This window comes from Lithobates pipiens, unplaced genomic scaffold (assembly GCF_037356315.1).
Source record: "Lithobates pipiens isolate NorthernLeopardFrog02 unplaced genomic scaffold, aLitPip1_a1.2 Scaffold_30, whole genome shotgun sequence".
Taxonomy (NCBI): domain Eukaryota; kingdom Metazoa; phylum Chordata; class Amphibia; order Anura; family Ranidae; genus Lithobates; species Lithobates pipiens.
The window spans coordinates 74,779,130-75,355,845 of record NW_027507791.1 but is presented as its reverse complement, the minus strand read 5'-3'; the positions used below and the strand labels follow the sequence as shown (position 1 = coordinate 75,355,845).

The 576,716-nt window shown below is 42.5% G+C and overlaps 5 protein-coding genes and 1 long non-coding RNA gene across 13 annotated transcripts in view; 4 read left to right on the top strand and 2 right to left on the bottom strand.

The window, feature by feature from the left end:
• Positions 1 to 149,286: 149,286 nt before the first annotated feature.
• Positions 149,287 to 366,091, bottom strand: KIAA0586 (KIAA0586 ortholog). Of its 2 annotated transcripts, XM_077464465.1 has the most exons (32): positions 365,422 to 366,091; positions 359,297 to 359,358; positions 356,921 to 357,002; positions 355,482 to 355,551; positions 348,933 to 349,104; positions 344,425 to 344,661; positions 339,455 to 339,599; positions 338,122 to 338,250; positions 336,220 to 336,340; positions 327,480 to 327,603; positions 326,093 to 326,131; positions 322,019 to 322,239; positions 319,945 to 320,017; positions 316,229 to 316,486; positions 303,297 to 303,474; positions 300,674 to 300,865; positions 293,757 to 293,944; positions 288,617 to 288,733; positions 278,929 to 279,006; positions 278,630 to 278,808; positions 277,365 to 277,450; positions 274,587 to 274,711; positions 269,512 to 269,746; positions 268,765 to 268,978; positions 267,387 to 267,628; positions 265,378 to 265,454; positions 253,583 to 253,717; positions 253,130 to 253,313; positions 248,477 to 248,610; positions 244,254 to 244,341; positions 188,792 to 188,866; positions 149,287 to 150,911 (listed from the first exon to the last, which is right to left on the bottom strand). In XM_077464465.1, the coding sequence occupies exons 1-32, from the start codon at positions 365,933 to 365,935 to the stop codon at positions 150,793 to 150,795; spliced, it is 4,893 nt and encodes a 1,630-aa protein (XP_077320591.1). In that variant the 5' UTR covers positions 365,936 to 366,091; the 3' UTR covers positions 149,287 to 150,792. The 2 variants fall into 2 exon arrangements, with proteins under 2 accessions (XP_077320591.1, XP_077320592.1); XM_077464466.1 differs by lacking the exon at positions 188,792 to 188,866.
• A 701-nt stretch (positions 366,092 to 366,792) lies between these two features.
• On the top strand, positions 366,793 to 376,868 carry TIMM9 (translocase of inner mitochondrial membrane 9). Of its 3 annotated transcripts, none has more exons than XM_077464462.1 (4): positions 366,793 to 366,933; positions 372,122 to 372,186; positions 373,817 to 373,912; positions 376,425 to 376,868. In XM_077464462.1, exons 2-4 carry the CDS (start codon positions 372,148 to 372,150, stop codon positions 376,557 to 376,559), a joined length of 270 nt encoding a protein of 89 aa, XP_077320588.1. In that variant the 5' UTR covers positions 366,793 to 366,933; positions 372,122 to 372,147; the 3' UTR covers positions 376,560 to 376,868. The 3 variants fall into 3 exon arrangements, with proteins under 3 accessions (XP_077320588.1, XP_077320589.1, XP_077320590.1); XM_077464463.1 differs by having other exon boundaries at positions 366,835 to 366,949; XM_077464464.1 differs by having other exon boundaries at positions 366,879 to 367,000.
• Positions 376,869 to 392,264: 15,396 nt separating this feature from the next.
• Positions 392,265 to 422,631, top strand: ACTR10 (actin related protein 10). Its single transcript, XM_077464461.1, has 13 exons — positions 392,265 to 392,398; positions 394,590 to 394,662; positions 399,356 to 399,438; positions 402,214 to 402,322; positions 404,580 to 404,687; positions 407,505 to 407,572; positions 411,395 to 411,474; positions 413,505 to 413,540; positions 413,763 to 413,842; positions 414,222 to 414,295; positions 417,829 to 417,910; positions 419,613 to 419,814; positions 420,806 to 422,631. The coding sequence occupies exons 1-13, from the start codon at positions 392,322 to 392,324 to the stop codon at positions 420,985 to 420,987; spliced, it is 1,254 nt and encodes a 417-aa protein (XP_077320587.1). The 5' UTR covers positions 392,265 to 392,321; the 3' UTR covers positions 420,988 to 422,631.
• A 23,654-nt stretch (positions 422,632 to 446,285) lies between these two features.
• Positions 446,286 to 476,057, top strand: PSMA3 (proteasome 20S subunit alpha 3). The gene is made up of 11 exons (XM_077464460.1): positions 446,286 to 446,443; positions 454,650 to 454,732; positions 456,255 to 456,378; positions 458,208 to 458,309; positions 458,395 to 458,468; positions 459,431 to 459,503; positions 460,474 to 460,539; positions 461,662 to 461,708; positions 466,252 to 466,319; positions 475,751 to 475,815; positions 475,901 to 476,057. The coding sequence occupies exons 1-11, from the start codon at positions 446,423 to 446,425 to the stop codon at positions 475,943 to 475,945; spliced, it is 768 nt and encodes a 255-aa protein (XP_077320586.1). The 5' UTR covers positions 446,286 to 446,422; the 3' UTR covers positions 475,946 to 476,057.
• Positions 476,058 to 532,256: 56,199 nt separating this feature from the next.
• On the bottom strand, positions 532,257 to 543,096 carry LOC143942988 (uncharacterized). 2 transcript variants are annotated; one of them, XR_013264866.1, is made up of 2 exons: positions 542,934 to 543,096; positions 532,257 to 532,959 (listed from the first exon to the last, which is right to left on the bottom strand). It is a non-coding gene; the product is annotated as an uncharacterized LOC143942988 (long non-coding RNA). The 2 variants fall into 2 exon arrangements; XR_013264867.1 differs by having other exon boundaries at positions 542,621 to 543,082.
• A 205-nt stretch (positions 543,097 to 543,301) lies between these two features.
• ARID4A (AT-rich interaction domain 4A) overlaps positions 543,302 to 576,716 on the top strand; it is a 129,297-nt gene continuing 95,882 nt past the window's right edge. For 3 of the 4 annotated variants that reach the window (XM_077464458.1, XM_077464459.1, XM_077464455.1), the window contains exons 1-10: positions 543,302 to 543,588; positions 546,724 to 546,780; positions 550,999 to 551,109; positions 555,901 to 555,966; positions 557,706 to 557,796; positions 559,370 to 559,449; positions 560,266 to 560,360; positions 565,003 to 565,132; positions 573,542 to 573,621; positions 575,972 to 576,045. In XM_077464458.1, the coding sequence (XP_077320584.1) occupies positions 546,775 to 546,780; positions 550,999 to 551,109; positions 555,901 to 555,966; positions 557,706 to 557,796; positions 559,370 to 559,449; positions 560,266 to 560,360; positions 565,003 to 565,132; positions 573,542 to 573,621; positions 575,972 to 576,045 (733 nt within the window). In that variant the 5' untranslated portion in view covers positions 543,302 to 543,588; positions 546,724 to 546,774. Of the gene's footprint in view, positions 543,589 to 543,616; positions 543,764 to 546,723; positions 546,781 to 550,998; positions 551,110 to 555,900; positions 555,967 to 557,705; positions 557,797 to 559,369; positions 559,450 to 560,265; positions 560,361 to 565,002; positions 565,133 to 573,541; positions 573,622 to 575,971; positions 576,046 to 576,716 lie in introns of those variants that run through there. The other variant, XM_077464456.1, reaches the window with a different exon arrangement.

Here is a 576,716-nt window from a genome sequence, read left to right as displayed (position 1 = left end):
TTAGTATGTCGGAACAGCATACAGACATGCGGTTTTCCCGATAGGAATTAGTTCCATCGTAAATATTTAAAACATATTCTATTTCTAGATCCATCAGAATTTTTGTAAAAAAAAAAAAAAAAGTCAGATGAGGCCTACACACGATCGGAATATACGATGAAAAGCTTCCGTCAGACTTTTTCTGTCGGACATTCCGCACGTGTATACGCGGCATAAAGGACTTTTTAAAATGATGTACATTTTTAAATTATAGAATCTTTCAGCATTTAGCATACATTTTGTTATTTTACTGTTTGCCAGGGTTCTAAAAGCATTGTGGGCTACCCTTATAGGAAAAAGTTGAAATATGTGCAACATGCCAAGGCAAATGGTGGTTGTCGCTAGCGCGGAAAGGAGAGCAACATGTTACTGCTCCATCTAATGAGGGGGCAACTGCTTTTCGTGTCCACTAGATGTAAACAAGCTTTTAGCTTTTAGTCTTTGCAGTGCAGTGGCAGCCCCACACCAAGGAAGGATCATTTCCACCAGAGATAGGCTTTACAATTATATTATTCACTTTTAGTAGCTGATTTATTCACCTACTGAGAATGCAGCTCATTCATCTTTCAAACCTTGCTTATATTCTAGTTTAAGTTGGTGCCATGATCACTGCTCCAGGTTTCATATCTCCCATGCACCCATGCATGCAGGGACTAGAGTTGTGTCTCCCTACATTGTGTGCATCAATGGTAACACACAGCCTCATAATCTAAAATGGCAAAGCACTCCACTCCCCCCCCCCCTCCATTTTTCAAGCTAAAGGCTGACTCCAGACTGCACTGTTAAAGTTGGAGTAAACTCCCATACATGAATTTTACCTATAGGTAAGCCTATAATAAGGCTTACCCATAAGTACTGTAAATATCTACTGTGCGTGCAGCCAGTGACATCAGAGTCCTATGCCGTAAACGGCAGCTCATGCACGAAGTGACGTCATCGCTATTTTGGCCACTCATACAACCGGAGTCTGCGAACCCGGAAGAAAGAGGGGTGAAAATGGAAGCTCTGCCAGTGGTGACAGCTTGCTGCTGAAAAAGGCTTTGTTCTAAGGTAAGTTTCACATAATGTGCTAGTATGCGATACTTGCACATTATAACTTTGCCTTGTTAAAAAAAAAGTAAAAAAAAAAAGAAATAAAAAAAACGCTGGTGGTTTACTACCAATTTAACTAGGGTTGTACCGATACTAGTATCGGTATCGCTGCCGGTACTGAGCATTTTCCTGAGTACTTGTACTCAGGCAAAAGCTCCGATGCTTAATCCGATACCTGGACAGTCAGGAGTGATTAGCGGGGCACTGAGGAGGAGTTACAATCACCGATCTCACTGTATAGATTTGAAAGCCGCTTCTCCTCCTCTCCCTCCTGCGACTTTCAGCTGCTTTATTGAAATCTATACAGAGAGATCGGTGATTGTAACTCCTCCCCAGCGCCGCACTGATCACCTCTGACTGTCCCCCATATCCTCCTCCAGTCCCCCTCCGTGCTCCTCGGCCCCCCTCTGTCCTCAATCTGTCAGGATGGGGAGCGGAGGAAGGAGCTGGTAAATATGTCATTTACCATCTCCTTCCTTTTCTGAATGCACAGAGTCAGTGATCACTGGCTCTGTTCATTCATAACTGTCAATGGGCATTGTAAACTATGTTTATGATGCTTCCGTTTATGAATGGAGAGGAGCCACTATCTCCTGTCCATTCATCTTCAGTGCAGTTGAGGGCTGCAGAGAAAGGGACTGGGGAATCTCTGTCCTCAGTCCCTCTCCCTGTCCCAAAGGGGAGATGTCAGGGGTTTGTTAAGACCCCTGATATCTCACCAAAGCCACCCCCCAACAGGACTAATTAAAGAAAGAAAAAAAAAAGAATTGTAATAAATATTGAAAAGGTTAAATTGTAAAAAACAAAAAAATAATAAAATAAAAAACACAGACACTGTGCATTCCCCCTGCAAAAAAAAGCATTGTTAAAAATAATAAAATAAATTAATTGTAAAAAATAACATTGTAAAAAATAAAAAAAATAAAAACTACTGGCCCAGTCCATGCTTCATATAAGTTCCACTGTCACATGGCATAAAAAAGTATTGGTAATCGGTATCGGCGAGTACTTGAAATAAATTATCGGTACTTGTACTCAGTTCTAAAAAGTGGTATCGGGACAACCCTAAATGTAACCCTTTCCTGGTTAGACCAGAAGTTCAGGGAAGCAGCAATGAGAGAGAAGGACCCAGGAACATTAAAAACTCTAAACTGCAAGTGCTGGGATAAGAATTTTAACAAATAAATTACTAGGGAATGTTTATTTTATTGTGCTTAGTGTAAAAGCTAAAAATGCTGAGGGTGTAATCTTACTTTAATGAGTTCTGAGTTTTTTGTAGTCTCTATATTCATATGCCACACTTGAAGTACAGAGACTGCCCTGACAGAGCCTCAGTCTAATAATACATTAAGTGTAAGTGAATCTGGCTGTTTCTGGGGAATTTTTCCATTAATTATGGAAACATATGGATTTCTGACCTTTGTATATGCCTTTTCACTTATAGCTTTAGTATTTCGGCCAACACGCTAATCACATTTGAAGTTGACGTTGGCACATATCTGCTTCTCAAAAGTCTGAAACGAAAGTAACTTTATCCCTTCAGAACTCCATTTTATTCAGGCATTTTGCTGAGTACTGAGAAGAATATGTTCTTACATTTCCTGTCACCATTCTGTTAGAATGAGGGGGAGTGTGTTGAAATAATTCATAAATTCAGCCTTAACCAAACCAACATGAAAATTCATTCTATCTATAGAAAAAATTTAGCCTTGTGTTTGTTCTGTGTACAAAATACATTGAATGTTCTCAGATCGTTATGTGAACTAGAAATACTTTCTTCTCATCTGCTGGATGCAACTCTTCTCCGAAAACTGCTACTTCCTTTTGTTCAAAAACACTTTGAATGATAATAAATTAATTGGGACCCTTTTACACTTTGACATCAAGATGAGTTGTAGTAATGCCGCATACACATGTAGCAGACTATCCGGTGGACTTAGTCTGGCGGACTGTCCAGTGGACTTTCCAAACGAGCTACCTGCCCACACACGGTACTTTTGCGGCGGACTAGGTACAGCGGACTGAGTCCGCCAGACTATCCGCCGTACTTGAAATGAATGGACTTGCCCACACATGCGGAGGAAAGTACGCTAATTTTCAGAACGGCTGTAGGTAGCCGGGGCCAGCGAAGGAGGTGTCACTGGCCCCGTCACCTGGTATGAACTTAAAGGAGAATCCCTACGCCATAAAATCCACGTGGGGGTCCCCCCCTAGGTCCATATCAGACCCTTATCCGAGCACGCTACCCGGCCGGCCAGGAAAGCCTGAGCCGTACCACCCACCCATACCCACCCCAAAGCACCTTGTCCCCATGTTGATGAGGACAAGGGCCTCTTCCCTACAACCCTGGCCGTTGGTTGTCGGGGTCTGCGGGCGGGGGTTTATCGGAATCCGTGTACCCCTACCCATTCACCATAGGATGCTGAGACTGTGACATCATAATGGGCAGGGACATCATCCGGTGATGTCCCTATATAACTCCCCGCACGCCGCGTGTCCTGTCATAGTGACCGGAGACAGCGACGAGGCAACATTTCCAGAAGAGAAGAAGAGAAGAACAGAAGATGGTGACAGCGACAGAAGACCGGGCCACCGCTTGTAAAAGAGCTAGAAGAAGGCGCGGTGGCCCGACAAGATCCCCGAAGAGGGGGACAAGACCCCCGAAGTCGGAAGAAGAGGGCAACGGCGAAGAAGAAAGCCGGGCTCCTCCGCTAGTAAAAGAGCTAGAAGAAGATAGCGGAGGAGTCCGGCGAGAAGACCCCCGAAGACGGAAGACCCCCGGAGCTGTGCAATAAACTATTTTAACCCTTGTGTGTTGTTTTTTTTATTTTACTTTTTTTCACAGGTGAATGGGTAGAGGTACATTGTACCCCATACTCATTCACATAGGGTGGGGGGCCTGGATCCAGGGGCCCCCTTATTAAAGGGGGCTCACGGATTCTGATAAGCCCCCCCGCCCGCAGACCCCGACAACCAACGGCCAGGGTTGTCAGGAAGAGGCCCTTGTCCTCATCAACATGAGGACAAGGTGCTTTGGGGTGGGGCGGCCGCGCGGCCTCCCCTTCCCCAAGGGACCCCCCATTTTGAGGGCATGCGGCCTGGTACGGCTCAGGAGAGGGGGGCCACTCGCTCGTCCCCACCCCCTTTCCTGGCTGGCTGGGTAGCGTGCTCGGATAAGGGTCTGATATGGACCTGGGGGGGGGACCCCATGCCGATTTTACGGCGTAGGGATTCCCCTTTAAGTCCATACCAGGTGATGGGGCCAGTGACGCCTCCTTCGTTGGCCCCGGCTACCTGAGGCCGCGCTCAAAATGAGCAGACTTTTCTCCGGGGCGGGAAAAGTCTGTTCATTTCAAAAGTATGGCGGACTGGCACACACACAGCCATACTGTCTGCCGAAATGCAAGGCCGGTGGACAGATTGGTGTGCAAAACGACTTTCTTAGTCCACCGGACTTTTGGGTAAAAAAAGTCCGCCGGAGCCTACACATGGGTGGATTGTCCGGCAGGCTCAAGTCAACTTTTCCACCGGATTGTTTGATCGTGTGTATGCGGCATAACATGTACAGTCTGTTGTGGTTTCATTCATTTTGAATGTCATCCAACGCACTAGACAATGCGGCTCTGATGTATAGTAGCTCACAAAAGTGAGTACACCCCTCGCATTTTTGAAAATATTTTATTATATCTTTTCATGTGATAATACTGAAGAAATTATGCCCTGTACACACGGTCAGACATTCCGACGACAAAATCCGTCAGATTTTTTTACACAGATTTTGGCCCAAACTTGTCTTGCATACACACGGTCACACAAAGTTGTCAGAAAATCTGATCATTCAGAACGAGGTGACGGAGAACACGTACAATGGGACTATAAAGAGGCCAGTAGCCAATAGCTTTTGTCTCGTAATCTATTCTGAGCATGCCTGGCACTTTGTGCGTCGGAATTGTCTACGGAATTTAAACGATCGGATTTTGTTGTCGGAAAATTTTAGATCCTGAGCTCAAACTTTGTGTGTCGGAAATTCCGACGGAAAAAGTCAGATGGAGCCCACACGCGATCGGAATTTCCGACAACATAGTACGATCGCACATTTTCCGTCGCAAAGTCCGACCGTGTGTACAAGGCATAACACTTTTGCTATAATGTAAAGTAGTGAGTCGACAGCTTGAATAACAGTGTAAGTTTGCTGTTCCCTCAAAATAACTCAACACACAGCCATTAATGTCTAAACCGCTGGCAACAAAAGTGAGTACACTCCTAAGTGAAAATTAAGCCCAAAATTTCAATATTTTGTGTGGCCACTGGTGGATGTTGGAGACCTTGCGCTCCTCCACCTTCCATTTAAGGATGCCCCACACAGATGCTCAATAGGGTTTAGGTCTGGAGACAGGCTTGGCCAGTTCATCACCTTTACCCTCAGCGTCTTTAGCAAGGCAGTGGTCATCTTGGAGGTGTGTTTGGGGTCGTAATCATGTTGGAATACTGCCCTGCTGCCCATCGCAATGCATGGTAACACACTACCATGCCATGTGGCACACTGCTTGGAAAAACAGCTGCAAACATTAAAGTGGTTGTAAACCCTGTTAAACCATGTCATCGGCGCATGTGCACTGAACAAATGGCACGATCGTGCTGTTTCTAAGGGGCTTGTGGCGTGACTGGCCGCTCCCGGTCGCATGCACGGGAGTGACATCACACGACTCCGGCCAGTCACAGACTGGCCAGAGTCCACGGCCCCAGATAGAAGAGGGGTGAAGATGGATGCGGCCACCAACGGGGACATTGCGGACTTCATTTGCAGGTAAGTGGCACATAATGGGCTAGTATGCGATGCATACTAGCCTATTATGCTTTTACTTTGCAGGGGAAAAAAGAGGAAGTAAAACCCATGAGGGATACGTCCTCTGTAATGCATGACAAAACATGTGTTAACACAACGTACCAAAACCGTAATGTGTGGGACTGGATTTACACCATTTACGCGGAAGCGCAATAAACACGCTAGAATCAATGTGCATTTTTTAATGCATTGCATTGATGTGCATATTTTTTTTTTGTAAGTGCACAGCTGGAGAAAAAGTACAAAATGTTTCATTCCTTACACATTATAGCACATTATGCTGAGTTTAAATGCAGCATGTTCTAGTTTGACTCAGCACACACCAGCATAGCATATTATTGTGAACTTGCATTTCAGCTTATCATTGTGTTGGGTCTGCACTGAGCAATGCACCTAATGTGAATAGGCCCTTAAAGTGGTGGCAAACTCTGTTAAACCACTTGTACCTACCAGTAAGCATATTATAAGGCTAACCTGTAGGTACTATATGTAGCGGTGGCGCCATGCGTTTTTCAAAGTTAAGGTTATGCCTAAACTGTGGTTTGGTTTGGGTACAATTGTCTAAATTTGGACTTCAGCATCAGTCTGACTGCACTGTGAGATGTTCAGCCAGGCCACAGACTATGGCCACCCAATTTTGATGTCTCAGGGCTGGCTAGCCCGAGGCAAGGAAACTAGAGAAGGATTCTGAGGTGGTTGGGTGCCGTCTCCGGTTTGGGAGAGGCCCAGTAACTTCAAGCATTCCAGGGGAATACTCTTCAGAAGAAGACCACGTACGGGTTGGTTTCTTAGTAAGAGCCTGAAAGGGCTGAAGTACCCAAAAGAATCCGGTCTTGTGGATATCGCCAAGCTGGCTGAAAGACCCAGCTATCCTACGAGTGTTCTTTAAGTTTAGTTTCCCTACGTGTTCTATAACAACATCTGTGGCAGAGACATTATCTTGTATGTTCTACAACAACATCTGTGGCAGAGACTTGTTCCTGAGTAAGCACCTTGTTGGCTGCTAGGCTTTGTGAGAGAAGGACTGTCCAACTGGAGTGAACATCAAGTTCTTCCAAATCTTGACTTTGACATTAAGAGTACCCAAACTTCTTTTCCAACCCTCTGATCCTAATTTAAGAGACTGTTCATTGTCTATGTTTTGCAAATAAAATCCATTCAAGTGGATCTGTTGTCAGTCTCTCGAGTTACTGGGCCATCTACCACGGGACACCCCTAGACGTGAATCGAGTGGAGCAGAAGGTAACGGTAAGCCCAAATCTAACCAGGAGCTCCTTAGGGGGTAGTGCTACATATAAATATCACCTAAACTTGCACAGTTTAGGAGATATTCAGAGTGCATGCAGCCGATGAAATCACCATCGTGCATGCACTCTGAAGGTCCAGCTTACAGTGCTGGACCTTCAGAGCCCATACTGGAAACTAAAGCTCCCTTGAGCAGTCGTGGGAGTGACGTCATCGTTCTCCCAGCCACTCATGTAGCTAGAGGATGCTAACCTGGAAGGAAGACCGGTGGAAGATGTCAAGCCCTCTCACCGATAACATCACAGCCCTGGCAGCTTCATTCTAAGGTAAGTGTCTCATAATGTGCTAGTATGCGGCGCATACTAGTACATTATGACATTGCCTTGAAGGGAATCTTTTCCCATTGCCTTGCAGGGAACCTGTAGTTGCACAGTCTATTTGACTTTAGTAAATCAACCCCATTGAGTCTTTTATCATTATTTTTAGTGCCTGTTTGCATATTTCTTCCTCCCTTTTCTGACGTCATCCTGAATTATCGGCCATTGTTCTATAAAGGTTTCCTCTGCAGTGCTTGGCTTGCAATCACATGAGAAAATTTATGTTGGAGATAGACACCTCAGCAAAGTGCTCTGAAGATCGTGCCATGGTCAGTGTGCTGTGAATGTAGGATAAACTGCGCACTCGCTGGTGATGTCAGGGGCCAAAATAACTGAGAAAGCCCATGAACGGCGAGGCTTTTCATGATTCAAAAGGTATTCACAAGGTCTGTGTCTGGAAATGTCCCGTAGAAGGAATCCTGCTGCTGGTGCATGTCTGCGAGCACCGCTGCGCGTGCGCAAGTTTTGGCGCCAGTTGACCTATTTAAACAGGGCTTGTAAACAGAGCCAGTGCTGTCTTCTCTGCAGCTTCCCATGATCCATGCTACCTGTAACCTGCTTTGAGATCTGTTCCCGTGTTTGCCTATTCCTGCCTGCTGCCTGTACACAACCCCGGCTTGTCCCTGACTTTGATCCTGCCTCCTCTTCTTGTTACTACGCTGTCCTGTTGCCAACCAAGCTTGTACTCCAACCTGTCTTTGCTGTTGCACCGGCCCTGGCTTCTCAAGCCTGTGTGTGCCTTTGCCTGTCTGTGCTCCACATCCCTCAGGACTGATCTGCCAAGCACTACCGCTAACTTGCGGGTGTGTGGTATCCTGAAATCCGCTGACCCAGCTCCACAACTACCTGCTGTTCTGACATCTCATCTCACCAGTCCTCATCCCTGTGGCATCAGGAATTCCGGAGCAGCTCTTCTGACTACCAACCTGCCAGGCACTCATACCATTCTGCACTCTCAGGCTCACTGTCTGCTCTATCAGGGGCCACGAGTCAGATACGTAAGGGAGGCCTTCCTCTGCATTACCGCGCTCATCCACAAGGTACGTGACAATGTGACAATCTGTGTACAATTATGATGAATATGGGGCAAATGCATAATGTGAGTTTAATTTCACTTTAAATATCAGAATCTGTCCCTTGCACAGCTACACCTGGACTGGGAGAGGGAGGAACAGCAATCTAAGCAAATCAGAGTTCTATTGACATTGTTTTGCTGTCAGAAAGAGTAGAGGGACGACTTCAATGTGTGCTGATGCTCCTTAAAGGATAAGTTCACCTTATACCATGTTTAAATAATGCACTCCCAGAAGAGAAGTATGGCCAAGGAAGCTTTGGTCATACTTCTCTTTTAAAGGATGAGTTCACCTTTGTATAAATAAATAAATAAATAAAATGGATTAAATGTACATCTTTTTGCAGGTAAAAAAATATGCATTTATTATTTTTGTTATTAGGAGCCCATAAAGCAGGGGTTCTCAACCTGGGGGTCGAATGACGACTTGCCAGGGGTCGCCAAATCCTGGGCTGTTCCTGAAGCCCGCGCCACTCTCCCAGCCTTTTCACGCCTGCCCTGTCTCTGGAGCCTGTGAATGCCCAGCTGGGATGTTCCTAGAGCCCACGGCCACCCACTCAGCCTCTTCGCAGCCACCCATTCAGTTCAGGGCATCGGTGGGGGAGGCAGAGACTAGAGGTCAGCTGACTGGTGAGGAACATCTCCTGATTTCTGCATTGGTGTCACTGCTGCAAGACACCACACAGCTGGAGATACATGGAAGCCGGAGATAAAGTGAGTAACACTACCTGTGATTAGAGTTGCCATTAAAAGTCCCCACTACAGTTCTCAGATCAGAAGATGACCTTGATCAAGAGCACCTAAGTTATTTGATCAGAACTCCCCACCAGCACTGCCACTCATCCCAACTCCCCACCAGCACTGCCACTCATCCTAACTCCCCACCAGCACTGCCACTCATCCTAACTCCCCACCAGCACCGCCACTCATCCCAAATCCCCACCAGCACTGCCACTCATCCCATTCCGCCCACCAGCGCTGCCACTCATCCCATTCCGCCCACCAGTGCTGCCACTCATCCCATTCCGCCCACCAGCGCTGCCACTCATCCCAGTCCCCCTACTCAGCACCAAGGAACAAAAATTGAGAATACATGGAAAGGAGAGGAAAAGAGGTGAAGGAACAAAGAAAAAGGGAGAAAAAGAATAAGAGAAAGAGCAAGAAAAATGGCTAGAGAGAGCGATTGGGGGTGGGGGGGAGGGGGCAAGAAATTAGGATAGAGAGATAAAAGGGAAAGAAAGGAGAACAAAGAGAGAGATTGGTACATCCTAAAATGTACCATAATAGGTTTTAATACCGTATGAGTGGAAGGGACTTGGGGAGCACTAAATGTCCGTGGGTTAGGGGCGTAAATTACTTATCTTGCCTTGGGTGCTGTCAACCCATGCTAAGAAAATTATTTTAGTGTTAGGGGTCCCCACAGCTTGGGAAATTTTATCAAGTGGTCAAGGCATTAGAAGGGTTGAGAACCACTGCTGTAAAGCATTGCACCCACGATCAGCAGATCACAAGTGATAATTCAGGCTTTTGCAGACTGTCATTGTAGCTATCTGCCCATATCTCATACAGGCAGGTAGTTACTGAATGACAGGAAGCATCAAAGAACTACCTAGTGTGTTCATCGGCACCCTGGTAGTTCCCCCATTCACAGTACTCTGTGAATGAATGATGCAGCCAGGTGGGCTGAGCATTTTTTTAAATTGTGACAGCGGGTACGGGGAGAAGATCCTCGGCCCGCTGTCACAAAAGAAGCTAGCAGGGAAATGCTGCAAGAATGGGAACATGTTACATGTTCCACCCTAAAAATGGGTGGAACATGTAACATTTTTCCAAAGGGGAACTTATCCTTTAAGGTGTATGTAAACCCTAATAATAAATATCTCTTTTGGTCTGTTAAAAATACCATTGAAAGCATTTGGATATATCTACTTGACAAGTGCAAAAAATACCTGTTGATCTTGCAAAAAATCTACTTCTGGTGCTCACTGTCTGTGCTGACTGTTATCAGTTAACATTGTTCTCCGTTATCTCTGGGGACTCCAGAACCACACCCCTCTACTTTACGGACAATAGGAGAATGGTGTGTAGCCATAGGCCTACCTTGTTTCTGATATTCACATACAAAAGAATGAGTGTTGTCATCCCAAACTGGAACTGTGCTACTGGAAGAATCACCAGGTGAGAATAAATAAAAAAAGGATGAAAAAAGAAAATGAATGCAGCCACCTCATCTAAGGACTGCTAAGCTGCAATATACTGTATGTGACAGCAATGTTTAAATCAAGATTGCCTAAACAGGATTAAAAGTCTTTTGGCAAGGTAAGTGTACGTATAGGTGCTCCAACTGCTGATTTAGCTGTTTGCTTAGAACTCAGCTTTAATAATAAGTTAAAAAATGAATACTGCAGTGACACTTTTAATTTTTTTTTCCACACGTTTATGAAAATTCATATTCTGCTTTTTGTGAGTAGGACTCGGAGTAATACATTTAGAGAAAATTCAGTGTTAAAAATGTTCTAGTACATCTGCCAAAAATATATTATGCGGTAATTAAATATTTAACTACACATCATCATTGAGAATGAACGTGCGCATTTGTTCTTTCTCCATGAAGCCTACAGCCAGAATTTTTTTTTTTTCATAAACTATTTAGGCAGTACTATGCTACCAGTGTTAGGAAGACATAGATATATAATAACTCTTAATTTTGAAAAGAACAATGGATTTTTAGGTTCATCTTAGGCCTTGGTCAAAGATTAAGAGAACACGATAGTTAATAAGTTTGCATTATTTTCATTTTAACCCTCCAGCCTATTAAACTCTGCATTTCCTTGAAATGACATGCAAATTGCTAAAAATGATCAGCTACAGACTAATCTGTTGCTCATGAGTTTGATGCTAAAATCAGGAAATGGAACCCATAAAGACTTCCCTCCTCCCTAAACCCCCCAACCCCCCCACACACCAACTCCAAGAACGTTTATTAAGACCAGATGTGGAACGCTGGAGATTCTGAGCAACAATATACTTCACTATCGTCCGGATCCTTTGACTACACTGATCTTGGCAATTCACTTGGACGCTATGTCCAAAATCAACAGTTCTCAACTATGAGACGGTCCAACCTGTCAAGTCCTGAGGCTCTCAGATGTTGAAGAGAAAAACAGTGTGAGGTTAAGTTGCCCCTGCCGCGTCAAAAGTGACAGCTCTTGCTTTGGCCCCAACACTCATTCAACCTCTCTTGGTTTTAGGTGGGCATTTATTCTCTAAACACGTAGTATTCATTATTTTTACATGATTTCTCATTTTCTTTTCCAATATTTTTATTCAGAAATTTTTTAACAAGTACAAGATCAACATTTACCATTGTAGTACAAAGTAATAGTACAGTTAACAAATCGGTTATGAGTAGGTTACATCCGAAATTACCTAATATTTGTGTGAGGTCTTGTGTATTACTGTCCCTATTCTAGGTAAATATAGTATAGTCAGACCTAAACCAAAAAAATAAAATAAAACCAAAACAATACAAAACAAATCCCCCTCTAGGTGGTGCACAGGAGTGCTCCAACATATAGCACTGGAAACCTCATCCCCTGTCAGCACCCCTAGGCGGAATCTACTATTGGGTTAACTTCCAAGTGAATCTAGGGGCCATAATCGGTCCATGGGCCCTTAGGGGCCAATTCAAATTGAAAGAAAAGAGAGAAAGGAAAGGAATGAGAGAAAGAAGAGTGGAGGATAGTGGAGGGGGTGCACACTGGCCCTGGAGAATAGTACTGCCGAGCCACTCCCATTTCATTATGTAGCCGAGAGGTAGTTAAATCCAGGGGTCCCATATTTTGTCAAATAAAGCTATCTTATTGTTTAAAATTGCTGAGAGGCATTCATTCACCATTATCCATGATAGTTTCGATTTTAGCATGTGAAAAGGGATCGTTGGTGATTTCCAAGATTTGGCTATCAATATTCTTGCTGCTACAAATATGAAGGCAATGAGTCTCTTCATATGGTTTGATGCCCCCTCCACTGGGCATCCCAACAGTGCCTGCAGGGGGGACTTAGTGAGATTCACTTGATTCAGTGAATATATGAAATTATATGTTCATATCCAGAACCTTGGCACTTTTGGGCATGTCCACCATGTGTGGGGAAAAGGTTAGCATGGGGACAAGGGGCTTTGGGGTGGGGGCGCCCCCCTGCCCCAAAGCACACACCCCCATGTTGAGGACATATGGCCTGGTATGGTCCGGGGGGCACTCGCTCACCCCCCCTATCCTGACCTGCTGCCTATGTGCTCGGATAAGGATTTGGTATGGATTTTGGTGGGGGGAATCCCACGCCATTTTTTTTTTGGTGTGGGGGTCCAAGGGGGGAAGCCCATGCCAATTTTTTTTCATTTAGTGAGGGTTCCCCTTAATCCTCAGCACACAAGTCACTCCGCAAATCGGATCATCATGATCCGACTTCTGGTGCAACTTCTATTCAAATCAATGGGCTCCCAGAGAGAAGAGAATGATGAAATTGCGTTTTGAAAACAGCAATCCGACGTCCAGAACAACTTTTTTGAACGTCCTGTGTGCATGGGGCCTTAAATTCACTGGGCAGAGTAACTGAATTGAGGTAATTTGGTTTTAAAAGCGTGGCTGAAGCACGTGGGAATCAAAGAAGCCATTGCCTGTCCTTGATGTTTGATATTCTTTACCTCAATTGGCAAGATTTATGTTCTCCTAGGGTAAAAGGATCTGGTTGGTTTAAGGAGATTCTCTAAGCACTCATTTACCAGGCCCTGTTAAAAGAGCCCTTTTCGGGTGCTTTCCCTGTATCCCTCCTGTGGCCTCAAAGTACCACCTTGGACTTGTGGGGCACTTGTTTTAATGGGGGTACCTTTTGGATCCTTGCGGTTTTATGTTTTGAGGGTTGTATATTTGATGCTTATCATTTATGTGTTGTAGTGCTTGATCTCCAAAATGAACACATTTAAAAGGCAAAACTTTTGAGAGTGTCAGGGCTGGACTCTCAGCCCTTCCTTTTCTGTGCTCAGTTTGCTCAGCTGTCGGTTAATTGCCAGTAATCATCATTTCACAGTGGCTCACCTGTTGATCATCTCCTGCTCATCAGTCAAGCCCACAGCCAGCCCCTTCTGGCTATTTAAACTGCCTGGTTCATTTCTTCAATGCCTTCGCCTTGGTCAACATATCTAGAGACTGTCTGCTGTGTTCCTGTTGAAGACTTGCCTGGCTGATGTCCCTTCTGGTTCCTGATACTGTCTGCTGCCTCTGACTACGCTGATCTCTGGCTTCCTGATTTCATGGCTTGTTCTGACTACCCGATTTGGCTGCCGAACCCTGGCTATGTTTTGACTACGTTTACCAGTTGTACCATTTTTACCATTTTATTAAAAGGTGTGATTTTTACTGCATTTTCTTTCTTGGTCTGTTTCATAGTTCCTGACAGAGAGATGACTACACCAAACATTCTTGTTGATGCAATTTAAAGTATCAGATCAAGGAATTACACCAACCATATTTGCATGATTTTAATATCAGATTTAGTAGTCTGACATGGTTTTATTATGAAAATATGTGAATAAACTTTTCATCTACATTTATTGTTTTTGTGGTTGTCACCTGAAACATCCCACTTTCTGATTACTTTTTCTATGTATTGCAATCAGTGGTACGATTGGGCTGTGTCTCCTGGGGTATGCAATTCCTGCAACAAGAATTGTCAGCCATTGAAAAGGTCGGTGTCCAAAAGCCATTACCAGCATTTTCCCAGAAAAGCTAATGCCCCGTACACACGAGAGGGATTAAGTCTGACAGACCTCCAAAGGAGTTCCGACGGAGTTCCGACGGAGTTCTGGCGGACTTTTCGACCGAACGGACTTGACCACACACCATCACACCAAACTCCGACGGAGTCGAACGTGATGACGTACGACTGGATTCGACGTAGGAAGTTCATAGACAGTAGCCAATAGCTGCCCTAGCGTCGGTTTTAGTCCGTCGGAGTAGCACACACACGAGCGGATTTTTCAAAGGGGACCGGGTCCGGCGGAGGGTCCGGCGGAGTTCCGTCGGGAAAATTTAAAGCATGCTTCATTTCTAAAGTCCGTCAGACTTTAGCTTCGCTAAAGTCCGTTGCAGCCCACACACGATCGGATAGAGTCCGTCGGAGTTTGGATGTCGAAAAGTCCGCTCGTGTGTACGGGGCATAAGAGTAATAACTGGCAAAGCATCATTACAAGATTAGAACTTACCAAGGTTTTATTATCTTTTTCCTCCCACTTTGAGAAAGGCCTGAGCTATGGGGATGGAACCACCATCTGGGCATTGTTAATTATTTCTGACTTCTCATTTTTTTTGTTTCCAGAACATCTTAGGAAAGTGAGGCATGTGCACAACAAAAAAATTTGTTTCGTATTGTTTCTTTACGTTTCCGTCGATTTATAACGATTCGTAAATTTCGTAAGACACGAGTTTTTATATTCGGACTCGTTCGTATTTTCGTAACAGTTATATTTACTTTGATACTAAATGATTCATAATTTTGTTAGATAATAAATTTTGTTTATTCGGTACACTACTTAATTTAGTAATTGTAATGCCGCGTACACACAACCAGACTTATGTCCGACAGACTTTCGAAGGAGTTCGGCCGGAGTTCTGACAGAGTTCTGACGGACTTTCCGAATGAGCGGACTTGGCCACACACAATCACACCAAACTCCGACGGATTCGAACGTGATGACGTACGACTGGACTCGAATAAGGAAGTTCATAGCCAGTAGCCAATAGCTGCCCTAGCGTCGGTTTTAGTCCGTCGGAATAGCATACACACGAGCGAATTTTTCGGTAGGAACTGGGTCCGGCAGAGTTCTGGCGGAAAAATTTGAAGCATGTTCCATTTCTAAAGTCTGTCAGACTTTTGCGAATCAAAAGTCCGTTGCAGCCCACACACGATCGAATAGTCTGCCGGAATCATTCCGTCAGACTTTGGATGTTGAAAAGTCCGCTCGTGTGTACGGGGCTTTACTTTTGTGAGATTTTCGTTGATTCGTACTTTCTTGGGAAATAAAGAATAATAATCCTATGCTTGTTTTTCTAATAAGTCCTGTACTTACTCCAGTCCACTCCCTCAGTCACGAGACCTGATATTTTCATTGATACGAAATGATTACACTGTCCATTCAAAAGAACGTTTCGAGAACACGAACAAACGCAATTACGAACAAACAAACAAACGTGAAAGTGATTTCCCAACAGAATAAAGCATGGAGACATGGATGGATGGGTGAGTTTGCTTTGAATAATAAAAATGAATTCAATAGCGTTTTTGGTTTGTAGTGCTCAGATGCAGTGTAGTTCCGCTTTAACATAGAAATAGTTTTATTATAATCACTGACAGCCCCATTTCCTGTCCATCTGTTCATATTGCAGTCCACCAATACTTGCATATTATTTATATTAGTATATATAAAAGACATTGGCCCAAATGTTCATGGCCTACAGTGATTGTACATGCCACAATTTTTGTATACCGAAGCTCAGGGCTTCTACCCATTGTCTTAATTTTTACGGTTTTTTTTTGTAGGTTTCTCGCCCCCCCATGGGGGTCACTCCCCCCACGCTTTTGTAACAGAAGGAGAGTTCTATGCTCATCAGGCAGTGGATGCCTCAGAACCTCATTCATCTTTGAATCTAGACAGTAGCACACTTTTCATGCATTAATGCCATTTGTGGTTTTCTACTAAGAGTAGCACAATGTGTCAGATTAATTCACATCACCCTTAGACCCATTTAAGATGGCCTGTTTGATAGCTCCATGTTAGTCTATAGGCTGCTGAATGTAAACCAGCTTGCACCAGTTTACATTCGGTTACCTCCGAGTCTGTTCAGGTCCGAAAAAGCATAGAAAAAAGGTCTTCATCCTATCAATTTTTTCTGGACCTAAATGTGACAGAACCAAAGTAATCCCATGTTGGATCTATGGGCAGCTGGGTGTAAACAGACTTGGTTCCATCTACATTCAGCTGCCCATAGATCTAATACAGGTCCAGGGATCCCTCCTAGTGTTCAGTAGGCTGCTAAGTAAATTTGGTTTGTAACCAGTGGAGCGGGGGTTGATTATCTAGGGCTGCTCAATGTTTTACGGGTTGCTGCTCTGTTACTTCCTCCTGTCTTCTAGAGGATTCTAGAGTTATAGTGGAGGGAAAACAGTGCACGCAGCTTAAATATTTAAGGGACTCTGGCCAATCCCTGGGGAAGAGTGTCCAGTCAGTTGAGAGAGAGCCCATAAATAATTTGAGGCCTGAACAGAAGAGTGCAGTGTTCCTGGGTTCAGTTCTGCCAGTCCTGTTGGGGGAGAACCCTGTGCAGGGGCTCTGCCCCTGGTGCAGGTTTCAAGAGGAAGCCATCAGGAAGATACTGAGGTCTCAGCTAGGCTTAGCTGGAGGGCCTATTTGCAAGTTTGAGTCCAGGAATCAAGTCAGGTCTGGAGAAACTCACTGGAGAGAGCCAGGAGGCAGTTGGGGTGGGAAAGAGTTTAGCTATCCTGTGGTGGTGTGAGTTTACATCTCCCTCGCAGCCTGTTGGATATCGGCAGGAGGCAACCGATGATCCTGTGTATGTGAGTACACAACCTTAGTGCTGAAGACTAGGGACTGATTATAGCCTTTAACCTCCAGAAGGGGTACTAGTCACTGTCAGCATAGAGATCCTGTGGGACATTCTTTGTTTTTATTTTGTTTTTGTACAGCTACAGCCAGAATTTAAGTCCTCAAGTTGATCAGTTCTGCAGTTTTTGAGGTATCCCATGCTCCCTCTCCCTATCCAAGTTCATCGTTCCCAATAAAATTCTGTGTGCCTGGCTGTGAGTGGGGGGGGAAAGGGGTAAATATAATTAAATTCACCAGTGGTTCCTTAGAGGGTGCGCTACACATGAGTCCAGTCTTAGTCTGTAGTGTTCAATATTGCATTATCCCACCCTCTGTAGCTATAACAGCTTCAGCTCTTCTGGGAAGGCTGTCCACAATGTTTAGGAGTGTGTCTATGGGAATGTTTGACTAATCTTCCAGAAGCGCATTTGTGAGGTCAGGCATTGATGTTGAACGAGAAGGCCTGGCTTGCAGTCTCTGCACTAATTCATCCCAAAGTTGTTCTATTGGGTTGAGGTCAGGACTTTTTTTCAGGCCAGTCAACTTCCTCCACCCCAAACTCGCTCATCCATGTCTTTATGAACCTTTCTTTGTGCACTGGTGCACAGTTATGTTGGAACTAGAAGGGGCCTTCCCCAAACTGTTACCACAAAGTTGGGAGCATGTAGTTGTCCAAAATGTCTTAGTATGCTGATGCCTTAAGAGTTCCCTTCACTGGAACTAAGGGGCCAAGCCCAGCTCCTGAAAAAACAACCCCACACTATAACCCCCCCCCCCCCCTCCACCAAATGATTTGGGCCAGTGCACAAAGCAAGGTCCTTAAAGACATGGGTGAGCGAGTTGACTGGCCTGCACAAAGTCTGGACCTCAAAGTGATAGAATGTCTTTGGCATGAATTAGAGCGGAGGCTGCATGCCAGGCCTTCTCGTCCAACATCAGTGCCTGACCTCACAAATGTGCTTCTGGAAGAATGGTCAAACATTGCCATAGACACATTCCTAACCCTTGTGGACAGCCTTCCCAGAGGAGTGGAAGCTGTTATAGCTGGAAAGGGTGGGCCAACTCAATATTGAACCCTACTGACTAAGACTGGGATGACATTAAAATTCATGTGTGTGTAAAGGCAGGCATCTCAATACTTTTGTCAATATAGTGTATGTTTCTATGGAGATCTGAGGTTGTGTGCTGACAACCTGCTCTCTGTTCCTTCTCAGCACACTAACCAATCTGTCACTGACAGATCTCGATCAAAGCTTCTGATCAGGAGCCAGCAGAATGGACCCCCTAAACATATGACTGTGGGAGCCAATCACAGCGGTCACATGATACAGAGCCACCCACTTAAAAGGCTATCGGGATGGGTTAAACTTCTATTAACCACTTAACAACTGCCCCATAGCCGAATAACGGCTACAGGACGGTTGCTTAACTCTGAGAGGCCGTTATAAAATGTCCTCCCAGAATTCCGCTCTCGCGCGCCCCCTGGGCCGCGCACACGAGAGCATCCGTGACCATGGATCACGGTAAACGGCCGCTCATCACAGCCATTTACCACATGATCGCTCCGTCAAATAACATAGTTATAGCTTGTAAACAAACCAGCGTCATGTTATGACGCCGGTTCCTCCCTCCCCTCTCTGTACCGATCGGTACAGCGGAGGGGGAAGAGATCGGTGTCAGCAGCGCTGTGGGCTGCATCTGCAGTGCCCACAGTGCTGCTCACCGAAAATTAACCCCTCAATTCCCTGCCAATACCCTGCAATACCCTGCCAATACTCTGCAATACCTACCAATACTCTGCAATACTCGTCAATACTCTGCAATACCCACCAATACTCTGCAATACCCTGCCAATACTCTGCAATACCCGTCAATACTCTGCAATACTCTGCAATACCCACCAATACTCTGCAATATCCGCCAATACTCTGCAATGCCCGCCAATACTCTGCAATGCCCGCCAATACTCTGCAATACCCTGCCAATACTCTGCAATACCCTGCCATAAATTGCCATACCCAGCCATACTCAGAGATACCCAGCCATACTCGGAGATACCCTGCAATACCCAGCAATACTCTGCAATACCCAGCCTTACTCGGTGATACCATGCAATACCCAGCCATACTCGGTGATACCCTGAAATACTCTGCAATACCTACCCAGCCATACTCGGTGATACCCTGCAATACCCAGCCATACTCTGCAATACCCAGCCTTACTCGGTGATACCATGCAATACCCAGCCATACTCGGTGATACCCTGAAATACCCAGCCATAGTCGGTGATATCATGCAATACCTAGCCAGCCGTCATATGATGTCCTTGACTTTGTGTGGGATATCTGAATGATGGGTGTAGCTACAGGCATCATTCAGATATCAGCTTTTTCAGCCGGCGATTTTCTACACCATAAGAACAATCATAGCAGCTGTTCCGCTGCTTGATCCTTCTTATAGGAGGTGAGAGGGGACATCCCCTCCCCTTCCCCCGCCCTCCGATGCTTCTTCCGACTCGCCAATACGATCAAAGCCAGAATCTTTTTTTTTTTATTTCAGGCTTCCCAGCCTAGAGGTGAGATGCGGGGTCTTATTGACCCCATATCTCACTGTAAAGAGGACCTGTCATGCCATATTCCTATTACAAGGGATGTTTACATTCCTTGTAATAGGAATAAAAGTGATCAAAAAATTTATTTTTAGGGAAAAAAATGTCAAACTAAAATAAATAAAGTAAAATGAACAATAATTTTTGAATTTTTTTTTAAAGCGCCCCTGTCCCCATGTGCTTGCATGCAGAAGCGGACACATACGTAAGTCCCGCCCACATATGAAAACGGTGTTCAAACCACACATGTGAGGTATCACTGCGAATGTTAGAGTGAGAGCAATAATTCTAGCCCTAGATCTCCTCTGTAACTCAAAACATTTTACCAGTAAAAAAATGTAAAGCGTTGCCTATGGGGATTTTTAAGTAGCGACGTTTGGCGCCATTCCACGAGCGTATGCAGTTTTGAAGAGTGACATATTAGGTATCTATTTACTTGGCGGAACTTCATCTTTCACATTATGTAAAAACATTGGGCTAACTTTACTGTTTTTTTTTTTAAGCACAACACAGTTTTTTTTTTTTTTTTTTTAAGCGTTTGAAAAATTTCTGCGCAAATACAGTGTGAGATAAAAAGTTGCAATGACCACCATTGTATTCTCCAGGGTCTTTGCTAAAAAAACATATATAATGTTTTGGGGTTCTATGTAATTTTCTAGCAAATAAATTATGATTTTTACATGTAGGAGAGAAATGTCAGAATTGTCCTGGGTGCTCCAGAACGCCTGACGGTGCTCCCTGCATGTTGGGCCTCTGTATGTGGCTAGGCTGTGTAAATGTCTCACACATGTAGTATCGCCGTACTCGGGAGTAATAGCAGAATGTGTTTTGGGGTGTAATTTGTGGTATGCATATGCTGTGTGTGAGAAATAAACTGATATTATGACAATTTTGTGAAAGGAAAAAAAAAAAAAAGAAAGAAAAACTTGATTTTGCAAAGAATTGAAAAAATGACAATTTCAAAAAACTCATCATGCCTCTTACTAAATACCTTGGCATGTCTTCTTTCCAAAAAGGGGTCATTTGGGGGGGTATTTGTACTTTTATGGCATGTTAGGGTCTAAAGAATTGAAATAGGCCGTCAGTCCTTCAGGTTTGATCAATTTTCAGATATTGGCACCATAGCTTGTGGACTCTATAACTTTCTATAACGACCAAATAATATCCACCAATTTGTACTTATTTTTACCAAAGATATTCAGTAGTATAAATTTTGGCCAAAATTTATGAAGAAAAATTACTAATCTGCTAAATTTTATATTTTAACAGAAACGAAGAAAAATTCATTACCGTATATACTCGAGTATAAGCCGAGATTTTCAGCCTCTTTTTTGAGGCTGAAAGTGCCCCCCTCGGCTTATACTCGAGTCATCGCTGTCTGCCCGCTCGATCAGCGTGTCGAGCAGACAGACAGCGGCCATTCTATCATTCAAAAGCCGCGCCTCCGGCTCCGCCTTCGCCTGTGATAGGCGGAACACTGAATTTCCCAGCAGCCTGTGTTCCGCCTATCACGGACATCGTATCATCCTCGTACTACGGACGAGGATGATACGATGTCCGTGATAGGCGGAACACAGGCTGCTGGGAAATTCAGTGTTCCGCCTATCACAGGCGAAGGCGGAGGCTTTTGAATTTTACAATGGCCGCCGAGGCGCCGACGAAGAGGGCACGGGACGGAGGCAAGGCAAGGCACGGCGCGGGACGGGACGGGACGGAGGCAAGGCAAGGCACGACACGGGACGGAGGCAAGGCACGGCGGCAAGGCACGGCACGGGACGGAGGCAAGGAGGCAAGGCACAGGACGGAGGCTCGGGACAAAGGCTCGGGACACAGGTAGGCTGGACACACACACACACACACACACACACACACACACACACACACACACACACACACACACACACACATGGATGGATGGATGGAGACACACACACACAGGGATGGATGGATGGATGGAGACACACACACACAGGGATGGATGGATGGATGGAGACACACACACACAGGGATGGATGGATGGATGGATGGATGGAGACACACACACACAGGGATGGATGGATGGATGGATGGATGGACACACACACACACAGGGATGGATGGACGGACACACAGGGATGGACGGACACACAGGGATGGACGGACACACAGGGATGGACGGACACACACACAGGGATGGACAGGCATGTCTCACCCTCGGCTTATACACGAGTCAATAAGTTTGCCAGTTTTTTTGGGGGTAAATTGGGGGCCTCGGCTTATATTCGGGTCGGCCTATACTCGAGTATATACGGTATATTACAGAATTTTCGGTCTTTTTTCTTTTATAGCACAAAAAATTAAAAACCCAGCGGTGATTAAATACCACCAAAGAAAGCTCCATTTGTGTGAAAAAAAGGACAAAAATTTCATATGAGTACAGTGTTGTATAACTGAGTAATTGTCATTCAAAATGTGAGAGCACCGAAAGTTGAAAATTGGTCTGGTTATTAAGGGTGTTTAAGTGCCCAGTGGTCAAGTGGTTAAATAAAGCTTAGCACTCAATTTTTCAAGTCCGCTTTCTTTTTACCAAAAGATAAGTTTCATTTCACTCACAAGCAACCACAAGTCCTAGTAAAGCCCCATACACACTATCCGTTTTTCTGCTGAGTTTTTCCTTCAGGTTTACCAAAACCATGTAGTGCAAGGGCCTGCCTGATTGCATACAAATTGAAAGTCCTAAGGTTTGACCTCATATTATATGGTTTTGGTAAATCTGAAGGAAAAACTGATAGTGTGTATGGGGCTTAAGACCCATATTTACTGTAAAATAAAATTGGGAAGTGCACCGATCGCCATGGCAACCAGAACCTACTATAGAGTAAAGAGACAGAGGCTAGTTAAAATGGATGAGGAATAGTTAACGTCTTCATAGATCCGGTATTTAGCAATCCTTTGAAACCATTGAAAAAAAAAGAACATAAATATTCTCTGTGTTGTCGCTATCAAAATGATATTGATATTTTTCTTTTTAATCTAGCCACGCAGTAAACCCATATTATAGATTCCTTACACCTTGAACATTTCTGCCTTTCAACACTGCAGTGTCTTTGTTGTTCTCTCCTTCTTCATCATACCTCCAGTGTTATTTAGTCTGAGCTCTGTACTAAATTGGGAGATTTAACAATTTGATGTGCAATTTTCATTTCACACACATTAAAAGGATGCTACTGACTTTCATATGTTAGATATTGGAACTAACTTAGTTTAAAGGCTAACTCCATCTTTTGCAAAAAAAATAAATAATAACATACTAATAAATTAATAAATGCAACCATAATGGTTAAAGCGTTGCGAAACTGGATCTGAGCCCCAAAAAGTAAAAATGCTATTTAATTCATTTTTTAATAGTCAAAGCAATCCATCCATATCTTCATGCTTTATTTTGTTGAGAAATCACTTTGAACCCCCCCCCCCCCATTTCTAGCCGCAGCCAAAGGCTGGTTCACCCCACAAAAATGCACTGCGGATGCATTTTTATTTGCAATTCACACCACAAAAAAATCACTCTGGATGCATTTCTGCATTTGCATTTTTTATGTGTTTTTAATGCGTTCCAATGTGCTTTTTCCTCTCTTTTTTTTTTTTCTTTCCAAGGTTGCCTGATTTTTATTTTTTTTGTTTGTTTGTTTTTTTAGCTGTAATGTTAAATGTTTGGATGTGTTTAGGTGTGTTCCAGTGAATTTTTGATGCATTTTGTCATGCTCCAATACAGTTCAGTGCAGAAAAAATGCACTAGAACGCACTGCACTGGTGCAAACTATGCAATTTGAACCCATATAGCTTACTGTCCATGCATTTCTGATGCATAGAAAAAAAACATTTTTTTTCTATGCACTGCGTCACTTCAACTGACAATTGCGTGGTTGTGGCTCCCAAACAAAATTGACATCCTTATTTTCCCACAAAAGAGCTTTCTTTTGGTGGTATTTGATCTCCTCTACGGTTTTTTGCGCTATAAACAAAAAAAAAGAGCAACAATTTTGAAATAAAAGCAATATTTTTTTACTTTTTGCCATAATAAATACCCCCCAAAATATATATTAAAAAAATATTTTTTTCCTCAGTTTAGGCCAATATGTATTCTTCTACATATTTTTAGTTAAAAAAAAAAATCACAATAAAAAATTACTAGAAATGGCGGCGATCTATGATTTTTATCGGGACTGCAACATTATGGCGGACACATCGGACAATTTTGACACATTTTTGGGACCATTGTCATTTTTACAGCGATCAGTGCTATAAAATTGCATTGATTACAGTAAAAATGTCACTGGTAGTGAAGGGGTTAACCACTGGGGGGCAGTAAAGGGATTAAGTGTGTCCTATTGTATGTTCTAACTGAAGGGGGGTTGGGGACTGTGCAGGAGAGATGACAGATCGCTGTTTATACTGTGTATGAACAGACAATCTGTCAGTTCTCCCCTCAGAGAACCAGAAACTGTGATTGTGACCGCCAGGCACTCGCACCGGCTCCTAGTGGCCATCTATGGTACCGACATACCATGACGGCGATTCGCACAGCCGAGCCATGTGGCCGCAGTATAACTGCGTCGGCTGGTCAGCATGCGGTTAAATTAACAGGTTTACTTCTGCTATAAAGTGCTATTAAAGTCTTGTTTTTTTGTTTAATAATAACAAACCTGTTATACTTACCTCCTCTGTACAATACATTTTGCACATAGAATGCATTAAGAGAAATAAAATTTTTAAAAAACTTCTGCATTTATAACCATTTGGAAAAAGATTTAAGCCATATGAAGTTAAGTTCCTCCACCCCAAACTCCCTCATCTATCTCTTTATGGACCTCGTTTTGTGCACTGGTTCAAATCATTTAATGGATGGGGGGGTTATGGTGTGGGGTTGCCTTTCAGGGGTTGGGCTTGGCCCCTTAGTTTCAGTGAAGAGAACTCCTAAGGCGTCAGCATACCAAGACGTTTTGGACAATTTCATGCTCCCAACTTTGTTTGAACAGTTTGGGGATGGCCCCTTCTTGTTCCAACATGACTGCGCACGCACCAGTGTACAAAGCAAGGTCCAAAAAGACATGGGTAAGCAAGTTTGGGGTGGAGGGACTTGACTGACCTGTAGAGAGTCCTGACCTCAACCTGATAGAACATCTTTTGGATGAATTAGATTGCAGACTGCAAGCCAGGCCTTCTCTCCAACATCAGTGCCCAACCTCACAAAAATGCTTCTGGAAGAATGGTCAAACATTTCCATACACACACTCCTAAACCTTGTGGACAGCCTTCCCAGAACAACTGAAGTTGTTATAGCTGCAAAAGGGCGGGCCAATTCAATATTGAACCCTACGGTGTTACATGTGCATGTAAAGGCAGGCGTCCCAACTTTTGACAATATAGTATATGTATTTTTTGCCCATAGTTACATCTAAATTGGAACTAAACCCTCCTGTCCATTACAGCCAAGGAAGCTACCATATTACCCTCTGTTTGATCTGCAGGTGCCATGGAGCTGCACATATGATCATGTTATATTATTATATTTTTCACGCCTGTGATTATAATAGACCAACTAGAAATGGATAATATATCATTACAGAGATATGTTGCACGTGTACACGCTTTCTCCTGATGAGTGACATCAAGTCACGAAACGCGTTGAGCTAACAGATGTCGTGTTCAAATCGCATACTTCATCCTACCACGTCATTGTAGATTCTGTTCATGCATTATGTATTTGACTATATTCTAATCATGTGCTATCCAATTTTGGGCTTTTCTATATATGTCATGTGTCATTAATTTTCTGTATTATGTATTGCTTTATGAAATAATGTTTTTAATTTAATATCTTACTCCATGCAGGTATTTAATTATATGTGTAGTATATCAATTTTCTATCGAATATGAACTACCCTGTTTCCTCAAAAATAAGACCTAGCGTGATTGTCGGTGATGGCTGCAATATAAGCCCTACCCCCCAAATAAGCCCTAGTTAAAGTCCTTGTAGGTCTTATTTTCAGGGTAGGGCTTATTTCTGGGGAAACAGGGTAGGGCATATTTGGGGGGTAAGGCTTACATTGCAGCCATCACCGACAATCACGCTATGTCTTATTTTCGGGGAAACAGGGTATGAGAAAAATGTCCTACTCCTTTACATATATTATAGATATGTTAATTATAATGCCACACAACACTTTACCCTCTGTGTACTTTATTTAAAGTCCAGCTTCCTTGTTCTCTTTTGTATAATGCACATATGATTAGTTATGGCGCCAGCTGTTTGATTGTTGGTCAGTTTGGTTGAGAGCACAAGCAAATGTGACAGTTATTATTTACGGTATGGTGGGAATATAACTGTTTTGGGTAACAGATAAATCGTTGGGTTTAGTTCCACTTTAAGTAATTGCCTGTAAGTTACATTATTGTGTTAATTCAGCTTACACGGATTCAGAAAAAAATGTACAAAGAGGTAATGAATTCTTGTGCAATCACCAGTGCCAATTAAAATAGATGCCTGAAAATTGAGTTAAAGCGCTGGGCGGATTGGGAAATGCTGCAAGCTGGTCACTTAAGCCGGGGCATGGGATTTCCGGGGTGTTCCATAAGAGAATAGAGTATTCTTGCCATGTTTGGTTTGGAAAACCTCAAACGACTGCAGAATGAAATGAAACGATTATATTTCATAACAATAGAGTTTTCCTGTATACAATGAAAACTGACAAAACGACAACTATGCCATGATGTTGAATGAGCAAAGCTTTAAAGAGACCCTGTCACCAACTTAAAAAATTGTAAGTAAAAGCACAGAAAAATCTAATATTTTAAATGCTTACTGGCAGTGTTTTTCCTTTTCATACATATTTTATGTATTTTCAATGAGCCTTTGAATTTGCTTGAAGATGTAACTCCAGGGGAGTCAGTTTACCAGCACAGCCCCTCCGTTGCACATTATAGTCTTCTCCTCTTCTGGGAGTGACTAAGTACTGTCCATGCTGGCCTAGCTCCTTCATCCCTCCCTTCACCTTACTGCATAACTTTTTATGTAGATGCCGCAGGAGGAGTAATAGGGAATTCTATACAGTGTCACTGGAGTGACAGCTCTGAATCTGCTGTTGACATCACATTCAAGATGGTGGTACCCAGCATTGGTCTCAGGACCTTCGGATGTCTACACAAGAGAGGCTTTTACAAGTAAATAACATGCCTAAAATACGTTAAAGGCACATGTAATCTTATGGTAAGATTTTTGTTGAAATAATTGGTCTGGTGACAGGATCTCTTAACCATTTTAGTACCATCATAAGTTTTTAAAGAATGAAGTGCCGGATGTTTTTTTCTGCAGCAACCTTTATGAACGTCACTGCAGAAATAACCATTGGGCAACCAGTTTGCCCATCAAATACTGTTTACATACACAGTGTACAGAGATGATCTGAGTGGCTCTGTACCATATGATCGCGGTGATAGCCAATCACAGCAATCAAATAAGGAAACGTATCACACTTACTGACCCTGAGGAGCCAAAATCTTTTAGCCTCGCACATAATCTATTGCTAACCATAGATTGATCAATCTAAGGCTGTTCTGTTTTAAGAAGAGTTGATCTAATGATCAATTTGGACTATTGGTATATTTTCATTCAATTGGTGCCTGCAGGCAGTTGGCCGCAGCGCTGATCAGTGTATTTTGACAGCGGAGGAGTTCCGCTGTCAGAATAAACTGAAAACAGACTGGTAATGAACGTGCATTACAGGCTGGTAATGGATGTTTAATCAATTTAAGGTTTCCATAGCTTCCATCCCCCAGCATAATCCTTTATAATGCTATAAAAGTAATTTAAAGAAGTTATTCTTGCTGTGAATTGCCTGACATGCAAAAATATAAACAGGAAAGATGTTCTACTACAATAAGTGATAGCATGAAAGCCTATGAATACCGTTAGGCTGCATGAAGAGGAACATTTACTTTTTAAAGCTGAACTCCAAGCACGGAGCTGAATACATAAATGAAATATATAACAAAGAAGGGACAGAAGAGCTGAAATGTATCTGTTTCAGATAAGTAACACTAAAACCGGCCATTGACAGAGCGATTTTCTTTCCTGCCACTTGAAAATTGCTTGATTCTCCCATCAACACAGACAATATTGATGGGGGGGAATCCCTCCTGTAGAGCCATTGTGCTCCTGCCGGGAGTGATTACAGTGATTACTGCTAGCGGCAATAATTGCATGTAAAATCAGACAGGTTGGTTGTACCCAAGTTGTTCGATCGATCATACATGGTTCAAATCTCAGGCACTCCCTGCCGAACCAGCCGGGACCCGAATCATCCAAGGCCCGGCTTTACAGATCTAGCACAGCCTGTAACTGGACAAATAACAAGAAAATCAAAATCAGCACACTGTTGATCTTACCTTTCCGTCATTCTACTTTGTTCTCCTGTTAACACATGCCTTGTTAGTACATGGGCACTGCAGCACACCTGATTGGCTCTTTGTGTTGCTTCTTCCTCTTCTAATCTGAGCTCTGCTGTACAGGGACTGCAAGCCAGGTCAAATCCAAGTACTTACACTGCTTGCATTTAAAAAGATATATTTATTGATGTATTAATGAATCCAGAGCCGCATTAATGTGTGTATTTTTTATGTGTCTAGAGTCGAAGTAAAACAGTAAAATTGTTTCATGTATTTCCTTATTGAAAAGAATGTGTTTACACTGCAGACCATTCCACCAATAAATGGGTCGCTATTTATTTTAAGAGAAAACACAATTTCATTTCAAAGTGATTTCCCAGAGCTGCCTGTGGATTTCTGAGTTGGAAAGCAGAGATACATGTGATTCCTGGAATTTTAATTCAATTTCTATCCCCGTGTTCACATTGCAAGTTTTCTTCACTGCACAGACTTGCACAGGCTCATTGTCATAGATGATTACGGTAATCCCAGATGCCCAGAGCAAATTAAAAGCATACCAGATATCCCTAAGGTGAACGCATGCTGTGCAGTCTCACCAAACAGAGATAGCATGTTAAGTGGTTTATAATTTATTAATTGTGCGACCAGGTTATGAATATGGAAATGTCTTTACAAATTAAAAAAAAAAAAGCTTTTTCATTGTAAGAAACAAAGAATGCAGACACAACAGGTCTAAAGAGCATCGAAGAAAACCAAATAATAAAAATAACAAAACATACCATTGTGGACTAACTGTATTTATTTATTTTACTGATTTAAATAGCACTGAAATGCTATGCAGTGGTTTACAGAATACAAGGAACCATTCACATCAGATTCTACCACAAATGGACATTGACACACACAAACTAGGGCCAATTTTACAGGAAAGGTAATTAACCGGTGTATTTAGGATTCCGGAAGGACAGCCAAGCATGAAAACCACACAAACACAGCAAGAACATACAAAGTACAGGAAAATGGGGAGAATATGAACTTGAACCCAAGCCCTGCCATGGGCACAATGTATTGTTCTATATATTGTTGTTTATACACAGCCGGGGCTGATGCATTAAAACCGGGGAGCAGAAAATCGGCTTAAAATGAGAGTGGTTCCGCATAATGACCAATTAGAGGTTACACTTTATTGCAGGGATATGCAATTAGCGGACCTCCAGCTATTGCAGAACTACAAGTCCCATGAGGCATAGCAAGACTCTGACAGCCATAAGCATGACACCCAGAGGCAGAGGCATGATGGGACTTGTAGTTTTGCAACAGCTGGAGGTCCGTTAATTGCATATCCCTGCTTTATTGTATAATTTTGTGTCTATTCTCTGTTTGGTACTAGTGATTAGCTGAATGTGCATGGGTTTGGTTCTTCTGCAGTCCTCACCAGCTTACCATACGCTGACAGGTTCCTCCCACGGTTCCTGGTGTAGACGCCTCCAAAAGGCCCTCAGCACCACGTGCCCAAACTTCAAACTGAATTGTGTGTTGAAGTCATGAAGAGTAATGTTTTCAATTTGGTTTCTTTTAATGTATTTTCATGTATTTTCTGTTTACTATCCAATTCTATTGTTGTCTCTATATATATATATATATATATATATATATTTGTAGATACACTAATTGCGCCTGCTCCTGAGGAAGTGGAATCCCACAAAAAGTGCTGAGCACGATAGGATACAATTTTTCTGTTACAGTTATGCACATAGATTTGTGTTGTATAATAATTTTTGCCCATCATGAACATACATTGCAACACTCCTCATGACTCTTCACGTCATCAGCTTTCAACTCTATTTCCCCACAATAGCGTGGTACGGTTCTTTTGTATTTTTTCTTAATATTTCTTTATTGAAAGTTTTCATCATTACAGATCAAATTACATTCACATTAGAGAATATAGCAAATATATCAGTATTAAAATAATACAAAAATGCCATCATTTCCAGAACATCACATAAGGTCAAGCCGCAGGAAATTCTGAAATTTTCTTTCTTCTTTTTCTTTCACATATCATTTATACAACATAACAAGCATTATATACATCTACAAATGATAACAACAGACACACAAACAAACAAAAAAAAACCACAAATAAATAAATCAAGACACTAATCCGATATTCACACGATGTAATAAGCTATATACCTGTGTCTATGAAGAAAGTTGCTACTACAGGTGGATTAATTCACACCTTTCTTATGTACCCACTGATACCATATGGCCATCCATCCTCATTTTCCTTCTGAATCCATACTTACTATTGTCAACCAAAATTGGCCACCCTACAAAGGAACAACAAAGGCCAACCCTGAGGCCAACATCCACGGTTTCCACAGTTTATTTTGCCCCTATTACAGTAGATTTGTTATTCCTTCAGAAGGTTATCAATTACTTGAAGACACCATTCCTCAAATGAGTATATACTCGGAGACATCCATTTTAAAGCAATTAACTTACATGTTATAAACAATAATCTAATAACTGATGTTAAAAATCTCAATGGGAAAAAGCTCCTCATCGACATTACCTAATAAGCACATCTTAGGATCCAATATGAGTATAAAAAAACTCATCAATTGTGAACATATGTATTGGATCAGCTGGAGATTTTTGGCAACTTGGACAATCTGGAATATCAAGCCTTCCCCACTTAAATAGCTTTACCGGTGTTCTATATACCTTATTTATTAGGAAAAATTGAGACAAACATTATGCAGGTGATAATGAAACTAAAATTCCAAAATTGCTTGCCAGACATCATCTGAAATATCCCCTAGGTCTATCTCCCACCCTCTTCTACCGGGGCTGACACAATTATCTTGATATGGCCTCATAAGTTGGCCGTATAAAGATGACATTTTTTTTCTCGCCATTGCTAATGAAGTTAAGAGTGGTATTGATCTTATTACTATCTTTTCCCCTTTAAACTGAGACTGTACCGCATGCCGTAATTTTAGATGTATAAAAAATTATGATGAGGCAATTGATAAGATTCTTACAGATCCTGAAAGGAGCGTAGAACGTTATGTGAATAAAGCTGGGCTATATATTGAAACCCCTGGGAACACCAACGCTCACATCCCTCCAATTCAATTAGTTCTTTATCATGCCTATTCCCCCAAAGTGGTGAATACTCCGAAGCCCATTCAAATTTCATTATACTCCTCATTTCCTGTCAGACCAGTGCCAATGTTGGACATTTACAGGTATAAGCAAAAGCTCCAGATTCCAGCTGAACCAGAAGATCGTAAGAATTATTACCTAACAATAGGGCCTGTATAAGATCTTCCCAATTCACAACTTCCCAACCAACAAAATGGTGAAGTTGGGAGGCTATGAAATATAGTCTCGGCTGGGGTACCGCCAATGCGCCCCCATCCCTAGCTCGCTGGAGAATTGATAGCTTAATCCTAGGGTTTTTTCCTTTCCATAGTAGTCTTCCAAATAATGATTTTTTTTTTAACCATTTAAGAGGTATCCATATCGGTGAATTATGAAGGACGTATAATATTTGAGGGGCCCAAATCATTTTTTATAAGGTTTGCTCGGCCCACCACCGATAACGGCAACTTAATCCACGCAGTGCTCTTAAATTGGAATTTAGTGAGAATAGGAGATAAATTACATGTTAGATAATCTTTTAACCTAGAATGTATCCATATTCCCAAATATTTAAACGATGAAACAATTTTGATTTGCTGAGCCTCTCTTAATATGAACAAACTGGGATTATCTAAAGGAAATATAACAGATTCATCCTAATTGATAACATATCCAGAGAACGAACCAAAATTTTGTATAAGCGACATGAATTCTCCGTATCCCCAAGAAATAACAAAGTGTCATCTGCATACAATTAGATTTTTTCATTCCATGTTCCTCTAATAAATCCACAAATAGATTTCAATTGTCGGACAGCTTCAGCCAATGGTTCAAGGGCAAGTGCAAATATCAGAGGAGACAGAGGGCACCCCTGTCTAGTACCTCTATATAATGAAAAAAATTCTGAAGCCAAACCATTTATGTGCATACAGGCCCTTGGGGCAGAATACAACAGCTTAACGCAACATATAAACCTATCCCAAAGGCCAAACAAACCCAATACCTCCCACAGGTATTGCATTCGTCCGAAAATCCAAATGAATTACGATCGAATCTGTCATTGAAGGCTTATGGTGTCTGTCGGAATGTTTAAAGAAGATTCGACGGAGCAGCAAAACTCACTTATGATGCTGCAATCATACATTCCCGGTCGAATATTTCGACTACAAGCTATAGTAGGATTCTAATGTTGTACATCTTCTATGGGTTTTTTAAAGCTATTTGCATTGCTCACAGGTCATGTTAGCATTAGCATTAATAAAAAAAAATAAAAAAATGTGTAGGGGGTCCCCCGAAATTCCATAATAGGCCATTAGGGTCTGGTATGGATATTAAGGGGAACCCCGTGACAACAAGAATAAAAAAAATGTCGTGGGGCCCCCTCAAAATCAATACCAGGCCCTTCAGGTCTGGCATGGATTTTAAGGGGAACCCCGCGCCCCAAAAAAATGGTGTGGGGCCCCCCTCAAAATCCATACCAGACCCTTATCCGAGCACGCAACCTGGCAGGCCACAGGAAAAGAGGAGGGACGAGAGAGCGCCCCCCCCTCCTGAACCATACCAGGCCACATGCCCTCAACATTGGGAGGGTGCTTTGAGGTAGCCCCTCAAAGCACCTTGTCCCCATGTTGATGAGGACAAAGGCCTCATCCCCACAACCCTGGCCGGTGGTTGTGGGGGTCTGCGGGCGGGGTGCTTATCAGAATCTGGAAGCCCCCTTTAACAAGGGGATCCCCAGATCCCGGCCTCCCCCCCTGTGTGAAATGGTAAAGGGGGTACAAAAGTACCCCTACCATTTCACAAAAAAAGTGACAAAGTGTTAAAAATTACAGGAGACGGTCTTTGAGAATTCCTTTATTAAAGTCTTCTTTCATCTTCTTTCTTCCTTCTTCTTTTCTTCATCCTTCGGTTTCTTTCTCCATCTTCTTCTTCCTCCGATCCTCTTGTTCTTGGTCTGGTGTTCTCGTCCGGCATCTTCCTCCACGGCGTCTCTTCTTCGTTCACGGGCCGCTCCGCGCAATGGGAGGCTCCCGCTGTGTGACGCTTCTCTTCTTCTGACAGTTCTTTTATAATGGAGGGCGGGGCCACCTGGTGACTCTGCCCCCCCTCTGATGCATTGAACCGTCAAAGAACATGGGCACTGGGCACTACCATTTGGCAGGGAACAGCACTTTTAAAAAGGCTTAAAGGGCAGCATTAAAAATGTACAACTCCATTAACCACTTAAGGACTGTCCACTTTCAGATAAATGTGTTCACTTTTATCGGTGGCAGAAGAGGGCCCCCCCTCCCGCCACACTCTGGTGCACTCCGCCACTTACCGGAGCCACCTGCAATGGCGGAGGCGATGGGATCCTGTCCCCTCTGTGGTATGGAGCTGACTGAGGGGAAGATGGCCCCCACCCAGCTCCATACCATTGCAGGGCAGAAGTGACATTAAAACATCACTTTCACCCATAGCTCTTAAGGGACTTTTTTTTTTTTATTATTGCATTTTAGAGTCTTTTTAACCCCAGATCTCATATTTAAGAGGTCCTGTCATGCTTTTCTTCTATTACAGGGGATGTTTATATTCTTTGTAATAGGAATACAAGTGACACAATTATTATTATTTTTTAAAGAACAGTGTAAAAATAAAAAATAGTAACACGCCCCATCCCGCCGAGCTTGCATGCAGAAGTAAACACATACATGAAAATGGTGTTCAAATTACACATGTGAGGTATATAATTCCTCCTCTGTATCTCAAAACATGCAACCTGTAGAATTTTTCAAACCTCGCATATGGAGATTTTTAAGGGTAAAAGTTTGTTGCTGTTCCACGAGCGGGTGCAATTTTGAAGCGTAACATGTTGGGTATCAATTTACTTGGTGTAACTTGGTTTTCTTATTTTTTTATTCAAAAAAGTGTATTTTTTCCCCAAAAAAATGCACTTGTAAGACGCTGCGCAAATACGGTGTGACAGAAAGTATTGCAACGACCGTCATTTAATTCTCTAAGGTGTTAGAAAAAAATATATATAATGTTTGGAGGTTCTAAGTAATTTTCTAGCAAAAAAAAAATATTTTCTCGCCAGTCCAAGTTTTATGTGAAGCAGAGGCAAAAATATCTTTGTTGGGTCAACAAGTGGTTTATGTGCGATGATTCTCTGTCCTGGAACCAAATTCTTTCGAAGAGGTCATTTCTTTTTAATGTAATGCAACTTTCTTGCACGGCTGTACTATTTGGATATGTAACAACAGTACTTGGTATATCCGAGCTGCATTGCAAACTGCAAAGCCACCACTTTTAGATCTCCACAGTTATTCCAGTTGTATCTGGTGTACTTGATATGCTCCAACAACAGTTTTATGTTTCTTTCATGTGTGTAGCATAGCCAACAGGTATTGCAAATTGCAAAAACATACGATTTTTATAACATGGCACATGATAGGCCAAATTACAGGTTATTTTCACGATTAACTGTCAAATTTGTATAAGATAGACCAAAAAGTGTTTGGGAAGCAAATTCTTTGTTTTCTAGTGTAAGTGGCTGCTTCATCATATTTATAAACAAAGTGGCCAGGGATTCTCTTCAACATCTATACCAGACCCTTATCCAGGGGTCTGGTGTGCACCTCAAAATTGCATTTCTTATTTTAAATAGTCTGTTTATAGTAAAAATTTTGGGTTAAAAAATATTTGTGGGTTTAACCAATCATATATTGTATTCTCAGGGCTGTATTAACGTAGGGGCTATTGGAGCTGCAGCTCCAGGCCCCTACCTTAATATAGGCCCAGCCACCCAAAAAGGACATGGAAAGCAATGGGCCAACTGGAAGAGATCTCCCCTGACGGGCCCTGTATTCCACATGCACCGCCTGGGCAGGGTGGTGGGATTGATAATGGGCACTGCATGAGCAGTCCTAACAGAAGCCTGGGGCACGCCAATGCAGGGCTCTTACAGTAGTCTGGGGCTTCCATAGTGTTGGGCCTGCGCAGCTGCACTCTTTCAGCTCAGAGTGCACGCCGATCCACGGCCCTTACAGAAACTTGGCAAATCAAATGCCAGGCTTCCCTAGTGTTATGCCTGTGCGGCGGCGCACTTTTGAGTTTGGGCACATGCCAGCACAGGCTCTTGGAAAGCAGAAGGGTGCCCAGTAAAAGGTCCAGTAAAAGGTCCACCAAAATCCTCAGCACCAAGTACATGATGCTCTTAATCTGCCCCTGTGTATTCTAATGCTTCATGGTGTGCGTAATCAGGGACATAGCATTGGTGTGTGCTTTGTATCCAAATTTTTTGCTACAATCACTCTTTTCAATCTCCGAAATTGTGGAGGTATTTGATTGCCCTGTATATTAGAGCTGCGCGATAAATCATTAAGAATCAAAATTTCAATCTTCCCAATCTTCAAAACAGCATGTCACGATTCTTTCTAACAAGTGCAGAGAGTTCTCACAGCTGGGAAAACAAAATCCAGGCAGCCTGGCAAGTTTTATCACAATACAAATAAGTAAAAAGAAAGTATATTTTTGTTCTTTTATCAAAGGAAAGAACTCCGGTGTAAATGAAGGAAGTTTAACCATTTAAAGACCAAGCCTTTTCTGACATTTGTTGCTTACAAGTAAAAATCATTATTTTCTGCTAGAAAATTACTTGGAACAACCAAACATGATATATATATATATATATATATATATATATATATATATATATATATATATATATATATATTTTTTTTTTTTTAGCACAGACCCTAGAGAATAAAATGGGGGTTGTTGCAATATTTTATGTCACACCATATTTGCGCAGCGGTTTTTCAAACGCAATAAAAAAAATACACTTTAATTAAATGAAAAAAAAACTAAACAGTAAAGTTAGCCCAATTTTTTTTGTATAATGTGAAAGAAGATGTTAGACCACGAGAATCGTGGTCTTTATTCTAAGCAAAAAAAATCATGATTCTCATTTTAGCCAGCTCTACTGTATATTAGTGCATTGTAAACTACGGGGGTAGAAATATATTGCACGTAAATAAAATTATTTGCTAGTACCTATAATAGCTCAAAATACAATCTCATGATTCACTTGCCCTCATGGAAAGCCAGGATTCAGAGAAATAAATCAAAATCTGTCATGATACATTATTTACTTTTTTGTAAAACATTTCCTTTACAAAAAAAATCTCTCCTCTGTCTTTGTGATTTTAGTGGGGTACGCTGGACCTCACAGTGCGAAATCTTATTTAGAGGCCGGCAATGTCAAATCTTTCTGTTTGTATAACTGCAATATATATTCAAGCAAACAAAAAGTTCTGAAGCATAGATCATAAGTCTAGCACTGTATGTACACGTGAACAGCCACACTAGCTGTCATTGTTGCTGGAACAGTTCCCCTATTATGTGTTAGGCTAATTCTGTACAAATAAACCTTATTCCTGCTCACTCAATGGCAGCATTTACTGCAAGATAACAAGTGATTCATTGCTGGAATAAACAAAGCAGAGGCAAGAGCTCATTCTGATTTTTATTCATCAATCTTTAAGGGGTCCCTTTTGCCTCTATAGAGTGGAAGGGCCTCCCAATTTCAATTTAATAGACTCTGTTGGAAAAAGCTGCCCATAGATTTTAGAGGTTGGTCAGACGTACAGATAGAACCGGGTTAACACAGAGGTAGGAGATTTACCCATCTTGGGTGCTGTGGTAGGGGGGCAGGAGCCTCTGTGCCATACCAGACTATCTTGTTGTCATCATAATCAGCTAGCCCTGCTCTCGAATATTAGCTCTGTGCATTCCTGAAACACAGAGGGCAGGGGGTTGGCTGTCAAAATGACAGCAGAGCTCCACCGATCACATCCGGAAAGCCATGTCGAAGCTGTAAAAAATAGCGTGACAGCCCAGTCCGACTCTTCATTTTTTTACGAATGAATGCCACAATTTTAGCCTTCATTTAAAAGTTAGTATTCGGCGCAAACTGTAAAAAATAATAATAATAATAAACGTGACCCTTATTAAATTTTTTAACCTTATCGCCCCCTTCTCTTCTTAGCTTTAAGAAAATCTTTGTACCAGAAACATAAATGTGGTGCCTTTATAAAAGGGGCAAATTACAGAACAATAGTTTTGTAGTTGAGTTTCGAGGTGCCACAGGTCTAAACAGGCCCCACATGTGTGCATGAAAAAAGTCTTGTCCCAATGTACTGCAGGAGCATCTTTTTTTAGTTCCACAATAAAAAGCAGTACTTCAGTCATGTGACTCATGTGCCATGCAGATCTCCTCTTGTGTACCCCACAGCAGAGTTTTTCCCACTGACCTGCATGCCACTACAGGACCCAATATAATCCCTAAGCACTGCAGGGAACATATGAGATTAACACTTCCGGTAGTGTTGTTTTTTCAGTGGATTTACAGCAGAGGATTTCTTGTGAACTGAGTTGGCGTTTGGCAGCGCAGGTGGTGGGAAAAGTATAAATTGCTATTCAGCTTCCAACTTCAGCTTGTTCAGTTATGCCCCATGCACACGATCAGAAATTCCATCAGAAAAAACTTGGATGGTTTTTCTGACGGAATTCTGCTCAAGCTTGCCTTGCATACACACGGTCACACAAAAGTTCTCTGAACTTTCGACCGTCAAGAACGCGGTAATGTACAACACTATGACGAGCTGAGAAAATGAAGTTCAATGCTTCCGAGCATGCATCAAATTGTTTCCAAACATGCATAGGAATTTTGCGCACCAGAATTGCTACAGATGATCAGAATTTCCGATCTGAACTTTTTCCGTTGGAAAAATAGAAAACCTGCTTTCAATCTTTAGTTGGCGGAAAGTCTGATGGAGCATACACACGGTCGGAATTTCCGACCAAAAGCTCTCATCTGACTTCTGCTGGCGGGATTTCCGATCGTGTGTAAGAAGCTTTAGGCATTGGCCAAAAAAACACCTGGAAGCTGATTGGATTCTATGCAGAGCTGCACCAAATTTTGCACTCTCCAGTTTTAGAAGAATCAACCCCAATGCAGAGCTCATGTAGGGCAAGGAGACTGTCTGTACAAAGTGATCCCCTGCCATTCCATCCTCTGTCGCTAACAGTACTAAAATCCATAGTTTTTGCTGATGTTTGACTCTGGGGGTCATGTGACAATGTTCGGGCCTAGCATCCAGCAGCTAGACATGAACACCATCATGTGGGAGGAGGTCACATTCTTCCCCATTCACAGAAGTACCCAGGGTTTTTGGAAGAAGTGGTGGGTGAGCACTGGCAAGATGAGTATTAGTGATGGGGTCCTTCCCAAATTCAAATTGATATACAAGAGTAGGGCAAGCCCTAAGAAAATCCCCAAGACCTGGCAACCATGGCTTGATGTATTGAAGGATTTCTGGGGGGAAGTCCGTTCCTCACAGCTTTCCCAGTAGGCCCACTACTAATCTACTCTAATATTACTTTTCGGCAAGATGCCAAAATTGATATTCACAGATTGCCTTATATGAAACATTCAATGCATGGGGGGGATCCTAGACCTCTGCTGTCTTTATGGGGTCGCATGTGTTGCAGGTTTGAGTGAGTGTGTGTTACTGGGGTATGCGTGAGTGTGAGTATGAATGCGTGAGTGTGTGTTACTGGGGTATTTCTGTTTCTTATGGACTGTTAATATTGATCCACTCTTCCTACTGTGTGAATGGTTCTGTTATGCCGCGTACACACGACCGGACTTTTTGACGGACTAGGTCCGACGGTCTTCCCGACTGACTTTCGGCGGAGTTCCAACGGACTATTAATCGGCCTGGATAACACGTGTGCTGACATTTTCTCAGGAAATGAAGTCAATTCTTTGGACATCCAGCTTGTGTCTCTAGTGACTGTGACTGGAGCGGTTAACTACGGTATCTTCTGGAGGACCAAAGCAATGTAACAGTTTAGAGGGGCTAAGCACTCAATAAGTGCAACTCAAATCTTTGAGGGCATTTTCAAATTGCTTCATTCCCATGAAGGTGTTGGGGTTTCCAAATATATCAGGTAAGACTGGAGCATCCATCTACATAATTTTTTTTTTTTAAATAACAAACATGTCATACCTCCACTGTGCAGTTCATTTTGCACAGAGTGGCCCTGATACTCGACCTCTGAGGTTCCCCGGCTAGTAGCTCCTCACCACATCGTATAAACCCCTAGGAGAAGCGCTCTTCCAGGGGGTTACCTTGCGGGTGTGCTCCTGAGTCCAGCATTTGCATCCATAGACGCAAAATGCTGGACTCGGCCCCATCACCCGACACCTGCATCATTGGATTTGATTGACAGCAGTGGGAGCCAATGGCTGCTATCAATCTATCCAATCAAGAGCTGAGACAACAGGCAGAGGGGAAGAGCACGTCTCCGGCCTGGGAATTACAAGACTCAGGTGAGTAAAACAGTGGGCTGGGGGACCGGTCAGTGACCTTCACCTTAATGCATTAATGGACTTTAGAATGCATTAAGGTGAAAAAACATGAGGGTTTACAACCCCTTTAACAATTAGTGCCAGATGCTCCCACTGATTAATTTAGGGGTATGAGGCAGCAAGTCTTCTAGAGAACAAGTATACAGCCAATTAAATCAGAACTCTGGACATGCATTGCATGGTGCCTGTTTATATCAACGTGCTGCGTTAAAATGATGCGGGTATTTTTTATCACAGCACATTACAATGAGCTCCAATGCGCTGCAGACCATATAATTAGCATAACTAGTTAAAAAAAAGGAGAAAAAGGAGCAAGCACTGAATAAGTTATTGTAATGGATTGCAGCACATGTTCCCTATGTTATGTAGCGTTGCCACCTTTTCTTCAAGTCAAACCCGACCACCTTAGCAATGCACAGTGATTTTGTTTTTATCCATATATTTTGCTAATAAATAACATTTCTAATCATATGTTAACCACTTTCAGACCGGACCATTTTGCTGGTCAATGACCAGAGGTCTTGTTACAATTTGGCACTGCGCTGCTTTAACTGGTAATTGCGCGGTCATGCAATGTTGTACCCAAACAAAATTTGCGTCCTTTTTTTCCCACAAATAGAGCTTTCTTTTAAAGGTATTTGACTGACTCTGCGATTTTTATTTTTTGCGATATAAACGTAAAAAGACCGCAAATTTTGAAAAAAAATATATTTTCTACTTTTTGTTATTAGAAAAATCCAATAAACTCAATTTTAGTCATACATTTAGGCCAAAATGTATTCAGCCACATGTCTTTGGTAAAAAAAAAAAGTCAATAACTGTATATTTATTAGTTTGCGCAAAAGTTGTCACATCTACAAACTAAGGTACGTTTTCTGGAATTTACGCAGCTTTTAGTTTATGACTGCCTATCTCATTTCTTGAGGTGCTAAAATGGCAGGGCAGTACAAAACCCCCCCCAAATGACCCCATTTTGGAAGGTAGACACCCTAAGGAAATTGATAAGAGACATGTTGAGCCCATTGAATATTTTATTTTTTTGCCTCAAGCGATTGAATAATGACAAAAAAAAATATTTTTTTTTTTTTACACAAAGTTGTCACTAAATGATATATTGCTCACACATGCCATGGTTATATGTGGAATTGTACCCCAAAATACATTCTGCTGCTTCTCCTGAGTACGGGGATACCACATGTGGTCGACTTTTTGGAAGCCTAGCCGCGTACGGGGCCCCGAAAACCAAGCACCGCCTTCAGGATTTCTAAGGGCATACATTTGTAATTTCACTCCTCACTACCTATTACAGTTTTGAAGGCCATAAAATGCCAAGATGGCACAAAACACCCACAAATGACCCCATTTTAGAAAGTAGACACCCCAAGCTATTTGCTGAGAGGCATGTTAAGTCCATGGAATATTTTATATTTTGCCACAAGTTGCGGGAAAATTACAAACTTTTATTTATTTTTATTTTTTTTCACAAAGTTGTCACTAAATGATATATTGCTTACACATGCTATGGGCATATGTGAAATGACACCCCAAAATAAATTCTGCTGCTTCTCCTGAGTACAGGGATACCACATATGTGGGACTTTTTGGGAGCCTAGCCGCGTATGGGGCCCCGAAAACCAAGCACCGCCTTCAGGCTTTCTAAGGGCGTAAATTTTTGACTTCACTCCTCACTACCTATTACAGTTTTGAAGGCCATAAAATGTCAAGATGGCACAAAACCCCCACAAATGACCCCATTTTAGAAAGTAGACACCCCAAGCTATTTGCTGAGAGGCATGTTGAGTCCATGGAATATTTTATATTTTGCCATAAGTTGCGGGAATATTACAAACTTTTTTTTTTTTTTTTTTTCACAAAGTTGTCACTAAATGTTATATTGCTCACACATGCCATGGGCATATGTGAAATGACACCCCAAAATAAATTCTGCTACTTCTCCTGAGTACGGGGATACCACATGTGTGGGATTTTTTGGGAGCCTAGCCGCGTACGGGGCCCCGAAACCAAGCACTGCCTTCAGGATTTCTAAGGGTGTAAATTTTTGATTTTACTCCTCACTACCTATCGCAGTTTTGAAGGCCATAAAATGCCAAGATGGCACAAACCCCCCCCAAATGACCCCATTTTGGAAAGTAGACACCCCTAAATTTAGGGGTACACTAGTGAGACTCACAGGTAAAAAAGCACCTAGGCTGTCAGCGACTGTATCAAAACGCTACAAAAAAAACTGTTAGTGATCGCAGGGATCAGGCCTGACTCTGCGAACGCTGCAGTTATGTGTTTTGTGTTTTGTAAGTGACAGTGATCGATCGATACTGCACTTGGGTGGGCTGGGCTGGGCTTGGCGGAGGGGCTAAATGCAGGTGCTAGCAGGTATCTGGGCTGATCCCGCTAACAATGCTTTTTGGGAAACCTAAACTGCTGGCGACGCTAATATAGATCTGATCAGATACTATATTACTAAGGGAGGTGTATGCTTTGTGCGTGGGTGTTAGCGGTACTGGCACTAACCTGACGCTGCCTGGGGCGACGCAGACCTTATCTGACCCTCAAACTTATATCACCCGCCGGGTGATCAGGGGGTTAAACCTTTATTAGGTAATAAATGGCGGGTGCCCTGAAACTATAAAAAATAACTAACCAACCAGCGTCACCTGTAACAGTTATATGGTGATCACTGGTGAAAGGGTTAACTAGGGGGCAATCAGGGGGCTTTATGCGGTAGTATATGGGGGTCCCTGGCGCTATAAAAAGCTGCGGCGAACCTAAATACCTACCTGCCTAACTAGCGTCACCTGTGACACTAATACAGCGATCAGAAAAACGATCGCTTATTAGGCTGGGTTCACACTGGAGCGATGCGGGAATGCCACGAATCCGCGGCGGGTTCCCGCATCACACTACCCTATGCGAACTGCTGGGAGTGTCAGTGAAATGTTAATGACACCCCCAGATCAGTTCGCATATCGCAGTGTGATCTGCAAACTCGGACAGGAATCGGATCGCATGGTGTGAACACCCATGCGATCCGATTCTGCTGCGGACCAAAAAAAGGGTCCCGTACTATCTGTATGGCTGAACTCGAATCGCACAGAGATCGGATGTGATTTGCACTGCAGTGCGGTGCGAATCACACCCGTTCATATAAACCGCTGCAATGTGAACCCAGCCTTAGTGACACTGGCGACGGGGGGTGATCACGGGGTTAAACCTTTATTGGGGGGGTTAGGGGGGTACCCTAGAACTAAAGGGGGCTAACCCTAACTGCCCTAACAGTTATTACAGTCACAAATGACACCAATGCAAAAAAAAAAATAATGCAATTGGTGTCACTGTGACTGGGGGTGCAGGGGTGATTGGGGGGGTGATCCGGGGGTGAAGGGGGGGTGAGAGTGTGCCTGGCATGTTCTACTGTATTGTGTAGTGTTGGTGCAACTCACCGATCCTCTCTCCTCGGTGCCGGAACGAAAAATACCGACACGGAGGAGAGATTACATCACTTCCTCTGCCTGTGTTTACATTACAGGAGAGGAAGTGATGTCACGCTGCACTTCCATTCGTCAGGAGCGATCGCGAGGGGGTGGCCATGAACGAATGGCCGCCCCCTCATCCCGGATCGCTCCCGAACGGATTCCGACCGCCGCTGGCACCGTATCAGATTTTCTGCTGATTTTTTCCTTCAGATTTACCAAAACCATATAATATGAGGTCAAACCTTAGGAGTTTCAATTTGTATGCAGTCAGGCAGGCCCTTGCACTACATGGTTTTGGTAAATCTGAAGACAAAAATCAGCAGAAAATCTGATAGTGTGTATGGGGCTTTACAGACACTCTCAGCTTAGACAACTGCAGCCAGCAACCCTGCTGGAAAGCCATAGTCCAGTCTGAATAATGTGTCTGGGTTTCAGGCAGTCTGAAACCCGAACACATGATTCCAAACCTGAACTGTCCAGGTGAATCCCAGACAGGTGGCAACCCTAACGTTATGCCTTGCCGTGCAGTGTGGTGTGGTATGATGAAGCAGTCCTTACATGGCCTGCCAGCTCTATGATAATCCCCTAGATTGGTCACACATATACTACTGCTCTTTACAACTACAGAGGAGCCAGTGCTTTCAAGAACTGATAAAGTCTAACATGTGACCCCCTCAGGGTTCATTACTGTCACTTCGCTGTTCGTTGTTTTTATTAATGGTTAGATTAGATCTGTTTATAGAATAGCAATTAGCATAGGCTGACTGCCGCTATTGAAAACCTCCTTGTGCATTAGGCACACATGAATAATAGCAAAGATCAAGCTGAATTCTGTACACATGACTGCCCGTTTATCCGGGCACCCGGCCTAAACACTGAGCAATGGATCTGTTCACGGAAAGTTCATTATACTGAAATCCCCTCCAAAGTAATGCTCAGAAAACGATACTGCTTTCTAGTTGTTCTGCTGCTCGTTTTATTGTGAGCCATCAATGGCATTACAGGGGCAGCCATTACTATATATGTTTCCATGCCCCCGTAGGGGTTGCTGAATGTAGTGGTTCAGCTGTCCCCCTGCCCAGCCAGACATCCATCTCTCAATCACTCAGAGACATAGAACAATCCATAAAAACATTTTTTTATTATTAAGGGGATTAAACTAGGATGGGAAATTAGTAATTATGGGGTGCCCAGGAATATCCAGTACAAACTTGCTTGGGACTCCTATATACACTCTAGTATATACACCTCAATCTTCTCGCCAGCACAAAAACCTGCTGAACACCGTTCCTCTTCCAGCACTTCACTTGCTGCAGATTGTTACTCCACCAGCACTTCCCTTGCTGCAGACTGTTCCTCCTCAAGACTAGCTAGCCCCACATGGGTAGGCCTAAAACTGCTTCAGCCAGGCCTCAATGAACTGCTTTTTGCGGGCAGGGACCTCGGGTCCCTGTGGTGCAGAAATAGTTCAGGTGCTAACTATCTTCTATTCGGCTACCACTTCCAAATAGCTCTCTTCAGGTACTGCCAGCCAGCCTGGCTGCAATGACCTCTCTCTGAGGCCCTTATTACAGTCCTCGCTTCTGGTTCTGCACCCATCTCAACTGCAATCTCCCAGTTCTCTCAGGCATGCCTCCCCAGTCCTCCCGACTGTGCTCACTCACCAGCCCTACTGGCTGCGACCAGTAGTCCTCCTTGGAGTCTCTTAGAAGTGCTCTCTCCCACTGTCCTCTACTTGCTCTCTCAGTGTCTCTCCTTCCAGGATCTCGTCACTCCTCCTGGATGCACCCAAGCCCCAGTTCCGAGTCAACCACCCGGACTGGGGAGCTCCCCGTGGGCCCCGATAGCCTCCACACTCTCTCACTCCAGCTCTTCCACCCAACAGCTCCTCCCCAGCTGGGCTGACCCCAGGTATTTAAGGAAGCCTGCCCCCTGCCAATCCAAGTTGGGGATCGGTCAAGGCTCCTTAAGATACCTTAGGCAGCCACACTTCCCTTCCCCTCCTCTCCTTCTAGCACTTTCTAGAAGGAAAGGGGAGGTGACAGTGAAGTGATGCAGCATATGAATCACCATCTACTGCCCTGATCCACTCCCAGCCCGAAATGAAAACAAACAGACCTAGCCCCCAGCTAGGCCTGCCTAAATTTAGCTGCTCTGCCAACAAAAACTGTCACTCTAGCACCTGCCAAACTAGAGGGTGCTACATATAGATGTATAGTTAACATCACAGAACTCTCTATTACTCCATGTTGGTTTGATTTTAAAACAGAATTTGCTAACACTGGGCACAGTTCTTCCCACTGATACCAATGATGGGGTACTGTTCACTCACTGGCACCAATGATGGGTCATTATTTCTCCCACTGATACCAACAATAGGGCACTATTCCTCCCACCAATACTAATGAGAGTGCACTAGTCCTCCAGTTGATACCAATAATGGGACACTGTTTCTCCCACTGATGCCAACATGGAGGCACTATTTCTCCCATTAATACCAACAATGGTGTACTTTTCCTCACACTGTTCTAATGCTGGGTACTGTTATTCCCACTGATACCAATCATGGGGTACTGTTCTCTCACTGGCACCAATGACGGGTCACTATTTCTTCCACTGACACCAACAATGGGGCACTATTCCTCCAGTTGATACCAACAATGGTGTACTTTCCCCCCCACTGTTGCTAACGCTGGGCATTGTTCTTCCCACTTATAGAAATGATAGAGTACTGTTCTCTGTTACTGTTCTCTCTTATAGTGATTGACGTTTCAAATCCAATTTTGATTTGCCTTCTAACAACAATGGGCAATGTTCCTCCCACTGATACTAATGATGGAGAACCGTTCCTCTCACTGCCACCAATGATGGACCACTATTGCTCCCACTGATGACAATAATAATAATATAATAATAATAATAAACTTTATTTTATATAGAACCTTTGAAGCACTTTACAAAGAAAACAAAGGACTACACAGGATAACATAAAGGAAAAAATGAGACAAAGTGAAAGTTTGTCTAAAGAAAAATCTTTTTAGATTTAATTTGAAAGAGTTTAGAGAAGATGAATCTGATGCTCTTAGGAAGTGAATTCCAGAGTTTTGGAGCATAGCAGGAGATGGCTCTGTCTCCCATCGAGTCTAGGTGAGTAGAGGCGGACACACAAAAGACCAGAATTTGACGAGCGGAGGTTACGAGGGTGGGGAGTAAGTTTATAAAAGTTTATAGAGATAATGGGGTGCCAAGCCATGATGAGCTATATAGGAGACCAAGAGGATCTTAGTCTATGTGAAACCTGACAGGTAGAGAGTGCAAGGACTCAGGATAGGGGCAATATGATCACATGTACCAGACCTAGTCAGGATTCTGGCTGCAGAATTTTGAACATGTTGAAGTTGATTAATAGTGGATTTAGGTACACCAGCGAGTAGAGCATTGCAGTAGTCAAGTCCGGAGAACGCAAATATATGGATTAGCTTTTCAGCTACATTGTATGATAACACAGGACGCAGCCGAGCAATGTTTCTCAAGTGGAAAAAAGATGTTCTGCCAAAATTTTGTACATGTACAGTGGTGTGAAAAAGTGTTTGCCCCCTTCCTCATTTCCTGTTCCTTTGCATGTTTGTCACACTTAAGTGTTTAGGAACATCAAACCAATTTAAACAATAGTCAAGGACAACACAAGTAAACACAAAATGCAATTTGTAAATGAAGGTGTTTATTATTAAAGGTGAAAAAAAATCCAAACCATCATGGCCCTGTGTGAAAAAGTGATTGCCCCCTAAACCTAATAACTGGTTGGGCCACCCTTAGCAGCAACAACTGCAACCAAGCGTTTGCGATAACGTGCAATGAGGCTTTTACAGCGTCCTGGAGGAATTTTGGCCCACTCATCTTTGCAGAATTGTCCTAATTCAGTTACATTAGAGGGTTTTCGAGCATGAACGGCCTTTTTAAGGTCATACCACAACATCTCAATAGGATTCAGGTCAGGACTTTGGCTAGGCCACTCCAAAGTCTTCATTTTGTATTTCTTCAGCCATTCAGTGGTGGACTTGCTGGTGTGTTTAGGATCATTGTCCTGCTGCAGAACCCAAGTTCGTTTCAGCTTGAGTACATGAACAGATGGTCGGACATTCTCCTTCAGGATCTCTTGGTAGACAGCAGAATTCATAGTTCCTTTTATCACGGCAAGTCTTCCAGGTCCTGAAGCAGCAAAACAGCCCCAGACCATCACACTACCACCACCATATTTTACTGTTGGTATAATGTTCTTTTTATGAAATGCAGTGTTCCTTCTACGCCAGATATACTTGAACACACACCTTCCAAAGAGTTCCACTTTTGTCTCATCGGTCCACAGAATGTTGTCCCAAAAGTCTTGGGGATCATCAAGATGTGTTGTGAAGAAATTGAGACGAGATTTGATGTTCTTTTTGCTCAGCAGTGGTTTTCTCCTTGGAACTCTGCCATGCAGGCCATTTTTGCCCAGTCTTTTCCTGATGGTGGAGGCATGAACGCTGACCTTAACTGAGGCAAGTGAGGCCTGCAGTTCCTTGGACGTTGTTGTGGGGTCTTTTGTGACCTCTTGGATGAGTCGTCGCTGCGCTCCTGGGGTAATTTTGGGCGGCCGGCCACTCCTGGGAAGGTTCACCACTGTTCCATGTCTTCGCCATTTGTGGATAATGGCTCTCACTGTGGTTCGCTGGATTCCCAAAGCTTTGGAAATGGCTTTATAACCCTTTCCAGACTGATAGATCTCAATTACTTTCTTTCTCAATTGTTCCTGAATTTCTTTGGGTCTCGGCATGATGTGTAGCTTTTAAGGATCTTCTGGTGGACCTTACTGTGTCAAACAGCTCCTATTTAAGTGATGCCTTGATTGTGAACAGGTGTGGCAATAATCAGGCCTGGGTGTGGCTAGAGAAATTGAACTCAGGTGTGGACAACCACAGTTATAGTATGTTTTAACAAGGGGGGCAATCACTTTTTCACACAGGGCCATGATGGTTTGGATTTTTTTTCACCTTTAATAATAAACACCTTCATTTACAAATTGCATTTTGTGTTTACTTGTGTTGTTCTTGACTATTGTTTAAATTGGTTTGATGTTCCGAAACACTTAAGTGTGACAAACATGCAAAGGAACAGGAAATGAGGAAGGGGGCAAACACTTTTTCACACCACTGTAGATCAAACGTTAAATTAGCATTAAATATCCCCCTCCCAGATTTTTTAATTTAGACTGAAGCTCGAGTACAGTGTCATCTATAGATAAGCTATTAGGACTGGTCTTACCAATGATAGGGTACTATTCCTCCAATTGAAACAAGTATGGATTGTGATTCCTCCTCCCAATACTGAGGCATTTTTTATTCCAACTCACCACCAAACCAGGAGGATTGTTTATTTCTACTGGTCACAGTCCGGCCCATCTAACATCTGAAGGAGATCACCTGGCCTTTTGTTTAGAAAGCCTAAAGATCCCTGCATTCAAAGTTCTAGTTTGGTACTTGGCAGCCCATTGAAAAAAAAAATGGGCTACCTTATATCAATGCACATTATGGTGTGACACAATACACATTAAGGTTCCAAAAATATATGAATCCAAGCTTAACAAAATTAAAGTGTGTAAAAGGGCTTGCTCAAGCTGAATTGTAAGTTTTACATTCTTCTAAAGCTTTTTCTGTTCTGCTGGTAGCTAATGATTAAGTAGACAGTATTACTTTTTAATATGTTTGTTGTTCTAAAACAAATTGAATTTCAGTTTTGATCTGACAGATCTGAATGACTGAACATGTCCCCATTTAAAATTTGGCTTTAAATCTGTAACCTTTAGTCAGTCAAATTAAATTTTCAACAGAATGGATGTCAGTATAGTAAATATCTTCTATTTTCGTTATAAGCCTTTAGTTAGAGTTTCTGGTCTCTTAAAAGTTTACATGACGGCAGGAGTCGGTGAACATCTCTCTTGTTTCATTGAGGGACTGCCTGCATGTATGTAATTAGGACCTTGTATACTGTTAGGATAACAAATTGTTTTCACTAATAAAACATCTGGCACTTGTTACCGGGAATTACAAAAGAGTTTTCCAGCCTTGTAAGTTTGTTTTTATGGACATCGAAACTTAATGTTACAATCTGATGGTCCTCTTAAAAGAAGACCTAAGTAGAAACTGATGGAAATGTATAAACTGTAAATGCCAAGACTCAAGAGCGTGGCGTCCCCAATAATAAGCTGTGATTATATACTTTGTGTTGATAGTTTTATATGTTGCTTAAGAAAGGATAAATAAGCCTTGTGGAACTTGCATGATGTCCCCAGTCAACTTTTGCGACAGCCTTTAAGCTGACCATACACATATAACATATTTCCATTTATCCTACATCCTAAACTAAAATAATCTACAGCTGGCCACAGATGATCCGATTTTCTTTTCTGCAACCAGCTGCTGGCAATAATTGCATGAAAAATTTGAAAAAGGCTGGCTGTACCCAAGTTGAGCGATTGATCAACTTGGGTACAATCAGCCTAAAAAGTAGATAAATAAAGTGTTGCGCTATCATAGGTTTAAACACTATATAACATCTATAGAAAGTGCTCAAACGTGCATAAAGTCCAAGATTCAATCAATCCAATATAGGTGGTGAAAAGAAGTGGTAGATCTCGTAGCCCAGGATCAGAGATGAAATGAATCACACTCCTTCCACTGCAGGGGGCAACCACCACCAAATAGATACGATATACTCTTACCAGAAGGCCAGGACCTCCTTGACAGGAAGGTCAAACTGGCTTTGGGGATTCCCCTTATTAGACATACTCCAGCAGTGATTGTAGAAAAAATGGATGGTACCATCTCGAGTATGATCCACAATAGAAGTCACGGACTCCCAAATATGTGATGTAAATAAATAAAACACTATATAGAGTAAAACTCTTAAAAAATAGTATTTATTTAAAAAGAATGACACTCACATAATTAGTCGAGAAATGGGCATATATCCATAAACATCCAGTCTGGAAAATGTCTTCCACGTAGCGTGATGATGTAGACAAGTGGCTCCGGCCTACGCGTTTCATCACCATAGGACTTCTCCCATACATGGTTCGAATGCTACACAGTGGGGATGGATGAATTTCCTGCTGTGGCTATTGTTTTTTGATAGCCAGCCCTGCCAATCTACAAAATATCTGAACAGTGCCTGCATCTGTTTGGATGCAGCTACTTTTCAGCTATTTCAGCTGGCAATTCTGTAGCCAGCGCCTTCAGTTTTCAATGGTGGTATGTTGGGCAGGAGGCAGTTGACAGGGCTTCTCATTCTTCAGATTTGGACAGTTCCTCAGGAATCAGTTGAAATATGAATAGTACATACTGTAGAAAAGTCAATCGGCGCAAACAGATACTGTAATCACAATAGGAAAATGCTAGCTGGACACTAAAAGGTTTTCACACAGCCCTGTAACATATATATATATATATATATATATATATATATATATATATATATATATATATATATATATATATATATATATATAAGAAAGTATTGCAGTGCATTTAGAAATATGAACAGTGTATGGCCAGTTTTAGAATGACTGCATCATGCTAATAAATCCAGACAATGTGGCAGGGGATTGCCATGGAAGACCCTTTTGTTGCAACTATTTTTTGGCTAATGGAAGAGTGTACTTTTTTTTTTAATAGCGTAGACAAAGTTCTTGTTTTGTATTATTGTATACTTTCTGTGTCCTGTTCAGGAGATTTGCCCTCACTTCCTGTCCCAGAGAAACAACAGGAAGTGAGTTTGAAGCAAGATTAAATCTCTATATTGTATCACTGTAAAGGGTACCCATATAGGAAGATTTACTCTCACCTCTGGTTATGGTAGCAACTTTAGCATTTGGGCACAATAGGACGCATAGATGGAGTAAAACTAACCAGGGGGAACAATGATGGTATAAAACATGTGACAGGGTTTCTTATCTTTTCCTATTACACAAACACTTTTTAAAGTAAACTTGCCATACCGGTATACAAAATCAACAGTATGAGTGTATAACACACCAGCATGCTCCTGTATATATCTTGAGATACTGTAATTGTCTGAGTGTCTTTGGAGCATCAAAAGTCAATAAGCACAACTTCAGCGTAGGTCAAGGGCCTCCCACCATCACTTCCACATCTTGTTATTGAACAATATGGCTGAAAAGACTGATAATGAAAAACTAAATTCAAATACCAAAGTTGAAGTTTGAGTTTAAGCAGCTGTCTAATCATTTATGGTTCTGCCAGGTTTACTTTAATGTCAGTGACTTCTCTACCTGAGAATCAACAATGATAAATGTTCATAGTGGTGATAATTGTGGAAGCAGTAGGCATGCAATGCTCTCGTGTGCCATTGGTGTTATAGAGTACAAACAATTGCATCCAAAGTACATCTGATGGCAATGGCATAACTTTCCCCACCATTAGCTTACATTGGCTCCATAGCCAGAGGAGCAGCAGATGAGCAATCTCCATCAAAAGTTAAATTGCACATTTTGTACTCCCCAAACTCGCTCATCCATGTCTTTATGGACCTTGCTTTGTGCACTGATCCAAATCATTTTGGGCGACACAGTGGTGTAGAGGGCGGCACAGTGGTGTAGTCAGGGCGGCACAGTGGTGTAGTGGTTAGCACTCTTGTCTAGCAGTAAGAAGGGTCGCTGGTTTGAATCCCAACCACAACACTACCTGCCTGGAGTTTGCATGTTCTCCCTGTGCCTGCGTGGGTTTCCTCCAGGTACTCCGGTTTCCTCCCACACTCCAAAGACATGCAGGTAGGTTAATTGGCTTCTGTCCAAAAATTGGCCCTAGTATATGAATGGGGACCTTGGATTGTGGCTCCTTGAGGGTAGGGACTGTGTACGACGTACAGGGATAGGGACAATTGTAGACACTTACTCAGGTTGAACTGGATGGACTGGTGTCTTTATTCAACCTTACTAACTATGTAACTATTTGGTGGAGGGGGGATTATGGTATTGGGTTGTTTTTCAGGGGTTGGGCTTAGTTCCAGTGAAGGGAACTCTTAAGGCGTCAGCATACCAAGACATTTTGGACAATTTCATGTTCCCAACTTTGTGGGAACAGTTTGGGGATGGCCCCTTCCTGCTCCAACATGACTGCACACCAGTGCGCAAAGCAAGGTCCATAAAGACATAGATGAGCAATATTTTTGGTTGGAGGAAATTGACTGGCCTGCACAGAGTCCTGACCTCAACCTTATTGAACACCTTTGGGATGAATTAGAGTGGGGACTATGAGCCAGGCCTTCTTGTCCAACATCAGTGTCTGACCTCACAAATGCCCTTCTGGAAGAATGGTCAAACATTCCCATAGAAACACTTCTAAACCTTCTAGACAGCCTTCCCAGAAGAGTTGAAGCTGTTATGGCTGCAAAGGGTGGGCCAACTCAATATTAAACCATACCGATATATACTGGGATGCCATTAAAGGGGTTTGTAAACCCTTGTGTTTTTTCACCTTGTGAAATGTGAAAAACCTTCTGACACTGACCAGCCCCCCTGTTTTACTCACCTGAGCCCGTTCGTTCCCACAGCGGAGACGCGCTCTACCTCCCTGCTGGCTGTCTTGTTTCTTGATTGAATAGATTGATAGCAGCCCAACCAGTGGCTCCCGCTGCTGTCAATCAAATCCAATGACGCGGGTGTGTTTAATATTAAGACACTTACCTGTCCAGGAATCCAGCGCTGTCCGTACCTCAGCCAATTTTTCCATCAGCTCTCAGGTGCTGCCGCCGCCATTGCCTGTAACAGAAACCGGCGGTGAAGCCTTGCGGCTTCAACGTCGGTTCCCTACTGCGCATGCGCAAAGTGGGGGAGAAGGAAGATAAGCTGAGCTTTCCCTTTTGGGTGGAGCTCTGCTTTAATTTCAGCTAACATTTTTTAAGCAGTTAAAATGGTATATTTCCTTTTGGGATAAAAGTATTAACCAAATAAATAAAATCTTACTATTTTGAGCACCTCTATTAGTGGTAAATGGTTTGTCTCAAACTTCTAATTGCCACTTTTGTTGGAAAGCTTGGTCTTTTAGAAAGTTGAAAAATAACAAAATTACTGGCCAAGTCGTTATTTGAAAATAAAGCAAATCAAGCTTAAAAAAGAAAACCAAAGAGGCCACCATCATTTGTAAGATGCCACACATTCAATTTTGCTTTTGGGGTTTAGATACGCTTTAACCACTCCAGCCCCGGAAGAATTTACCCACTTCCTGACCAGGCCATTTTTTTTTGCGATACGGCACTGCGTCGCTTTAACTGACAATAGCGTGGTTGTGCGACGTTGTACCCAAACTAAATTGATGCCCTTTAGTCCCACAAATAGACCTTTCTTGTGGTGATATTTGATCACCTATGTGGTTTTTATTTTTTTCGGTGCAAAAAAAAAGCGTAAATTTTGGGAAAAAAACAATATTTTTTTACTTTTTGCTATAATAAATATCCCCCCAAAAATGTAAAAAACTGAATTTCTTCCTCAGTTTAGGCCAATGTGTATTCCTCTACATATTTTTATTAAAAAAAAAATCCAATTAGTGTATATTGATTGGTTTTCGCAAAAGTTATCGCATACAAAATAGGGGATAGATTTATGGCATTTTTATTCTTTTACATTTTTTTTACTAGTAATGGTGGTGATCTATGATTTTTTGCAGGACTGCGACATTGCGGTAAACAGAGCGGACACTTTTGACACTTTTTTGGGACCAGTTACATTTATACAGCGATCACTGCTATTAAAAACGCACCGATTACTGTATAAATGACACTGGCAGGGAAGGGGTTAACACCAGGGGTGATCAAAGTTTTAAATGTTCCTTAGGGAGGTGTTTCTAACTGTGGGGGGAGTGGACTGACCGGGAGTAGAGGGAGATCGCTGTTCCTGATCACTACGAACAGACAATCTCACTCTACTCCCCTGACAGAACGGGGATCTGTTTGTTTAAATTGACAGATCCCCGTTCTGGCTGTCTGTGGAGCAATCTCGGGTTGCCGGCGGACATCAAGTCCGCCGGACCTCCTGATTGGTTCCCCCAGGTTGCGGATGGGCACGTGCAGACCCACAGATTGCCGTGTATGCGCCCGACATACAATGATGGCGATTTGCGCAGGAGAGCCAACCTGTACTGCAGTGGCTGGTTGGGAAGTGGTTAAACTTGGTGAATCATTTCCATAACTTGTAGTCAGTGCAAAAAATAAAACTTCAAGCCTTAATGTTAGAATTAGCCCTTCCATAATCCGCACTTCTCTGCAATATCATGTCTACAGTGCGTGTTTCTGGATTTTTGAATGCCTATCTCATTAAATGTAAACGGCAAATAAAATTAAATGGAATTGCTTATTTATATAACTAAAACCATGCAGGAGAATGTTATAAATAAATACATCTTGGAGACATACATCCCAGACATACATCGACATCCCAGACAATGAGAATGTCTACTTTTTCCCTTTTCAATACAAACCACATCTGATGAATACAGTATATGGTACTGTTACAGAGAGGGGTGGACGTGAGTGGGATGTAATTGTACATCTGGCTGCTATCAGTATTGTAGATAGGCATCTATTCCTCTATATCTGCATGGCTTAATGCATAGGAAGTATATTATTAAAAATAGATCTAATTAAAGCCACAATTTTTTTCCAGGGGATAAATGCTTGCAGGACACTGTTAGAATAATATGCATATAGTGGAACTAATAAAATGGTCTATTTATTATCATAAAACAAGTAACAGTCACACAGAAGTCAATACTACCCTTGGCTTGTAAGGACCAGGGGCACTTCTAGGATACTAAATGACCTGGGACGCCACAAATAAAATCATAGCATTGCAAAAGATCATAGCAGATTTCTATGCACAGGTTGGATTTTGTTGCAGATCAGAAAGGGTTAAGATTACCTAAGGAAGGCTAGTGTTAAGGTTAGAGGGAGGGTGAGTGTGGTTCAGGGTAAAGAAACCTATTGCTAAAAATATCAGCACTAATTTACTGATATTACAGAATAGGTGGACGAGGCCTGCTTCTTGTGTCTTTTTCCTGCTGCATGCTCCTAGAATTGAGCCTTTAGTGTTCTGGTCCCAGACCAGGAAATCAACATAAATAAAAGGAAACTTTGCAATGCCAATGCTTCCATCACACCTTATATACAGTATGTGCCTTTTCAATTAAACTGTATGGAACATACGTGTGTACGTGTGCACAGCCCATTGCTTTATGGTGTGCACTCTAAAGCTCAAACACACATGCCTTTCTCCGCAGACTCAGCTGCACTGGACAGTGAATGAACGGGAAGTGGCTTTCTGTGCATTCCCAAACTGAAGCATAGTAGACATTGTAGCATCCGAGGGAAGAGAAGACAAGCCATCGGTACTGCAGGGGGGGGGGGGGTAACATGGAGGGAAACCCAGGCAGTAGGGGATGCCGGCACCACACAGAGTGATTCAGGTGTGTCCAGGCACACCTGGCACCCCCCTGCCCACGCCTATGGTATGATACTAAAGGGCGATACACACAGGCTGAATATCGGGCGGCATTGGCCAGTTCATTAGAAACCAGCCAACATTCGGTTCATATGTACAGCAGCCTGTCCAACCAAAGCCAACCATTTGGCCTGCTTCTGTCGAAGGGGCATGACCAAAAAAGGTCTGCCAATTGGCACCCAATGTGCAGTCTAGCCCCATAGACATCTATGGGGCTATCTCACAACACTGGAGAACTTCTGTTTCAGGCAAGTGTACATCTGGGACACGCAAGAGGGGTACTTTTGTTAAGTGTGGCTAGGAAAAAAGAACAAATGTAACTTCTTTAAAAGTAAGCTTATCCTTTAATTGACTCCTACAAGGGGGTATTTGGTATATACTTCTTGACATGTCCTGTTTTTTCTAAGGACACATATATCTAAAGTTGAGAAACACTGGCCCAATCGCCTTCTAATTATGGTGTTCAGATTGGTCACATTATGCAGTCAAGTAGTTGTCTGAAAGAAATGAAGTTGCTCATGTTAAGCATTTTATTAGAAGTAGGGTGGGCTTGCATGAGCTCCAAGAACTTATCTTTTCCCTTGTACACGCGGTCGGACATTCCGACGGAAAATGTCCGATCGGACCGTGTTGTCAGATAATCCGACCTTGTGTGGGCTCCATCGGACTGTTTCCGTCTGAATATCCGACCGACAAAGTTTTAGAGCTGGGCTATAAAGTTTTCCGACAACATGATCCGATCGGACTTTGTCCGATCATGTGTAGAGAATTCCGATCGGACAAAGTGCCACGCATGCTCAGATCAAATTACGAGACCAAAGCTATTGGCTACTAGCCTGAATGTAGTCCCGTCGTAACGAAATAACGTCATCAGGTTATGAAGGATTGGATTTTCCGTCAACTTTGTCCGACCGTGTGTATGCAACACCAGTTTTGGACAAAATCCGTTGGACAAAATCTGACAGATTTTGTTGTCGGAATGTCCGACCATGTTTACAAGGGCTTTCAGGTTGAACAAAAAGCATCCCATAAAAGATCATTCATACTTACCTGCCTTGCTGATGATGACTCCAGTCTTGACTATTCTTCTTTTTTTTTTTCTATCAGAAAAGTTTTTATTTGAAATTACAATGCTACAAGCCACAAACAATCACGTGATGTTACAGTATAACAGATCAATCAGTATTCCACAAACATGTTACAGTGGTCTTGAAAATACTATTGTCTACTAGAAAACAAACATTACCAGTGGCCATGTAACATATATAACAGAAAAAGAGCAAAAAAAAAAAACGGGGGAAACATCAGAACATTCAGGACATATGTCTTATGTGACGAAAAGTATAAGGACTACTCCCTAAGCTTCAAATATTTACTACGTATTACGGTAGCAGAAAACCTCGCTCATTACTATCTGCATTATTATTTGGTTGTAGTAGATCTATTTTTTTTTTTTTTGACCCAGTATTTTATTATAGCAGAGGCTTAACTCTGTAAGCCCTTTTACACACGGTCAGAGATTCCGACAGAATGTGTCCTATCGGACCGTTTTGTCTGAATATCCGACGGACCGACTTTTCCAACTTGCCGGTAAAATTTTCCGACAAAATGCTTCGATCGGACATACTCCGATCATGTGTAGCCTACTCCGATGGACAAAGTGCCACGCATGCTCAGATCAAATTCCTAGACCAAAGCTATTGGCTACTAGCCTGAACATAGTCCCGTCTTAACAAAATAACGTCATCGCGTTATGTACAATCGGATTTTCCGACAACTTAGTCCGACGGTGTGTATGCAACATCACTCCCGGACCTCTTCCGGAATGAATCCGTCGGAATTACTCCGACGGATTTGGTTGTCGGAATCTCCGACCGTGTGTACAAGGGCTAATAGTCTATCTGCAATTAGCTTGTTTGGTGCTAATCCCGGAATATCCAACCATTCCTGCCACAATGTGTAAAATGTACGGGGCACCTTTCTGTGTTGGTAGGTCAGCTTTTCCTTTATTAACATCTTGTTCACTTGATCTATCCACTTTTGTCTGGTGGGTACTCTGGGTGTAATCCATAATTGCGCTATCAATTCCCGGGCAAAATAGAGTAGACGGATTATTGCGGTGTGGGCAGCAGGGGTCAGCGCCTCCTCATCCAGAGCACCCAGCAGGCACACTACTGGTGTTTTTGGAATAACAACAGTAAATACCTGGGAAACGACCTCAAATATCCCATTCCAGTACCGAACAAGTTTCGAGCACTTCCAAAACATGTGCAGGAAGGAGGTCTCCGTGATCCCTCATACCCTCAGGGCACAGGGGTGTCTCTCGGAGTCCCCAATTATGCAGGGGACTCCGAGGAGTCCTACAGGAGTTCTGTATACTCTGTAATGTAATAAATAGAGGTCTGAGAGTTTTTGGGAGGCCGACACTGAGACCAAGGGAGCAGAGGCTAGGCAAAGATTCAACGTCTCTCCCTCTATCAGTCCCAGATCCCCCTCCCATTTCCGCCTGCATGGCAATTTGGCTGCATCTTAAAGTGCGTTAAGAATAAAACCGTATCCTCTAGAAATCATACCCTTTTTTTCGCATTCCATTAGAATCAATTGCACAATGGCATGATCAGTCAGTTGGAGCGGTGTCATTCTGGATTGCAATTGTAAAGCGTGCCTCAGTTGTAGGTACTTAAAAAAGTCATTATGTGGAATCTCGAACTCTGCCTTTAACTCCATGAAGGATTTGAGAACCTGTCCACTGTACAATTGTGATAGGAATTAAATGCCTTTCATATTCCAAGTGTTGAACCCCTTAAGCTTAAATAATTCACTATAGTGTGCATTTTTCCATATGTGAGTAAGAGCAAGAAAACCCCTCACCCCTAATAGACGTTTGGTATGTGACCAAAGTCTGTTCAGTAGGATTATGGTCAGGGTACTCCTGTCTAAGTGTGTATATCCTGCCTCCAGGTTAGATAATGCAGTAGAGTTATCTGTAGATATACTCAGTATTTTACATATAGGGTCCAGAGGGTCTTCTACTCCCCAGCCCCCCAGCTGTTGTAGCTGTGAGGCGAGGAAATATGTCCTAGCGTGTGGAACCGCTAATCCTCCTTCTTCTTTTTTGTATCGCAGGGTAGTTAGGCTAAGTCTTAGTCTTGCTGTTTTTTTACACCATATTAATTCCCTGAACTGGGGAGTCTATTTTATCGAACCAACGTTTGGGGATCCATATTGGGGAATTATGGCAAATGTAGAGAAGTTGCGGCGCCCATATCATTTTTATGAGATTAGCCCTTCCTACTACAGACAGTGGTAGTCTACACCAGGCATTACATTTTTCTCTAAATTTGGTTAGTAGGGGGATAAGGTTAAGGGAAATATATTGAGAGACATCCGGGGACACCTGTACACCCAAATAGCGAAAAGAGGACACTATTTGAATCATGGCAGCGCAGTCAGGTAGTGGTGCCGTCAGTGGATCTAAGGGCAGAAGGACCGATTTGTTCCAGTTTATCAAGAAGTCGGATAGTGTGCCAAATATTTGAATTAGGTTCATAGTTGCAGTCAGCGATGCTTGAGTGTCACCTAGGTATAATAGGGTGTCGTCAGCATATAATGACACCATATCTGTAGCCATGGGTCTTCTAAATCCTACAATCCCCGGCTAGTCTTGACTTTTCTTAATAACCTACATGAAAATCCAAATAAAAACTTGAAACTTTTTTTATAACGTAAAAAAAAAAGTGGCCTATCTTACAAAGAATTAAGCACAACAATCAATCCATACCTATCTACCTAAGGCCATTCCATTCATCCAAGCTAACAATTTTACATAGTTACATAGTAGGTGAGGTTGAAAAAAGACACATGTCCATCAAGTCCAACCTATGTGTGATTGATATGATTATATTTCAGTATTACATTGTATGTATGTTGCGGTCGTTCAGGTGCTTATCTAATAGTTTGAAACTATCAATGTCCCCCGCTGAGATCACCTCCTGTGGAAGTAAATTCCACATCCTTGATACTCTTACTGTAAAGAACCCTCTACGTAGTTTAAGGTTAAACCTCTTTTCTTCTAATTTTAATGAGTGGCCACAAGTTTTGTTAAACTCCCTTTTGCGAAAAAGGTTTATGCTTATTGTGGGGTCACCAGTATGGTATTTGTATATGGAAATCATATCCCCTCTCAAGCGTCTCTTCTCCAGAGAGAATAAGTTCAGTGCTCGCAACCTTTCCTGATAACTAATATCCTCCAGACCCTTTATTAGCTTTGTTGCCCTTCTTTGTACTCGCTCCATTTCCAATACATCCTTCCTGAGGACTGGTGCCCAGAACTGGACAGCATACTCTAGGTGCGGCCCGACCAGAGTCTTGTAGAGTGGGAGAATTATCGCTTTATCTCTGGAGTTGATCCCCTTTTTAATGCATGCCAATATTCCGTTTGCTTTGTAAGCAGCAGCTTGGCATTGCACTTTCACATGCTATCCATTACAATTTATACTATTCTTTCACTGATGGCAGGTCCTCAATGATATTTCTTTTGCTGAACTATACCCTAATTCACACTTTGACTGTAACTGTAAGTGTAGTTGATCATTGTGCTTTGATTTTCGTTTTTGTCTTTGTTCTTTATACCTACCCTTGTGTTGGATACATAGGCACAATTCTCTAATTCTCTTATTTCCAAATATATGTTGGATTTATAATATGCACACTCTAATCCACATGCTGTGGTTAGATACTGTTTGGCACCCCATCTTGCCTTAGTAGTCCTGCTTTGAAGACTTAATCCTATGTTGTGCTGCAAGCTAGCTCATATTATAAAGTGCTGAGTGGTAATGTCAGCACTATGGAACACAAAGGCAAGCGGACAACTTGCCCCGTTTACGTCTTCCCTGTCTACCAGACATAATATTGTTTACATTATTAACAAACACAATACTGCATTTCAAATTGTGTCTCAGGAAGCTGAAAATTTGCTGAGATATTTTTTTTCTGATAATCCTCCTTGTTTTAAAAAACTAATCCTTGAAGCCCACAAGAAAAAAAAAAATGGTGAGCTTAAGATTGTACTTTATTTTTTCAAGCTATAACAAATCTCTTTAATAGTGAGAAATATATTTTTTGTGTTGCCGGCTGAAAGGACATAATCTGCAAAGTAATCTATTAAAATTAATTTGTAAAGTTTATTCTTATGATCTGTACTTTAGGGTAAATCCTCTGCAGTTTCATATTGATATGTGACAGCTACTGGTGACGCAAGTAGGAGATTATGCAATGAATAAACTTTATTTAGACATGGCTTTAGTGTTTCTAACAAATATATGTGTAGCGCTGGCTCCTGACGAACAGGCGCTATGTGTTTTTTCAAAGTTAATTTTCCTGAAACCACAGTTGGGTTTTGGGGCAAATTTTCTAAATTTCTGGTTTCAGTACCAGTCCAGCTGGGTTGCACTGGGTTCTCCTTGATCGCAGGTGTCGCTATCACCGCCGGCAGGTGTAAGAATGCAGTTTAGCTGGGTGTATTAAATGCCACTGTTCTCTTGGAACAAGCCCTGTGGGAGTGTTCTCCTGCTGTGCATTCTGGGAGGTGGTATTTAAGGTGCTGACATCATGTGCTTCGGAGTTCCGGAGATTATTTTCTGCCCGTTCAGTTCAGGTGGTCCTCCTGACCCAGCGCCATGGCCCTCCTGGCCTGGGGTGCGGAACCATGCAATTTGAGTCTTTGAGCTGGCTAGCCCGAAGCCAAGTAACTGCAGGGACAGGCCTGAATGGATTTTGGGGCCTATTGATCCGAAGGTGGTCCAGTGCCGTCTCATCTGAAGGGAGAGGCCCAGAAACTGGAGAAACCCCAGGGGTGGACTCTTCAGGAGAAGGCCGTGCGCAAGGCTGGCTTTTCTGAAGGAGCTTGGAGGCTTCGCTGAAGGACACAATCTGGATCTACACTCATACTGTATCGCCGTATCGGCTGAGAGATACTGGTACCGTATGATGTCCCTCAGTAAATCACAAGTCTGTGGCAGAGACTTTGTCAAATATCCTACGCTCAAGTCTGTGACAGAGACTTTACTTAACACCCTACCAGTTGCTAGGCCTAGTGAGAGGAGGTCTATTCGGGGGTTGTAAAATCCAGTTGTGAAACAGTTGCTATTCTCTGGATTCTTCTATAAGAGACTTTCCATTTTTGCAGTCTAAAGTACCTGAACTTACTCCTAACCCTCTACCCTAAACTGAGAGACTCTGTTTCTGTTTCAAATAAAGAACCCAAAAGAAGATTCAGTGTCAGTTTCCACATTTCTTTGGGCCATCTACCACAGGAATCCCTAGACGGAGAAGCAGACAAGAAGGTAATGGTAAGCCCAATAAAACCAGCAGCTCCTTTGGGGGTCAGTGCTACATATGAATATTTAAGAAAATAAATCGTACATTCTATAACACTCAGCATGCTCCCTCTCCAACCACAGATCAAGTCCAAATGCAATATTCCCCACGCACACCTTCAAGAAACCGACATTTTTCAGTAGTGCTGGGTGCTGCAATGACCACAGGCTGGAAACCGTAGAATATCAAAGTGAAGGAATGTCTTCAGCACACCAAGGATTCCTCAAAAGGGTCCAAAGCTTTACTTCCATGGTCACATAATAAACATAAAGCAATATTTCAGAGCCATGCAGGGCCCCTTCGTCAGGCCTGGCGAAGGGGCCCTGCGGGTCTCCGAAACGTTGCTGTAGATTTATTATGTGACCACAGAAATAAAACTTTGGACCCTTTCAAGAAATCCTTGGTGTGCTGATGACATTCCTTCACTTCCCTCTCCAACCACTGTGCCTATAACTCAGACAGGTGCAAAGCTGAGATGTTTTGTAGTAGGGGTGGGTGCAGCCTGATTGGTAACTGAGAGACTAGATCACCATCACCTTGCTGTTGATTCACAGTGGATGACAATTTGCAGATCTATAGCTGCTATTTGTTCCAATAGCAGCTTTCAAATCCACCCAAATGCCTGCACAGACAATTAAAAGTAAAGGGGGCCTAATGTGCAACTAGTCTCTCAGTTCCCCATCAAGCTTCAACCACCCAGTGACACAAATAATTTCCCAAATATGGGCTTTGCAATATATGGGTAATGATGACATCACCGTTAACCTCAACCCCTTTGTTTACATTTAGCTTTCAGCCACTGAATCTCCCAGACCAATAAATAGATAGAGCTGGGGATAGAGCTCTGTGCTGTAAGCTATCATATGACAGCTTCCCAGTGCAGATGGATCCTACTCTGAGTGCTGGCATACCTCTGTACCTCTGCACACCAGCACAAAGCTATTCTTAAATACCATAATGAATAACAAGTAGCTGTTTGCCAATGAGTCACACCTTTCCAGTTAGAGTAGGAAATGACACAAGGGCAATTATATATTGCTCTGTGTCTAGAATTCAAAGGCAGCTGTGATCACCAAAAAAATGCCAATAGGCTAAAGGAAACCAAGGTTTCGGTGAAGCCCAACCAGCTAATCAAGTGTTATAATTTCAAAGCAATAAAGTACTTTTAAGTTCCTATTTTTTTTCTTCTCCAGATAAGGAACCGTTTTTCACAAATTCATTTTTTTAAATGTACTCCAATTGTATCCAGATCAGGATCCAGATAAAGAAGTTGTGGCTTCCATACCATTTTTAATAAGTTGGCTCTGCCCACCACAGAGAGTGGTAGCTTGCGCCAGGTCATACATTTCACTTTTAAATTTACTCCAAGTAGTTTGGTTTAGGGAAATGTACTCTGCAATAGAATTTGAGATTTATACACCCAAGTATTGAAATTCAGAGACTATTTTGATGTGCCATAAGGAGCTGGAGATCAGAGTCGGGCAGGAGTCTACAGGACTCTACTAGGAGGAGAACTGATTTATGACAATTTAAAAACAGAACAGAGAAACCAATATATTCATAATAATAATAATTAAAATACTAATCATAGTTACTAATATTATGATGGCATTAATAAGGGAAGAATTTGTGTATGAAGAAATCAGCAGAGGGTCATTCACATACATTACTATCTTCGTCATGTCCCTTTCTTTTAGGCTACTATATGATGGAGTGCCTGACCATTATAACTAAAAACTCAATGGCAAGATTATATAGTAAGAGCTATAACAGGTATCACTTGCCTCTCTACAGAGCAAAGTAGGGTGAGTGTGACTGTGTAGAGGAGCAGCACATAGAAGTCTATATAGTCTATAATGTATTGGTTAGTACATTAATGTCCAAAGATGTGGTAAAGTGCTCTGTGCTACTTTAGGCCACATCAACACCGGTGCTAACAATGCTGTAAACTGGTATGCTCCACAATAAGATTGTTTCAACCAAAACCCGTGGTGCTCAATGTACACACCAAACTCCCTGGATGTATTTGACTCCTTGTATTACCAAGTGTGTAAGGTTCACACAGTTCAGCCCTTTATTCAGTCCTCCACCCAGCCAGTTGTAACGTCCTCAATTGCTCTTTAACTTCACCAATTGTTTTCCATCAAATTAACTGGTGAAAGAGAGGGAGGGGAGCCTCACATAGTGTAAATACCATTTATTTGATTAAAAGACAAAGAATATTGCACATATCGCACAGTAAACATAAGTACCCACCTATCAGAACCAGGAAGCGCCACTTCCAATATGGCAGCCACACACTCTAGGTAGCAGATATGGCGTCACCTGGAAGTCCAACCCAATGCGTTTCATCATCAATCAGAGGGATACTTGGGAGCAGATACTCCTCCCGAGGATGTCACTGATTGACAAAACAAAGTATATAAACTTGAGGAATGAGGTGGTGCAGGCCCCAAGCCAGTTAATCATCTAGCAACCTTTATAGATAATTGAGGAAAGTCAGGTATTATTTGCAAGGGTCAATGCAATTCAGAATGAATAAAGGGGGAAACTAACAGTATAAAGGGTAAGGCTCATCTGTTAACCTGTTTGACAGGTGTGTTTAGGGGTCTCATGCCTTACTAAATTTATGGATCCAATCAGACATGGCCTTAGGCATATCGAAGAAGTAGGTGTCTCCAATTGTAAATCACCTATGCATTTGCATGATGTAACATAGAATACTGCTGCCTAAATTGTCTGTAATAACTTTTTAATCTTGGGAAATCTATCCCTTTGTTTTTGTACTTTGCTTTTGTACTTCTTGAGAAAAACCTGAGTCAGCATATGTCTGGATCCATTTAATAAGATAACTTTTAAGCTCCATTGCACTGTGTAATATATCTGTTTCTGCCTGCAGTTCAGAAGCTGAAGTATAGAGATCAAGGGGTGGCGAGGGGGAATAGGGCAGGTAGGAGCCCCATGCATCCGTTTCTACAGCAAAGAAGGATCAACTCTGTAGCATCATTACCATATCTGCATTCAGAAATTGACACTTTTCTGATGCTGTTATACCACAGTCCCTTTTCTAAATCTTCAGATTTTGAGACATTTGCTTCTGTTTTGGGGGAGGGGGGGGGGGGCTGATAATCCATTTGCAGTGGGATGATAATGTCACCAATAACGCTGACTCTTCATTCCAATGTGGAAGTCCCCTCAGGTCTTGCTAAAAGAAATAAAATTTCCTGCCCTATTCCCTGTACCTGGGTAACAAGGCCAGATAAGGAAGCCTTGTCTAGTTAAACTGACTTCATGTAAAGTGGGTTCTGAGTCCCTGTCACCCATATCTGCAAGCGTAGAGTGGGCTGTGAGAGGTGTAGTGGAATATTCATGGTACCCAGTTGTTGTATTTGGCTCAAGGGCACCTTCCTCCTATTGTGCAGAATGGAAAGCTGGCTGCAGGGAAGGCTGGAGTGCCCATGGCTCCAAGGGAAGGTTAGAGTGCCCAGTTACAAAGGGGTGTTCCAGTTCTGCAGTGTTCTGACTTAAAAAACCTCTCCAGACGTGCATCTACCTCCTTGGTTTTAAGCAAAGGGATTCCTGGCACACCATCAACATCAAGGGATCACTACCTGTCTTAGGAAGGGGCCCCCTGAAGCCCCATAATGTTTCTGGGTTTGATGGTGGCAAATTAAAGATTCACTTGATACCAATGGTATTCCAGTGATCTTATTGCTGGAGGTGAAATCCATCAATTCACTGCAACACCCACCAATGGTCTTCGGCTGTGAGGAGCACACTGAAGTAAATTTGTTTTTACTCCTTGGCTCTGTCGCTCTGGGGTTTGCTGCCATGAGGTGTTGCAACACAGTCTTACAGCCCATGTTCTGTTGCCCCACCACCCATTTTCGCACTTGCTCATAAGAGTTTGGTGGAAGAAAAAAGAGCACTGCCAAGTGTTCGGACAGCCAGGTGGGGTATATGAAAGTTTGGTGGAGAGGCTTAGACAGGAGATGTGCAGACTGTTCAGCGGGAGCTTCAGAATTTGTCATCTCACATGTGGCAGCAGGCCACACTCATGGCATTTTATATTTTAAAAAGTAATAAAAAGCTGCCAGATTTTGTAAAAAAAATACAGAAAAAAAATCTAAGAAAAATAAATGTATCTTGTTATCTCCAAATCTTTCAGATTGGCGGGGCTTACTTGCTATATGACTAATTCTGTAACAATAAATCAACAGTTGGATCTCATTATGGCGACACGTGTCACTGCGTGCTGGGCCCTAATTAAATGTCTGTGCTGATCGGCAGCAGTAACAGGGCCTTTTGTTTGCTGTGGTATTGTTTTCTAGTGAATTGTACAAAGAGCTCTTTACAGGAAATCAGCCCCAGAACACTACAGGCAGCTACTGCACTCCCTGACATTAGCACCCATTTAGCACAGTAAAAAGGAAAGTGCTTCTGAGTGGGCAGACAGACATACAGCATTGATCTATCAAGCTGTAAAAACCTTGCAAGGATTAGAAAGCACTTTGGCTGTTTAGTTTTTAATCAATGTATTTTGTTTTAATAGTTGCTGGCATTAATCATTATATTAAAAAGAATTCCATCTACTATCTAATATTATACAATGTTTTAACTAATGTGAGAAATACAACATTATCACCACTGACAGGTAAAGTGAATAACATTGATTATCTCTTTTCAATAGCACCTGAAAGTGGGTGGGATATATTATGGGATTTGGGATTTATTAAGCAGCAAGTGAAAAAAAGTTCTGGCAGGAACAACAAATATTTTTTTGCAGTTATCAAATATCTGTAAAAAAAACTCCTTCAATGGTATATTTATCAGACAAAAATGAACCAAATAAGAGAAGTTAAAGCAGAGCTCCACCCAAATCGCAGACCTCCACTTGTTTGCACCCTCCCTGCCTCCACTTCCACATTTTGCACTTTTTTGGGGGGAGCCAGTACCTGAGTTTGACAGGTACCCACTCCCACTTCTGGGTAAGATCGCCTCGATGATCTCTGAGTATTTCTGGCCTCTCCTTCTTCCCCCTGCTGCTTTCTGAGACCCACACAGGTCCCAGAAGATGGCAGGACCATTCAGAAAGAACAGCATGACTTGCGCATGCACAGTAAGAAACTGGCTGTGAAGCCTTAGGGCTTCACTGCTGGTTTCCTTTAGTGAAGATGCCGGCGCCTGCATCTGAAGCCGATTCACAAATCGGCTCGGGGTGCCAACATTGCTGGATCCCTGGGCAGGTAAGTGTCCTTATATTAAAAGTCAGCAGCTACAGTATTTGTAGCTGCTGACTTTTAATTTTTATTACCCAGACTGGAGCTCCTCTTTAACTGTTAGTGTTTATATACCCTTTAAGAACCTAAGAAAGTAGACTAAGGGAAATGTTACTGGTCAATATTGGACAACTTTGAATCTCTGTCTTGCCAGGACACAGTTGTTCAGGGTCATTGACATAGTTTACTATATATTGAAGCCAAAATGCTTTGATAGCTTCTGAATAAGAGCCAGGAAGTTAGCATTTTCATAAGTAGGTCACTGATTGCCATATTTCTGTCGTGACAGGTTAACATTTAAAAGACATTTCTCAATTTTCTGTTACTGAACAAACTGGAGTGGAAAATCCTGTGAGTTTAATTACCTCTGTTTAAATCTCTGACCCCATAATAACAGCATTGAGTAAGAAGCCAATCTATAAACACTAAGAAAATACATTAAAATTTGCCACACCCAAAGCAAATTTCATATTACTTTGTATTAATAATCCAAACATTGACAGACACAACAGAAACGTATTACACCATCTAGTGAGTGACCTTTTTTATGTCTAAACTCTCTTTTCTTGGAGACAGATACCTGTTAAACTAGGATATGTAATTACAAACTCAACATTAAAGCCTTGTATACAGCTGCTCAGTTGGTGGCACTTACCCACTTGTGTGTCAGACACTCGGGTGACATATTAAAAGTTTGATTAGACCCTTAATTCTTATCTTCCCTGTCCCCAATCCATTGAGAAATTTGTTGAGTCAGAACTCGTAGTTCAGAACAACTCTGCATGGGATTGAATAGTGTGTGTAAATGCTCAAACCTGGCAGAGGAAATATTGGCACACAGTTTACGACTAGGAGACACAGCTCATGCCTCATTGGATCAGAGTAGGGAAGTACAAGACTGGTGGGGGGAATAAGGCCAATTCAAGTGTCAAGAGTCAATTAAAGTTTAGCTGCACTAAAGTGTGATAAGGGGTCCATATAGTAAACTTGGTGTTGAGTTATTCACTTTACGGTCAACGCTGAGGACAAGGGGGCACTCTTTACGTCTAGAGGAAAAGAGATTTCATCTCCAAATATGGAAAGGTTTCTTCACAGTAAGAGCTGTGAAAATGTGGAATAGACTCCCTCCAGAGGTGGTTGTGGACATTTCAGTAAATTGCTTTAAGAAAGGCCTGGGTTCTTCCCTAAATGTACATAATAACTGGGTACTAACATTTATAGGTAAAGTTGATCCAGGGAATATCCGATTGCCTCTCTGGGATCAGGAAGGAATTTTTTCCCCTGCTGTAGCAAATTGGATCATTCTTTTCTGTTTTTTTTTTTTCTTCCTCTGAATCAACTGTGGGTTTAGGATTGGGTATATGGGACGTAAGATATATATATATATATATATATATATATAATATATATATATATATATATATATATACATATATATATATATATATATATATATATTTTTTTTTTTTTTTTTATGGTTGAACTAGATAGACTTGTGTCTTTTTTCAACCTAACTATGTAACTATGTGATGTGAGGTAAGATGGACTTGTATCCACTTTAAACAGAAAATCATGTAAAAGGTAATAAAAAATATACAGCTTCTCCTTCTCATGGTTGCTTGTTTGTTTGAATAGCCTCACTTCATTTTTCCTTGCTTTGGAAAATCACAGTAACTATAACACTCGGGTGGTCAGTACAAGTCCCTTGTGAGTGATAGACAATCCTCATACTCTTACTGCTGATGTAGCAGAGTGCTCCTCTACTAGCCATGCTCAGAGGAAGACATTGACTTCTTTTACTTCTCTCACCACAGTCCTCTGAGCTCCTGGACATGCCCAAGGGACATACGTTTCCCTGTTTCCCTTCTTCAGGTGCTCAGAGAGACCATACCTGATGGGGCAGAGGTGGAAGAACATGTGGTCTGCAGCTAGGTGTAGAGTGCTCCATCATAAGTCCCAGTGTGCAGGCAGTTAGGCTGGAGCCCCAACAGCAATAGCTTTTACACAATACCCAGCCAGTGGGGAAAAGACTTGAACTGTGTTTCTAGAGGTGTACTGCTTCCCTGCTTGTCCAGCTGCATGCCTGTGTTAACAGCTTTGAGAGACCTCCAGCTGCATGTCTGTGTTACCAGCCCTGAGACTCTACAGTTGCTTGTCTGTGTAACCAGCCCTCAGGAGACTCCTCCACATGCTGTCCTGTGTTACCAGCCCTGAGAATCCTCCAGCTGCTTGCATGTGTCGCCAGCCCTGAGACTCCTGCAACTGCTTGCCTGTGTTACCAGCCCTGAGACTCCTCCAGCTGCTCGCCTCTGTTACCATCCCTGAGACTCTCCAGCTGCTTGCCTCTGTTACCAGCCCTGAGACTCCTCCAACTGATTGCCTGTGTTGCCAGCCCAGAGACTCTCCAGCTGCTTGCCTGTTGTGTTACCGGCCCTGAGACTCCTCTACCTACACCTGCTGTGTTACCAGCCCTGAGATCCCTCCAGCCATTCGCCTGTGTTGCCAGATTTAGCCTAGTCTGTACTGTGAGGAATGCTATCTGTGAGGATAAGTGCAAGAAGCTGTTTGTGTAATGTTTACTGGAGAAGCGCTTTTTCTCTAGTATCTGTTACTTTACTTTTTTAGTGATTATGCTGTTGTGCCACCTAGTACCCTGACTGAGCCACAGAGACATTATTTTGAGGAGCTTCTGTATACTGTACACAGCTTCATAATCTTTTTTTATCATTGTTCTGCATGGTTTGCATACTCTTTGCCATTCTGGTCCTTCTTGCATTATTAATCCTACACTGCACCTTTTTAGTAAACTCCAAGTTACAGTTTCCCTCGGTCTGATTATTTGGTCGGTTACGCACCCTATTTCACTGACATTTCATGTACTTCAATGGAAAGCCTAAAAGCAACCCATTCACATTTTATGTTGCAATAATATTATTATTATACAGGATTTATATAGTTCCGATAGTTTGCCTAGCACTTTACCACATTAGGGCAAACAATACAGTTACAATGAAATATGGAGTAAGCCCTGCTTTTTAACATGCACCATGGCAATGCATGAAATAATCGTGTTTACATTCACTTTTAATGGCATCCCAAGGCATATAAAAAAAAAAGGAGATTTGCGCCTTAGTGGACAATAGTACACAGATGTAAATGCACTGTGCTTTGTAAGTAATTGGATTGCCAAATTAAGTGCAGGTGTATATTTTCATGCGTTGAGGTTTGTTGATTGCACAATCAAAGTGAAAGGTGTAAACATGTCCTAATGTATATAGAAATGTGTGCATTGGCCCTTAGACTGTGGGGCAGCCATAAAGAGTTTTAAAAACTTTTTTTAAATGACTCCCTTTTCCAAGGTTAAGCATAACTCTGTTGCTCGCGATTGATCTGATGTGCAGCAACAGGGGATAAGATGCCAGCAGTGTTGCAGTGCACAACGCTTGCTGTGATGCGCCAACCTGGCAAGTGGCAACATGTTGTCACTGCATGCTATTATGCAGAAATATGGTGACAGGTGTAGAAATGCAGTAAAGAGATGGGAGTTCATAGAGATATTCCATCCAAATATTGTTTTTTCTTGACGCCAATTTCAATAGGATAATGGTTATAAAAGAATGTGTGACACTTTCTCTCTTGCTATGCTTTGGTATAGTGGTCACCATTTCAAAAATGTTGCTCATAGAGTGCCTTATAACCAAAAGTCAGTCCCAATAAAAAGAAGTACTGTTATTTAAGGTTTATTAAACAATTTTGTAAATGCATGATTTGCATAATTATGTTCAGTGATAGCACTTAGTAGTACTTCAAATAGTCGGCTGTGTAGTGCAGCTCTCTGTAAGGTACGTAGTTAAAACACAAGTGTATTTACAGGATGTTTCTAGAGCATCCCTGCTGCTCCGGAGGAAAGGATTAAGGCTACTGCTGAATTCAAATATATTGCTTTAATTAACCAGATAAACAAATTTACATAATTTATATACAAACCTTCTGTCTGCAGTTTGGACCACACATGTAATGATATGCAAATTGGTAACAATTAGCGGCAGGAAATACCATTTGTCAGTAATAGGAACAAAATAGAAAAGCATGACCTTGAACTGCTGAATCCTTGGAAATGAATAAAAGTTATTCCAACAGAGAGATAAAACTAGCTTCTAACCAAACACATAAGTGTCTTTTTTGAGCGCCTGACCAGTCCATTTTTTTCGATAAAGCACTGCATCAATTTAACTGAAAATTGCGCAGTTATGTGACGCTGTACCCAAATAGAATCTGTGTTTTTTCTCCCCACAAATAAAGCTTTCTTTTGGTGGTATTTGATCATCTCTGCGTTTTTTATTTTTTGAGCTATAAACAAAAAAAGACCGAAAATTTTGAAAAAAAAAAAAAAACAATATTTTTTACTTTCTGCAATAATACATATCCCCCAAATTTTTTTTAGAATTTCTTCATCAATTCAGGCCAATATGTATTCTGTTACATATTTTTGGTTTACAAAAATCCCAATAAGCATATATTGATTGGGTTGCGCAAAAGTTATAGCGTCTACAAACTGCAGGATAGATTTAGCGACTTTTATTAATTTTTTACTGGTAATGGCGGCAAGCTGCAATTTTTGGCGGGACTGCGACATTGCGGTGGACACATCTTACACTAATGCCCCTTACATATGTCCGGATTGTCCTGCGGATCAGAGTCCGTCAGACAATCCGCCCGTGTGTGGGCTCCGGCTGACTTTTTTTCCCCAAAAGTCCGGCGGACTTGGAAAGAAATTTTGACTCAAAATTTTGACTCAACAATCCGGCCTTCTGTGTGCTAGTCCGCCAGACTTTTGAAATTAACGGGCTTACCCACATACGGAGAAAAGTCTGCTCATTTTGAATGTGGCTCCAGGTAGACAGGACTAGCGCAGGAGGTCAATGTCGCCGCCTCCATCGGCGAGATTGACACCTCGCTGGCCCCATCACCTGGTATGGACTTAAAAGGGAAGCCCTACAGCAAAAAAACGGCGTGGGGGTCCCCCCAAAGTCCATATCAGACCCTTATCCAAGCACGCAGCCCGGCCGGTCAGGAAAGAGGGTGGGGGCGAGTGAGCGCCCCCCCCAAGCAGTACCAGGCCATGTGCCCTCAACATGGGGGGTGCTTGTCTCCATGCACTTTGTCTCCATGTTGATGAGAACAAGGGACTCTTCCCGACAACCCTGGCCATTGGTTGTCGGGGTCTGCGGGCGGGGGGCTTATTGGAATCCGGGAGCCCCCTTTAACAAGGAGTCCCCCAGATACCACCCCCCCACCCTATGTGAATGAATATGGGGTACAATGTACCCCTACCCATTCACCTGATGAAAAAAGTATAAATAAAATAATTTATTGCACAGCTCCAGTGGTCTTCTGTCTTGGGGGTCTGCTCGCTGGACTCCTCCGCTATCTTCTGCTAGCTCTTTTACTAGAGGAAGAGACCGGCTGTTGTCGCCGCCATCCGGGGGTCTTCTTCCGACTTCGGGAGTCCTGTCCCCCTCTTCGGTTCTTCTTGCCGGGCCTCCGCTTCCTTCTTCCAGCTCTTTTACTAGGGGTGGCCCAGTCTTCTGTTGCGGCCTTCTCTTCTCTTCTTATTCTTTTTCTCATCTTCCTTAAGATGTTGACTCAACGCTGTTGCTGGCCACAATGACAGGGACACGTTGTGCGGCGACTTATATAGGGACAAGGGCCGGGGTCACTGGATGATGTCACATGGTGACCCCGCCCCCTTATGAAGAAAACCGCGGACGGCAGCGGCGGTAGTGACAACGGCTGGGCTTGGATAAGTGTCTGACATGGACTTTGGGGGGACCCCCACGCCATTTTTTCGGCATAGGGCTTCCCCTTTAAGGTGTCAATCTCGCCGATGGAGGCGGCGACATTGACCTCCTGCGCTAGTCCCATCTGCCTGGAGCCGCGTTCAAAATGAACAGACTTTTCTCTATGTGTGGGCAAGTCCGTTCATTTCAAAAGTCCGGCCATAGTCCGGTCGTGTGTAGGCAGGTCCGCTCGTTTGGAAAGTCCAGCGGTTTGTCCGCCAGAATAACTCCACCGCATAGTCCGATCGTGTGTATGCGGCATAAGCGACACTTTTTGGGGACCAGTGACACGAATACAGTGATCAGTGTTAAAAAATGCACTGATCCCTGTAAAAATGACACTGGGAGGGAAGTGGTTAACACTAGGGGGCGATCAAGGGGTTAAATGTGTTCCCTGGAAGGTGTTTCTAACTGTGGGGGGAGTGGATTCACTGAAGGAAAAGAAAGATTGTGATCCAGCTTAGCTGAAACACAATCTTTCACTTATCCTCTCTGACAGATCAGCGGTGTGCTTTGTTTACATCGGCATACCGCTGCTCTGTCACTCCTGTGAATAATCGGCAGGTTGTGGTGGCCATCGTAGCTGCCAGACCCGCTGATTGGCTCCCGGTGATTGGACACAGCGGGAGCAATGCGCCCCCTAAACCGCATGGATGAAATCACATACAGGTATGGCATTTTGCAGAACCTAGGCCACCCTGCCATAGTAAATATATGTGGGCGGTCCAGAAGCAATTAAGAGAAGTAGGGCCAAAGCTTTCTTGCACTTAGTTTTGTTCTTTTGTAACCCAGAGTCAGTTAAAAGCAGGCTAAAGCCTCCTGTCAGCTGATGTCACAGAACCATTCCAGACAATTTTGTCGGGATCAACCCACCTGCCTGATTAGGTAAAAACAAAAAGAAAGAGAGGAAATCGCCACTACATAATTGTAGCATTTATTAAAGCATATATATGAAATAAAAAAAACAATAAGTATGCACGCACATTTACAAGATATTAACCACTTCAGCCCTGGAAGGTTTTACCCCCTTCCTGACCAGAGCACTTTTTACAATTTGGCACTGTGCTGCTTTAACTGGTAATTGAACAGTCATGCAGTGCTGTATCCAAACAAAATTTGTGTTATTTTTTTCCCACAAATAGAGCTTTCTTTTGGTGGTATTTGATCACCTCTGCAGGTTTTTATTTTTTGCAATATAAACGAAAAAAGACAAAATTTTCTACTTTTTGCTATAAAGAAAATACAATAAACTAAATTTTAGTCATACATTTAGGCCAAAAAGCATTAAACCACATGTCTCGGGTAAAATAAATTCAATACGCGTACATTTATTGGTTTGCGCAAAAATTATAATGTCTACAAATTAGGGTTAATTTTCTGGAATTTACTCAGCTTTTAGTTTATCTCATTTCTTGAGGTGCTAAAATGGCAGGGGAGTAGACACCCCAAAGAATTTGCTGAGAGACTTGTTGAGCACATTGAACATTTTATTTTTTTGTCACAAGTTATTGAAAAATGACAAAAAAAAAATGTACACAAAGTTGTCACTGAAATTATATATTGCTCAAACATGCCATGGGCATATGTGAAATTACACCCCAAAATACATTCTGCAGCTTCTCCTGGGTATGGGGATATCACAAGTGTGGGACTTTTTGGCAGTCTAGCCACGTAAAGGACCCGGAAAACCAGGCACTGCCTTCAGGCTTTCTAAGGGCGTACATTTTTGATTTTACTTCTCCCTACCTATCACAGTTTCAGAGGCTATGAAATGCCCAGATAGCACAAAACCCAAATTACCCCATTTTGGAAAGTAGACACCCCAAGGTATTTGCTGAGAGGCATGCTGAGTCCATGGAATATTTTATATTTTGCCACAAGTTTCGGTAAAATTACAATAATTATGTCCTACATCGATGGAGCCGCTGATTTACGTATCGTGAGAGCAAACGCTGTTGCTGTCAAGATAAACAGTGCTGGAGCTGAATGGCGTATCTGAAAAGAAAAACATAGTTAACAATAAAACACAGTAAAGCAAATAAAAGAATTACATACCCGAAAAGCAAACATGATAAAACATAGTAAAAATAAAATATTGCAGTTAAGCATAAAATATATACATACAGTAAAAAAGAGCAGAACAATAGAGAGAGAATAATAGAGAGGGAATAGAGAGAGAAAATAATTTTTGGCCTATTTTTTTTTTTACTTTTTTTTTAATTTTACACTTTTATTTGTAACTGTAATTGTTACAGTTCCAGGTTCGGGTCTCTCAAAATGTGACAGCATCTTTGGAGACCCTTTGAAAGTGTGCCCTAGACTGTGCCATGCTGTACTCTACACTAATACTGTGTGGTAGCGTTCAAAACATTCACTGATGAAAAAGACCAGCTTGGCCAGGACAGGAGGGACAATAATAGCGGGTTTCAGGCCTATATCTGCGTTTCCTACAGACACGACATTTACTTTGGGGTGATCGTTGGGTAGGGGTACCAGGGAGGACATACGAGAAATGTCTTTCATGCAGCTGGCTCACTGCACTTGCATTGGGAAGGTGGGGCATATCACCGTCTGGAAACAGAAGGGCTGTGACAATCTCTTCCTGGAATTTAAGTAAGGATCCAGTTTGTCCTGATGCTTTGTATAGCACATAAGCATTCAGACACTTCTTGTACCAGCATATGGCCTTAAAGCAATTAAGTACAGCGCCATCAACTGGTTGTTGAGGTCCACCCCTCTCATATTAAGGTTGTATTCATGGAAACAGAGGGGTTTCTCCACAACACTAGTCGCTGTTTGAATTTGGACAGTCGTATCTGTGTGAAGGGAGGACAGAACGAAAACATTCCGATTATCAATCCACTTCTCTACGAGCAAATTATTACTTCTCAAGCAGGCTCTCTCCCCTAGTCTAAGTCGCGGCTCTACAAGCCGCTGAGATAAGCCCCGGCAATTAGATCACGTGTTGCCACATGCACCAATTCCATGATAAAACAAGTGACTAAAAAGTGGTACACTTGTGTAATAATTGTCCATGTTTCCGAATAAGGGTGACGCCAAGTCCCAAACAATCTTGCCAGCGCTCCCTATATAGTCTGGGCAGTTCTCGGGTTCCACGTTACTATCTTTTCCCTCGTAAACCATAAAACTATATGTATAGTCTTTTGCCCTGTCACAGAGCTTATACATCTTGACCCCATATCTGGCATGCTTGCTGGGAAGATACTGTTTGAAAGACAAGCGGGCAGAAAACTTAATCAGGGACTCATCAATGCAGACAACTTGATCGGGAGTAAACAAGGCTGCAAACTGTTAGTTGAAGTGGTTTACGAATTTTGTGGAGCCGATTGTATTCAGGGTCACCCCAAGGATGGGTCAGCCCGAGGATGACAGACCTCATTGTCACTAAAATGCATGAACCGCAAGATCTGCTTGTATCTGTCAGGGCTGGACTCAGCCCTTCCTTCTCTAAACTGGCCGCTCAGCTGTGGGCTAATTGCCACCTCCTATGACTCCACAGGGACTCACCTGTTGATGATATCCTGCTTACTTAAGCCGTCCATCCCAGATGATCTCTGCCTTCGCCTGGGTCACATCTCTAGAGACGCTCTCCTGTGTTCCTGTTAACCACTACAATACAGGGCACTTTCACCCCCTTCCTTCCCAGCCCAATTTTCAGCTTTCAGCGCTCTAGCGCTTTCAGTGACAATTGCGCGGTCATGCTACACTGTACCCAAATGAAATTGTTATCATTTTGTTCGCACAAATAGAGCTTTATTTTGGTGCTATTTATTCACGACTCCGTTTTTTTTTTTTTGCGATATAAGCGCAAAAATAGCGGAAATTTGGAAAAAAAACAATATTTTCTTTTTTCTATTTGAAAAGAAATCCAATAAAATCAAATTTTGTCATAAATTTAAGCCAAAATGTATTCTGCTACATGTTTTTGGTAAAAAAAATTCCGTTAAGTGTATAATAATTGGTTTGTGTGATCACGGACATATGTACGCAAATGATCATGTACATATGTGTGCAGGTGATCACGTACATATGTGTGCAGATAATCATTGGGACATGTGATTTTAGTGGGACATATGTGGGGGACATGTTTTTATTATTAGGGACATGTGTTTTTATTATTTGGGGACATGTATGTTTTGGGGACATGTGTGTTTTGGGGACATATGTGGGGACTGTGTTTGTACTGTGTGGTGTGTTGTGTGTTTACACTACACTGATGATCAGTGAGTAAAAAGCTGTAAAAAGCAGCCCATACTCACTGATCATCAGCCGGCTGCAGCGTTCTGCTCTCCTCTCCTCAGCGGTGACTTCCGTGTGAGGAGAGGAGAGCCGATTGCCTAGCAACCGGCTGTTTGTTTACATCACATGACGGCCGTGATTGGACACGGCCGTCATGTGATCAGGAGGGCCAATCACAGAGCCCTCCTGCCGATCTGAGATGTGCCGTGTCCGGGTGACACGAGCACATCGGGATCGCGCCGCTGCGCGAGCGCGCGCGCGATCCCGCTACTCCTGAAGGACGTTCCTGAACGGCCTATCAGGAGTAGACGGCTCCCACCCGGCCGTATATATGCATTGGCCAGGTGGGAAGTGGTTAAAGACTTGCTTGGCTGGTGTTCCTTCTGGCTACAGATCCGGCTTGCTGTTCTACTTGTCTATCCGTTCCATTCCTGAACTCTGGCTATGTTTTCACACTGTTTACTCTGTTTACCTTTTTTTTATTATTATTAAACAAGTGTGATTTAACTGTACTACTATCTTTTTCTGATTCATGGTTTCTGACAGTATCTAGCCCTGGCCATGGATGCAGAGAACACAGGCATATGATGAATTGCGTCAGTGGACCAATATGATCGCAACTCACTTTTTTTAATTATGCTCATGAGGAGGGATAGGCCCAGAAAGGTCTTAAGTTCGGAAACCGTAGTAGGTTTCTAATCTCTTGCAAGGATCAAATGGGGATTAGCGGCGATGAATTGACCAGCATACAAATTTCTTTGATCCACAATAGATCTATAGAGATCTTCTGTGAAAAACAGTAACAAAAAATTGAGTGACGTAAAATCAACTATTTTCACCTGAATTCTGGGTTGGACAATGAATGGGGAAGTACGGGTGCTGCAGAAGCGGTGGGTTCCCAATTAGGATTGGCAAATGCAGCAGGAAGGGCACTATGGGCTCGACGGGCCTGTGTTTGCCTTCTTGGTAGACTCACCACGTGTTAAGTGCTGGTTTGACTACGACCAGAGTGTACTAGACCGCTGGTGCTCGCCAGTTCACCAGAAGGATGAGCAGCACTAGTACTGGCTCTCTTCTCCATATAAGAGTCCTGCAGTTCTTGCACCTCAACAACAGAAGAAGAACGGGGTCGGGTATGCCTGACCTTTGCAGGGACCACTACTCCGTCGCCAGAGTTATCTGTCAGGGTACCACTGCTGTCTACTGGTTTTCTGAGCCTGAATCTGACAGATGGATGACTTCGTCTTCACTCTCATCTGTCATGCTCAGAAATGTGTAGGCCTCTTAACTAGTGTACCTCTGATTGGACATTTTGGCCCCTAAATTTACTGGTACAACTAGTGTGACTCACAGGCAAAAAGAGCACCTGATTGTCAGAGCCTGCTTCAATGGCTACCAAAAACCTACTGTTAGCGATCACAGGGATCAGGCCTGTCTCTGCAAACACTAAAGTTATGTGTTTTGTAAGTGATTTCTTCACTTGAAAGAGATTTCCTCTAACTTCCCGCTGTGGCTATGGGACAAGAAGTGAAGGGAAATCTTCACAATGGGCCACAGATAACAAAAAAAGCTGACAGGGTTTATAACCCTCCTTTTTACTTTATCCAAAATAAGAAAAAAAGTTTTGCATTTAGTTCTGCTTCATTTCATCTATCACCTCCTTCCTGTGACCTTGTCTTTTTTTTTTTTATGGTTAGATCAGGAAGGCAATTTTAGTACATTAGTGAATCTTTTTGATTTAAACTGCTTTTTAGCCAAATGTGTAAAAGCTTCACACCAAATCTGGTAAACCACTGTCAGAAAGTGCAGATGTTAACAGAGCTTAGCGTGTGTCCAAGTGTGCTGTAAAAAGTCCTGCTTGCTGCAAAGTGGAAGTAAACCCATCTGTAAAAAACTTTTTCATTTCCGGCACGTGCCAGAAATGTAACACTCCAATTGGTTGTGCTCTCAGCCAAACTGCCAAACCATCCAATGGCCGGTGTCATAACTGATCACATGTGCAGCATCATAGCAGTTCTAGATTAAACAGAGGGAAAGAAGGCAGTTTCCTTGGCTGAAAAGGATAGGAGGATTTACTTACACTTTAATGTGGTTTCCAGGAAAAAATAAGCATTACATAGAGCTTAAAGCCCAAATTCCCTATCTGAAAACTTTCAAGAATCAGCGGTCCAGTAGTGAACAAAACAAAAACTGCACTCACTGCAGTACTGGCTGAAAACAAGTCACAGGAGTGCAAAACGAATTGCACTCCTGTAACCCATAGGAGAAGCCCAGCCAAGCGAGCCCAGGCTGGACTTCTCCTTTTAATAGGGATCAGGTGAGGACGGGTCTCATAATTTTGAATAGAATAAATGCAGCTCTTCTCTGGTATGCCTGGTTCACATTCTGGCTATGCATTCAAATAATTATGTCCTCTCCAGTGCTGCTCATTCCAGACATGCAAATTTCTGATCCAGTGCCAGTCCTCTTCCAGGTTGAGTGTCCCTTGGGATGCATCATCACACCAGCTTGAGCTCACTCCTAAATGGTGTGGTGTTACACATATTTACTGACTGCTTTCACCAGAAAGGAAGACAAAGGACCCATGACGTCACTGAACCAGTATAAGGACTGAAGGGAAAAAGTTATGTATACTGTATTTGGACAAAAATACTGGCATGGAGGTGCTTCGGAGAGGGGGGGGGGGGGGGCAGGGGTTGTGGGGCACAAAAATGCTTTAAAAGTAACACCTGTAAAATGCACCTAAAATGCACAAAGTGCCTACAACACAACTTAGACTACTAAAAGTTTTTTTCTGTGTGGCTGTGGGAGAATAAAAATGTTCCCTTATTTCCTGTCTTCAAAAACCATTGTCACAGTACATTATGTGAGAAAAAATAACCAAAAAGTCCTAAATGGTATTGAAACTTGAGTTCTTATCTTTTCCCAATCTTTTTAAAACTATTGAACAAAAATTTTAATTTAAGTTTAAATTAACCTTTTAGTTATCGTTGGTGCCAGACTGGAAATAAAATTCTGCTCTGGCATATGCCTTATAACAATGTCAGATGGAGGTCAGATGTGTCTCTTATGACCATAATCATTTTTTAAAGATAGATTTGTGCACTATTATTGTTACTACTATTTTTTTGGCTTCTTGCTTTTGCTTTGGCCCAAATTTTAGGGTTTGGGGGTCTGAAGCATTGTTAAATCCCAACATCCAGCAATATTTTTATGATACAACATTATGTCTTCCAAAACCATTGTCATAGGACAGTAAGTGAGGGAAAATAACTATAAAGTCCTAAATGGCATTAAAACACAACTTCCCTTATCTTTCCCCATCTTCAAGACTAGAGAACAAGACAGATAGCAGGAAGAAATCTATTCAAAAGGGACACAGACAAAAACAAAATAAATCATTTTCTACAGTGCAAGAAAGAGTTGAATGTTTGTTTTAATTGCTGTCCTCCTCTTCCTGGCCCAGTGAGGGTCACACGCATTATTTCTTGTATGAACTTCACAAGGAAGTGAGGGAAAATTACCCCAATGGGGTCAGAGACAGGATGTAACCAAAAATGTAACTCTATAACACTGACTTAAAAAAAGAAAAGAAAACCAAACTTCCACTCAACACCTACCCAAATGTAAATGTATTACACAATATAACAAATTAATTAGCCTTAACGTGACATTAACGGTTCAGATTTAAAAAAATAAAATAAAAAAATAACAAACATCTCCTACTTGTCTGCTCTGTGCAATGGTTTTGAACAGAGCAGCGGGGCTTCTTCTAGGGTCCCCCGCTGTGCTCCTGGCTCCTTCCCCTTGACTAGTGCCCCCAGAGCAAGCAGATTGCAATTGAGGAACTTCATCTTTCAGCATGACAATGACCCAAAGCATACATCCAAATCAACAAAAGAATGGCTTCACCAGAAGAAGATTAAAGTGGTTGTAAACCCTTACAAACCACTTTGACCTACTGGTAAGCCTAGATTAAGGCTTACCTGTAGGTCCAAGAAATATCTCCTAAACCTACACGGTTTAGGAGATATTTGCCGAAAGACAGACACCGCTGTCTAGGGCGCATGCGCTGTAGACAGCAGCACGCAGGCGCACTGAGCGCACCTCAGTTAACGGCAATATGCTGCGAGTGGCGGCTTCCGTGCGCATGCACGGGAGTGACGTCATCGCGGCTCAGACGAATGACAGCGCCGGAGCAGCGAGACCCACCAAGAAGATGGAGGCTCCAGACTACAGGGGACCGCGGTGACTTTGCTGGCTCCTGTGTCAGGTAAGTGACACATAATGGACTACTATGCGATGCATAGTAGTCTATTATGCTTTACCTTTGCAGGGAATCAAAGAGGAAGTAAACCCATCAGGGTTTACTTCCTCTTTAAAGTTTTGGAATGGCACAGCCAGAGCCCAGACCTGAATCCAATTGAAAATCTGTGAGGTGATCTGAAGAGGGCTGTGCACAGGAGATGCCCTCGCAATCTGACAGCAAATATTGGCAAGTCAAGATGTGCCATGTGGATAGACTTATGAAAGCATATTATTTTATTTTTTTATTTTTACTTCCCTCCAACTAAAAGATTTCAGTTTGTTGTTCAACTGAGTTGTATAGTTCATAGTTCACATTAAAGGTGGAAAAAATTCAGGTTTTTTTTGCATGCTATTCTCCATATCAAAAATGAAGAGTTTAATAAAAGTCCAAACATTTTCATATGACATAATAAAAATTTGGAAGCGATATTGTATTTTTTTGTACGAAAACTGTACTGATTAAATTAAATCGTACGATCTGGTATTGTACAAGAAAAAATGTTGTGCTTGTCCCATCTGATATTATCACATGACCTGTTGGGATCAGCCCTTGAGAGCTGTGTACTAACAATCAGATTATCGTACAATCACTTTGAAAGCGGTATTTTTCATACAATTTTCTGATCATGTGTATGGATCTTAAGGCTGTACCAATGTTTTATTACAATTTTTGGTAGGCATATGGATGACAATGTTCAAAGCCTGTATGTCACAGAAAAAGACATAAAGCACTTAATTTTTATTTAGTCATGGAAGGCTATTGATTCAGACAGACCTCTTATGTATGAAACTGGATACTGAACAGATCAATAACAAGGGATTCGAGAAGACATAATGAGAAGGAGTAGCCTAATAGTAATGCTAGAGGCTTTGATGTGAATGGGTGCAGCTTAAATCTTATAATCACTTGCTGACCTCTGGCAGGTATCCTATTAAAAAAATTAGTCTGAAAAAGGAACAGCTGGGATATATGCATAACTATAGGATTCTTGGGAATATGGAAATGCACGGCTCCTACATCTAATGAGAGTACCCTGAATATGTCTGTGTTTCTAAACATCACTTGAGGTCAAGAGTCCCTCCAGTGTGCTAATGAACTAGGGGAGTGTGAAAAGACAGCATCCATCTTCTCTGGATATGGGTACACAGGGAGTTACTAAGCCTAAGGCAAGTGACGATGCATAAAATGTCTAAAGGTAAACTGTATTGTAAATGTTAGCTGTCTTCTGACACTCATTTTTTAATGAAGGTCAAAATGCAAAGTACTTTGACATTTAAGGTGGCCCTAAAGCCTAAAAGTAAACTTTAGAGTCCCAAGGTTGACCCATTACATTACCAAAAGTTTAAAACCCATCTCCAGTTTTCAGTGCCCCCTTCCAACTTGTAATTTTAACAAAGCTTTTTCTCTTATGCCGCGTACACACGGGCGGACTGTATGGCGTACTTAGTCAGTCGAAACACATTTCAGCGGACAATCTGCTCGTGTGTGGGCTTCAGTGGACTTTTTCAGCGTGCAGTCTGGCGTACTAAGTATTTCGGATTTTTCGAAATTCTGTCCGTCGTACTTTGGTTTCAGCGGACAATCCGCTCGTCAGTAGGCTAGTTCGACGGACTAAGAATGGCGCATGCCCAGAAAGGATTTACACGGCGGAAGGGTGCTTTGCTGTGTATTGGACTTCCTATTTCTAGTCCCGTCGTACGTGCTGTACACGTCATCGCGCAAGCTTTCGACGGACTGTTTGGGTATCCGTGTGTGGTCAAGTCCGTTCAGTCGAAAGTATGACGGACTGTCCGTCGGATTGTACTGCCGCGTACACACGAGCGGACTGTATGGCGTACTTAGTCCGTCATACAATCCGACGGACAGTCCGTCATACTGAACGGACTTGACCACACACGGATACCCAAACAGTCCGTCGAAAGCTTGCGCGATGATGTGTACAGCACGTACGACGGGACTAGAAATAGGAAGTCCAATACACAGCAAAGCACCCTTCCGCCGTGTAAATCCTTTCTGGGCATGCGCCATTCTTAGTCCGTCGAACTAGCCTACTGACGAGCGGATTGTCCGCTGAAACCAAAGTACGACGGACAGAATTTCGAAAAATCTGAAATACTTAGTACGCCAGACTGCACGCTGAAAAAGTCCGCTGAAGCCCACACACAAGCGGACTGTCCGCTGAAATGTGTTTCGACGGACTAAGTACGCCATACAGTCCGCCCGTGTGTACGCGGCATTACTTTTACTGACAGACACAGCTCTTCTATCTGTGACCATGGGGTTTTATAGTGCCACCTACAGGAACAGGACATTAGGCCGAAAAGAACATCATTCCTGGGTGGAGGGGGTCTGCTCCGCTGACCTTGTAGGGGCCCTGCTTGTAATTCAGGGTCTGGGAGGCTGAATTACAGCCATTATGTGGCTTCAGGCAACTGGCAGCCATTTTCCTGGAGCCACGGCAGCCATTTTTGGTGGGTTCAGTGGTCATTTTCCCTGGGCTCCAGCGGGAATTTTTGGGCAGACTGGTGGAGCGGCCAATTTTGAGTAGACCTTTCCCTAGACATTCATGGGAGCCAGGCTAAGGGATCAATTTTATCATAGCCACGCAGCGGTGGTCATTTTTCATTCCTCCTATGGCTCATCCCTGTGCTGGGGCAGTTCCCTGGAATCTGCATGGAAGGCACCATCCTTTAGGCGGCAATCCACAGAACTAATTTGGCACTCTGGTCAGTGGTGGTGAGTCCTTACTGGGGTACTCTCAGCGGTAGTCCGCCTAGGGGTGTCCCACCCTGCCCAACAGGGGATCTTTTCTTGGAGGTGCTTTGCCTGCTAGGATTGCCAGTATATAGTCTCTCAGGGTCTTCTATTCCCCTGAATGCACTGACAGAAGTCCTGGAGTAATTTGGATGGACTGACAGAAGTCCTGGAGTAATTTGTTTCCCAGGTGGGAGTAGTGTTCAGGCACAAGGCTAGCAAGACGCATTATCGCTTTCTCTGAGGTTTCTGAGCCTAAGTCAGGCTCTGCTGCTGTGAGCCCTGAAGACGCAATCCTCGATTCCTCAGACAGAGAGGATGAGTCTTCTGCCTCTGTTACCACACATGAAAAGGCGCTGGCAATTGCACTAATTACTTCTGTGCAAGAGACGCCTAAAATCGAGGACCGACGAGATGTCCCCTTTGTTGCACACAATCTGGCTTGGTCTTCTATGGTATTTACTTACCCTGCATTTATTTACAAAGACTGAACACACCAAAGCTGCCTTTATTGTTCCAAAGCCTTTGAGGAGGCCTTTCTGAAGAAGTGGACCTCTCCTCCTGTGGTGGATCCTCCCATCTCTAAGTTGAACAGAGCAACATGATACCGGTGGAGGAGTCTCCCACGTTTAAGGATCCTGCGGTCCGTAAGGCTGAATAGATCACCCGCACTGTTTACCATTGCCATGTTTGCGTTGTGGCCTGTGTTGGTCTCAGACACTTACTGAAAAGGCCAAGGCAAGGTCTGAATACAGACAGGCATCCCTGGTGTATTTGGAACTGGCGGACCAGTTGGTCCAGGGTCTGAAAAATGTATGTCCCACTTTTCAAGCTCTCTGTCTCAGCAACAGTATTTTTAGGTGGGCACTGTGGCTTAAATGTTGGCCAGACATCTAAAAAGGCCCTGGTACTTTACTCCCACTACAATGCCATCACGCATGAACATCTTGCATTTATACTGATGCAGGAAGCCTACCTGCTGAGTCTCTTTGATTTTATTTATGGCCATTTATTTTCTGCACCTGGCTACCCACTAGCTAGAATGGTTACTATTTGCCATTTTAAAGAATGACCCATGCTTTCCTTTGCTTGTTACACCCTTTATCTAAAATGTAAGTGCCCTACCATATCTCCTAACCTTTTAAGATGGGAATGAGGGACATCTATCAGCAAAAGTATGCAGGAATAGGACACACACCCTCGCCACACCCCCCTTAAAGGAGAATTGTACAAAAAAACAAGATTGGTTAAACCCACAAGTGCTTTTTTTTTACCACTAGACATTTAGAAATCAGATGAAAGGTTTAGCACTGGAAAACACTTTTTGATAGATAAAAAGTGCATTTTATATACATCTATATAGATCAGACCAAAATGAGGGACAAATAAGGAGGAATGAGGGACAGAGGGACATTACTTGAAATCAGGGACAGTCCCTCGAAATCAGGGACAGTTGGGAGCTATGCACTACTATTTCTCATACAAGGATCATGTTAAGGAAAAAAATATTGTCATGCTTCACTGAATGAATTCCCAGCGTGTGACCAAAACTAATTCAATTTGATTTAGTCTGAAAATTTGGAACTTCCTGAAATCTGAAACCAGGGTTTAAATTGCTGATAGATGTGCAAATGGTTTTTATGTTTGTATTTCAATTTTTTTGCCAACTTTATCCAAAGTGTAATGCATGAGCTGCAACAACTAATCTTCTCCAATAAAAAGTTAACCTTATAGAGGACCCATTACAAAACTGGGCAATCCCAACTGTGCATATTTTGAAAATATACAGTAGATAGGCACAGATTACTTTCCAGAAATTGTAGAGCCAAAACATTTTTTGGCTGACATAGAGAAGGGTTAAAGCTCCTGCATCTTTTTTTTTTTTTTTTGCTGTCCGTGCACTATTGAGGAAATTCCTTTCACTCCCCATCCTAGAAATGCAACAGGAAGTTAGAGGAAACTTCCCAAATTGAAGGGAAATCTTCTATTAGACAATTGTCCCAGGAACAGGTTCCCTCACTGGAAAATTTACCTTTACCTCCTGTTCTGTGGACAGCTCTGAAACTTTGGATTTCCTCTCGGTTTCTCTCAGTGACAATCATGACAAGTACAAAGAGCCCTGAAGGAGGAAACTTGATGATGGTATGACTTTATGTCGAATACATTCGATCATTCTTCATGCTTGGTGTAGCGTTCCTAACTTCCCAAACACTTTCATAATGTTTGAAGCATCTTTGTAGGCTTTATTCAAGTTTAAGTGGCCTATACAGAAATATTGCAGTACATCAATGCATTTGTACAGAAATAAATGCTACACTGAATTCAGGTCCTCCTGTGCAATCAAAGGCCTTAAGTTAGTCTTCAGAGCACACCCACTGATATGCCAATATCCAATGGATCATTCAAATAGCAGAAAAAATTATTGGGCAGAATACGTGTTTACAGACGTGACCTGGCTCGAACAGCCATAAAATTGTCAATGGCAGTTTTAAAAAACTTTTTTTTTAGCATTTTGACTTTCACGGTACCTCCTTTTCTGAGCAAGGGTCCACTCTTAAAAACAGTCTGCAATCAATACTGGCCATTAGTATGACACATGCCATACTACTAGTTGGCCACAGGCAGTTTGGAGACATCCTGTGTTCTTCGTTGCCAAACACTGAGCAACTGAAAAGGCAAGCTTCCACTGTAATCCTGCTCCTATTTGGCCAACAGATTTTGCTGAAATAATGCAGGCAGAATTGCCCCTATATTGTCACAATGACCCATTCATTGCCCGGATACTCTCACTCTTGCGCATTATTGCCCACATATTGTGATGGTTGCTCATATTGTGATTATAACATGTTTGTTGCCTGTGTATCACAATGCTTGACTGGCTGTATATATTTGTATCTTATGTATTGTTAGATTTGGCAATTTTTGCCATTGTATTGTCAAGTTCACTGTCTGTCTTCTTTTTCTGACAATTAGTATAATTATTATTTAATGTCATGCTCTTTTAGCCAAGATTAACAAGGTGCCTCCTATAATATACCTGTCTCTCCTTTCCAGTTCCTCTCCATAGCTCTACCCCACCGGGTACAGTCCTTGAAGTTTCTCTAATGATCCCAGACTTATTAATACTCGTTCAGAGGTCTCCGAATTGCCCATTAGGCTTTTGGCATCCAACTCATGACTCTCCTTTAGTCGTTCCAGAAAAAGGACTGCTGCAGCTGCACTTACTGCATTCTATACACTTCCACTGGGACAGTGCTGACTTCACCTGCATAGATTTGGAGTAATTGGCTCCCATGCCTGCACTAGGCTCCTCTCAACCATGTATATATATATATGTACAGAGCTTTTTTTCTCAGAGAATAGGTGCAGGAACTCCCCCCTTGTCTCCACACCCTACCCTCCTCTGAGCCCCATCCCTTGGTTCCACCCCCTACCCACCTCCCAGTACTGCCCAAATATCATTTTGTGGTGCTAAATAATTTGTTTAGAATTTTTCATGTCTAATAACAAGAAAAGCAGTGAAATAGATCCCTTGGAGCCAGCAACAATAGACCTCACCCCAGCAACAATAGATCCATCACGCAACAATAGACTCCCCCAGCAACAATGGTCCCCACTCCAGCAACAATATTTCCCCCACACAACATTAGACCCCCTCACACAGCAACAATGGACCACCCACAACAAAATAACAAACCCAGCAGCAAAAAATCCACCCCAGCAACATTAGACCCCCAGTAGCAACAACAGATCTCACAGCAGCCATCATCAATAGACCCTCCAGCATACAGCAACAATAGACTTCTCCCTCAATAGTAGATTCCTACCAGCAACATAACATCCCCCAGCAACAATGGATCCCCTACCAGCAACACTAGACCCTCACACAAAATCAGATCCCCACCAGTGACAATAGATCCCCCAGCATCAATAGACCCTCCTGCATACCCCACACCCCTTGATATTACATACATTTAATGATGGAGGTGCCAGAACTGAGTCCCCCCCCCCCCCCCATTCCCACTTAAAAAAAGACCTGTGTGTGTGTGTGTGTGTGTGTGTGTGTGTGTGTCACAGAAAGGCTTTGTTTAAAAGAGACCTTATACCCAATACATTATTCACCATTACCGCACACTATTTTGGGACAAAGCCACCTAATAGCAGACTGGATAACTACATCTGTATAAAATTTATAGTACAGATCTTCGAAACAAATGAAACAAAATGACATAAATGGACAGTATATTAATGCCCAGATAGCAAAACTGGGATCTTGAATAAAGTGCAACTCAAAAAAATATGAAAGTCCAGATAGCAAGTCTGAAATCATAATAAAAAGTCCAACGTGATGAAAAAGTGCAGAAAATTGCTGATCACACAATTCTTCGGTGCTTCAGTGATCTCACCACCACCTATGTACAAAATGCACACTCACCCAAGGAAATAGCGGCCATTACACCAGCATAAAGGCCTATAACATGTAACTTAAACAGGATCCATTGAAGCATAGGGACTCTCCAGACTTCTCCTTTATAAGCCTCCAACTCTAAGTAAATAAAGCTCGACAGGAGACAGAAAAGGATCCAATAGTGTAGTACTTTAATGTATAGATATTGAGCATACAGCAAGACAAAGACAATGAAAAGGAATAATCTTACATCTAAAAGCCAATGTTGACCCAGAATTGAACAGTGGCGTGACGTCAGCACCAAATTCTCTAGCCGACGCATTTCATCCAATAGGGCTTTATCAAGGAGTCTTATCAAGTTCTTCCCTAGGGCTCCCCCTTCACAAGCAGATATGAAGATATCAAGGAAGGAAATCCTTTCAGAATCACAGGTGAATCTAAGGTTAATGTTCTTGTTATTTGCATTTAATTCAGAAAAGTTCAGTAGTTTATCAATAGTCCCAATCCATATGACCCGGATATTGTTGATGTACCTCAGCCATAGTCGCACGTGACTGAGGTACATCGGCGAACAGTAGATAAGACTCTCCTCCCACCACCCGAGGTGAAGCCAGCCATACGCGAGGGCCCAGAGTTCCCCTTATCAGCTGGTAGTTCACTCCAGGAAACTGGAAACAGCTGTGGTTCAAGGCAAAATCAAGTAATTCTAAAATAAATTCATTTTGTGATCCCATAGATGGATATTTTGCCTCCAGGAAATGGGCCATGACCAAACCCCATTGATTAAGGATAGAGGTGTAGAGGGACTCAACGTCAATGCTGAGGAGTATGGCACCCCTCTGCACCTCTACCTGTGCTATCTTGGACAAAACATCCCTTGTATCTTAGACAAAGGATGGCAATTCCCTTAAAGAGGTTGTATGCCCTGACACAAAAAAAAACAAACCTGTAGGGCAAAGGCATAATGAGCATACTAGCTCATTATGAAATACTTACCTTAGAACGAAGCGCCCACACCGCCTCCCGGTCACCCCTGAGGGAGCTGACATGTTCCCTCTTTCTTCCACATGCGCGTGGGAGTCCTCCATTCTGGCACGGATCGGCAGCATCCACTGTACTTTCAGAGCATATGCGCCCCTGACGCCAGCGGCTGAATGCAAGGTGAATATCTCCTGAACCGTACTAGAAGGTAAACCTTATTATAAACCTTATTACAGGCTTACCTGTAGGTAAAAATTTGCAAGCGGGGTATACAACCGCTTTAATCAGGGCATTCAAAAATGTACCTGTTCGTTCAAGGGGGCCCTTTATGGCTGATATTATGGGCATCCCAGGTGGGCTGGTTAGACCTTTATGGACCTTGGATTCTTGTGATTTCAGTAACCATTGCTACCATTGACTCTTGGCACCTATTACGGGCCTGCATAGTTATGGACTGAATGACACCTCCTGGCTTCACTTCAAACTGCGGACACTGTTCCATATGTCCACAAGCCATTTTTTCCTATTTTTGAGTTGCTGATGTGCCTCCATATTGCTACAACTGACACCTTCCTATCAGTCCCTTGTTATGAATGGATTAATGTCTGTGAGCCTGAGTTGTTTTTTATTTTACTTTATTGACAACGTTGTCATGAATGTTTTTATTGGCATGGTGAAGGTTTTGATATGCTTCTTAATTGTCATATGAATTGCTGAATTAAAATTTTTGGTTTTGTACATGCTGCGGTGTGTTTCTATGTAGAGCCCAGTTTTTTTTTGTAATTCCTTTATTGAATGCAAGAAGAAAAAAAAACAGGCGCATGGACAACAGTAATATAACAGACATAGTTCCAAAACATAAACCTCCTAATATCCTAATAGCGCCTGGGTGGGAGATATAGAGACCATCCCAGACTTAGGCTTAAACATAACCTGAAAGCATTCCCGGACAGGGGGCTAAATTCCCCTCTACGACCTCTGACACCAATAGGCAATATGAACCCACCCAGGTGAGCTGTAATCATCGCATGGCCATGCAGTACAGTGAGATGCACAAATTTTTTGTTATTTTATAAAGAAAGGGAAGAGGAGGGAGATGGGCGATGGGCCGGGCCCCAGGCGGGCAGAGCTTACACTAATAAAAACTAGTCATTTCCGGAGAGGCCCACAACCCACCTCGTCCTACATAGATTAGCCGGCAAAATCTAACTGTGAAGGAAAAAGGACTGAATAGGTGGAGAAATAGAGGGGAAGGGGTTGTTGAAAAAAGGGGACTACAAGGGTGGACAAGTGGAAGGGGGGTCAGAGAGAAAGGGAGAGGGACCAGAACAGAGAGACAGAACAAGTATAGGAAACAATAGGAGACTTCAGGCAGGCTGAAGCAAAGGAACCTGACACAAAAGAAAAAAGGAGCCCAGTTTTTTAACTTGAGCCCTTTCTTTGAGCTCCAGTCATACTTTTTTTGCATTTTCACTCTCACAGTGACACAGATAGCAGGGTGCAGCAGCACAGATCACCGACACGACACCGGCCTCTACGCCAGGTGGTCCCTTCAGTGCTCCCCAGTCCAAACAGCACCGACAGTCCTGTTCCTGGCTTGCCTTGCTCTGGATCTGCAGACCCGCACACAAGGTTCCAGCTACTCCGCTTGGCTTCCTTGCCCCATGACATTATACAACATGCTCAGGCACCGCCTCTGCCAGACCTGCCCCCTTCCAGCACTGCCCGAACATGAGGGCCACAGCAATATTTTTTACTGACAACTTGTTTCTGTCACTGCCATTTCATTGGCAGGAGAAAAGTGCTCGTTTTTTATTGGCTGCCAGTAAAAATACTGATGGTTGGCAACTCTTGCTGACACTTTCTTCTGTTGGAATCCTGTTCCATACCTGCACTTCCTCTGCCAGCATCCTGGCCCTCACCAACCCTTTCTTCTGTGTTTGACAGCATGGTGCCTCAGACAGACCCGCTGCTCTATCACCATTCTGTCCCTCGCTAACACATTCTTCCACCATTTACTAACATCCTATCTTTGAAGAAAGAAAGGGTTGTAGGTCCGGCGCTGTTCCAGGCTTAATTATTGGATGGCAACGTGTTATACCCTCTGCAGGGTTCACCACTTTAGGGAAGGAAATTTAATATCTACTAAAATTAATATTCATATACAATGTTTAGTGTGTAGGTGTATACCTCATATCCACTTTATGTATTGCACCCTCAGATGATGTCTTAAGCCCCGTACACACGAGCGGACTTTTCAACCTCCAAAGTCCGACGGACTGATTCCGTCAGACAATTCGATCGTGTGTGGGCTGCAACAGACTTTTGATTCACCAAAGTCTGACGGACTTTAGAATATGGAACATGCTTCAAATTTTTCCGACGGAACTCCGCCGGACCCGGTCCCTTCGAAAAATTTGCTCGTGTGTATGTTATTCCGACGGACTAAAACCGACGCTAGGGCAGCTATTGGCTACTGGCTATGAACTTCCTTATTCAAGTCCAGTCGTACGTCATCACGTTCTAATCCGTCGGAGTTTAGTATGATTGTGTGTGGCCAGGTCCGCTCAGCCGAAAAGTCCGTCAGAACTCTGTCGGAACTCCGGCAGAACTCCGGCACAACTCCTTCGGAAGTCTGTCGGACATAAGTCCTCTCGTGTGTACGGGGCTTTAGATGACGAAACGCATCGGGTGGAGCTACCTACCGCATCACACTCTTCCTGCGATTTATTACAAAAAGCCTGTTTTGTCTTCACAAATGTGAGTGTTTTTACTATTAAATATCCTTTAACGTTATTACACTATGCGAGTTTCCGTTATTATTTATTATATACACAGAGTTTTGATGAACACCCTGCTCCTGTCTATCATACCCTACCTCCTATGACTGTGCAAGCGCCATATTGAGGGAAGCATTGGTGACCTATCCGAAGCAGAGATCTGCCACAGTCATTTTAAAGCTCATTGTGACTTATGAGGCCTTTTCAAGTCCACACGTTCTGGTAAGCCTCATTCCAATGGGTGGCGGTACTGGTAAGAATCTCCCTTTGGGCACTATAGAGTGTGGACACTTGACTATGTGGAACTAGTCATTTCGTCACATGGACTTCTTTTTCAGTATTTATATGAACGACAGTTCGTTAATATTTCTCTTATGATTTTCTATCAGTATCACTTTTTCAGAGGTCTTCATCACGCACTTTGCACTTATTGTGATTTTTGCACTTTATTGTGATTTTGTCACTAAATTGTCATATGTTAAAGCACATTTACATATTAATTTACGTTTAGATAGAAGCTTTACCTATTAATCGTCAGCGCAACATTTTTCTTTTTCACTGTATATTTAAACTGTTATATCTTCTGGTGATGTTTGCTGCTTTTCATAATTGAGGTTTTGTAGCCACAGCGCAGTATTCCTTTTGTTTTTCCAACATAAGTGTGCAAACCGCAGTAACTCGCTGCAGCCAATCAGACTTACACTGCTCAATGAACATCGATTTTGCTTTTTCTGTGTTTTTCGTTTTTCTGAATACACATAAACTTGTCTTCTGCAGTCATGTCAGTTTCCTGAGGCATTGGAGCGCCTAATCGTTTTTCTCCCAGCCTGCAGCTTTCTGGTTGTATGAGTTTACAACAGGTACACTTTAATGTGTTAAACATCTGTGCCAAAACTATGCTTAGAAAAACTAAGTGAGAACAGATGCGGAATGTCGCTTGAATTTTACTTTAAAACATTTCTAATAAGATAAGATAAAAAAAAGCTACAGTATACATGAGAACTTCACACTCCCAATGAAACATTGAACTATTAGAAGCAAATCTACATAAATATAGTGTTATAATTGAACTTATATTTAAACATCCTTGTGGAAAAGTTATTTATGACCCATAAAGTCGCCTTAACAACATAACATTGCACAGCATCACCTCCTGTCAATACAGAGAAAGGTTCTCGCATTGGAGAAATTAGTCAAATAAATTGTTTTGGGTTTTTTCACACACCTGTGAGGTAATTTGAGTACAGGCCTGACTAAGAACTAGAGAGCTTTGTGTTGGAGAAGATGGTGTTTTTAATAAACTAAGAATATCATCTGTCATGGCAGCACTTTACAGACAATATTACCACAAATAATGGGGTTCATTTGTCAATGTACTAATAATATATGTTCCAGGTGTCCCTCTAGGGCCCACGGGCTGCTGCTACTACCTATTGTAAACTGTTCTTCCGTTGGTTGAGGCAGTGCTTGTGGGTTTGTCTAACATAACTTAAACATTCTTTATTCCAGTGGTTCTCAACCTTTTTAAGACCAGGGTCTGGTAACTTCTTCCAAAACCTTCCATGCTCCAACAGTAAAGAATACATTTTATACTTGCACAATAAAAGTATGGGAATGCAAAACATGTATTGAAATGCTGCAATGCTCTGGAAAGGGCTGGGTGTTGCTTTGGGTGGCAGGAGAGGCGGGGGTTGTCGAATGGGTTATGGAACTCTGTAGAAGACTTGGTGGCCCTGTAGGGGACGAGGTTTCTACAGGGGGCTGGGGGTACTGTGGGAGATTGGGGGACATTGTGGGACATTGTTGGAAGTTGGGGGCACTATGGAGGGATGGAGGCTCTGCAGAAGGCTGGGGACTGCTGTGGGAGGCTGGGGTGCACTGAGGGAGCTGGGAGACACTATGGGGGGATTTGCTATAACTGGAGCACTCAGAATCTGGTGCAGCTGAGCATGTTAGCCAATTAGTTTCGAACTTCAACTTGTTCAATTAAGGTTTAACAATAAAACCTGGAAGCTGATTGGTTTCTGTGCAAAGTTGCATCAGAGTTTGCACTTTCCAGTTTTAGTAAATCTCCCCCTATGGGAGGTTAAGGGATCTGCACCTGGCTGGAAACTTGGGAGAGGGAAGAACTGTTCTATACTATTATACAATGTCCTTAGTAGGTGTTTGGAGTATATAGATTTATTTACATACGTAGCAAAGTCCCGGGGCCCCTGAGGCCTAGTGGTGACCTCAAAAGACAAAAAAGTCAAAGACAGCTGAAATCCTTCTGTGTAGAGTGGGTTGCAGGGCATGGTGGGTGTAATGCAAGATGAAATGGTGGGCGCCAGACACTTTTAGAATGCAAAGAGATTTACTGTCTCTTGAACAGAACTGGGGAAGAGAGGGTTAGGGCCAGGACACCCTTAAGTCGATGCAATGATAATTAGCAGGCTCCGAGACTTCTATAGAAACACAGCTATACAGGTGAAGGCCTCCAGCTGGACACCACTTCTTTATAGGTAGGACCACTGTCTCCTTCTCCTGGATAGGCCTCAGGCAGCCTAGTAGCCAGGTGTCCCAAGGATAGGCCTCAGGCTTCCAGCCTAGCAGCCCAAGCAGCATAACACACATCCACCCAGACAGCCGTCCAGGTGGCACAGAACCCCGATCACCTGACTCCACCCAAATAGGCTCTCCCAGCAGGCCAAGGGACCAAAGACATCCCTGTCCATTGGCTGAGACACCCCATCCACTCATGTCTGAGCCTGCAAAACCCGTCTTATCTAATGTAACTAGCACAGTGCCACCTAGTGACAGAAGAGAAAGGGTGCAACAAGTCCAGAGTTAGAGAGGAATCAATTGATCTCCTAAAAATTTACCAAAGTAACTATCGCCAGGCAACTAAATTTGATAGCAACCCTGCCTTAACATCAGGGTGCTACACATCTATATATATATATATATATATATATATATATATATATATATAGATGTATGTGTGTGTGTGTGTGTATGTGTATATATATATATATATATATATATATATATATATATATATATATATATATATATATATATATATATATATATATATATATATATATATACAGTGGTGTGAAAAAGTGTTTGCCCCCTTCCTCATTTACTGTTCCTTTGCATGTTTGTCACACTTAAGTGTTTCGGAACATCAAACCAATTTAAACAATAGTCAAGGACAACACAAGTAAACACAAAATGCAATTTGTAAATGAAGGTGTTTATTATTAAAGGTGAAAAAAAATCCAAACCATCATGGCCCTGTGTGAAAAAGTGATTGCCCCCCTTGTTAAAACATACTATAACTGTGGTTGTCCACACCTGAGTTCAATTTCTCTAGCCACACCCAGGCCTGATTATTGCCACACCTGTTCACAATCAAGGCATCACTTAAATAGGAGCTGCTTGAGACAGTAAGGTCCACCAGAAGATCCTTAAAAGCTACACATCATGCCGAGACCCAAAGAAATTCAGGAACAATTGAGAAAGAAAGTAATTGAGATCTATCAGTCTGGAAAGGGTTATAAAGCCATTTCCAAAGCTTTGGGAATCCAGCGAACCACAGTGAGAGCGATTATCCACAAATGGCGAAGACATGGAACAGTGGTGAACCTCCCCAGGAGTGGCCGGCCGCCCAAAATTACCCCAAGAGCGCAGCGACGACTCATCCAAGAGGTCACAAAAGACCCCACAACAACGTCCAAGGAACTGCAGGCCTCACTTGCCTCAGTTAAGGTCAGCGTTCATGCCTCCACCATCAGGAAAAGACTGGGCAAAAATGGCCTGCATGGCAGAGTTCCAAGGAGAAAACCACTGCTGAGCAAAAAGAACATCAAAGCTCGTCTCAATTTCTCCACAACACATCTTGATGATCCCCAAGACTTTTGGGACAACATTCTGTGGACCGATGAGACAAAAGTGGAACTCTTTGGAAGGTGTGTGTCCAAGTATATCTGGCGTAGAAGGAACACTGCATTTCATAAAAAGAACATTATACCAACAGTAAAATATGGTGGTGGTAGTGTGATGGTCTGGGGCTGTTTTGCTGCTTCAGGACCTGGAAGACTTGCCGTGATAAAAGGAACTATGAATTCTGCTGTCTACCAAGAGATCCTGAAGGAGAATGTCCGACCATCTGTTCGTGTACTCAAGCTGAAACGAACTTGGGTTCTGCAGCAGGACAATGATCCTAAACACACCAGCAAGTCCACCACCGAATGGCTGAAGAAAAACAAAATGAAGACTTTGGAGTGGCCTAGCCAAAGTCCTGACCTGAATCCTATTGAGATGTTGTGGTATGACCTTAAAAAGGCCGTTCATGCTCGAAAACCCTCTAATGTAACTGAATTAGGACAATTCTGCAAAGATGAGTGGGCCAAAATTCCTCCAGGACGCTGTAAAAGCCTCATTGCATGTTATCGCAAACGCTTGGTTGCAGTTGTTGCTGCTAAGGGTGGCCCAACCAGTTATTAGGTTTAGGGGGCAATCACTTTTTCACACAGGGCCATGATGGTTTGGATTTTTTTTCACCTTTAATAATAAACACCTTCATTTACAAATTGCATTTTGTGTTTACTTGTGTTGTCCTTGACTATTGTTTAAATTGGTTTTATGTTCCGAAACACTTAAGTGTGACAAACATGCAAAGGAACAGGAAATGAGGAAGGGGGCAAACACTTTTTTCACACCACTGTATAATATTAGCATGCACATCCCAATGCTTGCCTCTTTGGCTTAAGAAGTCCACACTTTGTGGTCGTCTCCCGCCAACGAACCTTGCAGAGGACTGACTTGTTCTCTGTAGTGGACTCCCAGCGGCTATTGGCCACTAAGCTCTCCTGAGATTTGGGAAGTTAAGTTGGACCCAGGAAGGCTATATATACACAGTGGATATAAAAAGTCTACACACCCCTGTTAAAATGTCAGGTTTCTGTGATGTAAAAAAAAAAAAGTGGGACAAAGATAAATCATTTCAGAACTTTTTCCACCTTTAATGTGACCTATAAACTGCACAACTCAGTTGAACAACAAATGGAAATCTTTTAGGTGGAGGGAAGTAAAAATAAGAAACTAAAATAATGTAGTTGCATAAATATGCACACCCTTTAACTCAAGGGTGCCCAACCAGTGGCCCGGGGGCCACATGTGGTCCACGAACTCCTGTTTTGGTGGATCACGGGTTGCCGACCCTCTGCCAATAGAGGAAGCAAGTGGCTATGGGGGCAGCAGAGCTGCATAAGCTGTTGCTTCCTGTATAGCACCGACTTCTGTCACAGGTGGAGTGATACCAAATGCACTGTGCCAGGGACAGCAACAGCCGATAATACTAGAATGGAAGCCTGTTATTAAAGGCAAGTATAGTATTAAAATCACAATGTATATATATGGACATGCCATAGACTTCTGTTATTATCTGCAAGTTTGGTGCACTTTCAGAAAGTGCACTACACCTGCAGGATATACTAGAAGTCTATGGCAAAGTGCAGCTAACCTGCAGGAAAGCCATAGTTGTACTGTGCTGCACCCACGGTGTGGGTAAACCACAGCACATCAGTGTGAAATTGGCCTTAGGCCCCTTTCACATGATCAGTCCAACCCAATCGGACCCTCCATTCACCAGAAGATGTATCTGTCCCCTTCCGTCTGGGCAGATCGCTGTGGGCCATGTCCGTGTTTGCTCTGCATATGCAGTGTGGGCCTATCATCCTCTCACTCTGCTCATTGTGGCCCGCAACTGGTTGCCAAGTCACTTAAGTGGCCCTTGCTCTTCAGAAGGTTTGACTGCTTTAACTAATACTTTGTTGAACCACCTTTTGATTTTATTACAGCACTCAGTCTTGGTCTCAGTCTTTTTGGGTTGGAGTCTATCAGCATGGCACATCTTGACTTGGCAATATTTGCCCACTGTTCTTTGCAAAAACACTCCAAATCTGTCGGATTGCGAGGGCATCTCCTGTATACAGCTTTCTTCAGATTACCCAACAGATTTTCAATCAGATTCAGGTCTGGGCTCTGGCTGGGCCATTCCAAAACTTTAATCTTCTACTGGTGAAGCCATTCCTTTGTTGATTTGGATGTATGCTTTTGGTCGTTCTCATGCTGAAAGATTACATTTTTCTTGATGTTCAGCTTTCGAGCAGAAGCCTGAAGGTTTTGTGCCAATATTGACTGGTATTTGGAACTGTTCATAATTCCCACTACCTTGACTAAGGCCCCTGTTCCAGTGAAGCATGATGCTGCCACCACCATGCTTCACTGTGGGTATGGTGTTCTTTTGGTGATGTGCAGTGTTGTTTTTGCACCAAATATATCTTTTGGAATTATAGCCAAAAAGGTCAACATTGGCTTCATCAGATCATAACACATTTTCTCACATGCTTTTGGGAGACTTCATATGTGTCTTTGCAAAATATAGCCAGGCTTAGATATTTTTCTTTGTAAGAAAGGGCTTTCCTCTGGCCACTCTATCCCATAGCCCAGACATATGAAGAATACAGGAGATTGTTGGCACATGTACCACACAGCCAGTACTTGTCAGATATTCCTGCAGCTCCTAATGTTGCTGTAGGCCTCTTGGCAGCCTCCCTGACCAGTTTTCCCACTTGATGATGACTATCTTCACTGTGTTCCATGGTATATCTGATGGCTTGGATATTCTTTTGATACCTTTTAATAATGAGATCCTTCTGATGCTTGGGAAGCTCTCTGTGGACCATGGATTTTGCTGTAGGATGCGACTAAGAAAATGTCAAGAAAGACCTACTAGAACAGCTGAACTTTATTAGGGGTTAATCAGAGGCATTTTAAATGATGGCAGGTGTGTACTGACTCCTATTTAATGTGAGTTTGAATGTTATTGCTAAAAGATTTCAGTTTGTTTGTCAACTGAGTGTGATAGTATTGGCGCGCGCTCCCGCTGCATGTCTGGGGAGCGTGCGTGTGGGTCCTGTGGACTTGATGTCTGCCGACCACCCACGATCGCAGTACAGAGAGGCAGAACGGGGATCTGCCTATGTAAACGAGGTGGATCCCCGTTCTGACAGGGGACAATACTGAGATCTGCTGTTCCTAGTGATCAGGAACAGCAATCTCTGTGTTGTCCCAGTAAGCCAATCCCCCACACAGTTAGAACACACCCAGGGAACACAGTTAACCTTTTAATCGCCTCCTAGTGTTAACCCCTTCCTGGTCAGTTTTTATTTATACATTGATCAGTGCATTTTTTTAGCACTGATCACTGTATTGGTGTCACTGGTCCCCAAAAAGTGTCACTTAGGGTCAGATTTGTCTGCTGCAATGTCGCAGTCCTGCTAAAAATTGCAGACCGCCACCATTACCAGTAAAAACAATAAAAAGTCCCTAAATTTATCCCCTATTTTGTAGAAGCTTTTTTTGCACAAACCAGTCAATATACGCTTACTGGGATTTTTTTTTACAAAAAAAATGTAGCAGAATACATGTTAGCCTAAACTGATGAAGAAATTCTACTTTTTACTTTTTGGGGGGGAGTTTTATAGCAGAAAGTAAAAAAAATATTTTTTTTGTTTATTGCACAAAAAATAAAAACCGCAGAGGTGATCATATACCAAAAGAAAGCTCTATTTGTGGGGTAAAAATTACATCAATTTTGTTTTCTGTACAGTGTCGCCTGCCTGCACAATTGTCAGTTAAAGTGATGCAGTGCCGTATCACAAAAAATGGCCTGGTCATCAAGGGGGTAGATCATTCCAGGCCTGAAGTGGTTAAAAGTGGATAAAGTTCTGAAATGATTTATCTTTGTCTCATTTTTTTACATCACAGAAACCTGGCATTTTAACAGGGGTGTGTAGACTTTTTATATCCACTGTATAGCCCCTGCTGGCTCATTATGGCAGGCCCTGTAGTGTGGGGAGTATAGGGAGAGGTACAGACTGGTTAGGGAGGGGTATGGTTAGTGCAGGGGGAGGTTCTGGGGAAAATGGATCAGTTTAGGGTTGGTCCTATTAGCCCTGGAAACTCCCTGGTTTGGGGAAAGACCTTTCTGCCTGCATATGCAGTTGTGCATCCATGGTCGAGTCACCAGAAAAAAGACATTACTACTCAAAAGCCACAAAGTATTCCACTTATAATATGCCAAACATCACAGAGACAAGCCTCAAACCTTCTGGCACAAAGTCATTTGGAGTGATGAGACCAAAATTGCACTTTTTGGTCACAACCATAAACGCTACATTTGGAGAGACGTCAACAAGGCCTATGATGAAAGGTGCACCATTCCAACTGTGAAACATGGAGGTGGATCGCTGATGTTTTGGGGATGTGTGAGCTACAAAGACACAAGAAATTTGGTTAAAATTGATGGCAAGATGAATGCAGTATTTTATCAAAAAATACTGGAAGAACATTTGCATTCATTGGCCAGCAAGCTGCGCCTGGGACGTACTTGGACATTCCAACATGACAATGATCCAAAACACAAGCCAAGTCGACCTGTCATTGGCTACAGCAGAATAAAGTGAAGGTTCTGGAGTGGCCATCTTAGTCTCCTGACCTCAATTTCATTGAGCCACTCTGGGGAGATGTCAAACGTGCAGTTCATGCAAGACAGCCCAAGAGTTTAAAGGAACTGGAGGCTTTTTGCCAAGAGGAATGGGCAGCTTTACCATCTGAGAAGATAAAGAGCCTCATCCACAAATACCACAAAAGACTTTGTGTCATTGATGTTAAAGGGGGCAATACACAATATTAAGAACTGGGGTATGTAAACTTTTGATCAAGGTAATTTGCGAATTTTCCATTATGATTTACAAAGAGTAAACACAGTTGATTGATAATAAATGCCTTCAGCCAAACACTAACCATGAATGAAATAAATGTTTTTGTGCTATTATTCATATTCTCTGAAAAATGGCCAAGAAATCATACATTTTGTCAGGGTATGTAAACTTATGAGCACAACTGTATACTCCTTTTCATTTGAGCCTTCACATGTTCATACTTTATTGTCGGACTTTCATTCCAAATTGTTGAGTTCCCATGTTGTTTATGTTGTTAGATTCCTAAATATAATGTGTGTTTGGCAGGGCAGCTAATATGCAAATTGCTTAGGCCCCTAAAGTCCTGTTGACATCTGAGCCACCCTTCCGCATCCTGTTTTTTGCGTGTTTTTGTAGCACATTTTGGAGAGGCACAATTCATTTGAATAGGCTTCCCTCCTCTTCATAAATCTGCCAAAGTAGCTCATGTACCAAATTTTGATACTGAGTAAAGCACATTTTGTGGAAAACAAGCAACAAAAGACGCGTTTGAAGATGAAGAAGATGCTAATAATGGCACCACAAACACGGCATGCGTTTTAGTGCGCTTTTCTTGCATTTGCTAGAACGCAAATTTCTGCCTCCGTTTATGCCATGCCCAGGTGTGAACAGGGCCTAAATAAGACACACAGAATAACTGGCTGTCTATATCCCTTCAAAATTTACCTACTGTCTAAGCTCTCAAAATGTTGTACTTTCTGTTACAAATTACCAATAGATAGTACCTGAACTAGTTTACCATTTTTAAATAAAGCAGTAGTCCAGGCTCCCGTAATGACCAAAAAAAAATAAAAAATCTGCACAAGCTGTTGTGTGCTATAATCCTATGTAATCAATGGGGTGATTTACTGACAATGTACTTAGTTGCAGATCTTGCTAAACTCTAGTTAGTACAATTGCTCAAATTGCCCAATCAGACAGATATATACTAATTGCTTGTTGGTAACCACGATTTAGTGCTAATTTTCAGTTAAATGCTCTTTAGAAAATGATGTTCTCTATTTCCAGTTCTATGCCTCTGTTTTTGCCTCAGGGCATCAAAAAAGTAACGTTGTTGGTATTAAATAGGCTAAAATCCATATTTAAAGAAAGAAATTTACATGAACAGTCTGTGAAAATCTACTTCTAGCATTTATCATATTAAAATAGACAATGTTAAAGCACTAAAATATTTCAAATTTAAAAAAAAAGTAAATAAAATGCACGCTATTCCATTTTAACAACCAGCATGGCCACTTACTGTGAATTGTGATATATGGTATTAATTACCAGAGTGAATTAGCCTTTCACCTTGCAGACTAGAGTTTAACTGCTTTCTTATGAGTCTGTGGTCTCCTTTCCTGCAAGTAATTTTCAGCATTCGAGGTATCTCAGTGGTATCTGGACGCAGCTCTGGCCCATAGGGTATGACTGTGCCCAGGGGAGCCAACTGGTAGCTCAGGGCGTAAATAAACAGAGTCTGATACACAGGAATTCCTTACACAAACCTTATTTTCTTGATGTGCTTGAGTCTTTTAACACAGGAAATTGTTATAAGGAGGGAAGACCCTGAAGGAAGAGTTTGGAGGTCTGAGGGTTAATCCTAGGAATAAAGGCCTTAAAATGAAAACAACTGTTAGTTTAAAAATTGTTGTTATACTTTAGAACACAGATGAATTCATAGAAATCTTTTGGAATGATTAATGATAAAAATATATAAATACTGAAACTTATAAGGATATGGTTGTGATTTTGAAATGTGAATTCTGTTTGTATTTGTACTACTCATTATAGCATGAAGGTAGTGGCAATGGGGCAAATGAATGATGTGAATATATAATATATATGTGCAGCGCTGTATTGATTGACAGTACTATATAAGTATCTGTAATAAATAAATTAAATGTCTGTAGGACCACTCTTAACCACAGGCCTGGAATTGCGGTATTAACACTATCTCATTGGTACAGAATATATCCAACATTGTGTGGTCACCTGTAATGTATTTAGAACTAGAGCTTGTCCCTAATAATGTGATCATTGATTTGATTACAATAGCCAGGGAATATGTGACATTGTATCTGCCTGAACCCTTAAAAATGCCACCTCGCAATGGGAGCCCATTGAGACAGGGCTGGAGGTGTGGTGCAGTTCCATCTTTTAATTAACCTTCATTGCCTTGACCCTTCTTAACAAGCTAGTGCCACCTACTCATTGCTAGGGTTGTTAAAATGCTATGGTGGCAACTTTCAGTGAGTTGGGTTTATAGCCAACCACAATTGTGTTGTGCCTCTGTCATATCAGAAATTCTGAATGATGCGGGCGGCATCAGTATAGATTAAGAAAGTAATTAAATTATGTGCCATTTATATACAAGAGTTGCCTACATTTACATTTACAGAGCCAATACATGCCAACCAAGCAGTATACCTTTTGCCCAAATGTTATCTGGTCCACCTACTTTTTAGTGAAGATCTGCATTTCAGTGGCTAGAAGGTTGGAAGAGACATTTTGGTACAAATGTTTGGCCTAAAGTGTCCACTTATCATCTTAAATTATCTTTCATTTATAATACCTCATAACACCTACTGAACACCTAGTCCAGTAGGTATTCTAGTGAATTGGGCTGAGCTGGTCAGTCCGGACACTCCAATTGTTTAGCAACAGGCTCTTACTGGAGGGTCCCAAGGCATTTGCTAGACCATCTGGGAGAGAAATAATTACATTGACTCTTCTTCTTTAGTCAATTCTTCCAGAGAAGCTTCATTATTAGATGTTCATATTCCCTAGAAGAGCATGGCTTCCAACCTGCAGTTTGTAATACCCTTCATTCTTACAGTTTCACTTTAGTGCCTAACAAACCACACTTGCTTACCTGTGCCCACCATCACAAATACTAGTAAAGAGGGGTGCCACCACTATGAGGCCAATAAGGGTCCACTGGGACGACAGCCATGCAGACCAATATGATGCAGTGTGCGGCGTATGGTCTGAGCACTGACAGGCTGACCTCCCACCCTTCAACCTCTGCAGCAATATTGGCAGCACTCATACTTCTATTCCCAAAAGACCACCTCTGGATATGATGCTGAGCACATGCACTCAACATCTTTGGTCGACCATGGCGAGGCCTGTTCTGATTGGAACCTGTCCTGTTAATCTGCTGTATGATCTTGGCTACCGTGCTGCAGCTCAGTTTCAGGGTCTTGGCAATTTTCTTATAGCCTAGGCCATCTTTATGTAGAGCAACAATTCTTTTTTTCAGATGCCCAGTGAGTTCTTTGTCATGGGGTGCCATGTTGTACTTACAGTGACCAATATGAGAAAGTGAGAGAAATAACACCAAATTTAACACATCTGCTCCCCATTCACACCTGGGACCTTGTAACACTAAGGAGTCACATGACACCGGGGAGGGAAAATGGCTAATTAGGCCCAATTTAGACATTTTCACTTAGGGTGTACTCACTTTTTTCATTTCCAGCGGTTTAGACATTAATGGCTGTGTGTTGAGTTGTTTTGGGGGAACAGAAAATTTACACTATTATACAAGCTGTACACTCACTACTTTACATTGTCACAAAGTGTAATTTCTTCAGTATTGTCACATGAAAAACATTCTCAGAACATTCACATGTCGTTCAAAGTAGTCCAACAAATTTGCATTAAGCATTTGATTTTGAAATAAATGGACTTTACCAGACAAAAACCACATACACCATTAGAAAATTGCACATTCGAGGAATATTTTTCATCCTGATCCTTCAATTTTTCTTGTCACAGTGGTCAACATTCAACGTCTATTTGACCCCACTAACGATTGAAATATGAACGAACGGTCTTACAGCGAAGGATTTTGAACTAAATTCTATTAGTGTATCCACAGCTTTAAGCTTTGAGTCAGCCTTGTTCTAATAATAATTTCATATTCTGATTTTACATGTATGTAGATTTTAACAAACGGTTTAACACTTTCATTTTTAGAATACGGAATTTCAAATCATACTTTCCCTCTAAAGACCAGCCTGCAAAACGTTCTCATTTTGTGTACATTTATTTCTAATGTACTCTAGTAAATATTTTACTTATTTACTAGTTTACTACTATCTAGAGTTTACTGATAACCCCAAGTAAAGTGCTATGTTTGACATTCATTTCCTATCAACTATTTTTGTTTCCCATCTAAAATGGGAACAAAGCAATGTGAGTTTACATTACAAGCATTGTGGAATGTACAAGAAGCAGATGAAAGGGCCTGGTCCTGCCTGCCAGCAACTGTCAGAGATGTTTATTTCTGAAAGATGCTGCTGCTTCTTACAGTAAGCAGCACAGAGGACACGGCACTAACTGATGCAGAATAGCTGCCATTTGTTGCAGATCACAGATCCCCTGAATGGGAGCAAATGGATCTGATGGATTGCAGGGGAACTTCACAAATGTGATATACTAGGATGAACAAAAGCAATAGAGGTCACAGCAACCAAAACTAAGCTGCCTCTGAGTTAGACATGAGAGTCAATATTTGGCTGGGTCAATTTGTTGTCTCTTAAGGTGACCCTATCACCACAGGGTCACTTTTAGCCAAGAGGTCACCTCTAGAGATTACGGTATATACTTTTTACGTCAGCCTGAAAATTTGAAAAGGCTCCACCACTGCAAATATTCTATACTAGGTTTGTAAGATTTTTGCTACCCCTCTGGCCACCGGTTTCTCCTGTTGCCTCATACCTCACTACAGCAGTCGGCGAGGAAAGCAAGAATCTGACTTGTCCAACGGGAGTGAAGAAACAGCATCTTTTAAATACACAGGCTGCTGGAAAGGTAAGAATATTCATGCTTCTTTTACAGATGACTTCTTAGGTAAAAGTGACCCAGTGGTGACAGGGTAATTTTAAAGAGACTCTATCTTGAGGAAAGTATGGAGGAATACCATTGCTAACCTTCCCTTTAAGAATGTTTGTTCCGCCATCTTGTTTGAAAATGGGAATTGTAAATATAACTTCTCGCTGTCCATTGGCAGTTCTCTTGCAGAAACTGTGGTGTAACCCAAAAACCTGTCTTGGGGTCTCTCACATGGTTCCTCACCTGGCAATTGGAGGGTATAAAAGTTTGGTTTTTAGTAGTATTTTATAAATGTACTAAAGCCTTTTGCTCAACCACAAAAAGAGTATGACCTACCTAGGCAACAATCTTATAGATAGTTGCAGTTGCATCAAGCTCACTTATCCATACTTAAGCTGGAAGAGCCTAAACTAATTTGCAGAATAACTCAAAAGGGAATGATTTATCGTATTTACAATAGCTTCATGTCATTTTCTCGGGATACAACTAGCTTGTACTATAGGACAGGGTGGGATGCTGATATTGTGGTACTAGATGGAGATAGGTGGGAAGCAGCACTGAGCTACAATTCCATATCTCTGGTTTCCCTATCCTCATCACAAACGTTTCCTCAATTATTTTTTCTACATTGGGTTAATAGAACCCCATCCAAATGTATTTCAATAGGAAAGAAGGGAATCGCCACTGTGCCCTAAATGTAACAGTGATAGTTGAGATTTCATTCATATGATCTGGCACTGTCCACAATTGAATAGATATTGTACTGACATTCTTGATACTAAATCCATGGTTATTCAAGGTAACATCCCTCAAGATCTTTATAATGTTTCCTAGGCACATTAGACAGAGATCTACCAACCAGCAGTGCTTATAGCAGCACTGAGACTTCTCTATATAGACAGAAAGTTAATAGCTTGTCCGGGCTGGGCTCAGCCCTTCCTTCTCAGAGCTCCTATCTCTCCACAGTTACTCAGCTGTTGATGATATCCTGCTCGTCAGTCCTGACTACTTTAGCCGTTCAGCCCAGTGGATCTCTGCCTTCACCTTGGTCAACATCACAGAAACTATCTCCTGCAATCCTGTTCAAGACTTGGTTTGCTTACATCCCTTCTGGCTCCAGATCCTGCTTGCTGTTCCACTACATTGTTCCCTGACTTCTGGCTTGGTGGACTTTCCGTTCCGGTTACTGAACTTTGGCTATGTTTTGACTATGTTTGTTCATTTTACTTTTATTATTAAAAAAAGTGTGATTTACTTACTGTACTTCTGTCTTGGCCTGATTTCATTGGTTTCTGACATTGCTAGACATTGAATGTCCTCCAATCCTCCTAAGAAATAAATTTGTATTGACCAAGTCAATTTGACCTTAATGCCAGAGAAATGTTCATAATTCAAGCCATACATTTTTGCAAATTTGTCAGAGTTGGCTAGCTACACTGGGCCTGGCTCCCCCATAACTAATTATGGATAGATAACTGCATGTATGAGCTGAGGCAGTACTAAGGAGATAGAGCCTGTGTAAATACGTACACTGGTCAGTGGGTTTTGATAGATGGCTCTTTACAACATAGACCAGATTATTGAGGTCAATTGAATGTAGAAATGTGTATTTGGCACCTGGCAAAATGTTTGTTCAAAGTTGTGTTGTATATATAGTATTCATAAAATTTGTATACTTACCTCTCTAATTGTAATGCTGAACTGTTTTATAGACATGTACAAATTGTGTACACTTTATTCCTTTAAAAAAAAGTACCAGATAAAAAAAAAAGTCAGCTCCCTGGCCATCATACCGATTCTTTGGCTTTTAAGCTTTCTTACCTGGAACAAATATAGAGGTAAGGAGATTTACAGCCAGGCAACTAGCATTTGAAAAGTGGGCTAGCAAAGGCAGCCATACTTTTCATATGAGAGTCTTTTTAAAACTAGACTCCAGGTAAATGGCTAACTACACCGTTTAAATATATATATATATAGGGGATATTTTATCTTCCTGAGGATTTGAATTTCTGTTCAGCCAGTCCTTAAATTTACACAGCATGGCTAGGCAACATGGACAGTTTGCTGACCCGACGTTTCTCTTTTACAGCTAAAGGCCTAGTTCAAATTTTGGAAAAAATATTAAATGCACCCACATTGATAAAAGAAAAAAATGTGCATTGGAGCATGCAGAGCTTTGAAACCATGTTGGAAACTGGCCAAATTCCAGTTTGTGTATTCCGCTGTCTGTTCAACAGAAGTCGGTCTAACAAACGGTCATGCTAGAATACTCGCATTCAATCAGCACTTGCAGCCAATAGCTGCAGCGTTGATCTGGGTATTCTGATGGAGTAGGGGATCTCTGCTGTCAGAATACAATAGAACATCCCCGCATCATCATGCTTTGTGTTAATGCAGGAATCTGTCAGGTTTTTTTTCATTAAACCCATCATTTGAATAAAAAAAAAAACAGAACATTTATACCCAGTTTTACCCTAGCCCCAGGTCCCTAAAGAGGTACGAACCTACTGTTGTGGAGCTGGAGAAAGCAATCAATAGTCTACATATGGGGGTGTTGTAAACTCACTTGTTCTCCATTGGGATCTACAAATCTTCTGTATGTGGATCCTATGAACGTATTACGCAGTGATGTGAATAGAGCCATGCACAGCCACACCAAATACAAAGGAATGTGAATCAGACATCGGATGAACCTGCAGCTCTTGTGATTCACACACCTTCAGTTTAAAATAGAAATGAAAGGCAAAACATTTGTGTATAGATATAATATAAACTGTATAAATACCAGTTTTCCCTTTTTTATAAGGGATCACATTCCCTCTGTCCACAGCTGCATAAGAGCTGGGGGAGTAGAAGCAGCAGCACACAGAGCTTCCCAGTGAATGGCTGTGATGCAGGGGCCTGACAGGATAAGTCTGATCATAGCAAGAGAGCAGTCTGAGTTCCCAGTGTTGCACCCTCTAGTGTGTGCTAGAAGTAGTATAGGTTTTGCTAGAGTAGGTACATTTTAGTTATCTCAGAGCTAAGCTGAGATGTTGAATCTGTGTCAGGGTTCAGTGAGTCAGGGCTGGATGACTTGTTGCTGAAGTTTTGCTAAAGTCAAGTGGGCATGCCATAACCTCCCATCCCTATCCAAGTTATTAACCCTCAATAAACAACAAAAAAGTCAAGGACTGTTCTCTGACTCTGAAGTACCTGTGAAAATTCGATGTGCCTGGCTGTGCATAAGTTGGGGATCCAGTTCATCAGCAGTCCCTACAGGGGGTGTGCTATATCAGCACAGCTAGAGAACTGACCACGATGTGATCACCTACTTAGCGTGGTCAGTTTTTATTAGAAAAGCAGAGGGACTAGCAGGAACACCAGGGATTTCACATAAAGGAAGCAATACAAAAAGAACAGGATACTTTCTCTTACAAGGTACATGGTATAGCAGGCACATATCAGGAATATGAAATGTTGGGATAACAAATGCTTTAAGTGATGATTGTGTATATGGCTTACAGTAAATATACTCTCACTTTGTTGCAATTATACCAACAGTATTTTTTTTTTAAAAAGCATTTAGTTCCTTTTTAATAAATACTTAAGAATGTGATGTTTAAAAAAAATAAAAAAAAATCTTTACCTTGATTAGTAGGTGTCACTTTTCAGTACGAGAGTCACCTTATATATTTTCAAGTTTCTGCAGGCCAAAAAAAAAAATTATATATCAACAAATGATTTTTTTTTTTAACCACTTCAATACAGGGCACTTTCGCCCCCTTCCTTCCCAGCCCAATTTTCAGCTTTCAGCGCTCTAGCGCTTTCAGTGACAATTGCGCGGTCATGCTACACTGTACCCAAATGAAATTTTTATCATTTTGTTCGCACAAATAGAGCTTTATTTTGGTGGTATTTATTCACGACTCCGTTTTTTTTTTTTTTGCGATATAAGCGCAAAAAGCAGAAATTTGGAAAAAAAAACAATATTTTCTTTTTTCTACTTCAATAAAAATCCAATAAAATCAAATTTTGTCATAAATTTAAGCCAAAATGTATTCTGCTACATGTTTTTGGTAAAAAAAAATCCGTTAAGTGTATAATAATTGGTTTGTGTGATCACGGACATATGTACGCAAATGATCATGTACATATGTGTGCAGGTGATCACGTACATATGTGTGCAGATAATCATTGGGACATGTGATTTTAGTGGGACATATGTGGGGGACATGTTTTTATTATTAGGGACATGTGTTTTTATTATTTGGGGAAATGTATGTTTTGGGGACATGTGTGGGGACATTGTGTTTATACTGTGTGATGTGTTTACTGTGTGGTGTGTTTACTGTGTACACTAGACTGGTGATCAGTGAGTAAAAAGCTGTAAAAAGCAGCTCATACTCACTGATCAGCAGCCGGCTGCAGCGATCTGCTCTCCTCTCCACAGCTTCACACTTCTGTGTGAGGAGAGGAGGAGCCGATTGCCTAGCAACCGGCTGTTTGTTTACATCACATGACGGCCGTGATTGGACACGGCCGTCATGTGATCAGGAGGGCCAATCACAGAGCCCTCCTGCCGATCTGAGATGCGCCGTGTCCGGGTGACACGGGCGCATCGGGATCGCGCCGCTGCGCGGGCGCGCGCGCGCGCGATCCCGCTACTCCTGAATGACGTTCCTGAACGTCCTATCAGGAGTAGGCGGCTCCCACCCGGCCGTATATGTGCATTGGCCGGGTGGGAAGTGGTTAAGTAAGCATATGGTTTCAACTAGAGCAACAGAGGAAAAAAAATTCCAGTAAAATTCAGAAGAATTTTAGAAGAAATTCCAAATAAACACAAGCCCATCAGAATTCCCCTTTACATAAGGGTCCCCATCAAAGTCCCCCTAACAAAGTCCCTATCAGTATCCCCCTTACATCAGGGTTTCCATCAGAGTCCCCTCTTACATCAGAGGGCTGGATAAAATCTTGGGCTGGATTTGTCCCGCAGGTCGTAGTTTACAGATCCTTGGCCAACAAGGACAACAAGGACAACAACAGAACAACAAGTCATACCCAAAGCACAACCCTTTACAATTGGTGTCATCTTCTTCCTTTATACTGTCTGTCCAGATCTGGACACTTGTAGGTAAATCCAGCAGCAAAACTAAGTAGGAAAGGAGAGCGACTGCTGAGATGAGTCAGAAGACTTTCTCCCGAGTCGCTTTAAGATTCAAATGCAGGGCGTAAACCTGTATACAGTCATTTGTATTCCACAGATTTTACAGGCAGCCTTTATTAGTCTGCAGATTTTACAGACTGTCCACAGTCTGGATGGGTAGAAACGATGGCATGCCTGGTTGACACACAGAGATGTGCTATACCAAGGAAATATTTGCTTTGTGTTTTTCATTTTTATACCCTTTCTAATAATTTATGTATTCTCACCCAGTATCTTTCTACAGCTCCCACATATGTATATACCTCTCAATTATTGTGCCGCATGCTGAATTACAAGCACATAGAGAGATTGGCGCAGTGTGTCCATTGCATGCGGAGTGGCTTTAATGATAACATTACATGATCAGTGAGGCTTGCAGAACCAATTCTTCATTGTCAGAAGCTGATGGAATACAGCACAGTGTGTAACCACTAAATTGTCACAGACTTTTGATTCTGGCATTTTTCCTTAGCTTATCACACAAGTTGACAGTTTGTGAGTAGGGATGAGCCGAACACCCCCCGGTTCGGTTCGCACCAGAACTTGCGAACGACCCCCGCGTTCGGTACGAACGTTAGAACCCCATTGAAGTCTATGGGACTCGAACGTTCGAATTGGAAAGTGCTCATTTTAACGGCTAATATGCAAGATAGTGTCCTAAAAAGGGTTTGGCGACCTGCCTCCTGCCTCAGGGGACATGGGTCACTGCAAAAAAAAGTTTTAAAAACTACCGTTTTGGCGGGAGCACTGATTTTAATGACGATTAAAGTGAAAAAAAAAAAGTGAAATATTCCTTTAAATGTGGTGCCTGCGGGGTGTCTGTAGTATGCCTGTGAAGTGCCACGTGTTTCCCGTGTTTAGAACAGTCCCTGCACAAAATGACATTAAACGGAAATAACACCATTTAAAACTGCTTGCGGTTTTAATGTTATATCTGGTTCCTGCAATATGGTTGAAAATCATTGAGAAAAATGGCATGGGTAGCCCCCCCTGCCCATTACCAGCCTATTTGGGTCTTGTACGCATATTAAGGGGAACCCCGTACCCATATTAAAAAAAGGAAATGCGTGTGGCCCCCAGGCCCTATATACTCAGAACAGCAGTATACAGGCGGTGCAAACAAGACAGGGACTGTGTAGGTTTGTTGTGTTAAGTTGAATCTGTTTGTCATTTTCAACCGGTACATTTTTAAAGTGTAGCTCCAGTCAAAAAAACTATCTTTAAGCTTTTTGGAAAACATAGTGAAGGGTTATCACCCCTGTATAATTTGTTTTGTCGTCCATCTTTTTTCATCTCACTTGCTGCTGTCTCCTTGCGTTTGCAAGTAGGAGATGTTTGTAAGTTGGATGTTTGAAAGTAGGGGCCTGCCCTATATTATAGCGGTATGTACTGGGTACAGAGCACGCAGACAGCACGCACTCCTAACACTACTGACTGCAAGCTCTATTATTAACCACTTGTTAGCCCAATGTTTGCATAAAGTGAAAGATGAAGTTATGCTGAGTAAATAGATATCAAACATGTCACTCTTCAAAATTGCACATGCCCGTGGAATGGCGCCAAACGTCGCTACTTAAAAAATCCCCATAGGCGACACTTTAAATATTTTTTTACTGGTTACATGTTTTGAGTTGCAGAGGAGGTCTAGGACTAGAATTATTGCTCTCACTCTAACATTCTCGGCGATACCTCACATGTGTGGCACATGCGAGCACATGGGGACATGGGCGCTTTAATTTTTATTTTATTTTTTTATTGTTCATTTTACTTTATTTATTTTAGTTTGACATTTTTTTTCCCAAAAATATATTTTTGATCACTTTTATTCCTATTACAAGAAATGTAAACATCCCTTGTAATAGGAATATGGGGTGACAGGTCCTCTTTACAGTGAAATCTGGGGGGTCAAATGGCGCCAAACGTCGCTACTTAAAAAATCCCCATAGGCGACGCTTTAAATATTTTTTTACTGGTTACATGTTTTGAGTTGCAGAGGAGGTCTAGGACTAGAATTATTGCTCTCACTCTAACATTCTCGGCGATACCTCACATGTGTGGCACATGCGAGCACATGGGGACATGGGCGCTTTAATTTTTATTTTATTTTTTTATTGTTCATTTTACTTTATTTATTTTAGTTTGACATTTTTTTTCCCAAAAATATATTTTTGATCACTTTTATTCCTATTACAAGAAATGTAAACATCCCTTGTAATAGGAATATGGGGTGACAGGTCCTCTTTACAGTGAAATCTGGGGGGTCAATATGACCCCACATCTCACCTCTAGGCTGGGAAGCCTGAAATAAAAAATAAAAAAAAGATTCTGGCTTTGATCGTACTGGCGAGTTGGTAAAAGCACCGGAGGGCGGTGAGGGGTGGGGGGCGTCTATGGCTGGGTATTTCAGGGTATCACCGAGTATGGCTGGGTATCTCTGAGTATGGCTGGGTATGGCAATTTATGGCAGGGTATTACAGAGTATTGGCGGGGTATTGGCGGGGTACTACAGAGTAATAGCAGGGTACTGCACTGCAGAGTAATGGCAGGGTACTGCACTGCAGAGTAATGGCGGGGTACTGCACTGCAGAGTAATGGCGGGGTCCTGCACTGCAGAGTAATGGCAGGGTACTGCACTGCAGAGTAATGGCAGGGTACTGCACTGCAGAGTAATGGCGGGGTACTGCACTGCAGAGTAATGGCGGGGTACTGCAGAGTAATGGCGGGGTACTGCACTGCAGAGTAATGGCAGGGTACTGCACTGCAGAGTAATGGCGGGGTACTGCACTGCAGAGTAATGGCGGGGTACTACAGAGTAATGGCAGGGTACTGCACTGCAGAGTAATGGCGGGGTACTACAGAGTAATGGCAGGGTACTGCACTGCAGAGTAATGGCAGGGTACTGCACTGCAGAGTAATGGCGGGGTACTGCACTGCAGAGTAATGGCGGGGTACTGCAGAGTAATGGCGGGGTACTGCAGAGTAATGGCAGGGTACTGCAGAGTATGCACTGGTATTGCAGAGTATTGGCAGGGAATTGAGGGGTTAAATTCGGTGAGCAGCGATGTGGGCACTGCAGATGCAGCCCACATCGCTGCTGACACCGATCTCTTTCCCCTCCGCTGTACCGATCGGTACAGAAAGGGGAGGTAGGAACAGGCGTCATAACATGACGCCGGTTTGTTTCCAAGTGATCACTCCGTCATTTGACGGAGCAATCACGTGGTAAACGGCCGCTATGAGCGGCCGTTTACCGTGATGCGCCGGGTCCTATGGACCCGGCGGTCACGGATGCTCCCGAGTGCGCACACCTCGGGGCACGCGAGAGCAGAATTCTGGGAGGCCGTTAATTAACGGCCTCTCTGAGTTAAACAACCGCCCTGAAGCCGTTAATCGGCAATGGGCAGTTGTTAAGTGGTTAAAGCTAGATCACTAGCTATATAGGTGAGGTGAATATAGTGGTGTATACTGCAGTCAGGGCACAGACAACAACCACTACACAGCAGCAAGATAGGAAATCAGCCAAAAACGATTGGTGTGTACTGTGTTGAAGGTACACAGAACACCCACTGCTTCAGATGCAAAGTAACACACTACAGGAGGCCGCCTTAAAGGCGGCCTTATATAGTGTGGGGCGTGCACTACACAGCCTGAGCTATGATTGGCCACAGGCAGGATGCCTGTGGCCAATCATGGCTCTCCTCGCTGCCGGCGCTGCGATTGGCCAAGCATGCGGGGTCACAGTGCATGCTTGGCCAATCATCGGGCAGCAATGCACTGCGCCAACGCAGTGCATTGTGGTCCGCGCGCGCGTCACTCGAATTTTGACGCGAACGGCCAAAACGTTCGGAATTCGCCGAACGGCCGAACGGCCAATGTTCGAGTCGAACGTGTGTTCGACTCGAACACGAAGCTCATCCCTATTTGTGAGGCTTTTATTTTCAATATATCATGAAGCCTGGCAGATTTATAATGGAATTCAGCCTAAAAAAGGATGCATTTTACTATAGAAGGTTAAAAGAAAATATAAGTCATTGCATAATGATAGTCAATGACACACCTATTTTAACTGTATCATCAATGATCTAATGTGTAACTCCATGTTTAGGAAAGTTTTTGTTGTTAAATCTTCCTATACATATCATCCTATATTTTAAATACACTGCAGCTTACTATGATACAATTATTTTCATTATTTTGTTCTCTCATAGATTTCCCAGCCTTTTATTCTTTTTACTTCTTATGCCGCGTACACACGATCGGACTATCCGGCAGACTAGGTGCGGCAGACAAACCACCGGACTATAGCGGGAGTCCGCCGGACTTTTGAAATTAACGGACTTGCCCACACACGGAGGAAAGTCCGATCATTTTGAATGTTGCTCCAGGTATACGGGACTAGCGAAGTTGACATCTCGGCGGCAAAATTGACACCTCGCTAGCCCCGACACCTGGTAGGGGAAGCCTTACTTCGAAAAAAAACGGCATTGGGGTCTCCCCCAATGCCCATATCAGACCCTTATCCGAGCCTGCAGCCCGGCCGGTCAGGAAAGGGGGTGGGGTGACGAGCGAGCGCCCCCCCTCCTGAGCCGTACCAGGCCGCGTGCCCTCAACATGGGGGGGTGCTTTGGGTAAGGGGGCAGGGCCTCCCCTTACCCAAAGCACCCCCCATGTTGAGGGCACACGGCCTGGTACAGCTCAGGAGGAGGGCCACTCGCTCGTCCCTACCCCCTTTCCTGACCGGCCGGGCTGCGTGCTCGGATAAGGGTCTGATATGGGCTTTGGGGGGACCCCCACACTGTTTTTTTGGCATAGGGCTTCCCCTTTAAGTCCATACCAGGTGACGGGGCTGGCGAGGTGTCAATCCTTCGCTAGTCCTGTCTACCTGGAGCCGTGTTCAAAATGAACGGACTTTCTCCGTGTTTGGGCAAGTCCGTTCATTTCAAAAGTCCAGCAGGCTAGCTCACAGACGGCCGGATTGTCCGCTGGACTGCCGAGTCCAGCGGACAATTTTGAGTCAAAACTTCTTTCTAAGTCCACCGGAGCCCACAAACGGGCGGATTGTCCGCCGGATAGTCTGATCGTGTGTACGCGGCATTACAAAGCGTAGTCTTTGTTCCACTTCACATGTTCCTTTCATCTTTCTTTTGCCCTGTCCTAAGTAGAAGTGTACCTAGCCCAAATGTTTGCTACTAGGTCATAATCAGCTTGAGCTCTAGCTTTTATACTTCTGCTTTTGTGTTTTGCATTTTCCTTAACCTCAGTATTATCGTTTGCTTCTGTCTGCTGTTGGGTGTACCTGGCAATAGTGTGAGAATGTACAGAAATCTGAGAGGCCAGTGGTGCATGCTGGAAAAGGTTTTAAATATTCAGCGTTAATTTCTGGAAGCCCCATTGCCTCCTGGGCTGCTACCAGGGGAGGAGGCTGTGTGTGTAAAAGGCCAGTGCCTCCCAGGCCAGCAGCTGGGGAGGGCTTTTGCTAGAAGAGAGACCTTGGGCTAAGGCCTAAGAATCTCTGGCTACCTGAATTTTAGCATCGGGGTTGAACTGCTGAACAGTGTCCTGGAACTTGGAATAAACTACTGCTAGAGAACATTTCAGGGAAATCTGGAGGCTCAACCAAGAGGACATGTGTGTTGACCTAAAGCTGAACTCCAGGCATGATCTTTATTGCACGCTTACATTGATCCAGCTTGGACTACTGTAAGTAAGCATATCTTGGACCTGATGGACCAGTGTAGAAGGTGACAATTCCTGTAGTAATTGCGATTTTCCAGGCCCTATGCCAAGTGGGTTTTCCTTCAGCACACTGACCACAGGAGGTCCCTTGCTTGGCACTGCCTTCTTTCACAGAACACCTTGTATTTATTTCAATGAATACAAGCCATTCTCTGATTGGATGAAGTGAAATTACTCACTCGGCACTGCCACCTTCTATCAATGGTGGCAGTACAGAGTTAGTAATCCCTGGAAGATCACCGTCATCATTGTGGTTGCACTGATTACTACAATGATAGCTTCCCCAGCATTCCCTTAGATATAAGGAATGTCTATTATATTGTGCAAAGCGCAACCAATGTAGGTATGTAATAATGATCATACCTGGAGATGGAACTTCAAAACTGCTATACAGTCTAAAGAGTACAGAGTGCTGGTTTCAGGTTAAAGGCTGTTTTTCTGTATAGACTAAGTACAGGTCTGAAGTGTGTATATTTTGGTTGCCTTTCAGATATTCTGCATCCTAGCCCCTCTCTCCCTGAGTTTATGGTACCCAATATCTCAATGTGTTAAACTTCTTAGTGCCCAAGGACGATGTCAGAGTGTGATGAAATGTGTCGGGTGGAGCGACATGCTGACGTCACTGCGCTTCATGTGATCCCAGAAGGACAGGAGTGCTTGGTATAGCCAGCCGGCTTTTTCCCTTTTTTGCTTAATACAAGCGTTCTTGATGTAAGTACAATATATTTTTTAAGTTTCATTAAAGTTGATGGTTTTACACTATGGCGAGCATTATTTCTTTTTAGGGGACCTCTATGAGCATACTATTCTGAGGGAGAATTTTGTGCCTACGAGCTCTGTGGAATGTTCCGCATAAGTCATTAATAGGAGTGTTGCTGTGCCTGTGCTTTGAAAAATCCATATTCAGTGGGAGCTGTTATCTGTCTATCCCCCTTGTTGGATAAAACCCCCGGGTTGGGTATTAGCCACAAGCGATTAAGACCTCCCGTAACAGGAGGTCCGTTTGAGATGGTAAGTGTGCATTTCTTGCCGTGAAGATTGCACTTCATTTGTGGTGTTGGATGCTAATCTCACTAAATTAAATTCATTTTGGACTCTTCATTTTATATAAAAATAAAGGTAGTGATGCACTGTCAATTAAGCAATAGAGTGATTCCTGTGTATAAAGTGCAATTCTGTGTCTCAATAATGGACACCCATGTATCCTCACTGGGATAGGTCTTGGTAATCGTAACAAACAATGATTTGATGCTTCAGTTGCTAATAACCTTACTATAATATAATATACAAACAATATAATGAAAAACAGGTATTATCCCAAACGTGAATATCAATTGATCAACCCAAAATGATAGCTTGTGTGATAGATAGCTTTAAAATTAATATATTTAAAGTGATTCCAGTGCATAAACAAATAATAAGTCCATGTGTCTCAAGGATGGACATCAAGTAATCCACACATCAAAGGAAATAACCATGACAGTATATACATTTCTTATATCGACGTCCTTAATAAATTCTGGATCGCTAGGCATGATCTATCCCTTCATCATTGTTTGCATTGGTGGTTTAACACTAACTCGTGATTATCCAATAAGGACAGTTATTCGATATTGGGATATTTATCTTCACCTTTGGGATTTATTTAATTCTATTTTTTAATTAAGTTTATCACAATTTATGTTTGTGTCTGAGAGCATCTCAACTTACAATTTGTTTATTTTCATACTGTGTATATCCAGGGCCAGATTAAGAACATCATGGGCCTGGTGCTGAGGATTTTGGTGGGGCCTTTTATAAACAATAAATGAATAAAAATGCTAACTATTTTTTGTGATAACAAATTAAATTAAAGAGAGAGAGGGAGGATGAGAGAGAGAGAGAGAGAGAGAGAGAGAGAAAGGGGGTGAAAGAGGGGTAAGGGAGGGAGGATGTGAGAGAAAGGGGGGGGTGAGAGAGAGAGGATGGGAATGACATCAACGCAGCCTGGCCAAGGCAAGTGACCGAAGGCACAGAACCCAGAAGGAAGACCGGGTGAAGATGGAACTTCCCGGGGCCCCGCCGGTTGATCACAGCACAGCACTGGAGGGCTCAGTCTGACAATTTAAGTGTACCCTAATGTGCTAATATGCTGTGCATACTTGTACATTATGGCATAACCTACCCCAGGGCCTCTAAAAAGTCGTAATGTTAGAAAAGTTTACTACCGCTTTAATATCACGAGCCTCTCATGGGGCCCCCTACTGACCCTGTGGCCCTTGGGCAGTGCCTAAGTACATAGTTGTCAACATTTCAAAAATATTTTCAGGGACGCTTTTCTTTACAAGTGCTATATTTATAGTAGCTGACATCCCCCGTGTTCCTCTATACATCACAATAGTAATTACAAAATGAAATAAGTACTAATAATGGAGCAGAACAAATATGAGGGCTGTGAGGTTTCCTTTAGTTGAACTGACAAAAGTGCCCATTCTAGAGCTGGTAACATTGAGGATATTCAGTATAATTTTAAAGAACAGTTTTTGTGGGTAAGAGGCATAGGGGAGGAGTATGGATGGTATACAAGTGGGAAGTATGTGCAGGTGAGGGAGAAGAATGTGGAGGGTCTAACAGTGGGCACTATGTACACAAGAGGAGTGCAGAGGGTATGGCAGAAGGCACTTTGTACAGGAGAGGAGTGTGAAGGGTATGACAGTGGGCAGTATGCACAGCAGAGGAGTATAGAGGGTATGACATTGGGCACTATGTATAAGAGAAGAGTGTGGAGGATATGACAGTGAACAATATGTACAGGAGTGTGGAGGGCATGACAGTGGGCACTATGTACAGGAGAGAAGTGTGGAGAGTAGGACAGTAAGCAGTAATTACAGGAGAAGTTTGTGGAGGGAGGGTATGATGTGGGCACTATGTATAGGAGAGGAGTATGGAGGGTATGACAGTGAGTAGTATGTACAGGAGAGGAGTGTGGAGAGTATGACAGTGGGCGCTATGTATAGGAGAGAAGTGTTGGAGGTATGACAGTGGGCACTATGTATAGGAGAGAAGTATGGAGGGTATGACAGTGAGTAGTATGTACAGGAGAGGAGTGCAGAGGGTATGACAGTGGGTAGTATGTACAGGAGAGGAGTGCGGAGGGTATGACAGTGGGTGCTATGCATAGGAGAGAAGTGTTGGAGGTATGACAGTGGGCACTATGTATAGGAGAGGAGTATGGAGGGTATGACAGTGAGTAGTATGTATAGGAGAGGAGTATGGAGGGTATGACAGTGGGCAATATGTACAGGAGAGAAGTGTATGACAGTGGGCACTATTTACAAGAGAGGAGGAGTGTGTAGGATATGACAGCGGGCGTTATGTATAGGAGAGGAGTGTGTAGGATATGACAGTGAGCAGTATGTACAGGAGAGAAGTGTGGAGAGTATGACAGCGGGCACTATGTACAGGAGAGACGTGTAGAGAGTATGACAGCGGGCACTATGTATAGGAGAGAAGTGTAGAGAGTATGACAGCGGGCACTATGTATAGGAGAGAAGTGTGGAGAGTATGACAGTGGGCACTATGTATAGGAGAGGAGGATGAAGTAATCTGGGAAGGAAAAATGTAAAGGTTTGTGGAAGGATGTTTAGGGACTGCGTAGTGGTTAAGTGGGCCAGACATGGATTGAAATTACACCAATTAAGCAGAGACCAGCCATAGTCGATCTATGTATGGGCTAGCTGGTTTTACACAAGTCAACCTATTAACCAACTTGAGTACAACCAGCCTGTCAGGTTTTCCCCAAAACAATCAGTGCTGCCAGCTATAGTTAGCAACACTAATCATTGTATTGACTGGCAGAACACAATAACACTGCGGGAGTGATTGCCCCATTCACAGGTCAGCAGGTGAGAGGGTTTGTGGGGACAGGCTGGGGAGAGATGCTAGTCAGTCCCTGGGTAGGCTCTGGTTAGTATCAGTCAGATACACACAGGTTCCATATGCCACGATTGTTAGAGCGAGAACAATAATTCTAGCACTAGACCTCCTCTGTAACTCTAAACATGTAACCTGTAAAAAATGTAAAGCAAAATCGTGCTAACTTTAGTGTTTTTTTTTATGAATGAAACAGTTTCTTTCCAAAAAAAAGTTTGAAAAATTGCTGCGCAAATATCGTATAAAGTTGCAAAGACCACCATTTTATTCCATAGGGTGTCTGCTAAAACAATATATAATGTTTGAGGGTTCTGAGTAATTTTCTAGCATAAAAAAAATGATGATTTTTACATGTAGGAGAGAAGTCTCAGAATGGGCCTGGGTGGCAAGGGGTTAATTATCATAAGCTATCTACAAATAATTATTATAAGCACTGTGAGTTCATCCTCTCAGTCTGCTGCAGAGTGTTCCAGCTTGTATTTATACTGTCGCTCTGTATGTAGCTTCTGACAGGCTGCGCAAGGAGCCCTGTATCTCCGGAACCATAGATGATAGCAGCCCCATATTTGAACCAGTGCTGGAGTGGGTCTTTAGCTACCTACCCCCCAAAGGTGGGGTCTCTGTGACTCCTGATCGCCGAGCTACAATTCTCGAAGTCGATCTTTTTTTTTTTTTTTGGCAAATGGGCCTATCTTGAGAAAGGGGCCTGGAGCTGCAGCTCCAATAGCCCCTATGTTAATCCGGCCCTGTGTATATCTCACAGCAGAGTATACAGGTATAGCGCAGTTTCTTTTAATTTCAAACTTCTTAAAGTGACTGATGAAAACAATTTGTTCCACACCGCAAAGAGTCAGGAATTCCGCCTAGGTTTGAAACATTAGCCCAGCAAGCCAACCTGGGGATCCTCCTTATTCTACCCAATGGGTAAGTAACTTGATTAAGTTTAAAGTAGAAGTAAACTCCCCTATCGTTTTCAGCCAAGGAAGCTGCCATCTTTGCCTCTGTTTAATCTTCAACTGCTATGGTGCTGCACATGTGATTCGTTATGACACCAGCCATTGGATGGTTTGATAGTTTGGCTGAGAGCACAGCCAATGTGCATTCCCGGCATGCCTTTCTTTTTAACTGTTTAAATCCATGGGTTTACTTCCACTTTGATATTTGGTATTGGTTGTGCAGTAGTAGAGGTTTATGACAACTGAAGTCAAAATGAACATGAGGATGGGAGGATTTGAACTTTATTGCAAGTACACTTGTGCTACATATTAATTTTGTGAATTATAATCTTTGTTAAGTCTGGGGATAGATTATTGCAGTTCCTTATATTTTTGTGGCTGCTGAGAATGGAAATGAAATTTAAATTTCAGGTAGATTTAGAACTCTACTCCTGACCTGCATGAAGGTAGCAGGGATAATTCCATTGTCTCATTAGCAGATAAATAGGATATTTACCATGTCTTGGCTGATAGGAGATGAAGGAATGTCCTGCAATTAAATATGTTAGCTATAATGTATTTGGGTGGTTTGTATGTTATAGAAAGTTTCATTGTGGCCATTTAGATTTATTCTTACCAGTTTGAGATTCTATGCACCTTAATGTGTAGTTGAATATTGGACTAGTCATATAGCGGTGCAGTTTGCATTATTCTAGTTACAGGATTCACTTAGATAAAACAAATTTGAAGAAATTCCATCTTTAATATTTTATAAAAGTGTGATATTTCCCTGAACGAACAATCTGTGGATTTATGCAGATATGCCTACATTGCCGTCAATGTTTTTAAGTAGTCCCGACGCGACGCGACGTCATCTTATACGACGAAACGTGTCGGGACTCTGCTGCAACCTTGTTTTATCTTGTTAAGCGCACAAACCACTTTATACATGTGAGTTTTGTACTTTTATTTTTTATCTATTTCTATAAAAACGGAATTACGCTATGTTTGGTCCCTGCTTCTTTTTCTTATGTTCCTAAACCGTTTTTTGGATATATCTGGTTGGAGTTAAAACACCTTGTAACCCGTGACAAGATCATCCATACTTGGGGTCTCCCTTGGAGAACTGCCGCTGTGAGGACTTGCATACAATTGCAAAGGCTTGTATGATCCCCCAAATGTAAATTAGTGAGGATCCAACATCTCTGGTAAGCCTCCAATTTGTTTGGTGATGGGAACTGTACATGACTAATATATGAATCTTAGAAAGGAGGTGCAATTTTTTCACGTTTTTGGATCATACCAAGATATCACACACTAAAGACTTTGTGTTTTGGGACTTTGCCCTTCCATTTGGCTAATTTTATAATTTTTTTCTTTTTACTTGGATACTCTTTGTGTCACTTATATATATAATTTATGTAAAAAATTTACATATTCTGAGCACTATTCTACAGTGTCTAACATTTACATGAAAGATTTATGAGTTCTATCGATTGATGTTATGAGAAGCGCTACACTTTTTTACAATACCTTGCTGTTGGCAAATGTTGTTGAATTTTCATAACAGTGTGCAGTTCTGGTTCTAAAGGGGCATGAACACCGCCTGTCCTAAAGTGGAACTCAACCGGGATGGTGGCCTGGCAGCATTTTCCATAATGTGCAAGTTAACAGGTGCAAGCTCCCTGCCACCAGTATGTCACAGATGCTGTCATTGCCTCCTCTTCTGCTGGGTCTGGCATCTTTCTGCTTTGCCAATTGAGCAGATGAGGTTAAAATGTACCTGTCATTAAATAACAATATAGGTTTCTATAACTGTCATCTCCTTTTGAGGATGTTTGTTCCCTGGCTGTCTTGCTAATCCAGTGGCTTTGTTTTCTGAGTCTCTGGCTATTACTAGTATAGAGATAAAGAATACTGGCACTCAGTTTGTAGTGTTTTTTCTATATCTGTGGCTTAAAGGCAGATACCGCCAATTGGCATTTTCTGATGGAGGTCAGTATTGGTATCTTCTATTCTGGTGTACAGTAAAACCTTGGTTTGAGAGCGTTTTGCCAGACAAGCAACATTTTAAAATACATTTTGACTTGATATACAAGCAATGTCTTGATATACAACTGAGTATAAAAGAGAAGACAGGTACCTCTAAGTGTAGAAATATGGTTACATTTAATGAAGGTACAACATTAAGGAACTCACATGGTTAATGATTAAAGCAAACACATCCAAGTATTCAGGCATCCAAGGTAAAGCTGGCCTCATAGACCATCCTCCGTACCGCCATTGGCGTCATCCTTTCCATGCTGCGCTTCACGAGCGGTTCAAGCCTCACTTTCAGATCGCTCTACTGCAGGGGAGTCTTCCCGGTCACGATTGCAGACTGACAGCAGTGAAATCCGGCAGTGCGGGGGATGGGCTATGTGGACAGCTTTACCCCGAAGGCCTGCATACTTAGATGCGCCTGTTTTATTTAACCTTTCATGACTAAGCCTATTTTTGACATTTGGTGTTTACAAGTTAAAATACATATTTTTTGCTAGAAAATTACTTGGAACCCCCAAACATTACATATATTTTTTAAGCAGAGACTCTAGAGAATAAAACGGCGATTGTTGCAATATTTTATGTCACACGGTATTTGCGCAACGGTGTTTTAAATGCAACTTTTTGGGAAAAGGGACACTTTCATGAATTAAAAAAAAAAACAAACAGTAAAATTAGCCCAATTTTTTGGCATAATGTGAAAGATAATGTTACGCCGAGTAAATAGATACCAAACATGTCACACTTTATAATTGTACGAACTCGTGGAATAACGACAAACTACGGTACCTAAAAATCTCAATAGGTGGCGCTTTAAAAAAAAAATTACGGTTACCAGGTTAGAGTTACAGAGTGCTAGAATTATTGCTCTCGCTCTGAAGATCGCAGCGATACCTCACATGTGTGATTTGAACACCTATTACATATGCGGGCGCGACTTCCGTATGTGTTTTCTTTGCTGCGCAAGCTCACGGCGATGGGGGGGGGGGGGGGAATTAAAAAAAAAAAATTTGTTATTTATTTGAAAATTCATTAATTGTTTAAAAAAAAAAAATTTTGATCACTTTTATTACTGTCACAAAGAATGTAAACATCCCTTGTGACAGTAATAGGTGGTGACAGGTTCTCTTTATGGAGGGATCGGGGGTCTAAAAGACCCCCGATCCCTCCTTTACACTTCAAAGTATTCAGATCGCCATTTTCGGCGACTCTGAATACTGTATATATTTTTAAATCCGGCGCCATTGGCAGCCGAGTAAACGGGAAGTGATGTCATGACGCCGCTTCCCTGTTTACAATTAGGAGACTGGAATGAAGCTGCTTACGGCTTCATTCCAGTCCCTCCCTAGCCGCCAGAAGTGGTGGATCGTGCATCGGTGCTCCCGATTGAACGGGAGCCCCGGTAAGAGCGGCGGGAGGGGGGCATGACAACAGTTGGTTGTTATGGCTGGAAAGCCAATCGCCCGCTCTGAAAAACGGTACCGGGATAATGCCTGCAGGTGCGGGCTTCATCCTGGTATAACCGCCGGAAGCCGAGTACGCACATCTGCGTACGCTCGGCGGCAAGGGGTTATCAACCACGTGAGTTGCTAAATGTTGCACCTTCATTAAATGTAACCATATTGCCCCACTTGGAGGCACCTCTCTTCTCTTTTATACTCTCTAACTCATGCTGGATTTTGTTTCTAATCCCCTTGTGGATGGACATTTTATGGTTACACAACCTATCACATTGCTTTAATCTTTTTATATGGACTATGAATCATTTGAGTTTCCATTATTTCTTATGGGGAAATTCACTTTGATATACAAGTGCTTTGGATTACTTACAAGCATGCTTCCGGAACAAATTATGCTTGCAATCCAAGGTTTTACTGTACTTTAATGATCTAAGTGTGGGTTCACCGAAAAGCAGCAATATCCCCACCTAACCTGTACTTTTATATGAGCAGCTGAGTACCGCTCGTGTCAAAAAGCATGCCATGATATATTTAGTTATAGACGTGTTGGAATGGGCCATAAATCAGCATGATACACTTTCAATAATTAATAAAAAAACCACCCCCTCTGTCCACCATACTCAGCATAAATGGCTTGCAGGTGTAGACTTTAGTACTAAACACACAACCCTAGGCAGCTCCTCCAGTTTTTACTTTCCTACTAAAAACATGGATAAGGCTTGTAATGTGAGCCATGTCTGACCACAATTAATCATATGCAATGAGAGACAGCAGAAAAAAAATAGGTCCCCTAACACATAATATCAGTTCTGTGTTTTCTTGGCCTATTCAGCATGATGTCTGAAAATGACAAACTGCCACTTAGCTCTTTTGTGCCTGACCCAGAAAAAGAAGATCCCAAAAAACAATGCCAAACAAAGCGTAAAACCTAGGTCAATGAATAAATCTTCCCTATAAGTACTATTTGAATGTATACTATGTTTTCAGAGGTTTCAGGATTCATTGTCATCCTCAACCCCCCCCCCCCCCCTCCCAAAAAAAAAAAAAATCACTAAAGGTATCTTTTCCTGCTGGTTTTTAGCCATTGGTTCATGTTATCATTGTTCTTTGTCTTCTCCAACAGTTTGCAATTTTTAGTACTTAGCGATACAAAGAATGGCACTAATGTAGTGACCTGAGCGTCATTCTCTTCATTAAAGTACCGTGAGCTCAGGCCAGCTAGCTAATGCTCCCCTAAGAGTCATGTCATTGACAGCCAAGGCTTATAGGAAGCACGGTGAACCATGTATGGGTATGGGATCATAGAGGGGACTTTGGTGGTGGATGGTGCTAGAGAGGAGGCATGTATTGCAGTTGTCAAATCCGTTTGAAAGGGAACCTGTTAACATGATTTTTTTGATGTTTTATTCATATATTGTTTTTAGGAATTTCTTTGGTTTGTTTTTGGATTTTTGATCACTCGATCTCATCTAACATATTTTGTCGTTTTCCAAACCATTGTATTAAGTTGTTTTAGGTCACCAGTGGCTGTCTGGCGTGCTGTGAATGGCTTGTTTGCCGCACAACCTGTCATAACAGGAAACGACATTATGTGCACTTAGTTTGTGAGGGTGTCCTGCTGTAATTGGTAGACTGTCTCCTTCCCTGTGCTCTCCCGCACGGCCATTCAACAGTGGCTGCTGGATCGGTGTTGGTGGGCGACAGGTTGAAGGAGATTTATGAGGCTTGTTTTGTTTGTGATTTATTTTTATTTTTTTTATTTATGTGTTATATGACATGTTAGTATGGGAAGGCAAGGAGCATAGGCTCTCATTAGTGTAGTGGAGTGTATTTTTTATTTTTTTTGTTAAATGTTCAATTGCTTAATTGCCAAACCATACTCACGTGTATCATGCATACTTATATTTAATGCAATGTATGTGTATATGAGGTCTGACTTTAGCGCAAAACACATTACCTTTTATGTTCCTGTCATACCTGTGATGTGATTTTAATGCTTCACTAAAGATATCAAGGAGTGCAGCAATATTATGGATTTTGCATGTTTCTGAATCTCACAGACGAGCTGTGCAGCACCCTGGGTTCCAGTGCACAACATGGGAGAGTCGGTCACTCACTTAGAGCGGTATTTCTTTGGCTAAACTGTTAAGATGATAGTTTGGGTGTTGCCACTGCTTATTTTATTTTTGACAGTGCAGGCTCTAGGGTCACGGAACAAAAACAAGCCTGCAACTATTGAAGTCTGATATGTAGACTTGTTTCTGGGCAATGGCTCACTGATTAGTGAGCATAGTGGCTCCACCGGCATCAATAGCAAATTTAAGCATGGTAGGAGTAGAGAGGTGAGGACAAGATGGGGGTAGTAGGAGGGTAAGTGAGGGCAGGGTGGGGGAGAGGAGTAGGGGGGTGAGGACAAGATGGGGGGAGTAGGAGGATAAGCGCGGGCAGGGTAGGGGGGGAGTAGGGGGGTAAGGACAATATGGGTAGAGTAGGAAGGTAAGTGAGGGCATGGTGGGGGGAGTAGGGGTGTAAGTGAGGACAAGATGGGGTGGAGTAGGAGGGTAAGTGTGGGCAGGGTGGGGGGGGGGAGTAGGGGGTAAGTGAGGGCAGGGTGGAGGGGAGTTGGGGGGTAAGGACAAGATGGGTAGAGTAGGAAGGTAAGTGAGGGCATGGTGGGGGGGGAGTAGGGGTGTAAGTGAGGACAAGATGGGGGGGAGTAGGAGGGTAATTGAGGGCAAGGTGGGTGGGGGAGGAGTAGAGAGGTGAGGACAAGATGGGGGGGAGTAGGAGGATAAGTGCGGGCAGGGTGGGGGGAGGAGTAGGGGGGTAAGTGAGGGCAGGGTGGGGGAGGAGTAGGGGGGTAAGTGAGGGCAGGGTGGGGGGGAGTAGGGGGGTAAGTGAGGGCAGGGTGGGGGGGAGTAGGGGGGTAAGTGAGGGCAGGGTGGGGGGGAGTAGGGGGGTAAGAACACGATGGGTAGAGTAGGAAGGTAATTGAGGGCATGGTGGGTGGGGGAGTAGGGGGGTGAGGGCAGGGTGGGGGGGACACGGCACAAATGTACCCACAGACACTGCACACTCTTCTTTACTATTTGTCACAAGACCCCCATGTTGCCCTCTCTGAAGATGGACATTTCCCCTGGTCCCTCTCCAGTACAGGAGGACAATATAAGTCACAGCTGAGTGTACACCAGTCACTTACCCAGCACTCAGTGGAGAGTCTCCCTCCCTGTGTCTGGCACTGCTCAGGGTACACAGCAGCAGGTGGAGGAGCATTTTAAAAATGGCACGCAAGAAGCCTGGAGTAAGTGCAAAGCCTGTCACCCATAGCAACGGTCCTCCGACCGCCCCTTACAGCATATTGGGAATGCCCTCATTTTCAAACTCCAAATGTGACAGTGGCTGGGCAGGTGGGGTGGAGGAAGGGTACTGCTCCACCCACATCCTGTGAATTCTAGGACTGGAGGTAATGTAATGTGCTGCTGAGTGAGTGAGTAAAGTGGTACCTGCCAGTACACCCAGCGCTGCACAGGACATGCGGCCAGGTCAGTCCGGGCCTGGTGACAGCCCGCTGGAGGGGAGGAGGAAGCGGGAAGGGGAATTCTGCAGACAGCTGAATCCCCACTATTTAACAACCGATAATTGCCGACATTCTTTTCATTACATTTCAGCTGTTAACAGGGAAGTCCCGCTGACAGCTGGAAAAAACGGAGCCAGAAGTATTGGTTTCAGGTATCGGTGCATTTCCTTGAGTAACAATACCAATAAAAATGCTTAGTACCAGCAGCGATACCGGTATTGGTGCAAACCTAGTTAGTACAGTCTTCAGAGGTACGTGCTGTTTCCAGATGTAGGTCCAGATTTGTTTATTTCCATGAGGAAACTGTAAGCGCATACTGTATGTATGTAAGTATCCCTAATGCAGAAGTACGAGAAGGATATTATTTTAAATCTATGCTAGGAGTAGCGATCACTTGCATTACAGATGACTCAAATGGTTGTCTATACTGTAAGCCAGGGTTTCTCCACTCCAGTCCTCAAGGCGCCTGAACAGGTCATGTTTTCAGAATTTCTGTCAGATAAAACGGCTGTGGTAATTACTAGAATAAAAAAATAGTGTAGCGCTTCAATACTAAGTGTAATCAACACAAATTCTGTGAAGATAATAATAGCAAAACAGAGATCACACAGAGCCCCAGTTGAAGACACATATGTCGAAACGCGTCGGGCGAGCTGTTGGCACCCCACATTGCTTTTAGTTTATTTTGCTTTTTATGTGATCACTAAGTCAATTTATTATCTTTTTGACTTTAATAAATCAACTTTTTATATTGTTTGACCCGCACCATGTGGAGCCTTTTTTTCTTTTTTCTCCTTTTTATTGCTTTGGTGTAAAATTTTACAAACACCCCCCTCCCCATTCGGGGGAGGCAGGAGTATTGGTACAAAGAGCTGCGTCTGGGCCGGACCACCTGAACCTTGAGGCTTTCATTTGAAAGGATCCACCTTCGAGCCTACAGCCGTCAGGAGTTTCTCCACCAGCCCAACTGACCTCTCTCCTTACAGTCTTTGGTCCCAGAGTGTGACCCCAAGCCTTCTAGACTCAACCGTCATATGACTGTGTGAGTCCAACCGTTCCGGTAAGAAGTATTTATTCACTTTTCATTTTGATGCTTACAATCAAGTTTACCCGCATGAACTCATTCGTCTAGTACATCATTGTCCTTCCAGGTGACGGATTGGTCACTTCTACGCCATCAACACAGCTGAATGATTGGTTTATGTTGGACTTTGATTTCTAGGCATTTGGTTCTGTGTGATCTCTGTTTTGCTATTATTATCTTCACAGAATTTGTGTTGATTACACTTAGTATTGAAGCGCTACACTATTTTTTTATTCTATCTGCTGAACTTTGTTTGTTTTTGGTGTTGGCTGCTGTTGTGGCCGTTGTGGCCATTTTTTATAAATTATAGCGCAGTGTTTTCCCCTTTTTATATTTTTCTATGTGGTAATTACTAAGTCAGTGAAACTGATCAAATCCCCTGTGCAAATTAATAGAGTGCCTGAAAACATGACCTGTTGGGGAGCCTTGAGGACTGGAGTTTAAAAACACTGCTGTAAACTACACAAGTAGGATGAAGTAGCGACTGATCTTACATGATCACACAACACCCCAAATGTGTGTAGGTAATGGCTACTAATGTAGCTCATGAGGAGTTTTTGTCCATGTAATGATCAATTGCTATTTTTCGTGACTAAAAACGAAATATTTTGGTAATTAAAAAAAAAAAAAAAAAAAAATCTGTTCAATGGATGGTACATACATTTAATAGAAGTTGTACGATAGTTCCATCAAAAAGCACTGTATCAATGGAGGTTGCACACCTTTCAGACATCCGCTTACCCTCCATTCATAGGGTGCTTTTCATTGAGGGAAGCGGGTGTAAACGAGCTGGCATAGTCGGCCATTTAGTACCAGAAGATTACTGCTGCAGGGGTGTGGGTGAAAGGGCAGAAGCGAGAAACTTTCAACTATGATAATTGACAAAAGAGACACATCCCTGATTTTTTATTTAACTATAGTTAGGCTTCAGGCAATTTTACTAGCATGATTATTTTCCATCAAAATTGCTGTGTGTTCTTACTTTTTAGGCATAGGAAGCACAAATATGGAAACAATGACTTGTAATCGTGATGTAATAGGAATGATTCAGTGTTTTTTTTTTTTAGCAGTCTTGTATAATAGGTCCCTAGTTTATGATAATCTCCTGAAACCATTCCCCAGCAACTCCTAAAGCATGTCCTGCCATCTTCCACCATCTCTTAGCCCTTGTACACACGATCGGAGATTCCGACGGAATGTGTCCGATCGGAGCGTTTTGTCGGATATTCCGACTGTGTGTGGTCTGCATCGGACTGTTTCCGTCGGACCAACTTTTCCAACTTGCCGGAAATATATTCCAACAAAATGCTCCGATCGGACATACTCCGATCATGTGTAGAGAATTCCGATCGGACAAAGTGCCACGCATGCTCAGATCAAATTCCTACATCAAAACTATTGGCTACTAACCTGAACGTAGTCCCATCGTAACGAAATTACGTCATCACGTTCTGAAAGATCGGATTTTCCGACAACTTTGTCAGACCGTGTGTATGCAACAGTTTCGGACAAGATCCGGCGGACAAAATCCGACAGATTTGGTTGTCGGAATCTCCGACCGTGTGTACAAGGGCTTAGTCCAGTGGTTTTCAACTCCTGTCCTCAGGACCCACTAACAGGCCAGATTTTAAGTATTACCTTGGGGAGATGTCAACTAGAATACTGCAATCACTGAGAAGCAAACGATCTCACCTGTGATGTATTTAACTTATCTTGCAAACCTGGCCTGTTAGTGGGTCCTGAGGACTCTGACCATCTCCTGTTGCATGTCTCCAGTGTCCTGACAGTTTTCTGTAGCATTCCATTCACAGAATATTATGTACGACCCTTTAATGATTTCAGTGGCCGCACTTGAGGGCTCCTATTCAAGAAAGCTGTCCGCCACTGAGTGAGGTCAACAACCCCACTTTCCTGTGTCTCAAGACTGGCTTAGCAAAATAACACATCTTTTGGCAGTTAATACAGCCTATGTAAATATATTTCAATTGTGTATTTCGTCACTGAATTGCAGCTTAAAATCTGTTTACCAAAAGAGATTCCTACTGTAATGGAGTAGGAATGGCTGTGTGCTTTGAGGCAAGTTCTTGGTCAAGATGGTGCATTGACAGCCAGTACAACAAAACAATTACGGTAGAGATGAACACAGGCGCTTCCTGTATTAATAGTATGTTTGGTCCACAGATATCGTAGTTTGTGACTTGGCTTTAGAGACCTCGACATCAAATTAAAAAAATACAGGAACAAGAACAGAAAATAAGTATTTAAATGCTTATTTGCAGCTTTTTTTTTTTTTCTTGCAGTGTGCCTTTACACTTGGGATTTCCACCACTCCAGAATGAGTCACTCCCTAACACAGCCACAATCCTGTTGACCCCTAATAAAGCCCTCTCCTTTTCTGGGAAAGTCTATTTACTATCTGTTGGCCCATCTTCTCCTAAACTCCCTACATACAGTACCTTTGAAAAAGTCCCCCTTGAAATTTTCCACATTTTGTCTTGTTACAACCAAAACATAAATGTATTTTATTGGCATTTTATGTGATAGACCAACACAAAGTGGCACATACAGTGGTGTGAAAAAGTGTTTGCCCCCTTCCTCATTTCCTGTTCCTTTGCATGTTTGTCACACTTAAGTGTTTCGGAACATCAAACCAATTTAAACAATAGTCAAGGACAACACAAGTAAACACAAAATGCAATTTGTAAATGAAGGTGTTTATTATTAAAGGTGAAAAAAAATCCAAACCATCATGGCCCTGTGTGAAAAAGTGATTGCCCCCTAAACCTAATAACTGGTTGGGCCACCCTTAGCAGCAACAACTGCAACCAAGCGTTTGCGATAACGTGCAATGAGGCTTTTACAGCGTCCTGGAGGAATTTTGGCCCACTCATCTTTGCAGAATTGTCCTAATTCAGTTACATTAGAGGGTTTTCGAGCATGAACGGCCTTTTTAAGGTCATACCACAACATCTCAATAGGATTCAGGTCAGGACTTTGGCTAGGCACCTCCAAAGTCTTCATTTTGTTTTTCTTCAGCCATTCGGTGGTGGACTTGCTGGTGTGTTTAGGATCATTGTCCTGCTGCAGAACCCAAGTTCGTTTCAGCTTGAGTACACGAACAGATGGTCGGACATTCTCCTTCAGGATCTCTTGGTAGACAGCAGAATTCATAGTTCCTTTTATCACGGCAAGTCTTCCAGGTCCTGAAGCAGCAAAACAGCCCCAGACCATCACACTACCACCACCATATTTTACTGTTGGTATAATGTTCTTTTTATGAAATGCAGTGTTCCTTCTATGCCAGATATACTTGGACACACACCTTCCAAAGAGTTCCACTTTTGTCTCATCGGTCCACAGAATGTTGTCCCAAAAGTCTTGGGGATCATCAAGATGTGTTGTGGAGAAATTGAGACGAGCTTTGATGTTCTTTTTGCTCAGCAGTGGTTTTCTCCTTGGAACTCTGCCATGCAGGCCATTTTTGCCCAGTCTTTTCCTGATGGTGGAGGCATGAACGCTGACCTTAACTGAGGCAAGTGAGGCCTGCAGTTCCTTGGACGTTGTTGTGGGGTCTTTTGTGACCTCTTGGATGAGTCGTCGCTGCGCTCTTGGGGTAATTTTGGGCGGCCGGCCACTCCTGGGAAGGTTCACCACTGTTCCATGTCTTCGCCATTTGTGGATAATGGCTCTCACTGTGGTTCGCTGGATTCCCAAAGCTTTGGAAATGGCTTTATAACCCTTTCCAGACTGATAGATCTCAATTACTTTCTTTCTCAATTGTTCCTGAATTTCTTTGGGTCTCGGCATGATGTGCAGCTTTTAAGGATCTTCTGGTGGACCTTACTGTGTCAAGCAGCTCCTATTTAAGTGATGCCTTGATTGTGAACAGGTGCGGCAATAATCAGGCCTGGGTGTGGCTAGAGAAATTGAACTCAGGTGTGGACAACCACAGTTATAGTATGTTTTAACAAGGGGGGCAATCACTTTTTCACACAGGGCCATGATGGTTTGGATTTTTTTTCACCTTTAATAATAAACACCTTCATTTACAAATTGCATTTTGTGTTTACTTGTGTTGTCCTTGACTATTGTTTAAATTGATTTGATGTTCCGAAACACTTAAGTGTGACAAACATGCAAAGGAACAGGAAATGAGGAAGGGGGCAAACACTTTTTCACACCACTGTAATTGTGAAGTGGAAGCAAAATGATAAATGGCTCACAAATATATAAAAAAAATATATCTGAAAAGTGTGGCGTGCATTTGTACACAGCCTCCCTGTGTCAATACTTTGTAGAACCACCTTTCCCTGCAATTACAGCTGCAAGACTTTTTGGGGATGTCTCTACCAGCTTTGCACATCTAGAGAGTGACATTTTTGCCCATTCTCCTTTGCAAAATAGCTCAAGCTCAGTCAGATTGGATGGAGAGAGTCTGAACAGCAATTTTCAAGTCTTGCCATGGATTCTGCATTGGATTTAGGTCTGGACTTTGACTGGGCTATTCTAACACATGAATATGGTTTGATCTAAACCATTCCATTGTAGCTCTGACTACATGTTTAGGGTCGTTGTCCTGCTGGAAGGTGAACCTATGCCCCATTATCAAGTCTTTTGCAGACTCCAACAGGTTTTCTTCAAAGATTGCCCTATATTTGGCTCCATCCATCTTCCCATCAAATCTGACCAGCTTCCCTGTCCCCGCTGAAGAAAAGCATTTTCACATCATGTTACTAGACATGTGCATTCGTTTTCGTCCGAACGCATTTTCGTACGAATTTCAAGTATTTTCGTTTTGACAAACGATAACGAAAGCACAGAATCCGAAAAATGAAAGATCCGACATAAATAAATGCTTTATTTTCGTTTTCGTTGTTACAACAGTTCGATATAGAATAGGAGATTCGACGTGACTCTGAAAATAACAGTCTGTGTCTATAGAACCTGTGGTCGAATGTGCCTAACCTTACCTCTATTAGTCCAAGATTATATAGAGAAAATATTCGACAGAGAAAAAAGATTTGACAGAGAGAAAAGATTCTGCAAGATACTGTCCTAAAAAGTGTTTAGGAACCGGGTCCTGCCCCAGGGGACATGTATCAATGCAAAAAAAAAGTTTTAAAAACTACCGTTTTTTCGGGAGCAGTGATTTTAATAATGATTAAAGTGAAACAATAAAAGTAAATTAAATTAAGTGTAATATTCCTTTAAATTTCGTAGGGGGGGGGGGGGTGTCTATAGTATGCCTGTGAAGGGGCGCATGTTTCTGGTGCTTAGAACTGTCCCTGCACAAAGTGTCATTTATGCAGGAAAAAAAGTCCTTTAAAATCGCTCGCAGCCATTATGAATTGTCGGCTCCGTAATACAGAGAACACTCATTGACAGTCATTGATAAAAATAAATAAATAAATAATAATAAAAAAAGCGTGGGGGTCCCCCAAATTCAATTACCAGGCCCTTCAGGTCTGGTATGGATATTAACCCCGCGTCAAATAAAAAAAAAAAAAAAATTGACGTGGGGTCCCCCTAAAAATCCATACCAGACCCTTTATCCGAGCACGCAACCTGGCAGGCCTCAGGAAAAGAGGGGGGGGACGAGAGAGCGCCCCCCCTCCCTCCTGAACCGTACCAGGCCACATGCCCTCAACATTGGGAGGATGCTTTGGGGGTCTGTGACCCCTGAAAGCACCTTGTCCCCATGTTGATGTGGAGAAGGGCCTCATCCCCACAACCCTGGCCGGTGGTTGTGGGGGTCTGCGGGCGGGGGGCTTATCAGAATCTGGAAGCCCCCTTTAACAAGGGGACCCCTAGATCCCAGCCCCCCCTGTTTGAAATGGTAAGGGGGTACAAAAGTACCCCTACCATTTCACAAAGAGAGTGTAAAAAATAGTTAAATAAGACAAACACACTTTTGAAAAATTCCTTTATTAAAAAATAAATAAATAAATAAAGATTCCAGCGGTGGTAATCCACTTTTGCTATCCAGCGAAGGACTATCATCTCTCCGGGGTCCAGCGATGGCTGATCTGAATCAGCGCAGCGAAGTCATCCATCTTCTGTCTCCACGGAGGAGACACTGCGGGGATCCCGGCGGCCTGACGTTTGTTATATGCGGAGGGCGGGGCCACCCGTCACCTGACCCCACTCCCTCTGACGCAAGGGGAAACCCAGGCTTCCCTGTGACGAACGGGTGACCCCGCCCCCCTCTGATGTAACACAAGCAGGTTTCCGTTACAGAGCTTGATGTTCAAAGCGTGGGATATTTTATTATAACCTAACTGCTTTAAACTTCTCCACAACTTTATCCCTGAATTGTCTGGTGCGTTCCTTGGCTTTCAGGATGCAATTTGCTCACTAAAGGTTCTCTAACACACACAGGTGGACTCTATTTACTAATTACGTGACTTCTGAAGGCAATTAGTTCCATTAGATTTTAGTTAGGGGTATTAAAGTAAAGGGGGCTGAATATGATGCCCCACTTTTCAGATATTTAATTGTATAAAAAAAAAAATTGTAAAAAAAAAATTTCCTTCCACTGTACAGTTATGTGCCACTTTCTGTTGGTCTTTCAAATAAAATCTCAATAAAATACATTTACATTATTGGTTGTAACAAGACAAAATGTGGAAAATTTCAAGGGGTGTGAATACTTTTTCAAGGTACTGTAACCTTGCCAGGGAAAGCTTTAAGGGGAATAGTTTATTTGGCAAGTTTGCATGCATCAAAGATGGTGGTGCCTATAAGTGAGATCAGTCCTTTTGGATTTGGACACAAGGAGGCTTTTATGTGTACAGTGCTGTGAAAAAGTATTTGCTCCTTCCTGATTTTTTATTTTTTTTGCATATTTCTCACACTTAAATGATTCAGATCAACAAACAAATTTTAATATTACACAAAGATAACCTGAGTAAATCCAAGATGCAGTTTTTAAATTATTATGAAAACATATTATGAAAACATATATAAAATGTATGTGAAAAAGTAATTGCCCCCTCCCATGTTGAATCCTGAATGAACTGTGATTAACCACAATTGTTTGGAAAGCTGAATTAAATAATACTTGCCACACCCAGGCCTAATTACTGCCAGACCTGTTGAATCAAGAAATCACAAATAGAAACTGTCTGACAAAGTGAAGCACACTAAAGGCTCGTATGACCGACACGATTCGATTGTTGGCAAAGCGAGCATCTGATTTGTCAAATGGGCATGTGCCAGGATCTTGTCTTGCATAATAACAGTAAACAATTGTCCTGCCACAAACACAAACGTAATGACGTACTACGAGGAATTTCGAGCGTCACCCTTTGGGCCCCTTCTGCTAATTTTGTGTTTGGGGAGCATTGATTCCGAACATGTGTGTTTGTACTTTCGACTTTTGTGTGATGGATTTGTGTGCTGACCATACGAAAATCAGACAACAGACCCTTGTCCGCCGAAGATTTACTAGCTTGCCTTCCAACATTTGTTGGCCGAAAGTTGGACAACAATTCTCAAAAGGAGCGTACTAACAATAATATTTTAGGACAACAGTCTCAATAGACAATCTCCTGCCAACAATTGCATCATGAGTACGAGGCTTTAGAGATCACACGGGGAGAGCCAATATACACAAATGGAGACAACTTGGAACAGTGGTGAACCTTCCCAGGAGTGGCCGGCCGACAAAAATTACTCCAAGAGCATATCGACGACTCATCCAGGAGGTCATAAAAGAACCCAGAACATCTAAAGAACTGCAGGCCTCACTTGCTTCAGGTAAGTTCAGTGTTCACAATTCAACAATAAGAAAGACTGGGTAAAAATGGCATCCATGGGAGAGTTGCAAGGCCAAAACCACTGCTGACCAAAAAGAACAAAGGCTCATCATACATTTACCAAAAAACATCTTGATTATGCCCAAGACTTTTAGGCAAATATTCTGTGGACTGATCAGACAAAATTGTACTTTTTAGAAGGTGTGTGTCCCGTTACATCTGGCATAAAACTAAATATAGCATTTAATAACAAGAACATCATACCAACAGTCAGACATGGTGGTTGTAGCGTGATGGTCTGGGGCTGCTTTGGAGCTTCAGGACCTGGGTGACTTACCATAATTGATGGAACCATGAATTCTGAGCTCTACCAGAAAATCCTAAAGGAGAATGTCCGGCCAGCAGTTTGTGACCTCAAGCTCAAGTGCACTTGGGTTATGCAGCAGGACTATGATCCAAAACACAACAGCAAGTCCACTTCCAAATAGTTCAAACAAAGCAAAATTTAGGTTTTGGAGTGGCCTAGTCAAAGCCTGGACTTAAATCCAATTGAGATGCTATATCATAAACTTACAAAGGCCGTTCATGCTGGAAAACCCAATGTGGCCAATTTAAAACAATTTTGCAAAGAAGAGTGGGCCAAAATAGCTTCACAGCAATGTGAAAGACTCATTGCCAGTTATCGCAAACGCTTGATTGCAGTTGTTGCCGCCAAGGGTGGCACAACCAGTTATTAGGTTTAGGGGGCAATTACTTTTTCACATAAACCCAGGAAGGTTTGGACAGCTTTTTTGCCCTAATAAATGAAACCATAATTTAAAAACTGGTTATATTTGTGTAATAATATTTTTTTTTGATGATCCGAGTCATTTAAGTGTGACAAATATGCAAAAAATAAAAAATCAGAAAGGGGGCAAATACTTTTTCACAGCATTGTATATACCATGCACAAAATGTGTTAAATACACAATTAAACTTATAGGAAGATTGGTGTTGAAATAAACCATCTGGTGACAGTGTCTCTTTAAACTGGCTGTCGATATCTAAATAATATACAACTTGGCCATAGAAATTCGCTGACAAGTCCAAGGCAGGTGGCTGTCCGTGCAGGAGGTGATGTAATCACTATAGGAAGTAGGAAAATGTATTTTTCTTTCATATTACAGAAATGAATGTTTAGTCTATAAAATCTGTTTTGCTGCTTTGAGTTTCAAACTCTATTTCTAATTTCAACCATTACAAATGATTGAACACACATGTGGAAAAGGAGCGTGTTTAAATAGTTTTTCTTTTAATAAAATATGGATACTAATAGATGATGTGACAAGTGCCTTCTACTGCGGGTCATTGCTCTGGTCCAGTCAGTGAACCACATTGTCAAATTGCTTTCAAAATGTGAAAGCCAAAGTACATAAATGTTAAGTGTGAAATTGGGGCCAGGAATATTATTTTCATTATTCATTCTTGTATGAGCTTGAAACGACCATGAGTATTAGAAAATATTTTTCAAGCACTCAGGAGTGAGCAATGATTCTCTTGAAGTTTGGGCCAAAGTCTTGTTTGAAGAAAGGTTTAAAAGAAAGAAAAAAAGCAAACGGCCTCTCCTTTTATGGCTATAGCACCACTCCTGCAGAGCATGCTGGCGCTTCATCAATAAATTATTGATAGCAAAATAAATGGCAAATAGTGTTAAAATCATGTTAAAATCATATTAAAAATGTAATACTGGCCTGATACAGGTGCATGCACGGATATGCTTACCTTGCTTCCATTAATACATTATGAGGTTGATTTACTAAAGGCAAATAGACTGTGCACTTGTATATGTGATGTCGTTGCGTTGTGTGTGGTATACAAATGTGTATCAACTCAATATACAAAATCAAATATCATGTGTTGAAAAAAAGTCCAAATATATCAAATCTATATAACAAAATGTGACATCGAACGAATAAGTGAACAAATAAACAATCTGATAAAGTCCAACATGCACCACTGTGCAATAAAGCTAGATAAAACCAATATATTCCGGTAGTGAGAGTGATAAAACAAGATACAAATTCGAATGGAACAGTCAGTGAAATAATGTTCCACAAAATAGTGAATCCCTCCACCGTGAGCAATCAATTGGTGCCCAGCTAACCTTCTAATAGTGGCACCTCTGTATGCACAAGCCTCTCCCCTTACTGCCGTAAGGTATACGGCATAGAAGGAATTATAGGTGATCTTAAAACGTCCTTTTGACCAGCTCCAGTGAACTTAAACGATCATGGTCTCAGTATGTGGGGTTTAGATAAAAAAGAAAAAAAGACAGCCCTTAGCGTTATCCCATATGAGTTAGTTTGTGGTGACACGCATAAATTAACTCACTTATTATATATAATAGCTGGCATCAATCCACGAGCACCAATCTCGTATCCTTCTGCCCAGATTTTGTAGTTAGATGTTCAGGTCTCTCTGTTAATATCCTCAGTATGCAAGGGGAATTTTAGGTACAAAGAAAAGAAATGCCCATAGTGTAATCCAGTATAACAAGGTTTATTAAACACAGAGTAAAAGCAAACACTCACGTTTAAAAGCAGTAAAATAGCTTGTCTTAAAATAGAATTGAATGGCCAGCGGCAATTTTCGCAAAGACCGCTATTGAAATAAGTGACAGTGGCCATTTTGCCCTGGTCTCTTATAGAGAAGCATGGGGCGGTATTAGCATAGTGGAGTGTAATCCTATAACCTCACACCACATAAGAGGAAGGTTTGCAAAAAATCCACTAGGTTCAACACCCATAATATACAAACCAATGGGTGGACTCTAATCATTCGAAATAAAAATGTATGTATTAAAAAAAGAAATGTGTGAAACATCATTAAACAACTGTTTATGATTAATTTTAAACATAAAATCTACAATAATAAATTAAAATATTTTGCAGAAGGGAATATGGAATTCCTTTGTGCAATTGAATTAAATGGCCAGCGGCCATTTTCCCGAAGACCGCTATTGAAATAAATGACGGTCATTTCGCCTTAGTCTCCTATAGAGAAGCATTGGGCGGCCATTTTAGTTCGTTTTTTGCATGTATTAGCATAGTGGACATGGAAATACAGCAAACGGACTGGCAAAAAATGTCACACAAGGGTGATAATTGGAACACAGTCCACTATAGTCCGGACAAATAAAAATAGAGCCAGCTATTTTTGAAAAAAAAAAAAATCTAATGATGTGGATGGAATGCTGGGAGGATCCCCTAAAATAATTTTAAACTGAATTTCAAATGTGATGAATATTCCAAAATTGGGAGAACAGCACGGAAAAAATACTGGAGCCTTAGGTATACCAGAAACGATTTTAAATATAACCTATCAGACTAAAATGAAGAATAGACTACATTAAAAAAACTAAATAATATGAATCAGATGATCATACCGAATATAAGACCCATAAAGATGTTACGAATAAGTAGGGGAGACAAGGATGGGAAATATTCTAATAATTACATCCTGCTGAAAGGGGAGGGTAGGGAGATATTATACATACGAATAGGCAACAAAAAAATCACTGATGAAACAGTTTAAATCTAATTCGATGTTAAGTCCATTAGGTGCAAAAGTGTCCATCTAAAAGATCCATTTAGATTCAAGTTGGCTGAGGATTCTCACCTTGGAACCCCCTTGCCAAGGTCTAGTGTAAGGTACAATACCCTAAAATTTTAAATGGATGGGATTTTTCTTGTGGCATTTGGCAAAGTGTTTTGACACACTGTGTTTGTCATAACTGTTTAAAATATTTTGTACGTGTTCTTTTAAGCGTATTCTCAGCAATCTTTTTGTGCGGCCAATGTACTGAAGGCTGAAACTACACTCCAGGGCATACACAGCTCCTTCAGTATTACACCCTATAAAATCTTTTATATCATAGGTGGTGCCATTTCTGGCGGATTGAAATTGTAATTTTTTTTTTGATTAGGACGTTTTTGTTCGAGTGCATGCATAACACCTTTTACAAGGATAGAAGCCTTTTGCCCGTGAAGAATGTAAAACTCTTCTTTGGGGGATCAATCACACTTTTGACAAATTGGTCATGTAAAGTGGGGGCTCTTCTCTCTATAAACCTAGGTTTTTTTGGCAATAAATCTTCAAGGAGTTTATCGGACTTCAAGATGTGCCAATGACGTTGTATGATTTTTTTTTTTCTTGTGTTGGATATTGTAGTCCACTATTATAGGTACAAGATCTGGTTAACACTTACCTCAATTTTCTTTATCTTTAATCAGATCTCCCCTATGCATGTGTGTAACACCTGTGATCTGCTCCTTGATTAATTCCTTATCGTATCCTTTTTGTATGAATCCGTCACTGATCATATTAGCCTGTGTGAGGAAGTCTCCTACTTGAGTGCAATTACGTCTAAGTTGCATAATCTGTCCTTTTGGAATATTGAACAGCCAATTTAATTTTTGAAGTGAGTTTTAGTGACAAACTTGTCATTAATTCTGGATATTTCAAAGTCTAGAAAGGATATACTTTTTTTGTCAATTTTCCAAGATAGTTTAATATTTCCATTGTTATTATTAAGCACATTGAAGAAGTTATGTAGCCGATCATGATCCCCTTTCCATAACACAAACACATCATTGATAAATCTTCTATTAAAAATAAGTTCAACAGGTGGATTACTGAAAACTTTTTCTTCTTCCCATTGGGACATGAATAATCCTGCTACTCTAGGGGCAAACTTGGCTCCCATAGCCACCCCTAATTTTTTGTTGGTAGTATTGGTGACAGTACCAAAAATAGCTGCGTTTAAGACAGAAATCAAGGCCTTTGACATACATAAGGGATTTGTAAATTTCCTAAGCCCCCATTTTGTGGCTTCACATGCTTGTTAATGGAGAATAATGGTGTAAAGAGACAAAACGTCTGCTGTTGCCATTGGCAAGGGTCCAGTATCCATTCTTTCTTCTAGTAGCTGAAGCATTTGTTTGGTGTCTTTAAGATACGCTCTAGTCTTCTGTACTGCTGGTTGGAGATATTGATCTATGTATTGGCCCAATCTGACCATTATAGAATTGATACCATTCACAAGAGGTCTCAAAGGGGGGTCTATTTTAGCTTTATGAATCTTGGGCATGCATAAATTATTGGGATCCTGCATGCTTCAGGTATCAAGTATTTTGCTTCTTTTTTTTTATTCAAAATACGTTTCTTTTACTTTTCCTGTTCTAATTCTTTTCTCCATTTAAATCTAGGATTACTTGATAAAGCACAATACGTGTCTGCATCACCCAACAATTTGAGCATGCCTTTATGATACTGTTCCACTGATTGAACAACTATACCCCCACCTTTGTCCGATGGTCTAATGACAAGGTTTTTTCTTTTCACAAATTTTTTTATGCCAATATTAATGGATCTGGTTTCTTCTCTTGATTACTTCTTGATTTCTTCCATTACCAAAGTTCTGAAAACTTCAATATGTTTATTGTTGTTGGGTTTCGGGTTGAAAATCAATTTATTTCTTAGGTTGTTATGCACCACATCTTCTTCATCCTGTTGAAGTCTGACATTTATTGGATTACCTAATAGGTACTTTTTAATGTTCAATTTTCTCACATATTTCTGGACTCCAATATAGTATAGGACTCCAAGTCTGAAACTTGTCTAAGATTTTTTTTACTGGGGCATATTTTAAGCATTTATCGAGTACTAATAATTCATCCTATGTCAATGGTACATCTGCAAGGTTGAAAATTCCCTCTCCTACAATTCTCTTTTGCACCCGTTTTCTCTTCCCTGTTCTGCATCCTCTTTTCTTATTGGACTTCTTCTCCTTTCTCTTTTGTCCATTCTTCTTGGAGGGTGATATTCTGTCCCTCTCTCTAAAAACATCTGTTATGACCTAGCTCAGTATAGTTACCCTGAGCAACTGTGCACTTGCTGCAGTACTTAGTAAATGAGGTGAAGCTTCATTTTTCAAAGAATACCCAACCACATGCAAGGGGAAAACAAACCTGCATTTTTGCTTGCACATGATTGGATGATGGAGGTCAGCAAAACTTCGCCTTATTTACTAAACTCTAGAGCAGCTATACTTGCAGAGTGTACAGTCTATTTGCCTTTAGTGACTCAATCCCAATACATGGCCAATAGTGTGTGAACAAATGGCCATCTCATCTATATTAAGTTGTTGGACATCCCATTTATATCGAGTTGCTACCTCTTGTGAATATAACACAAGTCTCTCTTTTGCTTATAGCGCAAAAAATAAAAAATGCAGAAGTGATCAAATATCACCAAAAGAAATCTCCATTTGTGGGAAAAAAAGTACATACATTTTGTTTGGGTATAGCATTTGCACGACTGCGCAATTATCAGTTAAATCGGCGCAGTGCCGTATCGCAAAAAAATGGCCAGGTCATTGAGCAGCCAAATCTTCTGGGCCTGAAGTGGATAATGTTCTATATGGCTTGATACAATATGTGGAGTTTGAAAATTGCTATACAAACATATTTAAAGGGACACTAGCACAAATGCATCAAACAACTTTTGAATATAATTAGCTAGAGCTAGGGGTGCAACGGATTAAAAACCTCATGGATCAGGTCATTTTTCAGATCAGCAAATTTTTTTATAAAAGACGAGACAAATCTTGTTACACCCACTGTAGTTTTAGATTTCACAGTTATTTTCAACCCAAAACAGAGCTTATATGCTTAAATACAGTATTTGTAAATCCGACGGACCTTACATGGTTGCTAATGTGACAAAACACCTCTGATTTTCATATTTAACTAAATGTGAAAATCAGAGGTATTCTGTCACATTAGCAACCATGTCAGGTCAGCAGGTTTGTTGCTGCTTTTAAAATTTAACATCTAAACAGTCCGTCGGATTTACAAATACTGTATTTAAGCATGTAAGCTCCGTTTTGTGTTGAAAATAACTTTGAAATCTAAAACTCCGGTGGGTGTAACAAGATTTCTGCTTGCCCCCTTCTCACTCTATCATTACTGTGCAGGAGTTTTGGGTGTAGCAAGATGGCGGCAACGAAACGTCACTCCCTGATGTCCCTGACGTCACTCGCGTGGTGTGCCGATCCGAACAGGTTGACCTATTCGGATCACGGATCGGTGGCGATCCGTTGCAACCCTAGCTAGAGCTGCACGATTCTGGCTAAAATGAGAATCACAATTTTTTTTGCTTAGAATAAAGATCATGATTCTCTCACGATTCTCACAGTGTAACATTTTCTTTCACATTATACAAAAAAAAACTGGGCTAACAATGTTTCGTTTTTTTTTTAAATCATTAAAGTGTATTTTTTTTTAAAATTGCGTTTGAAAAACCGCTGGGCAAATACGGTGAGACATAAAATATTGCAAGAACCACCATTTTATTCTCTATGGTCTCTGCTAAAAAAAAAAAAAAAAAAAAAAAAAAAAAAAAAATATATATATATATATATATATATATATATATATATATATATATATATATATATATATATATATATATATATATATATATATATATATATATATATATATATATATATATATATATATATATATATATATATACACACACACACACACACACACACATCATGTTTGGGTGTTCAAAGTAATTTTTTAGCAGATAATGATTTTTGCTTGTAACAAATGTCAGAAAAGATTTGGTCTTTAACCACTTAAGCCCCAGACCAATTTGCAGCCAAAGGACCAAGCCCCTTTTTGCAAATCGGCACTGCATCATTTAACTGACAATTGCACGATCGACTTTCTTTTGGTGGTATTTGATCACCCCTGCGGTTTTTATTTTTTGCGCTATAAACAAAAATAGAGCGACAAATTTGAAAAAAATGCAATTTTTTTTACTTTTTGCTATAATAAATATCCCCAAAATATATTAAAAAAACATTTTTTTTCCTCAGTTTAGGCCAATACGTATTCTTCTACATATTTTTGGTAAAAAATTTGCGATTATTGATTGGTTTGCGCAAATGTTATAGCGTTTACAAAATAGGGGATAGTTTTATGGCATTTTTATAAATATTTTTTTTTTACTAGTAATGGCGGTGATCAGCGATTTTTATTGCGACTGCGACATTATGGCGGGCACATCGGACATTTTTGACACATTTTTGTGACCATTGTCATTTATACAGCAATCAGTGCTATTTAAATGCACTGATTCCTGTGTAAATGACACTGGCAGTGAAGGAGTTAACCACTAGGGGGCAGTGTAGGTGTTATGTATGACGTTATGTATTTTTTTTATTGTGGGGGGCGTGGCCTGGCATGTGACGTCACTGATCTTCTTTCCCTATAAAAGGGAACAGACGATCGGTGACAGCCACAGTAGGAAGCAGAGGGAGAGGTTTGTTTACACAGACCTCTCCTCGTTCTTCAGCTCTGTGACCCGATCGCGGGACACCAGTGGCGATCGGGTCCATGGGTCCCACGGCAACGGTCACGGAGCTCAGGACCGCGTCGGGAGCGCGCCGCCAGATGGGCACTTAAAGAGCAATGTACAGGTATGTGCTTGTGCCCAGCCATGCCATTCTGCCGACGTACATTGGCGTGAGGCGGTCCCCTTAAGTGGTTAAATTGTTAAACTTCCTTCATTTACATGCTGGAGTTCTTTCCTTTGATAAAAGAATGCAAAGATACTTTGTTTCTACTTATTCTTGTGTTGTGATTAAACTTGGCAGGCTGCCTGGAATATTTTTTTTCCAGCTGTGAGAACTCTCTGCACTCGTTAGAAATAATCGTGACATGCTGTGTTGAAGATCAGGAAGGGAAAAAGATTGCGATAACTATTAATCGCGCAGCTCTACCATTAGCCAGTTTTACAGTTTGAGAAACAATAGAATGAGGATTTGGCTCAGTCGGGGAAGGTAAAGGAAGTTGATTTGTTTATTTTGAAGCATGTGCATCAAATATTGTAGTAACTGGATTTGATGTTTGTTTAGATGGTCATATAGGAGGCTTTAGTTGTACTTTAACAGTACCACGCCTGAAATCAATTATTCAGCAAGGAGCACATGGAAGGGCAATGCATGCAAAACAAAGCCAAATACATTTTCGGCTCAACTTACCGACCAGCCTGCTAACCAACCAAATTGTCCTGTCTAACAGTATGCGTTAAAAACAGGGCAGGGCCAGCCTACAATGGGTCCCACTGGGTACATTGCACCCAGGCAGCACTTTGAGAGGGGTGGCAATTAGACGCTCAAGACTTTTTTCCAGCAGTTTTGTGTGTGCTCCAGGAATGTACTGGACTGTGGGGTAGGGTGACAACTGCCCCATAAAAAGGCCGCCCTGCTGCACTCAACACGTTTACTCATATTTGCCGGGCCTAACAGTCTAACACTGACACCTGCACACACAAGAGACACCTGAACACACAAGAGCTCAGGTGTGTGTGCTGCCGAGGGTGGGGTACCCACAGGAGACAGAGAGCCATGAAAGATCCCTTCCCCACCGGCTTCACTAGTAGACTATGTTCGGGCGTAGTTTGCGTGCCTTGCATTTCTATTGGGTAAAACTGGAGGGATTGCAGCCAGCCTCATGCCCTGCCTGCCTCCTTCTGCTCTTGTGCATGCATGAGGCTAGGCACTGAAGACTGTAGAGGGCAGCATTTCCTTCTTGGACCCAGGCAGCACAATGTTTTGGGCCAGCCCTGAAACAATGGTTTAGTTTGCACACATTTGAAAATGCATGAGTAAGCTACAGAGCCCCGTCAACGCACCCCAGTATCTGCAGTCCTAACTCTAAATATTGAGAGCATCTACAGTGGAAGTACATGCATTTTTAATGGATATGCAGAGGGCAATCCAGTTGGTTAGCAGGCTGTTCAGTAAGTTGAGTCAGGAATTACTTTGTTTTTTTAGGATGTATTTCCCTTCCAAGTGCTCCTTGCTGCAAAGGCCAGGTTATAGGTGAGGGCAGTGGCCATCTTTTTGTACTGTTCAAATAGTATTTTAAGGAGGTTGGTGTTGGCAATGGTACGCCCCATCTCGCCCCCCCCTCCCCCACTTTTCTTAGGAATCATTTGCAATAACTAGGCCTATTCTGAAAGAAAACTTGTGCTGAGACATGTTGGCCACCATTAGTAGACTCTCATTCTGTTAACATTAGTTGTCCAAATGCCATGCTGATCTAGTGACTTCAATTATTTATGTCAATGAGCTGAAACAGATCAAAGATGCAGATCAGAGTTTCTGAATATAATTTACCTTCAATAATGTCAAAGAGAACCAGGCAGCCAACATGTTCTGATGTAGGTCATCAATGATGGCCTCCAAATGTCTCTTAGTACAGGTTTTGTTTTTGTTTGTGTTCCAGTTAGGTCAAGGCTGGTGGTGGACTGAGAAGGGAGTAGATTTGGCTGCAGATGGATCTTTGTATAAATTTGCAAAATCACTTTGGCCAAATTGACATGTTAATGTAAAGAGCTGAGGTGTCTTTCCTCTATTTGAATCAGTCTAGCGCAGAGGTAGGGAACCTTGGCTCTCCAGCTGTTTTGAAACTGCAACTCCCATGAGACATTGCAAGACCCTAGCATGGCTGCTAGAGGCAGAGGCATGATGGGATTCGTAGTTTCAAAACAGCTGGAGAGCCAAGGTTCCCTACCCCTGGTCTAGCGGGTCATAAGTATGGGCATCAGACGTTTGTATGCAAATCTTGACTTTTCCTGTAAATGATGAGCCTTACACCTCCACTACTGAGATTCTCTAGGAACTAAAGGGGCCATTTATGGACCAGTATGAAGGCTCAGCAAACAGCTTCAAGCTCAATTTTTTCCGGAAAAGTTAACATCGACATATCTTCAGCTGCTTTAACTGTATCTACTGATGATTTTCACATGAAGGTACCCACCTAAGTTTGCACTTTTTTTTTCATCAAATGTGCGAATCGCATTCATTTCCTCAGTATGAATCGCCCAGCTTGTGACATTTTTATGTTAAGCTGTTGAACAGTACTAATACTCAGATGCAAAAGAGTAGATTTCTATATTTTAATGTACATCTGTATAAATCCAATATTTCAAAATATAAATCTTATTTACACATCATAAAAACAAATGCATTTTGCTGGTGTAAACATGAAAAATAAATCATGGTCATCTGTTTCCATACATTCATAAGGCATTTATTCAAGTCTAACAGGTCCCATCTAGTAGAATATATTGTTACCTTTCAAGTTCTTTATATCTGCTTAAACCAAGTGCAACAAGTTGTTGAAAACCTAAAGTGTGATGAACAGCTAAAACTTTATTTTAATTTTAATTTTTGTATTCATCTGATTTAAAGTGTACCTAAAGCCAAACATTGTCTATAGAGTATGGAATGATAAAAATCATTTTTTTTTTCCCTGTGTACATTGGGGAGGTTCGAGAAATAGGAAATCTCTCTAAAGTGGAGAAAATATCTTGGATTTCCCATTACCTTCTGTCACGGTGATATTAGTCACCAGGGCAGATAGAAATTCTCCCCATGGGCACAGAAGCAGACAAAATGTAAATAAAAAAGTTTTGGATTTAGAAAAAAAAAAATTGGCATTAAAAATAATTTACAAAAAAAAAAAACAGATTTCAAGAGATGCCTTGTACCTGTGTTAATTAAGGTAAACTCTGACCTATTACAGTGTCAGGTCTCCTGAACCAGGCTTCCATGACAAAGGGCTTGAGAGATATGTTGCACAACACTTTATTCATAGCTGTCTCTGCAGGGCTCCATTATAGGAGAACAGTAGTGTATACTCATATATGAAATGTTGGAAAACATTTCACACATTGAAAATGTACTGGAAAGTTCTACTTTCATGAGACCGAATACACAGCTGCCAAAAAGGGCAACAAGCTTGAACGGGTTCATGGAGCCTCATAGCGAAAGACTCTGAAGGGGTATATAAACCAAAAAAAAACAAAAAAAACAGAAAAGATGTGGTGGTCGCATTTGTTTTCTTTTTGCAGGGATTATTTTTCTTTATATTACCCTGGTGATCCTGCCAGTAACACAATTTTTGTCCTAGGATGACAACTCTCATTCACCTTGTTATATACGGTGTAGCAGCGTTGTCACCCTAGATTGCTGTTAGGATTTGGGCTATGAACATCTCTTCTCCTTGTCTCCATTGCATAAGGAGAATAAGGAGAAGGCATTCTGAAGTTCACAAAAAGCTTGAAAAACTGATAACATTTCAAAAAATTTCAGATCGACACACAAGTTAAAACCAATCAGACTTAAATAACGCTCATTGTTCCAACTGTACCATATCTTTTTGGGCCCAATGTCAATGGGCAGTTAAGGAACCACTGAGAAGATGGTTCCATTTCTCTTAAGAGTCGCTCCCTATATGGCCCAGATTCACTCTCATTTGCTAGTAGGGCATCTCTCTGGTTAAAGAGGGGTTGACTCCAGTGAGTAGGTGATTTGTGGATCTATCGTTGGCTGACTGTTGAGCTTTAACCATAGATTTGGCTTTGCATCCAGTATCTTATTCATGTTTCAGAAACTATCGGAGTCAGAAGAATCAGATTTGGCAAAAGATGTTTTGACTTCCTCGTCAGCTTCACCCATAGTAGGCAGGGTCACCGGGATGTTTTTAGTAGTCCTGGATGCTTCTCCTGGAGGAAAACAAGAAGCAGAAAGTAATGAAAAGAAAACATAATTTGCTCTGTGGAAATATGCCAGAACAACACACTTGATGACCTGAACACAGCCAGTGAGGGCCTGGGAAGGTCAAAGGTCAGAGGACGGCTGGCCCAGAGTATACGAGGCATGAACTGTAAAGGGTTTAATCATCGGTAAAGATAGGGCTTGGGTACACATTGGAATACCTATGTCTGGCCATTACATTTACCAAGAGCAGAAAGCAAAGAGATTTTTACGCCCCAATTAAAAGCAATTTTATGGCGCATCTTCACTTCACTTTACAGATGTACACAGACCTCTTATTGTCTGAAAGATACCAACCAGTGCTACATTCACACTTTAATCTGATAACATCATACCAGAATTAATGACCTCTGCATGCTACATAGGTTTCCCGATTATGTTTTTATTGCTATTATTAGGTTAACCACTTCAGTACCGGAGGGATTTACCCCCTTAATCACCAGGCCATTTATTGCGATAGAGCGCTGTGTTACTTTAACTGATAAATGCGCCATCGTGCGACACTGTGTCCAAATAAAATGTATGTCCTTTTTTTTCCCACAAATAGAGCTTTCTTTTGGTGCTATTTGATCACCTCTGCGGTTTTTATTTTTGTGCCATAAAAAAAAAAAAAAAAAAAAAGACTGCTAATTTTGAATGAATAATATATATATATATATATATATATATATATATATATATATATATATATATATATATATATATATATATTTTTTTTACTTTCTGCTATAATATATATCCAAAACACACAAATTTCTACATGTTTTTGGTTAAAAAAATCCCAATAAGCGTATATTGATTGGTTTACGCAAAAGTTATCATGTCTACAAGCTGCGTGATAGATTTATGAACTTTTATTTACGGTTTTATTTTTTACTAGTAATGAAGGTGATCAGTGATTTTTAGCCGAACTGCGACATTGTGGCAGACAAATCTGACCCTGAGTGAGACTTTTTGGGGACAAGCGACACTATTAAAGTGATCAGTGCTAAAAAAAAAAAAAAAAAAAAAAAAGCACTGATTACTTTATAAATGACACTGGCAGGGAAGGGGGTTAACATCAGGGGCGATCAAAGGGTTAAATGTGTTCCCTGCTGGTGATTTATTACTGTATGGGGGAAGTGTTGATGGAAACAATAAGAGATCACTGTTCCTAATCACTAGGAACAGCAGATTTCCATGTTGTCCCATCAGAACGGGGACCTGCCTTGTTTACATATGCAGATCCCCATTCTGTCTCTCTGTGAAGGGATCACGGGTGGCTGACGGACATCAGGTCCACTGGGCATGCACATCGGCTGCTCTTCCTCCATGCAACTGGCGCACGTGTGCCCATCTAATCTATTGCATTAAAGGGCGTAAAGGTACATAGTTTCACACCATAGAGCCGCCCTGCCGCAGTATATATGTGGTGGGCAGTCTTTAGGTGGTTAATGTTACCCATGTCCAGCTGCTGTCTAAATTTTCTTGGGTTAAAGGAAAAGCAAACATTTTTTGCGAGCACTTTTAAAATATCATTGCAGTGTTAAGTTTTTCACATTTGTAAATGCTTACGCCTCCACGTTTGCGTTATTTTATATACAATATAAAACATTTGAAATTAACCACTAGAGGGAGCACTGTTTGACACCCTTTAAATTATCCCTCATTCTTCAAGATGAACTATACTCCAGAACCTGTGCCCAATAAAAGGCAGGTGGAGGCAAATGACAGTCACTAGTATCGCGTGCGTTCTCCCTGATCTTTCCCCAATGGGGACTTACCATGTCTTGTTCTGCACTGTTTCTGTGTGCACACATGTGGGTATGGGGGGAGGGGGGATCTCGGTAGAGATACAATGCTTTCAGAAACCCCAGCAAGAAGAACAGTGATCAGCACAGTAGTAACATTACAAGAGCTCACGCCTACCCTCATAAGACTACCAGTCGAGCAGCAATGCATTAGTTCTCACACGCTATGAGGCAGCAGTCACAGGAGTGCCTAGGCACACCAACATAACTAGCAGTGCACGGCTATTGTTCAGGGGAAAATCAAAACAAAAGGGTACATTATTCAGGGTCCTGCTTAAACAAAACTAAAAACTGTGCAGATATTCAATATAACACAGCAAATCTTCACTTTTGAGTTCAGGTCAACTTTAATAACTGTTGAGATATGATATCATCCACATAAACAGTGCATGGTTTTCCGTGAGTCAGCTGCATCCACAATAAAGTACTGCAAAGTGGCAGTATGTAATGAGTAAATAATTTGCCACCATAAATATTATAATCAGTGCCAGAGAAAAATGACCTTTACTACCCAAGGAGAAGTAAGCAAACTGTTCTCCCAAAAGCCATGTCTATTTTGCAAGTAAAAAAATCATTGTTAGGCTATGCGTAAGGCCCCTTTCACACTGACGTTCAGTTCAGGCCCGCCTGTCAGTTTTTCAGGCGGACCTGAACGGGTGCTCCATAGAGCTCTATGGAGCGTCGGATGTCAGCGGTGACATGTCCGCTGACATCCGATCCGAAAAAGTGTAACGGAGGAAAAAGCTATTTTTCCATCCGTCTGCGGATCGGATCGGGTGACGACGGGCACTGCGGTCCATCATCATCCGATCTCCCATAGGGGAGAGCGGCGCTGTGACAGGTCTGTCCCTGCGCAGGGTGCAGAGACGGACCTGATCGACGGAGTGATCCCCGCTGAGCATACGGATATCCACGGGGCGGATCAGAACTGATCCGCCCCGTGTGAAAGGACCCCAAGAGTCCACGGCTTACTATGAATGCACCAATGGTGCGTTGCCGCAAGAGGAAATCCATGCCATCTGAGCATTTACCAAGACGCCTCAGAGCGCCAACCCGCACCTGCGCAGAAGACTTAATGGAAAAAGGCAGGAAAATGCCCAGGACGTGCACAGGAAGTGACATCAACCTGATGGAAAAAGGCGGGAAAATGCCCAGGTGGCACACAGGAAGTGACCTCAAACTTCCCTATATAAGCCCAGCCCAGACACTGCCAAACTGCTGGATTATCTTCAGTCCCCCCTTGTTCCTGTGCTAGTGTGTGATCTGGCTGAACCTGTTGTGACCTGGAAACCTGTTTGACTACTCTTGATAGCTGCTTGCCTTTGACCTCGGATTTGTACCTTAACCATTCTACTTCTTTGCCCCTTTTGTACTCAGCTACCAGATTGGAAACGACCCCGGCTTGGATGTCGACCATTCTTCTTCTGATTAACCCTTTTATTCTTCGTTGCCCAACTGGACTTGACATCGGCTCGGATCCCGGACTAAGGTTTGCACGGTGCTCTGCCACTTGGTGTCCCCACCAAGTCTCTGTCTCCATCTCCAGAGGCTTTAAGGACCCAAGGTGCAAGGAAGGCCTCCCCACTATTTTGGTCTCACATCAGGTACGTGGTCCTCGTCTCACTATATTCATACATACATGCTGCCAATCAGCCACCAACTATTGGGTCTGAAAATGTATGTAGAACTATATTTACTCATTACATACTTTTGAAGTAGCTGAGCCCCGTCTTGTGCACATTGACCTTGATGCTTTGTGAAGTTTTTGGCCTGCTCTACTGATTGCAATTTCTTCCCCTGTGGACACCCCATGCAGGAAACAAATTCACAACATGGGTGAAATGGAGAGTGGAAATATGGATGCTCCTCTGCGTTCAGCACCCTGTGAACCCAAACTTAGTGCACAAAACATGTCATAAACAACAAGGAACCCTCCCCTAGAGTTTTGCCATCCTCATTCCAGAACGGTCACAGAATTTAGGAAAGACTACAATATGACAAATACACAAGATTCTCATTTCAATAAAGCTGAAATCTAGGCAAATTTGTGTACTTTATTAAATACCTACCTGATTTTACTGGTGTTTTTCAATCATTTATTTAAAATGACTGATGTGAATAAACAATGTATATTTAAGGCGCTGCGTAAATTGATGGCGCTATACAAGTACCTGAAATAAATAAAAATGCAACCGAGAGATGACCTCATTGCTGCTTCTTCACAAGTCCAATCAGCGGCTGGGTTCAGGGAGGTGACATGTGTGGCTTAAATGCAGCAAAAAAAAAGTAATGTCACTGGGCTGGTTGTGATGTATGGTAGGACTGTGTACAGTTGGCCATGCACCAATCTGTTTTTTGTTCAGCCAGCAGGGTGAATAATAAAAAAAACTGAACCGATTCCCCCATCCACAAATCGAGGTGGATGGGGAAATCCTCCCACCTGGCCTATTGTGTTCTGACAGCAGGGAGTCCCCCTCTGTCAGAATACACAGATAAGCTATGAGCCATTGGTTGTAGCTGCTGATCGAGCAGGGCAGTTGAACAGAAGATGACTGGTAGATCAACTTCTATTCAACTGCAGTGGATGTAGATATATATATCTATATAAACACACATACACATACACATACACACACACACACACACACACACACACACCAGTATCTCACAAAAGTGAGTACACCCCTCACGTTTGTAAATATTTTATTCTACCTTTTCATGTGACAACACTGAGGAAATTACACTTTGTTACAATGTAAAGTAGCGAGTGTACAGTTTGTATAACAGTGTAAATTTGCTGTCCCCTCAAAATAACTCAAAACACAGCCATTAATGTCTAAACCACTGGCAACGAAAGTGAGTACACCTCTAAATGAAAAATGTCCAAATTGGGCCCAAAGTGTCAATATTCTGTGTGGCCACTCAATACTTTACATAGTAGTAAACTGTCATTTCTTCAGTGTTGTCACATGAAAAGATAGAATAAAATATTTACAAAAATGTGAGGGGTGTACTCACTTTTGTAAGATACTGCATATATAATTTTTTTTATGGTGTGTACTCACCGGCCGCTTTATTTGGTACACCTGTTCAATTGCTTGGTAACACAAATTGCTAGCCGCCAATCACATGGCAGCATCTAGACGTTGTGAAGACAACTTGCTGAGGTTCGTACCGTGCATCAGAATGGGGAAGAAAGGGGATTTAAGTGACTTTGAACATGGCATACTTGTTAGTGCCAGATAGGTTGGTCTGCGTATTTCAAAAACTGCTGATTTACTGGGATTTTCACACACAACCATCTCTAGGGTTTACACAGAATGGTCTGAAAAAGAGAAAATATCCAAGGGCGGGAGTTGTGTGGACAAAAATGCCTTGTTGATGTCAGAGGAGAATGGACAGACTGGTTTTGAGATGATAGAAAGGCAACAGTAACTCAAATAACCCCTCATTACAACCAAGGTATGCAGAATGCCATTTCTGAATGCACAACACATCGAACCTTGAAGCAGATGGGACTACAGCAGCAGGTACCACTCATGCCAGCTAAGAACGGTAAACTGAGGCTACAATTCGCACAGGCTCACCAAAATTGGACAATAGTAGATTGGAAAAAAATCGTTGCCTGGTCTGACTGGTCTTGATTTCAGCAGCAACATTCAGATGGTAGGGTCAGAATTTGGCATAAACAAAATGAAAGCATGGATCCATTCACCCTTTTGAACAAAAAAAAAAAAAGGACAGTAAAGTTAGCCCAATTTTTTTTTTAAATTGTGAAAGATAATGTTACGTCGAGTAAATCGTTACCCAACATGTCATGCTTCAAAATTGCGCCGCTTCTGGAATGGCAACAAACCTTTACCCTTAAAAATCTCCATAGACGACGTTTAAAAAAAATCTACAGGTTGCAGGTTTTGTGAGGATGTCTAGGGCTAGAATTATTGCTCTACCGATCGTGGCGATACCTCACATGTGTGCTTTGAACACCGTTTTCATATGCTGGCACTACTCACGTACGCGTTCGCTTCTGAATGCGAGCGCGGTGTGACGGAACCCTTTTAAAGATTCTTATTTTTTTCTCTTATTGATTTTACCTTTTATTTTTACACTGTTCTTTAAAAAAAGCGTCACTTTCATTCCTATTACAAGGAATGTAAACATCCCTTGTAATAGAAAAAAGCATGACAGGACCTCTTAAATATGAGATCTGGGGTCAAAAAGACCTCAGATCTCATATTTACACTAAAATGCATAAAGTAATTATACTACAAATAGTGCCGTTTTACCCCTGATGGCCTAGGCGGCACAGTGTGAAAGGGCTCTTAGGTCTAGAGACTGGCGAGGCAACTCCATGACCCTAATGTGCTTCTGCTTGAGTCACTCCTTTGTTGCCTTGGCAGTATGTTTTGGGTCATCACACTGGAAGACCCATCCATGACCCATCTTTAGTGTTCTGGCTGAGAAAGAAGGTTCTCATCCAAGATTTTACAATACATGGCCCCTCAATGTGGCAATGTGAGCTTGTACATTTAGCAGAGAAACAGCCCCAAAGCATAATGTATGTTTATTGTTGGTTGGTAGGGGTTCAAATACTTATTTTAATCACTGAACTGCAACTCAATTTATAACAGTTGTATTGTGTGTTTTTTTGGGATTTTTAGTTGATACTGTCTCTATCATTTAAAATACACCTATAACAATTATAGACCCTTCATTTCTTTGTACGTGGGCAAAACTTACAAAATCTGCAAGGGATCAAATACATATTTCCCCCCCACTTTATATGTTTGCCTGGAATTCAGTTTTAGTTATAATGATTCTATGTTCCATAATATTGTTATTTTCGTAAATGAGAGCTGGAAATGAAGCCGCGTACACAGAATTGGAAATCCTGCCAGAAAAAGTCAGATGAAAGCTTTTGATCAGAAATTCTGACCGTATGTATGCTCCATCGGACTTTTGCCAGCAGAGTTTCCGTCAGCAAAAGATTGAGAGCAGGTTCTCTATTTTTTCGACGGAAAAAGTTCAGATCGGAAATTCCGACACGCAAAATTCCTACGCATGCTCGGAAACAATTCAACGCATGCTCGGAAGCATTGAACTTAATTTTCTCGGCTTGTCATAATATTGTACGTCACTGCGTTCTTGACGGAGAAGGGAACTTTTGTGTGACCGTGTGTGTGCAAGCCAAGCTTGAGCGGAATTCTGGCAGAAAAACCCTCCAAGATTTTTCCGACGAAAACTCTGATCGTGTTTATGTGGCATTAGTCACATGGTGTTATCCAATAACATACCAATTTATAGATGAGCAAATGGAGCCTATAAAGTGCAATATAAAATCTGAGTGAGATTTATTTATTTTTTTAAAGTACTTTAATGACTTTCTATCCTGAATGCTCTGTTATCTTACTTTCTATAAACCTCTTTTATGCTGAAACACACATCTCTAAATTTCTTTTGCATTGCAGATGGGAAGGAACAATAAAAGCACCACAGAGACCCAAGCCTATATAAACCATGCACAACCAATTTACAGCACTAACCCCACTGTTTGCTGTACAGAGAATGTGGATTTAGCAAACTGTCCATGCGGTGACCTTCACTGCCCTTTGTTATACTCATGTTACAACAATAGGCACATCATTTAACACAAGAGATATTTCTGTGTGCCAAATAAATAACATAAACCATTAGGTCTGATTGGTCCATCACTGACTTTATTTGTCGAATATTAGCAAAACAGATTACCACTTACGATTAGATAAGTTAAGCTTTAATAGGGTGACGCCTTATTTTTAATTAAAACAAAGCACTATCTTTAGGGTACATATGATCACCTAATTTCTTCAAATTTATCTACATAATAAACACATGCATTTATTATGGACACAATATAATCCTCCCCGTCTCTCCAGTTCTATAATCCTCAAGTGACACTGTACATTGGTGCTTTGTTAAAGGGTATGTCGGGGAATTACCTAAATTCACCCCAAACCTCTCACCCTAGACGTCCAAGCATTTTCCACTTTTCGTGTAGAGAGAAATCAATAGTATTATCCCCGTTACACCATCACCAGGCTTGTAAAACTCTTGCAGAGACAGCTACTGCAAGGTCAGTTCCTACTAATGTATAACCCTTCTCTCCCTCGAACTTTATCTTCCAAGAGCTTGGAGTGGACAGGCTCTTGGAAGACAACACTGGTTGGGGGTTCCAGTTCAGCAAATCAAGAAATCAGGTGTACACTGGATTTCTGGGCCATTATCTGGTATTTTTCTGTACTTGCAGCTTTTTTTGTTTTAGCCCACGTACACACGGTCGGAGATTTCCACAACCAAATCCGTCGGATTTTGTCCGTCAGATTTAGTCTGACGGATTGTGTCCGAAACTGTTGCATACACACGGTCGGACTAAGTTGTCGAAAAATCCTATCTTTCAGAACGTGATGATGTAATTTCGTTACGATGGGACTAGATTCAGGCTAGTAGCCAATAGCTTTGATGTAGGAATTTGATCTGAGCATGCGTGGCACTTGGTCCGATCAAAATTCTCTACACATGATCGGATTACATCCAACCGGCCCAGTTGGTCGGGAAATATTTCCAACATGTTGGAAAATTGGGTCCGACGGAGATTCGGATGGAATCAGTCCGATGCATACCACACACAGTCGGATTATCTGACCACACGGTCTGATAAGACGCATTCCGACGGATTCTCCGACCGTGTGTACGCGGCATAAGGGATAGAGAACATGTTGGTGCATATAATGGAATGACGTACTAAATATACTATATATTTTAATATTTTAATATTTTTAAATATCTCACAAGCTCATTTGTTCTTGATCAGTGATTCAACGTATAAAACTCACTGGAACAACTTAAGACTGGAGAAACTAGCTATTTTAGCAGAAAAGGCCAGCTCTAATAACTGACAGATTTCCCAAAGGATACATTTTTGAGTGCAGTTTTAGTTATTCTTTTCTGAAAAGAGAGAATCTATAGTTAGGAAATGCATAGATTTATCTATCAGACACACAAGGCAATCTGTTCAATGAACTTTCTTTTGCCAGTGTCAAATCTGCCAGCCAGATACAAACAGATCTCTCACCAAGAACAAGCAGCAAGAAATGTGTGCTGTTTCTAATCATCATACCAGTGGGCCCCTGTGTGATTTCTATCCCCCAATTATTAGTCTACTGGAGTGCACACACAGGTTCTGGATATATGATGAGTTGAGCTTATTGGATAGCCTTGCAGACCCTTTAGAGAATCCAGCAAGGAGCATTACCTGTCTTAAGTTCTCTACTACAATCATGGACTCTGTAGTAGGTCAAGGATTCTTCTTATAGATGAAGTATGGGCTCTGCAAAAAAAAAAAAAAAAACACAAACCTTATACTCACCTAGGTGGATGCAGCATCGATCTGATGCTTCATCTGTCCCCCCGCCACCTATGCAGTGAGAAATGAGCGAGCAAACACTGCAATTGCTCAGTTCTCCCCCTTCACTCTGAGCAGAGAGTTGGGACACTCAGTCAGTCTGCTCTGCCACTCCAACGCTTACTGGAGCGCTGGACCGTGAATGGGAGGGAGGGGCCTACTCAGGCTTTCATTGGCTCACTGAGAGGCTGAGCCCGGTGCCCATCCAGGCTTCTGGTTGGATACTGGCCATATGGTCTGGGTCTTTTCACTCTGTGATGTCACTCTGTGATGTCAGTCGACAGCTGTTGGCTGAAAACAGGTCACAGGAGAACAAACTGCACTTACTGTATGTGATCCATAGGAGAAGTAAAGTCAAAAAAGCCAAAAAAAGCAAAATCCTAAATGGAGAACACCCTAATTGCTTGACAGGGGGTAAAAGATGTTCAGATTTGTTCCATAGTATGTTAATATTGTGCTGTGTATGGCTCACCACATGTCTTATCACACAATCCTAAATGTATATGTTCTTAGTGCTCAATGGATAGATGGACGTTATCTGAAAATATCCAACACAACAGACTCTTTCCAAGGATAATTTAGCTTATGGTGTCTGCCAAGGTTCTGATCGTCAGTCCTAACGAAAGAGTAAAGTTAAAGGATACGTGCACCTTTTAAAAAAAAAAAATAAATGCTAATTTTTTTTGCAGGTAAAAAATATTTGTATTTATTATTTTTCTTCTAAACAGCCTGCAGAGCATTGCAACGATGATTAGCAGATCACGGGTGCAATGTCCAGCTCCTGCAGACTCTCAGGACAGGTGTCTGCTCGTACCTGAGGCTGGGTTCACACCTATGCGAATTGGATGCAGATTTCTCTATGGAGCCGGTTCACATATCTCCGTTGCGGCTCCAGAGTGGCTTGCACAGGAATGCTGTGTGTCTTTGGTTTATTTTCAGCACTGAATTCAGGCAAAAATGTTGCCCTGAAACCAAGAACAGGGACGCACCAGATCCCTGATGCGAGCCGCATCCGTCGGAGGTGTGAACCCAGCCTCTTACTGCCAGGCAGTTAGCTGAAGGCAGCAAGATCAATGGACTGCAAGGATGCTCACCCGCAATGGCTGATGGTACTTGCAGGCATTCATTCACAGAAAATTAATTATGTGGCCATGTAGGCAGAGCCCTTGCCGCCTCCTACGCAGAATAATGAAGAGTCAATGTCTGAGCAGTGCTCAGCCATTCATAGGCAGCTTTATATTCTGTGAAGTCAGAGAGCATGATGTAATCAGCCTGCCCCCTCCAAGGAGAGAGTGTCAACAATGGGTGGAATGCCTGGGCCATGACATCACCCATAAGGTTACTATGGGGGCAACCTGTGCCACCTGTTCTTCCTCTCCCCTGAAGCCAGCTGCTGGAAGCCAATCATGTGGCCAGATCAGAGCATCCTAAGAAAAGGTAAGTATAAGCATCTTCCTTCTACAGGGCAGTTAGAATAGGAGTTAGAAGGTAGGTGGGAGCAGTTTTAAGCTTAGCTAGTTCTAGGCTGAACTTACACTTTAAACAGTGATTCTTACTAAACCCAGTAATATGAAAATAGTTCATCTGCCTACCCACAGCTTATAAATCTTTTTACATTAAAATACTGCCACTATATACCTTTTTAGATGATCTTTATACCATGGTTGCATGATAAACCGCACAGTTTCTCCAGTGCTGAGAGTTCAGGTAGGAGGAGATTTTCACTATAGCCTGTATACACTACATGTGTGATGTCAATATCATGTGACCTGGCTAGCTCTGAGAACAAGGAAACGTTCTCTCCAGCATAAAAGACACAACTGAGCATGTGCAGGTTGGCTACCCTGCCTGTGTGTTAGCTGGCCTTTCCCAGATAGACAGTGCAGGAGGGGGAGGATCTGTGCATACAGGATCAAACAGAATTTTACACAATGCAGATGATTAAACCCTTAAGATCCACAGTGAGTATAACAAGCCTGCTATTCTGCATATACAGACTGATTTTACTGTTGTGGGTTTAGTAACACTAAGCTCAGCAGCTATAGAGTATTGCCAGAATATGTGTATCACAAGAGTGCAGTGTTCGATACTTTGAGTAACTGCAGCAAGTGAAGTTATTTGTTCTGGCTCAGTGGCTCTGTGTATGCAAGTCAAAAACAGCCAAGCAACTAGTATTCTCAGGAGGTCAGCAACTGCAATCTATGTCTACTGCCTTTAACAAATCTTTTGCTGTGGTAAACGAACGTTATCCTGTTTAAAGTATGCCCTGTTCATCCACCTTACCAACTGTTCAGTGTCTGCTGCTACTCTGTCAATCCCTTCATTGGCTTCCACTCAACCAACAAAATAAATTCAAAATACTAATAACTTACAAAGCCTCTCTGCCCCCAACTACATCACTACCCTGGTCTCAAAATACCAACCTAATAGTTCTCTTTGTTCCTTCCAAGGCCTACTGCTCTCTAGATCCCTTGTTACCTCCTCCCATACTTGTCTCCATGATTTTTCTCGAGCCTCTCCTATCCCCAGGAACTCCCTACCCCAATCTCTCCAACTGTCTCCTACTCTGTTTGCTTTTAGATGATTCCTGAAATTTTAAAGTGTGTGGCCAGCCCCTGTAGACAGAAGTCAATTAAATGACTTCTATCAAAGGGACATGCTGGAAAACTTTATTAGATCAGCGGCTGAAGCCACTGATCGGTGTATTCTGACAGTTCTAGGCCCTGCTATTAGAAAACAATGTCCTGGCAGGGGGGATTGTTCCAGACACATTGTGTGGATTAAGAAATCTGTTCTAATCTTGGACAGCTTAAAGTGAAGCTCCACCCAAAAGGGGAAGCTCTGCTTGTCTGCCTTCTCCCCACCATATTTGGCACCTTTGGGGGGGGGGAGGGGGAGAGGGAACTTGGTATTGACAGGTACCCATTCTCACTTCTGGCCGAGTTTACCGCAAAGAAGTTCGGCCCCCTCCTTGTTCCCCCTTGCAGCCAGCCCACAGTGTGCAGTGTGATTCGCGCATGCCCTGCAGGAAAGCAGCTGTGTAGTCGCAAGGCTTCACTGCCAGGTTCTCTTAGCCAAGGTGGCAGGAGAGAGGAGAGCTAATTCAAGAATCGGCTTGGGTGAAGACACCGCTGGATGCCTGGACAGGCAAGTGCCCTAATAGTAAAACTCAGCAGCTACAGAATTGGTAACTCCTGACTTTTAATTTTTGGAGGGGGGGGGGGGGGGGGCAGAACTCTGCTTTGACAATTATGCTGCTACATTGCCACCATGTCACACTGGCTTCTGATGGAAACACACGTTGTGCTGGCATGGTCCACTGTTGTCACCATTAGAAAACCTGACCTGAGGAATGTCATGCAGCCACCCCTGGAGTATATGTAGACATGAAGTAGCTGCAAATTGGATGCAGGAGATCGGCAGCATTGCGTTACAAGGATGTAAAAAAGTAAATACAAGTCTTTTGGTTTAAAAAAAATGTCAATTGTTCACGATATACAGTGATTTAGCAAACTAAAATGTCATTGAGTTAGGGGTTTCATCTCCCTACTTTATGGCTGCAATTGCATTTTAAAATCAGCACCAGCTGCTACTAGCGAATGCTTTTAACACATAATTAGGTCACCTGATACTCCATATAAAATGAAAGAGGCATGGCTAATTTAACTAAAGCAACAAAGAATCAGTTACTGTAGATCTCCTTTTTCGAGTTAACAACTACAGCAATCAGCATCCATTGTCAGCGGACTGCTTGAGGTACACGTTCTTCCCCATACACTGACCAAGCAGCCACTTAGTTCTGGAGGTGACGATGACAATTTGCAGAGGACTGTGTCCTTAAATGTCTGGCTAAGATCACTGGCAATGGCTCCAATGCCAGACGCTGGCTGCTTCTCACCCACTGCACTGTTAGCGGAGGTGGGGAGGGGGACAATCCGACGGCCTTTCTTTCCTCCATCTACATTCATATTCGGTTGATGTTGCCAAGAAACACGAGACGATTCTGGATTGTGAACCGTTTCCTGCATTGTGTTTATAATTACAGCTGGTGTGCACACTACAGAGGTTCTAATAAAAAGAAAAAAAAAAACTTTTATAGCAGCTTTAAAGCTTTTGTTTTCTTGTGAAAAGGAAAAGTGCTTCTCCACATGAAGAACAAACCGATGCATGGAACTCCGCCGCACCGAGCCATGGATAGTCTGGCTACCATATAAGGAAAAGGCAACACGTTGTTGCATAGTTTACCGGCTCGTACACACTGTCCTGATCACACCTTGTCTACTAAATCTCAGAACTTTGCCTGGTATTTTTACTCGCTTGTGCCATGCTACAGATCTGTTATTTATGGTTACCGGTAACGGGTTATAGAACGTTCACACATATGGGCTTATTTAAAGTGAAGAAGAACTGGACTCCTAAAAACATGAGCTGCCAACAGAATTTCAAAGTGTCTAAAGTCATTTTTATTTTAGGTTTTGGATATAGTCCGGAGGTTAGAATCTTTGTCAGGTTTTATTAAAAAAACATATATATTACACCGCGCTGTGTTTGATAGTGTAATAAACAAAGCAGCTAGCACAGCTGGAGACAAACAGCAAAAAAATACCAAAAAAAGAAAAAATTTAGCACTTATATACACTAAGGCCGCGTACACACGGGCGGATTGTCCGCCCAACTAAGTTCGTCAGACAATCCGACAGACAGTCCGTTCAACTTTTGAATGAACGGACTTGACCACACACGATGAACAGACAGTCCGCTGAAAACGTGCGCGATGACGTGTACAGCACGTACGACGGGACTAGAAAAACGACGTCCAATACACTGCAATGCAACCTTCGGCCGTGTAAACCCTTTCTGAGCATGCGCCATACTTAGTTTACGAAAATTCCGAAAGACAAAGTCCGTCGGACTGTCCGCTGAAAAAGTCCGCTGAAGCCCACACACGAGCGGATTGTCCGCTGAAACACGGTTCAGCGGACTAAGTTGGACAGACAATCCGCCCGTGTGTACGCGGCCTAAGTGAAAAATAACAGTAAGTGAGTAATATCAGTTAAACGTGACCAAATAAACCACACAATATCACATAGGTAATGTCCACCAAGTGAAAAAAATATAATTAAATGTGACAAGAAAAGAGTTGAATCAAAAAAAGTCCTTGCGTCAATAAGTAATCCCAAAAGCATTGGTAAAAGAGATGACATCAAGATAAAAACGTAATAGAAGAATATTATTGTGAAAAGAACCGCCACCAGTTTGACTGAAGGCTTACCGGAGTCAATGGACTTAAGGGAGCTTATACCATCTACGTCAACTGAGCTTGCGGTGATGTACACCATATATGGGAAACCATCAGCGATCCAGATCACCATGGTCACGGTTCCAAGCCTTTACGATAATAATCAGCAACAAATTCACATCAAACATATGGATGAGGCTCAGATGGAGGGAAGGAAGGACATAGGAAGTCCTTTTGCTCACACGATGAAAACAAAAATCAAAAAGAAAGGTTCCACATAGTGTGAAAATTTTTAAAACGTAATTTATTAAAAAAGAGGCCAAGTAGAACACTCATGTTTTTGAAGCATATAAAAAGCTCATAGGAGGACTTTTTTGATTCACCTCTTTTCTTGTCACTTTAATTATATTTTTGATGGACATTACCTATGTGATATTGTGTGGTTCATTTGGTCACATTTAACCCCGATATTTCTCACTTACTGTTATTTTTCACTTAGTATATATAAGCACTGCATTTTTTCTTTTTTTGGTATTTTTTGCTGTTTGGCAGGTTTTATTGCTGTCAGTGTCCCCACTGGGGAGATTCTGTTGATCCTGGTGCATAAGGAACAACTAAGGATGGCCATATTAAGTCAATGATGTCTCCGGCATCATGGACCCAATAGGTACGGACGGGGGCCAGGGAATTCCACAGAAAAAATGGATTGGGCTTGCGGGCTGCCATTATGCAATAGTTTCCCGCAAGTACGGGGGTAACCTTGGCTCATCTCTACTGGTAACCTTGGTCAAGAACTGAAGAGAATTCCTCCCAATGGGATGAAAAAGGATTGAGAGAGATAATCAAATATTGTCCAAATACAAGTGTCATTTGTATTCTCAGATCTGGAAGAAATACAGATCCAGCCATGTGGCACTTACTTGGCTGGCTAGCAGGAGTCCCTGCATGTGCTGCCAGTGATACTGCAAATACAGCATCACCTCAGAAGTTCCTGGACCCTGCTTGTCTAAGCCTGCCACCGCCATGGATACTATGCCAAACACAGTATTCCCAGCATCCCTCCAGATGTGAAATCTGGGGGGGTTGCAGGCCACCCCAGCATGCCCCTAGATCCAGCCATGTGGCACTTGGCCGGTGCTTGCTAGTGGGAGGCCCTGCGTGTGCAGCTGCTGATACTGAAAACACAGCATCCCTTCAGATGTTCCTGGGCCCTGCTTGCCTATGCCGACCACTGCAGCGGGTGCTATGCCAAACATGGCATAGCCAGCATCCCTCCAGATGTGAACATTCATAGCCGCAAGTTTACAATTTTGGTGTCGGGCAACATGCATAGCCCTCTTGGGCCACATGCGGCACACGGGTTGGACACATCTGCTTTAAAGTGTCACTTGAGTTGCAACTTTGAGTCTGCTGGGCCTGCCGACATCACATTCAAGATGGCTCTCGGAGGCCTTTTGGATATCCACACATGGGAGGCTTACAAAGGTAAATAAAATGCCTAAAATATGAACAAAATATTATGGGAAGATTTTTGTTGAAATGAATGGTCTGGTGATGGGGTCTCTTTAAAATAAAAACCACATTTGGTATATCCCTCTTTTGTCTGTAATACTGGTAGACTTCCCAATTAATTATTCAGCAGTCACATACAGCTTACTGCACCTGCAGACCTGAACGTGCCACTCTAATAGCATATCCAAATCTTTGAGCTAGTTATTAAAATTTTCATCTCCTCTAGTCTAGTTTCCTTCATTTCCAGCCTGCCAGTGACGCTATGCAGACTCAGCAGAGGTCCGAAGATTAAATTGCTCGGCATTGCCGTTGGCGTCACACAGACCACTTAACATTACAATAACTGTAATTTCTGATAATCTCTCCGTAGCTCTGTTCTGAAAATAAGTGGCTAAATTGTGTAATGGGCAATGCAGGGGGGCTTGCTCGTATTGGAGGAAGTAAAAATCAGCAGCTTCTTTTCACTGCAGGTGATGTTCCCTCAACAACACCTTTTACAGACTGTCATTAGCAGTACCAAAATGATCCTAGAGTGGGCGAAGTTTAGAAAATACCCAGCTAGAAATCCATTCCTAATGTTAAATTCATAAACTGATTAGAAGTTATCAGAAAACTAGTATTCTATTATAGTGTGCAAGACATAGGTATGAGAACTATAGATTATGATAACGGTAGGGCAGTGTTTCACAAGTCCAATCCTCAAGGCACCCCAACAGGTCATGTTTTCAGGAATTCCCTCAGATGAAACTGAAATCACCGGTGCAAAATAATGGAAGGTCTGAAAACATGACCTGTTGAGGCACGTTGATGGCTGGCGTTGTGAAACAATGCTGTAGAGCACGAGTGAAGGCATTTTGTTTGCATTGACCTCAGGGTCCTCATATGGCTTACAGATCAATAAATAAAAGGGCATGAGTCAATGGAATATTCTGTTTTGTTGCTTGTTCAGGGTACTTTGAGTGACTTGTAAAGGATTTATAGTTCATCCTTCAAACTACTAATAGGTAAGCCTTTCCTGTCTTGACTAAAGATGATTTGATTAGATTCACAAACAGCACTAGAGCCTGTCCATCCTGAGTGGCACCCCCACTGAGTCCGGGTAAACAATAGGTTGTTATGCTGCAATGAACACACACAATCAATAAACAAAGCTTTATTTTTCTAGGTGAGCAGTCAGGCCAGAGGATGTCAATATGGACAAGGCATAAAAAGTGTAGTCAGTTCTGAGCATGTAAATAAGACATGGGGTGGGTTTTCAGACCTACCCAACATCACAGGGAGCTATTTCCATATTCTACACCAGTGGTGTCGAAACTGTGGCCCGAGAGCCAGATGCGGCCATTTGCTTGCATTTATGTGGCCCTTGGGGAACTATTTTCTTCGACTGATACAAACAATAGGAAAGGATTCCCCCTCTGATACTAATGAAGGGGCAGACTTCCTCCCAATGACACCAACGATGGGTCACAATTCCTCCCACTGACACCAACGATGGGGCATGGTTTATTCCCACCGACGTCGGGACCTTTTCTACTCCCAATGACCACAATCTGGTCCCCCTTAAGTCTAAAGGACAGTAAACTGGCCCTTTGTATAGAAAGTTTGGAGACCCCTGCTCTCCATCCATCATAAGAAGACAAGACCTTGGTTCTACAGTTTGTTTTCTTTACAAATGTCCCTGATTTCGAGGGATTGTGTCGGGTCCCCTTGAGGCGAGGTGACAGATGCACACCGTAGGGATCAGGAGTGCACTGCAAGGTTGTGGACCCTAAGGCTGACTGCTGCGGACGGTGACAGATCCCACCGAGGTTAGAGCGTAAGATTCCCTGGGGCGCGGAGTCCAAGAGCCAGCAGGTGTTCACCAGAGCCTCTAGTGGTTAGGATGGACTTGGCTGCAACTGGCTCCAGGTCGCGACCCCCAGGGTCCCCCAGCTCGCAACCAAAGTAAGCAACAGGAGGACAGGGATAGTGAGGGATAAAGCCAAGGTCGGGGCCACAAGCAGACAGGAATAGTCAGGGACACGCCAATAGGTCAGGATCACAGGCAAACAGGGATAGTCAAGGACACACCAAAGTCGGTAACAGAACAACAGAAGAGCACACGGCAGGTAACAGGAAGCTAATACACAATGGTTGATCAGCAGGGTTGGCCTGCAGTGCACAGGTTAATATAGAGTTCTCTGATAGGAGCTAGGGTGGAGTCATGCCAGAGGATGGATTACAAAAGCAGTCAGGTGAGGGTCGGCTGGTCTCTAGAGATGAACACATGGAAACAGGTGTAAACAGGTAAGCAGACAAACTATTGCATAACCATGACAGACTGTCTCCGATTTGGAAAAATGGCCTTCATTCCTCCTCATTTGTCCCTCATTTTGGTCTGATTTATATATTGTATATAAAATGTACTATTTTTCTTAAAGTGTTTCCCAGTGCTAAACCTTTCATCCAATTTCTAAATTGCTGCATTAGTGAATGCCAAAGGCCAATATAAAGGAATAGTAGTGGTAAAAAGCACTTGTGGTTTACCCAATCCTTTTATTTTATTTAATACAATTCTTCTTTAAGGGGGGTGTGATAGGGCGTGTGTCCTATGCCTGCATACTTTTGCTATTAGGTGTCCCTCATTCCCATTTCAGGAAGTTGGGAGGCATGCAAGTATATAATTTGGTGAACTGTGAGTGCTTTCATTGCTGCCAATTTTGCCTTGATAACATGGCCTCTTACATACTAGCGGCTAACAACAGGCATAATAATCTTCAGAGTCTATCCTATAAGTCTGCAGGATCTCTGTCCCCCTATCTGGATGGTGCTGATCACATGCACTCTCCCAAGAATTAGTTTTTTTCTAGCAATACACACAAAACTGAGCATGTGCAGCTGGTCCCTAACCTCTTTCCTATCAGTAGATGGTTCTGGGAATGTGGAAGAAGGGGAGGAACAGAGAAGACGGGATCAAACCCCTTATGAGTATAACAAGCATGCTTTACTGCATATCCAGACTGATTTTATGGTTGTGTGTTTCGGAACACTTTAATATGTGCAGTCTGGAGGAAAGAAGAGGAAGGGGAGAAACTCCTGAAAATTTTAACTGCTTGCCGACCAGCCGCCATCATTATACTGCAGCAGGTCGGCAGGTTTTCCGCAAGCCGTCATTGCTATATATGTTGGCTGCATTGCGGGGATGCCGATGCTCATGGCAGGCGCTTTGCGATGACCGCCGGCCACGAGAGGCAGAACAGGGATGTGTGTGTGTGTGGGTCTAAACACACAAATACCTAATAGCTAGGAACCACGATCTGTCATCCCCCTCTAGTCAGTCCCCTCCCCCAACAGTTAGAACACAGTCAGGGAACACAGTTAACCCCTTGATTGCCCCCTAGTGTTAACCCCTTCCATGCCAGTGACATTTATACAGTAATCAGTGCATTTTTATAGCACTGATCGCTGTATAATGGTCAATCGTCCCAAAAATGTGTCAAAAGTGTCCACCATGTTGCAGCTACAATAAAAATCGCAGATCGCTGCCATTACTAGTATAAAAAAAAAAAAAAAAAAATAATAATAATAATAAAAATGACATAAATCTATCCCCTGTTTTGTAGACACTATAACTTTAGAGCAAACCAATCAATATACGCTTATTGCAATTTTTATTACCAAAAATATGTAGAAGAATACATATCGGCCTAAACTGAGAAAAAAATCGTTTTTCTTTATATATTTTTGGGGGATATTTTTTTTTTGCAAAAAGTACAAAAGATTGTTTTTTTTCAAAATGTTCAAAAAATAAAAACCGTGGAGATGATCAAATACCACCAAAAGAAAGCTCTATTTGTGGGGAAAAAAAAGCATCAATTTTGTTTGGGTACAGCATCGCATGACCGCGCAATTGTCAATTAAAGCAACGCAGTGCCGTATCGCAAAAAATGCTCTGGTCGTTGAGCAGCTAAATCTTCCAGGGCTGAAGTGGTTAAACACATTATGTGTGTGAATAACAGAATAAGCCATGTTCAAGAACACAGGGACATGACCTCAAACTAGCAGGAAGAAAGTTCAAGTGCAATCTTAGAAAATATTATTTTACTGAAAGAGTAGTTAATGCTTGAACTTCCTGCAGAGGTAGCGAGTCCGTCAACACTACGTTGATTCTAACATGTCTGGAGCAAACATAGATCTATACTCACAAAATAAAAAAAATGGGGCAGACTTAATGGATCACTTGGTCTTTTTTTGGTGCCGTTACTATTCTATGTTTCTTTGACATACTTGTATTACAGACAAACCCCTTATTTTCCTTGTGTTCTGGCTCTTTTACAGCATTTGCCTAGATACGGTTTTATATGAAACTTGGTTTTTATACATGGAGTAGAGAAATGCAGAGCAAGAATTATGTCTGTAGCCTGAAAACTCCAATTTCCAGTTAAATTCCATATTCCATGTCTTGTCTAGCTTCTGACTGATCACACCAGGAAAAATGGCTGCCAATGCAGGTGTATAGATACACTATATTGCCAAAAGTATTGGGACGTCTGCCTTTACAAGCACATGAACTTGAATGGCATCCCAGTCTTCGTCCATAGGGTTCAATATTGAGTTGTCCCAACTTTTGCAGCTAGAACAGCTTCAACTCTTCTGGAAAGGCTGTCCACAAGGTTTAGGGGTGTGTCTATGGGAATGATTGACCATTCTTCCAGAAGCTCATTTGTGAGGTGAGGTCCGCTCTTATTCATCCCAAAGCTGTTCCATTGGGTTGAGCTCAGGACTTCAGTTAAGTTCCTCCAGCCAAAAACTTGCTCATCCATGTCTTTATGGACCTTGCTTTGTGCAGTCGTCCAAATTATATGGTGGAGGGAGGATTATGGTGTGGGATGATTTTTCAGGGGTTGGGCTTGGCCCCTTAGTTCCAGTGAAGGGAACTCTTATGCCACGTACACACGATCAGACTATCCAGCGGACTTAGTCTGGTGGACAAACCACCGTAAAGTCCGCCAGATTGTCCGAACGAGCGGACCTGCCCACACACGGGACTTTTCCGGCGGACATAGACTATCCGCCATACTTTTGAAATCAATGGACTTGCCCACACACACGGAGGAAAGTCTGTTCATTTTGAGCGCGGCTCCAGGTAGCCGGGAGCAGCGAATGAAGTGTCGCTGGCCCCGTCACCTGGTATGGACTTAAAGGGGAAACCCTACGCCAAAAAAACGGTGTGGGGATCCCCCCTAGGTCCATATCAGGCCCTTATCCGAGCATGCGACCCGGCCGGTCAGGAAAGGTGGTGAGGACGAGCGAGCGAGCGCCCCCCCCCCCCCTCCTGAGCCGTACCAGGTCCTCAACATGGGGGGCCGTGCCGTGTGGCCCCCCCACCCCAAAGCACCTTGTCCCCATGTTGATTAGGACAAGGGCCTCTTCCCGACAATCCTGGCCATTAGCTGTCGGGGTCTGCAGGCGGGGGGCTTATTGGAATCCGTGAGCCCCCTTTAATAAGGGGGCCCCTGGATTCCGGCCCCCCCACCCTATGTGGAGGAGTATGGGGTACAATGTACCCATACCCATTCACCTGTGGAAAAAATGTAAATAAAACACAACACACAAGGGTTAAAAATATTTTATTGCACAGCTCCGGGGGTCTTCTTCCATCTTCAGGGGTGTTCTCGCCCGGCTTTCTTCTTCGTCGCCCTCTTCTTCTGACTTCGGGGGTGTTGTTCCCCTCTTCGGTTCTTCTTGCCGGGCCTCCGCGCCTTCTTCTAGCTCTTTTACAAGCGGTGGCCCAGTCTTCTATAGCCGCTGTCTTCGTCGCCGCCTTCTGTTTTTCTCTTCTTGAGCTGTTGACTCGTCACCGTCTCTGGCCACAATGACAGGGGTGCGGCGACTTATATAGGGACATTGCCGGGTGATGTCCCTGCCCATTATGATGTCACAGTCCCACCGGATTGTTTGATCGTGTGTACGCGGCATTAAGGCATCAGCATGCCAAGACATTTTGGACAATATCATGCTCCCAACTTTGTGGGAACAATTTGGGGATGGCCCCTTCCTGTTCCAACATGACTGCAAACCAGTGCACAAAGCAAGGTCCATAAAGACATATATGAGGGAGTTTGGGGTGGAGGAACTTGACTGGCCTGCATCTCAACCCGATAGAACACCTTTGGGGTGAATTAGAGCGGTGACGGCAAGCTAGGCCTTCTCATCCAACAGTGCCTGACCTCACAAATGCACTTCTGGAAGAATGGTCAAACATTCCCAAAGACACACTCCTAAACCTTGTGGACAGTCTTCCCTAGAGGAGTTGAAGCTTTTATAGTTTCAAGGGGTGGGCCAACTCAATTTTGAACCCTACGGACTAAGACTGGGATTCCATTAAAGTTCATGTGTGTGTAAAGGCAGGCATCCAAATACTTTTGACTTGTAGTGTAGGTCTTGAAAAGGATAGTCAGTCACTGAATGACACACACACACACACACACACGTAGCTCTGCTCACATAAAAACACAATTGAATACATTTAGAAGTGAATTTGCTAGTAACTCATGGAGAGCTGCCGCCAGCCTATGATGTCATGGTTTCAACAGCTGCTTCTAGGTTTCTTAGATCACGAAAATCTAATTCTTGAGGGGTTTTGAGGCCTTCTGCACCAAGTGTTTGAAGTCAGGGTGCTGAAAGCCTTTTCAGGCAAAATACTCCCAAACCAAGCGAATCTAATCCTACATGGACTGCCTTATCTTCTACATGCCAAGGGGGTGTAGGGGGAGAGTGTTAGGCCATCCAGTAGCCTGTGTCGGCAGTTACGTTCTCTGGATGAAATATTGATTTCAGTTTCAGCGATTACTTTTGAAAACATATGAAATAGTAAATAATTGCATTAAATGCAGGACTGATAATGCATTAGCATGTTTCAGTGATGGGAGACATGGTTTGGATTTTATGCGCTTGGTGTAGTTGTACATAATGAAAAGTAAACTCCAACAAATGCTTGTATACGGTCTGTTCCCTGGGTCAGTAAATGGCAAAAAAGGTTTGAGCTTGTACAGTAGCAGTGTGAACAGCAAGCTTTGACAAAGCATTTGCAGAGCTTTCAGCAAACTTAGTTGAACCTTTTAAAGTACCATTTAACTCCAGTTTGTAAATGATGAACAGATCCCAATGGGAGGAGTGCTGTTGTCCACTTTAACCTCAGCACTTCTAGAAGCTTATTGAAAGCCCGCTGAAGCCTGCTAGCAGCTTGCTTAAAGCGGTGATAAACTAATAAAAAATAAATTTAAAAAAAACACACAACAAACTGATCCCCGTGGAGGCTCATGTCATAATGTGCCAGTATTCTTACAGTCAGCTGTCAGCGGGGAATCCCGCTGACAGCTAATGACTCATCGGGTGTTAACTGGTTAAGGTTGAAGGAGGCTGCCTGGTCCTTAACCACTTCCCACCCGGCCAATGCACATATACGGCCGGATGGGAGCCGTCTACTTCTGATAGGACGTTCAGGAACGTCCTTCAGAAGGTGCGGGATCGCGCGTGCCCACGCAGCGGCGCGATCCCGATGTGCTCGTGTCACCCGGACACGGCGCATCTCAGATCGGCAGAAGGGCTGTGTGATTGGCCCTCCTGATCACATGACGGCTGTGTCCAATCACGGCCATCATGTGATGTAATCAAACAGCTGGTTGCTAGGCAATCGGCCCCTCTTCTCCTCACACAGAAGTCATCGCTGAGGAGAGGAGAGCAGATCGCTGCAGCCGGCTGATGATCAGTGAGTATGAGCTGTTTTTTACAGCTTTTTTTTTTTTTTACTGATTACCAGTCTAGTGTAAACACATAACACACCACACAGTATAAACACAGTCCCCACAAAACACATGTCCCTAATAATAAAAACATGTCCCCCACATATGTCCCACTAAAATCACATGTCCCAATGATTATCTGCACACATATGTACGTGATCACCTGCACACATATGTACATGATCATTTGCGTACATATGTCCGTGATCACACAAACCAATTATTATACACTTAACAGAATTTTTTTTACCAAAAACATGTAGCAGAATACATTTTGGCTTAAATTTATGACAAAATTTGATTTTATTGGATTTCTTTTAAAATAGAAAAAAGAAAATATTGTTTTTTTTCGAGCTTATATCGCAAAAAAAAAAAAAAAAAAAAAAACGGAGTCGTGAATAAATACCACCAAAATAAAGCTCTATTTGTGCGAACAAAATGATAAAAATTTTATTTGGGTACAGTGTAGCATGACCGCGCAATTGTCACTGAAAGCGCTAGAGCGATGAAAGCTGAAAATTGGGCTGGGAAGGAAGGGGGCGAAAGTGCCCTGTATTGTAGTGGTTAAATATCACACGCCACAACCACTACTTATTTACCGCATACATTTTTTTTTTCCTTTTGTGAATTGATTGAAACACCTGTTTTATACAGTATTTACCGAGCATTTTTGCTTTATGTTGTAAATATCACATAAAGCAATAGTGAATTGACATTTTCGGGATCACATGCGGCATTTGGGAAAACACCTGATAGCCCAGTGACCTGTATATATCACAGCCAATGACAAACTGGCAGTTCAATATTCCTATTGTTTTACTGTGATAAATGCTCTGGTTGATAAGAGACAGGGGCCATTTAGATGGAAGAATTAAAAAAAAAATACATAAAGTTTTACACTTTAAAGTTCATCTTGTAAAAGTACTATAATGTGTATAATATTTGCGTCCTGCAATCCTCTGTGCAGCAGTACTAGGAGAGGGAGAGCCAATCAACTTTACTTCATTCATACTGGTTAACACTGGAGGTCAGGGATCTGGCTTTGCGGTCTGGCAGGGGTACTCTGATCAACACTGGCTGACCAGAATCAAAAAATATTGGCAAATAAGTTAATTAGCATACAGTATATGTATTTTAACTGCATAATTATTGATTATTCGAGTTTAGATTTTAAAGGAGTAACATCACTGCATTGATCTAACACACTGAACCATATGAGTCAGCCTTCCACGCCTCTACTTTGGCTTTTCAACCTTTGCAAATATTTTCTTTTTAATCCATTATGTTTTCTCAGCGGATTTCAGGATTCGGATTCCTTTAGTCCTTTTTTTTTTTTTAACAGTAGATAAAATTGGAGCAGGGGTGAAAGTATTAAACACACCCAAATAATCTATCCGGTGTAATGAACTAGAGCTACAGCATTCACTCTGGTCTATCATAGAAGAGAATGCCCAGCTGATTACAAACACAGGGACTCAGATTGATTGCTAGATTTGTTCAGATATCCTGAGCATCTTGAGGTCAATGCAGGCAAGAATAGGAAGCATAGATAGACAGCACAGGTGTGCTTCTCAGGGGGAACCATGATTGCTCAAAAGATATCCAACATGGAGGCTAGCCATTGCTCACCAAAGATCAGCCATCCAATGCAATCTTGCATAGGCTGGTTTGGAGGGCCATGTCTTAGGAAAGGACTTCTCAAGCTAAAGCCCCGTACACACGAGAGGACTTATGTCCGACAGACTTCCGAAGGAGTCCTGCCGGAGTTCTGCTGGAGTTCCGACAGAGTTCTGACGGACTTTTCGACTGAGCGGACTTGGCCACACACAATCACACCAAACTCCGACGGATTCGAACGTGATGACGTACGACTGGACTCGAATAAGGAAGTTCATAGCCAGTAGCCAATAGCTGCCCTAGCGTCGGTTTTAGTCCATCGGAATAGCATACACACGAGCAAATTTTTCGAAGGGACCGGGTCCGGCGGAGTTCCGTCGGAAAAATTTGAAGCATGTTCCATTTCTAAAGTCCGTCAGACTTTTGCGAATCAAAAGTCCGTTGCAGCCCACACACGATCGAATAGTCTGACGGAATCAGTCCGTCGGACTTTGGATGTTGAAAAGTCCGCTCGTGTGTACGCGGCATAAGAGGAACAAAAGGAACCCTTCCTAACCCCAGGAGTAGAAGTCCCACTGGCAGAGGTGCAAGCCATTTTTTCTGGAATAGACTAGGCTGATGCACCGATAGGCAAGTGGGCTGTCACCAGTTTAGGTCCAATGGCGACATGGACAAGAACATTCATGTACATGAGATCCAAACTTCCACACCAACCCCCATCATAGTAGCTATTGTATGCATAACAGCTTTGTTTCTGTACAAAAGAAAATACATTGCCTGTGCAGTGGCAGTTTTTGCTTCTATTTTGTTATGGGGTTAAATGGATCAGGAAAGATTTCCTTACAGCTTACATTACCACCCTGTAGGTAAGAGCTCCTATTAACACACCCAACAGATAACATATGTTACTCACAAACCCACAGGTAATCTCAGTCTTTGCTTTAGAATTGCAATAATGCGATTTTAAAATAACAAGGTGCTTAATGTAAATAGCTAGCAACCGCTTTTAATTCGCTACCTGGCGCTTCCAAATCGATACATAAGGGAGGCAAAAAACAGCCACCGCAAGTAAACTAACAATGAACTTCTGGAATTTGCTTCCTTTTGGTCTATTAAATATACCATAGAAAGTGTTTTGCTATACCGGTCAATCCTGCCAAGAAATCTAGCAGGATGATAACTTCCTGTGTTCTCTGCTGACCATTATGTCATCATAGTTACCAGTACTCACTGGACTACAGGTCACCTCCCCCTATCCTATGAAAAAGAGGAGAGGGAGGTGTTCTATAGTCCTAAAATGCATCCTGTCCCAGGAGTGACAATGTGGCTTAGATACATACAGTACAGTGATTGAACTTTGGCTTCCTCGGCCAGGAAGTGCGTTACTGGCAGGATTACCAGGTGAAAATAAAAGGAGGCCGTATCCTCAAAACGTTTGCCAGCGTGCAGTCACCTAAAGGTACCTGCCTATAACCCAGGGTCTATGAATACCAAGCCTGTATCATGTACTATATGATTAAAGGGGTAGTAAACTGCAGTTAAAAGGTAAAAAAAATTAAATAAATTCCCCTGCAAGGCAATGTTGTAATGTGCTAGTATGCATCACATATTATGTGAGACTTAGCTTAAAACAAAGCCCTCCTGCGCCTTGCTGTAAAACAATGAGAGGGCTTCCATCTTCACCCGATCTTCCTTCCGGGTTTGCGGCCCTCGGGGGCGCAATAACATGACTCCTGTGCTTTATGGCTTGGGCTCTGAAGGTCCGGCACGGTATGCCAGACCTTTAGAGCGCATGCGTTGGCGACGTCACCGGCTGCATGCACTCTGAATATCTCATAAACTGTGAAAGTTTTGGAGATATTCACAGTACCCCTAGGTAATCCTTATTGTAGGCTTACCTGTAGGTAAAAGTGGTAAAACTGAGTTTACTACTACTTTAACAGAAAATCACAACAAAAAAGAAAACTAATACTACCAACAGTAGTCAGAAAGTTAATTCCATTTACATCTGAATTTGATTGTCCGTCTTCTTTTCTCTTTATTTTCACCAAGTGAACAAAAAAAAAAAAAGAAAAAGAAAAGAAAACGAATACAGCCTACAGTCCGAGAGCTCACTCCTTTCGCATCTGAAATTGAGTGCATGTCTTTAAATGGTGGTAAAAGGATGCATAAGTATCTTAACAAAGGTAAATAATAGATTTTGACAACTAGTTGTGCAAATAGACCATTTATTGACTCAGGCCACCTATTACTTCATAGCCAAGGTAATATCAACATATTTAGACAGAGCCATCCATGGCACCAATGTAAGCAATGGCACCTGAACCCCCCCCCCCCCCCCCCCCCATACCATGGTTAGTAGCGATTTGTTGTTAGTACACAGTGAGGGAAATAATTATTTGATCCCCTGCACATTTTGTAAGTTTGCCCACTTACAAAGAAATGAAGGGTCTATCATTTTTTTTTATCATGGGTGTATTTTAAATGATAGAGACAGAATATCAACCAAAAATACAGAATAAACACATAAAACAAATGCTATAAATTACGTTTAAGTTCAGTGAGTAAAATAAGTATTTGATCCCCGAGTAAAATAAGTATTTGATCCCCAAGCAAAACATGACTTGGTACTTGTTTTTAAGCAGCTGTCTGTTCCAGTTGCAGGGAGCCGGTGGTAGGGGTTCTGTGATGCGCGTTTCAGCACATTACGCAGTTCCCGTTTTTTTTTTTTTTTTAAACTCTGTTTTATTTGAAGCATACAAAGTGATGCTTCATTCATTTCACTGCTGCAGCAGTGGCGGATCCGGGGGGGCAACTGCCCCCTCCGAAAATATGGCCAGCGGATGACAGCGCGGCCGGTTCCGCGGGTGCCAGCTCGTCCGGTTCCGTGGGTGACTGCGCTGAGTGGATGGGTGAGAGGGGGGTAGCTGGCCAATCAGGAAGCCAGCGGGCAGGGGAGCAGGGAGATGACATCTCTCACTGCCCTGCATCCCTCCAGTTCCGCCCCACTGTGCGGGAAGCTGTGTTACATCATCTCTCTGCTGCCTATCTTCACTCTGGGACTCAACAAAAGAACACCTTAGCAGAAAAGTGACACAGTAGGTGACAATCCGCAATGTGTGGCAGGCTACGTGGCAAGTGACAATCCGCAATGTGTGGCAGGTGACGTGGCAAGTGACAATCCGCAATGTGTGGCAGGCTATGTGGCAATCGGCATCTGGTGGCAGGTGACGTGGCAAGTGGCAATCCGCAATGTGTGGGAGGCGACGTGGCAATTGACAATCCGCAATGTGTGGCAGGCTATGTGGCAATCCGCATCTGGTGGCAGGTGACGTGGCAAGTGGCAAGTGGCAATCCGCAATGTGTGGGAGGCGACGTGGCAATTGACAATCCGCAATGTGTGGCAGGCTATGTGGCAATCCGCATCTGGTGGCAGGTGGCAATCCACAATGTGTGGGAGGCGAGGTGGCAAGTGACAATCCGCAATGTGTGGCAGGCTACGTGGCAAGTGGCAATCCGCAATGTATGGCAGGCGACGTGGCAAGTGACAATCCGCATTTGGTGACAAGTGACGTGGCAATCCGCAATGTGTGGCAGGTGACGTGGCAAGTAACAATCCGCATTTGGTGACAAGTGACGTGGCAAATGACAATCCGCATTTGGTGGCAGGCGACATGGCGAAAGACACCCTCAGGGCTCCCATTGATTCTGCATTATGGTGAGTTGAACCATTTAATTTTATATTACAATGTATTAATAGAAATAATGCGCTTCAATCATCCTGACACCATAACAGCCATGGTGCCGTAATGACTGAAGTGCCAATACCAGCCATTTCCCATATAAATTGCCCCCAAAAAAACATATTTTATAGAAGTGCCCCTCCCGAGACTAGACTCTGGATCCGCCCCTGTGCTGCAGTGATATGCAAACCTGTCCTGTGCGCCACAATAAAATGCGCAGCTCTGCAGTGTGACGTGGAAACAAAAGCGGACAAACGCCATTTACCAAACTAAGTTCTTTGAAGGCCACAGGTAGATGTGAACAGTTAAAATTGTGGACTATGACAGCAGTAATTAAATATGAGATTAAAATATTTTTTTTTTTTTTTTTATAAAGGTGGACTTTGTTGTATAACAGATCTCAACTACTGTAAGTGCCATGCAGCACCTGAGCCCACTGTGTATTTTACACTTTCAGCACAATCTGGCCAAGGTATTCTAGTTTATCACCATCCAGAGAGATGGAAGGTAACTGAGAACAGTTATTGTTGGCAGAATAACAGAAAGCTGAAATGAGACAGGAAATGTAATGAAGAACACAGGTGTTAGGGTAAATTACACCTTAAACCAGGCAGAATAATGAGGCATGCCAGTGGTGTAAATGCTCCAGTAATGGAAAGCAAACACAGAATTTTCACACTCTACAAGAATAACATCTTGAAACTATATTTATATAAAAAGGACAATTATTACAAGGCTTCAGTTCTTAAAGTGTTACTAAACCCATAACAGTAAAATTAGTTTTCATATGCAGTAAAGCAGTGGCAGTCCATACACTGTGGGCGCACGGGCACCGCCACCCCATCCATGAGCCCGGCCCCTTTCAGGACGCCAGATGCATGGATTCCTATGGTGGGGGTGGGAGGGGGTGGTATATTTTGAAGCACCTGATTAGAGCCAGATGCTCTAATAGGCTTCAAAATAGGGTGGGCTTGGGGTGCATAAAGTGCACCCTGATCCCACCCAATTGTGTGACCATAGCGAATTATTTTCACACTAACCTCCCCGCCTATCAGGAGACAGGACATGAGACCTGCTTCCTGTTTGGCCAAAGAACCAGGCCACCCTATATACATATACATTTTTATTTTTTATAATTTATATATATATATATATATATATATATATATATATATATATATATATATATATATATATATATATATATATACATATATACATATATACACACATATATATATACATATACATACATACACACACACACACAGTATCTCACAAAAGTGAGTACACTCCTCGCATTTTTATCATTTTTTTAATTATATCTTTTCATGTGACAAGATTGAAGAAATGACACTTTGCTACAATGTAAAGTAGTGAGTGTACAGCTTGTATAACAGTGTACATTTTCTGTCCCCTCAAAATAACTCAACACACAGCCATTACTGTCTAAACCACTGCCAACAAAAGTGGAGTACACCCCTAAGTGAAAATGTCCAAATTGTGCCCAATTAGCCATTTTCCCTCCCCGTGTCATGTGACTCAGTATTACAAGGTCTCAGGTGTGAATGGAGAGCAGTTTTGTTAAATTTGGTGTTATCACTCTCACTCTCTCATACTGGTCACTGGAAGTTCAACGTGGCACCTCATGGCCAAGAACTCACTGAGGATCTAAAAAATAAAAAAAATCAAAAAAAAAGAATTGTTGCTCTACATAAAAGATGGCTTAAGCTATGAGAAGTTTGCCAAGACCCAGAAACCGAGCTGCAGCACGGTGGAAAAGACCAAACAGCGGTTTAAAAGGACAGGTTCCACTCAGTACAGGCCTCGCCATGGTTGACCAAAGAAGTTGAGTGCATGTGCTCAGCATCATATCCCGAGGTTGTTTTTGGGAAATAGATGTATGAGTGCTGCTAACATTGCTGCAGAGGTTGAAGGGGTGGGGGTCAGCCTGTCAGTGCTCAGACCATACACCGCACACTGCATCAAATTTGTCTGCTTGGCTGTTCATCCAGAAGGAAGCCTCTTCTAAAGATGATGCACAAGAAAGCCCGCAAACAGTTTGCTGAAAACAAGCAGACTAAGGACATGGATTACTGGAACCATTTCTGGTAGTCTGATGAGACCAAGATACACCTATTTAGTTCAGATGGTGTCAAGCATGTGTGGCCTCAACCAGGAGAGGAGTACAAAGACAAGTGTGTCTTGCGTCAAGCATGGTAGTGGGAGCGTCATGGTCTGGGGCTACATGAGTGCTGCCAGTGTCCTGTCAAGAAAGGTCCCCCCGTTGCATAGTGTCCGCCCTGTACAGGCGCAGATCTTTCACAGTACAGAGGACAAATGAGAGGCTGAAAGTCTCCAAACATGAACAGCTGTTCACGGCGCCTGCGCAATTAAGACTGCATTGTGCCACACACTCCCTATACTCGTGAAACTCTGCAAGGGGTGGATGCATACAGAAAAGGCTACATGATGGAAAGAGCTCATACGATGGGGGTGGATTTCTCAAAGGGACGGATCTTTGCAGGGCGCGTTTACACAACTGGGTTTTTTTTTCGCCTTCCTCTGGATCAATTGTGGGCATAAAATTGGGTATTTGGATTGTACGATTATTTTTTATTTTATTTATTTGTTTTTAAGGTTGAACTGGATGGACTTGTGTCTTTTTTCAACTTGACTAACTATGTAACTATGCAACTGAAGGGTTGGTTTTGACGTGTCATTTATTCATAAAACCACCCCGAAAACCAGCCCCAACTTATCAGCTCTGCCCATCATTGTAAAATACGGCCTCTACTGTATGCATCCACCCCTACACCCGCCCCTTGCAGAGTTGCACAAGCACGGGTAGTGCGTGGCACAATGTAGTCTTACATGCGCGGACGCTGTGTACAGCTGATGAACAGCTATTCATGTTCGGAGACTTTCAAAGTCTCCTTTGTCCTCCATACTGTGCAAGCACTGCGTCTGCATAGTACAGGGCGGACACTATCCGATGGGGGGCCTTTCTCGGCAGAACACCGACACTGGGGAGCTACAGTTCATTGAGGGAACAATGAATGCCAAAATGTTCTGTGACATACTGAAGCAGAGCATGATCCCCACCTTTGGAGACTGGGCCGCAGGGCAGTATTCCAACATAACAACCCCAAACACACCTCCAAGACGACCACTGCCTTGCTAAAGAAGCTGAGGGTAAAGGTGATGGACTGGCCAAGCATGTCTCCAGACTTAAACCCTATTGAGCATCTGTGGGGCATCCTCAAACAGAAGGTGGAGGAGCGCAAGGTCTCTAACATCCACCAGCTCTGTGATGTCATCATGGAGGAGTGGAAAAGGACTTCAATGGCAACCTGTAAAGCTCTAGTGAACTTCATGCCCAAGAGGGTTAAAGGCAGTGCTGGAAAATAATTGGTGGCCACACAAAATATTGACACTTTGGTCCCAATTTGGACATTTTGTTGCCAGCGATTTAGACATTAAGGGCTGTGTGTTGAGTTATTTTGAGGGGACAGCAAATTTACACCGTTATATACAAGCTGTACACTCACTACTTTACATTGTAGCCAAGTGTCATTTCTTCAGTGCTATCACATGAAAAGATACAATAAAATATTTACAAAAATGTGAGGGACGTACTCAATTTTGTGAGATAGTGTGTGTGTGTGTAAGTTAGATAGATAGATAATATTATATATATATATATATAATATTATCTATTATATATAATATCTCTCTCTCTCTCTCTATATATATATATATATATATATATATATATATATATATATATATATATATAAACTTTTGTAGTTTCTAAGTAGTTTTCCGGTAAAGAAAATATTCTTTTTAGAAGTAGGAGTGGAATGTCAAAATTGACTTGGACTGGAAGTGGTTAAAGTGGTTGTAAACCCTTACAAACCACTTTGACCTACAGGTAAGCCTAGATTAAGGCTTACCTGTAGGTCCAAGAAATATCTCCTAAACCTATAAGGTTTAGGAGATATTTGCCCCAAGACAGCCACCGCCGTCTACGGCGCATGCGCAGGCACACTGAGCGCAGTATCGTCAATGACGAAGATGTGTCGGCTCCCGTGCGCATGCGCAGGAGTGACGTCATCGCGGCTTCGTCGAATGACAGCGGCGGAGCTGCGAGACCCCACCGAGAAGATGGATGCGCCGGACTACAGGGGACAGCGCTGACTTCACTGGCTCCTGTGTCAGGTAAGTGACACATAATGGACTACTATGCGATGCATAGTAGTCCATTATGCTTTGCCTTTGCACGGAATGAAAGAGGAAGTAAACTCATCAGGGTTTACTTCCTCTTTAAGATATGTCAAAAGAAGGGGAATTCACTAATAATAATAATAATAATAATAATACAGATATCCTAATCTTCCTATGGACAAAGAACCCACACTGCTTCACCACCTGTAACTCTTTGTTACTGAACCCAATAAGAAAGTGTACCGATTGGGTACATGCAAGTCTCTAGCTGAGTGTTCTACTTCTACCGGGTGCTTGTTGCATACAGTTACACCTCCTCTTTAAATACTTGTCGGCAGCATCCTGATTAACATGTAAAAGACAGAGACAACACCAGCAGTAGGTATTCTGCTCTGACAATGTGATGTGCAAAGCTGCAGAGCGGGTAATTACACCGTAATAGCAATGTTGCCCGAGGCCTAGTAGATTCACATCTCAAATACAGGATGCTGAAAGGAAATTGCTTCTAAATGACAACCACTATAAAACCAGATCTCAGTAAAGAAATAAAAAGCTTTTAATAAAAAAAAAAAACAGGAATCTCTTTGGCCCCAACAATCTAGGAGAATTACCCCTTATTGAGGACTCTTGTAGAACAATCATAATAATAGCACATCACTCAACACACTCTTGTAAAACTCTAATCTCCATCATGCCACACCTCTTTGGGGGGGGGGGGGGGTGGTATTTTTTTTTTCCAAGAAAAACCACACAAGTTCCACAAAGGGATGTTTAATATTGAGGCAAAATTGTTTATTCCAATGCTTGTGATCAGCTGAAAGGCAATCTATTGTGTTTTAATGTTGTTGTTTTGTTATAGCAACCCTTGCCTGAGTTTTTTTTTTTTTTTCTTTTTAGAAATGTTTGCATTTGGGCTTGGTTCACACCTCTGCATTCGGCGCGGCCCGCATTTGTATGGGTACAGCTGCCCCTTCACTTGATTGGGCTGCTGTACCTGCAGGAAAAAGGTTTCTGCGCCTTTTTAAAACTACAGTCGCTGGAAAATATTAAGAAGTTCATCTTTCAACATGACCATGACCCAAAGCATTCATCTAAATCAACAAAGAAATGGCTTTACCAGAAAAAGATTCAAGTTTCTGAAAGGGCCGACCAGAGCCCAGACCCAAATCTGATTGAAAATCTGTGGGGTGATCGGAAGAGGGCTGTGCACAGGAGATGCCCTCGCAATCTGACAGATTTGGAGTGTTTTTGCAAAGAAGAGTAGGCAAATATTGCCAAGTCAAGATGTGCCATGCTGATAGACTCTTACCCAAAAGACTTGGGTCTTTTTAATTTCGAAAAAGGTGCTTCAACAAAGTATTTGTTTAACCACTTCATCCCCGGAAGAATTTACCCCCTTCCTGACCAGAGCACTTTTTGTGGTACAGCACTGTGTCGCTTTAACTGACAATTGTGCAGCATTGCACCCAAACAAATTTGACATCCTTTTTTTCCCCACAAATAGAGCTTTCTTTTGGTGGTATTTGATCACCTTTGCGCTTTTTGTATTTTTGCGCTATAAACAAAAAAAGAGCGACAATTTAAAAATAAAAAGCAATATTTTTTACTTTTTGCTATAGTAAAAATCCCCCAAAAACATATTAAAAAACCTAATTTCTATCTAATTTTAGGTCGATATGTATTTTTTTTTTTTTTTTACCAAAAATATGTAGAAGAACGCAATAAGCTTATATTGATTGGTTTGCGCAAAAGTTATAGCGTCTACAAAATAAGGGATAGATTTATGTCATTTTTATTATAATTTTTTTTTATTAGTAATGGCTGCGATCTGCGATTTTTATCATGACTGCAACATTGCAGCGGACACATCGGACACTTTTGACACCATTTTGGGACCAGTGACATTAATACAGCGATCAGTGCTATAAAAATGCACTGATTACTGTGTAAATGACACTGGCAGGGAAAGGGTTAAACACTAGGGGGCGATCAAGGGGTTACGTGTGTCCTAGGGAGTGATTCTAACTGGGGGGGGGGGGCTCACTACAAAATGATAGGGAGCAGTGATCCCTGTCATGTTGCTAGGCAGAACAGAGAAATGCCTTGTTTACACCCCTTCCGTTCTGCTGCTCCGTGCCACGATTGCGGGCCCCTGGAGGACATCCAGTTCGTGGGCACGCTCGTGGAATAGGCGGCACACTCGCCCACAATGCCGTGTCTTGAAGGGGACATACAGGTATGCCCATTTGCGCAGCCGTGCCATTGTGCCGACATACATTGTCGTGCGCTGGGCGGCAAGTGGTTAAGGTGTGCACACTTATGCAACCAAATTTTTTTTTACTTTCCTCCACCTAAAAGATTTCAGTTTGTTGTTCAACGGAGTTGTACAGTTTACAGGTCACACTAAAAGGTGGAAAAAGTTCTGAAGGGATTTATCATTGTCTCTTTTTTTTACATCACAGAAACCTGACATATTAACAGGGGTGTGTAGAGTTTTTATATCCACTGTATGAGCATTTAGCTACAGAAACATTACACATTATTCTTATTTGTGTAAATGCAGCTAGACTGAATACACCTAGACGCAGCTTAATGTCCAGGTGTGACTTTAGCTATAGCAAAGTCATGTTTCATGTTTTTAGAAATGAGCTCCAAATTATTATTACAGAGCACAAATGGCAAACACAAGGCCAGTGGGCTGCATTCGAGCCACCGGGCCATATCATGTAGCCCTTGCAGTTTTCAGCCGGCGACAAAGTCGGCTCTTACCCCCTGCTTCCCACTGTCAGTGTAAGCACAGAAGCTTTCTGTGTTTCCAGTGGCAGATTTGATCTCGGCGGCTTCCGGATGTATTCTAACAGATCCTCATAGGCACTCATGGAGGGGACAGAGCTCCTGAATTAGACAGAACGATCAGGCAAGGCAGAGCCGCCTGCACAGGGAAGGTAGCCGCCTGCACAGGGAAGGTAGCCGCCTGCACAGGGAAGGTAGCCGCCTGCACAGGGAAGGTAGCCGCCTGCACAGGGAAGGTAGCCGCCTGCACAGGGAAGGTAGCCGCCTGCACAGGGAAGGTAGCCGCCTGCACAGGGAAGGTAGCCGTCTGCACAGGGAAGGTAGCCGTCTGCACAGGGAAGGTAGCCGTCTGCACAGGGAAGGTAGCCGTCTGCACAGGGAAGGTAGCCGTCTGCACAGGGAAGGTAGCCGTCTGCACAGGGAAGGTAGCCGTCTGCACAGGGAAGGTAGCCGTCTGCACAGGGAAGGTAGCCGTCTGCACAGGGAAGGTAGCCGTCTGCACAGGGAAGGTAGCCGTCTGCACAGGGAAGGTAGCCGTCTGCACAGGGAAGGTAGCCGTCTGCACAGGGAAGGTAGCCGTCTGCACAGGGAAGGTAGCCGTCTGCACAGGGAGGTTCCCGTCTGCACAGGGAGGTTCCCGTCTGCACAGGGAGGTTCCCGTCTGCACAGGGAGGTTCCCGTCTGCACAGGGAGGGTCTACAACTGGGCTAGATAGGAAAGAGATATGCAAGGAAGTTTGGGGGGGGGGGGGTGAGGGCTGTGGAGGTATGAGGGAGATTTGTGCAGAGGTCAGAGCTCAGGACGACGATGGGTGGAAAGGAGATGTTGCACACTGTATAAAGCACACCCCTAAACCCTGAACTCTGTACATAGCTTACTCCTCAACTCTGCACTCTGTACGTAGCATACCCCTGGTATACAGGATCTGTGCCAACAGTTAGTGCAGCGCCTCACAAAATGGGAGGACTTACATTACAATACAAAGGCTCTGATAATTAGATCTGGACGTAAGTGTTTTGAAGCCCGTGTGCCGCCTTAAAAACAGTTGTCATCGCAAAAAGTGCCCCCACTGGAAGATTTCCCCTCTATTGGACTTTCAATGGCAACTCCCTAATGGGGAGACAGACAGCAATAAAAAACAGACAGGGGTTTAACCCCATACCATGAAATCCAAATCAATAAAAAGGGTTTAACTACACTTTAATTTGCATTTAAAGTGAACATGAACTCAAAAGGAGAAGATGTCTAAAAATGTCTCAAAACACTGTGCCAAAGCTGTACCCTGGAAACGTTTACTTTTTTGGGGAAATTCCACCTAAAATATAGCAGTGATCTTCCTGGTATGTGAATATACCTAGGCATTCTGTGGCTTTATCATCATACCAGTTATCCGCAGTGTGAGATCCAAGGCACTGCTGCCTCTAACTGCTAGTCTCAGAGGATTAGGCGTTCGATATGATGTTATATCACTGCTGTGCTGATCACTGTTCTTGCTGGAGGCTCTAATGCAAGGTTGTAAAGCCCTGAAACTACCAAGATGACCACTTCCATGCAGGAACACAGTCATAGAAAGTCAGTAACAGGGAAAATATCAGCTACTATTTTTTATTAGTATTGCAAAAAAACAGGAATGGAGAGTAGAGGTAAACCTGTAAGTACAAGTAAGTGCTATAAAGAAATACCTGAAAATTTGGAAGAGAGGTAAACACTGGGCTCAACAAGAGTTCTGTCTGCATCCTCATGTGTTCCTTGTATGACTGTTAAAAATACAAAGAAAATATTTTTGTAACAACTGATAGATCATATGAAAATCAATAATTGTTCATATACACATGTTCATATAGCCGTTTAATAATAAGTCCAGGATCTCTGATGGCAGCAGCAGGTTGATATATTCATGGACACGCTTGCACTTTGTTGTTTTTCAGGATCATGTACACAATGGGGGTTATTTACGAAAGGCAAATGCACTTTGCACTGAAAATGCACTTGCAAGTGCAGTCGCTCTAAGGGGGTAGATCTGAAATGAGTGGAAGCTGCTGATTTTATCATCCAATCATGTGAATTTTCCTTGCATATCCCCCTCGGATCTATAGTGACTGCACTTCTAACCGCCGGACTTTGCAGAGGAGGTCCGCCGGACTTTCCGAACGAGCGGACCTGCCCACACACGACCGGACTTTGCCGGCGGAGTAGGACAGCCGGACTTTTGAAATGAACGGACTTGCCCACACGGAGAAAAGTCAGTTCATTTTGAACGCAGCTCCAGGTAGACGGGACTAGCGCAGGAGGTCAATGGTCCTGGCCCCTTCACCTGGTATTAAAGGGGAAGCCCTATGCCGAAAAAACAGCATGGGGCCCCCTCCAAAGTCCATATCAGTCCCTTATTCGAGCACACAGCCTGGCCAGTCAGGAAAGGGGGTGGGGACGATCAAGTGCCCCCCTCTCCTGAGCCGCACCGGGCCGCGTGTCCTCACCATGGGGGGGTGCTTTGGGGAAGGGGGGGCCCTGCAGCCACTCCACCCCAAAGCACCTTGTCCCCATGTTGATGAGGACAAGGGCCTCTTCCCGACAACCCTGGCCGTTGGTTGTCAGGGTCTACAGGCAGGGGGCTTATCGGAATCCAGATCCCGGCCCCCACCCTATGTGAATGAGTATTGGGGTACCCATTCACCTGGTAAAAAAAGTGTAAAGAAAAAAAAACACAACACATTAAAAAAATGTATTGCACAGCACCGGTGGTCTTCCGTCCTGGGGGGTCTTCTCGCCGGACTCCTCTGCTATCTTCTGATAGCTCTTTTACTAGCGGAGGAGCCCGGCTTTCTTCTTCTTCGTCGCCGCCGCCCGGGGGTCTTCTTCCGACTTCGGAGGTCTTGTCCCCCTCATCGGTTCTTCTTGCCAGGCCTCCACAATCTTCTTATAACTCTTTTACTAGCGGTGGCCCGGTCTTCTGTCGCCGCCGCCGCCGCCTCTTCTTCCGACTTCGGGGGTCTTGTCCCCCTTTTCGGTTCTTCTTGCCGGGCCTCCGCTTTCTTCTTCCAGCTCTTTTACTAGCGGTGGCCCGGTCTTCTGTCGCCTTCTCTTCTCCTCTTCTTCTTCCTTGAGATGTTGAATCAACACTCTCTCTGGCCGCAATGACAGGGACGCGTTGTGCGGCGCCTTATATAGGGACAAGGGGCGGCAGTCCGGCGGACAATTTTGAGTCAAAACTTCTTTCCATTCCGCCGGACTTTTGGAAAGAAAAAGTCAGCCAGAGCCCACACACAGGCAGATTGTCCGGCAGACTCTGGTCCGCTGGACCAAGTCCGCCGGATAGTCTGATCGTGTGTACGCGGCATAACTGTCAGCCTTGCAATGTATCAAGGGACTTGTAGTTTCACAACAGCTGGAGGGCCCGCCGGTTTGAGAGCCCTGCACTAGAGGGAGCGATGTTTGATTCCACCTAAAATTATCCTCCTCCCTTCAAGATGAAGAACTCTCTTGAAGTTGTGCCTAATAAAGAGTCTCTCTCTGCAGGTGATCGTTCCCATATACTGACCTTGTTCTGTACTGTCTCTTTGTGGAAGTGGCATACAGCTTTGCTTCCTCAAGTCAGAACCTCCAGCAAAGAGAACAGTGAGCAATACAGTAGTGACATTTCTAGATCTTGCTCCCAATCTAATGAGACTAGCAGTCAAAGGCAACAAAGCCTTACATCTCACACTGCAGATATGCAGTTACAATAATGTGGACACAGGAGTGCCTAGGCACCCTCCAACATGCCAGGAAGTGCACTGTATATTTTCTGGAGGAATTTGAGATGAAATAAATTTTACACAGTACTGCTAAGGCACAAAAAACTTTTAATTACTGTATTTTTCTGCATATAAACACGCACAGGAGTATAACACACACCTTAATTTTAAAGAGGGAAGTTTCAGGGAACTTTGAAGCAAAACAAGGGTCAGTGCCCATCAATGCAGCCTCATCAGAACCCATCTGCAGCCTTACGAGTGCCCATCAATGCAGCCTCATCATTGCAGCCTGATCAGTGCCCATCTGCAGCCTCGCCATTGCCCATCACTGCAGCCTACTCAGTGCCCCCATCTGCAGCCTCACCAGTGCCCGATTACACAGAGCCGGGATCTTCTCCGCACTTCTCTTCTGTACTCGGCGCTCTCAGTCACTCTCACAGTCCTGCTTCCTTACCCAGCCCTTATGATAGGCCAAACACCGGTCCAATGGCAGGGGACATGTGACACCTATGCTAGAAGCCATGCCAGGAGGTGGGACTGTGAGGGGCTGTGAGCGCCGAGTACACAGGAGCTCTCTGCTCTGTAATCTGGAGGTGCTCGCCCCCTCCTTCCACTTCGAGGCAGGCAGGTATCGGCGTATAACACGCACCCATGATTGCCCCCTATTTTCAGGGGGAAAAGTGTGTGTTATATGCCGATAAGTACGGTATTCCCTATGACATACCACATCTTAATTTTTTGAACTCAGGTCCACTTTAAAAATGAAAAACGCCTCACTTGATTTAGAGTTAGGACTGCAGATGATATTGTGGTGCTGTGAAGTGGCTCTGCAGCTTACCAATGTATTTGCAAATGTGTGCAAACTAAACTGTTTTTAACCTATACTGTTAAGCCCCATACACGCTATCAGTTTTTCTGCTGAGTTTTTCCTTCAGATTTACCAAAACCATATAATATGAGGTAAAACCTTAGGAATTTTAATTTGTATGCAATCGGGCAGGCCCTTTAACTACATGGTTTTGGTAAACCTGATGGAAAAACTCAGCAGAAAAACTGATAGTGTGTAAGGGGCATTAGACAGGATAATTTGGTTGGTTAGCAGGCTGGTCGTAAGTTGAGCTGGGAATTTTCTTTGGTTTTGTTTGCAACAAGGAGCACATGGAAAGGTGACGTATGTCAAAGGCCAGTTAAAGGTGTGGGCAGTGGCCATTTGTTTGTGCTGTTGGAGTATTGGTGTGGGGATGCATGGGACACCTTTGCTCCCATTGTGCTATATACTGGGTGTACAGTACGCCCCTGTGCCTTTAAGGAGGGGTGGGCTCCCTCCAGGCTTACCTACCCTCTGCCAATCCATTATAATGAATGCGCTTCCACTGTGGAAGCTCTCAAAATTTAGAGTTAGGACTGCTGATAATACTGGAGTGCCGTGAAGTGGCTCTGCAGCTTACGTATGTATTTGCATATGTGTGCAAACTAAACCAGTTTTAACCCATACTGTTAGACAGGATAATTTGGTTGGTTGCAGGTTGGTCATTAAGCCGAGCAGGGAATTTTTCTTTGGTTTTGTTTTAGTCGCCTGATTTTACCACCAAGATCAATAGCACAACTATCAGCCCCTCTACTCATGGGAGGGTGCTAGGTGTAATCCTATACTCTGACTTTTCCTTTAGGCCTACATCCAATTACTGACCAAATCTTTCTGCCTTAAAGTGGAAGTAAACTCCCCTATCGTTTTCAGCCAAGGAAGGTGCCATCTTTGCCTCCGTTTAATCTTCAACTGCTATGGAGTTGCACATGTGATTCGTTATGACACCAGCCATTGGATGGGTTGATAGTTTGGCTGAGAGCACAGCCAATGTGCAGTTAGCATTCCCAGCATGCCTTTTTTTTTTTTTTAACTGTTGAAATCGATGGGTTTACTTCCACTTTAACACTTTCAAAAGTCAAACCTTCTTAATCAACGATACCACAAAGCTACGAATTCCTTCTCTTCTCTTGCCTTGACTATTGCAGCTCCTTTCTGGATGGGCTAAAGTTACAGCTAGATTCACCTACCTTACTAAGCGATCATTGTCCATCACCTGTCAATTCTTCCACTGGCTTCTGCTTTCCCATTGTATACAATTTAAAAATACTAACAACCTCATCTCAAAGCATCACCCAAACCATATTGTTCGCTCCTCCCACGACTTCCTGCTCTCTAGCTCTCGTCACCTCCTCCCATGTTCGCCTTCAGGACTTCTCCACAGCCTCTCCCTTCCTCTGGAACTTGCTACCCCAATCTGCTCAGCTATTCCATACTCTTTAGGCGATCCTTGAAAATGGATCTCTTCAGGAAGTCTTTCCTTTCTCCACCTAAAACTGTACTTCTACCTTCTCCAATGAACTATTAATTTTTGTACCACTTTTCCTTACCTCTTGTAAGCTTTCATGAGCAGGATCCACCACTCTCTTGAACGGAGTTGTATTGTAACCGTCTTCATTTATTTTGTAAAAGTGCAATGCAAACTGTTTGTGCTATATAAATCTTGTATAGTAATAATTATATAACTACTATAAAATATCACATATTCTATAAGCAAATATTTTTATTGCCTTCCATGACAGTGGTTTTATTTATTAACATAACTATAGTCTGTGAGGAAGAGCATACATTATGGGGGTAGGGTTTAAAGGACATGATAAAGGATGGGAACCAGTGAGGAGTAGTGTTATCCTGGGTTACAAGGGAAGAGGTAAAGACGTAAAAATGCTGGCGTGTACTAAAAATAGGCAGCTACTTAATGTGACAGATAATGCGCTGCCAACATCTTCCTCCCACTGGGTCCATTTCAAATCTGGCAAACACCCCTGTTTTATTTACTCTAATGTGAGGTTTGAAGTCTCCCACTAGGAAATCATTCCAAAAGTGTGAGATACCCACAAAAGACTGCAAAGAGCTGAATATATCTGCTTTATGACAGACACTGACAGTAGGAGAGATTAACACCTCTTGCAGAAGTAAGGGTCTGCTCTGTACTATACAGAGAACGTGGCTGACTAACAGACACCAAGATGGCGCACTAAGCACTAATGTTGCTGTAATGTGTATGGAGTGGTGAGAATCTTCAGCACGCTGGTAACTGTAAAGTAGCAACAGATGTCCCAATTAGGTGGATCCCTATCAATGAGCTTTACATTACCTAGATGAAGCCAGCCATACACATAATACGGATTATACTGTCTCCTCTGGATTTACCAAATCTATGCAATGTGCAGGTTTAATTGAAACATCTATTCAATTTCTATATAACCAAGCCCCTCTAATACAAAACAGTTTTTGGTATTGCACAGTACAGGTATGACCCAAATGTAAACCCAAACTCCAATCCAGTGCCGCAAACAGTTTTCCCTGGATCAACATTATGAGTTGCCATGGTGCAGGTAGCCTGGCCACCAGTACCATAACAACCAATGACGTTTTAGGACCAGGCTACAGGTATCATTCTTTGCTATAGTGGAATAAAAAACTGTAAGCCCCTGTACACACGGTCGGACATTCTGCCAACCAAATCCGTTGGATTTTATCCGACGGATTGTGTCCGAAACTGTTGCATACACACGGTCGGGCCAAGTTGTCGGAAAATCCGATCTTTCAGAATGTGATGACGTTATTTCGTTACGACGGGACTACATTCAGGCTAGTAGCCAATAGGTTTGGTGTAGGAATTTTTCGTTTCAATATATTTTATTTTGCATCAAGAAAATGAAACAGAATCATTGTAGATATGACAAAAGTATATCAGAAGGTAATACAAATATGCAAACAGTTGTAGTCCTGAAATTACCAAGCGGGTTGACAGTCAAACAAAACAATATAAAATGATCAAGGAACCAACACAAAGTAAGGATTACAGGGAGTACAAACTTATGCACCCAGGTGAGTCAATAGCCTCTAATAGACCCGAACTATCTTATACATCTGTTCAAAATCCCAGCTAACAAAGATGCCAAGGAAAGAGGGAGGATCCTCCACCATCCCATAAGGGCTCTTGCTGAGGCCAGGGACCCCTATCCTCTTGCCAAAACTAAAGTCAGAGAGAACGAGGATTATGCTCATCAGAGATAATAATCTAAGTAAACCAAAATAGGTAATAAAAACATATTGCTTGACTAAAATGCAAGAAATAACCAGAGATGAATGTAACAACATCCCGGACGGGCGTCGGAGCCCAAAGTAACTAGTTGAGTGCATGCAACCCAGTTTCCCGGGAGTCGAAAACAACAGACTGTAGCCTATATTGTAGTGCAAGGGCAGGCCCTGAATTAGGCTTGACTGACCCTGCTCTACAATGGAGCACCTACTACAGACTGTCCTTCTTTTCAATTTTTCGCCTTTTATATGACGCGAAGAGAGGAAAAAAGGAGAGAGGAAAGAAAAGGATGAGATAGGTAAATGAAATCTTCTAGCAGGAGTCGACTGGGGGGGTAACAAAACCGTAGTCGGGACCCAAATCCGTGTGGATTTACGTGGACAGAGCAATGCCCACGAAGCACGCCCAGGGCTCCCAAGTGGCCCTGAATTTGTCTGAGCGGTCCAGGAGTACGCTTGCCATCTTTTCCTGGAGCATGATCCAGGAAATTTTTCTTTTGGCCATTACAGTGGAAATAGAGGGTTGCTTCCAGGCTTTGGCAAGAGTAAGCTTAGCTCCCAGTAAGATAAAGGTGATGAGGCGTTGCGTACTCCTGGAGGCTCCCTCTACAGGGAAATTAAGGAGCGCCACTAGAGGAGACATCTGAACAGGGATGGCGGAAAATTTGGAAATCCAGGTAAAAATCCTATACCAGAACTGCCGTATTCTAGGGCAAGTCCACCAAGTGTGTAACATGTCACCCCTTAGGCCGCAGTTGGTGTAGGAATTTGATCTGTGCATGCGTGGCACTTTGTCCGATCGGAATTCTCTACACATGATCGGAGTATGTCCGATCGGACCAGTTTGTTGGAAAATATTTCCAACAAGTTGGAAAATTGGGTCCGACGGATATTCCGACGGAATCAGTCCGATGTATACCACACACAGTCGGATTATCCGACAACAAGGTCCGATAGGACACATTCCGACGGATTCTCCGACCGTGTGCACAAGGGCTTAGAGCAAATGGTAGTGCAACTGTGAAGATACCGATAATGAATACTCATATGTGGTACATACCGTATATACTCGAGTATAAGCCGAGATTTTCAGCCTCTTTTTTGAGGCTGAAAGTGCCCCCCTCGGCTTATACTCGAGTCATCGCTGTCTGCCCGCTCGATCAGCGTGTCGAGCAGACAGACAGCGGCCATTCTATAATTCAAAAGCCGCGCCTCCGGCTCCGCCTTCGCCTGTGATAGGCGGAACACTGAATTTCCCAGCAGCCTGTGTTCCGCCTATCACGGACATCGTATCATCCTCGTACTACGGACGAGGATGATACGATGTCCGTGATAGGCGGAACACAGGCTGCTGGGAAATTCAGTGTTCCGCCTATCACAGGCGAAGGCGGCGGCGCAGCTTTTGAATTTTACAATGGCCGCCGAGGCGCCGACGAAGAGGGCACGGGACGGAGGCAAGGCAAGGCACGGCACGGGACGGGACGGGACGGGACGGAGGCAAGGCACGGCGGCAAGGCACGGCACGGGACGGAGGCAAGGAGGCAAGGCACGGGACGGAGGCTCGGGACAAAGGCTCGGGACACAGGTAGGCTGGACACACACACACACACACACACACACACACACACACACACACATGGATGGAGACACACACACACACAGGGATGGATGGATACACACACACACAGGGATGGATGGATGGATGGAGACACACACACACAGGGATGGATGGATGGATGGACACACACACACACAGGGATGGATGGACGGACACACAGGGATGGACGGACACACAGGGATGGACGGACACACAGGGATGGACGGACACACAGGGATGGATGGGCATGTCTCACCCTCGGCTTATACACGAGTCAATAAGTTTGCCAGTTTTTTTGGGGGTAAATTGGGGGCCTCGGCTTATATTCGGGTCGGCCTATACTCGAGTATATACGGTAGTCAATAAGTCCATATAAGATCAGGAATTTGTGATTAATGACAGCAGCTGTCCTCAGAGAGCCAACTCTGTGATTGGGATGATAAAAGGGGAAAACACAGGAAGCACCACCTGAGTGTAGTATTAAAATCACAGGCTTAGCGACCGGCTTCTGTTGAACTGACCCATGTGTTCTGCCAAGGGGGCAGTCCCTCTGAAAGAACAGAACTCAGTGGGAAGATCACTGTACTAATGTTGAAATAGTTGGCACAGCGAGATCCGCGGTTTATCAAAACCCGATAGTGTGTACTAAGCTTTAGTGTCCATATCACATTGAAGTGTAACTAAGTCAAAATCTAGAACACCCATACTAATTCCACAATACAAACTGTTCGCCCACATTTTGACAGGAAAAAAAAAGTTGAAACCTCATATTATTCAGCTGCCTATCTGACACTGATGGAGCTTTAATTATGTACACAGATTACACCACTCACACCTAATGTCCTCATTAAATGGTTTATACTCCTATAAATGTCCAACGTCCTCATTATAGCTTCACCTTTATTAGTGTGCTGTGTAGGTCAGCCACAGGACAATAGCATTTGTCAAGTGACTTAATTTTGGGCCTGTTCCCATGTGTTATGTGTCATAACCTTAATGGCTGCAACATTCTGATAATTCTGTGTGATATTTCAAGAATTATATACTGAACCAGTGACTGCATGGACAAATCAGTAACCAAATTCAAGACTCACGTGTGCCTATAATAGCACATGGCCATGGATAAGTACTGTAGTGCCCCCTTGTGGCAGGATGTGAAGCCAATTCCTGCACCGAGGCCTACAGTCTATTTTTAGTGATGGTGAGTTTGAGATCCTAGTAACTATCCCACTTTTAAGTTCCTCGCCCATCTCAGTCTTCAGTCTATGTAGGAAAACACTCGTTCACCTATTTCTAGGCCTAGTCTGCAGTGTGTGCTGCCAAAACAATCGGAGCACATGCGCCAATGGGGCACAGGTTGCTGGCCACATACACCCAGGGAAACCTTTCTACCTCTGCCAAGCAGGCAGAGCCTCCTCCACTAGGATACCACTCATTCCTGACCAGAAATGGTTTCATCTTTTACTTTCCCAAGTATAGGCCATTTTGCATCAAGGGCATGGGCAAAAAAAAAAAAAACAGTTACCATTTTTTTTAAGGCATTTCTTGAACTTGGCAATAACACATGAAAGTCCAAACCTGTACACTCACCAGCCACTTTAGTAGGTACACCTTGCTAGCACTGGGTTGGACCCCCTTTTGCCTCAGAACTGCCTTAATTCTTCATGGCATAGATTCAACATGGTATTGGAAGCATTCCTCAGAGATTATGGTCCATATCGGACATGACTGCGTCACGCAGTTGCTGCAGATTTGTCGAATCTCCTGTTCCGCCCAATCCTAAGGTGCTCTATTGGATTGAGATCTGGTGACTGTGGAGCCCATTGGAGTACAGTGAACTCATTGTCATGTTCAAGAAACCAGTTTGAGATGATTTGAGCTTTATGGCATGGCGCATTATCCTGCTGGAAGTATCCATCAGAAGATGGATACATTGTAATCACAAAGGGATGGACATGGTCAGCTACAATAGGTTGTGGCATTTAAACGATGCTCAATTGGTACTAAGGGGCCCAAAAAGTGTGCAAAGAAAATATCCCCCATAACATTACATCACCACCACTAGCCTGAACCGTTGATACAAGGCAGCATGGATCCATGCTTTCAGGCTGTTAACGCCAAATTCTGACCCTACCATCTAAATGTCGCAGCTGAAAAAAATCGAGACTCATAAGACCAGGCAACGTTCTTGCAATCTTCTATTGTCCAATTTTGGTGAGCCTGTGCTAATTCTAGCCTTTGTTTCCTGTTCTTAGCCGACAGGAGTAGCTTCAAGGTTCGATGTGTTGTGCATTCAGAGATGGTGTTCCGCATACGCGTGTCTGCCCATTCTCCTAGTTAAAGGGGATGAGTTGACAATCGGTTTTGACCAGTGTAAAAAAAAAAAAAAAAACACAAAGGGCAAGGATGGAAATTTTTGCTGAATCGGGAATGAACATGTTTCTAATCATCAAATTAGCTCCTGGCCAAGAAAAATCTAAAGTGGTCATATGCACATTTCAAAATGAATCCTACACACAAAAATCTTTGTGCAAAAATCAGGACATTGATATGGTAGACAAAAATCTAAGGTTGTCTGAAATGATTGGAATCCATGAAGGCACCAATCAATGGTTGGACGAGCAATTTTTATGTTTTCTCTTGCAAAGTTCTACGGGTGTAAATTTTGGTACTGCCGATCAGCGGGCACTGATGTTCTTCTAACAAATTCTAGAGCAGTGATGGCGAACCTTGGCACCCCAGATATTTTGGAACTACATTTCCCATGATGCTCCACTATACTGCAAAGTGCAGAAGCATCATGGGAAATGTAGTTCCAAAACATCTGGGGTGCCAAAGTTCGCAATCACTGTTCTAGAGCCTAGGGCTGCCTAAAATTCAATGTCATAATACAATATAGCAAGTTATTTTTCATTAGCCTTGGTGAAAGGCAAGGCCCATGACACAGAATGTATTAGCCGTCATGGCAATGAAGGCCCAGAGGTGTGACAGTCCTCATGCTAACAGGTATGTATATATTATTTGTTATAAATTGACGGGGCAGTTCAAGTTCTAAGTTAGTATTTCTCGGGTAATAGTTTCAAGCTGTACGGCACAGCTGTATGGACCCAGACACACATGCTATCGCAGTAATGCTTTGATAGCAGGGGGCCCTTGAGTGTCAGGATATAGAAAAGGCAGCAGTTGCTGGCTGTGAAAACAGTCTGATGCAAACCAGATGGGGGACTGACTTGATGGGCAACACAAAGGAAAACAATTGGCTCATTCACCAAAGTCAGACCACTACCCTAGAGAATAACCAGAAGACAATAAGACAGGCACGACTGATGCAAACAAGCAACGGCCATGTGGCAAAGCTGGAAAATAAATGGATTTCTCCCCACACCAGGGCTATAAATGATCTCTCCTTGATTGCTGCTCATTACAGAGTTTTATTTCAGGTATTGCAGGGGATGTGTGTACACAGCCATATTTAAAAGACAGATAATCAGGAAAAGGCTGGAGTTTCCTTGCTTGTCAGACATGTTTATGGCATCAATAAATTACACCAAAACGATGTATGCAGACTGGACATAACTTTGTGCTGAAAGTTCTAGTGGCACTACCTTTCCAAATCGTAGATGCAGACATCTGGCACATGAAGTTAAAGCAGACCTTCCAAGGAAAACCAAAAGATCTGCTTTTTAGGTAGCCCCCTGCTTCCAAACATCAATGGCTTTAAAAAGCCATTGATCAAAAAACCGCTTACTGGATGTTTTTTTGCTGAATTACTTGCATGATTCTGTAACTCTCGAATCATGTATCATCATTTGCCATTTTTATTCTATGAAATGCTGTTATTTTTTTTAACCTTTTTGCATCTCTGTGCTGCTGGTCGTTTTTGGCCTTTCAGCCACTTCCTGTCTACATGTAGCCACTCCAGCATCAGGTGCATGCAGTTATTCTGGACTGGCTTACTGATAATGACTAAGGTAGACCATACTTGTGCAATGTGAGTCTGCACTGCTGAAGGGCGCATGTGGCAGAGCAACAATAAAGGAGGACTATTGGAAGTCAGTCATCACTCCATTGTAGGGATGTCAAACCGATTTTTCCTCCATTTAAGTAAATGAAAATGCAAGAGTCACTTAGAAGAAAGTATGCATTTGAAAGCAAGCTGCATTTGCCCAACTACAAAAGTCCAAACATTGATATTGAAGATAAAAGGTTTAAAGTATAACTTTTGTGGCGATGCCAGAAATTACACATATATTGGAGGAAGGTAGAGGACACCCTTGGTAGCGTGTTCCAAGTTGATCTTCATACCAATCCCAAACTTTGTCTATTGAGCATAGTGGATGATCTTCTGGTAGAAGAAGTTACTAAACAAGCTTTAACAAAAGCTCTATTCCAAGCTCGTATTCTGATTCTTAGGCCGCGTACACACGGGCGGATTGTCTGCCCAACTAAGTTCATCAGACAATCCGACAGACAGTCCGTTCAACTTTTGAATGAACGGACTTGACCACACACGATGAACAGACAGTCCGCTGTAAACTTGCGCGATGACGTGTACAGCACGTACGGCGGGACTAGAAAAACGACGTCCAATACACTGCAATGCAACCTTCGGCCGTGTAAATCCTTTCTGAGCATGCGCCATACTTAGTCCGTCCAACTTGCCTACACACGAGCGGACTGTCCGCTGAAACCAAGTTTGAACGGACAAAACCAAGTTTGGACGGACAAAATTACGGAAATTCCGAAAGACAAAGTCCGTCAGACTGTCCGCTGAAAAAGTCCGCTGAAGCCCACACACGAGCGGATTGTCCGCTGAAACACGGTTCAGCGGACTAAGTTGGGCAGACAATCCGCCCGTGTGTACGCGGCCTTAGACTCTAGAAGTCGATGGACCCTACCTCCTGGACGGAAAGAATAACTAAAATCAAAACTTTTTTTCAGTTTTGGATGGAGCGGAGAGGGATTAGAACACCTGTCAGGTATTATTGCTGTCTGTTACCCCATTAAGGAGATTCACCCTCTCTATCTGTCCTGTTTACCATTATCATTGAAAGTGAACGTAAAAGAAAATCCCATATTTTGGGTTGTCCCCAGAAAAGTAATAGAAGGGAAATCTTCCAATAGGGACACTACTTCTGGGGACCTGGGGTTCCCCAGGGAATTCCCTTCATTTGCAGAGATTTCATCTTACTTCCTGCTTGGCTTTGGGACAGCAAGTGAAGGGAAAACTCCACAATGGAAATCGGATGGCGAAAAAATAAAAAATAAAAAAATCTGACAGGGGTTATTAACCCTGCCTTGCTCTATTCAAAATGGGGAAAAAAAAAAAAAAAAAAAAAAAAGGTTTTCCCTATAGTTCTACTTTAAAATGGTGGTAAACCGGCAATGCCATAATGTGCTAGTATGCAGTATGTGAAACTTCCCTTTAAACAAACCCCTCCAGCAAAGCGTAGTCACCGCTGAAGGTGCTTCCATCTTTACCCGGTCTTCCTACTTCTTGGTTCTAGGACTCCAGCTGTTCGAATGGCCGGAGCCACCATGACGTCACTCCTGTGCACGCATGCGAGAACCGCCGTTCATAGAAAAAGGACTCTCAAGGAACAGCACGGTATACCATTCCTTCAGAGCACATGCACTGGTGATGTCACCGACTGCATCAAAAGTAAACATCTCCTAAACGGTGCAAGCTTAGGAGATATTTACTGTACCTATAGGTAAGCCTTACTATAGGCTTACTTATAGGTAAAAATAATGCATGGGTTTTTACTCTCCCACATTAATTCACTAAGCTATAATGATTACTTGCTTGCAGCAATACCATCTAATGGGATTTGGAACTCTGCCACAGCCATCCTAAAGCTATATATTGTCCAATTATCACCCAGGCACCAGGCATCTAAAGCTGGCCATGGATGGATAGAAATGTAATTCCCCATCCACCTAATTTGTGTTCATGGAGAAATCTTAACAAATAACAGTGTATGGCCAGCGTTGGGAATGGTTGATGACAAAATCGGTCACTAGCTACTCCTAATGGGCCTAACTTAACATAGCCAAAAGAAACCACACCATCTTAAATTCACCAATAAAATACAATCCTGCCCTGAAAAAACTGGATGTTGCTGAATGTCTGAATATGACTGGTTGCTCTGTGCAACCTGTGATGGATATATAGGAGTCAACATTTATGCCTTATTTCTAAAGGTTCAGGCTCTTGGGCTGTCTTCTGAATCCGACAATCATGTTTTGGTAAAGTGCAGGATAGATGTTCAGACCTTACTGGCTACATGGCAGGTCAGTGACATACTAGGTAGAAAAGCCAGAATAAAGATAACGGCCAAGAAAAGCCATTTAATCGTATATGAGACAATACTCAACAACCAGTATTTAAAAGTGTATGAAAGTTTTTACTGTTCCATAGTAGTTCTATTTGCCTATCACCACGACCAGCCAAATCTGTAGCAGATCCAGCCACTCACAGGTTAGAAGAAAAGGTGTCAAGCAGCTGCTTGTTTATGGCGGGCTAGCATTACCTAGTCATGAGTTCTAAGCCCTTGTACACACGGTCGGAGAATCTGTCGGAATGAGTCTTATCGGACCGTGTCGTCAGATAATCCGACTGTGTGGTATGCATCGGACTGATTCCATCCGAATCTCCGTCCGACCCAATTTTCCAACATGTTGGAAATATTTCCCGACCAACTGGGCCGGACGGACCTAATCCAATCATGTGTAGAGCATTTTCATCGGACCAAGTGCCACACATGCTCAGATCAAATTCCTACATCAAAGCTATTGGCTACTAGCCTGAATGTAGTCCCATCGTAACGAAATTACATCATCACGTTCTGAAAGATCAAATTTTTCGCCAACTTGGCCCGACCGTGTGTATGCAACAGTTTCGGACACAATCCGTTGGACTAAATCCGACAGATTTGGTTGGCAAAATCTCCGACCGTGTGTACGTGGGCTAATACAGAAGACATTCAAGTGGCTAACAGCCGACTTTAAGCTCAATTTCACAAAACTTAACACCAGGATAAGGATCTTTATTTTAAAAAGCGATAGTCACAATCAGCCAATATGTCCAATAGGATTTAGAAATTACAGTCACATGGCTACAATAGGGATCCTTATTTTTTGTACTGAAGCTTCTTAATGTAATCTAACGATACTATAAGCAAATTAAGCAAACTATTGGAACAAGGACTGAACATTCTAATAGAAGCCTCCAGGGTAATTATAAAAGGGGCTTACTTCTATTTTAAAAGGCAGGAACAAAGCCAGGTGTATTTGCAACATGTCACCATATAGTAAATAATTCAGTGTACTTAGAGAGGATGCTGCTTTGCAAAATTCCAAACATTACTTTGATGCAGCCAGTAAATGCAATACAAATTGGATCCAGTACAAGCACTTTAGAGGGATGCAGTGTAAAACAAACAAACACGTTGTAATTTGTGCAGTGTCACCTTTCATACTGGGATTCACACTTACCTAAAAAATACTGACCTCACTTCCACCATTTGACTAGCAAGTGAGAAACCGCACTTCCTGGAAAAACGTAAAATTTACAAGCTATACAATTCACAACTCACAAGCTTGTGATTCTGCTCAGCAGAGAACCTGTCACATACATGGCAAGGTATGAAGCCCTGTCTGGACAGCATAGAACTGCTACAGCTTTACATTATCACCTCTCTTTACCCTTCTATACTGCATGAAGTTGTCATTGTTCGGACAGAGCAAACAAATGTCCTAACCAATACGACACATGGATGGAAAATCTGACTGCATTTGTCTGTATCTGCAGCCACTCTACAATTAATTCTATTGTCCCTGAGTGTTTCACTTGTTAAGTATAGGTGGAAAATGTGAGATTGCCATTTCTGACCATATCACAATATGGCTTGGTCATATGCCTAATGCTCCTAGTCAGGTCAGAGGTCCTGATCACATGCATGGTCAACTTTAGATCTTGTTCTGGTCCACAGAACATTATATTCATAGTGCAGATGATAGACAGCAAAATAAATGAACATAAAATGCTACCAAAACTGAGTAGTCACCGGTTTAACTCACACTGCCTAAAGCAAGGCATGTTATTGTAATGTTCTCATTCATTAACACAAAAGCAAGTGCAGCTCATCCCTTAAAGGATGAGTCCACCCAAACATGATATTTAACGTGATATATACATATTTTTTTTAAATGACAACCATCTTATACTTACCTGCTATGTGTAATATTTTGCAAAGAGCAGCTTTGGTCCACCTCCTCTTGGGTCCCTTGCTGGTGTTTTGTCGAATACTGTCCCCCGTCGGATAGTGTCCACCCTGTACTGCACTTGCATAGTACGGAGGACAAGGAGACACCGAAGGTCTCCGAGGATGAACAGCGCCTGCGCACTGAGTGGAGGTTCAAGCCCCACCATCCAAGTGGACATAGTGGTAGAATAAAAAATTGCTGAGCAAAGCGAGGCCTTGCCCGAAGAGTGGTGAGCGAAGCAAGCCCACGAGGGGACCGCTTACTAAGTGCATACTGTATGTCCACTTGCATGTGGGGCTTGAACCTGGACTTGAGGCAGACGGTACTATTAACTGCGCAGGCGCCGTTCACCTTTGGAGACTTTTGGCGTCTGCTTGTCCTCTGTGCTGCACCTGCGCAGTACGGGGCTGACACTATTTGATGGGGGGACAGTTCTCGGCAGAACACCAGCGCTCCTGGCTCCCTTTCTTCCTCTTGTTACCGAGTGGCCTTTGTGTGTCCATAAGACATACAGAATGTGGCTTGGCCCTACTCTTTCTCCCCCTTACTAGCTGTGATTGATAACAGTGGGAGCCAATGGATCCAGTGACTGTCTCTCAGCCAATGAGGAGGCAGAGACCTGGGAAAGCAGTCGCTTTGGTATGTATTTTTCTACATATTGTTTGTTTAAAAAAATATTGGATTGGTTTGCGCAAAAGTTATAGCGTCTACAAAATAGGGGATAGATTTACTGCATTGTTATTATTTTTATTACTAGTAATGGTGGCGATCTGCGATTTTTACCATGATTGTGACATTGCGGGGGACACATCGTCCACTTTTGACACTATTTTAGGACCATTTAGATTTATACAGCGATCAGGGATATAAAAGGCACCGATTACTGCATAAATGTCACTGGCAGGTAAGGGGTTAACACTAGGGGGTGATCAAGGGGTTAAATGTATTACCTAGAGAGTGATTCTAACTGTAGGGGGAGGGGACAAGACCAATCAGTGTTCCTCTGTACTGGGAACACACGATCGGCCTCCTCTCCCCTGACAGGACGTTTACACACACACAGATCCACGTCCTGACTCTGTTACCGGCAATTGCGGGTGCCCAGCGGACACTGTGGCCACTGGGCACGTGCACTGGCTCCTGAGTGATGCGGCGGGCGCACACCCCCCTAGACGGTCGGGAAACCCAGGACGATGGGAGATCTCTCCTGCGGACGTTATTTGGCTATGGGCAGGGTAGGAAGCGGTTAAAAGAAGGAATACTACACTGTGGTAAACATGGCCCTGTGCCAACTTTTTTGAGACATGTTGCTGTTATCAATTTCAAAATGACCACATTTTTATCTTAAAGTGGTACATTTTCTCAGTTTAAACATTTGATAGGTTCTCTATTTTGAAAAGCACCCCAACGTTTTTGGAATTGGGTTTGTATTCTTAGCTTCTATTGCTCTCAACCTTCTCCAAATACCCTTTTTTTTGCTGCTGTAATCCAATTTCCTGATAGAAAGTGGCTACATTCCTTCTTCATGGTCCCACTGTATGTAGGAATACAGCCATCCTCAGCTACTCTCTCCTGAAATGGACTACTAGAGTCTATGGGATTTGTAGTGTGCATAGAGCAGTGCATAACACTGTAACTAGCGTGCACTGCTCATTCCAAACAAACAGAAGTGAGAGAGAATAAGGACATTGCTTAGTGTCATTTAAGAGTTTTAATGGTTTGAGCAAGTCCATGGCATTATACATGTTTTGGGTACTTAACACTGATATCTGTGCCATAAATCCTGACTTCTGTCTCACTAGGAGTTGCAGAGTTGCCGTTGCTCTTATTACACGTTCCAGAATATCAAATAAATTAAAACTCAAGCAGGGAAAGTAAAAAGCACTTAATGGCCTCAAAATCTGATAAGGTAACATGCATTATAGGGTACAAGTCAAACACCTGAAACAAGAATACAGACCTGGAAAATAAAACCTATATCAGATTTCCTTTTCTATATTCTTATTTGGGGTCAGCAGCTCTGGGTACCAATGCCAAAGAACTAGCATGACAACCAGGCAAATGGGAAGTCAGCAATGGCTGCCTCTATGTTTATCTTCACATGCAAAACCAGTATGATGCACATTCTGTAGATGTACATTTACTTTACTCTGTGCATCAATAAAACAGTCTGTCCCCATACGTGCGCTGTTTCAGCGGACTTGTAGCAACCAACCAGGATAGCAGGAGAGCGAAGGTATGGATCTGCTTGGTTGTTAGAAGCTGATAGATCTAAAACGGTCTGAAGGACCAGTTCCAAGTTTGTCATAACAATGGAATGGATGACCCAATAACTTTTACAAGAGGCAGTAGGAAAAGAGGACTCTTACTTTTTGAGGAGTTTCTAAGCAGATAGGAAATTTCGAAATAAGGAAAACCCCTTCAAAAGGAAGTCAACGAAGCCGGGAGTCATCAACAAACTTGGTCCAAGAAATAGATCTTGTCTACTTTGGATAACGTTTTATTTGACTCTACTGGCCATCACTCCTTCACTTAAGGGCCATGACCAAAAAAGGTCTGCTGATCGGCATTCAATCAGCAATCTCAGCCAATGGCTGAGAGCGCTGACTGGTGTATTCTGGAAGGAGGCTGTCCCCCCGTCAGTACACAATAGCTCAGTGGGAGGGAAATCAATGTACTAATATCAGATTGTTAGTATAGCAACTCCATCCGAGCCCTTCAGTTTTTTTTTCATTCAACCCAATGGGCTGAACGAAAAATAACTACGGTAATAGTGTGTACCAGGCTTTAGACTTGGAAATGTCCATCCCAGGTGGCAGAATTAGCCTGCGTGTGGCCTAATCTAGTAGAGCAGACAATACTACTAGGTGGAACTGCAAACTGAATTACTGCCCCTGCTTTAAATGTTATTGTTTAGTCTCTGGAATGTAATTGTACTGAAAAAGAAAACGAATAATCTAATCAGCAAGTGTATGTGTGAGGTGTTCTAGCCATAATGCCTGGATAGTAATGTTTAGCCAGGAAATGAGGACCAGCTGACACAAAGCTGGGTGATCTCAACTTATCAGACTGTGTCACAACCATCACATACTAGTCACATTGGCACAATGAAGGTATTGATAAAATCTTCTGCTGCGTCAGTTTGGGAATGTCTGGGGTGTTAAGCAATGTGTATTTGCAGCTTAAACAGATTATTAACAAAAATATATTCATTTGCAGACTTTTCCCCAGATCAGTGGTTGTAGTTATTATAATACAATATTTTCATATATAACAGGCATAACCAAGGAAAGCCTATCCTGGCCCTAAATAATTAAACTTTGACCTTCTCTACTGGCTCATCCCTACACAGTTATTAACTTTTTGTAATCACTTGCTCCTCTGTTTTAGATTGTAGACAGGTTTGCTTGTTAAATCTCCACGTTGTGCTTCCAATTTAATAGTGCAGTTATTCTACTTTACTGCTCCAAGTCAGTGACCCAATAAACCAAGCAAGCCATTGTCAATAGACCTTTACCAAAAGTAAAAGATGACATAGGCTAGATACACACACACACACACACACACACACAGCCCTTGTACACACCACCGGAGATTCAGACGGAAAATGTGTCCGATTGGAGCGTTTTGTCGGATATTCCGACTGTGTGTGGTCTGCATCGGACTGATTCCGTCGGAATATCCGTCGGACCAAATTTTCCAACTTGCTGGAAATATTTTACGAAAAAATTCTCCGATCGGACATACTCCGATCATGTGTAGAGAATTCCGATCGGACAAACTGCCACACCTGCTCAGATCAAATTCCTACATCAAAGCTATTGGCTACTAGAAATTACGTCATCACGTTCTGAAAGATCGGATTTTCCGACAAATTTGTCCGACCGTGTGTATGCAACAGTTTCGGACAAGATCCGTCGGATTTGGTTGTCGGAATCTCCGATCGTGTGTACAAGGGCATAGATGTCTTGTTCAGTCTGAGGGCTGCACAAAAGAAAATCAATAAATTCCTCCACCAGTTTGGGTGAGGGAATTTGCACCGTGGGCTGTTGATTTCAGCAGCTGCAGCACACGCGGTTATCTGAATACCCGAACAATGACTAATCAGATAAGATGCAGTCACTGTTTGGCCAATAATTTTCCACCCAGCTCTGTCCATTTTTAAATCAAATTTGTCGAGCCAGATGGTGCTGTGAGGGCCACCCATAGCTCAAAGTTTAGTCTAATCAGACAAAATTGGAGCTGTATACGGCTAGCTTTATTCTGCAAATAAAAATGTCACAATGGTTGTTCAGCACAGATTCTGATTGATTCTGCGCTGATGAGGTAGCACTGATAGGCTGAACTGGTGGGCAGTGATGAGGTGGCACTTATGGGCACTAATAGGAGGTAATGATGGGCATTGATGGGTGGCACTGATCGACAGCATTGATGGGCACTGATAGCCAGCACTGACTGGCATCGCTAATGGGCACTGGTTGGAGGCACTTGTGGGCAGTCTGCTGCCACTGGTGGGCACTGATTGGTGACTGGTTGGCACTATACAGATCATCCGTGCCCTGATTACATGTGTAGATGTCCCCTGCATGGAGATGCCGCTGATTGGCTCTCCTTGCCACACACTCTGTCAGTGTGAGACGAGGAGCGCCGATTACCGGCATCTCCGTGTTTACATGTGACCGGCTGTGATTGAACACAGCCAATCACATGGTTAAAGAGCCGTGGATGTGGCTCTTTACAAAGATCGGGGTCACGCCATGTCCTAGCAACACGGTGCGGCCTCGATTGCCGCGCTGCACGCCTGTTCTGGGACGCTGCCATATGGCGTCCCAGAACAAAAGCCGTTCTGCCCCGCCATCATTTGACGGTGGTCGGGCAGCAACTAGTTAAAGGGTAACTCCACTGTCGTGAGGGAAAAAAATAGCAAATAAAAATATAGCATATACAATTGCGGCACTAGTCGTATTGTAATTCAATGTTACTAACCACTTTAACACAGGGCACTTATACACCTTCCTGACCAGACCAATTTTCAGCTTTCAGCGCTGTCGCATTTTGAATGACAATTGCGCGGTCATACAACACTGTACCCAAACTAAATTTTTATCATTTTGTTCCCACAAATAGAGATTTCTTTTGGTGGTATTTGATCACCTCTGGGAGTTTTATTTTCTGCTAAATAAATAATATAAAAAAAAAAGACAAACATTTGAAAACATTTTTTTGAGGTGGCAGATAGGCAGCACAGATGGGCACTGATGTACAGTGATTGATGGTACAGATGGATGTCAATCAGTGCCAAACAATAATGCCTGCTAATCAGTGATGCCCATTGTGGGCACTGATTGGCATCCATTGTGGGTACTGATTGGCATCGCTGGTGGTCTATGGTGGCATACCTGGTGGTGGCATCCCTGGTAGGTCTTTTTTTTCCTCAACAAAAGTGGAGTTACGCTTTAAAAAAATAAAATAAATGATACACACACTGAATACAGAATAATAATTTTTTGTGATTACCTAAATTTTATGTTCACATATAGGCAAATTGGATGCGTTTTAAAACGCATCCAATTTGCATGACATGTGAAAGCGACCATCTCTCAATGGAGCCAGTTCACATATGTACGGTGGTGGCCGCAGTGCAGTTTCAAAAAGGGTCCTGTGCATTTTTGGATCCGGTTCAGGTGCAAATTCATCTGAACAGGGGAACAGAAACGCCTGCCTTTACATGAACTTTAATGGCATCCCAGCTTAGTCTGCAGAGTTCAATTTTGAGTGGGCCCACCCTTTGCAGCTATAACAGCTTCAAATCTTCTGTGAAGGCTACGAGGTTTAGGAGTGTGTCTATGTGAATATTTGACCATTCTTTCAGAAAAGCATTTGTGAGGTCAGGCACTGATGTTGGAGAAGGCCTGGCTCACAGTCTCCGCTCAAATTCATCCCAATGGGGTTCTATTGGGTTGAGGTCAGGACTCTGTGCAGGCCATGCCAGTTTATCCACCCCAAACTCTCTCATCCATGTCTGTATGGGCCTTGCTTTGTGCACTGTCATGTTGGAACAGGAAGGGGTCATCCTCAAACTGTTCCCACAAAGTTGGGAACATGAAATTGTCCAAAATGTCTTGGTATTTTGATGCCTTAAGAGTTCCCTTCACTTGAACTAAGGGGCCAAGCCGAACCCCTGAAAGACAACTCCACATCATAATCCCTCCTCCACCAAATGATTTGGACCTGCGCACAGAGCAAGGTTGATAAAAACATGGATGAGCATATTTGGAGTAGAGGAACTTGACTGGCCTGCACAGAGTCCTGACCTTAACCCAACAGAACACCTTTGGTATGAATTAGAGTGGAGACTGCAAGCCAGGCCTTCTTGTCCACATCAGTGCCTGACCTCACAAATGCGCTTCTGGAAGAAAGGTCAAACATTCCCAAAGACACACTCCTAAACCTTGTGGACAGCCTTCCCGGGAGAGTTGAAGCTGTTATAGCTGCAAAGGGTGGGCCAAGTCAATACTGAACCCTACGGACTAAAAATGGGATGCCATTAAATTTTGATGTGTGTGTAAAGGCAGGCATCGCAATACTTTTCATAATATAGTGTATGTGAACCTGGCCTTAACCACTTTCAGACCGGACCATTTTGCTGGTCAAAGACCAGACCACTTGTTGTGATTCGGCACTGCGTCGCTTTAACTGACAATTGCGCAGTCGTGCCACGTGGCTCCCAAACAAAATTGACGACCTTTTTGTCCCACAAATAGAGCTTTCTTTTGGTGGTATTTGATCTCCCCTGCGGTTTTTATTTTTTGCGCTATAAACAAAAATAGAGCGACAATTTTGAAAAAAAAAAACGCATTATTTTTTACTTTTTGTTATAATAAATATCCCCCAAAAATATATAAAAAAAAACATTTTTATTCTTCTACATATTTTTGGTAAAAAAAAAAATCGCAATAAGCGATTATTGATTGGTTTGCGCAAAAGTTATAGCGTTTACAAAATAGGGATAGTTTTCTAGCATTTTTATTAATAATTTTTTATTATTATTTTTTTTACTAGTAATGGCGGCGATCAGCGATTTTTATTGTGACTGCGACATTGTGGGGGACCCATCGGACATTTTTGACACATTTTTGGGACCATTGTCATTTATACAGTAATCACTGCTATATAAATGCAGTGATTCCTGTGTAAATTACACTGGCAGTGAAAGGGTTAACCAGTGGGTGGCAGTGTAGGGGTTAATTGTTCCTAGGGGTGTGTTACTAACTGTGGGGGGGTTGGGCTTTCATTTAGTGAACACTGATCTCTGCTCCAATCACATGGAGCAGAGATCAGCGTCACTAGTTGCTAGGCAGAATGGAGAAATTCTGTTTACACGGCATTTCCTCCATTCAGCCGTCCCGTGAGATGATCGCGGGTATGCCCGCGGCGATAGAGTCCGCGGGTCCCGCGACCGGACTCACGGGGGTCCCGACCAGCTCGGGAGCGTGCCGCCGCCGGCGGTGCGCTCCCGATGGCAGGGCAGCATTGAAGATTGGACGTACATGTACACCAATATGCCTGCCCGTGCCATTCTGTCGACGTACATCGTTGTGCGCTGGTCGGGAAGTGGTTAAAGTGGATGTAAACCCACTCTCATCCTTTCTAAACTACTGCAATATTGGTTATCTAGAAGGATATACACGCCTCCTACATGTATACTTATCTGTCAAATGTTTCCCTCTGTCTGCTATGAGACCCGAAAAACTGCAGATTTTGTGGGTGGGTCTGTTTTCCAGGGCTCAGTGGGTGGAGTCGTGATGTCAGGCTCCCCGCCCACCTCTACACTCCCCTTATCAACATGCATTTTCTCCTGTGTATTTCTTACATTGAACTTCTGCTATGATCACTAACATCCAGTCAAAACCCAGAAAAGTCCCCACATGACTTCAGCATGCCAAATCATGCTGAGGTGTGGAACAGCCAATCCTTGCAGAGCAGCAGAAGAAAGGAGTGGGAGGGAAATAAAAAATAATGCATGTCTCCTAGGCTAGTGCACCAGATATGTAAATCACCTGTCACTCACAGCAAGGGGGAGGATTTGACAAAGTTTTTCTCTGTTTGTCAAGATTTATCTCACTGAACAATAAAAGAGGATTGCTCAGAGCTGGATTAACTCTTTGTGTCAAGACTGGGCTCAAATGATAGCAAATCTTATACTCTACATTATGACATAAAAAAAAAAATAAACAAAAATAAAATCAGGTTTACATCGACTTTAAGCAAATTAATTACAGGGGACGTTGAGAGGAATGAGATGATTTGCTAGGTTTCTGCACTTCATTTTGGGAGAGAAATCTGTTGGCCAACATGACATCTAATCTGAGGTGGCCCAATGGAAATGGTGGGATGGGAAAGTAAAAACTGAAGGTTGTCTTACATCTAAAGATGGTCATAGGCATGAACTGGCAGGCAGTTGATGTGCCAACAAAATCTCATGTCTGTAGATGTCACAGACTCCACTGGCCAATATTTCTCAGGGAAAACAACAAACTGACAGGCTTGTCTGATTGCTTTCCTCAATAGTCGGTTGACCAATGACAACTATAAAAAAACACAAATGAACGTATCTCTGAAATCAGACACATTAAATGTATTATTTTATGCAAGCAGCATGCGTACCTGAATCTGACCTAGTGTTAGCCTCTTCCAGTCCCTGTATAGAATATGGCTGAGATTTGAGGGGAAGTAGTATCATAAGGAGTCAGTTGGCTGACAAACCATGCTGATAAGAGGAGAGAGCAGAGTGATAGAGATGAGCATATCACTACGTTGCTCCTACTTGCACTGTCCAGTCACACCGTCCTGAGAAGGTGGGTTGAATAATGCTGATCATTAGACTGAGGACATCCAGCAGCAAAAAAAAAAAAAAAAAAGTGGAGAAATCAAGATGAATATTGGAGCAAAAGCTGTTATTTTATCATTGGACTGACTATTCATTTTTATATTGTTAGTTTCAGCTGGAGGTTCTGCTTCCAAAAAAAACAAGTAGTACTTTGAAGTAAATCATTCCACAAGAAAAAAAAAATCCAGACCATGCACTAAATATTTCAGACCTGGTGCTCAGATCAGTCCTGCTTTGGTCTATGAGTGTCCTTCACTTCATGCCAGAAGGAAATACAGATAGATCCAAGAATTAAAAGTAGAAATTCAAAGCATGAATATTTTTTTTTAAACATTCTTTATATTGAAAAAAAATTGTATGGTACATACAAAAAATAAAGGGTGTCAAAATAGAAACATATGGTAGTCTCGGTTTAACTTCTCATACATAATAAAAACATGCACTTCACATAGATAATTGCATCAGTACATAGTGTTCGAATTATTATTGGAGCCATACAAATACCTCCATAGATCCACCCACCACATCCCGCCCACTCCCGGCTCTTCTCCATATACTTAACCAAAGTATAGAACAATACTCATCTAAAATCAAACTATTATTTGCATGTTGCAGAGTTCTTAAGCCATCTGTCCCAGACCTTCTCATATTTGGAGGGGCATCCCCTATGGGTATATACAAGTTTCTTATACGGCAAGACATTATTAATTTCTCCGAGCCATTGTGAGACTGTTGGAGGAGCAGGTCTCATCCAGACTCTGGCAATAAATTTCCGTGCAGACAATAGGGTTTCATGCAAGAATATTTTGGTGCATTTATTTGAGTCAAGATCTGGGAAGATGCCCAGAAGACACGGCTTCGGCTGAAGTGGGATGGGGGATGCCCAGCGTGTCATGTAGGAACCTCACCACCTGCGACTAATACGTTTGAATCTTAGGGCATTCCCATAAGAGATGAAAAAAAAGTACTGGGCACTTGTGTACACATGCGGCAAGTACTAGAATAGGTGTGTTTGTATTTTGAAATTGTAAGCGGCGTGAGGTATGCACTATGCGTTATGAAAACTTGGGTCAGTCGGTCAGAGAGTTTGGGCGATACTAGTTTACAGGTGTCCAATGCATCACTCCATTCGTCATCTGTAATAGGCCCCAACGCCCTCTCCCATCTATTTTTTCGTGTGTAGGCAGCCGCGGTCATGGAAGAAAGCCATAGATGAGTTAGATGAGTTTTTTGGGATCTGGGTTTTTAATCGTTGCCATCAAAGGATTTTGGGCTAGAGATAGATCATCTAGGGGAAATTGGGCACGGTATGCATGACGAAGCTGTAAGTGATTCGGGAGCCCATATTCAGACTACAAGTCATGAAAGGATTTTAGTTTACCACCAGAGATTATGTGGGACAAATAAAAAAATGCCCTTTCTACTCCACAGTCCACTCACTACCCATGATCCGTCTAAACTCTGGGACAATCCCATTACTCCGTATGGGGGTATATTCATGCAAGGGTGGCAGGCACACAGTCTCGCAGAAGCAATGTTCCACACCCTCCTATACTGGTATAGAAGAGATGAAAGCATGAATATTTATGTGGTTCCTAGAAAAGAATCACTGAGTAATTTGATAATTACACTGTCATCTTCTATGGGGACTTATAGCTGTATAAGGACAGGATTACTTACTTTCAGTTCTAGGCTTGTTTATGATCTGTTGAGGGTATCTAGATGTGTGTTTTACATATAGGAGTTCAGTTTGACCATGCAATACAAAATGTGTTGTGCAAGCTTGGGACAAAAAAATAATAACTTTACTATACTTTTCTTGTACAACATGGGAAAGTATTTAGCGTGGATGATCAATACAGGGGAAAAGGATAGATCTTCTCTTGTGTGCTAGGAAGGTGGGGAGGTTAAGGCGAGAAGGAGTGGACAGGATATGCTTTCATGTCTGTGATGTTCTACAGCTGCACATCCACCATACTGACAGCCTGGAACAGAACTAGTCATTGTTAATATATGGACTTTGTTTATATCTGGGAAAGATGAAAAAGGCACCTTAGGGTGATCAGTCTTTCAAAAAAAAAAGTGCACAGAGAACACTGCTTCATTGATTTTTTGGAAAGCCTGGCCATTTTTTGCTGTCATTTAGCTACCAAAAGGCCATTAACGCAAAATCACAAGACGGTTTATATAATAAAGCAGCTAGCAAAAATTTACAGGCTGACATATAGATATATTAAAACCAAGGAAAGCATTGATTTAACTACAGATAGAATAGCATTCTGAAGTTATTGTTTACACTAATTCTTATAGTCAACTACAAGCTAAAAAGTTAAAGTGAGAGCTATGCCCCATACACACGATCGGATTTTCCGCCAACAAATGTTGGATGTGAGCTTGTTGGCGGAAAGTCCGACCGTGTGTATGCTCCATCAAAACATTTGTTGTCGGACTTTCCGCCAACAAATGTTGGCTAGCATTTTCTCAAATTTTCCACCAACAAATTTTTGTTGTCGGACTTTCCAAGCATGTGTACACAAGTCCGTGGCACAAAAGTCCACACATGCTCGGAATCAAGCAAGCGCCAGAAGTGCTCGGTCTTGTAAAAATAGCGTTCGTAATAGAGATATCACGTACGTCTTATACGTCACTACGTTCATAATTGTTGGCCAACATTTGTGTGAGCGTGTGTATGCAAGACAAGTTGGAGCCAACATCCTTTGAACAAAAATCCACGGTTTTGTTGTCCGAAAGTTTGATCGTGTGTACGGGGCATAACAGAACTGCAAAAAGCCAGACACTTCTACATGCTTCAGGTACTGGGAGCTGGACACAAAGGGGTTTACATAGCTTTTAAGGGAAATGTACGTTGAGGACTTGGGCCTCATGCAGACAGACATCTATAGACTGCAATACAAGTCTATAAGTCATCTAACATACCCATCTTTTGCTCATGTCCCATGAGCCGCAGGTGCCATGTAGAGCCAACCATACAAGTGAATTGCGCACAGGTGTAATTGCAGATGGCTTCTGCATCGGGGTTTACCCACACATGCTTGTAAGGTGCATTTCCACATTTGAGGAATTCTGCTGTATGAGCATATGCAGAGAAACGCTGATGCAGAAGCCATTAGCATTTACACAAACATGGCCACGAACAGCAATACAATAGTATTAAAGGAGCTGTAAGCAGCACCTGCAGCTCCCCGAGTGCAGGACAGAGCCATAATTTTTATGTTAAAAGACTTCTTCACCCTTTGCAGCTGTACGCATGAGGTTTTAAAGTGTATCTAAAGGAAACCTTTTTTTTTGGACAGAGTAGGGAATGGTTAGCAACCCTTTCAAGTTTGTATTACTTTCTGGGTCCCTGCTGGGGAAAGTTGCATGTGTCCTTATGATTATTGCCACCAAGACCAAAAGTAATGCTGCGTACGCGCAACCAAACTTTCCGGCAGACTAGGTCCGATGGTCTTCCTAACAGAAGTTCAGCGGAGTTCCGACAGACCTTCTGAACGAACGGACATGCCCACACACAAACGGACTGAGTCCGTTGGAAAGTTTTAAACGTGATGACGCAAGACGGGACTAAAAAAGTAAGTACAATAACCAGTAGCTTCCCTTGCATCGTATTTTGATCCGTTGGACCAGCATACAGACAAACAGTTTTCCCGATAGGAATTGAGTCCGCCGGACAGATTTGAAGCATGTTCTATTTCTAGGTCTGTCTGATTTTTTTTTATGTGAAAAACAATCAGATTAGCCCACACACGATCGGATTGTCCGACAGACTGATTCTGTCAGACCTAGTCTGCTGGAAAGTCCAGTCATGTGTACGTGGAATTCGGGAAAATCCATAATTTGGAATTGCATTGGAACAGGAATGGAGGGCAAATTTTCTAATAAGGACAATTGTTGCAGTCCAATCGAAGATTTCCCCTACTTTGGTGAGATTTTGTTTTACTTCCTGATGTATCTATGGGACAGTAAAGGGAAAACTCTCCATTAGGACATAGTTGGGTTCTAACCCTTCCCTACTTTATGCAAATCCAAGAAAAAGGTTTGTCTTTAAATTTACAGGTGTGTTCTTAAGTTTACATAACCCGGCAGAATTTGATTTCTTGGCCATTTTTCAGAGAATATGAATAACACCACAAAAACTTTTCTTTCATTCATGGTTAGTGTTTGGCTGAAGCCATTTATTATAGATCAACTGTGTTTACTCTTTTTCAATCATAATGACAACAGAAACTACCCAAATGACCCTGATCAAAAGTTTGAATACCCCAGTTCTTAATACCGTGCATTGACTGCCCCCTTTAACACCAATGACAGCTTGAAGTCTTTTGTGGTATTTGTTAATGAGGCTCTTTATCTTCTCAGATGGCAAAGCTGCCCATTCCTCTTGGCAAAAAGCCTCCAGTTCCTGTAAATTCTTAGGCTGTCTTGAATGAACTGCACGTTTAAGATCTGAGATCTCCCCAGAGTGGCTCAATGATATTGAGGTCAGGAGACTGAGATGGTCACTCCAGAACCTTCACTTTATTCTGCTGTAGCCAATGACAGGTCGACTTGGCCTTGTGTTTTGGATCATTGTCATGTTGGAATGTCAAAGTACATCCCATGCGCAGCTTCCTGGCTGATGAATGCAAATGTTCCTCCATTATTTTTTGATAACATACTGCATTCAACTTGCCATCAATTTTGACCACATGCCCTGTGCCTTTGTAGCTCACACATCCCCAAAAACATCAGTGATCCATCTCAGTGTTTCACAGTAGGAATGGTGTACATTTCATCATAGGCCTTTATATAGCGTTTATGGTTGTGGGCAAAAAGCTCAATTTTGGCTTCATTACTTCAAATGACTTTGTGCCAGAAGGTTTGAGGCTTGCCTCTGTGCTGTTTGGTGTATTGCAAGTGGGATACTTTGTGGCATTTGCATAGTAATGGCTTTCTTCTGGCTACTCGACCATGCAGCCCATCTTTCTTCAAGTGTCTCATTGTGCATCTTGAAACAGCCACAACACGCTTTCAGGGAGTCCTGTATGTCATCTGAAGTTATTTGTGGGTTATTTTCCTGGCAGTTGTGGCTGAAATTTTAGTTGGTCTACCTTACCGTGGTTTGGTTTCAACAGAACCTCTCGTTTTCCACTTCTTGATTAGAGTTTGAACACTGCTGATTGGCAATCTCAATTCCTCAGATATCTTTTTGTATCCCTTTTCTGTTTTATACAGTTCAACTACCTTTTCCCACAGATGCTTTGACAATTCTTTTGCTTGCCCCATGACTCAGAATCCAGCAACTTCAGTGCAGGACTGGATGAAAGATGCAAGGGTCTGTCAGGAGCCCAGAAACAAATTGACCTTTTATGCACACACACCAATTACAAGAAAACAGATCACAGGTGAGGATGGTTACCTTTAATAGCCATTCAAACCCCTTTGTGTCAACTCACCAGAATATGTAAACTTTTGATCAGGGTAATTTTGACCGTTCCTGTTTTCATTATGATGTACAAAGAGTAAACACAGTTGACTGATAATAGCTTCAGCCAAACACTAACCATGAGTTAAAGAAATGTTTGTGTGTTATCATTCATTCTCTGAAAAATGGCCAAGAAATCAAATTCTGCCAGGGTGTGTAAACTTATGAGCACAGCTGTACTTTGACCAGTGGGAGTTGGGTGACATCATTCATAACCCTGTGAACTGCAGGAAGTGGGGTTTCTGGCTTCAAACAAACTGGAATCAGAGGGCTCAGACCTTAAATAATCTTGTCATATGTGAGTTACAGTACATAATGAAGGCATAGGGGTTGAGATTCCAGGGTAGTTTTCTTTTTGCTGAAAGGCTTGCAAGGTACAAAATATTACCTGTTAAAGGCCAAGTTCATCTTTTGAATAGAGGACTATGGAGTGAGAGGCCCCAGTTGGTATATATTAAAAAAAAAAAAAAAAAAAAAAAAAAACCCTGTGCAGTTTTGAAATATATTGCTTAATGTAATTGTCATCCCAGTAGGTCATTTGCTGCACCCATATTGTTAGTATTCCTCTGTTCTGCCGATTGTTAGAACATAGCATAAGTTGAGTACTCACCCCCTGCATCACAGGAGCAAGCTTAGTTGCTCAATAGCCACACATGTGGGCTCTCAGGTTAAAAACCTGATGTTATAGCCATGGGTTACTGCACTTTGCATATCGTAGTCATACTGTCCACCAGCTTAAATGTTACTGTACTGTTAATAAGGGAATTCACACCTCTGATGCGGTGACATAAGAAAGCTCACCTTATTCCAATATGAAATAAAACAATTCACACCACAGGCAACAATTTTATCTCTGTATGTTCCTTTATTTAAAAATAATGCTTTTAAAACTGGCCTAAAAGCTTCGGGGAGTCATAAAGGGTACACAAAAAAAACAATAAGCTAAGTATTTAAAGTGTGGGTAGAAATGCCAAGCTGGCTGGCAATAACACATTATTTTCCTTCATTAAAAAGAAATGTGCGTACAATGATAACGGAGCCCATTACAATCTCTTTACTGCCATCTGCTCCCATTTAAGACTATGCTGCAGGAAGCCAGAGAATGCAACCTACGCTTCACCGTGTCCCAAAGATGTAAATCACTTAGTCACCATACTTTTCATTAGCCACGACTCCAAAATTACAGGGTTCAGATATTACTACTGTATGTGATAGCATGTACACGGTCTTCTCACTAAAAGTAAAAAAAAAGTTTACTTTTTATATATGTAACTAGAGGACTGGTGAAAAACTGGTCCAGAATAGTGTTAATACATCCATCTTAGAAACAGCCAACAGGGTTCTCCTTCCGTGGTATTGGGCACCAGCTCAAATAGCTCATGTCATCCAAAACTACAGACAGGTAGGTGTTTCAGGGGTTGTGGACAACACAGTGATGTACTACATATTTGGTGGCTTTGCCCAAAGTGGACAGCGTTTTGGTCTTTGGTCTTCTTCAAACCTTGTTTCGCGTAATAGTACCCATGTGAGGTTGGGCCTCCTCCATTACACAGTGGGCCTCTTTTCATACTACTAGAAACTGGCTACATATTTGTTTCTGGCTGTGAAACAGATGATATCTCCAAAGCCTGGAAGATGTTCACAGTCCTCTTCCAAGAAGACACAGACCATTTGAACTTGATGTTAGGTAATTAGAAACTGTCTAACATCCTTAAAGACACACAATCTAAATGTTTCAAAATATGGGAACTGTGGCTTGCTTATGCCCTACCATCTTTGAACTCTTCTAGCCTGAGTGGTCTATAGTCCATTGAAATATGCTCTCTGGCCCAAGTCTGTAGGGGATGCACCCTGTTGTATCCTACCCCTGTACCTCTTTATTTGTACTTTCTTGTCCTCTCTACTCTGACCTTGACACTTATTTTGGCCTTTTCTGGTCACTTTATTCAATCACTTTTTACTTTAATTCACCTCTTTTGAGGCTTTCCTCCACCCCACACCTCCCATATTTTCCCATCCAGACATATCTGCTCACTCAGTGGTTTATACCACCTATTAGTCCAAGCTCATTATTTTCCAAGCTCATAAAGGGCCTTCAACCTACATCTTCTAATAGGTCCGGATAATCTACTGATGGAAATGTTTGTTCAGCTCTTCCTAATTGTTTGTAAATTTTATCAGATGCTTAAGCCCATGTATGACTGTTCTACTCATTTAAACTCTAAAATGGTTGAAATAGAAAATTTTTCATTTTTTGTAGTTCTCTTATTTTTTTTTTATTTAATAGGCCTGTATATGTCTGCTTGAGCCCCTGCAACATAAATACCAGCATATTTCCCCTGCCGGAAAGCCCAGGTTGTGTACAGTTGCCCATATACATGAAAATATACTTTTTTTTTTGCATACTCCTGTATGCTATAGGAGCACTGGTGTATACTTAAGTACAGCTACGCACAGTCATTTGTGTCTATGGGAGGCTGTACAAAGAACCAGGGCTTTCCAGGTGGGAGAAATTCGCTGGAATTTACATTGCACAATGTCAAGCGCCTGTGTGCAAGAGGCCTTAATGATTTATATGATATACTTTTTTCCTAACCCAGACACTCATTTATGACTCAGTGACCACAAGTCCCATTTTATTACCTCTTTCTTTCCATAAATTAACTAATATTGCAGCTTCTTAGCTCCCTTATATCAGCTAAAACCTTGATCAGCATGGTGATACTATCAGTGTTGTGGGTATTTCCCATCATTAGTAACTGCAGAGTCGACTCATCATCAAACTGTAGATGCAAAGTCTACAGTCCTGGCCAAAAGTTTTGAGCGTAACACAAATATTAATTTTCACAAAGCCTACTGCTTCTGTGTTTTTAGATCATTTTTTGTCAGATACTGAAGTATAATTACAAGCATTTTATAAGTCTTTTATTGACAATTACATGAAGTTTATACAGTCAATATTTTCAGTGTTGACCCTTCTTTTTCAAGACTTCGGCAATTCACCCTGGCATGCTGTCAATCGACTTCTAAGCCACATCTTGACTGATGGCAGCCCATTCGTATACAGGCAGTATCATTCTTTATTCATTATTGTGTTCTTAGGAAAAATTGTAGCTGAGAAGAAACCCCACACATGAATGGTCTCGGGATGCTTTACTGTTGGCATGACACAGGACTGATGGTAGCGCTCACCTTTTCTTCTCTGGACAAGGTTTTTTTTCTGGATGCCCCAAACAATCAGAAAGGGGATTCATCAGAGAAAATGACACCAGTCCTCAGCAGTCTGATTCCTGTAACTTTTTCAGAATATCCATCTGTCATTGGCGTTTTTCCTGGAGAGAAGTGGCTTCTTTGCTGCCCTTCTCAACACCAGGCCATGTTCTAAAAGTCTTCTCCTCACTGTGCGTACAGATGCACTCACACCTGCCTGCTGCCATTCTTGAGAAAGCTCTGCACTGGTGGTGCCCCGATCCTCCAGCAGAATCAACTGTAGGAGACGTTCCTGGCCCTTGCTGGACTTTCTTGGGCACCCTGAAGCCTTCTTTACAAATGCAGTGGAAATGTTTTTTATGGAATTAAGTTAGTTAGTTTTCATGGCAACAAAGGACTTTGCAATTAATTGCAATTCATCTGATCACTCTTCATAACATTCTGGAGTATATGCAAATTGCCATCATAAGAACAGAGGCAGCAGACTTTGTGAAAATGAATATTTGTGTCATTCTCAAAACTTTTGGCCACTGTGGGCAATCAAACAGGTCATACTATATACAAATAAAAACATTTGAAGTCAAACAAAATCTCCTGCGATCAAAAGTGGTGCGACGGCAATGGAAATGGCCTAGAATTTCAATCGCTCCCGGTAGATTTACAAGCCTTGCTGCTCTCCAAGGGTCAGGGGAAACCCAATGGAAACACTGTAAAAGAATGAAGAGAGGGTGCACCAACCTTGCGCATAAACCAAGTGGTATTTATTGAAATCAAAAAGAAGGAAACATACTCAGAAACAAGTGGACAATAAAAGCATATCAAATCCACAATGGACATAGAGCAACCAGGCCTCTAGAACCATGTCCAGCACGCTGGAGAACCTTCCAGATGGCTGACGCATTTTGAGGGGGAATCCCCCCTTCCTCAGAGTCCCTGTCAAATCAAAACATTTGACAGCTTCCTGCATTTGTGTAGCATGTAAGACCAGGGCTGTGTGCAGATTAATCCTCTGTAATGCTGGTGTGTGGCCCTGGACTTCAACTGACAGCAGCCCATGCCACAAAGACAGTGTCTGATTTGCCAGACATACAGGGAAATGGTTTAGCTTAAGATACTGTGTGCTGATGTTGGCTGCATTGCACATGCTACTGTACTCCTGCAGTGAAATGCAGATAGAAGATTTACAATGTGGATTGCCATTTCTGTGGCACTGTGTCAGCATTGTCAACTGATGCAAGGAAGAGACATACCAGTGTGTGGCTTCAAACGGGATCAGTTGGTATATTTTAGTATAAATAGCACTCAAACAGCACATTGAGGTGGTTTGTAGTGCTCTGTAGTGTCTTTTTTTTCTTAGCCTATAGCTCATCTATAAAGCCTATTGTTCTCAGTACATGGAGAGACAATCTTTCTTATGGGATGCAGGCTTAAAGTGTTGCTAAACCCAGGACCCTGCATTCACTCTATCTGGTCTCCCACAGTACAGAGAACATGGAAATGCCATTGTTTTAGTAAATATAAACAGCTAAATACCCTTTCTCATCAGCAGTTAGAGCAGCCTTGTGACTTCTATTAATGTCCAGCCGAGCATTGGTCTGGATAGTGCGGATTGTCCCTGTGCTGATCACATACATACTCCCAAAAAAAAAAAAAAAGAAAAAAAAAAAACTTCTCTAGCAATACACACTAAACTGAGCATGTGCAGCCTGACTCCATAGACTCTTATCAGGAAAATATTAAGGGACAGTGGAAGAAGGGGAGGATCAGAGAAATCAGAATCAAACAGTCTTTTTACACAATGAAGAGGATTAACCTCTTAGGTTCCACAGTGAATATAACAAGCTAGCTTCACTGCATTTACAGACTGATTTTACTGTTGTGGGTTTAGAAACACTTTAAACAAACATCTGGCAGAGATCCTAACACTTTTCAAATGAAAGTGCAATCAAAAGGATCCTGTAAGCCCTTGTACACACGGTCGGAGAATCCGTCGGAATGTGTCCTATCAGACCGTGTCGTCGGATAATCCGACCGTGTGTGGTATACATCAGACTGATTCCGTCGGACCCAATTTTCCAACATGTTGGAAATATTTCCCGACCAACTGGGCCGGTCGGACATACTCCGATCATGTGTAGAGAATTTTGATCGGACCAAGTGCCACGCATGCGCAGATCAAATTCCTACATCAAAGCTATTGGCTACTAGCCTGAATGTAGTCCCAGCGTAACGAAATTACGTCATCACGTTCTGAAAGATCGGATTTTTTGCCAACTTTGTCCGACCGTGTGTATGCACCAGTTTCGGACAAGATCCGACAGACAAAATCCGACGGGCAAAATCCAACGGCTTTGGTTGTGGAAATCTCCGACCGTGTGTACAGGGGCTAAGACAGTCTAGACAAGTCTCAAATTCAGTTACTATATAATGAACACGGCTCAGAGTAAACAACAACTTCCTTCACTATCCCTGATTGAGCCAAACGCTCCTTCATGCTACCATTTTTATCTCGCACACTTTCTCCCCCAGACTGTCAGAGAACTCACAGTGCTAATGCCCGACTCCATGCAACAGTGGCTAATTCCCATTCTGCTAATACCAATGGCCATGCGCAGTGTCCCAGACAGAGGCGAAAGAGTTCCCGGAACGAAGGTGCGCACCAATGCGAACGTGTGTGTACACTCGCACACCAATGGGAACGTGTGTGCAAAAAAAAGATTGGGGAAGAAACTGCGCTACAGTATATATTATAAATGATCTTGTGAAAAATAAATGAAAGCTGCAATTCTATTCTGTACCAAAAACACAAACATAAATGAACGTGTGTGTACACTCGCACACCAATGGGAACGTGTGTGCAAAAAAAAGATTGGGGAAGAAACTGCGCTACAGTATATATTATAAATGATCTCGTAAAAAATAAATGAAAGCTGCAATTCTATTCTGCACCAAAAACACAAACATAAATTGTGTTAGCGCACACATAATTGTGTTAGCGCAGTTCAAAAAAACGTGTGAACTGCGCTAACCTGGGGTGAATGAATATTTTGCTTAAAGAATGACCTCACCAATTGGGGTCATACTCCCCCCCACCAACTGTGATTAACCTAAAAACAAAGGGTGATTAACAAAAAGGTGTTTATACACCCCAAAATTACGCCATGAAGTGAAAAATAAACACAAATCAATTATCTAAAAATCACAAATCCTAAATAAATTCTTAACCCAAAATACAGGTTTGGAGTAATCTAGACACATACAGTACAATTTCACACTATAAACAAAAAAGCACATAAATGGCAACGCATATTAAAGTCCTCCAAAATAAAGTCCAACAGAAAATATGTGCACCGCTGACTATAGGTGTGACAAATTAGAATAAAATGAATAATGAAATTATAATAAAATGAAAGTGAAAGTCCATCCACAAAAATCTTCTAGTATTGTACACTCACGCACGCACATTCCAGACCACCAATCCTGGCACCCTATATAAAAACAGATTCTCTGCCTGATACCAGTGCTGGATCATCTTCAGCTTGTTCCCAAGTTGCTGATTGCTGCTTGACTTGTTACCTTGCTCCTGACAAACCTGGCTTCCTCGACCATTCTCCTGGATCACCCCTGCCTGTCATCTACCTTTACTGATTATACAGACCTCGGCTTGGATTCTCTACTAGGGCACTGCTTCCTGATTCTGCACCTCGCTGCCAGCCCGTTGCCAACCTCTGCCTGTCCTTGACTACGAACTTGCCTTCCGTTTATGAACCTTGTTGCCAGCCAGTTGTCAACCTTTGCCTGTCCCTGATGCTGAAGTTGTTCCTGAATCCATACTTACCTGCCGGGCTTCCGCTGAACAGTTTTGGTGATCAGTCTTCACAGCTTCCTCCGAGAGGATCCTGCATCTCCAAGCTCCAGCCTTCAGGCACCTGCACCCTTTCGTTGCCCCTGCACTCCCTGTCCTCACTACCAGGGGTGTTGGGACCAGAACCGTGCAAGAGGCCACCCTCAGCATTTTGGACTCCAATGTAAAAGGTACGCGACACAGACAATGCAGCTCACAGCGGATTGATTTTAGCAGCAGGCTAGGTGTGGCCAGGTGCGGATTGACAAGCTACAGGTTTGTGGATCAGCAGTGACTATGCTGATAGCCACTTTTCCACAATGTCTTCTCATCCAACTGTAGTGACAGCAGGCACAGCCTACAAAAGAATGGCAATGCTGCTCTGAAATCAGAAGTGCAACCTCATCACAGGAAACGGCATTATTTAGACATAACTGGCAGGCTCTACAGCTTTTTTATGAGACCTTGCAGGGGGACTAAGACAGCTGCAAGTGCAAATGCACCTATAATAAGTGCTGCAGCACACATTTTATTGGAAGGCCAGAGCTCTACTTTAACTGGTTGCTGCCCGGCCTATGCTAAGATGTCGCTGTCAGGAACCTCCCCTCTCTCCGGGTGGATGTCCTTCCGGTCACACTGCTTGTGCACACCCATCAAGGATGAGGCATGTCCCTCGGACACAGCTCATCCCCGATCAGGGTAAAGAGCCAGCAAAATTGGCTCTTTACCACATGACCGGCTGTGTCCACAGACTGTCACAGATGTAAACAAACCGCAGTAACTTGCTGTTACCGGGTTCTCCTCTTCACACACAGATCCAGTGTTAGGAGGAGATTGTGGGAACAGTGATTTAACTATTAACACCTTGCTGTACCCTACCCTGATTGCCCTAATAAAAGTGTACGAGCCTGCAGCCCATCAGAGTACCTGTCTGCAGCCCATCAGAGTACCTGTCTGCAGCCCATCAGAGTACCTGTCTGCAGCCCATCAGAGTACCTGTCTGCAGCCCATAACATTCACATTGACTAAATAATATATACTAATTTGGGTTATTTTTTACCAAAGATGTGTAGCAGTATAAATTTTGGCCCAAATGCATGAACAAAAATTACTTATTTTCAAAATGTTATAATAGAAATTGAAAAAAACTTGTTTTTTTTTAATTTGCTTGCATCACAAAAAAATAAAAACCCAGTGGGGATTAAATACCATCAAAAGAAAGCTCTATACGTGTGAAAAAGAAAAAAAGTTGCTTTTTTTTGTTTTGGTACAGTGTAGCATGATCACACAATTGTCATTAAAAGTGTGAAAGCACTGAAAGCTGAAAATTGGTCTGGGCAGGAAAGGGGTAAAGGTGCCAAGTATTGAAATAGTTAAGCTGAAAAAAAAAAAATAATAATTTTAATTTTTTTTTTAGAATTGGGCTTTATTGCTTCATCAGCAAATTTAAATACTTTTTGAGAAATAAGAAAAACACAGCAAAACTGTTCTTTTCTTGCACGCCACAGGCAGTTTGCTCAATAAAGAAAATGACAGGAGGCTGTAAAGCCAAACAAACGGCTTCCCACTTGTCAAAATCAGCGGATGAAGAACTCAGTCAGGAGGCCGCATTGTAGCTCACTGACCTGCACATACAATCTGCGCTGTGTGCTTAACCACAGAATGAGCACTTCGATGGCCAGACCCCCGTCTCCCACTCTCCCCACAGCCAAAAAACCTTCTATTAAAACTTGAAAAGTGAGCCTGACAGAGGCTTATTGACTTTGTTCCAGCTAAACCCAGTGGGAAACCAAAAGGGACAATGATTTGCCGAAGCCAGCAGCCAGGAACAAGAATGTCTTATTTCAGCCATTCGGTCCAGACTAAGCACTGCCGAGCCAACTACTTACAGCGGGGAAGGTATTAAAGCAATCACCACTGGGTCAAAATAAAAGACAGAGCCTTTTCTGTTCCCATCAGCCCAAATGTACAAGAATCCCTCATTATTCCTAATTGTTGTGTGCATACGATTTATGAAATCTTAGAGTTAATGTTTCCTGTCAATCCTCTGCCTTGTTTCCTACAGTAACAGACTCAATTTGTTCCACTGCTGATAGATATATAGCCTTTCTCAAATGAAGCGTGGACCGGCTTTCCGCACGCATAAGTCCTTCAAAAAAATTGAAAGGTGGTAGAAAATGGCAAGTTGCATTTTTTTTTTTTTTTTTTTTTAATTTTTCCTAGAACAAGGGAAGATCCACGTGTTCAAAATATGTGTTCCATTAAGTGGCAGAAAAAAAAAAAATCTTTTAAAGAAGAACTCAGGTCTAATGGAAAAGCAGGACATTATTTTGAATGGGAACAGTTGGAATTACTAAATGAAGCCAACTAAAAGTAAGTAAGTAAAAAGCTATAAACAGTGCTTCTTTCCAATAACATGACTATTTCCCCACATTTTACCCCTTTAGAGACCTTAGAAATACAGACAAAGGCCTATTAATCTGCTAGAAATGCACGCAGATTTTAAAGGTTAACTTTACCTTTTGTAGCAGAATTGCACTTTTTATAATCAATAGAAGCCTCTCTTAGGCCCGTTCACACATGAGCATATTGGAATCGCAGGCAGAATCGCTGCTGCAGTGCCATTATTTCTTAATTGCTTGCCTACTGGGCACTTTAACCCACTTCTTGCCCAATCCAATTTTTTTGTTGCACTGTGAATGCCAATTGCGTGGTTATGCAACACTGTACCCATATGAAGTTTCTATATTTTTTTCACTCAAATAGAGCTTTCTTTGGGTGGTATTTAATCACCACTGTTTTTTTTAAACAAATCAAAATATTTTGAAAAAAAAAAAACCTTTTTAAGATAGTTATAAAATTTTGCAAACAGGTCATTTTTCTCCTTTACTGCTGTGTGCTGATGAGGCTGCACTGATAGGCACTGAAGAGGAGACACTGATGAGACTGCACGGATATGCAGGACTTATGGGCACTAATAGACGGCACTGATGGGCAGTGTTGAGGCTGCACTGAGTAACAGGACAATGATGATCAGTGCCCTGATTATGAGCGTAATATTTTCTTTCACATGTGCCAGTTACCGGCTCTTTCCTCAAGCTGCGACAGTGTGGGAATGGAAGGAATGTCTATAACCCCTAAGGCCTCTTTCACACGGGGCAGATCAGTAATGATCCGCCCCGTGAAGATCCGCTCGCTCAGCGGGGATCGCTCCGTTGTCCCCGCTGAGCTGGCTGCGTACAGGGCGGTCTCCGCACACTGTGCGGGGACCGCCCTGTCAGCTCTCCGCTCTCCTCTATGGGGGATCGGACGAGCACGGACCGTCTGTCCGTGTTCGTCCGATCCGCTCTGCAGACGGATAGAAAAATAGGATTTTCCTCCGTCTGCAGAATCGGACTGTTGCGGAGGCGGACGAAATCGGGTGTCTGCGGATGCTCATCCGCAGACACCCGCTATCCCATAGGGATGAATGTATGTCCGTATTTCATCCGCAAACGGATGGATGAAATACGGACATATCGTCCGCATGTGTGAAAGGGGCCTTGGTGTGTTTATATCGTGATCAGCTGTGATTGGACACAGCTGATCACGGTTTTAAGAGCTGCTATTTGTTTTTTTACCCTGATCTGTGATCAGCTGTGTCCGAAGGAAACAGTGCTCATAGAGCTCACCCAGTGCATGCTGCAGTGGGCGCGGTCCTGGAGGCTGTCAATAGACTCCCTCCCAGAACAGGACGACCACGCTGTAGCCGTCATTCGGCTATAGCACAGGCGGCAAGTGGTCATTGGCACCCCAAAAGCTGTGTGATTTTGCCACAATCGTCGTGCAACAAAACGCATAAACATCACTGCAAAACCATGCAATGTCAAATGTGCCTGGCCAAAAATTGGTACAAGGTCTTCTTTAGCAAGTTTTTGGAGTGGAGGGAGGTTTATTCAAAATAAATGATGCCACTCCAAAAAAAAGTGCCCAATTGTCCGTTCTGCCTGGGTCATCCCAGATCACTTACTTCACACTTACCCAACTCCTTGGCCACCGCGAATCTGCATCCTGTTCAGCACACTTGTCACTGTACTGTTAGTCAGCATTGCGAACCAATGTTATTTGAATGAAATCAGTCTAATATGGTCGGTATCCAAAAACACCCATAACACAACACTTGTTCATCAAAGCATCTATATACATGGGAATATGAATAAATATGTGTGTATTTTCTACTGTCTGTATTTAGAGCACTGAAGATATCTGTGTTACAACTATGCTTTCCTCTAAATACAGAATTACCAATATGAATTTAGAACAGAACTAGTGTAGTAATCCACAGTAAATTTCAACCTTACTTTCCCTTTTTACATGCAGCTAATAAAATAAAAACTTGTTTTTATGGTTGCTAGAGACAACTGCACCTGTTCTGTTCTAAACTCCATTTTTCCTCCTTATTCCACTGAGTTATTGGAAACACCAACTGTCGATAGAGATCTGGAATGCAACAAATATTTTGAACCAGTCTTTTTGAAAGGCATTTATCATTGAATTCTACCAGATGGCCTTAGAGTCATCATGAGAAGTTGGCAAAGGAGTTGCTATAAGGAGGGATGTATTTGCATTGCATGGTGTCATTGTCACTAAAAAATAAAATTCATTGCTGACAATGAGAGTTTTGAATAGTAAGATGTAAAGTGCACCATACATAATAAGCCAGCATGGCACAGGGAGCGTGGGCGGCGTGGAATAGTTACTGTACCAGCTTGATATTCAGAGTGAGGAGGCGCATCATTTAAAAAGGTAATACATGGCATAAAGAGTATGTTGCTGCAGAATAGGGAATTCCCAGCAGCATTTGAAAGTGCACAATAGTGTACAAGCACAGTTACTTTTTTTTCATTTATAGAGTGACTTAGAGAAAATACCTCTTCTTTTGAACTGACGCTTACTTTGAGTCTATGGCAGCGTCTCAGTAGGAATGAGCCTCGACTTCAATCCAAACTCAGCAAGTTTGTAATTCTGCGAACAAGCAAGATGTCCCTGGCATTACAGCCGGAGAGAGCGTGGTGTCAACATCCGAAGAAGAGAAGAGAGAGAAACAAAGCGGCAACAGCAACAGCGATGAACGAGAAGACCGGGCCAACGCTAGTAAAAGAGCTGGAAGAAGATAGCGGAGGCCCAGTACAAGAACCGAAGAGCGGGACAAGACCCCCGAAGTTGAAAGAAGACCCCCGGACGGCGGTGACGAAGGAGAAAGCCCGGCTCCTCTGGTAGTAAAAGAGCAGAAGACAGTGGAGGAGTCCGGCGAGAAGACCCCCGGAGCTGTCTAATAAACTATAACTTTAAAAACCTGTGTCGTGTGTTTTTTATTTAAACTTTTCCCACCCCCAGGCGAATGGGTAGGGGTACACCGTACCCCATACTCATTCGCATAGGGTGCGGGGGCCGGAAATCTTATTAAAGGGGGCTCCCGGATTCCGATAAGCCCCCTGCCCGCAGACCCCGACAACCAATGGCCAGGGTTGTCGGGAAGAGGCCCTTGTCCTCATCAACATGGAGACAAGGTGCTTTGGGGTGGGGGGCCACAGGGTGCCCCCCTTCCCCAAAGCACCCACCCCCCCATGTTGAGGGAAAGCGACCCGGTACGGCTCAGGAGGGGGGCGCTCTCTCGTCCCCACCCCCCTTCCTGACTGGCCGGGCTGCGTGCTCGGATAATGGTCCGGTATGGACTTTGGGGGGACCCCCATGCCATTTTTTCGGTATAGGGGTTCCCCTTTAAATCCATACCAGGCGACGGGCCTAGCATGGTGTCAACCTCGCCGATGGAGGCAGCAACATAGACTTGCTTCTCTAGTCCAGTCTACCTGGAGTCACGTTCAAAATGAATGGACTTTACTATGTGTGTGGGCAAGTCCGTCCATTTGAAAAGTCCGGGACACTAGCACACCGACGGGCGGACTGTCCGCTGGACTGCCGAGTCCGGCGGACAATTTTGAATCAAGACTTCTTTCGAAGTCCGCCAGACTTTTGGGAAGAAAAGGTCTGCCAGAGACCACACATGGACTAAGTCCGCTGGATAGTTTGATTGTGTGTACACGGCATTAGTCCTGCTTTGTTGGCTCTCAAAATTGGTCTTCACAAGTGACTTGTGTCTGCCCCTGTTGTAAACACGTTTACTATAAAATTATAAAATATTAGCATGATTGCAATTTTAGGCGACGGCAAAATGTGGAATTTATGGGTAACAAATTTAAGGTACATACAAATAGTGACTGCACATGTATTTGGAGAATTACTCTCCACTAAATTGAGAAAAAATATTAACCCCACAGCAATGCCCTTGCTTAGATTGTGAGCTGGTGCATGGCATGGCGTGGTTCATCCACTCTTGCTGTTTGAACTGATTATTTGTGAACAACAGCCTGTACAAACCTTACTATTAAATTGTGGTATAATGCTCGGTTCACACTTGCCCCCAGTCTGCAGGCTGGTTGCAGGTGCAGGAATCGCACCTGTTCCCACAACCACCCACACCCAAAATCATGCAGCTTTTATGAGATGCACAGGTCTGCCATTTATTCTGAAGGCACCTTACACATCTCAGTCCACATCGTGTTTGCGCAGGGAAAGCAGATGGTCAAAAAGACCATGTGGTTTCCCTTTGGCCGCATTTTTAAAAAGGTGAATGCACCTTTTTCCTGTGGGAAATGCAGGCACAGCAGCCCATTCAAATAAATAGGCTGCCATGCCCGAGCAATCGCAGGCCACATGGCCCACAATAATGTGAACCTAGCCAAAGTCCCATCGACTATTTGAACAATAGATATTAGCATATATTGTTGTTTAGAAATGGGTTTAAGTCAAAGCAGGAGCATTGCTGTGGATAAGCATTTATCCCAATTCATTGGAGAGTGATTCTAAGAATTCATGTGAAATCACTGTTTGTGCTTTCTTGACCTTGTCACCCATAAATTCCCCATTATAAAGTTTTAATTTCAGTCAGAATCCATGACACTTCAAATTGTGGAACTAATTATTTAAATCAACAGGTTCCCCGTGGCATCAAGAGCAACCTATCTTCTTCCTGCGTCAGGTATTCTTCACATGTGCACACTGAAGGTTTCATCTACTATACAATTGAGCTATTCGCAACCTCATCAAATATGAGACGATTCCTTTTCTTGCAAACGTTCGTCTTCTCAAAGAATATACCCGAAAAACAATATACAATCCACATACTGCTTTATAAGGGCTCTGCTGCCACTCCTCTTTGCTTTTTCAATGGCACCCTTGGAATCTGCTCCCTCCCTCTCCTTGTACATCCCTGATGACCACCACCCCTCAAACACCATTGTGGGCTAGAGGCTACTGGCTGCTAGTTGTGATCTTGCAACCATGCTAATAAAGAAAAACTTACAAATTTATTTTATTGGGATTTTATTGGGATTGTATGGGATGGACCAACACAATTATGAAGTGAAAGGAAAAGGATAAATGGTTTTCAAAATATTACAGATACAGATATTACAATATTTAGATATTACAAATAAATATCTGAAAAGTGTGGCGCGCATTTGTATTCAGCCCCTTTACTCTGATAACCCTAACTAAAATCTAGTGGAAACAATTGCCTTCAGAAGTCACCTAATTAGTAAATGGAGTCCACCTGTGTGTAATTTAATCTCAGTATAAATAGTACAGTTGTTTTGTGCAGCCCTCAGAGGTTTGTTAGAGAACCTTAGTGAACAAACAGGATCATGAAGGCCTAGGAACCCACCAGACATGTCAGGGATAAAGTTGTGGAGAAGTTTACAACAGGGTTAGGTTATAAAAAATATCCAAAACTTTGAACATTTTACAGAGCACTGTTCAATCAATGATTCCAAAATGGAAAGAGTATGGCACAAGACATGGTAGGTTTGGAATGGTTTAGATCAAAGCATATTCATGTGTTAGAATAGCCCAGTCAAAGTCTAGACCTAAATACAATTGAGAATCTTTGGCAAAACCTGAAAATTGCTGTTCACAGACACTCTCCATTCAATCTGATAGAGCATGAGCTATTTTGCAAAGATTGCACTCTAGATGTGCAAAGCTTGTGGAGACATACCCAAAAAGATTTGCAGCTGTAATTGCAGTAAAAGTTGGTTCTACAAAGTAATGACTTGGGGAGCTGAATAAAAATGCACTCCACACTTTTCAGATATTTATTTGTAAAAAAATGTGGAAGACCATTTATCATTTTCCTTCCATGTCACAATTATGTGTCATTTTTGTGTTGTCTATCACATAAAATCCCAATAAAATTAATTTACGTTTTTGGTTGTAACATAACAAAATGTGGAAAATGTCAAGGGGTGTGAATACTTTTTCAAGGCACTGTATTGTGCTTCAAGTCATAGAAGTAATACGTTCGGATAAACAGCTTTCAGCCTGTTGTATGCAACTGTAGCATCATGCAGCTACTTCCTTCATTGCAACCTGATATTCAGTCAATAGAGTTTTCTGGCATGACTCTTCACGTCTGTCATGATCCCATTGATGGATAATTTACACATAGAAAAGTAGCGTTCCACTCTACTCTGCTTGCACAGGCTTGACCGCCACCATAGATGGGTCTTATCAGAAGTTAGCCATTTCACCATTATGTTTTATGTCTGCTTGCAGATTCTCTCCCCCCCAGAAACACCTTTGGCCACATGCTAATAATTAGTGCATACTGTTCGTGCATTAATTTGGAACTATGGACATGCCTGTTTCTACATACTGTATGCTGCCAATATTAAGGTTAAAGTGAATATGGTAATTCAAAGCACGTTGGAAGGTTGTTTTGTCTAGGGATACACGAGATTTTCCTGTGTATTTGTTGAACATCAAAAGGTCAGTGCTTTATCTGACAGCTTTGCAAAGGTTTGCTCACATTCATACTTTCTTCCAGTAGTTGATTGCTGGAAACAAATTCTTTTGAGAAGCAATAGTATATATTTTTTTTCCAGTGATGTGTATATTCATGAGGTGGCAGAACTGTCAAACTGAGGAGATTGTGCCCACTACAAAATAAAATGGCTGATATTTGAATATTTCCAATTGACTGCCAACCTATTTGTTGGTTGGTTCTCCTATAAATGGGAACAAGGCACATACTTGCCATACATTCTATATATATATATATATATATATATATATATATATATATATATATATATATATATATATATATACACACACACACACACACACTTTTTATATATATATATATATATATATATATATATATATATATATATATATATATATATATATATATATATATATATATAAAATTCTTTATAAATAAATCTTACTGGGTTGGAACAGATGCTCTTAGCCTGGCATAAGATCAATGGGAAGAGCTGATCCAAGCAACTCTCAAAAACCCAAATATGTCCTTTTTCCTACAGGATAAGTAATCTAACTCCTGTAGGTAAATTAGGCTCTTTTTTGTACATCAAAACTCGACACACCCTCTTCATTTTCATCCAAGCCAAATGAGTTCTCCGTGACAGAATAAATAAACAAAATAATTTCAGTTCACCAGGGTGTTTATTCCCACTTGAAAAATCATACTGGCACTTGGTAAACCCTTTCGTAGCGTTATGCTGCATGTATTTCAGACACTTAAGACATAGGGGAGTCTGATCGGTCAGTATCCAGACTGAAATGTTTTCAGTTTCACTGGTGATGGGATAAACTCTCTATTACAATCTTGTTACCTATATCCTGCAATGCCGCATACACATGGTCGGATTTTCCTACGGAAAATGTTCGATGGGAACTTTTTGTCAGAAATTCTGTCCGTGTGTAGGCTCCATTGGACATTTTCCATCGGAATTTCCGGCACAAAATGTGAGATCTGGATCTCAAATTTTCCGACAACAAAATCCGTTGTTGGAAATTCCGACAAAGTTCTATGCATGCTCGTAATCAAGCAGAAGAGCCACATTGAATTTCAATTTTCTCGGCTCGTTGCACGTCACCGCATTCTTGACGTTTGGAATTTCCAACAACATTGTGTGACCGTGGGTATGCAAGCCAAGTTTGAGCCAACATCCGTCGGAAAAGATCCCATGGATTTTGTTGTCGGAAGGTCCGATCACGTGTACGCGGCATTACCGTGTCACTCCAGTGTATTTCTGTTCTGAAACATTAGATGTGCTTGTAGTGAGGCGCTGACTTCTTTGCTGCAAAAACAATTAATGGTGGTACCTTTAACAAATCACATTGCAAAGAAATTGACCAGTGTAGTGTTTTAACATTTTCATTTATATGGCTGTAGAAAGGCCCCTGCATGGGTGCTTTTTGCATTGTATTGTTTTCAATGTGCAATTAAAATGATAGTACTAGATGAAGAATTGGAAAGCTAATTAGACTCAGAGATAAAATACAAAATGCGCACAGGACAGCTCTACAACTATAATATATGTCTGGGCTAAATTAAATGAAAAACACATTTTCAGTACAGTTATGCAATACATGCAAATTTACTAATGTTTTGTCTCTCTAATAATGCTGAAGTACAAAAAAAAAAAAAGCCTGTTGATCCCGCCAATGTTCCAGTGAGCTCCTAACTTCTGACACTGCTTGGGATGGCAGTGCAGAAGAGGTTGTAGCTTACCACAGGAAGGAGTCATTTAAAAAGATAGAAAACACTTTATGTGGAATGTTTAGGATGGTCTTCTTACAGCAGATCTCAATGTCATGTCATGTTATTGCATTTTGACGCATACCACTAAATAAAACATTAAAAAAAAAATATATAGAAAACATGGTGGAATGTGAACATACTGCAGATAATTTTTTTAACCCGGACATACACTTTAACTATTTTCCCACTTCTGTTTGTAGAGGGATCAAGCCAAACTGTAAAACTTTAGCAATTTGTGTCCCCCTCCTTACCCTATATCATATAAGGACAGCTACCAACCACTGTGCCATGTGAATTGGGCTTTTGTCCTAGGTCACACCTACTTAGCGATGACATACTGATAAGGTCAATCGCACCTTACCATATAACATTTATTGAAATAAGTCCTGCTCACACTGCACATCTGGATTTCTATTTTTCATTCGCCATGTTAAAGTGAACCTTGTATGAAAATGCAAGGTCCATTTATTATTTCTGAGCTCACTGCCCCCTAGGTAAGCAGACCTACCATTTTCATTTTCTTTAATATTAATATATTTAAACATGGCAATGTTATAGCTACTAGGCTGGAGCTGACCTTTGGCATTCAAGGTCTGGAGAGGGCATATCATTACCTTTTTGTTTTTAGAGTGAAACTAATCGTAACTTAGATGCTTCTAAGATGACAACAGTACTAAATTTCAGGACCCTTGCAGCGTTTGCAGGTAGCCGTGTTGGTCTTTAGGTAGATTCTTTATATGGATGGAGACCCTGTTGGATCCTAGCACAGAATTATACATGAAGCGTTGACTTCATCCAAGTACCCTTGGTGTCACAGCCCCCTCTCCCCCTTATTAACCTGCAAATGCAACAACTTCAACTTTCCACTGAAGTTCTGTAATTTGACAGACGAACGACAGTAGGAGGAGCTTAAACTCCAACTGAGTAGATGTAGATACAAGCCTGGGTCCAACATGAAAGAGTTAACCTTTAGTAAGATATGGTACCTTAGAAACCTTTGAGGTCAGGACAGGTCCACTTTAATGATTTGCCTGCAGACTGCAACACACTCATTCAACATCCCGCAAATTAGAATTTTAGCCCTAAAATCCTCAACAGTCTTTGCAGGCATGCGTCCGCTGCATCCGCTTGCTGTTTGGTATAAATACACCCTTTAGATAAGTGAGAAAGTGTTTCTTATAATTTAATAGTCACCTAGCCAGATCTTAAATTCTTTTTTAAATACAGCAATAAGAAAATGCCATTCAATTTAGCCGTTCCACATCATCAATCAAATGAGAAATGGTCGGGACCATTCTTGCACAAACCTCAAATAAATGAAAATATTCCATTGGCCAAATGTAAAAAGTCACATTATAGAGGCAGTCTCTGTGGGTTTGCCACTATATAAATAATAGGGCATTAAATCACTGAAAACAGCTGGATAAAAGACTCAAGCGTGCCACAAAGCCCAAAATTAGACATAAATTGTACCAAAGTCTCCACTTTGTCTACAGTACATTTTTCTGCTAATGATAAACTTTCCTTAAATGGGTTATTTTAAGAATAAAACACATTAATAAATCAAAATATTTTTTTCTAAATACACTGCTGTAAGTATATGTAAGGATCGCACATTCAAGTATATAAGGTTTCAAAGTATAGCATGTTCGATGGGGAGGGTTTAAGCACACATTAGGAAAATTACACTAAATGATTTAGGAGTTTAGTTACAATATACATAGAGCAAGGAGTGTTCTCTTTTGAAGCGAAACGATTCACGTTTGGGGTTCCCCATCTCCTGGTTAGCTTGAAGTCCTCCTGGATCAGGACCCAATTGCTCTCCTTCAGTGTACTCCTGCTGTGAAAGTCTGCGACTGTATTTTTCTCCCCTTTTAAATGGACCACAGAGAGGGACAATGCATTGTGTTCGGCCCAGCACAGGATTTCTGAAGCCAGGGATAGAAGGGCTCCTCATCCCACCCTGTTTGTTCGTATACGCCACCACCATGCTCAGCTCTGTAGCATAGTGGTATTCCCTGCTACCTTCAAAGGTTCATGCCATGGGCTTGAATCTCACTGATGGCATCACCTCCTGAAATCGTGCACTGCCGACCGGAGCTGCAGTGCCGGTTCCAAGGTGATACCATCATCTACACACACAGGTTGTTTGTTACAAAGGCTGGTTTTTAACATGGAAAATGTGAGTGTATACTGTATATGGTGATCATTTAATACGTTTATAAAGAGATAAAGCACTATTGCTTTGCATGTGAGTGATGAGAGTGGAGGTCTCTGGTAACTATCAGGAAGGAGCATTCCATAGTGAAATCAGCTACCCGAGTCATATACCAAAAGAAGGAGGAACAATAGGAGGAGTTTCCCAAGAGGAATGACTACTGTCACAAGTGCTTTTATTAAGCCTTAAGGTAAAGGCACATCCGGTGGAGGGCAGTACAAGGATTGATTTGCTATATGCAAGGAGGTGGATCAGAGTGAAGATGGGTACTGTCTACTTTGTAATACTGGATATTGTCATTCTTTTTTTATTTTTCGTGTTATATATACCCCGTGGGGGGGGGGGGGGGGTTGTTGAAGTTAGTGGTCTGGGGCATAATATATATATATATATAATTTTTTTGTTTTTTTTTCCTTTGGGGGGTTTTGGTTTGATGTGATCTCTATTTTTGTGGTTTTGTCTGTATTGTGTTAATGTTGTTTTCATTTAAAATAATAAAAAGGATTTGATTCAAAAGACTACTGTCACAAGTGCTTTTATTAAGCCTTAAGGTGCGGGCACATCCGGTGGAGGGCAGTACAAGGATTGCTTTGCTATATGCACAGAGGTGGATCAGACTGAAGATTTTGTGTTCACAGAATCTATCTCTATTCTCCATATATTGGACTATCATTTTGATCACATTCACTATAGATTGGACTATCATATTGATCACCAATTGATTGTTTTTGCAATTGCATTTTTTATTTTCATGATTCACTGTTTGAGATTATGAATTTATGCAGCGTTCAGAACACAGTGCACTTTGAGGATTGGTAGATTGTATTAAGCACTCAATATAGTGGTTATCAAATCTAGGAGGGTTGCATATTATATTCATTGGCACTTTATGTTAATTCAGCGCTGGACTCGTTTGTTTTTGGTTTAGTGCATTGTGTGTTTGGCCCAGCTCAGGATTTCTGATGCCAGGGATAGAAGGGCTCCGCTCCTCGTTCCGCCCTGTTTATTTATATACACCACCGCCAAGGAGTTGTCCGATCGCAGCTGTATGTGGTGGCCTTGCAGTTCCCCCTGAAAGGTCAAGAGCTCTAAAGAAGCAGCCTTCAGTTCCTTCCAGTTCGATGACCTTTGGAGTTGCTCTCACTCCCAGTTACCCTATGTTGTCAACATGGGGCCCAGGTGTATATCCCATCCCCTGGCGCTTTCGTCTGTGGTCACGATCTTGGTCACTGGAAAATCCAAAAGCTGGCCCTGGCACAGGTTCACTGTCCTCCTCTACTACAACAATGATCTTTTTACCTGTGGTGGTATCTTCGCTAGGGTGTCTAATGATGCCTAACTGTGGTCCCACACCTTCAGTATGAAAGGCTGCAGGGGGGCAAAAGTGCATCCCTGTCCACTGTACTGCTGTAATAGCTAAAATTTAGCAGCCTTAGTGATGACATTGCCCTTCTTATTGTGACTGGCTGGGCTGTCTGCAGATGCATTGTGCTGTCTATCTTCTGCACTTTTCCTCTGGCAGAAATACTTTGTTATGTGGAGTCTACCTGCTCTCCCAGGTAATGCGCTGGGAGAGCACCAAGCTGGACCGTTTAGGTTTAGCAGCCACCTGAGGCCCCGCAGAAGGTCCTTCGTCGACGCCATATCCCAGATTAACTGTTCTGGGGAAGCCGCAAAGAGAAGTAAGCTGTCCAGGTAGGCGATTAAGATGCTTCTGAGATGAAGAAAAGCCAGGGCCTCTGCCATGACCTTCATAAATATGCTGGGTGAGGAGGACCAGCTGAATGTAAGAGACGGAAACTGTTAGTGGATTATTTCTTCCCCGACTCAAACTGCCAGTCAGAGAAACTTCTGAAACACCTCTGCAATGGGGTTATGAATATAGGCATCTTTGAGGTCTATAGATGACATGTAGCAATTTGGGGGTAGTAGTACTCTGACCGAGTCCATGCGAAATCTTCGGTACACCACAGACTTCAGGGTTCAGGGGCTTTAAGTTTTGAGATAAGCCTGTACTTCTCACGTGTCTGAGCTGGCTGCTCAGCTGTCGCCTAATTGCCAACTCCCATCTCTCTCCACAGTTACCCAGCTGTTGATCCTGCTCATCAGTCCTGCCTACTTAAGTCGTCCAGTCCAGAGGAGCTCTGCCTTCACCTTGGTCACATCACAAGAAACTACCTCCTGCATTCCTGTTTAAAGACTGGCTTTGCTGACATTCCTTCAGGCTACAGATCCTGCTCGTTGTTCCACTACTTTGATCCCGACTCCTGGCTTGGCTGACGAACCGTTCCGGTTACTGAACTTTGGCTATATTTTGACTTCCTTTGTTTTGTTTTTACATTAATAAGTGTGACTTAACTGTACTTCTGTCTCAGTCTGATTTCATGGTTTCTGACACCACGAAGACGTGGGAGTAAATCCCCCGTCCTCTTTCGTTCGCTGGAACCCGACGCACTACATTCCGGCTTTCCAACAGGATCTCAGATTTCACCACACTCTTGGGAAGATCCATGACCAGGAGATTGCGAGGGGGAGATCTTAAAAACTCTAGGCAGTATCCCCTCCTTATGATCCCCAGAATAAACTGGCTGGAGACCACCTTCCACTGTAGGAGGAAGGCCCCCAATCTTCCTCCCACTGTGGTCAGACTGGATTGAGTTTTGCAGTGCTGGTCAAGAGGGCAAAAAATTGCTCCACCTTTTCCCTTTCCCCCCAGGGTTTCTTCTGACTCTCCGGTTTAGAGACCCCTGCACGCTTCTGAACACAAAACCCCATCAGTGTATCTGTTATCAGTGCCATCTGTCATCAGTGTCACACATCAGTGCCATCTGTCATCAGTGTCACGCATCAGTGCCATCTGTCATCAGTGTCACGCATCAGTGCCATCTGTCATCAGTGTCACGCATCAGTGCCATCTGTCATCAGTGTCACGCATCAGTGCCATCTGTCATCAGTGTCACGCATCAGTGCCACGTATTCGTGCCATCTGTCATCAGTGCCACGTATTAGTGCCATCGGTCATCAGTGCCACGGGTCATCAGTGCCAGGTATCAGTGTCACTGTCCTGGTGCTCCAGGGCCTTCAAAAGCGTAATAGTTAGTCAACAAGTTAGATGTGTAATTTATGCTCCTAGAACACGTGACGGCGCTCCTTGCATGTTGGACCTCTCCAAGTGGCCAGGCTGTGGAAAAGTCCCACACATGTGGTATCATAATACTCAGGAGGAGTAGCAAAATGTATTTTGGGGTGTCATCTGTGGTATACACATGCCATGTTAGAGAAATAACCTATTACAATGACAATTTTGTGAAGAATAAAAAAATAAATCTTAATTTTGTAAAGAGTTGTTGGAAAAAAATTACAACACCAAAAACCTCACCATGCCTCTTACTAAATACCTTGGAATGTCTACTTTCAAAAAAATTGGTCATTTGGGGGGTATTTGTACTTTCCTGGCTTGTTCGGGTCATAAGAAATGAGATAGGCCACCAGTACATCAGATGTGATCAATTTTGTATGATTTGCACCATAGCTTGTAGACTCTCTAACTTTCACAAAGACCAAATAATATCCACTAATTTGGGTTATTTTACCAAAGATATCTAGCAGTATAAATTGTGGCCAAAATTCATGAAAAAAAATAAATAATTTGCAAAATTTTATCACAGAAACAAAGAAAAATGCGTTTTTTTTCAAAATTTTCGGTCTTTAACTTATAGCGCAAAAAATAAAAAACCCAGAGGTGATCAAATACCACCAAAAGAAAGCTCTATTTGTGAGGGGGGGGAAAAAAAAAAAAGGACAAAAAATTCATTTGGGTACAGTGTTACATGACTGAGTAATTTTCATTCAAATTCATGTAAGAGCACCGAAAGCTGAAAATTGGTCTGGTCACGAGGGGTGTTTAAGTGCCCAGTTAGTTGTCAAGTGGTTAAAAAAAAAAAAAAAAAAAAAAAAAAAAAAACTTTTATCACTTTTTTCCTATTACAAGGAATGTAAACATCCCTTGTAATAGGAATAGTACATGGCAGGTCCTCTTTATGGAGAGATCTGGGATCAATAAGACCCCAGATCTCTCCTCCAGGCTGAAAATCCGGAGATCAAAAAACAAAAACAAAAAACAAACAAACAATCTCTGCTTTCCAGCCAAGTATGCGGCAGTATTTACAACTGCCAGGCCGGACATGATGTCATAACGTCGCGCCTGGGTCTCCGAGAGCCATAGAGACCTCCAGGACCATCTGGTCCTCTGGATTCTCTATAGTGAACTTCGGGCCGATGGTGTATTCCTTCTCTGGCATAGGTCGCATAGGCGAGCCGGTAGAAGCCCTGGAGTGTGGGGAGGGGGGCGTCCAATCCCGCCGCTTGTCTGAACTGCCGCTACAATTGTTCTTAATGTGCAGGGAATCATTCAGATATCCCCACTCAAAGCCAGCGATGCCATATGACGTACTTCGGGCGGGAAGTGGTAAAAAAAAAAAATTCACATAAATTAAAAATCTATGAATTAAAAAGGAGCTAACCAACACTGTTCCCAGCTTCCTTTGTTTTCTAAGATGATTATACTTTCTCTAGTGTGGAGGCAGAATCCCTTGGTTTTCTGAATAGGACACGGATTTCTTATTTCATACATAAGGCCAAAGGTTGATTACATACATAAATGCCTATTGTCTGGAATTGAATGTATTTGTGGCTAGATAAAAAAAAAAAATGCTATTTTACTGTATACCACTTACCTTTCATACCGTTAAACTGCAGAGGAGCAGTGTTGTAATAAAACAAATACATTTTTGCAGAGAATTAATTTCAAATAGAATTGTTTCTTGGCAAATAAAAAAAACGTGAATTCTTAAAAACCACAGACAATAGGCCAAAACCACATTGTATGACTTCAGCGTGTTGTTGAAGAAACAGTTCTGCCATCTGGTGGCCATCTTCTGAGTTCACAATTTGAATATCTAGCAGATTCTTTCAGCAGGGGTGTCTGACGACCCCAAAGTGAATTAACTTTCACATCAGTGTCAGAACACTTAGCATGTGCATAGCAAAACTTCCTCTGCTAAACCCTCTCTGCCTGTTAAAACTCAGACAAACATTTACCTTGGTGAAGATCTTCGGCTGACTTAACGCCGACTTGTATAAAGCGGGTAGGCACTGGTTGATGTTTCTTTTGAGGCTGTCCGGGACCCTGTGATAATTATAGTACGTGTTAAAATTTGACTGAGAATGGGAAGCTAAAGAAAAACTGACATTTGGTGGCACTCTCCTTTCCTAGAATGGCCAATAAGTACTAGGCTGGCAACAAAGCAGTTAAAATAGCACCTTATAAACACCCTGCTTGCTTGTAGCATTATGTAAGTGTAAAGAAGGACATGCTATCACTTAAAACCCAATTCACACTCTTGCTTCTGAACAAACCATCTGGGGACCTTATGAAGCAAGCTGGCCTATAGACTGCTTTGCAAATCCCTGAGACTAATCTGGGTTTGTGATTCACATCCTGAAATATTTCATAGAGGAGGATTTGGTGTAAAATGTGAGGCAAAGGCAAAGATTAACCCATGAAGGTTTAGCATATTATAACATATCTTGTTAAATCACAGTAGTTTGTTCTTAAAGCGGAGAAACAAAAAAATTAAAAATTAAAAGTCAGCAGCTACAAATACTGCAGCTGCTGACTTTTAAAATAAGGACACTCACCTGTCCAGGGCACCCGCGATAACCTTTCCCATTGCTGACCTGTCCCTCGGCTACGGGTGGAGGCGCGGGCATCCTCCGTAAAGGAATCAGGAAGTGAAGCCTTGGCAGCTACGCTGCCTGTTTCCTACTGCGCATTCAAGAGTCGCGATGTGTGTTCCGAGTGGTCCCTGCTGTCTTCTGGGACCTGTGTGTCTCCCAGAAGACAGTAAGGGGGACGGATGAGGGGCCAGACATGGTGTAGATCGGCACGGATACTGCAGCGATCTTTTGCCAAAGTGGGAGCAAATACCTGGATTAGACAGGTATCTGCTCCCCCCAGAAAGGTGCCATATGTGACACCGAAGGGGGGGGGGGGGACCGCATCAGTGGAATTTACATTTATGGGTGGACTTTGAAAGTGGTTCCTTTACAATTGCTTTCGGGTCACATGAGACCTTTCAATAGCAGCAACTTGATACCAGTGATTCTACCCAGAGAATCAATGCTGCGAGTCTAATGAGATCACAATGTGAACTGCCATGCTGAGATTGTGCAGGATCCCCCTGAAAAAATGTGTCGGGGTCCTCTCCCTTTACAGAATTATGATAATTAACAGATTACACAGAGCGAGATGTAATATTTTTCTGGTTCAGAGGTAAACTGCACGTGGATGCACACAGATATGACATCTGCTTTGCTGTTAGAGGCAAAGGGGCCCCTTAAAAAAAAAAAAAAAAATCTGGAGGGATACCATTGCTGACCACTTTTTCTCCAGATGTCTTTAACCAATTAATATGCAGAATACGGAGTGCTGACTTTCTTCTGACTTTCCTGATCCACATACTTGTACCAGGTCACAGATGCCAAGTATCTAAGTCAGCATAGTAGCCAAGCACCTAGCATTTTTCAAAAAGAGATAAGCAATGGTAACCTTGCTGCCTCTCTCAGGAAAGTTTTAAATTTTAAAAAGTACCGTAACTCCATTTTTGTTTAGAAAAATGCGTAGTACATTGCAGGTTATTACCAAAGTTTACAAGCAGATTCCTACCATTTGTTGCTGTGAAGAATGATTGCATGAATAGGGGGGTCTGGCTCATTGTTAATCTATGCAATTTATATGTTCTAATGGGAAACGCTGCAGTGCTTGCATACCTTTCCAAGTGATTAACCCTTGGAGAATCTCTCCAAAACTTACTGTACATTTCCATTATAGGTGATGCCTAAAATCTGATTTGCATTTTAGTGCAGACTTTCTGGAAAAATCAGTAAGCCAATCAGAAAATGACTTTTCTAGAGTAATTCTGTATACCAATAATGCACAGAACAACCCCAGGTTGAATTTTACAGAAAATTACAATGGCTGTAGACTGAAAATGAAAAGGTAATTTGTTATAACCTTAAAATACAACATGGATTTTGTAGCAATTATATAATATATTTTTTGCTATATTTTTTCCACGAAAGTGGAGTTAGCCTTTAAGGAGGCCTTGCCTCCAACAAAAAAAAAATGCTGGGTAAAAGTAGAGAAAAATTAAAGTATTTGAAATGCTTACATGCAGCTTTTTTTCTTTCTATAAACAATTATTTAGTCACGTGCACTGTGCCTATGAAAGTGCCATCAAATTTGACTTATTCAGGAACAGTCAATTCCCTCCTTGAATGTCATAGTCCCCAGCGACAGTCCCAGGGCATTTATATGTCTACGCAAGGGTGGATTTTACAAATTAATAACATGTATAAAAATACTTTAAATGCACTTAATTTTATGTGAAGCGTGTTGTTGAAATGAATGGCAACAGGGTCTAACTTTTTTTTTTTTTTTGCAGAAAATTATAAGCTAGATTGTAGATTGTAAGCTCAATGAGTGGGCCCACCTATTTGTTCTGTATTGAACTGTATTGTAATGCCCCCGCTCTACGTTGTAAAGCTCTGCGCAAACTGTTGCCACTATATAACTCCTGTATATTAATAATAATAATAATAATAATAATTTATTTTCTGAAATTGTGTCATGAGGCCAGTAGAGATATAAAGAGTATTTAGTGAAGTTTATTGATGGGCCTCCCTAGTCTGGTAAATACAGCTCAGCAACAGCTGCAGTACTGGCGACTGTCTATATGCAAACTAGTCAGTTGCACGTAGCTGTTAATTAGCTTGGACTTGGTGTCAGTTATGTGCTAATACACATGAAGATACAGCTGACATGATCTCATTCCCCACCTTTTCCAGTAACAGCATGCAACAGAAAAGCAGTTGTATCACAAGTACTGGCCATCATTGCAAATTGTATAAAGGAAGGTTAATGCCATCAAAAAGGCAACAGCTTATAGCCTCTTATATCAGGACCGTGACACTGGCAGATGCTGCCTGAGATGGCCGCTGTTGTCCAACTTCATAGAGACTCCATAAAAGAACAGGATGAGTGAAGAGCCATTGAGAGAGTCGCTCTCTACTTCCTATACCACAAATCACAATCAAACTTTCAAGGCAGGCTTGAATCTGATAATCAGATGCAATATAATTTTTTGTATAGGTATTTGTTAATTCAGTCTGTGAATGAGAGACAACAAGCAGTGTGTTCCAGGATAACGAGATTACAACAAAATGGTAGTGGGGTGGACTGGTGCAATACAGTAACGTCTGGATGAAAACCGACTCGGCAAATAGACCGCTTTTCAAGGTTTAACCATCTGCACTCGTTCCCACCAGTGCAATTAGTCATGAAACTTGACAGTTCCAAAATCGCATGACAAGTCGGTCCCTGTCTTCGACAATGGAACCGTTCAAATTGTTGCAAATCAAGTCTGAGCGACCTTTAAAAACGTTCCTGCACTACTTTTCTACTATTTAATTGTGACTTGCATTGACTTCTGTTAAAGTAAATCGCAAGCCACGATGAAAGTGCAGATCCAAATCGCACTGAAATTGCGATGAAGTAGCATAATTTCAAAGTCACGTTGGTGTGAACCAGGGCTCAAAATAGTCTGAATTATAGGCGTGTGCCTCTAAATCAGACCAAGGGGGCCTGCAACATCCTAGCCACTGAGAATAAGAATCGCACTTATCTGATCTGTGAGCACGGCTGTCGATTCAACTTTTGTAATTCCAAGGTATTGAGAAGGCCCAACTACACTGCGGTCAATCCCAACAGTCAAACTAGACGCATTTAGATTACCAAAACAAACGCCATCCTAGGTACGTGAAAGATATTGGCCAGCTGAGGCTCGGTTCACATAGTAGGCGGCACGACCTGCCGCGACCTCAGTGGCGACTTGCAAAACGACTTTTGTATAGAAGTCAATGCAAGTCGCCCGAAGTCGCCGCAAAAGTAGTACAGGAACCTTTTTTCTAAGTAGGAGCGACTTGAGTCGCTCCTATTAGAACGGTTCCGTAGTACAGAATGGGGCGCGACTTGTCAGGCGCCGAGCCTTAAGAAAATTGAATCTTAAAAGCATAAATATTTTGAAAAAAGTACAACAATAAAAATAGTTGTTTGAGTTCTGGGAGTTGGATAAAACAAGTCTTTTTTTCTTGGCAGACCATAAAATGCAGAGGGAGTTTGTTCCACAAGTAGAAACAGACCCAAATGTAAAGCATATGTTGTAGAAAACAATGTGTATAGAACAAAGCATTCATGTCCTCACCTGTGAGGTGTCCCTGGGCACAGATGGCATTTGGTATGGCTTGTCGGCATGTGGATAATGAACAGGCAAGAGCTGTGCGTCCAGATCCTTCATGCTCATTGGACCAGAGCTAATATTATCTGCATCATCACCTCCTGTAAAGTAAGACAGTTCATTAATGATACCATTATATCCTGATATAAACTTTGGGAAGATAGCTTGAGGCAATAAAACTTTAACCACTTAAGGACCGAGCCTCTTTCTGAGATTTGTTTTTTACAATTTAAAAAGAGATTTTTTTTTTGCTAGAAAATTACTTAGAAAAAAAAAAGTATAAGGTTAGGGGGTTCTAACACCCTAGAGAATAAAGTGGTGGTCATTGCAATACTTTCTGTCACACCGTATTTGCGCAGTGTTCTTACAAGTGCACTTTATTTGCAAAAAAATACACTTTTGAATTAAAACAACAGTAAAATAAGACAACAGTAAAGTTAGCCCAATTTTTTTTTCATATTATGAAAGATAAGGTTACGGCGAGTAAATTGATACCCAACATGTCATGCTTCAAAATTGCGCCCGCTCGTGGAATGGCGATAAACTTTTACTCATAAAAATCTCCACAGGTGATGTTTAAAAAATTCTACAGGTTGCATATTTTGCGTTACAGAGGAGGTCTAGGGCTACAATTATTGCTCTTGCTCTACCAATCGGGGTATTACCTCACATGTGGGGTTTGAAAACCGCTTTTATATGGGAGCGCTACCCACGCATGCGTTCGCTTTTCGCGAGAGCTCAGCAGGATGGGGCACGTTAAAAAATTTATTTATTTTTTCTTATTTATTTAGCCTTTTATTTTTACACTGTTCTAAAAAAATAAAAAATAAATAAAAAAGTGTCACTTTTATTCCTATTACAAGGAATGTAAACATCCCTTGTAATAGAAAAAAAGCATGAAAAGACCTCTTAAATACAAGATCTGGGGTCAAAAAGACCTCACATCTAATATTTACACAAAAATGCAAAAAAAAAAAAAAAAAATAAGGTCATTTGGAAAAAAAAAAAAAATACATAAAATGGCCCTTTAAGAGCGATGGGTGGAAGTGACATTTTGACGTTGCTTCAGCCCTACAATGGTATGGAGACGGATGGGGGCCATCTTCCTCTCACTCGTCTCCATACCCAGCAAGGAAGATGATCCAATCACCTCTGCAGCTACCGATGGCTCCGGTAAGCGGTGGAGGGAACCGGAGCGAGGCGGGGGGGACCTCTCCCGACGACGATAAAAGTGATCTCACTGCGAATCAGCCGCAGAGACCACTATTAATGGAAACCAGACCGCTGGCCTGAGAAGAGAATACCAGGGTTATGGTAGCTAGCTGCTGCCATAACAAAGATATCCCTCTTCAAAGTTAGGATGTATACTAGCATGCGGCAGTCCGGAAGTGGTTAAAAAATAGATGTAACATGTTCCATCTGGTGGCCCGCTTACCCCCCTCACCTCTTGCCCTAGGACAGTGGGCAGGGATTCCTTTCCCTAAGCTACTGTCACATTTTAAATTCTGCCCACACAGCCACATCATTCATTCACTCACAGGAATCTGAGTATGAAGAAACTACAGGTCCCATCTTCCACTGCGGCAGACACTTGTTCTCAATAAACAGCGAGGGTGCTGATGAGCACCCCTGTAGTTCATTCACAAACCCTGCAGCTTTCTAACTGAAAGCTCTTACAGAAGTATGGGCAAAAAGGTGTAGGAATTATCTGGCACTCATTCTACACTGATCATGGGTACAATGCTTTACAGGCTCACTAGGGGAAAAAATAATAAATGCACTTTTTTTTTAATGCAAAAATATGTGCATGTATTTTTTTCCTAAAAGATAAACTTAGCCTTTAAAGTCCAACTGACCTTCCAGCTGAAATTAGCAAAATATAATGCAACAAAATGAAAGGTGTTGAAACACTAATGCCGCATACATGCGATCAGATTTTCCGACAACAAAACCGTGGATTTTTTGTCCGAAGGATGTTGGCTCAAACTTGTCTTGCATACGCACGGTCACACAAACGTTGGCCAAAAATTCAGAATGTGAGAAGGCGGTGACATACAACATGTACGAGGAGCCGAGAAAAGGGAAGTTCAATAGTCAGTGCGGCTCCTTCTGCTTGATTCAGAAAATGCATGAATCTTTGTGTGACGGACTTGTGTACACATGATCGGACTTTCTGACAAGATTTGTTGGCAGAAAATTTGACAACCTGCTATCAATCATTTGTTGGCGGAAAATCCGATAGCAAAATGTTCGATGGAGAAACACATGGTTGGACTTTCCCCACAACAAGCTCACAGCGAACATTTCCCCTTCGGAAAATCCGACCGTGGGCAAACAGTTCAGCACAGCAAAAAAATAAATAAAACTCTGCAGGGGGCATGTCAGACCTTTGCAGAGAGACCAGTGCTTCTACATAGAGAGCACAAGTCCCTTCTCTACAGCATGTTGGCAAGGGACAGGCTTTTATACTCAAGCTATGGCTGCTTTTTAAACAAACTTTAAAGCCGACCTTAAAAGCTACAGTCTGACTGCAAAATTGTGCTCTTAAGCCTAGTACACACGGGCTGAATGTTGGGCCGGTGTGTACTGCAGCCGGTTCGACTGGCTTCTGGTCGGGACAAGCATGCAGGAAAATCAGCAGCCATCCGGCACCCGATCAGCACTCTCAGCCAACGGCTCAAAGCACTCACACCGGAGTGTCCTGGCGGGAAGGGGGGGGGGCATCCTCCTGTCTGAACACAACAGAACAGCTGGAGAGATCCCTGTAGTAACATTGGATTGTTAGTACAGCGGTCTGTACAAGGCTTTAATCTACCAACAGCTATTTTGTGTATGGGCCCGCCTTATCATATGTAAATTAAAGTGGATTGTTTAGGTAGGCCCTCCTATTACATAGTTTTGGGAAATCTAAAGTAAACTGCAGAATCTGTTTGTAGCATGTGTTACTTTTTTCAAAGATTAAGACTCGGTTCACAATGGTGTTCTGCGGGAAACCCTGAGATCCCAGTATGGGTTCCCTTTGAACCGCTACCGTGTCAAAGTAAAGTTAATGGTACCCCCAAATCAGACCAAAAAAAAAAAGTGTCCTGCACCATTTTGGTGCAAATGCGATGCAATTTCAGCCACACAGTTTGTATGGCTGAATTTGCATAGCACAGACATCGCATTTGATGTGCACAGCAATGTGGTTCGAATGACATGCCGTGTCTGTGATTGCACCAGTGTGAACACAGCCTAACTCAAAGTAAAAATTTCACAAGTAATTTGCTTTTGTAGGCAATTTCCTTTTATGGGCCCCTTTTCTTTACACTCTTAGCCCTTGTACACACGGTCGGACATTCCGACAACAAAATCTGTCGGATTTTGTCCGAAACTTGTGTTGCATACACATGGTCGGACAAAGTTGTCGGAAAATCCAATCGTACCTAACGCGATGACGTTATTTCGTTACAACGGGACTACGTTTAGGCTAGTAGCCAAAAGCTTTGGTCTAGGAATTTGATCTGAGCATGTGTGGCACTTTGTCCGTTCAAAAATCTCTACACTTTGTCCGATTGGATCATGTTGTCGGAAAGATTTATAGCCCAGCTCTCAAACTTTGTTGGTCGGATATTCCGATGGAAACAGTCAGATGGAGCCCACACACAGTCGGATTATCCGACAACACGGTCCGATCGGACATTTGCCGTCGGAATGTCCGACCGTGTGTACAAGGGCTTACAGATTTGCCCACATAAACCCTTTTAACTGTAAAGTTTTCATCAATGTTTTTTCCCTGTGGGGTATAGACAGCACTTAAGCCTAGTACACAGTACAGCGGGTCTCCTGAACTGTCAGGTTTTTTTTTCGTTCAACCTACTAAGTATTTGATGTTAGTACAACGACCTGATGGGTTTGCCCCCCCTGCCAGAACACACCAGTCAGCACTCTTAACCATTGGCAACAGAAGCTGGAGGAACTGCGGCTGCAGCCAAAGCCAAATGAGGGATGGTTCCTACTGAACCCGCCAATGCCACCTGACATCGGGCCCGTGTGTACAAGGCTTTAAGCTTAGTTCACATTGGTGGCAAATGTGTAGTGTGGCAGTGTTTTCAATGCTTGTCCAATGACCCCTAGCTGTGGTGGGTACTAAAAGGATGTACCACGTTATATTTCACGTTAGATTAAGGCTCTGTTCACGTCTCCATGTTCCTGAATCACCGCGTTTTTGCCCGCGATTTGCAATAGCGGCAAATTGCGAGATGCCTGTGCATTGCCTGTCGATTTTAATAGCACCCCGAACGCGGCACAAGTTTCCTGCGGTTTCACGCCTTTCGCCCAAATTAAGTACATGAGCTTCTTTTTGGCGACGGGCGTCCCGTGATTCTATTTACGCAATTTTACCACGACTGTCGCCCCCATACACCTAGATGTCAATGAAGCCTTAGTTGCACTGTGCAAAAAACACCATTTCCCATTTCAAGGACTTCCTCCAAAAGGCCCCTTCTCAGTGGAGAAGCAAATAATAACATAACAGGCGTAATCCTTTCCCGATTTATCCAACAAATCACACAAAAAAAAATCCAAAAGAATAACAGTTATTAGGAGTTCTGTGCTTTAATTCAAGTAGATGTGTATAACCTGGTACATTAGTGCATTGTCCAGGGGACGATGGACGATTCGGAGGCCGCCAAGCAGTCTGGCCAATATTAGAAGGCCTATCCATAAACACAGAGTGTCCCACCAGGACTTGCTCTGCAGCCGTGGTCAGTTTTGGCCTTTGACCTTCGCTGATCTCCCCCAAGCTGTTGTCCTCTCCTGAGCTCTAAGGGAAAAAAAAAAAAAAGACGACAATGAAGAGCAATATATACAATCTCTTCCAGAGAATAATAAAAACTATTCTGTGAAAGCCTGGCAGAATTCATGCCATGTGGGGTTACAGGCGTGAATAACAAGCTGCTGTTAAAATAGCTTCTAAAAATAGAGGTGAAAATTGCTAATACACGACGGCCACACACATATATTTCCAAGAAGCTATCAGTTTACATAACAGCGTTTTATTGCTGGATGCCAGAATGGAGGCGTGGAACATACCTCAAGATGGTAGAAAGCCTCATGTGGCGCAACAAGATCTTGATTAAATTTGGCTAAAAGCGAGAGGATGGGGTCACGATGTGCTCCTCTGTGAGGTCCCTGTATTACCTGTCCTTCACTGGGGGGGTCAAATTCCTGCAAGAGGAGAACAAGGCCGTTTGTTATTGGCAGTATGACTTTCTCACTTAAGTACTGCAGCAGTCAGACAAAACTTCAGTTGGAATGTTAATGTAAAAACAGTCACATGTAAAGGATTTCGGTTTAATAAAATCCTTACCGCTACACAACGCTTTACATGGCAAAACCCAATAAACGGTAACAAAACCCATAATACGAATGGAAACCACACTCAAATGGTGCAAATTAAAGCAGAACTTTACCCAAACAACTTGATAAAAATTATTTTTTTTTAGCAAGGAACATACATTACACATTAATAAATATGCTACCAAAATTAGCATTTGCTGTAAATTGCCTCCAGCATTGTTACGGTTTCTTCTTACTGGGGGCTGCCATTTTGCTGAAGTCCCAGAACCCCTAAACAGCAGTAAATCTTTAGGCAGTCAGCAAATCAGCTTCTACGAATTCAGCAAAGTGCACTAAAACTAGAAAGCAACTGAGCATGTGTAGAGTGGGGTGAGACAATGTTATACTAGCACTCTTACCAGTGTAGGCACTTATTTTTTAATGTTTTACATAGTTACGCTAAATAAAAACAAGTGAGCGCTCAGAGATGAACAGCGGCTTGCAAAAAAAAGGTGACGGATAAATACAGTAAAAAGAGTGAAGTGCAGAAATGTTAAAGTGGATGTAAACCCACCCTCACACTTTTCCAAACTACTGCAATGGTGGTTATATACAAGGATATACACGACTCCTGCATGTATCCTTACCTATAAAATGTCTCCCCTCTGTCTGTTAGGAGACCCGAAAAACTGAAGATTCTGTGGGCAGGTCTGTTGTCCAGAGCTCAGTGGGTGGAGTCATGATGTCAGTAGATTCCCAGCCCACCTCTAAACTCCCCTTAAAGCGAAGGTCCACCCTAAAGTGGACCTCCGCTCATCGGAACCCTCCCCCCCTCCGGCACCACAATTGGCACCTTTCAGGGGGGAGGGGGGTGCAGATACCTGTACAGTACAGGTATTCTGCACCCACTTCCGGGATAGCTCTCTGCGGAAAGGGGCGTATATTACGCCCATTTCCGCAAGTGCCCGCCCCTTTCCGCAAGTGCCCCGCTGCCTGCTGGGAAACACACAGATCCCAGAGGCAGCGGGGACCGTCCTTATTGCGCGGTGCGATTCGCGCATGCGCAGTAGGGAACCGGGAAATGAAGCCGAAAGGCTCCATTTCCTGATTCCCACACCCAAGATGGCGGCGGCAGCACCCGACATACGATCTACAGATCGGCTTCGAGTGCCGACATCGCGGGTGCGCTGGACAGGTAAGTGTCACTATTTTAAAAGTCAGCAGCTGCAGTATTTGTAGCTGCTGGCCTTAAAAAAAAAAAAAATAAATCGCGGAGTCCCGGTGGACTCCAGCTTTAACATGCATTTTTTCCTGTGTATTTCTTACACTGAATTTCTGCTATGATCACCAACATCCATTCACAACCCAGAAAAGTCACCACATGACTTCAGCATGCCCAATTATGCTGAGGTGTGGAGCAGCCAATCCTGGAAGAGCTGAAGAAGATAGGAGGAGGGCATCTGAAGTACACTGAAGGTCTCCCAGGCTCCTAAATGAGATATGTAAATCACCTGTCACACAGTGGGAAGAACGGACTCCTATTTCTCTGAGTGTAATGGCCCGTACACATGATCCGAATATCGTACGACAGATCGCACAACCTTTTTCACTTAAAGGTCACAAGTAGAAATTGAATAGGTAAATAAAGTAATGAAAATTCTCGTACGACAAAAAAAAAAAAAAATAATAAAATCGTACAATCTGGAATCGTACATGGAAAATTTTTGTGCATGTCCGATCGAATAATATCAGATGAACTGTCCTGAACGGCTGTCGAAAGTAGTGTACACACGATCTGAAAATCATACGATTCTTCCTCGAACGACAGTTTTCATATGATATTCAGATCGTGTGTATGGACCATTCGTTTTTATCTTACTGAAAAAAAGATAAGAGGACTGCTTAGAGCTGGATTAACTCTTCGTGGCAAAACTGGCCACAGATGATATAGAAATTCTATACTGTACAAGGCGCAAGCCTTAATTAGAAAAAATAATAATAAAATAATCGGGTTTACATCCACTTTAAAGCTCAAAGCTCATTCAAAAAAATAACCCTATTAGGTGTATAACTATCAGTGATAAATAACTACATATATTCCCACAATGTGCAAAATGAATCATGAAGTGCAAAGTGCTCTTCCACCACTAATTGGGGATCACAAGGCCCATGAAAGAGTCCTATAAAGAGTGAAAACTTCTGTGATGAATCTCAAGCTGAATAATCATCCACTGTGCACCAAAATATAAAGTATTCATTCACCGGAAGCTTATATACACTATATTGTCAAGAGTATTGTGCCGTCTGCCTTTACACGCACATGAACTTTAATCGCATCCCAGTCTTAGTCCGTAGGGTTTCAATATTTAGTTGGCCCACCCTTTGTAGCTATAACAGCTTCAACTACTTGGATGGCTGTTCACAAGGTTCAGAAGTGACCATTCTTACAGAAGCGCATTTGTGAGGTCGGCACTGATGTTGAACGAGAAGGCCTGGCTCACAGTCTCTGCTCTAATTCATGCCAAAGATGTTCTATCGGGTTGAGGTCAGGTTTCTGTGCAGGCCAGTCAAGATCCTCCACCGCAACCTTGCTCATCCATGTCTTTATGGACCTTGCTTGTGCACAGTCATGTTGCAACAGGAAGGGGCCATCCCCAAATTGTTCCCACAAAGTTAGGAGCATGAAATTGTCCAAAACGTCTTGGTATGCTGACGCCTTAAGAGTTCCCTCCACTGGAACCAAGGGACCAAGCCCAACCCCTGAAAAACAGCCCCACACCATAATCCCCCTTCACCAAACGTTACACTTGGTACAATGCAGTCAAGCAAGTACCATTCTCCTGGCAACTGTCAAACCCGTGTGATTCGTCACTCCACAGAACATGTCTCCACTGCTCTAGAGTCCAGTGGCGGCGTGCTTTACACCAGGGGTTCTCAACCCTGTCCTCAAGTACCCCGAACAGGCCATGTTTGAAGGTTTTCATCTTGAACAGATGTTTTAAATCAGAGTCAATTGCTTGGTATTTTGGACAGGTATTTTATCCAAGAGAAATTCCCAAAACATGACCTGTTGGGGGTACTTGAGGATAGGGTTGAGAATCACTACTTTACACCACTGCATCCGAGGCTTTGCATTGCACTTGGTGATGCAAGGCTTGAATGCAGCTGCTCAGCCATGGAAACCCATTTCATGAAGCTCTCTATCCACTGTTCTTGTGCTAATCTGAAGGTCACACAAAGTTTGGAGGTCTTTATTGACTCAGCAGAGAGTTGTCGACTTCTGCGCACTATGAGCTTCAGCATACGCTGACCCCGCTGTAATTTTAGGTGGCCTAACACTTTCTGGCAGATTTGCTGTTTCCAGTTGCTTCCACTTTGTTAAATTACCACTAACAGTTAACCATGGAATATTTAGTAGCAAGAAATTTTCACGGATGGACTTATTGCACAGGTGGCAACCTATCACGGTACCATGCTTGAATTCACTGAGCTCCTCAGAGCGACCCATTAATTCACAAATTTTTCCAGAAGTCATCTGCATCCCTAGGTACTTGATTTTATATACCTGTGGCCATGGAGGTGATTCGGAACACCTAAATCCAATGATTTGGAGGGGTGTTCCAATACTTTTGGCAATATAGTGTATAATATCAACGCTTTTGCAGAGCTTTTCAATTGCTTTTGAGGTGTTAGCGGTGTGCTTTTTTTGAAGGTCAAGCATGCTCCAAAGATGCTGCTTGCAGGAGTTTTTTCACCTCCCCGCCAGTGCACCACCCCAGTGTGAAAGCATTCATCGTTCTTAATAGAAATACGTTTTCGTGCTATTTTCAGGCTTTATCTACTTATTTATTTTTTATGCACAAAAGCACCTTATATTTTGTTGCATAGTGCATGACTATTCATATTAAAACGCAATATTCATCAAGGAAGTTTTCACTCTTTATAGGACCCTTTCATGGAACTTTTAGATTGCCAAATAGTGGTGAAAGAGCACTTTGCACTTTATGATTTATTTTGCACATTGTGGGAATAGCACTAATAGATGCACCTTATTAGGGTTATTTTTTTATGAGATTTAACATTTGTGCTGCACTCTTTTTAGCATTTTTACATGGCTATACCTGCAAAAAGGGGCAGACTTGGAGGATTTCATTTTTCTGGCTAAAGTTCCAATTTGAAACCGAATTCTGGGTAAACCACTAAATAGGCAGTTCATCTACGCTGATGTTTATGGTTTTAGGGCCAGTGTCAATAGGTCTGCGCTGTGTTGATGGATAAATGCAGCCTGCTTTAGATAGCAGTTTGAGACCCTTTTGAGATCACTCAAAAGTCCATTATAGGTGAACATGCAGTTGACCTCATTCAAGCTGCTCTTGCACTGTATGAGTAAAGAAGCAGATCTAATAAAACAAAATAAGCAACTTGATTCCCATGGGCCTTTTTAGGCAACTTCTGTTACAACACTTTAAAAAACAAAACAAAAAAAAACCCATATATATCCATCCAGGTATAAAATAATAAAATATTATAACGGTTGATACATAAACAAATACTTATACATTCAACATGGTTGCAGATGTCTCTGTATGGGGAGACTCTGTATAGCTTTATTTGGTAGATCCCCAGCTAAATCTGACAAGTTTCAATTGTTCTTCTCCGTAGGTTGATGGGTAGAATATTTATTACAAAGCATGCATAAAGAAAGAACAACTGATTAAATTAAAAGGTGTAAGAGGACCCCCTCATTTGACACCACCAACCAGCCTTCAAAACTACCCAAACGGCCCAGGAGCCAGGTCAACCAAGTTTTCCCTGAATTTGCTTATATGCACGTTATTGCCATTAAAAAAAATTTGGGGACCCGGGTCAATCCTAAAAAAAGTTTTTAAAACGCCCGTTTTTTTCAGGAGCAGTGATTTTAAGAATGCTTAAAGTGAAACAATAAAAATGAAATATTTCTTTAAATATCGTGCCTGGGGGTTCCCTTAGTCTGCCTGTAAAGTAGCGCATTTTCCCCATGTTTAGAACAGCACCGAAGCAAAATGACATTTCTAAAGGAAAAAATGTAATTTAAAATTTCTCACAGCTGTATTGTATTGCCAGATCCAGGCAATATACATAAAAAAATAATTAAAAAAAAATAAAAATAAAACAGTGTGGGTTTCCCCCACCCTAGTCCATACCAGGCCCTTTGGGTCTGGTATGGATATTAAGAGGAACTCCACGCCAAATGACAAAAATAAATAAAAAATGCAGTGGGGGTTGGAAAACCACAATTTGTTTTTCTTAATTCTGTCACAGGGCTCCCCTTAACCACTTCAATACACTATATTATATACCCTGCACTGTATTATATTTACATTACACTGACTGCACTATATACTCTGAACTGCAGTATATATACACTATACGAACTGCACTATATACTCTGCTGACAAATTGGGCCTTAGGTGTTGGTGGTCGCAGATCACGGTAACCCCTCAGTTACTCTTGTTGGGCACAGGAAGGGGCCCTGCTGTGAAATATTATTTCAAAAATTTTAATTGCATGCCCCTGGTAAACAAGGGCAGAAAAATTGGGCCTTGGGTGGTGGTGGTGCCCTAAACCAAAAATATTGCTGGAAGCTAGCATCATTGTTATGAAGGAGGAATAGGATAAGCAGCATAGGCAGTCTTCAAGGGATCCCAGATCCATAGCAAATTCAATCAGGTACATTAGCATCAGGTGCTTGATAGCTGCTGATCCAGGACTGATACATTTTTTATAAATGTGAGCCTATAAACGGAGTCTGTGGACAGGCGTACTCTTTGATCAGTTACAAACTTTCCAGCAGCACTGAATAAGCGTTCAGAAAGCACGCTAGATGCAGGTTCAAGCCAGTAGCTCAATTCCATATTGAGCAAATTCTGGCCAGTGGTCAAACTTTAAGACCCAGTAACTCAGAGAATACTCTGTTGGAAAAGTCTCAGTCTGCTCTTGCCCCTAGATATTCCTGCACCATAGAATGCATACGCTGGCGATGGTTGCTGGAACCTATCAGACCTTGGCACTGAGGACTGAAAAATAGTTTAAAGGCATCGGTCAGCTGGCCACCTTCTCCACCACTCTTCCTCTGACCAAACAAAGCCTCAGAAACACATTGTCCAGCACCAGGAAATTGTAACCTCCCAGGGTCTGGAAATGCATTACACACACTTTTCTTCAAGGCCTCCTGAAGATGTTTCATCCTCTGCTCCCTCTGCAAAGGCAGGATGAGTTCTGCAACCTTACCCTTGTAACGTGGACCAAGAAGGGTTGCCAGCCAGTAATGATACCTCTCCTTAATACTATGAATCCTAAGGTCCTTTTGCAGGCTTTGCAGAATCAGGGAGGCCATGCAGTGTCAGTTTGCAGTGGCATTTGATTTTGAGTCCTCTGGGTCACTAAGGATCACATTATCCGTGACTACCTCTTCCCAGCCACGTACAACTCCTTGGGTTTTTGGGGACTGAAAACCATCCCTTGAAGACCGCTGCGTGTTATCCTCGACATCCATGCTGACATAATCCTCCTCCTCCTCCTCCTCTTCTTCCTGTGTGTTTGGTAGGCCCGCAGGAATGCTATCTGGATAAAGGGGGCCTTGAGAGAAAAGGAAATCCCCCTCTTCCTCCCGCTGTTCTGCCTCAAGTGCCCTGTCCATGATTCCACAAAGCATGTGCTCCGGCAGGAAGCCTATAGGGACAGTGTCACTGATGCATGCATTATCGCTGCTCACCATCCTTGTGGCCTCCTCAAATAGTGACAGGACAGTGCATGCATCTTTGATCAGTAGCCACTGGTGTGGCAAAAAGAAGCCAAGCTCCCCTGACCTTGTCCTGGTGCCATACTCGCACAGGTACTCATTGATGGCCCACTGCTGTGTGTGCAGCCGCTTCAGCATTGCCAATGTTGAGTTCCACCTGGTGGCCATGTTACAAATAAGGCAGTTGATGGGCAGGTTACATTCCCTTTGAATGTTAGCCAGCCGAGCACTGGCATTGTATAACCGGCGGAAACGACCACAGACTTTTCTGGCCTGCCTCAGGAGATCTTGTAAGCCTGGGTACCTGGTCAAGAAAACACTGCACTACCAAATTCAGGATGTGGAACATGGGTCAAGTGTCCCTGTTGGAGGGCAAAGAGAAGGTTGGTGCCATTGTCGCATACAATCATTACTGTCTGAAGCTGGTGTGGCATCAACCACCTCTGAGCCTGCCCCTGCAGAGCTGACAGAATCTCTCCCCCAGTGTGACTCCTGTCCCCTAGGCAGACCAATTCAAGCACTGCATGACATCTTTTTGCCTGACTGCTTGGGTAGCCCCTTGAGCATTTAGGGAGCACTGCTGGTTCAGAGGACAAATCTGCAGAAGAGGCCATAGAGGAATAAGAAGAGAAGGGAGAGGAGCATACAGATGTTGTGGCAGAATCACCACTAGCTTTTTGGAGGCGTGTCCTGCATCCTTCCCAGCTGCCAGCAGAGTTACCCAGTGCACTGTGAAGGAAAGGTAACGTCCGTGCCCATGCCTGCTGGAGCATGATTCAGTGGTATTATGAAGCTGACCGCCCTGTCCAACGAGGCCATACCATTGCCTTCCACATGGCAGTAGAGAGCCGGAATGGCCTTACGTGAAAAGAAATGGTGTTTTGGAACCTGCCACTGTGGTTCAGCACATTCCACAAATTCACAAAAGGGGGCTGAGTCTATCAGCTGAAAAGGCAGCAGTTTCAGTGCTAGCAATTTTCCAAGCTAGCATTTAGATGCTGAGCATGTGGATGGCTGAGACCGAATTTCTTTTTACGGTTCAGCATCTGGGGTAGGGAAATTTGCCTGCTGAAATCAACTGATGGTGTACTGCTAACAGATTGGCTGCAAGTACATGTGATACCTATTGCTATACCTTTATTCCTCTCAGTGCAGGTTTTTGAGAGGACTGGAGGTATAGTAAGGTTTGGGATACCAAATGAGGAGCAAGGAGAAGTCTGCCTTTTTTCTATGATATGGGTCTTTCAGGTTCTGCTGCCAACGGACTGCATGGCAGGTCGTCATATGTTTGATCAAGCATGTGGTGCCCAAGCAGCTGCTGTTCTGGCCATGCTTGATCCGCTTCAGACATTGGTTGCAAACAGTAACGGTGTGACCTGCTGCACACATGTTGAAAAGGGCCCACACCAAGGAACTTTGAGCCGGGGAGTGAGCGGGGAGTCAGCAGCGCCTGCACCTGCAGAGCTCTACAGTGTGATACAATAGGGTGGCTGTCCTTAAACTGACCCCTGGACATCCTGCCTAGTTGGAGTTGTGCCTCCTCACTTTCCTCCTCTCTTCTCTCAGGCACCCAAGTACGGTCAGTGACCTCATCATCCCCACCCTCCTCATCACTGCAGAAAACTTGGCTGTATGCTGCAGCTTGGGGAACATGACTGCCAGTTTCTTGTCCTTCTGTGGCACCCCCTCTCTCTAGGCTCATGTTACTCCCTTCCTCCACCTGAGAACCAACATCGGAGCCTTCAAATTGCTGCACATCCTCCAGCAGCATGTAACTGACACTGGTCGAATAATTCTGAGGATTCCTCTGTGCATGATGGTGAGGCTATGGAAGGAGTATCTGGACAAGGAGCTGGTGGAACTGGCCACTTTGGCAGCTGCATTGGAAGGCAAACTATGAGCCTGGGTGACAGAGGATGGCTTTATTAACTCCACCAACTCTTCTGCATGTTGTGGCTCAATAACACGGCCAGCGGCAGAAAAAAAAAAGCAAGCGTGCCCCGCGGCCACCTGCAGAGGATGCACCATGTCCACGACCACCAGTGTTGACTGTAGAAACAGAGACTGCTTGCCCTATTTTAGTGGCCTGTGAGCATCTGCCTCTTCTTGGTGGCCTTTCAGACGCAATGAGAATTTTTTCTTTTCACAGCAAACTACACTGTATTAATTTTTTTCATCGATCAAATTTCTTTTGATCGGTACTCACCTCTCCGCCAGCTTCTGGGTCTTCAGGGAGTTCCGTCTGAGATTCGGTGACGTCACAGACATCTATGTCACTGGACTCCTCCCCCTTTCCCCAAGTGCCTCCATCTGCTAACGAAGGGAAGGGAGGAGTCCAGTGACGTCAAAGTTCTGATTGAACGTAACGCATACGGGGAGGAGCTATGCATGAAGTCACCCGCTGCTGCCCTACGGAACTAACACGATTGTCAGCTTTACATGCTGTGTTTTTATCATCTTTATGTGAGTAGTTTGTGTTTGAACACAAAAATGAAATCTAAAGCCCCATACACACTATCAGATTTTCTGATGTTTGTCTTCAGATTTACCAAAAACATGTAGTGCAAGGGCCTGCCTGATTGCATACAAATTGAAACTCCTAAGGTTTGACCTCATATTATATGGTTTTGGTAAAGCTGAAGGAAAAAAATCAGCAGACAATCTGATAGTGTGTATGGGGCTTTATACTTAAGCGGTGAGCACTTAGATCTTTTCTTTCTACCCATGACCTGGTGTCCTTGCTGAGATCTAAGGAGACGTGAGAGAAGTTTATGGTCCGTGTTAACCTGCTTGCATGACCACCTGTTTGCACAGGGGTCCATGCCAAAAGGTGAGAGTGATTAGTTAGACCGGAGGTGGAGGGATTGTCACTCTACTGTGGAAAAAAAATTACTTACGTCAGTGCTACAATTTGAATTTACAATGTACTCATGTGAACCGTTGAAGTTAAGTCATGGATTGTGGAAACTAACTAGTGTCGGGTGATTGTATATAATGTATACCACATTTACCACTGACTAATGCAGAGTTGCAATGCAAGGAGATCAGCTAAAAGTAGTTGGATCTGTATGTGCGTTATAATTAATTGAAATTAGTCGATTAAAAAAGAAAAAAAAAAAAAAAAAAGATTAAATCGAATACAATATAGTCTAATTATATACATACATACATACATACATACATACATATACACACACACACACACACACACACACACACACACCGTATTTATCGGCGTAGAACACGCACATTCATTTTAAGAGGGAAGTTTCAGGAAAAAAACTTAAATATTTTTATATTGGCGTATAACACGCACACGCTATTTGCACCAGATTTTCATGGTGAAAAAGTGAGTGTTATACGCCAATAAATACAGTGTGTGTGTGTGTATTCATACATACACACAAAATTATATATAGTGTTTGTGCCTATACACCGCCTGAAGTGTATATAATGTACACCACCAAAAGAACTGCATATATACACATAGATATATACAGAGATATACATACACACACATATACATACACACATACACTAGAATGACTGTATATACAGTATATCAAATACACTGCAACTAACTAACCTGCCTGCCTAATTTAGCTCAATCTATCTCCACAGCCACACACTATACACGGCCACTATGTAAGCAGCCTTATATAGTGTGGGGCAGGGACTTAGTCCCCCTGAGCCATGATTGGCCAAAGGCATCCTGCCTTTGGCCAATTATGGCTCTCTCTGTAGAGTGTGCTGTGATTGGCCAAAGCATGCAGGTCAGGTGCATGCTTTGACCAATCATCAGACTCTAATGTACTGTGTTCTCGCAGTGCATTATGGTGCGTTCCGCATCGCTTGATTTTCCTGTGAACTCCCCATATTGTTCGCTGTTCGAGTCGAACATCAATCTCATCCCTAATCTCCATCATGTCAGCCACAGTAACAGCAGCAGCAGTGTGCCGATTAGCGGATATCAGGGATCTACCAAATGTTGGCACATTTTTGTGTGACCTCTTCTGTTCTCCTCTTCTCCCAGATTTGATAAACATGCCTACACAGGCCCTTACCTGCCAAAGAATATGTTTGCGGTAATATGATCACATTGCTACTTCTTAGCATTCTGTTTTCTGGATCATTGGACAGAGATGAGAATGCTGATTTAAGGTCCAATGGTCAGACTCCAAGTAGAAAGACAACATACTTAAATCAGGAAGCTGAATTGCTTACCCAGGAAAAAAAATGTGTCTGGTTGTGCAGTGTGCACATCACAAAATAATTTGAATTTATTTTAACATCCTGTGTTCCAAACATAACGATGTGATTTTCAGGGCATATAATTATACTTTTAAGGTTTTAGCAATGTTGAATAAACATTGCAAAATATTGTGTGTAGGCCATAGCACGGTGGGCAAAGTATGAGACCTACTGTATATGACCAGTCAATAAAAGATTCAATTCTCTCACACAGGAAATCAGAACTAGGGCTCCCCCGGGGATTATTATGATTTCCTTTAGCTGTGGTTGACTGACCTCCTACTTGATTGTACCTGTGTAGTTCTGGGGCCACCGCCACTTGGCAAAGCCAGCAGCATGACATCGTGCTCTTTTCAACAGTCTGCAAGGGTAAATCTCAGAGAACCATGGTGAAATGGTTTTAATAGGGGTTAACAAAAGAATGAAAATTTTAGGGGTTCCTTTGGGAGAAAAAAAAAAAAAAACAACAACTTTTTTTTCCTTAAAAAACAAGGAAATCAGTTAGGGGTCCTCTTACCATATCATTGGCATCCCGTAGAGTGCTAGATAAGCTCTCTGTCAGGTTCGGATAAACAACACCACCTTCTGCCAAAGCTGTAAGAAATCAAAAGAACTGTAAATCCACAATCAAGATTAAAGTACTGTAAAACATTCTTTAATCAGCCATACAAAGATGGCTGTTTAAAAAAAAAATCATGCTAACCTGAACATTTATTTTATAACATTTATTTATAGAACAGCCAGTAAATTTGTGTAGAACAACTGGTTTAAGATGATCAGTTAAAGAATAAGTCTTGGAAATTATATTGTTTTCTGAACATTGTGTAACCTGAACTGGAAACATTTGGTCCGTGATGGACAAACTTTCAGTGAGTCCCCAAAGGTAAGAATCATCCACAGGTTTAGAAGGAAATACGAGAAGTAAAAGCTCAAAATTATGTTGTGCTCCTCAACTGTGAAGGACAGCACGTGACGAGGAAAAATTACCATCTTCAAGCACATACATTATTGTATAAAACAGACAAATGTATCAAATTTACACATAATTTACAATATGGAAAATTGCATTTAAATGCAAAAAAGAATTACAAAAGGGTTGTGAAACAACAATAAATCCGAGCACCATGGGTGCACCATTTGGGGATTTTTTATAAGCAAATCTGGACTTTCTAAGCAAATACTAAGACAGGTTTACAACCTCCCACAACTCCTTTATTGGTCTCCAAGTCTGCAAACAAGTGGAAGACCCAATAGGAAGTTTCAGCAATGTAGAAGGGGTTGAGTCAACCTCAACTTTCCAGGAAAGCCAAAATACACATGTCAAAAAACAATTACAGGTTTTAGAGGTCTCATGTCTTCTGGCTTTTTTGCTCCCTGCCACGCATATGCTTCAGCACCAACTGCATATCAGTGCTCTAGACCAGTTTACATAAAGTGACAACAGCATCATGCAGAAGCACAACTACAAGACTGTTGTCATCCCATATCAAAAAGTGCCTGAATAAAGACATTCGTAGTAAGATAACCAGATATTCTTTTTTTGAAAGCTGAATATTCAAAAAGATTGATAAATTTGAAAACACAAGAATTTACATGTTAAATACATATAAGAGATTTTATCGATTGGGTATACATACATATACACATTATATACACACACACACACACACACACACACACACACACACTTTAAGATGCATTCAGGTACTACTTGATAGGGCCTTCACTTCCTTTATGCTGTCATTTTAAAATCCCTTTTCAATGTAGATGAAAAAGAAAAGATTTTATTCAGTAACATTTAGGCATTTGGATTACTCCTGGCTGTGTTAACTGATGCTCAACCTTCTATTGACTTTTTATAAGTTGAAAGTATAAATTAAAAATTGAAACGTATATGCAACTACTCATGGTTATTTATGTTTTTGAAAACTTTTCTCTCTCATATGGATATCTTTTATTTTTTAGAACTCAATACTATCTCTGTACACCAGTACCCCCTGAAGAAGAGTCTATGAGTTGAAATGCGTAGGGGTCACCACTAACTCTCGCAGCCCTTGTGGCAGATTTAGAGTAACATATGTTATGTCTTGTTCTCTTATAACATACATACTGCATTGTATTCTTTATATTTTAAATTATGTTCTAATTAAACTTTGGAATTTTTACACAATTGTTGATGGTTATTGGTGCCTTAAAGTCCCCTCCATGGTGTCGTTCTTTGTCAACCAATACTATGTAACATGAGGACAAGCGTAAACAAATCATTGCATTTATTTCAAATCAGGTAGGGCACTACATAGAGCAGTGATGGAGAACCTCGGCACTCCAGATGTTTTGAAACGACATTTCCCATGATGCTCAACTACACCGTAGAGTGCAAGAGCATCATGGGAAATGTAGTTCCAAAACATCTGGGGTGCCAAGGTTCTCCATCACTGACAGAGGATTGTAGAACTAAGGAGATGGTATAGTCTGTCATCACCTGTATAACTATGCTTTTCCCAGACATCATACAGAAGAACTTACCTCGAGCAACAGCTATCTGTCCATAGCTATATACAATCTCCCCTTCTGAGATGGGTTTGTCTGTGGTATCAGACTCGGTTACAGTGACCGTCAAGCTGCTCTCATCTGTTGAAGGTGCAGACACCGATGGAGAAGGTACTGGTGAGGGAGTTCTCTGTTTAGGTGACATTGGGAGAGATTTCTCTGATGAGGCAGCAGAGATTAAGCTTCTTGGTTCTTCTTCTACAGCCACAGTCATTACACTAAAATAAATATGAGTTTATGTAATTACAAAGTTCTAGATACAATTAAAAACAGAATACTTTTCCAAGCAAGCTTGTGTGACAGTTGCAAACAGCTCATTACAGCATAAGTATACAATAACATTTATCTTCTCTTATTTGCCCCCTTTTGCTCTGTTAAATATACCATTGAAAGATTTTTGTTATAACTGGTAACTGCAAAAAATACCTGTTGGGGGGGATTCAATAATTTTGCAAAAGACAACTGGGCAGGGATGACACCATTCAATCCACAAAAATACTGCTGCAACATTGTATTCTGACAGCAGGAACAGTCTGCTCTTGGAATACACTGATTAGCAGCTGCAGCCGCTGATCGATGAAAGTCTTCCAGTGTGTCTATTCAACAGAAGTCAATCTACCAATAGACTTCTGTTGGGAGGATTACACACAGATCAAAATTGGGCTGAATTTCAGTTCATCTTTATCCACCATCACATGCTCCTCCACATACCAGGCATTTCTCTTCACTTCAGTGGTCTAACAGATTGAAAGGGAAGCATGTGCTCATGGGGTAAAGCACAGGTTCACGTTAAGAAGCAAGCGAATGCTACTGTACAATATTGTGTGAAAGCTACCCTTTTTTCATAAACACTATAGCTATAAAATTATAGGCCAGGTCTGTGCATGCGTTCTGCACTCCTATTCATTCATAGACAGCTTTGGAGTACAAGCTCGTACTCTGGAGTAACACTCCATCGCTGGTGTGCAGCCTCATTTGACATATTTTACTAAAATCGGAGACAGATAAGTATAAGGCTGGCAGGAGTCTGGGCCCAACAAGAAGTACAATACACTGTAACTGTACTAAAAATGCGATTACAACTTAGTTTCGCTTTGAAGAGGCACCATAGCTGTTTGTCCATAGCGGCAGCAATGACAATAGACATTCTCCTTCAGGCCAATGTAATGATCTAGGTTTTTTGTGAAATAATTCTGCACACCAAAATAAAAAAACAGGTTAGACCGCTGGATGGTAATAACATGAATCATAACATAGCTGTGAGTGTAGATTTTAGAAAAAAATTAGATCTGCAGCCAGATATGGTAATGCCCAGCAACTATCTGGACCTAATTCTAGTGAAGTTTATACTTACGCTGCATCTTTAAACTCAACAGCTTCTATGAGAGAGTGTGGGTTCTCCTCTTCCAATGGAAGCTCAATTTCACCCCAAGGGTTGGGAGGAGGAGCCTGAACAGCAGTTGGTTCTTCATTCTCTTTTGGTAGGACAGGTGTGGGAGTGGCAACTTTGGGGGGCGAAGGTGCTGGAGTTATTGTTGGTGTGTCAACCTTGACCGGAAGACTCTTCTCTGCCACAAAAGAACAATAAGGAAAATTTACAGGGTTTTATATTAAAGCAGACATTACAGACATATTGATCGTGTTGCAGATATCTGAAAATATATTTTTTCCATAATTATGCAATAAGCATGCTTCTTTTCTGCGTGTGCATATGTTCATGCCTATTGAAGAAGATGATCCAAATGCCTCTAGGCCCCTCAAGTATTCAGTTTAATGAACATGATCTGAAGAAATACAGGGAGTAAAAAATCTATGAGATTACTCAGTAATGTTCTTTTCCTATATGAACAATTGGCCAAGATGCATGCTACTGTGTTCCAATACCCAAAGGCATGAGGACCATCAGCCTATCCAGGTAAATATTTGGCCACATCTGATCATCTTTTGTCTAAGGCTAATATTGACTTCAATTTTCCTGCAGAGGCAGCATAAACCTAATGCTGCCATATCTCATAATAAACTAAAAGTTCAAAAACATAATATACTCCTTGTTTTGAAATCACAAATACGAGAAGATACCAAATGTTAGCAAACTACTTACCATGGTCATCAAGCTCTTCCTGATGAACATCTGGTTCTTCTACGGATGTTTGTGGAGATAGTTCAGGTGTTTTCACAATGGACGACTCCCTAGCAGAAGGCAGGGGAGAAACAGGAGGTGTGCTCTGAGGGGTGGGAACTGGTTCTGGTGTTTTCATGATGGACTTTTCCCTTGGTGAAGGAAGGGGAGAAGCAGGAGGTGTGCTCTGAGGAGTGGGAACTGATACAATCTCAGGCTGTAAAAAGAGAAAACTAAATGTAATTTTTGTCCACAGATTAATACCCACCTATGTGTAACATACTGACTTTTTTTATATTCCTCCATGTGGGCCAGGCCATTAGAAGGATGTGAACCCGGATACACAATGACCTATTGCACATAGGTTAGTGGAAACGACTGGTTAATTAGAGCCTACATTTAAACAAAATAACATTTGAGGGGAGAGGGTGTCCAGGGAGGTTTTCTAAACTCTGGGGTCCCTGGTTAGAGACCCAGGGCACTGGTGACTCCCTTCTTTCTTTACTTGATGATCCTTTGCCATAATATACACCTACATTATGACATCATTGTTCTGTACTCTACTCACATATGTTCATGTTGGCAAATATTGGATTGCTACCATGTTGTTCTAAAGTGTCTAAAATACTAGCACCTATGTAGTTATTACAACTATATTTGTGCTTTAGGTGAACGTCTCAGTGATACCTTTATCCTTTTTTTTTTTGAAAATTTATTTTTATTGAACAGTTTTAAAACACATACAGAACATACAAAGGGTCCCAAAAACCCCAGCCCCCCCCCCTTCCCACCCTCTCCCCCCTGTGCAGCCCCCCGATCAACTTCTGATCGTAATCCATGTTCACCAACAGTACTTCACATAGAAAAAACATATCTTATACCGTTAATAATTGAATAATTTTCCCAAGACCCGCGACGGGGACGGGAGTCAACCTAAGTGTAGCGACTCCCTGCCCCGTCCTTTACCCGACTCTCAAGGAGTTCTCCCCCCACCTAGCGATTAGATCACAGTATCTGTGGCATCAAGCCAACACCGCCACACTCTCTCAAATTTATTGGGACATCCTCTACTGAGATATGTTGCTTTGTAGAACTGCAGAGCTTTATTAACTAAACCCTTCCAATAAGACACTTTAGGAGGATCAGGTTTCTTCCAAAACAAAAGGATAGCTTTACGTGCATAAAATAACGTCAGAGAGATCAGAGTCCTCTGCACCTTTCGAGGTGCCAACTCCCCCACCAGTCCGAGCAAACATGCCGCAACCGTGACTGGGATCGGCACCGAAAGTACCGATTGTATAACTTGCGTCACTCCCCTCCAGAACTCCTCAATCTGCGGACACTGCCAAAACACATGATCAAAGTCAGCTCGGTCGGCTGTACAACGCCAGCACCCCCCGGCAGGGATACCTTTATCCTTAAGGCAGAGTTCCGTCTCCCCACAAAATAAATTAAAAGTCAGCAGCTACAAATACCGTAGCTGCTGACTATTAATATTAGGACACTGTAGGGGATCAGAGGGGTGAACAGCTGGCTCAGAGAAAGTCCAGTAAAAATAAAAATGTCTTTATTCAGCAAACTAGCAAAACCAAACAGAAGACACAACAGGCTGTCTTGTCACACAGTTGTGCACACAGGTAAAGCTCACAGTTCCGCAGCATACAGGCAATAGTTCATGGCTCTAATCAGAGCTACAGTCTTTTATGTGGTTAAGCTCACCCAGCAAGCACACAATCCAGCAATGTCCCCAGTCTCTGGCCACCTCCTCCTGTACCGTGTCCCCCAGTCTCTGGCCACCTCCTCCTGTACCTTGTCCCCAGTCTCTGGCCACCTCCTCCTGTACCTTGTCCCCAGTCTCTGGCCACCTCCTCCTGTACCTTGTCCCCAGTCTCTGGCCACCTCCTCCCGTACCTTGTCCCCAGTCTCTGGCCACCTCCTCCCGTACCATGTCCCCAGTCTCTGGCCACCTCCTCCCGTACCATGTCCCCAGTCTCTGACCACCTCCTCCCGTACCATGTCCCCAGTCTCTGACCACCTCCCGTACCATGTCCCCAGTCTCTGACCACCTCCCGTACCATGTCCCCAGTCTCTGACCACCTCCCGTACCATGTCCCCAGTCTCTGACCACCTCCCGTACCATGTCCCCAGTCTCTGACCATCTCCTGCATCATATCTGCTAGAGGTGCACCACAAGGAAATTTTGCCAATACTATTAGCAATGTGTTGTATTAAAATATTTTATAAAAAAAATTTATAAAAATATTAATTTTTGGGATCGGTCATTTTCGGGAATCAGTTTTTGGCCTAGTGTATTTTTCATTTTCGACATCAGTTTCGGCACCAAAAACCCATTCGGTGCACCCCTAGTTTAGGTACAAACATTGCTTTCATCTTTAAAGCCGAACTTCAAGTAAACAGCTAAACAAGCAGATAGAATAGGTAAAAAGGGGCTTGTTTACCTGCCAATGGATCTGTATTTCTGTCCATAAGTCCAGAGATACACAGCCCTTCCACTAGTGATGTGCAGTTCATGAACGAATCGTTCTTTTGAATCGATTATTTTCAGTGAACTGGATGAATCGATTCAGCTGAGTGAACTGATTCGTTTGAAACAGTTCACTATGCACTCAGTACATAGCAGAGCAGGCCTGGTAATATGATCCTAGAGTGAGAGAGCTTTGCCCCTCCCTGCAACCAATCAGCTGACTGAAAGCACAGTGACACTCAGGAACTGGATACAAACTTAAAAACAAGAGAGTCAGGAGTACACAGTACACCGAGTTAAAGAATCATACAAGTTACCGAATTAAAGAATCATACAAGTTACCGAGTTAAAGAATCATACAAGTTACCGAGTTAAAGAATCATACAAGTTACCGAGTTAAAGAATCATATCAGTTTTTAGAACACAGTACACTGAAAGAACAACGAGTCACCACCAGTAAAACAATACACTAAACCAATGAGGTAGCAGCAGTGATAAGGTGGTACGGACAGCCTAAGGCCCTTTCACACTCGTGCGACTTGTCCTGCGACTTGAGACTGCAAAGTCACATGACATGTCACACCCCATGATTTCCAATGAGTTCAGTTCATATCTGTGCGACTTCAAAGTAGTTTTTGTACTACTTTTGTCCGACTTTGATGCGACTTGTGGCAGAGACCTCAAGATTACACAGACATTGCTTCAAGTCGTGGCAAAAATCATGGCAAAAGCACTTGACTTTCAAGACGCACAAGTGTGAAAATAGCCTTAACGATTGAATTTTACTACCAGGGGTACTTCGCTCATGGTAGTGGTAGTAAAATCTGATCATCATTCCTGCGCATGCGCTGTAAAGACTACGGGCAAATCTGATGGCTAGCAATGTTAACTGTGAAGTTGGCCTATCAGAATGCAGTTCACATGCACAAAAACCCACTTTTCATTTAGGCTCCATTTCCACTTGTGCAACTTGTCCTGCGACTTTGTACTAAGATTTCCAATGAGTATTATTCGTATCTGTGTGACTTCAAAGTAGTTCCTGCACTACTTTGGTCCCACTTTGATGCAACTTGAGATTCATAGACCTCTGGAATACACAGGCATTGCTTTAAAGTCGCATCAAAATTGCGGCAGAATTGTGCAACTTTCAGGCTGCGTTAGCCTGAAAAGCCAGAAAGTTGCACGATTCTGCCGCGACTTGAAGCAATGCCTGTGTATTCTGGAGGTTTATGGACCTCAAGTCACATTAAAATGGGACCAAAGTAGTACAGGGACTACTTTGAAGTCGCTGTGACTTGAAGTCGCACAGATATGAATGGTACTCATTGGAAAATCGGGTACTTCTTGTCATGCAACTTTGCAGTCCCAAGTTGCATCCATGCGATCCGATTCATTTCCAAACTGACACTTTGCAGTGCGACATGTGAGCTGAAATGGGGGTGTCATTAACATTGTATGACACTCCCCAGCAGTTCGCATGTGTCGTTGTGAACTGTTGTGCGAGTCTGGTGCGATGCAAGAACCCGTAGTGGAATCGCAGGGTTCCCGCATCGCACAAGTGTGAACCCAGCCTAACACAGCTTTTTGTGTATCACCAAAATTCATGACACTGAGCTCATCTGACAACAAAAGGCTTGTGCTCTGCGCCAATCAACTAAATCAAAGTAAATGTCCCCAGGACCTGCCAACCTTCTGTGTGAATCAGTCTTCTGATTCTAATAATTTAATATGGTTGAATCAGAGCTTCGGTTCACTTGCTTGTCAGTAGACTCAGCAAGTGAACCGAAGAATCGATTCATTGAATCGGTTCATTTCAGTGAGCAGTTCGAAATTAACCGATTCACTTTAAAGATCTGGACTTCCCATTACTACCATCCACACAGTACAGCTTTGCCTGGCAGGGATGAAACCTGGTCATTCTCAGCTCCAGTTTCACTTTCATTTACAGGCATCCTTCTCCACCCCAAACCCTGTGACTGGACAGTGAAATGAGAATGCAGCACGATTCACTTATTTCTTTGTCTCTCTAATCTCTCCTCTTCTCAGCATGCTTGCTGTATAGTAGACTGCAGGAGACTAACACCATTTCATTTCACACAATAGCAATACTATTGGTGAATCCTAATGCAAATTGCTGCTGTGCATGCGATTATTTAGCTGCTGTGCAAAACTGCTACTGTGCAACCTACATAAATAAATTATTCACTGTGCAAACAAGGATTTTCCATCTTTGTAGTAATATTTGGAATATAGTTTGCGCTGATCACCTTTTTTATTTATTGTCGTTCAAGTGCATGGTATACACTTTAGGTCTAGCAGCAATCTAACCAACATACCACATTCAGATAATTTTCACTTTGATAGCGCGAGGGAACCCCATTTTTCTATAACAAAGTACACTCGCCCATCCTTACTGCTGGCATCCATCATGGGTAAGCTAAGCTTCAGTGTTAAAACTTAGCTGGGTGGATGCCGCCACTGCTCTTACTCATAACAGTGTTAGACCCTTACTGATATAAATAAGTAAAAGCAAAATGATAATATATGATGTAGAAATACAATACTTATTTACCTGCACATCAGGCTGTTCCAGAGAATGAGTTGGCACAGCTCGAATCTCTCTCAGCATGGTGGCTATAATCTCTGCCAAAGCTTCTTCGACATAGTTGCGAATTAAACCGGAATCCACATGAACGCCTGCGAAAAAAATCCGGTAAGACTTTACCTCCAACAGCTACAACTACAAACAAGAAGATGAGCTCTGAAATAACTGTACTGAATCAAAAACAAAAAACACTTTATCAGATAAAAAAAACTCAGTCAGCAGGGAAGACATTAGAAACATACAAACCCCCAAGGTTTTTAGCTTTAAGAGGCGAGGGGCTCGCTGTACATTATAAGTGTGCATGGAGTCATATGCTATACATTATTTGGCTAAAAGACTGAGGGCACCTGAACATTACACCTATATGAACTTGCTGGACATCCCATTCCAAAACCATGGGCGTTTGTATAGAGGTGCCCCTCTCATTTGTGGCTATAACAGCCTCCACCCTCCTGTTAAGGCTTTCTACAAGATTTTGAATTTGTGCCCATTCAGCCAAAAGAACATTTGAGGTAAGGTATTGATATTGAACAAGATGATGGGTTAGATTCCAGTTAATTCCAAAGGTGTTCAATAAGTCTAAAGTCATCATCTCCACACACTTGTCTATATTGAGCTGGCTCTGTGCACAGGGTCATAGTCATGCAAGAAAAAAAGGCCATCACTAAACTGCTCCATAATGGTGGAACATCATGTCAGACTAATCTGATTGAATTTTTTGACTAGATCACTAATGTTTTGGACCAGGGTGGTGCTGTGGGCATAGCATATCTTGATTTCAGCAAAGCATTTGATACAGTTCCACATAATGATCTAATAAAAAATCTGTACACGCTAGGACTTACTTTTTGGGTGGTTCAGTGGATACGCAGTTGGCTAAAGGATAGATACCAGAGTGAGATTGTAAATGGGATTCGTTCGGAACAGAGACCTGGTGTACTGAAAGGCTCTATAGCAAGTCTTATTCTATTTAATGTATTTGTAAATTATATAACTAAAGGATTGGTGGGAGAGGTATGTCATTTTGTTAATGACACAAAGGAGTGCAATAGCGTTGGCATCCCTGTAACATGGAACATGAATTGCCATTGCTGGAGTACTGATCAAAGCAGCGTAAACTTCAGTTCAACATTTCCTAAAGGCAAAGTTCAACTTTGGAAAATGTTACATGTTCCACCCGCAATCTGCTAATCGGCCCGCTGCCCGGCACTGTACAGTGCCGGAGGAGACATCAAGCAGGCAGGTAGGGGCATTTTATTGAAATAGAAACAGTGCATATATCTTCTGCAATAAAAGCCTGCCTGCTCGCAGTTTTTTTACAGTGCAACTTCAGTTCCAATTTAATGTAAAAAATATTGCATCTAGGGAAAATAATCCCATGATTGAGTACATTTTGGGGATACAGTGTTGGCCAGCACTACAAAGGAAAACAATTTGGGGAAAGAAGACATGACTGAAGCCTTTAAATACATCCAAGGAGTGAATAAAGTTCAGGAGTGCAGTATTTTTAAAATGAAGCCAAGATCAAGAACACAGGTACATGGCCTCAAAATAGCAGAAGGAAAGTTCAAAACGTATCTTAAAACGTATTTACCAAAAGAGTAGTTGATATTTGGAATAGACTTCCAGCAGAGGTAGCGAGTCAGTCAAATGTTAGTTGATTTAAACATATTTAGGAAAAACTTAGATCTATACTCGGACAAGGGACTACTTAAACTTTTTTCTACTCTAATTTTTTTACTATATTTCTTTATAAGTGTACATTTGTCTAATGTGTCTTTGTATGCTGTAACATTAACAGTATTCCTAACTGGAAACATCTGTTTTACGAAACCCAGGACCCTGCATTCACTATATCTGGTCTCCCACAGTACACAGAACATGGAAATGTAATAGATTTAGTACATATAAACTGTTAAATACCTTTTCTCATCAGCGGTATATAGCAGTCTTGTGACTTGTATCACTGTCTAAAGCTTGTAGGAGGAATTTTCATTTTCCCCTGACCCTCTGTCTGGACAGTGCTGATTGGGCCTGTGCTGATCACATGTACCCTCCCAAGTGGAAGAGGAGGAGGATCACAAAGCCCTTTTACACAATGCAGAAGATTAACCCCATTCCACAGTGAGTGTAACAAGCATGCCTTACTGCATTTACAGACTGATTTTACGGTTGTGGGTTTAGCAACACTTTAAAGTGGTTGTAAGGGCATACTTTTTTTTTCTAAATTAAAAAAAAAAAGTTATAATTACCTGCTCTGTGCAAAGGTATTGCAGAGAGTGGCCCTAAAACTCTTCTTCTGGGGCCCCTGCCAGAGCTCTTGACTTCTCCCGAGTGCTAACATAGTAAACCAGGCTGCTGTAGACACACACACAGAATGCAGAGTGGCATGGCTTAATTTCCCCCCCACCCACCCCTGCTCTCTGCTCATAAGATTTGCTTGACAGCAACAAGAGCCGATGGCTCCCGCTGCCTATGAGTCCTGTGAGGAAAGAGAACAGCACTGATGTTCTTGGTCACAGAGATGGGTAAAGATAGGTATTTGGGGGCGGGAGGGGTTAATTGAAAGAGGGTTAAGGTAAAAAAAAAAAAAAAAAAACCTTATGCCTTCACAACCACTTTAATAATTTGAGGGGTGTCTATATACCTTTGGCTACATAGAAGGTGTTATGGTCAGATGACATTAAATACTTAAACATGTAATATATTAGAATATACAGAACAACAACAAAAAAATATACATACCAGCATCTGATTTAGACTGGTCATCAACGGATGTGGTCACTGGATGCCTCTCATTGATGACACAAGCTATTACTTCTTGCTCCACCCTAACATAAAAAATAGAGTTGGTAACTGTGTATGGGTGCTCCGACCAGTGGCTCATTTGCTGGATATACGAACAAGGATCTTATTGTTCAAAAGTGAATTATAGTTCCCAGCAGAATATCCTGTTCATCTGACATAACTCAGCTTTAATTTTCCTAAGGGACATTATAATGCTCCTCTAGTTTATATTTATCTCTGTATTATGCCGCCAATATAAGAAGTAAATTGCTATACATGGAGCAAGGTTGGTACCTTTGTTGCCGATTATACAACCTTATAACGTCATTGTAAAGTTATAGACACTAATTAAGACCCTTTCCAGTGGACAGGCCTGAATGGTGGCAATTTCTTTGACCTGCTTCTCACACATAAGCCTCTTTTTCTTGTTAAAAAAATTGATGGGCTGTTTTATAGTTTTGCTACTAGAAAAAGAGGAATACAACATTGGACAAAACTTTGCCATATTTATTATTTCTTTCTATACGTGAGATATGGAGGGAAAATGATCAAAACTGGACCAGCTGTGCATGGCAGTGAATGCGATTTTATCTTTCATTTCAAAGCTTACCCACAAAATCTGAAGATAGAAGCTGATAGGGTTCCATGCACAGCTGTTCCAGATTCTGTCCGCTCCAGTTTTGATGACATTCCCCTCAAAGTCCTTATGTATGGCTATTTTCAACCAAGTTCTGACATTGGCATCTTGCTTTGACTAAATCAGAAAATGGTCCACGATGACAGAGGTTGGTCTCATATCCTCTTTTGAAATTAACTACTAGATCTGGTATAATTTACACATAGGACAGCAAAAGATAATAGAGCTATAGTAAGTAGAGCTGTCACGTGTCCCCAAAGCATGTGGAAACCCCTGAACCAGAAGTAGTTAATAGAAGTTCCCGTTATGCATGAGAACACATCTGATGACCCTTTTTAACAACTTGAATCACTGGAAATCTCTTCATGCAGAGAAAATACATGAAGTGCCTAATATAGAAGATGCAACCTTCCTAAGTACAGCGAAATTCGTGAGAACATGGGAAACTGTGGACAAATGTGGAAATCTCACTGGCGGTTTACCCAAGACAGGAGAAGTTAATGAGTGCATCCAATAAATTGTAAATGTCATTTTTTGTGGACAAATATAAATACGTGGATAGAAGAAAAATGTTAGAATGACTGACCAGCTAATGAGCTTGTTTACCAAGACATCATTCCTATCCGGAATATCAGTTATGGTTTGTAGAGGGGGTACTGCGGGAGGGAATGGAATTCCATCATGTTGGGTTATATGCGTCTCCCCTCTGCCACTTAATTCCAACATTAAGGTTGGTGGTAAAAGTACTTTATCTTCTTCCTCTTCCTAAAAAACAAAACAAAAAAACACTAAGATTTGTTGAATAAGGATATCATTAGAGAGTCACTGGTAGAGAACAGGCCATGTACAGTCACACACGTTCCCGAATCTGTAGCTGTATATTACCTCAGAGAAATCTGGTGCTTCATAAGAGGTGCCAGGCAGGGCTAGAATTTCTTCTTCAGTTTCCACATTTACAGGTAGCTTAAACAAAGCGAATCAAAAAGAAAAGTAAAGCACAGTAAACTGATCACAAAAATAGGGTAATTAAAATTATTACATTGATAAACCATGCAAGTTACAGAGAATACAAATTGCAGGTCAAAATAATCAGCAAATCTAAAAGTATAGGCTGCAGACCTAAACTTTTCTCATACAAGCCAACGTTGGTCCCATCTGTCCCTGACTCTTGAGGCTCCCTATTGGTCCTTAAAGTGATGGGTGGTCTCGCTGTTCAAGAACTCAAGACATGAGGGGAATGTAGCTATTAGTCAACTATCAGTTTGAAATGCGGGAAAGTTAACATATATTTCAGTATTTTCTAAATATATGCTCAGTTTGATTGGCCAGAGATTGTGAAATCCTCAAGGTTTACAACAGAAGTAGTGAAGTCTGTAGATTCGGATTTCAGCATTCTTCTCTCTCCCTTTCTTCCCACGTGCCTGTTCTGTGTTTAGGTTAGAAGGCTTGCTGGAAGTCACCTCACTGCTAAGAAAGTAGCTTAGCTACAGAGAAAAGGATGACGGCAATGCCGGGAAGTTTCAGCTGCCAAATTTGGAGGATGAATTAATATATAGTAGCTTTAGCTACATATGGGCTTGTTTTTGGGCCCATTAACACTTATGCACTGCAGCAAACATACTTTACTAAAAAGTCAATATACAGCTCTATGTGTGATGCACTGCGGGACCACACATTGTGATTAGCACTCCAATGCACAATGCAGCACACAATGAAAGTGTATATTGTGCTTTGTGGTGTGCTGCATCAGGAAAAATATGCATGCAAGTTAATTGGCATGTTGAGGATTGTTGACAACACATTCCTATCAAACAGGATGCCTTAACACAATACACTTTAGCATGCATGCATTAATGCATTGCAACAGACTGTATAAGCAAAAAGTTTTTTACCGCTTAGTAAAAATACGTAATTTACATAGTCTAAACACAGTTCTACTTTAAAGTAGTTGTAAACCGCAGACATGAAATATAAACAAAGCATATCCTTCTATAGTGGCACTTGTCTAAATGAAAAGCACTAAGCGTTACATCTGTGTGCTGCTTTCTCCCTCTGCTATTAGCATGAATCACTTCAGATTCAGATTACTTTATTGATCCCAAAAGTGAAATTGCTACTTCTGACAAGTATTCCTGACACCAAGAGAATAATGGTGACAGGGGAGGGTCCTCTAACTAACTGACAGCCTCAGCTCTGTTCCAGTGTACTGTGTGTCCCTTCCCTTCAATCAGCTCTTAGCCCTTGTACACACGGTCGGAGAATCCGTCAGAATGTGTCCTATTGGACCGTGTCGTCGGATAATCCGACTGTGTGTGGTATGTATCGGACTGATTCCGTCTGAATATCTGTCGGACCCAATTTTCCAACATGTTGGAAATATTTCCCGACCAACTGGTTCGATCGGACATACTCCGATCATGTGTAGAGAATTTTGATCGGACCAAGTGCCACGCATGCTCAGATCAAATTCCTACATCAAAGCTATTGGCTACTAGCCTGAACGTAGTCCCATCGTAACGAAATTACATCATCATGTTCTGAATGATCGGATTTTTCGACAACTTAGTCCGACCGTGTGTATGCAACAGTTTCGGACAAGATCCGACGGACAAAATCCGACGGATTTGGTTGTCGAAATCTCCGACCGTGTGTACAGGGGCTAAGAGCTCTCCTCACTGAGCTCTGCAAAGTAAAGCCCCATACACACTATTAGATTTTCTGCTGATTTTGGTCTTCAGATTTACCAAACCATGTAGTACAAGGGCCTGCCTGATTGCATACAAATTGAAACTCCTAAGGTCTGACCCCATATTATATGGTTTTGGTAAATCTGAAGGAAAAAATCAGCAGAAAATCTGATAGTGTGTATGGGGCTTAACTTCAGCTCTCTGCCCCCTTTTTACTGAACTCTCAGACAAGCTTATCATTTTAGCACTTTGAAGAGCTGTAGAGAAGAGAAGTCTGCAGATAAACAGATACAACTTATGTAGAAGGATTAGTTTCATCTCTGTGTATCACCCGAGGATAGTCACTTCACTGGGTATATGCAAGTTTCTACAACCACTTAGTTAAAGTGGGTAAAAAAGTAAAAACATTTCACTATAATACATTAACCGCATGCCGACCAGCAGCCGTAGTTGTACTGCGGCAGCATGGCTCGGCTGCGCGAATCAGCGTTATGCTACATCGGTAGCATAAACGGCCACTAGGGGGCGCTTGCACGCCGCTCAAGCCGATGCGAGCGCCCGACGGTCTCGATTGCCGCCGGGCTCCTGCGATCGCTCGGGGCACACGGAGAACCAGCAGCTGTGTGTGTAAATTCGCGACCCGCGTGCTACAGGAGGCACCTGAAGAAGGGAGGACTGTACACTGTACATTGCAACTGCAAGAAGAGGGAGGTAAGTGAAATTTCTTTGCAATACTGTTGCAGAGTAGGGAAGTAAAACCTTTTTTTTTTATTTAAGAAAGAAGGCTTTAGTATAACTTTAACATTTCAGCATATTCTCTAATAAATCACAAAAGAACCTTTGTGACCTTATTCGTTTACTGAGCCCATTATATGTGCAAAAAACAGTAAACCATAGTCACCAATCAGACTTCAGTTTATTCTAGTCACGGCAGCTACGAGAATAATTCCGATTGGTTCTAAAGGGTCACCGCATTGCTCTGTATGCTTCTTTTACTGAATGAGCCTTAATACATTACAGACAAGAAGTAGTGTGAAGATTATTTTATGTATCCAAAAGTGAAACGCAGATCTGTTCCCGGCCGCTTGAGTTTTATTCACTTTCAGCCTCATTCTGTAATGTAATCTGTTGTCTAGTGTTATGGAAACAGCTTGTTTTATCACAATTCACACAGATGTTTTCCATTACTCAGATACATGTAAGGTTTACTGACATTATTGAAAAGCTGCCAGAACCTAGATGAAGAATGAATAAATTAGCACTAAAAGCAGTCGGTGCTCACGGGAAGTATGTTTGTTATTATGTATGAGTAATTAAGATATGAATAATTCATCAATGCTGGTGGTTCTAATGAAAACACTTAACTCATTAGCTCCTCTACTATACAGATTACAGATGCAAGTAACTCTTTCTTGCATGTAGGGGTGGAGACGGCACGCAGCATGTAAGGACTGCAGGGACAGAGCTCTCTCTGCAGGTTGTTGATTCTGCTGTGACCCTGTGAGCAAAACGCTAACATTTTGACCTGGACTGCTGGGATATGTGTGCAGGATCCTCACAGGCACCTCCAGGGATGGTGAAATACGGGCCCACCCTGGCCCAAAACACCAGTAGAATGGCTGGCCCAATTTGCCTGGGGCTTCCAAGATGGTGCCGGTGCACGGGAGGAGGAGGAGCAGGAATGGGCACCACTACAGAGACATGTGGAGGCTGCTCAGCCAGTGTCTCCCCCCCCCACCAGATCGGGTGAGTCCCAGACCATAGAGGGATCACCTTAAAAACGCAGGGGAAGGACACTGTCAGACCTATGGACACTTCTGTTCAGTTGGCAAAGAAATCCCTCTCTGAGCATGCTTTAAAGATGGCCGATATGGAAGATCGCATGTGAAGGAATAATATAAGGTTGGTGGGGTTCCCTGAGGGAGCGGAGAGGAAACACCCTGAGAAGTTCTTAGAGGATAGGCTCAAAGAGCACATGGCACCTGGTACTTTTACTAACATGTTCGCCATAGAAAGGGCATATCGCATCCCGGGTTGAGCATCAACTAAGGGAGAAATCCCCAGACCTATGATTGCAAAGATCCTGCATTTCCGTGATGGGGAGAAGATTTTGAAAGGGGCCAGGACAGGGCCTGAATTGGCATTCAATGGCTACAGGATTTCTATATATCCTGACTTCTCTGCTGCCACCCAGAAAAAAAGAGCCTCCTTTCAGCAGGTGAAGAGGCGAGAGATCTGAATTTGATTTGCCAAATTGCGCATTGTGGATAAAGGAAAAGGTATATTTCTTTACAACTCCTACTGAGGCCTCAGGATGGTTGGCTTCCCGGGGTCGCCCGAGGGGTGGGAACTCACCCTACCCCCCCTTCTTTTTATTTGCTGGGATGATGCCCTGCCTGGAACTCTGCTTTGTGCCTCATTTCCCTGACAGTCCAGGGGATTAACTAGGTTACTATGATGCTGTATCTATGTGTTTTCTTATAGCGCAAGATATCCTACTGAATAATGGGAGCTTGCGGACCGTTTTGTCTACTGCAAAAAAAAAAAATGTCTTTTATTTTTCTCGTGACTTGTTCCTTAACCACTTTCAGACCAGACCATTTTGCTGGCTTAAGACCAGACCACTTTTTGCGAATCGGCACTGCATCGCTTTAACTGACAATTGCACGGTCATGCGACGTGGCTCCCAAACAAACATTGACGTCCTTTTTTTTGCCACAAATAGAGCTTTCTTTTGGTGGTATTCGATTACCCCTGCGGTTTTTATTTTTTGCGCTATAAACAAAAAAAGTGACAATTTTGAAAAATAAAAAAACGCATTATTTTTTACATTTTTTCTCAGTTTAGGCCCATACGTATTCTTAAACATATTTTTTGTAAAAAAAAAAAAAAAAAAAAAAAAAAAAAAAAAAAAAAAAAAATCGCAATAAAGTGATTGATTGGTTTGCGCAAAATTTATAGCGTTTACAGAATAGGGGATAGTTTTATGGCATTTTTATTAATAATTTTTTTTTTTTTACTAGTAATGGCGGTAATCAGTGATTTTTATTGTGACCTCGACATTATGGCGGACACATCGGACATTTTTGACACATTTTTTGGGACTATTGCTATACAAATGCACCAATTCCTGTGTAAATGACACTGGCAGTGAAGGGGTTAACCAGGGGGTGGCAGTGTAGGGGTTAAGTGTGTCCTAGGGGCGTGTTACTAACTGTGGGGTACTGGGCTGTGCGTTCGTGAACACTGGTCTCTGCTCCAATCACAGGGAGCAGAGATCAGTGTCACTTGTTGCTAGGCAGAACAGGGAGATGCTGTTTATATCGGAATCTCCCCGTTCAGCCTCCCCATGAGACGATTACGGGTATCCCTGCGGCGATCGAGTCCGCTGGACCCGCGACAGGACTCATGGGAGTCCCAAACAGCAACCTGTATGCCAGCTTGCCTGCCCGTGCCATTCTGCCGACGTACATCGTCATGCGCCGATCGGGAACTGGGTAAGGTGCTAGAGCCTGTGAGACTAATCTAAGTCTTGCATCCTTTACCCTTTCTTTGGTTAAAGGTTATGGAATCAAAGTGGCTAGCAAGGAAAAAGGTTATGGAATCAAAGGGGCTGGGTGCGGGGCATAAGGGCGTTTGTGTTTTTGGGACAATTTGTTCTATCTGGCCTGGACTCTTTCTAATCAGCGGGTGTGCAATATATTTTCTCCTGCTAAACAGTTGCTGCTCTATTTCTAGGGGGGAGGGAGCTCCGGACCTTTGGCTCCCCTCTTCGCAGGGGATGGTATCTCTGGTCTTTGTTCATTCACAATGGAGGTAAATCTTAGGGTTGTGTCCTGGACGTCCGAGGACTTAATTCTAAATGTATACATTCTTTGGTATTTACATTACAAATACTTTACATTAAACAGTATAAGCCACATTTGATCCTATTGCAAGAGACTAATTTGCAGGGCTCCAGGGTTCTCTCTAAAAAGGGCTCATGTTGCTGGAGCGTACCATGCAAGCTTTTCTTCTTATGCTAGGGGAGTCTCTACCCTGGTCACAAAATCTATGCCCATCTTTATTCATGCAATTAAAACTGATGGTCAGGGGTGGGTAGTGGGGTCCCCACAGGGTCCTGTTCTGGGACCAATCCTATTTAATTTGTTCATAAACGACCTAGAGGATGGGGCAAACAGTTCAATATCCTTATTTGCGGACTATACCTAGCTAAGCAGGGCAATAACTTCTCCACAGGATATGGAAACCTTGCAAAAGGATCTGAACAAATTAATGGGGTGGGCAACTACATGGCAAATGAGGTTTAATGTACAAAAATGTAAAATAATGCATTTGGGTGGCAAAAATATTAATGAAATCTAAATACTGGGGGGGAGAACCTCTCTGGGAATCTAGGATGGAAAACGGACCTGGGGGCCTAGTAGATGATAGGCTCAGCAATGGCATGCAATGCCAAGCTGCTGCTAACAAAGTAAACAGAATATTGGCATGCATTAAAAAGGGGATTAATTCTCCCGCTCTACAAGACTCTGGTCCGGCCGCACCTAGAGTATGCTGTCCAGTTCTGGCCACCAGTCCTCAGAAAGGATGTACTGGAGCGAGTACAAAGAAGGGCAACAAAGCTAATAAAGGGTCTGGAGGATATTAGTTATGAGGAAAGGTTGTGCGCACTGAACTTATTCTCTCTGGAGATGAGATGCTTGAGAGGGGATACGATTTCAAATTACAAATACCAAACTGGTGACCCCACAATAGGGATAAATCTTTTTCATGGAAGGGAGTTTAAAAAAAATAAAATAAAGATTACAGCGCACACATACAAAAATTACATTTAACTCCTGCAAGGCTATTTAAAACCCCCTGAGCATATTCAGGAAATATGGGGATTTAGTTACACCATACGGCCATATAGTGCTAAGCCCACTACTACGTCAAAGTACCCTAATATCAGTGGGTCCTATGCTAGCCATAGAATGGAAGATCCTGCTTCTCTGAACCATGGGAGAAATACACTCCTCTATATGGGAGAACTCGTCCTATAACACAGATGGACACTAATAAGAGGCAATGATGGGGTGGCGGGGTGCTCCAGCCCAAAAGGGATTTGGTCAGAATCCATACACTAGACAAAGATTTGGGGGGCACACCCTAAAAAATGCATTAAAGATGGCACAGCCACAAGACCATACAGACAGAAATAAAAAAAAAAAAAGATAACAGCGCATACATACAAAAATGGAGTACACGACTATAATCACACACATAGGTTGGACTTGATGGATTTGTGTCTATGTAACAATGTACGGGGGTATGGTTGGGATTCAGGAATGTATACTAACAGAATGTTGGCTTTGATATCTTTGAACCAAGGCTGGGTTCACACTGCTGCGAATCCGCTGCAGGTTCCCTGCATCGCATGCCTCCCGGCGGCAGTTCACACTGCCCTATGTGAACTGCTGGGAGTGTCAGTGAAAAGTTAATGACATCCCCAGATCAGTTCGCATATCGCAGTGAGATCTGCAAACTCGGACAGGAATCGGATTGCATGGAGTGAACACCCATGCAATCCGATTCTGCTGCGGACCAAAAAAAGGGTCCTGTGCGAGTTTGGGCCAGATGCGATGTGAATTCAGCGATACTATCTGTATGGCTGAACTCGCATCGCACAGAGATCAGATGTGATTTGCACTGTAGTGCGGTGCGAATTACATCCGATCTCGTCACCGCAGCAGTGTGAACCCAGCCTAAAGCCTAGGCAAAGATTATACAACACAAGTATCATTGTGGGTGTCTTTTTTTTTTTTTTTTTTTTTTTTTTAACATACCCTGCCAGACTTGCAATTAGATACGATGAAGTACAAGGCACAGGAAACAGAGCTTGCATATGTGATAAATAATTATGGCTGCCCCCATGTACTTATACAATTACAAATTATAAATAGTAACAATTTTTTTTTTTTTTTTTTAACATTTGCATACACTTATATGATTATTCATATTAAAACTGAACTCTTCCATGTATCCTCTTTATATATACGGTATATATATATATATATATATATATATATATATATATATATATATATATATATATATATATATATATATATATATATATATATATATATATATATATATATATAACACACTGACACCTTGGCCATGCAGAGCAAAGTGACGGTGTCTCTGCAATTGGCTCCCCTTGACCCCCCCATCCCCCCCCCCCCCCATACACACCTTGCTAAGCACTCCTGTGCCAATCATACCTCTGTTGCTCATGGCGACACCATCTGGCAATTCTAGGTAAATCTCTTCTCTGTGACAGTGCTTTATCCTAAGCAGTCAATTGCTAGGCCTGGGCACTGCCACAGGACCAAGAAAATGACAGCACCGCTCACCCCTGGTCACTGGTATTTCAGCGTTGGCTGCAATGGGGGTAGGAACTGTGAGAGAGCACAGGCAAGGTGGGTATACTGCAAATAGGGGTCTTTGCAGAGACACTGTCGCTTTGCCCTACATAGGCAATGTGACAGCATCAATTCAATGTCTAAGAGGGGTGTTAAAATCAGGCATTTAGGTTTAATAAATGGTAATTGCTCAAATGACAGACTGCTAGTGAACTCTAATTACACAGTGGCTAAGTGGTTAGCAATTCTGCCTAGCAGTGCTTGGGTTGTTAGTTTGATTCCCAACCACGGAGCTACTTGCCTGGAGTTTGCATATTCCCCCATGTGCCTGCATGAATTTCCTCTGGGTACTGCGGTTTCCTCCCACAGTCCAAAGACATGCTGGTAGGTAATTGGCTCCTGTCTAAATTGACCCCAGTATATGCAGAAATGTGAGTTAGGAACCTTAGAGATTGTAAACTCCTTGAGGGCAGGGACTGATGTGAATGTACAAATATATGTGTAAAGTGCTGAGTGGTGCTATACAAGTACCTGTAATAAATAAATAATAATACACGCACACGCACGCACACACACACACACACACACACGCACGCACGCACGCACGCACCACATTGAAAATAGTAGGAATCTTGCAATCAAACTGGTGGTAGGTTCCCTGGAATATGAGCATTGCAGATGGAATTGGAGCAATGGGTGACAGTGTTAGGCCCCTTCACAACTAAACTATTTTCTGCTTGAAGGTCTAAAACGCTCAACAAGCCAAATCCCATTCATTTCAATGGTCCCGTTCACATATGAGCATTCTGTCGCCTAAAGCGAAAACGCCTGTCGTTCAAAAAAAGTGCATGAGCTTCTTTTTGGCAGATTACAAGCGTTTTTTGGCCCCATAAACTTCAAGAGAAAGGCCTAAAAACCATGTGACGCAGTTTTCTGCTCAAACAGCAGCTCTCTGCCCTTAATTCCCCCCCTCCCCCCTCTCCTCCCACTAGTGATTTCTAACGGCTAAACAAAAAACGCCTGAAGCTTGAAAATGCTTGTAAAAAGCTTCAAAAGGGCCCAGTAAAATCGCTAAGCTCAGGTGTGAATGGAGCCTTAGGGAACAAGTTTTTAATAATGAAAGCTAAAAATGTCTTGCTAGACAGTGGTTTGTTGTGGACAATAACCGTTTGTAGTATGAGCAGCCTTCAACGCCTAAAACAAAACTCATTCTGAAACCTAATAATAATTCTCAATGACCGGTTTCCATCACAGCACTCTTTAGGTCTGATATAAAATTTTTCTTATGTTATCAAACGCCATGCAAATCTGCCATCACTATGACCATACCACTTGCCCCGTTCAGTTTGCTACGGAATTAAACCATCCTAAATTCACAGCATTATTAAGCCCCATCCCACTGATCCCTGCAGTTTTTCAGGTGATCAGAGTATTGACAAAGTAAACAAAGTAATGAATAGTGTCTCATATACCTACCTGTATGTTAGGCTGGACAGGGCTGGGGGTAGGAGGCACAAATTCCACACTCGGTGTTCTTTCACTTGTGTTTGGGCTGTCACTGGCTATACTATCAATGTCAACACAAGGCAAAACCTAGAAAAGGAACAAGAATGTTATCAAAGATGTCAGAGAAACACAAGATCAACAACTAATCTAACCTCAAATTAAAATATTAAAGAGCTTCTAAAGTTTAAAAAAGTAACTTTATTGTACATACACTTTGCAAGTGCAAAATGAAAAGAATACAAAATAGGATAGAGAAAACTATGCTCAAGTATCACAGTACAGAATATATAGAATGTCCTATCATTACACTTGGATCAAGGACTGAAGGAACAGTTATGCAACAACTTAATTTACAGACAGAGTGTAGAATGTCGATATAACAGTGTATACAAATACAACAGTCAAGGAAAAGCTAAATAGGGGTTCAACAACAGAGCCTAGGCTCTAGTCAGTACCTTGAGTATTAGGTGGTATAGTGCATTCCGAGTTCACCCACAAGTCCCAGATCATATGGAATTTACAAGGGCAATCTCTGGCTTCATATATCAGTTTGTACAATGGGAGTGCCTGATTAATTACGTAACAGCCATGAAGCTAAAGTAGGGGGAGAAGAGATCCTAAAGTTAAAGCACTTGTTAACCTTAAAATAAAAAAAAAAAGGGGGGGGGGGGGCGAATCCTGTTCCTTTAAAGCATGAATAACAGCATAGTGCTTGTGCTGTGTAATTTGGCCCCTTCTATCACCTAAAAAACCTGTCTGATCCTGCCCCCCCCCCCCGTAAACTGACCATGGTTTTATCTTGGCTGCTGAGCCCTGACACTGTGTTCAGTTTACGTGCATCCATCAGGTTCAAAAGCAACCCAAATGCTTGCAGGGACTGCAAGGTGATCGCCACATCCTCCTCTAATTCTGAGGCGGAAGAAGCTTTCAGGAGGAGATCGTCTAGGTAACCCACGATCGCGATCCTGAGTTGTCTCAACAACGCCAACACTGGAGCCAGTACTTTGGTAAAAAGACTCAGGGGGCTGATGCCAGGCCAAAAAGAAAGAGCCGCAAACGGTAGTGGGCTTCCCCTACTGCCAAACGCAGAAATTTTTGATGCTGAAGGCAAATTGGTATGTGCAGGTAAGCATCCTGGATGTCCAAGGACGCCAGCAAGTCCCCTTGATGGAGTGCAGCAACAACTGAGCGAACGGATTCCATTCTGAACCTCTGCACCTTTACAAAGTGATTAAGGGCTTTTAAGTCCAAGACTGGATGTACCCCTTCCTTCTTGGGAACCACAAACAGATTTGAGTAGAACACCTGGAAGCGTTCCGATTCCGGAACCGGTACAATCACCCCCTCATTCAGCAAGTCCCTTACTGCTCCCAACAGGGCCTCCCAACGAACCGGGGACAAGGGTATGCTGGAAGGGAAGAATCTGTTTGGCGGCCAAGAGAGAAACTATCATGTAGCCTGTGGAAATCAAATCGCAGACCCATTGGTTGGATAACCGGGAGGTCCCCCGGGCTGCAAACTCCCAAAGACGACCCCCCACCCGATAAATGGGTTGGGGCAAACCTTCATGCGGTAGCACTTTTGGTCGCAGGCTTGCGGTTCCAGGGACGCTTCTGACCGTCCGTGGGCGCCCTGCCGAAGCACCGGACAGACGAAAAAGCCGATTGTGAGCTGAAAAAGAGGGTCCTTGCCTGCGGCGTGGCTCCTTAGCCTTCCTGGCCTGTGGGAGTAGTGTACTCTTACCACCCATGGCATTTTTAATAATGTCATCCAATGGGGCTCCAAAGAGCCGCTCGCCAAGGAAGGGAAGATCCGTCAGGGCCTTCTTGGATGCCTGGTCAGTCGACCAGCATTTCAGCCAAATTAGGCGCCTCATCACCACAGCTGACACTGAAGCCTTGGATAACAGCGGGAGAGTATCCAGGGCCGCATCACAAACGTACTTAAGGCCTTGCACTAGTTGGTCTGCTAGCTCCACGCAGACAGGGGAGGCGTTCTGCTCTCCCAATTCGAGGTTCAAAAATTTTGCCCACTCAGTCAGTGTCTGCGACACCAGTGCGGATGCCAGTACAGGTCGCATGGCTGACCCCACAACCGTAAACAAGGAACGAGCCACCGCCTCGGCCTTCCTGTCTGTGGGATCCTTGAATGCAGGAGTCCCCTCAACCGGGATCGTGGTTACTTTATTTAACCTAGATACTGGGGGGTCCACAACCGGAGGAGCTGACCATTTTTGGAGAAGGCTGTCCTCAAAGGGGTAGCGCACCGCCAAGTTTTTGGGGACCGAAAAGGTCCGTTGCGGGCGACCCCATTCCCTGTAGAAGTATTTGTCAAATACGGGAACACCTCAGGTGAACGTGCTGGCTTGCGGGACCCAAAAGGGATCAGTACATCAGCAGAGGGATCCGCTGGCTCCTGAATCTTCAGGGTATCATGCACAGCTGTGATAAGTGCTCCAACAAGCGCTTTTACACGACTGTGTGTGTTATACTCCAATAAATATGGTAAATGGCCAATCGGAAGGAGGAGAAAAAGAAAGGTTTGCCTAAAAAAGTAGATATTTTTATTTCTTTAAAACAATTCAGAACACTTACATTAAACAGTGTCACCACTGACACTAGTAAAACCGCACAAGCCATCTCCGGACACATATTCAGCCCGTGTCCAATCCCCGGGTGGGTGACGATACGTCTGAATGTAAGTGTTCTGAATGGTTTTTAAGAAATAAAAGTATCAAACGGTTTTACGCTATGCAAACCATTTTCTTCTGCTTGGGATTGGATTGGTATTGAGTGGATGATGGAGTGTCAACGGTGAAAAGTTCCAAAGAGGGATCGGCTGAGTCTGGATAACCAATGGTTTCCTGGCTATACAACTAAATGTGTTTTTGCTGGCCATATTCATTTGCCAGCATACTGATTTTGTGAGTGTTTTGACATAATTGGTGGTGAAGCATGAAAAATAGTAGATGATTGACATCACAGAAATAAGGATCATCCTTTCATGGGCCCTATTTTGTACGGGACACTTTATTGATAAAATAATATTTAGAATTTTGTATTTACAGCACTGGACACTTTCATAAGAGTTTTTGAGCTTTACGATAGCACTATCCACTTGATTCTTAATTTGGTTTTGATCACTGTATCAATAGGATAGCAGCTACATAAGATATTTTTTCACTCTTAAGATCTGTGACGCAGTTCTATTTTAGCAAGTATTAGTATCACTGGAATAGACACACGAAACACAAAGTATTGAGCGTGTCAACCACTGATCCCAGCGCCCTACGAAGTGAGTCAAAATACACCCTAACAAGCTGCTATCATATAAAAAGACAAATCACAAAGATATATAGTATACCGTGTCCGTACCCTTGTTACCTCATGTATACCATATTGACAGCGCTAGAAAAAAATATAAACTAATAAATAAAATATAAAATATAATATATATATATGCACCGAATTAATGACATATATAGAGGATAATTATTCTATGTTTAGAAAAAGTCACTAAAAAAGTGTCCATAATGTTTCCAAACATATAAATCTCAATTTTCAATTGAGCTATCACACTTCGGAAAAGTTCAGAAAAGAAGATCCATCTCCAGAAAAGAAAACACCAGTGTACGAAGAGTCTGACGGCCGGTGACACCCCTTATGGTAATTCACTCACCAGACCCCCAAGGGTTAACAGGCACTTCACTACGACTGTTAAAGCAATCCCACTAGTGTCCCTCTGGAGAATCTTCTTATCACACCGCCATAGGTTCCTCAACCTCAGGTTCCCTGATCTCTCACCGATAAAAGTTCACTTGATTCCCATTGACAGCACCAGATCCACATATAGAAAACGATAAAACATAGATTCCATAGTGCAAAACTGTTTTATTAATTAAAAACACTCGTGTGCTTAAAACCATACGTACACAGTATACACAGCAAAGTTTCGCATTTAAAATGTCACTGGCAGCAATATCGGGGTAGTCTCACCGCAGTCCTGAGCGTGTTTGATCTAATACCGCCTCAGCTTCCACGGCGGGTCCCGGGTAACCACTCCAATAGCCTGCTCTATGGTGACGTGTAGCTGCCTGGTCACGCCCATACGCGTTTCGTCATCACGTCTTCGTCTGTGGGCGCCCACAGACGAAGACGTGATGACGAAACGCGTATGGGCGTGACCAGGCAGCTACATGTCACCATAGAACAGGCTATTGGAGTGGTTACCCGGGACCCGCCGTGGAAGCTGAGGCGGTATTAGATCAAACACGCTCAGGACTGCGGTGAGACTACCCCGATATTGCTGCCAGTGACATTTTAAATGCGAAACTTTGCTGTGTATACTGTGTACGTATGGTTTTAAGCACACGAGTGTTTTTAATTAATAAAACAGTTTTGCACTATGGAATCTATGTTTTATCGTTTTCTATATGTGGATCTGGTGCTGTCAATGGGAATCAAGTGAACTTTTATCGGTGAGAGATCAGGGAACCTGAGGTTGAGGAACCTATGGCGGTGTGATAAGAAGATTCTCCAGAGGGACACTAGTGGGATTGCTTTAACAGTCGTAGTGAAGTGCCTGTTAACCCTTGGGGGTCTGGTGAGTGAATTACCATAAGGGGTGTCACCGGCCGTCAGACTCTTCGTACACTGGTGTTTTCTTTTCTGGAGATGGATCTTCTTTTCTGAACTTTTCCGAAGTGTGATAGCTCAATTGAAAATTGAGATTTATATGTTTGGAAACATTATGGACACTTTTTTAGTGACTTTTTCTAAACATAGAATAATTATCCTCTATATATGTCATTAATTCGGTGCATATATATATATATTATATTTTATTTTTTATTTATTAGTTTATATTTTTTTCTAGCGCTGTCAATATGGTATACATGAGGTAACAAGGGTACGGACACGGTATACTATATATCTTTGCAGTTCTATTTTAGTTAATCCAGCACTAAAAACTAAAAAATGGCCTACAAAGGGGGGTGTACCATGTTGATATTGAGGTGGATAAATGAGCCCTAAATAAATCAAAGGCCAAAATGAAAAACATCAAGCTAAAATACAAGTGTGATTTTAAATAGACACAATACAAGCCATACCTGGACACTGAGCTGTGGTGGTTCCTTCTTCTCAGACTTCATCTCCACTACTGCTATGTTGGGTTTCACCACTTTTGGCTGTGCCTTAGGGGATTGCGGTGGAACAGACACATTGACAATAACCGGATGTGGTCTAGTGCGAGTTACAGCTGAAGGAAAAGCAGCTGTAGTACAAATCCGTGGCTTTCCTGAAATCCGAGTAATAAACTACATATAACAACAAGTTGCCTTTTATGCACGTGAACTCAGACATCTTTTTTTTATACAACAAAATACATAATACGCATGTTATGACTCTGGTACTGTAAAGTCATTGGAAACATACATTTTCGTCTTTCACCACTGAGCATTTTGTAGCTCAAAGCTCCAAAAAGCTTTACAACAAAAATCCCATGCTTTTGCATTGTCCCTGTTCATACTTCAGTGTTCAGATGCTTTTACTTCAACATCAGAAACTCAAAAAGGTACATTAGCTACTTTTGAAACAGAATGGGGTATTTTTGGCCCCACTGATTTCAATAGGAGTCAAAAAATAGCCTAAATACAATACATTCAAGTATCAATTGAGGGAAAAGCCTACATGCCGATTGGCTTTAAATGGAATATGTATTGCATGTATACAAGCTGTAATTGCTCACATTGCCTTTTGAAAAAAAATAAAAAATTGTTGCCTGGTTGTCTGAGCCAGTACTACGTTTTTTTTTTACAACATTACGCAAGTATAATAATAAAGAAAGCAGATTTAGAGTCACTCAAAAGATACCATCAACAAAAAACTAGCTTGCTGGGAAACCAGATGCATAGAAGCAACCTTTATAGTACCTTGAAGAACCTTTAAAGCAGTGGTCATCAACCCTGTCCTCTGGGCCCACTAACAGGCCAGGTTTTATGTATTACCTTGGGGAGATGCAGACTAGAAGACTGCAATCACTGAGCAGCAAATGATATCACCTGTGATGTATTTGTCAGAGAATCACCAGACTTCAACGTCGGCACTTCCCCGTGCGCCTGCGGTTAAGAGCTGCACAACGACGCACGCATATGCGTGATACGATACAATGTCGTACGCGCATGTGCACACCTATGCACACAGCTATGGGCCTTACCTGATTGGCCTGACAGGCCTATAAAAGGCATCAATGTGCTCTGTGTCTTTGCTGGTTTGTCTCCTCAGCTCACCTGTGTTCTTGTTCCTGTTGACCACTTCCTGTTGTGACCCGGATTGCTTAAAGACTACTCTGATTCTCTCCTGATCTGACCCCTGGCTTGTTAAACGGACTTCCTGCTCGATACCTGTGTTTGACCCTCGGCCTACCTCTGGAATATCCCCTGTTTTCTGCACTTAGCCTTGCTGGCTCACGGACTGTTACCTGTGTTTGACCCTCGGCCTGCCTCTGGAATATCCTTTGTCTCACGGACTGATACCTGTGTTTGACCCTCGGCCTTCACTCCAGGTGTTAGAACCCCTGGCAGGCATTTACTTCTACCAGTTCCAAGATCATCTGCACGGGCATCTCTTCCTTCAGAAGACCTTCTGCATACTAGTCACCTGCTGGCAACCCGTGCCTCTCCGTGCCTTGTACCCACTGTTTCACCCTCAGGGGTACTGTGCACCCAGCTGCAAGGGAAGCCGCTCTCAGCACTTCGGCTTTGGTGAGTACCTGACAGTATTTCAGTTATCTTGCAAACCTGACCTGTTAGTGGGACCCGAGGACAGGGTTGATGACCAGTGCTTTAAAGTATTAGGTCCCTAAACTACTCTGGAAAAATGAAGATTTGCAACTTGTTGTCATTGGCAAGTCTTCCTAAAGTTTTAGATAAATCGGGGTCCAGTACTGACTCAGGAAAAAAAAAAAAAGTCTTACACCACACAGAAAAACAGATTTCTAAAATATGGAAATCCTAGCTAACCTTTTGAAGACTTAAGTTTTGACATGACGCTTTAATTGTGTCACCTAGAATAACTAGGTAAAACAGTAGACTCATATGCCATAAGTTCTAAGACCCCATACCTTTAATATGTCTGTAAAGCCCATAAAATAATATACTATTTGTACATATATGTGTGATATGCTTTATGCCAAGCTCTATGCATCGACAGGATGTAATGAACATCTGTGTTATATGAAGAGATACGTGAATGCATTTATACTTATCAGTGATTTGTCTGTTGAGACTGTTTTGAACAAGGAATATAATGGGTATTGTTTGAATGTACTTTTTTCTCTTTTTTCTGTGAAAATCACAAAAACTATAATAAAAAAGCAAAACATTATTTAAAAAAAGGTGTCTTATAAGTCAAACATAAATGAATAAGTAAATGTAGGGCCTGTTGCCAATTCTCATTCTCCAACAGCAACAATAAAAATACTTTCCTTTAGTTTAGGCTAGAACCCATCAGGTTATTATCTCAGTCTGTGTACATATTGTCAGCAGGACAGTGAAGGTAAATCTCTCCAATGGCTCTACTCAACACTAGCAAAATCTTTTAGTAATGGGGTTTATTTTTAAAGAGCTGTATTCTGTAATAAAGTTTGAAATTTGTACCCACACATATCCAAATTCTGAGACCCCCTTTATCTGTGATAGAGGACAGACAGTGGGACCAGGAGGGGGAAAAAAATCTATTTTATATAGATTATGTGCAAACTATAGAGGTAGACAAATTGTTTTATAAGGAACCTGGCATTTGTAGCTGGAGGCAGCCGTATCTGAGAGAAAAAGCAGAGTGTCATTAGCATACATTGCCATTTTCCCCTTAACCTCCCCTTACTATTAGAGGAGAATGTCTGGTCAGTATTACTTACAGCTCGAGGGCACAAGAAAATTTTAGAGATGATAAAAGACATCCCTTACAGAAGCTACTTTGCAGAACAAAAAAGAGGGAGAGCGTGTGTTGCTCATATTTACTAAGAAAGCTGCGTACAGAAGTTTCAACAGCTTCATAAAACAGGCAAATCCCGAAATGCAGCCCATAGAGCTTTCCATTCAATGCTGCTGGATGTCTTTGCAGTATCTAACAGCAGGGTTCTATTACTGGGGCCAACAAATCTAAAAGTATACTTAAGGAAATGTAGAGTCTGTAATCAATATCAACAAAACACAATTAAATAAATCTCCACAGACATGCGAGAGCTAGCCTTGTGGACTAATTTTCAAAGTCCAATTCCATGCACAGTGATTTTTATCATTTTTTAAACCTTTACTATTTTGTAAAACTCCAGTATGAACAGTAATAAATGTCTTGCTGAAATAAGGGTGTATAGGCCCCACTGCGCGCCGGCTAGAACCCAGAATAGCAGCAATGCTTTCAGCATAAGAACATTGTTTATTACAGATAACAGTTCTGGCATGGCGCTTCCTTCCATTCCCTCTGCTTATCCATTCCCGAAGCACAGCCTCTAACGATGCTGTGGCCATGGGCGTCTGCAGGTAGGGGCAAGGGGGGCCACGGGCCTCCCCCTGGAATCAGGGATCGGATCTTAAAATTCAGCACAGTTGCATCGCTATCAGGGTGCAGGCAGCCCACACCTGTGTGCCACCCGCCAGTGGGGTGACACCATCACTGTGTTGTCAAGCCCCCCTATTAGTGTAGTGTGACTTCAGGCTCTATTCCCTGTTCAGTCCAGCAGAGAACTCAGCGGCACTGTGACAGGAGACAGGCAAGCTGCGGGCTATCAGAGGTTTCCCCCAGTCGCCCCCCTTTCTCCTGTCAGGGAGAAGAGACTATAGCTCTTACCAGGTTCGCCTACCAGCTAGCTTCCTGCCCGCTCCATTTCTTCCAGCTATCAATAAGCACTGCTGCTAGTGTAAAATGTCAGCTATTTTGTCTGCTGTGATTTCCATCTTTTGATTTTTGATGTGAATTTTTCTCAATAAAAAGAAGACTACTTTTCAAGAGTGTGGCTGTCCAGAATCTGTTCCCATTTATTGCTATTAGCAATTGCCAGCACCTATGACTTCCGAACCAAGAGAAAGGTTCATTATCGGTTTGTTTTTCCTGGAGCGGTAATATCTCCCTTTTCAAGTCAATGAAAGGAGACAAGAGAATCATGGGACATGTAGTCCCAAAGATTGGCGGCCTAATTTTCCACAGGGAGGAGGCTACAGCTCGATCAAAAGAGATTGAAAGACTGCAGCCTGGAAAAAATCTGAGGGAGAGTGCTACAGGAGAAAGAACAAGGAGTGTGCTGAGCAGAAGCCAGAGAGAGAGAGCCACACTGCCCAGCACCACCAGAGGGAGCTACATTGCCCAGCTCCACCAGAGAGAGCCATGCTGCCCACCACCACCAGAGAGAGAAAGACTGAGCCACTGCCAGGGTACAAACATGCTACACTACTGACCAGAGTCGCCCCCGGGGAACCCAGAGTGAGAGATCTTCCAGCCGGAGGGATCACTGCTGTAGTTTGGCTGGGTCTGGTAAGAGGGCCTGTTGGCCATTATCCATTACTTAGGCTAGGGATTGTACTATGTCTGCAGTCTTTGACTATGATAATGTGATGATGACATTGTCGAAAAGGGGCGGCGCATGGGTGACCCTAAAATTATGTCCCCCCCCCCAGATAAAAGTTCTGCGGACACCCATGGCTGTGGCTGTGCATTTTTAAATGGAGAGAGGGGGTTGAATCACGGCACGGGAACTATTATCTGTAACAGACATTGTTCTGCTTGAGTCCAGGAGTTTAGCTACTGCTGTATGTTCTCAGCTCCTGTCCTGCAGGTTGGTTCCAGGAAAGTGATGCATTAGGCAGTGAATCTACGATCAGGATTGCATCACTGGCACCTGCATATACATGTCACAAAGGAAACCCCCATAATTCGAAATTCATGATTTCGCACATATTACTAAGATACATATTGGCAGTTTCAGAACAGCAGCACTAACCTCATTACAAGTGCTTTAGGGTTTACACTTTACACATTTTAAGGGTCATATACCGGACGGTATTATCACTCCTGTGCTGCATGGCTTTGTGCTAAAGGTCACCAGAACATTTCTTTTATTGTCACGATAGACTATTTCCCTATTTATTATAACCCATGCAAATGACTGCATAAAGTAAACCTTGTAATACAATGTCGCAAAGAATCTTTATATGCTAAACCACATGAAAATCAGCTTTCATGATAGATGGGAAAAATGCACTGAACTCCACGCACAAAAACTTTAACTGAAATATACTGTTCAATGGCCTCAAAACAATATTCTGTGAATTACTTTGCAAGTTCCATTTGCCTTAGCAAACCCCAGAATTAGTGGTGGTGACGGGACCATTGACCCTTAGAAGCGGAGTTATGGCCGAAATATGACTTTTAAGATAAAAATGCTCCTGGAATTCTCATACCTCGTGTAATCTAACAAAGGTATGCTGTAAACTATGCTCAGCTTTCTATTTGTGCAGTGTTGTTTTCTTACTTTGTGAAGTTCCTGCACAGCGCAGCCATCTACGGTGTGGGCATCTGAAGCCACAGTGTCGTTCTTGGATTCCATGCATGCTGGCTACCCAGCATGCACCCGCCGATAACGCGCATGTGCAGTGTGGTGCAATCTTGGTCAGCTTGACATGGCACAGCCACGCCAAGCTGACCAAGAGTTTCAATAGACGCCAATATTAAAATGTTGTGGGAGCAGCGCTATGCCAAGCTGACCAAAATCTCTCAAGAGCCAATGCACAACTGGAAATGACGTACAAAAAAAAGGAGGAAGTGAAATTAGATATAGGCATTGATCAGGTAAGTGAACAGAAAAAAAATAAAATTGCCAATTCATTTTCAGGATGCACATTAGTGCTGCATGGTGAGGAGTGAAAAATGTGGGTGGAACTCTGCTTTAAGCCCTATATTCACTGTGCATACATGGATGTGGAACGCCTATGTTTGGGGAGGCTCCTACAGCCCTGTATGTATGTAGCCACTCAGACTTGCGCATACAGTGGATATAAAAAAAAAAAATGTCTACATACCCCTGTTAAAATGTCAGGTTTCTGTGATGTAAAAAAAAAAAAAAAAAAAAAAAGCAGACAAACAATAAATCATAAGAACTTTTTCAGCGTTTACTGAAACTTGACATTTTATATCCACTGTGTGTGTGTGTGTGTGTGTGTGTGTGTGTGTGTGTGTGTGTGTGTGTGTGTGTGTGTGTGTGTGTGTGTGTGTGTGTGTGTGTGTGTGTGTGTGTGTGTGTGTGTGTGTGTGTGTGTGAAATACGACTAAAACAATTGAGATGACAAACTAAAATGGCATTTTAGTCAAAAGACTAAAATGGGACTAAAAGACTAAGACTAAAACTACATTGAAATTTGACTTCAGAATTAACACTGGTCTGTAGTGCATGTTCATAGCTCAATACCTTAAATAATATATGCGATTTTTCACTCCAGCCGTATATAATGAGTTTGGAAATTGTAGACAAATGTTAACTAATGCATTACAATTCAATTACAACCATTAGATATTAGTCGACTAAAACGTAGGACATTTTAGTCGACTAAAATGTACTGGAGATTTAGTCGACTAAATACAACTAAAATGAATACTGGTGTGTGTGTGTGTATATATTAGAGATATATATGTATATAATATACACACACACACACACACACACACACACACCCTGCAATTGATTTGTATAGACGGACTGACAGCTGTACGCTGCACTGGTCATTCCTGGCACAGAAAATTCAGCTACATTTTACGCTATATGTTTGTTGCCATGTGTACGAAACATTCATTTGCAGACCTCACCTATAACAACTGGAGCAACCGGAGATAGAGGATAGAATGGAAGAGGATGTGTAATATGTGCAACTTCTTCGCTTTTCCTTTCTCTGTGATTATTATGAGACCCTGCATCTGGACAGCTGCGTGGTGGATTCTTTTATACATAAATACATTTTTATTTCAGAGAGTACTTTACCTAGAGGAATCGCAGCTTGGATAAGCTGTCCCTCCATAGGAACAGATGATGTATTGGGTTCATCATAGGGAATGAATAAATACTGAGGTCTATATTCCTTTGCCACAGAAAATTCAGGTGCTTTCCCCCTGGCAATTGCCATCTCAGTCTCAGGAAAATCTGTCTGCATTTTAGTTGACTTTAACTTCACACCTGTAAAAAATATACACTATAACACTTTCGTTTTCATAAGGTGTATAGAAAAATGATCTGTAGTCAACCATGTAAAACATGATAGAAAGTCTTTTGGTATTTAGAATATATAAGAAATTTCAATTGCTAAAGATTACTACAGTAAACACATTTTGCTTTACACTAATTAAAAAAAGAATGGTCATAGACAACATAGTTGTATCTCTATGTCTAATTCTTTAACCACTTCCACCCGGACCATTTTGCTGGCCAAAGACCAGACCACTTTTTGCGATTCTGCACTGCGTCGCTTTAACTGACAATTGTGCGGTCGTGCGACGTGGCTCCCAAACAAAATTGACGTCCTTTTTTTCCCACAAATAGAGCTTTCTTTTGGTGGTATTTGATCACCCCTGCGGTTTGTATTTTTTGCGCTATAAAAAAAAAAAAAAATAGAGCGACATTTTGAAAAAAACGCATTATTTTTTACTTTTTGTTATAATAAATATCCCCCAGAAATATATAAAAAAAATTAATTCATTTTTTTCCCTCAGTTTAAGCCGATACGAATTCTTCTACATATTTTTGTTAAAAAAAAAAAAAAAAAAAAAAAAAAAAAAAAAATCGCAATAAGCGATTATTGATTTGGTTTGCGCAAAAGTTATAGCGTTTACAAAATAGGGGATAGTTTTATGAATAATTTTTTTTTACTAGTAATGGCGGCGATCGTAAATTTTAGTGTGACTGGGACATTATGGCGGACATATCAGACATTTTTGACACATTTTTGGGACCATTATCATTCATACAGCAATCACTGCTATATAAATGCAGTGACTCCTGTGCAAATTACACTGGCAGTGAAGGGGTTAACCAGTGGGTGGCAGTTTAGGGGTTAAGTGTTCCTAGGGGTGTGTTACTAACTGTTGGGGGCTGGGCTTTAATTTAGTGAACACTGATCTCTGCTCCAATCACATGGAGCAGAGATCAGCGTCACTAGTTGCTAGGCAGAACGGGGAGATGCTGTTTACAAACAGCATCTCTCCGTTCAGCAGCCCCATGAGACGATCGCGGCTGTGCCCGCGGCGAACGCGATGGCAGGGCGGCAAATTTAAAGGGACGTACAGGTACGCCCATTTGCCTGCCTGTGCCATTCTGCCGACGTACATCGGCGTGCGCCAGTTGGGAACCGGTTAATATAAGACGTAGTATTAATTTTCCTTTATGCAAATTATACCAGGTTTATTAATTGTTATGATTATATTCTTCACATATATTTACTGATAAAAGATCAGTATTACTCTCTATACTGTAACTGTACTATTGTTATTCCAAATTAATAACCGAGAAGTTCCTTTATTCAAGTTAGATAGCCCTATACAATGTTAAAACTTGTATTATTAACTTGTATTGTATCATTCTCAATAAATTATTTTAAAAAGAAACCATTGACAAGTAATAGGATTTTTGTGCTCACTGTAAAATCCCTTTCTGGAGCCCAGTGGGAGACACATGAAGTTGTGCCCATGTAAAACAGTAGTTTAATGAAGAGACAGTTAATAGGGGGTTAATAAGTCATAATGGCTCTAATTATTTCACAACAGCAGCAGAAGTTTAAAAATGTAAAATCTTTTCTACATTGAAGCGAATACAAGGCAGATATAAAACACCACTGAACACAGCTGAATATTTTTAAATACAGCTAACAGAACTGCTTAAATCTGTGCTAATATCGGCCTTCCACCATCTCCTGCACATCAGCACTTAGACTGGAGGAGAGAAGGGCACTACTACTAGTCAGTTGAGCTCTGCTGCATGTAAATGTGGTGATCATAAACATGCTACCAGGAGGGCAGACCACAGTGGGCAAAGCTGATAATCTATTGTTGTTGCTTCTCCATTGTCCAATCAGCAGACTGTGGGCAGAGAGGTAACATCACTGTTATCCTTAACTGTTCCACGGAAAGCAGTGTCACCCATTTGACTGTGCTGTCTGGCACATATGTATGAATTACAAATAATTTGGCAGAGAAGGTAGTTCACGTTTGTATTTCAAATGGGTATTTAGTTTTAGGTCTGGTGCTGAAGAAGTTAATGCCAGTCCATGTATTCACAAAACTGTGAATTTGAATACCATTGAAAAAAAAAAAAAAAAAAAAGAAGAAGAAGAAGAAGACTAGCAGTTACAAGCACAGAATCCTTTTTTGGGCAGATATGGCGTACAGAAGACAAATCATAAATATATGTATATATATATATATATATATATATATATATATATATATATATATATATATATATATATATGTATATGTATATGTATATGTATATATATATATATATATATATATATATATATATATATATATATATATATATATATATATATACACACATACATATACACACACACACACACACACATATATACATAATATTAGAAGCCACTTACCTTTTACAGTCTCTACAACCTTAGGCCGCCTTGGTTTGGATTTGGGAGAGGGAGAGCTAAATCTAAGGTATGGTCCTTTCTTGAGGGTGCTGCGGTGTCCTTGATACACTGGAGTCCCATAAACTCTGTTTAAGGCTTCTTCATCAATCGGGAAGGATTCATCAATCTTCTGAGATTCCTAAAAAAAAAAAAAAAAAAAAAAAAAATTTTATTTTTAAAAAACATGGCGACAGTGAGTTACTACTACTGTGTATTGTGCAGTAAATAGAAAAAATGGCTCATCTAGGAACATCTCAGACCTTTCTTAATTAAAAAGAAAAATGTAGAGTGCAATGATTTTTAGATATACCATATACAGGGGTCAGCTGAATATAAATAATGGCAAGTTGACATTTTAAAAACAGTGTTTCTGTATATCGATTGTAACAAAATATGTATATAGAGGTAGCTGTTTTTATTCATTATATAGGCAGGCCCTGCTTCCTACTTTGCAGGGCAACACAATGGTTCCAACTAAAGTAGGCCATAGATGGATCCAAATTTGTCCGGTTTAGCAAGGACTGGACAAATTTTGAGCCACCTATGGCCATTCCTATTTGAGAGGAGTCCATCTAATAATCTCTCAACCACTCGAGAATGACCTCAGGACTGTTGCTATATTTGAATTCATTCAATCGGCTGCAGCACTAAATGTATTCTGACAGCAGAGGAGTTACACTGTCAGAATACAATAGCTCAGCTTGTGTCGTTGGGGGAATACGCTTGCTCATAGTCTATAGTCATCTTTAGAAAAAGTCTGTAGCGCCAAAAGTAAATGAACAGCAAACGAAATGTTATTTATAATGTTCTTATAGGGCTTATGACGCTACCTATACCAGAATGACTAATTTATCTATAATATAATACCCAGGTTATATTTCCCAGTGCTCGTGCCAGTGTATAAACAATGGAATACACACACACACACACACACACACACACACACACATACACACACTTTTAAATGAAAAACAACAATAAAAAAAAACCTATAGTGAAAAATAGATTTAAATGCCAAGTCCCATGATAGGATAAGCAATATAAACTTATTAGTGAAATAAGAAATGAGAAAGGAATTGGTGTAAATAGGAATAAAAATTACCACACCAAATCTTTCTTACCCTTTTATCACCAGCTTCTCTATGCAACATTGTCAGGTTAAGAGAATCATCAAGCTTCACTGGGATATCCTTAAGCAGGATTCTTCCCCTAAACAAATCCTCGCAGACAAACCTCAATAGTTTTTAGGAGGGCCCCCGAATCTGATGGAGAAGATTGCACCGAACATCATTAAACCCCCATAAAAAGTTGAATTCTTTGGCAACATGAAAGGCTTTTACCCATGTAATAACTGCGTCATATGTAGAGTTAGTGGACAAAGACATAGGCAGACAAATTTTACCTCCACTATAATAGGTAGACAATTGGATATTGATCAATTTATTTCTTGTGATTCTACCCATGGTGTGTACCTTTTAGAATGTACCTGTGGGAAACAGTATGTGGGTAGAACCACAAGACGTTTAAAGGGACAAGTTGAGAGAGCATGTCTACAATATCAGACATGGATATAAACATCATAGTTTCTCGTCACCATTCAGAAAAGTACCATGCCAGAAACCCTAAATATAAAAAACGAGAGGCATGCAAGTTAGAAGCTTGGTGGATACATGCATTACGCTGTCGTTCCCCCTCAGGACATAATATTGAGTTTCACATCAACAGCTTCATTGACAAAAAATAGATCTGTTTGTCTGTTGCTGTCTTTTCCTAGATATTTTTGCACATCAAATGTGTATGTTTTTATATATTTTTATGTATTAATATATTTTTCTTTAGTGGATCATTGCTGCTCATTGGTTGCAATGTATGATTTAAATTTTTTTTTTATTTTTATTTTTTTCCTATTTGTAATTTTAGAGGCTCTCAGGCAGAATATGCACTTTTTTCCTGCATTAGGAGACCCCAACACCCTTCTCTTTTGGTGGTTATTCCACTGAATAACTTTGCTTACTTCCTGCAATCAAATTGGTGTTTTTGGCATTTCTTGTGCCTTTGAGTATAAATATAATGGTGGCCGTGTTTTAATTTTAGCATTTTTTTGGACTTTATATTTAATGTGCTGTCCATTTATAACAGTATTCACATCTCATTGCCATTCATTTACTTTTGGCGCTACCCACTTTTTCTTAAGATTATTTATAAGTTTGGTATATTACTTATCAGTGCCATATGCCTCCCCACCAAAGCACAGAGATAAAGCTTTTTTATTTATGGTCATCTTTACAGCTCGTTTGCACAATACAGACTATGGGTTAAGATCAGCAGACAAACTGCAAGCTAGGCATATCCTATGTGGCCAATATATTATTTCAACAATTACTATTCAGTATAGTGAGTAAGGCTGAGTCAAATTAGAAGTGCAGGTACCAGAGATACAATGTCAAAGTATGGCTGGTCACTGGTTGTCTTTCCTAAACAAGAGTTGCATATCAACAACTGTAAATGAGTCACAAGATTTCAATCCATTTTTGCAAATGCCCTTGGTCTTAAGCCAGCTTATCATCTGCCAACCGGCAATAAGTGGTTTAGTTGCAGCTACAGTTTCGTTGACCAGTGGCTGAGAACTACAGGTCTATGCTTTCTATGTTTTGCAATATGCAATCAATGGCACAAAATAATCACTGTCATTTCTGCTAAGTCATGATGGAAGCCTCACCCTTACTGTTATCATCCGGTTACAGCACAAGGGGCAGTGCGGCATATGTAAGATCTGATCACAAATCTTACTGTTGCAGGCAGAGATATACGAAATGTTCCAACATGTTGATTTCCACTTCTGCTGAATTTAGATTTTTGGTTTGAACCAAATTGGAGTTTTTCTAAAGATGTGTAGTAGGGGGGGGGGGGGGGGGGGCGTGTTCAAAATGGATGGGGTGAGCATACGTGCTTCCCAGAGCTCTGCTAGAGTACCATCCGCTATAATTCTCTTACCTGGACTGATTTAACCCTGTGCTGGGTGAATTGACCCTCTGTCTTCCAAATAATCTGGCAGACCAAAAGGCGGTAATAGACTCCGATTTCCCCCATGTGTGCCTGTGCCTGACAGCCCTACACTGCACGTGGTGGGAATCCCAGGAAGGAGTTCTACCCAGACGACACCAGTGGAGGATTCCTCTCCTCCTCTCCCTGGTATACCTGAGGTTATGGTGGTGATATAGGCCTGCTAGACTGTTCTGTCGGGAATTTGGAGGCGGTACAGTTGGATACCGGTCTGATCAGGCAGGATCTTGATCTCGATGTAGCAGAGCAGTGGGTCAGCCTCATGGAGGATTTTGCGGAGGGGTAAACTACAGCACTCCGTACCTTACAAACAGAAGTGAAGGTCCTCGAGTATCGCGCGGAGGATGCAGAGAATCGAGGCAGACGAAACAACCTGCACATAGTGGGTCTGGTGAAGGGAGCAGAGGGACCAAATCCATCTACCTTTGTGGAAGATCTGCTGCTCTCTGGTATCAGCAGCCCAACACTCTCCATATTTCACGGTGGAGAGAGCACACAGATTGCCACCACAGCGGCATCTGGCCAGCTCCCCTCCTCGGATGATGATCCTGCGGCTGCTGAACTTCAGGGACCGGGGTGAGCTTCTGCGGGATGCACAGGCCATGAGGGAGATCTCCTATCAGAACAAACTGCTTCCGTTTTCAGATTACATGGTGGAAACACAGAAGCAAACACAGATCGTTCGATGCGGTCAAGGCGGCCATGAGGGCCAAAAGCATCAAGCATAGCATCCTCTTCCTGGAGAAGCTGCGGTTGGTTGATGGTGAAATGTTCCGGTTTTTCACCAATCCTCGGGAGGCCCCCTCGTGGCTGGAGTCGCTGCCACCTTTGAGATGAGCGGGCTCTGCTTGCTCCCTACTTATCTGCCAGCGAATCATACCCGCTTTAGTTTGTGACTCCTGGAGACCATGGCTGAGTTTATATGCCTGCTCGGTGTCCCTCGTTAGCCCTGGAGGGTCGGCACTGCTCCCTGCGGCATGGAGGAGTCCCAGTTCCCATCTGTTTTATATGTTTATATATTAACTTTCAGTTCCTTGTTTCGGTAAGCGACTGTGCCCATATTCACCTTAGGGATATGACTTACAATGTCTACCTTCCTGAACTGTTTCAGGTCTTTATGCAGCAGACTCCTAAGTTTCTGCCCCTGGCTAGCCCAGGTGAACTGCACTTGCACAACATGCTTTTTTACTACTAGAACTCTAGCATCTCCTGCTGGGAATGCTGATGCATGCTTCTTTTCAATAGGGGTTGCAGTCCCCCCTCTGAGTCAGATGGAGAGGGGTGATTTGCTATCCCCTGCTGATTGGCACACATCTCCCAGGTTTGGTTACTCAAAGAGACTGGTTTGGGGAAATATGCACGATTCCAGTTTTGGGGATCTCTGGGGTGGGGAGATATGGTCAATATTGCTGACTTTTTTGGGTTTAGTTTTGGGATTTATTTTTCATGTTTTTTTTCTCACATTATTTCCCAATGTTTACTAGTATGGTCTCAACGTATAAATATCCGAGCTCTTTGCTTTATACGGTAGTGTTTATACTGCAAAGTGGTCTTCCGCCCTGATAGGTTTTGAGCTCCTTGTGATTTGGGGCTGCCGTACTGCTCTCCGGTGTCCATGCTTTATTCTTACCCCTTATGACAAATTTTTCAGTACTCTGCTGGAATGTCCAGGGACTGAATTCAGCTGTGCTCCCTTGTTTTCACATATCTTGAAAAATATACTCCCCAAATATGTGTTTTGCAGGAGACTCCTTGGTCTTAAAAAGGCCTGGGTGAGCGGTCAGTATAAGGGAAGGGAAGGGAAGGGAAGCATTCTGGTCCGCAGATCCCTTCCCTTCCAACTTCTAAATGTCAGGATAGATGCGGGTGGAAGATACATAATTATGCATGCTACTATTGCCACTACAGAATATGTACTGGTGGGGACTATACCTACCGCCACCTGCTGATATTTGTCTGGGAGATAATGGGCCATATGGTTTTGACCCACAATTCCCTGCATTGGCTGAAACTGCTTTACCAAGCTCCTACAGCCTGTATACGTACTAATAGTAGGGTCTCAGAGATTTCCTCTGCAGCGCAGCATGCACTAGGGTTGCCCTCTCTCCCCATCCCTTTTTTCCTTAGCAGTGGAACTACTGGCCATCTTACTTAGGGCCTCACAGCAGGTGGAGAAGCTGAGGGTTGGCCCCTTGGAGGAAAAGAGCTCATTGTATGCGGATGATGCCCTGTTGTATTTGCATGATGTGGACTCCTTGCGGGCCGCCCTGGTCCTCTTCGTGGACCGCTCTGGTCCTGTTCGATGAGTTTGGGCGCTTCTCGGGTGTCCGAATTAAATTGGTCAAAATAGGTACTTTTTTTCTCTAGACCCCTTGTCACCAGTCACTGCTGCCAATACCCCCTTACAGTGTGTTAATAACTTAAAATACTTAGGTATTCAAATACAGCGTGAACCTAATAAATTTTGTGACCTTAAAATACATCCAATGCTGATGCAACTGAGGGCTAGGGTTATCAAGCCTTATGAGGCCAATACCAGGGTTTCAAAAGCTGTGCCATTTAAAGTCAGACACAGAGAATCAGGATGGAAGAGAGGGCCTGGAGATAGCAAATCTGGCCTGTTGGGAAGAGGTAATGGGTCTTCTACAAGAACTTGGTCTATGCCTGTGTACCAGGTTCTTCTGGGCCATTTTGGTGCAATTCTAATCATGTTTTCCTCTCTTGCTTTATTTTCTTGAGCAGACAAGATAGGATTCACACTGGAGGAAAGGTGTAAATTAGCCTGACCTGAGACCAGGGGATTATCAAGACATCTGAGTCTAGAGCTAGAGGATCCCTGGTTCTGGCAACAAACTGGATGGACTTATGTCTTTTTTCAACCTGACTATGTATGTAACTATGTAAATAAAAATTACTTCTTGTTGAAACTGGAGGCTAGGATGTCCAGAACCAGAATTCCACCATTTGTGGCATATCAGTTTGAAAACCTCTGGATGAAGGGCACATACCCCTTGAAGTGCTGTGTAAATTGACGGGGTGGGCCAAGCCTTGCACTGAAAAGAAGGGCTGAACTTTGAAGTTTTGAAGCTAAAGTGTGGTAAGAGCAGACAGGTGGTCTGTGTTTACAAGAGCTAGGGGCCCCTGAGAAAGGCAATTTTGGGATCTTCCACTGTAGAAGTAAAACTTTCCCACCTGTGACCTCTTTGATGAATTGGGTAAATACCCCACCAAACAGAAGTCTTCTTTGAAAAGGTATATGTGCGAGGTGCCTTTTTCAGGCAACTTCAGCTGTCAAAGCATTAAGCCATAAGATTCTGTGCATGTGAATGGAGATTAGAGCCATTCTGGAGATTTGTCTAATGGCATGTTCTATGGTAGCTACACAGAAAAGCAGAGCAGAAGGCATTTATTGTAATTGCTGTGTTGGTTGTTCATTGTCCTAGTCCAGTTAGCTGCAGTTTGACATACTAAGATTGCAGCAAGAGTTTGTAGCAGGGCTGGGCCTGCAAGATCAAATGTTCTATCTGCAGAATCTTTAAAAGGAGGAACATCTTCAATAGGAACACTCAGATGGTTGTTTAGGACGGAGACAGCAGGGTCAATTACAGAAATAACAAATTTTTCCACTAGATAGAGCTCAGCAAAAAATTTGAGGGGAGTGAAAATTCTTCAGGAGTCAGAAGTGACCCAGTTGTCAGACTGTACATTCTATCTGTTCATGAACAGGCAATGTTTTGCAGGATTTTGCAGGTCTCTTTCTACCCAAAAGGGGCAAGGCAAGACGGAGGAAAGTCAGCTTGCACAATGCCAAAGCTTTTGCTGACGGAGGCAATGAGATTTTCAACATTAGCAAGCATATTACGTGAAACTCCCTCTTCAATATAGTGACAACCTGGGGGGAGGAAAATCTTCCACAGCTTCCTCCAATACGGTCTTAGTATCTTTTTTCCCTTTTGTCTCTGTGTTATCCAGGACTGGCATATTGGGTTTCGACTCCGGTTGCAAAATGGGAGTATAAGAAGAGGAATGGCGTTTCTGGGCCTTAAACAAAGATGGCTGTCTAAACACCATAGTCAAACAGGCTGCTTGTTGAGTGCCTGAAAAAAAAAGCTAGAATCCGATGCGGAGACCGATGTTGGAGACCTTCTTTCTCTGATGCAAGGAATACATTGTTACTCTGAGGTTGAGTGGGTTGTGGGGGTCTTCGAATGAGTCAATATAAAAAAATAAAAAAAAATAAAAAAGGAAAAAATACTTTGTGGTGCTTACAACCCCTGAATTTAGTGAAGAGTGAATGCTCTCCTGTGATTTTGCATTTAATCTCTTTCATCTGACCTCTGCCATAGCTAAAAGTGAGGGTATTCCCCTGTGGGTACCCATGGAGTAGGATGCGGAGTATAGGATAAGGAGTACACAGTGTACACCCTCCTGTAATAAATCCTTATAGCAAAAAGGTGGGAGGAAATGCCTATGCAACTTATAAGGGCTCCAAGCAGAAGTGGTGAAAGGTGAATGACCACCTGTTACATAATACATGCACTTAGAGACTGAACTCTGAGTGGTTGAATTTTTGCGCCAATTTTTAAAAGTTAACACTGTGAAATACAGAGCGACCCTGTCTTACCCATCCATGACTTTTGACTACAAATAAAGTCCAGGCTTTGCCAGGCATAGTGGCTGTGGTCCAAAAAGGGTCTTCAGAGACTGGGTTCCCCCGCAATGGACCACAGCCCTAAACCTGTATATCACCCTGATGTTAACATGCTGCAGCAAGTGCCGTGGTGAGCACCAATGCAGAATCCAGTGCCCAAAGCAACATTACAAGCCGTCTCCACAGTGTAAGGTTGTGGTACAATTCCCAATGTATTACTGAGGCTGCGCTGATCCAGATACATTGCTTCTATGCTGGCATTAGAAGACAGTGAGGGTTTGATTAAAGATAAAATAATAAAGAATACGCTTTATTCCTTAAGAATAATAAACTAGTTAATCCGAGGGTGATTTTCTCCATGAAAGGAGAAAAGGTTCATCATCTTCAGACCATAGCACAAAACTGACAAATCACTTTGTGGTGTAGGGTTATGGGGATGGGCCCAGGAGGTGTGTCCTCTAAAGCTTTGCCTAGGGTCCAATTACTTGGACCCTAGGAATGGTCAAACATTTCCATAGACACACTCCTAAACCTTGTGGACAGACTTCCCAGAAGAGTTGAAGCTGTTCTAGCTACAAATCAATATTGAACCCTACTGACTAAGGCTGGGATGCCATTAAAGTTCATGTGCGTGTCAAGGCAGGTGTCCCAATACTTTTGGCAATATAGTGTGTATGTGTATGTGTAATATATATATATATATATATATATCACACACACACACATACATACATACATACACACACATATACACACACACACACACACACACACACAATATTGCCAAAAGTATTGGGACACCTGCCTATGATGAACCATTTAAAAAGAGGTGTCCTTTTAACTCCAAAAGGAATCTGTGAAAAGGGTAGATCTACAGACAGAGTAGGTAATTTGTAAATGTCATTTTTGGACTTCAAAACCATTTTGTGAGGTTCTCTACCTTTTGAAATTCTTCAAAACACTCCCTAAAGGTTCTATAAGAACTTCACTGTACATCAAAGAAAGAAATTATTACAGAAAGTGCTGGTGCAAAAAAAAATTTAAAAAAAAATAAAAAAAAGAAGGATTACCCGGTGCTGCACCTGTAGCTGGGGCCTAGATAGTGTTTTGTAAGCAAATCTATGTAGAAACTGTGCGGGTTAATACAACTCTTATCTGCAGTCCTACCCTCATGCCCTGTACACACGGTCAGACTTTCCGACGGAAAATGTGCGATCGGATCTTGTTGTCGGAAAATCCGATCGTGTGTGGGCTCTATCGGACTTTTTCCGTCGGAATTTTCGACACAAACTTTGAGAGCTGGATCTAAAGTTTTCCGACGACAAAATCCGATCGTTTAAATTCCGATCGTGTGTAGACAATTCCGACGGACAAAGCGCCACGCATGCTCAGAATAAATTACGAGACGAAAGCTATTGGCTACTGCCCTCTTTATATTCCTGTCGTACGTGTTCTACGTCAACGCATTATGAACGATCGGATTTTCCGACAACTTTATGCGACTGTGTGTATGCAAGACAAGTTTGGGCCAAAATCTGTCAGAAAAAATACGGATTTTGTTGTCGGAATGTCCGACCGTGTGTACAGGGCATAAGTATTGACAGCCTCCCAGATAAAGATAATAGATTGAGAGCTGGCCTCCCTGGGAGCACAGAAACGCGTTTTACCATAAGCTGCTGGTAAAACCCTCATAGTCCTCATTTTCTGCTGCCTCTTTCAACTTTAAATCAGAATGGTCATTTAGTGTAAATTATAATTCCTGTATTTTGACAAAGTGAAAGTATAATAGTTTGGAGTCGATTACATTTTTCTGTTCTATATGTTTTTAAACGGTTATCTCTCTTTTTACTATAGGTATATAACATACAAAATATTTGACAAATATTCAACACATGTAAAAAGATTTCCAAAGTACTAAGGGTTATCTAAAGATCTTGCATCTCTCAGTAAAACTTGACTGAGCTTTCTGATAACGGATAAGTCACTGCAAAAAACATTTATTTCTAGATTTTGGATTCTGTAAACAATGCACTTTGTTTAAATAAGTGGTGAATAAACATGTGGAAATCAGTTTAAGGCCCCTTTCACACTAACGTCCCGTTCAGGCCCGCCTGTCAGTTTTTCAGGCGGACCTGAACGGGTGCTCCATAGAGCTCTATGGAGCGTCGGATGTCAGCGGTGACATGTCCGCTGACATCCGACCCGCTCCGATCCGAAAAAGTGTAACGGAGGAAAAAGCTATTTTTCCATCCGTCTGCGGATCGGATCGGGTGACGACGGGCACTGCGGTCCGTCGTCATCCGATCTCCCATAGGGGAGAGCGGCGCTGTGACAGGTCCGTCCCTGCACAGTGTGCGGAGACAGACCTGTCATCTCCCTGCTCAGCGGGGATCGGCGGAGTGATCCCCGCTGAGCAAACGGACATCCACGGGGCGGATCAGAACTGATCCGCCCCGTGTGAAAGGACCCTAAAGCACCACCTGCTGTCTCAAAAATGTGAAAATAAAAAAAAATAAAAAAAATTAAATAAACAAAATAAAAAAAAAAAATACACACACACACACACACACACACACACACACACAGGATATATTGCCAAAAGTATTGGGATATCTGCCTTTACACGCGCATGAACTTTAATGGCATCCCAGTGTTAGTCCGTAGGGTTCAATATGGAGTTGGCTCACCCTTTGCAGTTATAACAGCTTCAACTCTTCTGGGAAGGCTGTCCACAAGGTTTAGGAGTGTTTCTATAGGAATGTTTGACCATTTTCCAGAAGCGCATCTGTGAGCTAAGGGCACTGATGTTGGATAAAAAAAGGCCTGGCTCGCAGTCTCCGCTCTAAATCATCCCAAAGGTGTTCTATTGGGCTGAGGTCGGGACTCTGTGCAGGCCAGTCAAGTTTCTCAACCCCAAACTCGCTTATCCATGCCTTTATGGACCTTTCTTTGGGCACTGGTGCACAATCATATTGGAACAGAAAGGGGCCATCCTCAAACTGTGCTCACAAAGTTGGGATCATGAAATTGTACAAAATGTCTTGGTATGCTGACGCCTTAAGTGTTCCCTTTACTGGAACTAATGAGCCAAGCCCAACCCCTGAAAAACAACCCCACACCATAATCCCCCCTCCACCAAATTATTTTGACCAGTGCACAAAGCAAGGTCCATAAAGACATGAATAAGTAAGTTTGGGATGGAGGAACTTGTCTGGGCTGCACAGAGTCCTGACCTCAACTCAATAGAACAACTCTGGGATGAATTAGAATGCAGAGTGCGAGCCAGGCCTACTCATACAACATCAGTGCCTGACCTCACAAATAGACACACTCCTAAACCTTGTGGACAGCCTTCCCAGAAGAGTTGAAGCTGTAATAGCTACAAATCATTATTGAACCCTACAGACGAAGGCTGGGATGCCATTCAAGTTCATGTCAAGGCAGGTGTCCCAATACTTTTGGCAATAATAATAATATATATATATATATATATATATATATATATATATATATATATATATATATATATATATATATATATATATATATATATATATATATATATATATATATATATATATATATTTCAGCTTATGGTGACGCATTTAAAAAGAAGTGTCCTTTTAACTCTAAAAGGAGGAATCTCTGCTGTGAAAAGGGTAGATCTAGAGACAGAGTAGGTAATGTGACACATAACGGGGTTAACAGTGCACATAATCGACTCTGATGATACATCAGCACTAGGGCCCCATAGATCTCCCCATGTAATACTGCTGACAATGATTTACTGGCTACCTGCTGCAGGTCTCTAACGGCTCAGGCTTTATCCAAACATCTCCAGCACTGTGGGGGTCTTCTGTGTTGAAGTGTTGGATGGATTAGCGATGATGGATGGCCCATGTGTTATGCTAGGGCAGTGTTTACCTAATTCTAATGTATTTTGCAGTCATTTTCACCATACAGGATCTAGGTTATAAAGAACTATCATGCAGAAATTAGAAATAAAATGGAATCTCAGGTTCATTCATATTTACTTTGTTGAATATGGAGTTGTATTAAAAAAAAAACCATAAACATGATACGGTATCTTTTTAGGTTTTTGAATGAGATTAGCTTAAAAAAATAGATCAATATGATTTTTAAATGCATGTGGAATTCCCCAGGGGACCTAGTGTTTGGATCTGGTGCCTTGGTTGTTGAGCGAGCTTTGCCAATGACCTCAGCCAAATGGGTAGCGTACGGCATGTAGTACCGCTCACCAAATGCGACAGGAGGGATACACTGCTATTTAATGCCTTTACAGCTTTGGGGGAGCAGTTGAGGGGGGTGGTAAAACCTGGCTCAACTGCAAGTGTTCACCTAGCCTTAGTGAGGAACAATTACACTGAATTACCCTTTTTTACCACTGGGTGTCACTGTGAGTCATGAAACAAGTACGCTTTCTAAAGCTTTTAAGAAAGAATGTTCATTGACAAGAGCAACTGAGTAATTACAATTAGCAAAGCCTTTACCTTCTTAAAGCGGAGTTCCACCCACAAAATCAACTTTAAATTAATCAACTGCAAAAAGCATCAGAAACAATATTCGAAAAAAAATATATATATTTTTTTTTTACATACTTGTTCAGGGCTGTTGCTATGGGGTCCCTTGTAATCTGCCCCCTTCCCCTCCGCGGCACCTGATGTTATTTCCCTCAGCGACTGTTCGCTAGTGCTCCTGGGAGATGTGTGTCATTTCCCAGGAGTCAGTGGGCAGCGCCGAGGGCTAGAATCGAGCCTACTGCGCATGCGCGAGAACGGGCAGTGCATGCTGGTTATTCAGCAGTACCGAATCCTGGAAGTTTATGCTTGTGGGCTTCACCTGCCGACAAGCAAGATGGAAATGTCTGAGCTTAAGGAATATAAGGTGAGATTTTAAATTAAACAGTAAGTAAAGCAGCGCGATTTACCATACAAACCAACGCAAAAACAACATCATATGATAGTAACATATATAATTTTTTTTTATTTTAAATCAATTTGTGGGTGGAACTCCGCTTTAAGACCAATATCCATATACTGTAAAAGGAATGACAAAGAACTTTAAAGTATTGTGTGTTATGAAAGAAAACCTGGTGAAGGCAGAGCAGATGTTTGCAGGAGAAGAACCACTGTAGTAGTGAATCCCCAATGGACCTCACCTTCGACTTTCCACCTTTGTTCAGAGAAGCTCTGCTCTGCTGTCCTGTGAGCTTCCCAGCACCAAGTTTTGGCTGAACCTTGGCTGAGACCCCAGCTGAGGGCTTTGTACTTCTTAGTGCATTTCTTGCTGGGCCTTTGATCTCCCGATCTCTATTATTCTTTAGGTCTTTGCCGCTTCCTGCATTCCGTCTAAGTGAAGGCTCCTGGATTCGGTCTTCAGGTTTCTTTTTCCGAATATCCTCGCTTGCCAGTTTATCCTGAAGAACAAAGTCTGTTGACTTTTCTGGCTAAACATCCTTTATAACTAATAACTGAATACATAAGATCACACAAACAACTTGATAAATCCTACAGCTGAACTGCAGGCACACAGCTCAACACATAAGTGGAATACATATACTGTATGGGAGATTTTTTACCTGCCAAAGCATTTGTAGGTTTGTCAATCTAGTGCAAAGAGCCACACAGCACAGCCCTGTCTGATGGAGCAGATCTGAGTTTCTCCGCTGCAGTTAAGTATCACTTATAGGAGAGCGGGAGAAACAGCAGAATTATGAACTCCTTGTCTTTGTCAGTCTCCTCTCTTCTCATATCAGCATGTCCCTTTTTAACACTGCAGCACAACTTACTGGCTCCCTGTGATGTATCTCCCTTTTCCCAGACTGAGGTTTGCAGTACAGACCCAGCAAAAAAGGCTGATACCAAGTCAAACATTGCTTGCAATTAAAAATACATTTATTGACACATTAATGAATACACAGCTGCCTTCATCTGTGCCTTTTAGATTTGCCTAGAGCTTAGTTTTAAAGGATAAGTTAATCTTTAGGAACATGTAACATGTTCCCATTCCTGTAGAATCTCACCGATCTGCTGCTTCTAGTGAAAGCAAGTGAGCATCTTCTCCGGGTGCTTGCTGTCATTTTATTATTATTATACAGGATTTATATAGCGCCAACAGTTTGCACAGCGCTTTACAACAGTAGTTGTCATGGGCATCTTTTCCGTCCGCCCATGTCACGCATTCACAGAGTTCTGCGAATAGGAAACTACAAGTACCAATAAGCCTTTGGGCTGTCAGCTTGTAGTGCTAAATGAACTACAGGGGCGCTGTTGAGCACTTGCGGTAGTTCATTATCTCTTCCTGTCAGTGTGTAACTGCCTGCTCATACCAAGTACAAGCAGACAGATAACCTGACAAGAATGCAGGAGTCCTCCTGCATGGCACTAGTGATCTGCTGATCCTGGGTGCATCGCTTTGCAGGCTCCTAGTATATAAAAATTTATAATGCACATTTTTTTTAACCTGTAAAAAGATGTGAATTTTTAAAATTTTGTTTTTTAAAGGTGAACTTATCCTTTAAAAAAAGGATGATTAAAACGGTTCTAGGACAATTCTAGAATGCCCATTAGAGCATTGATGGTCAACTTCCTTGATAGAGGACTCCAGGTGTAGTCCCTGGCATCACCAAAGGGCCACACCTAATATTTAGTGAATGTATTGCTAAAGAAAGCTGTTGGAGGTGAAAGACATGCAATAGTGAGACGGAAGTGTCATCAGCACACCAGGATCTCCAAAATTGGGTCCAAAACTTTAAATCGCATAGTATCACAAAAAATATGCCTGATGAAGGGGTCCTGCCTGGCTCCGAAACATCGCTTCTACTTATTTTTTTGATACTATGTGATTTTGGACCCAATTTTGGAGATCCTGGTGTGCTGGTGACACTTCATTCTCACTATTGCATGTCTGTCACCTCCAACAGCTTTCTTTAGCAATACATTCACTAAAGGTGTGGGGCCCTTTGGTGATGCCAGGGACCACACCTGGAGTCCTCTATCAAGTGAGTTGATCGCATAGTATCATAAAAACATACCTGATGAAGGGGTCCTGCGTGTCACCGAAACGCCGCTTCTATTTTTTTTTTTTATACTATGCGATTAAAGTTTTGGACCCAATTTTGGAGATCCTGGTGTGCTGGTGACATTTCCTTCTCATGATTTCATTCGGTTTCAGCCATTGGTCATTTCAGCACCCAATCTAAGATACAGCCGTTTGCGCAGGAACGTGTGCGTTAGGAGTAATGCATTGGAGACATGCAATAGGAGATGGTCAAAGTCTACCCGACTATTACAACAAATGGCGAGACTGTGAATATGCTATAGGATTTGTTGAAGACTGGGGAGAAGCTTGTGGAAATTTAGGAGTTTATTTACTAAAGGCAAAAACACTCTTCACTTTACAAGTGAAGTTGCACTCTGCAAGGGAATTTTCCCCAGAGCTTAGTGAATGTAGTGACCATTTGCAAAGATTACCCAATCACGTGCAAGAAAATGTAAAATACACACATACATTTTTTGCTTGCACATGATTCAGTGATAGAAGTCAGCAGAGCTTCACCTCATTCACAAAGCTCTGGGGATAATTACCTTGCAGAGTGCCACTGCACTTGCAAAGTGAACAGCCTATTCGCCCGTTCATTTCAAAAGTACAGTGGACTTAGTACGTCGTACTTAGTCCGCCGCAAAAGTACCGTGTGTGCGCAGGTAGCTCGTTCGGACAGTCCGCCAGACTAAGTCCGCCAAATAGTCGGCTACGTGTGCACGCGGCATTAGAAAATCAACCCCAAAGAATGTGAACGCATTGAGACTGCTAGAAATCACTACTATTACATGACAATGGGGAAACATAGATTACTGTCTGCAGGGGCCCACCCGAGACTAGCACAGAAAGTGCCAAAGAGCCGCAGGTTGGGCACCAGGGATTTATAATGCCAGTCCTTGTATTATAAATGCTATATTATTGATGAAAGAAAGAACAAATATTATTTTAGCTTTTTTTTTTTTACAAATATGACAGTTTTCCCAAAGTTTCCCACACCGCTCATTGCCAAAATGATATAAAAAGTGAAACATATTAAGTGTATAAAGCATCAAGTAACATGGACCAATGGAAAAATGTATTTATTCAAGAAAATTGGTCTAACATAAGAACAACTCTGTCATCAATGATAGTGTACAACCCTGTAGCCCAACCTGTGACCCTATGTTTTGCTTGGCTCTTGGACCCTAAAAGTCTGCAGTGTTAGTGGGAGCATTGATTTGTAAAGGAGAAATGGTACAAATCTCTACAAGCCTCATGCAATATGTTTCCAATCTCTCCCTGTTTTCTGCAGCATGTCTGCAGTCTCAAGTGAATCCTATAACATGCCCACAGTTTCCTACCAATATTTTTTTCTAGCACATCTGCAGTCTCTGACAATCCTTTCTAGCATTACCTATACTAACCATTAGGTGATGTGAGGGGGCCACAGTTGAGACCCCTATACAATGAGTGAAAGCACTTTTTTTGTGAACAGATACCATACCTCCCAACATTTTGAGCAAATGTATGTAGACATAGGACACACACCCTTGTCACACCCCCTTAAAAAGGAGAATAAACCAATAAAAAAAAAAAAAGTTAATGAAATCCACAAGTGCTTTTTTTTTACCACTACTATTCCTTTATATTGGCACTGGGAATCACTTTTGGAGGATAAAAGGTGCATTTTATATACAACTTTATAGATCAGACCAAAATGAGGGACAAATGAAGGGGGGAAAGAAGGACAGAGGGACATTGCTCAAAATCAGGGACAGTCCCTTGAAATCAGGGACAGTTGGGAGCTATGAGATACTATTTCTATGATTCTTAATTGTTCTGTATATTACTGACCTGAATTTCAGAATCCATTTTACTAATCCAACAATCCACAGTTCTCTGAATTCGCATTTTCTCTGAAATATCACTGAAAAAAGAAGTTATAAGTGACAAGTTAGATTACATATATGTCTTTTCACATTTTTTCCTTTAACCACTTGCCGACCAGCTACGTTTTGCGACCTGCTTTTGGGGGTGTCATTAACTTTTAAATGACACCCGCAGCAGACTTCATAAAAGCAGTGCGATTCCTATGCAGTGTGGATAACGCACAGAAAAAGTTCCAGCATGAGCCGGGGCTCAATCCCTGTCCCAAAGGCGCTACAGGAAGTAGATCCAAATCTCTCCAAAGTGAAGGTAATGCCTTCAAAATACAGTTGTTAATGGAACAAGCACCCCTTTGAAAAGTTTCCAATCTACCCACTGCTCTGGAGAAAGTTTCTTACCAACCAAATTTCAGTCCCAGTGACTGTCAATAGTCACCCAGACAAAACAGAGCTAGTCAATATCGCTAGGGTCACACTGGCGGTATGCCTCTACCACTCCTCTTAAAATTAAGCAAAGGATCCGCAGTGGATTGCTTTTCAAAAAGCAGTGGAGTCGGAGATCGTAATGTCATCACCAGCCCGCCTCTCTGCCTCAGCTAGTCAAAGGAAGCTTCGTATTCGTTCATAGAAAGCTTCCTTTAAATGGCTGAGCATTGCTCAGCCCGACTCGGTTTTGTTCCGGGTGTGGGACAGTAGATCCCTGTCTCGCAGCCAGAACCCAGCACTGTGTACTGTATGAAGCTGAAGCTACATACAGTGCCGAGAGTTGCAGCAGCAGTTAGTGAAGAAAATCGTTCGTTTGGACCAGCTTGATCCAAACTTACTATTTAAAGTGACAGGAAACCTGGAGATCAGCTTTAGGTTTGCTGTGGCCATGAAACAAAGCATCATGGCTGCAGCATGTGCACAATCACTCTTGACTGCACATTAGGCTTTCAGTAGCCAATCAAGAGGGAGGATAGCAGTAGTAAGAACACACCTGGATCATCAGTTTTACCACCCTTGTGAACAGCAATAAAAACTTACACATGAATAAATAACAGATACTGCTTACAAACTTTGACCAATGTCCTATGAGATCCGGGTGATGATGCCAGTGTCATAGAGCTCGCTGATTAAGCCCATTAAGGATCTGAAATGCATTTGAGTGGGAGGATCCAGGTGGAGTTCTTTGGTCTATCTTGATTAATAAAGTTTATTAAAATGCTAAATTATACATTATGTGGTCACATTTTGTTCGATTGGACAGCAATGAAAACCTGACGAGAATCTATAACTTAACTCCTGCTAATTATATCCGTATACCCTTTTAAAGGCTATATACCAATTTTAAGCAAAATCATTTTTCATCTTCTGTTACTGACCTTCCAAGGGTCTTCTGCAGCCCTCTTACAAGCAATAGATGCCCTATGCTGTCTACAATATCCAGTACACTGAAATCTGTTTGTTAAAATGGAGCTCCAACCCAAACATTTGTTAAGGGAATTAGTTAGAAACTCAATAAGGTTTGCGTTTCCATCTATGTTCCCAATGGGGAGATGTATCCTCACTTTTTGTCTCTTGTGCTGTCCGAGTAGAAATCCCTTCTGCCCTGTACACACGGTTGGACATTCCGACCACAAAATCCATTGGATTTTTTCCGATGCATTTTGGCCGAAACTTGCGTTGCATACACACAGTTGGACAAAGTTGTCGGAAAATCCAATCGCTCAGAACGAGGTGGCGTAAATCACGCGACGGGACAATAAAGAGGCCAGTAGCCAATAGCTTTCGTCTCATAATTTATTATGAGCATGCGTGGCATTTTGTCCGTCGGAATTCTCTACATACGATCAGAAAAAGTCCGATCGGATTTTGTTGTCGGAAAATTTTAGATCCAGCTCTCAAACTTTTTCCGTCTGAATTTCCGACCGTGTGTATGGGGCATTGAAGGCAGCAATAAAAATCAAACATGGTTCTAAGCCAGCCACTTTATGCAAAGCTGAAGCACGGTATAAAAAAAAAAAAAAAAAGTGCATAATTAAGAATAATGTAAATATTACCCATCTGTGGTCAAAGCACTGATGAGGGAGTGCCAAGCAGTGCCATCCCTTGCCCGGTTAATGGCTTCCAAGTTGTCTTCAAATATTTTCTTCCTATTCTGCACTTCTCTCAAGATGCGCTTTGCATCCTCAAACCTTGACTTTGGAAGATTCACAGCCAATTGAGGAAAGGAATGTGGTGCAAATACAGGTGCAGAGGTCATGATGGACGATACTCTTGGCTAAAGACAAAAGAGATGTTGGAATTACATATATTTTTCATCATGGTTAAAAAATGTAAAACCCAGTATGTGGATCGCTTGTACAGACTATTAAGCATTGGAGAGCATCATTTAAAGACAGCAGATTTCCCTTGTTTAATTTTTCACAACATTTTCCTATTACCGTCTACAAGAAGAAATGATAAAATACAGACAGAACACCAAAGACTACATATATAAAAGCGGTTTCTGGTTCCTCCCATGATGCAAGAAGTAAAATGACAGTGCAATACAAATCTCCCCACATCACCAAGGTTTGTGGGAGTAAGGGGAAGTCATAAAAATTACAAAAAGAACATACCGTATATACTCGAGTATAAGCCGAGATTTTCAGCCTCTTTTTTGAGGCTGAAAGTGCCCCCCTCGGCTTATACTCGAGTCATCGCCGTCTGACTGCTCGATCAGCGTATCGAGCAGACAGACGGCGGACATACTACAATTCGAAAGCCGCGCCTCCGCCTGTGATAGGCGGAACACTGAATTTCCCAGCAGCCTGTGTTCCGCCTATCACGGACATCGTCTCATCCTCGTCCGTAGTACGAGGATGAGACGATGTCCGTGATAGGCGGAACACAGGCTGCTGGGAAATTCAGTGTTCCGCCTATCACAGGCGAAGGCGGAGGCGCGGCTTTTGAATTTTAGAATGGCCGCCGAGGCGCCGATCCTGGCAAGGCACGGGACGGAGGCAAGGCAAGGCACGGCACGGGACGGAGGCAAGGCACGACACGGGACGGAGGCAAGGAGGCAAGGCACGGCACGGGACGGAGGCAAGGCACGGGACGGAGGCTCGGGACACAGGCTCGGGACACAGGTAGGCTGGACACACACACACACACACACACACACACACAGGGATGGATGGATGGAGACACACACACACAGGGATGGATGGATGGATGGAGACACACACACACAGGGATGGATGGATGGATGGAGACACACACACACAGGGATGGATGGATGGATGGAGACACACACACACAGGGATGGATGGATGGATGGAGACACACACACACAGGGATGGATGGATGGATGGATGGATGGATGGAGACACACACACACAGGGATGGATGGATGGATGGACACACACACACACAGGGATGGATGGATGGATGGACACACACACACACAGGGATGGATGGATGGATGGACACACACACACACAGGGATGGACGGACACACAGGGATGGACGGACACACAGGGACGGACACACACACAGGGATGGACAGGCATGTCTCACCCTCGGCTTATACACGAGTCAATAAGTTTGCCAGTTTTTTTGGGGGTAAATTGGGGGCCTCGGCTTATATTCGGGTCGGCCTATACTCGAGTATATACGGTAAAATTACCATACTCACAGAATGCTCTAATAAAAAGGTCAAATTCTGCAAAAAGTTTGCTAAAATCCCTGTAGTGTATACTGTTTACCTTAAAGGGGTTGTAAAGGTAAATGTTTTTTCACCTTAATGCATTCTATGCATTAAGGTGAAAAAACATCTGACAGTGCCTGCGCCCCCAGCCCCCCCGTTTTACTTACCTCACCCCTCGAAAATCCCGCGCTCGTCCCCCGATGTCCTTTCCACCGTTCAGCCTGGCCACTGATTGGCTGGAGTGGATGGATGGAAAGCAGCGCAGCCATTGGCTCGCGCTGCTGTCAATCACATCCACTGACACGGAGCGCCAGGGAGCGGGGCCGTGTGATACAGCGAGTGGCTATAGCCGCCGGCTGTATCATGGGAGCACGCCCGCAGATGCTTCTCACCATGCGAGGGAGCGCGCATGAACGTGAGAAGCACCTGCGGGAGGAAGCAGAGACAGCCGCCGAGGGACCCCAGAAAAGCAGGTTCGGGGCCACTCTGCAAAACGAGCTGCACAGTGGAGGTAAGTATAAAGTGTTTTTTTTTTGTTTTGTTTTTTATTAACAAATTCTCTTTACAATCCCTTTAAAGTATATGTAAGCCCTCACCATGTAAATCCACTCATTCAGTTTAAAATAAAAAGCAAAATATTTGTGTAAAGATAAAAAAAATAACCCATTATAAATACCTTTTTCCCCTTTTTATAAGTGATCAGATTGCCTCTGTACTCAGCTACATAAGAGCAAGGAGAGGAGAAACAGCAGCACACTGACCTGTGAAAAGCTGTGCTGAGTGGGTGTGTCAGGACAAGTCTGATCATTGGAGGAGCGTAAGCTGAGTTTCCAGCATAGTTAGAGAACTGACCACAGTGTGTTCTCCTGCTTAGTGTTGTCAGTTTTTAATAAGAAAGCAGAGGGACTGGCAGTAACACCAGAAATTTCACACTAAGGTAACAATACCAAGAGAACAAGATACTTTTTCATACAAGTACATGGTACAGCAGACACATCAGGAATATGAATGGTTGGGTTTACATATGCTTTAACAATAGTCAAATTCCACAGATGTTCTAAACCAAGCACATAAAATAATTGGTCTTTCCCTAGTTATTAAATGTGGTGGTTGTACTAATTTTCTTTTTTTCCCCAGGCAATTTTTTCCTCTATTTTTTCATACTGATCCTGCCATGAAAAGGGTAACCCTTTAAACCAGAGAGGCTAGGAAACAAAGTCCTGCAGGAGTCCCAGCAGGTGACAACGAAGAACCGTCTTCAGCTGAAAGTTTCACAGGAGGTACAAGGTCTCCGGAGATATGAAAAGGAATTACAAAGTCGACCAGGATTTACAGGATATGAATTGTCATACTGTAAAAGCATGACAAGGCAAAAGGGTGCATAGAATGAAGAACGAGTAGAAAAGTTCCCTCTTACCAGAAACTACAAACAGGTGGAAATTTACCTGCATAAAAGAAGATGTAAGGGATGTTCATTCCTGCTCATTTTTCTTCTGCTCGATACTCACTTGAATGGGCTGCCCTGTGTGTGAATAGATTCCCCAAAGATGCTCCCAAACCTTTTCAGGTGTGGAGCGCCACTTGTTTTTTCAGCACACGTTTTTGGGGCTTTTGTAGCGCTGCAACTAACTGTGCTTGGGGGGCAATTAGGACTGAATAGCACTCTACGTGCTCTGTGTGTTCTTCCCCTATTTTAGTGCAGAATGCATCATTAAAATGTGAAAAGAGCCTAGAAAAAACAAAAATAAGTAATGAAGTAGCCCGCTACCAGGGTAAAGACATAAGGAAGAGAAGGCAGGATAGTCACCCTAGCCCAAAAACTTGCAAGTTGGCTATCTGCATCTGTGAAAAGGGTAGGGAAGACATGCCAGGGAAAGATGGAGTAGCAGGGCCTGACAGCAATAAAAGTACCCCCATGCAGTCTCAGACAGCCCGTATAAGAGAAGAAAAAAAAAACAAACAGACTCATGTGGGTCAAGCTGAATAGCACTGACAAGGAAAATAAAAATTGGTAGTTTGGCTAAAGCAGTGATGGCGAATCTTGGCACCCCTGATGTTTTGGAACTACATTTCCCATGATGCTCTGGCACTCTGCAGTGTAGGAGAGCATCATGGGAAATGTAGTTCTAAAACATCTGGAGTGCCAAGGTTTGCCATCACTGGGCTAAAGCATGGACAAGAATATTGTGCTAAAGGAGGGTATTAAGAAGGGACCTTGGCACGTAGACAATAAAAGGTCAAGGAAAAAAATTCCTGGAAGGATGCAGACACAGCCTCACGGAGTGGGCTGGGTTATATGGGGACACTAGGCAGACAGACCCAGAGAAGCTTTTGCCAATCACCCGAAGGTAGCATCATACAGTATAACCCAATATAATGGTCTAAGAAACAACTTCTGTGTCCTGTACTGTATGATAAAAATTATGAAAATGAACAGACATACCTTCAAATCTTCAGCTTGCGATGTCCATTGCTTTGCATCCTTAATAAACAAAAAAAAAATTAAGTGGCAAGAAAAAAAAAAAAAAGAAGAAGAGGTTGCCTTTACAGATTAAAAAGACACTTTTTTTTAGTTAGTGAACACTATTATATAATGACACCAAAATTCAAAACTGACACTAAACACTATTTAAAAAAATATACATCTGTGAATGAATATTTACATTATATTGTAAACTCAAAAATTAAATTCTATTACTATCAGCTTCCTCCAAATTCCTTCAATTTGCTGCTGTGATCCAACTTCCTGTTAAAGGGTGGCTACGTTTGCTCTCCACGGTCACTGTATTCAAAGTGATTGTAAAGTCTAGTTTGTTTTTCCTACAAAAAAAAAAAACCAAACATACATGTTATACTTACCTGCTCTGTTGCAGTGGATTTGCATAGAGCAGCCCAGATCTTCCTCTTCTCAGGTCCCTCTTCTGCAATCCTGGCCCCTCCCTCCTGTTCAGTGCCCCCATAGCAAGCAGCTTGACATGGGGGCAACCAAGCTGAGTCACTGCTCTGCTTGTCCATTCAGACACGGCCCTGTCCCCTCTATTACCTTGATTTGCTAGCTGACTTTGATTGACAGCAGCGGCAGCCAATGGCGCCTTCTGCTGTGTCTCAGCCAATCAGGAGGGAGAACCTCGAACAGCTGAGACACTTGTGGACATTGCTGGACAGAGAGGAACCTCAGGTAAAGGTGCTACACACAGAAGGCTTATTGTATAGAATGCATTAAGATAAAAGACCTTTGTGTTTACAACCACTTTAAGAATGTAGCCACACTCTTTTGCTCACTCTGGAGATGGACTATGGGATTTGTAGTGTGCATGGAGCAGTGCAAATGACTGCAATTAGCATACACAGCCTACTCCAAACAAACAGAAGAGAAAGCGAAAGAGGTTTGGGAGCCAACGGAGGAGGTTACAAGGAGGAAGTAAAACACTGTAAAAAAGTTTGATGAAAAATAGTTTTTAGGGTAGTGCATGTGAATGAATTATTTCTGAAGTATAAGGATATTATTCAACTTTTGGACACTTTGGGGGGGGGGGGGGGGGGGTCGATTTACAAAAACTGGGAGAATGCAAAATCTGGTGCAGCTCTACAATTAAAGCTTCCAGGTATTTTGGTCAAAGCTTAATTGAACAAGCTGAAGATACAAGCTGATTGGCCACCATGCTCAGCTGCACCAGATTGGCACTCCTCAGTTTTAGTAAATCAATCCCTTTTTTTGGGGGAGAGGGAGGGGGAAAGAGTGTTTGGTTTTGACTTTCGTCTGGATTACTTAGGCAAATCACTCAAACAAAAGAGTAGCACTACTGGAAGATGGACCTGCACTACCTCACCTTTACCAGTTTCTGCATCTCCTGCTTTAGTGTATTCAGGTCCTGCAACACATCATCAGCTTTCTGGACTGCAGTGCTAGAGGGGACATTGGTTCTTGTAGCAACACCATCCCTCTGGAAAAAGCTGGAATAGAAACATCGGCATTACTAGGAGAAAAGAGCAAATTTAAAATGAACCGTATTATATAATTTTCAATTATTGTCTTTTTATAGTGCTTGAAGATCAAGGATGTGTTGTGCAATAGACATTTATATACATAAGTGTGTCCTAACTGCATGAAAATGCGCACGCGCGCGTGTGTGTGTGTGCGTGTGCGTGTGCGTGTGCCTGTGCCTGTGCACACGTGGGAAGGAGGAACTTTCTAATGATCTCATTAAATTAAGTTAAATTTTAACCTATAAATATTGCTGTAAAGCCCCCTATGCTATAGTATTGAGTGACAGGTATGCTTTATAGAGACAAAAGTTCATTGTATCAAAAGTTTATTAGACCTTTCATGCCCCATTTCTTCCACCAGCCCAGGGAATACATGGACATGCAGCTTATACAGGAATATGGTACTGAGTGCTTGTGGACCTTAAGTGCTAAGGGTCAGGGCGCTTACAGGTTCATTCACCATAATTTTAATCAGTGAATAGTAATTAATCCCCTATCATATACCCTTCTTCATGGGTCCCAGACCACAAAAGGCCACTATAAGCCGAGCTCTGGAGACAGAAATGTTTATTTTAATATATTCCTCAATAGCCACAGAGGATATCAGCTAATAACTTGTAAAAGGTAGCAGTGACATCATCACTGTGTGGCATAAAGTATGTGCTGAGAGCAGAGCTGAGTAGGGGACCCAACATGCCCACTTTTACCAACATGCTTGACTATGGTAGATAAATAGCCAGATAGATAGTCACACAGCGATCACCCTTTACATTCTGACCACCCAATCAATATTGGAATAGGTCCCCCTTTTGTCACCAAAACAGCCCTGACCTGTAGAGGCATGAAATCCACTAGACCTCTGAAGGTATGCTGTGGTATCTGGCACTAAGACAGGCCATAGATGATATGATTTACTTTCCTGCAATGGGTTGCAGGAAAGAAAAATGGTTTGCTTCCCTCATCAACACCATCAGTGTTGATGAGGGAATCCCTCCAGTGGAGCCATTGTATTCTCTCGGCAGGGGGCATGGGGAACATGGTGGCAATAATTGCATGCCAAAAATCGACATGCTGGTTGACCGCAAGTCAATTAATGGATACACTTGGGTACAATCAGTTTGCCCATAGATGGTTTTAATCTCAGCCGGTCACAGCTAAACTGGGCAAGATTCTAACCATCTATGGCTGGCTTAAGCTGTCAGTAGCAGATCCCTTTAGTCTAGCAAGTTGTGAGCCTTCATGGAACAAACCTGTTTTTCCAGCATATGCCTCAGATGCTCGACTGGATTGAGATCTAGAGAATTTGGAGGCCACAAATACACCTTCTTCCACTGCTCAGTGGTCCAGTTCTGATGCTCACATGCCCATTGAAGATGCCTTTGGCTGTGGACACCTTTTTGGCTATGTGGCTCCATATGCAACAAACTGTGATGCACTGTGTGTTCTGACACCATTCTATCAGAACCAGCATTAACTTTTTCAGAAGTCTGAGCTATATTAGTTCTTCTATTGGATCAGACTACACAGGCCAGCCTTTGCTCCCCACATGCATCAATGAGTCTTGGCCGCCCATGACAATAGCACTGGTTTGCCAGTTTTCCCTTTATTGGACTACTTTTGGTAGGTCCTGACCACTGTAGACCAGGAACACCCCACAGGAGCTACAGTTCTGGAGTTGCTCTGACCCAGTCGCATAGAAAATATATATTAAAATTTAGCATCAAACATGTATTTTACAATGATTTTTCAATAAATACGACTTCTATTAATGGATTTTAATGATCATTTGTTTCCTAGGTTGTACCAAAAAGTTCTTGTGTTGTACAAATTGGGATGCTCCATTGGAAAGTCCTCATATATGTTATTGTCTATAAACATGCATTAATGGTTTTTAATTAACATTCTAGTGGCAGGGTTCCTTGCTGTCTTCATCTATCTTTTATATATATTTTTGTCCTGGGGTCACTGGACAGGAAGGAAAAGGAAAAAAAAAAAAATCCCCAATTGATAACCAGGCAGCAATAAAATTCAGACACATGTTCTAAAGCCTGGTATATATATATATATATATATATATATATATATATATATATATATATATATATATATATATTAATTAAACTGTCAGCTCCAGTCTGAGCCACTGTATTAACTATCTAAAGTTAGTACAGAGATCTCCCCCGCTGTGCTGTTGTATTCTGACAGAAGGAAAGACCCCCGCCAGAACACTCAGATTTGTGCTCTCTCCACCATTGGCTAAGAGTGCTGATCAGGAATGGGTCAGCTGCTGGTTTTCCAGCATGGTCGTCCGACAGAAGCTGCCTGATGTCTCCCAACATTCAGCCTGTGTGTACGGGGCTTAATATTTCCCCAATCTATCCATAATTTAAAACTCATGGCTTCAGTTGCTTTAATTCGATTTTCATTTGAAAAGGGGACAGGAAAAACAAAAAAAAAAAAAAACTTTTGGCTAATGCTTCACTCAAGAATGTTGAACATCCAGAATTGCTTTTTAAATCAAGAAGATCAGTTTCACAGTTGTCTGTTTGATATCTTTTTTGTCACCAGTCATTTTGTTCATTATAAGATCAGGGTGTGTTGGTCTGTATTTCCTTATTTGGATTATGAACTCTTGTGTCCCACAAACTATCGACACTTTCCATTAACTTGTCCAAGGTTAGTAAAATGTGTGCGTTGATGTTGGCTCCATCGAGTGGGTGCTGGGGACCAGTCAGTGTTGCCGTGAAAACCTCAGGCAGGGGTCGGGTATGAGAGAAGGCACATGTACTTTACTGACACATTTATTTATGGTAGCTGAATCCATCAGCAGTAAAACGGAATCTTATTATACCAAAAAGGAAAGAACTGAGACTAACAAGCCCTATAAGAAGATGATCAGGGCTGAGACGCGTTGGTTTTGTGAGCAGCCGATCAGGACTGATCACTGCAATCTGGGCTCTGGTCTGCGCTTACTGGAAACAGCAGCAGAAACCCAAACCACATCAGCGCCAATCACTTTTAATATATACCGGATATGATATGCAAAAATTTCCAATCGGGGTGTTAAAGATCAGAATGCATGCAAAACTATGGCGCTCACACTCCATTTCACACTATACATACCATATCATATACAAATTAAATAACTGCCCACATAAACATACATATCAAGAGGAAGTAAAAATGGACAAAAATCACATCTCTGCATGCCAGCAGCTAATCTCCACACCTGCTCCAACAAAGCCACCTAGAATACTTGATATGTATAGAAGGAATACTGTACATGGCATGGTATCTGATAACAAAGAATGGCCTCTTCTAGCTCCAGCCTGGGTCTTGGATGCAATCCAGTTGGAAGCCGGCACAAGGCGATCCAAGCAGACACTATAAACAGTAAGCAGTCCAGACAACTTTAAACCATGCCAATAACTCTGTGCTTTTCCTGTGAAACGGGCTTGGAGTGCTGCCAGCTACTCGCCTCTCTTGTTAACTCACTAAAGTAAAGCGGATCATAGCCCCGGGTTGTTATGGATACTAAAGTCACAGAATTACTTCCATGTATAACTTTGAACACCTTGTCAATGGGAAACAAGGGTTAAATAAATTACATTTGTAGGAAGGAGTAGGAGAAGTGGCAGTGATACAGAGACAGCTTATATCATGATACTGGGATTTCAAATCTTTTATTTACTTAAAAGTCAAGATCCATAGTGTCAAAGCAGTAAAGGTAAAAGGACTTATAATACAACATAGTACAATGTTATACATCATCATATAGAAAACAGAATATGTACTAGTACACAGACTGCACCATGTATTCCTTCCGTCGTACATTCAAAACATAATGTTATATCTTCTTACAGGTGAGAAAAAGGCCAATATTAACCACTAGAGATCCGCGCTATAGCCAAATGACGGCTACAGCGCGGACCTCCTTTGCCGGGACGACGTCTATTGACGTCGTCCCGTGCACGAGTGGCCTGCGCGCCCCTGAGGGGGGCGGCGCGCTCCAATCGGCGAGTCTATGAGACTCGCCTGATCACGGATCCGAGCAAGGGGTCGATCTCGACCCCTTACCACCTGATCAGCTGTCAGCCAATGACAGCTGATCATGTGATACAACGGAGCTGGCAATCGGCTATTATTCCTCCTCGCGCTGATAGCGCGAGGAGAAAAAAAAAAAAAGAGCCGATCACGGCCAGCCCTGCCAGTGCCCACCTGCCCCCTGCCAGTGCCACCTCATTAATAAATAAGTGCCCCCCGTCAGTGCCACCCAGCCGTGCCCATAGTGCCACCCATCAGTGCCACCCATCAGTGCCCACAATCTGCCTCAACAGCGGTGCTGCACCCCAGTGCCACATATCCGTGCCCATCAGTGTCATCTACCAGTGCCCATCAGTGCCGCCCATCAGAGCCACCCATCAGTGCCCATCAGTCCCATCTATCAGTGGTACCCATCAGTGCCCCTTAGTGCCACCCATCCGTGCCACCTTATCTGTGCCCATCAGTGCAGCCTATCAGTGCACTTGCCCACCAGTGCAGCCTAATCAGTGCCCACCAGTGCAGCCTAATCAGTGCCGCCTCATCAGCGCATTTCAATGAAGGAGAAAAATGACCTGTTTGCAAAATTTTATAACAAATTATTAAACATGATTTTTATTTTGCATCTTTTTTTGTTTGTTTAGCAAAAAATAAAACTCCCAGCTGTAATTAAATACCACCAAAAGAAAGCTCTATTTGTGGGAAAAAAAAATGATAAAAATTTCATTTAGGTACAGAGTTGTATGCCCGCGCAATTGTCATTCAAAGTACTACAGCGCTGAAAGCTGAAAATTGGTCTGGGCAGGAGGGGGGTTTAAGTGCCCAGTAAGCAAGTGGTTAAAGAACTAAACGCAAGTAACTTGCCTAGACCATCCCCCCCCCAGGGTAGATGCTACTGGGAATCAGTATGTACATTTGTATCGATATATCAGCGTTACTGTCTTTTGTGTTTTGTCTAAATCTTCTATTTTTAGTTTTAAAATTAAAATAAATGAAAAATCAAATGAATAAATGAAAATGAAAAATAAATGAAAAACCAAGTGAAAAGACATAAATCAATTCATATCAAATTTTTTAGAATTCTGACATGCCAAAATGATGGTGCGGATCAAACAATCATCTACCTATTGTAAACAGGTACATGAATCTGGGCATGCACTATAGGCGGACGCACACGGAGACCAGAGTGTCCATGCAGACACACCATCCTCAGTGCAGCTGAGGTTCTTTCTGCCACTGCAGCTGTCACAGACAGAACAGCAGCAGAGGGCTGGATGGGCAAAGCCTGATGGGGATTCACAGGCACTAGTTACCCATCAGGCCCCCTCTCCCTTTTGGTTGGCAGCAGGCAGTTCCATAGCCAATAGACAGCCTGCTAATGGCTATACAATCTACCCACTGTCTTTTGTCATTCACAAGGATAGAGTGGACCTGATGGGGAACTAATGCTTCAGCTTCACCATTTGACTGCTCACACAGTCAGCACCACTGGTTGCTAGGAGGCTGTCAGCTGTGAAGCTGACGATGTCCCGAAAGTGCAATTTTAGTCAGAAAATTTAATCCTGCTAGACCACGTCAGGCTGGCCCACTTTGCAGGTATAGTCATGTAAAACAATTAAAAAATAAGTGCCTATACTGTTCAACAGTAATACACTGTCTCACCCTGCTCTGCACATGCTCAGTTGGTCCCTATTCTTAGGCACTGCTGAATTTGTAGAGGATGATCTGCCGACAGCCTTAAAGTCTCCTATCCTTTATAGTAGGGCTGTGGAAATTAAAGATTCTAATCTAATAGCACCTTCACATTCCAATTTCAAAGTATATCATGGCATTCAAACATATCAAAGTGCAAGGCGCAATATACAAATCTGTACAAAAAATGCAAATGCAGAAAAATATAGTGCATAAACAATAGGTGCAAAGTCTGCAATAAAGTGCAAAGTGAGTGATATCACTATATAATAAACAATGGACAGCCAGTAATAAACAGTATACACGTAATACACCAAAAAAGTACACAAATTAGCGATTAAGTGCAAATAAGAAACCTCTTTGTGCCAAGTGAGACTGGCCTGTGCAAAAATGCAAACGAAAGTGCAAAAAATATAACACAATAAATGGTGCTGGTAATGAGCCAAGTCTGGTCCATGCAAGTCCTGCAATGTGCAAAAAAAAATGCAATTGCAACAAGGATAATAGTCTATTAGTTCAAAATCCTCTACACATGAATAAGCATTCAAATGTGCAAAATATTCCAAAGTGCAGGTATTCCAATGTGCAGATATCAAACATAAAAGTGTTTCTCCTCTTCGTGTGGATACACACTAATAAGTAGTAGCCTCTTGCGGTAAAGAGGTAACCGCATATAAAAAAGAACACAGTATCACAGTATCATGACAGTATCAGCTTCTTCTCCCCATGTCTCTGGATCTAAATGGATCGAAATGGATATTATGTATCTGGACCCAAGTGGATTATCCTTTAGTCTTTGCCTCTCAGCAGAAGCACGAGTAAATGAAAGAGAGGGGTGCTGTATAGTGTAGTAAAACCAATATGTGTATCTATTAAATAGTATACAGAGTACTCACATAAAACAAATGAAAACAACACTTATCTCCTACGATCGCCGAGCTTGTTTTGCCTACGTCAGTATGAAGCGCCTATCTCGTGTCCCTACGCGACACCATGATCACGTGACTTCATCAGGGAATCGTGACATCACACGTAGGGACTCTGATGAAGTTGCGTGATTCTGACGTCACGCGTAGGGGTGGTATAGCTCGCTTCATACTGACATAGGCAAAACGAGCTTGGCGCTCGTAGGAGATAAGTGTTTTCATTTGTTTTATGCGAGTACCCTGTATACTGTTTAATAACTACGCATATTGGTTTTAAAAATACTACACTATACGGCACCGCCTCTCTTTCATTTACTCCTGCTTCTGCTGAGAGACAAAGACTAAAGGAGAATCCACTTGCGTCCAGATACATAATATCCATTTAGATCCAGGGACATGGGGAGAAGAAGCTGATACTGCCAGTTTTCTTTTATACGCGATTGCCTCTTTACCGCAAGAGACCACTACTTATTAGTGTGTATCCACACGAAGAGGAGAAACACTTATGTTTGATACCTGCACATTTTGAATACCTGCACATCTGAATAGCCGCACATTGAAATACCTACACATTGGAATATTTTGCACATTTGAATGCTTATTCATGTGTAGAGGATTTTGAACTAACTATTATCCTTGTTGCAATTGCATTTTTTTTGCACATTACAGGACTTGCATGGACCAGACTTAGCTTATTACCAGAACCATTTATTGTTTTATATTTTTTGCATGTTTGTTTGCATTTTTGCACAGGCCAGTCTCACTTAGCACAAAAAAAGTTTCTTATTTGCACTTTATCGCGAATTGTGCACTTTTTTGGTGTATTTTATGTATACTGTTTATTGCTGGCCCTACATTGTTTACTATATAGTGATATCACTCACTTTGCACTTTATTACAGACTTTGCACCTATTGTTTATGTACTATATTTTTCTGCATTTGCATTTTTTGCACAGATTTGTATATTGCACTTTGATATGTTTGGATGCCACGATATACTTGAAATTGGAATGTGAAGGTGCTTTTAGCTATTGATCAACCACTTTTGCACTGTATTTATTGTCTTTTTAATTTTCCACTTATTCCCACATATTTTATCTTTCTTATTAGATATAAACCCATTGCACTTTGCACCTACTGGTTTTATACCGGTACTGCTGTCTGTAGCAACTTACTTTCCTATTGCATCTGTACTGCTACCTTTAGCGCTACATTTTGCTGAGAACACTATACTATCTTGTCAAATTTATCTTGATATAACTATATAATTTTCTGATACCTCTTAGAACAGTGCAGCACCATTCTTCAATATATTACACTCCCCAGTGGGTACGGTTTTGACCCACACTTGGTGTTTGCAGCAGTTCTTTTTTTCCTATCTTTTCCCTATACACGGTAGCGCAGGAATAATCTCCCATTACACTAGTCCTGCTTTATAGCCAAGCAATAGCTGCTTCTGTTTGATCTGCAACTGTCATGGTACTGCCTACCACCTTGGCTGAATAATGAAAGGAGCCCAGTGGAAAACTGTTGGCAGAACCGCACTCGCATTTATTCAGATGCAGGCACTGTTTGGGTATATTGGCAGCTGGCAGAGCCAGAATACTAAAGCTGCAATGGGAGATTCCTCCATTTTCGGTGTGCAGCATGGATGCAAGAATGTTAGCTGTAGACGAAGGGGGAAAAAAAAAAAAATCTATATTGATATGGCCAACATAACACTTCTAATTCCTAATACTTGCATAAAGCACTGCAGTGTGAGGAAGGAATCAGCATATTCACAGAGAGGAAAAAATATGTTTTTCAAAGCATTTCTGAGCTAAATCAGTCACAATTTATAAGAGGGATATCGACAGTACACGGCAGCAAACGTCCCCCTATAAAACACAAATTTAATGTATGATGCAGTAGAAATCTGATTACCTGCTATTAAATGGCTGGCTGTCAATCTTTGAGAGGTTTAAGGGATTGTGAGTTGTGTATGATGATTTTGACAAGGGGGTGCCATCGTGTCCAAGAATCTGCTGCAAGAAGTGAATTTTACCTGGAGAAAAAATAATTTAAAGTTTTTGGTCCATAAAATAGGAACTCCAAACTAAAAAAAGCAGGACAGTCTTTCAGTACAAGCTGATAAATTTACTAAAAATACCCATAAGCACATGCAGCCTATGGACATATGGTAAATATGAAAAATATAAACTTTTAGCCATGAGCTGAACTATATGACAGCACAGGACAACAGGAGCAATCATACAAGAAATGTACATAAACAAAAAAAATAAAAAATAAATAAAAAGAAAAAAAAAGGGAAGAAAAACCAAGATATGGAAATTTAATGGTGCCAAAAAAAAAAAAAAAAAAAAAACATTTTTAATATATTTATGTGTTTTTTATTAAAAACCTTTAAAAAAAAAAAAAAAAAAAAAAAAACATTTTTGGACAGAAATAACTATACAATACATGGAACAGATGCAACCGATTGGATCTCTACATGTTTCGCCATAATGATGGCTTCCTCAGGAGAACTTTTATCAGGCACTGCATGTATGTTCACGGCGCTTTGGCCAATCAGGAAAAAGGTCTCACTGACCTGCCTCCCAATTGGCGGGGAGGCACTGAGGAGTAAAAAAAAAAAAAAAAAAGCAAAAATTTAAATTCGTTATGGTCACACTCTGCGCCCCCCGAGCCCACCCTTTTTTGAAGCCGGGTGCTTAAAAAAAATAAAAAATAAAAACGCCCCCGCCCACACTGCTATAGGAGTCCGGCATCCTGAAAGGGGCCAGGCGCATGGATCAGGAGGGGACGGCAGGGATTAGGGGGACAGCGGTAGTGTTCCCACAATCCACGGGCCGCCCCTGCTAGGTCTTGAACACAAATCATATTAGCATAAAAATATGCATGCTTATATTGTAAGTGTAAGCCGATTGTTTTCATGAACCTGGATGCTACACAGTTCCTCCTAAAGATGTCCACCAACAATAGAAACTTTGGATTGTCTCAGAGTAAACAATAATTCTTGGGAAAAATCTATTCTGGTCGTTTTTTTTTTTTTGTTGTTTTTTTTAATTCCTTTATTTGTTCATGGCAGTCAACTGTACAATACATCCAGATGTTACATTTTATCAGTACAAACATAGTGGCCATACATTAAAGATAGTGAACAGTACATCTCTAGACACAATAAACTCTGCCGAATAATTTAAAAAAATATTACATCTATCATATCTGTGGTTTGAGTAAATATTAGACAGGGGGGTCTACGGGGTCCATGAGAACCCATCTCATAGTTACCCATCCTTACGCGTGTCCCAAGGTCTATGGTATGTGGCTGGGTCTACAGGACCACCTGTTCCCCTGAGCATAAGAAGAAGAGGGAGCAAGTTGAAGAAAGAAAGAAGGGTGGAGGAGAAATCTATTTGGGAAGGGCAGGGGGAGAAAGGTAGGGGGGGGGGGGGTTATGCTCTTTATCAGCGCCGTCACCCCCTCCCAGAATGACCCCAATGCTGGGCATGCCCAGAGGATATGACCCATGGTTCCTAATTCTGAATTGCACCTCCAGCATTTATCCAAGATTGTATTACTCATCTTTTTGAGTAAGTACGGAACCCTGTACCAGCGGGAAACTATTTTGTCCCCCGATTCCTGGTATTGATTTTCAATGGAGGCCTTGTGTGCTAGTCTGGTCGTTTACATTTTCCTCAAGCAGGCTTAACCACGGAGGTTGCTCTATTTCAGCGCAAACGGCTTGAATCAACAAGTATTTTGTAACGTGTGCACCATGAAGAGAACTTGCGCTTTTGCCATGTAAAATACCAAGAATCTCACCTGAATTTGTGACATTTTCCTTCCCCAGTACGGCTTTTGGTGGAGGCTGTACATCCATAGATATTGGCTGTGGGGCAAACTTGCGGGGAGCTGGAGTCTCTAAGGGCGACTTTCGGGAATCACTGGTCTCTGCAACAAAGGAGACAGCAGCTTTAATGGAATGAAAGCAAAAACAATATTAAAAAAATATAATAGAATAACGTGGTCCCATTTTTATTTTTATTTTCTATAAAATGTTAATTTTATGTTTATTTATTTTTTTCCTGCAACTTAGGATCCGACTTTGAGACACAAAGTTGCAGGACATGTCAAATGTCATGCATCTCTATGAGAGCCATTCCAATTGACACTACTGAAGTCACTGCTACTTCAGAAAAAGGTGCTACTTTGACATGGCTTCTGTGCCAGAGAGTGCGAGGCTCCTTTCACACTAGCCAACTCTAAAGTTGCACGATTTTCAGTGCCACTTTGGAGTACAACTTTGATAAGACTTTTACACTCTCTGGCATTAAAGTCCCGTGAAAGTTGGATCAAAGTAGTGCAGGTACCTTCTCTGAAGTTACAGAGACTTCAGTAGCGTCAATTGAAATGGCTCTCATAGAGATGCATAGCATTTCCCATGTCCTGCAACCAGGGGTCTACAAGTTGGATTCCAAAGTCACACAAGTGTGAAAGGAGCTGAAGTTGTAACAAAGTCAGACTCCAAAGTTGCACTGAAAATCACACAATTTTGGAGTCGGCTAGCGTGAACCTTTGACTTTGATAAGTGTTATCTGAAAATTACACTAGCATAAACTCCTCTGTCTCCAATGCTTTCTGAGTCCTAGCGTGGTACAAATATACAGATCAGGAGCTGCGACATCACTTTAGAACTGAAGCCAGATAGCCAGGAAACTAGCATTACCAGGAGGTAACCAGCAATTATAGCCGCCATATTGGACGAGATTCTTTTACAACTGCCCACTTTCATTCCTTCAAGAACACTGATTGGGCCTATTAACGTGTCCATTTAATGCAACAAAACACATGTCTTTCACTGCACAAAAATGAATGCCATGTATCCCTATTGTTCTTTATGTTTAAAGAATGTCATTGTTCATCTATGCACTGCAGTTTAGTGTGAAAGGGAAGGGCTCATTCACATCCATGTGTGTGCGCTTTACCTCGCACACTGCACGCACACGGAACAAGGTAAATCCACCCTTAGTGTCATGTTTATAATGGAAGCATCAAGCAAGTGGCAATTGAAAGAAATAGGTGCTAGAACTGTGCAGTATCGCTTGCTAAAATCCAATTTATCAAAGCGTTAAATAATAGAAGTATGACATCTGACCTTTGACGCTGTTCCTGGGAGGCGCGGTGTTCATTGGGTGGTAGAGGTATTGAGGTTTAGGGACTGCACTGGAAACATGAGTACACACAGGAGCAGGTTCAGGAGGGTTTGCACTGGCCTTGACTGTAGTTCTAATAAAGTGGGACTGATAATTGAGCACAGTTAAAATGCATTTTAGACTGATAAAAATAAATAAAAAATTGATGCATTGCAATCAACTGAAGACCAGCAATTATTAAACAAAACACCAGGTAAATGATAAAAAATGCCTTTAATCAAATTTTTAAAGTAGACCTTCATCCTGAAAAACGTTCCTACCTTTGCCTTTCCCTCTGCTATCTAAACAGTTTATTTCTTTTTGGGGGTTTGTTTTATTTTTTTCCTGTGGCCCCACCACCTCACTACCAATCTCAACTAGGTGAGAATGACAAGTCCTAATCCTCTAGAGCCCTTGGTTATCCCCCTTAACATATCCTAAAAGGCTGCGAGAGTCCATTCACTGAGCAGGTGGCTGGAGCAGGCTCACGTTACTGGAAGCCTGGTTGCCCGAACCCATAAGAGTCAGCCGGGCACCCGATGACTTGAGTGTTCCAAGTTAATGGAAGACAGTGACAACCAATCAGCAGATCACGTCACAATGCTTGATCAGTTGAGCAGGCAAATATTCTTTTTGATGGAAGCCCGGCATCACAGGGATGGGTGGGAGATCAAAGCAGGGTGAGTGAAGTTCCTCTTTGATACCAAATCATCAACAATAGGTTTTAAAATTACCTTGATGCAATTACTTGAACTCATATCAACTTCCCATAATCCTCAGCATGACAGACATCGAAATCTAATGCACTCTGTGATGCTGTCCTCCTAAAGTATATGTCAGTGCAAAATGTAAAAAAAAATATGTTTTAAAAACTCTGCCCCATTAAAAACCCAATGCACCACTTTAAGTGTGGAAGATATAAACTTAAATCATATTATCCCACTGGAAATGTATAAACACAGTCATGGAATAAAAAGAACTCCGAGCACAAAATCTTGCAGTGGAAAGTCTGGAATCACGGCAACTGACAGTCTGAAAGAGAAGGAATGCAATGCTTGTGCCAGGTCAAGACAACATGACAGGTATCTGGCAAGCTGTTAAAGGATTTAGGCAGGAAGAGGAAGGTTAGCAATTAAGAATGATTGTTTCTGGAAGGTTGCACAAGCCAAGAATAACAAGCACTCTCTGAGATCCTCAAAACCATTACACTGCGATAAGAGTCATCAAATGGGTATTGACTCACTACAATTAATTACCTTTTACAGCAACACTCCACATGTCATTGAGCTAAAATTAGTTTTATCATAGGAGTGTAAATATTTGAAATTATAAAGATAAAGACTTTTATTTTTTCTTCACAGAAGGCAGAGTGCCATAAGACATCAGAAAAAGAAGGAATTGAGTACCTACCAAGAGATCTACTACCTAATCCTAGACAGGATAGCAAACGGATAGGGAATTGGAAATGTTCTCTATTGCAATTCATCTGCACATAATCCAATGTTTAGTAAGTCTTACTAATATTACTAGTATGTCTTTGTAAGATTTATCATATTGTGAACACTGGGATACCTCCTAAAGCAAGATATATGATAGAGCTGAGGGAAATGTGGGTTATCATATTTTAGCATGCAGGAGCAACGTTGTCAGCACACAACAGGAATTTACAAGCTGAGTAAAAGAGGGAAAAGCAGGAGTAGTTTTGCTTTTAGATGGTCTCTCGCTAATTTAACCAATATCAGAAAAAGGCATGTGTATTGTGCATAATATTTGCAGCCCCAAAAAAGGAGAGAAGTAAGCAAAAATGGAATAAGGGCGTTCTAGAATGGACCACCAATATTTAAATTAAACGTCAAATCAGTCAGATGTGTACAAAAAATAAATAAATTGACATAAAAGATTTTTATTACAAAGAAAAAATAAAAAATAAAAAAAAAGTACATAGAATCATCTTTCCCATGACGGTGTATAGGACTATGGACCCTTGACGATGGCTTGTTTTTGGTTGCATTGAATGGGAACATTGGGACCGACTATATTTTATGGATAATATCAACCCAGACCAGCTTCGCTGGGTTCGGTGTCCCAAGTTATTATGAGTAGTGCAGTTTGAACAAAGACCTTTTCATTTTTCACAGTGTGCTTTCTGGTGACCTCGCACATCAGGGACATACAAGACCATGTGGATTGGCCCATTTCTTTCCCATTATAGGTTCCTTCTATACCTCCCCGCAGCCTGGGAAGATGGGACTCATTTTCTGAATACATAGGTTGCGTTTATCGAAGATGTTTCATGTTGGATATCTGTCAAGTATGTATATAAAAAGCAGCAGTGTCCACCAAACACATCGACTTGATGTATATGACAGCAATTCTTTTTTGCGTACAAAATTGCTGGTTTTATGTACCTTTGTTTTTAATCTTAAAATTCTATATGTAAAACTTTTTATACACAGCTGACTGATTTTTGCATTTAATTTGAATATCAGGAGGTCCTGAAGCAAGGGAGAAAAAGTGCACCAGCCTATTGCATTTCAGAATGTAACAATATTTACAACTGGGAAGACCGGGTGCTGCGTACAGCTGCCCACAGAAAAGAATGGCGGTGCGTGGCTGTACATGGGTATATAGTATACTCATATAAACGTGCATAGCGTAGTGATCAGAATTCAGTACCATTGTCAGTCCTGCATAGATAGACACCACCACCAACACCCCCCCCCCCCCCCCCCCCCCCCCCCACACACACACACACACACACACACACACACACACACACACACACACACACACACACACACACACACACACACACACACACACACACACAAAAACTTCTAGGAGCAGCAGAAATGCATAAAAACAACATCTAGTACGCATGAGACCTAAAAGTCTGTACAGGACAGAGCAGGCAGAAGGCAGGAGGTTGGAGGTGGATAAATCTTTCCTCTGATTCATTAAGCCGATTCTGTATTTTAAATGTGGGCTCTGTAAATCACAGGTTAGAATGCACTCCAGCCCTCTGAAAATGGAGCATTCTCTTGGGATTTCAAGCGCTCGGCTATCCCAGGAGGTAGCAATGAGGAAAGGAGACATCAGAGCCCAGGCAGAGGCAAGTTATTTTTTTACTTCTTTTGTATGGGCGATCTGTTTGTTTAAAGATGGCTTTTTAACCACTTAAGGAACAAGCCTATTTTTCAGAATAAAATGGCTGTCTTTGTCACGCCATATTTGTGCAGCGGTCTTACATGCCCACTTTTTTTAATTTAAAAAATAAAAGTTAAGTTAGCCCAATTTTTTTTATATATTGTGAAAGATAATGTTATGCCGAGTAAATTGATACCCATCATGCACGCTTCAAAATTGCGCCCACTCTTGGAATGGCGACAGACTTTTACCCTTAAAAATCTCCATAGGCGATGTTCAAAATTTTCTACAGGTTAACAGTTAGAGGAAGTATAGGGCTAGAATTATTGCTCCCGCTCTAACGATTGTGGCGATACCTCACACGCGTGGTTTGAACACCGTTTTCATATGCGGGCGCTACTCACGTAAATTTTATTTTATTTTTTTCTTATATATTTTACTTTTTATTTTGACACTGTCAAAAGAAAAAGAAGATTTGGGTCACATTTATTCATATTACAAGGAATGTAAACATCCCTTGTAAGAGATCTGGGGTCAAAGAGATCTCATATTTACATAAAAAAAAAAAAATTAAATAAATTCTCCTTTAAGAGCACTGGGCTGAAGTGACATTTGACGTTGCTTCTGCCAGTCAATGCTATGGAGCCAAGTGGAGGCCATCTTGCCCTCACTCTACAGCCAGCCAAGCGGGGAAAGGATCTGATCATCTCCAGTAAGCGGCGGAGACTACCGGAGTGAGGGGAGTTTCCCTCCTTTCCTGCCACCTATAAAAGTGATCTCGCTTTGAATCCGCCGCAGAGACCACTTTTAGTTGGGGGCTGCAGGCTTGCACAAAAGAGGACCTTCCATTTGGTACAGATGATGTGTTTTAAGGCCTGTTGCAGGCTTCAGCACCTCTTGAAGCTTGTTGAAAGCCTGCTAGTAGCTTGTTTAAAGAATATGTAAACCCAACATTTCATATTGCCATATGTGACAGCTGTACCATGTACTTGTATGTAAAAGTATTCAGTTCTCTTTGTATTGCTTCCTTTGTGTGAAATCCCTGGAGTTCCTGTCAGTCCATCTGCTTTCCTATTAAAAACTGATCGCACTAAGCAGAACACAGTGGCCAGTTCTCTAGCTATGCTGGGAACTCAGTATGCTCTCTTCTAATGATAAGACTTGTCCTGACATGCCCTCCCCCTCCACACCCATTCACTGGGAAGCTCTGTGTACTGCCGCTTCTCCTCCCCCAGCTATTATGCAGCTGAAGACAGAGGGAAGGTGATCACAAAATATATATATATATATATATATATATATATATATATATATATATATATATATATATATATATATATATATATATATATATATATATATATATATAAAGGTATTTATGTCTATACACATATGTTTTGCCTTTCAATTCTAATTTAAACTGAATGGGTTGTTTTACAAGGCGTGGTTTACAATCACTTTAAAGTGGAAATGAATACTCAAATTAGGATCTGTGTTCAATATTTACAAAATGGAACTGTATGGTAGCTGTATATTTTTGAAGACTTTCATGTCCTGGTTCTAAAGAGTCTTCTTGCCCTGCGTGAATTATTGGTCTGTCTACTGGCCAGGCTGCCAATACACTTTGGTCAATGATTTCTGACAGGCGGCTAGAAGCCCCAGATTGTGTGCAAAATTCCCAATGGACAGGACCGTGTTAATAGGTGTCCCAGTGGAAAGTATGTGGAAATTGCAATTTTATCATCCATTTCTTTTGAAGCACAAGCAGAATTCTCAAGGTACATACCTGCATCTCCAGCTGCTGCTGCTGGAGTTTCTCCAGATGTTGAAGGCGCTGTTCTGTCAGTTGGCCCAGCTGCTTCTCCAGCTCGCTCACTCTTTCCTGATGATACAATCTTTCTGATGGTTGACTTTGGATCTTGATTGGCTGCTCTGTAAGCTTTTGTAGCTGCCTGTCGGCCTCCTGCAGTTTGTTAAGCAGTTGTGAAACAGAGTTCACCTGGACTTCCAGATCACTCTGAGCCTGCGGGAACAAAGCTGACAGATGACCTCAACGTTCACACCAAGGCTCAGCTAATACCCCAGATCTGCTATGCCAGCACCGATGGGCTGCTATATCCCTCTTATATTTTTATTCCCCATTACCTCTTCTGCCATGTGTTACATCATACAGTTCTGCTGCCATGCCTCAGGCCTTCCATTTCTAAAAAGACTGAATCTTCTTAAAGTCTCCTACATACCCTCCCAGCAGTAAAGTTTCCATTTGCAGACTGGATAAAATACGAAGAGCACTGAAATCTATGCAGCAGCAAAAAAGGCAGCTGAGTTTGGCAAGCAAATATTATACTAACTTTTACATGGCCAGTTCAACACAAAAAAAAAAAAAAAAAAGTAAGCTGATTATTTTCTAAGAATTCTTACACATTTGAGGGAGAGACAAAAATTGCAATTTTTCAGCAATAATTTTACAGCTGGATTGCCCCAAATACTTACAAAGCCAATGTGTGAATAAACTCACAAATCTACGCAAAAACTGAAATGAGATTTTGGCAATGAGAACCTTTAAAATATGCTACTAGCAAAAGCATGCACATTGTAGATCTGATAAATGTGTGGATCAGAGCCGATTGTCAATGTGAAGTGCCGTGTACAGGTGTTGGTGGGAAGAGGCAGCACAGGTGACACTTGCTTGTAAACCTTTCCATATACCCAGGGAAGTGACTGGCCTCAGGTGATACACATGTGATGGCCACAGACGATACCGATGAAACAAATCCGCCTACATAAGGTGTACCTGTTTATCTGCAGTGTTCTCTTCTTTACATCTGTTCAAAATCCAGAATTTATAAAGCTTGTCTACACTGTCAGAAAAAAGAGAGTGAAGAGGTGAAATCATTCTGCAGAGCTCAGTGAGAAGAGCTCTGAGAGCTGATTGGAGGGAAGGGACATATTTCCCTCCACACAGCTCACAGGAACAGAGCTGAGGCTGTCAATCAGCTGGAGGTCCCTCCCCTGTCACCTTGTTTCTCTTGGTGTCAGTTTGTCAAAAGTAATTCATGCCGATAGTAGACGAATGAAGCAGCAGACAGAAATGACACTTTCTCCTAATTGAGAGAAGTACACTCTATAGAGGGATATGGATTGTTCATATTTAATGTCTGAGGTTCACAACCACTCTAAGCAGTGGGGAAAGAGTTTGAGATTGAGGGTGTGGTTAAGATGATGGAATAGGGGCTGCAAACCTAATCTTGGATGCTGAGAGTGGTGCACTCTTATGCCGCGTACACACGACCAGACTTTTCAACATCAAAAGTCCGACGGAACAATTCCGGCAGACCATTCGATCGCGTGAGGGCTGCAGCGGACTTTTGATTTGCAAAAGTCTGACAGACTTTAGAAATGGAACATGTTTCAAATTTTTCCGCCAGAACTCCGCCGGATCCAGTTCCTACCGAGAAATCCGCTCGTGTGTATGCTAGTCCGACAGACAAAAACCGATGCGAGGGCAGCTATTGGCTACTGGCTATGAACTTCCTTATTCTAGTCCAGTTCGTACGTCATCACGTTCAAATCCGTCGGACTTTGGTGTGATTGTGTGTGGCCAAGTCCGTTTATTCGGAAAGTCCGTCAGAACTCTGTCGAAAGTCTGTCGGACCCAAGTCCGGTCGTGTGTACGCGGCATTAGAAGGGGGTTAAGCCAGCCATAGAGGGTTCAAATCTCAGCTGGCTCAACAGGGACAGGCTGAGATACAAACCCTGTATGAGCAGGCTGAATGTACCCAAGTTGATCGATCAATGTAGGATTGTAGGATTTCACATGCGATTATTGCCAGCGGTTATTATAGCTGCTAGAAGTAGTCATTGTGTTCTCCCAGCGGGGGCGGCTCCCCCGCCGGAGAACACAATGTCTCCATGGAAGGGATCCCCCCTTCAAAACTGACTGTGATGATAGGGGAATCAAGCCATTTTGTCTTTGGCCAGCTTTAAGTGTTGAATGTCAGGAGGAATGCACTGTAAGCACAGGGTGGGGAATTGAGTAATGAGGCTGGGAAAGTATTCATTGTGACCAAGCGGGAAAATGGAGGAGGTGTTGAAAAGTAGATAAGCACTATCAGTAGGGGCAAGGGATGGATTGAAAAGCAATGGGGTATGGAGAAATGCACGGTTATTGGGATGTGAGGTGGATGGCAAGAGATGCACTGTGACCAGGAGGGTGAAGTGACTGTGGAGGGATGTACTATGACTGGAATGGGACAAAAGGGGGGGGGGGGAGCGAGTATCCAGAGAGTGATTTCAAGGCAGGTGGTGAGGGGAGACCTGTGACCAGAGGGTGCAGAGGGATGCACCTTGACTGGGGAACAAGGTTAATGGGGAGGGATGCATTGTGACCACAAAAAGGTGAGGTCACCGAGATAGGATGCACTGCGACTGATTTGGGGATAAAAAATAAAATAAAAAAAGACAAGCTTGAGATGCTGCCTTCAGAACGTACGAGTTGTGGCGTGGAGCAGAGGGGAGCAGTCTCAGTTATATACCAATCACTTGTCCACCATCCAAACAAAACTACATGTATGTTAGCATTGGAAAATGATTTATCAATAAACTGGACAGTAGAGCGATGGCAGGCCTCCTTCGCCAGAGCCTTCAGGGGTATCAGAAATATTTCATTAATAGAGTCCAGCCTCAAGGTCCTGACCAGATGGTACCTGACCCCTGCAAGACTGTCAATAATGTACCCTGCTACAGATCCCAGGTGCTTCAGAGGCTGCCAGTTAATAGGCTCCATGGCCCACATCTGGTGGGAATGCCCTAGAATAAGGCCATTCTGGAATAAAATATTCTTCCCAATTAAAAAAATCACGAACCTTCCTCTCCCGAGAAGCCAAGCCGTCGCTCTACTTAATGCTAACCTTCCCAAGGCATCATAATATAATCGCAAACTGATACACTTTATCTTCTTGGGAGCTAGGATGACAATAGCCAAGGCATGGAAACTTCCCAGGGTTTCCTATGAAGCAGCTCTAGGTAAAATTTCCTGGATAATGTTGCAAGAGAAACTTACCAGTATTTTACTGGAATGTACTGCTCAGTTTGAAGCCACTTGGGAGCCCTGGACCCACCACCTGGGCATCTCCCTTATACCGGGAGGGTGTCCTTAGCCTCTCCGGTACATCCCTGGCCGGGGAGCTCCTCGTCTGTTGACATGCTCATCTTTCTTCATTCCTCTTCCCTTTCCCCTCCTTCCCCACTTCTTCACACCCTCCTAATCAACCCCCCTACCTTCCAGGGAAATTCTCTGGAACTTTCATAATCTCATACCATGCTCAGAGGGCCAAGTAGTTGGAGAGTATTGAATGGGATCCAAAACCTCCGGCTCATCCACCGATATCAAGGGCCTCCCCTCCTGGTAGGGGTGGCCGGGGGACCGAATGGGTTTCGCCTAGAATAGTATGCTCCCATTAGGGGTGCGGGTGTGGCCCTGTAGGTCCCAGAGGTGTTTCCATCTTAGGATGAGTCTGGAGGGCCGGGGCGGATGGAATTCAAACAGTTTTTTAGAACTCAGCCATACAGTATTGGTTTGATCTGTCAGTTCTTTGTTTTATTGGCTTTGTACTATTCCTCCAATGCCTGTCATGCTAAGAATGTATATGGTTTATTGTAAACTCAATAAAAATCTTTGAAAGAAAAAAATAAAGAAGCACTGTGAACAGGGGGTTTGAGGAGAGATCCGCTGTAATCTGGGGGTGCTGTGGCTTGGAAATTATGCAGTAGAGCAGGTAAGGATGCAGTGAAACGAGAGGGAAAGGTGGCAATGGGAAAGATAAAGTGTGTAATGGACAGGGAGGAATAAAGTGTAAGCAGGGGCTGAGGTGGACAGAAATGTTGCAGTATAAAAGGAGTGTGAGGTAGTTGGGAAGGGATGCACTGTGGGAGAAGTCAAATTCTTGAATGGAAAATAATATACTTCCTGTGGTATCAAAAATACCATATTTGATTTTCTCTGAGCAATCATTCAGCAAAGATGGTGACTACTGATCTAACTTACAAATGGCCACTGAAGCGAGTACCTACAAATCTGCACATTGAATATCAGCGTGACAATATAGAAAATAAACTAAGTAAAAATGTGAAATGACATAAAGTGATCATTACGTTATTAACTCAAAATGTACACTTACTAAGATTAAGTATTAAAAATTCTGTTTACAGTTAGTTTCAATGTAACTAATGTTTCATGCAACACTGGCCACAAGTAGAATGTACAGGATAAATATAGTGATACTTCTGCATTACCTTCAGGACTGGAGCAGTGGCAGCAATAGCAGCAGCAGTGACAGCAGCAATAGTGGCTGATTGGACTTCAATGTGCCCAGCCTTCTCATCTGCTGAGCCTGTAGACTTCTTACTCACAGCATCCTTAAGCAACTGAACATGCACTTCTTTAGTCACAGGACCACTCTGTACTCTGTAGATCAAAAACACATATTCAGCACAGACATTCACACAAATAAAGAAACAGAAAAATAAAATAACATTCTGGGGGGGGCATGGTCTAGGTATGCAAGGTTGAATACGTGCAGCGTTTGGACTCCGCTCTACCTGCTTCAAGTAACAGCTTCTACAGTGGCTCCCCTTGGGGTTCGATAGCCACCAAAATTGGCAAGTAAGTGCCAGATGTTTCTGCAGCCACAACATACACTGACGCAGTGCACCAGCTCCATGGACACCCTTTTCCCAGACTGCCGCAAGGAGCCTGCCACTTCGTCCAAGATGGCACCAGAGCAAGATCCATGAGACAACTAGTGGCAGGCAGAGTGCATTGACTCTCTGATCCCCTCACCAAGATCAGTGACTGCCTTTTTTTGTTCATTCTGCTTCCCTTTATCCATCGGATTGTAAAAGACAGGAGCTCTGATATGGGGGATATTGTAGGGGAATCGAGGCCTCTCCCCACTAGCGATGACTTGGGAAGGTTCATAAGCTGAATAGAGAGAGCCTTTAAACAGAACATTGAAAATTTGCAGGCTGAAACAATGCAGTTGGGTGGCAGGGTAGAATCTCGAGACCAAATTAGAAGAGATAATTCCTTTCCTCACACTGCTTAGAGATAAACGCACTGCACAGATTATGAAAACAGGAGCAGAAGAGCTAATATTTAAATACAGGGTCTCCCTGAGGTTACAGCACCTAAGGATATCATCCTAACTCTACAAGGAATCTTTAAGAAGATCTATTGAAATTGACAGCTCCCATAGGGCGCTATGACCTCTGGCTCAAGACCCTGACAAATGAAGGGATATTGTGAAAGAGAACATCATGTACTACATGCACACTAAGCCTTACTTTGAATTTGATGGTACCCAGCTCTCTTTATACCCAGACTTGTTCAGAAATACCCTAATGAAAAGCAGGGCTCTATGGCCTCTCTTGGAAATGCTCCATACTGCTGAACTGCCTTACTGATGGGAATTTCCCTTATCATAATGTGCAGAAAGAATGGCAGGCTGTACACTCTTAGTGATAAGAGCAATCTGCCTCAAATCCTTTCTCAACCTACCCACAAGCCAAATATACCAGACTGGCAACACCACCAATATTCTGATACCAGACTGTTCTCAACCATAGCAGCAGGTGCGTGGGAAAGTCCAGAATGGTGTTCGTTCTGGCACACCTTAACCCATGGCCCAATCCTCATTGTCTTGGAATGTATCCCAAGTTCCTGCTGGCCTTCTCAATGATTAGCTTGTTGCTGGTCCCCAACATGACTGGTAGCTGGCCACAGTCTGTTATCATTCTGGTTTTTAGTTAAGAGAGACTTCCCTGAAATATCTTCATGACCCTTGTGCTTTGGTCAGGGCATTTGCACTTACCACCAATTTTTCCTTACTATCCCCCCCCCCCCCCCCCCCACTTCCCTTACCTTACATATTCCCTCTTTTGTAATCGCTCTACTGGTGGTAGACCCTTAACTGTACCTGTGATAATCTCTTTCTTCATAAAAACTACACAGGATTACAATACATGTCCACGCTCTATGTCCTATATACCCCCAGTAGGTTTAGATCTACTTAGTTAAAGTAGAGTACATCGCATTCCCAGTCAGGCTCCCCACCTACTTGGGGTATCTTTGCTAGGGACTAGTATATCGGTATTCGTTTGTATCATTGTTTACCGATTATGGTTTTAATGGTTCCCAAGTTTGTTTTTAGGATGCAGACCCAATGGCTGACAATCTCTCTTTCCCATTCAGGCACGAGAAGCTTCAACAGATCCAGTAAAGACTCTTAATGGCGGCATTAAAGGTGGTCCCTTATAATGTTTGTGGTCTATGTTCACCTAACAAGTATAGCAAACTCTGGCTCAAACTCTGTATCTACACAAAAACAGTATGAATACATTGTTATTATATGGCCATTGTGCTTCCGAGAATCCTTGATTGGCATCATCATGTCACAGAAATTCTGGGTCCTTGTTGAGAAATTTATGGCAGGAAGGAATCTGTCTCATGCTGTGTGGCTCATGAGTGAATTTAGGGGACTGACCAAGCATGCCTCTCCCACTACGGTACATGTCCTGCTCTTCTGAGAAATGAAAAAAAAACAAAAAAAAAAAAAAACAGGGCTGGTGCCCCATCTCCTCCTTGGCACCACTTAGAGGTTTCTCCTTGTTTTTACCAGGTGAAAATCTTTCCTTTTTTAGGACGTGGGCCAGGGATGGGGAGGTGCACTGCAGCCGGTTTCTCATAAATGATGGGTTACTACTGCTGGAAACTCTAAAAAGAGCAATATGGGAGATACCCACTGGATGCCTGGCATTATACACAACTCCATAATTTCTTCTCTAGTTAAGCTCCTAATATTTGCTTGGTATCCATACTTATGTCCCATATGCCCTTTGAGAAGCCCAGATCTTAAGCTCTATCTTGGTCTTATACAAGTGCTTTTCATCGGTAGACCCTCAGGTGAAACTTATTCTTGGTAGAAAAAGGATATCAATAACCTTAACCTAATATATAAGGGATCCACACATGTAAAACTTTCTCCCAACAACATAATCTTTGTGTTAGGAACAAATTCTGCTTACACACCAAATCGCATTTTTCAACCACAATGTGGTGCTGTATTTTCATGTAACTGTTCAAAATCCAAAATCAGGAGCATGTTCAACATGTGCCATAACTGTTGTATTTAAACATACTTGGGGGACACTTTAACCACTTAAGGACCGCCGTATTGCCATTGTACGTCATCGCAATGGCACAGGCAGGCACAAGCACGTACATGTACGTGCCTGCCTTCCAGCGGGTGGGGGGTCCGATCGGACCCCCTCCCGCTGGATACGGTGGTCCGGTTCGCTTCAGGAGTGATCCGAGATGAGGGGATGGCCGTTGGTTTCTGGCTGCCCCCTCTCGATCGCTCCTGGCGAATGAGAAGCTTCCGCCCACTGTGTATTGTATACACAGGCAGGGAGGAAGTGATGTCATCCTCCTCGGGGCGGTCTTTTTGACCAGACTACGAGGAGAAGACAAAGTAAGTCTGCACCAACACTACTCTAACACATAGGCACACACAGGCACACAAACCCCCCCCCCCCCGATCCTGATTCCCCCCCCAGTCACAGTGTCACTGATTGCAGTGATCATTTATTTACTGATCACTGCATTCAGTGTCAGTTGTAACAGTAAAAACTGTCAGGGCAGTTAGTGTTAAGTCCAGGGTAGCCCCCTACCACCCCCCAATAAAGGTTTAACCCCCTGATTGCCCCTAGAGTTAACCCTTTCACCCCCTTTTGCCAGTGTCACTAAGCGATCTTTTTCTGATCGCTGCATTAGTGTCGCTAGGTATTTTTTTTAGGTTCACCGCCAGGTTTTTATAGCGCTAGGTACCCCGATATACTACCCAATAATGGTTTTAACCCCCTGATTGCCCCTAGTTAACCCTTTCACCAGCGATCACAGTATAAGTGTCACTGGTGACGCTGGTTAGCCAGTTAGTTATTTAGGTTCCCCGTCAGGTTTTTACATAGCGCCAGGGACCCCCATATACTACCTAATAAAAATTTGAACCCCCTGATTGCCCCTAGTTAACCCTTTCACCAGTGATCACCGTATAAGTGTTACGGGTGACTCTGGTTAGTTTGCTTTTTATAGCATCAGGGCATCCACCATTTATTACCCAATAAAGGTTTAACCCCCTGATCACCCGGCGGGTGATATCAATTAGGTTTTAGGGTCAGGGTCTGCGTCGCCCCAGGCAGCGCTAGGTTAGTGCCAGTACCGCTAAACACCCACACGCAAAGCATAAACCTCCCATAGTGGTATAGTATCTGAACAGATCAATATCTGATCAGATCTATACTAGCGTCCCCAGCAGTTTAGGGTTCCAAAAAAACGCATTGTTAGCGGGATCAGCCCAGATACCTGCTAGCACCTGCGTTTTGCCCCTCCGCCCAGCCCACCCAAGTGCAGTATCGATCGATCACTGTCACTTACAAAACACTAAACACATAACTTCAGCGATCGCAGAGTCAGGCCTGATCCCTGCGATCGCTAACAGTTTTTTTGGTAGCATTTTATATTTAAATCTGGAAGGCAGTGCTTGGTTTTCGGGGTCCCGTACGTGGCTAGGCTCCCAAAAAGTCCCCCACGTGTGGTATCCCCGTACTCAGGAGAAGCAGCAGAATTTATTTTGGGGTGTAATTTGACTTATGCCCATAGCATGTGTGAGCAATATATCATTTAGTGACAACTTTGTGCAAAAAAAATTAAAAATTGTAAAATTCCTGCAACTTGTGGCAAAATATAAAATATTTCATGGACTCAACATGCCTCTCAGTAAATAGCTTGGGGTGTCTACTTTCCAAAATAGGGTCATTTGGGGGGGTTTTGTGTTATTTGGGCATTTTATGGCCTTCAAAACTGGGATAGGTAGTGAGGAGTGAAATCAAAAATTTGCACCCTTAGAAATCCTGAAGGCAGTGATTGGTTTTCGGGGTGCCGTAGGCAGCTAGACTCCTAAAAAGTCCCACACATGTGGTATCCCCGTACTCAAGAGAAGCAGCAGAATATATTTTGGGGTGCAATTCCACATATAACTATAGCATGTGTGAGCAATATATCATTTAGTGACAACTTTTTGTAAACTTTTTTTTTTTTTTTGTGTCATTATTCAATCACTTGGGACAAAAAAAAAAAAAAAAAATATTCAATGGGCTCAACATGCCTCTCCACAACTTCCTTGGGGTGTCTACTTTCCAAAATGGGGTCATTTGGGGGGGGGGGGGTTTGTACTGCCCTGCCATTTTAGCACCTCAAGAAATGAGATAGGCAGTCGTAAATTAAAATCTGTGTAAATTCCAGAAAATGTACTCTAGTTTGTAGACGCTTTTGCGCAAACCAATAAATATATACGCTTATTGACATTTTTTTTACTAAAGACATGTGGCTGAATAAATTTTGCCCTAAATGTTTGATTAAAATTGAGTTTATTCGATTTTTCTTATAACAAAAAGTAGAAAATATCATTTTTTCTCAAAATTTTCGGTCTTTTTCCATTTATATCGCAAAAAATAAAAATCGCAGACGCAATCAAATACCATCAAAAGAAAGCTCTATTTGTGGGAAGAAAAGGACGCAAATTTCGTTTGGGTACAACATTGCATGACCGCGCAATTACCAGTTAAAGCAGTGCAGTGCGAAATTGTAAAAAGACCTCTGGTCCTTAGGCTGTTTGTTGGTCCGGGGCTGAAGTGGTTAAGAGTGCTAAATCACTCTTATTTCTTTCACCTGGCATCTCATTGGCCTGCTTTCTAAATCCAAATAGTGGCTGGAGTGGTCATACTCTGATGAGGTTACCTTGAATCAAAGCCCGAGAAAGTGCAGGCCAGCATGCTGTCCGTTTCCAAGTGGAACCCTCACTCTGTGCCCATTACAGTCTGCCCCTTATAGAGCATAGTATAAATAAAGGTAGCAGGGGTTTCTAAGGTTTTTTTTTTTTTCTGACTGGACTCCAAATGGATTCGCCTATAGATCCACATACCCCCTTGATCAGACCATCAAAATTATCATAATCATAAGCTTGCTACAGCTAGTGAGATTTTTGCGGTGTTGAAATGAAAGGATTTTGCCAACCATTGCAGTGCTGCTCCACATCACAGCCTGAATTTCACAGCCTATTCAAATATCACCAAAGGCTGCGGTGTGGAGCCTACTGTGTCCTATGGAGTTCTCTCTACCTAACCCTTTGGAAAGAACTCTATAACTGAGAGGAGGGGTCAGTCACATGAGTACGATGGACTATTTTTTCCCCTTTCGGTATTATCAATACCTCGCTGCTTGCTTTGGTTTGAAGTCCAGAAGCAAGCAAAGCACAAGGCACATTTGTAAAGCATGTTGCTATGGTTTATAAATGTAAATTTTTAAAGCAGCAGTATGGCTATGGCAAGGCCATACCTCTGGTTTATAACTGGGACCCATAGTGTTGAGGTACAGTTAGAGACAATGTTGCCCAAGTGTCATCTGACACATTGAGTGGATTTATCCACTTTGATTTGTGGTTTAATAATGCAGAAAATAAGGTTTCTATTCTTCAATTTTTTTTAAAGATCCAGGCCTATACCACCATCATTTGGCTCCCATATACCCAAAAAGGGTACTGACACCTCTGGTTCAAAACACTTGATCTAGAACAAAAAAACTGCGTGAGTTTTAAATGGCTAGACCTAACAGACAAAATATATTTTTTTACAGCGCAATTAACCAAGTAACTGCACAAGCAATGTTATTCATACACCGGTGAACAAGCCTATACGTGAAAGACGAAAAATTATCAATGTATTGCCTACCTTGTGTTTAAAGCTGCCAAGAGAGATTTCTTTTGACCAGTAGTAAACTGTGAAATCTGGACTTCTTTGTCTTCAAAAAAAAAATAAAAAAATGAAATAAAAACACATTTATAACTCACAAAAAAAGAAAATGACAACAGCTCAGTCAACTTTAACTGGACAGGGGGGTGTGCAATGGGAGTATTCCATTAAGTACAAACTAACCTGCCCAACACTTATTACTAACCAACAAAGATGCCCTTGTCAAGAGTGTCTCCAAATTTACAATACAAACAGTAGTCTCAATATATTTGTGGAAATTGCCATGCTTCTCAAGCTGCCCTTATGTTGTATTTTTTTATGATATACCATAGTAATATTACATTTTTTCCAGACAGTAGATGGAGCTGTATGCTCCGTTATCTTCTAAACTGTAAAACTTGACAGGGAAACATTTCCTCTGTGCCCAGTTTTTAAAAGCAGATAGATTGAGAGTCGGCTGAGGAACTCCACAAGCTCCATGGTGTTGCTGGTAAATGGCCATCAGTTTCTAATACGGATTGCTGGACGACCAGAGCACAGAGATTTTAAACATGGTGCAATGCATTTATCAAGGTATGTTATATATGGTTGTAGAAATACAACTTGCTGATTTTTCCCTGAACAGAACTGTACTGGAACACGGTAAAAAGCATTAAAAAAAAAAATAAAATAAAAGGTATCAAAAACACACCGCACCCCAGTACAGTAAAAAAGCATCTGGAAACGCATCAAAAAAATACTGGAGCACATCAAAAACGTGTTAACGCGCATGCAGAAATGCACCCGGAACGGATCTGAAGGACGTTTTTGTAGTGTGAACGGGCACTAAATCATTGACCCAAAACTGTTAATGCTGAATTCAAGGAATGGAAATTTTTGCATAGTTACATTAATCCAGTGTTGATTAATGCAAATATGCATATTCCAAACCCAACTGATCCCTGCGGAAGCAGAGATTTACTGCAATATCCACTGCTATTACAGTGACCACATAGGTTGCTTACTCAGCATGGGTGCCATTCAGACAACATCTTGCCTTCTCCTCAATAGATGCAAAAGGTGCTTTATTTGGACAAGCTGGAGAGGCGGGGCAGTGACACGTCAATCTTCACCTCATTCAAATCAGAGAACGACTTGTATTCATTCAAAATACAAGGCGTTTTCTCAATGGTGTCAGTGCTGAGCAAATTAGCCCGTGTTCACTATACAGCAAGGCAGCCACTTGGTAGTAGATAGCAAGGATCACTGTAATAGGGGCAGCTACTAAAGTGATTCTCCACTTCCACAGAAATCAGCCAGATATGGAATTAGCTAAAATTATTTGTACAAGGTGGACCAATATAACTATGCAAAAATAGTCCATAGCAGTTATCTAGCCTATATACAGCAATATGGACATTTAGCAAAGGGTTACTCACTTTTCTGCCTGATGCTCTCCTGTGGTTTCTTCTTGATCACATGGTCATTTGTACCATCATGAAAATGTTTTGTCACAAGAACCTATCAAACAAGAAAGAAAGAAAAAAAAAAAAAAACGATCAAAGTACTTTTAATATTATCCATTTTTTTCCCTTAACTTTAGAAATACCATCTAGAGAAAGAATAAACCTAAACATACAGTTTAGGCAAACATGAAACCTTTGCATGCAAACTAGCTCATCGTCTCTGCTAAAAGGCTCTTAAAGCTGACTTTTTTTTTCATCTTTCCATCTTTTAATATCTTCTGCCTTTGTTGTTTTAAACTTTGGATAGTAAAACATGTTTTCTTCTGCCAGTAAATAGCTTATACAGCGCACTTCCCGTTTCTTGTCTGGTCATTAACCTAGGCTTATGACATCATGCACGGCTCTCTATTACTCTGGTGAGAGTTTGTCAGGAAGGGATGAGTCATAAGAGGGCCAATAAGAGCTGCAAAGCTAGAGGTGTGCCTCTGTATAAATGCAAGAAGTGAACAGGTAGCAGTTTCAGCTGCCCAAAGTTAAAATGGTTGCAGCCAGACTTCGTGGAGCGAGATTTCTACAGCATATTTGGCAAGTACAAAATCACAGTAAAAATAAAATAATATGCAAAGTGGTTGGAGGGAAGCTTCAGAATGGCAAAGATGTTTTTATTACAAATTATGTGAGCAGACTGCAGTTCCTCTTTAAAGAACATAACTTATAATTTAGAAGTCTGTCGGTCTTATAGCTGCGCCATCTTTAACGTTATGTATTTTTAGGGTGTGCCTCCCAAGTCTATCTTTGTTTTTCAATTGTAAGGGTCCTGACCAGATCCCTTGGGCTGGAGCACCCCATCCCCCCGACCATTACCTCTTATTAGTGTCCACCTCTGTTATAGGAGTCCTTTAGTTCTTCCACATGGAGGAGCATATTTCTCCCATGGTTGAGAAGCAGGATCTTTCATTCTATGAATAGTGTAGGACCCACTGATAATGGGAAACTTAGACGCAATAGTGGGCTTAAGCACTATGTGGCCATATGGTGTGACTAAATCCCCAAATGTTTTGCTTATTTGCTGAATATGTTCAGGTGTCTTAAACAGTCTTGCAGGATTTAAATGTAATTTTAGTATGTGTACACTGTAATCTTTTCCCCTGTCTGTCGGTCTTAGACCCCTTTCACACCAGGGCGTTTTGCAGGCGCTATAGCGTTAGAAATAGCGCCTGCAAAACGCCCTAAAGAAGCTGCACCATTGTGTGTAATGTGAAAGCCCTGAGGGCTTTCACACTACAGCGGTGCGCTGGCAGGACGTCAGAAAAAAGTCCTACCAGCAGCTTCTTTGGAGCGGTGAAGGAGCGGTGTGTTTACCGCTCCTGCCCATTGAAATCAATGGGGCAGCGCTGTAATGCCGCCGGCAAAACGCCGCTATTGCGGCGTATTGCCGGCGGTTTTAACCCTTTCGCGGCCACTAGCGGGGGGTAAAAGCACCCCGCTAGCGGACGAAATGCGCCGCAAATCCGGCGGTAAAACGCCGCTAAAAATAGCGGCGTTTTACCGCCGACGCAAGGTGCGGTGTGGTGTGAAAGGGGTCTTATAGCTGCACCATCTTTAATGTTATGTATTTTTAGGGTGTGCCCTCGAATTCCATCTTTGTTTGATGGGGTAGCTGTCTACCAAGATCAGCTGGACAGAAGTTCTAACCTTCTGGCAGATCCACCAGTTCATATATATGCACCATTTAACTATTTAGACTTTGAATTGAGCTTAGCTTAGCTTAAAGAAAACCATTAAGTTGACAATTTGTTTTGCTTCACATAGATTATAAAACATTTTTTCCCCCGCCCCAATTTACCTTTTTTTGTTGCTTTAAACGTTTCACAATCTCTTTTTTTTGTTTAGTAGGACCATTTTAGTCCCGTTTCACACTGCTGCGATGCTGGAAAAGCAGCGATTCCTGTGTATTTACCGCACCACACAGCAATTGCACTGTGTTCATGCAATTTTGCTGTGGGTGTCAATTAAAAGATAACGACACCTCAAAAGCAGCTTGAAAACGGAGTGTGTTTGCCTGAACCGAATCTCATGGGCATGAACACCCATGCAATCCAGTTTGAGTGAGAACAAAAAAAAAAAAGCTGCCGTGCCTTTTTCATGCAGATGCGGTGCGTTTTGAGCCAAAAATGAATGGGCTTAAATCACACTGCACAGAATCGCATGTAATTTGCACAGAAGTGTGAATCACATGCGATGCAACAGTGTGAACCGAGGCTTATGCAGAATTTACTGCAATTTTTTTTTTTTTAGGTGAACGCAAGGAGCCAAGTTATCAGGAATTAGAAAGTCATTCCTTCTCACCTTTGGAGAGTGGGAGTTCATGGATGTTCTATTTTTCTGTACTGATGAACCACTAACAGCATCTGAAAAATAATTATGCATAGATATTAAGTCAGGTATAAATGCATGCAATATATATATCCTGCTATGGGGCAATAGAAGCATTAACATTATCCATCCAGTTTCTTTTTCTGCAATGTTATAAATCAGGGAGGAGAGAGAAGGAGAGAGAAAAATCCCTTAACTTTGTTTTGGGGATATTCCCCACCCTTTGAAAATGGGCTATTCTAGACCACAATGCCATTGGACGATCGAGTTTAAGGGGGTACTTCCAAAAAATGGTTTGATGGTCTAGGATGAATTCTAATAATGCTGCAGCTTTCAGAACTTCTCCAAAGGTGCATGGAAATGTGTCATCGGACAAACCGCATAGTAGGTGCAAGCATAGTTCATTAAAGCCTTTGATGATTGCTTGCTTCCTGAAAAGTCATCCAAATTAATTTTGTTGGCCAATGTCATAAAGCTGGGTTCTCAGTGAACAGCCCATTTTCATTGAAGAGCTATACAGAACCTGCAGATCCTGTACACCAACCACTCATAGCAATCTGCTTCTGCTCTTTACTCCTTTTTCTGTCCATCAGTTGGTGTGTCCTTGTCACCAGCTTTAGCTTAATGAGGGGGAACGTATAGTGCATTATCAGAGAGCATGTAGTTTCAGTCATCATAGTGGTCACCTTGAGCCCCATACACACTATCAGATTTTCTGCAGATATTTCCTTCAAATTTACCAAAAACAAATAATATGAGGTCAAACCTTAGGAGTTTCAATGTGTATGCAATCAGGCAGGCCCTTGCACTACATGGTTTTGGTAAATCTGCAGAAAATGTGATAGTGTGTATGGGGCTTAAGTGTAACATTTGATGTGACTTTATCATACATGCTTGTTCTAACAAATTTGTGTTTCTGTATTAATTTGAGATTTGTAGATTATTGGTGGTTAAAGTAAAAATCTGATAAAATCAGTCTGTATTTGTAGTAAAGCAGGCTTGTTATACTAACTGTGGAACCTAAGGGGTTAATCCTCTTTGTTGTGTAAAAAGGCTCTTTGATCCTGCTTCTCTGAACCTCCCCTCCTTCCACAGTCCCCAATTTATCTGCCGATAGAATTAGGGGTCGACCAATATCTTTTTCAGGGCCGATACCACTTTTTCAGTCACCTCTCAGGCCGATGCCTGGTATCAAGTCCCGATATTCTGTACATCACCACCACCTGCCATCTGATGCAACATGTCACTTGTCAGTGTCACCTGCCACCCAGATGCAGCATGTCACCTGCCACCCAGATGCCAAAATGCCACTTGCCACTGTCACCCAGATGCAGCTTGTCACTACATACACTACTTCTGGCAGCCTCTCCCCAGCGTCGTCCAAGTGGGTAAACTTCCACATGGGGGAAGTCAGTGAGAGATGAGGTAACTATCTCACTGCTCGCCCACGGCTGCAGCTCTTTCAAGAGCAGCATTTGCAGCCCTGCTGTAGGGGGCGGAACAGCGGCGATGCGAGGCGGGCAGTGAGAGATGATGTCATCTCTCTGCTGCCTGCCGCACTGCTAATAGATTGGCAGAGACTGCAGCGAATGCTGCACAGGGACAGGGGGAGAAGGTCTGACTAATATTTACAATATCAGTACGTTTCTTACCAATACCGATAATTTGAAAAATGTGAATATCGGCCCCTGATAATCAGCCACTGAGATAACCAGTCAACCCCTAGATAGAACAGAGCCTTGGGGCAAGCTGCACATGCCCAGTTTTGTGTGTACAGTTTTTTGTGTATTTTTTTTCTAGAGTGGGTGCATGTGATCAGTACAGGGCCAATCAGTACTATCCAGGCAGGGTCCTGCAGCCCCTTAGGACAGTCAGAGTAGAATGAAAACTGCTCCTACAAGCTTTAATCAGAAACTGATAGACACAAAGCAGTTTATATTGACTAAAATAATAGAATTTCCATGTTCTGTGTACTGTGTGAGACCAGATATAGTGAATGCAGAGTCCTGGGATTAGTAACACTTTAAGTGTGTGGATAGAGATCGAGATATACACACACACACACACACACACACACACACACACACACACACACTTCATATGCTTTGTCTACTGCAGCTAATATCCTTGGCATCATACTAAGGCAGGCCATACAGAATTCATATTTTTTCCTTCGTGCACAAAGCATAGGTTTGCCTAAATCCCAACTCTAGGGCTGGGATTGCCCCTTTCCTTTCTTGCCCCCACCCCCTTTAAAGCACCCCTGGCAAACTTTTTTCTAGGCATTTTCAGTCTAGACTGATGTTTTAATAGTTCCTACTCACCACCTTGTTCCTCTGACAGATCTTAAATGCTGCAGAGCCACATCGGTCCTTTGATGATCTCTGCAGCATTCTGCTGAGTCCAGGATGGGCAGCAGAGCCTTGGTTGGCTGGGCTTACAGGAAGAGGGCTGGGAGTTGCTTGGCACCATGTTACATCCTAACTATGGGTGTAACAGCTAACATGGTCTTAAAAGGTCATCGTTTTTACTACTCTGTCTGACCCTGTAAATTTTTACCAAGGTTGGTTAGCATTAAAAAGAGAAAAAAAAAAAAAGCCCATTAGCAACCATGAATGTATTATGCTCAATCTTGGTCAGGTCACTAGAGGGCGCTATTCTGTTACTTTTAAGCTCACTGATGATGAAACTCAACAACACAAACATTTCAGGGTATTAGAACACAACACTATAATAAATTGCAGAAGGTATATTTTTGTGTCATATGCCACTTCAACAAGGTAACAAAATCAGAAGTGTTACACCTAAAAAAAAAAAAAAAAAATTATACTTTTAGAGCTCATGCTCACACAGGTTTGCAAGAACAAACGTCCTCTAGCGTAAGACCCCCAGCGTTTTCTCACACCCAAACATTTGGCCATAGAAGTAAATGGTTGAGATGTTTTTACCCATATAAATGCCTATAACATATGTCCCAAGCCCAGAAGATACATCATAGGCCTCATGCTCACTATGCTCTTCTGAACAATTTGCTCCCGACAGGGTAAAAGCAGCCTTAAAAAAGCGCCTATTTTTTCAAATGTGTTTAGGTATGTTTAGATGCGTTCAGGTACATCAAGCATTAGGGCATTCATATATTCCATTGGCCAGAATAGTCATTTATTTTGGACATTAAAATGAACAAGTTGGATGATTTTTCTGCTCAAACATTCCTCTCCTAATGTAATTTTAGTATGTGTAGATTTCTGTGAAGGGACATGGGCTAACATAGAGGGGCATTTAGTGGCAGAGAAAAAAAAAAAACATGCACCTCAACCATGCACTTTTCTGGCTGGTTGTACGTGCCTCCTCAGGTCCCCTTGTGTGGGAAAATGCCGGGTGTTTTATTCTAAGCCTCCTTTGTGTCTGCAAATGTCTGTGTGCATGTATCCTTATAAGAATCATTTTATGTATTATAACAAAGATACCACTGCCTCATTGCACGTAAGTTACAATCAAAATGGCAGCCTCCAGCACTGATGCGAAGGTGCTTGGGGCAATATCACATATCAGCCAATCAAAATGCACAGCAGACAAATATGGACTTCAGTTGGCTGGAATGTCAGACTTTGTAACCCACCACAAGTACCAGCAAAGTGCAGTCCTAATCGAACGGGTATAATACTAAGTGGGGGCCATTCTATTTATGTGAATGAAAAGGGAGCTCTTCCAGAGAACCACTCAAATCTTTCATGTACATTGCTGCTGGTAAACGAACGTTTAGGTACAGTTGGGCGTTTTTTTTTTTCAGCTGACCCCGAACTCTCCTCTGTTATCTTATCAGTACATGTACACAGGGTCGTTTATAGTCGTTTCTAGGCAGGTGAGTTTAGAAGCATTTTTTTGGAGCGCAAAAGAAAAAAAATAAAAAAATAAAAAACACACAACACGTTCAGGGCGGATGTTCAGAGGCATCTGAAACACCAAATGCCTGTAACTGCGTGTAAACGCGGTAACGTGTTTCATCTTTATTTTTGCCCATTTGAAATAAAAAAGCTTCTAAATGCAAACGCAGCAATGGCTGTGCTGCTATCAATCTATCCAATCAGGACCCGAGACACCGGCCAGAGCTGGTTTGATCGTCCCAGTCGCTGGAAAGACCGGGTTCAGGTAAGTAAAAGGGGGGCAGCTGCATCACAGGTATTTCAATGCAGGTATTTCTTCTCACTTCCTGTTTGGCTATGGGACAGGAAGCGAAGTTAAATCCCTGCAATGGGACACAGATGGTGGAAGGAAAAAAAAAAAAAAATCTGACAGGGGTTATAACCCTCCCTTGCTCTATTGTAAAATACAAAAAATAAAAAAAAACGTTTGCCTATAGTTCTGCTTCCCAACCAATCGCCGCAGTTACACTTAAAAAAAATAAAGAAATAAATCGCAGATCGCTGCCATTGCAATTGGAAAAAAAATAATAAAAATGCTATAAATCTATCCCCTATTTTGTAGACGCTATAAGTTTTGCGCAAACCAATCAATATATGCTTATTGCGATTTTTACCAAAAATATGTAGAAAAATACATAATCGGCCTAAACTGAGAAAAAATTACCTTTTTAAAAAAATAAAAAATTGGGATATTTATTATAGCAAAAAGTAGAGGTGATCAAATACCACCATAAGAAAGCTCTTAACTTTGTTTTGGGGATATCTCTCCCCCCCCCCCCTTTGAAAATGGGCTATTCTAGACCACAATGCCATTGGACGATCGAGTTTAAGGGGGTACTTCCAAAAAATGGTTTGATGGTCCAGGATAAATTCCAATAATGCTGCATGGAAATGTGTCAGAACTGCTACAAAGGTGCATGGAAATGTGTCATCGGACAAACCGCATAGTAGGTGCAAGCATAGTTCATTAAAGCCTTTGATGATTGCTTGCTTCCTGCAAAGTCATCCAAATGAATTTCGTTGGCTAATGTCATAAAGCTGGGTTTTCAGTGAACAGCCCATTTTCATTGAAGAGCTATACAGAACCTGCAGATCCTGTACACCAACCACTCATAGCAATCTGCTTCTGGTCTTTACTCCTTTTTCTGTGCATCAGTTGGTGTCTCCTTGTCACCAGCTTTAGCTTAATGAGGGGGAACGTATAGTGCATTATCAGGGAGCATGTAGTTTCAGTCATTATAACCGCCACCTTAAGCCCCATACACACTATCAGATTTTCTGCAGATTTTTTTCTTCAGATTTACCAAAACCATATAATATGAGGTCAAACCTTAGGAGTTTCAATTTTGTATGCAATCAGGCAGACCCTTGCACTACATGGTTTTGGTAAATCTGAAGGAAAAAAAAAAAAAAATCAGCAGAAAATCTGATAGTGTGTATGGGGCTTAAGTGTAACATTTGATATGAATTTATCATACATATTTGTTCTAACAAATCTGTGTTTCTGTATTAACTTGAGATTTGTAGATTATCGGTGGTTAAAGTAAAAATCTGGTAAAATCAGTATGTATATGTAGTAAAGCATGCTTGTTTTACTCACTGTGGAACCTAATGGGTTAATCCTCTGCATTGTGTAAAAAGGCTCTTAGATCCTGCTTCTCTGATCCTCCCCTCCTTCCACAGTCCCCAATTTATCTGCTGATAGAATTGGGGGTCAACCAATACCTTTTTTTCAGGGCCGATACCACTTTTTTAGTCACCTCTCATCACCTGCATTGCATAGTAGCCCATTATGTGTCACTTACCTGACACAGGAGCCAGCGAAGTCACCGCTGTCCCCTGTAGTAAGGAGCGTCCATCTTCTTCCGGGTATCGCTGCTCCGGCCACTCACAGCGCCGGAGCAGCGATGCCGTCACTCCCGCACGGGAGCCGCCACTAACGGCATATCGCCGTTAGCAGCGGCATGCTGCTAACAGTGATAGTGCGCCTATGTGCCGTAGACAGCTGCAAATGTCTTTTAGTAAATATCTCCTGAACCGTGTAGGTTTAGGAGATATTTCTTGGACCTACAGGTAAGCCTTAATCTAGGCTTACCTGTAGGTCAAAGTGGTTTGTAGGTTTGTAAGGGATTACAACCACTTTAAATAAATTTGTATGTAGGATGCAGTTTTTACCTGGTGCCTCCTCCATGAAGGTAAATCTGACAGCGGGATACTTGTTAGCAGGAAGAGCTGGAGGGACGTAGGATGGGTCTCTCTTCTTTGTGGTGAAATCTGGTATCGGAGCAGGAATCTCCCGCAGTCTCTTCGCTGACACACGGACGGTGCTCCCATCAGCGTCCTGGGACCATGCTGCCTCTCCATGGCTGCCCCTACTCAGTGATCCCTGGAGGAAACCCTTGTGACTGGACATATCAGACACATGGAGGATGTCTTGCTGTGCTGTGGAAGTATCCCTCTGTCTCTGCTCTCTGCACACCCCAGATACTGCAGAACTGTCCGGATTCCTTGCAGCCACCATCCCAACATCCAGCAGATCCATCACCCCCTGGCTGTTGTCTTCACCACCCCCAGCTGCCTCCTTCCTCAGTGAGCCTGTCCTATGGACACTGGTAGAACGAATCAACACATCACTGGCAGTAGTGCTGGCCACTGAATCCAGGCTCATATCTGATGCCTCTTCCTGCATCCTACTATGGCTGTACACTCACAGACACCTAGAACTGTTCCTACCTGTCCACTCCTGCTGCTAAGCTGCACTAACAACAACTGGCAGGAAACAGATACAAGAGCACAGGGATGCTATGTTTACCAAAGGTGCATGGCTTCCCTCACAAGAGAAAACACTAAGTGATAAAACATGTTAAAAAATGACTCCGGAGTAGTTAGCTGCACTTTACGCTTGAGCCATGTTTCCGAAGACTAAGGCGCTTTTGGAATATACAAATTGTCTCACACAAAATGGACCCTGAAGTAGACTCAGAGTGGAATTAAACATCGACCTCTGGCGGATAGAACGTTGGTTGCTAGCCGCTTAGATTCAAGACGGTTATCTGGTCCGCCTGATATTCTACTCCGCGCGGAAACAGCAATCTTATTCACCTGTTTAAACATTCGGTTCTTTGTATTAACTAGTTTTTTTTTTTTTAATCAAGTGTTGTCATGCTAATAATATTTAATAACCTCAACAATGCAAATAAACTTAAATTGTTACTGTAAAACCTGACAGGAGGGATTTGTTGCATGGGAAGACAACGTTGTAAATACAATTCTCCCAACACTACTAAATCTTGGAACTATTATAAGACTAAAGTCATTGAAACTATCACATATTTTTATTTTTTAAGTCAAATTCCATTTCTATGAGATCCGGAACTATAAAGACGGGCGCCGTTTCTAGCGGGTAGTTTACAGTGTAGCACACGAGTCGCCTAGAAACTCTAAGTAAATAAATAAGATGATTCGTGCTGTGTGATTCAATAGAAAGAAACAAAAAATACGTAAATAGACTATGAATAATTAATAAGCGAGAATAGTTTAGTTTTTAGATTTTTTATTTTTATTTCGGTTTCAGTTTACTTTCTCCCCTTCTGGAGCTGACATTTCTGACGAATGTGCGCTTGTGAATGGAGTTTTCTCTACTCACGTGTTCCTGCAGCGAGGAGAGCAGAGGTCTGCACAGAGCAGGTCGGTGTGTATTGGGGTGAGCTGACCTTTCACCTGCAGGGGGAGGGGAGACAGCAGTGGGCTGAAGGTTAGATTGTTTTATATTTATTTATAACATATAATACGAGTGTAGATCACTCGTATGAAATGAAATCATCCCAATGTGTGATTCATACCCTTCATAGAGAGGAGGGTCATGCATCAGCTGAGGACTACAGATCACATCATCCCCCCAGAGCTGCACGGTGGGGGTCATGGTGGATGATCTGAAATTGAGATAAAACAGCCTCATTATAATCTACAAATTGAGGGGTTTCCTGACTGATCCTAATAATGATGATGTACAATGTCACTCCATATTTAAATCTGCAGTATGTTTGAAATAAAGCTAATGCTTTGTTTTGGTCACCATTGACAGAATATGTTATTACCAATACACATGATCTGATTGTAGCCGTATTAGTGCAATTTTGACAGAGAAAATTGAGTACTGTCCGTGATACTTTTTTTTTATACAATTTTTCAGGACAAGCTTTCGGGTTATGTCCCCCTCTTCAAGGTCCAAGCAGTGCTGATTTACAAATTTGTAAATCAGTACTGCTTGGACCTTGAAGAAGGGGACATACCCCGAAAGCTTGTCCTGAAAAATTGTATGTTAGTGTAAATAAAAAAGGGTATCACGGACAGTACTCCAGTTTTCTTTATTGCCCATAGTAATTCCTGATGTATTACCAAAGTGTGGATTTCATTGGTAACAACGTTCCCAGGACGTTTAGAGAAGCAATATTTATAGGACAAAGAGACGACCTTGCAAGGTCATCATCATTTGTGTTTTTGTAGCCAGTGGGAGTTAACCATGTACCATCTTTGGTATTAGGATAATTATTAGTACCCTATCATTCGTGTCAGTGGGAGGAACAGCATGCCACCAGTGGTGTCAATGGGAGCAATAATAAATCACCATTGGTGTCAGTGGGAGGAATAGCTGCCCCATCATTACTATCAGTGAAAGGAGTAGTGTGCCACCATTGGCATCAGTGGTAGGAATAGTGTGCCACCATTGGCATCAGTTGGAGGAATAATGCCCCATCATTACTATCAGTGGGAGGAATAGTGGCCCACCGTTGGTGTCAATGGGAGGAATAAGGCCCCATCATTACTACCAGTAGGAGGAATAGTTCCCCATCGTTGGTGTTAGTGGGAGGAATAAGGCCCCATCATTACTATCAGTGGGAGGAATAGTGCCCCACCATTGGTGTCAGTGGGAGGAATAGTGCCCCATCATTACTATCAGTGGGAGGAATCGTTCCCCATCATTTGGTGTTAGTAATGACGGGGGCTTATTCCTCCCACTAACACCAATGATGGGGGACGATTCCTCCCACTGATAGTAATGATGGGGCACTATTCCTCCCACTGACACCAACGGTGGGGCACTATTCCTCCCACTGATAGTAATGATGGGGCACTATTCCTCCCACTGACACCAATGGTGGGGCACTATTCCTCCCACTGATAGTAATGATGGGGCACTATTCCTGCCACTGACACCAATGATGGGGCACCATTCATCCCACTGACACCAATGGTGGGGCACTATTCCTCCCACTGATAGTAATGACGGGGGCTTATTCCTCCCACTATCAGTGGGAGGAATAGTGCCCCATCATTGGTGTCAGTGGGATGAATGGTGCCCCACCATTGGTGTCAGTGGGATGAATGGTGCCCCATCATTGGTGTCAGTGGGATGAATGGTGCCCCATCATTGGTGTCAGTGGGAGGAATAGTGCCCCATCATTACTATCAGTGGGATGAATGGTGCCCCACCATTGGTGTCAGTGGGATGAATGGTGCTCCATCATTGGTGTCTGTGGGAGGAATGGTGCCGCACCATTGGTGTCTGTGCAGAAATTATTGCCCTATTGTTGGTGCCAGTGGGAGGAATAGTGCCCCAAGGGCTGGATAAAGGCGAGTGAGGGGCCACAGTTTGGAGACCACTGTTGTAGATAGATATACATGTAAATATAAGGCCTCATTCACACAGGTGGTTTGACACACATGTCAAATCCCGGCGTTTTTGTCTGTGCGGGCGGTAGAGGTGCGGTACAGGTGCAGAGTAGGGCTGAAACAACTAATCGATTAATCGACAGCTAATCGATTATGGAATTAATCGATTACTATTTTCATAATCGATTAATCGGCCAGTAACATAATGGGGTTAAAAATAATTAAAATGAGCCCTTTATAGTACAAAAATATCACTACTGTACATATAACTTTCACTGTTCTACAGTAAAAAAATGAACCCCTTCCAGTAGTGATTATCTGCTTTTTTGACTATAAAGGGCTAATTTTACTCTTTTATGTTACTAAACATCTTAGACCTGGTTCACGTCTATATGTTTGTTGGTGCTTTTTGTAGAAATGCACTACAGTTCATTTACATGGTTTCCTATGGGACACGTTAATATCTGTGCTTTTTTCAGCCGCTGCATATTTGGAAAGGGTCAGGGACTTTTAACGCAAAATTATGCTTTTTTGGTTCAATATACTTCAATGGAGAAGCTGCGGAAAAGAATAATGCGTTTTTGCAGCAATTTGTGTTTTTTAATCTGCCCAAAAAAAAAAAAATGCAAAGAACGCAAATTGCAGTAAAATCACGTGTGCAAAAATCAAAATGCACAGCAAAAAGCACTGCAGAAACAGATGAAAAGCAAAAACTGCATAGGTGTACCGAGCCTTATGCTGGCCTCACGGATCAATTTTTAGGTGAGAATATTCAGATGAAAAATCTTTGTACATTCGCTGAATGAAAGAATTCTATTTCCACATTTTCCCGTCACTGTAGTTGAAAATGACCGTCAATTTGGCCCACTTTTTTTATTTTTACGGTTATTAACCGATTAATCGAAACAATAATCGGCCAACTAATCGATTATGAAAATAATCCTTAGTTGCAGCCCTAGTGCAGAGTCAACCCCCGCTTCCAGCAGCCTGCCAAAATCTATAATATGCTGAAATACTGCAAGTGAATAGAAAGGTGTGAATTGTGGGGCTCTAACAAAAAATTATTTACAGTATCTCACAAAAGTGAGTACACCCCTCACATTTTTGTAAATATTTTATTATATCTTTTCATGTGACAGCACTGAAGAAATTACACTTTACTATAACGATGTAAATGTGCTGTCTCCTCAAATTAACTCAACATACAGCCATTAATGTCTAAACTGCTGGTAACAAATGTGAGTACACCCCTAAGTGAAAATGTCTAAATTGGGCTCAATTAGCCATTTCCCCTCCCCGGTGTCATATGACTCATTAGTGTTACAAGGTCTCAGGTGTGAATGGGGGGCAGGTGTGTTACATTTGGTGTTTTCGCTCTCACTCTTTCATACTGGTCACTGGAAGTTCAACATGGCACCTCATGGCAAAGAACTCTGAGGATCTGAAAAAAAGAATTGTTGCTCTACATAAAGATGGCCTAGGCTATAAAAAGATTGCCAAAACCCTGAAACCGAGCTGCAACATGGTGGCCAAGACATGGTGGCCAAGACATACAGCGGTTTAACAGGACAGGTTCCACTCAGAACAGGCCTCGCCATGGTCGACCAAAGAAGTTGGTTGCATGTGCTCATATCAAGAGGTTGTCTTTGGGAAATAGATGTATGAGTGGTGCCAGCATTGCTGCAGAGGTTGAAGTGTGTGTGTGTGTGTGTGTGGGTGTGTGTGTGTGGGTGTGTGGGGGGGGGTCAGCCTGTCAGTGCTCAGACCATACGTCTCACACTGCATCAAATTGGTCTGCATGGCTGTCATCCCAGAAGGAAGCCTCTTCTAAAGATGATGCACAAGAAAGCCTGCAAACAGTTTGTTGAAGACAAGCAGATTAAGGACATGGATTACTGGAACCATGTCCTGTGATATGATGAGACCAAGATAAACTTATTTGGTTTAAATGGTGTTAAGCGTGTGGTGGCAACCAGGTGAGGAGTACAAAGACAAGTGTGTCTTGCGAAAAGTCAATCGTGGTGGTGGGAATGTCATGGTCTGGGGCTGCCGGCACTGGGGAGCTACAGTTCATTGAGGGAACCATGAATGCCAACATGTACTGTGACATACTGAAGCAGAGCATGATCCCCTCCATTCAGATACTGGGCCACAGAGCAGTATTCCAACATTACAACCCCAAACACACCTCCAAGATGACCACTGCCTTGCTAAAGAAGATGAGGGTAAAGGCGATGGACTGGCTAAGCATGTCTCCAGACCTAAATCCTATTGAGCATCTGTGGGGCATCCTCGAATGGAAGGTGAAGAAGTGCGAGGTCTCTAACATCCACCAGCGCCGTGATGTCGTCATGGAGGAGTGGAAGAGGACTTAAGGCAGTGCTGGAAAATAGTGGTGGCCACACAAAATATTGACAATTTGGGCCCAGTTTGGACATTTTCACTAGGGGTGTACTCACTTTTGTTGCCAGTGGTTTAGACATTAATGGCTGTGTGTTGAGTTATTTTGAGGGGACAGCATTTACACTGTTGTACAAGCTGTACACTCACTACATTACATTGTAGCAAAGTGTCATTTCTTCAGTGTTGTCACATGAAAAGAAAATATTTACAAAAATGTGAGGGGTGTACTCACTTTTGCGAGATATTGTATATCAAACAGTGCTTTTTAGGTTACATGCATACGAACAGTCTGACTCGTTGCCATCAAATTCTGGCTGTTAAAAGCGATACTCACATATACTGCCATATGCATTCAGGGATGTGTGCCCGGAATACAAAATTCCTGCCCTCCAGACATACGTCCCTGTACACAAGTACTGCTTAGTACAGCATCCAGCCGTCATTTATTTTAGCCTGTCATAGATTGTGGCAAGCTGCTGACAGTGGGGATGAATGCTGCACCCATACCTCCTGGGTACCGCAAAGTGCCAGTATTTAACACACGTGGCAAACCCTCGATATGCATGTAACCTAAAGGAACTGAGTCTGATGAAGATAAGCTCATCATTTTTTGTGAGGACCTATTCACACCTAATTTCTTACAATAAGAAACAAAAAATATTACTGCATAAATCTCTGAATAACTAACCTTTGGCAGAAATGAAGGTTCATGAATGTGTATATGAGCCGTGTATATATGTGCCTGGAGCTTTAGGTAATGAAGGGTGTGTTCTGTAAATAATAATTATGTTTTTAACAGGTCATTGGCTGTAAACCTTAGCAATAATGGCGGCTCAGATTTCAGAGGCAGATCAAATTAAACAGGTAATATCATTTTGTGAATATTTTTTAATGGAATAACAAAACAGATCTATATAATTCAGGTGTGAATAGCTAAGTTTTAGATGACATCTTATATCATTCTGTTGATAAAGGTTTGTGCATTTTTCCTATTTGATGACTTCTGGTTTCTTTAAAGTGTAAGTTCTCCTTGACAGAAAATCTGTAAGGTGAACTTACATATTAATTTCCCCACGATTCACTATCGCTCAATCCTGCAAGTGTTCTAATTTATGATTGCTATTTTCTAGCGGGCCCAAAGCCGCTTTTGACGTAAAGGGACACTTTTTTTGGTTGCCATGGACAATCTCAAGTTTCCAGGCAGAAAGAACAGTATATATAATATAAAAGTGCGGGCAGGGCACTGGACAAAGCACTAGGGACAATTGGGATGTGAAATGATTTGATACAGTAACGTAATCTGTAAGATTACAGTGTACTGTATGTTTTATGTTTCTTTTGTACTTTTTTAATTTGCCATCAGGCTCAGCCTTCATGCATTGCAACGCTTGCAGGGAACAGAGCCCAGAACACAGCATCAGGCGTATGATCTGGCGGGGGGACATGACAGGATCCTGGTGACAAGGCGAGTATGCTGGACCAGGATTCTGCAATGCAATCCCTAGTGTGGCTCGGGGTTATCACTAATGGTACTGAAATTTAACCCCGAGCCACACTCGGGAATACCGCCAGAAAGGTTAAAGGAAATTGTTGTTTGGACGAAGGTTTAAACAAATTAATATTATTCAAAAATAATTTTGTGTTTGGAGTTGGTCCCCTTTTTTTGTTTGTTTTTGTTTTGTTTTGCATGTTCTTTTTTTTCTCAATCGTCAAGTCATTTGCAGTGCACCTCCTATGATGTCAATTATGTCAAGTGACCACCATGCCAGACATCTGCCTTTTTATAGTCATACATAGCCTGCACAGATAGGGTCCCTTAAGGTTGGGATAAATACAGAAATAATATGGGGTAAAAATCTGTTTGTGCTCTCATATATTATTTACAAGGCTAATGACATGTTACTTCCAATACACCTGCAAGCAGTGTATAGTTTTAAAGTTAGTCCCCTCCTTAAAAATATATTTGCTATCACTGATAGTTATTCAGGGGTCCATCTAAGGCCGCGTACACACGCGCGGACTGTTCGCCCAACTTTGTCCGTCCAACAGTTTCGGCAAACAGTCCGCTCAAAATTAGCATGGACGGACATGGCCACACACGACGAACGAACAGTTTGCTGAAACCGTGCGCGATGACGTGAACGGCACGTACGACGGGACGAAAAATACGACGTCCTATACACTGCATTATAACTTTCGGCGTGTAAATCCTTTCTGAGCATGCGCGGAACTTAGTTTGACGAACAAGCCTACACACGGGCGGACTGTTCGCTGAAACAAGGTTTCAGCGGACAGTTTTACGGAATTTCCGAAAAACCTTGTTCGTCAAACTGTCCGCTGAAAGCCCACACACGAGCGGACTGTCCGCCCAAACACTGTTCAGCGGACAAAGTTGGGCGAACAGTCCGCGCGTGTGTACGCGGCCTAAGTATTTGTGTTCAGTGAAGCGAACTGTGAAAACTGTTATAAATATATATTTTTTTTTTTTCCACAGTTCAAAGAGTTTCTTGGGACATATAATAAATTAACAGAGAACTGCTTCCTGGATTGTGTTAAGGATTTTACAACCCGAGAAGTGAAAGCTGAAGAGGTATGTGTGCATTTTGTATCCACCATTGAGGGAGATTTATGCCACTGGAAAACCTGAACGTTTTACTGGAGTTTGGCTTCAAATGCCAATTTTACTTTTAGTGAAGTTGTCCTTAAGTGCATCTATAGCCAGTTCTTGCTTTCTAGTTTGGGATGGAGTGAGGGAAATTAGGTTCCCTGTCGAGTTTTCCTGCTATCGGAAACACCTTTAGAGAGATTTACCCTCACATCCTTTCCTGGTGACAACTTTTTTTAATAGAAACATGGGGAAAAATCTGCAGCAGGAAAGCAGACCACAATTAAAAGCTGTCACCTTTTCTCATCAGCAGTTTTAGCATTACCTAAAAAAAAAGTCTTACATCCGTCTGTGTTGCTGTTGGAGAGATTTCTCCCCTATCTAATAAAACTGTGTCACCAGAACATTAAGTGAGAGCAAATCTCTAATAGAGAGCCCCAGATAGCAGTAAAACCTGACAGGACTTCTAACCCCCACTCATTCCATCTAAAACTAGATATTTTTTTTTTTATTATTATTATTATTAAAATGTTTATACTTCCCTTCTTTCCTGCTGCTGCGGTCCTTACTGTGGGGTCCTGCCAATAGCTGAAGGGCTTTTTAAAGTAGGTCCTCCCCCTTTTCATGCACATAAGCTGTGGCCCTGTTTTATTTTTTATTAATGAACTGCACACTGCTGGAGGCTGCCATGAGTATGACTTATACATAGGTATGAATTAATCCTAAAGATTTAGCAAATACATTTCTTGTTCTGATTTATATATTTTCACAAATTTGAAAATAGGAACACACTCAGAATCCTTTATGACCAATATAGCAGCAAGAGAAGGCTCAGATGGTTGTTGCCACTATATCTGTCTGCATATTAGTTCCAGGACAGGTTTTATAACAGAGTTCCACCCAAAAATTTAACTTTCGCTTTAAGTGCTGGTGACCCCCTGACATGCCGCATTTGGCATGTCATTTTTTTGGAAGGGGTACCCTGTTTTTAGAGGCACCCAGCTCCCACTTCCTCCCCTGATGCCGCAGCACTGGAAGGAAGATCACCTCTCTCCCCTCCCTCCATGCAATCTTCTGGGACACTTCACAAGTCCCAGAAGATTGCCCGGCCATTCACAGCTTACATCGGCGCTTGCGCAGTGTGCGCCCAGATGTGAAGACAACTCTCTTCTCTTTTATTTTCTCTCTTTTAAGTTCCGGTGACAGAGGTCATCAGGATAAAAAATAAAGGTTCAATCTTTCCGGTGAGGTCACATACAACAATAAAAACCATGACAGAGATTCTTACCCTTTGCTTCACTATCAAAAATAAATAACACATTTGGCTTTTAATATACTTCAAATGAAACCTGTCACAAGTTTTACTATTATAGCACTGCTTACAATATACAGTAGGGGTGCACCGAATGGAAATTTTGGTGCCAAATATGAAGGATGCACTAGGCCGAAAAAACGAAAATGACAGTTTTTAAAATATATTTATATTTTTATATACAATTGTATTATATTTGACTTTTTAATATCATCCATTCAAATGAATATGAATTTATTGTTGCCCATTAGTGGCACCTTTAGTGCAAGAAAAGCTCAAGAAAAATGCAGTCTCTAACCATCTCTTGTATCATGTCCCCAACCTCTAACCTTCTCTTGTATCATGTCCCCAGCCTCTAACCATCTCTTGTATCATGACCCCAGCCTCTAACCATCTCTTGTATGATGTCTGCAATCTCTTCCTTAAACACACTGCTAATAGTATTAGCAAAATTTCCATTCGGTGCACCTCTAGCAGACATGATACAAGGCAGCCTCACCAGTGTCCATCAAATGAAGTTTCACCAGTGCAGGCTGCTACATCTGATGAACACAGGCATTGGTGAGGCTGCATGATGGGCACAGGCAGGCTGCTGCATCTGATGGGCACAGTCAGATGCAACAGCCTGCCTGTGCCCATCAGATACAGCAGCTTGCTTGTGCCCGTAATGCAGCCTAACTAGTGCCTGTGTCCATCAGATGCAGCAGCCTGCCTGTGTCTGGATCAGAGCAGTAATCTCCGTGTGTCACGGAGCTGGATTTGAATTGCCCGGGCCGCAGTAAAAATGTCCCGCCTCCTGTGATCACGTAACCCTGATTTAATGTCCTGCCATTAGATCAATGTGCCGTCTATCACAGGAGGTGGAACATTGTTACTACGGCCCAGGCAATTCAGCTCCCTGACACAGGGAGATCGCTGCTCTGCAATGAGAGGAGAGGACAGGACAGGCCAAGACCCTGACCAGAATGACACTCCACAATGGGCGGCGCCGCGGCCACCGCTACTGCACATGCGTGATTATCGGCCACAATTTTGGTGCATCACTAGTATACAGTATTGGTTTCTTCAAAACACACATTTGCAATAAAGTTTGCAAGAGTCGTGTACTGTATATTGTTCAATTGGAGGAAATGTTTTCTTCTCAGCAAACCCTTATGAAATATTCCATTCTCGTAATATTTTCAGGTTACCTGCTCTGAGCACTGTCTTCAGAAATATTTGAAAATGACACAGAGGATATCCATGAGATTTCAGGAGTACCATATACAACAGAACGAGGCTCTGGCAGCTAAAGCAGGACTTATTGGCCAACCTCGATAGCGGTGGGAAAAAATCTGCTGATCAGAGTTCTGCCGTCCCAGCAAAGAGTGCTATGTGGTGCTCAAAAATGCTGCATTTGGGAGTTACGAATGTGCCAGTCTTCTACCAGCCGTGCGGAAAATCTGTGAATCAAAATGCAGATGAGGACCGAAAACAGCAGAGATTTGTCATTTCAGTAAGAGATGAGATTATGTGAACTGCAGTCCCAAATATGATATTACCAGTTCTTTTGTAATAAATATTATTTCATGTAACGGAGATAGAAATTAATGTGTATCTATGGGCAAAATAAAAAAAATATTCAGTATATCTCTCCACTACATTCATATTTCTCCTTGATTTGTCTCTTTAAGGCCACCACAAGTACAGAAAGTTAAAGTGTTACTAAACCCAGGACCCTGCATTCACTGGTGTCCCACGGTACACAGAACATGGAAATGCAATTATTTTAGTAAATATAAACTGCTAAATACATTTTCTCATCAGCAATTAGTGTCTGGTTAAAGCTTATAGGAGTTTTCATTCTCCTCTGGCTGTCCTATGAGGCTGCAGGACCCCTGACCCTCTGTCTGGACAGTGCAGATCACATACATCCTCCCAAGAAAAAAACAAAACTCACTAGCAATACACACCAAACCGAGCATGTGCACAGAGCCCCCAAGGCTCTGTTCTAGACCTGATCAAACAGCCTTTTTACACACTGTGCAGGATTAACCTCTTAGGTTCCGCAGTAAGTAAAACACCAATGCTTTACTTAATTTACAGACTGATTTTACTATTGTGGGTTTAGTAACACTTTAAAGAGGAACTGCAGTCGGCTCACATAATTTATACACACTGGTGCGACAAACACTCCGACATTGGGAGCTCATGTCGCATGACGTATGAAAATCAATGTTTCCCTATGGGAGCCATCTTAACTGGTCCGACACAAGTCGATCCAACTTTGAAAATGCTCCCTGCACTACTTTGGTCCGACTTTGATCCTACTTCAGCCCACTAAATATCATTGAAGTCGGATCAAAGTCAGATCGCCGTCTTGCCTGATCCGACTTTGGCATGCGACTTGTGCTCTTATGTTCTTGAGGGGGAACTACACACCAAATTTTAAATAAAAAAACAGCATGGGTTCCCCCTCCAGGAGCATACCAGGTCCTTTCGTTCTGAAATGTATTTTAAGGGGAATCCCTGTGCCGAAAAACGATGTGGGGGACCCCCCAAAATCCATACCAGACCCTTATCCGAGCACGCAGCCCGGCTGGTCAGGAAAGGGGACGGGCGAGTGCTCCCCCCCCAACATTGGGAGGTGGGTGCTTTGGGGCAGGGGGGGCGCACTGCATCGTACCCCTACCCATTCACCTGGGGGAAAAAAGTGTCAATAAAAAAATACACTAGACCGGTTTTTAAAGTAATTTATTAGGCAGCTCCGGGGGTCTCTTCCGACCTCTCCGCTCTCTCCGGCCTCTCCTCCCGGTCTCCGGTTCTTCTCCCGCTCTCCGGTGTCTTCTGGCGGCCTCCTCCCCTATCTTCTACTCTTTTTCTAGCGTTGGCCCAGTATCCTCCATCGTCTTCTTTCCCCGGTGGTCTTCTGATGTTCTCTCCCGATGCAATGCCATGTGCATGGTGCGCAACGACTTATATGGGCGTGGTCATGGGTGATGTCATCCGGTGACCCCGCCTCTTATGATGCTACCACCCATGCGGTGATGTCATGAGGGGCGGGGTCACCGGATGACATCACCCGGTGACCATGCCTATATAAATCGTTGCACACACGGCATTGCATTGGGAGAGAGTGTCGTGTCCAACATCGGAAGAAGACCGGAGGGAAGGCGACGGAGGAGAATATCGGGCCAACGCTAGCAAAAGAGCAGAACATAACGGAGGAGCCCGGCAGAAGACACCAGAGAGCTGGAGAAGAGGTCAGTGAAAGTGGAGAAGTCAGAAGAGATCCCCAAGTCAGAAGAAACCCCCGCAGTTGCCTAATAAATTACTTTAAAAACTGGTCTAGTGTGTGTGTGTGTGTGTGTGTGTGTTTTTTTTTTTTATTGACACTTTTTTCCCCCAGGTGAATGGGTAGGGGTACAATGTACCCCATACTAATTCACATAGGGTTATTAAAGGGGGCTCTCAGATTCCGATAAGCCCCTCGCCCGCAGACCCCAATAACCAACGGCCAGGGTTGTCGGGAAGAGGCCCTTGTCCTCACCAACATGGGGACAAGGTGCTTTGGGGTGGGGGGGCCCCAGTGCACTTCCCTGCCCCAAAGCACCCATCCCCCCATGTTGAGGGCATGCGGCCTGGTACGGTTCATGGAGGGATGGGTGCTCGCTCGTCCCCACCCCCTTTCCTGACCGGCCAGGCTGAGTGCTCGGATAAGGGTCTGGTATAGGTTTTGGGTAGACCCCCGCGCTGTTTTTTCGACATAGGGGGTTCCCCTTAAAATCCATACCAGACATAAGGACCTGGTATGCTCCTGGAGGGGGAAGTCATGCCGGTTTTTTATTTAAAATTTGTTATGGAGTTCCCCCTCAAGATTCATACCAAACACAGTGCCTGGTTTTGGCGGAGATCAAAGTCGAATCCCCGTTCATTGAAGTCGGACGCGTCTGACTTGAAGTCGCAGGGCAAAGGCGGATCCAAAGTAGGACGAGTGTCATGTCGCACCAGTGTGAACCCGGCCTGAGTCTGGGACTGTTGCTAACTGTTCAAGATGGCTGCCATAATTTTTCTGAGGTAATGGTTGCCATATGGGTGAGACTGACCTCTCACTCTAGGATTGTTGCTGACTACTGAAGATGCTGTGCTCTCTTGGTAATAGTGACCACAGGTGTAACTGACAGCTTTGTTGACAGTTAAGCATGGCTGCCATCCTCTCCCTGAAGTAATGGTGGCCACAGGTGAAAAATGACAGTTTCTCTGAGATGTTGCTGCTGACTATTAAAGATTGCTGCTGTCCTATCTCTCTGAGGAGTCTCTCTATGAGGACAGGAAAATGTATCAGGTTTGGTGTCCAGATCCCTGCATCCTTCCTCTTTTTTGGTCCAACACAAATTCCAACTTAATTCTAGCTATAGGCACGTGCATTTTTTTTTTTTCATTCCGAAATGTTCTTGATTCAGAGATTCGGATATATCTGAATTTTTGAATTACAATAGTAACGAATTTAAATGAATCTGAAATAATGAAGCAAAATTTTGTCCAAAATTCAAATCAAATTCAAACTGAAAACAAAATCTAATTTGAAAACAAAAATAGAATAGAAAATAAAGGAATAGAAAAGAAAATAATAAAATAGGAAATAAAAGAATAGAATATAGCCACCTTCCAAATTTGGAAACTTGAAAAGAATAGAATGGAAAAGAATACAATAGAGAATAAAAGAATAGAAAAAATATAACCGTCTTCAGAAATTCTAAATACAATAGAAAAGAATAGAAAAAAAACAATAGAATAAAATAAAAGAATATAACCATCTTCTGAAATTTGAATAGAAAAAAAAACAGTAGAATACAATAGAACTGTCATCTGCTTGCTCAGTGGGGATCGAGGGAGTGATCCCCTCCTGAGCAAACGGAGCCCGTACAAGGACACATCCATGTGAAAGGGCCCTAAATTTGAATTAGAATAGAACAGAATTGTCAGGGCTGGGCCCAGCCCTTCCTTCTCTGAGCTGGCCCCTCAGCTGTCTGCTAATTGCCAGCTCCCATCTCTCCACAGTGACTCACCTGTTGATGATGTCCTCCTCGTCAGTCCTGCCTACATTACCACTTAATGCTGGGTTCACACTGCTGCGGGGGGGAGATCCGGATGTGATTCGCACCGCACTGCAGTGCAAATCACATCGGATCTCTGTAGCGATGCGAGTTCAGCCATACAGATAGTATGGCTGAATTCGCATCGCTCCCGCAGCAAACTCGCACGGGACCCTTTTTTTGGTCCGCAGCAGAATCGGATCGCATGGGTGTTCACACCATGCGATCCGATTCCTGTGCGAGTGTGCAGATCGCACTGCGATATGCGGACGGATCTGGGGGTGTCATTAAGATTTCATTGACACTCCCAGCAATCCGCATAGGGCACTGTGAACTGCCGGCGGGAGTCATGCGATGCGGGAAAACACCACGGATTCGCGGCGTTCCCGCATCGCTATAGTGTGAACCTAGCCTAAGGACCAAGCTTCTTTCTGAGATTTGTTGTTTACAAGTTAAGAACTTTTTTTTTTTTGCTAGAAAATTAATTAGAACCCCAAACATTATACATTTTTTTTCTTACACCCTAGAGAATAAAATGGAGGTCGTTGCAATACTTTCTGTCACACCGTATTTGCACAGCGGTCTTACAAGGGCACTTTTTCGGGAAAAAATACACATTTTTGAATTAAAAATGAGACAACAGTAAAGTTACCCTTTTATTTTTTTATTTTTTTTATATTGTGAAAGATAATGTTACACTGAGTAAATGGATACCCAACATGTCATGCTTCAAAATTGCACCCGCTCGTGGAATAGAGACAAACTTTTACCCTTAATCTCCATGTTTAATTTTTTTTACAGGTTGCATGTTTTGAGTTACAAAGGAGTTCTAGGGCTAGAATTATTGCTCTCACTCTACCGATCGCGGCAATATCTCACATGTGTGGTTTGAACACTGTTTTCATATGCGGGTGCTACTCACTTGTGTGTTTGCTTCTGCACGTGAGCTTGGCGGGACGGGGCATGTTTACAAATTTTTCTTATTTATTTTACCTTTTATTTTTTATATTTACACTGTGCTTTTAAAAAAAAAAAAAATCACTTTTATTCCTATTGCAATGAATGTAAACATCCCTTTTAATAGAAAAAAAAACCATGACAGGACCTCTTAAATATGAAATCTGGGGTCAAAAAGACCTCACATCTCATATTTACACTAAAATGCAATAATAAAAAAATAAAAATAAATTGTCATTTGGGGAAAGAAAATGGCATTTTAAGAGCTATGGGCTGAAGTGACGTTTTGAATGGTATGGAGACGGATGAGGGCCATTTTCCCCTCACTCCTCTCCATACCCAGCAAGGGTGAAGATCCGATCACCTCCGCCGCTGCTGACAGCTCCGGAAAGCCGCGGAGGTCAGCGGAGCGGGGCAAGAGGGGGGGATCCTCTTCCGCCGCCGATAAAAGGGATCTGGTGGCGAATCCATGGCAGAGACCACTATTATCGGAAAACGGACCATTGGCCGAAGAAGAGGATGCCAGAGTTATGGGCAGCTAGCTACTGCAATAACAAAAATATCCCTCTTCAATGTTGGGACGTATATCGGCGTGCAGTGGTTCGGAAGTGGTTAAGCTGTCCAGCCCAGATGATCTCTGCCTTCACCTTGGTCACATCTGTAGAGTTGCTCTCCTCTGTTCCTGTTAATGACTTGCTTGGCTGACATTCCTTCTGGCTCCAGATCCTGCTTGCTGTTCTACTACGTTGTTCTCTGGCTCCTTGACGTTTTGGCTTCTGACTATCCATTCTGGTTCCTGAACTCTGGTTATGTTTTGACTACGTTTACTCTGTTTACCTTTTTTTTTATTATTATTAAACAAGTGTGATTTAACTGTACTTCTGTCTCAGTCTGATTTGTGGTTTCTGACAAGAGTAGAATTTGGGAATTCAAAATGAATAGAATTGAAAAGAATAGAGTAAAACAGAAAAGAATATAACAGAAATTATACAGTATAACTGTCTTCTGCAATTCCAATTTCAAATTGAATAGAAAAAACTATAGTATAACATAGAAGAAATGTAACCATCTTCTGAAATTCGAAAAGAATATAATAGAAAAGAATAGAAACAAATAGAATACAATAGAAAAGAATAGGATAGAATAGAAAAAAACAGTAGCATACAATAGAACTGTTTTATGAAATTCGAGTCTCAAATAGAATAGAAAATATTAGAATCAAATAGAATATAACCATCTTCCAAAATGAAAATTTAGAATAGAATACATTTGAATTTGAATAGAATAGAAAATAAAAGAATAGAATAGAAAAAACAATAGACTAGACTAAAAAAGAAAATGATCATCTTTCACATTTTGAATAGAATACATTTTAATAGAATTTTAATAGAATGGGAAATAAAAGAATAGAATTGAATAGGAAAAAACAATATAAAAGAATAGAATGGAAAATAATAGAATAGAATAGAAAAAATGAAATAGAAAAAAAAATCTCCGAAAACTTGAATTAGGAATAGAATAAATTTGAATTTTCCAAATCCAGTCAAATTGAAATTGATTCGACCGTATTTGAATTGAATTTGATAACGAATAAATTAAACTAAACTAATTCCAAAAATGAATTAAAGAATATATACGAATTTGAATAATCGAAATTATTTAAACTAAACTAAATTAACCACTTGCTTACTGGGCACTTAAACACCCTTCCTGCCCAGACCAATTTTCAGCTTTCGGTGCTCTCACACTTTGAATGACAATTACTCGCATTAATTGCTTTCTTTTGGTGGTATTTGATCACCTCAGGGGTTTTTATTTTTTGCGCTATAAATGAAAAAAGACGGAAAATTTTGAAAAAAACGCATATTTCTTTGTTTCTGTGACAAAATTATGGAAATTATTAATTTTTCTTCATAAATTTTGGCCACTATTTATACTGCTACATATCTTTGGTAAAAATAACCCAAATTAGTGGATATTATTTGGTCTTTGTGAAAGTTAGAGAGTCTACAAGCTGTGCTGCGAATCGCACAAAATTGATCACATCTGATGTACTGGTGGCCTATCTCATTCTTGCCACCCAAACAAGTCAGGAAAGTACAAATACCCCCCAAATGACCCCTTTTTGGAAAATAGACATTCCAAGGTATTTAGTAAGAGGCATGGTGAGCTTTTGATGTTGTAATTTTTTTCCCACAATTCTTTGCAAAATTAAGATTTTTTATTTTTTAAATTTTTTTCCACAAAATTGTCATTGTCATAGGTTATTTCTCTCCCATGGCATGTGTATACCACATGTATTACAATACCACATGTGTGGGATTTTTTCACAGACTGGCCACATAGAGAGGCCAACATGCAGGGAGCGCCATCAGGTCTTCTAGGAGCATAAATTACACATCTAACTTGTTGACTACCTATTACACTTTTGAAGGCCCTGGAGCACCAGGATAATGACAGATGACACTGATGACAGATGACACTAATATGTGGCACTGATGACAGATGGCACTTATACGTGGCACTGATGACAGGTGGCACTAATATGTGGCACTGTTGACACGTGACATTGATGACAGATGGCACTGATGACACGTGACACTGACAACAGATGGCACGTGACAATGACAGGTGGCGCTGATGACAAATAGCACTGATACGTGGCACTGATGAAAGATGGCACTAATATGTGGCACTGATGACAGATGGCACTGGGGACAAATGGCACTGACAACAGGTGGCACTGGGGACAGATAGCACTAACAGGTGGCACTGGGGGCAGGTAGCACAGGGGAGGATGGCACTGGGGCGGATGGCACTTTTATTTTATTTTTTTCTAGCTTACGGCCGCTGCAGCCGTTCATCTCTCCCCTCTCACACGCTGTCTGTGTGAGGAGGGAGAGCGGCGCTGAGAGATGATCTCATATGTTTACATATGAGATCATCTCTCATTGGATAGGCCGATCGTGCTGTAAACGGCCGCTGTGATTGGCCGTTTACAGCGATCTGTCACTGGCTGTGTCCGAGGGACATGGTGTTCTGGCAGAAAGTGTCCTGCCATCATATAGTGTCTGCCCCGTACTGCGCATGCGCAGTACGGAGCAGACGAAGCTTCGGAAAATCTCCGAAGCTGAACAGCGCCTGCGCCGTGAGTGTACGTGGTAGCCCCACCATCCAAGCGGACATAGGGTTATGAAAATTAGAGGGCCCCTCGCATGTGAGCTTCGCTCGCCATGCTTCGGGCTCGGCCTCGCTGCGCTCGGCTCTTTTATATTCCTACTCTATGCTCTATGTCCACTTGTATGGTGGGGATAGAACCTGGACTCACTGCGCAGGCGCCGGTCATCCTCAGCTATTTTCGGAATCTGTGGTGCTGTGTACTGCGCATGCGCAGTACACAGCGGACACTATCCGATGGGGGACCTTATATGATGGGACAACAGCCAGCACAGAACTTCCCCGATGCGCGCTCGCGGGAGCATGCATTGCGGAAGTTAACAGGGGGACGGCCTCCCGGCAGTTAGCGTCCGCTCTGTAGCCGTCTTTCGGCTATAGGGCGGGCGCGAAGTGGTTAAACTATTTTTTTGTTCTGCATGTGTCCATCTAGCTATAGATAGAGCCCAGCAACAGCACATTCCCTGGGGCGGGGCTCCTTTAGATGTGTCAGAGGCAAGCCTAAAAGCAGCATTCCCCCAGGGCTCCTTTAGATGTGAGATGAGATGTGACTGAGCCTAGCTTTAGATAGTGACCTCATATAACATTTTTTGGTAGATATAAAATTGATTTACAAAGATTGTACGGTCAGATTGTAATATGTATAATGAGCCTTAGGGCGTATCCACAGTGGATGGAAGCAAAGGCACGTTTGGACAGCAGCAGTGTCAATCTGGCGAGAAGGTAATGTTAGATGAGCAGATCTAGATGGAATTGAATAACAAATGAAAGTCAAACTCCTGCCAGCACTTTATAAGTTGTTACAGTTTTTCCCATTTAGGCTAAAGTTTTTTAATAAATAATTGAAATCTGACCAATGTAAGCACCCCTGTAGATAGAAGAACCCTCCCAAATAATGTTTAGGTCTTGGGGAACCCCAGATAAAGCCAATTCATTGGAGGTCGGGAGGAAGAATGTGCCTTACATTGCTGGTAAGTGGGAAGAATGCTCCTTACTTTGGAGGTCACTCAGTGGGAAGAATGTTTCTTACATGGGAGGTCAGTGGGATGAATGCTTCTTGCATGGGAGGTCAGTGGGATGAATGCTTCTTGCATGGGAGGTCAGTGGGATGAATGCTTCTTACATGGGAGGTCAGTGGGAAGAATGCTTCTTACATGGGAGGTCAGTGGGAAGAATGCTTCTTACATGGGAGGTCAGTGGGAAGAATGTTTCTTACATAGGAGGTCAGTGGGATGAATGTTCCTTACGTTGGAGGTCAGTGGGAAGAATGTTCCTTACATTGTAGGTCGGTGGGAAGAATGTTCCTTTAATGGGAGGTCAGTGGGAAGAATGTTCCTTACATTGGAGGTCAGTGGGAAGAATGTTCCTTACATGGGAGGTCAGTGGGAAGAATGTTCCTTTCATGGGAGGTCAGTGGGAAGAATGTTCCTTACATTGGAGGTCGGTGGGAAGAATGTTCCTTACATGGGAGGTCAGTGGGAAGAATGTTCCTTACATGGGAGGTCAGTGGGAAGAATGTTCCTTTCATGTGAGGTCAGTGGGAAGAATGTTCCTTACATTGGAGGTCGGTGGGAAGAATGTTCCTTACATTGGAGGTCAGTGGGAAGAATGTTCCTTACATGGGAGGTCAGTGGGAAGAATGTTCCTTTCATGGAAGGTCAGTGGGAAGAATGTTCCTTACATTGGAGGTCAGTGGGAAGAATGTTCCTTACATTGGAGGTCAGTGGGAAGAATGTTCCTTACATGGGAGGTCAGTGGGAAGAATGTTCCTTACATGGGAGGTCAGTGGGAAGAATGTTCCTTACATGGGAGGTCAGTGGGAAGAATGTTCCTTATATTGGAAGTCAGTGGGAAGAATTTTTCTAACATTAGAGGTCAATTGGAAGAACGCTTCTTACAGTGGTGGTCAGTGGGAAAAACGTGTGTCTTATATTGGAGGATAGTGGGAAGAGTGCTTCTCACATTGGAGGTAAATGGGAAGAATGTTCCTACATGGGAGGTCAGTGGAAAGAATGCTCCTTACATGGGAGGTCAGTGGGAAGAATTCCTCTTACATTGGTGGTCAGTGGGAAACATCAAATATTGGAGGACTGTGGGAAGATTGCTCCTTACATTAGAGGTAAATGGGAAGAATGCTCCTTACATTGGTGGTCTGTGAGAAAAATGCTCCTTACATTGCAGGTCAGTGGGAAGAATGCTTCTTACATGGGAGGTCAGTGGGAAGAATGCTTCTTACATGGGAGGTCAGTGGGAAGAATGCTTCTTACATGGGAGGTCAGTGGGAAGAATGCTTCTTACATGGGAGGTCAGTGGGAAGAATGCTTCTTCAATGGGAGGTCAGTGGGAAGAATGCTTCTTACATAGGAGGTCAGTGGGATGAATGTTCCTTACGTTGGAGGTCAGTGGGAAGAATGTTCCTTACATGGGATGTCAGTGGGATGAATGTTCCTTACATTGGAGGTCAGTGGGAAGAATGTTCCTTTCATGGGAGGTCAGTGGGAAGAATGTTCCTTACATTGGAGGTCAGTGGGAAGAATGTTCCTTACATTGGAGGTCAGTGGGAAGAATGTTCCTTACATTGGAGGTCAGTGGGAAGAATGTTCCTTACATGGGAGGTCAGTGGGAAGAATGTTCCTTACATGGGAGGTCAGTGGGAAGAATGTTCCTTACATGGGAGGTCAGTGGGAAGAATGTTCCTTACATGGGAGGTCAGTGGGAAGAATGTTCCTTACATGGGAGGTCAGTGGGAAGAATGTTCCTTACATGGGAGATCAGTGGGAAGAATGTTCCTTACATGGGAGGTCAGTGGGAAGAATGTTCCTTACATGGGAGGTCAGTGGGAAGAATGTTCCTTATATTGGAAGTCAGTGGGAAGAATTTTTCTTACATTAGAGGTCAATTGGAAGAACGCTTCTTACAAATGCAGAAATTTAGAAATTGGATGAAAGGTTTAGCACTGGGAAACACTTTTTGAAAGATAAAAAGTGCATTTTATATACAACTATATAGATCAGACCAAAAGGAGGGACAAATGAGGAATATTGCTCCCAATCAGGGACAGTCCCTCCAAATCAGGGACAGTTGGGAGCTATGTGATGGTCAGTGGGAAGAATGCTTCTTATATTGGAGTCCCTCAAGGATCACCCCTGTCACCTGCGCTCTTTAATATCTATCTCCGCCCACTCCTCAAAATCATCAGCAACCAGGATCTACTTTATCACTCCAACATGGATGACGTGCAAATCTACCTACGCATCACCAACAAAAAAGACCAATACCATGCACTGGAAAACTGCCTCTCATTGATCGACAATTGGATGACAGAGAGCTCCCTTAAGCTCAACGGATCCAAAACAGAACTCTTTTCCTTCACGCAAACCGAAACAAAAACCCTGGCACGATGTCCACACCACTCACCATCCTCGGACAACCCATCACCCCAAGCACTAAAGCCAAAAGCCTCGGAGTCATCTTTGACTCAAACATGACGATGGATGCACAAATAGGATCAGTAGTCAGTGGATTTCACTACCTTCTTTGCCTACTGCGTAGACTCATTCCCTTCATCCCGGAAGGAGACACAGCCAGGGCCGGACTTGCCTACCGGGATACCGGGAGATTTCCCGGTAGGCCGCCTGCCCTGGGGCTGCTTTTAGTTGCAGCTTCATCCTCTGCTCTCTCCTGTGGATCACAGCTCTGCTGGCTCTGTGTTCGGCGCCCACGCTGTAACACAGTCCAGCCCCGCCCCTCCCCCCCCCCCCGACCTGCTCGTGTGATAGTAGATAGAATCAACATTCCGCCTATCACACAAGCCGATCTGGGGGGGGGGGGGCGGGACTGTATTACAGAGCGGCCGCCGAACACAGAGCCAGCCAGAGCTGTGATCCATAGGATGAGATGCCACAGTGCAGTCCGCTCTATGTGCCTGGATAGGAGGATCGATGGGGGGGGGGGGCTGCAGGGGGCACCCATGCCGATTCTCCTATCAAACTTATTTTACTCCCCCCCAGTTCACCATGTGCTCCTTGCCCCCCGCAGTGCTCGCCTCCACCACCACAGTTCTCTCCTCCCCTGTTCTTGCTGCCCCCCCCCCTCTCCAGCTCTCCCCATCCTTCTCTAGCCACCATCCCAGTGCTCTCCACTCCCCCCAGTGATCTCTCTCCCATGCTCTCCCCCCCCCCCTGTTATCCCCCCCAGTGCTCTCCTCCTCCTGTTCTCCCCCTAGTGCTCTCCCCAGTGCTCTCCACTTCCCCAGTGCTCTCCCCCTGTTCTCCGCGCCCCCAATGCTCTCCCCCCTGTTCTCCCCCCCCCAGTGCTCTCCCCCCGTTCTCCCCGCAAGTGTTCTCCACTCCCCCCAGTGCTCTCCACTCCCCCCAGTGTCCCCCCCCCGTTCTCCCACCCCAGTGCTCCCCTCTGCCCCCCAGTGCTCTCCCCCCTGTCCTTCCCCCCAGTGCTCTCCCCCTGTTCTTTCCCCCCCAGTGCTCTCCCCCTGTTCTTTCCCCCCAGTGCCCTCCACTCCCCCCCCGTGCTCTCCACCCTTGTTCTTTTTGTCTCCCCCCAACACTCTCCACTCCCCACCCCTGTACTCTCCACCCCCCCTGCATTTTACCCCCACCCATGTGCTCTCCAACCCTACCAGTGTTCTCCAGTCCCCCGTGCTTTCCACCCCTGTTCTTTCTGGCCCCCACTGGTGCTCTCAAGCTCCCCCCCATTGCTCTCCACTCCCCCCTGCTCTTTGTACCCCCCCAGTACTCTCCAGCCCCCGTGCTCTCCACCCCTGTTTTTCTGCCCCCCCCCAGTGCTCTTCACCACCCCACACTCTTAGCCCCCCCCAGTGCTCTCAGCCTACCGTGCTCTCCACCCCTGTTCTTTTTGGCCCCCTCAGTGCTCTCAAGTTCCCCCCCCCCCCAGCGCTCTCCATTTCCCATCCCTGTGATCTCCACTCCCCCTGCTCTTTGCCCCCACCCATGTGTTCTCCAACCCTACCAGTACTCTCTGCTCCCCCTTCTCTCCAGCTCCCACCCAGTGCTCTCCACTTCCCCAGGACCAGAGGACAGGCCGGAAAATAAGGACGGCTGAAGGTGCAGGTGGCCAGGGACCACTCCATCTCAAGGCAAACAGACCCTCTGGAAGGAGCACTGTCCCCATCCAAAACGAGAACAGACCCTGCCTGCTGCTGGCCATAATGGACATCCTGCTGGCATGCAAGGTACCGTACCGAGCATCAGCAACACACCTTCCCACAGACAGGGACTGCAGACTGGGACATGGGGCACAGGAGGGGCTGCAATGATGGGCACAGTGAGGCTACATCCACGGCACAGTAAAGCTGCATTTGATGGGCACAGTGAGGTTGCAATGGTGGGCACGGTGATGCCGCATTTGTGGGCACTGATGAGGCTGCATTGAGCTCTTGCATCAAGTCTGCAGTCTCTGACCATCTCCTGTATTATGCCTGCAGTCTCTGAGGGAGTCTGGGGAGAAGTCAAGAGTGGGAGCACCACCGGGATGGGGGTCATGGGAGAAGTCACACTTGTGTGGACTGTGGAGAGAAGACTATAGGATAAAACCAGAGCCACCAAGCTGGAGCCGACTGACTGAGCCCTGTGCAGTGCATCTGAGAGGAGGTCAGTGACAGCACCACCAGGCCGGTCAGGGGGGGGTCACTGATGTAAGGGGGGAGTTAATACAATAATGTAAGGGGGCACTGATATAAAGGGTTTCCTCCTTATATTAGTAACTCACCCCCCTTACCTTAGTGTACTCTTTCTGCAGAAGGTGGTCCTCCCCCACATTCTAAGTTCCTGGGGGTCCCCCTTGATGATTGATCACTTACCACTTTTAACTGGAATTTGAATATATATATATATATATATATATATATATATATATATATAAAGCCCTATGTGATTTTATATCTATATATAATACTCTCTTCATCAAATGTCAAATGTGCTTTAAAATGTATGTTTTTCCCTTTCATGAACAAGAAAATAATGACATTATGCTGTGTGGCTGGTATGAAATTTTTTCCAGGTCTGGTTTTTATTCCCAGTCCGGCCCTGGATACAGCAGCAGTAGTTGGAACAATCAACAATTCCCGACTCGACTATGTAAATTCCCTCTATATAGCACTTCCAAAATACCAAATTTCACATCTACAAACCGTCCAGAACACAGCAGCCAGACTGGTAACTGTAAAAAAAACCCTGGGAATCAATCACCCCATCCCTGAGGACCCTCCATTGGCTAGCAGTGAAGGATCGATTTACATTCGAGAACCTCTGCCTCACTCACAAATGTGCACAAGGTAAAGCCCCGCAATACCTCTGCGACAAAATAAAGCACTACACCCCGGGTCGCACTCTCCGGTCAACTAACCAGAACCCCCTCCACATCCCCAAGACCCGTTACAAATTAAAAGGCAAACAAAGGTTCACAGTGCAAGGACCACGGCTATGAAATGCTCTACCCGCGGACATCCGCTCAGAGGAAATCTATCTGGCCTTCAGGAAGAAGCTCAAGGCCCATCTCTTCTGAAGATCCAAACGGACACTGGCAGCAAAAGTGCCCTGAGGCGATTTAGTTTGCATATGTAGCGCTATACAAGTTATTTATCCATTCAGTTGGAAGAACATACTTCCCAACTTTATGAGATGGGAATGAGGGACACCTATTAGCAAAAGTTTGTAGATATAGGAAACGCCCCCTTAAAGGAGAATTATATAAACAAGATTGGTTAAACCCACAAGTGCTTTTTTATACCACGACTATTACTTTATATTGGTTTTGGAATTTACAGATGCAGAAAATCAGAAGTTAAATGAAAGGTTTAGCACCGCAAAACACTTTTAGATAGAGAAATAGTACATTTTATATACAACTATATGGATCAGACCAAAAATGAGGGACAAATGAGGAGGAAAGAGGGACAGAGGGACATAGTTTAAGATGAGGGACAGTCCCTCGAAATCAGGGACAGTTGGGAGCTATGATGCTTTCTACATTGGTAATCAGGGGGAAAAAAGCCCAGCTTATAGACAGCTAAAAAAAAAAAAAAATGGTGTCATGCTAGTGGAGTTGACCCCGAAGGCACCATCAAATCGGAGGTCAAACAGCCTCAGCTCAAGGAGCCCCAGAAATCTCTGGAGGAACCCTAGCTGAGAACAGCTGGCTGAGACCAACGTCATCTGGTGTTTTGGGGGAAGGGTTAGAACATCTGTCACTTCTCTTTGGGGAGATTTTCCCTTACTTCCTGTCTGGTGATATGTAGACCAATCACCAAGGGGGACACATACGCTGCAATAATACTTTAATCGGTCAGTTATCTATTCTATTACTATGATTAGAATGGTGATTTAGTAGATCAAAGTGAATCAAATCCCCTATCAGCTTTCTCCTGCTGTCTGAGTCCCATGTGCAGCCTTCAGTAACTTTCTGCCTGGGTGGCAATGTTGTCACTAAAACAGGAAACAGTAGTAACACCTAACACATGTCACTGCCCTATCCAGAGATAAAACAGAGTTTGGGCTGGAGCTGGGCTTTCACTGTAGGCAGACAACACACAATTAATAATTCAAATATGAACTACAAGTTCCAGTGTGCTTTGTTGTCCGGAAGGCGCCCATATACAACGCCTGTATAGAAATATTAACTAAACTTAACAAAGCCACCGTTCTAATGCTCTTCGTTACTTGTAAATCTCTCTCTATAAAATAACATTTCATTTGAACGCTTTTCAATGGAAAAACGGGAATGAAATCTGGACCGGCACTTAGGAGGACAGCCCGTGTTCCTGGAAGGACCTTTGTGTGTCTCCGGATCCTCCCCATTCAGTGCGCATGAGCAGCTGGCCGGGCCCGGGGAAGAGAAGGAGATGCCGCTGTACGAGGGACTGGGGAGTGGGGGAGAGAAGACCGCGGTGGTCATAGACCTGGGAGAAGCATTTACTAAGTGAGTGTCCGGAGTCATGTGCTAAGCTTGGCATTGGGGTTCAGGGGAGACATGAGATCTAATACTGGGGGGCATGAGACCTGTCATTGCAGTGTATTGGACCTGTTAGTGCAGGGGATCTGTCATTGGGGTTTATCGGGTCTGTTATTAGGTTGCATGGGATCTGTCATTGGGGTGCATGGGGTCTGCTACCTGAGAATACATGGGATCTGTCATTGGGGTGCATGGGGTCTTCCACCTGGGAATACATGGGGTCTTCCACCTGGGAATACACGGGGTCTGCCACCTGGGAATACATGGAATCTGTGATTGGGTTGCATGGGATCTGCCACCTGGGAATACATGGGATCTGTCATTGGGGTACATGGGGTCTGCCACCTGGGAATACATGGGATCTGTCATTGGGTTGCATGGGATCTGCCACCTGGGAATACATGGGATCTGTCATTGGGGTACATGGGATCTGTCATTGGGGTGCATGGGGTCTGCCACCTGGGAATACATGGGATCTGTCATTGGGGTGCATGGGGTCTGCCACCTGGGAATACATGGGATCTGTCATTGGGGTACATGGGGTCTTCCACCTGGGAATACATGGATCTGTGATTGGGTTGCATGGGAACTGCCACCTGGGAATACATGGGATCTGTCATTTGGGTGCATGGGATCTGCCAGCTGGGAATACATGGGATCTGCCAGCTGGGAATACATGGGATCTGTCATTGGGGTGCCATGGGATCTGTCATTTGGGTGCCATGGGGTCTGTCATTGGGGTGCATGGGGTCTGCCAGCTGGGAATACATGGGATCTGTTGTCAGAGTTAATGAGATATGTTGGGGTGCATGAGGTGGGCCAGCTGAGGATGCATGGGATCTGTCATTGGTAATATGGAGTCTTCCAGATGGGCATACATAGCATCTGTCATTGGGGTGCATGGGGTGTCTGCCAGCTAAGGTTATATAGAAAGTGTAATTGGGGTACATTTACTATATCATTAGAGTGTATAGGGCCTGCCAGTGGGGAACATATGAAATCTTTCATTGGTATACCTGTGGCTCGTCATTGGGGATACATGAGATCTGTCATAAGGGTGCATGGAGCCTGCCAGGTGGGGAGACATGGAGACTGTCATTGGGATGCATGGAATCTTTCATTGGGGTGCATGGTGCCTGTTAGCTGGGGATACATGGGATCTGTCGTTGGGGATCCTGGAGTCTGTCATTGGCATTCATGGTATTGTTTTTATGGGGGGGCATGGTGCCTGTTGGATGGGGATACATGAGATCTATCATTGGGGTACATGGGATATATCATTAGAATGTAATAGGGCCTGACAATTGGGGATATACTGTATGACCTCTTTTATTAGCATGCCTGGGGCCTGTCATCAGGGATACATGGGATCTGTCATAAAGCTGCATGGAGCTGGGGAGACATGGAAGCTGTCATTGGGATGCATTCCTGTAGGGGTCACTATATATGTGTGTGTGTGTGTGTGTGTGTATGTTTGTGTATGTGTATATGTGTGTGTGTATGTGTGTGTATATATATATATATATATATATATATATATATATATATATAGTCAAACATGTGGGCATGCATGCACTAATTTGATTGTTTTATTTGATTTTCTGTGAAATTTCTAAAGCTGCTTGCCAACCATGTTGAATAAAGTGTAGAGAATGGGATAGTGTTCTATCAGATTGGGATTTAACTCTCTGCTTTTTATGTCAGTCTGCAAGCCTGTAAGGTCAATCAGAGTTTGCTGGTGGATTTGATTTATTAATAGAAGGTTGCCTTACTTCTATTCACTTTTATTTGTATCATATTAAAGCTGCTTGCAACCATTTTACATCCTAAATATGGGTATAACTTGCAGCACGCTATGCAAAGGGCAAATAAAAACTTGCCAATTAGCTGTGACCAGTCTGTGTGCAGCCAAAACTGTGAATGTAGACTTATACTACATTTCTGGCAAGATCAACATGTGCTTAGCCTGAGAAAAATAAAAAGAAGAAGAAAACGAATGCAGCCACCACATCTAAGCACTGATGAGCTGCAATATATTACACTTTTGTTCTTGTGTTTAGATATATTTGAGCAGAATAATTGTGTTGGGTTCACTTTAAGTGAATAAATGAAGGATTTCATCTAATTATAATTTCTTTCTTTTTTTTTTTTTTTTAAGATGTGGATTTGCAGGTGAAACAGGACCAAGATGCATTATTCGAAGCGAAATTCGAAAACCTGGCCTTGCAAAGGTAGCCACAGGAGATCACCTGGAAACAGAATCTATTATGTCTTTTATTGATATGTAGTTGGCGTGTTTTTGCAGGATGCTCAGTTACTTCTCTTAAAGCGAATTTCCACCCAAAAATGGAACTTCCGCTTTAAGTGCATATGACCCCCTGACAGGCTACATTTGGCATGTCATTTTTTTGGGGGAGGAATGGGTACCCTGTTTTTACGGGCACCAAGATTCCCCTGGCTCCGCGGCACCGGAAGGAAGTTCACCTCTCCCCCCTCCCTCCCTGCAATCTTCTGGGACATGTCACAGGTCCCAGAAGATTTTCCAGCCAATCACAGCACGTGGCTCGGCACCTCGGGGAGGAGGGGGCAAAGGAGCGAGGCCTCGTACGCCCACGTCGCTGGACCATGGCACAGGTCAGTGTCTGATTATTAAAAGTCAGCAGCTATACTTTTTGTAGCTGCTGACTTTTAAATGGGTGGAACTCCGCTTTAAAGCCAAACTGAAAATTCATATTTTTTTACTTGTTCTACATGTAGACTGCACAACTTGTAAACAATATAGCTTTTTTTTCCCCCTATGATGTGCATGTTTACTGTTGTAACAGTTGCCCTGTTTTGGCAAAACTTTAGAAAGTTGGAGTGCTGCTGTTTCCTGTATCCTGTCTTCATGGAGGACAATGGTTTTTAATAGGCTTTTGAGACTGTTTTGGATGCATGCTTCTTCCAGATCACGGATTCATTAGGTAGTGTAGACAGATTAACCACTTCAATAGCAGGGACTTTTACCCCCTTCCTGCCCAGGTCAATTTTCGCAGTTTGACAATTGCACAGTCATGCAACACTGTACAAATTTTTATAATGTTTTCTTTTGTTGGTATTTAAAGTGGTTGTTAACCCATTCATTTAACTTCATATAATTCTGTGTGTTTGTTAATGATAGTTGCTCCTGTCTCTGTGTTTTATTTTAAAAATGCTGCTATACCTGATTTCAGAGTGCACACGAGACCGGTCAGCTCTCTCCTCTCCTCTACTGGCAGCTGCAGCAGGTGGTGCCAATATTCCCCCACTGATGTCATTCGGGACGAGAGGAGAAGAGAGCCGGCCGGTCACATTTTTTTTTTTTTTTCATAAAACACAGACAGGAGCACCTATCATAAGCAAACACACAGGGTTATATAAGATTTTAAAAGTAATTTCAGCAGCAGGAGGGGGAGGGGTGGGCACTTGACACAGAGCAGACAGGGAGGGAGAGAGGACCGGAGAGCTGCGGATGACAGAGGCACGTAAACTGACAACGGTGTCAGGGCTCATCAGCCATGATAAACTGTGGTCAGTTTTTACAGGGGGGGGGGGGGGCAGAACCAGGCCAGATCAGCCAGGTGTTTCAGGTGATACAAGGGGCCAAATTACACAGCACGATCACTGTGCTGTATAACATGCTTTAACCATCAGCCGACAAGCCGCCGCAGCTGTACTGTGGCAGCATGATTCGGCTGCGCAAATCGCCGTTATGCTGCTTGCGTGCTCCCCAAGTCGATGCGAGTGCCCGGCGGTCTCGATAACTGCCAGGCTCCTGCGATTGCTCGGAGGAAAAAGGAGAACTGGGAGCTGTGTGTGTAAACGCACAGTTTCCTGTTCTTTGAGGGGAGAACTGACAGATCATCTGTCCATACAGAGTATGAACAGCGATCTGTTAGTTTCCCTGCACAGTCCCATCCCCCTTCAGTTAGAGCACTCCCTAGGATACATTTTAACCCCTTCACTGGCAGTGACATTTTTACAGTAATCAATGCAATTTTAATCCCACTGATCGCTGTATTAAAGCCAATGGTCCCAAAAATGTGTCAAAATTGGCCGAAGTGTCAGCCATAATGTCGCAGTCACGATAGCCAGTTAAAGCGACGCAGTGCCGAATTGCAAAAAGTGGTCTGGTCTTTGTCTAGCCAAATGATCCGGGACTTAATACAATGCATACCAGCACATTAGACCATTGCCTTTTTTTAAAATGCCCAAGTGTTCATAAAGCCAAACAACCATTCATCTTAAAAATGCTGCTTCCCCCTTTTCCTACCTATCTTGCATAGCCTGTTTCAAAAATTTCAGTTTAAATACCTTTTTTTTTTTTTTTTTTTTTTAGTCCAGTCTGGTCATGTGATCCAGCATATCTGGATCCTCTGTGTAAGGTAGCGCTCAACTACGTCTGTGAATTCCCAGGGCCTCAACACATCCCATAGACCAGTGATGGTGAACCTTGGCACCCCAGATGTTTTGGAACTACATTTCCCATAATGCTCTGCATTGTAGTGGAGCATCATGGGAAATATAGTTCCAAAATATCTGGGGTGCCAAGGTTCACCATCACTGCCATAAACTCTTATTGTCGCCCCACCTTCCTCTTCTCTGCAGCACCCACTCTCTGACACAGGGGAGCCAGAGCTGCTGGATCACTGGACTTGGCTAGATTAAATAAATCTATTTATACTGCTGTTTTTAATGCATGCTATACAGGATAGGTAGGAGTAGAGGGAAGGTAACATTTTTAAGATGATTGTTATTGCATTATATCTTTCACTTTAAAGGGAACAATTCATTTATTTGTATTGGCTGCCTGTAATCCTCTGCACAGCAGGGCTCTGACTCGGGGAGGTGGAGCAGCACTCTTAAGTTGTTTATAGATGGTTCAAAACTCATCTGGTTCAGCAAGGACCAGACGATATTTTATTATTTTATTTTTTCTTTCAACCCGTGATTGCAGGAAAAGAAGTCGCATCATCTCTGGTCTGCCTTAACCTTTCCAGCCTCTATTAATTTGCATAGTGCTGTCAGGTAATCACTGCTATCTTGGTGATAGGAGGGGGATTTTAGGACTGAACCCATTAGCATGCTGCTGCTCTGTCATTCTCATATCTGCAAGCTGGAGGGATCAGTGGCAATACTGTATTGCTTAAAGTGTATGCATTGCCCAAAGTGTTTTTAAGCTCCTATCAGGCTTGTATTGCTTCCTGTGTCCCCGCTGGAGAGATTCATCCCCTCAATTTGTTCTGGTGGCTATTTTCACTGAAGTGACTGATGGGAAATCCAAATTTATAGTATATAAATATTTTTTTTTTTTTTTAAGGAGGAATCAGTCCCTGTGATGTGTGTCTCATCACTTTCTAGAGATTTCTTTCTTCACTCGGGATCTCGGAAAAGAAAGGGAAAGGAAATTTTCCCAATGGGAAAGAGATGGAGAGAAAATAAAAGAAAGTTTTAACACCACAGTATCAAATAAAAGTGAGTACACCGCTCACATTTTTGTAAATATTTTATTATATCTTTTCACGTGACAACTCTGAAGAAATTACATTTTGCTACAATGTAAAGTAGTGAGTGTACAGCTTGTATAACAGTGTACATTTGCTGTCCCCTCAAAATTACTCAACACACAAGAAAAAGAAAAGAGCGAGATAACAACAAATTTAATACACCTGCTCCCCATTCACACCTGAGACCTTGTAACACTAACAAGTCACATGAAACCAGGCAGGGAAAATGACTAATTGGGCCCAATTTGGACATTTTCACTTAGGGGTGTACTCACTTTTGTCAGCGGTTTAGACATTAATGGCTGTGTGTTGAGTTATTTTGAGGGGGACAGCAAATGTACACTGTTATACAAGCTGTACACTCACTACTTTACATTGTAGCAAAGTGTCTTTGAAGTGTCTTCAGTGTTGTCACATGAAAAGATACAATAAAATATTTACAAAAATGTGAGGGGTGTACTCACTCTTGTGAGATACTGTATATCCAAAAAAACATTTTGGCTAGACTAACACTTCTAAGGAAACCTGTACTCAGGTCTTTAAAGCTTGTATTTTAGGTGTCATGCTAAATGGATGGCTTGAGTTGTTTTGTTGCACTCGAAGTTGCAGGCACATTAGGAGTCCTCTGATGCTGATTCATGAGAAATGAACTGCTTGCCAACCAGCCGCCGTCATTATACAGCAGCAGGTCAGCTCTCCCGCGCAAATTACCATAGGTGTACATTGGTCTTTGCACAAGAGATGGCGGACGTGCACCGCGGGAGTGTGCCCGTGTTCCAAGTGATCGGGAACAGCAATCTGTGTCATGTCCCTGGTAGCCCATCCCCCTACAGTTAGAACACACCCAGGGAACACGCTTAACCCCATGATTCCCTCCCTAGTGTTAACCCCTTCCTTGCCAGTGTCATTTTTACATTGATCAGTACAATTTTATAGCACTGATCAATGTAATAATGTCACTAGTCCCCAAAAAGTGTCATTTGGGGTCAGATTTGTCTGCCGCTAAAGATCGCAGATCGCCGCTATTACCAGTAAAAAAAATAAAATAAATAAAAGTCCCTATATCTATCCCATAGTTTGTAGACACAATAACTTTTTGCACAAACCAATCAACATACGCCTATCGTGTTTTATTTATTTTTTTTACCAAAAATATGTACTAGAATATATATTGACCTGAACTGACGAATACTTTTTTTTTTTTTGATATGTGTTATTGCAGAAAGTAAGAAATATTTTTATTTATTTTTTTCAAAATTGTCTGTTTTATTTGTAAAATGTCAGTTTTTCCCGAAAAAAAAAACCCAGAAAAAGTCGGCAATGGCTTACACTCAGGCTTCTCTTTTATTGCAAGATGTTTACTGTGTGCTAAAGTTGAAATTTCCCCTATTTATTACAGCCAATCAAAGTTGTCCAGTACAATATCAACACAGAAGAACTCTATTCATATCTCATAGAATTTATTCACATGCTGTATTTCAGGTAAGTCTTTCTGGTCTTTGTTGTTTTTTATGTTTATGGCCATAGGAGTCCTCTGGTTTTATGTATGTACAACCCAGCTGTGAATATGTGACCATCACTGAGAAAGGCAACATCACAATGGAATGGTCGGGGTCTGGATTCGATTTTCAGTATGATTTTAAAGCAGTATTGAACCCAAAAGCAAACTTTTATTATATTGCAGCTTACCAACTCTTAGATATGACTGAATGTGTTTTTCCTTTTCAAGCTTTCTTTTTTTTATAGTTTCATCTGGTGATCCAACCAGTATATCTGTTTTTCAAAAGCAAGCAGAATGTGTTGGTTACAGAGATGAGACAAACCATGTTACCACTGACAGGGATGCATACAATGATCAGTTTTTATTTATGTAAAACCTTTCTTTATCCCAAATGGGGAAAACAACTGTTTGCTGTAACTGCTTATAAAGTTTAAGCTGAAGTTTCAGTTTAATTTATTAGAGTATTTAAATCTGCTAGTCCATCTAACACTTCCCTCCCCCCAGACTGACAGTGCTGCTGTTCAATTTTGCCCCCTGTGCACCTTCATCCAGAGTGGGGACACTCTCTAATACAGGAGGTATGTTGCTAGTCAGATCACCAGATAAATAAAGAGGGGGGGGGGGGGAAGCCTACAAAAAGGAAACTAATACAGCTACCGCATCTAATGATTGGTAAGCTGCAATATATTACATTTTTGGTTTTGGGTTTAAAACCACTTTAAAGCGGGGTTCCACCCTAAAGTGGAACCTCTGCTGATCGGATCCCTCCCCCCCTCCGGTGTCACAATTGGCACCTTTCAGGGGGGAGGGGGGTGGAGATACCTGTCAAAGACAGATATTTACACCCACTTCCGGGTATGGAGTCTACGCCATTTCCTGTTCTGCCGCGCTGTCTGCTGGGACACACACGGGTCCCAGTGACAGCGCGAAGATTTCCTATTGCGCTGCGCTACTCGCGCATGCGCAAGAGGGAACCGGGAAGTGAAGCCGATTCGCTTCACTTCCTGATTCCCTCACCTAGAATGGTGGCGGCAGCAGCCGAGGGCCGATCGATCGGCCTCGGCTGCCGGCATCGCTGGAACCCGGGACAGGTGAGTGTCCATTTATTAAAAGTCAGCAGCTGTAGTATTTATAGCTGCTGGCTTTTAATATATAAATATAAATATAAATATATATATATATATATATATATATATATATATATATATATATATATATATATATATATATATATATATATATATATATATATATATATATATATATATATATATATATATATATATAAAAAATTTTTTTTTTTGATGGAATCCCTCTTTAAGATGGCAACAGATTCTGCCAGTGAGTTTTAAGTTGTAGATAGACTTTCATTCAAGCCTGAACTCTGGCCAGATATAAAAGACACAAATTTATGCAGCTCTGTATTCAAAAATAAATCATTAAAGTGATATTAAAGGCCAAAAAAAAATAGCAAACATGTTATACTTGCCTGCTCTGTGTAATGGTTTTGGACAGAGCAGCCCCGATCCTCTTCTTCTTGGGTTCCTTTTCCGGCGCTTCTGGCCCCTCCCTCCTGTCAAGTGCCCACATAGCAAGCAGCTTGCAATGGGGGCACTAAAGCAGCCGTGCTCCCGAGCTGCTGCTCTGCGTGTCCATTCAGATACGGAGCCACAGATCGTCTCCGCTTCCCCACTCTCTCTTCCTTGGCCGTCTGGTTGTGATTGACAGCAGAAGAAGCCTATGGATCCTGCTGCTGTCACAGCCAATGAGAAGGTAGAGTCCGTGGAGAGCTGATGCTCTCATGCACATTGCTGGATCATGAGGGAGCTCAGGTAAGTATTGGGGGAGCTGCACACAAAAGGTTTTTATCTTAATGCGTGAAGGTAAAAAAACCTTCAACCTTTTAGAACCACTTTAAAGTGTTTTTTGTTTTTGTTTTTTACTGTGCTGAGCAGCCGGCCTCCTTCATTTTGAACACACAAGGTCGATTACTGGACATGTGTTCTGTGACAGAATAATAAATGCCAAATGAAAACCAGTCTGGAGAATTTACTTTCAATCGTTTTTTATTGAGTTCCAAGAGGTCAATACAGAAAGGAAATATCATAAGAAATGGTTAAGTATTGGAGCATCATGAAATGACAACATAACAGTACAGATACATGTATCATAGCACAACCGGTTCCATATAAGGTATTACAAAATATTATGGCTGAGAGTCTGGAGAATTTAATGGAGGCTGCCACTGCTGAAAATCTTTGTACCCTGGTTGTCATTCATGCTTTTTGGCCTCTTTTCCTTTTGGAGTTTCTGAATGTTGTAAGCAGTTTTTGAGATTTGTCTTCTATAGCTGCATACTTGTTTTATGTCCAGTGAGACTGTTGAAAGCAGAGAGTTAGCATGCAAGCCAGACAGCAAGAATTTTTGGAGGTAGGTCAGTGGTGGTAGCTTCCATCATTTTCTCATGGTAGATTTCCCTTTTTAAAAACACTTTTTTTTTTTTTTGGCAAAACAACTGAAAAATTTAAAAGAAACGCCAGCCTCTGGTTGGATACAATGGTCAGCACTCTCAAATTTCAGCCCCTTTTTATACGTGAAGATCAATGTAATGGAAACATTAGACTGAGCAAGAGGTGACAGTTTCCGGCTGTAACAGTATAAGGGTGCTATGTAGCCAAACTGCTGGGTTCTTTGTGTTTATTGTTACTTGGTCTCTTTCTTTATTTGCACTTACATCCTTCTGTTTTACTTTGCAGGCACCTTCTGGTGAATCCCCGGGACCGCCGCGTTGTGATCATAGAATCTGTACTTTCTCCCTCTCATTTTAGAGAAACTCTCACCCGGGTTCTCTTCAAGTACTTTGAGGTACTGAATTTACACTGCAGTGGACACAAAAATTGTAAATGTTTTTGTCCATAAAAATGATCCGCACAACCGCTATTGCTCTAAAATCTTGCTATTTATTTGGGAATACGCAGTGTATAGTACGCAGATGCAATCACTTTATGAGTTTCGGCCTACATAGCTTTAATCATAATTGTTGATTATGATTAAAGCCATGTAGGCTGAAACATGTCAACTGATTGTATTTTCCAAATAAAAAAAGCATGATTTTAGAGAAATAGTGATTGTGTGGATCATCTTTATGGACTATTACACTCAGATGGGCGACTGTGGATCAGGCATCTGTTAGCTCTGTTGATGGTGGACTATATTGGTAGCAGCACTGAAATCTTTGTATTATTGTAAAAACAAATGTTGGCAGTTACAGAAGAGGTTTATTTGGTTGATTGTAGATTGAAAATGGACGTTCATTTTTTTTGGTGAAGGTCACTGGCTTGTTGTGTAATGTGTATGATACCAATTTACCGGTATTATTTTTATTTTTTCCAATAGTTTTTTTTTATTTCAAGTTTTCAATTTTCCATGATAAAACAGAAATCCAAAATAAATAAACAGTATCGCTTAAGTGATTACCATACCAACATCTGTTAACGATAAAAACCTTCCAATAACATTGATCTGACATATTGTTTTCTGAGGTAGCATTGACGTCATTATTGTTACATTTATGTCCCTCTGTAAAAAATGTTATAGACTGTTACTGGTGTTTATATTACGATTTGCCACCTCATGACAGACCGGTTAGAGATGGCCGGCAAAGATATTTAAACCCAAAAAGAGATAGGTGAAGAAAGGAAAGAATACGAAATGAGTTAGAGTTTTAAAGGTTTAGAAGGTGACCCCCCCACGCACGATACCAATTTGAACAAAATCAGAAGATTTTCCATCCAATAAACTGAAGCCTTAAAACCTAACTTAACTCGTCTCCCCTCGCTCCCTCACTAGCACCAGTACCTTCACCATGTCTACTGCTGGGTTCAGGATCTTCATTTGCCTGGACTAGCCAGAATTACTTAACTGCTGCTCATGCTCATGGAAGTTTAGTAATTCGAGCGTCAAGGTTTACATAGTAAACATACAGGAAAGACAATTAAAAGCAAATATAAAATTACGAGCAGACATGCCACTATTACGAGCAGACATGCCACTTTTTTTTTTACCTGCCTGTTCTTAGCCTTCTTTAGAATGTAGACTGAGCTGCACATGGGCAGCTCAGTGTACATTCTAAAGAAGGCTAAGAACAGGCTGGTAAAAAAAAAAAGTGGCATGTCTGCTCGTAATTTTATATTTGCTTTAAATTGTCGTTCCTGTATGTTTCAAGGCTTAACGTGGTTGTAAACCCTTACATTTACCCAATGAAATGACTGTCCTCAGGTGATACAGAGATTAAACAAATCACACGCACACTTACAGGAACAGAGATGAGGCTGTCAATCAACTGGAGGTCCCTCCCCTGTCACCATTTTTCTCTGTCAGGAAAACTTGTCAGAAGTGATTCATGCTAACGTTGGAGGAATGAAGCAGTAGACCGAAATGACACGTAGTACTCCTAATTGAGACAAGTGAACACTATAGAGGGATATGCTTTGTTCATATTTCATGTTTGAGATTTACAACCACTTTAAAGAAAACCTTTTAGTATCATAAAAGCACTGAACAAGATTCGGCATTACAATGTAGCCACCAAGCAGCTCACACAAATATCTTACAAGATTCCTTTAGTGTGGCTGGTGTCCTGCTCCCTCCTGCAAAATAGTGGATCACTACTAGCCAGTGAGAATAATGAGGAGAGGACAGCCCAGCCCTGTAAGTTTTCATTCTGTAAAACAAAAAGGTGGTTATTGATTGTTCCTTCTTTAATGTGTACATTTATACAGCAGCAGCAGTACTGCTTTACAGAATACGTGGTACGTAGTTCTCATTAGTCCCAATCTTAGAGAAGCTCACAGCATATTGTTCCTACCCGAGCCATACAGATACACACAGAGCCAATATGGCCTAAAGTCAACTAGCTGTAACTTTCTTATAATTAAAAAAGAATCTGAAGCTCCTAGAGGAAAACCAGTTAAACAGTAGATGTTTATCTGCTCTGCTGCACCCCAGTTTTGTTTATGGCAGGATTCTGTGTACCATGTGCTGTAATGGGGGACAAGCATTCACATTATAGCGCATTGTAGGGTGGGTCAGGTAAACCAGTTCTATGTTTTTGTTTTCACAGGTTCCCTCTGTCCTATTTGCTCCGGGTCACCTGATGTCTCTTTTGACACTTGGCATCAACTCTGCCATGGTGCTGGATTGCGGATATGCAGAAAGCCTCGTCCTACCTGTATCCTTTTCCGTTCTATTATCATTGGTTAGGGATATGTTTTTGTTCCTTTAGGTTATATATACAAAGTAATCTGCATATAGAGTGCTTGTAGTCTATAGGCAACTGGCTATTTTATTTTATTATTTTTTTGAATTATGTGGGGGAAGTATTAAAGCTGTGTGTTTTTTAATTTTATTTATTTATTTTTAATTTGTTTTTGTTTTTTTAACTTGTGTGTATATAAACACTCAAGTGAAAATTTTCTTCACTTCCCATTGTGTCATTGAGACAGGAAATGATGGAAAATCAAATTGTGGACAGCAGCAAAAACTGGTTTAAACCTTTTTCACTTTCAGACCGAATTTGAAAATAAAGTTTTGTTTGGTGTTCAAGGTCAACTACTTCTGTCTACTTCCATTGGAAATTAGAGATGTTACAGTGGGTCTTAAAGTATATATGTCAAACCACAACTCAGGGGACACAGACAAATAAATGTGCAACAAGGATTCTTCCCCTAAAAATAATATTGTCAGAGCGTTTCCCCCACATCCTGTTTGATAAAAGATTGTCAACAGGACAGGAAGTGATGGAAAATCTCTCTAATGGTGCCTAGGGGTGCAACGGATCAAAAAACTCACTGATCGGATCGTTCCTCGGATCAGTGTCATGGATCGGATCATTTTTTAGATCAGAAAATAATTGAATTTGCAAAAACCTGTGAAAATTCCACAACCATATAGCCCCCACTGTAATATCCACTTCATCTCCCCCACGTACACACGGTCGGACATTCCGACAACCAAATCCGTCGGATTTTGTCCGTCGGATCTTGTCCGAAACTGTTGCATACACACGGTCGGACAAAGTTGTCGGAAAATCCGATCTTTCAGAACGTGATGACGTAATTTCGTTACGATGGGACTACGTTCAGGCTAGTAGCCAATAGCTTTGATGTAGGAATTTGATCTGAGCATGCGTGGCACTTTGTCCGATCGAAATTTTCTAAACATGATGGGAGTATGTCCGATCGGACCAGTTTGTCGGAAAATATTTCCAGCAAGTTGGAAAATTTGGTCCGATGGATACCACACACAGTCGGATTATCCGACAAAACGGTCCAATAGGACACATTCCGACGGATTCTCTGACCGTGTGTACAAGGGCTAATATTGGCCGAGTATGGCTGGGTATTACTGAGTATTGCAGAGTATGGCTGGGTGTTGCAGGGTATTGGCAGAGTATGGAAGGATGTGACTGCAATTGTCATAGAACAGCGCTGTGGGCACTACAGATCCAGCCCATAGCGCTGCTTCCATCCGATCTCTCCCCTCCACTGTACAGATCAGTACACAGAGGGGAGAGAGGAACCGGCGTCATGACATGTTTGTTTACAAGTGATCGATCCATCAATTGACAGAGCGATAACATTGTAAACGGCCGCCGGGTGTACCAAAATGGCCACCACTCCGGAGCTAGGCCGAAGCCACGGCCTTTCCTAAGGCCGAGGCAGTGGAGCACTCTGTGGATCACGGGGTGGGCCGATCCGAACAGGTTGACTCATTCGAATCACGGATCAATGACGATCCATTGCACCTCTAATGGTACCCAAGATGGCATAATAACCTGACAGGGGTTCCAATTTTCCCCTCTTTTACTCAAAACTGAAAAAAATAATAATGTGGCTTTGCATACATAGTAAAGGATAACCATTTCCCACCTGCGCTATAGCCGAAAGACTACTACATTGCAGCCTTGCTTTGCCGGGAGGTTGTCATATGATGTCCTCCTGTGATGACACTCCCTGCTCGTCGTGCTCTGTGATTACTGAGTCCTCTGGACTCAGCTGCTCACAGATCTGGGTAAAGAGCCAATCTTGGCAGCTCTTTACCACATGATCAGCTGTGTCCAATGACAGCTAATCGCATAGTAAACACCAGCCGGTTATCGGCATTCCTTTCCTCTCGCTAACAGCGTGAGGAGGGGAGAAGAGAGCCGATGTGGGCTTGTGTTAAAGGGACATCTGCACTGATAATTGGTGGCTCCTTGTCCATGTCGCCTATCAGTGACCATCAGTGAAGGAGAAAAATTACCTGTTTGCAAAATTTTGTAAAAAAACTAAGAAAAATGTTTTATTTTTTTTGGTCTTTGTTTTTTTTTTGTCTTTTTTTATTTTTTGCTAAACAAAAGAAAAAAAAAAGTAGTGTTTACCACCAAAAGAAAGCTCTATCTGCCTCAAAAAGATAGTAAAACATAATAAAACTTTAATATGGGTACAGTGCTGCATGACCACGCAATTGTCATTTAAAGTGTGACAGGGCTGAAAGGTACAAATTGGTCTGGGCAGGAAGGGCATACAAGTGCCCAGTAGGCAAGTGGTTAAAATAATGTGCATTTTCCCTTTTTTTTTTTTCCTCCCCCTCTGAAGATGCATACGTATGTTGAGTTGACAAGCGCGGTTCCCCTGTTTTACATCCAGAAGTGCAAACCTTCAATGTTCTGGCTGCCCCAGCACATTTATGCCTCATAGACTTCTATGGAACCTTCTTTGATCATCTCTGGCCTTGGTACACAGCCCCATAGTAGCTTATGGGGCACTAATGCACAGGCACAGCCAGGGTGGCAAAGACTTGCTGAGCATCGCTAAACAAACGGCAGAACTGTGGTTGTTGGATCCAGATAAGTATGCATCTGTGGAGGGGTAGAATGGATTAGATTGGGCCATGGATAGGGGACAGAAAAAGAATAAATGCAGTTTATTATGATTTATGATTTAAATGGGTTGTATATCTTTATTATGATTATTATTATCATTATTACTTTCTTAACATGTAAAAGGTATATGAAGGTATTCCAATTCTCAGTTGCTGGGGAGCGCTTCCTCTGGGTGGAAAAGCCATTCACAAGTATGTGTTCAGTCATTGTGTGTGTTGTGTGTTTGTTTTTTTTTGTTGTTTTTTTTAAAAATAAATTATTTAGTGTTCAAGAAATCCCACAATATAATATAAAACAGAATGGAAAGAATATGACAGGTCCATATGATCAAGTAAGATCGGGCATTAAAGAACTAATCATGCAGAGCATACACAAACAAAAGGGCAGGCTATGCAGCCCGTATAAATATCGCTGAAAGTGTAATCATTGTGATTTTAAAATTTTATATCAGTGTTACTCTGGTGAGGGGAACACAAAATCTGACATTTGGAATTCATAGATTTGTGTACAGTACATGAATGGTATGAACATTTAATCTGATAAATGCTACATCACACCTCTGCCTTTAGATACATCCCTAAGGCTTACCACATTCAAATCTGACCATACAATCTTTGTACAATCAACTTTCGGTTTACCAGAACTCTAATACAAGAACATACCTAAACTGTCCAATCACTTTGTATTCTGTCATGCAGGCCCTTGCACTTATTGGCGAGGTTTTGCATGGTTTTCTCCAAAGTCAAGTATTTGCACAACAAATAAAAAAGGGGGTGTATTCCTCATTTAGAGATGGCGCCATCTGCTTCATGTTGCCCTTTACAGTATTAAATATGGAGGATTTATTAATTCCTTTAAGCTCTATTTGCTGTAACTTGATAAATTATTCTACTCTATTGTGTTGATGTAAAGGTCAAATTATATAGTTTATTTTTTTATTATATTAAGCAAGCAGATTTTGTCTGAATGTCATTAATACTTTTACAACAAATGTTGATAGCAATAAGAAAGTAAGTTTGCTTCTTATGAAAAGTCACCTATGTGCTATATACATTTGTGAGCAGACACTATCTAGTCACATAAGTCAAACCTAGTTATTATAAATCTCTTCATTAAAGGGCAGATACATGGGTAGTAAAGAAACCATAATACAGGGGTACCCAACCCATGGTCACAGCCCTCTGATGTGGCCTGCAACCTCAAACTAGGGAAGAGCATGCCTATGCTCTGGAATGGTTGGTTGGCAAGCCCAGATCACAATAGGCGGATTGCCGACCCGCCATCCCAGAGCATTAGAGTGCATGGAGCCAGTGGAGGGAGCAGGAGGCACATAAGCTGATGTTTCCTCTGTAGCGCCAGCTCCTTTCCCAAGCGGAGTAATAACAAGTGCACCTGCAACATTTCAGCAGCCTGGAGAGTGATGCCAGGAGAAGCTGGAAGAGCAAAAGGGTCCGTGTATTAAAAATCACATACACTGAACTTTTGCAATTGGCATATTAGCACTTTTAAAAAAAGGGTTATTTGGCTGCTTTCACACTGATCCACCGGTGCACTTTTATGGGATGTTAGCTGCTCTGAGCCATAGACTTATATTATATCCTGCGGGTTTGATGCACTTTCTGAAAGTGCACCAAAACTCCTTTACTTTCTTATAGGGGTCTCAGGACAATAAGGGCTTGTTTACATTTTCTGTTTGGGGGGGAAGTTCTTTGTGACCTGCTACTGGTTACCAAATCACCTACGTGATCATCATGCTCTTCAAAAGGTTGGGCACCCCTGCCATAATAAAGTCTTATATAAACAATATTTGTGTTTTTATACTCACAACTTGAAATAGCTTGTTAGCACTTCAAAGCATGATATGTATACCTGGGTCAGAAATTGTTTTATAGCTGGGTCAGTAGGTTAGGTCAATAAAAGACAAAAGTCCATCAAGTCCAACCTATGTGTGTGATTATATGTCAGTATTACATTGTATATCCCTGTATATTGTGTTCGTTGAGGTGCTTATCTAATAGTATTTTGAAACGATCGATGCGCCCCACTGAGACCATCGCCTGTGGAAGGGAATTCCACATCCTTGCCGCTCTTAGAGTAAAGAACTCTCTAGGCAGTTTAAGGTTAAACCTCTTTTCTTCTAATTTTAATGAGTAGCCACGTGTCTTATTAAACTCCCTTCCGTGGAAAAGTTTTATCCCTATTGTGGGATCACCAGTACGGTATTTGTAAATTGAAATCGTATCGCCTCTCAAGCATCTCTTCTCCAGAGAGAATAAGTTCAGTGCTCGCAACCTTTCCTCGTAACTAATATCCTCCAGACCCTTTATTGGCTTTGTTGCCGTTCTTTGTACTCGCTCCATTTCCAGTACAGCCTTCCTGAGGACTGGTGCCCAGAACTGGACACCATACTCCATCCTTTCCCCAACCTTGACTAGTCCTAACTTCCTTTCATGGCAGAGGAGTGATAATCCTTTTAACGTGTTACGTTGCATGGGGGAACAATCTTACCTCTCGCTCAAATTCTCTTGAGTTTCCATAACCCCCAGATAGCCTGGCTTGGGCACAAACAATTGCAACATTACCTTAAACAGTTCTCCTCCTCGGACCTACTTATGAGGGGTGCCAAAGAGTTTGAGTCAATGCTGTCTCGGTCCACCAGGCCTGATCACCCACACTCCTAGATATACCAAATTTTGCTGCTATTATCTAATCCAAACTCCACCTTATTTCTTTCCAAGTGGGAACAGGACTTGAATACACCAGGGGATGGAATGGGATAAAGTACTATTGTTGTCATACAAACTGTCAATTTCCTCTTACACCCAACAGCGCAACTACCGGATTCTCCCCCGTTGGTATCATTGCCCAATGACTCTTCATAAAATTGATCCCTCCCCTTTCTGATATGTGCTGCTGTTTGTGGGCCCCGGCACCATGCCCCATATTTGGGGAACTTGCCCATGCATTTTCCCCTTTTGATACAAAATACTGCAATCATATAATACCCTGGTGGGAGACATTTCCCTAATCAAATGCCAGGCTCTTACAAAAAAAAAAAAAAGTTTGATCGGACACATTTTGACAGCAGCTTGGACTGTTCTTGCCAGAAGCTGACACCAACCTGGGCCACCATCACTCGCTGCCTGGGCTTATGAATTGAACAATATTGAATATATGGAAAATATGCTTGCTTGTTAGCAGGATAAATCTCAGGCCCACAGCAAATTCTATTTGGAACCATTATTGTTACTATTCCAGTTGTGCCTCCATCTCCACTAAGTGAAAATATCTCTGGGATCTGGACATCTCTCCTTTCCTACCTCCATATGCTTATGAGAGCTCTCTACAAGTTATTTTAGGGAGCCCTGCTATCGCCCACCAGGTTCAAATTCTTTTAATTACCTAGTGTGAATATATTTTTAAGCCTTGCGTTATGGAATGTTGTTCCTCTCCTTTTTTTTTTTTTTTTTTTGTTCTTTTCAAATATATATATTTTTTTTTTTTACCTATGCTGTTGTCAGTTGCCTAATTGTACACAATTTTCTTGCATTGGTATGTCTCTGTTTACATGAACCTACTTAAGTCTATGGTCTCGTGTACGATGTTCTTTTTGTACTTTCTTAAACTAAATAAAACAAGATTAAATCTAAAACGTGACATGTAACTTATTAATTGATAGATCTGTGTCAGTATCAGATGGGATGATGTTTTGGTCTACTCATTATTTAGAACTTGAGGGACGGGAAGTAAGGAGTAGGAATTGCATTCTGAAATAGTGATTTTTTTTTTTGATTTTTTTTTTTTATTGGTTAACCTTCTCTTATGGTGTGTCGGTGTAGGGAAAGAGGTATGTAATTTTGTCCAAGCTAATTATTTCATATCTATAAAGTTAATGTTCATCGATAAGAAATCGTACAGATAAGAGCAAGACAGTGATATTCATGATGTTTATTGCCACCTGTTCCTATGCTTTAAGTGTATCTAAAGCCACGGTTTGTTTGTTTTTTGGACAGAGAGCTGGAAGCACAGCTGTTGGAACAATGCACGGCAGACACAGGGACAGCCAAGGATCAGAGCCTCCCATCTGTAATGAGTAAGACCATTTTAATTTCATAGCATAAGTCGGGGCTTGACAAATCCCAGGTGCCAGGTCGCCATGGCGATGAGAAATTGCATCCTGGCGCCTAGGTTGCCAGCCATGTGCTACCCCCCCTCGCTATGTATCCTGGGCTCTGCTTGCCCATCTGGGCCCAGAACCAGCATAGCAGGTGCTGCTGGGTAGAAGGGAGGAAGGAGAGAGGACACGCTTCTTGGAAGTAATGTGTATGTTGTCACTTCCAGGTCCCTGCTGACAGTTTCCCTGCCCATCAAGGCCAGGAGAGAATGTAATGCGATGTGCATTTCTTTTCATTCAGTTTAACACAGGGGAGACCCTGCATGTCTAAAAAGAACCTGTCGCCAAAAAAAATCATTGCATAGGGCACTTTTAACAAAAAATAAATAAATATATATATATATATATATATATATATATATATATATATATATATATATAATATATATATATATATATAAAAAGGAGTGGGTGGCGCTGCCCGTCACCTGAAGGGTGAACCTCCTGGTGAGTCGCACTTCTCAGGTGAAAGTGCTGTTACTACGCTAGGCAAAGTGATAAATCATTGTATAATCTTATAGAGATAAAAATTGTGTATAGTGTTCTAGTGAATGTTTGGTCACAGGAGTGTGTGTGTGTGTGTATATATGTATATATGTATATATGTATATATGTATATATGTATATATATATATATATATATATATATATATATATATATATATATATATATATATATATATATATAATAATATAAAAAAATCGCTTTACCCTAAACATAAAAATCTGGTTACTTCAAGGTTTGATGTGCCGAGGAGGTGATCGCTCTGGATAGTGCCAGTACACCCACTATATTCTTTTTACCCCTGTAGGGGTGCAAGTATCTGTGTATTAAGCATATGCGCAAGCCATTTTGGATATAAGTCACCTGGGATTTTTTTTCTGCTTTTGTTGTTTTTTTTCATTAAAACACTGCACTTTATAATATAAAATATATTTATGTATATATATTTTTCATCTTATATATTTTTTTTTTTCTTGTGATAAATTATATTGATGGATTCTTGTGATGGGCTTTTTTGATGAATAACAGATTTTATATTGTATTATAATTTCATGGTACTGTGTGTTTGGAATATACTGTATACCTTCCTGTGACCAAACGTTCACTAGAACACTATACACAATTTTTATATCTATAAGATTATAGGGTGAGAACACCTTTTTTCACATGGTTTCATATTCCCACACTGATTTATCCCATTGCATGGGGTAGTAACAGCACTTTCACTTGAGAAGTGTGACTCACCAGGAGGTTCACCCTTCAGATGATGGGCAGCGCCGCCCACTATATCACTAATATATATATAATATATACACACACACACACAAAATATTTTTTTAACACTACTGGTGCCCCAAATTTGGAGCCCCCTAGGGGAGGCAGCAGCCCAGCCTACACCTAAGTGTGGAAAAATACCAATTTATATATTTTTCGTCCCCTATAACCTTGCCATTCATATTTTACAGAAAAAAAAAATATAATTTGTGTGTTTGTACCCTCAAAAAAAAAAAATATTTAATGTGTTTTTTTATTTTTATTTTTTTAATTTTTTTATGAAATTATGTGTTTACTAGACCTTTTGCAGTAATATTGTGTGACATGAAAAATTGGAACTACCGATATTTATTCTCTAGGGCATCTACTTTCAGAAAATATATGTTTGAGGTTTTTATGTAATCTGCAGGCCTAAAATAGTTTTTTAAATGTGTGCAAATAATGCAAAAACGGATCTGGCAGCCAAAAGGGTTAAAGGATAAGTTTACCTTCGGGAAAATGTTACATGTTCTACCTATAGGCGTTGTTAGTTTTAAAAAAAAAAACTAGATCCTGACTTTTTTTTAGCTGGCTCCTAGATTTAAAACAGATTTGTCAAGCCCTGGCATAAGTCAACCTTTTTGAAAATGTTTTGTTTTATTGACAAAGTCCTTATGTTTTATGTTTCCAGGCAGTGTACCAGAAGAAATAGTGGAAGACATTAAAGGTATTCTTATCTTATATGCCCTGAAATGGGATTTTCAGTCTAACTGAAAACAGCTTGTCTGCTTGAGACCCCTTCATGTAGTGATACAGGAGGGGTAACTACTACTAACTACTACCTACACCATACCTTGCAGCTGGAATTGAAAGATACTAACATCCCTTGTTGTACATTCTAAAAATGAATATGTTTTTCATGGCTTTGATTTCATACATTTTGTTGCAGTGCGTGTTTGCTTTGTAAGCGACCTGCAGAGAGGGCTAAAAATCCAGGCTGCCAAGTTTAACATCGATGGCAGCTCAGAGGTAGGAAATCTCTGCCTGTGTGTCTCTCAGACCCCATTCACACCTGAGCGTTTTGTAGCTTGACGCCTGAAGCTACAAAACGCTGGAGGGGAAAAAATCCATTATTCTCAATGGAGATGGTTCACATCTCCACTCCAAGTCGCCTGAATCGGGCTGATTTGGGCGTTTTTTCTTCTTTTAACATTGGTGACCTTTTGCCCTGCACAAATTCTGTAAAATTTGCGGTAAAAAAATGCCGCAAATCGCGGTAAAAAATGCAGCAAAAAAACGCTTGAAAACGCTATGCTCAGGTGTGAATGCAGCCTAAATCTTTGTGGATTTTATTCACAATGAATTGTAAGTGTCTGTGTTCCTGATTGCTTGTTTTAATGTTTTTCAGCGCCCTGCTCCACCTCCCGATGTTGACTACCCACTAGATGGACAAAAGATTTTACACGTCAAGGGAGCAATCAGGTTTGTGTTTTTTTTTTTTTTTTGTTTTTTTTTTTTGTAAATCCTTTATTTGTATAAAGACTCATAGAGAACACAGATATTAGAGAAATGCATCTGAGTACATTGTTAATAGAAACTCCAACATATAAACAGCTAACGAAGAGCACCAAGACAAAAATCCCAGAGAAAGTATTCAATAGCACAATCCAATACCACGACTGAAGCATATATAGTTCTGCTCACCCATATTTCAGGGAAGCAAGCTTCAAAATATTGTCAGTAAAACAAAAAAGGCACTCATGGCGGGGTCATGCGTGCCAAGAGATGGAAGACCTTGAGTTATCAAGAGGGTTCCACTTATCTAGTAATCTGAAATTTTGAGGAAAGACAAAGAAAGTGGCGCTAAGGGAGGGCCAACAGGACCAGGGAAGGGACACCAAAGAAATGAGGCGAAGGACCAACAAGGAGGAACGGGGGGGGGGGGTAAGGCGGAAAGGACATCCGGTCATCTCTCTCCCTGGGTAGAGCGAGGTATGCGGAAGTTCACTTGGGCGGTGGGGAGTTTGTTGAGGTAGGCACAAAATAATTCAACGGCCTCCAAGTTCCTTTAATCAGGTTTGAAAGCTAACGTTACGAAAGTTACGAAAGCTGACTCTCTGCTCAAGCATTAAAACCTCTAAAACCGCATATAAAGAAATTTAATAAATCTACTTTGCACATAAAGAAAAACAAATTGCTTAGTTCAGTCCCTGCTTCCAACCCTTCTGGAAAGTGATGGTGATGTCGCTGCACCTTACCATTTTTTTTTTTCCCTTAAAGTGGTTGTTAAGCCACTATTTTATGTTTATACCATCCACATTGTTAGATAACAGCTCCAGTGGGAGGGTCCAAGAAATACGGAAAGGTTTCTTCACAGTAAGAACTGTGAAAATGTGGAATAGACTCCCGCCAGAGGTGGTTATGGCCTGCTCAGTAGATTGCTTTAAGAAAGGCCTGGATATTTTCCTGAATGTACATAATATAACTGGGTACTAACATTTATAGGTAAAGTTGATCCAGGGAGAATCCGATTGCCTCTTGGGGGATCAAGAAGGAATTTTTTTCCCCTGCTGTAGCAAATTGGAGCATGCGCTGCAGTGACTTTTTTTTTGCCTTCCTCTGGATCAACTGTGGGCATAAAATTGGGTACATTGGATGGTACGATATTTTTTATTTATTGTTTTTAAGGTTGAACTGGATGGACTTGTGTCTTTTTTCAACCTGACTAACTATGTAACTCCCGCTTATGTCAGCCAGAGAGGGGAGAGCCGAAGAGTCACGTGAGCGCTGGGAGTCGCTGTAAAATCAGATAGGAATTGGCTTTTTTTTTTTTCTTTATATAAAGCACAGACACTAGGACACATGTTGTTATCTAACAATTGGGATGGTATAAACATAACATTGTTTTTTAGTAGCGGGTAGAGAAGCAGAGCAGCACTAGTGAGAGCTGACAGGCAGGAAGGGGAGGGGGGAGGAGGACAGATGGAGAAACAGAGCTTCAGATAGAAACGGATGACCGAGACACATTAACTGACCACGGTGTTGGGGCTCAGCAGCCATTATAAACCATGGTCAGTTTACAAGGGGAGGGCAAAACCAGGCAGGATCAGCCAGATATTTCAGGTGATACAGTGGACCAAATTACATAGCACAAGCACTGTGCTGTATAACATACTTTAAAGAAACAGGATCCAAAAACACTTTGATTTTTTTTTTTTTTTACTTTGTAGGCGATTTTTACTTTTTTGGGGGGCGAAGGAGGATGCTTTAAATAGAGCAGGTATCACTAAATATTGGACCATGGTCTGGACCTGGACTGAGTTACAGTCCTGTCTGGACCACAAGCCATGCCAATTAGCAGCTGGATGTCCTCTTCCACCCAACTCCCACTGTCCTCCTCAGCAGGGTGGTGGGAGGTGCTGCAGATCTGGGCAAAGAGGGGAAACCTTTTCAGATAACAAGTGGGCAATAATCCACTTGTTAACATAATAAGATGGGCAGTTCCCACCCTCTTCCAGATCTACAGCACCTTCTACCCCCTTCCCTGCTGTGTGAATGACTGCGACAAGCAGGCAGGAGACCCAGGAAAGGACGTTTAGGTTGATAAGTGCCTCTACCCTGCTGTGTTAAGGTAGGATTGTGCGGGGGAGAGTGCCATTGAAAGGGAAACTGTGATGTAAGGGAAGAGTAGGGGGGAATTACTGCATAGGGGGGGGGCTGTGATGTGAAAGGAACTGAGGACACTGTGGGACTACTGTAAAGGGGGGACTGTGATGTGAAGGGGGTCTGTAATGCAAGGGCTTATTCACACCAGAACGATCTGGATGTGCATTCTGTTACAGGTGTCCATATATTCCTAATGATACCCCAAACACAGATGACAAATGCAGTACATTTGCCTGCACCAGATCACATGGTACTGCAGTACCATGCGATCTGGTGCAGTGCATTTTTGAAAAGTAGTGCATGCACTTTGTGCAATCCACTGCGACTTGTGAAAATGGCACTGCACTGAATCGCACAGGAACGCGGGACTGCGGACACTGATGTAAAGGGAGTGGATTGTGATGTGAGAGGGAGCTGTGGACACTGATTTCAAGAAGGGACCTACAATGTGAATGGGGGATGCTGAGAACCCTGATTAAACGAGGAGCTATGATGTGGAAGGAGGGCTAAGGACAGTGATTTAAATAGGGGGGACTGTGATGTGAAGGGGGGTGAAGACGCCTATTTCAAGAAGGGGCTATGATGTGAATGGGAGGGTGGGTCGCATAGGACACTGATGAAAAGATGGGACTATGATGTAAAAGGAGGGCTGAGGACCGTAATTTAAATAGGGGGACTTTGATGTGAAGGAGGTCTGAGGAGACTGTGGCATAAAGAAGAAAAGAGAGGTAGTGCAGTGCCGCTCTGAGAGTAGTATGTCTATTAAAATATGGCTTTATTTATAATTTAAAAGATCTGCACTCACATCTGAGTAGATAAAAACAGGCATAATAGATCTCTGTGGCCATCCTCAGCTATCATCCGGTGTGTCTTGCTGGGCTGTAGTAGGGTATTAGACCTCGGTGGCGTCCATTGCTCCGGGGTGTTTATGTCCTACAATGAGCATGTCAGCAGGTGGAGAACGTCAGCCGCTTGAGATCGGGGTGCGTAGCTACAGAGCTTGCGTTCGGAGCATGAGTGCTCCTTCATCAGGCATTCCTTTTTATTGTGGTGTAAAGGAGGATATGATATGAAGGTAAGCTAAAGACACTGATGTAAAGTGGGGCTGTGATGTGTTATAGCTCAAACATGAGATTAGGACCTCTGCCAGAAGAACATTTCACGGACTGAACCTCTATGAATTTGAATTCAAGACCTCTGCAATCGAATGAACCTTCAATTTGACCCAAGTCATTTATTTCTTTTTTTTGCTGTCAAAGTCCTAGATAGCAGTAAATACCCTACATAGGTTCTGATTCTTTGTTTTTTATGTGCCAAAAGTGTGTGAACTCTGCTTTTACCTTTTTTAGGGATTCTGTTGTGGAGCTGCTTTTCGAGCAGGACAATGAAGAGAAGTCTGTTGCCACATTGATCCTAGACTCACTTGTGCAGGTAACAGCTGAATAATCAATTTGTTAATATAAAGTTTGTCTTCATTTCAGTGGTGTAGCCGTTAAGTGGATCTGAATGAAATGCTCTCACAGTTAAGCAAAAATGTAGAACTTTTTAAATAATGCTTAAAGGACAAAAGTAGCTAGTTATGTAAAATCTGAAAGTAAGACTTCAGTAGATCATAGACGGAGTGAATTTCGTTCCTGCATAAAAGAAATTTACTTGATTTCCCCATCAACACAGATTGTGTTGAAAGGAGAATCCCTCCAGCCGATCCATTGTATAAGACGGTGATTATTGATAGTGGCTATACCAGCCACTAGTGATAATTGCATGCAAAATCTGGCAGGCTGATTGTACCCACGTTGATCGATTGATCAACTTGGTACATTCAGCCTTGCCCATTGATGATTCGATTCAAACCATCTATGGCCAGCTTTAGAGTAAACCTGTCATGTTAAAATCCCTGCCAATTTCCATCTACAAAAGTATGTTCTACTTACCCATTAGCTTCATTTATCTCTTGAATTTCTGAACTTCAAAAAGTATGAAGAAGAGGAAAATTATAGAGAAAAAAAAAAAAGAAATTTGCATATGTAATGCAGGTGAGGATCTCAGAGTATTAAAGCCAGAGTCAGCATGATAGCCAAGCAGCTAGTACTCTCAAGAAGAGAGTTTAGCAATGGCTTCAATTTTATGAAAGCCAGTGTTGCTTTACAACTGCTTCTCTTCTCATAAGAGTCTGTGGAAATGTAAATCCACTTGAAACAGGTCAGTGAATGCTGAATGACCTCTTAAGCATCTCAAACTGATGTCAAAAGCATTTACTGCATTTTCCAATTGACATAGACCCTTACTTCTGTTGTATGCCTCAGCCAACGCCCAACTAAATTAACTTGTATTTAGCAGAGGTGGACATAATGCAACCGGCGTGGAGCTCTGGTCCAGTTGAGTTTGATGGCATGCTCTTCCTGCCTGATCTCTACAAGGTTACCCTCATCGTGCAATGGCCTGTGAATCCCCTGCTTGATCTCATTAGGGAATATGGAGCACGCTATACTTGGGCCATCCCTTTCATATTTTGGTGCCCAAGGAGCGGGCATCCTGCCAACTTCACTCCCCAGATTAGTTACTGGCCCTCTTCAGATTTTTGGGAGCCAAACCCATTTGGTTGGCGTTTCATGAGGGCCCCTCTCGCCCAACCCTGACAAGTCTACCACAGTGCAGAGGTTCATCAGAAAAGTAGGAATTGAGGGTGGCATTACCTTTTTAGGTATTAGAACTTTATATATGACTGCTTGGTGGAGCTCCACAGTATGTTCCAAGGCTCAATGGCCACTGGCAGACATCTATATGAGTAGCAGTATTGATGTTAGTTTGTTCCAAGTGTAGGTTCAGTAACATTTTCTACTCCTCAGAAGTAAGTGGGGTGAGCCACTAGAATAGGTTTCAGTTCAATCAATATTCTAAGGAAGAAGCCTACTTATGTGCATTTCTTTTTACAGAAGATGAACAACCCTTGTTAGGTCATCTGAGAGATACTGTAGCTGGAATTTGTGAGACATTAAGTTCAGTAACAATTTCCTTGTTTTCTTTTTTTCATGATTGGATATCTGTGACATTGCATTGAGAACTATTTAAACTCCCAGTTGGATCCCCCTTCATTTACCACTGATATCTGTTTCCTCTCTCTGTCATACAGTGTCCAATAGACACCAGGAAACAACTTGCAGAAAACATTGTGGTTATGGGTGGCACGGCCATGCTGCCAGGATTTCTTCATCGGTTAATGGCGGAGATTCGTTACTTGGTGGAAAAACCAAAATATAAGGAAATTCTTGCATCTAAGACATTCAAGGTTCACACTCCTCCTGCAAAGCCAAACTGTGTCTCCTGGCTTGGAGGTAATGCAGACTAAGTATTGTAAACCTAAAGTGTTAAAGCCATTTTTTATTTATTTTTTGGGGGATTTAGTAGAGAAGAATTAGAACCTCTGCCAGGTTTTTATTGCTGCTGCTCATACCTGGTGTCCACACTGGGGAGCTTCACTACTCTATTTGTTCTGGTGACCATTGTCTGTAGTACAGAAAGTGATTAAATGTTGTCACAGGAGGTGAGGGGAATTCCAAATGTTCTGGTGACGGTTGTCTAAGAGGAGATATCACCTCTTGCCTCCTTATGTGTCAAAACGTATCAATGTTCTTTAAAAAAAAAAAAAACGGTTTATACCCCCCCCCCCCCCAAAAAAAAAAAATGTGTGGAAGTTGTGGGTATTTCTCTTCATTCACAGCGGCAAACCGTGCAGGAGAGTTGAGTGGCCATTTTCCTTTGCCATTCATTTTAAAGTGGAGAAGAGAAGTGCCTTCTCGCCGGCATCTTCTCCCTGGACAGCACAGCATGACGTAACACCTGTGTGTGTGCAGAGGTCAGTCATCCCGATTACCAACACATAGGGACTGTGCCAGCAATGTAAGGTGAGCTGCGCACAGCTCAGGTTCCATGCCGCAGAAGACTGCGAGGTAGGCAAGTAGCTGCATTTTATCGCAGAAGAGACATTGCAAGACTCCTCTGTAATAATAGTCTGTCTGTTCACAGTCTGTTGTAAGATGCTTTCAGTTCCGCTTTAAGAGAGAAGCTTCATTTTAACCCTACCAACACATTTGATCTGACTGTGGAAGAACATTATCCATGATGTATGTTGATACACCTTTTCTGGTCAGGGCTCAAGGAGCACTCCCATTTTTAAACCTGCACTTATGTTCATTGAGCCAAGCAAATGTTTCTGGTGTTTTAATAAAATACAGTGTGTATTATGACGGCACGGACTATAAGAAAATTATCTATGTCACATCAGAAATCTATTTTGATACATTATTTTTTGTCCTTTCCACATAGGAGCAATATTTGGGGCTTTACAAGATATCCTCGGCAGTCGCTCTGTATCTAAAGAATATTATAACCAGACTGGTCGTATACCCGACTGGTGCTGTTTAAACAACCCTCCTCTTGAAATGATGTTTGATGTTGGAAAGTCAGCACCCCCTTTGATGAAAAGAGCCTTTTCTACCGAGAAGTGATGTTGCGACCTTGGAAACTCTATTGTATTTTAAGCTTGCTATATATATATATATATATATATATATATATATATATATATATATATATATATATATATATATATATATATATATATATATATATATATATATATATATATATATATTACTATTTATTGTACCCCTCACAGCTAGTGAGATTGTGGTTTTATATAAAGTATTCTGCCCAGTCACACAGTAGGGATCCGTCACTTTGTTGAGTTGCAGTAAAGAGCTACCTAACTGCATATAAAATATTAGGATAACTGATCTATCTTTGGTCACTGTGGAGGTAATTCACCCCTCCAGCTTTACATGCTACATCCCTGAAATTATAATGGACATCTCTGAATGTTCTCTTGTGCTTTGTTCACCACAAATCACACATTGTAGTGTATAACAAAATACAGTGCTCAAATATAACACCTTAAACTATGCTACCTTAAAGTGGTTCTAAAGCCTTAAGGGTTTTTTTTTGTTTTTTTTTTTTTACCTTGATGCATTAAGTTAAACCCCTTTTGTACCAGATGATCCCCCAGCCCCCCTTACCCTTGAGCCCATTCTCAATCCAGTGCTTTGCATGAGAGCGGTCCTCTTTCCCTCCTCACTGGCCAGTTTGATAACAGTGTAAGCCATTGGCTCCTACTGCTGTCAATTAAAATCTGTGACCGTGAAGCAGGGCTGAGCCACACTGTCTGTGTCGATAGATGTGGACAGGGCAGCTGGGGATCAAGCCTGCATGAGTGGCTTTCTATGTTGGGCACTCACTGAAGAGGAGGAGCCAGTACGGTCGATGAGGGACTGCTGCTGTGCAAAACCATTGAACCGAGCAGGTAAGTATGACGTTTATTATTTTAATAAAAAAAATCAGAAGCTTTATACTCACTTTAATTAAACCGTGTGTATAGATGAAATAAAAAAGATAATAGAATGCAGGTGATCTACACAGCAAAACAACTTCTTCAGTTTTTATGAACCCATAAATATCTGTTAACTCCAATGTCCATAAAAAAAAAAAAAAACTCGAGCCACAAAAAATCCCGATATTCACACAACTGTGCGCTTCATCCAAAATGTGTGTCCCAAAACCCCTAGAGATCTTCATATGGGGGGGAAAAAACTCCCGATCAATTTTTTCAGCAGCACCTGCTGTGTAAGCATTGTCTGCCAGAATGAACTTGAGTAGTGTGAAATGTTGAATATCTGTATCACAGACTTTTATTACTCCTTCAAAGTATAAGACTAATTTATCAACAAAAGCAAAGTATTTGTTTCTGGGACCAATATGGTTCAAATACAATCTGAATAATTCACTAACAGCCACACAATATGAGTAACTTAAAAATGGCATCTTATCCAAACAATGTGCCATTTGTGCTTTTGGAATTGTATTTGCATAGATAGCTTATGGTTTAAATCTTTCACAGCTAGAAAAGGCCGGAGTGCTCACATGTGAAACCTGCCATTGGGCATGGATGCACTATATGTTTGTATTTATTCTGGTTAGATTCCGGTAACTACAGTTGTGTCTTTGCACTGTTTTCCCATTTAACTTTTTTAAACAATGTTGTTCTTGTATATGCTAGCGAGTCCTGGACATTAAACAGTCAATATGGCATCATAGAATGTTTGTTTGTTTTGTGAGTGCTTCTGAAATGACATGTGTCAAAACCATTGCAGCCTATTACACTTCACTGGATCTCCTCTAAAAAAGGGGTTGTGATGGGTTCGGGCAGATATAGATGTAGAAACCTACTTGCTTTTAGTTGTCTTTTAATAATCTATGCATTAGGCCCCTTTTACACGAGTGGACCAATCGGGTCTGCCTGTCAGTTTTTGCATTCAGACCTGATCGGCCCCTCTATTCTCCTCTGTGGAACGTGTGGAGGTTTGCATCTTCGCTGCTCTCACAATATGAGTCGATTTAAGATTATGATGTTAATGATTCACGATTACTGTCTATGGTTTTCATAAATTTTTTTATTACACAGCCCATTTATATTATACCCCCCCCCATTTACATTACACAACATTACACAGCCCGTGCATGTTATACAGCCCCCCCTCCCCCCATTTACAATTACACAGCTCATTTATATTTATTGTAAAAATAAAATACTGATGCGCTATCTAGAAAGTGCTTGACAACCAATAACCTAAAAAAATGTATAAAAATTAGAAAAATAGTATTGTGGTATAAAGTGCTTGTTAAATAGTAGAAAGCAGGTAAACTTCTATAGTGTTACCAGCACCAATAGATCTGTGTATAAATGATGAAGTAGCACTAAAAAAAAAACAAGTTCAATCTCTTAACTTTTTTTTTTTTCTTTTTTTTTTTGTTAGCGCTACTTCATCATTTATACACTCATTTATATTATACAGCCCACCCCTCCATTTACATTACACAACACATTTATATTATACAGCCCCCCCATTTACAGTACACAGCTCATTTATATTATACAACCTCCCCTGCACTCCCAGGAGACCCCCTGCCTCTCCCGGGTCAGCCCTACCCGTGCACTCTAAAGTTAAATCTAATCACTGTCAGTTCCTCTGTTTCATGCATTCCTTCCTACTGTGTGTAAGTTAATGTAAACCAATGCCTCTACCTTATCTCCAATCTATCAGCCTGGATAAGGAGGAGAAAGGCCCCAGCTGGAGGGCCACACCCCTAATGGAACAGCAGGTGTAAAAGTACATGTGTCCATTAAACACCTGCCTACATCCGATTTGATCTGCTGAAAGCAGACTGATGGGGTTCCCCTTCCATCTAACGGATCAGATGACAGTCTGGAGTAAACAGACCTGCAGTCCATTTCAATCTGACCACCCATAGAGGACAGGGGGCTGTGTCTGTGTGCGCTCTCGAAAGCAAAGCGGACATGGACTCGCCATCCATACATAAACAGTGTTGCACTACTAAAAATACAATGTGCATAAACAATAGAATGATGACATTAACTAAAATATTCAATCCATAAAAACGGATGATTAAAACAAGTGACAAAAAACAATCCTCCATGTGTGTAAATTGATCCAAATAAACTGTGCTTGTGCTCTCCTCCACCTGTGTATTAGGCTGCTCACCTCACAATTTGACCCGTTTCACCAGCGAGTCAAATAAAGTAGTTCCCCTCTGGGGGTATCACAAGTCCTCAATGCCATACACTTCCTCTAAGTGGTTGACAAGCTCTGAAAGTGTGTCAACATATGTATAAAAACAGAATGGCGAGATCTAGTGCTCTCCGTTTTTTGGACGGCACAGTGGCCTAAGTATATGAATGGGGTCCTTGGATTGTGGGCTCCGTGAGGGTAGGGACTGATGTGAGTGTGTAATGTACAGGAATAGGGTCAATTGTAGACACTCACTCAGGTTGAACGGGATGGACTGGTGTCTTTATTCAACCTTACAAACTATGAAACTATGAAAACCAATTTTACTTATCGTACATCACGGGACACAGAGCCACAGTAGTTACAATGTGGGTTATTCACCACCTTCAGGTGATGGACACTGGCACGCCCTAAGACAAAAGTGCCTTCCCTATATAACCCCTCCCACTACTAGGAGTACCTAATTTTTTTCACCAGTGTCTAAGGTGTTGGTCACAAGTAAAGATGTGCTGAGCTCCGCTGGAGCAGTCCTTGCTGGTGCTAACCATGCTGACCGAATCCATTTAAAGTGTCTCTTGTGGACAAATTGAATGGTATATAAAGTGATCAAAAAAACGCGCTATCCACAAACAAAATTAGCTGCCAGCACCGCAGACTCACTGCAACAAACAAAACGGTACTATTATAAATAAAGTGCGGTGCTAGGATTATACATGTGAAATCTCAGTACAATCTTACACCAGTGGAAAAAAATTATAATGATAAATATACAATCAACTTCAATAGTGATCTTTGTAACTCCTCATAAATCAAATTTAAACCATTCAATAATCGTATATTATTATAGCAACACTGTGCAAAATATAATAAATAACCAAATATATACATATATCCACCAAAGTGAGCGTGTTAAAGTCCATAGACATCAAAATGTCAAAATTACTGACAAAGTGTTTATTGAATGGTTTAATTTGATTTATGAGGAGTTACAAAGTTCACTATTGAAGTTGATTATATATTTATCATTATAATTTTTTTCACTGGTGTAAGATTGTACTGAGATTATCACACGTATAATCCTAGCACTGCACTTTATAATAAGACAAATTGAATGGTACCCGGGCCTCGTATCTGAAGAAACAAGGTTTTGCCTGTGAATGCTTCATTTTTTAGTGAGCTGGACCCCGGGATCCAGTACTTTTTTGGTAGTAAGGCCATAAAGTTTTAGTGTCGGAGTGCTGTTGCAAGCCCAGGATTGTGGGTTTCCTCAAGGATCCCCAGCTCCTGAAGGTTTAACGGAACCCACTGTGAAGGGTGAAGATTGGGTCTGATGGTTTACCACAGAAAACCCTGCGACAGGAAAGGTAAGTGGAGTTTTCTAAGATTTTTTTAAATTTCTTATGAATGTCTCCTGTAAAATGTTGTGATGCCTATGTGTCACCACTGGGGGCTGCATTGAGCACTCGCTGCCTCATGCTGGAAACAGCGCTGTGTCAGAGAGCTGAAATGCTTCCTCCAGTCAGACAGCAGAACCTCCGGTAAGCTTGAGGGTGGGGGGTTTTCTCCCCGCTTATTACCCCCCTGTGCTGACAGTCTCCCCTCTTGAGAGTTTTTCTTAAAACAAACCCAAAAAAAACAGGAAAACTAGCGCGAAAAGCGTGCCGCTTGGTAGCTTGCAGCCCCCACCCACAAACCCCCCACCCGTGCCATGCTGTTTTCTCGGTAGGTCCGCGAGGACCTGTAGTCCACCGCTTGCGCAGGAAAGGCTTTACTTTTAAAAAGTGGGAAGAGCCACAGGCAACGCAGAGGGTGGGGCTTGTCGCTGTTTTACTGCAGGCTATTTTTTGCACTATAAACAAAAAGAGATCGACAATTTTGAAAAAAATAAAATATTTTTTACTTTCTGATATAAAACATATCCAATAAATTTGAGAGATCAAACTTCTTCATAAATTTAGACCAATATGTATTCTGCTACATATTTTTGGTAAAATAAATCCCAATAAGTGTATATTGATTGTTTTGTGTAAAAGTTATAGCATCTACAAACAACTATGAGATTTTTTTTTTTTTTTTTTTTACTAGTAATGACGGTGATCAGTGGGACCACAATATTGCGGCAGAAAATTTGAACACTTTATGATGCTTTGGACACTTTTTGGGGACCAGTGACATTAGTATAGTGATCAAAAAAATGCACTGTCACTGTACTAATGACACTGGCTGGGAAGGTGTTAACATCAGGGGCAATAAAAGGGTTAAATATGTGCCCAGCCAGTGTTTGTGCACTGTGTAGGACTAGGGGAAGGCATGGATCCATGTCCATGCTTTGCAGTAACACCAGATCCATGCTTTCCCTGCTGACAGAATGGTGATCTGCCTTGTTTACATAGGTAGACCACCGTTCTGCCTCTGTAACGCACGATCGCTGTATTTCGCGTCTGTGGTACCCGCCACTGGGATCCTGCTGTGTAATCACAGCAGAAGCGAGCCACAGGTGCTGCGAATGCACACGCCCTACCCGGAAGAGCCGGATCAGGTATATATACATGATCCAGGGCGCGGGTACCGCCCTGTAGTAAAACTGCAATGGGGCCGACCTGAAGTGGTTAATAAGAGATCTGAGGAGTTTAAGGCCTCCTTCACATGGCTGGTTATCTGCATTCTGTGGGTTCCAGTGGCAGATTCTTACCACTATAATGACCTGATAATGTGAATAGCAGCAGCCGGTCAGCCTCTAAACTAATGACAGGCTGAGAGCGGTCCCCACTATTCACATATAGCCGCACACCGCGTGTTTACCTGCGGATGTCCGAGCCTTGATGAAATCAGCTGTGTCCAACTCTGACATCCACAGGTAAACGATCGGTGTGCGGCTACATGCGAAAAGCGGCATGATATCTCACAGACTTGCTCTGTGATTGGAGGAGAGCTGGTCATGTGTGTATGACAAGTGAAATAACCAGGACCCCCAGTTTTTTCTCATAACTCCATTTTAATAAATGGTCAAAAATGTTTTTTATTAGAATAATATCCATTCTCTGTAGAACAAGATACACAAGTTTGGTGGTTTATATCAGTCTAATTTCTCCTGGAGAACAGAAATCGAAATATGTCTTTGTTCAAATCCAACAATCTTTACACATCCTGTATGCATAACCCATCATGTGCATCAATCCTCTGCACACTGCTATACATTCTTGCAAACTTTACATACAAACAGGGATTTATGGTTCACATGCATTGCAATACATGTTTAAGCTGGCCAACTGCATCAAAGTAATCCCTCTCTGGCCAGTCCACACAACACACCACTCCACACACACAACACACACACACCACAATACACCACACAACACATACCACACACACACACACACACACACACACCAGACAGTACACTACACACCACACACACAACTCACACCACATCCACACCACACAAATCACAACACACACATCCCGTTCAATCATAAACCATTGATCCAGAGGAAGGCAAAAAACCCCAGCAGAGCATGCTCCAATTTGCTACAGCAGGGGAAAAAAATTCCTTCCTGATCCCCTGAGAGGCAATCAGATTTTCCCTGGATCAACACACCACACACACACATCTATATATTATGATTGCAGAGCTTGGCGGTTTTTCTGTAGAACGGGGTACAATATGCTTTGTCGGCTTCCATCAAAATTCTCTACAGAACAGGGTAAAAAGGCTTGGTGGTTTCCATCCAAAGTCTTGACTTGAATGCTCCTATGGAGCTAAGGAATGAAGGCATCTTCTGGAAAGTCCTGGTGTGCCTGCAAAATATAAAAAAGAAAGTGTGTAAGTTATGTTTGTTACCGGGCATGCTGGCATGTGTTTCACACTGGGGCACTTTGTAGGCGCTACAGTGCTAAAATAGTGCCTGCAAAGCGCCCTGAAAGTGACACTCCTGTGTCTCTTGGGGCTTTCACACTGGAGCGGTGCGCTGGCAAGACGCTAAAAAAAAAGTCCTGCTAGCAGCATCTTTGGAGCGGTGTGTATACTGCTCCTCCACCGCTCCTGCCCATTGAAATCAATGAGGCAGCGCGGCTATACCGCCGGCAAAGCGCTGCTACAGCAGCGCTTTGCGCGTGGTTTTAACCCTTTTTCGGTTGCTAGCTGGGGTTAAAAGCGGCCGAATACCTCCGCAAATTTTTTTCTGCGAAAACCAATGGAGGGCATTAGTGTGATCTGAAAAAACAGGAAACAAGGTTATTTTTTTTGTGCTTGCATTTAAACTGTGTTGGGCAACACTACTTGTGTGAACAAACCCTTACCCTAGGTTCACACTTACTTGCGATTTACCTGAGATTTTTAGTGTGATTGCAAGGATAATGTTCAATGTGACTTCATGCGGATTCAGGTGCGATCTGGATACAGTTATTCTCTCTTTCTCTGAAAATCAACTCAGACTCTATAGCCTGCTAGAGATCGCACTGGAATCGCTTAGTCTTTGAACACCTATGGGTTTTCTATGCAGTTTCCATTACACTCTATGGAGATGAAAATTGCACCACACACACACACGACCCTTTTTAAAAATGTATTGCATTTGGAGTGCATATACATGAACGGTCACCATATAAAGTCATGTTTTTTCACTTGGAATGCATATGAATTGAAATCGCATCAGTGTGAACCAGGGCTTACTGGGTTTTAAAGTATTGTGAAAAAAATCAAATCTAGTTCTAGTTGAATGCTCTTACCTTCATATATGCAAAGCCACGTCTTGCCTGATTGTAATTCCACTCGGCATCCTCCAAGATTCTGAAAGTTAAAGAAGTAAAACATATCAATGTAATGACCAGACAACTAAAACTGGCAATAGACTTTATAGGATGTTCAGAACAGGCAGCACCATCCATTTACAGCTCTTGTGATTCTGAACCCCATAGAAAAGAAACGCAATAGAAAGAGAAGTAATAATGGAAACTTACTAGTCATCATAATTGCCATTGATGCTGTAGAAGAAGTCCTCTGCAATCTGGTTTTCTATCTGCAAAACCTCAAAATAAAATACAATTAAAAAACTGGAGAAGAAGCTTTTGTGGAAAGAAGTAAATATAGGGGCATATTTATACCAGAGGGCAGATGTCTCTATCTGCTCTCCATTATACTCCATAGGGCTATGCACACCATGCTCCACATTTTACAGCTAATTCACAATGTGGGGGTCACAATGTGTACTCTGTGGTAGCTCATTGAGCTGCTCTATGATTGGAGGAAAGCTGGTCATGTGTGTTCCACCAGTCAAATAACCAAGCTGTCCTTGAGTTATTTTTTCCCCTCACAACCCCATGGCTGCACTTTATAAATACCCCCCTTAGTTATATACTAATAGACTTACCTTCATCTTTTTAAAGATGGCCTCTGCATCCTGCCAACTCCACTTCATGTCAGAAAGGCACCTGAAAAAGAAAGTGTTGGTGAGATTAGTAATAGACAATAGAATGACAGGACATATAGATAAGGTTTATACAGAAAACTCAACATTTAATTTCCAAGCACCATGTGTGTATATATAGTGGAAACAATGGTAAGTACAAAATTTCCCTCTGACTTCCTGGGTCAACTTCATTTTGTCAGAGATCCAGTGAATAGATTATCTCATTGGTAAGGGGCGATGTTAATGTAAAGAGCCTAGACTTCATACAGAAAAGCAGTAAATGACTACACGCTTCTCTGAGCAGGACGCAATTCCACAATGGACAAATACAATAAAGGTTTTGTACCACCAGGAAAAAGCAGGCCGTTAGAAAAGGAAAAAATGTTGTCAAAGGGCTTGTGTAGATAGATTTAGGGCTTGTGCCTATGACATCAGTTTAATATTAAAGATATTTCTGAAATGATTCAGAATTCATTGACAAGTGTATATGACCTGCAGTTGACCTCCTTCTTACCTGCATTTGACCTGCTTAATACGGCTTTTACATTCCTATAGACTTGTTTGTGAATGCAAAACTCAACTGACATGAACAAAAGTCCTTCAACATAAATAGCAAACTTGGAGATCACTAGAGTAATTCTGAGGCATAATAAAATGTAATAGCTTTCCCCATCCATTCTGCTGCTCCTTGTGTATTCTGACATCCGCTGGGGATGGCCTTCAGAATACCCAAACAGTAGCTGCATCCAGTCCTTGTTGGTCCAAATATTTTCAATCAAAGATTGCCAGGCAGCAAAATCTCCTAGTGCAGTGATGGCGAACCTTGGCACCCCAGATGTTTTGGAACTACATTTCCCATGCTGCTCCACTACACTGCAGCATAGTGGAGCATCATGGGAAATGTAGTTCCAAAACATCTGGGGTGCCAAGGTTCGCCATCACTGTCCTAGTGTATGGCCAGCTTTAATTACATAACAAAAAAAAAAAAATTTAATAGAAATGGAAACCCAGACTTGCTTTTCTGCCCACTGAGGGCGCATGTTGGTCATGCTGGCAAATTCAAAGATATCATGTTTTTGTTTGATGGGAAGATGGTCTGTCCCTCATGTCAGTAAAAACATTGTGGTGGAATTTGGCCTTATGAATTCAAGAAGTTGAAATTGTTCAAAGACTGTGCCCAGTCCCAGGTGTTTTCCCGAAGACGCCTGTAAAGAAATATGGAGGTTAGGATGGGTTGCTGAAGATATAATAGAGCATTTTTTGTTTTGATGAAAGTAAAAAATAACATATGGACCCATTTAAATAAGTAAAAGGCCGTTCCTTATGCGCAGTTTCATTCCAGACTGCTGCAAAACAGTATTCTGTGGACGTGGAACAAGAAGGTCCAAGCTTTAGACTTTTCAATGCACTTATCCCCCGAGGTGCGTCAGAGCCTCAATTGGTGGTTGATATCCAGCAACCTTCAAGAGGGGAAATGCTTTCTACCAGTATCCTGGAAAGTGGTAACAATGGATGCCAGCCTTCTAGGCTGGGGAGCAGTCCTGGAAGAAGCATCTGTCCACGGGAAGTGGTCCAAGTCAGTCAGGACCTTGCCCATCAATATTCTAGAAATTCAAGCAGTACGTCCTGGCCCTAGAGGCCTGGACGCTCAGATTCCGAAATTGTCCCATCCGGATTCAATCCAACAATGCCACGGCTGTGGCCTACATCAATCACCAAGGGGGCACAAGAAGTCATGCAGCCCAAAAAGAGGTGAATCATGTTCTATCTTGGGCAGAAAGCAACATTCCTTGCCTATTGGCGATTTTCATTCCAGGGATAGAAAATTGTCAGGCAGACTACTTGAGTCGCCAACAATTGTTTCCCAGGAGAATGGTCCCTTCACCCCGACATCTTTCTGTTGATATATATCAAGTATGGGGAGTTCCAGACATGGATCTGTTCACGTCCAGATTCAACAACAAGGCCGACAACTTTGTGTCATGGACGAGGGATCCACTGGCATGCAGAACAGACGACCTTTGTCTTTCCATGTGATCAGTTCTCACTGATCTATGCGTTTCCTCTGGTTCTGCTGCTTCCATGCCTCCTTCGCAGGCTCAAGCAGGAAGGGAAGGAGGTGATTCTGGTGGCCCCAGCGTGGCCCAGGAGATCTTGGTTTGCTGAGATCATAAAGATGGCGGTAGGGGACACTGGGACCCTGCCACTGTGGCCATACCTTCTCACGCAAGGTCCAGTATTCCATCCTACCTTACAAACACTAAAATTATTGGCTTGGCTATTGAAACCTACAATCTAAAGGACCCTGGGCTGTCTCAATCAGTAGTGTCTACTTTAGTTAATGCTAGGAAGCCAGCCTCCAGAGTCATATACTATAGAGTTTGGAAGGCATATGTCTCCTGGTGTGAATCCAGGGGTTGGCACCCCAGAAAATATATCATAGGTAGGATTCTTGAATTCCTACAGATGGAATGGGAAATTAAGCTGGCCTTGAGTATTATCAAGGCCTTATTGGTATTGTTTCAACGGCCTCTTGCTTCTCACTCTCTGGTTTGTAACTTTATTCAGGGGTGACACTGATTAATCCTCCCGTCAGGAGACCCCTGAACACTTGGGATTTGAATTTAGTCTTGTCGGCTTTACAAAGATAGACTTTTGAGCCTATACGGAATAATCCCTTGGTCCTCTTGACAAGGAAGATAGTTTTTTTGGTTGCCATATCCTCTGCCAGAAGAGTATCAGAGTTGGTGGCTCTTTCTTGTAAAGAGCCATATTTTATTATTCATAAGGATAATGTGGTATTACGGCCTCATCCTAGATTCCTACCAAAGGTAGTGACAGGTTTTCACTTAAACCAGGATATTGTCCTACCTTCTTTTTTCCCAGAACCTCGCTCTATCTAAGAAAGGTCACTACATTCCCTTGATGTAGTGAGAACGGTCAAAGTCTATTTAAAGGTGAACACACAGATTTGCAAAACAGATGTTTTGTTTGTATTGCCAAAAGGTCCTAAAAGAGGACCTGCAGTATCAAAATCTACTATTTCCAAATGGATTGGTCAAGTGATCTAAAGAGGAAAATTCCTCCTTTTCATGTTAAAGCGCACTCCACCAGGGCTGTTAGTGCTTCTTGGGCAGTGCATCATCTGGCCTCCATGGCTCAGATCTGGAAGGCTGCAATTTGGTCTTCCGTCCATACATTTACCAGATTCTATCAAATCGATGTAAAAGGTCATGAGGATATTGCCTTTGGGCGTAGTGTACTGCAGGCTGCAGTATGAGTCCTCTAGTCTCTTAATGCCCTAATTTTTGTTGTCTTCCCTCCCTTCAGTTGGCATTGCTATGGCACATCCCACACAGTAACCGCTATGGCTCTGTGTCCAGTGATGTACAATAAGAAAATAGGATTTTTATAACAGCTTATCTGTAAAATCCTTTTCTTTGAAGTACATCACAGGACACAGAGGTCCCTCCCTTCTTTGGTATACACATGTATTGCTTGGCTACAAAACCGAGGTACTCCCAGTAGTGGGAGCGATTATATAGGGAGGGCACTTTTTGTCATAGGGCGTGCCAGTGTCCATCACCTGAAGGTGGCCTATAACCCTATAAAGTGTTGTTTTTAGGGGTGTTTTTATCTATTTTTCCCCTCCTTTATTTGCTAGCAGTTTTTAAAAGACCTTTTTTCTGTCACTTTTTAAACAGCATTTTTTTTTCTCTCTTTCTTCCTGCTAATTGAGGGGAGGGGTTAATTGTTCACAGGTGTATAAAGGTAGGTATACAAACTCCCCAAAGAGCTTGCTCCCTGTTGGTGGTTTGCATGTGGATTTTGTGATCTCAAGTGGAATTTTGAACTAAAGTGGGGAGTTAATAACCAGGAGTTGGAAACAGGAGTTAAGACAGGAGTCTCTAACCTGTAAGTAACATCTTAAACTTCATTTAAGTAATTGTATTGTAACTGGGAAATGAGTGATAGCAGGGTTGAAGGTTTTGCTCAGTGCACAGTGTGCCACATGTATGCAAAACTGGTGCAAGAGCTCCAGGATGCATACCGCTGTGACAGATGTGAGCAGGTTGCCCTTCTAGAAGCTCGCATTAGAGATCTGGAGGAGCAAGTTGCAACACTGGGTGGAAAGGACAACCTTGAAAGGGGTCCTCTGCTCGCTGAGCAGGTGGTCAGTAGGGTTGATGTGGAGGGTGGAGGGGCAAGTCAGGATTATCACGTAGGAAGATGGGTTAATGTAGTTAGAGGGAGTGGAAGGGGCTCGCAGAAAAGGAAGGCCAGTCCTGTGTTTGTGCATCAAAACAAATTTGCCGAGTTGGGTGAAAATGTGGAGGTGACAAACACAGAGGTGGCAGCCCTAGATGTCACTGCTCCCCCTAACAGCCAGGAGAGCAGCCCATCTAGTAGAGGAGGTGAGGGGAGTGCAGAAAGGCCTAGACAGTTGGTGGTTATAGGGGATTCTATAATCAGAAGGACTGATAGAATAATTTGTCGCCAGGATCGCCTCAACCGAATAGTTTGCTGTCTCCCTGGTGCTAGGGTTCGGCATGTGGTGGACCGGGTGGATAAATTACTGGGAGGGGCTGGGTATGACCCAGCAGTCTTGGTCCACGTTGGAACCAATGACCGTATACATGGAAGGTGGAGGCTCCTCAAGAATCAATTTAGAGAACTAGGCTGCAAGTTGAAGGGAAGGACCTCCAAGGTGATATTCTCTGAAATATTGCCTGTGCCATGCGCAACACAGGAAAGGCAGGGGGTGATTAGAGAGCTGAATGCATGGCTAAAGACCTGGTGTAGGGAGGAGGGATTTGGGTTTCTAGAGCACTGGGCTGACTTTTCATTGGGGTGCAACCTATATGCTAATGATGGTTTGCACTTGAATGGAAGGGGGTCTGCTGTGCTGGGGAAGAGGTTTATGGGAAGGCTGGAGGAGTATTTAAACTGGGTTTGAGGGGGGAGGGTGAACCAGAAGTACATTGGGCAGACAGGTCAGTTAGGGGTCAGACATTAATGGAGGGTGGAATGGGGATAGATGGGGGGTGGGATATGGCAGGTGTCAAGAAATTTCCCATGTTGCAAACAGCCATTGAAAACTATAGTGCAATTTGTACTACTAAAAATAATATGAAAAACACCAGAGCAAAATGTAATAATGCATTAAAGTGTTTATTCACCAATGCCAGAAGTCTGCCAAGCAAAATAGGTGAGTTGGAAGCTGTGGTGCATCAGGAGAGCTATGATGTAATCGGTATTGCTGAAACTTGGCTTCAATCCTCACATGACTGGGCTATTAATATTCCTGGCTATGCACTCTTTCGGAGAGACAGGGTAAAAAGGAAAGGTGGCGGGGTCTGTCTCTATGTGAGAAGTGATCTCAAAGCAAGTGTGAAAGAGGACCTGGTGGATGGAGAGTGTGATGAGTCCGAAGCATTATGGGTGGAACTGCATTTAGATGGGGGTAGTTCAAAGTTAATCGTTGGAGTTTGTTATAGACCACCCAATGTGAATGAGGAGGTGGAGACTCAGCTCCTTGCACAGATGGAAAGGGCTGCAAGGGCTGGGACAGTGATAATAATGGGGGATTTTAACTACCCAGAAATTGACTGGAGTAATGGCACTGCTGGGACAGTTAAAGGGCAAAAAATGATAAACCTATTACAGGACAATTTTATGGTCCAGTTTATTGAGGCCCCAACTAGGAATGAAGCTCTGTTGGACCTGGTAATCTCAAACCATGCAGAGCTTATTACTAATGTCCAGATAAAGGAACACCTGGGTAGCAGTGATCATAACATGATTTCCTTTGATGTTAGCGCTAAACAAGAAATACATACGGGTAAGATAAAAACACTTAACTTCAAGAGAGCTAATTTTCCAAGGATGAGGGCTACTCTCCAGGACTTAGACTGGGAGAGAATATTCGCTTCAATGGGCACAGAACAGAAATGGGAATTCTTCAAAAAGACTGTTGGGGACCTCACTGCAAAGTATATTCCCATGGGCAATAAGTTTAAAAGGCTAAAAACAAAACCTATGTGGCTCACGGCCAAAGTTAAAAAAGCTATAAACTGTAAGAGAAGAGCTTTTAAAAAATATAAAAATGAAGGATCACTAGTGTCATTTAAATGTTACAAAGAAATTAACAGTATATGTAAAAAGGAAATCAAGGATGCAAAAATTCAAAACGAACGACAGATTGCAAAAGATAGTAGGACAAACCCCAAAAAATTCTTCAAATATATTAATAGTAAAAAGGTCAAGTCTGAGCATGTAGGCCCTTTACAAAACAATCTAGAGTTGGTGACTGGGGACAAAGAGAAGGCTAATTTATTAAACACTTTCTTCAGCTCTGTGTACACAAAAGAGCATGGGGGAGCTCATGTCCATAATGGGGGTGGTAGTGACACAGCCCCAAATGATCCACAATGGCTCAAAAGGGATATGGTCCAGAAATACTTAGACAGAATAAAGGTGGATAAAGCACCTGGACCTGATGGCATCCACCCACGGATCCTAAAAGAATTGAGCTCTGTAATTTCAGAGCCATTGTATCTAATTTTTAGGGACTCATTAATGACGGGAATAGTCCCACTGGATTGGCGCAGGGCGAACGTGGTGCCTATATTTAAAAAGGGATCAAAGTCTTTACCAAGTAACTATAGACCTGTTAGCTTAACTTCTATAGCTGGGAAGATACTGGAGCGTTTAATAAAAGACCACATCGACGAGTTCTTGCTGAACAATAACACTTTAAGCAACAGACAGCATGGATTCATGAAAGACAGAAGTTGTCAGACAAATCTGATTTCTTTTTATGAGGAGGTAAGTAAAACCTTGGACAGAGGGGTGGCGGTGGACGTGGTATACTTGGATTTTGCAAAAGCATTCGATACAGTTCCGCACACACGGCTCATGTGTAAGGTAAAGTCTACAGGTTTGGAAATATCAGTTTGTAAATGGATAGAAAATTGGCTAGAAGACAGAATTCAAAGAGTCGTGGTTAATGACTCTTACTCTGAATGGTCTAAGGTTATCAGTGGTGTACCCCAAGGTTCAGTGTTGGGACCCTTACTTTTTAACATCTTTATAAATGATATTGGGTCTGGCATCAAAAGTAATATTTCTGTCTTTGCAGATGACACCAAGATATGCAGTGGAATAACGTCTTTACAGGATGTCTCCAATTTACAAGCCGACCTCAATACACTGTCTAATTGGGCAACTATGTGGCAGATGAGGTTTAATGTTGATAAATGTAAAGTTATGCACTTGGGGCCTAAGAATATGCATGCATCATACATGCTAGGGGGAGTACAACTGGGGGAATCCATAGTGGAGAAGGATCTGGGGGTTTTGGTAGACCATAAGCTCAATAACAACATGCAATGCCAAGCTGCTGTTTGCAAAGCGAGCAAAGTCCTTTCTTGTATTAAGAGAGGTATGGACTCCAGAGAAAGAGATATAATTTTGCCCCTGTTCAAATCATTAGTAAGACCTCACCTGGAATATGCCGTTCAGTTTTGGGCACCAGTTCTCAAAAAGGATATCGGGGAACTGGAGAAAGTGCAGAGAAGGGCAACCAAACTGATAAGAGGCATGGAGGAACTCAGCTATGAGGAGAGATTAGAGGAACTAAATTTATTCACTCTTGAGAAGAGGAGATTAAGGGGGGATATGATTAACATGTTCAAATATATTAGGGGTCCATATAGTGAACTTGGTGTTGAGTTGTTCTCTGTACGGTCAACCCAGAGGACACGGGGGCACTCTTTACGTCTAGAGGAAAAGAGATTTCAGCTTCAAGTACGGAAAGGTTTCTTCACAGTTAGAGCAGTGAAAATGTGGAATAGACTCCCACCAGAGGTGGTTCTGGCCAGTTCAGTAGATTGCTTTAAGAAAGGCTTGGATACTTTCCTGATGGTACATAATATAACTAGGTACTAACATAGGTAAAGTTGATCCAGGGAAAATCCGATCGCCTATTGGGGGATCAGGAAGGAATTTTTTTCCCCTGCTGTAGTAAATTGGAGCATGCTCTGCTGGGGTTTTTTTTCGCCTTCCTCTGGATCAATTGTGGGCATAAAATTGGGTATCTGGATTGTACGATTATTTTTTATTTTATTTATTTGTTTTTAAGGTTGAACTGGATGGACTTGTGTCTTTTTTCAACCTGGCTAACTATGTAACTATGTAACCCACATAATAACTACTATGGCTTTGTGTCCCGTGATGTACTTCAAATAAATGGATTTTACAGGTAAGCTGTTATAAAAATCCTATTATTGCCATAAAAGATGAGTCAAACATACTCACAAGTGAAGCACTATAAGCCATGCTAGCTGTACAAGTATAGATACAAATCAAACTGGATAGCCGCTGCATGATGTAAGCACGCGGGCTCCATTCCCTATATGTATATCGTCAAGGCGTAGACTTCTTCAGTAGGGGACTAGCCATCCGCCTACTCGGCAGGGATCAGCAGCATCCACCTTGTGTGGAAGGGCCTTAGTCAACAGAATCATTGACACTTTAACCTGAAATTCCCCTTTAACAAGTTAGCCATGAGTCTAATGTAGCAAAGGGAAATAAATTAACTTTGTTGCCAATAGCATCCAGAGTCTCCCTCTTTTTGACTTTAGGCAATCTACAGTGCATCTGGAAAGTATTCATTTTTTTTCCACATTTTATGTTACAGCCTTATTCCAAAATGGATTAAATTCCTTATTTTCCTCAAAATTCTACAAACCATACAACATAATGATAACAGGAAAGAAGTTTGTTTGAAACCTTTGCAAATGGATTAAAAATCAAAACCAAAAAAAAAATCACATAAGTATTTACAGCCTTTACCATGACACTCAAAATTTAGCTCAGGTGCATCCTGTTTTCACTGATCATCCTTGAGATGTTTCTACAACTTGATTGGAGTCCATCTGGGCTCAACTCAGTTGATTGGACATGATTTGAAAAGGCACACACCTCTCAATATAAGGTCCCACAGTTAACAGTGCATGTCAGAGCACAAACCTAGCCATGAAGTCCAAGCAATTGTCTGTAGACCTCCGAGACAGGATTGTATTGAGACACAGATCTGGGGTGGGGTACAGAAAAATGTCTGCAGCATTGATGGTCCCAATCAGCACAGTGGCCTCCATCATGTGTGAATGGAAGAAGTTTGGAGACACCAGGCCACCAGTGACCCTATGGTCACTCTGACAGAGCACCAGCATTTCTCTGTGGAGAGAGGAGAACTTTCCAGAAGAACAACCATCTCTGTAGTGCTCCACCAATCAGGCCTGTATGGTAGAGTGGCCAGACAGAAGCCTCTCCTTAGTACAAGGCACATAACAGCCCACCTGGAGTTTGCCAAAAGGCACCTGAAGGATTCTCAGACCATGAGATACTAATGTTTCTGGTCTGATGAAACAAAGATTAAACTCTTTGGCCTGAATGGCAAGCATCATGTCTGGAGGAAACCAGGCACCACTCATCACCTGGCCAAAACCATCCCTACAGTGAAGCATGGCAGTGACAGTATCATGCTGTGGGTATGTTTTTCAGCAGCAGGAACTGGGAGACTTCCCTGGATCGAGGGAAATAGGAATGCAGGAATGTACAGAGACATCCTCGAAAACCTGCTCCAGAGCTCTCTGGACCTCAGACTGGGGCAAAGGTTCATCTTCCAACAGGACAACAACCCTAGGCACACAACCAAGACAACAAAGGAATGGCTACGGAACAACTCTGTGAATGTCCTTGAGTGGCCCAGACTTAAACCTGATTGAACTTCTCTGGAGGGATCTAAAAATGGCTGTGCACCGACACTCCCCATCCAACTTGATGAAGCTTGAGAGGTTCTGCAAAGAAGAATGTGCCAATCTTTTAGCATCATACTCAAAATGACTTGAGGCCATAATTGGTGCCCAAGGTGCTTCAACAAAGTAAAGCCAAAGGCTGTGAACACTTATGTAAATGTGGTGTTTTTTTTTGTTTTTTTTTTATAAATTTGCAAAGATTTCAAACAAACTTGTTTCACGTTCTCATTATAGGATATTGTTTGTAGAATTTTGAGGAAAATAATGAATTTAATCAATTTTGGAATAAGGCTGTAACATAACTAAATGTGGGTAAAGTGAAGCGCTGTGAATACTTTCCGGATGCACTGTAGTGAAAGAAAAAAGATAAATCTGACTGATAGGCAGCACCAACTGTTTTTGTTTTAGAGGTTTTCTGATAACACTGTAAAGAAATAAAATTGCTTACACCCAGTAGCTTATAAGATGGGCCACAACCCAGTTGCTTATATGGTGCTCCACATTACTTACAGATGATTCATATCCAACTGAGTACTGTTCTTTGTCCTAATTCAGGGTGACATTAATTGTTCTAAAAAATTGTAAAAATCACATACACCTTTATAACATTCTGAAGCTGGCTATACATGTTTTTGTTTTGTTGTTCTAGTGGGCTCAATGAAAACAACTGAACCGATTCCTCCCTGCTATGTCATTGTATTCTGACAGCAGGACTCCCCCTCAGTCATAATACACTGATCAGCACAGCAGCTGATTGGCTGCAATGCTAATCAAGGCATACATTTTTAACAAGCTGGTTCATATGTCAAATGTTAGAGTTAGAGTAATGTCTGAATAGAGATGGCCTTGTGGTTCGCGGCGAATTTTGCTCGTTCGCGATTCACCAAACCAGCAAACTTCTGGCGCTGTTCGCGGCGGACATATGCATTTACATTGTGAATAACTTTGACCCATGACACATCCATCAAGGGGTACAGGACAGCCAATTGAGACATTTCAGCACATGTACATACCCCCTACCTTATAAATAGACCTGATCTGGTGGCCATTTGACATTCTGTCTTTTTTCAGTGTAGGGAAAGGACGCTGTGTGGAGCAGGGACAGTCAGTCTAATCACTAGCTATTAATATTAGGTCCACAAAAGTCCTATTAAGGACTGGTATAGGTGTACAGTATATAGGGTTGTAATACACTTATAATATACTTTCTTTCAAATATAGAAAGTATATTATGGTGCACTGCTGAGTGCTGACCGATTCTGCAGCTGTCTTTTATCAGTGTAGGAAGGGACAGTTTGGTGTTTGGAGCAGGGACAATCTGCAATTCACTAGCTACTAGGTCCACAAAGGTCCTTTTAAGGACCGGTATAGGTGTACAGTATATAGGGTTGTAATACACGTATAATATACTTTCTTTCAAATATAGAAAACATATTATACTTCACTGCTGTGCTGCTGACCGATTCTGCAGCTGTCGTTTCTCAGTGTAGGGGGGCACAGTTTGGTGTTTGGAGCAGGGACATTCTGCAATTCACTAGCTACTAGCTAGCTACTACTAGGTCCACAAAGGTCCTTTTAAGGACTGGTATAGGTGTACAGTATATAGGGTTGTAATACACGTATAATATACTTTCTTTCGAATATAGAAAGCATATTATAGTGCACTGAATGCAGTGCTGCTGACTGATTCTGCAGCTGTTGTTTCTCAGTGTAGGGAGGGACAGTTTGGTGCTTGGAGCAGGGATAGTCTGCAATTTACTAGCTACTAGCTAGCTACTACTAGGTCCACAAAGGTCTTTTTAAGGACTGATATAGGTGTACTATTTGGTGTGCAGTATATAGGGGTGTAATATACGTATAAAATACTTTCAAATATAGAAAGCACAGTATAGTGCATTTCCACTGTGCAGAATGGTGACTGCTGAGCGGTTCTGTAGCGATACTACAAAGAGTGACAAACACAATTAGAAAAAAGTTTTATAACTGGTGTGATAGACCAGTGGCCCCCAAAAACGACAGATTGAAGTGGGGTGTTATATACCTTCTTCCATGTATACTGCACTTCTCTAGAGACTTTTGTCACAGGGTCATTTAAAAAATTACAGGCGGAGGAAGAGGCAGGCCCTTCCACAAGGGTGATAGGGGTAGGGCAGAAGAAACAGGCTTGAGCCAAAGTGGCAAATTGCAGAAGGTGTGTTCGATTACATCAAAGGATGCACCAGACTTGGTTGAGTGGCTCACTTAGCCTTACTCTTCTGCACCCACTTCATCCTCTCGATCTGCACCCTCTTCTTCACTCTCTGCTATGTGCACCCCCAAAGACACTACCACCAACACCACTGCCACCATATACCCTCTGCTTGAGTCACAGGAATTATTTTCCGATCCATCACAAGACATTGCTGATGCGCAGTCACTCTTGGCATTGGATCAGGAAGAGGAGGTAGCAACAACCGCCACTCAGCAGTCTGATGACAGTACCCAGATCAGCCCAAGGAGGAGGTTGGTCCCCAGTGTTGCTGCTTACTCCGAGATCTCTAATTATAGCGGTGGGGAAGGTGACATCGATGATGACGTGTCTAGTGATGTCACATGGGTGCCCACAAGAGAGGAAGAGGAGGGGAGTTCAGAGGGAGATATGGACCAGCAGATAGGGAGGAGAAGCAGGCGGAACTTACATTGCACAGGAGGGACAAAGCAGACTGCTAATGTATCAGGAGTGAGGTATCAACCATGTACGGTCACATCTGGCGCTCCCAGGACACCGGCACATGGCTCCGCAGTGTAAGCTTTTTTTAACGTGTCCGCTGCTGACAATAGTGTTGCCATCTGCAGCCTTTGCAGTGAGCGCATAAGTTGCGGTAAGCCCAACACTCACCTAGGGACGACTACCTTAAGAAGGCTCATGAGCTGCCATCACCGAGCCTAGTGGGAGCAACAGAACCCACAAAACCACACTCCAGGCTCTCACCGTCCAACCTCGTCTTCTACTTCTCCTTCTCCTCTCTCCTCACAATTGTCCTCCACTCCACCTTCCATCACGCCAAGCTCACGTTTTTCTGGAAAAAGGCAGGCTTCCGTGGGCCAAATGTTCGAGCGTAAAAAAATGATGATGCCGGATAACCCTCTTGCCCAACGGTTGACCGCTGGGTTGTTAGAGCTGATATCCCGCCAACTACTGCCATATAAACTGTTGGACTCGGAGGCCTTTCGAAAATTTGTGGCCATTGGAACACCACAATGGAAGGTCCCAGGAAGGTAGTATTTCTCACAGAAGGACAGCCAGAGCTACATGGCCTTGTTCAGCAGCAAGTGAATGTATCTCTGGCAGACAGTGTCGGTGCCAAGATACATCTGACCACAGACACGTGGTCTAGCAAAAACGGGCAGGCGTGGCACATGTGTAGATTTGGTTTTACCGCCACGGATTGCATGCAGGCCTGGCTCTTCTTCTTCTCTGCCTACTCCATCCTCCCTCTCCTCCTCGGCTGACTCCACCTTTTCCGCTGCTAGCGTCTCTTCCGCTGCGCCACCCAAGATCGCCAAAACCTATTCGACATGCCAGGTGAGACGTTGGCATGCTGTGCTGCGTCTGTTGTGCCTGGAAGCCAAGAGCCACACTAGCCCTGCACTCCTTTCAGCTTTGCGTTCACAGGCAGATCAGTGGCTAATACCGCTCAATTTGACAGTTGGTAAAGTGTCTACCTCACATTTATAAAAATAAATGAGGCATGGATCTTGGAGGAATTCAACACGTGACCAGTAGACCATGTATATGCATAACTCTATAAACAATTTATATAATCTAGCACACGGACCTTTTTTCTACCTTTTGGCTCACTTCCTTGTACATAAAAAGCACACCGTACTATATGCCCGTATCCTCCCGTTTGAAGAGGTTGAGCGGTGTCATATTTTTGGGTCCCGCAGCGAGTTGCTGGTATCAGTTCTGGTGCTGGTGTGGTGTCAGTGCTCTCTCATGGTGCTGGTGTGGTGTCAGTGCTCTCTATCACGGTGCTGGTGTGGTGTCAGTGCTCTCTATCACGGTGCTGGTGTCAGTGCTCTCTCTCTATCACGGTGCTGGTGTCAGTGCTCTCTCTCTATCACGGTGCTGGTGTCCGTGCTCTCTCTCTATCACGGTGCTGGTGTCAGTGCTCTCTCTCTCTCTGTCTCAGTGCTGGTGTGGTGTCAGTGCTCTCTATCTCGGTGCTGGTGTGGTTTCAGTGCTCTCTATAACTGTGCTGGTGTCAGTGCTCAGTCTCTATCACGGTGCTGGTTTCAGACAGTGAGGAACATAGCAGCAGAGAAGCCAATCAGCAGGCAGTGCCAGCACTGGACTGGCACCTCTTGACCACCGCAGTGGAGCCCTGCAAAGGTGGGGGTAAGGGCCGGGCAGAGGGAGAGACTCAAGCACAGGTTGGCACACTGGGCCACTGGCACAGGACTGCGCTGCCCTGACTTTGGTACTGATCATCTTCTGCATCCCCTTCATAGCCTGTCCTGACCTTGCCTCTCCTCCATGGCTTTCATGCCCTCCTGAATTGTCAATATTTCACAGATAAAAAAAGAATGCTTGTCGTTCCCAGATTCACTTAATACTTTTGTTATGTCAGTGTCCATGTGGTGGGACTATGTGTGCACAGCTAGTAAGTATTTTGTGGCTGAAAATATGACCTGGAGGTTTTTAAGGTTTGCCTGCTATTAAAGTCAATGTTGTCCGCCGTGAACTTTTGGCCACGTTTGCGAAACGTTCCGTCGGAAGTTCGTCCATCACTACTCATGAACAGGAATGGCCACAGATAGATCAAAATTCAGCCAGTCCCTGCTGAACTGGCCGAATTCTGATCCTTCTATGGGCAGTTTTACTAATATCTGTCAGGTATACAATAGGTCCCTTATTTTAATAACTTTGATGGAAGCCACTGGTTGGGTTTGCTGGCCACTGATAACACCAGCACCTTATGCAGCGAGACGCTCTCTTCTAATCTTTTCTCCCATGATGGAGTTTGGCATGCAGTTTGCGCATTTCAAGGGGTGTCACTTCTCAATGCTGGTTTCTGATAGTTGCCAGGGTGGACCAATAAGAAACAGGCTTTGGACCGTCACATCCTCTGAAGAAAGGCAACTACATGCTCAAGTCTGAGAGCAAGTAATACTTCATTCTCCTCTAGGTGAAGTCATGCACGACTGCAGCCTACCAGTGTCTACCAGCACCAGATCAATTACTTTTTCTGTATCTACGTTTGAAAATGTTTTGAATGATGACAGGACACTGTTAATGGTGGATATTGTATCATTTACTGTACCCAGGCGCTATGTACTGACACATCTGTCTAATGTACTGTCCTTAAAGCATTTGTTACCCCAACACTTCATATTCCTGATATGTGCCTGCTGCAATATATACGAGAAAGTATCCTGTTCTCTTTGTATTGCTTCCTTTATGTGAAATTGCTGGTGTTCTTGCCATGCCCTCTGCCTTCCTATTAAAAACTGACCAAACTAGGCAGGAGAGCACACTGTGGTCAGTTCTCTAGCTACGCTGGGAACTCAGTATGCTCTCCTACAATAATCAGACTTGTCCTGACACACCCACTCTGCACAGACTTTGACTGGGAAGATTGGTGTTCTGTTGTTTCTCCTCCCCCAGCTCTTATGCAGCTGAGAACAGAGGGAATGTGATCACTTATAAAAAAAAAAAAAAGGGAAAAAGGGTATTTATGACTTTTTTTTCATATCTCTACAAAAATGTTTTGCTTTAATTTCTATTTTAAACTGAATGGGTTGTTTTAAAAGGTGATTGTTAACAATCAATTCAAACCTTGAAAATTCAATAAACACATTGCAATGAAAAAAAGATTTAGCTTTTTTTTTTCAGGGTACTCTGAAAATACATACTTATGAACCCAGCAATCCACTAGTGTCCTGTAGGGATCTACTTTTGCTGCACACTGGGTCTCGTGCCACCATCCTCATCAGGAGGCTGGCTGTCTCTTCTAGCTATGGTGGGGCCGGCAGTAGGTACCAGTAAGAGGCAGCCGGCCTCCTGATGATGTGTGACGTTGGGTGCACAATAGAACACCCTGCAGCCTCCATGGTAGGGATGAGCTCAGGCGTGTTTGCACACCCCACGTGCAGAGCCCTCTAGGAAGTCGGCGCAGCGCTAATCACAGGCAGTGAGACATTTCCCGATCTCTGCAACCGCACATCAGGAAAATGTCTTGCTACCTGTGATCAGCGCCGTGCCAACTTCCTGGCGGGCTCTGCATGTGGAGTGTGCGAACATGCCGGATCTCTGCCCACACCAGCCAGGAAGCTTACACTGCGCAGTGCTGATCACAGGCAGTGAGACATTTCCTGATCTGTGCAGCCGCGGATGGGGAAATGTCTCACTACCTATGATTAGCGCTGTGCAGTGTGAGCTTCCTGGCTGGTGCGGCACGTGGAGCCGTGAACATGCCTGAGCTCATCCTTAGTGGGAAGTAATACTTCATTCTCTTCTAGGCGAGCACATAGGACATGCTGGAGGAATCCCCCCCCCCCCCCCCCAAATTTATTTTAACAGAATAATGTGATTAGCTGTCCTGAGGGAGGAAGGGTTAAGGATGAGAGGACAGAAGAGGGAAAAGATCTGCTTTATTGTCGGGAAAGGTACTGGAAGTTACAAAGCAATCCCATTAACAAATCCAGCTCCAGAAACAAGAATTATCAGCATCTGTCCAATAGAAATGTACTAGCACTGCACGTGACCTCCCCCATCCACTGAGCTGCTGATGTGAGGCTTCATGACTCTGCTGTTTCAGCTCAGCCACTTTCAGGTTTGTTCTGTACAGCGCATGCGCCCGTGAAGAAACCCGCTGATTGGCCTGATTCTCCCTGCTAGGAGCTCGCCGATTCGCCTGCTGCACGCAGGAAGAAGCTCTCTGATTGGTGTGCTGCGCCCAGGAAGGAGCTTATCGATTGGCCGGCTGCCGGGCAATCAGGTAGCAGAATACTGGCAAGGGGTTGTGTGGTGGAAGTCAGGAGTGAAAGTGCCGTCTCACCGCTTGAGTAGAGTGTTCACTGTTCGCTATGAGTTCCATCGGGACCGGGGTGAGTGTGGAGGCCTAGCCGGGAGTCCTGGCCTGCCGCCTTTAGTACGAGTCTTTCCGGCTGTGTCAGGGCTGAATGACGGGGCTCATTGTGTGTAACTAAACCCGGCCTGAGCGGGGAGGGAGGGAGATGTGTGCTGACTGAAACCGAAAGCCCTTCATTGGGCTCGCCATAGTGTGTGTGTGTGTGTGTGTGTGTGTGTGTGTGTGTGTGTGTGTGTGTGTGTGTGTGTGTGTGTGTGTGTGTGTGTGTGTGGGCCACGGAGACCTCCGACAGGGCGCTGATCTTCCAGCGTAGGGGGGGATTTACTAAAACAATCTGGTGCATGGGAGCCAATCAGCTTCTTCAATTAAACGTTAAAAATAAAACATGGAAGCTGATTGGTTTCTAGCTGCACTAGATTTTGCACTCTCCCTTTTTAGTAAATAACCCATATAGTCACTATCATTACATCTTTCTGCCCACACTAATGGAGGTGTGTGTGTGTGTGTTCTCTATCGTTATCATCACCGTCCGGTAAAGGGAAGAACGTGGGTTATCTCATTACAATGACAGGTTAATAAAGTGGGTGGGATATATTAGGCAGCAAGTGAACATGTAGTCCCTGAAGTTGATGTGTTAAAAGCAGAACAAATGGGCACATGTAATGAGTTGAGTGAGGCTGACAAGGGCCAGATTGGTTAGGTGACTGGGTCAGATCAGCTCCAAAACTGCAGCTCTTGTGGGATGTTCTTGGTCTGCACTGATCAGGATCTGCCAAAAGTGGTCCAAGGAAGGAAAACTGCCAAACCAGGGACATGGGCAGCCAAGGCTCAATGATCTACATGGGGAGGGAAGGCTGGTCCGTGTATTCTAATCCAATAGAAGAGCTACTGTAGCTCGGATTACTGAAAAAGTTAATGCAGGTTCAGATAGAATTAGAAAGGTGCCACGCAGTTTGTTGTGTATGGGGCAGTAAGATAAAAACTGACTGACAGAAATAGGAGTCAGTTCTTCCCCCCTTGCTGTGAGTGACAGGTGATTTACATATCTCATGCACGAGCCTGAGAGACATTCTGTGTACTTCAGAGCCCCTCCCCCCTTTCTTCTCCAGCTCTCCCAGGATTGGTTGCTCCACACCTTAGCATGATTGGGTATGCTGAAGTCATGTGGTGACTTTTCTGGGTTTTGACTGGATGTTAGAGATCATAGCAAAAGTTCAGTGTAAGAAATACACAGAAGAATATGCATATTGACAAGGGAAGTGTAGAGGTGGGCGGGGAGTCTACTGACATCACAACTCCACCCACTGAGCTCCAGACAACAGACCCACCCACAGAATCTGCAGTTTTCGTATGTCTCATACCAGACAGAAGGGAGACATTTGATGGGTAAGGATATGTGCTGAAGGCATGTATATCCTTACAGATAACCACTATGGCAGTAGTTTGTAAAGGATGAGAGTGGGTTTACATCCATTTTAAAGGATCTGCCACTGATTGCTTGGTGCCAGAGACCACAGCATACCTTTTTTAGAGTCTAGTGGAGTTCACGTCTTGGTAAGTTCTTATGGGTGGTCTTGTGTGTGTGTATGTGTGTATATATATATATATATATATATATATATATATATATATATATATATATATATATATATATATATATATATATATATATATATATATATATATTATAATTTTACACATACACTATAAAAAAAAAAAAATCTACCTACCCCTGGTAAAATGTCAGGTTTCTGCAATGTAAAAAAATGAGACAAAGATCATTTCAGAACTCTTTCCACTTTTCCTAATGTGACCTATAAACTCCTGGCTGTGTGTTACATGTGCCAACAACCTCCCTTATTCTTCATATGTCTGGCCTATGGGGTAGAGTGGCAAGATGGAAGCCTTTTTCTTAAGAAGAAAAACATCCAAGCCTGGCTACATTTTGCAAAAACACATCGAAAATCTCCCAAAAGCATGTAGGAAAATTTATTTATGGTCTTCTTAAACCAAGGTTGAACTTTTTGGCCATAATTCCAAAAGATATGTTTGGAGCAAAAACAACACTGCACATCACCAAAAGAACACCATACCCACTGTGAAACATGGTGGTGACAGCATCATGCTTTGGGGCTGTTTTTCTTCAGCAGGAACGGGGGGGGCCTTAGCCAAGGTAGGGGGGAATGTATAAACTTTTCCAAATACCAGTTACTATTGGCACAAAACCTTCAGGCTTCTGCTTGAAAGCTGAACGTGAAGAGGAACTTCATCTTTCAGCATGACAACGACCCAAAGCATACATCCAAATCAACAAAGGAATGGCTTCACCAGATGAAGATTAAAGTTTTGGAATAGCCCAGCCAGAGCCCAGACCTGAATCTGATTGGAATTCTGTGGGGTGATCTGAAGAGGGCTGTGCACAGGAGATGCCCTCACAATCTGACACGTTCGGAGTGTTGCAAAGAGGAGTGGGCAAATATGGACAAGTTAAGATGTGCCATGCTGATGGACTCCTACCCAAAAACTGAGTGCTGTAATAAAATCAAAAGGTGCTTCAACAAAGTATTAGTTTTAAACTAGTATTAGTTTAGGGTGTGCACACTTATGCAACCATATTATTTTAGAGTTTTCTTTTTACTTCCCTCCCCCTAAAAGATTTGTTTTTTGTTGTTCAACTGAGTTGTGCAGTTTATAGGTCACATTAAAGGTGGAAGAAGTTCTGAAATGTATTTATTTTTCTGTTATGTAAAAAGTGTGTGTGTATGTATTATATCTCTATCTCTGAAGAAATCGAGTCGTGGATTGCTGCATTTAAAATCTATTGAACATCCATAGACCTATACAAAGCTTACATATGTTCCAAAATGCAACAGTTTCAGGCAAAGTACTTAGAGTGGCACCCGTACATGCTTGCTCCCAAGCCCTGCTGTTGTATCCATTGACACACAGCGGGACTTGGCCCTGCTGCTGTGTCACCCGATTTGATAGCAAAGGGAGCCAATCGCTCCCACTGCTATCAATCGGTCCAATGAGGAGAGCGAGCCTGTGTACATCTCTGGATCAAATTGGGCTCCTGTAAGGAAAAGGGGGGGGGGCCTGGGGGTGGAGCTGCAGCACAGAAGGTCCTTCACCTTAAAGCGGGAGTCCGCCGTGTTTTTTTTTTTTTTTTTTTTTAAAAGCCAGCAGCTACAAATACTGCAGCTGCTGGCTTTTAAAATAGTGACACGCGCCCGGGATGTCGGCACCCGAAGCCGATCTCTCGATCGTCTCTTGGGTGCTGCCTCCGCCATCTTGGGTATGGGAATCAGGAAGTGGAGCCCTTTCGGCTTCATTTTCCGGTTCCCTACTACGCATGCGCGAGTCGCGCTGCGCATTAAGGATGGTCCCGCTGCCTCTGGGATCCGTGTGTTTCCCAACAGGCAGCGGGGAACTTTAGGAAAGGGGCGTAGATTCTGCGGAAAGGGGCGTACCTTCTGCAGAATCTACGCTGGAAGTGGGTGCAGATACCTGTACTGTACAGGTACCTGCACCCCCCCTCCCCCCTGAAAGGTGCCAATTGTGGCGCCGGAGGGGGGGGGGGTTCCAATGAGCGGAAGGTCCACTTTAAAGCATAAGTAAACTTGGCCATAAAAATGTGTGTGTGTGTGTGTATGTGTGTGTGTGTGTGTAAAATATATATATATATATATATATATATATATATATATATATATATATATATATATATATATATATATATATATATTAATAATTTTTTTTTTTTTTTTTTTTTGAGCCCACAGGTGGGTTATGCCATTAGTATGCACGGAATATTAGAACATTATTGCAGACTTGCATGTCATATGGTTTTGTCCAGCACTGTAGTGAAGCAGCTTCCATTTTTGCTAAGTCTGTCTTCCAGGTCCCGTGCCTTCGCCCAGTTGTTAGGCCAGGCAATGATGTTGTCACTACCATGCATATGCTTGGGATACAGATCAGGGCCGTAAATATTCACTGAGCTGCTCAGTTAATGACATTTGTTTTAAATAGTCTTTACTTCCACTATAATGCATAGAATGCATTAAAATGGTTGTAAGCCGCTGGGGCTTGAAAAAATAAAAAAAATAAAAAAATCATGCAAGGCAGTGTCATAATGTGCATCACATCCCCGCACATTATGAGAAACTTACCTTAAAATGAAGCCCTCCCGCGCCACGATGTCACAGCTGAGATGGCTGAAGTCACAGCCTCCGGTTACATGAGTGTCCAGGGGCACGATGATGTCACTCCCACGCATTTCTGCGGGAGCCACCATTCCTGGCACAGGCTCTGAAGGTCTGGCACTGTAAGCCAAACCTTCAGAGCGCATGCGCCAATGATGTCATTTGTTGCATGCACTCTGAATATCTCCTAAACTGTGCATGTTTAGGAGATATTTACAGGACCTACAGGTAAGCCGCCTTATAGGCTTACCTGTAGATAAAAGTGGTAGGACAGAGTTTACTCCTACTTTAAGGTGAAAAACCTTTAAAGTGGGAGTAAACTTCCATCTCTGATTTCTACTTACTAGGTAAGCCTATGAGGCTTACCTACAGGTATGGTAATTATCTCCTAAACATGCACAGTTTAGGAGAGATTTACTGTGCATGCAGCCGGGGACAGCGGAGAATGCACTGTGAAGGAATGGCCCGTAAACAGCGGCTCCTGCACACATGCGGAAGGAAGACCAGGTGAAGATGGGAGCGCCTGCAGCGGTGACAGCAAGTCGCTGGAATTCTTCGTTTTCAGGCAAGTTTAATATAATGTGCTAGTATGTAATGCATATTGGCACATTATGGCTTTACATTACCTTGCAAGTTAGAGGGAAATAAAATAAAAAAGCGCCTAGTGGTTTATTACCGCTTAAAGGCTTTGATGATTTGTATGGGAAGTAAGGCTGCATCTTATTAGTTGGTTAGTGTGGGGTATTGAAGTATAGGTTTATATAAAGCGTCATTCTATTCACACTTTGAACGTGCATACCAAAGACTATTAAAATAGGACTATAAGCAAAACTTTTTTTTATTTGGGTTTAATTTCTGAGATTTTCCTTCAAGAAAGTGAAAGGAAATCTCTGCAATGTAATGGAATTCCTTTGGGATCCTTATGTCAGCAGAACTAACGTCCCTATAGGAAGCATTCCCCTCTACTGTTCTGCGGACAACCCAAAATGTAGTATATTCTTTTACTTTCAATGATAATGGTAAACAGGACAGAGGGTGAATCTTCCTAATGGGGACACAGACAGAAATAAAAGCTGACAAGTGTTCTAATCCCTCTCCCCTCTGTCCAAAAAAGAGAAAAGGATTTGCCATTAGTTGGACTTTAATTTTGTGCCTATCATGTTTGTTGCTGTACATATGTTGTGTTTCCTGCCTGTGTTCCTCTTTAAGGTAAATTGGCTCCTGAAGGGAGGTGGGCAGTACATTTTAAAGTGATTTGTAAAGTCTCAGGGTTGGTTGGTGTTTTGTAATTTTATTTAAAAAAGAAAATAACAAAAATGTAATGCCTCCTCTATGCCGTAGTTTTGCACAGAGCAGCCCGGATCTTCCTTTTCTCGGGTCCCTCTTCAGCTCTCCTGGCCCCTCCCTCCTATTCGGTGCCCCCACAGCAAGCATCTTCTATGTGGGCACCTGTGACCCAGTCCCCTTTCTCTTCTCATTGACTGACTTTTACAGTAGCTGGAGCCAATGGTGCCACACTGCTGTCTCAGCCAATGAGGAGGGGAGTCCCGGGCAGCCGAGACACTCCTACAACATCGCTGGATCTAGATGGGGCTCGGGTAAGTATCAGAGGGGCTGAGGGTGGCTGCTGCACACAGAAGGCATTTTATCTTAAAGTGGGAGTCCGCCGTTTTTTTTTTTTTTTTTTTTTTTATGCCAGCAGCTACAAATACTGCACCTGCTGACTTTTAAAATAATGACACTTACCCGCCCAGCGTGCCCGCGATGTCGGCACCCGAAGCCTATCTCTCGATCGTCTCTTGGGTGCTGCCGCCGCCATCTTGGGTTTGGGAATCAGGAAGGCTTTCGGCTTCATTTCCTGGTTCCCTACTGCGCATGCGTGAGTCGCGCTGCGCAATAAGGATGGTCCCCGCTGTCGCTGGGATCTGTGTGTTTCCCAGCAGGCAGCGGGGGACCTTCGGAAAGGGGCGTAGATTCTGCGGAAAGGGGCATACCTTCTGCAGAATCTACGCCGGAAGTGGGTGCAGATACCTGTACTGTACAGGTACCTGCACCCCCCTCCCCCCTGAAAGGTGCCAATTGTGGCACTGGAGGGTGGGAGCGTTCCAATGAGCGGAAGGTCCACTTTAGGGTGGACCTCCGCTTTAATGTAAAGAATGCATTAAGATAAAAAAAACTTCCTTTACTTTAAGACTCCTTAGGAGATGCCTGGGTAACTTTCTGGCATCAGATGCTTGCGGCATTGGTTCCACTATAGAGGTGTGACATTGGTGTGTTGGTGATGTTCTGCTGCAGCTGTCTGGGTGGAGTCACTGCCCTTGGTTCCTTTTCTGAGCCCACAGGCACAGCAGGACACACATTAGCCTTTTCTCTGACACAGCCAACCAAGTCCAACAAAAGCGCTCAGGTTTTGGCATTTCATTCTTTCCCTGCACTGCTCTCGATTAAGCATCTGGATGTTTTCTGGACCCCTGCAAGTTCTGATGCGTATGCTGAACCTTCTTGTTACAAATATGGATTGTCTTTTATGGCAGTCATTTTGATTTTGTGATGCCGGTCACTCTGACACTATGGATATATTTTATAGATGCATGTTGCAACCTGTTGGATATCGTCAGGTCTCAATGCGATGTTACGTGGACATTGAACAGTGGGATGCTAATTGTTTGCAACAAATGGGATAACTAATGGTGCTGGATTACAGTCTTGAGGACCCTGAACTTAGATCACCATGGGGGAGTTCAAACCTGGACTTTCCCATGGTAACCCTCCTTTTTTTTTTTTTTTTTTTTTTTTATTTTTTGTGTGTGTGTTATTGCTACTGTCTTATTTTATAAATGATAATATGAAGTTTACAGGGGAATTCTACTTGTATACCCTGATATTTTTAATATTTTGTAAGTACAATAAAAATAGTTGTTGATGAAGTAGCTTTACCTCTTAATGTTCTTGACTGTTTTGTATATTCAGAAAAGGGGTTGCCAGTCAAGCCAGTAAAATAGGTTATTTTGATGGAAGAGGCTTTTGCTTGCTTCAGAACAGCTTCTCTGCTTATACATGTCTATGGGAAAGCAAAAGCAGCTAGAAGCCGGTCTGAGGGAGGTCAGTTGTGCCTGTCAATACATTCAAAATATTCTCAGAGTCTTTTCAAAGTGATGTCAAAAGACAGCCCATCGACACAGGCCCCTAAAGTATAACTCAAGAGAACGCTGTCTGTCTGTTTTTTATTGCTGCTGTCCTTGTTGGGCAGATTCACTCTAAAAGAGAGGTTTGGCTTTAAAAAATGTATACTCCCCTAGGTGAATGCAGAATCGATCCAATGCTTCATCTGTACGCTGCCGGTTCTGTAGTGAGAACTAAGCGATCAAACACAGCTGATTACTCGGTTCTCCTCCTCTGCTCTGAGCAGAGAGCCATTACTGTCAGTCACTGACTCTGCTCTCCTCTCCAGTGCTCATTGGAGGGTTTGACTGTGGAGGGGCTGGGAGAGTCTGGCTCAGGCTCTTAGCGGATCACTGAGGTTGAGCCAGGTGCCCATCCAGGCTTCTGGGTGGATTCCAACCATATGATTGGGATCTTTCCACAGTCTGAACAGGCTCTGTGACAGTGGGCTTTAACCCACTGTGGACTAAAAACAGATCATATAGCCAAAATAAAGTTTTGGCTACACTTTAACTGTTCTAGTCACCAGGAATAAAAGTTGCATCTAAAATTTGAGTTCCCATGGTATTCTGTAAATGGCCAAGAGGAAAAAGGGGTGGACAAACGACACCAATGCTGCAGTCTGAGACCCACAGCTCTCATATCCAGAGCAGGATGGAACTACAGTGGGGCTCTACTATCAGGCAAAAAACATGTAATTATTTTAATGCACAGCGCAGTGATCCACCCATACAGAGGTTACATTTGTTCATAATTTACCAAAATCTCTGTTCCTGGAGGTGGTCATTTGGGTGTTGGGGGTCCATTGTCAGAGTGTTCTAATAGTTAACTTTTTTTATTTATTTTTTTTCTCCTCAGTATGATCTCTCAGCATCCACGTTTTCTCCGGATGGCAGAGTGTTTCAGGTTGAGTATGCAGCTAAAGCAGTGGAAAATAGTAGGTAAGTGATTTGCTCATTTTAAAATAATGACTCTTTCCGTTTTTCAGAGAAGACCCATTTTATTTTATATCTGCCCTCATCCCAAAATGTCTAATTTGATACTGTTAAGGAATAAATTATCAATAATTTAGTACTTTTTATTAGGCTTATTGTATCACAGAAATCATTTAAAGACCTTAAATTTGATTACAGTATGCCAAGGTATTTATAAGTGCCTCCCATAAGGTAAAGTTTAACTTCTTATGCCCAATTATGGCAATCGCCCATACCCTTATGACCACTCAACTAATATTGAGTAGGCTCTTTTTGCTGGCAAAACAGCCCTCCCCCATTGGGGGAATAGACTCCACTAGACCTCTGAAGGTATGCAGTGGTAACCCACACAAAGCAGTCAGCAGCAGATCTTTTAAGCCCTGTTGTGAGGTGGGGCCTCCGTAGATTGAACTTTTTCTCATGACATCCCACAGATGCTTGATTGCATTGAGATCTGAAGAGTTTGGAGGCTGAATCAACACCTCAGACTTGTTGTGTTCTTCAAACCATTTTTGCAGTGTGGGAGGATGCATTATCCTGCCAAAAGATGCCGTGAAGGGTGTACTTGAACAGCAACAATGGTTGGGTAGGTAGTATGAGTCAATGGAACATCCACATAAATGGCAGGACCCAAGGTTTCCCAGCAGAAGATTGCCTAAAGCATCAAACTGCCACCATTGGCTTGCCTTCTCCTCTTAGTGCATCCTGGTGCCATCTCTTCCTCAGGTAACATGCACCCGACCATGGTGATGTGATTCATCAGACCAGGCCACCTTCTTCTATTGCTCCATGGTCTAGTTCTGATGCTCACACGCCGACTGTAATGCTTGTGGACATGGGTCAGCATGGGCACCCTGAGCAGTCTGCAGCCACACGACCTCATACACAACAATGTTGTCTTTTTTTTTTTGTTTGTTTTGTTTTAAAACATCTACTTCAGGGATAACATGTTTACTTGCTGTCTAATATCTTTCTCACTTTCAGGTACCATTGTAACAAAATTCCATGTCATTCACTTTAGCTGTCAGTGGTTATGGCTGATCGGTGTAGATACATTGCAAAGGCAGCTTCTGGCCTGCTCCTGTCCTTGGATACTAAGACATGCCACTCCAAACATTACTTCATACTTGCTGCTGAGTGGAGGTGGTTCAAGCTTTAATCACTTGATCTGTCTCAATGTTGTAATAGAAATGCCATCTCAAGCACCCAGGGAGATGGGTGGTAATTTATCACCAAAAATCAGCTCTCTGCTGGTGAGGAAATGGCTAGGGTGCAAAAAGTCGACCACAGACTCTGTGCATATATGTGGGAAAACCTGAAAGTAAATCAAACAGACAGTGTGATTTCTGGGGCAATCTGTGAGCTGCTTTCCTTGTTCAGCACTTACAAAATCTGTTATTTTGACCAGTAATGGTACTTTTAGCGTTATAGAAAATGACCTGTGTATTCGGCTCTTTGAACCATTTTGAATTTGCTTCTTTGTTTCCAGCACAGCCATTGGCATCCGATGCAAAGACGGAGTTGTGTTTGGAGTAGAGAAGCTTGTCCTTTCCAAACTTTATGAAGAAGGTTCTAATAAGCGTATTTTTAATGTGGATCGGCATGTTGGAATGGTAAGAACCTTGGAACTGGCTTGTAAAAATAAAAATAAAAAAAAAAATGCAGAAAATCTAGTTGCAGTTTTCTGGTTTGTCTTCTAACATTATAACCAAAGGGGTTGATTTGATTTACTAAAGGATAATTGACTGCAGTTGCTCCAGAACTTGGTAAATGAAGAAAGCTTTACTTTAAAAAGAGTACCCAGTCATGTATAAGGAACATTTTTTTTTTTTTTTAATAAAACAGCGTTTTGCTTAGACATGATTGGATGATGGAAGTCAGCAGAGCTTCCACTCATTTTACTAAACTCTGGAGCAACTGCACTTTGCAGAGTGCACAGTCGATTTGCCTTTAGTAAACCAACCTGAAAGTGAGGGAATTTGTCTTGGTTTACTTGCTGAAGAAAAGAAATGCAAGTAAGATCTGACTTTTGCATAGCATTGGAGTAGGGTCCTCTTCTTAAAATCATTTAAAGCTTGGTGTATAAGGGTAGTGCACCCTCAGAAGTAAACCCTTCTGTAACCAGCAGACCTGAATTAATTTCTATCAGGCTTGTGTGTGTGTGTATACATTCAGAACAGGCACTAGTAGTAGGACTCCTATAATCTGCACTGATATATTGAGAGTTTACTCAAAATCAGTTGCTTTGGAAAGTGCAGCACCAGCAAGCTGAAGAAGTACTGTGCTCAGTTTGCAATGCATGTTGATTTTTCATAGTTTGTTAAAAGAAGTGACTCTATGTGAAAATTCACTTTGCAAAAGAATGTCCACTTGCCTAATTTACTGAGCTAAATAAAAAATGCATTTTGCAACCTCCTATATCTAGTGACTGCTGTGACTTCAATCATCCAGTTGTGTGCAAGCAAATTCCTGTGCGATTTTTGTGAGTTTGGATGTGTCAGCTTCCACAGCTACCCAAATTTGAGCCTGGGACTGGCATGGTAGGTGTCAAAGGGTACATTGGAGGGAGCTCCCTTTAGTGTATAGACCAGGAGGAGACACTTATTACATCACTTCCAGGTTCAGAGCTGTCACTCCCTGGCAGCTCTTGGCAAGGGAAATGGCTAAGGAGCTTGATTTGTTCTCTGTTGGCTTCAGTATTGTGCAGGGAAGGCACTGGGGTCCAATAGACCCCCAAAGGCTTACCTATATGTTCTGAAAATATCTTCGTAACGTGCACCATTTAGGTGACGTTTACTTTGTAGTGCACCGATGAGGTCATCGGCGCATTGAAGAAAGGGCCCTCCGTGCTGTTTCTTCTCCAGCGTGTGCCGTGACTGTTGGCTCCTGCGGGCATGTACGGGTGTGACATCAGAGCTGGAGTCTGCGGCCCCAGAAGGAAGAGGGGTGAAAATGTATGCTTCCATTGCTTCGTTTGCAGATAAGTGCTACATAATGGGCTAGTGCCCCTTATGCTTTTACTTTGCAGGGGAAAAAAGAGGAAGTAAAATCCATCATGGTTTACTTCCTCTTTAACGTCTTTTTAGTGATAATATGGGTTGATCAGCTGTTCTAATACCATGTGTTATAAAAAACGGTTTTATTCTCCAGGATCCCTGCTTTAAGTAAATGATATTTAGGGGTGTTAACTAATCTTCAGGTTTAAAATTTGCATTTTTGCATTACAATTGTGTTAAAGTGCACAAGTGGCTGTGGCAGTGAAAGGTCATCTCCACATTGGTCTAGTCTATATTTATCTGTATGGGGAAGTTTGGTCACATTGTTTTTTTTTTTTTTTTTGGTTGGAAATTCATTTTGTAAACTATACTGTAGAGCTACCCAAATATTGTGATTTTGAATGGATCCATCATGTAACTATGTAATGATTATATGTGGATTGCAGGCTGTAGCTGGACTTCTGGCTGATGCACGTTCCTTGGCAGACATTGCTAGAGAGGAGGCCTCCAACTTCAGATCCAACTATGGTTATGATATTCCATTAAAGGTATGTTTGCATTTGTAGCAAATCACTTTTTTGTTTTTTGTGACATTGAATACACATTGTTTTCTTTTTTTACACCCCCTTGCAGCATCTTGCAGACAGAGTGGCCATGTATGTACATGCATATACACTGTACAGTGCTGTCAGACCTTTTGGCTGCAGGTATGTGATGGAAATTAACTTTTATTCACCACTTACAAGGCATAAAACTCCACTTTAGCTTAGCAAGGCTTCTTTGGAAAGTTTAAATCCCGTTTCCTCTATTCTTTCTGTAGTCCAGCCTGAAGCGTGCAAATCTTTCTTGTACTGTTTAATTTTCTTGGGTGGTGTCAGACGCTTCTGAAGTTGTCAGTTACTGAAAGTATATCACAGAAAGGATGTGCAATCAGAAACCTTTTTAATTCACATGTCTGCTATCTTTCTAATTGTCTCTTGCTGTTCTACAGTGGGGGTGCAGTTCTATTTTTACATGCTCAGCATGGGCAGCCAACCTTCTGTATTCACAGTGCATCAAGTGGGCCACTCATCTAGGAAGCAAGTGGAGATCACTGGAATAGTGGTGATTTCCAACTTCAATTGGGCCAGGTATAGTATATATTGTGCATAGTTACATTGGTCCAAGCTAGACCAATGTAACTATGTATAATATATACCCTGTCTGGAGTTCATCTTTAAGAGGTAATAGCAGTGATCTCTACTAACCTTATGTAATGTAGTTTCATAGTAGGTAAGGTTGAATAAAATGCTAGTCTACCCAGTTCAACCTGTGTAGGTGTCTGTGTGTCAATGTCGATAATCATTTCCCATAACTCCTATGTTATGGGAAATGACAGTGTCGCTGTCTTCAGTATAGTTACAATTTCTATAAACCAGTAACATGTCCACAGTTTTTTGTTGACCACTTTTTTTTTTTTTTTCTTTAAAGTTCATAGTTGGCCCGTATTCTGCCTCTTTGGGTTCTTGAGTATGTATGGTGGTCTTGATAACCAGCAACACAGTGACGGAGGAGACAGGCCGGCCCAAAACTATTTCTACTTTAGAACATATTTGGTACACAAGAGCTAGATGTAACAGATCAGAGTCTTTGAAACACCTTCACTACATCAGCTTTTTTTTCCATACAGTTTCATGTTGGGATCATACAATGAAGATGACGGAGCTCAGTTGTACATGGTTGACCCTTCAGGTATATCCTACGTAAGTGTTAATAATTTTAACTGCAGTAGGTCCAACTATATCTAGGAATATCGTGTTTGTCATTCAGTGTCACTTGATGTGTAAAATTAGACAATTGCCTTCTAAAGGGTAACTCCACTTTCGCAGGGGAGAAATAGTGCAGCAAAAAAAAAAATATACAATTGCTGCACGAGTCGTATTGTAATTGGTATTAAAAATGACCGTTTGCGTTCCATCTGCAGTCCTGTCATTTTCAGTAATATGCAATGTGATATTGCAACCTGAAGGAGTTTTGGTGTACAGAATGCCTCAGACATGTCAATTCCTGCTTGTGTGATTGGCTCACTGACTTTCCCAGAAGTCTGCACTAAGATAAAAGTCAGATTTTTGGCATCCCCTGCAACAAAAATCTAATTTTTGGTGAGATACTCCCAAAGGGAAATAATGTCTAAAGGGATGCAGACTCTGCCACTTTCCTCATTAGAATTCTGTAAGTGCAGCAGCTGATCATTACAAAACCACTCTAGTATAGATTCACTCTGGACATGGACACAAACAGCTATTTCTTTAGAATAACAAAAGGTAAGAATCTGCAACAAAGTATGTTTAAATCCTTGAAATGTACATAGATCACCCGGAGGGGAATGTTCTCCCCCCCCCCCCCCCCCACCAAAAGTGGAGTTACTCTTTAAGTAGTTTTGTGTGGTACAGTGCTCGGAATTAGTGCTGGGGTCAGCTCTGCTGATCTGGTCTTGAATCCTCCTGTAAAATAAAAGGCTGATGAGAGGAACTTTTGTGAATAGAATTGAAAATATATTCATGATTTGTTTGTGGATGTTGAGCACAAAAACAGCATTAGTGATTTTCAGGGGACAGTCGCCCTCTTTTTTTTTTGGCATAGTCTAACAGTGAATGACATACACTGGAATACATTGTTCTATGTCTATACGGGAAACAATTGTAAAATTGTGTACTTCTTTGTATGCTACAGGGTTACTGGGGATGTTCTATTGGTAAAGCCAAACAAGCAGCCAAGACAGAGATTGAGAAGCTTCAGGTGAGTGTGACATTTTTTCTATATGGTTAGGACAAAAAAAGCAATATAGGAAAAATTATATCCCGATATGTTGGAGCTGTCAAACAAGCTATCTTCTGCTTAACTTTACACTGAGTTCCTTAAGAGTAGAATGGTCAAAGCTCTTCCCGACAGTAGGCTAAAGCGTTGTTCTAGCAACACGCTTGATGACAGCGCCAAGTTCCTTTCAAGTTTTCCCACTGCTTGTATAGAGCAACACCAGCCTGACCTGTAGCCGCGCAGCTACTCAGTGTCATTGTCCGCCTGCTAGGTTCACACAAGCCTAGGTTCACATTAGCGATGCAGGAACCAGCACAATTCCATCGCATTTCTCCCGCAGGCAGCTCACACTGCCCAGTACAAGTGTCAACACAATGTTATTGAGACCCCCAGATCGGTTCACAGATGGCAGTGCAAACTGGATTCGGACAGGAATCGGATCGCATGGGTGAGAACACCCATGCGATCCGATTCCAGTGCAGGAAAAAAAAATCCCTGCACTTCTTTTGGATTCTGCAAAAAAAAAACAATGCGAGTAAGGCGAGTACGCCTGAATACACTGATCAGTGCTGCCAGCCATTGGCGGCTGGTTTTTCCAGCATATCCATGCAACTGATGCCAGTCATGAGACTGGCTTATGTTGAACAGACACCTATACACACGGGCCAAAAGTCAGTCATTTCCTGCCAAACCAACTGATTTCAGGCCAGTGTGTACAAGGCTTTAGGGGTCGACCAGAGATGGTATGGCTGGGGAGAGAAGAGCTGATCATGGATGTCTCCCAGCCAGGCAAAGTGGGACACATGACATTTTATCAAGTGATTGAAAGTCTGTTCCATCCTTTCCAATGTAGAATAGTGAAATTGGGTACCCTGATGTACTTGCTGACATGTACAAAGGAAAGGATTCCCTACAGCAGCACATCCGCGTAGTCCGTAGGAGTGGCAACCTCAGCCTGGACTCCAGCCGTGCCAAGCCCCAATGCGTTTCACTCCGCTCCCAGTAGCTTAGTCATGGGGGTACTTACTGACATGTCTGTTCCATTGCATGTAATGTATACACTAATCCTCCTAATAGTGCCGCCTGATGTTTTGTGTTTGACAGATGAAGGAGATGACATGTCGGGAAGTGGTGAAAGAAGTTGCAAAAATGTGAGTATAGACACACTGGGGACATCAAAGATGTAAACTAAAATGTTAAGCCATAGTACTTTTCTATTTTTTTAACTGTTTGCCGACTGCCTTCCTGTAAATGTAGGTCATTACTTTGACATTAAATACTGTTATGGCAGCAGCTAGCTGCCATAACCCCGGAATCTTTTTGAGCGGGCATATCTGAATGATGCCTACAGCTACAGGCATCATTTGGATATTGTCTTTTTCAGCCAGCGATTCCCTACACCATAAGAATGATCATAGCGGCTGTTCCGCCACTTGATCATTCTAACTGGCGGCGAGAGGGGATGTCCATGTTATGACGTCACGCCCGGCCTCTGCATTCAAACAAATGTCGCTGCCTCGGCTGGAAACCCGAGATGTTCTCTCTTTTTTTTTTTTTTTTTTTTTTTTATTTCAGGATTCCCAGCCTAGAGGTGAGATGTGGGGTCTTATTGACCCCTTGTCTCACTGTAAAGAGGACCGATCATGCCATATTCCTATTACAAGGGGTATTTACATTCCTTGTAATAGGAATATAAGTGATCAGATTTTTTTTTCTTTTTTTTTAGAATGTCAAACCAAAAAAAGTAAAATTAACAATATAAAAATGTAAACGGCCCCTGTCCCCGTGTGCTCGCACGCAGAAGCGAACGCATACGCAAGTCCCATCTACATATGAAACTTCTAGACCTCCTCTATAGCTCATGCAGCCAGTAAAATTTTTTAAAGCTTTACCTATGGGGATTTTGTAAGTAGTGACGTTTTGGCGTCATTCCATGAGTGTGTGTAATTGTGAAGCGTGACATGTTGGGTATCTAGTTACTCAGTGTAACTTCATCTTTCAGAAAAAAAAATTGGGCTAACTTTTTTTTTTATTTTTTAAAAGCATGAAACTTTTTTTTTTTTTTTTTTTTTTTTTTCTTTCAAAAAAAGGTGTTTGAAAAATTGCTGCGCGAATACCGAGAAAAAGATGCAATGACTGCCATTGTATTCGCTAGGGTCTCTGCTCAAAAAAATATATATATAATGTTTGGGTGTTGAATGTAATTTTTCTAGCAAATAAATTTATGAATTTTACATGTAGGAGAGAAATGTCAGAATTGGCCTGGATGGGAAGTTGTTATGGGTAAATGAGAGATCTGGGGTCTTTTTTTTTTTTTTCTTTTTTTTTTTTTTTTTTTTTTTACCCCAGATGTCTCAATAAAGAGGACCAGTCATCAAGGTGGATTTGATTTAAATCAAGTTTATTTTAAATTATGAATTAAATCAGAATTTTTAAAGAGCAACTGTCATCTCTGTCCTGCAGCGGCTCCTCCTTTTGACCTGCTGTTGACTCACTGACAGTCCCATTCACTTGGGACGGCTGGTGATGCGGCAGTGACACAAGGTGAGGGATGTGACGGCAGCAGGTGAGTGGATGCCCCCTAACAGACGCTGCCATGATGGATCTGAAATGACAGGTGATTTTTAACCACTTCAGCCCCAGAAGATTTGGCTGCTCAATGACCAGGACATTTTTTGCAATACAGCTCTGCGTGGTTGTGCGATTTTGTACCCAAACAAAATTGACATCCTTTTTCTCACAAATAGAGCTTTCTTTTGGTGGTATTTGATCACCTCCTGTGGTTTTTATTTTTTGCGCTCTAAGCAAAAGGGCGTCAATTTAGAAAAACACTTTTGTATAATATCCAAAATGGGGAAAAACAAATTTTATTTATTCTTTCCTCAGTTTAGGCCAAAAACACAATAAGCGAATATGGATTGGTTTTCGCAAAAGTTATTTTTGTCTACAAAATAGGAGCTAGATTTATGCTTTTGGCACATTTTTTTTAGACTGACAATTGTACAGCCATCAGTGCTATAAAAATGCGCTGATTACTGTATAAATGACACTGGCAGGGAGGGGGTTAACTGTCTTCTCCAGTGTGTGTGTTGCAACTGTAGGAGGGAAGGGACGGACTAGGGGAGGAGAGAGATCAGTGGTCATACTTGGTATGCCCGACCGGTCATCGCGTGCGCGCACACACCTCCTACAGCGCCTTTAAAGGGATAATGTACAGTTAAGGAGGCTCGACCAGGGGAGTTAACCTGCCACAGTAAAACTGGGGCAGCCAGTCAGGAACCAGTTAAATGTAAGGACTCATTCTTGCTGGTAGTTAAAATCTTTAATATTTGCAAAAAAATGAAGGTTTCCTATTTTAGAATAATAAGCTGCCAGGTTAGTGAAACAGCGATGTCAGAACTGATGTTAATGGGTTGATAACACATACCGTATTTTCCGGCGTATAAGACGACCTTTTACACTTAAAAAAACCTGAGCAAAAAGGAGGGGTCGTCTTATACGCCGGGTCAGCTGCTGGGATGCCTTCTGGATGTCCGGTAATACTGTATGTAGCTTCGGCTACATACAGTATATACCACTGATCCAATCCCAGTGAGCGATGTATTCAAATGAATACAGAGCCTGCTCGGATTGGAGTAGCAATCTCTGCCAATCCGAGCAGGCTACACACAGTAGCCTGCTCCGATTGGCTTTGAGAGTGAGGCGCGGGCTGATGATGTAACAGCCTCCGCCAATCCCAGCAGGCTTTGTATTCATTAATAGAATACATTGCTCGCCGTGATTGGCTCCAGCAAGAAGGAAGAAGGAAATGGCTCCAGCAAGAACGAAGAAGAGCGATATGAAGCCTCGGAATGGGGGGTCGTCTTAAACGGTGAGTACGGGCAAAACATTTTAAAAACCTGTACAGTTAGGGGGTCGTCTTATACACCGGCAAATACGGTAGTTGGAAATCTACTCAAATTCTTTTATTAAAAGAATAATATATTACATATCCTTGTATCTGCTTTAGGTTGGATTCATACAGGCGTTTGTTTTTTTTTTTTTGTTCAGTCACGTGATGAGTCATCAGCTGTCAGCGGAGATGACTCATCGGTTGTTAAGGATGCGGCAGCCGGCTTCCCGGCCCCCTTCTTAGCAACCAGCTATATCCAGTGTGTTTTTTGTGGGGGAGCGTTAAAAAACAAAACAAAAAAAGTCTTAGTGGAGAAATGAATGTCAGTGGATGATCTTCGTGTAAAGAAACGTCAAATGAAACAAACTAAATTGTTAAATGAACAATCAAAGTTCACACAACAATAAATGAATATCCTTACTAATTATTTAGTGAACTAGTGTGCCACACTACCCTATTGCCTTACTCAAATATGAAAAATCAATGAATTTAAAAATGAATAAATAAATTAAAACATAAAATAGGTGATGGTGAACTTTCCTTTTTAGACAGTGGATGATCTTCGGCTAATATCCACTATCCCATAGAGATGCATGTATGTCTGTCTTTCATCCGTCAGCGGATGAATGAAAAACGGACATACGGAACACGCCCCTGTGAAAAGGGGCCTAAACATTAATGTTTAGTGACTGAAGTGCATAAACAAAATCTTTAAACAAAAGAACTTAAACTGAATATATCAGCTGGGTCCACATAAACACGGTCCTTTTCTTCACAGCACGACTTCTCATGTTTTATTCGGCCACCAGGCCTTGCATTTCTTTGTTGCATTGCCTGCATTTTGCACACATTCCTGATTTACCCATGGGTAGAGGAATGTCATTAAAATATTCCCAAACTTTTTTTTTTTTTTTTTTTTTTTTTTTTTTTTTTTATGGCCGCCTGCCATTTTGCTCCTCAGAGGAGGAATAAAGTACTTCAATGTGCAGAAAGATCACACGGTTTATAAGCTTCTTAGGTTTAACTTTAATTTTGTATTGTCTCATGGTTACAGTGAAATTGCGTGAAAACATGCACTGCATTAATGTAATCTCAGCTTGCTTAACTTGGATTCATTGAATGAGTTTACCAAAAATTTAAATACTGCAGAATATACAGACTCGTGCTACATAACTAAGCTCCATTCATGCTAAATAAATTATTAATGTATCTTAAATAGAAAACTAGAGCGATTTTTACTCCAAAAGCATTTTAGCATTTTATTAAAATCATTAAATGATTTGTAAAAATCATGGCAGCGCGAGGGGCAAGCTTTTTCATCCTTGGTGTCAAACCGGGAGCAAAAAAAGACAAGGAAAGCTTCATCACCTTTTATAAGAAGAGGTGTCTGAAGAAGGACCTTTTGTGGCATGATCAGATAGTAATTTAATGAAAGCTGCAGATACAAAAAAAGGTTTAAGTTCACTTTTAGCAGTACATGAAGATGTAATTGGGGTTTTAGCAGTTGGGTTTACATCTACAATTACAGGCTGTAAAAAAAGAATACGTTCTGATATCAGAATGATGTTGTTTTATAACCATAAAATGTACAGGCCAGAGTACAATCAGTGCCTGTTAGAGGAGTTTTTATGTTGGTAAGATTTAGATTTTAAATAAAACTGGGTAAGACGGGTAATGACCCACTTTTATGTATTTATATATTAGTAAGATCTGGTTTTATATTTATAAAAAATTAATAAAAAATCTGATGTAGCTAGTCTGTAGACAAACTTTTTATTTTTTTTTTCTTCTTCTTTTTGCAGAATCTACATTGTCCATGATGAAGTAAAAGATAAAGCTTTTGAACTAGAACTGAGCTGGGTTGGAGAAGGTAAGGACATGTATTTTCTTTTTTTATAAAACTGGTCATGATACTGAAGTCAAATATCTTGATATAGTTTGAAGTTTTTTAGTAAACACATCCTGATGGGGTCAAGCTTACCATTCATGTCATGGTTGTGTAGTTGGGTGATCACAGCAGACTTATTTTGCTCTTGGTAGGTGATCATATATTTCCAGAAAGGTTAAAGCAGAACTCCAGCTTTTCCTCCCCAAAACAGATGCATTGTGCATGTAAATGATTCCACAACTCCAATGTCAGTTTCTCTGTATCTTACTTTAGCTGTAAAAGGCAGGTTTCTGTGTCTGTGATGTCACTCCTCCTTCTGGCTGAATTTCTAAGTTTCTGCCTCCCTGTTTCTTTGCTATTCCAGTCCTATACTACATGTCCCATGATCCTTTGAGCCTCTAGTTTTAGGGTGGGCTATGGGAGTCACTTAAAGGAGCTGTGGGAGTTGATGTGGACGGGTCTAAGGTTTACTGTGGGTGTTTCTGAGCCTTTATGTGGGTGGTGATTAGAGAAGAAATGGAATTGTGTTATCCCTGCCTACACTACATTCCTCCATGCGGGGTTTAGGGAAGAAGCAGGAAGTGGAGCTTTAGTCAGAAAATTAAAGTGAATCTGAAGGCAATTTTTTTTTTCATTTTTAAAAAGTAATAAACTGTTTATACTTCCCTGGGCTTTGTAATGGTTTTGCAGAGAGCAGCCTTGATTTTCCTCTTCCCCCCCCCCCCCCACTGCCGCTTTACTAAGAGGGCACTCATGCAGGCAGCCCACACAGAAAACGCATGGCTACACTTACCAAACATGGGTTGCTCACTGTGTCATTTAGGCTGGGTTTGCATCTGCGTGTTTCTGAATGCATGGCAACCCACATAGAAAACACACACTTTGATGTGCGTTTCTAAAATGCGCAGCAATGCATGTTGCACTTTCATTACCATTCAGACTTCTCATTTGCACGTTTCCGAGTGCATGACAACCTGTAAAAAAAAAAACAAGCTCTTTACTGCATGTTTCGTAAATAAAATCACATTTGCCTTACCATTAGTTTGCATCTGACTGCTTCCAAATGCACGGCAACCCAAAATAAAAAAAGTGTGCTTTGCGGCAACATTTTGAAAAAGCATGGCAACGTGCATCACACTTGCCATTTGTTCACATCTGCACATTTCCAAATGAGTGGCAACCTGCACAGAAAACGTGTGCTTTGCTGTGCATTTCGAAAACTCATGTTGTGCTTGGGGTACTATTCATTCACATCTGTGCATTTCCGAACGCAAGCAATTTCCAAGAAAAAGCATGCATTTTCTGTGTGATAGTGATTCTGGAAGTCACGTGACTTTCATGTGGTGCTGTGTGTACCATTATTTACCCCTCCCAGTAGCAGCATAGCTAGCTTTCAGAACACGCTGTGTATGAAGGCATGTACTATGTGTTTTTTTATTTTTATTTTTTTGGAATGATGCTTGGATTTGTGAGGTGGGACTTGGGAGGTGTTGACTCTTTCTGTAGATGTAATTGAGTGGGATTGAATGTATTCCATCCCACCCATTATCAGAGCTGTGAAGGAAGATACATAATTTGAACAGTCTAAGCCCTTGTACACACAGTCGGAGAATCCATCGGAATGTGTCCTATCGGACTGTGTTGTCGGATAATTCGACTGTGTGTGGTATGCATCGGACTGATTCCGTCGGAATATCCATCGGACCCAATTTTCCAACTTGTTGGAAATATTTTCCGACCAACTGGTCCGATCAGACATACTCCGATCGTGTGTAGAGAATTTTGATCGGACAAAGTGCCACGCATGCTCAGATCAAATTCCTACATCAAAGGTATTGGCTACTAGCCTAAACGTAGTCCCATCGTAACGAAATTCCATCATCATGTTCTGAATGATCGGATTTTTCGACAACTTAGTCCGACCGTGTGTATGCAACAGTTTTCGGACAAGATCCGATGGATTTGGTTGTCAAAATCTCCGACCGTGTGTCTACAGGGGCTTAGATGTAGGTATGTTGCAGCCTACAGAGAGATTGGACACTGGCAGACAAATTAGACCTGCCCAGGATAACCCCTCCTACTATCAGTATGCCTCAGAATTTTGCTAGCGTCCTAGGAGGGTTCTTCTTCTTCTTCCTCCTTCTTTTTTTTTTTTTTTTTTTTTTTTTTTTTTTTTTTTTTGGTAATGTTTTCAGGATTTTGACTGGTAATTACTAAGGAAGTGAAACTGATCAAATCATCTGTGCAAATTAATGGACAGCCTGAAAACATGACCTGTTGGGGCATCTTAAGGACTGGAGTTGAGAAACACGGTGTAAAGCCCCATACACACTATCAGATTTTCTGCATATTTTTGTTTTCATATTTACCAAAACCATATGATGAGGTCTCCGCAGCAAGATTTGTCGCAAGATCACTTTTATGGGCAGTAGGAGAGGTGCGTCCCCACCACTTACCAGAGCCATTGGAAGCGACGGAGACGATCCGATGCTGTGGCGCGATGGGCAGCAAGTCGAGTGAGGGCATGATGGCCCCCACTCGACAATGCCCTTGGAGGACTGGAGCAATGTCAAATACTACTCCCGCCCAGCAGCCTTAAAGTGAAGTTTTTATTTTTTATTGCTTGTTGACCCCAGATCTCCCATTAAAGAGGTCCTGTCATGCTTTTTTTTTTTTTTTTTTCCTCTCTATTACAAGGGATGTTTACAAATATAATAAAATATATTAGAATAAAAGTGATCCCACATTTTTTTTCTTTGAAAGGGGCAGTGTAAAAATAAAATGAGTTAAACAATTAATGTAAAGCTTCCCATCCCTCCGTGCTCGCCCTCAGAAGCGTACATAAGTCACACCCACATATGTAAACGGTATTCAAACCACATGTGAGGTATCGCCGTGATCGCTAATGATTATAGCACTAGACCTCTGTATCGTTAAACTAGTAACCTGCAGAAGTTTTTTTAAACGTCACCAATGGAGATTTTTAAGTGCCAAAGTTTGTCACTATTCCATTATTTACTTGGCGGAACATTTTTTCACAATATAGAAAACAATTGGGCTAGCTTTACTGCCCTGTGTTTTTTTTTTTTTTTTTAATTTATTTATTTATTCAAAAAAGTGTATTTTTTTTCAAAACAAATTGTGTTTGTAAGATCGCTGTGCAAATGGTGTGACACAAAGTTTTGCAACGCTCTCCATTTTATTCTCTAGGAATGGGAAACAATATGGGGGAAAAAAAATAAAATGATGTTTGGGGTTCTAAGTAATTTTTGAGCAAAAAAAGATTTTAACTTATAAGCGAGAAGTGTCAAAAATAGGCTTGGTCCTTGAGTGTTTAAGCAGCATGTGGCTTTCTTGACTCATCAGTGCTTGTTATCAGCCTCCATTGACTTCAGTTGTAAAGCTCCACAACTGCACCTTAACAGCACCAATAGCACTTATGGAGTGCTATTAAAGCATTTATAGTGTTAGCTGGGCACTGGGGAGAGACGGTCAAGGTTCCGTATCCCAGAATACACTGAGAAATAAGAGCAGGAGAGGACAGAGCAGTTCCAGCCACTTCATGGTTGTACAGAGCCGCTGTGTGGCAACACCAACTTCTGTGTGCAGATAAAAGCATCAATCCAGCCAGCAATACTGACTGTCAGGGAGGAGCGGGGGAATTGACAATTATTGCCAGTGGCCAAGTTCTTTGTTTCAGCAAAGCTGAGCTGGAGTAAGCCAGATGTTAGAGATCAAAGTATACAAATCCTTTTTGTGGAGAATTCACAAAAATGTCTGCTATAACACTACAGCCTAACCTCCCCTTATAGTAGATCATTTGCTCTACATCACTTCCCGCTCAAGCACCTTCCACTAGAAAACAAACACTTTCACTATAATTTTTAAGCATTCTTGATGCCTTTTTTCAATGTTTCAGAAATGCAATAAAAACAAATCCTAAAAGCTATAGGCCTGTTAATGAGTATTGCTTCATTCTTCATAATCGAAACGTGTGTGATTAAGCCCTAAGAAAAAAAAACAGTTGGTCTCATTTGAAAGCTCTTCATTTCTTCTAGAGTTTGTCTTTGTCAGCTATACATTGCAGCCATATGAAGTCTGGCACGCCGTTAACAAAATCTTCAGATAAACCTTCCTCTGCATGAAGTTGCAGTGCTACGTTCCAAAGTTGGGAGTTATTTGCTAACCTTTGTGGGCACTTGGACAACTTGCTTTCTTGATGCTTGGGTTCAGAAGGCAGTATCCCAGGGCTACACACCAACATGCTCTATGACCCCCTTCTCGGTTTTACACCTCCAACCTTTGGATTAGTAGCTTGAGCCCTCTTAACCGGTTCCCGACCAGCGCACGACAATGTACGTCGACAGAATGGCACGGGCAGGCATATTGGCGTACAGGTACGTCCAATCTTCAATGCCGCCCTGCCATCGGGAGCGCGCCACCAGCGGCGCACTCCCGCGCTGGTTGGGACCCCTGTGAGTCCGGTCGCGGGACCCGCGGACTCGATCGCCGCGGGCATACCCGCGATCGTCTCACGGGACGGCTGAATGGAGGAAATGCCGTGTAAACAGCATTTCTCCATTCTGCCTAGCAACTAGTGACGCTTATCTCTGCTCCATGTGATTGGAGCAGAGATCAGTGTTCACTAAATGAAAGCCCAACACCCCTAGGAACACTTAACCCCTACACTGCCACCCACTGGTTAACCCTTTCACTGCCAGTGTCATTTACACAGGAATCACTGCATTTATATAGCAGTGATTACTGTATAAATGACAATGGTCCCAAAAATGTGTCAAAAGTGTCCGATGGGTCCCCCACAATGTCGCAGTCACAATAAAAATCGCTGATCGCCGCCATTACTAGTAAAAAAAAAAAATAATAAAAAATTATTAATAAAAATGCTATAAAACTATCCCTATTTTGTAAATGCTATAACTTTTGCGCAAACCAATCAATAATCGCTTATTGCGTTTTTTTTTTTATTTATTTTTTTTTTTTTACCAAAAATATGTAGAAGAATACGTATCGGCCTAAACAGGGAAAAAAATGTTTTTTTTTATATATTTTTGGGGGATATTTATTATAACACAAAGTAAAAAATAATGCGTTTTTTTTTCAAAATTGTCGCTCTATTTTTGTTTATAGCGCAAAAAATAAAAACCGCAGGGGTGATCAAATACCACCAAAAGAAAGCTCTATTTGTGGGAAAAAAAGGACGTCAATTTTGTTTGGGAGCCACGTCGCACGACCGCGCAATTGTCAGTTAAAGCGACGCAGTGCCGAATCGCAAAGAGTGGTCTGGTCTTTGACCAGCAAAATGGTCCGGTCTGTAAGTGGTTAAAGAGGGATTTCACTGTAAAAAAAAAAATTATTAAAAGCCGGCAGCTACAAATACTGCAGCTGCTGACTTTTAATAAATGGACACTCACCTGTCCCAGGGTCCAGCGATGTCGGCAGCCAAGGCCGATTGATCTCTTGGCTGCTGCCGCCGCCATTCTAGGTGAGGGAAGTGAAGTGATGCAGCTTTACTTCCCGTGTACCTACTGCGCATGCACAAGTCGCGCAGCACCATGGGAATGGTCTGCGCTGTCTCTGGGACCTGTGTGTGTGTGTCCCAGCGCGTCGGGACAGGAAGAGGCATAGACTCCCATGGGAGTCTATGCCCAGAAGTGGGTGCAAATACCTGTCTTGGACAGGTATCTGCACCCCCCCCCCCTCCCCCCTGAAAGGTGCCAACTGTGACACCGGAGGGGGGAAGGGTTCCGATGAGTGGAAGTTCCACTTTAGGGTGGAACCGTTCTTTGAGGCTTCTGAACCATGGTGCCATTTGCTCCATTTTGGATCTCAAAGGTTTTGATGTGTTTGACTCCAGAAAGACCACATGGAATTCACTAGATCTGTCATAACCAGGGACGCTTTCTGACTTTGGATATCCAGGTATGCGTACCTGCATGTCCCTATCTTTCCAGCACATCAAATTTTCCAATGTTTTTCTGTGTTTTTCCCCTACAGTACCATTTCATGGCCCTGCCCTTTAGCCCCTCATTTGCACCCCAGGTGATGAGGGAAAGCTGGCCATACATTATACAATTTTCTTGTACAGCTTTTGTTTAGATTTGCCAAAAACCATATAATATGAAGTCAAACCTAAACACTTTTAATATGTATGCAATCAAGGCAGGCCCTTGCACTACATAGTTGAAGGTAAATCTAAGGGAAATTGAATAAGAACATTGTGTGATCTGTTGAGGAAACAATCTGCGTGGGCCCTGGTGACAACGTTGCTGTTACTTCTCAGATGTTACAGTTGTTCAGAACCTTCAGAAATTGTCACTGGAACCAACTCATTGTTTGAATATCAGGATCTAGTCCTAGACATCACGCAGGCCAGAGTTTTTTACAGGTGAAACGCCAGACTCGCTCAGATTAGTTCAGTCTCTCCAGTTCAGGAGTTGTCAGATTTTCTGTTTTGACATGAGAGTCTTGGACTTGAAGATCGCTTCCTTCAAGGCAGTCCCATGAGGCCGGGTTTCCTCCAGACTTCTAGCACATGACATTCTGTTGTGTGAAAAGCCACTCGGGTTCCTGGACAGATGGCATTGTTTGGCACCAAGGGCTAGGTTGTCGTTGGCTTAGTAATTTATAAATCTGGCTCTGGAATTGGGCAAGTCCTTCCTTATTTACTTTTATTTTTTTAAGGATGTGTTGCTCCACTTTGTACTGCTTTTGGACATCCCAGAGGTTACATATTTCCTTTGTCCCTCCTCAAGAAAATAGGATTTTTAGGCTCTTGTAGCCGTTTTATTGTACTGTCCGTAATAGTGATTAATTACTGCATGTGTGTGTGTGTGTGTGTGTGTGTGTGTGTGTGTGTTTTTTTTTATTTTTATTTTATTTTTTCACCAACAACGCACCATTTATAGACTAAAGGCCTGATTATTTAATATAAATAAAATGGAGTATGGTCTGTTTTGACCTTAATCTCAAATCATTCTTCCACTAATGTCTTTCTAGTGTAGGGTAAGATTAACAGGAAGAAGGTGGTTGCTGTGGGGAACAAGAATTACTCTTCTTAGATTATGAAACTGTAGTTTTAGCTTTTATTTCTAGGGGTAGAGGCATATGATGGCTAATTTAAATAAACCTCTGAGAATATCATTAGTGATCAGAACTGGAAAAGCTTTAAAAGGAAAATGCTGTGTTGGCTTTTTGTCACATTTGGCTTTTCTCATTTACTTTGACACACAGAATCTGGCCTCCCTTGGTCAACAAAGGCAGTTATTTTGGGCACTTTCATGCCTAAAACCCAGCGTGCAGCAATGTGTACTAATTTAATGCCAGTTCTTCAGGACCCCCACAGGGTTAGGTGGTGGGATGAGTCAGAAGTTGGCCATACACTTTCCAATGTTACAGATGTGAGCATTTTACATAATCAGACCATGTAATAATTAGCTGCACAATAATAAATATTTTGGGTGCTTATTATAAAGTTTAAGGCCTGGCTCACATCTATGTGGCTCTGCGCAGGCATGTGAGCCTGCTGTTCCTGTATTTACTGCGTGGAAAAGGTCCCCGCACCTTTTGTTTAAACAAGGCCAAACAGAAACCGCACTGTTTTTCAGTGCGTGGGGATGCCATTAAGCTTTTTCTTTAAAGCACCATGTTTTGGCTGCGGCAATGCATGCAATTTACATGCATACCCACACAGATTTGAACTTAGCCTGACATTAAGAATTAAAGAGATATATATATATATATATATATATATATATATATATATATATATATATATATATATATATATATATATATATATATATATATATATATATATACATACATACATACATACATACATACATACATACATACATACATACATACATACATACATACATACATACATACATACATACATACATACATACATACATACATACATACATACATATACACACACACACACATACACACACACACACATACACACACACACACACACACACACACACACACACACACACACACACACACACACACACACACATACATACATACATACACACACACACACACACACACACACACACACACACACACACACACACATACATACATACATACATACATACATACATACATACATACATACATACACACACACACACACACACACACACACACACACACATACACACACACACACACACACACACACACATACACACACACACACACACACACACACACACACACACATACACACACATACACACACATACACACACATACACACACATACACACATACACACATACATACACACATACACACATACACACATACATACACACATACACACATACACATACATACACATACATACACATATATATATATATATATATAATTTGCCTGCTCTGTGCAGTAGTTTTGCACGGAGCAGCCCGGATCCTATTCTCCTGGGGTCCCATTCCGGTGCTCCAGGCTCTTCTCTCCCACTGGGTGTCCCCGCAGCTTGCTCTGGGGACACCCAATTAGGTGCGCTCCTGAGTAACAGCTCTGTGTATCCATTTACACACGGAGCAGCAGCTTAGCCCTGCCCCCTCCATCTCCTGTTTTTATTTTTTGGCAGCAGTGGGAGTTATTGGCTCCCGCTACTGTCAATCACAGCTATTGAGGAGTGTGAGTCCCCGGAGAGGCAAGGCTCTCCTGGACATCGCTGGATAGAGATGGGGCTCAGGTAAGTATTGGGGGGGCTGCAGCGCACAGAAGGTTTTTCACCCTCCTGCATCGAATTCAGGAAGGTAAATAACCTTGTGCTTTTACGCAACCCCTTTTAACTGTGTTGGCCCAGGGATCAATCCCTTTTCTCTCTTACAAGATGTCAGCTCAAATCAGAAAAAAAATTACATACACATATCTATGGTGTAAGCAAAGACCAGCATTACTTTTGCCTCTTTAGTTTTTAGGGAGAGATTTGTCTGTGTGACCAAGTTTTTCATGCATAGAAGCTAGTATATAAAGAGCATAGAATCTTACCTAGTGGCATTTGTACACCTGATTATAGTTCAACATAACAACAATTTAGAGCTTTAACAGGTATAATTATTTTAACTTAAAAAAAAAAAAAAAAAAAAAAAAAAACATGAGGGCAGTCCTGGCTCTCATTCCAGCTGCTTTTGAAAATACTAGTTGCCTGGCTGCCAGGCTGGCTTCTTGACTTCAATACTTTCAGGGACACAGACTTAGAACAAGTATGCACCTAAAATCTTCAAACTCGCATCGAGATTACGGTTGCTAACTCTAGTATTTATAAATGAATACATTATTTCACACAGTGTAAAAATGATGTGCTACAGAAATGGAAATTCACTTCTAAATGAAGCATGACGTTTTCTTTTTAACAGTTACTAATGGAAGACATGAAGTTGTACCGAAAGACATCAGAGAAGAAGCTGAAAAATATGCAAAGGTAAATGGATTGATTTGAATCCAGTCCCAATCTTCTTATTTCTATATTTTATCTAGACCTCTGACAATGTTTTTTCCCATAACAGGAATCTTTAGAAGAAGAAGATGACTCTGATGATGACAACATGTAACTTAATTTTTGATTATGTCAAATTTATTTCCAATCGCTGTTTTTATATGTATGTATGGACCTGAATAAATTTTGTGTGGCAACTGGCAATAATAAAACCACTGTTTACACAACTTGCTGAATGGCTGCAGTATACATTATTATAAGATGTGTGTGATGTACAATGTTCTTTACTGCTTTTAGAGTTCTAGTAGCCACAGGATGTGCAAAAATGTTAACAGGGCCTATGTGGCCTAGCACTTGGCTCTCGGATGCAGATGGAATTTAGGCAGCAGCAACAATTTGGCAGTACAATAAGGCTGAAGTACAGGAACTGCCTTTATTGCATGCTTTGGTACAGCTTGGCACAATGTAAGTATGCACAAATGCCTGATGGACCCTTTGAGGAAGCTGGAAATCATTGTAGTGTTCAGAGCTACTACAGAGATAACCTAAATCTTCCAGCTCTTTCTCTCACGTTCAACGCAAGCAGCTGCCCCACTGCACACTGATCACAGGGGGTTACTCACTCAGAACTGCTGCCATTCATAGAATGCCCTGTATTTTTTCAATTAATAGAAGTCATTCTCTGATTGAACAAGGTGGAGATTGTAGTGTCATTGCCTCTCCTCTCCACCTCATGCAGTCCGAGAATGACTTGTATTCATTGAAAAAAAGGCATTCTTTGAATAGCAGTGGTGCTGAGCAAGCAACCCCGGTGGTCAGTGTGGCAGTCACTCGCATAGAATCTGGTAGGTTAGTTTTTATTAGGTAGAGCTTGTAAATATTTGTTTGATTTTGTAAAAAAAAATTTTTATTTTTTTGAAACTGCAACACCAATTTTGCAGTTTCTAAAAAAAAAAAAAAAAAAAAAAAAAAAAAAATAATACAAATATTTACTAGCTCTACCTAATAAAAACTAAGATATGATTCTATGCGAGTGACTGCCACACTGGCCACCGGGGGTTGCTTGCTCAGCACCACTGCTATTCAAAGTGCCTTTTTTTTTTTTTTTCAATGAATACAAGTCATTCTGACTGTGTGAGGTGCAGAGGAGAGGCGATGACACATTCTTCGAACGGTGATAGATTATGGAAATGTTTTGTGTCTTTAAAAAAAAAAAAAGCAGATGGCTGGTCTGTGTTTGCTCCGATTTTACGCTGAGTGGACACAGCCCGATCTCATCTGAGTGGTTGGATGTATATGGACCAACAGTCTGTTTACGCCCATCTATTATCCAATCCAATCCGCCAGAGAGTCTGTTTTTATCACATGTGCTAAGTGTCGCATGTCCATTGACTCCCACCACTTCATAGAGGAAACAGTCTGCTAGTGTAAGAGGGGCCATATGGGGTTTATTTTCTATTTATGATCCAATATAAATCCTTTTTTTTTTTTTTTCTCCCCAATTTTTATTGAAATTTTCAAAATTGTAGGTTACAAAATGAAGCCTTTTAGGCATAACCCAGTTTCAGAAGTACAATAGAAAAACAAACCATAAAGAACCTGTGGTTAACTAAAACCTTACAGTACGCTCAACAAATCTAATACAGGAGATTTGCCAGGTACCTGTCGCTTACAGACACAATAGTAGAATGTCTTCTCTCTCAAGACTAGAGTAAACATTTTTAATGATTGAACAAACTCTTATTCAGTTAATCATTCCTTAGGCAAATAATGGTTTAGTTTTTCTCATATATTTTTGTACTACAAAAGTTAAGTTTGAAACGACTAAGCTATGTTTGAAATGACTTGGCCAGCCAAGACTGGAAAGGCCACTAGGTGGCAGTATACTGCTTGAACATATACTGTGGGAAAGATGTGTGGGTGTGGAAGGCACATCAAGCTGCTGTCAAAAGCTGTTGGCTCCATGCCATTGTTGAGGTTTATTCTACAGTAGTGGGGGAGGAAGAGGAAAAGCAGGTCATTACTCTAAAATAAGACGAGCGATCATTCCTTTGCATTTAAACAAGTGGGAATTATATTAAGACCTTGGTGTTTAAATCCCTGAGCTCTGCTACCTTTTCTAACAGGTTTTATTTTCTTACCTTTTCAATTTAGCATTAGACTAAAACTAGCTACAAACATCAAACCATAACCAGTAAGATTGCAGAAGTAAAGTCTGTTTTAAAGATTATTTCTATGGGTTGCTTTTGGTTTTATTGATGATTTTATTTTTTACAAATTCAGTGGTATTACAGTGCCAGACGTGGAGAACTAGCACTCTTGCCTGCTGGTACAAATGCCATAGGATTAATTCTCTATTCACACTGCTCTTGTGCAACTGCTGAAATGAAAAACCACCACCCAACCACTTAGCAGCTTTCATTGATCCTTTCATTTATCAGATTTCACAATACAAATAATAATAAACGCGTGACTACAGGGAAATGCTGCTGTGTGTTATCTAGTGCAGCCCGGCGCGTTACAGGAAAACTTCCATGTGACTGACTATGCTCCTTGGTTTGCGCTGGCAAAGTACATATTTACATTAAAATACTTAGAGGAGCAGTGACTTTGAAATATTGGCTTCAGTTTGCAAGGGTAACTTTAGCATGAAGATGCCATTTTTTTTTTTTATATATATATATAAGTGCTACTAAATAAGACTTCCCTAAACAAAGCCGCTGTAACTAGTAATATATGTGGGCTATAGCCTACAAAATATTCTCTCAGGTGAGAGATTTGTTCAGGTTGTAAATGTAAGACTGTGCATAGTATTTATAAGTGTAACTGGTCAAATTCTAACTAATACTAAATCTGCTCTCACCCCCATGCTAGGCCTATTCTATTCACCCTGTGAAAGAAAATAAGTCTATATTTATTCTGAAGCCACTCTGGTCACATGATCGGGAACGAGCGCCAGCTTCAGTGTAGAGGAGGGACAGCCAGCAACAGCTGCCCCATAGGAAGCCTTCTTCACCCAGGTTCTGCAGCTGTTTTTTGCCCTTTCCTCCACTGGGACCCGATCAGGTGACCGGAGCAGAGTGGCTTTAGAACAGGTAAGTAATATACATCTTTTCTTTCATAGTGTAGACAGAATAGTCTTAGACTGGGGGAGTAGGTCGGTCTAGCCTTCATTAGCATTTGACTGGAGTTTACACTTTAAAAGAGAAGTATGTATGATGTGTGTGGGTTTAGGTGGATGCAGCATTGGTCCCCTGCCGGCACTAATGCTGAGAACCGAGCGATCAAACACAGCCGATCTCTCAGTTATCAGAGCTCCCTGAGCAGAGAGCTGCACTCCTGTGATTCACAGGAGAAGTATAGCCAAACTAGTTTTTTGTTGTACTTCTCCTCTGAATGCTAATTCCATCTTACTGACCATGTTGAATTAGTTGAGGGTTTTAATTTCCTTATACAAATGGTTAGATTTGAAAAAAAGTGAACTACAACTGTACTGTAAGTCTGTCCAGGATGTGCTGGTCCTTGCTGAAGAATCAAGAAAACCTACGCAGGGAGTCCCGCTTCATCAGGGCCTTAAATTGGAGCACGAATTTGTATATATACTGCAAAGATGTACAAACATTATTGACAAATGTATATAAACATTAACAAATATATTGCCAAAAAATAATTAAAACTTTCAATACACTGAGTCGTGTTTTTTTTTTTTTTTTTTTTTTTTTTTTTTTTTTTGTATTGGTATCCTAATAGAGCTTGTTACATACGCCACAGAATGTCATGGACAAAGAGTGGGCAGGGAGGACAAATAATCTCAAGTAAAATATAAGTATAAACTATTCTAACATCTACATTCATACCTAGAAAACTACCAATAAGACTGCTGATTCACTTGTGTAATTGGCATATGGCAGATAGCTGCCACAACCTCGATATCCCCTTCTTCAGTGGGCAGTCCTCTTTCAGATAAACATGGTCTCTGCAGCAGACGATTCCCCGTAAGATCACTTTTATCGGAGGTGGGAGAGGGCCCCTTTTGCCATGCTCTGGTGGTCTCCGCCACTTGCCGGAGCCACCAATACTGGTGGAGACAATCGTGTTCTCTCCCCTGTTTAGATGACCCCACTGGGTTCCATAGCATTGACTGGCGGAAGCGACATCAAACGTCACTTCCACCCAATGCTCCTAAGGGCCGGTTCACACTGCAGGCGCGGCGAGGCGTCTCCGACTTGCCTCGCCGCGACCTGCGGTGACCTCAGCGGCGACTTGCAGAGGACTTCTGTATAGAAGTCAATGCAAGTCGCCCCCGAAGTCGCCCAGAAGTAGTACAGGAACCTTTTTTCTGAGTCGGAGCGACTCGAGTCACTCCTCTCAGAACGGTTCCATTGTACAGAACGGGGGCGACTTGCGGGAGCGAGGCGAGTCGTGTCGCCTCGCATCGCCCGCTGTGTGAACCGGCCCTTAAGGAGTGTTGTGTTTTTTTTTTTTATTGCATTTTAGTGTAAATATGACATCTGAGGTCTTTTCGATCCAGATCTCATATTTCAGAGGTCCTGTCATGCTTTTTTTCTATTACAAGGGATGTTTACGATTCTTGTAATGGGAATAAGTGACCTCAAATATTTTGCGCTCCCGAGTCCAGCATTTGAGTCCAGACACGAATGCTGGACTTAAACCCCTCCCCGCGTCATTGGATTTGATTGACAGCAGCGTGTGCCAATGGCTGCACTGCTATAAATCTATCCAATCAAGTACTGAAAACCCTTGGGCAGAGGCACAGCGCATCCTCACCGTTGGAAATTCCAGGGCTCAGGTAAGTAAAAACAGTGGGGCCGGTGACTGACAGAAGTTTTTTCAACTTAATGCATAGGATGCATTAAGGTGAAAAAACATGAGGGTTTACAACCTCTTTAAGTGGTTAAGGTAAGATATTCTTGCTCTCCACATTTTTTCTTCCCCCCCCCCCCCTTTCCCTTCCTCCATTTTCTCTCCCCCCTTCTTTCCTTTCCTATTTAGTTTTCCGTTTCCCTTACCCCTCTTTCCTCATCCTCCTTTCTTTCCACTAGTCTTTTCCATTCCCCTTCCCTCAACTGCCTTTCCTTTTTCTCTTGCTTCCTTCCATATTTGACTTGAGATTTGTTCTCCCTGCCCACTCTCTTTGCCCATGAAATGCTGTGGTGTATGTAACGAGCTCTATGAGGATCCCATTACAAAAATTAAAGCAATGTGACTCGGTATACTGCAAGTTTTTAATGTTTAATATTTCTTGGTAATATAATTATTTGTTAAAGAGGAAGTAAACCCTGATGAGTTTACTTCCTCTTTCATTCCCTGCAAAGGTAAAGCATAATGGACTACTATGCATCGCATAGTAGTCCATTATGTGTCACTTACCTGACACAGGAGCCAGCGATGTCTCCGCTGTCCCCTGTAGTCCGGCGCATCCATCTTCTCGGTGGGTCTCGCAGCTCCGCCGCTGTCATTCGGCGAAGCCATGATGACGTCACTCCCACGCATGCGCACGGGAGCCGCCACCCGTGGCATATCGCCGTTGACGGGTGCCGCGCTCAGTGCGCCTGCGCGCAGCTGACAGCGGTGCCTGTCTTTCGGCAAATATCTACACGTTTAGGAGATATTTCTTGGACCTACAGGTAAGCCTTAATCTAGGCTTACCTGTAGGTCAAAGTGTGTTGTAAGGGTTTACAACCACTTTAATGTTTATATATGTGATTTGTCAATAATATGTTTGTATATCTTTGCGGTATATGTACAAATTTGTGCTCCTGATGAAGCGGGACTCCCGTGAACCGCATAGGCAAGTTTTCTTGATTCTTCAGTCAGGACCAGTACATCCTGGACAGACTTGCAGTAACTGTAGTTTTAACCAGTTGTATATGGAAATTAAAGATTTGTTTATTTTTTAAGCCCTTTTGGTATGTGTATTTATTAGACCCTGTAAGGTGCATATCATTCCCACCCCATTTTTGTTCTCATTCGGTAATTGTTTTATATGGGATGGTACCTTTTTGTAGGGTCAAACCTGTCTCACATTCACCCCTCATACTTTTCTAGCATGCCTCTAAAAATTGTTGAAGAATTTCAGAATAATGCTCCTCAAAGTAAAATTGCAAATACTTTAAATTCATCATCTACAGTACATCATATCAAAAGCTTCAGACTATGTGGAGAAATCTCTGTCCAGAGCACAAGGTCGAAACAGTATTGGATACCTGTAATCTTCAGGCCCTGTGGACATCACTACATGGGCTCAGGAATACTTCCAAAAATTACAGTCTTTGAACCCAGTTCACGGTGCCATCCAAAAATGCAAGATAAAGCTCTATCATGCAGAGGAGCCATATCTGAACATGAGCCAGCTGCCGCTGTCTTCTCTGGGCCAAAGCTCATTTAACCACTTCAGTACCGGGCCATAGTCGTGTGACGTCCACAGATGGTATCTCCCATCCTTGGTGGATGTCATATCATGTTCTAGGTATTTCGCCTCTACTGTGGGGGTCCGCAGCACGGCGATCGTGGATTGGCTGTATCCTTCGGACACAGCCCATCCCTGATCCGTGTGATTGGCATCCCTGATCCACCCCCGATACATGTGACCGGCCTTGTCCAATCACAGCCGGTCACATGTACTGTGTACATTCACGGCGCTCGTGCATGCCCCTAGGGCGCGTGCAGAGCAGCAATCGGGGATGCCGCTTGTCACCCTGACACAGCCCAACCCCGATCGCAGTAAAGAGCCAATGAAATTGGCTCTTTACCACGTGACCGGCTGTGTCCAATCACAGCCGGTCGCAGAATGTAAACAAACCGCGGTAACGAGATGTTGCCAGGTTCTCCTCCTCACACCGATCGTGTGTGAGGAGGAGATTGCGGTAACATCATGTTACCGCTTAGTGTACACACTGATTACCCACCCCCAATATAGAGGACCTGTCACCAGCCATCAAAGTTCCTGTCATCACCCGTCCCAGCCCATCTGAGTACCCGAGTACCTGTCCCAGCCCATCTGAGTACCCGAGTACCTGTCCCAGCCCATCAGAGTACCCGAGTACCTATTTGCAGCCCATGCCTCATAGAATACACGTTGGGGTGTTTGCTTTCCAAAATGGAGTCATTTTGGGGGTAATTCCATTGTCCTGGTGCTCCAGGACCTTCAAAAGTGTGATAGGAATGAAATGAGATGTGTAATTTATGCTTCTAGAACGCCTGAAGGTACTACTTCAATGTTGGGCCTCTGTATATGTCCAGGCTGTGTAAAAAGTCTCGCACATGGTATCGCCATACTCAGGAGTAGCAGAATGTGTTTTGGGGTGTAATTTTTGCTATATACATGCTATGCATTTAGAAATATCTTATAAATGGACAACTTTATGTAAAAAAAAAAAAAAGATTTTCACTTTCTTTCCACGTTTTCTGAAGACTTGTGTAAAAAAAAAAAAAAAAATGAACCGTTGAAAAGACTCATACTGCTTCATAGAATATACTGGTGCTCCAGGGCCTTCACAAATGTAATAGGTCGTTAGGAAATTAGATGTGTAATTTATGCTCCTAGAACACCTAACGGTGCTCCCTGCATGTTGGGCCTTTGTATGTGGCCAGGCTGTGTAAAAGTCACACACGTTCTATTGCCATACTCAAGATGAGTAGCAGAATGTATTTTTGGGGTATCATTTTTGCTCTGTACATGCTTTGAGTTACAAATATCTTATAAACTGACCACTTTGTGTAAAAAAAAATAAAAAAAAAATGTTTTCATTTTTCTTTCCACGTTTTCTGAAGACTTGTGTAAAAATATGAACCATTCAAAAGACTCACTATGCCTCATAGAATAGACGTTGGGGTGTTTTCTTTCCAAAATGGGGTAATTTTGTGGGTAATTCCACTGTTCTGGTGCTCCAGGGCCTTCACAAATGTAATAGGTCGTTAGGAAATTAGAGGTGTTATTTATGTTCCTAGAACCCCTGATGGTGCTACCTGCATGTTGGACCTCTCTGTGTGGCCAGGCGTAAAAGTCCCACGCGTGGTGTTGCCATACTCGGGAAGAGTTGCAGAATGTATTTTGGGGTGTAATTGGAAGTATGCATATGCTGTGTGTGAGAAATAACTTGTTATTATGACAATTTTGTAAAAAACAAAACAAAAACATTCTTCTTTTTCCCAAGAATTGTGGGAAAAAATTATACCTTCAAAAAACTTACCATGCCTCTTACTAAATACCTTGGACTGTCTACTTTTCAAAAAGGGGTAATTTGGGGAGTATTTGTACTTTCCTGACATTTCAGAGCCTCAAGAAATGAGATAGACCGTCAGTGCATCAGGTGTGATCAGGTGTGATCAGATGTGATCAATTTTCAATGATTTGCACCATAGCTTGTAGACGCTATAACTTTCAAAGAGACTAAATAATATCCATTTATTTGTACCAAATAGATGTAGCAGTATAAATGTTGGCCCAAATTTATGAACAAAAATGACTTATTTGCAAAATTTTATCATAGAAACTAAAAAAAAAGTGTTTTTTTTTTTTCAACATTTTCACGCTTTTTTCACTTTTGTTGCAAAAAAGAAAAAACCCAGTGGTGATTAAATACCACCAAAAGAAAGCTCTATTTGTATGAAAAAAATGATAAAAATGTTGTTTGGGTACAGTGTTGCATGACTGAGTAATTGGCATTCAAAGTGTGAGAGCGCTGAAAGCTAAAAATTGGTCTGGGAAGGAAGGGTGTGTAAATGCCCTGTTTTGAAGTGGTTAGAATGGTCTGTTGCAAAGTGGAAAACTGTTTTGTGGTCAGATGAATCGAAATTTAACATTCTTTTTGGCAACCATCCTCCAGACTAAAGACCAAAACTCCAAAAGCTGGTTTTCTACAAATGTTTAAAATGTTAAAAGAAGAGGGGATTCTACACTGTGTTAAATATGGTCCTGTCCCAACTTTTTTTTTAAAGAGGAAGTAAACCCTGATGAGTTTACTTCCTCTTTCATTCCCTGCAAAGGCAAAGCATAATGGACTACTATGCATCGCATAGTAGTCCATTATGTGTCACTTACCTGACACAGGAGCCAGTGAAGTCGCCGCTGTCCCCTGTAGTCCGCCGCATCCATCTTGTTGGTGGGGTCTCGCAGCTCCACCACTGTCATTCGGCGAAGCTGCAATGACATCACTCCCGTGCATGCGCACGGGAGCCGACACGCGTGGCAGCTCCGTCGCTGAGAATGCCGCGCTCAGTGCGCCTGCGCGGCCGTTTTCGGGCAAATATCTCCTAAACCATATAGGTTTAGGAGATATTGCTTAGACCTACAGGTAAGCCTTAATCTAGGCTTACCTGTAGGTCAAAGTGGTTTGTAAGGGTTTACAACCACTTTAAATCGGTGTTGTACTTTGTCATCTTTTTGTTGCCCTGTTCCAACTTCTTTAAAATGTGTTGCTGCCATCAATTTAAAAATTACCTTATTTTTTTTCCTAAAATGGTACAGTTTCTTTGTTTAAACATTTGATGTTTTCTATTGTGAAATAAAACGTGTGTGTATATGAGATTTACAAATCACTGCATTCTTTTTTTATTCAGATTTTACACTGCGTCCCAACTTTTTGGGAATTGGGGTTGTATGAGAAAGACAGGCATCACTGCTTTGTTTCTAGGCAGTTAGCTGTTACATACTTGGATGTTCTACAAATTCTAAACCAGAAAAAAATGTTTGGCCTAACGTTTTAATATATAGAAAGCAAAGGCCTCCCAAGAACACATTTTCTCTAAAATGTGATGCCAAAATATCTGCAAATGAGTCCTGTGTCCACTGCTTTAGGAAGACCAAAAAAAAAAAAAGAACAAGGGAGGAGCAACCAGCATGAGCTCAAGGTGCCAACGGTTCCCTGGGGCTGAAGATCTTAGAAATCCCATGGGAAATTTTTCATAAGATCTTGGTATTTTCAAGGTTTCTTATTTTTGTTATTACGATTACTCAAACTGCCAGATATCTGTGTTTTCACCCCACCACCACCCTTCTCGGACAGGAGTGTTCCAGTGGACAACACATGTCCCCAGTCTGAGCCCAAGCACAGGTTACACTGGTGCTGCTCCTCCCAGCCATTCCTTTCTCTGTTACCTTCTCCTGGCATTCTACTGATGTCAATGTCAACCCAAGCTGTACATATCACTCACTTGTGTACTGCTGAGTTTGAATTTGGAATGTATGTGAAAGGCTGAATAATCGCTGTGTAACTATGGCAAGCCAAAAACAAAATACTAACCTATTGGACCAGGATATTTAGACCGAATGCAATTCCGTCTTTCATAGTTCTGATTAGAATCCTCGCTGATTTTATTTTATGATGTATGATGATGATGATGTATTTCATTAGGAAGCTTGCTGGCTAAACGATGAAAAACATCCATTTAGAGTGGGCTGCCTAATGCAGTGCACATTAACCCCTTGCCCACCGCCTCACGCCGATATATGTCGGCAGAAGGGCACATACATTCATATTAACGTACCTGTACGTTGCCCTTTAAGACGCGCCATTGTGGGCACGCGTGCTCTGTAAGCGTGATCATGGGTACCGTGGATTCTATGTCCGCGGGGATATCCGTGATCATCTCATGGGGAGGAAGAACTGGGAAATGCTGATGTAAACAAGCATTTCCCCATTCTTCCTAGTGACAGGACACTGATCACAGCTCCCTGAGATCAGGAGCGGTGATCAGTGTCTTGTCACACGTAGCCCCCCCCCCCCATAGTTAGAATCACTCCCTAGGACACACTTAACCCCTGCAGCACCCCCTAGTGGTTAACCCCTTCACTGCCAGTCACGTTTACACAGTAATTGGTGCATTTTTGATCGCACTGATCGTTTTATAAATGTGAATGGTCGCAAAATATCGCCAAAAGTGTCTGATCTGTCTGCCATAATGTCACAGTCATGAGATCACCGCCATTAATAGTAAAAAAAAAAAAAAAAGATTAATAAAAATGCCATAAAACTATCCCCTATTTTGTGGACGCTATAACTTTTGCGCAAACCAATAAATGCTTTTTTTCTTGTACCATAAATATATAGAAGAATACGTATCGGCCTAAACTGCGGGGAAAAAAAATGTTTTTTACATATTATTTGGGGATATTTATTATAGTAAAACGTGAAAAATATTGTGTTTTTTTTTTTCAAAATTGTCGCTTATTTTTTTGTTTATAGCACAAAAAATAAAAACCGCAGAGGTGATCAAATACCACCAAAAGAAAGCTCTATTCGTGGGAAAAAAGGACCTCAATACTGTTTGGGAGCCACGTCACACACAACCCCGCAATTGTCAGTTAAAGCGACGCAGTGCTGAATCGCAAAAAACGCTCTGGTCCTTGGGCAGCCAAATGGTCTGAGGCTGAAGTGGTTAACATCTGAACAAAACATTTATGCTTTGATGCACAGCACCTTATTGGTCAGATGTGAATCTAGCTATTGAAAGGGCAAAATTCAGCCAACTCAGCAAGGACGGGCTGAATTTCCACCTGTGTGTGATGCTCCCACTCAACTTCTGTCAAACAGGCTTGTTGGAAAATTAGGCTTGATCAGTGGCTCTGGACCCTACTTGTGGCGCTTCCCAGACCTTTGCATAAAACTTGTAATTAGCTGTAGTGTGATACCCAAGTCAAGACTTTGGCTGAGGTGGAGAGATGGGTGGATTACGTCATTCTCTCCGCCTCAGCCAATCAGAGGAAGCCTTATATTCAATCATAAAAATCTTCCTGTGAATAATTGACTAGTGTTCAGCCCACCTCGATATTGTTCTGGGAACAAGACAGGAAGTCTCTATTCTACTGGCGGAACACAACACAATATACTGTATGTAGCTGATGCTATATACAGTTTATGCAGCTCTAGCAGGGGCTCCATTTATTAGTAAAGTAAAGGATTTGTGCCGACTTGCTCCACATTAACTTTTAAGGTTCCACATATATCTATATATTTATAGATATTTCCTTGACAATGATCTTGGCGAGTTTATGCTAGCCTATCATGATATTTGTGGTCTTGCATCTGACTCTGCAGTGTGTTGGACTTCCAATATACCCTGTTTCCCCTAAAATAAGACCTAGCATGATTGTTGGCGTTGGCTGCAATATAAGCCCGACCCCCCCAAATAAGCCCTACCCTGTTTCCCGGAAAAGAAGCCCTACCCTGAAAATAAGACCTACAAGGACTTTAATTAGAGCTTATTGAGGGGTAGGGCTTATACTGCAGCCATCACCGACAATCACGCTAGGTCTTATTTTAGGGGAAACAGGGTAGTCCCACACCGTTTTTTAAGGCAGTTTAGGTGTTCTATATGATTGATTCAATCATACACTATCCCTGATTACCCCGGGCTTTCATCTGTGGCTTGATATAGCTCTTTGGCTACATTCCACTCTTTTAATGCACGCCAGACTGCAAGAGTTCCTTTCCTTCCTATAAACAAGGTATGTGTGGATAGTTTAATATATTTCAATTTTTGTTCATACTAACACAGAAGTATGATCGTCATATCTTACTATCCCACAATAACAATACGTTTTTGTCTTATTTAGTATTATTTACTATTAGTTCTTCCTCTTTGTCTGCTTTGTCACTCCCCCCCTTCTCTAGATGCTAGGTAAGTAGGGGGTCACTTGGTCTGTGGTCTATACTTGGTCGTAGGGTGCCCTTTCTGTCTGGCCTCGAACCCGGTCCCACAAACCTCTCCCTGTGGGGTTTCTTCCACCGCTCTGATCCTCGGCAGCGAATCCTATACCCATTTTTTCTAATTGGATGCTATTTGCTCACGGTCCAGGAAATATACAGTTAGAATACATATTATTTTTAAGCATTGTGATTAATGTCAGTTTTTCTCACATGTAATTTATCTATATGTAATGGATTCTGACCGCTTACTGCTGTTTTTGTTAAAATTCTAGATAACAATGTAGCCCCTGAAGAAGAGGTTTCATCATTTTCAACCTTGAAACGCGTCAATTTTTTTTGTCCTAGTCCAATTGTCAGGACAGAGTATAGTGGTGTTATTGTATCGTTGTAATTATTTTGTTGTTATTTTCACCTACCTTTTTGTGTATATGCATCCAATTTTTTTCATCTAAATTCATCACATTTTAACGTAATATAAAATTTGATATCATTTGACTGTTTTCGAGACTCTGCCTTTTAAAGTCCCACAGAGGAAAAAAAAACTCCCATTTCGTACTTCAATTAGGGATGTGGGCAGAGTGTCTTTTTCCATAAAGTTCCTGGCACCACCACACTATATTTCGGCCTTCACAGACCACTAAACATAATAGAACAGCAAGGGAGATCACTTTACTAACATCTGATTGTTAGTACAGTGGCTCCGACCTGAGCGGTCAGTTTTTGTTTTTTTTTCATTCAGCCCGCTGGCTTGAACGGAAAAAAAAAAAAACTGGTAGTGTGTCTACTATGCTTTAGATTCAAGTCTATTTACAAGATATAGATTCAGACAGCCATGGGGCTTTATTAATGAGCTGGGTATTCGGTTTGTTTTTATTTACAAAGAACATGTGAGGCCAGTAAGAACACTTTTGTTCTGTGGAGATAGAAAAGAAGTAAAGTACTGAGTTATTACTTGTAAAAGCAAATCTGCAGGCAAGAACCATGTGATCAAACAAGAGGAAGCAGAATACAACCTTCCTTCATGAAGCAATAGATTGTTTTGTATTGAGCACAAGCGTGTCATGCGTCACAATTATGCATAGCTCAGCGTGTTTGCCCTGAAACTATTTTCTGTGTTTTCAGCTCAGGCACGCCCTCCTCTCTGCAACCAGATCTCTCCAGTGAATAGAAGCTTCACATTACAGGATCTGAACTGTAAAAGCACTGAGAGCCACTGCCTGTAGCACACTACAGCTTGTAAACTAGTGAATGATGTGTGGCTCCTTATTACACACTCAATATCTACAGCTCAGTGCCTTGTCATATGTTTAACGCACCATTTACATCACAGAAAGGAGCATTGTCACATCACCTGTGGTTTCAGTTTGACAACCACAACCAAAAGCATGAAGATCTGTGACTGACAGCAGACCTCTATGATGAAAGGTAATTGCGGAAGGACCCTGCAGATTGCAACGCCCTGAACCCATCAAAGGCACAGTGAGCAGTTTTGGTGTACCAATGACATTACTTACCAACCTTCTAATGTGAGAAAGAGGGATATATTTCCCCCAAAAATATTTAGATCCGCCAAAAAAAAAAAAATATATATTAAAAGCCAGCAGCTACAAATACTGCAGCTGCTGACATTTAATATATGGACACCTACCTGTCCAGGGAGCCCGCAATGTCGGCAGCCGAAGCTGAACTGTCCGTCAGGTCTTGGCTACTGCCACCGCTGTCCTCGGTAAGGGAATCGGGAAGTTCCCTACTGCACATGCGCGAGTAGCGCTGCGTGTCCTCACTGGTCCCTGCTGTCTTCTGCCGGAAGTGGCGTAGGTCACCGGGAACGCTGCGGTGATCTATGCCAGAAAGTGGGAGCAAATACCTGTATTAGACCCCTTTCACACTGGGACGGGAGCGGTGTGAGTGGTAAAGCAGTGCTCTTTTTAGCGCTGCTTTACCGTTGTTTTAGCGGTGGTATTCAGCTGGTAGCGGGGTGGTTTTACCCCCCTGCTAGCGTCCGAGAAAGGGTTAAAACCACTGCAAAGCGCTGCCCCATTGATTTCAATGGGCAGGAGCAGTGTACACACCGCTCCAAAGATGCTGCTAGCAGGACCTTTTTTTTTTTCTTTTTTTTTTTACCGTCGGGGCTTTCACACTGGAAACACAGCAGCGGCTCTTTCAGGGCACTTTGCAGGCACTATTTTTAGCGCTATAACGCCTGCAAAGCACCCCAGTGTGAAAGGGAATTTGCTCCCTCCCCCCCCCCCCCCCGAAAGGTGCCAAATGTGACACTGGAGGGGGGGGGAGGATTTCAAAAAGTGGAAGTTCAATTTTTGGGTGGAACTCCACTTTAAAGAGGAACTTCAGTCATTTTTTCATCTTTCCATCTATTAAATCTTCTGCTCTTGTTGTTTTAACTTTGAATACTAAAGCATTTTTTTTTCTGCCAGTAAATATTATACAGCCCACTTCCTGTTTCTTGTCTGGTAAAAAGCCTAGGCTTATGACATCATGCACAGCTCTCTCTCTCTCACTCCGGTGAGAGTTTGCCAGGAAGGGAGGATGAGTCATAAGAGGGCCAATCAGAGCTGCAGAGCTGGATGTGTGGCTCTGTGTGTCTGTGTAAATCCAGAAAGTCAACAGGCAGCAGCTTCAGCTGCCCACAGTTAAAATGGTTGCAGCCAGACTCAGTGGAGGGAGATTTATGCAGCATATTTGGCAAGTACAGAATTACAGTATATATAAAATAATATGCAAACTGGCTGGAGGGAAGCTTCAGAATGGCAAAGATGTTTTTATTACAAATTATGTAAGCAGAGTGCAGTTCCTCTTTAAATCTGAAGCAAGGTATGTTTATTAAAGTGGTTGTAAACCTTAGACATGAACAAAACATATCCCTCTAGAGCAGGGATATGCAATTAGTGGACCTCCAACTGTTGCAGAACTACAAGTCCCATGAGGCATAGCTAGACTCTGACAGCCACAAGCATGACACCCAGAGGCAGAGGCTTAATGCATATCCCTGCTCTATGGTGTGTACTTGTCTCAATTAAGAGCACCAGTAACCAACATTAAAAAACGTCTGTTTTTCCACTTTTACACGCTGCGTTTATGAGCATTAATGAACATTTTCTTTTAGAAGAGTTTTCAATAAGGAATCATTTTTGACCTTTTGCAATGGGAGAATCTCTTCTCTCCTCTCCCCTTTCCACAATATTCAATGGATCTGGAAAAAAAACGTTTACACACAGGAACACTTTTAATGCATCCAAAACAATCTAATCTATTGTATTCTGACAACCATCAATGCCAGTTACCAGAATACCCAAACAGTGCCTGCATCTGAGTGGATGCAGCTGCTGGTCAGCTGAAATCTTTCCTCCTGTCTCCCTTGAACTCCTAATCAAAGGATGTGTATGGCCAGCTTAATTGAATAGGGTGCATTAAACAAAAAACAACAAAAAAACAACACTCCATATTTATAAAAGCACAGCAATGTGCTTCACAAATGTGTATTGTTGGCTATGGGAGTCCAGTGAAGTCAGTGTAGCACAATGAAAAAATGAAGTCCCTGTCTTCCCTTGCCCTTCTGAGCAAGCCACCAGTGGTGAAACACGTAAAGAAGGTGCTTTCATTTTATGTATGCAGTTTTCATCTTTTGACAAATTAAATAGAAAGAAGAGGTAAGTGCGGCTTATATTTACTTTTGACTGAGAGTCAAGATGGGCTGTGGTAGCCACACCTGGGTCATACCTGTGGACTGAAAGGAGCAAGTCTGGAGCAGAGCTATGGGTTTGGGTATGTTTCTATTACAGGTTTTCATTGTTTTCTATGTTCCCCATAAGGGTATTTAACAGACAGTTGTGCCCTCTCCTGTATATATTGACAAGAGATAAGAAGAAACTGAAAAACCTGAAAATTAGCTTAAAACTTCCACCTGCTGATTTAAAAGAATACGAAATTTTAGGGTCCATGCACACTGGGCTTAAAGTGATTGTAAAGACTCGTTTTTTTTTTCCAATAAAATAACAAACATGTCATACTTACCTGCTCTGTGCAAAGGAGTTGCACAGAGCAGCCCCAATCCTCCTCTTCTTGTGTCCCTCTTTGCTGCTCCTGGCCCCTCCCTCCTGTCGAGTGCCCCCACAGCAAGCAGCTTGCTATGGAGGTTTTCTGTCAAAGTAGACAATTTGTTCATAGGTTGTTTTCTGCCAAATGAACTGGCTTTTTTTTAAGCCTAGTGTTCATAGACCCCTAATTATTATTATTAATATAGAGGGTTTATATAGCTCCAATAGTTTGCACAGAGCTTTATGACATGAGGACGGACAGTATAGTTACAATACAATTCAATACAGGAGTTATCAGAGGGATCTGCTTGTTAAAGCTTACAATCTAAAAGGAAGGGCCAAATGATACAAAAGACAATAACTGTGAGGGGTGAGCAGAAAGGCTTTGCTAAAGAGAAGGGTTTTCAGGGATCGCCTAAAAGTGGACAAAGAGATAGCTGGATTGGTTGGGGTAGGGAGTTGCATAGGATGGGAGAGGCTCGGGAAAAGTCCTGGAGGCGAGCATGGGAGGAGGTGACAAGCTAGGAGGTCTTGGGAGGAAGGAAGAGAACGATTAGGTTGGTATTTTGAGACTGTTAGTGAAGTAGTTGGGGGCAGAGTTGTGGATGGCTTTGTAAGTTATTGTTAGTATTTTGAATTTAATTTGTTGGGTGCGTGGCAGCCATTGGAGGGATTGGCAGAGAGGGGTGGTAAACGCTGAGTAGCTGGTAAGGTTGATGAGTCTGGCAGCAGCATTCATAACGGACTGAAGCTGGGATAGCCTATGTAAAACAATTCCAATGAGGAGGGAGATGACCAGAGAGTGGATTAGAAGCTTTGTGGTGTCATTGGTTAAGAAGGGTCGTATTGTGGAGATGTTGCAGAGGTTGAGGTGGCAAGCCTTGAAAAGTGATTGGATGTGGGGCCCGAAAGGAGGGTTCAGAGTCTAGGATTACACCTAGTACCCCGGCATGTGGGGTTGGGTTGATGGTTGTGCCACTGATTTTGATGGAGAAGTCAGGGGAAGGGGCATGTGGGGCAGAAAATATTATGAGCTCGGTTTTGGATAGATTGAGTTTGAGGAAGTGGTGTGACATTTATACTGATAGGTCGGTCAGTAAATTATTGATGAGTGAGGAGACAGTAGGAGTGAATTGAGGGCCTAGAGCAGTGATGGCGAACCTTGGCACCCCAGATGTTTTGGAACTACATTTCCCATGATGCTCCACTACAATGCAAGGTACCAGAGCATCATGGGAAATGTAGTTCCAAAACATCTGGAGTGCCAAGGTTCACCATCACTGGTCTAGAGAGATAGATTTGGGTGTTGTCAGCATAGAAATTATATTGAAAGCCATGGAAGGTTATCAGCTGACCCAGGGAGAAGGTGTAGATCAAGAATAGCAGTCCGAGAACATGCAATAAGTCATAATTTGCTGACGACAAAAAAAAAAATAAATGTAGTGCTGACAGTAATATAAAAATAAAATATATATAAAACTGCCAGGCAATCCTTGTAAGACCATTATTTTTTTTCATGCAGCAAGTATTGCTGCTTTATTGTTCATTTATATAGTGTTTTAGCTTAAGTGGGACCAGTTACACATGGCACTGTTATGTTTATTGAAAACTGAGGATCTGACAGAGACACAAGCAAACTACACAAAGATCATGTGCTATGTTAGAACTGAACAGAGAACCTTGTGGCTAAACTGTGTGCAGGTCACATGGTTCCCCGTGGAATGCTGAGCAGAAAACAGCAAATGCAGCATGTGTATGCTATTCAAGTGCATAGTTCTACCCTACTCTAAGACTGCCCAGAGGTATCTAGGGAATACACTCTGCATGAGTGGAACGCTAAACGGCACTTCACATTTAAAAATCATGTTCGTGTAACTGCTGGTAAAACCACATACCAACAATAGCTGTACGGAGTCACAACAGAACAGGAAATGCTTGCTGGCACGTGGCAGCACTGGAAAACAACTAATGAAACAGTCAAAAGAGAAAGAATTTCAAATCACAAATCCAGTATAGACACTCCACTCCCGGCTTGGATAAGCAGAAGGCTTACATTGTTTTTTTAGGTTTTGATTGCTGTGTCATATTGGGAAGAATTTCTTTCTCCCTGTCCCACAAGGAGGAAGTCTCACCAAAGGAGACAGACAGCAGTAAAAACCAGACAGATGCTCCTTCCCCATGCTATCCAAAATTAAAACGGGGTTCCACCGCCGTTTTTTTGTTTTTTTTTGTGGGGGGAAATGACAAGGAGTACTATTTAGAAATGTTGCACTTACTTGTTCCATTTTGACCACTTGAGACCCGCGCTATAGCCGAATGACGGCTACAACGCGGATCTCCTTTTCCGGGACTATGTCTATTGACGTAGTCCCGTGCACGAGCGGCCTGCGCGGCGCGCTCTGTGATCGGCGAGTCTATGAGACTCGCTTGATCACTGATCAGAGCAAGGGGTCAATCCTGACCCCTTATCACGTGATCAGCTGTCAGCCAATGACAGCTGATCATGTGATATAACGGAGCCGGTAATCGGCTATTATTCCTCCTCGCGCTGACAGCGCAAGGAGAAAAAACAAAGAGCCGATCACCGGCGGCCGTGATCGGGACATCAGTCCTGATCACGGCCAGCCCTGCCAGTGCCCACCTGCCAGTGCCCACCTGCCCCCTCATCAATAAAGATGATTAAAAAGTAAGTGCCCCCCGTCAGTGCCACCCAGCAGTGCCCACAGTGCCACCCAGCAGTGCCCACAATCTGCCTCAACAAAGGTGCTGCACCCCAGTGCCACATATCCATGCCCATCAGTGTCATCTACCAGTGCCCAGCAGTGCCGCCTATCAGTGCCCATCAGTCCCATCTATCAGTGGTACCTATCAGTGCCACCCATCCGTGCCATCTTATCTGTGCCCATCAGTGCCGCCTTATCTGTGCCTATTAGTGCCGCCTTAACTATGCCTATCAGTGCCCACCAGTGCAGCCTATCAGTGCCCACCAATGCAGCCTATCAGTGCCCACCAGTGCAGCCTATCAGTGCCCACCAGTGCAGCCTATCAGTGCCGCCTCATCAGCGCACTTTAATGAAGGAGAAAAATGACCTGTTTGCAAAATTTTATAACAAACTATTAAAACATGATTTTTTTTTTTTTTTGCATTTTTTTTTGTTTGTTTAGCAAAAAATAAAACTCCGAGCTGTAATTAAATACCACCAAAAGAAAGCTCTATTTGTGGGAAAAAAATGATAAAAATTTCATTTGGGTACAGTGTTGTATGACCGCGCAATTGTCATTCAAAGTGCATCAGCGCTGAAAATTGGTCTGGGACTGAGGGGGGTTTAAGTGCCCAGTAAGCAAGTGGTTAAAAATCTAATGCTGCCGTTTTTCAGAATTGATAATACTTTATAAAATGTTCTCATGCCGGTTTCCATCTTGCCTGTGGGCATGTGAAGCCCACAGGCATTCTCTTCCGGGACACTGTGCTGCTGATTTCCCAGCATGCACCGCTCGTTCAAGCGCCGATCTCGCGCATGCGCAGATTAAACTAATCCGAGCGCTGACAACAACTCAGGTTGCTTTTTCAGAATCGAGCGATAACTCGCGCCTGGGCGGTGCACAGAGTCCTGGGAACTTGAACAAACGGATCCCAGGAGACAGTGCAGCCAAGAGGAAGTGCAGACCTGGCCGCTGAAACCCCATCCATATCCGCAGCCGCACCGCCCATATCCGGAGTCTCCAGGACCAGGAAATACAAAAATAAAGAAACACAGAAGATGGTAGCAGCAAGGTAAAGGGGATATAATGAAATTAGACCATATTACAATCGTAAGGGAATATCAGTTGTAATTCGGGTGGAGCTCCACTTTAAATGATTTGGCTCGAGACCCACTTTAGCGTAAACCTGTGTCTGCCTGTGCAAAGCAACAGGTTCACTATATTGCAGACTTCTCTAGCCACTTATACTTACTTTTCTTTCACTCACGCGCTTCTCCGTTCAGCCACTGGGAGCAAAAAAATGAAATGAGCAGTAGGGAGCAAAGTAAAATGTAAGTACTAGGCAGGGCCGGTGTTCTGCCGAGAAAGTTCCCCCCAACCAAAGTTCCCCGCCGCAACCGTAAGGCAACTTAGGCAGCCACCTTAGAAAATTGAAAAAAAGTTTTCCTCTGTAGAGGGGACTTTCAAGTAGGATGAGTCACCAATGAATTATAAAGCGTATATTAAAAAATATAATTTTTAATAATAGTATTAAAAAACATGAGCACATACAAGATGAAAGGACAATCCTATACACAAATCTTTATAGGAAGCTGGAAAATATATCATACATGTTAAATTGTACATCAAATGCAAATCACACTTATTCCACTGCACTATGAAATAATGCAGCAGCTATACCCAACGCGTTTCAAGACTTTGCTTATGTTGCTTTCTCTTCCTCAGGGGTCTGTGCGATTAACGCAAAATATATACGTCTGCAATCAAACAAGATTAAGTTACATACATATAATGTCTTAACAAGAACACTTTATAGTCATTATGCATTATCTAATTCCATTAACTATAGTCTGAGAGCATATGCACTGACCATACAAATTGTAGGTGTTCCAGCATCCAAATTCTATTTTTTATTTTTTTTTCATATTTTTAAAAAAACAATAAAATGTATAATGCGGACAATGGCCCCTCTCTGGTCTCCAGCTCACTGGACAATTCAAGAACGCCCTCCAAAAGCAGCAAATTCCAACACAGGTGAGATCACCCACAAAAGGTAGCTTAGTGCGGCAGGCAGGGGAGGTGGTAAAATTTCAATCTCCAGCCACTTGCTGGGAAATTCAGATTTTTAACAAGCTGCAGACAGTCATGTGCTTTTAACCTACTCCAGGCCTTCTGGGAGCTTCCCTCCTGTACACAGAGCAGGAAATGATGTGTATGACATCACTTCCTGGTCCTGAGCTGTCAATCATCGGGTGCCTGATGAAGCAACTGATAGAACACAGATTGTGTTTATTGCCCAAAAATTTGCTTTAGTGTATATTTTACTGGAATTTCGCATTTCATAAATAGTTGAGATGTCATGTAACCTAAAACAATTGTGCAGATGGTGTGGTCGGGCGGCGCATCGGATGTGACATCACCAACACGGAGAGAGCATGTCAGACCCACTCACCACAACAAGGCTTATGCCGCGTACACACGATCGGAATTCTCGTCGGAAAAAGCTCTGATGGTTTTCCCATCGGAATTCCGCTCAAACTGTCTTGTCTACACATGGTCACACCAAATTCCGACCACCAAGAATGCGGTGACGTACAACACGTACAACGGGACTAGAAAAAGGAAGTTCAATACCTAGTAGGCAATAGCTTCCGTCTCCTAGTTGAATCTGAGCATGCGGGAGTTTTTGCGCTTTGGAATTGCATACACACGATTGGGAAAATTGAGAACATGCTATCAAATTTTCTGATGGAGCATACACACTGTCGCATTTTCCGATGAAAACCTCTCATCTGTCTTTTGCTGGCTGAAATTCCGATCGTGTGTACGTGCCATTAGAATGGAATGCAGATGCGGTAGTAAGTAGAATAGATGAAAGTTTGTCAGCAGGCTGCATCGTGTTGGGGACGTCACATCCGGCGCGCTGCCTGACCACACCAGCTGCACCATCCAGAGTCAAGGATAATCACACAATAAACTGTGTGAATAAATTGCTCCATTTATCCAGTCAAGTGAAAAACAAATTCATGTTTACCTATTACATCTGCACATGATTTATTGTGTGAGGATTTAGAACTCATTTAGGGCTCATGCACAAAGATGTAAGTGGGCACTACAGCATCCAGAGCCTTTGTAAAAACCTTCCCAGGACCCGCAGCTGCTTCACACAGCTGCCCATAGATAGTAATTAGAAGATGTGGCTGTATGTGGTTATGGGCCTGGGATGACATAAAGCAACCACACAGATAGTGTGGTTCAGCGCATACATCCATGCACATGCTTAATGCAACCCTGAGCGGCTAAGCATGTACAGCCACATTTTCTAACTGCAGTCAAAGCACGGCTGTACACACCAGCGGTGGGTCCTCAGAATTTTTTTTTTTTACGTTGGTTCTGGAGGCTGTGTGGCCTCCTTTTAGCCATGTGCATGAGTCCAATTGTATGTATTACAGATTTCCAGAAGCCCTAATTTGTAATGTTAGGTGAAGTGCAGACAACTTGTGTTCATAGTACTGTCCTCCTCCGGACATCTAGCACCACTCAATCTGAACATTAGGGACCCGGGTAGTCATGGCACCACCCTCTGTACTCGCCTGGACCATAAAAGGTGCAGTCATTGCGTTTTTCTTTCAGCTTCTGGCAGCAACATACTGCTGTGTGAAATGTGTGCCCTGCTCTACTCTGTCCACAGGCTGCCGCTGGATGGAAGGCCACATTAAAGAAGAAGATTTATAGATATGTAGAAAGGAACAGTTAAAAACTAGAGTAGCACTTGGACCAGGAATGAAGGATATTAGGCATTTTTATTGGAGAATGGACTTGGGCTTTAAAGCTGATATCTGTTCAGCTAATAAAAACATATTTGGGTGCCCCCTCAATCCTCATATATTAATGGTCCAAAGGGACATGAAATAGAGAATATTACTTACCTTATCTCCCCCCCCCCCCAGTTCTGGGATCCACAGCCAGTCCCACAAAGCCACTGCTCTGGTCCCGTGACTGCTGCCTTGCTGATGTCACCATGTACAATGCAGGGGAGGAGCACCGGCTGCGAGGGGTGTGGGTGATTGGGCAAGTATTCCTCTGTACATCATCTTCTTAGACCGTTAGTCTCTAAACTGTGGACTGGGGCCATATCTGGGCCTTGGGGCACTATTATTCCGACTGACACTAAGATGGGACACTATTCCTCCAGTTAACATCAATGAGGAGGTACTATTCATCCCACTGACACCAACAATGGGGCACTATTCCTCCCACTGACACCAACAATGGGGCACTATTCCTCTCACTGGCACCAACAATGGGGCACTATTCCTCCCACTGACACCAACAATGGGGTACTATTCCTCCCACTGACACCAACAATGGGGTACTATTCCTCCCACTGACACCAACAATGGGGCACTATTCCTCCCACTGACACCAACAATGCGACACTATTCCTCCCACTGACACCAACAATGGGGCACTATTCCTCTCACTGGCACCAACAATGCGGCACTATTCCTCCCACTGACACCAACAATGGGGCACTATTCCTCCCACTGACACCAACAATGCGGCACTATTCCTCCCACTGACACCAACAATGGGGCACTATTCCTCCCACTGACACCAACAATGGGGCACTATTCCTCCCACTGACACCAACAATGGGGCACTATTCCTCCCACTGACACCAACAATGGGGTACTATTCCTCTCACTGGCACCAACAATGCGGCACTATTCCGCCCACTGACACCAACAATGGGGCACTATTCCTCCCACTGACACCAACAATGGGGCACTATTCCTCTCACTGACACCAACAATGGGGCACTATTCATCTCACTGGCACCAACAATGCGGCACTATTCCTCCCACTGACACCAACAATGGGGCACTATTCCTCCCACTGACACCAACAATGGGGCACTATTCCTCCCACTGACACCAACAATGGGGCACTATTCCTCCCACTGACACCAACAATGGGGCACTATTCCTCCCACTGACACCAACAATGGGGCACTATTCCTCCCACTGACACCAACAATGGGGCACTATTCCTCCCACTGACACCAACAATGGGGTACTATTCCTCTCACTGGCACCAACAATGCGGCACTATTCCTCCCACTGACACCAACAATGGGGCACTATTCCTCCCACTGACACCAACAATGGGGCACTATTCCTCCCACTGACACCAACAATGGGGCACTATTCCTCCCACTGACACCAACAATGGGGTACTATTCCTCTCACTGGCACCAACAATGCGGCACTATTCCTCCCACTGACACCAACAATGGGGCACTATTCCTCTCACTGGCACCAACAATGGGGCACTATTCCTCCCACTGACACCAACAATGGGGCACTATTCATCACACTGATACTAACAATGTAGCACTGTTCCTCTCACTGGCACCAACAATATGGCACTATTTTTCCCACTGACATGAACGATGGGGCACTATTCCTCCCACTGACACCAACAATAGGGCACTATTCTTCCCACTGACACGAACTATGGGGCACTATTCCTCCCACTGACACCGATGATGGGGTACTTTTGCTCTCATGGACACTGATGAAGGGGCACTACTGCTCTCATGAACATCAATGATGTGGCACCATTCTTCACATGAACTCCGATGGTGGGGCACCATTCCTCTCACAGACACTGACCGTGTGGCACCATTTCTTTCACTAACACCAATAATGGGGCACCATTCCACTCACTGACACTGGTGATGGGGCACCATTTCTCTCATGGACACTATTCCTGCTGCTGACAAAAATAACGGGATACTATTTCTATTATGGATACCAATACAGGGCACTATTCCTCTCATTGCCACCAACAATGTTCAATCTCACCAATGTAAGGACATTTTCTACTGGCTACAGTCTGGCCCCCTCTAAAGTCTGAGGGATAGTACATTGGCTGTTTGTTTAGAAAGTACTTTGGAGACCCCTGTCCTAAACTAAACAAACCTTTATATACAAAAGAGAAAAACCCAATTGTGATTTTTGCACGCTGATCGGAGTACCAAAAACCATAATTTGTTGTTTAGTTGGCTGTGGCAGTAAGAATGACACTGACTGACTTGCAGACAAACTTGCCCTTCCCTTCTCCACTAGCGATATTTCCAAGGCATTCCCTTTAAAAAAAGGTTTTCCAATTTTGTTGTCACTGTCCCTGCTACCCCATAATTCAGAAGTGACTTAAGGTCACAACTGAAGCAGGATGTACTAAAACTAAAATATTTCCTCCCAACTTTTGTCTTTGCCCATGCGTTCGAAAACAGCGAGATTGTACAGTGGCTAAATGGTTAGCAGTTGCACCGGTAACACTAGTGTGGTTGGTTTGAATCCCAACCATGACGCCACCTGCCTGGAGTTTGCATGTTCTCCCTGTGCCTGCGTGGGTTTCCTCTCATATTCCAAAGATATACTGATAGATTAACTGGCCCTAATATGTGAATGTGAGTTAGGGGTCTTAGATTGTAAGCTCCTTGAAGGCAGGGACTTATGTGAACGTACAATATACACTATATTACCAAAAGTATTGGGACACCGGCCTTTACACGCACATGAACTTTAATTGCACCCCAGTCTTAGTCCGTAGGGTCCAATATTGAGTTGGCCCACCCTTCGCAGCTATAACAGCTTCAACTCTTCTGGGAAGGCTGTCCACAAGGTTTAGGAGTGTGTCTATGGGAATGTTTGAGCATTCTTCCAGAAGCTCTCAGTCTCCACTCTAATTCATCCCAAAGGTGTTCTATCGGGTTGAGATCAGGACTCTGTACAGGCCAGTCAAGTTCCTCCACCCCAAACTCGCTCATTCATGTCTTTATGGACCTTGCTTTGTGTAATGGTGCGCAGTCATGTTGGAACAGGAAGGGGCCATCCCCAAACTGTTCCTACAAATTTGGGTGTATGAAATTGTCCAAAATGTCTTGGTATGCTGACACCTTAAGTGTTCCCTTCACTTGAACTAAGGGGCCAAGCCCAACTCCTGAAAAACAATCCCACACCATAACCCCCCCTCCACAAAATGATTTGGACCAGTGTACAAAGCAAGGTCCATAAAGACATGGATGAGCATGTTTGGGGTAGAGGAACTTGACTGGCCTGCACAGAGTACTGACCTCAATCCGATATAACACCTTTGGGATGAATTAGAGCAGAAACTGTAAGCCAGGCCTTCTCGTCCACATCAGTGCCTGACCTCACAAAATGCGCTTCTGCAAGAAAGGTCAAACATTCCCATAGACACACTCCTAAACCTTGTGGACAGACTTCCCAGAGGAGTTGAAGCTTTTATAGCTGAAAAGGGTGGGCCAACTCAATATTGAACCCTACGGACTAAGGCGGTACTTTTTTTTCAACCATGGAGACATTGACATAATAACAATGTAACACTCACTTGCTAGGTGAACTATGTCCCACGATGTCAGCTTTGGAATAAAAAAAACAAGTTTTAAAAATTGTGGATGGCCGGTTCCATCTTGCTTGTGGGCATGTGAAGCCCACAAGCATTTACTTCCTGGATGCAGTGAATGCTGAGCTACCAGCATTCACCGCTCGTTCCCGCGCATGCTCAGTGTTAACGGCGTGCAGCGCTGTAAAACTTCCAGGTTGCCATCACAACGGGTGTCATCGTCAGAAGTTCCCGCTGTGATGGCAACAGAAACGGTGGTTGACTCCTGGGAATGCTGACACCAGGAGACAGTGCGCCGCCCTCCCAGGAGACAGTGTGCCTCCCTCCCAGGAGACAGTGTGCCTCCCTCCCAGGAGACAGTGCGCCTCCCTCCCAGGAGACAGTGAGCCGCCCTCCCAGGAGACAGTGCGCCGCCCTCCCAGGTGACAGTTCGCCTCCCTCCCAGGAGACAGTTTACCACCTTCCCAGGTGACAGTGCTCCGCCCTCCCAGGTGACAGTTTTCCACCCTCCCAGGTGACAGTGCGCCTCCCTCCCAGGAGACAGTGCGATTCCCTCCCAGGAGACAGTGCGATTCCCTCCCAGGAGACAGTGCGCCTCCCTCCCAGGAGACAGTGAGCCGCCCTCCCAGGAGACAGTGCGCCGCCCTCCCAGGTGACAGTTCGCCTCCCTCCCAGGAGACAGTTTACCACCTTCCCAGGTGACAGTGCTCCGCCCTCCCAGGTGACAGTTTTCCACCCTCCCAGGTGACAGTGCGCCTCCCTCCCAGGAGACAGTGCGATTCCCTCCCAGGAGACAGTGCGATTCCCTCCCAGGAGACAGTGCGCCTCCCTCCCAGGAGACAGTGCGCCTCCCTCCCAGGAGACAGTGCGATTCCCTCCCAGGAAACAGTGTGCCTCCCTCACAGGAGACAGTGCTCCGCCCTCCCAGGTGACAGTTCGCCTCCCTCCCAGGAGACAGTTTACCACCTTCCCAGGTGACAGTGCTCCGCCCTCCCAGGTGACAGTGCTCCGCCCTCCCAGGTGACAGTTTGCCACCCTCCCAGGTGACAGTGCGCCTCCCTCCCAGGAGACAGTGCGCCTCCCTCCCAGGAGACAGTGCGATTCCCTCCCAGGAGACAGTGTGCCTCCCTCCCAGGAGACAGTGCGCCGCCCTTCCAGGTGACAGTTCGCCTCCCTCCCAGGAGACAGTTTACCACCTTCCCAGGTGACAGTGCTCCGCCCTCCCAGGTGACAGTTTTCCACCCTCCCAGGTGACAGTGCGCCTCCCTCCCAGGAGACAGTGCGATTCCCTCCCAGGAGACAGTGCGATTCCCTCCCAGGAGACAGTGCGCCTCCCTCCCAGGAGACAGTGCGCCTCCCTCCCAGGAGACAGTGCGATTCCCTCCCAGGAAACAGTGTGCCTCCCTCACAGGAGACAGTGCTCCGCCCTCCCAGGTGACAGTTCGCCTCCCTCCCAGGAGACAGTTTACCACCTTCCCAGGTGACAGTGCTCCGCCCTCCCAGGTGACAGTGCTCCGCCCTCCCAGGTGACAGTTTGCCACCCTCCCAGGTGACAGTGCGCCTCCCTCCCAGGAGACAGTGCGATTCCCTCCCAGGAGACAGTGCGCCTCCCTCCCAGGAGACAGTGCGATTCCCTCCCAGGAGACAGTGTGCCTCCCTCCCAGGAGACAGTGCGCCGCCCTTCCAGGTGACAGTTCGCCTCCCTCCCAGGAGACAGTTTACCACCTTCCCAGGTGACAGTGCTCCGCCCTCCCAGGTGACAGTTTGCCACCCTCCCAGGTGACAGTGCGCCTCCCTCCCAGGTGACAGTGCGCCTCCCTCCCAGGTGACAGTGCTCTGCCCTCCCAGGTGACAGTGCTCTGCCCTCCCAGGTGACAGTTCGCCTCCCTCCCAGGTGACAGTGCTCCGCCCTCCCAGGTGACAGTGCGCCTCCCTCCCAGGTGACAGTGTGCCTCCCTCCTAGGAGACAGTGCGCCTCCCTCCCAGGTGACAGTGCTCTGCCCTCCCAGGTGACAGTGCTCTGCCCTCCCAGGTGACAGTTCGCCTCCCTCCCAGGTGACAGTTCGCCTCCCTCACAGGTGACAGTGCTCCGCCCTCCCAGGTGATAGTGCGCCTCCCTCCCAGGTGACAGTGCTCCGCCCTCCCAGGTGACAGTTCGCCTCCCTCCCAGGTGACAGTTCGCCTCCCTCCCAGGTGACAGTTTGCCTCCCTCCCAGGTGACAGTGTGCCTCCCTCCCAGGTGACAGTGCGCCTCCCTCCCAGGTGACAGTGCGCCTCCCTCCCATGAGACAGTTTGCCGCCCTCCCAGGTGACAGTGCGCCGCCCTCCCAGGTGACAATGCTCTGCCCTCCCAGGTGACAGTTCGCCTCCCTCCCAGGTGACAGTTCGCCTCCCTCCCAGGTGACAGTGCTCCGCCCTCCCAGGTGACAGTGCACCTCCCTCCCAGGTGACAGTGCTCCGCCCTCCCAGGTGACAGTGCACCTCCCTCCCAGGAGACAGTTTGCCGCCCTCCCAGGAGACAGTGCACTGCCGGGGATGAAGAATATACATGCCTACTCCTGCAGGGGTCACACACAGGAAGTGCCACAATAAAGACCGATAACAAGGTAAACACCTTTACACATCTGTTCAATGCAATGAAGGGATTAAGATAAAGTTAACAATATGTGTGGACCTCTGCTTTAAAGTGCATGTGCATGTAACTTTTGGCAATATAGTGTATATGTGTAAATTGTTGGTGCCTATATAAGTACATGTAACATATGCAGTGTTGTTTGCCTGAACACACAGTGGTGTCTCATACACACTGTAAACAAACCCAGCTGCTTCAATGACTTGTGAGTAAGAACAGGAAGGACAACCTTGGAGCAGGAGGCACAAGCAATCAGCTGTTCCCTGTCTGTGTACAGGAATCCTCTGGTGACCCTGGCTTTAGACTCCGTCCAGTAGCTGCTCTGATGATCCAATCCCTCTATATGTGTAGCCTAAGAATAGTACACACAACAGAGACAAGACACAACTACAACATGCCACAAACCAGGCAATATTTCCACTTTACAAAAAGAATGCTAATTAACTATATTGCAAAAGAAACCGCACAAGGCTTGATGATATATATGCCTCAAAATACACGCACTTCTGAAAGCCATCACCCGGAAATGTCTTGGTTTTCTGTCCCCCCCCTGTATATAACATTACTGCTAGTCATACGTCTGGAAGCAGTCAGATGGGCGGAGTTGTATCGCCCCCCCTGTAGTGACAAAGCAATTATTTCCACAGCAACGCTTTCCAGCCTTTGTGAAAGTACAATAGCAGAACCCTGGCAGGTGTGGGGAGGATCGCACTTACACAGCGACTTTTATATGTATCTCATTTCATAAATAGCATGGCACAAGTATTACCCGCTCAATATCAACTTTAAGACCAGGCCTTTTCTGTACATGTAAAAATCTGTATGATTGCTAGAAAATGACTTTGAACCCCCAAATATTGAATATATTTTTTTGTAAAGCAGAGACCCTAGGTGGGTGTTTTTTTATGTCACACGGCGGTTTTTCAAACACATTATTATTTTTTTTTTTAAATACACTTTTTTTAATTTTAATGCACAAAAACAATCTGTAGAACTGCTCCCAAGAGCCAGTCTGCTCTTGGGAGAGGAGTACTGAGGGTGTTGTGATGTTTTCAGGAAGTTACGTAGAACCACCTGCCATATAGAGAAGCACAGAGACCCAGTGCGGATCTCTCCGAGTCTACAATAAGGTATACAGTGACTTGAAAAAGTATTCACACCCCTTGAAATTTTCCACATTTTGTGATGTTACAACCAAAAACGTAAATGCATTTCATTGGGATTTTATGTGATAGACCAACACAAAGTGGCACATAATTGTGAAGCGGAAGGAAAATTCTAAATGTTTTTCAAAATTTTTTACAAATAAATATGTGAATAGTGTGGGGTGCATTTGTATGGCGCCCCCCGGAGTTAATACTTTGTAGAACCACCTTTCGCTGCAATTACAGCTGCAAGTCTTTTTGGGGATGTCTCTATTAGCTTTGCACATCTAGAGAGTGACGATTTTTGCCCATTCTTCTTTGCAAAATAGCTCAAGCTCTGTCAGATTGGATGGAGAGAGTCAAATGGATTTAGGTCTGGACATTGACTGGGCCATTCTAACACATGAATATGCTTTGATTTAAACCATTCCATTGTAGCTCTGGCTGTATGTTTAGGGCTGTTGTCCTGCTGGAAGGTGAACCTCCCCCCCAGTCTCAAGTCTTTTGCAAACTCTAAAGCTGCGTACACACGATCAGATTTTCCGACAGGAAATGTTCGATGACAGGCTGTTGGCGGTAAATCCGATCGTGTGCACGCTCCATCGGACAATTGCTGTCGTATTTTCCGCGAACAGATGTTTGATGGAAGGTTTTCAAATTTTCCTCTGACAAATGTCTATTGTCGGATTTTCCGAGCGTGTGTACACAAATCCGTCAGACAAAAGTCCAAAGTACAAACACGCATGCTCGGAAGCAAGGATGAGCCAGAAGCGGTCGGTCTCGTAAACTAGCGTTCATAATGGAGAATTAACATTTGTGAGGTGGCAAATTATGAAATCTCCAAATGCAGCACATATTCTCTTCTTCTTTAATGGGATAATAATGAAGCTGCTTTGCTGGTGATACTGATGGAGTTATTGCAAACACATTTTTAAAGGTTTTTTTTTTCTAGTAATATCAAGAATAATATTATTATGCATTTATTTTTATTTTTTTTGCCAAGCTACCACAACACCATTATCCTGTAGTTTTTATGATCAAAGATACAACTATGTTGGTGTCCCTTGTCAATTTTACATTGTATTTTTTTAAATGTAACTGCCTACTCCCAAACTGTCATTGGAAGTAAAAACACATAGCCAAGTATTATTCTCCACAATTTATTTTGTTGTGCATTAAAAAAAGAAAACAAATAAAATTAGACATGCTATCTGCCAATAGAGCTTAACCAAAAAGTGCATTCTATGCATCCAAAAATATAGAAAATATTACAAATCAAATCTTTATTCAACCAAAAAAATAATGGCAAAGCAATAACTCTAAGGCCAATAATAAATAACACGTTATCTCCTCCGATTCCGCAACATGTCTGGTTGATGAACGGCCGTTCAGAAACAAACTGAAAAGCGCAATCTGAAAAGCGCAAATCAACACTCACCAAACTTTTACTAACACTAAATTAGCAGGAGCCCAAAGGGTGGCGCTAAAGAGCTGAAAAACCCTGTAGTACGTCACTACGTTAGTAATTGTTGGCCAACAATTGCGTGGCCGTGTTTATGCGAGACAAGTTTGGCCAATGCCCTTCGGACAAAATTCCACGGTTTTGTTGGCCAACAATCCGATCGTGTGTACGAGGCTTTACAGGTTTTCCTCTAAGATTGCCCTGTATTTGGCTCCATCCATCCTTCCATCAACTCTGACCAGCTTCCCTGTCCCTGCTGAAGAAATGCATCCCCACCACATGATGCTGCCACCACCATGTTTCACGGTGGGGATAGTGTGTTCAGGGTGATGTGCAGTGTTAGTTTTCTTCTGCACATAGTGGTTTGCTTTTAGGCCAAAAAGTTCAATTTTCTCAAAAGTCTCCTCTGACCAGAGCACCTTCTTCCATGTTTGTTGTGTCCCCCACATGGCTTCTTGCAAACTGCAATCAGGATTTCTTATGTCTTTCTTTCAACAATGGCTTTCTTCTTGCCACTCTTCCATAAAGGCCAGATTTGTGCAGTGCACGGATAATAGTTGTCCTGTGGACAGATTCTCCCACCTGAACTGTGGATCTTTGCAGCTCCTCCAGAGTTACCATGGGCCTCTTGGCTGCTTCTTTGATTAATGCTCTCCTTGCCCAGCCTGTCAGTTTAGGTAGAAGGCCATGTCTTGGTAGATTTGCAGCTGTGCCATACTCCTCTCCATTTTCAGATGATGGCTTGAACAATGCTCCATGAGATGTTCAAAGTTTGGGATATTTTTTTATAGCCTAACCCTGCTTTAAACTTTTCTACAACTTTATCCCTGACCTGTCTGGTGAGCTCCTTGGCCTTCATGTTGCTATTTGTTCACTAGGGTTCTCTAACAAACCTCTGAAGGCTTCACAGAACAGTTTGATCTCAGTATAATCTCTTATACTGAGATTAAATTAAACACATGTGGACTCTATTTACTAAGTAGGTGACTTCTGAAGGCAATTGGTTCCACTAGATTTTAGGGTATCAGAGTAAAGGGGGTTGAATACAAATGCACACCACACTTTTCAGATATTTATTTGTAAAAAAAAAATTGTACGACCATTAATAATTTTCTTTCCACTTCACAATTATGTGCCACTTTGTGTTGGTCTATCACATAAAATCCCAATAAAATACATTTAAGTTTTTGGTTGTAACATGACAAAATGTGGAAAATTTCAAGGAGTATGAATACTTTTCAAGGCAATATTTTTTATTATAAAATTGCATTAGCATGCTGATGGGGGTGGTGGGAAGAGGAACCGGGGATGGCAAAATATATGCAAACTTCTGCTTTATGAAAACTCATACTTCAAAATATAATTTGTCTGACTCTGTACATTTAAAGTAGATCTGAACCTTCAGAGTAAAGAGCAATAAATAACAAAGATGAATCAACTATATACACTGAGCAAAATTACAGGGCAGATGGCAGACAGCGTGTATGGCGTTGTGTGGGTGAGCGGTTTGCTGATGTCAACATTTTAGATGGAGTGGCCCATGGTGGCGGTGGGGTTATGGTATGAGCAGGCGTATGCTATGGATAACCAACACAGGTGCATTTTATTGATGGCATTTTCAATGCACAGAAATACCTGAGGCCCCCATTGTTGTGCCATTCACCAATCCCCCGACCCCCAAATACAGTAAAACTGCACATTTTAGGCTGGGTTCACACTGCTGCGGCAGCGAGAACCGGATGTGATTCGCACCGCACTGCAGTGCAAATCACATCTGATCTCTGTGCGATGCGAGTTCAGCCATACAGATAGTATGGCTGAATTCGCATCGCACCCGCCGCAAACTCGCACGGGACCCTTTTTTTGGTCCGCAGCAGAATCGGATCGCATGGGTGTTCACACCATGCGATCCGATTCCTGTCCGAGTTTGCAGATTGCACTGCGATATGCGAACTGATCCGGGGGTGTCATTAACATTTCACTGACACTCCCAGCAGTCCGCATAGGGCAATGTGAACTGCCGGCGGGAGGCATGCGATGTGGGAAAACGTCGCAGATTCGCGGCGTTCCCGCATCGCTCCGGTGTGAACCCAGCCTTAGAGTGGCCTTTTATTATGGTCAGCCTAAGGCACACCTGTGCAATAATCATCCTGTCTAATCAGCATCTGGATATGCCACACCTGTAAGGTGGGTGGATTTAGAGCTACAACTAACGATTATTTTGTCTGTCGACTAATCTAATCTAAGACTAATCTAGCGATTATTTTTTCGATTAGTCATTGACTATAACAATTATTTTTATTTTATTTTTTTACTTAATCTAGTGTTCTTTTTTTTGATTAGCTAATTAATCCTTTGGATAACTTTACAAAAAATGATAAGTACATAAAAAAAAAAAAATGAGGTAAGATAAAAGAATATAACTACATACATACATATATATAATATATATATACGTATGTAGTTACATTCTTTTATCTTACCTTTTTTTTATGTTCTGTTTTTCTTTTCTGTTCAGAAGTTCATGAATGTTTATAATTTATTTTTTACAATGCTTCTTTTTTTTAAGGGGGGGGGGACAGTGTCAGTGTGTTTTTTATAATTTTTTACAATTTTCTTTTTATTATTCATTGCAATGTTTTTTTTATCAGCCCTGTTGGTGGGTCTATGGTGAGATATCAGGGGTCTTAACAGACCTCTAACATCTCCTATTTGAGACAGGGAAAGGGACTAGGGACACAGATTCCCCAGTCCCTTTCCAATGTTTCAGTTATGTGAATGGAGACAAAGCCAGTGGTCACTGACTCTGTACATTGAGAAAACTAAGGAGCCGGGTTTACCGGCTTCTACCTCCGCTCTCCATCCTGGGATACCCAGGGGGGCGGCAGCACGGAGGGGGAGAAGAGAGGGGGACAGATACATGGAGGGGGGCATGGAGAAGAGAGAGGGGGACAGCAGCATGGAGGGGGACACCCACGGAGAAGAGAGGGAGACACAGAGCAGCATGGAGGGGGACAGCAGCATTGAGGGGGACACGGAGAAGAGAGGGAGACACAGAGCAGCATGGAGGGGGACAGCAGCATTGAGGGGGGACACGGAGAAGAGAGGGAGACACGGAGGAGCATGGCGGGGGACAGCAGCATGGAGGGGGACATGGAGAAGAGAGGGAGACATGGAGCAGCATGGAGGGGGACACGGAGAAGAGAGGGGGACAGATGAACGGGGGAGAAAGGGAGACACGGAGCAGCATGGAGGGGGACACAGAGCAGCATGGAGGGGGACACAGAGCAGCATGGAGGGGGACACGGAGAAGAGAGGTGTCAGATGAACGGAGGAGAGAGGGAGACACGGAGCAGCATGGAGGGGGACACGGAGTAGCATGGAGGGGAACACGGAGAAGAGAGGTGTCAGATGAACGGAGGAGAGAGGGAGACACGGAGCAGCATGGAGGGGGAAAGCACCATGGAGGGGGACACGGAGAAGAGGGGGACAGATGCATGGAGGAGAGACATGGAAAAGGACGGATGGGGACTGGAGGAGGATAAGGGACAGTCAGCAGTGATCATGTGTGGGAGAGAAGCACCGAGCTGAAAGCTGCGGTGGGGGTGTATTGACCTGCATCTCGCAACGTGTGATGCGTCAAAGTCTTTCACGCATGTCTGCGTATTTTCGTAGTCGACATAATAGATTACGTTGACTTGTCGTGGCAGCTCTAGGTGGATTATCTCGGCAAAGGAGAAGTGCTCACTAACACTGATTTAGACAGATTTGTGAACAATATTTGAGAGAAATAAGCCTTTTGTGTACATAGAAAAGGTTGTAGATCTTTGAGTTCAGCTCATGATAAAAAAAGGGGCAAACACAAAAGTGTTGCGTTTATAATTTTGCTCAGTTTAGATTTGCTTTTTTTTTTTGTTTTTTTAGCTCTATTCACATTTCAGCGGCAATGGCTTGCAGTTTCCATTATGAGTGCACTTGCTTTGAGTATACAGGCCTTTGCAAGGACATACTGTAGTCAGATAATACTGGACATTTCCCATTATGTTTTTCTCTGGTGTGTAGTAGAGAGATGATTAGACCATAATTCTGATTGAAAGCATGCTTCATAGGCCAACAATGACACCCCTTACCATGGGAGTGTCACCTTAAGACAGGAAGTCCAGGGAATGCTCTTTCTGGCAATGTATAGGGTAAATGTGTGAACATGAAAAGAAAAAACAAAACAAAAAAAACATAGTAACTTTAATAAAAAGGAAGCACATGTTAGATTTTACATTTAGGATTTAGAGCTTAAATTAAATTAAGAAGGTATAGTAAGAAAACAATTCCATGCCACGTTGACTATCTCTTATCTCAGTTGGGGGCGCTGGCATTGCTAGTAAGGGAATCAGGAAGTGAAGCCTTGCAGCTTCACAGCTCGGTTCTCTACTGCGCATGAGCGAGTCGCGCTGCACATTCTGAGTAGTCCATTAGTCACTGATGTCTTCTGGGACCTGTGTGTCTCCCAGAAGACAGGGAGGAGGGGCCGGACATGGCGTAGCTTGCTGCATATACTCCGGCGATCTATGTATGGACAGGCTGATTGTACCCAAATTGATCCACTGACTTGAGTACAACTAGCATGTCGGATTTTTCTACCCATGGTTACTGCTAGCAGCCAGAGCCACTACTAGCAGTAACCATTTTATTACTCCAGTCGCGAATGGTCCCCATGTACCCTGCTGGCAGAATACAATAGCGCAGCGTGACGCATTCCCCTATCCACACTGACTGTTATTTAAGTGAAAGAAAATCGTATCCTCTATGGTCAGCCTTTAGAAAACATCGTAGAGGCAGCACTGTCTCATATCTGTCTATGGATGCAGGCAGTGCTGCTCAGGATTGAGCCCACATGATTGCCCCCATATCAAGCAGTCAATAAGGAAGAGCCTGGAACGTTGGCGAGAAACCCCAGAAGAGGAGGTTCATGGCTGCTCTGTGAAAACTTTGCACAGAGCAGGTAAGTCACCTTAAGCTGACGATAGATGGATCTTTTTTTTTTTTATTGATCAGTCAGCCGACTCATCAAAAAACAAACTGATTCCCCAATCCACACATTCGAGGTGGATGGGAGAACCCCCCTTCTACTGTGCTATTGTAGGATTCCTCCGCTGCCAGATTGCTTTAATCAGCTCTACAGTCGATTAGTTGCAAGCTGTACTCAAGCAAAAATAGACAGTCCCTTTTGGGAGGAGTCAGTCACTAGATTAGCTCCTCTTGAATGGGAACAACCATACATTAATCAAGATTTGATTTGGCCGGTTCAGCAGGAATTGGACAAATTTAAATTCATGTATGGCCAGAGACAGGCAAATATCTTCATACGAATGATCCCTGTACTTGAGTGAGTTGCTAAAGCACCAGTATTTGCTAAATTTCTTGCTTAATGGTAATGTTCAGTTCTTCCACAGCAGGCAACACTGTATGCACAAAAAACTTTTTCAGCAACTTGGAAAACACGTGCCAGCTAAGGATGAGCTGAGGCGTGTTCGCATATTCCATGTGCAGAGCCCGCCAGGAAGTCAGCGCTGCGCTAATCACAGGCAGTGAGACATTGCCCCGATGTGCGGCTGCAGAGATCGGGCAATGTCTCACTGCCTGTGATTAGCGCATCGTTGCGCCGACTTCCTTGTGGGCTCTGCATGTGGAGTATGCAACACGCCCGAGCTCATCCCTAGTGCCAGCACTGCAACTGTACTAATGGGTGAATTTTCTGCATTCTGTTGAATACAGCAGGAAATTAAAACAGAACTTCACCCTTCACCTCCTCCCCTTCTTCTTATGCAACTTTTTTTTCTTGTCTTTTGTTTGGGGGGTAGAGTTTTGTTTGGGGGGTAGAGCGGGCAACTAGTTTGGTTAGGTACCTGCTGAATCAGAAGTTCTGCACCCCCCAGCAGATAATGGGCCATTCACATAGCACGGCTCACACATGTGCAGTGGGGAGCCAGGTTCAAATCCACAAGGAGTCACAGCCAGCTCCCCACACTAAACATGCCACCACCTGGGACCCGATGACAGGCTAAAAACTGCCCTGGATGAGTACATAGCTGGATTCTAGGACAGGCAAGTGTCCTTTTTTTCACAGTAGCAGCTACAATACTTGTAGCTTCTGACCTTTAACTGTTTTAATACATTGGCAATCACTGTCCACCTGCAGCTTGCAGCCAGTGAGTAGATGATGTAACAGACCAGTGGAAGTTGCTGTCTACCAAGAATCTGCCTGCCACTAGTACAGAGGAATTCAGTGTAATGGTGATAGAAGAGCTTTATTAGGATTCCTCCCACCAGAAGAAAGAAAAACTGCATGTGTTATAGAATCAAAGGTCTTTCTATTGACTTCCATACTAAGATAATGCTCCGATCATTAGCTCAGAGAAGAAATGTCACACTGATTGTCAATAAAAAAAATAATAATAAAAAAAACTCCTTAGAGATATGTTTTGTGACCCATGAGAGCTGAAGAGCAAGTGATAAGCTGTGTGTCTAAAATTCCCATGTGCTTACCACCTCCAATAGATCACAATTTTTGACAGCAGCAAAGAGCAGAAATTTCCTCTATTATTGGGAGTGCTGTATTGTTTGTCTGGTTGACACAAAAAATCAATACATGGATACTTTATCACATGTACCTGCAGCAGATCCAGAGACCTCATTATCAGGATGTTTCCCTGAGAGAAGGATTTATCTTTTGAAAATGTTACATACACAAATCACTCTCAGCATCAGGGACAAGTTTTAGGCTCTTACACATAAACCGCATTGGCTTACATAACAATTTTGAGAATTGTATTTGCTTATTTAGAATTGATGTCTTTAAAACTTCTAAAAAATTCACCACACAACAGATCAAAATAAAGAACCTGTGCCCAGATCATGTACATTAAGGTATTTGCATATACTAATAAGTGGTAAAAGCTACAACAGCCTGGCAGTGGCCAAAGCTACTCATGGCTGTTCGCACAGCCTGCAGTTACCTTGTCTGATTGTGGGTATGCGTTCTGACTTGCAGTGCAAAGTGGATTTTCCTTTAGTAAATAACCCCCTATGCCTATAGGATAACCTGGAGTTTGGACTATCAGTGCCTATGCAGTCAAAAATGCATCCAACTGCATCTGGTATGAATGGACCCCAAGGAATTTAAACTTCCTTTGTAAACATTTGCAGTCATGCAAAAAAACACCTGTACACAATGCAAGACAAATTGTAAGAGCCGATTCACACCGGGGTGACCTGGGATCTGACTTCAAGTCGCGCAGTTGAGAAAATCAATGGAAAAGAATGGAGCCGTCTTAATGTACACTACTGAGGTCGCTCTGACTTCAGAAAAGGTTCCTGTACGACTTCAATCCAACTTCTAGGTGACTTGTACCCATTGATTTCATTGGAGGTCACCTCCAAGTCGGATCCCCTATCTTCAAAAAAACAGTTACATTCCTGGCATGCCAGGAATGTAACTGTCACATTGGCTGTGCTCTCAACCAAACTGTTAAACCATCCAATGGCTGGTGTCATAACTGATCACATGTGCAACAACATGGCAGTTGAAGATTAAACAGAGGTCAAGCTGGCAGCTTCCTTGGCTGAAAATGACAGGAGGGTTTACTTCCACTTTAACTGAAGCAACTTTCCAGGAAGTAAAAATAGTTTTCTAGGCAAACCCCTCCCTCCCACAGAGCTGATTATTATGTGATTGGTCACTGGCAAAGTCTCCTGTCCTGGAGGCAACTTCAAGTTGCCTTGTAAGTTGCCTCAAGTCTCAATGTGATTTATACTCAAGTCGTGTCCAAGTTGCCTCCCAAAGTCTCGCTGGAAGTCGTGTTGCCCCTGTGTGAACCAGTGCTAATGGTAACTAAATATAATAATAATAATAATAATAATAATAATAATAATAAACTAGCCACAGGGGAAGTTGCATTAAAATAACCTCATAGATTAACAAAGCTATTACGTTGTTCCAGCATGACACATGCCATGAAGCATGAGACACACACACAGCAAATGATACACATCCACACCATGGATGGTGTCTGCAACATGCCCTTTAAAAGCATGTCCCACCGAAAAGAATATTTGCCTGTCTGCGGTTTAAAATCTGTATGTTTGCTCTGATGTCTAGCAGCTGTCACTGGAAAATATGCTCACCATGGTAATCTTCACCAGCCTTATAGACTTGCCATTATGTAAAAGGGCTGATACTAAAATCTAGTTTGAGTGTCTAAAAAGTGATTCATTAGAAAATTATACCAATAGAATGGCACTCCAGATTAAAAGCAAAAATGTACATCCACATGTAAGAGAACTTTGATACCCTTCAGGCCGGGTTCACACTGAATTCCGGGGCGTCTCCATTCACCGTTTCAGGTCCGATTTCAGCACAAATTTTTGGCTGAATTCGGACTTGAAACAGACCAAAAGACACAAAGGACTCCTGTGCAATTCACACCGGAGGCGCTCCGGAGATGTGTGAAGCGGCTCCATAGACAATGTCCTGCTATGTGAATTGCAAGTGGAGGAAAACCTGCATCCAATTGGCAATAGTGTGAACCCAGCCTTGCCAAAACTTATCCGCATCCAATTCACAATAGTGTGAACCCAGCCTTGCCAAAACCTATCACTTACTTTGACATCAAAGGCTTGTCCCACCCACTCCTGCTTCCCAATATTAGATTATATTGTTTCATGATGGGCTAAGGGCTAAAACTAGCCAGTGTTCACTTACACTAATATTTTGTCTGCCTTACAGCTACACAGCATAGTGCAGGGATCTCCAAACTATGGCCCTCCAGCTGTTGTGGAACTACATTTCCCATGAGGCAATGTAAAACTCTGACATTCACAGACCTGACTAGGCATGATGGGAATTGTAGTTCCTGAACAACTGGAGGGCAATAGTTTGGAGACCCTTGGCATAGTGGAATGGATAAATAAAAGTGGGCCTAGGCAACCCTACAATTGCAGAATGTTTACTGTAATTCCTATAGGATAGTGCTCCCAAAATCTAGGTCCACAATCTTACAAAATACTGTATTCTAATAACCAGCTCACATTAATTATAATTATAAAATCTATACAAATTCCTTTCCTGTATGCCTTTATAGTTTTTCAAATGTTCATGTAGACCAGGGTTCTCAAACTGGCGGCCCTCCAGCTTTTGCGAAACTACGCGTCCCATGAGGCATTGCAAGGCTGAAAGTTACAAGCATGACTCCCTCAGGCAAAGGCACAATGGGACTTCTGCAACAGCTGGAGGGCCACCAGTTTGAGACCTCTGATGTAGACCAAGCTGCCTGGGGGAAATGACAGTGACAGGGAACAAAGTAAAAAACTGCCAGTGCTTGATGATTGGCCCATCACCGTCACATGGGGAAGAGGAGAGAGTTCTCAACCTTTGTGTGATCTACTACTAGAACACCTTGCAGGTTACACTGAGCTTCTTTTTGTAGCTAGAGGGGTATTGCATTCTGATGAAGGGAGCACTAAAGCCTCTTACACACGGTCTGATTGTTGGACCGAGTGCCTGATTTTTGTCAAAAGGGCGTGTGTAGGATTTTGTTTAGCATACTAACGATACACAAATTGTCATTTGACAAACACAAATGTAGTGACGTACTATGAGAGTATAAAGAGGAAGTTTATTTCTCAAGCGCCACTCTTTGGACCCCTTCTGTTAATTTCATGTTAGTAGAATTTTGCTGAGTGTTGATTCGATTTTCAGATAGTACAAAACAAATGCCCTTTTAAAATAAGTTTGGCATAACTACATGCAAAGCAGCTTCATTATTATCCCATTAAAGATGAGAATTTTGACATTTCATCAACTGCCACGTCACGAATGTTAATTCTAAATTAGGAACGGTAGTTTACAAGACCAAACTCTTCTGGCCTGGTCCTTGATTCCAATCAGGCGTGTTTGTACTTTCAACTTTTGTGTGATGATTTCTGTACTGACCATCCGAATATCAGACGTTGAGTTCACATCAGACAAAAATTTATAGCCTGCACATCCAGCTTTTGTCTGATGTAAATGTCAAATCGTCTGTCGAATGCATCATACTAACGATCTGAAAATCAGCAGACGGCTCATCTTCAGACTTTTCCCTTCTGAATTTATACCGTGTGTACGAGGCCTTAGGCTGGTTTCATACCTCTGCATTTTTAGTGCTTTTGGCATTTTGCAGATTTGCACTACAAAACATGTCCCATAGGAAACCATTATAAATAGACTGTAGTACAAATCTGCAAAATGCAAAAAGCACTAAAAAGGCATAGGTGTGAATCCAATCTTAGGCTGGATACACACCTATGCATTTTTAGTGCTTTTTGCATTTTGCAGATTTGTACTACAGTCCATTTATAATGGTTTCCTATGGAACACGTTCTGTAGTGCAAATCTGCAAAATGCAGAGGTATGAATCCAGCCTTAGGGTACTTTCAGACTGATACGCGACAAAACGTGATTTTACTGCATTTGCAGTGCAGTTTTTAAAAGGACATGTGACCCAAAAACATTGTGGGTGCATTTTTGCCACATTTTCCATTGCTTTCAATGGGAAAGTCAGTTTTTGGTGTTTATTTAAGCTCCCCACATGCTCCAAAGGTGTTGCAAGCAGGATTTTGTTCACTGCAACAGAAGCACTCCACCACAGTGTGAACACATTCATTGTTTTTAAAAAGGGAAGTATTTTTGTTCAGATGCTTTTTTTTGTTTTTTAAAAGCAAAAGAGCTAAAAAAAAAAAAAAAAAAAAAAAAATAACTCCTCAGAATGAAAGGGCCCTTACATTTAAAGTGGTTGTAAACCCTTAGGCTGGATTCACACCTATTCATTTTTAGTGCATTTTGCAGATTTGCACTACAGTCCATTTATCATGGTTTCCTATGAAACACGTTCTGTAGTGCAAATCTGCATAATGCAAAAAGCATTAAAAATGCTTAGGTGTGAATCCAGCCTAAGACTGAGTTCACACTATTGCAAATTGGATGCAGAATCTCTGCATCCAATTCACAATAGCAAAAGATTGTGACTGGATCTGTATGGAACCAGTTTAAATATATCCGATGTGGCTCCAGTGTGAATTGCACAGGACTCCTGTGTGTCTTTTGGTCTGTTTCAGGTTTAAATTCAGCCAAAAATTGGGGCTCAGATCGGACCTGAAAACGATGAACCAGGACGCACAGGATCCCTGCTGGGAACCGCATTGGTATTAGGTGTGAACTAGAGCTGCACGATTCTGGCCAAAATAAGAATCACTGGATTCGCACCGATTTGAACAGTTTCGTTACCGACAATAGGGTGCAACTGTCTCACAGCGTGAACAGGGGCTAAGTACTCAAGACAAGTACACACTATAGAGCAGGGATATGCAAGTAGTGGACCTCCAGCTGTTGCAGAACTACAACTCCCATGAGGCATAGCAAGACTGACAATCACAAGCATAACACCAAAAGGCAGAGACATGATGGGACTTGTAGGTTTGCACTAGCTGGAGGTCCACTAATTGCAGATCCCTGCTATAGAGGGATATGCTTTGTTCATATTTCATGTCTGTTTCCAAGCACTTTAGGCTGCTTTCACACTGGGGCGGGAGCAGCGTCGGCGGTAAAGCGCCGCTATTTTTAGCGGCGCTTTACCGTCGTTTTAGCGGCGGTGTGCGGGCGCTAGCGGGGTGGTTTTAACCCCCGCTAGCGGCCGAAAAGGGGTTAAACCCGCCCGCAAAGCGCCGCTGCAGCGGTGCTTTCCCGGCGGTATTGCTGCGGTGTCCCATTGATTTCAATGGGTAGGAGCGGTGAATACACCGCTCCTTCACCGCTCCAAAGATGCGGCTAGCAGGACTTTTTTCACCGTCCTGCCAGCGCATCGCTCCAGTGTGAAAGCCCTCCGGCTTTCACACTGGAGTTAAAGGGGCCGTTTTTTTTCAGGCGCTACACAGGCGCTATTTTTAGCGCTGTAACGCCTGAATACCGCCCCAGTGTGAAAGCAGCCTTAAGCCTGTTTTCCACATACAATTGTTAGTTTTCTTAGCCATTATTATGATGAAAGTTTTACAGGTTTCACATGGCCAGGGTGCGCTAAAGAGTGTTTATGTTTTAGGGTAGACTTTAATTTAATCAATGAGCAAGTGATAGGGGTGAAACTTTGTGACTATAACCCAAGCACCTGTTTAAGCTGTCTTGCCAATATCCTCAGTGCCAGTGTTATATTTGACAAGCTTCCTTTCTTCGCTCCCTGTGGTAAACACAGAGGCAGGGGGCGGAAGGAAAGGTAAGCATGTGCTACTTGAAGGGGACATTAAAGAAAAGCTGTTGCTATGTCCTGCATGGGCTTGGTTTAACACCATCACTGCCACCAACATTATTACTACATTGTTAGCTATAGTTGATGCATGTACATAAGCTCACAGCTGCGGGTTTATTTAATTATTATTATTTTTAAAAACAGACTGGAGGATTATATTGTAGAAGTGATTTTGCAGCTAAACAGCACTCTGTTGCTGCAGTGCTTTTTTTTTTTTCTGCCCCCCACCAATCCCTTAACCCACCTGCTTCTCCCGGAGGATCGTCTGTTCCTCCATCTCTCCTGAGAAGTGTAATCCTAGAAGCGCCCAAACCAGGTTCAGGGTTGTCAGTTCCAAGCTAGACGAGCCTGGGGAAGCAGCTGATTGAGGGATCTGTTTTCTAGATCAGAGCTGCAAGAGTGCAGGGAGACATCAGGGGTCCAAAAGACCCCAGCTGTCTGCCTTATGACTACCTGTCACTCAAAAAGTGCTATCACATCAGGGGCTTCTTGAGAGCAATATATTTTGGTTTAAAAAAAAAAAAAAAAAAAAAAAGCACCCAGACCCCGAATGCGTGCCGCACACACAGATAATAGTGCAACACGTGTTGCATATTGCTGTGCACACCAGGATGAGAGGAATAACTCCAGGTTGATGATCTGTAAAGGCTTTTAGTGTTGATAAATGGACAATTTTTAGTACTGTAGTTTATCCTTAAAGCGTTTGTTACCCCAACACTTCATATTCCTGATATGTGCCTGCTGTACCATGTACTTGTATGATAAAGTATCCTGTTCTCTTTGCATTGCTTCCTCAGTATGAAATCCCTGGTGTTTCTGCCAGTCCCTCTGCTTTCCTATTAAAAACTGACCACACTAAGCTGGAGAACACACCAAGGTCAGTTCTCTAGCTCTGCTGGAAACTCAGCCTGCTCTCCTCCAATGATCAGACTTATCCTGGCACACTCCCCCTGCACAGCCTGTCACTGGGAAGCTCAGTGTGCTGCCGCTTTTCCTCCCCCAAGCTCTTATGCAGCTGAAAAGGGGTATTTATAATGTTTTTTTTAGATCTATACACAAATGTTTTGCCTTTCATTTCTATTTTAAACTGAATGGGCTGTTTTACAAGGTGATAGTTTACAATCACTTTACGTCACAGGCGCAGTGAGTTTTTCACATAATTGGTACATATTTACTCAACCACTATTTAATTTTACAGGGTCTCTGCTTTCAGAAAATTATGTTCAGGAGGTTGTATAACATGCCATTAAAATATAAATGTTAATGGTGCACCAAATGAAAATTTTAGTACCAAAAATCCAGGATGCACCTTGTCGAAAGTTTTTTTTTTTTTTTTTTTTCTCTTTTTTTCCCACACCTAGAATTATATATAGAATTCCATTATATTCACCTTTTTAATCAATATAATAACATTTAAATGAATATGAATTTATTGTTGGCCATTATCAGCACATTTAGTGCAAGAAAAAAAAAAAATCCCTTTAACCAGTTGAAGTCCACAGCGCGGACCTGAATTTGTGGGAGGCCGTCATACGACAGCCTCCCCTGTGCACGCTCCCTGCGCGCTGTGATCACTGATCCATGTAAGGGGCCACGACAGCCAATGACAGCTGATCACATGATGTAAACAAAAGCTCGGTAATCGGTTCTTTTTCCCCTTCTCCTCATGCTGACAGCGTGAGGAGAAAAAAAAAAAAAAGCCGATCACCGGCTTTACTGAAAGGGACATCGGTCCCGAAGAGGAAGAGGCAATTATGCCTCATCTATACCCACCACTACTCCCTGCCAGTGCCCACAGTGTCACCTATCAAAGCCCACCAGTGGTGCGATCAGTGCCCATTATTGCCACCCATCATTGCAGACTCATCAGCGTACATCAAAGAAGGAGGAAAATTACCGGTTTTAAAATTTTAGAACAAAAAAAAAAAAAAAAAAAATTATATATATATATATATATATAAACCTGCAGAGGTGATCAAATACATTCATTTGGGTACAGTGTTATATGACCACGCAATTGTTCTTCAAAGTACATCAGCGCTGAAAATTGGTCTGGACCGGAGGGGGGGGGGGTTTAAGTGCCCAGTAAGCAAGTGGTTAAATTCTATGTATCACACTGGTCCATTAAGTTTCTGTTGTGGTGAAAAAAAAAAAAAAAAAAAAAAACACACACAACAACACGCACATAAAAACACACCTCCCAAGTTGAAATACACTAAAATCGCTAAAAAGTTTTTAATGTGGGTTTTGAGTCACGTGACCTAAGAAAAACACACCACAAGCACAGTAAAATCGTGTGCGTTTTCGGCACCATTGTCAGCGCCTTTTCTCTATCGGCAGAATACCGATAACCCTATTTTTCGCCAATAGTGTAAGGCGGCTGAAATTTTGGTGCATCACCAATGTTGTAAGCATTCTTGGCAGTGTTCTAGTTTGTCATAACCCCTGACAAATTGCTGTAGAGCTTGTTCTGCTGGAAGATGATGAAAAGTTTAAATAAATAAACACAAAATATACTAAATACTATTTTTACATGAATGACTACATACAGAATACATTTTCCTTTTATAAAAGTTTTGACAGTAAGCAAACTGTACATAAAAAAAAAAAGTCAACATTCCAAATAGTATAGAACGTTGACATTGACTGAATAAAATATTTAGGACATGGCCAAGGATGATACAATAAAATATATGTACAACACATTTAGAGGGCAAACAAAAAAACCAAAGGCTGTCATGTAGGATTCAATGCTAAAAGACCCTGGTGCACAGTATCTCACAAAAGTGAGTACGCCCCTCACATTTTTGTAAATATTTTATTATATCTTTTCATGTGACAAAACTGAGGAAATGTCTCTTGTCTACAATGTAAAGTAGTGAGTGTACAGCTTGTATAACTCAACACACAGCCATTAATGTCTAAACCGCTGGCAACAAAAGTCAGTACACCCCCTAAGTGAAAATGTCCAAATTGGGCCCAATTAGCCATTTTCCCTCCCCGGTGTCATGTGACTCGTTAGTGTTACAAGGTCTCAGATGTGAATGGGGAGCAGGTGTGTTACATATGGTGTTATCGCTCTCACTCTCTCATACTGGTCACTGGAAGTTCAACATGGCACCTCATGGCAAAGAACTCTGAGGATCTGAAAAAAAATAAAAATAAAGAATTGTTGCTCTACATAAAGATGGCCTAGGCCAGGGATATGCAATTAGCGGACCTCCAGCTAAACTACAAGTCCCATCATGCCTCTGCCTCGGGGTGTCATGCTTGTGGCTGTCAGAGTCTTGCTATGCCTCATGGGAATTGTAGTTCTGCAACAGCTGGAGGTCCGCTAATTGCATATCCCTGGCATAGGCTATAAGAAGATTGCCAAGACCCTGAAACTGAGCTGCAGCATGGTGGCCAATACCATACAGAGGTTTAACAGGACAGGATCCACTCAGAACAGGCCTCGCCATGGTTGACCAAAGATGAGTGTGCATTGCTCACCGTCATATCCAGAGGTTGTCTTTGTGAAATAGACATATGAGTGCTGCTGAGGTTGAAGGGGGTGGGGGTCAGCCTGTCAGTGCTCAGACCATACGCTGCACACTGCATCAAATTGGCTTCTCAAGATAATGCACAAGAAAGCCCACAAACAGTTTGCTGAAGAGAAGCAGACTATGGACATGGATTACTGGAACCATGTCTTGTGGCCTGAGACCAATATAAACTTATTTGGTTCAGATGGTATCAAGCTTATGTGGCGGCAAAACCAGGTGAGGAGTACAAAGACAAGTGTCTTGCCTACAATCAAGCATGGTGCTGGGAGTATCATGGTCTGGGGCTGCATGAGTGCTGCCGGCATTGGGGAACTACAGTTCATTGACCATGAATGCCAACATGTACTGTGACATACTGAAGCAGAGCTTAATCCCCTCCCTTCGGAGAATGGGCAAGCAGGGCAGTATTCCAACATAACGACCCCAAAACACACACCCCCCCCCCCCCACCCCAAGACAACCACTGCCTTGCTAAAGAAGCTGAGGGTAAAGGTGATGGACTGGCCAAGCATGTCTCCAGACCTAAACCCTGTTGAGTATCTATGGGGCATCCACAAATGGAAGGTGGAGGAGCGAAAGGTCTCTAACATCCACCAGCTACATGATGTCGTCATGGAGAGGACTCCAATTGCAACCTGTGAAACTCTGGTGAACTCCATGCCCAAGAAGGTTAAGGCAGTGCTGCAAAATAATGGTGGTCACACAAACTATTGACACTTTGGGCCCAATTTGGACACTTTCACTTAGGTGTGTACTCACTTTTGTTGTCAGCAGTTTAGACATTAATGGCTTTTACATTTACAATGTAGCAAAGTGTCATCACATGAAAAGATATAATAAAGCAATAACAAAAATGTGAGGGGTGTACTCACTTTTGTGAGATACTGTATGTAGCAGCAACAGAGCGTCTCCAGCATAGAAGGTAAGGAGAGACTTAAACTGGCAGCCTAAACTGGCTGATACCGTAAGGCTGGGTTCACACTGTTGCAAATGGAATGAGGTTTTCCATGCATCCAATTTGCATAGCAGGAGAATGACCAGTTCTCTCTGGAGTCGGGTCACACATCTCCACAGCGGCTCTGGTGTGAATTGCACAGGAGGCCTGTGCGTCTTTTGGTCCATTTCAGGTCCAAATTCAGCCAAAAAGTCTGACTGAAACGGTGAATGGAGATGCATCGGACTCCTGCTGTGATTGGCTGCGTTCTCCAGTGTGAACCCAGCCTTATTATACTTAAATTGGACAAAAAATTAAACAGGAAAAGAAGAAACAAAAAAGGGTGTGGGAGGGTGGGTTAGAGAGAGGTCCCGGGGAATCTCAAACCCAGGATCAGATATGTTAGGCCCTGTTCACGCCTGAGAGATTTTCTGCTTGAAGCTTATAGCTCTAAAACACTCAACAAGCCAAAATTTCAATGGCTCCTGTTCACATCTGAGCATTCTGTCCCCTGAAGCTCGAGCTTCTTTTTGGCAGATTACAAGCATTTTTTGGCCCCATAGACTTCAATAGAAACACCTGACTTGTTTTACAAGCGTTTTGTAGCTTGTTTTCTGCTCAAACAGCAGCTCTCCTCTCCTCATGTCCTTTCCCTCTCCTCCCCACAGTGCTTTCTATTTGCTAAACATCCCCTGAAGCTGTAAAATGCTTTAAATACGCTTCTAAACCATTTAAAAAAAATAAAATAAAAAATAAAAAACACACCAGTATAATCGATACGCTCAGGTGTGTATGGAGTCTAAAAGAAGGTGGTCAAATCTAGATAGATGGGCATAATCAATCCAGGGGAGCCAGGTGGAGGAACCTTTTATGCAAGTCTGCCAAAATGGCTCTTAACTTTCATTAATCATAATGTCATTGATGGTGCAGAATACATTTTTTGTTATAGATGTCCACCATCTACAAACTAGACGGTTGAAGAATATATTCTGTCTCTTTTAAAGGAAAGTAGAACAGTCGGTGTGGCCAAATATGGAAAAAGGAGGAATACACTAACAAGACCAAGGAGCAGCAAGCAGCTATGCTACTGCTGCGAAGAGATGGAACAGGTATACTTTAGATACTCCTGTCTAAAATATGATAGAGAGTGGGGGAGATTCACTAAAGCTGGAGAGTGCAAAATCTGGTGCAGTTCTGTATAGAAACAACCAATCAGCTTCCAGGTTTTATTGTCAAAGCTTGAACAAGCTGAAGTTATAAGATGATTGGCTATTAAGTACAGCTGCACCAGATTTTGCCATCTCCTGTTTTAATAAACCAACCCCAGTAGGATTAGAGGCAATACTGGGATAAGGCTACTTTCACACTGGTGCGCTGCGGGCACTTGCGGTAAAGTGCCACTATATTTACTGACGCTTTACCGTTGTTTTAGCAGCGCTATTCGGCTGCTAGCGGGGTGGTTTTAACCCCCGCTAGTGGCCTAAAAAGAGTTAACTGCAGTGGCGCTTTACAGGCGGGTTTGCAGCACTGCCCCATTCTTTTCTATGGGAAAGGGCGCTGTAGGAGCAGTAAATACACCGCTCCTACAGCGCTCCAAAGATGCAGCTTGCAGGACTTTTTTGACCATCCTGCAAGCGCACTGCTCCAGTGTGAAAGCTCTCGGGGCTTTCACACTGGAGAGAAAGCAGCGGTTGTTTCAGGGCACTTTGCAGGCACTATTTTTAGTGCTGTAGTGCCTGCAAAGCACCCCAGGGAGAAAGGAGCCTAAGTGAAGACAGAAAACTGAAATAAATAATTTAAAATGGGAAGTTACTTTTCTGCAAAAAATAAAAATAGGTACAAAAAAGCCAAGCAGACATGACACAATTAGGTAAAAAAGTGAAGTGTATACAGTATATTGCTTGAACGCAAGTCTATTTTCTTTTTTAACACATCCTACTTCCCTACCATGTACAGCAGAAGGCAGACCATAGAAACATCACTTCAGTAACAAGATGCACGTGTCTAAGGAAAAGTTCCCCAGGGATTCACATAAAACATTAAAAGGTTACACATCAGAGTCACAAGTAGCAATTCAAATGGTCCAGTTGTCATAGAACAAGCAAATAGTCATCTAAAGATGCAATCTTTTGATACAGGATGCAGATATTGGGACATTATAAACCAGAACCTGAATTATCAGTATTGACTCAAAATATGCAGAACACAGACCAGCTTACGCACCCGGAAATTAAACTGTTTTATGGATGGGTTTACTTCCGCTTTAAATGAAAGACCGGAAATGAGAAAAAAAAAAAAAATCATTTTTCTTAGTTTCCATTATAAAATTTTGTAATTAAGTAATGCTTCTCCTTCACTGACGTGCGCTGATGGGGCTGCACTGATTATCAGTACAGATGGGCCCACTGAGGAATGCCACTTATATGCACTACATATAAAATCAGGCATGAAGACAAGTGTGGTGTTTATGCCCCATCGTATGACATCACATACGATGAAAAGTGTTGGACCGAACCAAGGCACGTGACGTCACCACGCCTACTTGGACCAGTCATTTTTGTGAAGCATTGTTTTGAACCTTTATCATGGATCTTGGGATTGTTATACATACAAAGCACGTATTATTATTAATGTGAGTAGTATACATATTTTGAAGTGCAAAAAACCTTTTAGACAGTTTTACACTAGGTGGATTCTTGCATTTTAATTTTATGTGGAATTTCTTGTATTTATGGTTGCCATTGATGGCACCATTAATTGGATTCACAAGATATGCGGTGGTCAATATGAACCAGATCTCTGCTTGATGGGATTGTCACATTTATGCCGATTTGACTCTGTAGTGGAGTCCTCATGCTCTGGTAAGAGTCCATTGCTTGTGGTTGGTGAAGGTTTATATGGAGATTGCCAAAGTGCCATATTTTATGTTAAATTAAGTCACAGTGTACATTAGCACATTTTAGCACACCAATTTACACAATTATCACAGTTACATAGTTTTAAGACATTTTTGCCAGCAACTTTTTTTTTTTTTTTTCTGTTTACCTGCCAACGTGTATTCTTTTTTTTTTATTATTGTTTTATACCCCTCTTACGGTAGCCTGTGTGTCCATCAACACAGGCACTTAGGGGAGGGAGTATTAAGCAGAAACTTGAACGCACCAAAATTGCATTCAGGAGAGGAGTAAATGGCTATTCCGGCCCATGAAATGAACAGCCAAACACGCCTGGATGCATTTTTAACACAGCTTTTCTTCTATCAGGAAAACCGCACTCAGTAATGTATATTGTGCATGGGATCTTACTGTACCACACAAGGGTGAGGCTAGACTTTCTGAAGGACATCAGTTCATAGGTGTGAAGCCATCCTAAATAAATGACATTTCGTTTTTTTTTTTTTTTTTTTTTTTTTTTTAAATCTAAAATTCAGTTTTCACCCTTATTGCATCCTTTGTTTCTTCTCAAAAGGCAACTGCCATCAATTTATCAAAATTCGGCCAGTCCCAGCTTAGGGATGGACAGGCAGGTAAATACTGCATTTAATCGGCGTATAACACGCACAATAATTTTAAGAGGAAAGATGGGGGGGGGGGGGGGGGGGGCAAAAAAAAAAAAAACACACACCTTCAATTTTACATAAGCAACTTTGAAGCAAAATAAAGGGTCAGTGCTCATCTGCAGCCTCACCATTGCCATAAATGCAGCCTGATCAATGCCCATCTGCAGCCTCACAAGTCCTATCAATGAAGCCTCACCATTGCCATCAATGCAGCAGCCTTACCATTGCCATCAACGCAGCCTGATCAATGCAGCCTAGAGGGGACAGGGAGCGCCGACAGATTACATACAGTGAGGACCTTCTATGACAGACAGAACAGTGGTCCAATGGCAACCCAGGAGAAGGGACTTCCTATTACAGGGGCCCCACCAAGTCAACAGGAGATTCTCACCGTATGCAATCTGAAGGTGCTCGTCCCGCCCCCCCTCCCTTGGCAGCTAAAATTGAAGTATCTGCATATAACACGCACAAGCTATTCGCACGAGATTTTCAGGGTGAAAAAGTGAGTGTTATACGCCAATAAATACAGTACCTTTAATGCAAGAGAGAAAGCACGTCTCTTCTGCATTCAAAATTCTGCCTGTTCACGCATTTGTATTTTTTAGCATTAAGTTCCACTTAAAACTAAGATTAAGCATCTGGGCCTGTATCTTATTTGTAGCACCAAAAGCTACCAGTGTGTGGAAACAATTGTAAAAATCCATCAAGTTTTAACAGAAACACGTAGGTGGGCTTCCTCCTCTGGGTTTATTTTGTTTCAGACCTTTCTTTCAAATCACAAGAATGTTCTAATATTCGTCATAAGTTGCACTGTATAAATCCCATGTACTCTTTTCTTAGAAGGTTATTTTTCTGACATAAGGCACATTTAGTTGTGCACAATACTCTGAAGTATGTCAGTTATAATAATACAGAGGCGCCATTTGTCCACGTGATGAGCTATTATAAATCAGAGACACGAGGTGTGTAAAACAGCAAAGTTTAGTGAGTCACTGTAATAAAAACCACACCGGGCAAGTCAGCACTGAATACTTTATGACAGCATGTACTACACCTCCTTTACTTTTTTTTTTACACCCTACTGTCCATCTCAGTTCACAAAAATTACAATGGGATCAGAAGTGAATGAAAAATCTCTCCAATTGTAAATAGATAGCCAAATGAAATTAAAAGATTATACATACAGACTTTAAAGTAAATGTAAAGCTTCTTTAAAAAACAAAAACAAAAACACCCCACACTTGCCTCCTCTGTGCAGGGGTTTTGCACAGAGTGGCCCTGATCCTCCTCTTCTGGGGTCCCATCCCCCCTGCATCGCTCCTGGCTCCTCCTCTTTTTGAGTGCCCCCACGGAGAGCAGATTTCCATGGTAGCACTCGTGCGGGTCCCGAGTCCTGCTGCTGCATCCATTGACAGACAGCAGGACTCCCATGTCACTGGATTTGATTGACAGCAGTGGGAGCCAATGGCTCCTGCTGCTAGCTATCCAATAAGGCTTTGTCCTTCCCTGTCGCTGGAACGATCAGGACCTTGTAAGAAAAAAAAAAGGAAAGGGGGGGGGGGGGGGTCTGGGGTCGCTGCAGCACAAAAAGGTTTTTCACCTTTAGTGTGAACCCAGCCTCAAAGAGCAGTTCTAGGCGACAAGTGGGGAAAAAGAATTAAAAAAATTTCCATCATCAATTTAGACCAATTTGTCTTCTGCTACATATTTTTGGTAAAAAAAAAAGATAAAAAAAAAAATCCCAATTAGCGTATATGATTGATATCTATTGATTGCAGATGCTATAACTTTTGAGAAAACCAAACTATGGGATATATGTAGGGACTTTTTATTTTTTACTAGCAATTACAATTTTTTTTTTTTTTTTTTTATAAAAAACAAATGACACTGTATAAAGGACACTGGCAGGGAAGGGGTTAACATCAAGGGCAATCAGAGGGTTACATTTCTTCGCCATCTGTGCTTTCTGTGTGGGGGATGCTGACACCAGACAAAGATGCGCTCGATTAGCGGCAATCGCAGCTCTCTCTCTCTCTCACTCTGACAGAACAACTGTCTGCCTTATTTACATAGGCAGACCGCGGTTCTCTCATTCCCCCAAACGATCACTGGAGAAGAGAGTCATCTGTGGTGCGTGCCCAAGATCAGCAAGCGCAGCCGGGGTGCCCTGCCACAGTATGTGTGTGGTCCGCAATTAGTTAAACATCCCTTTTTAAGCCACTCCCAATGTTAGTTGCAACTTAACCATGACCATCATTTGCTACACATACTGCAGTACTTTTGCTCCACCCCAGGGTTCTGCAGGTCCTTCAAAATCCTTGGTTTTAGGCTCGCCATCTATTTTCAGTATATACAAAACCAGATGTATTGGAAGTTTTTTTCTTTTTAATAAACAATTGTGTTGGGGTTTACATGTATCCCTGTGACTCCAGCTTGTGGCACAGCAATGTGTGACCACACCCATTTTTTGCAGGTCACCATCACCCTGAAATGTCCCTCATTCTCAAGTTCAAAAGTTGGGAGGTATGCGACTATGCTCCACCACCGTACCTTTACTGGCCACTAGGATAATCCCATTGGACACTGGAATGCCAGCTGGCAGAGCTCAACTATGAAGTTGGAAGAAATCAAGCCCTTGTAACAAAGCAGGGCACAAATAAAAATGGCATCAGGCATTTTGTAAAAGTGCCTGATAGCAGAAAATTTCAAACAGTCAAGGTGACAGCTATTTAGGAAAGCTAAAGACTGTGTATAGATAGTAGCAAAACACCCCTATCCATCGCTTTTCTAGTGCATTCAAGAAAACTACTACTCATGCACATCGTGGTTTTTAAATTCCCCCATTCAGCTTTGTGTAAGTTCAGGAGGGGGACGTGACTGTACAGAAAAGAGGAATTCAACTCCCTTGGCACCTGGTAATCATTTTTTTTCAGGCTGTGAGAAAAGCCCACCCCCACCATAAATAAGATGTTCAATGTTATTAATCGTTCAATGCTCACTGAAGTTTTTTTTTTCTCCCTCTGTGCTTGCCAAGAGCAACACAAAGAGACATCAAGGCACATGTAAAAACATCTGTGCTTCATTCCTACAGCCAAAACATGACTGGCTGCTATGGGTAACACATTTAGTGATTGCTTCAGATGTTATAAACAAGCTGAAGTAACACTACCACTGAGACGGTAGTCTGTTGTACTAAACCGATGAGGAAGCTCACACTTTCCGCTTCATCAGATAATCATATCTGCAGGTTCTCATGTAGTCATAGTAGTACATTGTTTCTCAAGGTTTTTCAAAAAAGCCACACAAGACAAAAAGCAAAAATACGTCACCAATCCACCACTCAGAATCAGAAATTGTATTATTTTTTATTGCTAAAATGGTGCTCTTAAAGTGGTTGTAAACCCCTACAAACCACTTTGACCTACAGGTAAGCCTAGATTAAGGCTTACCTGTAGGTCCAAGAAATATCTCCCAAACCTATACGGTTTAGGAGATATTTGCCCGAAGACGGGCACCGCTGTCTACGGCGCATGCGCCGTAGACAGCGGCGCGCAGGCGCACTGAGCGTGGCATCATCAATGCCGAAGATGCCGTGCAATGCCGCGCGTCTCGGCTCCCGTGCGCATGCGCGGGAGTGACGTCATCGCTGCTCCGGCGCCGGAGCAGCTAGACCCACGGAGACCCACCGAGAAGATGGACGCTCAGAACTACAGGGGACAGCGGTGACTTCGCTGGCTCCTGTGTCAGGTAAGTGACACATAATGGACTACTATGCGATGCATAGTAGTCCATTATGCTTTGCCTTTGCAGGGAATGAAAGAGGAAGTAAACTCATCAGGGTTTACTTCCTCTTTAATAGTTCATTGGAATTTTGTACCGTTTGGCAAAGCAATCAAAAACAAGTCACAATAAAATGAAATTCATAGAAAGTCCACAAAATACAACCTCTGGTGAAATCAATTGTGAAGTTTATTTGCTTAAAAAAAACAAAAACAAAACAAAAACACACATTACATCTTATTGACAATTTGCCAGCAATGCATCTGTAAATGGTTTTATATTAGCTCAAAAGCAGAGATGACAGGATCAAAATCAGCCATACCATAACATTTCTCAGTGACCTCATCAGTCTTCAAAATTTTATTAGAACATTCACAAATTAACAATCCAAAAAGAAAATTAAATCTATAGTGCTGCACAATAAAATTTAAAGCAAAACAATTAACCCTTTACACATGAATTAGTTCAAGAGTAAGGGCACAAAGCCTGGCAGACACTTTCGTTTCTGCCCTGAGAACCGCCAAAATGCCAATAAATAAATTAGCCAAGCATTACATAAAGCCACACAATGAACTAACTAAACTAAAAATCCTGTAATTGTGAACACCAAGATACTAACTGAAGATAAATCTGTTTGCTAGAACTACAACTTCCTTTACAAAGCTGGTATAAACATCTTCAGAAATGAAGTCAGGGAAAGTAGGAACTATATAGCAGGTCAAATCCTGTCTAACATAAGGGACTTTAAATTTTACCTGACCTCTGGAAGGTCACAAGAATCATACTGCGGTTGTGCTTAGCCTGTGCAGGGAATACTTTGGAGACACCTCTTCATCTGCAAACACTGCTTATACAATTCAATATTCGGCTGCACCTAAAAGAAAAAAAACAAAACAAAAACAAACATACATAAGATTTCTGGAGATTCTAGAAGATTTAACAAACATTTAGGGGCCCTCTTCAGGTGAAGCAGATTCAGTCAAAGCAGACAGTGTTCTCTATGGAGCGGTTGGATGAAAACAGACTGCCTGTCTGGTTCCATCCAATCCACGGTCTGATCCAGAACGGATCTGATGCCGTTGGGCGACAGCAGACAAACGTCTGCCGACAACCCTTCTATACTTTATAGCCAAGAGTAGGTAAATGTAAAGGGGTGTCCAAAGTGCAACAGTTGAGAAATAAACCGCTTTATTGAGGGTACAGGTGATCAGAACAAAGCCAACGTGTTTCAGCGGACCAAGGACTCCCCCCCTTCCTCAGATCTGCTGTTCCCTTGAAGATCCCTTGAAACGCGTTGGCTTTGTTTTCATCACCTGTACCCTCAATAAAACAGTTTACAGGGAGGAACCATCTGGCCACATCCTGAGGTAACAGTCCAGGCCCACAACAGGGCCCAATATTTTTTTACACAACAGCCGGGCATTAAATTCTGGAAATTATTTTTTCCTATTTGGCCCATCTGATCCTCTATCTACAACCAATGACCAATTAAGTCAGTCCAGTGCAATCCTGCCCTTCCAACAAATACTTTACAGCCAAGGATGCTGCTTCTGTTTGATCTGAAACTGCCATGGTGCTGCACATGTGATCAGTTATGACACCAGACATTTGATAGTTTGTTTGAGAGCACAAGTAAATGCAAGTTAGAAATGATGGTATTCCAGGAATGTAACTTTTTTTAAACTGGTAAAATTATGGTTTTAGTTCTGCTTTATAAATTTACTGCTGTTCAGGGGTTCTGGGCTTTAGCAAAACGGCAGCCTCCAGCAAGAAGAAACAGGAGCAATGCTGGAGACAATTTACAACACACTTTTGGTTCCACATCAATTTTGGTAGCATAATTGATGTGGAATGTATGTTCCTTGCTAAAGTTTTTTATTTTTTATTTTTATCAAGTAATGCATAAGTTCCGCTTTATTTTGCAGTGATTTTGAAAAATGTTCCTGCACTACTTTCCCGCCATTTCATTGCGACTAGTATTGACTATGTTAAATCAAGTCATAAGCCACAATAAAATCACACATCAAAATCATACTGATCTGTGGCACTGAAGTGGCAGAATTTCAAAGCAGCATCTAATTCGCTTGATTCGCTAGTGTGACCAGCTCTCAATGGAGTCACTTTACACATGTCTGGGGTATCCACAGTGCAGTCCTCTGAGTTCAGGTGCGAAATCAGGCAAATAGTTGGACCTGAAACACACCTGAACCGTGCTGGGAACCTCGGCCGCACATCTGAACCCAGCCTAAAGCAGTAGTAAAGTCAATTTTAAAGTAAAAAAAATAAAAATAAAAATAATGGACACTGGTCCCACCAGAAGAAGACAGTGATTATTGCTACTGGCTAACCGTATTCTTAAGTAAAATTCAGCACGCTGGTTGTACCCAAGTTGATTTAGTGATCAACTTGGGTTCAATCAGCCTGCCCATATATGGTTTGAAACGCAGCCAGTTCCTGGTAAATCTGCTGAGATTCCAACAGTCTACGGCTGGCTTAAATGTCTGAAGTGCTGTTTATGAAGTAATACATTCCGATAAGCAATTTCTTGCCAAGTTGAAGCCAATTCAGAAGGAAATTGCTGATGTGTAATGGGTGCCATGGAACAATAACCAAGAAAGTTCTTCTCTAAAAAGGAATGGCAAATTAAACATCATGAATTCTATAATTGCCACTGTGACAAGTTTTCCAGAAACATAATCCTGCCCAGGTAGTTCTTTGGCCAGTCTCATGCACAATAATAGTTTAAAGGACCAGAATTACTACAACTACAGATAGTGTCTTACACTTCAAGCAGCCTTTTCCAAAGGTGGCATCACTGAAACAGGAAGATGTGCCGCCAATTTCTAAATACAACTTTTTTTTTTCCTTCTAAGAAGTAGTCATGATTTGAATTTCCCAGCATGCATGAGGTCTATGCAGCGTCTTCAGCCTCTGGTGCACAGCATGCTGATGGACAGAAAGGGATAGAGCCCATGCTAGACTGGCTTGTAGTAAATGGCTAGTGTGGCACAGCCTTCCCCTGTCCTCCTTTCAGAGAGTAGTCTTCCTGCCCCAACAGCATGGTTTTACGATTACACTGCACTAAGCCAATTAAAAGAAAAGCAATCCAACCAACTTTGGAAAACCTTATATTTAGAATCACAAAAGCTGCCTTTTGCAGGAATGCAATTTACATTTATCCACAATAATAAACCATGTTTGAAAAGTAACAAATTCCTAGAGAACTGATCAGCCCCATCCATACACACTATCAGATTTTCTGCAGATTTTTGTCTTCAGATTTACCAAAACCATGTAGTGCAAGGGCCTGCCCGATTGCATACACATGGAAACGCCTAAGGTCTGACCTCATATTATATGGTTTTGGTAAATCTGAAGGAAAAGAAGAGAAAAAAATAAAAATAAAATCATCAGCAGAAAATCTGATGTGTGTGTGTGTGTGTGTGTGTGTGTGTGTGGCTTTAGGCTCTGTTCACAACAATGCACCTCAGCATGGTGCGATTTTGGAAAATAGGGTCCTGAACTACTTTGGTATGGTTCCAATGCAGTGCAATTCTGGTCTCATAGAATATGCAAACCACATCCAAGTTGGACTACACAATCACACTGAAAGTCAGATCACAGCAGTGTAAACCTAGCCTTAATGTAACATGTGTTAAAGCCCACAGTCATTACATTTAGGAGTAAGTTTTGTATAGTGCTGTCTATTTATAGATACTAGATTTATGTTGAGATCTTCTCAATAGGATAGCAGCAGTACAGAAACAGAATTATTATCCTCCTGGCGTGGTTCCATTTGTTACCCTAAACCTAGACTTTTTTTTTTTCGTTCAACCCAGCAGGTGAAAGAAAAAAGAAAAGAAAAGAAAAAAAAAAAAACACCACACACACACACACACACACACACACAGCTCAAGTCAAAGCTGCTGTACTAACTATCCAAACCTTAGTAAAGCAATCTACCCCACTGAACTGTAGTGTTCTGACAGTCTTCACCACTGGCTGAGAGCACTGATTGGGAGCAGATCTGTTGCTGGTTTTCCAGCATGCTTGTCTGACAGAAGCATCATACACATGGGCTAAATGTCAGCCGCCCCCCTAACTTCCTAACCAGCAGATGTCTTTGGCTCATGTGTATAGGGCTTAGGTATCAGTTATCTTGAATGGTAGTTTTAAGATAAGTGCCGATCCAAACATTCTTCACTTTCACCTGTCACGGCAACCTCCTAAAAGAACTCATATCCTTTGTACTATTTTCAGCCTACAATTGGTTTTAGGTCACATTCAGATCCATGCGTTGTGTCAACAAACAGGAAGGCTGATGTCAGACGGGAGACTTGGCTTCTAATAATTTTTAAAATTGCTAGCAGCAGAATAACAAAGAGGTTGTTTGTTCCTCTGGAATCTGACGCAGTGAGATGTCACTCCCTTCACTGGCGGCCAAAATTCAGCAGCATTTGGGCCAGTGACAGGGTGACAACTCACTGCCATCCGGTGATTCAAGAGGACAAACTTGCAGCCTTTCATAATTGGTCGATTTGTCTGTAGCAGCAGAACTGCCCGACTGACATCAGTCTGAATTTGCAACAGTGTTGTTAATAAAAAACAAAACAAAAAAAAACACACGCAAACACTAGAGTGCAAAAATCTGGTGCAATGAGCTCAGCTTCCATTTTTTTTTTTGTCAAAGCTTAAAATTGAACAAGCTAAAGTTAAAAGCCCATTGTCTACCATGTACAGCTGCACCAGGTTTTGCACTTTCCAGTTTTAGTAAATAAACCCCATTGTTTATCTCGCTTTAGCACATTTTACACTAGCGGCGAGGTTTGTTGCTCCTCTGAAAAGTAATCCATGATCTGATGTCTTTTCAGCGGCATTTGACAGATGAGGAGGCAATGTTGCTCCAATGCAACACTATGGTGTCGTAACTGCATTCATGGTTGCACGGTAGTTGAACATGGCTCCATTCATTAGAATGGGTCCTGTTCGCTGGCAGGTAGTACCTGCTGAATGCCTGAAAACATACCACATCCACAAAGCATGTGTACACCCCCGGTCACTGCAGCTAGGTAGTGTAAACGAGCCCTTACTAGAGTGAACACCTTCTCCCCCCTCCAAGTCTATGGATCAGGTCAGTCAGGTGGTTTTGTAGCAGAGATCAATCACTGCAACAAGTGGCTAATGGCAGTGATTGGTAGGATCTGGCATGACCCTTGCACTCACATGTGCCTATTCCAGTGCAATACTAACAGTGGGCCCTCTGCAGTACTTCACAGTCTTTTCAAAATCTAAGCTGGCTACCTTTGCAAACCATATTACCTTGTAAACGTGGCAATAAACATAACTGTTGTACATAGGCTGTACAGAAAGCAGATCTGTGGGATGAGCCCAGCAGGCGCCACCTACAGCAAACTACAGGAGGAGGTGGAGACACGGCAATCTGATTGTAATGGCAGTGTTCTTGGCATACATGTGAAGTTGTAGCCTTTAGATTTACATTTACAACGCTCTAAAGAATTTTCTTGGATAAGGTCCCAGAATTCAAACCTTCACTCCTCTGGTATTTATTATGCGGCCTTAGTCTGTTTAATCTATCCAGCTTCAAACAAATGAAAAGCACCGATTTGTAAAGGGGCTGTAATAGGAATGATCCCCAGTAGTCTCTTGTAATGCCATTGCATTCTACATCTGTCTCCTAAAGCACATCCTCCGTCTCCCATCAAATCCTACAGCATGTCCTGCAGTCTGATCACTTCTTGTAACATGACTTATAGTCTCTGACATTCTACTGTTGCAGGTCTATTCTCTGTAGAAATGTATAAACACATTAGGTGTGGCCCTTTAGTGACATCAGGGGCCACACATAAGTTGCCCTGTATCCTAAAAATTGACTACCACCGCCCTAGAAGCATTTAGTATAGTAACCCTTGTTTAATGTAAAATTTCCAGGTGTGTAAAAGAACGTATAGTACACTCTGGTCATCTCTCCCCTTGACTACTGCAACTCCCTCCTTACTGGCTTACCTGCAGGCTGGGTTCACACCATTGCGAATTGGATGCGGGACCCAAAGATTCTCACTGGCTCTCTATGGAGCCCGTTCACATATCTCTGCAGCAGGTCTGATGCATTTTGCAGAAAAACACTGCGTGTCTTTTAGTCCGTTTCAGCCCAACATTCAGGCTGAAATCGGACCAGAAAACTGTGACCCAGCATGCACCGGACCCCTGCTGTGAGCTGAGACTTACATAGTTTATGATGGACTAAAGGGGGGGGGGGATTAGCATATGCCAGTCTCCTCCAAATCTACCTTAACATCCGCTCAGTGTCTGCTATTCCTCTATGCCAGTGATGGCAAACCTTGGCACCCCAGATGTTTTGGAACTACATTTCCCATGATGCTCCACTACACTGCAGAGTGCATGAGCATCATGGGAAATGTAGTTCCAAAACATCTGGAGTGCCAAGGTTCACCATCACTGCTCTATGCCAATCCCTCCACTGGCTTCCACTCCACTAACAAAATAAATTCAAAATACTAACAACTTACAAAGCCATCCACAACTCTGCCCCCAGCTAAGATCACTAGCCTAGTCTCAAAATACCAACCTAATCATTCTCTTTGTTCCTCCCAAAAAACTATTGTTCTCTAGGAGGCTCTGTCACCTCCTTCCACACTTGTCTCCAGGACTTCTCCCGAGCCACTCCTATCCCCTGGAACCCCAATCTGTCCAACTGTCTCCAAGTCTGTCTACTTTTAGGCAATCTCTGAAAACTCTTCTTTTGAGAGAAGCCAATCCTGCTTCCACCTAAACTACTTTTATTTTTTCTCTCAGCTCATCCCCTACAGCTATTACTTTTTGTATCTCTTGACCCTCCTTCTTAGATTGTAAGCTCTAACAAGCAAGGCCCTTTCTCTTCTATATTAAATTGTAAATGTACTGCCTTCCCTCATACCCTGTGCAAACTGCTGGTGCTACAGAAATCCTGAATAATAGTAATATTATTATTATTATTATTATTATTATTATTATTAATAATAATGTGCAGAGGGTTAAGAGAAGTATGGGAATCCGTTTTTTACCCTAATCATACTTACCTTGGTCTATGAAGCATCAGACCAATGCTGCATCTGTGCCCGGATTCTCTGCACCGACAACCGAGCCAGCAAACACCGCCAATTTTTCACCTTAATGCAGCAGCAGCTCCAAATGCTGTCTCTCCTCTCATTGGACAGATTGATAGCAGCAGGAGCCATTGGCTCCCACTGTTGTCAACCAAGTCCAGTGACAGGGAAATGGCTTTCCGTGGGGCGACCCGATGAAGAGGGGCCTGGATCACATGTGGGGCACACCATAAGAAGCGGATCGGTGGTGCTCTGTGCAAAACAACTGCACAGAGCAGGTAGCTAAATGTATAGGTGTGTTTGAAAAAAAAAAAAAAAAAAAAAAAAAACAACACACCCCAAACACACACAGCCAACAAATAAAAATTGAAATGATCCCTCCATCCAAGCTATACAGCAAGAGTAGAGGAATCTCCCACTGCGCCTATTGTAATACTACGTAGCTGACCTCATAGGCCATTAAAATAACCCAACTGTGGCTGCATCTCATTGGATTGAAAAATCCAATCATTTAAAGTTGTTGGGTTGGAAGTCGCTCCATCCACCAAGGTCATTTTGGATGGTTCATCGTGAACCGGCCAAAAATCAGTGTATTGGCAGCTCTGAATGGACTTCATATAAGTGCCTAAAAAGTTTTAGCTGGAGCCCAGCTTTAATTTGTTAGTCAATTACAGAATTTTTTGGGGGGGAAGGGGGGGTGAAAGCGGAACTAAAGCCACGATTTAAAGCTGAACTTCAGCAACTTGGTTAAAAAGTGCAAGCACACCAAGTTAAGCCCAATGAGGTACCTGTCATATCCTGGACTTAGCTCTTTAATTGAAATCTGACAGGTTTATTGCGCTCCAGGACCATAACTTCCGAAGCTTTGAGGCTGGGCACTCTGCTCTCAGCTCCTTCAAGTGCCATTATAAATAGAATATATTACTGCGCTAACTCAATAGGTGAAAAGCTGCTACATAAATGTGACAAAGATTCTAAACAGTGGATGATAAAAAATGTAGTGCTACATTTTTCATCATCCAATGCAGCTGCTATACCACTTTCCTCCCTCTGTACAATCTGAAAAGCTTTTGTATTATGAGAACTCACTCATAACATTTAAAGACTTTTGTGAATGGGCAGCAGAGGAGAGGGATGGGGTGAGCACTGGCACACTTTGTGTCTCTCCTCTCACAGCCCCAATTTTATCCTCCAGGAGTCCAATAAACCTGTAAGATGTAAATAATAGGGAGATGCCCAGGAGGTGGCATGCAACTCATTGGACTTAACTCATTCTTACAAAGCAGATGAATTTCTGGGATTCAGCTTTAACGGTTTCCCAAACAATTAGAGTCAAGGCATGCTATGAATGATGACTGATAGAGTTATTAGTGTGCTTATGTTCAATCTCACCTGACCTGTCATCGAATAGCTTTTGTCATAGCCGATCGTGTGCAGCACCATAGCAAATGCAGATCAAACAGGCCAACATGACAACTTCCTTGGCTGTGAAGAATAGGAGGGTTTCTCCATAATGTTTTACATAAATGACTCAAAGATTACTATTAAACTCCCCTGCCAGCGTTAGATGGTTTGTCTCAACACTCTAACTGCCACTTTTACTGGATGGCTTTGTCTGTTAAAAGGAAGCTGAAAATAAATAGACTTGCTGACCATATTACCAGATAGGAAAAATAAATAAATCAGGATACTCACCTATTCTACAATGGTCCAACATCTGTGAGGTCCCTTGGCCAGCATCTTCTCCCTGGCTTCTTCAAGGTGATCGTCTTTGGCCATCTTGCTTGGCCAATGCAAGACTGCAGTCGCCCCAGTAAACTGTCGGTGTGCCAGAAATGTAAAGCGCTGTGAGCCTGGGTTCAAATTATTGCGAAAACAGACATCTGCAGTGCGGTGCGAATCACATGCGATGTCTGTGCGATGCAAGTTCAGCCATACAGTCTGTACGGCTGAACTCACATTGCATTCGCACGAAAATGCTCATAAACGCTAGTACAAAACGCTGTTAAAAGCGGGGTTTTCAACCAGCGTTTTGTGCCAGCAATCTGGCATCCAGAAAAAGCTTTTTTTGAGCTTCAGTGTGCATGGAGCCAAACTGTCTGCTTGCAGTCTTCCTTAGAATGTACAATGAGCTGTGCACTGTGCCGGATGACTGAAATCCTGCACAGGTGTTACATCACTGGTTGGCCAATCAAGATGACCAAAGACTGGCACCCGGAAGAATTCTGAATGGGACCTTGTGGGCATTGGACCATGGCAACAAAAGTATAGCTGACTTTAGATCTGCTTTAATGCTACTGACAGACTACATAATATATGTTATTTTCGATTTTGCCTTTGGTATGACTAACAAAAATATGGCTGGAATTCCTCTTTATTAAAAGTCAGCAGCTACAAAAAGTGCTTCCCCCTTCTCCCCAAAAGCTGTTTCACAACAGAAGCCGGGGAGGAGGCCTTAGGACACTTTCACACTGTCAGCCCCTGGGCGTCAGCAGTAAAATGCCGCTACTGCCATTTTAGCGACACTATTTGGCCGCTAGCGGGGCGCTTCTAACCCCTACTAGCGGCTAAAAAAAAAAGGGTTAAAACTGCCCGCAAAATGCTGCTGCGCTTTTCCAGTGCTGCCCATTGATCTCTCTCTGCCCCAACTGGACCCTTCCACTGCCATCAATCAAATCCAATGAGGAGGGAGTGGGGGTGGTGGGCCATGCCACAGTGTGTGGGTGTAATATATATATACACACACATATATATACACACACACACACACACACAAACACACACAAACACTGTGGCTTTAGATCGAGCACGCACGAGTACCCACTCAGAAAGCAGCTAATGTGGTAGTTTTTAAAGAAGGGGGGGGGGGGCGCTGGCTGGGGATCCCCAGAAAAGGAGCAGCGGGGTTGCTGTGTGCAAAACGATTACACAGAGCAGGCAAGTATAACCCATAACAACAGGGATATGCAATTAGCGGACCTCCAGCTGTTGCAAAACTACAAGTCCCATCATGCCTCTGCCTCTGGGTGTCATGCTCGTGGCTATCAGTCTTGCTAGGCCTCATGGGAGTTGTAGTTCTGCAACAGCTGGAGGTCTGCTAATTGCATATCCCTGCTCTATAGTAAGGAACCTATAATATCACTTTAAAAAGGCACATAACTGCATCTGTGTAAGTAAGGCTTTGAGAATAAAACAGCATAAAGTCTGTATACTGTGCGATGAGCACACACATATACATATATATATCTTATTGCAGTGTATATACACATATATCTTGTATATAAAAATGTACACTGAGATATGTATGTGTGTATATATATATATATATATATATATATATATATATATATATATATACACACACACACACACACATACATATATATACACATATATACACAATGTGATGACCTCTCTATACATTACGATGATTCCTGTGCTCTCTCTCCGGTCTCCCGCAGCTGGCTCGGTTCCTCTCAGGCACAAGGCGTCGCATTTCAGGCTCTCTACGGAGGGATGACAGCTGTCAGGCCCGGAAGGGGTTAACCATCCGGCGGAAGTAGGGCTCTTCTGACAGACAAGGACTTCCGGTGACGCAGAGCTCCCGCTTATGTCACCTCGGCAAATGGCCTCCGCTGAGAACGACGTCACAGCCTTCATATGACCTCTGAGCTCCCACACAAACGTCTATCTTACCAAAGCACACAACCCGAGCCGCCCGTACCGTATACACATCCTCGGGGGACAAGCCGGCACCGACCCGGAGCGTCCGCGTCCCAGCGGGGCTTCCCCCTCCGCACACCATACGTCCCGACTCGGTCGCTCCTCCTGCCTGTCTGAGCATAAAATGGGAAATAGCTCCTACAAAATGGCGCTGAGCCCTATGGCAAGCGCAGGCGCAGTTTCTGGAAGCGCGCTCCAAACTCCTCCCCTTGCGCAGCCCTTTTACTTCACTCTAAACTCGGCTTAGTTCCGTTTCCAGGAAACAGGGCAGCCAATGACAGCTGAGGGAAGGGTTCATCGCTCATCTCGGCCGGCCAATCCTCACTCACTGAACTCCATCCGGCTCTCCAATGTCTAATCACACACAGAAGAGGTCTGTCTTTGCTCCTGCCCCACCAATCAGTCACTACAGCAAAATCTACCCAATAGCGAAGCTCCTTTTTCTTACCTGCCTTTTGGCCGGCCAATAGGACTTGGACATTTGCGCTGCCAATGGCCCGCTAGCAATTTTTGACCAATCGGGCTACTTGTCTGCTCACCACGGCGTGAGGCAGAGCCAATGGTCTTCCGAGAAGGATTGCTTCTGCTCAACAGCTTGTTATTTCGTTTATTGCTTGCAGTTCCGTGCAAGTGGGGGAGTTGGAGGAGCCGAGTGTGTGAGTGGAACTTTCAGCTTATGTCGCCCGTTCTGGGGGGGAGCTGAGGAGGTCGGGAGCCTTGCTGGCTAGAGGAGGAGGGGCGGGATGGTGAAGCTCGGGCCATCCGGCTTGGCGGAGCGCTGACTTCTCCGCACAGAGTTTGAAGGGATGTGACGGCGCTGCCAATGGAAGGGTAGGCGGCTGAGGAGAAGGTGTGCGGAGGGAGGCGGGAGGAGGGTCGCTAGAGCGGGGTGTCTCTCCCTGTCAGGGTGGTCTCTGAGGAGGAGGAGGGGGGTCCGCTCCCTGTATGGGCACCGCACAACTTCCACAAAGGACGATGCGGCCGGTGACAACGACTGACAGACCGAGCGGACACAAGACAAAGCCTGGCGGGGGCGCTCCTCATCTTCTCCGCACCGACACAGGCAACCTGAGGTGACCGCACGGCCCTTCATCGTCCCTTCATCCCCGGCTCCTGTCACAGGCCGCACCGATCACCTCACCGGATCCACCGCCGGCTCCTGTCACAGGCCGCACCGAGCGCACTCGCCTTACCACCTACCTCACCACCTACCTCTGCCTGCGTCCTCGGGGGCCCCTCACTGCTTCTGTCTTCAGGGGCCCACATACACATCATGGTGGTGGAGGCATCTGAGGGCTTCTTCTCTGAGGTGACTACAGACAGATGGGACTGATCAGGGACTGGACCTTCGTGGGGGGACCAGACCTTCATCGAGCCCTTGTCCTTAGTGGGGGGACCAGACCTTCATCGGGCCTTAGCCCTTCATGAGGGGACCGGACCTTCATCGGGCCCTAGCCCTTCATGAGGGGACCGGACCTTCATCGGGCCCTAGCCCTTCATGAGGGGACCGGACCTTCATCGGGCCCTAGCCCTTCATGAGGGGACCGGACCTTCATCGGGCCCTAGCCCTTCATGAGGGGACCGGACCTTCATCGGGCCCTAGTCCTTCATGAGGGGACCGGACCTTCATCGGGCCCTAGTCCTTAATGGTGGGACCGGACCTTCATGAGGGGACCGGACCTTCATCGGGCCCTAGTCCTTAATGGTGGGACCGGACCTTCATGAGGGGACCGGACCTTCATGGTGGGACCGGACCTTCATCGGGCCCTAGTCCTTCATGAGGGGACTGGACCTTCATCGGGCCCTAGCTCTTCATGGGGGGACTGTTCCTTCATCGTGGACTGGTCACTGATTGGGTCCTGGTCGTTGATGAGGTGCCGCTGCAGGACCCTGGTGAGGTACAGGTAATTGATGATGTCATGGTACACCTCACCTTTTGCTTCCCACCCTGAGGGGCCAACTGACAAATGGTCAGCAATGAGGTGCTGGTACAGGTCATTGATGGAGGTAGTGGTCAATGATCTGGTATGGGTCTTTGGGCACCTTACCTCTTGCTGTCTTTTTCTGAGGTGCCCACAGATATACTGTGATCATTGGTGGTGAAGATGTCCGAGGGCTCCTCTCCTGCTGCTTTTCCCGTGAGGCTCCCTCAGACATAGGATGACGGGGCTGTCTGTTGGCACTTCACCTTTTGCTTGCAATCTTGAGACGCCAACAGACAAATGATACCTGATGAGGTGCTGGTACAGGTCATTGGTGGAGGGTAGTGGTCAATGATCTGGTACCAGTCATTGGTGATGTCTGGGGCACCTCACCTCTTCCTGCCTTTCCCGAGGTGCCCACAGACATACTGTGCTTATTGGGGGTAAAGATGTCTGTCCTCTCCTGCCTTTCTCTTGAGGTGCCAGCAAACATAAGATGACAGAAATGTCTGGGGCACCTCGCCTTGTGCTTCCTCTCTTTAGTGGTCTGCAGACATTTACTAGTCATTGATGATTAGGATGTCTTTGAGCCCCTCATCTCTTGCTACCTTTTCTTGAGGTGCCCACAGATGGTTGGTGGTGGAGGGGTGTTGTGGACACCTCATCTCTTGTGGTATTCCCACAGCCATATGATCATTGATGTCTGAGGGCACCTAACCTCACACGTGTTTCTGGCTCATCCTTGAGGTGCCCACATACATTATTGGGGATGTCCCTGGATACCTCTTGCTGTCTTGACAGGTTCATAGACGTGGGGCTCATTCATTGCCTCTTGCTTGCCTTCACTTGAGGCCTCCACATTTGATGATGCTGTTTTCTGCAGGCACTTCACTTCTTCTCTTCTGAGGTGTTCAGACATATGATGATACTTGATGATGGCGATGTCTGGGGGCACCTCTCCTCTTGCTTCCTTTTTGAGGTGGCCACAGTCATTTCATGGTCATTGATGATAGAGATGTCTGGGTGCACTTAACCTCATGCGCTCTCTCGCTCGGGGTGCATATTGATGGGGATATCTGTAGGCACCTCACTAGACCTTGAGGCGTTCACAAACATTAGATGACAGGGATGTGTGTGTGTGGGCATTTTACAAGATCAATCTTTTTCTCAAGTTGCTCAGACATTTGATGGCTGGTCAGGCTGGCTGGTGGTTGTTTGTTGGACCCCCCCCCCCCCCCCCCATGCTAGCATTGGGGGACTGCATGGTCAAGCTTGTGTTGGTGAGAACATGTTTGTCCTTATCTGCTATTCAGTCAATTCACCTGTCTTGTGCATTGCCTGGGACAGTTGAACTGTACATGTGACACAGCATTAGCGAGTACAGGGCTGCTTGAAGATATTTTACAGCATGCTGTGAAGTCTCCTGCAGCAAGTCCTTTCATAGTGCATCAAGTTGGGAGTGACTGTGCATGCTGTGCAAATCGCTATGTGTCAGATCTGCCTAAGAGATTGGTGGTTTGTAGACATTTAACATTAGTTTTATGTTTGTGCTAGCAGTCCTTTTTTTTTTTAGCAAAAATAAATAAAAATGTACACTGTCCTTGCCTACAAACATTCTTAACTATGCACAGCTGTCAACCACACCTCAGGAAAGATTATTGGACAATCCAACCTGAGACTCTAGTGATCCAGGGTTCTGGTTGGTTGTAGCAGTAGGTATCTAGACCTTTGTCTAGTTCTACACATGATTGTCCAGTATCTGTGAACAGTCTTTTTAATTGTGTATGAGTTTTGGGATGATCTGTGCACAAACTGCAACAAAGCAATATGTGCTGTGTCTTAACGTTCCACCTTTTCATTTTGTTTTAGTTGGAGTGACAAGAAGTCTTCGAGCTGGAATCCCTCAAATAACCTTTGACGATGAAGGTAAGCTGTTCTTCATTTTGTGTAACTGTATCACGTTTACCATACATGCAAGGCCTATTTCCACTGTTTGTTATTCCTGCACTACCAGAGTTTACCCCTCAGCACCCCCTTTCAGTGCTTGTAGTGAAATGTTTTTTGGGTTCTCTCATCTTTCAGCTTCCTCTGTCATTGCAGTCTCTGCCATATAGCAGCTTGTAGCAAGTCAGGATGCTGAGATTCACAAGTGTCGAGCTGTAGCAAACGGGACAGGGGAAGAGAAGTGACATGAGAGGATACTTGATTTTAATATCTTTGAGTAATGCCCCATACACACCATCAGTTTTTCTGCTGAGTTTTTCCTTCAGGTTTACCAAAACCATGTAGTGCAAGGTCCTGCCTGATTGCATACAATTGGAAACTCCTAAGGTTTGACCTCATATTATATATATAAATCTGAAGGAAAAACTCAGCAGAAAAACTGATGGTGTGTATGGGGCTTAAGAGGTTGTTTCTGAGTTGTAAGCGTTTTTATATAGTGAATTTTGTGTTCTATTTTGTTTCTGTTTGTTGGGTATTTGCTTTCCTTTCTACGTAGGTTTCATTTGGATATAACATATGTAAAGCACTCCTAGATCACTTCTTATATTGATAATGCTATATGTTTCTGAGCGAGTTGCTTTCTTAGGGATGTTTTTATTAAGCTGTAAATGTGCATTTTTATCAAACTCTTGCTGGTGATAAATCAGTCATTGTCCTTTTTAAACACATGGACCAAGAATGTTTGGTAAATGTCAGATTCACTGCTCTATAAATATGGCCTTTTAGTTATTGCTTCAGATTAGTTGGTTTGTAGGGCTAACTTTCACTTTTGCAGAGTGTAACATATTACACCTGTGTTTAGGTGTAAAATATTCTGAGCAAGTGAATCTGCAGCAGTCACGGTCACTTGTGAAATCTGTGAATGAATGAACTTCATGTATCATCTGCCCCTACAGCAGACAGACTTGTTCTCAATGGAACATTATTGCTGTGATCAGCACACTTGTAGTACTATGATATTTCCTCAAGCTTTCCAACTGAGAGCTCATACCTCAGGATGGGTAGGAAGGGTCTGCAGGAGCCTGACATTACACCCACAATCCACTTATCATGGGTACAAAGCTTTGCAGGATCCTGTGATAAAGATATATTTTTTTTTCCCCCATGTAAAAATGCGCTTTAAAAAAATAAAAAATAAACATGTTATGCTTACCTGCTCTGTGCAGTGCTTTTCCACAGAACAGCCCAGGTCTTCTTTTTCTCTGGACTCTCAGCGGTGCCCCCAGCAAGCAGCTTTCTATGGGGTATGTGCTGCTCCACCCCCTCACTCTCATTTGCTCACTGACTTTGACAGCAGTGGGTGCCAATGGTGCCTACTGCAGTCTCAGCCAATGAGGGGGGAGACTCCCCGTACTTCGTGGCTCTCGTTCAACATCGCTCAATTGACATGGTGCTCAAGTAAGTATTGGGGGGGGCTTTTTATCTTAATGTAGATAATGCATTAAGATAAAAAACAAACAAAAAACTTCTGCCTTTAGAACCCATTTAAAGCGTAACTTCAGTCATTTATTTTTATTTTTTTATCTTTCTATCAAATCTTCTCCCCTTGTTTTAATTTTGGATAGTAAAACATTTTTTTTCTGCCAGTAAATACCTTATACAGCCCACTTCCTGTTTCTTGTCTGGTAAAAAGCCTAGGCGTATGACATGCACATCTTTCACACACACACACACACACACACACACACACACACACACACACACACACACACATATATTCTCTCACTCCTCTCTTGTGAGTTTGCCAGGAAGAGAGGGGGGGTGAGTCATAAGAGGGCCAATGAGAGCTTGGGGTGTGCCTCTGTGTAAATTCGGTAAGTGAACAGGCAGCAGCTTCAGCTGCCCACAGTTAAAATGGTTGCAGCCAGTCTCGGTGGAGGGAAATTTCTGCAGTGTGTGTGTATATATATAAAATAATATGCAAAGCGGTTGGTGGGAAGCTTCAGAATGGCAAAGATGTTTTTATTACTAATTATGTCAGCAGACTGCAGTTCCTCTTTAAGGTATACTTAGCATTTAAAGCAAATGTGTAGTTTACATCTGTGCACTGTGGAAACATGCGCCTTCCTGCAACGCATAAAAATGCGTGTTTTGTTCGTGCTCTGCAGTGCCTTTCGATCCAAACATTCAGTGCAGTGCACTACGATGCAAAAAACTTATTACTATACGTTGTGGTGCTGTGTGTGTGTGTGTGTGTAAATAATAAAAAAAATTGCATTGACTTCTTTGGTGTGATTTGTTGCAACCGGCATTACTGTGCACAACACCACCAATCGATGTCTATGAGATTTTGATTATTCTGCACTGCAGATTTAACCTATATTGTGTAAATGTAATATATCTAAAACAGTCTGCTTTATCTTGCATTTGACTATACAGAGTCTCAGATGAAATCTAGGTTAGACTTAGAATTGTCCTCTTCTCTTTTTTTTTTTTTTTTTCTTTGCATTTTCAGTGTGAAACTGTCAGGGTTGGGAAAATTCTAGGGCCCCTCGTGGGCTCGCCACGCTTCGGGCTCGGCCTCACTGCGCTCGGCTCTTTTATATTCCAACTCTATGTCCACTTGGATGGTGGGGATAGAACCTGGACTCGCGGCGAAAGGCGCCGTTCATCCTCGGCTGTTTTCGGAATCTGTGTGTGCTGTGTACTGCGCATGCACTATCCGATGGGGGACAGTATATGATAGGACACCGGCACTGGTTTTCGCTTCGCAAGACTGTTAACCCAGGCTTAGGGCTTTGAAGAGATATAAGAAAACACTCCAGATATACGTGGCCAGTTTAAATTTCATGAATGGGATTTACAGATTTGGCTGTAATTAAAGTACTCCTTTACCTTCCTATATTGCCCTTCTAAACCATAGCTGATCATCTGCTTCTCTTCATTATCCTGATATTTACTGTTCTATTCCAAGCCTATATAGAATTGTCTTGCTATTTATTGCGAAGTGGAGAGTGAGTTTTTGCAACTGTCACTTTTTTTTTTTTTTTTTTATATGAACACCATAGTTCCAGTGTGATTAGTGGTGTAGGTTAGATTTTGGTATTTCCTCACCATATTTGTTGAGACATTAGCTGCTTTCTTAAGAAATCCTGGTTAACATCCGGCCTATGAAGATTATTTATTTTTTTGGTAGTTTGGAACACTATTTTTTGTCAAGCACTTTTTTTTTTTTTTTTTCCCTTATCTGGATAGTTTTAGCTGTCTTATTTTGTATAAATGGTCAAATACAACCCTAGGATTAAATCTGGTTAAAAAAAATAGTTTTGGGCTGTTTCCCCATCAAATGGTGTATGTTAAACCAAAAGTTCAGTCATAAAATATTATATGGTATTTTTGTGGGCACCTCGCCACTTGCTGCCTTTCTTGAGTTGCCCACAGATCTGCATAGTTTGTCTATGCTTTTGTCTACTTTTTTTCAGAAATGTGATTTCCTGCCATGCTCCACACATACTCGTATTTTTATTGACAGTTAACTAAACTGGACCTCATTGAAGTCTCCTGGATTAAAGAATGTCTTAGTTTACTTTTTTGTTTTTTTCGAATTCCCACTGGGCACTTTGCGAATGGTTACGATGAGTTGAAGTTGACTTCATGGCACTAGGCAGATGTGTCCGATAATATGTATAGGTGTGATTTTCGCCCATTCAAATGAGTCACAGCACTTCTTCCATCACTGCATGGCTGACGACCACTACTGAGCAGAGAAACACGCTTGTTGGGCAGTGATTTCATACACACCCAGATATGTCCTCCATCTTTTTCCTAATGACATGTTGTTTTTTTTTTTTATTGTGGTCCGTAGTCATGTTGTGTATTTGCTGTGTGTTAATTATGATTTTAGTATTGATATTCCCATCGCATGCTTTCCTGGATAAGGCTTCAGGAGTAATAGGTGCTGCAGCAAGAACCAGCTGGAACTGGTGACTTTTAAGAGCAGTAGGATAGGAGCCATGTGGTGTTTTATTTTTTATTTTATTTGTATTCAATTTCTTTAACTTTAGCACTCTATGAAACTGTGATTCGTAACACGAAATAGGATGTTCATTCAAAATAAAAGGGGGTTTGTAGCGAATTTTAAGTTTTTTTTGTTTTATGTTAATTGTACTCACTATTACTTTTTCTGTTTTTACTTTTTAGGCAGCCGATGAGCCTGCCTACCTAACAGTGGGAACTGATGTCAGTGCTAAATACCGGGGTGCCTTCTGCGAGGCAAAGATTAAAACTGTGAAACGCCTGGTAAAAGTTAAGGTATGTTGCTCCATAAAATTGGGTCATGGATTTCTTTGCCTGTCTTATTCCAAGTTTTCATTCTATGTATGCCTAAATGCTCATCAATTGTGTGGAAAATAAACAAACGGAATCAAAGAAATGCATTTTAAGGTGTTGTTTTATTTTTTATTTTTTTTATTTTCAGTTTATAAAATTTTGCAAATAACTTTCAGCCAAACTGTATTCTGCTACATTTCTTTGTTGAAAATAACCCAAACCGATGTATATTATTTAGACTGTAGGAAAGTTATCGAGTACACAAACTATGGTGTGTATATATCTAAATTGATCCTGATGTACTGACGGATCTAATTTCTTGAGGCCCAAAAATATCAGGACAGTACAAATATCCCCCAAATGACCGCTTTTTGGAAAGTAGAAAGCCCAATGTATTTAGTAAGACATGGCAAGTTTTTTGAGGTGTCTTTGCCCTCCTGTAATTGGTGAAGTCCATTTAAGCAGGTGAGAAGACACCCATAGGTGGGGGGTGAAGGGCACTGTGGTGATCAGAGGCAATCACTGAAGAGTTTCTGGTGTATGGGACTGCACTGCTTTTACACACATCGAATCATTTACTGATGATAATATATATATTTTTATTTATATTTTACTATTATAAATTCTCCCCCCCCCCCCCCCCTTCCGTACAGTGAGCAGAGCCATGCAGTGTTACACAATTCTTTAAAATGTTTTACTTACTGTCACTAGTGCAGCGCTGCATCATATAACTGGTGTGGCGGTGATCAGGGACAGATTGTGTTTTTTTTTTTTTTTTTGTTTCCTCCTTTCCCCCCCCCTTTCCCGTACAGTGAGCAGAGCCATACAGTGTACTATTCTGAAGAGGTGATCAGGATTTTTTATATATATATATATATATATATATATATATATATTTTTTTTTTAATGAGAACTGCTCATTCTGTGTTTACTATTGTGATTACCTGTCACATGGTACAGATGGGCTGTTAATGGCCTCATCTGTGCCGTATGATGATTGTGACCAATCAGAGCTCATCACAATAGTACACAATGAAAGGCATGTAACAAAGCTTTTCATTGTGTACTGTTATGCGATTGGACACATCGATCTCATGGTGCTGGCACAGAGATCTGTAATCCGCCATGTCCACTGGATACGGCGGGTGATGGATCGCGCCGGAGAACGGACCAATCCTGTGAGGATGTTGTATGATGTAACGTTTTTCAGTTGAAGGAGGTAATTGAGTGTCACTTTTAAATTTCAAGCTGAGTGAGAGAATTGGCGAACTGTTTTGTTAATGTTGACATAAAATATCAGAATTTTTTTTGTCCCTATATTTGAGTTTTGGAAGCCAAATGGATAATTGGGTTTCTAGGGTTTGTCTGAGCAAACTGGTATAATGTAGAGATCTGTACATCTGCTTCAGTTATGAGCGGATCTCGCTGTATTTCCCAAACATTGCTTCTGTGTGAACTGATATTTTATTTAAAGCTGAACTCCATACAAATAACTACACAGATGAAAGACATGTAGGGCAGCTGTTTGAACTGCCAAAAGTTTTGTATGTCTGCTCAGCCAGTTCTGAAATATACACAGCCCTTTGTCTGACAGGGCAGAAGACTGTGATACTTACAGGTCTTGTTCCTCCCCCAGCCCGTGATTGGACAATGAAAGGAGAAGCAACAGACGGAGCTCACCTGTAAATCTTTTTTATTATTAGCATGCTCCTTGTTGGCACTCAGCACAACTCATTCAGCTCCTTGTGCTGAGTGTCCCTTTTTCCAATCTGAGCTCTGCTGTACAGGGGCTGCAAGAGTGTGATACCATATCAAATAAAGGTACTTGCACGTCTTGTAGTTCAGCTTTAAGTACAAATGAATGCAACTTAGGGGTTTTTTTTTTTTTCTTTTCATTTTAGAGCAAGCCGTTGAAAGACCCAGACCCATTGATTAAAGAGAAAGTAAACCCTGATGAGTTTACTTCCTCTTTTATTCCCTGCAAAGGTAAAGCATAATGGACTACTATGCATCGCATAGTAATCCATTATGTGTCACTTACCTGACACAGGAGCCAGCGATGTCACCGCTTACCCCTGTAGTCCGGAGCCTCCATCTTCTCGGTGGGTCTCGCTGCTCCGCCGCTGTCATTCGGAGAAGCCGCGATGACGTCACTCCCGCGCATGTGCACGAGAGCCGCCACTCGCAGCATATCGCCGTTGACCACGGCGCGCTCAGTGCGCCTGCACACCGCTCTCTACGGCGCATGTGCCGTAGACAGCGGTGCCTGTCTTTCGGAAAATATCTCCTAAACCGTGTAGGTTTAGGAGATATTTCTTGGACCTACAGGTAAGCCTTAATCTAGGCTTACCTGTAGGTCAAAGTTGGTTGTAAGGGTTTACAACCACTTTAAGGTTGCTGTACTTTAGATATTGTGTCTTACCTTTTTTAATATAGAAGTCCCATTAGTAGTTTAATTCTGCCAAAGCTGGAGATAGTTTTGTTCTCTCTCCCATACTAAAGTGGTTGTAATCCCTGTTACACCACTTGTACCTACAGGCAAGCCTATAAGGCTTACCTGTAGGTACTGTAAACATTTCCTAAACCTGCATGGTTTAGGAGATATTTATCATATACGCTTGCGCCAATGTCATCGGTGCATGCGCCCTGAAGATACGGCCCGCTCGTGCATTTCTTCAGGGGCGGTGCCACGACTGGCTCTGGCCAATCACAGTGCCGGAGCCTGCAAACCCAGAAATAATTCCGGAGACGTTGCCGATCACAGCAGTGTACGGGGACTGCTGCAACAGCTTCGATCTAGGGCAAGTATTTCATAATGAGCTAGTTTGTGAGGCATACTAGCTCATTATGTCTTTCTTACAGGGGTTTTATTTTTTATTTTTTTCTCGGTTTACAACCACTTTAAGTAAACCATTTTATTTTAGACGTTTTTGTGGTCTGTACTTGTCCAGGTACTTGAGCTTGGCTAACTTTTTATGGTTAACAGGGACTCGTGGGATCTGTAGTTCTACATTAGCTGGGGAGACCTTAATCAAATGACCTACATGTCAGATAATTAGAGAAAATGTCAGAGGATGTATAATGCATGTCTACTGATACAAGGCCATTTAGTCTAGTGTCCTTTTTAATTTTCAGATTTCAGGTTGTTTGTGATCTAAATATAATAAATGAGTACAAAGTTCCTACAATATAACTAGAGCAAGGAAGGTTAAAACCCTTGTTATATATTATTATTATTATTATTATTATTATTATATAATATCAATTTGTTTTTTCTTAGAAATATTTCCCTTCACCTCCCCGTTTAATGGGCAATAAGAATACCTTCAAAGTGAGAATGACTCTTTTAGGCGGTTATCGCTGCAACAGATGTACCATTTGAAAAATTTCTCTAATCCCTCTAATCTTGTTGTCATGACAGTTTAAAATTATGGCTTTGGGTTGATAACCCTTCCTTACGCTATTCAAAGCAAAAAAAAAAAATTTGGGGTTTTTGATCATTGTTAAAGATGAAGGTACCCCTGTGTAGCAGCTTGCCAATTTAAAGGGATTTGTAAAGGCATAGATAAAGGTTGATTTTATTTTTATTTTTTCTACAACTTGTTATGCTGCTTACACATGATCTGACTTTCCGGCAGACTTTGTCGGGCGGACTGGAATCCGTCGGACAATTCCATCATGTGTGGGCTTCAGCGGACCCCCCCCAAAAGTTTGACGAACCTAGAAATAAAACAATGTTTTCAAAATCTATCCGACGGCCTCAAGTCCGACAGACTAAAAATCAGGAAACTGTTCGTCTGTGTGCTAGTCCGACGGACCAAATGCGATGCAAGGGCAGCTATTGCTTACTGGCTATTGAACTTCCTTGTTTAATCCCGTTTACGCCATCACGTTCAAAACGAATGGACTTAGTCCGTTCGTTCAGAAAGTCCGTTGGACCTCCGCCAAAAGTCAGTCGGGAAGACCATCTGCCCTAGTCCGTCAAAGTCCGGTCGTGTGTGCGCGGCATAATACTTGCTTTGTCCAGTGGTATTGCACAATGTGGCCCTGAGCTTCCTCTTCTGGGGTCCCCTGCTGGTGCTCTAGGGCACTCCTCTCCTTGGTACACCACCATAGGAAGCCGCTTTCAATGAGTGCACCTGTGGGCTCGCTTCTGAACTAGTCTGTGTGTATCTGTTGACACACACTGCGCAGCTTAACCCCCACACCCAATTCAGGTAAGCTAAAAACAAAACAACAAAAAAACCTTTTAAGTGTTTGGTCAGCTAGCATTTCTCTAAAGTCAGTACCATTAGCAGATAAATTAAATTGCCAATACCCCGTTTACTTTTTATATGTGCAAAAAAAAAAAAGATATTTGTGAACATCAGTTATATCTAGTGGGACGTGTTCATACTAATATTTTTAAATAAGTGCATTGACAGCAGTGGACATCTAATACATACACGAATAGACCAGAATATATTATGCCAACAGACCAGAACCGCTCTACCTAGCTGTCTCTCATAAAGCAGAAGTATAATCTGTCATAGACTCGCTTTCACCTGAGACAATTGGGCGTTGTTGGGCTTACCTACAGTCACTTATAAATTATTGGCAATGTTTGGATGTGTTTTAACCACATTCAGAGATTTACAGTAGAAGAAACTTTTTCTATTTCAGAACCTTCAAAGGCTTTATGGCTTGCTGTTTTCTTAACTTTTTTTTTTTTTACATGGTCAGCAGTAAACTGCATGTGTTTCATTTAATTGTCTCTACATTCTTTTTTATTAGGTTACCTTGAAACAAGATCACTCTATCCAGCTAGTTCAAGATGACCAGGTTAAAGGTCCTTTACGGGTATGTACTTCTTTATTATTATTATTTCGTTCTCTTTTTTTCTTTTGATCTCCTAAAGGATCTGTTTTTACCTTTTTGTAATATGTTACAGATGCACCAGCTCCTGCAAAGCAACCCCCCCCCCAAGATCCCCTGTTTGCTGTCACAATTTTTAAGTGGCCATGTGGGTTTCTGCCCCACCGCCTTTTGTGGCTGTCAGCTTGTAGTACTCAATTACCTGCCCTGGTGCTGTTAAACTTTTTGGTAGTTAATTGATTCTTCCTGTCAGTGTGGTACTGCCTGCCTGTACAAGGTACGAGCAGACAGCTTTTACCGACAGTCCATAGGAGTCCTGCATGGAACCTGCGGTTTGCTGCTTGCAGGTGCAATGCTTTCCAGGCTCCTACAAAAAAACTAGGAAGTGCACACATTTTACTACCTGCAAAAAATGTGCATTTACTATTATTATTTTTATTTTTTTGTAGGAGCCTGGAAAGCATTGCACCCACAATATTATTATTATTATTATTATTATTTTTTTTTTGAAGTGAACTTATCCTTTTTACATATAAACTCATTAAACACAAAGCTCTGTATTCCTGCAGAAACTAGATAGTCAGTGCCCATAAAAGAAAATGAAGCTGGTGTATCTAACTTATTTTTTTTTTTTTTAGGCTTTGCTATGGTGGCTTATTGAAACAGGTGGTGAGCTGCAAGTGATCTACTGGGAGATAATCGCCTGAAATGGCATGAGATTGTTTTCTAGGGCTACACTTATCAATACTGTTGATAACATCCCACCCCTTCCCAAAAAAAAAAAATTGCACTCTTTCCTCAGCATGTCACAAACAAAGCAAGTGTGCTCCCAGAATTAAGGAGGACCTCTACTGTAAAAGATGTGCCACCAAAAAAAATAAAATAAAAAAAAAGACCAAGGAGGTGCATTTTGGTTTATACACTAGTTATGCATTGTCTGTGCCATCCCCATCAATGCATCACTGATTTTCACTCACTCCAACTTCCAAACATGAAACTTCTCTATTTCCATAAACTCATACTGTGTTTCTGCTTTATACATTTGTTATGGTGGGATGATAATAGGCAAAGCCAGGGGTCTTGCACCAGAGCATGTACATACATCTAAACAATTTAAAGATCGGCTAATTTGTATATCTGTCAAAATTTTTAGTTGTTTGCTAATACTAAACTCTAGGGAAAATCCAAAGTATCCTTTGCTGTGGGGCTCCTCCCGCACTGCAAGCGTTAAATGCTCCCTTTTGTCTAGGTGAACATTTTCTGAAGTTTTACTTCTCCTACGCTACCCTTTGCAGCCGGTGCTCTCCTCTTCTGTGACATCTCCAGTTATGGGGGCACCTCAGTGACCTCACTTGCATGCAAGGCTGCTAGTTCTGCATTGTACATGGTGACGTCAGAGTGCCTGCAACCCATAGAGAGGCGAAGAGAAGCAGCTTTGGGTGACTGGTTGTACAGCTGGGAGGAAGTCTATGGGAGCAAAGGGACAAGGTAGGTAAAGCTACTTTTGAATGATCCCCTGGACGAAACAAAAAAAAGCATTTAACTTTAAGGTAAAGTGCACTTGCAATAATACAGGCAAATATATGCCCTGGCAGAACTGCTGGAGGACAACAGAACCTAGAAGGGTAAATACACTTACCCTTAAAAGCTTGATAAATGAGGCCCATTATGATTCTGACCGTTTCGAAAGTCTTCCATGTTAATGTGAACTTCTCTGTATATAGGTTGGAGCTACAGTGGAAATGAAAGCACCTGATGGATCTCAGCAGGAAGCAACTATAAGTAAGCTGACAGATGCCAGCTGGTACACGGTTGGTGAGTATCATTGCTATGTTGAATATCTGAAAAGCCAGACTGGTGCTCTGTCTTACAGAAACCTGCACTAAATTTTCATAATGTGCATCGAGAACCACAAAATCGGTGTGCTCAGTTTCTTATAATGACTCTGGTTTTTATTCCACTAGTTTGAAAAATGCGTCAATACATATTGGGGGATTAGGAGGCTAGGGGATAGGAGGAATGTGCCAGCAAAACTTCAAGCTAGGCCCTGATGTGAAAACTGTTGATTTTGGCTTCTTGAACTTTTTTTTTTTTTTTTTTTTCCACCCTAATCTGACTTTTAGCATAGGTGTGCCAACATATTGGTGTACATTATCCTGGCTTTATTCTGCAGACTAAGCCCCTGTTTATACCGGTGTGACTTGACGCTTCCAAATCGCATTCACACCCCATTGCTGGAAATGGAACTGTTCATATGGCTGCTACTCGTGTTGCAGCGATTATGAAAAAGGGGTTTCCGCTTTTACTGATTTTATTGTGGGTTGCTTAGACTTCGGTTAAATTAAGTCACAAATCGCACTGATGTTTGGTTTTGAAATTGTGTTGGTGTGAATCAGGGCTAATAATTAATTTGGGCTATAATCCGATCTCTAAAAAGGAAAAAAAAAAAAAAAAAAAAAAACCCTGCACTTTTTTGGTGCAACTTGCAAGATACTAAAGGCAGCCTCAATGTAAAGGATTCTGTGTGATTTATTGGGTGTATTTTCATAATACATATTCGTTGTTTACCTTTTACCTCTATGGGGTCATTGTTGGTGTGCAGTAATGTAGGCAGCTTGTTTTAACTGTCAGGCCGCGTACACACGCGAGGACTGTTCGCCCAACTTTGTCCGTCCAACAGTTTCAGCAAACAGTCCGCTCAAAATTAGCATGGACGGACATGCCCACACACGACGAACGAACAGTTTGCTGAAACCGTGCGCGATGACGTGAACAGCACGTACGACGGGACGAAAAATACGACGTCCTATACACTGCATTATAGCTTTCGGCGTGAAAATCCTTTCTGAGCATGCGCGCAACTTTGTTTGACGAACAAGCCTACACACGAGCGGGCTGTTCGCTGAAACAAGGTTTCAGCGGACAGTTTTTCGGAAATTCCGAAAAACCTTGTCCGTCCAACTGTCCGCTGAAACTGTCCGCTGAAAGCCCACACACGAGCGGACTGTCCGCCCAAACACTGTTCAGCGGACAAAGTTGGGCGAACAGTCCGCCCGTGTGTACGCGGCCTTAGAGGTTCCATTCAGAGTGGCAGTTTTCTGCACTAGAAAAAATGGCAGTCTATACAGGGAGCGGATGTGGAGTGTTGTGGCGTTGCAATCTGCAATATATATGTATTTTTCCTCACCACAGCTTTCTCGCACCTTGTGGTTTTTATGCACCGTAGCTTAGTTGTGCTACATAGAAATTATTGAGTTAAATGACGTTTCAAAAATAAAAATAAAACCGATAAATGGTGCCCCTTCAAACAGTGACACCTTCTGAAGCACATCCAGTATGAACGCCAACCTGCACAGATAAGTCCTTAACATATTGTACTGTTTTGCAGTGTTTGATGATGGTGATGAAAGGACATTAAGACGGACATCTTTATGTTTGAAGGGGGAGAGACACTTTGCAGAGAGTGAGGTAATAATTACATTCTTTTCTTCTGCTTTAGTTTGTTAATATGTATGTTACTCCAGAAAGTACGTTTTAATAAATTTGTGTGGTAAAACGCGTGTTTTTTTTTTTTTTTTTGTGTTTATTTTTCAATCTAGCTTTATAATTTTTTATTCTATCACTTTAAAACCCCTGCTGATCCTGCCAGTTCCTCTGGGTCCCTTCTTCAAGTTGACCTTGGAAAGTACAGAGTGCAGGACAGCGTGCTTACGCATGGTGTGCCTGTGTCTCTCGTGGTCAGTTGTGGGGCCACACCCCTCCAAGCTACTATTCGTTTAGTATGGAGGTAGGTGTGCCTACATGACATACAGTGGGTGAGCAAGATTACTGACATGGTGGGTGAATGGGCTTATCTGACACATGGTGGAGTTTAATTCCTGTCTGTGTGTACCAGTTTCAGCTTTTGACAGCGAGGCTCAAACACACACAGATGGGGAAGTCGCGTCTCCTCTGTGTATGTGTCCAGTGTTTGTCCCCCATCTCTAATCCCGCCCACCTGCCTGTCTGAGTGTTCCATAGACGGGAGACTTTTCCACTGTCTGCCACTTCTACACACACGTGCAAACCCCCCCCCCCCCATGCACTATAATTAAGAGGCACTGGAGAGGCTTTGACGCCTGCCTGTCACAATATAAGAATAAGAAATGTAAATTATAAAAATAAAATAAAGGTGTTTTGAGACATTTAATTCTATATGCTGTAATACAATGCTCATTTTGAAGCAGTGCGTTCACAAATAATTTTAATGGAAAAGTTTGACATTTCTGCTTCTCTGTTGAATAGACTTTAGACCAGCTTCCGCTAACCAATCCTGAACATTTTGGCACTCCGGTCATTGGGAAGAAATCTAACAGGGGAAGACGGTCATCCCTTCCAGTGTGAGTTCAATCAGATTTGTCTGTCATTCTGTACTGTTTGGGTAGACAAGTAGGCATTGCCTAATACTATCACGTGTCTATTTACCTGTCAGTCTGACCAGTAAAAGATCATCTGTAGCAAGTTAAGTTTGGGGAAGATTTGAACTTTCTGAGGGTGTTCTAATAGTTTCTCTTCCTTTCTGTCCAGGTGGCAACCAAACCCTTGTATGGGACAAGTAGGTGGTTAGATTTCCCCAATGGAGTCGCCACCAGAAATCTCAATTTTAAAGCAGTTTTATACCCAAAACAAAAAATTGGTGTGCAGCTCAATGCGAGGAAAAAAAAAGGGGTGCTGTGTGAATAGGTCCTGAAAGTGAAATTTGTGTGTTTTACACCCCCCCCCCCCCCGAGCTGGATTGGAAGAACATTGACTTTTGAATGTCTTCCTCCCCATGTATTTTATATAAAGCTGGACACTATGCAATCTGATTGTACAATCTCCTTTAGTTTTGCAGAAGCTAAGTAATTGGAGGACCCATCTGAACCATGTATTCAATTTGTATCAAATCCGGCAGGCCCTTGTACTATATAGTTGATGGTAGCTCTAAAGGTGATTGTACAGTGTATGGCCACCCTAAAGGAAGAAGTAGGAAAGTGGGTGGGAAAAAGTGCAGTATAGTAATGAGGGAGGTATGGTCCACAGAAGAAAAACGCACCCTATTCGGTGATGCAAGTAAGGCAGTTCATGATGGGATTTGAAGTTTCCTGGATGATCATATGATGATACAGGAAATGATGTGCATAGTAAGAATAAAATAAAAATAAATTAAAAATGTTTAACTGAGAGGGGCAGATTCAAAGCTGCCATGGACTAGGTAAGTGACATATAAGCACATTGGGATGGCTTGGCCAGAAACTACATTAGAAAAGGTTTCTATTTATTATGAAGAAAGGTGAACCTGGCCTTCTAAGTGTTCTCTGCTGAAAGGTTTCTGTCTTATCGTGGCTCGTGATGCTGTCACTGAAATTTTCATGACTTGTTGCAAATTTTGCTTGTGTGCGTAAGGATTCTGAAAGGTAAAATGACAGTAATATAATCCCTGATGCACCAGCTAATAATATGATAATACGTGTGTGTGTGTGTTTTTTTTTTATTTATTTTTTTTTTATTTTTATTTTATATATCCACCGTTCTTCCCCCCCCCCCCCCAAGAGACCAAGACATTCCAGTCCAATGCACTGTTTGCATGGTGTCAGCTACTGTTTAATTGCACTGTTACCATGACAATTATTCCCATGTCTACTGAAGCCCCATTACATTCCATGTAATTATAGATTGTTGCCATTTATCCTTTTTTGGAGGGGGATTTGACTCTTGTGGCACATTTTTCAGTTTTCTCTGTAATTTGTGTCTGTATAATTTTAATTTTTTCATGCTTTCAAATTTCACTTTTCACTTTTCGCTTTTCACATATATATATTAAATGATATAAGTATCTTTTAATATGTAAAGTGTATCTCTATCCAAAAGCCTTGTCAGGTTTTACTGCTATGTGAAGCTTTGTTAGCTTTCCCCTTGCTTTCTGTTCTGGTGACACGGGTTTACCAGACAGGAAGTGAAGGAAAGTCTGCAACACGGTAATGGACAGCAATCAAATGGATTCTAATCCTTAACCACTTAAAGCGGAGTTCCATCCACATGTTAGATTTTGCAGGTTTAAAAAAAAAAAAAAAGCTAAAACTCCACTTCAATTCAAAATAACAAAATGCCTAAATAAATTAAAGCTGCATGCTAAACATTTTTTTTTTTTTTTTTATTGGGGTCTTAGTTATGTACCCGTAATGTACCTTAATTAAAATGTTCCCCATCCGTGTCTGCTGCTTCTTGTTACATGCATGGAACCTCTGATAGTTCTCTATTCGGGAAATCTCTTGTATTCAAAGACCACAAAGCATTTTGTGAATGAATGGGGGGGGGGGGGGGGTGTTGTATGAATGTCTCAATCTTTCCTTTTCCAATAACAAAAAAATACTAAATATTTCCTAAAGAATGAAGCTCCAAATCAAGCTCCCTGCTGTTTGCCATGTTTTAGCAAGCTTTTTTACCTTTTTGTCGATATACCTCTAGCCCCAATTGTCAATTTCTCTGCAATGACATCACCATCAGACGCTGCTAATGTGTAACATTTTTTTCAAAAAAGAATCAGCAGCCACCAGTGAGGTGCACATCATTAGATGTTACCTTTCTGGTGCCTAGCTAATGCCCCAAGTTTTTCCACGCTTTAAGTGGAACTTTAGTCAGAAAATTAAGTCCTGCTAGATCACTTCAAGCTGACCCCTTTTCCATTTATAGCTTTGTAAAACTAAGCCTGGGTTCTCACACAATGCGAATGCAGACATGGCATGTGATTCACACCCACATTGCTGTGCCGATCTCATGCAATGGGAGTACGGCCATACAGTGGTATGGCTGGACTTGCATTGGATTCTCACAAAAAGTGCAGGAACCTGTTCACACCCATGCAATGATTCCTGTCCGAATTCACAGTTCACACTGATCTGGGAGTGTCATTAACTTTGTATTGACACCCGCAGCAGTTCACAGAGGCCAGTGTAAACTGCCTGCAGGGGAGATGCGATGCGGGAACCGACACTGGAATTGCGCTGGTTCCTGCATCGCGAACCCAGTGTGAGAACCCAGGCTAAAATGAAATACCTATACTGTTTAAAATCCAGGAATACACGGTCTCGCTCTGCGCATGCTCAGTTGCTCTATTTTTAGGCACTGCCGAGTTTGTAGAGGCTGATCTGACATCCTCAAAGCAGAGTTAAACCCTCCTGTCCTTTACAGCCAAGGAAGCGGCTTCTGCTTGATCTGCAACTGCCATGGTGCTGAACATGTGACCAGTTATGACACCAGCCATTTGATGATTTGACAGTTTGGAGGATGCAAGCAAATGTGACAGTTGACAATTCCGGCGTTCCAAGAATGTAACTGTTTTTAAAACTGTTAAATTGATGAGTTTATTTCTGCAGACACATTTACTGCTGTTCAGGGGCTCTGGACTAGCAAAATGGCAGGCAATTTACAGGACGCACTAATTTTGGTAGCATTAATGTAGAATGTATGTTTCTTGCTAAAGAACATTATTTTTTTATCAAGTTATGGGTAAAGTTCTGCTTTAACTTTAAGCCCTTGTACACACGGTCGGAGAATCCGTCGGAATGTGTCCTATCAGACCGTGTCGTCGGATAATCCGACTGTGTGTGGTATGCATCGGATTGATTCCGTCGGACCCAATTTTCCAACATGTTGGAAATATTTCCCGACCAACTGGGCCGATCGGACATACTCCTATAATGTGTAGAGAATTTTGATCGGACCAAGTGCCATGCATGCTGAGATCAAATTCCTACATCAAAGCTATTGGCTACTAGTCTGAATGTAGTCCCATCGTAACGAAATTACGTCATCACGTTCTGAAAGATCGGATTTTTCGCCAACTTTGTCCGACCGTGTGTATGCAACAGTTTCAGACAAAATCCGACAAACAAAATCTGACGGATTTGGTTGTGGAAATCTCCGACCGTGTGTACAGGGGCTAAGACTTCTTGCTGGTATGCTATAACATTGTTAATTGTTCACATTTGCCTCTAATGTTTTTTTGGCTGTCTAAACAAATGTCAAATTTTCCTAAAGAAAAACTGCAGTTTGCCTCTTTAGTGTCTATGCAGTGCAAAGTAGCAGGTTCACTTTAATGTTGTGTTCCTCTCCAGTTGCACATACTCCCGCTTTACTCCCCACTCTGCTCCAATGGAAGAAGTTATATCAGCCCAGTGTAAGTTCAGCGTTATTGCAGCCAGTGTTTATGCAGGCCACGAAATGTTTACAGTTTTTTGTTTTGTTTTTGTTTTTCTGGTTCACCTGCTTACTTAGTGGTTGTTCACTGAGTAGTCTGCAGGTAAAGCAGTTATTCATGGGGCACAGGCATTGGAATAAGGCTGACTTAACAGAATTACTATTTTATTTTGGCAGGTAAAACTGTTAAATATACTTTTAAAATGAATGTAAACCCTCTCCTATACCCAGTGAGGTAAACTACCTCGGATGATACACAGGGATGAAACAAATCTCCCTACCTACATTTTACGTGTATATCTTCTGTCTTCAGCTTGCAATAATCTTTAGAATTTGTACTTCCTCATTCAGCAATAGGGATGTTGTCTTGGCATACTATGTGTGACAGCTGATTGGAGGAAAGGCACACACCCCCTCCCCCCCCCCCTCCACATAGGCAGAAGAATGAAGATACTTTCAGAGCTGTGCTGTGATAAGCTCTCTGCTAATCTATTAATAGCACCCTCCCCAACACACATTTCAGTCTGGTTTCATCTCCCACCTCTGAGAATTTCAGAAGTTATGCTGATAACAGAAGGACAAAATGGCAGAAAGACACTGGATTTAGGACTTTGGAGAAAGTAAACACTACAGATATGTGTTTAGCTCAAATTTCATGAATCAGGTTTACATTCACTTTAACTATGTAGTTGCTAGGTTGATCTGCTTTAAGTGAAAAAGCCTCAACTGAGTTAGTTTAGCACCCAGATTTCATAGCTTCCCAGACCTGCAATTTAATGCTTCTGTTCTCATGCCTCCTCATAGGACGGAAGATGAGAAAGAAGACAGCAGCAGTGAAGAGGAAGACGATGATGTGAAACGCATTGGAGATGAATTACTGGGCAAAGTAGTGAATGTCAACTGCAGCTTGACAAATGAGTGTTACCCCGCTGTGGTAAGTAACTGTATCCAATTCTGCTGCTTACCGGGCAATAGTGCTTTACATCATATGTATTGTACAGGTTTATTAATGAATAGGTAAGGTTTTAGTTTTGGTTATGAGAATTAAACTGTATTCTGCAGTGTTAGCTATAAAACTGTACACATTGGTAAACTGTTATGCGTTGGTTCCTAAATATTTTGTTTTCAGGGTTAAAAAAAAAAAAGTATTCTTGCATTCATATATTCAGATAAACATGACTGAGAAAATATGATTGTACTTGTTTTGTGTCCAGTGAGAAATGATTAAAAAAAGTGTGTGTGTGTGTGTATATATATATATATATATATACATACACATTTTTTTTTAATAATTTCTCACTGGACACAAAACAAGTACAGTCATGTTTATCTGAATGCAAGAATACTTTTCTTTTTTTTTTATTTTCTTTTTTTTTTTTTTTTTTACACAAGGACTTTTTTTTTTCTTTTTTTTTTTTTAAAGTCACGGTAAATGCTGAGTCCCTCTTTAAAGCATTTTTTAAAGTGACTGACTAAAGTCTCATGGGGTGTTATTTTTAACACAAAAAACAAAAACAAACATGTTATACTTACCTGCTCTGTGAAGTGACTTTGCACAGAGCAGCCCAGATCCTCCTCTTTTCAGATCCCTCTTCGGTGCTCCTGGCCCCTCTCTCCTGTTGAATGCCCTCACAGCAAGCAGATTGCTATGGGGGCTTGTGAGCCGAGCCCCAACTTTCTGTGTCAATTCGGACATGGAGCCTTGGCTTGGCCTTGCCCCCTTTCTCTCCTCATTGGCTGGCTGATTGACGTTGAGAGCAGCAGGAGCCAATAGCGCTGCGCTGTTGTCTCAGCCAATGAGGGGGGGGGGGGGTATGGGCAGCTAAGACATTCCTTTAACATAGCTGAATCGAGAGGGGCCCTCAGGTGGGTTTGGGGCTTCTGCACACTGAAGATATAGAATGCATGACGGTAAAAAAAAACCTTTAGCCTTTTACAACTGCTTTACATTTTTTGAAAAAAAAATGTGCTTTTTGTATGTATATCCTAGGCTGGGTTGACATATGAGCAAGCAGCGGCTCACAGCAGGAGTCCGGTGCTTCCTTGTTAAACGTTTCAGGTCCGATTTCAGCCCGGATTTTTGACTCCATTAGGACCTGAAATGGACCAAAAGACACACAGGGCTCCTGTGCAAGTTGCAATGGAGCCGATGCGGACAAATGGGAACCGGCTCCATAGAGAGCCAGTCACAATCTCCTGCTGTGGAAATTGGATGTGGTGAAATCTGCATCCAAATCGCACTAGTGTGAACCCAGCCTAAAGGTCTAACATGCTTTCTTCTGGCTTCACATTGGAAAAGTTGCACAGGCGCTCTTTGGTTTTAGGTGTGTGATCTATAACTTAGCTTTTTTTTATTTATTTGTGTATTGAATCTTCCACCTTGTTACTGTGAGGTGTTTTTTTTTTTTTTTTTCTTTTTTTTTTCTTTTTTATTAAATTGCTCTTGATCAGCCCTGTAACATGTACATTTGGCCTAAACTCCCGATTAATCTCAGATTGACTTGTTGAAGTTGGCTTGGCAGCCTTGTCATAGTAGTGTTGGGAATACATAGCTTGGCTTTTTTTTTTTTTTTTTTTTTCCCCCAGGATGCTTTCTTTTGTCTGGACTTATCTAGAAAAATTCTATTTATCAAGTTTCAGTTGGAAATTTAAAGCCCATCTCAACCCGAGTGACACTTTATTTTGTTTCAGCTGAGAGGAAAAAAAGTGACCGCTATTGTCTGAGGAGGACAGAGCAATGCAAGTGCAATGAAGAAATGTACACGATTCTAAAGGGCTTTATTTCTAAATGTGTTCAAGCACGATTCACACAATGTTTACCCAGGATTCATACATTTCTCCAGTTGAATCCAATCAAAGTGTGAATTTTGGGTGAGAAGTTTTGTGAATTTTTTATAAACCCTCGGGGAGATGAACTAAATCCTAGAGCGTGCATAATCTGGTGCAGCTTTACAGAGAAACCTTCCAGGTCCACTGACCTCGGACTCCAGCAAGGAACTCTTCCTGTTAAATTTCCTTCTTCTTCTGTGCCCTTCTTGGTCTCCTGTCCCGTTTCAACAGTAAAAATGCTGCCTTGCTGCTCTATTCTCCATAACTTCAGTTTATGTAAAGCAAACTTAAAAAAAAAAAAAAAAAAAAAATCTTAGTTTTTCCTTTTGGTATGGAAATGTTGGGACTCCTGTCAGATTGTTTTTTGCTGTTTGTGTCCCTTGTGGGAAGATGTAGCCTCTTATTGTACTGATGATCATGACCCCTGGGGATGGGGTAAAACCTAAAATATTGAGTTGTCACTGAGCCCAGGTTCACACTGACCTGCTTTGACTTTGGCATGATTTGCATGAGACTTCTTTAAAGTGGGTGTAAAGTCCGAAGGCTCTTTATCTTAATGCATTCTGTGCATTAAGATAAAAAGCCTTCTGTGTGCATCAGCTTCCTTAATACTTACCTGAGCCTTCTCTCTATCCAGCGATGTTGTAGGATTCTCTCAGCTGCCCGGGACACCCCTCCTCATTGGCTGAAACAGCAGCGTGGTGCCATTGGCTCCCGGTAGCTGTCAGTCAGCCAATGAGGAGAGAAAGGGGGCCAGCCAGGCCACAGCTCAATTTCTGAATGGATACACGGAGCTGCAGCTCAGTTTGGGTGCCCCCATAGCAAGTTGCTTGCTGTGGGGGAAATCGTCAGGAGGGAGGGGCCAAGAGAGCCGAAGAGGGACCTGAGAAGGGAAGGATTGGGGCTGCCCTGTGCAACATTTTCCTAAATTGGAGCCATTCAAGTCACACCGATTTTTATATGAATTTTTTTTTATTTTTATTTTTTTATTGTAAAAAGTTTATTAAAGAACAAAACAAAAATACATCTATACAGATCTTATGTGCAGCAAAAATGTATATAAATCACAAATGGTCAAAGGATACCAGCATATTGAGTAGAGTTACCGAAATATCATTAAACTGCCACATAGCATTACATCGTCGGTGTGCAACTATACAGAACTGTATGTCCATATCCTTGGTGCAATCAGGGGACAAGATACACTAGAGAAAGGGGAAAAACAAAAATCCTATACCTAAGTGTAGTAGAAACATCTACTCTATACTCAAAATTGGCTACCGTGGCCAAGTAGACTATTCCTAAAATGGTAACCGCTTGTTTCTCCTTAAGTTACAGTTTTGGCCCAGCATATACTAATTCCCTTTTGTAGTAGTCTGTCCTTCACCAACTGGATTGGACCTGGTCCAGGTGTGTCCAGCCATGGTTGCCCCAAGGTGTTGAATTGTTTTTTTAAGAACATTCCTATGTTGGTAAGTGAGTTTTTCCGCATATCAATGTACTGTTTACCACGTCAACCCATTGCTTCCCCGTTGGTACCCGTGGAGTTATCCAGTGCCTCGATCATTTGCGTGCTATGTACAATAGACGCAAAACTGCAGTATGACGGTTTGGGGAAAGTGAGGGTATCGCCAAGGCACCGAGTAAGCAAATAACTGGATCATGTGGCAGTGAAAATTGAAATACTCGTGAGATAGTAGAAAGGTCATAGTGCCAGTAACAAAGCCGTTTCAGGCATTTCCACAACATATGCAACAAATCACCATTTATACCTGCTGCATTTTGGGCATAGTGGCGTATCTTTGAATCCCCACTTATAAAGTAGAACTGGCGTCCTATATGCTCTGTGTAGTAATAGGTGAGATAATTTATGTGATGCTGAAACCAACACCAGGGGGGCGGAGGTCAGGAATAGGTGCCATGTTTCCCCATCTATAGATCCCAGATCCTTTTTCCACCTTCTTCTAAAAGGGAGTTTGGAAGCATCATGTTTGGATTGTAATAGTCTAGAATAGACTCTCGAGATCATTCCCTTCCTGTCCTTCATCAACAGCACATCAGTCATCAAGGGATGTGCCGATGTGAACAAAGAGGTTCTATTCTCAACTATAAGGCTGCATTCACACCTGAGCGCAGCGCTTTCAAGCAGAAAATCGCGTGAATTTACTGCGATTTGCATCGTGTTTACCGTGTTTCGTGGCGTTTTTTTATCATGATTTGCCGCGATTTTGTGCAGGGCAAAAGGTCACCAATGTTTAAAGAAGAAAAATGCCCAAATCTGCTCAATTCGAGCGACAAAAAAGGGTCCGGAACTTGTTTGAGCTTCAGGCGTTCGGCTTCAGGCGACATGGAGTGGAGATGTGAACCATCTCCATAGAGAATAATACATTTTTTTTTTTCCCCTCTAGCGTTTTGTAGCTTCAGGCTTCAAGCTACAAAACGCTCAGGTGTGAATGGGGTCTAAGAAATGAACATATAAGCTAAAGGGGGTACCTCATCCCAATCGATTATACAAAAAAAAGAGGACCAGCATGATTATCAAGGTACCAGGAAGGAGATAGAGAAGTAATACTTTCCAATAAATGTATTTACAAAAATTGATAATAGAAAACACATGTTAATGTTTTTAATATATCATCTTGGTTAAAACAATGATGGTTAAGGTGTCAGAAACCAATGGTTGATGCGTTTCGCAAAATAGCTTCCTCAGAACCAAAATTCTGACTAATAACCACAAAACCTTTTAGAATAAAAAAAGGTTTTCTGCTTATTAGTCAGAATTTGGGTTCTGAGGAAGCTATTTTGCGAAACGCTTGAACCATTGTTTTCTGACACTTTAACCATCATTGTTGTAACCAAGATGATATATTAGTGTTTTTAATATGTTATTATCAATTGTTGTAAATATATTGGAAAGTATTACTACTTTTTCTCCTTCCTGGTACTGTGATAATCCATCATGCTGGTTCCTTTTTTCTTTTTTTTTTTCTTTTTTTTTCTTTTTTTAGATTCTATTCTCACTGTAAATGGCGTGCCTTAGCTGCAGATACTTGTAAAATTGGGTTCTAGGGACAGAATGGAGTTGGACTTCTGATGCAACAAGTGCTTCAAAGTCAGAGCGATTGTCGCATCAGTGTGAACCAGGCCTAAAACGGCAAGTCTTCCATTGTGGACACTTGTGCTAATAACTGAGAGCACTTCCCTTTTTTTTCCATTTTGTGTTGTCTCTGTGGGGCACAAAGTGAGGATATCTTTCAAACGGGACAAAAATGGTTAATAGGTTTTAACCATTTTCTGTCCAAAGCTAAAAAAAAGTTTTGTCTTTTAGGTTTACTTTGACATCTAGAAAATTAATTCACCGTGTTAACTGAGATGCATTCTTTTTTGTAGCAGACATAAAAACTTTTTTTTTTCTGTAGGAAACGTGGTGCTTTTTGTTAGGTAGGTATGTAAGAAGTGTGCACATGCTGACATCCACCCTCAATTGAAATGGTTTAGGATACACACATCTTTATAACTGTGTGGTAATTTTGGTCTCTGAAGAGTGAGCATCTAGTTGGAGTAAGCTTGTACTCACTTTAAAGCTAGTTCTCTGTCATCATATGCAGAGATGCCTTCTTGTTTCACTTGCTATGCAGAGTGCTTCTGGGGACCTGAAACCTGGGGAACTATGTATTTAAAGTGATACTAAAGGTTGTGTGTTTTAGTTTTGTTTGTTTTTATTTATTTTTTAGTAATGGGGTAAAATGGGCCATCTTAACTGCTCTGTGCAACCTGTGTCCCTTACCTCCTTTTCTGAAGGTCTCTCGCCAATGTTGTCAGCTAATCCCTCTGGGTGCCTTCTTAGCAAGCCTAGTATTGAAGAGGCACCCATGTGTCCACTCGTTTCCGAGCTAGTGTGCATCCATAGATACACACAGCACCAGTAAGCCATGCCCTCGATCACTCTTGACAGAAGTTTGAAGGACAGCAGCAGGAGCCTATGGCTTCTACTGCCTAACGTGTCTTCTGTGAAAGCGGGAAGAAAAGGCAAAGGTGCTGCAGTTGTGAGCCCTGGAGCAGTGACAAGAGTCAAGTAAGTGTTTGTTTAGGGAAGGGGATCCATTCACTGACCTAGAACAGCATACAAGAAAGGGATTCTAGTTCGAATTTACAGGGATGTGTTTAAAATTGTGTTTAAAATAATTAAAGCTAGATGTAGCCAGGCTAATGGTATTTTCAGAGGCCAGTAAGTAATGTTGGGCCACTCTGTGCAATTCCATTGCACAAAGCAGGTAACTATAACCTATTTTTTTTTATTAAAAAAACATTGTTTACTTTACAATCACTTGCTACTTCATTTAAAAACTATACACAGTTTTGCACTCGATGGATGTGGCTGGGTAAAATTTACAAGGTTTTCGTTGAAATTGATATTGAACCATTTGAAAGTTCCAATGTGTAACTGCTGTTGTATGAAGAACACAACAGCTGACAAAACAGCCATGTAGTAAGTAATGTGGAGGACCAGAAGTTTTGAAGCTCAGAGTTTGAGATTTTGCAACAGATTGCTGGTTTTACATGAACAGACTACCTAATGTAAGGAATAGTCCAGGCTGATGACGCTTGTATTTCACGGGGGAACATCTCACCATTGAAGCGTAAATGTATTTAAAAATATATATATATATATATATATATATATATATATATATATATATATATATATATATATATATATATATATATATATATATATATATATATATATATATATATATATATATATAAAATGAGGCTAAACGCGAGGTACTGCATTTAGAAGCGTTTGGCTCTTGACATGCATCTGAACTCATTTTTGTGCTTTCCAAAAAAGCCTAAAAATGATGTTAAATGAACCTGTGTACATGTACACATAAGATAACATTGGATGAATTCAGGGGCAGCTGAAAAACGCAGCCAACTGCCTCTAAACGTCCATTTACCAGCAGCTGTGTACATGAGGCCTTAATGTAAAGGCCTGTTCCTTGGAAAAGTCTTGGCAGACCAATGTATACTTCTTTCACTATTTTGTGGTATGAACAGTTTGAATGAAATAGAATTATACTAGTGTCATGTATATTAAATCCATGATGGTTACAGCTGGTCTTTCTTGCACAGTTATATTGCTTATGCCTGAAGCTCTGCTTTGGTTAAATTGGGACTTCTTGCAAAGCCAGATTAAACCTTGCATAATATTTTTTTTATAATTTTGCAACCACTATGTAAGTTCTTACCTAAACTTTTAATTCAGTGTACTATATAGGCACTTGGATAGACCCTCCTCCTATGTTACTGCTGTTTACATCTACAAGCATTTGTATATTCAGATTCTAACTTGTGTGCCCAGCTGTACAGCCCAGAGTTGTTTAAAGTAGAACTATAGGCAAAACTTATTCAATTTTTTTTTTTTTCATTTTAGAGCAAGGGAGGGTTATAACCTGAGATATATATATATATATATATATATATATATATATATATATATATATATATATATATATATATTCAAAAATTTTCACTATCTTTGTCCCACTGCGGAGATTTCCCTTCACTTCCTGTCCCATAGCTAAACGGGAATGTGCCATAGCTAGCGGTGAGAGGAAATCCCTGCAAATTTAGAGGAATTCCTTGGGGACCCCCAGGTCTCCATAACTAGTGTCCCCATTGGAAGATTTCCCCTCTGTTTACTTTTCTGGGAACAACCCAAAATTTGGGCTTTTCTTTTACTTTCACTTTCAATGATAATAGTAACTAGGACAAATAGAGAGGTGAATCTCCCTAATAGAGGATACAGACAGCACTAAAACCTGACAAGCATTCTCTCTCCACTCTATCCAAAACTAAACTTTAAAAGACAATTTTTATTTATTTATTTTTGTTAATAATTTAAGGCTCACGCTAATGCCACTGTGTAGGGCAAATTCCAGTTTATTTCCTTTTTACTACACCATACTTACTTATTTATTTATATTTTCTGAGCCAAAACACATCATTTCTATAGTAGCTAGTGGTGACACAGGTCAAGTAGAGGGCCCTTTTGGGGACCTCTTATAACCTGTAGCCATTCCTACAGTATATTTACTGAGCCTAATTAAAAAAAATAAATAAATACAGCCACCGCATCCAAACACAGAAGCTGCAATATATAGAGTTTATTTATTTTTGTTCTTGGGTCTAGTCAAATTCTTGCATAGCTATTAAAGGGAACCATTAATAACCTATTTCCAGTACTTTGAATTATTAACATGCATAGCAGTAAGCTGAATGACACTGACTTTTTTTTTGTTTTTTTTTGTTTTTTTGTTGTTTTTTGTTTTGAAATGTACATTCATATTTAACGTTCATCTAATGGTCACTTTTTGTTTTGAAACCACTTCCTGTGCAGAAGTTAGGCTTTTTCAAATGCCTTTCCATTGTGACAAAACAAACGTATTAAGAGATGTCCACTAGTTTTTAAGGAAAAATAACCTAACTTTTTGTTTGCCTGCCTTAGGTCGTGTCACCTAGTTGCAATGATGAAACATCCGTGAAAAAAGACCAGTGTTTGGTGCGATCGTTCGCAGATGCAAAATTGTGAGTTCACGTGCTGTATCCTAGATGTGTGTGTTTGTTTTTTTTTTTTTTTTAATATGTCAATTTAATCCCTTTTAAGGAAAATGTCATTAAGGGATGACAATGACCTACATAATTGCATAACTCAGCTGCAGCAGTACCTGCACAAAAGAATCGGTTCCTTTTTATAGCTGGAGGTCAAATTTCTTAAAAAGAGGGGTGCAGGAAATGTAACTACTGAACTGTTATGTTATGGAGCTACCCTTGCTTGTGTGGTTTTGCCTGTGGTGGCGCATGCATGTGCCTTGTTATCAGTGCACAGTGGTAAGAAAAAATGTGTGTGTGTGTGTGTGTGTGTGTAAATATATATATATATTTATATTATTTTATGTGTGTGTATGTATGTTAGAGCTGCACGATTAATTGTTAAAAAAAAAAAAAAAAAAAAAAAGAAAATGCGATCTTGATTCACTCGTCTGGCGATCCCGCTGAGAGTAGGCGATTATTTCATTTCAACAAGCGGAGAGATTATCCGCTCACTCAGCTGTCAAAAGAAAGCAATCCCAGGCAATCTGCCAAGTGTAGAATTTGAAACCTTGTAACTAACTCTTACTACTTGGATCAAAGGGAAAGAACTTCTTGTGTAAACAAATAATCTGGGCAGTCTGCCAAGCTTTCAACCATGTGTAAATGCAGGAAGTTTAACCACTTAAAGTCTAAATCTTTTTCTGACACTTCTTTCTTAAGTTAAAATCAATATTTTTTGCTAGAAAATTACTTGGAACCCCCCCCCCCAAAAAAAATTATTTATATATATATATATATATATATATATATATATATATATATAGCAGAGACCCTAGGAAATGGCAATTGCTGCAATATTTTATGTTGCACTGTGTTTGCCCAGCAGTCTTTCAAATGCAATTGTTTGGGGAAAAAATACACTTCAATAATAAAAAAAAAAAAAAAAAAAACAGTAAAGTTGGCACAATTTAATTTTTAATTTTTTTGTTTTAATGTGAAAGATGTCACGCTGCGAGAATCGTCATCTATCTTCTAAGAAAAAAAAAATGGTGATTCTCATTTTAGCCAGAATCGTGCAGCTCTAGTGTGTGTGTGTGTGTGTGTGTGTGTGTGTGTGTGTGTGTGTGTGTGTGTGTTGTTTTTCTTTCTCTGAAAGTCTACTGTGGTATTTCTACAATGTATAATAGTAGAACCTTTGTCCCTAGAAATGTGGGGAATCAGCAAGCCAAAGAAAGGATTATCTGACTTTGTCCTTTTTTGGAGGTAGTGGTTTTGTGGCTTAGAAACTTGGACAGGTTACTCTCTAGTCTGCCATCTGAGGGATAGTAGCACAAGGTTTTTTTTTTTTTCCAAAACCAGTTGGCAGGCACCTGTATTATTCCTGAGAGAGAACCTTTCATGCTATACTTACTCACTGCAACCCCAGCAGGCCCATGGGGTCCTGGGCAATGTTCCATTATAGGTTGGTGCTAAAACTGCATAGTTCATAATTGGTGCACATTTCTGTATTCCTGTAGCATTATACTATGTTGGAGGAAATGGTTATGAATAATTACATAGAAACTGGTGTTTTATTATGTAACTGAGTGCAGGATTTGATTGGTGCTAAACAGCTTTCTGCTTGCTGGCCATGCAAACAAAATAGAATAGTGCCACCATGTGGTTCGCTCTTCAAAGGACAGCATGTGTTTTTCTTTCAATCAATTCATTTTTAAGCATCTTCAGGTTAAATTGGTTTATTTTGCATTTTTAATATGTTCATCTACACGCTTTAACATTTTGCTTTGACTTTTAATAGCATTTTACTTTCTGAAAGAGCACCGATTTATCCTACTGCTAAGCACATCAAGTATCATTATAGATCATAGCTACTTAGGTGGAGCTTTAGACAAAACTTATTTTTTTTTTTTTTGTGTTCTCGTGCGTTACATGCTTTTTACTGCATTCCAGATGCGTTCCATACAAAAAAAAGCAGGTTCTACTTTTGTTTACTGCATTTGTGTGAACTGGCTATTTAAAATACATTGAAAACCCATTGCATGCATTTTTTTTAAAAAGGTACTGTACTGCATCTGGTTTAAACTATCTCTAATCGGATTTCTTCACTTCCTATTTTATTAAAAAACAAAGAAAGGAGCAGATATCCTTATATTCAGATGTCTCTAAAACGCTTATAAACAATTACATGTATTTACCAAAACTTAGAATTTTTTTTTTCCTTTAGGCAATATGTATTCAGGTTGTCATTGTTTACATCCACTTTCAGTGTAAAAAAAAAATAAAAAATACATTTGATTTGTGTTGTTTTTATGGTAAATATTTTGATTAAATGTTTGTTTTTCAGCCACTCTGTTGCAAGGAAAGATCTTGAGGAACTTGACATCAATGCTTTGAATTTGGAAAGCTGTAGCAAACCAGGTATGTATGTATGTATTCTAGATCAAATGCATTGTAAATGAGTGTCTTGGATCCCCACAGAAGCCAAAGTATCTGCCTGGCAGCCAGGGAACTAGCATTCTTTAGGCTGGGTTCACATTGGAGCGATGCGGGAACGCCGCAAATCCGCGGCGGGTTCCCGCATCGCATACCTCCCACCGGCAGTTCACACTGCCCTATGCGGACTGCTGGGAGTGTCAGTGAAACCTTAATGACACCCCCAGATCAGTTCGCATATCGCAGTGCGATCTGCAAACTCGGACAGGAATCGGATCGCATGGGGTGAACACCCATGCGATCCGATTCTGCTGCGGACCAAAAAAAGGGTCCCGTGCGAGTTTGCGGCGGGTGCGATGCGAATTCAGCCATACTATCTGTATGGCTGAACTCGCATCGCACAGAGATCGGATGTGATTTGCACTGCAGTGTGGTGCGAATCACATCCGGGTCTCCCAGCCGTAGCGGTGTGAACCCAGCCTAAAAGGAATCCACATCAGCCCCCCTCTTCCTTTTTTTCCTTTTTTTTTTCCTCTCAGAAATCTATGTTGCTGACTGCATATTTCTAGAATGCATTAGAGAGTGTCTGTCTCTGAAGGTTCTTATTTATCTAAGTCATGGAGTAGCTAGTAGTAGTAGTAGTCGCATTCAGCTGG

What these genes read in the sequence shown, in the direction of transcription:
- KIAA0586 (XM_077464465.1), bottom strand. Translation starts at nt 365,935, where the DNA reads ATGCAGGAAGAGGCATCAGATATGAGCCTGGATTCAGTGGCCAGCACT. An exon ending in CTTCATGGAGGAGGCACCAG is followed by an intron (nt 359,359 to 365,421) that starts GTAAAAACTGCA and finishes ATTATTTTTCAG; the next exon opens with ATGCTGTTAGTGGTTCATCA. An exon ending in AGGCTTTCTACCATCTTGAG is followed by an intron (nt 253,314 to 253,582) that starts GTATGTTCCACG and finishes TTTTTCCCTTAG; the next exon opens with AGCTCAGGAGAGGACAACAG.
- TIMM9 (XM_077464462.1), top strand. Translation starts at nt 372,148, where the DNA reads ATGGCGGCTCAGATTTCAGAGGCAGATCAAATTAAACAG. An exon ending in AGGCAGATCAAATTAAACAG is followed by an intron (nt 372,187 to 373,816) that starts GTAATATCATTT and finishes TTTTTTCCACAG; the next exon opens with TTCAAAGAGTTTCTTGGGAC. An exon ending in GAGAAGTGAAAGCTGAAGAG is followed by an intron (nt 373,913 to 376,424) that starts GTATGTGTGCAT and finishes TAATATTTTCAG; the next exon opens with GTTACCTGCTCTGAGCACTG.
- ACTR10 (XM_077464461.1), top strand. Translation starts at nt 392,322, where the DNA reads ATGCCGCTGTACGAGGGACTGGGGAGTGGGGGAGAGAAGACCGCGGTG. An exon ending in CAGAAAGCCTCGTCCTACCT is followed by an intron (nt 404,688 to 407,504) that starts GTATCCTTTTCC and finishes AACATGTAAAAG; the next exon opens with GTATATGAAGGTATTCCAAT. An exon ending in TCCTAGACTCACTTGTGCAG is followed by an intron (nt 417,911 to 419,612) that starts GTAACAGCTGAA and finishes TCTGTCATACAG; the next exon opens with TGTCCAATAGACACCAGGAA.
- PSMA3 (XM_077464460.1), top strand. Translation starts at nt 446,423, where the DNA reads ATGAGTTCCATCGGGACCGGG. An exon ending in CAGAGATTGAGAAGCTTCAG is followed by an intron (nt 460,540 to 461,661) that starts GTGAGTGTGACA and finishes TGTGTTTGACAG; the next exon opens with ATGAAGGAGATGACATGTCG. An exon ending in ACTGAGCTGGGTTGGAGAAG is followed by an intron (nt 466,320 to 475,750) that starts GTAAGGACATGT and finishes TCTTTTTAACAG; the next exon opens with TTACTAATGGAAGACATGAA.